This window comes from Phyllopteryx taeniolatus, chromosome 4 (genome assembly GCF_024500385.1).
Source record: "Phyllopteryx taeniolatus isolate TA_2022b chromosome 4, UOR_Ptae_1.2, whole genome shotgun sequence".
In the NCBI taxonomy this organism is placed as follows: Eukaryota; Metazoa; Chordata; class Actinopteri; order Syngnathiformes; family Syngnathidae; genus Phyllopteryx; species Phyllopteryx taeniolatus.
In genome coordinates this window covers 4,400,683-4,920,930 of record NC_084505.1, presented here as the reverse complement: position 1 = coordinate 4,920,930, position 520,248 = coordinate 4,400,683, and the positions used below count along the sequence as shown (strand labels likewise).

General features: G+C 43.0%; 1 protein-coding gene and 1 long non-coding RNA gene across 7 annotated transcripts; both read right to left on the bottom strand.

The window, feature by feature from the left end:
* Nucleotides 1–42,985: 42,985 nt before the first annotated feature.
* Nucleotides 42,986–314,528, bottom strand: LOC133477412 (VPS10 domain-containing receptor SorCS1). 6 transcript variants are annotated; one of them, XM_061772127.1, is made up of 28 exons: nucleotides 313,831–314,528; nucleotides 176,384–176,451; nucleotides 166,151–166,250; nucleotides 158,927–159,085; nucleotides 150,090–150,163; nucleotides 130,260–130,324; nucleotides 127,105–127,223; nucleotides 126,884–126,973; nucleotides 120,920–121,099; nucleotides 119,852–119,998; nucleotides 116,534–116,636; nucleotides 113,736–113,812; nucleotides 112,678–112,769; nucleotides 112,220–112,327; nucleotides 110,473–110,590; nucleotides 107,840–107,973; nucleotides 103,298–103,411; nucleotides 92,569–92,740; nucleotides 82,582–82,768; nucleotides 81,922–82,055; nucleotides 70,570–70,693; nucleotides 70,053–70,165; nucleotides 69,004–69,138; nucleotides 58,747–58,846; nucleotides 56,258–56,363; nucleotides 55,502–55,659; nucleotides 55,330–55,379; nucleotides 42,986–43,980 (listed from the first exon to the last, which is right to left on the bottom strand). In XM_061772127.1, the coding sequence occupies exons 1-27, from the start codon at nucleotides 314,410–314,412 to the stop codon at nucleotides 55,342–55,344; spliced, it is 3,597 nt and encodes a 1,198-aa protein (XP_061628111.1). In that variant the 5' UTR covers nucleotides 314,413–314,528; the 3' UTR covers nucleotides 42,986–43,980; nucleotides 55,330–55,341. The 6 variants fall into 6 exon arrangements, 3 of the variants coding, with proteins under 3 accessions (XP_061628111.1, XP_061628110.1, XP_061628112.1); XR_009788348.1 differs by lacking the exon at nucleotides 55,330–55,379 and having other exon boundaries at nucleotides 55,502–55,655; XR_009788350.1 differs by lacking the exon at nucleotides 55,330–55,379 and having other exon boundaries at nucleotides 55,502–55,628.
* On the bottom strand, nucleotides 99,145–103,291 carry LOC133477413 (uncharacterized). The gene is made up of 2 exons (XR_009788351.1): nucleotides 102,510–103,291; nucleotides 99,145–100,804 (listed from the first exon to the last, which is right to left on the bottom strand). It is a non-coding gene; the product is annotated as an uncharacterized LOC133477413 (long non-coding RNA).
* Nucleotides 314,529–520,248: the final 205,720 nt, after the last annotated feature.

Genomic DNA, 520,248 nt, shown 5'->3' with positions numbered 1-520,248 from the left:
GCTCTAACCAGTCGTCTACCGTGCCCCCTGTTCTTTTTTAAACTATCTTTATTTAACAACATTTCAACGATACAGTTGACGAGTAGCATTGCTGTGCCGTCAGAAAGCGCATCCAATAATAAAAAAACAGCCCAAATAAATTTACTCTTACCAATGAACCCTTTTCGAGGATTGTAGAAATAACAAAGAAAAGGAACACATTTTGTTGTGAATTTAACAACGAAGTCCGTTCCTCTGATATGAGAGTGGCACTTACCAAGGGGAATGACAACAGCAAAATTCATATTCACTTCCAGTAAATTTTCCATCCATCCATCCATTTTCTGAGCCGCTTCTCCTCACTAGGGTCGCGGGCGTGCTGGAGCCTATCACAGCTGTCATCGGGCAGGAGGCGGGGTACACCCTGAACTGGTTGCCAGCCAATCGCAGGGCACATTCAAACAAACAACCATTCGCACTCACAGTCACAGTCACACCTACGGGCAATTTAGAGTCTCCAATTAATGCATGTTTTTGGGATGTGGGAGGAAACCGGAGTGCCCGGAGAAAACCCACGCAGGCACGGGGAGAACATGCAAACTCCACACAGGCGGGGCCGGGGATTGAACCCGGGTCCTCAGAACTGTGAGGCTGACGGTCTAACCTGTCGGCCACCGTGCCGCCCAGTAAATTTTCATTGAATTACATTTTTTGTGTGAAAATCATGTTTTATTGGTGTTCTTTTAACAGTGATTTTGTTTGCAACTGATGCGTGGTTCAGTTTGTGCATGACCTGGATGACTGAGAATCTACACAGACAATAAAATATATACCTGTTTTGAATTTGAAATAAACCATGATTTATTTTTTAAATTAGGAAGGGTCCCGTCCCTCCAAGGTTAAGAACCACTGCTTTAGATTCAGCAACATTTTCCATAGCTTTTGAGAGGATGGGGATAATATGGATAGGTCTGTCTCATCTTTCTACATGGAGTTACAATGGCTGATTTCAGAACACTAGGAAAAGTGCTTTCTTGTATTGATTGACTTATCAGCTTTTTGAGTGGAGCAATTTGATTGTACTTTTTAATAAAAAACAGTGTCTTTGCCATATCCTTGAAGCTGGAATTTGCAGTTGAAAAAAAAAAGTCATATGTTAAAACTGGGCGGCACGTTGGACGACTGGTTAGAGCGGCTGCCTCACACTTCTGAGGACCAGGGTTCAATCCCCGGCCCCGCCTGTGTGGAGTTTGCATGGCTGCGTGGGTTTTCTCCGGGCACTCCGGTTTCCTCCCACATCCCAAAAACATGCCTGGTAGGTTAATTGACAACTCTAACTTGCCCGTAGGTATGAATGGGTGCAAATGGTTGTTTGTTTGTATGTGCCCTGCGATTGGCTGGCAACCAGTTCAGGGCAGCCGTGGCCCAATGGTTAAGATCGTTGCCTACCACCGTGGGGGACCTAGATTCAAGACCCCGACTGGACCATCTGCCAACATCCGGACTCACGGCTGTGGTGTCCTTGAGCAGGACACTGATACTCTGAAATGCGCACCAGGTGCTTCAGCTGCCCCTTGCTCCAGTGTGTTCCACTAACATGTGTATGTGTTCACTGTGATGGGTTAAATGCAGAGAACAGATTTTGTGTGCATGTTCATGACAATTACATTTTTCTTCTTCTTCTTCTTTTTTTTTCTTCTTCTTCAGGGTGTGCCACGCCTCCTGCCCGATGATAGCTGGGATCGGTTCCAGCATGTCCGCGACCCTAGTGAGGAGAAGTGGCTCAGAAAATGGATGGATGGATGGATGGATGTTAAAACTGTCTCTTTGACCTGAAAGCAAAATATTATTAAAATGATCTTTTGAAAAATCATTACTCTCTGGCCACATCTCATGCCTTTAATTCTAATTATTATTTCAAAACTGATGAGGAGAACTAGCCAATCAGCGGGAGTAGAGAGAGGAGGAATGACCGAAGAGATGTCAATCATTTGGTCATGTGCACCTTGTGCTCATGATCCTTGCAGGTGGGACACACACAGCCTTGTGCAAAAGGAGACAATACTGTAGTTTCTGTGCCGGATTATTTTATTATTATTTACTATCCCGGATAATAACAAAAGTTAAAAAGAAATAATTGGACAGCGCTCTACTTCAAATCAAGGGCAAACATCCATAACAGTGAGTGTGTCTAATAGGAATGCATGGCTGAGTTTGGAATACCACCATATATGTCACCGTTCTCATCGAGTCGTCGGTTAAGTTGATCACCTCTCTTATATTAATTTCTTTTACATTCCAAAAAAATACAACATCAAACCGGTAAGATTTTTTGTAACGTTGCATGGAGCGTACATGCAACGTTACAAAAAATCTTAGAGTGAAGCGGCCGCAGGTGAGTGGAACGCAGGTCCTATCCTCATTCCTCCAACGGCTCATCCTGCACCTGGCTGACCGAAGAGCAATCTGAGGCAGCCAGCCAAGCATGATGAACCACTGTCTTCCTGGTTCTTTGTCGTTGAGTGAGCTGGGGGTATTTCTTTGTGCAAACATTCGGGTGTGAAGGCGGGGACATCAAATGAGGCTAGATTCAAATCTTGGTGGCATTTTGAAAACTTGCATACCCTGCCGTTAACTTTAGAACTTGACAGAGTTGAGAGGATATTAAACTTTACCTCATTTGTCGGCTCAAGGTTAAGATCAGTTTCAAGGTTTAGTGTAGTTTGGAACTGGTGTGCTGGTGATCTCACTCAGTTCCTCAACAGATATGATAAAATAGTCAAAACTTCTAGCTAATATTATATATTATGTATATCATTTTTATCATTGCCATTTCCCGCTTTAATTATATCCCTTCCCAAAATTGCTTTTGGTTTCCGAAGGTACAGTACATTGTATATTTATTTCTATTGCTGCATTCACACTGAGGCAAATTTAACAAAGCATGCGACATGATTATATATATGTAAATGCAATGAAGTTCGCGTGAATAGGTACGAATCTGTGCCGGGCGACACTTGTGATGCATTTGAAGTGACGAGAGTGGGGCGAGCACGCGAAAATTCGCTTCTTCGCCCATGTGCTCGGGTTGGGAAATTTGAACTCCAAGCCACAAATCGTGTCAGGACAGCCAATCGGCTTAGAGAATGACGAGCAAAGGGCTGGCTCCCATGGCTGCTCAAGGGGCACCGTTGTGGGGAAGAGAGGATGGAAGCGAAGTAGAACTAGGAAGAAAAAAATATATCAAAGGAACCAGCAGAGGGGGCATATAGTACTTGGCGTGGCCGCTCAGAGGGCAGCACAGTCACCAGTCACGAGAGTCGCGGTGCGGCAGGCTGGAATGGGGAGTAGAACTGGTAGGGAAAAAAGTAAATCAACAGAACCAGCCAGGGGGCACGTTGTGGTGCCTGTGGCCACTGAAAGCCCACTGTCACTGGCCTTGAGAGTCCCAGGGTGGTGGGACTGTAATCCACTTTACATCCCTTGCTGAATGAGCAACATTCCATGCTTGTACACTGGAATCCCATGCTGGTCCACCAGCATCCCATGCTTAGAAGTTGTGACACCAGGAATACAAATAATGATAAAGATTATATATATAGATAGATAGAGAGAGAGAGAGCGAGAGAGAGAGAGAGAGAGAGAGAGAGAGAGAGAGAGAGAGAGAGAGAGAGAGAGAGCGATAGTAGACATTCCAACAGCTTCTTCCCTCTTGCGATCAACTTCTTAAACACCTAACCTATAATTCCATTACAACAAGCTGGCAATTTTTTTTTGACTTGAGTTCGTTGTCACAATTCTGTGGGGCCAATTATGTATTACTCGTGCACTCACTGTAGTTGTCTCGCCATGCTGCACTATTTGCATATACTGGCCACTCATGCCAGAGTGGCATCTGCTCCATTGCACACTGTTTGAGGAGTATCTGTAACATTTGCAGAACCAACATTGTCCCAGATTATTGCACTACTCGTCACTTTAAACCGCATACACTCCTTGAAGTCTCAGCGCCCCTTGCACAATGGTCATTGCACCGGTCTATTGCAATATTAGTCATTCGAACTGCTCTAAGTGCTAGAGGACTCTGCATCTTTTTGCACAATAGTTTTTTGTCAATGTCTCTGTCTCCATAGTGGTCTGTAAATTGACTGTCTGTTGTACTAGAGCGGCTCCAACTACCGGAGACAAATTCCTTGTGTGTTTTGGACATACTTGGCAAATAAAGATGATTCTGAGTTTCGGTGCCCCATAATTCCAAAGCACCCCCCACAGGTTCCCCTGAGGGACACGGTCGAAAGTCTTCTCCAAGTCCACAAAACACATGTAGACTGGTTGGGCAAACTCCCATGCACCCTCGAGGACCCTGCCGAGGGTGAAGAGCTGGTCCTCAGTTCCAAGGCCAGGACGAAAACCACACTGCTCCTCCTGAATCTGAGATTCGACTTCCCGACGGACCCTCCTCTCCAGCACCCCTGAATAGACCTTACCACCTCGGTGACCTCAACCCCAGAGATAGGAGAGGCCGCCTCAGAGAACCCAGACTCTGCTTCCTCATGGGAAGTCATCTCGGTGGAATTGAGGAGGTCTTCGAAGTATTCTCCCCACCGGCTCACAACGTCCCGAGTCGAGGTCAGCAGTGCCCCATCCCCACTATAAACCCACGCATGCACGGTGAGAACATGCAAACTCCACACAAACTCCGGGGATCGAACTCTGGTCCTCAGAACTGTGAGGCTGACGCTCTAACCAGTCGGTCACCGTGCTGCCTTGAAATAGACTTAATTCATTCCAGAACCAAGACACTGTGGATGCCGGCACATGTCTGGTCAGGAGTGGACAGCAGGGTCCATGGCAAACATGCCTGGGCACATGTGCGGGTCAAGACGCAAGAGTTCACTGGCCGCCACCACAACTGCGACATTTCCCAGGACTTCTTAATAGTAAAGTCACTGGCACTTTTTACGTTATTGACAGCAAACAACAAAGATACCTGAAATGCTACTGATACTATCCATCCATTTACTGAGCCACTTATCTTCACAAGGGAGTGCTGGAGCCTATCACAGCTATTTTCGGGCAGGAGGCGGGGTACACCCTGAACCAGTCGCCAGCCAATCGTGGGGCATATATAAACAAAAAACCATTCGCACACACATTCACACCTACGGGCAATTTAGAGTCTTCAATTAACCTACCATGCATGTTTTTGGGATGTGGGAGGAAACCGGAGTGCCTGGAGAAAACCCACACAGGCACGGGGAGAACAAGCAAACTCCACACAGGCAGGGCCGGGATTTGAACCCCGGTCCTCAGAACTGTGAGGCAGAAGCTCTAACCAGTCGCCTACTGATACTAATGATGTTAAATTCAGCTTTTTATGCAGCAATGATAAACTACAAGAAAGTAAGGATAAAATGGTGCTGCTTTATGGAGGCCCTATTTATATCAATGTATGAATTATGTATTGTAAGAATTTGGTTCCGAGTTTTCACTCACCTCGCGCATAAACCAAGGTGAAATTTTTCAAATGAAAATTAGGTTTATGTTAATTATAAGCTATTCACCACAGCTTTAAACCTTGGTTTCTAGAAGATGCAGCTGAAAGTGGTATACTTGCAGATAGAATTATTATAGTTTGTGAATAGTGAATTATCCATCCATTTTCAACACCGCTGGACCCTATCCCAGCTGACTTTGGGCACATATAGACACGGACAACCATTCGCACTCACATTCACACCGTCACTGAGTGGGACCTGAACCCACGCTGCCTGCACCAAAGCCAGGCAAGCGTACTACTACACTATCAGTGACGGCAATAGTGAATTAATTTGAAATAATAAAGTTAAAAATAAATAAACACAGCAGCTAATGGTGTTTTTTTTATTTTTTAAATTGCATCATGTTTTAAAGATGGTGGTTGAATTTTTCTACTACTATATGGCACAAAACCATATTTTTTTTTGCAATCCAAATTGCACATTTGAAATCAACTTACATTTATTCAAGTGGAGACATCAGTTTGCTGAGAGTGCTTCGTGGCCTGCTTCATTCAGTCTCTTTCATAACCTTTACATTCAGCCCAATATGTCTGACTTTATACATATATCTCAATTCTTTGAGATATATCAAAAAGTCATTGATGTTTTTTTTTTTTTTTTATATCTTCGACAGTGCATTATCCAGATGCCCTTTTGCATTGGTTCTTCTTGGATTACTTTGAAATTTAACCATTTGATCACAGTTATGCTCTATATTATTTTCAACTATTACTTTTATGATGTTTTAAAATTGGAATTTGCTCACTGTCTGTTCCAATTTAAACCCAAGATCAAATATTGTATTCTGTCAAAACGCCTCTAATAAGACACACTACCTCAATTTTTTGCGAGGCACATCATCCCCTAATAGACATGCCTTTTATCCATCCATCCATCCCTTTTCTGACCCGCTTCTCCTCAATAGGGTCGCGGGCGTGCTGGAGCCTATCACAGCTGTCATCGGGCAGGAGGCGGGGTACACCCTGAACTGGTTGCCAGCCAATCGCAGGGCACGTAGAAAAAAACAACCATTCGCACTCACAGTCATGCCTACGGGCAATTTAGAGTCTCCAATTAATGTATGTTTTTGGGATCTGTGAGGAAACTGGAGTGGCCGGAGAAAACCCACGCAGGCACGGGGAGAACATGCAAACTCCACACAGGCAGGACCGGGGATTGAACCCCGCTCCTCAGAAATGTGAGGCTGACGCTCTAACCAGTCGGCCACTGTGCCGCCGACATCCCTTTTACTAACTGGAAATAAAAAGAAACAAGTTGTAGCTTTACTGCAAGCTGATTTGGTTAGCATTTGTACTGGGCATGTGTAGCAGATGGCAGACCAGCAAAGCAAATAGTTACAGGGTTTTTAAACTGGCAGTGTGTACTGTACTGTATCTCAAATTCAGCCAAAAAAATTAAAATAAATAAATAAATCCTCTCTCAAAAGTAACTCACACCATTTTTTTTATCTGTTTAAGCCATGGCTGTGGTAGAAAAAAACTAATTAACTGACTTAACTTGGCATAGACATTCGGAATTATTTCCCATCCTTTACAACACCAGGCAGTTAGAATGTTCAGAATGAGCCAAAAAGCATTATGTGGCAACTGCACAGAATACAAATTAAAAACACTCACAGAGGTGAATAGGCATCCAAGTTGGTAGCAGCAGCCATATTGTGTGTGGCAACTATACATGTACGTACATGGATCAGTCAATACTGTACATACATATCATTGTTAAAGAACTAGCAAGGATAACTATCAACAGTGAAATTACAATTAAACATGAATAAATCATCCATATAAAATCTTCAGGTAATATGCAGTTGTGTTTTTAATGCCTAAAAACACACATATACATACCGTCAAGCCTTTACTGAGACCTTCTTATTCCCATGCCCTGTCCTTTTTGTTTTGATCATTTCACTCTAGTCTAGTTTGTCTGCACTTATCTTTTTTGTCTTCTTGCTTGTGTTTTGGCGGCACAGTGGACAGCTGGTTAGCACATCTACCTCACAGTTCTAAGGACCAGAGTTCAAATTCGGCCTCGCTTGTAAGGAGTTTGCATGTTCTCCCTGTGCCTGCGTGGATTTTCTCCGGGTACTCCGGTTTCCTCCCATCTTCCAAAAACATGCATGGTAGGTTAACTGAAGACTCTAAATTGCCCGTAGGTGTGAATATGAGTGTGACTGCTTGTTTGTTCATATGTGTCCAGCGATTGGCTGGCGACCAGTTCAGGGTGCACCCCACCTCTCGCCCAAATATAGCTCGGATAGGCTTCAGCATGCCCGTGATCCTAGTGCGCATAAGCGGTTTGGAAAATGGATGGATGAATGCTTGTGTTTTCAACCTGTTCAACTCTGCTTGTGTATGTGCTGTACAGCACTATGTAAGTGCATGTTTTAAAAAAGTGCAAGATAAAACCTTACTTATTTACCTTCCTTGACTGAAAAAAAAATCATCCACGGGAACGAAAGCAATGAACTGGTGTTGCCGCCTAAGAGTGCACTATGGTCAGCCGCAATTCCAAAAACAGCCCGCTAAATTTCAGTGGAGGTAAAGCAGGGGGAAATTTGGCCAGCGCAGCTAACAGTTATTGCGCTTAGAGGCTGCCTGCCCATCACAGAGTGCCTCTCTGCAGCCCATGAGATGGTGTGCTCACTCAGAGAGAGCCGGGAGAATGCGGACTTTGATCAGGAGGCTATGTTAGAGCAGGGACCTATTTGATTCACAGCGTGAAAAATGTCCTGTAAATTTGACACATCACAGAAAATAATCTTGTGAACAATCTGGGCAATGAATGAATCAATGAAAGAAAGGCAAAGTATGTGAAATCAGGCTTTAAAATGTTCAAGAATTGAGACATTTATTCAGCTTCCAGATGCTGTGGGCATGACGCTGAATGCCCTGAAAACCCCGCCTCCCCGGAACTTTCAACTGTCAATGATGATGAACCACTGTCTTCCTGGTTCTTTGTCGTTGAGTGAGCTGGGGGCATTTCTTTGTGCAAACATGCGGGAGTGAGGGTGGGGACATCAAATGAGGCTAGATTCAAATCTTGGTGGCATTTTGAAAACTTGCATACCCTGCCGTTAACTTTAGAACTTGACAGAGTTGAGAGGATATTAAACGTTACCTCATTTGTCGGCTCAAGGTTAAGATCAGTTTCAAGGTTTAGTGTAGTTTGGAACTGGTGTGCTGGTGATCTCACTCAGTTCCTCAACAGATATGATAAAATAGTCAAAACTTCTAGCTAGTATTATATATTATGTATATAATTTGTATCATTGCCATTTCCCGCTTTAATTATATCCCTTCCCAAAATTGCTTTTGGTTTCCGAAGGTACAGTACATTGTATATTTCTTTCAATTGCTGCATTCACACTGAGGCAAATTTAACAAAGCATGCGACATGATTATATATATGTAAATGCAATGAAGTTCGCGTGAATAGGTACGAATCTGTGCCGGGCGACACTTGTGATGCATTTGAAGTGACGAGAGTGGGGCGAGCACGCGAGAATTCGCTTCTTCGCCCATGTGCTCGGGTTGGGAAATTTTAACTCCAAGCCACAAATCGTGTCAGGAAAGCCAATCGGCTTAGAGAATGATGAGCAAAGGGCTGGCTGCCATGGCTGCTCAAGGGGCACCGTTGTGGGGAAGAGAGGATGAAAGCGAAGTAGAACTAGGAAGAAAAAAATATATCAAAGGATCCAGCAGAGGGGGCATATAGTACTTGGCGTGGCCGCTCAGAGGGCAGCACAGTCACCAGTCACGAGAGTCGCGGTGCGGCAGGCTGAAATGGGGAGTAGAACTGGTAGGAAAAAAAGTAAATCAACAGAACCAGCCAGGGGGCACGTTGTGCTGCCTGTGGCCACTGAAAGCCCACTGTCACTGGCCTTGAGAGTCCCAGGGTGGTGGAACTTTAATCCACTTTACATCCCTTGCTGAATGAGCAACATCCCATGCTTGTACACTGGAATCCCATGCTGGTCCACCAGCATCCCATGCTTAGAAGTTGTGACACCAGGAATAAAAATAATGATAAAGATTATATATATATATATATATATATAGAGAGAGAGAGAGAGAGAGAGAGAGAGAGAGAGAGAGAGAGAGAGAGAGAGGGATAGATAGATAGATAGATAGATAGATAGATAGATAGATAGATAGATAGATAGATAGATAGATAGATAGATAGATAGATAGATAGATAGATAGATAGATAGATAGATAGATAGATAGATAGATAGATAGATAGATAGATAGATAGATAGATCGATCCCAGCCGCTTCACACTCGGTTGCGAACTGCTCCAGTGAGAGTTGGAGATCATGGCTTGATGAAGCTAACAGAACCACATCATGCAAACAGCAGAGATGCAATACTGATGCTACCAAACCGGACCCCCTCTACGCCTCAGCTGCGCCTTGAAATTCTGTCCATAAAAGTTATGAACAGAATCGGTGACAAAGGGCAACCTTGGCTGAGTCCAACCCTCACCGGAAACGAGGCCGGATATGCGGACCAAACTCCGACTCTGGTCGTACAGGGACCGAACAGCCCGGGTTTCGGTGCCCCATAATTCCGAAGCACCCCCCACAGGTTTCCCCGAGGGACACGGTCGAACGTCTTCTCCAAGTCCACAAAACACATGTAGACTGGTTGGGCGAACTCCCATGCACCCTCGAGGACCCTGCCGAGGGTGAAGAGCTGGTCCTCTGTTCCAAGGCAAGGACGAAAACCACACTGCTCCTCCTGAATCTGAGATTCGACTTCCCGACGGACCCTCCTCTCCAGCACCCCTGAATAGACCTTACCACCTCGGTGACCTCAACCCCAGAGATAGGAGAGGCCGCCTCAGAGAACCCAGACTCTGTATATATATATATATATATATATATATATATATATATGTATACAGAGTCAAACAAACAATATTTAAAGAGCCATGGGGGGGTCTCGCCCACAGTACCATTCATGCTAGGACTGCCACCGCAAACACGCACTGCTTTTTTTAAATTAATTAATTTATTTATTTTTTTTGTATCAATAACGGAATATGCTACTGATATAGTCGGTAGCCACCAAAGCGGACACCCTCTATGCCTTGGCTGTCCATAGAAATTCTGTCCATAAAAGTTATGAACAGAATCAGTGACAAAGGGCAGCCTTGGCAGAGTCCAACCATCACCGGAAACATATCCGAATTACTGTCAGCAATGTGGACCAAACTCTGACACTGGTCGTACAGGACCGAATAGCCCGTATCAGGGGTTTCAGTACCCCATACTCCCGAAGCACCCCCCACAGGACTCCCCAAGGGACACGGTCGAATGCCTTCTCCAAGTCCAGAAAACACTGTAGACTGGTTGGCCAAACTCCCATGCACCCTCGAGGACCCTGTCCAAGGTGTAGAGCTGGTCCACTATTCCACTGCCAGGACGAAAACCACACTCCTCCTCCTGAATCTGAGATTCGACTTCCCAACGGACCCTCCTCTCCAGCACCCTTATCAGGGAGGCTGAGGAGTGTGATCCCCCTGTAGTTGGAATATATCGTCCGGTTTCCCTTCTTAAAAAGGGGGACCACCACCCCAGTCTGCCAATCCAGAGGCACTGTCCTCGATGTCCACGCGATCTTGCAGAGGCGTGTCAACCAGGACAGCCCCACAACATCCAGAGCCTTTAGAAACTCCGGGCGAATCTCACCCATCCCTGGGTCCTCGCCACCGGGGAGCTTTTTAATCACCTCAGTGACCTCAACCCTAGAGAGAGGAGCACCTGCCTCAGAGATCCCAGACTCTGCTTCCTCATTTGAAGGCATGTCGGTGGAATTTAGGAGGTCTTCGAAGTATTCTCCCCACTGACGTCTCGAGTCGAGGTTAGCAGTGCCCCATATCCACTATAAACAGTGTTGATGGTGCACTGCTTACCCCTCCCAAGACGCCGGATGATAGACCAGAATTTTCTTTCTCCATGGCCTCACCGAACTCCTCCCACGCCCGAGTTTTTGCCTCAGCGACCACCAAAGCTGCATTCCGCTTGGCCAGCCAGTTATCATCAGCTGCCTCAGTCGTCCCATAAGCCAAAAAATGCCAGATAGGACTGCTTCTTCAGCTTGACAGCTCTGCCCTCACTTCACCTGAGTGCCCACGTGAGCATTGAAGTCACCAAAAGAATGATGGAGTCCCCAGCGGGAGCGCTCTCGAGCACCACCTCCAAGGACTCCATAAAAGGGGGCGGGGGGGGGGGGGTAATCTGAGCTCCTGTTTGGTGCATAGGCACAAACAACACTCAGGACCCGTCCCGCCACCCGAAGGCAGAGGGAGGCTACGCTCTTGTCCACCGGGGTGAACCCCAATCTACAGGCACGAGCCTGGGTGCAATAACTATACCCACACCTGCTCTGCACCTCTCACCATGGGCAACTCCAGATTGGAAGAGAGTCCAACCCCTCTTGAGACGACTGGTACCAGAGCCCAAGCTGTGTGTGGAGGCGAGCCCAACTATACCTAGTCAGAACTTCTCGACCTCAGACACCAGTTCGGGCTCCTTCCATGTCAGAGAGGTGACGTTCCACGTCCCGAGAGCCAGCTTCTGTAGCCTAGGATTGGATTGCCAATGTCCCTGCCGTCGGCCACCGCCCAACTCACACTGCACCCAAATCCTATGGCCACTCCTACAGGTGGTGAGCCCATGGGAAGGGGGACCCACTTTAGCCTTTCAGGCTGTGCCCGGCCGAGCCCCATGGGTGCACGGCCACCAGGCGCTCGCCTTTGAGCCCACCTCCAGGCCTGGCTCCAGAGGGGGGCCCAGGTGACCACTGTCCGGACAAGGGAAAACATTCTCCAATGTTCTTATGCATCATAGGAGTCTTCTGAGCCGTGCTTTGTCTGGTCCCTCACCTTGGACCTGTTTGCCATGGGTGACCCCCCAGGGGTATAAAGCCCCAGACAACTTAGCTCCTAGGATCATTGGGACACAAACCCCTACACCACGATAAGGTGACGTCTCAAGGAACGGATTCTTACTCTTACTGAAGTAATTATTTGGAGGACTACTTTTTACTTCAGTCATATTATTCTAAAGTAACAGACCAATCAGACAGCACAAGGCAGTCACATGACCACACAGAAAGCCTTCGCGAGCCAGTCAAAGTGACTGATTTTGGGGGGAAAAAACAACAGCTTTATGATGCAGTGTAGTCTTGCGTGTGTCCAAACGTGAATATTTCAGCTCACTTCTAACTTAAGTAAACACCATGCGGTAAGTTGCAGATGTTTCTATTGTTGTGTTGACAGTGCATATGGCAACATTAGCCCTATTTTATTGTCACAAGTCACTGTAAAAATTGCTTCTTTGGGCATATGTGCCATGCTGTCATCCCTATCTCTTTGTGGCGTGCCCAATGCATGTCTTGTTGGTTTTTGGGCACTTAAAATTTTTAATTATGGCAGGTTTGTGTGGACTTCCTTATATATGATTAATTTTTATTTGATTTGATTTTCGTTGCTCAAATTTTTACTTTATTTTTTTCAGATCAGAAGTTACTCACGAGTTACTCGAGTCGTTTTTTTTCACTGAGTACTTACTATTAAGTAAATATTTGGAGGACTACTTTTTATTTGCACTTGAGTCATATTATAATTGATTGCAGAGGTCATAGTTGTGCTATTGCAGTGTTTATGAACATCTCAGAGGTTAAAGTGTAGGGTTTATGGTAAAATTGTCACGTGTCCTTGGTGGAGTCTGGTTTCCTTGATCATCTACTGTAGTAGACAGTTGCAGTAACATACTGTATCCTTCAACATCTCGTCAATTGTGTTACTAATTGATTGCTTTAAAAAAAAAAAAATTACCTTTCAATCATTAAATAATATGCAGTATTGAATCAGGACAGGCGGCACGGTGGCCGACTGGTTAGAGCGTCAGCCTCACAGTTCTGAGGACCCGGGTTCAATCCCCTGTGTGGAGTTTGCATGTTCTCCCTGTGCCTGTGTGGGTTTTCTCTGGGCACTCTGGTTTCCTCTCACATCCCAAAAAAATGCATTAATTGGAGACTCTAAATTGCCCATAGGTGTGACTGTGAGTGCGCATGGTTGTCTGTTTGTATGTGCCCTGCAATTGGCTGGCAACCAGTTCAGGGTGTACCTGAACTGGATGGATGGATGAATCAGGACAACACACTCATTCCAATATTAAAGTACAATCTGAAAGCAAAGCGTTACCTCCATAATCCGTTCTGTGACACTGGTCGAACTTGACTGTCAAAACAAAATTTCCCTTTGAGATCAACTAAATGTGTTTTATGTTTTTCATGCACCTTTTCTTCATGAAACGTTGTTTTCCAGACAGTACATCTTAAGTCTGTATTTTTTAGATCCACATTCATGGCATTGCCCTTCATGACAGAATAGTCCGACCAGATGGATCCCACAGAATCCAAAACCTTCCCCCAAGCATTAACTAATCAAGGACAGATGGCCGGTTAACACGAACAGTCGTTACGCGACCTCATGGAAGTGATAACCATGTTAACAAACCATATTGCTATGTTAAGGTGTCGTGTAGCTCAGGCATGCACGTTAGGTCACACACCTGCTGTTCTGACGGTGGAACCTACCTTCGTGATTGTCACCGGCTGTCGCCGTGTCCAACGTTCAGGAACCTAACTTATCACATCCATCCAAGGAGCGAGAGAAAGTTAGCCAGATGTTTGACGCTCGCCTGACATTCGACAGGGACCGTCTACAAGTTACATGACCAAGGCTTTTGGTAAAATCACGAAAAATAATCCAAAACACATTTTCTCATTCTGATTGCTGTAGTTTTTGTCAATGGTAGACTTCTGCTTCCAACATGACAAAATTTGCTGATATCTTGCATTTTTGAGAAACTGGATGCAATTAATCATCAAAAATATACACCAAAAATCAATAAAAACATGTTTTCTCATTCTTATTGCTGTAGTAGTTAGCAATGGGAGGCCAAGGCCACTACTGACTACAGGGCAAACCTTGCTGGCATCTTGCATTATAGAGAAACTAGATGGAATTAATTGTCGAAAATATTCACCTAAAATCAATATTTGTCCAAAGTATTCACAAAAAATCAATTTAAAGAAAAAAAACCTTTCTCATTCTTATTGCTGTATTTAGTTGGCAGCAGGAGGCCACTACTTAATACCGGTCAAACTATGCTGATGTATTGCATTTTGGAGAAATTGTGCAATTAATTGTCAAAAGAAAAATCACCAAAAATCAATTAAAAACACTTTTTTCTCCTTCTGATTGCTGTAGTAGTTGGCAACACAAGGCCACTACTTAATACAGGTCAAACTTTGCTGACATCTTGTGTTTTGGAGAAACTGTGTCCAATTAATTGTCAAAAATATTCATGTAAAATCAATAATTGTCAAAAATATTCACCAAAAATCCATAAAAACAGCTTTTCTCATTCTGATTGCTACAGTAGTTGGCAAGAGGAAGCTACTACTTCAGACAGGTCAAATGTGCTGATATCGTGCATCATAGAGAAACTGGGTGCAATTGTCAAAAATATTAACCTAAAATCAATAATTGTCAGAAATGCTCACCAAATAGCAATAAAAGCACTTTCTAATTCAGATTGCTGTATTAGTTGGCAATGGGAGGCCACTACTTACTGCAGGTCAATCTTTGCTGACATCTTGCGTTTTGGAGAAACTGTGTGGAATTAATTATCAAAAATATTCATGTAAAGTCAATAATTGTCAAAAATATTCAACAAAAACACCTTATGCCATTCTTATTGCTGTAGTAGTTGGCAACAGGAGGCTACTACTTACTACAGGTCAAACTGATATTTTTATTATATATTATATATATATATTATATATTTATTATAAACTGGATGCAATTAATTGTAAAAAATATTCACCTAAAATCAATAATTGTCAAAAATATTCACCAAAAGTCAATAAAAACTTTTCTTATTCCGAATGCTGTAGTAGTTGGCAATGGGAGGCAATCGTTGGTTTGTTGTACCTTTCGCCCGAAGATAGCTGGGATAGGCTCCAGTATGCCGGCGACCCTAGTGAGGATAAGCGGAACGGAAGATGAATGAATAATTTTAGGTGAATATTTTTGACAATTAATTGCATCCATTTCATAATATAATAATAATAATAATAATAATAATAATGCAAGATATCAGCAAAGTTTGACCTGTAGTAAGTAGTGGCCTCCTGTTGCCAACTGCTCCAGTAATCAGACATTGATTGATTGACTGATTGTGTTTTGTGCTGAATTGTTTCAGTTTTTTCCAAGTCCCTTGGTTTGGTGGATGAGCGGAGCCTCCTGCACACAGCTGATTTGCATTATGATTAGTTTGGTTCACAAGTACTTGAATGACAGGAGCTTGTCGCCAGAATATTGTTTACTCCTTGTTGTATGCCCATATGAGATCATGTGCTTTTTCTCTTCCATGTTTGCGTTGTTCTTGTTTTTCTTCCCTCCTGTAAGTCCTTTTGATTAGTTATGTGTAATGTAAGTAATTAGTAAGTAATTCCTATCTTAGTATATATTTTTTATTATTCTTATGTAGTGTAGAACATGGTTCCATTGTTTTTCTTCTGTTTCTTGTTCTGACCTGTGTGGTTTAGATTATGTTTCTTTGGTAGTTTTTCATGTCTTTGTTCCTTTCTTGTCTAGTTAGGACTCTTTCTGTTTGTGTTATTTTGTGTCTTTCTGGAGAGTTGTAGCTATTTGGCTGAGTATTTCCGTTATCCCGTTTTGCTGTACATTTGTTTATATTTTGTTTCCATTCGGCGTCTCGGTCCCTTCGTGCTTTCCCCATCCACTTTAGTTTATTCATTCGATCTCTTAGTCTTTGCGTCACCCTTTTCCTGCTGTAGTTTTGCGTTCTTACTCTTCTTCTTACTCACGTTTTCGTGCTGCCTTGTTAAAAAACATTGTTTGTATCCTCTTAAGGTTGTGTGGGCTCTTCCTTGGGGTTCTATATTCTGGTACACGATCGTAGCAGAATATTCCAGCCATAAGCACGGACCCTGCTGAAGCCGATCAAATCTGCATTGCTTTATCCAATCAAGGGAGACTTGTGGGGCAACATGAGCAAGTGTTATGCGAGATGATGGAGGTGGTAAATACTCTTACCACCACCATAGGATCCTTCGGGTTACAGTTCGGGCATATTTGCGCTCACCTGTCTGCAAATTAAGGCTGGTGCCATCACTCCTGCCTCGTCATCCCACATATCTGCCACAACGGTTGTTAGCGCGACTAGTATTCGGGAACCCCGTATTCTTCACTCTGACCTTGATGGGGATGAACCATATATAGGCAATTTCTTCAGCAGTAACCCCTAGTTCTCAATCAGCAGGCTTGTACTTACTCTAGTGATAGACGGAAAATTGGTCACATTATGAGTTTGCTCACCAACAAGGCCGCCGACTGGGCTATGGCAGAGAGTAACAGTAATCCAGAGTTGCGATCATCTCTTCCTACCTATCTCCCCAAAATGAGGAGAATTTTTGATCACCCGATTCCCAATAATGCCAAATATATATATATATACAAGAACTTATCAGAATCAGAATCATCTTTATTTGCCAAGTATGTCCAAAAAACACACAAGGAATTTGTCTCCGGTAATTGGAGCCGCTCTAGTACGACAACAGACAGTCAATTGACAGAGAACACTTTTGAGACATAAAGACATTGAGAAAAACAGTCACTGAGCAATAAAGGATTGCTCGTTGTCTGGTAATGCCGGTACATTTTTTTTTTTTTTTACATTTGTGCAAAAAGATGCAGAGTCCTCTAGCACATAGAGCAGTTCGAATGACTAATATTACAATAGTCCGGGATCAATGACCATTGTGCAAAGGTTGAAGAGACTTCAAGCGAGTAGTACGATAGTCTGGGACAATGTTGAATGTGCAAATGTTGCAGCTACTCCTCAGTCAGTGTGCAAATGCAGCAGATGCTACTCTGGCATAAGTGGCCAGTATTGGTCAACAACAGATATGCAAATAGTGCAGCGTGGTGAGACTACTACAGTGAGTGCACGAGTAATATATAATTTGCCCGACAGAAATGTGACAACAAACTCAAGACAAAAAGACAAAGAATTGCCAGCACGTTGCAATGGAATTGTAGGTTAGGTGTTTAAGAAGTTGATTTCAAGAGGGAAGAAGCTGTTGGAATGTCTGCTAGTTCTAGTTTGCATTGATCGGTAGCGCCTACCTGAGGGAAGGAGCCAGAAGAGCCGGTGACCCAGATGTGGAGGGTCCGAGAGGATTTTGCAAGCTCTTGTCTTAGTTCTGGCAGCGTGCAAGTCCTCAAGGGTGGGTAGGGGGGTACCGACAATCTTTTCAGCAGTTTTGATTCTCCGTTGCAGTCAGAGTTTGTCCTTTTTTGAAGCAGCACCAAACCAGACTGTGATGGAAGAACACAGGACTGATTCGATGACCGCTGTGTAGAACTGCCTCAGCAGCTACTGTGGCAGGCCATGCTTTCTCAGAAGCCGCAGGAAATACATCCTCTGCTGGGCCTTTTTGAGGACGGAGTTGATGTTGATCGCCCACTTCAGGTCCTGAGAGACTGTAATTCCCAGGAACTTGAAGGTCTCGACAGTTGACACAAGGCAGCTGGACAGCGTGAGGGGCAGCTGTGGCGAAGGATGCCTCCTGAAGTCCACAATCATCTCTACTGTCTTGAGCGTGTTCAGCTCCAGGTTATGTCGGCCGCACCACAGCTCCAGCCGCTCCACTTCCTGTCGATATGCAGACTCGTCACCGTCCTTGATGAGGCCGATGACAGTGGTGTCATCTGCAAACTTCAGGAGTTTAACAGCCAGGTGCGTTGAGGTGCAGTCGTTCGTGTAGACCGAGAAGAGCAGCGTAGAGAGGACACAACCTTGGGGCGCCCCAGTGCTGATGTTGCGTGTGGATGAGGTGGCCTCCCCCAGCCTCACCTGCTGTGTCCTGCCCGTCAGGAAGCTGCAAATCCACTGGCAGATGGCAGGTGAGACGCTGAGCTGGAGAAGCTAGGAGGAAAGGAGTCCAGGGATGATGGTGTTGAACGCTGAGCTGAAGTCCACGAACAGGATCCTCGCGTAGGTCCCTGCACATGGAAAGAGGAAAAGGGACAGGGGCAGGGACAAAAGGAGAAGATCCCCACACCATGCATGTGTCCTCTCACCATGCAAACCGATCTAAAATGTGTGAAAAGAAAAAGAAAAAGGAAAAAGAAATAAATAGAATAATAATAAAACAGCAACAACCTCGACAACAAAGAATTCAGAATTCCATTGTTTACTTTCACACTTATGAAAATAGTCTTGCTCTTGTCAAATGTCAAATGGCACCCTACGCAGGCAAAGGAATCAAGAGTCTAGCTTTAGCATGTTGACGAAAGGTGACCAGCTATCTACGTATATGTGTAATGGATTTTTTTCGTTCTGCTGACATTTTTTCTAACGCAATATATTCTATGATGAGATTTAGCCACTGATTGATGTTAATAGTTTGTTTGTTTTTCCAGTTTAATAGGATTGTTTTCTCAGTGGTAGCTAACGCGACAAGTAATGATTGTGAATATTTATTTGGGAGCTCAATTATGGTTAAGTCGCCAAGTATGCACAATCTTGGGGAAAGTAGAATCCTGCAGTTCGAAATATACCAGAGTTTTTGTATAACCGAAGACCAAAAGCATTGAATTGGTGTACATTCCCATATAGCATGAAAATAGGTGTCTGGGGTATTTTTGATGCATTGCACGCATATATTAGATGGAGAGAAATGCATTTGTCCCCATTTCCCCTATTTTATGCATAGTGTACTGAGTAAAGTGTGTTCTATGGAGCACTTTATATTGTATAAACTGTAGATTTGTGTTTTTTGTCATTCTAAACGTATTGTTACAAATCTGTATCCAGTAGCTACTGTCAGCAGACATGGAAAGGTCTTCTTCCCATTTGGTGATTGGTAAGTGCATTGATTTAGTTCATAAAATTAATTTATAAACTTTTGAGAGATTTCTTTTACTTTGCGGGAGAAGCTTCATTATTTGCTTGATAAACTCCGGCAGTTCGAGGATGCTCTGGAGTGTCGGTATTATTTTTAATAAAAAAAATTTATTGCTGCTTTTAATTTAATGAAAAAGGTTTCCGGCTGTTATTTGGAATTCTTGAAACAGTTCATCACGTGTCCTAAAAACATTATTGTTCAATAGTTGTTGTCAGTGGTTAATTCCATGTTGTTCCCACATACTAAAATGAAGGGGTATATTATTAATTTCGAAATCTGGATTATGCCATATTGGGGAGAGCATACTGGGAGCTAATTGAGATCCTGTAGATTCTAAACTTTGCCACCAAGCCTTTAAGGGGGATGCAATTATTGGATTCTTGAAACATTTATGGCGTTTAAGACTAGTAGAAATACATGGGAGTTTTGGGAGTTTGATGTTGTTGCAGTCTGTTTGTTCCAATTCTATCCAAGAATCACACTCCACATTGTGGTGCAACCATTTGATGAGGTATTGTAATTGGTTAGCTAAATAATAGTGTTTAAAGTTGGGAGCATTTAGCCCTCCCTCCTGTTGACTTTTCTGAAGAGTGGATAGACTGATTCTATTTTTCTTATTTTTTTAATAAAAAAATATTACAGCAAAATCTAAGGTTTGAAATCATTTAAATGGTCTTAAATGGAATCATTCAAAATAAATAATTTATTTGAGATAAGGTTTTCATTTTTATTGTAGCTATTCTTCCCAGTAATAACATAGGCAAGTTATTCCAGCGTCTTAAATCAGTTGAGGTTTATTTCCAGAAGTGGTGTGTAATTTAGATTGATTAGCTCTGTGAGTTTTGACGAAATATTGATCCCTAAATACTTAATGTTACTGACTGGAATAGGGTAATCTGGGATTTGATCTGCAGGACTCCATGAGTTTGCTATTATTGGGAGTATTGTTGATTTTGTCCAGTTAATAGAGTAGTCTGATATTTGTGAAAATGTTTTAATGAGATTGAAGACTGAATGAAGAGAATACTTGGGTTCCTGTAAGTAAAGAAGAATATCATCAGCATATAGATTGATTTTGTGTTCTGTCACTAGTGAGCATATACCTTTTAATATTAGCATTCTTGACGTATAGCGGCAGCAAGAGGTTCGATGAATATTGCAAATAGCATTAGTGAGAGTGGACATGCTTGTCTGGTTCCTCTTTGTAATATAAAACTTTGTGAAGTGATCTTATTTGAAGGGTGACTGTCGCTTTCGGTGAATTGTATAATGTTGCTATCCAATGTATAAATGAATCCCCAAAGCCAAATTTGCGAAGTACTGCAAACAGGAAAGCCCAGTTAACTTTATAGAAAGCTTTCTCTTCATCTTTTTCCCGACTATTCAACAGCCTGGTTCCCGCCTGAAACGACCGAGAAAGAACACCTCAGAGTCGGTGACCACGTGATCCACTAATAGTGAGTAAACATTTCAGCAACTCCCAGAATAAGTACAAATTGGTGCATCATGGCTTGGAGTTGGTTTAATGATTTTATGGGTCCAAAATATATTCTCCCTTAACACTCATCAGTTCATTCACGCTCATCTTACGAGTTAAGCCATTCATTCTATTTTCCGCTGTGTTATGTTATTCTTGTCTTTTACTACATAGTTAATTCCCTTTGCATTTGTCCCCATTTCCCCTATAGTTTTGACAATAAATCTTCCACATTTAAGCATAAGCATTCAAGCATTCCATTGTGTACTGTGTGTGTTTCTGTCAAGAATGTTGTCCTCTGCAATCGAAGACTAATTTTACATAACTGTGGGAACCCTTTCAGAAAAATATTGATATTGTTTTTCATCGTTTTGCCCTGCTGTTAGCTAATCAATGACGTGGTGCCCCATTTTGATGCTAACTAAACATCCTGAGTTACCACATCCTCCTGTTTCAATTGAAACGGACCCCGGGGAATAAAGCAGAACGCAAATGTTATCGTCCGACCCCTTAACAAATTAATTAAGTTTTTAGTTTTTTTTAAAACACCAATATATGCTACAATTGGTAGAAGGATGATGAGGGTGGCGTATAAGACCTAAGAGAAGGTTTATAGATTGAGTGAGGGAAGGCATGAGGGCAATTGGTGTTTAAGAGGTGGATGCAGAAGACTTCCATTGAAAAGGATGACACGCTGTGGCGACCCCTAGCGGGACAACCCAAAAGGAAAAGATTGTGGAGAAGGGCCAACTGAGTGCTAATCCATCCTAAATACAGGGTGTGGTCGAGTGGACTTTAAAAACATTCACACTTAGGGATAACGTCACTTCTGTTGGCAACGTAATCCATTTGTGTGTAGCATAACACCTAAATGCTGCTTCACCATGTTTGCTTTGGACTCTGTGCTCCACTATTTGACCTGAGTCTGTAACTCTCAGAGCCCAACTGGGTTTGTATTCCTTTAGCATTTATTTCATGTATTCAGGACATCGACCATTTCGTGATTAATAGACCAGGAGCAGAACCTTAAAATCTATTCTAAAGCTGACTGGAAGCCAGTGTAAAGACTTTAGAATTTGAATAATATGCTCTGACCTCTTTGTTCTGGTCAGAACAGAGCCGCAGCATTCGGAATGAGCTGCAGCTGTTTAATGCTCTTTTTGGGGAGTCCAGTCAGAAGACCATTACAATAGTCAAGTCTACTTGAGATAAAAGCATGGATGAGCTTCTCCTGGTCTGCTTGACACATGCAAGCCTTCACTCTGGATATGTTCTTCAGATGGTAGAAGGCAGTTTTAGTAATTGATTTGATATGACTGTTAAAGGTCAGGTCGGAATCTATCAGAACACCAAGGTTTCAGACTTGGTCTTTGGTTTTTTAAGAGAGTGACTCCAGATATTTACTAACAGCAATTATTTTTTCTTTACTGCCAAAAACAATTGTTTTTGTTGTGGTTTAATTGAAGAAAGTTTTGGCTCATCTGTTTTAGACAGTGACACGACACCTCAATTTAACTGTAGTCATCTGGAGACACTGATACAGATAGATATAACTGCGTGTTACCTGCATACCTATGATAGTCAACATTAAGGTTCTGAAGAATTTGACCCAAGGGTAGCATATACAGGCTGAACAGGAGGAGTCCAAGAACTTACCCTTGAGGGACCCCAAAGGCCATTGCCATTCGATGATATTGAACACTTCCAATGGTTTCCGAAATGACTCCTTTCCTCCAGGTAGGACCTGAACCATTTAAGAACTGTTCCATTTAGTCCAACCCACATTTCCAACCTGTTGAGCAGTATATTATGATATACTGTATTCAAAGCAGCACTGAGATCCAACAAGACCAGATTTGAGACATTTCCCCAGTCAACCTTATATCATTTAGCACTTTGGTCAGAGCTCTTTCTGTACTGTGATGGGTTCGGAAACCTGATTCAAATTTTCCAGAGTCCATTTAAGTTCAAGAAATTGCTGAATTGATTAAAAATAACTTGATTATGAAAGGGAGATTTGAGATGGGTTTACAGCTTGCTAACATGGAAGCGTCCAGCGTTCTGTTTTTTTTTTTTTTTATTATTGCTTCAAATCAGCTAGCACATACTTTGGAATAGTTTGGAAAAAGTCAGATGGTACTGAATCAAGACAGCTCGTTGATGGTTTCAGCTGCTGAACCATTTTCTCTCCAATTTTTTGGTCAACTGTATCAAATTCTGACGTGGTAATAGCGTTTTTCCTGGGTGGCTTCAGATGTAGCATCATTTTACCGTTTTGCTGATTTTTGCTGATATTTAACATGATGGATTGTATTTTTTCACTAAAATACGAGCAAAGTCAATGAATTTATCTGCTGAGAGGAGTTCTGGAGCTATCTGATTCTGGGGGTTTGTGAGCTTGTCAACCACAGCAAACAGTGCGAGTATTGTTCAGTTTCCTACTGAAGATTTTCAGAAGTGTTGCTGTCTAGCCCTGACTAACTCTTGGTTAAAATTGCAAAGACTTTGTCTGTTGAGGTCATAATAAATTTGGAGTTTAGTTTTTCTCTCCACTTATGTTCTGCTTTCCTACACGTTAATTTAGCGGTATTTACTTCTCCATGGTCTAGGTCACCTCAAGATTGTCTTTTTTTTAATAGGAACAACACCAGAGTATTCATGACACTTAAGATTTTCCAGGTGAATTCATCCAAAATTTTCATTAACTGTCTCAGCATTCACAGTTTGTGACACAGCTATGGTCTCCATAAACTTAGTGGCGGCAAGCTCATTTATGTACATTTTCTTAATAAATAGTTTAATAAAGTTTGTCTGAACTTTTGGGAGAATCTGTAATTCAAAGAATACACAAAAATGGTCAGAAATAGCCATATCCTTAATGTCAACTGAGAGAATTTCAACATCCTTAAGATGACCAGGTCTAAGATGTGACCTTGAGTGTAGTTTGGACTCGATATATGTTGAGAGAGGTCAAATGTGTCCAGTATAGCAGAGAGTTCTTCAGAAATTTTCTTACATGTTATTGTCAATATGAACGTTAAAGTCTCCCGTTATGACAAAATAGTCAGTACAATTAACTGACTGCAGTTCTGAAAAATCCTCAGCACATCTGTCTCACAGTTCTGGAGATCAGGGTTCAAATCCTAGCCCCGCCTGTGTGGAGTTTGCATGTTTTCCCTGTGCCTGGGTGGGTTTTCTCCGGGCACTCCGGTTTTCTCCCACATCCCAAAAACATGCGTGGTAGGTTGATTGAAGACTCTAAATTGCCCATAGGTGCGAATGGTTGTTTGTTTCTATGTGCCGTGCGATTGGCTGGCGACCGGTTCAGGGTGTACCCCGCCTCCCGCCCAAAGATAGCTGAGATAGGCTCCAGCAGCCCTAGTGAGGATAAGCGGTAAAGAAAATGGATGGATGGGTGGATCTTGGAGCTCTATAAATTATTAAAACAATAACCTTTTGATCACCTTCTATTAAAAAAGAGCTGTTCAAAAGAGCTAAAATTCATCCATCCATTTTCCACTTGGTTGTTGAACCAACATTTTCACACCCCTAAAGTCCAGATCATTATCTATTGTTACAAAAACACATTTGCTGAGCCTGTCTTAAATGAATGCCTTTTGATTAAAAGTCCTGGATTTCTTCTTGTGTTAAAATTTGGGTTGGCTTTTGACAGGAGATTTGACTTTTATTGCTTGACTGTGAGCCAACATTCGCTAACAACTCAGTACCTGGCCTTGGCAAATACCCCTTGTTAATTCACTCTCACTGTGGTGTCATCTTCACTGACCTTTGCTGACTCAACTCAACTTCTCTGTTCATTATACTGCCTTGCCTTTGAGATGCAGGATGGGGAAGAAATTCCCCTGCGTCGATTTGTGTAAGTTGTTATGGGCCCGTTTCCATGGTAAAAGAGCTGGTCTGATTAGCTTAAGTCAAAACACAGGGTTCTGTTCTCAATATCTTAATATACAGTATATATAAGTGTACGAATGAATGATGTGTGTTGTGATACCAGCACCATCTAGTAAAAGCAATGAAAAACCTTATACCGAAAGTAATTTATTAAGGTGCTCAACACACTGTATTTGGATTTCATGGGTCCTACTGTGAGATAGGGGCAAGACCACGCAAGGACGACGACGACACGGGGTAAGCTTCCTCATGCTGTATTTAGTAGGAAAGCGACCGAACAGAAAACAGCCTGGTGCCTTTTCCCGCTGGTTTGGACGTAAAGTAGGCTGCAGCTCGTCAATATGTATTTGTCAATGCTTCATTGGAAGGCCCTGGCTTTTCTTATAATAAGGAGGAGGTGGGAGGAGAGCAGCAGCAGATGAAAAAATAGAATGGGCTCATCTGATTCTAATGGCATGACAATTGCGTCTGTGCAAATTGCCAATCTGTTTTAGATATGTGGCATAATTTGCCAAACATACAATTTGAACAATGAACCACGTTTTCAATTAAATCAGAAAGTCCCAGGCATGAGTGCTTAGAGTATATTACACTTAACTATACAGAGACAGAAAAAAATGTGGGGTTCATGTTTACTTGTTTGTGATTTGGTTTGCTAATCTTTGTTTTCCATAAAACCACACCATTCTGAAGTCTGCACGAAAAGATGTTTGGTTATGTTTTGGAGTTTATCATGCTGCATTTCGTAAACTGTCCAGAGACCAGGTTTGGGGATAACAGAATACATGTAAAGGGATTATGTAATCAGAATACTGGAAAAAAAGAAAAAAAACATAGGTACATTTATTAAAAATTGGGATTATTTTGCAGATTACAATTTTAATAGGCGGCACGGTGGTACATTTATTAAAAATTGGGATTATTTTGCAGATTACAATTTTAATAGGCGGCACGGTGGATGACTGGTTAGAGCGTCAGCCTCACAGTTCTGAGGACCGGGTTCAATCCCCGGCCCCGCCTGTGTGGAATTTGCATGTTCTCCCCGTGCCTGCGTGGGCACTCCGGTTTCCTCCCACATCCCAAAAACATGCATTAATTTGAGACTCTAAATTGCCCGTAGGTGTGAATGTGAGTGCGAATGTTTTTTTGTTTGTATGTGCCCTGCGATTGGCTGGCAACCAGTTCAGGGTATACCCCGCCTCCTGCCCGATGATAGCTGGGATAGGCTCCAGCACGCCCACGACCCTAGTGAGGAGAAGCGGCTCAGAAAATGGATGGACAATTTTAATACAGGGAGAGGCTGATTGTTGATTTTGAGACCCAACATTTTCCAGAGTTAGCAGCGGATCATTGTATCATACAATGGGAGGAGTGCGTCCGTGTGTGCGTGTATGTGTCACTGAGGAGAGGGGTTAAGATGCTTTTAACTACAAAGGTTGCCTTGATAAATTTAATTAGTCCTATTTATTTCCCATTTCCACATAACACAGACACACTGAGTCATTTGGATAGGTTTGGATAGGTAAAAACTTTATGAAGCTAGGCAGCACAGTGAACAAGAGGTTATTAAATTTGTCTCACAGTTCTGAGGTTTTGGATTTGCATCCTGGGTGCTCCCTGTTCCACCTGCTCCCGCATTCCAAAAACACACATATTAAACATTTACAGAACAAGACAGAAAATATATATCGATATATATTTTATTGATATTGAATTTCTTTTGTCATATTTGGTGTTGGAGTAATCCAAAAGTAATTGAACGCTATCCAGTTACTTCACTTTAATATAGTGGTACTTGGATTACGTCACTGACTCCTTTTTTAATAGGTAACTAGTAACTGTATTGGCAAACATTTTTAAAGTAACCCTCCCAACCTCCCTGAGACATGCATCTGTGCCTTTACTGCACATGTTGATGTCATCATTATGTTTGTGAGGCTGCTTGCACGGATGCAAAACAGCACACTTTCCACATGGCTCCTGGATTACTAGAAATCCATCCATCCATTTTTGACACCACTTATCCTCACTAGGGTTGCGGGCTGCTGGAGCCTATCCCAGCTAACTGCGAGCAGGAGGCGGGGTACACCTTGAACTGGTTGCCAGCCAATCGCAGGGCACATATAAACAAACAACCATTCACACTCACATTCACACCTACGGACAATTTAGAGTCTTCAATTAACCTACCGTGGATGTTTCTGGGTTGTGGGAGGAAACCAGAGTACCCGGAGAAAACCCACACAGGCACGGGGAGAACATGTAAACTCCACACAGGTGAGGCCGGATTAAAACCCGGGTTCTCAGAACTGTGAGGCAGATGTGCTAACCAGTTGTTCACCGTGCTGGCGATTACTCTTAATGTTTTTTTAAATGTTTTTTTATTTTTTTTTTTATTTTAAAAACTCAATTCAAAATAACACTGTAGGTACGTAAGATGCTATGAACGATTCCTGACAACGGGGTGATAAATACAGTACAAATAAATACAGTCTTTAAAGCCCGTTTGGAAAATAAAGTAGTGAGATAATCATTCCAGGCGGCACTGTGGGAAAAGTGGTTAATATGTCTGCCTCACAGTCACCTCACAGGGTTTGACTCTCTGCTCTGTCCCTCCTGTGTCAGGTCTGCACTTTGCTTACATGGGTATTCTCAAGGCACTGCGGCTTCCACATTCAAAAAATATGCATGGTGTTAATGCATTATGTAAATTGAAGACTAAGTTGTACATGGGTGTGAATGGTTGTTTTATCGATATGTGCCCTGCAATTTACTCGTGACCAATCCCAGGGTGTGGACAGGTAATCATTTCTAGTCGGGGATCTGGAAGTCATAGTAAGAGAGTGGGAGGTGAGGTCCTATATGTGCTTCAAACAGAAAAGGCGCAGCTGTGCGCTTTTTGTGGCTGCGCACATCCTCCTGTTCACTCAAACATACAACTGCATCTGACACATGTCATTTAGGTACACAGTGCAACAAATGTGAAACCACTCTGAACTCCACAGCACTCCAAACTACCTGAATCCATCGCCGACCCCATTCCATTTCATACTCCTGCTCCCTTGTGTATGCATTCAGTCTGAGGAAGTAGTATACTGCAGGGAATAACACATTGCTATGAAAATCCCATTAAACTACATAAAAACAGCAAGTTCAAACCAGATCAGCAGCCTGCGGCACGTGAGGCTGGATGGCAGTACTTGTCACAGCCTGGAAGCAGTGTGCCCTGCCAATGTACATCTTTGACTGACACAAGGGTGAGTCAAATATGACAGAGCCACATCTCCCCCTGTTGAGGGAAAAGAATACTGCTTGTCCAAACTCTGCACGAGATGCCACTCTTTGTTGAGCTCAGTGAAACATTTAAGGCCAAACATAGGGACAGTAATCTAGTAGAAACCTGGACCTCATTCGAATTCATTAGAACACACATTCATTTATCCCAAGCAGTCATAATTATATCTAATTAATTGTAATTTATGTTATCCTCATAGTTAATGTGTAATTGACCCTGTAATGAATAATTTGTCTAATTATTGAAGACTCTAGAAAGAAAATACATCAACAATACTAGCTATATCAACAACATTGGTAACAGTAAAATTAGCCCTCAGAATGAGATGGCATATCTCCCCCATTGAAATATAATTTAAACATTCCAATTATTGAATATTTTTAAAATGTGTGTCTCTTGACTTAGTAAAGAACACAATATTAACATCCTGTTAAAGCCTCTGTAAAGTGATTTAAGTAATTTCTTTCTAAATATGTTAAATATATTTGAAGGTACATATTGACAATATATTTGAAGGTACATATTGACAACGTGCATAGATTGAGAACAATTTAGTCTTGAATATAGCACTAAATTATTTTCCCACAATTCAGTTGTCCTGATTTTTTGGGCGTGGTTAAAGCCCAAGTATGCCCTTGGGCTTTCTGGAATGAGTCAGACCTCCCCCACTATATGTACTGAGCGCCGTAATTCCATCAGTGTCGGGTGGGCCCACTAGAGAGCCTCTAGCTCCCACTAGCTAGGTAGCTGGCTCATGGACTGGTGGGGGCGTCCAACACACCACCACCTCCCTCCATCCACCGCGTGTGGGTCCACCAACAGAGACACTTCAAGGGAACGTTAGCTGTCTATTGTGAATGCTAGCCCGTGCGCTATTGAGCACACTAAGCCAGCTAACCAGCTAGCGAGCGGACTGGCGAGTGGCTCATCCAATCCGTCACCGCTTCGTTTAATGTTGTGTGTAATGTTATGTTGTGAGTCCACATAACAGAGACACATCAGGAAAAGTTAACTGTTTATTAAACACTCAACTGAACTCAACTCACTTCTCAACAAGCAGCAATTTTACAGATAGCGAACAATACTTTTAGCTGTTTAATGCCACTCTTAGATTAAGCTAACCATCAAACGAAAGATAAAACAAAGATAATGAATTACGTTGTGTATTTAAAACAACCACATCGTAACTTGCCTTAAAGTCCACTAGCTTAATGCTAACATGTCATAGGAAATGTAATAGACAGACTAACAAATAGCATTTATGTGATCATGGTGGCCGACTGGTTAGAGTGTCAGCCTCACAGTTCTGAGGACCTGGGTTCAATCCCAGGCCCCGCCTGTGTGGAGTTTGCATGTTCTCCCCGTGCCTGCGTGGGTTTTCTCCGGGCACTCCGGTTTCCTCCCACATCCCAAAAACATGCATTCATTGGAGACTCTAAATTCCCCGTAGGCATGACTGTGAGTCGAATGGTTGTTTGTTTCTATGTGCCCTGCGATTGGCTGGCAACCACTTCAGGGTGTACCCCGCCACCTGCCCGATGGCAGCTGGGATAGGCTCCAGCACGCCCGCGACCCAAGTGAGGAGAAGCGGCTCAGAAAATGGATGGATGGATGGATGATCATGGTATAACACTTCAAGTAATGGTTATTTGAACACAAATGGTGCAGCAACACCGGTTGAGTGTGAGTATTGATATATTTTCTGTCTTCATAATATAACAATACTGACACTCACGGGCATATATATTTTTTTATCCTTTTTCAAAAACGACTAATATTACTACAGCTTACTGAGTCACTAATAGTAGTTGTGAAACTACTTCTCTAGATAACTCCATTGTGTCAGCATAACTGGTGGCCAAGTTGGGCACATTAGAAGGAGCCATAAATAATTAATCATTATGCACAAACTGTTTAATTCTTTATTTTCTCATTAATTATATAACAACACGCTTTTATAAGGTAAAATATTATAGCGTGCTAATTTCCGAATTAAAAAAACATTACAAACATTTTTGGGTTTTTTTTTGGAGGGGAGACTGGAACGGATTAATGGCATTTCCATTCATTTAAATGAGATATGAGTAATTTGAGTTACAAGCTTAGTCATTGAACAAATTAAACTTGTATCTCAAAGCACCACTGCAGTACCCTGAACAGTCAAAATGCAGAATTGTTGTTAACAACTGAGTGATGAAACTCGTAGTTTACTGTAGACAAACATGTATCAGATGACATCCTCAACTTTCAGAGTTAACACAGAAATTCAGATTATTTTTCTTTTTGTTTTGATAGTACCATCCCTGTCAATAAGGTCACAATCTTCCCTGAACAATAAACCCCGGGTGAACAAAGACTTGAAAGTAATACTGGACAGAGACAGTTGGCTGAGGTCATCACCAGCATCATTTAGGGGAAGCCTGTTGAGATTGTGGAGGATTACAAGTTCTTGGGAACTAACTTTGAAAATGAGCTCAGGTTTTCCTCCAACATAGAGGAGATATTAAAAAAGAAGTGCCATCAGAGATAGTACCTGCTCAGGAAGCTTAAATCCTTTTCTCACAACATTCTAGTATGTTTTTTTTATTGAAAATGTGACCTTTTTTTTTTTTACATGCTGGTTTTACTCCATCACAATGCAGCACAGAAACCGCCCGTTCATACACTCACAGTCCTGTGTGATCAACAGACAACAAAAACAACGCACACTATTTTAGAGGACTCGTCTCACATTCTGTCTCTTGAGTTTGAGTGGTTTCCATTACTGTCCAGGCTGCAGGAGAAGACAACATTTGTCCCCAAGGGCTGTCTAGCTCTTCAATTCAGCCTTTTATACAGAAAGCTAAAAGCACTCACGCATAAAATGTTTTATAATTATTGTTGCGTGTTGGGCAGCGCGGTGGACGACTGCCTCACAGTTCAGGGGGTTCAAATGCCGGCCCCGCCTGCGTGGAGTTTGCATGTTCTCCCCGTGCCTGCGTGGGTTTTCTCCAGGTGCTGCGATTTCCTCCCACATCCCAACAACATGCATGGTAGGTTAATTGGAGACCCTAAGTTGCCCCTAGGTATGAATGTTAGCGCAAACGGTTGTTTGTTTCTATGTGCCCTGCGATTGGCTGGCAACCAGTTCAGGGTGTACGCCACCTCTCGCACAAAGATAGCTGGGATAGGCTCCAGCACGCCCGCAACCCTAATAAGGATAAGCGGTATGGAAAATGGATGGATGGACAAATAAAGTGATTTGCATTGAATTGAATTGATAAGATCAGCTGCCCCTCTAATGTGGATTTTAATAAAGTTTGCTTCAGGACGTCTGTGTATTGTTTGCCTCATCAATTCTGCATAGACAAAAAGTCTTGTTAAAGTGTTTCAGATGTGTGCATGCTCCTATCATCTATCTAATCATCTCCCCATTCTACAGTACACCTCTAGCCCAAAGTTGGCTTGGATAAGCTCCAGCTCACCTGTGACCCTGAACGGGAAAAGGGATTTAAAATGGATCGATGGCTGGAAAAAGTCTCCTTGTAGGCTGTCGTTGATTGTCAACATCTCTTACTAACAATTACTTTGCAGTCAGCAGCAGTTTGGAGCTGCTTGATACATTCCGAAAACAAAACATGAAGAAAATGTGAATTATGGATTTAAATGATCAGCAGAATACAAATCCATGGCTGATAGTGTGTTTATGCTGCATTTCCGTATCAAACACAGATAAATTTTAAGGCTTGTCTGGATATGAAACGTGGAAATATACAATAAGTGTGTGTCCAATATTTCATTGCAATGATAATGCACATTAAATTGAATTGATACATGATTTGTCTTTGCTTCTTCGATTTCTGTGTAAGCCTAACTACAAATATAGAGCAACAATTGTATCACCATACAAATAAGGAGCTGTGTGCAATGAGTAAACATACTGCAAATACTGGTAAATACCATGCAATCAGCACTGATTTTCTTTCCACACTTTGAGGAAATGCAGCACAAAAGTTAAAAGAGACGATTTAGTGGTTTTTTCTTTCTTAAATACTGTAATGATAAAATGATTCATTTAGAGCTGCAGGAGGTAAATTCCCCTGCTGGGAATCCCTTTTAATGAAACGAGGAATTTGAAAGAGCACTTCATATTTGGTGCTTGTAAATTGCAAAGAAAATTCAAATGACATACCCTTGATGGACAGTCGGGGCTCTTGCTCATTTTTGTTTTCCGCAATGTACGTCGACATCTTTTTGTGTTTCTGCCGATATGTAGATAAAAGGTTCCATTTGTGCCAGTTCTATATCTTCGAGAAAAGTCAATTACTCACATGAAAAAAGAGGGGAAGCAGTGCACCATCAACACTATGTATCGTGGGGATGGGGCGCTGCTGACCTTGACTCAGGACGTTGTGAGTCAATTTCTCACATGAAAAAATTTTTTTTTTACAAATTATTAAATAAAAAGCTATAAAAATAATTAAATTACCTATAATTTGCACGTTTTTTTCTAGCTTGTCTTTCAGCCCTTTCAGGTATTTTATTTTCAGCTTTTTATGTTCCTTCCTCTTGATGTTGCTGACATGAGGGATCACTACAGTGATCCGAAGTGCCTTGTGATTGACCATCACTGTCGGGATCTGGAACGACGTTGTGAGTCAATGCGGAGAATACTTCAAAGACCTCGAATTCCACCGACACGCCTTCCCATGAGGAAGCAGAGTCTGGGTTCTCTGAGGAGGGCTCTCCTATCTCTGGGGTTGAGGTCACCAAGGTGGTAAAAAAGCTCCTCGGTGGCAAGGCCCCGGGGGTGGATGAGATTTGCCCGGAGTTCCTAAATGCTCTGGATGTTGTGGGGCTGGTGACACGCCTCTGCAACATTGCATGGACATTGAGGACAGTGCCTCTAGATTGGCAGACTGGGGTGGTGGTCCCCCTTTTTAAGAAACAACTATAGTTGTGTTCCAACTATAGTGGGATCACACTCCTCAGCCTCCCTAGTAAGGTCTATTTATGGGGGCTGGAGAGGAGGGTCTGTCGGGAAGTCGAATCTCATATTCAGGAGGAGCAGTGTGGTTTTCGTCCTGGCCGTGGAACAGTGAATCAGCTCTACACCCTCGGCAGGGTCCTCGAGAGTGCATTGGAATTCGCCCAACCAGTCTACATGTGTTTTGTGGACTTGGAGAAGGCGTTCGACTGTGTCCCTTGGGGTGTCCTGTGGGGGGTGCCGAACCTCCTGATATGGGCTGTTCGGTCCTGTAAGACCAGTGTCAGAGTTTGGTCCGCTTTGCCAGCAGTAAGTCGGACTCCACCAAGGCTGCCCTTTGTCACTGATTCTGTTCATTACTTATGGACAGAATTTCTAGGCGCGGCCGAGGTGTAGAGGGGCTCTGGTTTGATGGCCTCACGATTGCATCTTGTTCATCAAGCCGTGATCTCCAACTCTCAATGGACCAGTTCGCAAACGAGTGTGAAGCGGCTGGGATAAAAATCAGCACATCCAAATCTGAGACCATGGTCCTCAGTCGGAAAAGAGTGGGTATCCCTCACAGTTAAACACCTTTTAACTTTAATGGTGTAAGACAACTAATTCTAAAGGATTGCAATTGATTGAAGTGAAATCATTTACCATATATGAAATTATAATTGATGTTTTATTAAATTATGATAGATATGCTGCAGCTCAGAATGGGTTCAGTCCAATTCAGGGGTTCTCAAAGTACACTGGACCTTCTCCATTATTAAATCTGGTCCACCAACTATTGACATTGTCAAGAGTCACAAATATTCATTAAATTAATTTAGCTGATTTTCCTAAAATGGGTTAAATGGCCTCTCCCTGAGCTGTCATCTTTATCTTAGTGGAGGGGTTTGTGTGTCCCAATGATCCTAGGAGCTGTCGAGTGGTCCCAAGAAAAGTTAAGTTGTTCAGAAAAATATTATAATAATTGGTCGTACAAAATATGTGTAAATTACTGGAAAATATTGTTATGATTGATGGTAAAAAATATGTCTAAATTACAGGTCCAGAAAAATATCATTACGATAAACCAGATGTACCGTAAATGTCCAACGGATGATGCCAAAGTAAAGGTCCAACAGGTCAAGACATGTCTTTAACAGACATGCAAATACAGTCTTATACTAATTTGCTTGCTTAATGCATGTTAGCAAACGTATTTAACCTGTAACACCTTATTATAAATATTTTTGGTAACTAAGAGTTAGGAACCCACAATTATCTGTGCCCACACAGTGATATGTGAGATAGATGATTAAGTAATAGGACCTTGGTGGGAATTGACAATGAAATTTTTTACTTTGTGTCATATTGTATGTTTTATGATATATGAGTATATGCTAGAGCAAGAGAGGCGAGAGTGTTGACTAAAAAGTTATTGTAAGTCGTCGCCGTAGTAACGCAGGAGCAACGCTGTGTACTAATAGCAAGAGATGGTGAATTGTTCCCGCTAAAATGGGTAAGTGAAACTGGATTAAACTGGGTCTGACAAACTACAGTGACGCTCAAAAATGGAAGTGAATCCATTCATCCATTTTCTGTACCGCTTAATCCTCACAAGGCTCGCGTGCGTGCTGGAGCCTATCCCAGCTATTTTCGGGCGAGAGGCGGGGTACACCCTGAACTGGTCGCCACCCAATCGCAGGCCACATATAAACAAACACATTCACACCTAAGGCCAATATAGAGTCATCAATCAACCTACCATGCATGTGTTTGGGATGTGGGAGGAAACCGGAGTGCCTGGAGAAAACCCACTCAGGCACGGGGAGAACATGCAAACTCAACACAGGCGGGGGTGGGATTTGAACCCCGGTTCTCAGAACTGTGAGGCAGATGTGCTAACCAGTCACACAACGTGCCACGAGGAAGTGAATCTTTTGGAAAAACAAAGGCCATAGAATAAAGTGAACTGGTTCTGACTGGGAATAACGCCCCTTGGATGAGATTCCTATATAAATCTAAAACTTTGGCATTTAGCGCTCATTGCCTCCCGTTGGCCAGCATCTGAGGTACAGCAGAAGCTCTTATTCTCCCATCTATCTTTGTGTAAGACGCAGAATGATTAGAGACAACATCTTAAAAGATAGCTTGAAAAATATTTGACAAAGATTAGATGAAGACAAAGAGAGGAGTTATGCTACAGCCTTAGGAACAAGAGCCCTCAACCTCTCTCCTCAAAACCCACATCTAATCTTAATACAATTTTGAAGAACAAGCTTGTTGGAGGAATGCTGCGAAATGACGACAAACCTTTTTAATCAGTCTCAGAATCTGGAGGTTGCTACACTCTACGACATTTTGTGTCCTACGTTACAGAGGTTTACTTAAATTCAGAACACACACAAAATAAGACCACGAGTGGAATTTTATGGTATATTTAATGAAACACACAACTACAACTACAAACTACAACAAGAACATAACACTAAGGGTAAACGAAAGAAAGAAAATAAGGCGTACGAAAATGGAAAAGAGGACATCGTGGGTGGTCTCTGGGCTAAGATAATTGAGCCTGTGAGGGTTTAATGCGTTGAGTCAGAGCGAGAGAAGGCAAAGTTGGGATTTCGTATGAAGCTAGCAATTTCGCCACAATTATTACGCACTGATGTTGTACATCATAGTAAGGATTGCAGTGTCGACCCACGAACGCAGATCAGGTGGTCTTTGGGGTGGTCTTCCTCCGGACCTCAGGCGGAAACGAAGAAGTTTCGGTTGAAGAAAAACCAGATGCACAAAAATACAAAGAAATAGGAAAGGAAAGTTGTTGTCACGTTTGGGATGCGCTCATACCTTCCCTGCCGGTTGACCTGGTGGCAAGCCGAGCTATGGCCCTCAGAGGCGTGCGGGATCCGTCCGGGATGCCGGCAGCTGCTTATTGAGGCCCCGCCGACCGATCGTGACTAGGGAAAGCGATTGGAGCCGCATGGTTGACTTCTTCGATCGAAAACGCCGCCAGCTTGGTTGCGGCGGGCGTTCGCGCACGTGGTGGCACCCGGATGTGCCCGAGGACAAAAAGGGAACAAAAGAAGGGGGCGGGGTGGCCGGAGACCACCCAGCTGGCGAGTTGCCAGCACAGGTATGAGGAGAAGGAAAAAGAAGCCTCAACTCAACTTCACTCTACTCAACTGAGAAAGGTGTGAGTTTAGAGTTAAATACCCCAGGGGCGAGGCGTAGGAAGAGGGAGTGCCGACTTGGAGAAGACCACGCCCACCACCCTGAATCTTGTCTGCAAATTTGAGCGTTACATTTTTGAGCGTCACTGTAGTTTGTCAGACCCAGTTTAATCCAGTTTCACTTACCCATTTTAGCGGGAACAATTCACCATCTCTTGCTATTAGTACACAGCGTTGCTCCTGCGTTACTACGGCGACGACTTACAATAACTTTTTAGTCAACACTCTCGCCTCTCTTGCTCTAGCATATACTCATATATCATAAAACATACAATATGACACAAAGTAAAAAATTTCATTGTCAATTCCCACCAAGGTCCTATTACTTAATCATCTATCTCACATATCACTGTGTGGGCACAGATAATTGTGGGTTCCTAACTCTTAGTTACCAAAAATATTTTTAAATAAGGTGTTACAGGTTAAATACGTTTGCTAACATGCATTAAGCAAGCAAATTAGTATAAGACTGTATTTGCATGTCTGTTAAAGACATGTCTTGACCTGTTGGACCTTTACTTTGGCATCATCCGTTGGACATTTACGGTACATCTGGTTTATCGTAATGATATTTTTCTGGACCTGTAATTTAGACATATTTTTTACCATCAATCATAACAATATTTTCCAGTAATTTACACATATTTTGTACGACCAATTATTATAATATTTTTCTGAACAACTTAACTTTTCTTGGGACCACTCGACAGCTCCTAGGATCATTGGGACACACAAACCCCTCCACTAAGATAAAGATGACAGCTCAGGGAGAGGCCATTTAACCCATTTTAGGAAAATCAGCTAAATTAATTTAATGAATATTTGTGACTCTTGACAATGTCAATGGTTGGGGGACCAGATTTAGGATTTTAAAATAATTTTAATCTCAAACACTCCCAACTTTGTACTCTCACGCATAGAATCATTGGTTTAAACTTGGCAGATGGGTTGCTTATTGTTCAATACAACATTTCGTCCTGTTTGATTTCAAAATCTTGCAGAGGACCTGTCAAAGTGAGAATGGGGACACAGACACCAAGGCATACATTTGAAATATTTCTACAGAGTTTGCAAGATATAAAAACGGACATTTTATCTTCCGTTTACAAACATCAAAGGCACGTCCACAAGTTCTGCTTGCAGTTCCTCTCAACGCCAGTGTGTGGCGCCTCACACGCGTGGGTGAATATTAACCACATTGTCTTCCTCAACCATTTGGTCCGGGAAGGGGTCTTTTGAAGACAGGAATCAAGATTTGACGGGAAGCTGCTAATTAGGTTAAGGTCCACTTGACGTACACCACTTGACTGTTAGGCAGTAGTGCCTGGTAGCCCTGCCCCCACCCCCTCTGCTCACTGTCCTCTCCAAATTAGATAGCACCACACCACTCGGGGGGCACTGAAACACGGGGTAGGGCCAATGACTGTCAGTCGAGGACCTGGCAGTCATAGTAACAGGGGGGAGGTGGGTCTCACTTACTTACATGGCAGTGCTCCTGAGGCCGGGCCCGCTGGGCTGGATGACTGCTTGGTGTTATGGCTGACCTCTTATGGCCCGCGGCTGCTCCTTGGTGCCCCCCCTTATCGTTCCCTTGTCGGGTGCCCCTATCCGCCCTCCTTTCCAACAAACAAGGGACACTCTCCTGCCCTCGGGCTGGGCGGAGACTGGTTCCATTGCGGGCCCTGCTGGTTGGGTGGGTGGAGGTGGGGGTGGGGTGGAGGGGGAGGGGGTTGGCGTTGGTGCGTCTTGGTCTCCTGGGGGTGGGGTGGCGAAGCGTCTGGGGCGGTGGGTGGGGTGGGGGGGTTGTCTGGTGGGGTGGCATTGGGTCCCTGCGGCTCCCGCTGGATGGCCGGCTGTGGGGGCGCCTCGGTGGGGCCGGCGGGCCGTCCTGGGTCCCTTGGTATAGGATGTGTTCTGTCAGCCGGGCTGCTCTCGGGTGGACCCCTGGGCCTGATCCCGCCCCTCGATTGATTGGGTGGGGTCCTCAGCCGCTGTGGTGCATCCACAGCAATTACAGGACACTTCTGTCAGTCTTTGTGCATGTAAAACGGTATCAAATCACTTGCATGTATCCGCAGACACACACCCCTAGGACTCTTTCACTGGGTGTGGGGTTACGCACTTACTGCGACAAATAACTCATGAATATGCAAATCGCTTGTGTATCCCCTCACTTATACTCTCGTCCTGTTGACTTTTATAATTCACATAATTAATGCCACCACACTTTAGTTGTACAGTCGGGTTCACGACCCTTGTCCTGCATGCTTCTTCTCCTGTCCTTGTCCTGTTCTATCTTGTCCTGTCCTTCCCTCACAGGGTGTAGGACTACAGCCCCATGCAAGACTCATATTTAATGTTTCATTGTTTAGATAATGTAATGATTTACTTCTCTAATCCTGTTTACAATTAGTGCTTTGTCTTTGTTTCTCTCTCCCTTCTAGAAACTTTGTTCTGTTCGACTGATCAAGTCCGATTCTCAACAAACCTCAATTATAATACTAAGAAACCACAGCGGAAGCTTAAAAACTCCACTGTGACACAGTAAAACTGTTCCGGCATGAAAGGATTTTCCATTCTCCTTGACCAAAGCCGAACAGGGCAAAAAAATAAATAAAAATTGCAATTCGTGATTGCACTTTGAATTAGCATATTTATTCAGCTAGCCCTTGGTAAAGTAGATTTTTTTGGATAAATTCGTATTATTTTACATCATTTGTTCTTATTTAAAGATTCATTTTGCACTCATGTTGTTTGTTGAAAAGTAGTGCAATAAAAATAAAGATTTTTCCCTAACATGAAGAATAATCATGACTAATAATTGTGATTAAAATATTGATCTCATTATCGTTATCCCCGAGCGCATCGTCGCGTCCAACGTGCATGCCAAGCCGAGTGTCCTGGCCGCCGGCCGGAGTACAGGTATAGATTATAGCCTACAGGTTGCAGCAATGTGTTTATGATTTGTTACTTCGTCGGACCCTTGCTGTTGTGGCATGCGCGGTGCGACCAACAGTTGTTGTTAAGCAGCAGACAAGCCCAGATCAGTTCGTCTCCACCTCCCTACCCTCACACCAGACATGAACCAAAATGTGCAAAGCTGACAGATCTTTTCAGTGGAGGAAGGATCCAGCAGCATGACTACAGGTGTGCACAGTGGGAAAATAGCAAAATATTAGACCTGGCAGACCATGCATTTTTAATGTAAATGATTTGGTATACAAAATTGTTAAATACTTTTGTCCTTATGTATTTCAAGCATCATTGATTCTTATTGTTGCTCAACATCACAAATTGATCAAGTCTCTGGAACCTGACTTTGTGATTTACACTATAAGCAATTAAGGGATACTTACATATTATTTAATATGTGAACAAATGAGCGGAATTACTATACTATTACTATAAGAAAGCGTAAACCCTCCAACGTGTGTGTGATTTATGGCATTTTCTTACATGAATTCATGTCTTAAATAAATTACGTTTTATCCAAACGCCAATATACGCTAATCTTATACCATATGAACATTGTACAGCACCAGGCTTGACATGAAGTTGGTGGCAGTTTATATTGACATATTTCACTGGATTTCCTGCCTAGCAATTTGTATTAAAATGAGGAACTGATTGGGGGTTATATTATTTTGTTTGTATGATAAAATCAGATCCCCGGCCCCGCCTGTGTGGAGTTTGCATGTTCTCCCCGTGCCTGCGTGGGTTTTCTCCGGGCACTCCGGTTTCCTCCCACATCCCCAAAACATGCATGAATTGGAGACTCTAAATTGCCCGTAGGTGTGACTGTGAGTGCAAATGGTTGTTTGCTTCTATGTGCCCTGCGATTGGCTGGCAACCAGTTCAGGGTGTACCCCGCCTCCTGCCCGATGACAGCTGGGATAGGCTCCAGCACGCCCGCAACCCTAGTGAGGAGAAGTGGCTCAGAAAATGGATGGATGGATGGATAAAATCAGATTTAAATGTATTAAATAAAACCATAATATATAATTATACATGGTTACATAATAATAATCTTTACGCCCAAATAATAATCGGTATAGGAAACAAGAAAGCACGTCACATAGTTCCTCCCATTTAATAAATATGATTGTAAATGCATCAATTACACAGCACATTTGAGGTCAAAACACCATAACACCATAACAAGTGTTCTTATTCAAAATCTGTACAGTAATAAAAATTTGGTTTTGTTACATTGCTATTATAAGTATTTCTCTTTTAAAAAGTCTAATTCTGCAGGCTGGAGCAGATGGCGGATAAAAGTCGCACAAAGGTAGTCCCACACCCCCGTGTATCATGAAAATGAAACTAAAGCTCTTGTTAACAGCATTTTCTGTATGGATGGACTGCCTTTTACCCAGCTGAACCGAGTAGATTCTTAAATTAACCACCCACCTGATCTTACCTTGCAGAGTATTGTGAAGTCCGTTCTTGTTTTGGCATTTGAGTCTAAAAAACCGTCTTACTATATTGCTTCAAACATTAAACGACTCTTGCTGATTTAAAAATGCTGATTTAAAAAAAAAAAAAAGCTTTAACAGGGAAGCAAATTGATACTTAATATATAAAATGTTAGTTACAAGTTGTAAGTAATTCTTAACATAGTAAATATGGAACATTTTGTTGATTGTTGCCTTCAAAAACAAATAAATGTTATGGGTTGCTACTTAAATTACACATTCACATTTAGGGTGGGGCAAAAAGAACAGACGTTTTTGAAAATAATAAATGATAGCTGCAAACAAATTTGATTGATGTCGATGTGTTCGTATTGAAATAGCATTTGACACAATCAAGTGCGGAAAACAACATTGATCATGGAGTGTCTGTTTTCATTCTTGCATTTCTGAAGGGAGTTTGCTTCCACTTTATCCAACTTTGCTCTGTTGATTTGGGTGATTTCCACGTAAATAGCTTCCTTCAACTCATCCAGTGTGCGGGGTCTATGCACACGCACACGTGCCTTGAGGTGTCCCTACAAAAAAATAATCACACATGGACAAATCAGGGCACCGAGGGGGCCAAGGAGTGTTGGCAAACCTGGAAATTAGGTGGTTACCGAAAAGAGGACAAAAAGAACGGCCATTGATGATCTGATGTCCCATCCTGCTGAAACTACACACGTTGGATAGGCATGTCTTTTCATCGCAATTCAGGCACATAGAAGTTATTTATCATCTCAATGTAACGCTCGAAGGTCACAGAAACACAGATCAAACAAGACCAAAGATTAAATTAACAGAGTAATATTCAAGAGTGGAAGCCAACTTCCATCAACGCCATGCACCAATGAAAATGGACACCAGAGGATGGATGTTTTCCACACTTGATTTCGTCAAATGCTATTTCAATAAGAATACATTGATGTCAATAAAATTTGTTTGCTACCATTTATTATTTTGAGTTTTTCAAAAACATCTGCAGTTTCTGCACCACACTGTAGTTGGCTTCTAAAAATAAATTTACATTTATTTACAATAGATTTTTCAGTATTGCCTTGATGCAATATGACTGCTCTAAGGGCATCAGAAAATGTCATTAATTCTCTGGGATACTTCGTGCAATTAATTTTCATGAATTATGCTAATTACAGGAATACAAACTACCCAAGTTGATTTATTGTCTATAGATACAATGCTCACAATTCTATAGTGGTTCTCAACTGTTGTCACCTCGGGACCCACATTTTACCTTTGTCGCTAAGTTGCGACCCACTTTTATAGAAGTTAATAATTGTTCAACAATAGCCTTTGAAAACACATGTATATCATATATTTAAACTGCACATGATTACGTTTAAAGTGTCTTTTACAACAACTTTTATAAGAAACCAAAGATGAACATGACAACTACATGTACAAAAATGAATGCAGTAAAATTAAATCTCACAATTGCAGAAAATACGGCCACAAAATTTTACATATCTTGGCACTGATTTCTTTTTTTTTAGGATAGTCACTTAGCTTATGGGATCTCGGTTCTCGGAGCGCGGTTCATAACCTTGAACCCTCATGTCATTACTGTCGTAAACTTAGGACCCCCTATACTTTTTTACTACCTATCCGCGACCCACCCATAATGGGTTCGGGACCCACTTTTGGGTCCCGACCCACCAGTTGAGAATCACTGCTATAGATTCATTCCGAAATTTTGAAGGTAAATTAGTTTGGACTGAAGCCATGACAACATGACTTAAAGGATCATATTCATGAGAAAAAAAAGCATATTATACATGGTTGCTCATAAATTTGAAATTAAAATGTCTCATCATTTTTAAATGAACACAAAATCATTGCATATTTATAGGCTACAGTATACAATAAATCATTGGCACCTTTTCATCCAATAAGATTTAGTGCTTCTACAATCAAAACCACCAAGTTAAACACAATCTGCTCTGGTAATATGTTCGAGTTTTATTTCTTCAGATTTTCAAGTAATCCATCCTACTCAGGGTCTCAGATGAGTTGAGCCTATCCCAGATGACTTGGGGGGAGAGGTGGGATACACCATTGTTCCACTTTGTCCTCTGCAATTTAGTCATTACATCAACAAAAAAAAATCTTAAGATTTTATTTTGTAGTAATGAAGATGTTTAAGGGAAATGTGTCAGAGTAAAAGTCTACATTTTATTTTGGAAAAGTAAAAGTGGCACTTGCCAGAAATATAAATAATGAAGTACAGATTTGTGAAGATTCGAACTAAGTATTTGTACTATTACATATTAAAAGATGTTTTTTTTGTCTGTCAGATTCCACACACAAGGTGGAAATAGGAGACGTCTGAAAATACACTTCCATCTTTCTCAAATCCTCTTCTTTCCCCATCTCTCCTTCTCGCGACCAAATAGTCTCAATCAGGAAGAGAAGCATGGGTGTAACAACAAGGTTCAAATGAAAACCACACACTGTCCTATTGTTCATAAAGAAAAACATACAAATAGAAAATGTGTATTGTGCCATGTTTTCCAAAAACAATGCAGCAGTGGAAATAAAGTACTGTATCCGATTCATAATCATTACCAACATTTTTGTTTTATATAACACTTATTGAAATACATACTGTATATTATTAACATAGATTGACATTCATGATATACAAATTAGATGTCATTTACTCCAATAACAGATTTATATTCATATATGAATAAATAATACAGTTTAACTATTAGCTTCACATAGCATATAAACAGTCTTCTCTGGTAGGCAAAACCAAAAACTTACTTTTTATGACATTTGTCACCTTTCTTGATCATGATGCAATTGAATTGTTGGCGTGGCTTGTATAAATTATGATGTAATAAAAAATACTATTGATTGAATGTGTTTAAAGAAAAATCAACACTTACACAGTTTTTCTCTGGTTTGTAATAGAGCACACTATGTGTCAGTAAGGTCCAACATGCACAGGTATAAAGCTAAAAAAAACACAGAGTCCCAAATTATTGAAAACAAATATATGATGCAGCAGGAGTGGTGTTCCAGTCCACAGTTTAGAGGACGCATGTGGGAAGTTCTGTAGAGACTTTCACATGAACATGAGGTTTCCTACATCCTAGGGGAAACAAAACAATACGAAAATGAATGAAATGTTCGTTTGTAATGCAAAATGTTACACATTATGATTTAGATCAGGTGCAAGTTGGCACACACAATTTTATGTCCTCTTGGCAGCAATGAGAGAAGAGAACTAAAAACCCAATCCCTTTAATAAAAAGTAGATTCTTTCATGTGAACAAGTCTTATAGTTAGTTTAAAATGTTTAACATGGTCTCCGAAAATAGATGAATTGAACAATGGGAACATTTTATAATGCAGCTCACCAAGAACGGCAAGCATTTTTATTATTTTTTTAAATTTCCTGGCACTTTTGGTACTGACGACAGTGTAAAGATACCATCAAATGCCAAAACGCTCTGAAATCTGTCTGATATTTCTTCAGTCTAAAAAAAATAATAGGACAATGTAAAATAGATTTGACCTGTGACCTCAGGCACCTGTGTTATTGTGTGTTATTTTTTTTATTTTTTAGAATATATAAGGTTCTGTGATAGTAATCTCTGAATGGATGGAGATCAATCAGCAACTTATATTGCGTTTATAGTGTGTGCTTAATAAAGCTATATTGTCTTTAATTTAGTTAAATAGAGACTAGTTATTGCACTTTCAGTGCTAATATGAATAATAAAAAAGAGAGGACATATGATTAGCTGTCAGCTTCAGTTTTCCAAAGACAGAGTGGCATAAAGGTAAAATTGTATTGCCATATGCATCAAAATCACTAATATTGCATCTTGTAAATACCAACCTACTGTTTTCAATGGAAATTATTTGAGACTGCAGAATTGTTGAATGCAAGAGCAGGGATTTTGGCAGGAAAATGTAATCCTCCATCTAAGTACTACCTATAAATGTAAATTGTTAAAGTCCCTGTGAAGTGACAATAAATGTCTTCTAAATTTGACACACCACAGAGAACAGTGTTCTTAATAACCCTGACAAATGGGAAGAAAAAAAAATGGCCAAGTATTATATAAAAGAAGACTTCAAAATTGTTCGCTTGGCTCTTAAACGCTGTGGGCATGTCAGCTGAATAGGGATGGGAATTGAAAACCAGTTCTTTTTGAGAACCGGTTTAAACAAACAATAACAAGGAAATGTTTGTTTGCTCTTCCCATGGGTTCACTTCCTGTGGGAGGGGTGCTATGTGAGCTGGGCGGTGGCCGATCCCCAGCTACAGAAGCTGGCTCTAGGGACGTGGAATGTCACCTCTCTGGCAGGGAAGGAGTCTGAGCTGGTGTGCGAGGTCGAGAAGTTCCAACTAGATATGGTCGGGCTCGCCTCCACACACAGGTTGGGCTCTGGTACCAGTCCTCTCGAGAGGGGTTGGACTCTCTTCCAACTCTTCAAGTATCTTGGGGTCTTGTTCACGAGTGAGGGAAGAATAGAACGGGAGATCGACAGGTGGATCAGTGCAGCGTCTGCAGTGATGCAGACTTTGTATCGGTCCATTGTGGTGAAGAAGGAGCTAAGCCAAAAGACGAAGCCAAAAGACGAAGCTCTACTCTCACCTATGGTCACGAGCTGTGGGTCGTGACTGAAAGAACAAGATCCCGGATACAAGCAGGCGAAATGAGTTTCCTCTGCAGGGTGTCCAAGCTCTCCTTTAGAGAGAGGGTGAGAAGCTCGGTCATCCGGGAGGGGTTCAGAGTAGAGCCGCTACTCCTCCGCATTGAGAAGAGTCAGATGGGGTGGCTCGGGCATCTGATTAGGATGCCTCCTGGACGCCTCCCTGGTGAGGTGTTCCAGGGACGTCCCACCAGGAGTAGACCCTGGGGACGACCCAGGAAACTAGAGACTATGTCTCCCGGCTGGCTTGGGAACGCCTCAGGATCCCTCTGGAAGAGCTGGTTGTAGTGGTTGGGGAGAAGGAAATCTGGGCTTCCCTATTAAAGTTAATGCCCCACGACCCGACCTCGGTTAAGTGGAAGAAAATGGATGGCTGGATGGATGAATGTTTGTTTGCCTGACGAGTGCACTTACACTTCCTCTTACACTGCAAATGAGTGATGACCTCAATGCTACTGAGGGAACCCTGTTGTTGATTTTCTTTTGCTTAGTAATATGCTTACACCTCGCGGGGAGCGACCACCAAAGCCCAGTCACTGCGGAATGCATACAGAGACGCGCTGGTTCCACTGGCAGTTGAAGCAACGCCCGAGCTACAATGTGTCGTGCAGTTCACGTAGGTTCTTGGAGCTAGCTTCGTTCTTCGTCAACGCGCGAGCCAAGTGATCCACCTCTATGAGTCACAGTTTGCTTGGATCGGGCCAATCTTTGCTAGCTGGGTCACCTGTTCTGGATGGCTGGGTTCACTCAGTGTGGTATGCTCAAGAGGCAGTCTGGGAATTACAGTATCTCAGGACCTGAAGTGGGAGTTCAACATTAACTCCATCCTCAAAAAGGCCCAGCAGAGGATGTACTTCCTGCGGCTTCTGAGGAAGCGCGCCCTGCCACAGGAGCTGTTGAGGCAGTTCTACACAGCGGTCATCGAATCAGTCCTGTGCTCTTCCATCACAATGTGGTTAGGTGCTGCTACAAAAAAGGACAAACTCCGACTACAACGGTCAATCAAAACTGCTGGAAAGATTGTCAGTACCCCCCTACCAATCCTTGAGGACTTGCACGCTGCCAGAACTAAGACAAGAGCATGCAAAATCCTCTTGGACCCGCCACATGCTGGTCACCAGCTCTTCCAGCTGTTTCCCTCAGGTAGGCGCTACCGAACAATGCAAACTAAAAGTAGCACACGTTCCAACAGTTTCTTCCCTCTTGACATTAACTTCTTAAACAGTTAAGTTACAATTTCAAGGCAACATGCTGCCAATTTTTTGTCTTGAGTTTGTTGTCACATTTCTGTCGGGCCAATTATATTTTACTCGTGCACTCACTGTAGTAGTCTCGCCACGCTGCACTATTTGTATATCTGTTGTTGACCAATACTGGTCACTCATGTGCCTGAGTAGCATCTGCACCAATTGCATAATCGACTGAGTAGTATCTACATTTGCACAATCGACATTGTCCCAGATTATCGCACTACTAGTCAGTTTAAACTGCATACATTTCTTGAAGTCTCGGCACCTTTTGCACAATGGTCATTGCACCGGATTATTGCTCTATTCGTCATTCAAACTGCTCGAATTGCTAGAGGACTTTTTGCACAATTATAAAAAAAAAGAAATATAAATAATTAAAATAATTTGTACCATCATTACCAGATTACTAGCAACCTTTTATTGCTCAGTGACTGTTTTTTCAATGTCTTTATGTCTCAAAAGTATTCTCTGTCAATTGACTGTCTGTTGTTGTACTAGAGTGCCTCCAACTACCGGAGACAAATTCCTTGCATGTTTTTGACATCCTTGGCAAATAGAGATGATTCTGATTTTGAAACAGCATCTGTATTATCATATCATACATCCATCCATCCATTTTCTGAGCCGCTTCTCCTCACTAGGGTCGCGGGCGTGCTGGAGCCTATCCCAGCTGTCATCGGGCAGGAGGCGGGGTACACCCTGAACTGGTTGCCAGCCAATCGCAGGGCACATAGAAACTAACAACCATTCGCACTCACAGTCATGCCTACGGGCAATTTAGAGTCTCCAATTAATGCATGTTTTTGGGATGTGGGAGGAAACCGGAGTGCCCGGAGAAAACCCACACAGGCACGGGGAGAACATGCAAACTCCACACAGGCGGGGACGGGGATTGAACCCCGCACCTCAGAACTGTGAGGCTGACGCTCTAACCAGTCGGCCACCGTGCCGCCTCATATCATACAATTATACAGTATATAATGATAATGACAACAATGATAGATATCAGTTGTAGTATTTCATTCCCTCACAATGAGAACATGAGAATCAATGAGAATCTATCATGAATCAGATTGAAAAGACAGCAGAATGCACTGAAACCATGCCCTGCTCAACTGTCAATCAAATACCACACATCTATATTATACCTACACATTCCTACGTTTGAGCCACAAAGCTATATCTGCTTAAAGGCTCCGGTGGCTGGAATATCGTAAGATCTCACCAGGTTGTTCCGGGGCTTTCAATGGTCCACACACACTAAACAAACAAGTCGCTCAAACCTCCTTATGCACGACAAACAACCACCACACACCATATTATCCCCTTGTAACTAATGTTTGCTTTCTATGTTCAGTGTTTGTTTGCTACTCTTCTATGTACCCTGGCTTTGCTGTACTTAAATATAGCATCTTTATCACCCTCCCTCAATAACATTTGTCAACACAATACCAAAAAAATTCACCAAAACTGTCAAAACACCAACAACAAACAATCAATTGGAAGACCAACTCGAGCAATGGATTAATGAGCAAAGAACAGCCGGGAGAAGCGGCTCGAGTCACCATTCGACTGTGTGCAATAACTCGGGGTTTGCCATCATTCCGGGAGGCTTGACGAACCGCTGGACATCCGTGTAAACAGGCCGTTCAAAGTGAAGTGAGAAGCGTGGGAGCCATGAATGACAGATGGCGAACACAGCTTTACGAAGACTAGGAGGCAGCGCCGGGCGAGTTACTTCACAATTGAATGGATTGTGGATGCTGGGGCTAACGTGTCTGCTTGCACTGTTGTTCGAGCTTTTGCACGGCAACGAGACTGACTCGAACCTGGCGTGTTTGATTGAGAACTTGCCCAGCTGTTCATTTCGGATACAGAAGATTTGTGGATTAGGATTGATCAAAAAATAACTGGCTGGTCCACTGGCTTGACCTCCCGGAGAGCACTGATGGTGTGATGGTAGACTCGCCCATGTTTCGTGGGTGATGGGGTGGTGCCAGCTGGCACCCGCTTTGGTCCCCCGCCCTGGCTACTGGTGGGGGGTGGTCGGGCCCCCCTGTCGCTCCTCGGGCCTGCTTCCTTCTCTTCCCACCGTTCCTTGCATCCCACTACGGTCGCTTCTCGTGGGGTGGGGCGGGGGCGGGTGGTCCACCTCCCACACTCGGGAGTGGGTCGTGGGTGCTGGCTGGAATGTGGGGGGAATCCGGGGTCGGTGCTGCGGGGCTGGGTAGGGTGGCCCTCTTTGTCCTGCCTGATGGGCCCAACATGCAGGAGCCATGCCTCTTAATCACTCACGTAGCACACACTCACTGTAAATATTTTTTCATGAGTCACATCTGGGCACACACACACATATCCAGGGTTTTTTGGGGGACTGGTGTGGTGTCGGGAGAGTGCGGGTGTCAAACCGGGTTTCATTATGTCAGTGCTGTTTCCCGGTCCAGCCGCCCTGCCCCTCCGCCCTGGCCAGGATTTTAGTGCATCACACATTTCTTTTATTGCACCACATACACCCATCTCTGGAGGGCGGTGGGTCTTGGGTGGGTAGGATGTTGCTGTTAGCCAGCAGTGCCTGGCAGCCCCCCCCCCCCCGGCTCACTGGCCACCGGGTAGGATGGCTGCAAGGCATTGGGGCTCTGCTCTCATGCGCCGTGGCTGCTCACTGGGTTCCACCCTTTATCGTTCCCTTGTCAGGCGCCCCTATCCGCACTCCTTTCCAACAAACAAGGGACTCCGTTCCACCCTTGGGCTGGGTCGGGACTGGCTGCATCGCGGGCCCTGCGGGTTAGGGAAGGGCGTCTTACTCTCCTGGGGGTGAGACGGGTGTGTTGGCGGGGCGCATGGGGCGGTGTTGTGGGCGTGGTTGGGGGTTGTCTGGGGGGGCACATTGGGTCCCTGCGACCTCCTCGGTGGGGCCGGCAGACCGCCCTGGCTCCCTCAGTGTAGGATGAGTCCCGTCCGCTGGCCTGTTCTCGGGTGGACTCTGGGCCCGATCCCGCCTCTCGATTGATTGGGTGGGGTTCTCAGCCTCTGCGGTGCAGGCGCCGCAATTACAGGACACTTCTGTCAGTCATGGTGCATGCGAAATGGTGTGAATTCCCTTGCAGCTGTCCACAAGCACACACCCCTGGGACTTTTTCACTGCCTGTGGGGGCTTTCACTTCTTGTGACAAATAACTCATGAATATGTGAATTGCTTGGGAAGCCCCCCTCTCTCACACTCTGGTCAAATAGACGTTAATAATTTACATAGCCACTTCCACCACACTTCAGTTGTACAGCCGAGTTCAAGACCCTTGTCCTATCTTGTCCTGTCCTTCCCTCACAGGGTGTAGCACTACTGCCCCATACAACACTCATATCTAATGTGTCATTGTTGTAGATACTGTATATAAGGATTTACTTTTCTCATCTTGTTTACAGTTGGTGCTTTGTCTTTTGTTGTCTTCTTTTCACTGACACGGTGGACGACTGGTCAGCACATCTACCTCACAGTTCTGGGGACCGGGGTTCAAATCCCAGCCCCGCCTGTGTGGAGTTTGCATGTTCTCCCCGTGCCTAGGTGGGTTTTTTCCGGGCCGTCCGGTTTCCTCCCACATCCCAAAAACATGCGTGGTAGGTTGATTGAAGACTCTAAAGTTCCCGTAGGTGTAATTGTACGGTAGATTCTGAGAGTCCCCTCGAGTGACTAGTAGTCACAAATCTAGCAACTTTATCTGGTGTAATAGTACTGTAGATTCGCATATTCCCTCCAGAGCAGATGTACGCGTCTTCACATCCAGTCTACGAGCGAAATCCAATTTGATGACTTCTAGACAAGTGCGGTGTACATTTTAGGACATCAGCTGTCAGTCATGTGTCAGATGAGCTGTGGAATGAATAAGCAACAGGTCTCAGGAACGTCTGGCGAGTTTATGGAATTACCGGTACATGTTTATCGAAATACACCATTGGACCTTCGGAAAAATAGCGTTGGGAAAGCAAGTCAAGTCTTTGGAATTACACATTATACATGTATACCGGCGGCACGGTGGCCGACTGGTTAGAGCGTCAGCCTCACAGTTCTGAGGACCCGGGTTCAATCCCCGGCCCCGCCTGTGTGGAGTTTGCATGTTCTCCCCGTGCCTGCGTGGGTTTTCTCCGGGTACTCCGGTTTCCTCCCACATCCCAAAAACATGCATGAATTGGAGACTCTAAATTGCCCGTAGGCATGAATGTGAGTGCGAATGGTTGTTTGTTCCTATGTGCCCTGCGATTGGCTGGCAACCAGTTCAGGGTGTACCCCGCCTCCTGCCCGATGACAGCTGGGATAGGCTCCAGCACGCCCGCGACCCTAGTGAGGAGAAGCGGCTCAGAAAATGGATGGATGGATGGATACATGTATACCATTTACCATCAGACAACATAGCCTCAGACAAAACGGCATCAGATTAAACTTTTTTAGACGAACCAGCTGTCAGACTCCTAAAGTTTGCAGACGACACCATAGTTATCAGCCTCATCAAAGACGGTGACGAGTCTGCTTATCGAAAGGAAGTGGAAGGGCTGGAGCTTTGGTGCGGCCGACACAACCTGGAGCTGAACACGCACAAGACTGTAGAGATGATCGTGGACTTCAGGACGCGTCCTTCACCACAGCTGCCTCTGACGCTGTCCAACTGTCCTGTGTCAACCATCGAGACCTTCAAGTTCCTGAGAATCCTCTTGGACCCTCCGCATTCTGGTCACTACGTCTTCCAGCTCCTTCCCTCAGGTAGGCGCTATCGATCAATGCAAACTAAAACAAGCAGACATTCCAGAAGCTTATTCCTTTTTGCCATTAAATTGCGAGAGGGCTAAGTGTTTTTATGTCTCAAAAGTCTTTGTATCTTTGTCAAATTGGGTGTCTATTGTAGTAATAGTAGAGCGGCTCCAACTACCGTAGAAAAATTCCTTGTGTGCTTTTGACATACTTGGCAAATAAAGAAGTTTCTGATTCTGATCACCAAAGTCTCCTCTTTCTATAACATCACCACCGTCTGACAGCAACTTAACTGTTTCCTGATCAAATTTAGAATTCAGTTGAAATTCCTCCTTTACCTCTTCAAGGCCATTCACAACCTTTCTCCTCCATCCTTGTCCGACCACCTCCACATCGCCACTCCAGTCTGTACCCTCAAATCCTACTCCTCCATCCGCCTGACTGTCCCACCTCCCCGTCTCAGCTCCATGGGGAGCAGTACCTTCAGCTACTCCACAGCTCTGGAACTCTTTGCCACCAGACCTCCACAACTCAGTCTCTTTAACCACTTTTAAATCCAATCTCAAAAGCCACATGTTCAAGATTGCCTACTCACTCTATTTGCACTGCCCTGTATTTTTGTTTTATTTCCTGTGTATAATTCTTTTTTTTTTTTTTTTTACTGTTTTTTTGATGTACGGTGTCTTCAGGGTCTCAAAAGGCTGTTACAGATGAAACTGTTTTATTCTTATGAAACGGCAAATCGTAATAAATCAGCTTTGTCCCAGGATCCTGTGTTCGAAGTCTTTCATCCGAAATTTCGTCCGACACCATTTTATCTGAGGCAATGTTGTCTAATGTCGACGGTATAATTCTATAGACTTGACAGATGTTTTCCCAAAACTGTTTTGCCTAAACTCTGATGCTGTAATTCCATAAACTTGACCAACATATTTCTGAGACCTGTTGTTCTTTCAACTCATGCATTAGTGAGTAGTGAGTATTTCAAAGCACTGTTTTGAGTGGCAAGCATATTGATTGTCATTTACTTATTGCTGAATATTTTGTGGCGGCACGGTGGGCGACTGGTTAGAGCGTCAGCCTCACAGTTCTGAGGACCCAGGTTCAATCACCGGCCCCGCCTGTGTGGAGTTTGCATGTTCTCCCCGTGCCTGCATGGGTTTTCTACGGGCACTCCGGTTTCCTCCCACATCCCAAAAACATGCATTAATTGGAGACTCTAAATTGCCCGTAGGTGTGAATGTGAGTGCGAATGGTTGTTTGTTTGTTTGTATGTGCCCTGCGATTGGCTGGCAACCAGTTCAGGGTGTACCCCACCTCCTGCCCGATGACAGCTGGGATAGGCTCCAGCATGCCCACGACCCTAGTGAGGAGAAGCGGCTCAGAAAATGGATGGATGGATGAATATATTGTATTTTGATCCATAGCAAGGGTTCTGTAACCAATGTATGGATGTACAGTGGGTACGGAAAGTATTCAGACCCCCTTACATTTTTCACTATTTGTTATATTGCAGCCATTTGCTGAAATCATTTAAGTTTGTTTCCCCCCTCATTAATGTACACACAGCACCCCATATTGACAGAAAAAAAACGGAATTGTTGAAATTTTTGCAGATTTATTAAAAAAGAAAAACTGAAATATCACACAGCCATAAGTATTCAGACCCTTTGCTCAGTATTTACTAGAAGCAACCTTTTGAGCTAATACAGCCATGAGTCTTTTTGGGAATGATGCAACAAGTTTTTCACACCTGGATTTGGGGATCCTCTGCCATTCCTCCATGCAGATCCTCTCCAGTTCTGTCAGGTTGGATGGTGAACGTTGGTGGACAGCCATTCTCTGGAATCTTCAGAGATGCTCAACTGGGTTTAAGTCAGTGATGTGGCTGGGCCATTCAAGAACAGTCACGGACTTGTTCTGAAGCCACTCCTTCGTTATTTTAGCTTTGTGCTTCGGGTCATTGTCTTGTTGGAAGGTGAAACTTCGGCCCAGTCTGAGGTTCTGAGCACTCTGGAGAAGGTTTTCGTCCAGGATATCCCTGTACCCATTCATCCTTTCTTCGATTGCAACCAGTCTCCCTGTCCCTGCAGCTGAAACACACACCCACAGCATGATGCTACCACCACCATGCTTCACTGTTGGGACTGTATTGGACAGGTGATGAGCAGTGCCTGGTTTTCTCCACACATACCACTTAGAATTAAGGCCAAAAAGTTCTATCTTGGTCTCATCAGACCAGAGAATCTTATTTCTCACCATCTTGGAGTCCTTCAGCCACGACTGGTGGAGGGCTGCAGTGATGGTTGACTTTCTAGAACTTTCTCCCATCTCCCGAGTGCATCTCTGGAGTTCAGCCACAGTGATCTTTGGGTTCTTCTTTACCTCTCTCACCAAGGCCCTTCTCCCCCGATTGCTCAGTTTGGCCGGATGGCCCGCTCTTGGCAGGGTTCTGGTCATCCCAAACGTCTTCCATTTTGGAGGCCACTGTGCTCTTAGGACCCTTAGTTGCAGCAGAAATGTTTTTGTAACCTTGGCCAGATCTGTGCCTTGCCACAATTCTGTCTCTGAGCTCCTCAGGCAGTTCCTTTGACCTTATGATTCTCATTTGCTCTGACATGCACTGCGCTGTAAGGTCTGATATAGACAGGTGTGTGGCTTTCCTAATCAAGTCCAATCAGTATAATCAAACACAACTTGACTCCAATGAAGGTGTAGAACCATTTCAAGGATGATCAGAAGAAATGGACAGTATTCAAGTTAAATATAAGTGTCACAGCAAAGGGTCTGAATACTTAAGGCTGTGTGATATTTCAGTTTTTCTTTTTTAATAAATCTACAAAAATTTCACCAATTACATTTTATTCTCTCAATATGGGGTGCTGTGTGTACCTTAATGAGGAAAAAAATTAACTTGGATGCAATATAACATCCATCCATCCATTTTCTAAGCCGCTTCTCCTCTCTAGGGTGCGTGCTGGAGCCTATCCCAGCTATCATCGGGCAGGAGGCGGGGTACACCCTGAACTGGTTGCCAGCCAATCCCAGGGCACATACAAACAAACAACCATTCACACTCACATTCACACCTACGGGCAATTTAGAGTCTCCAATTAATGCATGTTTTTGGGATGTGGGAGGAAACCGGAGTGCCCGGAGAAAACCCACACAGGCACAGGGAGAACATGCAAATTCCACACAGGCGGGGCCGGGGATTGAACCCCGGTCCTCAGAACTGTGAGGCAGTCTACCGTGCTGCCTGCAATATAACAAGAAAAATTTAAGGGGGTCTGAATACTTTCCGTACCCACTGGATTTTGTTAATCACCTCAGACCACCTGTTAATCACTGTGTTGGTTTCCGGGCAAAGGGAATAAACTAAGCTAACTTTTTCTGTCTTCTTGTCTCTACATACAGCCAAGCAAGGTTTATTATCACACCCACCCTGACACTTACCAGGACTAGGGGCAATATATGTAATGGTGAATTGTGAAAGATTCTGGTTTTCATTAAAAATAAAGCTAATGGTAAATACATTTCTGTATTATTTCGAAAGCGCAACACAATTCTTTGTGGAAAATACCATTCTGATGTTTCTTGCCTAATACGTTATATTATTATATTAGTTATTAAATTAAATGAATTTTTACAAAACAGATCGGTTCGTTGGCATATTTACAAAACAGATCAGTTAGTTGGCGAAACACACTATGTCAGTGGAGAACATTAGATCAATCTGATCTGACTGTCCTTTTTTTGTTCACAGATGTATTGCTCATCATACTTATTTAGCTTTTTAGTTTCCATGCACTCCTGGGCTGGACCGTTTAAATTCTAAAAAACAAAACAAAAAAAAGTACAGGATGAGTTTCATGACGTAACAATGTAACAAGTACACAATCACAGAGGTGTGACAAATGAGAACAAAAATGGAACGCCATAAACAGCATGTTTACCGATGAGCCGTGAGTTAAACGCTGTGTCCAAAGTCTCCAAAGAATGAACCACGTCCCGCTGTGGGCTGGGCGTGGACTCTGTTGGATTAGCTGGACTCATCATTTCTTGTTCCTTTTCGTTCTGCATCTGCGCATAGACGTTGAGGCCTGGGATCTTCCTTGAGAAAATATTTACATTGAGGCAAATGGATAAAGGGTGTAGCCTAACTGAAACAAGAGTGCGGCCACGGCAAGTGTATTAATCTCACTTTTACTGGTCTCCTAAAAACATACCAGTGACACACTTATTGTAACGTGTAATCTCTCAATGTGACATGACATGTCAGTAATTACTAGTATAGGTGATAAGGTTTTGCTCTTTTCTTTTGATTGTCTGAATCTTCATGATACCCCCTGCCCTATTACTCTGCAACAACACCTTGGTGAGAAGACGTATTTAACATTTGAGAAAGGTCAAATGCCTACATTCAAAGGACTTACTATTGATAAACGATGACGACTGACTGACATTTCGTTTGAAAAGAATGATCAAACAATAGACTTCCACAGTATTTTAGAATATGTGTGACATGAAAAGATGATTCCTTTCTTGGGAATTTTGCTCAAGCAGGCTTTTGTGAGCAGCTATTAACACTAAATAAAACCTCACAAGATGCTTTTGTTTACAAAGCTGTCGGCTTCCTCACTAACAAGCAACGCCACCTTTCACTTCCCCTGTGGAGTACTCATACACATGACATTTCATGAATGTTTTACCTCTTGAATTTATAGATGATAAATACAGCTAAACCCACAACCACAACTGATAGCAGCATCAGCATAGCAGATGTACTGTGGTTCTCGCTGCTGTCCACTAGGGGTGCTGCAGAGAAAAAGACAAAGGTAAACATCGTAAATGTTATTGCAAAAACAGCAACATTATTTCCACCCAACTAAATCATGCCTTGTGAGATGTAAATTATGGAATTAAAATGATTTTAATATTGCATTTTGTCAAACAGTGGCCATGGGAGTTTATTTACAGTACATAGAGAGTGGAAGGCATCCACTAGTGCAGCTCAGTAAATTACAGAAACTTCATTAAACACGTGAAAAACTTTTCAGAAGGCCAAATCCTATCTAATTTCTATTTTAAAAATAATTCAAATTGTTTCTAATATAATAATCTCTAATTTCTTGAGTAAATGAGTTTGGGATTTTCGTTGGTCGTAGACTATAATCATCAAAACAGTTTACTCTGGGGTGAATCAATGTAATACAGTGGACCCTCTCTAGAAAAGACTAATAGAGGAGGGGGGGGGGGGGTCATACGATATAGCCGACTGTCAATTACATTGAAGCACCCATATTACTGCAAAGTACAAAATTATCCATCCATCCATCCATTTTCTGTACCGCTTATCCTCATTGTTTTATTTAAAAAAAAAAAAAAACATGAAAATGTTTGAAAGTGTCACAAACTTACCACGACTGTGTGCTTGGCCATGGTGGCATTGTTGACATACTGAACAGTACTCAACATTGGCAAGTCGCTTTCGTGTGCCATGAGGAATTAGTGTGCTTCCTAGTTCCAAATCTGTTGCCAAAGGCGAACGGCTTGACAAAAAAGAAATTGTGTACCAAAAATAGCATGTGCCAGACTCCAGAGATTTGTGTTTTGTATTCCTCAGCGTTATCACTACCACCATGCCTCTCTCTATTGCTGTCTCTCTCTCTGCGCTGTGCTCTATGCACAATAGCCAATCGATATAACCATCATGACATAGCCGCCACGTCAATGCCCCACAATTAACATGGCCACCATGTAGGCAAGTCTTTTGGAATTGGATCTAGTCATGTTGTATATCCGTGACCCGGAAATACATCACTCCCATTCTCTGCCTGCATTGCACCACTTCGCCAGTAAACAACAGTGGCTAATTCTGGAACTGACAGACCTGAAATTATTTTTGGGAAACATTGTTAAGTCCCAACGGTCCCTTTTATCCGATATCTGTTATATCGGGTCCGTTTTATCGAGGTTCGAGGTATTTACTTTTTTAAAATTAAAATTACAAAAATTAATTATGTTTTTCGCGATATTCAAATATCCATCCAATTGTACAATTGCTTGTTAAAGACTCATATTTTTAAAACAAATGAGGCAAAGTCGTTATAAGAAGAAAAGATAAGCAGTAGTACACAAGCCAAGATTAGATATACTGTAAGCATTATGTTGATGAGGGTAGCCTTACTGGGATATGTCCATTTAAATGTGTACTTGCTACATGACTGTAAGACCATGCTGATGTTTATTTTGTTTGGGATCTGTTTCTTTTGTCTAAATAATAAGGCCAAGTTTAAAACATGCCTTGGGTTATGATGGCGTAATCAAATCCGCTTGATTACTATTTGTGTTTCTGTTTTTCTTTGTTTCATTCTCTGATGAGTTACACTCCGTCCTGCTGCTGCAATGTCACATCATTTATGTAACTCTTGCAGGTTTTGGTTTTGTCTGAACACTTCAATTAAATAAAACCAATGTGACGGTAGGCTGATTGAAGACTCTAAATTACCCTTGGGTGTGAATGTGAGTACGAATGGTTGTTTGTTTATATGTGCCCTGCGATTGGCTGGCGACCAGTTCAGGGTTTACCCTGCCTCTCGCCCAAAGATAGCTGGGATAGGCTTCAGCACGCCCGCGACCCTAGTGAGGATGAGCCGTAAGGAAAATGGATGGATGGATGAACGTGGCGGCACGCACTGCCAGGGAGAGCTCACTTGATGCTGTCGCACCCACAACACTTTCCAAATATTCCTAATTGCGCAATAACCTAACTTTCATTGGAGCCATACTGAAGGCTAATTTACAGCAAAATATATCCCTGCTTAATGACACACGGAATGAATGACGTTTACGCTGTGTGAGAGAAGGGTCAATCAAGCATTTCGCATGGATGGTAAAACTGATCAGGAAAAGAAGCATAGTCTGTGAACCCAAGCAATATTTGACCAATAATTTTGGTTGGAAACTGATTTGTCCATGAACTGAGATTCCACTAAGAGGTTAAACCTAAATTGCAAATTTTTTCTAACTTCACTGGAGCGGCGGCATATCTGAAGCTTGCTTGGCCTTATCGATATCCATTGTGTAGGTCAGACAACTTCCCTTATAATTTCTGGATGCTCACACTTAAAACTGCTTAAAATTCACATTTACTGATGTAAAAGGCACCCCAAAATAGCTTTATACTGGTGGCTGTTACCTGCTGATAGATGTGCTGCATAAACAGTGACCTGGACCCCAGGCCGCAGGGTGAACTGAACCAGATTTTGATTCAAGGCACTCAGCATCATCTCAGAGAGCTGTTGGAAGAAAGAATGAAACATAATTTGATCATCTGACCCTAAAATGGGTTTATACCATACATTTAATTTATCAATCCATCCATCCATCCATCCATCCATTTTCTACCGCTTATCCGAGGTCGGGTTGCGGGGGCAGTAGCTTTAGCAGGGACTCCCAGACCTCCCTCTCCCAGCCACTTCATCCAGCTCTTCCGGGGGGATCCCGAGGCGTTCCCAGGCCAGCTGAAGGACGTAGTCTCTCCAGCGTGTCCTGGGTCGTCCCCGGGATCTCCTCCCGGTGGGACGTGCCCGGAACACCTCACCAGGAAGGTGTCTGAGAGGTATCCGAATCAGATACACCAGCCACCTCATCTGGCTCCTCTCGATGTGGAGGAGAAGCGGCTCTACTCTGAGATCCTCCCGGATGACCGAGCTTCTCACCCTATCGCTAAGGGAGAGCCCCGACACCCTGTGGAGGACACTCATTTCGATCTTGTTCTTTCGGTCACGACCCACAGCTTGTGACCATAGGTGAGGGTAGCAACGGAGATCAACCGGTAAATTGAGAGCTTTGCCTTCCGGCTTCGCTCCTTCTTCACCACAACGGACCGATACAAAGTCCGCATCACTGTATATGCTGCACCTATCTGTCTGTCCATTCTTCCCTCACTCGTGAACAAGACCCCAAAATACTTGAACTCCTCATCCCCGACCCGGAGAGGGCACTCCACCATTTTTCACCTTGTGACCATAGGTGAGGGTAGCAACGTAGATCGACCGGTAAATCGAGAGCTTCGCCTTTCGGCTTAGCTCCTTCTTTACCACAACGGATCGATACAAAGTCCGCATCACTGCAGACGGTGCTTCGATCCGCCTGTCAATCTCCCGTTCCATTCTTCCCTCACTCGTGAACAAGACCCCACTTAGGGCAGGATCTCCTCCCCGACCTGGAGAGGGCATGCCACCCTTTTCCGATTGAGGACCATGGTCTCAGATTTGGAGGTGCTGATTCTCATCCCAGCCGCTTCACACTCAGCTGCGAACTGCTCCAGTGAGAGTTGGAGATCACGGCTTGATGAAGCCAACAGAACCACATCTTCTGCAAAAAGCAGAGATGCAATACTGAGGCCACCAAACCGGACTCTACGCCTCGGCTGCGCCTTGAAATTCTGTCCATAAAAGTTATGAACAGAATTGGTGACAAAGGGCAGCCTTGGCGGTGTCCAACCCTCACCGGAAACAATTCCGACTTACCGCCACATATGCGGACCAAACTCTGACTCCGGTCGTACAGGGACCGAACAGCTTTTTTCAGGGGGTTCGTTATCCCATACTCCTGAAGCACTCCCCACTGGACCCCCCGAGGGACACGGTCGAATGCCTTCTCCAAGTCCACAAAACACATGTAGACTGGTTGGGCGAATTCCCATGCACCCTCGAGGACCCTGCCGAGGGTGTAGAGCTGGTCCACTGTTCCATGGCCAGGACAAAAACCACACTGCTCCTCCTGAATCTGAGATTCGACTTCCCGATGGACCATCCTCTCCAGAACCCCTGAATAGACCTTACCAGGGAGGCTGAGGAGTGTGATCCCCCTGTAGTTGGAACACACCCTCCGGTCCCGCTTCTTAAAAAGGGGACCGGAGTCTTCCAATCCAGAGGCACTGTCCCCGATGTCCATGTGATGTTACAGAGGCGTGTCAACCAGGACAGCCCCACAACATTCAGAGCCTTTAGGAACGCTGGGCGAATCTCATCCACCCCCGGGGCCTTGCCACCGAGGAGCTTTTTAACCACCTCGGTGACGTCAACCCCAGAGATAGGAGAGCCGCCTCAGAGAACCCAGACTCTGCTTCCTCATGGGAAGGCATGTCGGTGGAATTGAGGAGGTCTTCGAAGTATTCTCCCCAGCGGCTCACATCAGGAAGTCTTTCTCCATGGCCTCACCGAACTGCTCCCATACCCGAGTTTTTGCTTCAGCGACCACCAAAGCTGCATTCCGCCGGTACCAATCAGCTGCCTCAGGAGTCCCACAGGCCAAAACAGTCCGATAGGACTCCTTCTTCAGCTTGACGGCATCCCTCTTCGTTGGTGTCCACCAACGGGTTCGGGGATTGCCGCCACGACCACAGCTCTGGTCGGCCGCCTCAGCAATGGAGGCGCAGAACATGGTCCACTCGGACTCGATGTCCGCCGCCTCCCCCGGAACGTGATAAAAAGTTCTGTCGGAGGTCGGAGTTGAAACTCCTTCTGACAGGGAATTCTGCCAGACGTTCTTAGCAGACCCTCACAATACGTCTGGGCCTGCCACGTCGGACCGGCATCTTCCCCCACCAGCGGAGCCAACTCACACCAGGTGGTGATCAGTTGACAGCTCTGCCCCTCTCTTCCCCTGAGTGTCCAAGATATGCGGCCGCAAGTTCGATGACACGACCACAAGGTGTCCTGGTGCCAAGTACACGTATGGACACCCTTATGCTTGAAAATGGTGTTCGTTATGGACAATCCGTGATGAGCGCAGAAGTCCAATAACAGAACACCGCTCGGGTTCTGATCGGGGGGGGGGGGGGGGGGGGGCATTCCTCCCAATCACGCCCTTCCAGGTCTCACTCTCATTGCCCACGTGAGAATTGAAGTCTCTCAGCGGAACGATTGAGTCCCCAGCAGGACTCCAAGGACTCCAAAAAGGGTGGGTACTCTGAACTGCTGTTTGGTGCATAGGTAAAAACAACAGTCAGGCCCCGTCCCCCCACCCGAAGGCGGACGGAGGCTACCATCTCGTCCACCGGGGTGAACCCCAACGTACAGGCGGCGAGCCGGGGGGCAATAAGTATACCCACACCTGCTCGGCGCCTCTCACCGTGGGCAACTCCAGAGTGGAAGAGAGTCCAACCCCTCTCGAGAGGACTGGTACCAGAGCCCAAGCTGTGTGTGGAGGCGAGTCCGGCTATATCTAGTCGGAACTTCTCGACCTCACACACCAGCTTGGGTCCTTCCCTGCCAGAGAGGTGACATTCTACGTCCCTAGAGCCAGCTTCTGTACCCGGGGATTAGATCACCAAGGTCCCCGCCTTCAGCCACGGCCCAGCTCGCACTGCACCTGACCCCTATGGCCCCTCCCACAGGTGGTGAGCCCATGGGAAGGGGGACCCACGTTACCCTTTCGGGCTGTGCCCATGCGGCCCGGCCACAGGGCACTCGCCTTCGTGCCCCACCTCCAGGCCTTGCTCCAGAGGGGGGCCCCGGTGACCCGTGTCCGGGCAAGGGAAACCTAGATCCATGAATAGTTTTCATCATAGTTTCTTTTTGCCGTGCTTTGTCTGGTCCCCCACCTAGGCCCTATTTGCCATGGGTGACCCGACCAGGGGCGTGTAGCCCCAGACAACTTAGCTCCTAGGATCATTGGGACATCCAAACCCCTCCACCACGATAAGGTGACAGCTTCCAGGAGGGGACATTTAATTTAAATTGATAAACTTTCTTCTACACCAGAACATGCTTTGGGTCCATAAAACTGTTATGTGACACTGTCCACTTTGTGAGTTTGTGAAAAAGACAGAATCAATTAAATACAGAAATGGGCCATTCCACCGAATCGGTGCCATTTGCATCACCAGGAAATAAAATTAATGCACAATAAAGTTAATTTTAAAAAACATTCCTTCATGAGGCGGCACGGTGGTCGACTGGTTAGCACATGTGCTTCACAGTTCTGAGGTCCCAGGTTCAAATTCGGCCTCCCTGTGTGGAGTTTGCATGTTCTGCCCGTGCCTGCGTGGGTTTTCTCGGGGTAATCCGGTTTCCTCCCACATCCCAAAAACATGCATGGTAGGTTAATTGAAGACTAATTTTCCCGTAGGTGCGAATGGTTGTTTGTCTATTTTGTGCCCTACGACTGACTGGTGACCAGTTCAGGGTGTACCTCGCCTCTCGCCCAAAGTGAGCTGAGATAGGCGCCAGCACACCTGCAACCCTAGTGAGGATAAGCGGTCCAGGAAATAGATGGATGGATTTCTTTATTAAGCAGTGTACTGCACAATGATCGAATTGCAAATGTATGTAAGTGGCACAAAACAGCCCCAAAAAATGACAAGTAAATTTGACACACCACAGAGAAGAGTAATGTTAACACGCCTGCCAAATTTGAATGAATTAAAAAAAAAAAAAGTACATAAAGTACATAAAATCAGGCTTCAACACTTAAATAATAAGGGCCAAATCTCAGCTCTCAGACACTGGGCTTGTCGAATGGATGCGCCAAAAGAAATAAAAAATACTCAGGGGTTGATAGCTTATACGATGTAAAATCACGTGAGGAGCCTCAACTTCAAAATTGAATGGTTATTGTGGACTATAATCATAAAAATAAGCACACAAGTCAACTTAACCCTCGTTGAGGGTGACATGTCACAGCGGGACGGTCGGAGGAAGCCTAGTTCGTTAGACAGTTGGCAGTGCCCCATTCACTCGTATCAAGTTACCCACGAAGCCGTGTTGTCGCTGGTGAAAGTTTACAAAACTTGCATCCAGGCATCCAGTGAAGACGCATTTTTGGGGTTTAGCCATCGTTAGCTTGCTAACTGCACGCTGTAGTGGTAAATGGGCCTTGTTATGGAAGCTAAGCACAGCTAACTCACAACTGAGCAGCATACCGTAGCTCAATGAAACAATGTCACTTTGTCCTTATATAATGGGGGAGGGAACTCGCACTAGAAAATACAGAACCCCGAGGCTGTGTTTTAGCCCCGCCCACAAAATCAGGAAAATTCAAACGGTGAACAAGATGTTAAAGCTATATCTCAACAATTCAGCGCTATATTGTTATAAGCCTTTGCATGTGTTTTCAGCACTTATCTTCAAACACATTTAATTTAGAAACAAAACTTGGGTATCTGCTTAAAGCCTCTTTAAAAAAAATTCATAAATGTCGAACACTGGAAAAATAGCTTTATCATGAACTACAATAATTAAAATCCATCAGACACTGCATGTTTTTTTTCTTGTACATATTTGGGTTACTCCCAACTATACTTTATTTCCTAAAATAAATAAATAAATAAATCACACTTCAGTAATGTGCCTCTGTTTTCATGCTGTCCTATTACCCTAACACAATACCCCCTCTGAAAAATGTTAAATATTCCACAAGTCACATGGTCCACATGAAGTTCCATCATGCAGGTCCTCTGCAGACCATAGGATGGGCAAAAGTAAGTTCCCTCAATTATTTTTCTCAATATTTGATGATACTGAAAGACCCTGCAAAGAGAATTCATAGAATTGTTTCTAAATACATCATATAAGTTAGAAGATAATTGGTGAAATGTCCAAAGACTGAGAACTATGTCGTACTCACTTGTGAAGATACGGCATTAAAGTGTTTTTCACCATTTTAGTTTTCCAGGCTTTTATGGGCTGTGGCTAAAAAAAAAGTCCAAATGCATCACTTAGCCCCGGCATGAGTCGCTCCTCTACTAGGTAAACTCTTCAGCGCCTTTGTTTGCACGAGTGGTAAACCAGCGTAATTTGCGAATGAAAAACTGCGACCCTGTATCGGGTTTTGAGGTAAAACTGGTTGAAGCACAACCTTCTGGCTTGGGTGAATGCCAAAGGGGACTGTGAACAAAGCACCCATAGGAACTTTAAATGTAAAAATTTTAAGTCACCACAGTCAACAAAGATGAAATTTTTTTTCAAGATTTAGGCTTTGTTCATGTTTACATCCATCCATCCATCCATCCATGGAATGTCACCGCTCTGGGAAGGAAGGAGCCTGAGCTGGTGTGTGAGGTCGACAAGTTCCGAGTAGATATAGTCGTGCTCGCCTCCATGTACGGCTTGGGCTCTGGTACCAGTCCTCTTGAGAGGGGTTCGACTCTCTTGCACTCTGCAGTTGCCCACGGTGAGATGTGCCGAGCAGGTGTGGGTATACTCATTGCCCCCCGGCTCGGCGCTTGTACATTGGGGTTCACCCCGGTGGACGAGAGGGTACCTCCCTCCGCCTTTGGAGAGCGCTCCATCGTTCTGCTGGGGGACTTCAATGCTCATGTGGGCAATGACAGTGAGACCTGGAAGGGCGTGATTGGGAGGAACGGCCCCCGATCAGAACCCGAGTGGTGTTCTGTTATTGGACTTCAGTGCTCACCACTGATTGTCCATAATGAACACCATGTTCAAGCATAAGGGTGTCCACACGTACACTTGGCAACAGGACACCCAAGGTCGCAGCTCAATGATCAACTTTGTGGTTGTGTCATTGGACTTGCGGCCGCATGTCTTGGACAAGCTGGTGAAGAGAGTGGCGGAGCTCTCAACTGATCACCACCTGGTGGTGAGTTGGCTCCGGTGGTGGAGCAAGATGCCGGTCCGACGTGACAGGCCCAAACGTATTGTGAGGGTTTGCTGATAACGTCTGGCAGAATCCCCTGTCAAGAGTCGTTTCAGCTCCCACGTCTAGCAGAACTTCACCCACGTTTCGGGGAAGGCAGGGGACATTGGATCCAAGTGGACCATGTTCCTCCATTGCTGAGACGGTTGACCGGAGCTGTGGCCTTAAGGTAGTTGGTGCCTTTTGTGGCGGCAATCCCTGAACCCGTTGGTGGACACCAGCGATGAGGGATGCCGTCAAGCTTAAGGAGTCCTACGGGGCCTTTTTGGCCTGTGGGACTCCTGAGGCAGCTGATGGGTAACGGCTGGCCAAGCGGAATGCCGCTTTGGTGGTCGCTGAGGCAAAAACTCAGACATGGGACGAGTTCGGTGAGGTTATGGAGAATGACTTCCGGACGGCTTCGAGGAAATTCTCGTCCACCATCCAGCGTCTCAGGAGGAGGAAGCAGTGCACCATCAACACTGTGTATAGTGGGGATGGGGCGCTGCTGACCTCGACTTGGGACGTTGTAAATCGGTGGGGAGAATACTTCGAAGACCTCCTCAATTCCACCGAGACGCCTTCCCATGAGGAACCATCCTATCTCTGGGTTTCAGGTCACCGAGGTGGTTAAAACTGGTGTCAGAATTTGGTACGCTTTGCCGCCAGTAAATCGGAATCGTTTCCCAGAGAAAAGCCACGCAGGCATGGAGAGAACATGCAAACTCCACACAAGTGAGGCCAGATTTGAACCCGGGCCCTCAGAACTGTGAGGTAGATGTGCTAACCAGTTGTCCACCGTGCCGGCCACCTTGATACATTCACACAAAAATCCCAACATAGAAGCTAAAGTGATTATTATCAGGGGTCCACATAAATGGTGTGCAGGTGCGCCTACACGATGAAAATGTTAACCTATATTTAATTGAATACACTACAAAAACATGTTTCATGTTCAAACTGATAAACTCTTGTTTGTAGCAAATAATCATTAACTTAGAATTTTATGGCTGCAACACGTTCCAAAAAAGCTAGGACAGGGTGATGTTTACCACTGTGTTACATCACCTTTTCTTTTAACAACATGCAATAAACGTTTGGGAACTGAGGACACTAATTGCTGAAGCTTTGTCGGTGGAATTCTTTCCCATTTTTGCTTGATGTACAGCTTCAGCTGTTCAACAGTCCGGGGTCTCCAATGTCGTATTTTACGCTTCATAATGTGCCACACATTTTCAATGGGAGACAGGTCTGGACAGCAGGCAGGCCAGTCTAGTACCCGCACTCTTTTACTACCAAGCCACGCTGTTGTAACACGTGCAGAATGTGGTTTGGCATTGTCTTGCTGTAATAAGCATGACAAAAACGTTGCTTGGATGGCAGCATACGTTTCTCCAAAACCTGTATGTCCCTTTCAGCATTAATGGTGCCTTCACAGATGTGTAAATTACCCATACCATTGGCACTAACACAGCCCCATACCATCACAGATGCTGGCTTTTGAACTTTGCGTCCATAACAGTCCAGATGGTTCTTTTCCTCTTTGCCCCGGAGGAGACGACGTTCACAATTTCCAAAAACAATTTGAAATGTGCAACCAGTTCAGGGTGTACCCCGCCTCCTGCCCGATGACAGCTGGGATAGGCTCCAGCACGCCCGCGACCCTAGTGAGGAGAAGCGGCTCAGAAAATGGATGGATGGATGGAATTTGAAATGTGGACTCGTCGGACCACAGAACACTTTTCCACTTTGCATCTGAGCTCGGGCCCAGAGAAGCCAGAAGCGTTTCTGGGTGTTGTTGATAAATGGCTTTCGCTTTGCATCGTAGAGTTTCAAGTTGCACTTACGGATGTAGCGCCGAACTGTTTTTACTGACATTGGTTTTCTGAAGTGTTCCTGAGCCCATGTGGTGATATCCTTTACACATTGATGTCGGTTTTTGATGGAGTGCCGCCTGAGGGATCGAAGGTCACGGGCATTCAAAGTTAGTTTTCGGCCTTGCTGCTTACATGCACTGATTTCTCCAGATTCTCTGAACATTTTGATGATATTGTGGACCGTAGATGATGAAATCCCTAAATTCCTTGCAATTGTACGTTGAGGAACATTGTCCTTAAACTGTTTGACTATTTTCTCACGCACTTGTTCACAAAGAGGTGAACCTCGCCCCATCTTTGCTTGTGAAGGACTGAGCAATTCAGGGAAGCTCCTTTTATACACAACCATAGCATCCACCTGTTCCCAATTAGCCTGTTCACCTGTGGGATGTTCCAGACAGGTGTTTGGTGAGCATTCCTCAACTTTCTCAGTCTTTTTTGCCACCTGTCCCAGCTTTTTTGGAACGTGTTGCAGCCATAAAATTCTAAGGTAATGATTATTTGCTAAAAACAATAAGGTTTATCAGTTTGAACATTAAATCTTGTCTTTGTAGTGTATTCAATTAAATATACGTTGAACATGATTTGCAAATCATTGTATTCTGTTTTTATTTATGTTTAACACAACGTCCCAACTTCATTGGAATTGGGGTTGTAGTTTTGCTGTATTTTTCAAAGTGTATATATTGAAATATAAATGTTTTATTGAAAGATTTTGATTCCACATTCCCCCGTCCACTCCACACACAAAACTACCAAAAATCGGTACTGTTGAGTGCAGATATCGATTCCCAGGTATCGGCAATCAATACCGTACCAGTTCAATAGTGAAAGGTACCCATCCCTAATTGCTACAGGTATGTACTGTATGTACAGGCTGATTACCAGCTGTGAACTGGCTCAGACTAAGACTAATAAAATATAAAATAATAATAATAAATAAAAAGCAAATGTAAAAAGACTTAATTGGGAAAAAAACTTTTTTTTTACTTGTACAGAAAATAAGTAAGTAACAAATAGGACGTACTGTATGTCTACAAATGGACTGATGTTCATCCATGAAGTGAGGTCGGTGGGTGATGGAAAAAAAAAATTGAGCACCACGCAACAACCACTGGTGCTCATTTGAGAACCAGACCAAAATTGTTATGTGCATTAGATGATTATAATCACAAAAAAATATGTGCCTCATTATTTGAAGCCAAACACAGAGTGGACTACTCCTGCTTAGAGTCACTCATGTAGTCATTTATAGTTCTTTCACATTTAATTGAGTTCCTTTATGATAACAACTTGAATTAAGATTTATTGCTGGCTAGAAGAAAAAAAAGACCTTATCCATGTGACTGACCACATGAAAGTGAGGAGAGAAGAACCAAATCGATTTCCTTTGCAATTTCATATTTCACTCACACTCATGGAATTTTTCCCACAGAAAGCAGATCAAATATTATTACAATCTGTTTTTTGAATGTGAAATTCAAAGCTTCTCTTAATCCATCTTTAGCCATAAATTATTCAGTGATTGATCAATATCCTTTTTGGCTCCCTTTTTTGCCACAAGAGAGATCAAGATCATTCAGCCTGATAATATCCTAATATCTCTTAGGTTCGTTCATCTCTATGAGTAAAATCAAGCGATTCCTCAAGGGTGGAGATGCTCTAATGTAGCCATACTGACATCTACTGGAAGAAGATGGAAGTCATTTTTGGTTATTATTTTCCAGGACGTAATGACTGAAACAGTAAGATTGTCAAAAACTGCAAAAAGAAAACGTTTCACATTTGCAAGAATCTCATGGTGAAGAAATGTGAAAAAGAAGTTGAAATCAATCTGCCTACACAAATACTTTCAACAGACAGGAATAAGAAGGGCTCGTTTGCAAACATGCTGGAAGACAAGGTGTTAGATTCTCTACCAACACTCTTACCTGATTTAAATGAGTAGATTTCTTCTTGTGTTCCCCTTCAATTAGCTGTGCGTCAAGCAGGAGGAAGAACTCTGCTGTTGTAGGCAAACCAGGGAGAACAGTGACCAGAAGATGATCCCCATTCACACCTGTGGCCTGGTAGAGAACACGGAGAAGAGAAATCAAGAGAACTTTCCAACCAGAAAGGCATTTAATAATTTTCTACTGAGTTTATGAAAGTGCATTTGCTTCATATACAGTAGATATCTTATGTATACATGTACTGGAAAAGTAAAACCTTTTTAATTATACCCCCAGTGTCATTCAGATACTACTTATTCTGAAGCTAAGACCCAATGTGTTATATATGTTGCATTAAAAATCACTCAGCACTTTTACTCATTCTTGTTAAATGAAATATTTGTTGTTGTTGTGCAAGTTACAGATGTCTGTCTTCATCTTGTCATATTTGGTTCTGAGATCTCCCTTGGTATTCTGCCTTACAGGCTGTAGGTGTCATGAAAACTGATGCTAATAATAAATAACGAAACAGACATAGCCACTGGTAGAAGGGAATACTGTGTATATTTTTTGGGCTCTAAGTGGAATTTTGTAGGATCAAAATGAGGGGAACATGATGCAAGGTTTTTACAGAATATTAAATGTATTGCAGATATAAGGATGTTGCAACAAGCAGCCAATTAATAAGGGTACTTAAATGCCTTATATGTTTGAACTATATCTCTTGCTTGACAAGCTACACAAGTTTTCAACCGCCCCTTTGGGTAGGGTGACATTTGGCAATTAGTCTTCCATTGCACCACAACTTCCAAAGCCTGTGTGACCCCGACAGCAATCAGGTGTGGGCAAGCCCTGCAATCCAAATGCTCTTGAACTATATTTTCCACTACACTCTCTCTGGCTTGTGATTTCTCATTATGAAAGTCAGACTCAGTTTCAAGGTGTCAGAAAGGTCTTGCTCCTATTTCAGAATGTGAGAGATTCAGTCAAGCTGACAGTATTAACCCACTAAATTCAACATGTTCCATGAAAAGACCTAATAGTTTTACCTGTATAAGCGAATTCTTGATGACTCTGCTCACATCCAGCCTCCATTCTGGAACATCAGGGTTGTGGTCGTCCAGGTTAGAAGAAAACGTCAGCAGATGAGATTGAAAGTATTCTGTAAAAAAAGAAAAACGTAAACTCTTAGAGGTCAGCTTTCAGATTCCGTTAATGTGGACCCAATTCTATTTTGTCTGGTTCTTTTTGACGTTGAATGAAATCTAGGGAGTATTGAGGCAATCTAATGACACAATATTCACAAACTATTCTGTTCTCAACAACTAATTCTCAACATATACTGTTAGTTCAATTATCTACAGGCAGCTGCCATGACTGAGAGGAAGCTACACGAAATAAAATAATAAAGAACACCACTCGGAAGAACAGTAGTAATGATGATGAGAGCACCCATTACAGTTTGTAAATACTGTATACTTTAACAATAATATGATAAACCTTACTTGTTACAGGCTGTCATGACATATTTCCTACAACAACAGAATCACAGAAACAGCTACAAACCATGGACCGAGATGGCCTTTCTTTCCTGCAGAATAGTATTCCCTGCAGACACCTGCACTGTGACTGTACTGATGCCTTCCTGGGAAAATGTACATGTCACACTGGCCTCTAGGGTGATTATGGGCTGTTGGGAAAATAAAGTCAGGGAAAGAAAGGAAGAGAGTTGAGGGGTTGTCAGAGTCAGAACCTCTCCCATGAGAGAACCTTATCAACAGCTGTTTAACATCTCACACTGCTGTTATTTACACAATAGAGGTGTCAGTTGGCTGGCACTAACACACCCAAACACACACACACGCACACACGCACACATTAGGATGCCAGGGGCTGCAGACACCACCAACTACACTATCTACCTTTACACACAATTAACTGTGACTGAAATTGTTTGTTCTCGCCTCTTTTTCACACTTTTCTCTGATATACACACAGTATATATATATATATATATATGTACATATATTTACATATATATATGTACATATATATATATATATATATATATATATATATATATATATATATATATGTACATATATATATATATATGTGTACACAGTATATATATATATATATATATATATACACACACAGTGCACATATATATATATATATACAGTAGCTGAAATAAGTATTTGATACGTCACAATTTTTCTCACCGAATATACTTCCAAAGGTGCTATTGACCTGAAAGTTTCACCAGATGTTTGGGGGAAAAAAAATAATCCATACATACAAAGAAAGTAGAACAAATAAACTCAGAAATTAAGTTGTGTGTAAAATTGTGAAATGACACAGGGAAAAAGTATTGAACACATGAAGAAAGGGAAGTGTAAAATGGCATGGAAAGCCAAGACAACACCTAAAATCTATCAATAATCAAACAGCAATCCAGCCCCTTGTCAGTGCAAATGAATATCAGCTGATTCAGTCCTAATTGATGGCCTACAAAAAGGTTTGATTGCCAAGGTATGAGTCAAGACACATCTCATGATGGATAAGAACAGAGAGCTGTCTCAAGACAATCGCAAAGTAGATGTTCCAAAACGATAGCATTGGTTACAGGCACATATTAAAGCTTCTGAACGTTCCAGTGAGCACGGTTTGGGCCATAATACTGAAGTGGAAAGCCAATCAGGGCACCATAACTTTGCCTCGATCAGGTGCTCCTCGCAAGATTTATGACAGAGGAGCAAACCAAAGCAAGCATTTATTTATATAGCGCATTTCATACACAAGGTAACTCAATGTGCTTTACATGATTAAAAGCATTTAAAAACAAAAACAAAAAACAGCTTATGAACATTAAAACAGAGGAAAAAAATAAAAATACAATTAAAACAGCGTACAGTGCAAGGAATATCATTTAAAAGTGGAAATGCTCTAAAAAGCATGGGAAAAAGAAGAGTTTATAACATCAACGTCACTTCTGTTGGCAACTTATTCTATTTGTGTGCAGCATAATAGCTAAATGCTGCTTCACCATGTTTGCTTTGGACACTGTGCTCCACTATTTGACCTGAGTCTGTCAATCTCAGAGCCCTAATAGGTTTCTATCCCATTAACATTTCTTTCATGTATTCAGGACCTAAACCATTTAGTGATTTATAGACCAAGAGCAGAACTTTAAAATCTATTCTAAAACTGACTGGAAGCCAGTGTAAAGACTTTAGAATTTGAATAATATGCTCTGACCTCTTTGTTCTGGTCAGAACCGAGCTGCAGCATTCTGAATGAGCTGCAGCTGTTTAATGCTCTTTTTGGGGAGTCCAGTCAGAAGACCATTACAATAGTCGACCATTACAATAGTCAAGTCTACTTGAGATAAAAGCATGGATGAGCTTCTCCTGGTCTGCTTGACACATGCAAGCCTTGACTCTGGATATGTTCTTCAGATGGTAGAAGGCAGTTTTAGTAATTGATTTGATATGACTGTTAAAGGTCAGGTCGGAATCTATCAGAACACCAAGGTTTCGGACTCGGTCTTTGGTTTTTAAAGAGAGTGACTCCAGATATTTACTAACAGCAATCCTCTTTTCTTTATTGGCAAACACAATCTCAGTTTTGTTGTTTTGGCTCATCCAGTTATTTATCTGTTTTAGTGAAATAACACCTCAATTGAACTGAAGTCATCTGGAGACACTGCTAGATATAACTGTGTGTCATCTGCATAGCTATGATAGTCAAAATTAAAATTCTGAAGAATTTGACCCAAGTGTAGCATATACAGGCTGAACAGGAGGGGTCCAAGAACTGACCCTTCAGTGACCCCATAGGTCATTGCCATTTGAGGAGATTGAACACTTCCAATGGTTGCAAAACAACTCCTTTCCTCCAGGTAGGACCTGAACCATTTAAGGACTGTTCCATTTAGTCCTACCCACGTTTCCAACCTGTTCAGCAGTATATTATGATCTACCCCATCGAAAGCCGCAATGAGGTCCAACAAGACCAGAATTGACACCTTTCCCGAGTCAGTATTCATCCTTATATCATTTAGCACTTTGATAAGAGCAGATTCTGTACTGTGATGAGTTCGGACACCTGATTGAAATTTGTCAAAAAGTTCATTTAAATTCAAGAAATTGCTGAGTTGATTTAAAATATATTTCTCAACAACCTTGACTATAAAAGGTAGATTTGAGATGGGCCTATAGCTTGCTAACATGGAAGCGTCCAGCGTTCTATTTTTTTAGCAGAGGCTTAATGACAGCTACTTTAAGAGCTTTAGGAAACTTGCCTGACTGAAGTGAGCAATTGATTATTTGCTGCAAATTAGCTAGCACAAACTTCGCAATAGCTTTGAAAAAGTCAGATGGTATTGAGTCAAGACAGCTCGTTGATGGTTTCTGCTGCTGAACAGTTTTTTGGTCAACTGTATCAAATTCTGACATGGTAAGAGAGTTTTTCCTGGGTGGCTTCAGATGTAGTATCATTTTATCATTTTGCTGATTTGTGCTAATATTTAACTTAATGGATTGTATTTTTTTCACTAAAATAACAAGCAAATTCATTGCATTTATCTGCTGAGAGACGTTCTGGAGCTATCTGATTCTGGGGGTTTGTGAGCTTGTCAACCACAGCAAACAGAGTGCGACTATTGTTGAAGTTCTTACTGATGATTTCAGAAAAGTGTTGCTGTCTAGCTCTGACTAACTCTTGGTTAAAATTACAAAGACTTTGTCTGTAGAAGTCATAGTCAATTTGGAGTTTAGTTTTCTCTACTTGCGTTCTGCTTTCCTACACTTTGATTTAGAGGTCTTTCCCATCATTGTGCTCCTCCACGGTGTTCTAGGGTGCCTCAAGATTGTCTTGTTTTAATAGGAGCGACAGCATTCATGACATTTGAGATTTTACAGGTGAAATTATCCAAAAGTTCATCAACTGTCTCAGCATTCACAGTTTGTGGCACAGCAATGGTCTCCATAAACTTAGTGGCGGTACTCTCATTTATGTACCTTTTCATAATAGACATAGAGGTTGTCTGAAATTTTGGAAGAATCTGTAATTCAAAGAATACACAAAAATGGTCAGATATAGCCATATCCTTAATGTCAATTGATAGAACTTCAACATCCTTAGAGATGACCAGGTCTAAGATCTGACCTTGAATGTGGGTTGGACTCATAATATGTTGTGAGAGGTCAAATGTGTCTAGTATAGCAGGGAGTTCTTTAGATTTTTTGCCCCATGATATTGTCAACATGAATGTTAAAGTCTCCCGTTATGACAAAATAGTTGTAGTCAGTACAAATAACTGACAGCAGTTCTGAAAAATCCGCCATAAATGTTCTATTGTATCTTGGAGGCCTATAAATTATTAAAACAATAACCTTTGGGTCACCTTTAACTAAAAAGCAGAGATATTCAAAAGGGCTAAAATCACCCAGCATAATTTCTTTACACTGAAATAATGACTTAAAAATAACAGCAATAACACCACCTTTTTTTCCCTCTTCGACACTTGTTCATAAAAATTTAATTTGCTGGTGTTGCCTCATTTTAAATGGTATTACAGCTACTTTCTGTTAACCACGTTTCATTTAGTCACAAAAAGTCCAGATCATAGGTTGTCATGATGTCATTAATCAACATTGATTTATTACCCAGTGACCTGATATAGAAAAGAGCTAGTCTCGCAGAGATAACTGGAGACAATGGTTTGATAGATTCACATTTTATCCTCAATAAGTTTGTAGTTCTACATTTTTTGTGCCATATTTCTTTGACCAACTTTTTGTCCCTTGTAATTACAGGGATAAAAAATGCCTGCTCTCCATAGAGGTCTGACTTATTCTGGAAAAGACCCCACAGATATCAGTCAGATTTGCAGATAAGATTCTTCAAAGGTGGAGGAGGGCCCCTTCGCATCTTAGTGGACGGTGGTTTCAGGCGAGGGGGGATGGGAGGAAGAGCTTGGCGTGGTGTGCGTTGGATTCCAATATTACAATAGTCTTCATCCTGTCCGCCACACTGAGCAGAGAATTTAGGCTAGTAGAGAGTGAGTTTTGCGTTGGGCTTTGCTCCAATGGGGCAGGGAGGGGTGTGGGTGAATGAAAAATGATGTACGGACGTCACGGAGCTCAGCACACACTGCAACCCGGATTTAGAGTCGCTGTTTTTGAACTGTAAGCCATTCTACTCGCCGCGTGAGTTTGCATCATTCATTCTCGCCGGTGTCTACATTCCGCCTCAAGCTAGCACAAACGGTGCACTGCTAATGCTCGTTGAACAAGTAAACGAAATTGGAAAAAAAACACCCGGACTCACCCTTCATTATTCTCTGGGACTTTAACAAAGCAAAACTCAACCACGAACTCCCTAAATACAAGCAGCACATCGACTGTCCTACCAGGGAAAATAACATTTTAGACCACTGCTATACTACGCTAAATAACGCATACCGTGCCATACCTCGTGCAGCCCTGGGCTCTTCGGATCACTGCTTAATTCACTTAATACCAACATACAGGAAAGAACTTAAACTTAACTTAATAGAACTTCAAAACTGTTTAGACTGCACAGTCTGGAGTGTCTTTGAAAATTCAGCTGGCAGCCTGGATGAATATACGGACACTGTCACGTCCTATATCAGTTTCTGTGAAGAGGTGTGTGTACCAACAAAGTCATTTCGCACATTCAATAACAACAAGCCGTGGTTCACTTCCAAACTTAAGCAACTTCGCCAGGCTAAAGAGGACGCATATCAAAGCGGGGACAGGGCCCTTTATAATCGCACGAGAAACCAGCTGACTAAAGAAATTAACATTGTAAAGAGAAACTACGCAGCAAAGTTGGAAAAACAGTTTAGCGCGAATGACTCTAAATCAGTCTGGCATGCATTACAATCGCTAACCAATTACAAGTGACGATCCCCCCCAAGCTGAGAACAATAGTAGACTAGACGATGACAAACAGCTTCCACTGCAGATTTGAAAAGGACACTTTCACACCCCACACCCACACAGCCGCAGCACCTACCACAATCACATCTCTGACTTATGCGTTGACCATCCATGAACAGGATGTGAGACGCATCTTCGAACAACAAAAGATTAACAAGACCTTGTGTCCCCATCCTGCCTCAAAGTCTGCGCGGACCAACTCGCTCCAGTCTTCACACAGATCTTCAATAAATCTCTGGAACCATCCTGTTTCAAACTCTCAACCCCCTGCAGTTTGCCTACCGAGTAAACAGGTCTGCGGATGATGCAGTCAACATGGGACTGCACTTCATCCTAGAACACCTCGACAATGCGGGGACCTACACGAGGATCCTGTTCGTGGACTTCAGCTCTGCGTTCAACACCATCATCCCCGAACTCCTCTCCTCTAAGCTTCTCCAGCTCAGCGTCTCGCCTACCATCTGCCAGTGGATTTACTGCTTCCTGACGGGTAGGACACAGCAGGTGAGGCTGGGGGAGGCCACCTCATCCACACGCAGCATCAGCACCGGGGCACCCCAAGGTTGTGTCCTCTCTCCGCTGCTCTTCTCTCTCTACACGAATGACTGCACCTCAACGCACCTTAAACTGTCAAACTCCTGAGGTTTGCAGATGACACCACAGTCATCGGCCTCATCAAAGACGGTGACGAGTCAGCATATCGACAGGAAGTAGTGCGGCTGGAGCTGTGGTGCAGCCAACACAACCTCGAGCTGAACACGCTCAAGACTATAGAGATGACTGTGGACTTCAGGAGGCATCCTTCGCCACAGCTGCCCCTCACGTTGTCCAGCTGCCTTGTGTCAACCGTCAAGACCTTCAAGTTCCTGGGAATTACAGTCTCCCAGGACCTGAAGTGGGTGACCAACATCAACTCCGTCCTCAAAAAGGCCCAGCAGAGGATGTACTTCCTGCGGCTTCTGAGGAAGCACGGCCTGCCACAGGAGCTGCTGAGGCAGATTTATTTTGAAAGACTAACTGTCCTCTCGTTTCAGAGCACTTGCCCTTCCTCGTGTCGGCCCTGATTCCTGATAGTCTCCACCTGTGCCCCATTACCCTCGTGTGCTTAAATAGTCTGTGTCTGCCTTTTCTGGTGCCAGAGTGTCTTTGTCTGTTGTTCGATTTACCCAAGCCTATCTTCAGCCCATGATCCTTGTCACAGCCATTACTACAAGTATACCTTTGAACCTCGAAATGAGTGAATTTTTGTTTGTATTTTATTTTTTTATGCAAGGACAGATTCCTCTGGTCCTCCTTCTGGACTTCTAGTGTACTTTCATTGCCGATTGTTTCGTCGGCTTGTTAAGAGGTCGTCTGTGTGTATAATAAAACTTGCACACTCACAGTGATCTCTATGTCTGAGTCCTGTGTGTAGTTCCGGCCTCACAGTACACTCTGGCCAGTCTGGACTTAGCAGAGACTGGCCAGCTGATGGCAGCGCAGCACGAGCAGGAAGCCCGTCCCTCCCATCAGGAGGAGGGTCAAGTGGCGATGGCCACACAACTCGACCAGCTGTCAGTATGGGACCTGGTTGACCTGCTGCGACAGACCTCCAGCCCACCCTTAGCGCCAGAGCCCCCAGCCACCGCGACAGCTCCAGTCTAGGCCATTCCCATTATTGGGTCTGGAGTCAAGTTAGCACCCCCGGAGTGATTCTCAGGGGAGCCTAGGCATCGTAAAGCCTACCTGATTGACTGTTGTATTCACTTTGAACATACCCTCCTTGCATTTACCACAGACTGGTCCAAAGTCGCTTTTATGATTTCACACCTGACCGGGAGAGCGAGAGCATGGGCCACGGCAGAGTGGGACCGTGATTCCCCACTCTGCAGTGCCCTTAAAGACTTTCAAGCAACACTTATGAGGACTTTTGACCCGGTATCCACGGATAGGGAGAAGGCAAGAGAGGGCACTGGCTCGGTCAGTGACTACGCCATCCACTTCCGCACCATAGCGGCGGAGAGTGGGTGGAACTCCACTGCCTTGTATGAAGTGTTCCTGAAGGGACTGTCCATCCCCATACAGGAGCAACTGGTTCCTATATAGCTTCCTCCAGACCTAGACTCCCTCATTACCCTGGCCATCTGGACAGACAACAGAATCAACCAACTCAAGCAGCATCAGGAGGGCAGGTCATCATCGGAGAGGTCGCCACGCTCCTTGGCCCCTGGCTGACAGAAGTCACGACGCTCACTTCTCGAACAACGTCCTCCCCACCCACGGCAGGTGAACCAGAACCCATGCAACTCAGCAGGGCTCGGCTGACGCCGGAGGAGCGACAATGATGACAGAAGGAGGGCCCGTCCTTTTACTGCGGAGAATATATATATATATATATATATATATATATATAAAATATAATATTATATATATATATATATATATAATATAATATTATATAATATAATATATATATAATGTGTATAATATAAACTGCATTTATATATTTAATGTACATTAAAATCCATATATATTCATCAGAAACGAATTTTATGAACAAGTGTCAATACACTTTTATAACCTTCATAAGGAAACAAGGGGGATGATCAGAATTTTTGCACCTTTAAAGCCAATCGTAAAGGGTGGGGCTTTGTTTATTGCCCCTTCAAAACCAGTTGATAGTAGGTTTTCATTTATTCTATGAAAATGCTATGCTATGACTTACTTTTTTCTCACTTTATTTACAACCCCAAGTCCAATGAAGTTGGGACGTTGTGTTAAACATAAATAAAAACAGAATACAATGATTTGCAAATGATGTTCGACCTATATTTAATTCAATACACTACAAAGACAAGACATTTAATGTCCAAACTGATAAACTTTATTGTTTTTTAGCAAATAATCATAAACTTAGAATTTTATGGCTACAACACGTTCCAAAAATAGCTGGGACAGGTGGCAAAAAAGACTGAGAAAGTTGAGGAATGCTCACCAATCACCTGTCTGGAACATCCCACAGGTGAACAGGCTAATTGGGAACAGGTGCTATGGTTGTGTATAAAAGGAGCTTCCCTGAATTGGTCAGTCCTTCACAAGCAAAGATGGGGCGAGGTTCACCTCTTTGTGAACAAGTGTGTGAGAAAATAGTCGAACAGTTTAAGGATAATGTTCCTCAACATACAATTGAAAGGAATTTAAGGATTTCATCATCTATGGTCCATAATATCATCAAAAGGTTCAGAGACTCTGGAGAAATCACTGCATGTAAGCGGCAAGGCCGAAAACCAACATTTAATGCCCGTGACCTTCGATCCCTCAGGTGCCACTGCATCAAAAACCGACATCAATGTGTAAAGGATATCACCACATAGGCCAAGGAACACTTCCGAAAACCAATGTCAGTAAATACAGTTCGGCGCTACATCTGTAAGTGCAACTTGTAAATCTACTATGCAAAGCAAAAGCCACTTATCAACAACACCCAGAAACGCCACCGGCTTCTCTGGGCCCGAGCTCATCTAAGATAGACTGATGCAAAGCGGAAAAGTGTTCTGTGGTCCGACGAGTCCACATTTCAAATTGTTTTGGAAATTGTGGATGTCGTGTCCTCCAGGCCAAAGAGGTAAAGAATCATCCGGACTGTTATGGACGCAAAGTTCAAAAGCCAGCATCTGTGATGGTATGGGGCTGTGTTAGTGCCAATGGCATTGGTAACTTACACATCTGTGAAGGCACAGATGTGTAAGTTTGGAGAAACATATGCTGCCATCCAAGCAACGGCTTTTTCATGGACGCCCCTGCTTATTTCAGCAAGACAATGCCAAACCATTCTGCACGTGTCACAACAGTGTGGCTTCGTAGTAAAAGAGTGCGGGTACTAGACTGGCCTGCCTGCAGTCCAGACCTGTCTCCCATTGAAAATGTGTGGCACATTATGAAGCAACGGAGACCCCGGACAGTTGAACAGCTGAAGCTGTACATCCAGCAAGAATGGGAAAGAATTCCACCTACAAAGCTTCAAGAATTAGTGTCCTCAGTTCCCAAACCTTTATTGATGTAACACAGTGGTAAACATGACTCTCTCCCAGCTTTTTTGGACCATTTTGCAGCCATAAAATTCTAAGTTAATGATTATTTGCTAAAATATCTTGTCTTTGTAGTGTATTCAATTAAATATAGGTTGAACATGATTTGCAAATCATTGTATTCTATTTTTATTTATGTTTAACACAATGTCCCAACTTCATTGGAATTGGGGTTGTATATAGTGACATTAAACAGACCTGTCACAAATAAAAATGTGCATCCAGCGGTGCTGCAATTAGTAATCGAGTATTCTACTGACAATTCTATCGGAATATCCATCCATCCATTTTCTGAGCCGCTTCTCCTCACACGGGTCGCGGGCCTGCTGGAGCCTATCCCAGCTATCATTAGGCAGGAGGCGGGGTACACCCTGAACTGGTTGCCAGCCAATTGCAGGGCACATACAAACAAATAACCATTCGCACTCACATTCACACCTACGGGCAATTTAGAGTCCCCAATTAATGCATGTTTTTGGGATGTGGGAGGAAACCGGAGTGCCCGGAGAAAACCCACGCAGGAACAGGTAGAACATGCAAACTCCACACAGGCGGGACCGGGGATTGAATCCCGCTCCTCAGAACTGTGAGGCTGACGCTCTAACCAGTCGGCCACCGTGCCGCTCTATCGGAATAATCAAGGAAAAATATCATTTTTGCTTGGTTAAAGAGCAATTATGAATACACAAGTGAAAATTAAACATTTATACACATATATACACATTAATAATGAACGACCAATTGGTTTCCTCTTTTAGATATTCAACAGTATTTTTCATAAATTCACATTGTGACTATAGCAGGAAAGTGCATTTTCTTGTCTACAAGCATTTCTAGTGAGGCAATTTCAAACAAATATAAATTGATTTTAGTTGAAACTTGGCAATTCATAACACAAGGCATTAATTTTTAAAAAAGGAACACAATTTGTCAATTGTTATAAAGGTACAATTTTATCCAACTGTGGTCTCTCAGTTGGAAAACTAGGGAGTGCTATGTAAAAATATTTCATCAAAAAGAGGCGAAGAAAAAGACACAAAGAAGATTGTAGTTTTAGGTTGAATAGATACTAGCTGTGTGCTGATCGATTGGTAAATAAAGTGAATTACAAAAGAAATACAGTACGAGTGATTCTTGAGAACACTACACTGACTAAACGAGACTGTCAGTCATGTAAAGGAAGCCCGGTTTGCGCACGGCCAGCCTGCCGTGTAACTATTTGGGTGAAAGCTCACAAAGCTAGCTGCTAATGCTAAAGAAAACAAGAATACGTGATTTCAAGCCGCGCGATTCCCATAATGCAATGTGGATTTTTTTATTTATTTTTGCATTAATGTCCTTATTGCGTTAAATGTCGTTGTTTCTGTACTGTATATGTTAACAGCGGTTCTTGAAATGTATACCTTATTTATCGGTCACATTTATAGGTTGATTTATGTTGTGTTTTTTTATTTTTAGGTAGTATGTGAAAGAATGACCTTTTGGTCAATTCCTCTACCAGAGCGTGCCCAACAAGGCCTTAACTGTTAAAAGATAATAAGACCTAACTACACATTAGCAACAATGGCGTGGGATACTTTGACCTAATAAATATACTGTAGCTTTAGAAAGAGAAAGCTACAAAGTGTTGGTTTCTCAGTGCACTGGTCAAAGTAGTAGTCTTTTCAAGTCAATGGGTTCAAGTCCAAATGAAGTCAAGAGTTCCAAGTCTTTTAACATATTGTCGAGTCTAAAGTCATGAAATTCATGAGTCATATGACTCGAGTCCACACCTCTATTAAATAGATTATCTGAAGCAACTGAACCGTTATGGTGTAAAATATTTTCTATGAGTGAAGGATTCAGCACAAACATTCAAGCCGACTGTATATATACAATACCTTAGTGCGATTTCCAATCCACCAGATATAGGTAACCGTTCCCACTTGGCTCGGCCACAGAATCGCTGTCAGGTTCACCTCTTTATTCTTCACAGTCACAAAGGGAGCTGAGAGATAGATGAATTCCAGCTGACCTACTCAAGAGCACAAATACTGAATGTAAGTACATAAATAGAAGGGAAATACATATATTTCCGAAGAAATGTGATGCTCAGTATTCAGTTCTTGACCTAAACACATTTGTAAAGCTCCATCCATCCATTTTGTTATCCTCACTCGGATTGTGGGCGTGCTGGAGCCTATCCCAGCTGACTTCGGGCGAGAGGCGGGGTTAACCCTGAACTGGTCGCCAGCCAATCGCAGGACACATGTAGATAAACAACCATTCGCAACTCACATTCACACCTACGGGCAATTTAGAGTTTTCAATTAACCTACCATGCATGTTTTTTGAATGTGGAAGGAAACCGTGGTAGCCGGAGAAAAACCATGCAGGCACAGGGAGAACATGCAAACTCAACACAGGCGAGGCCGTATTTGAACCCAGGTCCTCAGAACTGTGAGGTAGATGTGCTAAACAGACATCCACCGTGCCGCCCCTTTGTAAACATAGATATAAAATTATACATATACATATAAATATATATATATATATCTCACATATTATGTGCAGGTAGAGAACCGCAGTCTCTGTGCCAAGGCTATTTTTCCCCACAGCAGTCACCCGGTAGATCCCTGCGTTTTTGTAGATGTGTTTTATCCCATCCTCAATGAAGCTCAGATTAGAATATGTCAGAGCGTGACCATCCCCAAAGTCCAGTGTAATGCTTGTTCGTGCCCCGTCACCCTGTAAAGAAGAGACAAGACATCTGAAGGGCAGGCCTTCTGCAGTGTTCAAACTTGTCATTGTAGCCCTTTATAGGTCAGGTGCATTACTGTCTTCTATGAGAAAACTGATCGTGGTCAAACATACACTCGCCTCCAGAATTATTGGAACATGCGTATTCATTTTTTCTTTTTTTCTTTCTGTAGAGTGAAAACACTTGGGTTTGACATCAAAAGATGGATAAGAGACAAGTGATCAGCTTTCGCCATTTAATTTCCAATTTGTCCTCCATCCATCCATTCTCAATACCGCTTATCCTGTTCAGGGTCGCAGGGTGCTGGAGCCTACCCCAGCCGACTTCGGTCGAAAGGCGGAGTACACCCTGAACTGGTCACCAGTTAGTTGCAGGGCACACATATACAGGGAAAAACATTCACACTAACATACACACCTTTATTGAGTGGGAACTGAACCCACGCTGCCTGCACCGAAGTCAGGCAAATGTACCACGACACCAGCCGTGATTCTTCCAATTTTTCATGTAAGCAAAAATAATAACTGCCAGATGTGTTTTGTAGGAAAGAATAGATAACCTTTATCAGTCCCAAAATGGAGAAATTTGCATCGTTTCAGCAGCAATAGCTGTTACAGGAAATAAAAAAGGAGGTCACAGAAAATTAACTCATTGTCCACACGCAACCACATTATCGTAATATGCATGAACCTGTAAAGACCGTAAGAGAGGTTCATGCAGTGCTGCTTAAATGACCGATTCCGGTGTTAGCACTGTTAGCTGTTAAAAAGTAGCAGGCTTGTGTTCTGGTTCTGTGTTAACCACCGCTTGCTTGTCCATCTTATAAGGGTATAATGGCATGTACTAAAAAGTATCTACCCTTCCCTCCCCAAAAATTGGAACAGTTCCTTTATTTTTTCTGTAAACTGAAAACATTCAGCATATGAATATGAGACGAGAGATCAACAGTTCAGCTTTTGTTTCCAGGTATTTAAATGTAGTCCTCACAGGCACAACCCAAATGTCAATGGAACTGAATGAAATAGGACACACCTGTCATGGTGAACATTAGATCTAGCCTCATAAGATGGACAAGCAAGCGGTGCTTAACCCGGTATGAAAGGGACTTCCAGAACACAAGCCTGCTACTTTATATATATCTTTACAGATGTAGTAATTATCTTTTCAGTAAGCTCTCATTCTTCTTCACGTTCAGGGACAGTAATTCACAACTGGTGGGTTGGGCGACAAAAGTGGTCGGGTTGCACTTTTTGGTGGGTCGAGGACAGGTAGTAAAACATTTATAGCATAATCAGACTGTTCAATCTGTTACACTTGCTTTGGTCTGCATCCTTCATTTCCAAAAAAGAAGACAAACTATTGATGTTGCACTTTCCTAAAAAGAAGAGATCAGTGAAAGATATACATTTTCTAAAATAAAAAAATATATAATTATTGAATTCTAATGTAGGATAAGCGGTACAGAAAATCGATGGATGAATTCTAATGTTTGCATTTATACGGTTTCAAATGTGTCAATTACCAAACTGGGTGTCCAGAAAGTTACTGTGCAATTTTATAATCATATACTGTGTATGTATTATTTTTCTTTTGGCTTGTGCTGTTAGGTGTCGCCACATCGCATCATCATCCTTTCCCATGTAAGCCTATCTTTTGCGTCCTACATCCAATAACATTCTCTGAGGTCTTCCTATAGCTTGGCAGCTCCACCCTCATTACCCTTCTACCAATATACTCACTAGCTCTCCTCCGGATGTGTCTGAACCATTGATGTCTGCTCTCTCTCACTTTGTCTGAAATACATCTAACCTTGGCTGTCCCTCTGATGAGCTCCTTTCTAATCCAATCTGATCTGGTCACTCCAAGAGAGAATGTCAACAACTTCATTTGTGCCACCTTCAGCTCTGCTTCCTGTTGTCTCTTCACTGTCACTGTCTCTAAGCTATACATCATGGTTGGCTTCACCATATAGATATACACACTGTATATATATTTCTGATTTTTATTTGATTTTATTTTTATTTTGACCCCAATAATGGTTGTAACAACTTAAAACTGAGGAAGATTACTTGTCGAACAAATTTTCCGAGAAGGTGGAAGAGGTGTGGTGTGACAGTGATTTGCTGAAAAATTCCCAAATACACCTGTTCCACATCACAATACAGCTCAAAGGCCAGTTGATACATTTCAGTAAGAATCAGCAGATAATGCCAGTGTGGAAGGCCAGCAAAACTATTGGAGAAGAAACTGTTGGATATTTCGGATGGTATGCAGCAGAGTCCATCAAAGTCATTAGGCTACATTTACACTACTACATCGACTTCATGGCAGCTACACCATCCCTGTTTGCCAGAAATATAGTGCTCTATGAGATTTTGGCCATTTTTTTCTCTTTATTACATTTTTATTGTGGTATCCACGATGGGCTGTAATGCAGTCCTATGGGGGGCACAAGCCAGTGCAAACTGTAGGCTGGTCCCAAGCCTGGATAAATACAGAGGGTTGCGTCAGGGAGGGTATCCGGCTTAAAACTTTGCCAAACAAATATGAGCGTTCATCCAAAGAATTCCATACCGGATCGGTTGCTTCCCGGGTTAACAACGTCCGCCACCGGCGCCGTCAACCTGCAGGGCGACGTTGGAAATTCAGCTACTGTGGGTCGAAGAAGAAGAAGAGATGGAAAGCGGGTTCTTCGGCAGAAAGAAAAGTGGAAAGCACATAGCCTAGAACTGAATGTGGGGACTTTGAATGTTGGGACTATGACAGGAAAATCTCGGGAGAAAGGTTGATATATTGTGTGTCAAGGAGACCAGGTGGAAAGGCAGTAAGGCTAGAAGTTTAGGGGCAGGGTTTAAATTATTTCACCATGGTGTAGATGGGAAGAGAAATGGAGTCGGGGTTATTTTAAAAGAAGAGTTGGCTAAGAATGTCTTGGAGGTGAAAAGAGTATCAGATCGAGTGATGAGGCTGAAACTTGAAATTGAGGGTGTTATGTGTAATGTGATTAGTGGCTATGCCCCACAGATAGGATGTGACCTAGAGGTGAAAGAGAAATTCTGGAAGGAGCTAGATGAAGTAGTTCTGAGCATTCCAGACAGAGAGAGAGTCGTAATTGGTGCAGATTGTAATGGACATGTTAGTGAAGGAAATAGGGGTGATGAAGAAGGGATGGGTAAGTACGGCATCCAGGAAAGGAACTTGGAGGGACAGATAGTGGTAGACTTTGCAACAAGGATGCAAATGGCTGTAGTGAACACTTTTTTCCAGAAGAGGCACGAACATAGGGTGACCTACAAGAGCGGAGGTAGAAGCACGCAGGTGGATTACATCTTGTGCAGACGATGTAATCTGAAGGAGGTTACAGACTGTAAGGTAGTGGTAGGGGAGAGTGTGGCTTGACAGTATAGAATGGTGGTGTGTAAGATGACTCTGGTGGTGGGGAAGAAAATTAGGAAGACAAATGCAGAGCAGAGAACCATCTGGTGGAAGCTGAGACAGGACGAGTGTTGTGCAGCTTTTCGGGAAGAGGTGAGACAGGCTCTCGGTGGACGGGAGGAGCTTCCAGAAGACTGGACCACTGCAGTCAAGGTGATCAGAAAGGCAGGCAGGAGAGTACTTGGTGTATCTTCTGGCAGGAAAGGAGAGGAGACTTGGTGGTGGAACCTCACAGAACAGGAAATCATACAAGGAAAAAGGTTAGCTAAGAAGAAGTGGGACACTGAGAGGACCGAGGAGAGGCAAAATGAATACATTGAGATGCGACACAGGGCAAAGGTAGAGGTGGCAAAGGCCAAATAAGAGCATATGATGACATGAATGGCAGGTTGGACACTAAAGAAGGTGAAAATGATCTATACAGGCTGGCCAGACAGAGGGATATCGATGGTAAGGATGTCCAGCAGGTTAGGATGATTAAGGATAGAGATGGAAATATGTTGACTGGTGCCAGCATTGTGCTAGCTAGATGGAAAGAATACTTCGAGGAGTTGATGAATGAGGAAAATGAGAGAGAAGGGAGAGTAGAAGAGGCAAGTGTGGTGGACCAGGATGTGGCAATGATTAGTAAGGGGGAAGTTAGAAAGGCATTAAAGGGTATGAAAAATGGAAAGTCAGTTGGTCCTGATGACATTCCTGTGGCGGTATGGAAGCATCTAGGAGAGGTGGCTGTGGAGTTTTTGACCAGCTTGTTCAATAGAATTCTAGCGCGTGAGAAGATGTCTGAGGAATGGAGGAAAAGTGTGCTGGTGCCCATTTTTAAGAACAAGGGTGATGTGCAGAGCTGTGGGAACTATAGAGGAATAAAGTTGATGAGTCACACAATGAAGTTATGGGAAAGAGTAGTGGAGGCTAGACTCAGGACAGAAGTGAGTATTTGCGAGCAACAGTATGGTTTCATGCCTAGAAAGAGTAGCACAGATGCATTATTTGCCTTGAGGATGTTGATGGAAAAGTACAGAGAAGGTCAGAAGGAGCTACATTGTGTTTTTGTAGATCTAGAGAAAGCCTATGACAGAGTACCCAGAGAGGAACTGTGGTACTGCATGCGGAAGTCTGGAGTGGCAGAGAAGTATGTTAGAATAATACAGGACATGTACGAGGGCAGCAGAACAGCGGTGAGCTGTGTTTCAGACGAATTTAAGGTGGATGTGGGACTGCATCAGGGATCAGCCCTGAGCCTCTTCCTGTTTGCAGTGGTGATGGATAGGCTGACAGATGAGGTTAGACTGGAATCCCCGTGGACCATGATGTTTGCAGATGACATTGTGATCTGCAGTGAAAGCAGGGAGCAGGTGGAGGAACAGTTAGAAAGATGGAGGCATGCACTGGAAAGCAGAGGAATGAAGATTAGCCGAAGTAAGACAGAATATATGTGCATGAATGAGAGGGGTGAAGAGATAGCAAGGGTGGAGGATTTTAAATACTTGGGGTCAACCGTCCAGAGCAATGGTGAGTGTGGTCAGGAAGTGAAGGAACGGGTCCAAGCAGGTTGGAACGGGTGGAGGAAGGTGTCAGGTGTGTTATGTGACAGAAGAGTCTCTGCTAGGATGAAGGGCAAATTTTATAAAACAGTGGTGAGGCCAGCCATGATGTACGCATTAGAGACAGTGGCACTGAAGAGAGAACAGGAAGCAGAGCTGGAGGTGGCGGAAATGAAGATGTTGAGGTTCACTCTCGGACTGACCAGGTTGGACAAAATTAGAAATTAGCTCATCAGAGGGACAGCAGAGGTTCGATGTTTTGGAGACAAAGTTAGAGAGAGCAGACTTCGATGGTTTGGACATGTCCAGAGGAGAAATAATGAGTATATTGGTAGAAGGATGGATGAGGATTGAGCTGCCAGGCAAGAGAGTTAGAGGAAGACCGAAGAGAAGGTTGATGGATGTCGTGAGGGAAGACATGAGGGCAGTTGGTGTTCGAGAGGAGGATGCAGGAGATAGTCTTACATGGAAAAGGATGACGCGCTGTGGCGACCCCTAAAGGGACAAGCCGAAAGGAAAAGAAGAAGATCCTCGATGGGCTGTGGGACGATGGGGCTCCTAAGCCCCGCAGGCTCAAAGTTTCACTGTTGTTCAGCCCGCAGTTTACCACCAATGCCAGTATGTTTTTTTCCCGGCCCACAATGTTCTGACGGGGTCCCTCAAATTTCTCGCGTTCTGTCAAGGCTTTTATATGGATGAAACGTGGACACTGGGCAGCTTTGGAGCTCTCTCTGTCTCTCTCTCTCTCTCTCTCTCTCTGGCTCATACACACATTCAACATTAAGCATTAGAAACAGTTATGCCAGGGCAGGCATTGAAAGCAAATTAAACACATGGCTTAGAATTATACAGGCACTTTTCTATATATGCGATGGACTCTCCCAGACTACATCTGCAGTGTCAAATTGTAGTAGAACGCAATGCGCACTATTGTCTTTAACCGTCACACACCATGATTTAAAGCCATGAAATGGCTACCATACACCCCAGCTTGTCGTGACAACCAGGACAAAACGCACCTCAGATGCGCCAGAACGTTGGACATGAGATGTCGGGAAATATATATGCTTCCCATTCCACTATGGCCTGTCCCATCAAGTTTAGATATACCCTATTACGTACTGTGATATATAGCTGCGTTCACCCCATTTTACTATGGTCGACTAGGTTTCTCATCCTCGCCTTAACAACCGTCGAAAATGTTTTGACCGTTTAAAATTATCCCAAGGTATCTAAGGCTCTCACTGCCTGTCACGTTTGCCCATCCCGTCCCCCAGCATTGTCCCACGACACATCCTGGTTGGTGATACCAGTCCTGGATGGCAGATCAACCCAAGATGGCGCCTACCAGTGTGGTCGCCTCGGTACACAAAAACAAAAACAATACTAGAGAGCGTGTGCTCTCAAGTATTGTTTTTGTGTTTTTCATCCGTCTTTGGAGACCTTACACGACTCACTTACACAAGGGGAGACTTGCTAACCATCAAGGAGGCTACTCCGGACTTTCTGTGACCAACTTTCTTAAATCCGCTCAGTTTTTTCCCAGAGTTACTTACCGGGGCGGCGTCCGCGGTTTTCGGCACATGGAGACGGAAACGGCACCACAGAGGGAAGCGTGTCGGCATTCAGGTGAAACTCCGTAAGAGAGGACACAGATTGGCGTTCCCGTCGATCCACCTCGCGAATGTTCGCTCCCTACCCAACAAAATGGACGAGCTTCATCTTCTGTTAAAGACCAGTAAAGACTTCGGCCGTACCGCCGCCATGTGCTTCACGGAGACCTGGCTTTGCGACGCTGTACCCGATGGTGCCGTCATGCTTCCCGGCTTCCATATTCATCGAGCGGACTGCAACATGGAATAATCGGGGAAAACAAAGGGCGGCGGGATATGCTTCTATATCAACGAAAAATGGTGTACGGACGTCACGGAGCTCAGCACACACTGCAGCCCGCATTTGGAGTCGCTGTTTTTGAACTGTAAGCCATTCTACTCGCCGCGTAAGTTCGCATCATTCATTCTCGCTGGCGCCTATATTCCGCCTCAAGCTAACACGAACACCGCACTGCTAACGCTCACCGAACAAATCAACAAAATTGAAAAAAAACACCCGGACTCACCTCTGGGACTTTAACAAAGCTAAACTCAACCACAAACTCCCTAAATACAAGCAGCACATCGACTGTCCGACCAGGGAAAATAACATTTTAGACCACTTCTACACTACGCTAAAAAAACGCCTCGTGCCGCCCTGGGCTCGTCTGATCACTGCTTAATTCACTTAATACCGACGTACAGGCAAGAACTTAAATGCGCGAAGCCTACAGTGAAAACAGTGGAAAAGTGGACCGATGAAGCAAAGATGGAACTTCAAAGCTGCTTAGACTGCACAGACTGGAGTGTCTTTGAAAATTCAGCTGGCAGCCTGGATGAATATACGGACACTGTTACATCCTATATCAGTTTCTGTGAAGATGTGTGTGAACCAACAAAATCATTTCGCACATTCAACAACAACAAGCCGTGGTTCACTGCTAAACTTAAGCAGCTTCGCCAAGCTAAGGAGGACGCATATCAGAGCGGGGACAGGGCCCTGTATAATCGAGCTAGAAACCAACTGACTAAAGAAATTAACATTGCAAAGCGGAACTATGCAGCAAAGTTGAAAAAACTGTTTCGCGCTAACGACTCTAAATCAGTCTGGCATGCATTCCAATCGCTGACTAATTACAAGCGACGATCCCCCCAAGCTGAGAACAATAGCACACAAGCCAATGACTTGTATACCTTCTACTGCAGATTTGAAAAGGACAGTTTCACACCCCACACCCACCCGGCCGGTAGCCCCGACCACAATCACACCTCTGACTTCTGCGTTAACCATCCATGAACAGGATGTGAGACACATCTTCAAACAACAAAAGATTAACAAAGGGGCAGGCCCAGACCATGTGTCCCCTTCCTGCCTCAAAGTCTGCGCGAACCAGCTCGCTCCAGTCTTCACACAGATCTTCAATAGATCTCTGGAACTGTGCAAAGTACCATCCTGTTTCAAACGCTCCACCATAATTCCAGTCCCCAAGAAACCTGCAATCTCGGGTCTAAATGACTACAGGCCTGTCACTTTGACATATGTGGTCATGAAGTCCTTTGAACGTCTCGTGCTGGACCACCTCAAGAGTGTCACAGGTCCCCTGCTGGACCCCCTGCAGTTTGCCTGCCAAGCGAACAGGTCTGCGGATGATGCAGTCAACATGGGACTGCACTTCATCCTAGAACACCTCGACAGTGCGGGGACCTACGCGAGGATCCTGTTCGTGGACTTCCGCTCAGCGTTCAACACCATCATCCCTGAACTCCTTTCATCCAAGCTTCTCCAGCTCAGCGTCTCACCTGCCATCTGCCAGTGGATTTACAGCTTTCTGACGGGCAGGACACAGCAGGTCAGGCTGGGGGAGGCCACCTCATCCACACGCAGCATTAGCACTGGGGTGCCCCAAGGTTGTGTCTCTCTGCACCTCAGCGACACAACCTGGAGCTGAACACGCTCAAGACTGTAGAGATGATCGTGGACTTCAGGAGGCATCCTTCGCCCCAGCTGCCCCTCACATTGTCCAGTGCCTTGTGTCAACCGTCGAGACCTTCAAGTTCCTGGGAATTACAGTCTCTCAGGAACTGAAGTGGGCGACCAACATCAACTCCGTCCTCAAAAAGGCCCAGCAGAGGATGTACTTCCTGCGGCTTCTGAGAAAGCACGGCCTGCCACCGTAGCTGCTGAAACAGTTCTACACAGCGGTCATCGAATCAGTCCTGTGTTCTTCCATCACAGTCTGGTTTGGTGCTGCTACAAAAAAGGACAAACTCCGACTGCAACGGACAATCAAAACTGCTGAAAGGATTGTCGGTACCCCACTACCCACCATTGAGGGCTTGCACGCTGCCAGAACTAAGACAAGAGCGTGCAAAATCCTCTCGGACCCTCCGCACCCCGGTCACCAGCTCTTCCAGCTCCTTCCCTCAGGTAGGCGCTACCGATCAATGCAAACTAGAACTAGTAGACATTTCAACAGCTTCTTCCCTCTTGCGATCAACTTCTTAAACACCTAACCTACAATTCCATTACAAAATGCTGGCAATTTTTTGACTTGAGTTCGTTGTCACATTTCTGTGGGGCCAATTATACATTACTCACTGTGCACTCACTGTAGTTGTCTCGCCATGCTGCACTATTTGCATATACTGGCCACTCATGCCAGAGTAGCATCTCCTCCATTTGCACACTGATTGAGGAGTATCTGCAACATTTGCATAACTAACATTGTCCCAGATTATCGCACTACTCGTCACTTTAAACCGCATACACTCCTTGAAGTCTCGGCGCCCTTTGCAGAATGGTCATTGCACCGGACTATTGCAATATTAGTCATTCGAACTGCTCCAAGTGCTAGAGGACTCTGCATCTTTTTGCACAATTGTCAAAAAATAAAATAAAAAATGTACCGGTATTACCAGATAACTAGCAACCCTTTACTACTCAGTGACTGTTTTTTTTTGTCAATGTCTTTCTGTCTCCAAAGTGTTCTCTGTCAATTGACTGTCTGTTGTCGTACTAGAGCGGCTCCAACTACCGGAGACAAATTCCTCGTGTGTTTTTGGACATACTTGGAAAATAAAGATGATTCTGATTCTGATTCTGGAACTTGTCTTGGAACATGTTTAATATCTCGCGTGGATTTTGCAGTTGTGAAGAACTGCACTGCATCAATTGCAGTATCCATTAAGTCCATGAAGTTAAGAAAAGGTAGTTACCTGCTCCAGAAAAATGAGAAAGGTGACGTTCGTGCCCAGTTCAGCTGACAGTGTACCCTCACTGGTGACCAGGTGGATACCTTTGGGTGCTTGCATGGGACATTGCTGCCTCTTGGCTGTGTACTCCACAATGACTCCAGCGTTACAGTTGTTCGAAACCACCTTCCTGTAGCTAATGTTGGGAAAAAAATACAAACTAGTGGATATTTTGTATTTATATATATATATATATATATATATATATATATATATATATATATATATATATATATGTATATTACTGCTAGTAAATGCCAAAACACACACATTCATGTCATTCTAACATAAAGCTAAATCTTGAAGATACAGTAGTCAGGGATTATTGAAAGTAGTACATACAGTAGTTGGTTGATGATAGCTCAAAATTAACCAGGCCTAAATATATATTAGTTTACAGCTAAATCCATTTGGAAACCATGAAGGAAAGTTTGCGAGTTTCCAATTTAGACATCAAATGTGCTAAAAAAAACAACAACTAAGTAATATGTATTTATAATGTTTACTTTATAATAACCTCATTGTTCTTGAGTGATGACAGACAACATACATTAGAGCAATATTTTCAAACAAAGATTAAAACAACATCCAACGCGCAAAGACTTTCATACAGAGCTGATTTATTTTGTTCTCAAAGACATTCATAAAGCCAGTGTTACAAGCATGCTACATCAAGAGGAACACTGTGTAATATTTTCTTCATATTAAATGTAGCAAAGCAAAACAACATTTCTGATTTGAATTGAGGATTATCAAATGTTGTTGCCAGCTGCCAGCTGACAGCTGCCAGCTGCCAAACACACAGTCGACTTCCTAAAGTTTGCCTCCGGAATCTCATTGCCTTGCTCACATGCTATTTGGTGAGATTGTCCATGACCAGCTGGCACTCCTGGATGAAGTGAAGGGCATTAAGGTAAAAATGTTAATAATATACTGCAGACATGTATGAAATGACATGAAAATATATACGTACCGCAGATACAGTCTGCAGTGTGAAAGATTCCCACAAATAACATTTCATTGATTCACCATCCAACCATCCGTTTATCCTCATTAGGGTCACAGGTGTGCAGGAGCCTATCCCAGCTGAGGTACACCTTGGACTTGATGCTAGCCTATCGAAGTCATTCACCATTCACTTGAAATTACACAGTTAAAAATGTCAAAACTATTATGGACAATATTTACACAAAAGCACTAAAAGGAGTTCCACAATATCATCCAACTTCAGGGAAACAAGCAAATTAATCGAACCTTTTACCTTCACGATTAATTCCAACTGTCCATACCCTACACTTCACAATGTAACCTTACAAAATTACCCCTTATACATTTATAGTACCTAGCGCATCCCCTTTGGCATTACATGGTACAGTTGATCAAATTTCGTGATATGAGTTAACAAGGGTCATTTTCATCAATTTCCGCTTTTCAATCAACAAGAAAAAAATAAATAAATGTGGCCTCACATTGGCAGCTCACAAAAATGTCATTATAAAGATAACTATAATTTTTGTGGTCATCTGATTTAGGAAATGCTGGAATATGTCCTAATTTCTGGACTTTTTATAGATACGCCCATGTTTAGCCTACAACTTCCTGAACGGACGAGTGAGTATGAATGTATGCGTGTCAAAAGAATGCGTCCAACTGCGACAGAACAACTGAATGCAAACCCTCGGTCTTACGACCGAAATTATTAGGGACAAGAGAATGGCGAGATGTCTCATTCATGGAGTAAACTGGGGAAGAAATGGAGACATCCATCCATCCATTTTCTGAGGCGCTTCTCCTCACTAGGGTCGCGGGCACGCTGGAGCCTATCCCAGCTGTCATCGGGCAGGAGGCGGGGTACACCCTGAACTGGTTGCCAGCCAATCGCAGGGCACATAGGAACAAACAACCATTCGCACTCACAGTCATGCCTACGGGCAATTTAGAGTCTCCAATTCATGCATGTTTTTGGGATGTGGGAGGAAACCGGAGTGCCCGGAGAAAACCCACGCAGGCACGGGGAGAACATGCAAACTCCACACAGGCGGGGCCGGGGATTGAACCCAGGTCCTCAGAACTGTGAGGCTGACGCTCTAACCAGTCGGCCACCGTGCCGCCGAAATGGAGACATGAGTGACTGAAATGTGTGCTAGCCTTACGATAGCATGTATGCGCGTTTGTGCCGTCAGTCAGCGACAGAGCCACTCTGTTACAGAATTGTAAATATGCTTTTCATACGCAGCAGGATTCAAACTTATGCCAAGGCTAAGCTAATGCCTCCCCTCACACAAAACCATTATTATAGACAAAAAATAAATAAAAATCCACTTACCATCTTGGGAGTTGTTCCACAGAAAATTCAGTGATCCTGTCTTGTGGTTTAGTTTGCATAGCCCATATACTTGTGTTTCAATGGAGATGCAGTTGCATCAGTCCCAAAAAGACTTACGGCTGTATTAGCTCAAAAGGGTACTTCTACTAAATACTGAGCAAAGGGTCTGAATACTTATGGCTGTGTGATAATTCAGCTTTTCTTTTTTATTAAATCTGCAAAAATGTCAACAATTCCATTTTTTTCTGTCAATATTGGGTGCTGTGTGTACATTAATGGGGGGGGGGGGGGATTTAAATGATTTTAGCAAATGGCTGCTATATAACAAAGAGTGAAAAATTGAAGGGGGTCTGAATACTTTCCGTCCCCACTGTATCGTAGAAGACGACATATTCCCTGAAATTACACACATTTGCATATTATTGAATACTGCTTTTTCCAAAACAGCATTTCAAGATCATCTGTTCTGTTGCCATTTCGCTGAGTGACTCAACGACATTCAAAGACGTGATGCTTCCACCACCATGCTTTACATGCTTTACTGGTTTCCTCCAGGTGTGAAACTTGCCATACAGGTCAAAAAGTTGGTTTGGGGTCATCAACATTTTCTTTCTCATCGTATGAGAGTCTTTTGGGTGTCTTTTGGCAGGTTCAAAGTGGGCTGTTGTATGCTGTTTTTATGAGGAGAGGCTTCCATTTGGTCATTATAACATAGAAGCCTGATAGGTGGAATGATGCAATGGGCCCAAACTTTATTTCACACCCAAACAGATGTGGAAGCTGATCGACTAAAAGGACCCAGGATTGTGAACTGTAAATTTAGCACCAGCAAATTGAGCAAACCTGAGATGAATTGTGCTAGCTGATTTTGCATGTTTAAATAGCGTTTCTGAAAGGCAGGTGCAAACCAGCGCACAAAATGGTGCCAGCGTAGCGTAGGCAAAATAAGAGACGGCAAGGGGAACCTTTCCTCTCATGTAAACACTTTTGAAATGCCAACAAAAAGTATCGCGATATCTATTCAGCAATGCAGTTTTGGAGCTTCTGAATGATCTAATGCAGGGGTGTCAAACTCAAATTCATAGTGGGCCAAAATAAAAAATTGGGACAAAGTCCCAGGACAAACTTAATGACTGTGATTGTTCATGCTTTCCCTTCTTTCCCGATATGTACTGTTAAACCTTATCATATGGAGAGAAAAAAAAACCAACTGAATCTGAAATAAGCTTAATTCAACATTATAGCCACATGAGAACTCAAATGTGCAATAAAAGACACATCAGTAGTACAGTATTTGTTTCTTATGTAAATAGATAAAACCTGTAGATCTGAAATCTAAAATCTGTCGTGAACAGATAACGTGCCTCCCACCTGTCGGTGAAAGCGACTGCTCAGCGAGCAGGCGGCAGCCTGTTCAGAGATTGGGCGAGCATTGAGTTTCTCCAGCCTACTCTGCCTTGTGCGGCTCAGTGGGAAAATGTAAAAATCTTGCTTTTCAATGTATTTTAATCCTTTTATTCAGAGCCTTGCGTACAGTCGCACACACCCAATAATTGCAGCTCTGTGAATGTAAAAAGTAAGCAAATGATGTGATGCCTACAGACGTCTGTCAACTAATCAGCATTTGTCAGCACAGCCCTGCCTCCTCAAGTGTTCCTGGTAGCCAGGAGTTCCTGCCAGAAGACCCTGCACGCCAGGAAGTACAAAATAATCATGGGGGAACCTTCCGTACCCTGGTAGTTTTTTTCGGCAGAAACACGGGGAACTGAAGCTACCAGGGTAGCTAGGGAAGTTCCTGCAAAGGTTCCTGTGTTGGAAAAGACCATATTGTGTGATATCAGCACAGAGTGAAACTGGCTAGTAACTGGTAATAAATCACACAAAGGAGAGAAATATGACATGCTACAATGCTGTGTGCTGACAACTGTGAATGGGTAAAACTCGCATCTTCAAATCCTCAGTGTTAGAAGTAACAATTTTCTGTTTTTTTTAACAGACAGCAACGTGTGTAGCACCACTCCACCTAACTCTACATATGAACAACGAATGGGTTCATATTTTGGGACCCTGTATAATGGAAACAGCAAAAGATTATCTGTTGAACAGAGCTTTATATAGTCAGGTGTAGGCCTTAACAAATCATGCCCAATATTGAGTCAAATCCATTGGATGAGTCCAATCAAGTTCTCAAAACATCTAAAAAAATCATTACTATAATTTATCCAATATATTGCACAATTTTTCCCTCCAAAAAAAATAAATCAAGTGCATATTAAACAGGTATAAGGAAAATGAAAAAAAAAAATCACATTGTATAAATGAATACCAATACCGAAGGGTGGTAAAAAAAGGTGCACTTTCATTCTATGATATAGAGTATAATGTCTACTGTTACAAATTTATTACAGTAAATTTGTATTGCTCACCTGAGTATCATGACATCCTTTGCGCCATATTGATATAAAATCTAAAATATTAGGGATTTCATCCTAATATTTACAGATGGGGAAGGGTGCATATTTAGATATGGCCACATAAATGTCGGTGATGATTGGTTGTAGTTTTGTGACATTTAGCAATGTTAAGCTTTATTACATTAAATGTGGACTGGCCAGACACAGGAATTAAAAAAAATAAAAAATAAAATCGACTTACGTCAGCGGATGCACACAGAGTATTTCTTTAAAAAAAAAAAATAATAATAATACAGATAATACTTCATGTTTTCTTTGGTTGACATTCAAGCCTATCCTGTTTCAAACAGGAAGCACATTTGAATTATTTTAGGGACATTTTTCATTAATGTCACATGAATTCATTAAAGTTAATCACATTATAAGCTAAAGTATAGTCTATACTTGCCATTATATGACTGCTCTTTAAAGGTCAGAGTGCAAGGATTATGGACGTAAAAGTCATATTTACACTGTTAATATGTTTTGTAATGCATACTGTACACGTCATTTACAGCAAGTTGTAAACCATAAATTGGCTGGAAAAAAAACAAAAAAAAACGTCTTATTGAGCACTCCAGAACGTTCTGGATTTTGAGGCATCCTGGGTGTAGTTACTGAATGGGGAGCTACAATTTGGAATTCGAGCAGATTGAGGATTAAAATACACAAAAGCCGGCTGAAAGTAGACTTGTGGCCCTACATGTTTGAGCCAATCAGTAGGTTGGAGCCTTTCTGTGACAACGGCTATCGGCTACCAAGCAGTTGCTCAGACATTATGAAGTGAAAGTGAAACTAGTGGTTGAAAGCGACAGAGGACGCTGAAAAGGGGTACACAATATAAAATATAAAATTCACGGTTCAGTTTGGTTTGATACTTAGGTGTCACGGTTCGATATTTTTTTCGATACAAAAAGATAACTTTTTGAAGAACTCAAATGTACCTGATGGGGCGGCACAGTGGACGACTGGTTAGCACATCTGTCTCACAGTTCTGAGGACCGGCCCCGCCTGTGTGGAGTTTGCATGTTCTCCCCATGTCTGCGTGGGTTTTCTCTGGGCACTGCGGTTTCCTCCCACATACCAAAAACATGCATGCGAGGTTGATTGGAAACTCTAAATTGCCCATAGGTGTGAATGTGAGCGCGAATGGTTGTTTGTTTATATGTGTCCTGCGATCGGGTGGCGACTAGTTCAGGGTGTACCCCGCCTCTCGCCTGAAGATAGCTGGGATAGGCTCCAGCACGCCCACGACCCTAGTGAGGATAAGCGGTACAGAAAATGGATGGCTGTACCTGATGGAGAAATCACCCATTTTCCATCATGCATTCTTAGCAACAGAGTGTATTTTGCAAATAAATCGATTCTTAGACGATAAAAGTTAAACCATAACTAGCAAAGCAGCCGTGACAGCATTATCTACTGTATATTCCTGGCATTGTCAGTAGTCACAGGTATAGCTACAGGTTGTCGCGTGTATTGGTGTTTAGATAAAACGTAATTTATTTCAGGAATAAATTCGACGAAGGTGAACGCCTGCGTTCACTTCCGGGTTAGTTAGATTTACGTTTTAACGTCACAATCAAACTATTTTTGTCTCGTAAAGGGCACCATAGCTCTTTTTATGTGTAAAATTTAGGAAAAAGTGACGAAAAACCTCATCAGTCTCATAATCGAAAGGTTATTACTTAGGAAATACGAATCCTCGATCCCAGAGGTCTTTTAATTGTCACACCCCAAACACACAAACAATACAGGTAGTGGAATTTTATATAAAATTTAATGAAATCTAAAAGGGAACCAATCTACAGGGAAACAATGCAGAGAAAAGAAAAACAAGGTACAGGTAAACATCCGTAAAGCAGGTCAAACTTGTGATGTAGGTGTGAAGTGAGGATGTACGGTGATCCAATGCATAGAGCTGGGATTCCTGTTGATGTTCATTTAAACCCAAATAACAGCTAACTTACATTGCAACATGCTGCCAATTTTGTCTTGAGATTGTTGTGACATCTCTGTCGGGCCAATTATACATTACTCGTGCACTCACTGTAGTTGTCTCGCAACTCTGCACTATTTGCATATCTGTTGTTGACCAATGCTGGCCACTCATGTGCCTGAGTAGTATCTGCACCATTTGCACAATGGTCATTTCACCAGGCTATTGTTATATTAGTCATTTCAAACAGCTCTAATTGCTAGAAGACTGCATCTTTTTGCACAATTGTCAAATAATAAAAAAAAATCATTACTGGTAACCTTTTATTGCTCAGTGACTGTGCTTTTTATGTCTTTATATTCCCTGTCTTTATATTCCCTGTCAAAAGTATTCCCTGTCAATTGACTGTCTGTTGCGGCTCCAACTACCGGAGACAAATGTTTTTGACATACTTGGCAAATATATATGTACCAATCTGTACGTTGGGAGACCGCATGTTCGATTTACATTGCGTGTGACACAATTTAGGCAGGCTCGTCGATCGCCCGGATGCTTGGCCAGTCCAGTCAAGGAACAGGTGGATTTGATGGAATAAGGAGGTGGGGAAAAAGGAAAAAGCAAAAGAAGAGCCCTTGGGTGGCGCTGTTCGCCAGGCGCTCGGAGCAAACTTGCGTCGCACTTTCTCCCGAACGGGTCTGTCAAAGCTACCTCATACGCACCAAAGCGTGGTTTCGGGGCGCGGCAGAGGGCTTCTGCCCTCCGCGTTCCATTGAGTGCATCTCCCCGCCTCGTGGTGGGGTTCGCTGGTGATACGCCAGTTCTTCGGCAAGGTGAACGAGCGAGCGAGAGTCTCGCACAAGGGGGCTCAGGCCTTTTATGCCCAGCAGAGAGGGGGAGTGGCCACCCCGGGTACCAAAAGGGAGATAGACCGCGCCTCTTAGTACTACTTTTTCATCCTAGGATTATTTGTGGTTTTAAACCAGTGGGAATAAAAGATTAATTATTGGATCTAAGATAAGGAAACCGGTTTCCAGCTTTGCATTGTCACGCACACGCCCTATTCAATCCATGTAATGAGTGTTTCAATTTCATGTGGTTGTTGAGAACACTGTAATATTTGCAATGTGGCATTTGTGTTGTGTGGGGTGAAACATCTCATCCGGTTCAGTTGACAAACAGATTTGACATCAGACATTCAAATTCGAAGAAATACTATCACTAGTGACTTTGGTGTGATATACACTGGGAGCATTCATGCTAAGTTCTTAAAATGTCACCCAACATTCAAATTTGGTGAAGCTTGTCCCTCGTGCTTCCGCCGATGGCAGTAACCCTCCACCCGCCAGTGGGTGTCGCTGGTGTTACATCCATTGTCCCAGAGGGCCTTGTATGCATTTCAAAGGAGCACCTGGTTCCTTGATCTCTTATCTTGGCATACAGGACCAGCGGATTCTCAAACTTTTTTGGTCGGCATCTTGAAACCTGCACAAAAAGGGGTCTTTGATGACTGGAAGCCCAGGTTTCTCAGGTAACTGTTAATTAATTTAAAGTCTGGGTGAGACTGTGCCTCTGCTTTGGTAAGTGGATCAGGCCTCCCTTAGATGTCTTCTGCACACAGACTGGGTGGCAGAGGCAGGTATGCAGAACACTCAGAGATTGGGGTTCCTGGGTGCCATTTGTTCCGTCAGGGCATACTTGCGACACAGGTAAATCTCAACAAATTAGAATAGTGTCAAAAGCTTAATTGAGTAAAAAGTAAAACTCATATCATAGAGCTGTTCTACACACAGAGTGAAATATTTCATATTTTTCATATATATGTATAATTTTGACGATTATAGCTAACAGCAAACGAAAACCCAAAATTCACCATCTCTAGAAACGAGAATTTTACGTAACAATCAAGAAACAATGAAAATGATGTTTAGTGTAGAAATGAGGCAGGAATTTTCCCTCTGAAAAGTATTTTCCTGTGTTTAGTGAATCTAATTTATTGAGATGTACCTGTACATTTGGTCGCACAAACCTCCAGAGCTTCTGTCAGACCATTGGTTAAATCGTCATTAGTAACTGTCGAGGAGGCATGTCTGAAGAATGTTGCTATTCTCCCATTTTGCAGGAATATAGTGCCGGAACAGTCAAGTACTATAGTTCTACGTAGCTCTCAACGTCCAGCTGTCTGAAGTCAGAGCAACAACAGGGTTCGCGAAGGAATAACTCCACTCCGCAGCATGTTATGAAACCCGGCGTTGTCCCCAAGTTAGAAAGGGTGGCATGTCGACAGCAATAAAAGTAGTAATAGCCCGGTCAATGTATTTAGCCCTGTTGGAATCATGCTGTCCAAATATGTATGGTAATGTTTGGTGGACGCATGCACCTTGTTTTTGTCTGGCACTTATTTTCTCATTGAGGTGATGTCGGCATAAATGTCCTGCTTGTTGTATTTCCACCGATGTAGTTAAGCATTGTGTGACACTTGCAACATACCGTTGTGCTTTTGCCTACACACGCTTGCCATCTGGGATATACTTAACACTACAACCAAAGTAGTTCCAAACGCCAGATTTGAAAGATGCTGGAGAATTTTTTGATATCAGGAGGATCTATGGAACAAGCCATGTTGCAACGGTGCCTTAGCTTCTGTCTCAGCAGTTTGGGGTGCGTTCAGAAATATTCTCCGGCGCTGCTCTGCTACACTCGGGACCGTGCATTTTGAGAGTAGAGTTAGGGCTTGAGGGTGAATTTCCGAATGCACCCTTGGTCAGAACGAATGTGAGAGGAGCACCATAGTGGATCTGCGCACAACAATTAGGCGTAAGGCGGAGTAGTTTAGCACAGCTCCTCATCATCAAAGTTTTATACAGGAAATTTTTAAACGACGTATTGTCATTTAGTGCGTACTGAACAATTCGATACAGATACATGTATTGTAGCGCGACACTTATGCGTTACTTTTTTTGTGATTAATCATGAGTTAACACTTCAACTTTGATAGCCCTAATATTTATATATATATATATATATATATATATATATATATATATATATAGTCAGCCATACATGAAAGGTAAACAGCGCGCCGATTTGGTTTAAACTGTAACTGCAAATGTTTTTTTTTTAGAAATTTCCAATGATCAGTGCATATAATCAACACCAATAGCATTAGTACATGCAAAGAAGGTCTTACCTGCATCCTCTATGTGCTGTTTTTCCCGTTACCATGGCAACCAGTGTCCGGGTTGACAATGCGATTGTCGAAGGGAAAATCGTCACCTCATCTGGTTTCAGCCTGGCTCGAACTATGCCCGGGTCTCCAATACATTCTGCTAAATGTTTCCGAAAATATGCCAGTTCGAAAGTTACATGTATTTGCTAGGTAGCCACAAGATATGCAGCTTACCCCCAGCCCGCACCGATTGAGCCTAGAAGATCCACTGGTCTTATATTGCTATTTTATTGCTTGGAAAGCTCAAGCAGCTCTTATCACCACTCATTAAACCAGCTGTCACACTATGAAACATTGTGAAATAGCAAAATACGTAGCAATAACCCGAACAGCGACGTGTGTGTGTGTGTGTGCGTGCGTGCTCGCACGGTAACACCAAATGAACGGAGGGTGTGCCATTTGTTACATCACAGTCGAAAACAGCCGACGATTGCCGAAGATGGGGAGACGCTAGATTCAAAACGCAGATGACACATTCTGAGTTATAGCTAGTGAATAAACTGCTCTATAACTGGACAACTAATCACTCCAAAAAGACAGTTGTGGTTTGCAAATGGGTTCAAGAGGTATCAAGAATTTTTTTAAATCTTTGCACTCTGACCTTGAAAAGTTATATCTTAATATAAGTGTTGATTGATTCAGCCCCCATGTCCCTTAATCTCTCTTTGTTATCCCTAAGAATCTCATTAATGTATTTTGAGCTACAAATTTAAACAAAGCCTGTGAAACAGTTATAATCCTGTGTTTACCCTGTGCTGTTCAGGAAGGTCATCCCTGTTGTGCAATTTCTGGACATTACTGATGGATGAAACCAAAAGGCAGGAGTACACTTCCCATTCGTCCGTCGCTCATAGCCATAATCACTGTAGGGAGCCAAGCACAGATAATACCATTATGCAATAAAGACATTTTTATTTGGAACTGACTTGCTGTCCTATGTTTGCGGCACCTATTTAGGATAAGGGGATGGATAACGTTGACCCGGGAATTTACCTGCTTTATTATTTTTTTTCTCAGACTGAGTACGAGTATAAGTACTTACATTTGTAAGCACAAGTACTTACATTTGAGTATGCACCGATACTTGATAGTGACTTGTAATATTGATAAAAAAAAATTTTTTTTTTAAAAAATCAAACTTTTGACCATTGCACAAGTTTCACTCAAATATACAAACTCCATTTTGTGTAAAACAAGCAGAAACAGACTACAATTATTTGCAAATCCTTTTTAACCTATATTCAATTGAATACACGACAAAAATATTTAATGTTCGATCTGATGAACATTTGTATTTTTATTTTTTGCAAATATCCTCTCATTTTGAATTTGGGACCTGCAATATGTTGAAAAAAAGATGGGACATGGGCAACAAAAGACTGGGAAAGTTGAGGAATGCTTAAAAAAAACAACTGTTTAGAACATTCCACAGGTCAACAGGTTCATTGGAAACAGGTGAGTGTCATGATTGAGTCTAAAATGAGTTTCCCTGAAAGACTCAGTGGTTCACAAGCAAGAGTGAGGCAAGGTTCACCACTGTGAACTGCATGGACAAACAGTCTAACAGTTTATGTCATCATCTACAATCCGTAATATCAAAAGATTCCGTTAATCTGTAGAAATCTCTCATGTGAGCGGCAAGGCCGAAAACCGACATTGAAACCCTGTGACCTTTGATCCCTCAGGCGGCACTGCTTAAAAAAAAACGGCATCATTGTGTAAAGGATATTGCCTGCACGAGGGCTCAGGAACACTTCAGAAAAACATTGTCAGTGAATAGTTTCTTGCTACATCTACAAATGCAAGTTAAAACTCTACCATGCAAAGCGGAAGCCATATATCAACAACACTCAGAAACGCCGCCAGCCTCTCTGGGCTCGAGCTCATCTGACATGGACAGATGCAAAGGGAAAGTGGAAAAGTGTGCTGTGGTCTGACGAGTCCACATTTCAAATTGTTTTTGGAAATCATGGACATCAAGTCCTCTGGTTCAAAGAGGAAAAGGACCTTCCTGACCATTAGCACATAGTTCAAAAGCCATCATCTGTGATGGTATGGGGGTGTTTAGTGCCCATGCACATCCGTGAAGGCACCATTAATGCTGAAAGTTACATAGAGGTTTTAGAGCAACATATGCTGCCATCCAAGCAACATCATTTTTAGGGACATCCCTGCTTATTTCAGCAAGAAAATGCCAACACACATTCTGCACGTGTTACAACAGTGTGCCTTCATAGTAAAAGAGTGCAAATACAAGACTGACCTCCCAGCAGTCCAGACCTGTCTCCAATTGAAAATGTGTGGCGCATTATCCATCCATCCCTTTTCCATCCCACTTATCCTCACTAGGGTCACGGGTGTGCTGGCACCTATCTCAGCTAACTCTGGGCAAGAGGGGGGGGGCACACCCAGTTGGGTTGCCAGCCAGTCGCAAGGCACATATACCTGTAAGCAAACAACGCACTCACATTCACACCTATGGGCAATAAAGTCTTAGTCTTCAGTCAACCTACCATGCATGTTTTATGGATGTGGGAGGAAACCGGAGTACCCAGAGAAAAGCCACGCAGGCATGGGGAGAACACGCAAACTTCACACAGGCAAGGCTGGATTTGAACCCGGGTACTCAGAACTGTGAGGCAGATGTGCTAACCAGTTCGCGCCGTGGCGTCTGTGACACATTCTGAAGCGCAAAATACAAAAACAGAGACCCCGGACTGTTGAGCAACTGAGGTTGTACATCAAGCAAGAATGGGAAAGAATTCCACCTACAAATCTTCAACGATTAATGTCCTCACTTACCAAACGGAAGTTATCAAGACTTATTGAGTGTTTTTAAAAGGAAAAGGTGATGTAACACATTGGTAAACATGCTCCTATCAAAGCTTTTTTGGAAAGTGTTGCAGGGATCACATTCAAAATGAATGAATATTTGCAAAAAAATCCATGTTCATCAGTTTGGACATTATCTTGTCTTTGTAGTTTATGCAATTGAATATGGGTTGAAAATTTGTTTGTAGGTTTGTAAATCATTGTATTCTGTTTTTATTCGTTTTACACAACGTCCCAACTCCATTGGAATTGGGGTTTGTAAAAAACTTACTTTAAATACATGTTCAAAATGCAAAAAAATGTTGAGGCAAGGCTGAAGTAATATAACTAGTTTGTTCCAGAGTAGAAAGAATATATGCCTGAGTATTGTAATAGATATACATATATAGATCCATCCATCCATCCATTTTCTGAGCCGCTTCTCCTCACTAGGGTCGCGGGCGTGCTGGAGCCTATCCCAGCTGTCATCGGGCAGGAGGCGGGGTACACCCTGAACTGGTTGCCAGCCAATCGCAGGGCACATCGAAACAAACAACCATTCGCACTCACAGTCATGCCTACGGGCAATTTAAAGTCTCCAATTAATGCATGTTTTTGGGATGTGGGAGGAAACCGGAGTGCCCGGAGAAAACCCACGCAGACACGGGGAGAACATGCAAACTCCACACAGGCGGGGCCGGGGATAGAATCCGGGTCCTCAGAACTGTGAAGCTGACGCTCTAACCAGTCGGCCACCGTGCCGCCCGTATATAGATGAATTGTTATATATCTTTTTGTGTATGTTGCTGTGTCGTTTGTGTGTCTATGACATTTTGCATTATGTAGTAGCATTCAGCTGGTGAAGACGAAGTTATGTGTGTCAGGTGAAGTATGTGTTTGGTTAAATATACAATTTGTGTATTTCCTTCTACTGTGTGTTTAGTTTTAGTTTAAAAAAAAAAAAACTGCTTGAACAGGTCGGCTGTTTTCCCTATTGCAGGGTTGGCATTTGGTCATGAAACCTTTTAGGCAATGTGGGTAAACAGTATAAAAACCTCCTAGCCACACTTGTGTGTAGTTAGCCACAACATCCATCCATCCATCCATTTTCTGAGCCGCTTCTCCTCACTAGGGTCGCGGGCGTGCTGGAGCCTATCCCAGCTGTCATCGGGCAGGAGGCGGGGTACACCCTGAACTGGTTGCCAGCCAATCGCTGGGCACATAGAAACAAACAACCATTCGCACTCACAGTCATGCCTACGGGCAATTTAGAGTCTCCAATTAATGCATGTTTTTGGGATGTGGGAGGAAACCGGAGTGCCCGGAGAAAACCCACGCAGGCACGGGGAGAACATGCAAACTCCACACAGGTGGGGCCGGGGATTGAACCCGGGTCCTTAGAACTGTGAGGCTGACGCTCTAACCAGTCGGGCCACCGTGCCGCTAGCCACAACATCACGTGTGTTTATGGCGAAACCTTTAGGCACACATAGACCATCCTTGCCACTGGAAACCAATAAGCTTTTAACAATGTGAGCCCAATTAAAACTCCATAGTCATTAGTCAGGACTAGGGCTGAACGATTTGGGAAAATACTCTTAACTGCGATTTATTCATTTATTTTTACAAATATTGTGTTTGAGATTTAGAATGCGATTTGGGGGAAGGTTTATCTTCAGCATTATTCACTAAATGCAAGAAATAAATCATTCTACACTATGTATGACCAACAAGACATTGGAAGCAGACAATAAACAACTTTTTCCTGTAGCCCAGGCCTAAATGTTACACTGAATTCATTTAAATAACAAATCTTTATTTCAATATTTTCCGAAACATTTTGAGTCTTTTTCATTTCATCGAAGGGAAGGGGTGGTGGGGTCGTCCATTTTGTGGGGCCACAGGAGGGGTCAAGCCAGGCCCCCCTCGAACTGCCACTTGGCGGGAAGGGGGTGGGGGGGGAGTTCCCTGGGCCTCCAAATGACTAGCTTTGGCCCTGGGCCCCAAGACAGTGGAGCCGTGGCTGGGCATGACAATCAAGCTGTGATTAGCAGCTCGTGCATTGATAAGAAGGCAGCTACATAGGTGCAAGAACTAATGTGAAGTGCAGGATACATTGACCATCGACTCTTCAAATGTACGTTGCGGTAATTACTTCAATTTGGTGCCAAGCAGCGGCACCTGGTATTCCATTTCCCCTACATTTCAAGAAGGTGGGGAGAAAAAAAAAACTACTAACACCGCTCACAAACGCCAGATTAAGCACTCACTTTAAATTTTATTAGGCAGAGGTTTTGACGCTGGCGAAACGTGGGCAATATTCTCATCGCCACATCTCGTCTTTTACGCCGTGTCGTTGCGAACCTGAGAATGTTTCAAAAGTAACAAGCTCATTTTTAAAATGTAAGGGGTAGGCTGAGGTGTACTACGTGTGAATGCTTGTCAAATCTGTTGGAATATTCCCTTAAGAAAAATCTTACCATTCAAAGTCAGCTTCTGTGCAGTCGCAAGGACCAGACGACACTGAAGCCAAGTACAGCTTTCCCATCACACACCTGGAAGTGGGCTTCAGCTTCCTATAGATTCTTTTCACACCCATCAGACAGGGCTCCCCCTGTGGGTCAATTTCAAGGGTGAGATGATGAAAGATGCAAACTGTCACATCTGCCATAAATGACAACTTCGAGCAAACCATCCATGTATGCATCACACAGTGTGGATAGGAACATTTGCATTGTTTATCTTTAGAATGTCATGCATAGCACCATTCTGCAAGGCCATGCAGCTGAACAGGACAGGTTTAAAAAACAAAAAAAAGAATGTCATGTCCTTTTTGGGGCTTACTGTATGCTGTGTGGTATCCTCAACATCTTAAACTTTGTGATTCTGATTTTGTTTGGTTTTATTTATTTTTCAATTTTTTTCACTGCACTTCTCTTTTTATCACAACATTCTGCCTTTGTGCATTAGGTGTCACTAGTGAGATGTTTAAAGATTCTGGCTACTTCCACTGGAACAAAATTCATTCTTCCATCCATTTTCTTCCGCTTATCCGAGGTCAGGTTGCGGGGGCTGTAGCTTTAGCGGGGAAGCCTAGACTTCCCTCTCCCCAGCCACTTCCTGCAGCTCTTCCGAGGGGATACCAAGGCGTTCCCAGGCAAGCCGAGAGACGTAGTCTCTCCAGCGTGTCCCCGGGGTCTCCTCCCGGTGGGACATGCCCGGAAAACCTCACCAGGGAGGCGTCCTTGAGGCATCCTAAGCATCCACCATCTCCTCTCAAAATTCAAACATCTGAAAATATATATCTTTCTCCAGTGTCACTGACTGTAGCTCAATATGGGTGAAAAGTATTGATTTGGACTGTGCTGTCTTACACATTAGATCATTAGCATCTGAGCATGTGGGTGCCTAGATTCCTTTCAGAAATTATCTACAGTATGAATAAAGGAGAAAAACAAGTCACCGGCTTGGCTTCAGGTCTGATCAGGTTAAGGACTTTCTGTGTATGCAGATGAAAGGATAAGAGATTGGAGAACTGTATACGGCACATGTTTAGCATTTTGAAATCCCAATTTAGTTTATCTCTCTCCAATGTGTGAGTTGAAGGTGTAAGTTTAGTAACACACAACTTTGATGAAGACACCCGGTTTGAATTTTTTCATAATTTAGGAGCCTGAAGATGATTCTTATACCTGACTCTGTATGTATTACCTCAGAATATAAAGCGCTTTCTAAAAGACTTAAAATGATACATCTGTGAACACTGTGTAGTGTATATCCAACAAGATTCTAATGATGACATGTTGCAGAAAAACAGGATGAATTAAATGTTTGCATTTTCATTAGATTGTACAGGACTACATTGTGCAGCGGCCAGTGGGTATTTTGTCTCGTTTACGGTCTAAATCAAAGCTTTGTATCCTATTTCCAAGAATTACTGTATTCTCTTGATTTTCCTGAGTGAATGTAAAATAGAATGAGCAGAAGAACAAAAAAATTACAGTCCTCAAGAAACACTTAGTATGATAGAGGTCTAATTAGTACAGCTGGAATGTTACACCAAAAATCACAATTCTGTATGTACCTTGGTTTTAAGGTCACACCTTTTGGTTTATGTTCGGTACAGTAAGTGAACAAAATGCAAAACATAAAACTGTTTATCTTTTGGGTGAAGCAGGAATACATTCAAACATGTAATATTAAATAGTAAAAAAACTGCAAACTGCTCGCAGTAAATTCTCAAATAAGAAATTATTATCAAATAAACAAAATAATTTACACAATAAAGTAAAAATATCTACTATAAATTACAACTTGAATATTTTCTTTTTTAGGAAATATCCTTTCAGGAAATGAACTATCAAGAAAAGTGCAGTCTGAATTATTAGTATGTAATAAAACACTCATCACATTTGTTATTGCTTTGACTAGGTCTGAAGAGGTCACTGATGGGGTGGTGGTACAATTGCCTGACTTTGGTGCGGGCAGCGTGGGTTCAGTTCCCACTCAGTGACGGTATGAATGTGAGTGCAAATGGTTGTCCGTGTCTATATGTGCCCTGCGACTGACTGCCGACCAGTTCAGGGTGCAGTCCGCCTTTTGCCCGAAGTAATCTGGAATAGGCTCCAGCGCCCCGCGACCCTAACCAGCATAAGCGGTGTTGAAATTGGATGGATGGATATATCTGAAGGCACGGTGGCCGACTGGTTAGAGTGTCAGCCTCACAGTTCTGAGGACCCGGGTTCTATCCCCGGCCCCGCCTGTGTGGAGTTTGCATGTTCTCCCCGTGCCTGCGTGGGTTTTCTCCGGGCACTCCGGTTTCCTCCCACATCCCAAAAACATGCATTAATTGGAGACTCTAAATTGCCCGTAGGCATGACTGTCAGTGCGAATGGTTGTTTGTTTCGATGTGCCCTGCGATTGGCTGGCAACCAGTTCAGGGTGTACCCCGCCTCCTGCCCGATGACAGCTGGGATAGGCTCCAGCACGCCCACGACCCTAGTGAGGAAAAGCGGCTCAGAAAATGGATGGATGGATGGATATATCTGAAGAGTGTGGGCGAGTATGAAAGCATACACCATTCCCAATCAGTAATCTTATGCTGGTATGATACCTGATTATGAAGGTGCCACGGCTGATAATCGGTCTCTGTGCATCTCCTGTTGAAGATGGACCTGAAGTCTATTTTCACTAACTGCCACTCTGAGCGATGACTGATGTGGCCAAATATCCTGGAAAAGAGCCGTACATACCTCTGGTTATACATACATCCAAAAATGCTGAAAGTAAAAAAATAAATAAAAGAATTCCGGCACCATTCTTCATATTGCTATTTGTTAGGCATTTTTATGTAAATGAGAATGAATCATTAATTTTGTTTATAAGATACGTAAGTAGTTTGTCTGTACCAGAGAGTATCTCAGCCAAACGTCAGAGGAGCTTACACATACTTTACATTGCAAGACTCTACAAGCAGTTTTCAGTCACCTTGTCACCTATGTATTTTACACTGTGGGAAAAAGCGTCTTCTTTAATACTTTTATAGGCTCTGACAATAGTCAGCCAACTGGTGCACACTTTTTACCGTTAATTACTAAAGACACAATGAACTGGTTCAAGATGCGATTCATCAGCAATAAATCCCAGTCAAAGGATACATTTCTTCATAGTCAGTTAATTAATATGCCCATCCCTAATGTAGCAGCTTACAAACAACACACACAAAAAAATCCTCAAATCAGGTGTCGCTCCTGGGAAATGCTTGAGTGAAAGGTTCTTTTTTCATATTTGGGTGACTGTAACCTGCCAGTGAACTATCCTTGTTGAAATTTCAGTGGCCTACTCTTGTCGTCATGCTCAGAGACAAAGAAAATAGGGAATTAACAACCCCAAATATTGTGGCACCACTTACGTAATTTCTACAAGTCATCAAATGAAATGTAAATTGACAAGTGCCATAGTGTATCAAAACATTATATGCGTTTGAGCAGATACAATATTACTGACATTAGTAAGTGGCTGAAAAAGCAAACGTAAATATAACTCAACGAATGATAGCCTCAGTGGTCATGAGCAAAAAAAAACCGTACTTATCAAATAAATATTTCGTGTCCAGCTAAATTGTGTGGCGTGTTTCTCTGCCCTAAACCATCCCCATGCATACTAAAACATACACACTATAAGGATATAAGCAAATAGGCTGATGGACTTCCAAAAACAAATGTTTTTTTTTCCTCTCTTGCAGTAGCTGAGACATTCTGCTGGGGACCCCATTGTCAGTTGAAACCCAACAACATTGTCGCCAATTGAGTTTTCTCCATGATGCGAATATTGTGGGGCATTTTCCACTTCCACTCCCTTTTTGCCATGGTGAGTCTTCCGCGATGCTATTAAACATTAATGTCTTAGCCTGAGAAACGCAGTCACATTCAACCCTCCTGCAATAATGGAGTTGTACTGTGCCATAGAATACGCACACATCCTGAACTATTCTATTAATATGGAAGAACACAAGAGGAGGGTTCATAAATGTAGTTCATCTGTACGCAATTAATTATTGCCTCAGAGCTACCCTCTTTTTAATGCAGTTAAAACTTTTTAAAGGAACGTTTCTTGGATCACATTGATAACTTTTTCGTGTGCTTTAAATGAACAGTCATGCAGTTGCGGTCTGCCAAAGCTGAGGACAGTCTGGAAGTTGCCAAGACCTTGAGAGGAAACGTGTCTTTTGAAAAGAGAACAGTGAGGAATAATGGATGGTTTAGACACAGATGCAAACATCTTATCAGGGTTTAACACAGTAGTAGTTTGCGGTGCAGATGAAGATGGATAGATTTCTGTGATGACAAATCTTCACTCACGTCATGATTAGTGTCTCCTCCCCTGGCTCTCCGAGCACACCATCCACAAACAGAGGTGTGTTGGTGAAGCTGTACTTGTTCCACTGCCGTCCTTCGTCAAAGCTCAACCTGTGAACATAACCATCAAATACACTTGGGGCCCACGCTAATCTCCCACACTGTGTGCACAAGCTAATGACCCTCAAAGTTGTCCAATGACTTTATTTCATATTCTGCACAGGGCTCTAATCACAGGTAGTGTGACTCTCTACAAATTTAAACATAGAGTGTTGTAATCAAATGACAATTGTAGATGCAGATTTTTTTTAGATGCTTGTAAGGACTTCGCCCTGCTATAATAATGTCCCCCGGTTGGACAACAAACTCATTTGTTTTTGTTTGACGAACTTCATACTCCGGGTTTCATCTCCAGGAATTAGTCATGCTCTGTATCATGCATCTCTGTTAACATGACTCACCACAAGTGTCTGATGGGAAGTGGAGTATGTCTTATTGCAACTAAGGCTCCTCCTTGGTCAAGATACAGCACTGCATACTCCTCACTGAAGATCTTCAGAGCCAAGACAAAGAGAGAAAGACTCACTACCTAAGGCAATTTTTTAAGTTTAACGATCCCCACAAAGTACTAAACATGCTCATCCCTCACATCAATGGTAACTCTTGTGGGCAGACTACCATCTAACCCTTTCCAAGATTAAATTTAATGGAAACAGGTTCCATGAAATGAAAACACCTTAATCGATTGAGCTAAAAGCTGCCCATTGACACTGAATGCTGTGAACAAAAGCGCTCCTCAGATTTAATTTGTTTGTGAAATTCTGATGAATATCAATGAAAAAGGTTAGTAATCAAAACAAGATAGAGTGTGAATTGAGAATTGAGCCTGAAATATTTAGGTGTAAATGGGTGACTATTTGCAGAAAATTGCTACACGTGATGTGTTGTACACTGGTCATTTGAATGCACACGAGGGCTTATAGTTGAACAGAATTTTGTGTTGCTTGGTTGATCTCCGATTTTAGGATCTCTGACATAACCAAGGTTAGGATTTAAATTATTTTTTGACTAAAGCTAATAATGACTTTTGATGGTCTGCTCAGTAACAATAGAAGCCCTGTCAAATGTAGGCTTTTCTGATCGCCGGCCTGGTTCTAACTATGTCTGCGATCACATAAGCTCCCCTCTCACTCCTTCCAGTGCTAGCTTGTCTCATTTCTCTGTACTAGTATTCCAGCCATTATTTTCATAGCATCAGTATATCTAGATTCTTGTTGACATTTTTTACATGTTTTGACATGTTCTGACATGTTTTAACCAGTTGTCACCAGTGTTAACCTCTTTTGATTAGCCTTTTCCACTGACAGAAAATCAGTCTTGTTACCTGTAACCTTCCTGCGCAAGTAGTGCATTTTGGTTGATGATACGTACTTGTCATGTGTTCGTTTTGGACCGCCACAAAAAATGTAAGCATAAGAAAAGAATAATGATTAAAAGCATAATAGTAATATAGCCCCACCTGTCTCCATGTGTTGCCTGCATCCGACGTTATGTACACACTGACATTGCTGGTGGTCAGCTCAGAACCAAAGGAACCTTTTATGCAAACAAATGACAATATGTGAACGGAGAATTTTTGCCAAACGTGCTGTATAATTAATTCATTCTAATCTGGTGAGGAGACAGCAACATTTCTAAATAAAGCATTGTATACAATAATGTACAGGACATGTTCTCTCCCAAATATATAAATAATCCTGAATATTCCATTTGTCTTTCAAATTGACATTGAACATGCATTCCAAAATATGTAAACTGCTCTAATACATCCATCCATACATTTTCTGAGCCGCTTATCCTCACAAGGGTCGCAGGAGTGCTGGAGCCTATCCCAGCTATCAACAGGCAGGAGGCGGGGTACACCCTGAACTGGTTGCCAGCCAATCGAAGGGCACATATAAACAAACAACCACTCACACTCACATTCACACCTACGGGCAATTTAGAGTCTTCAATTAACCTACCATGCATGTTTTTGGGATGTGGGAGGAAACCAGAGTGCCCGGAGAAAACCCACACAAGCACGGGGAGAACATGCAAACTCCAGTTCAGGGTGTACCCCGCCTCTCGCCCGAAGATAGCTGGGATAGGCTCCAGCATGCCCGCGACCCTAGTGGGGATAAGCGGTACAGAAAATGGATGGATGGCTATATAGTAGAATCAACAAAAAGTTATGCAAAACAAATCATTCTGAGTGAGGGCAGGGTTATTGGTTTAGTTGGCCTCTATATTTTAGACAACACAAGGTAGCCAACATTATTACACATTGTTACTCAATGCTGGCTCTGCTGGACATGTTAGCGCAACATCCAAAACACAGATCCCATTACTGACAAGCAAAGCAAAGTTGAAGTGTGCAAAAGGAGTCTGTGTGAGACAGAAGACACTTCAGTGAAACAATTTAGTACCTATCGCTACAGGCTTAAATAACCCACTTTTCTGTGGAGTGTTAAGACACATTCATTAGATTTATTTGGTGCAGTGGGAATCCCATTAGGAGACACACTATAATCATGATAATGCAAACTTCAGAAGGAAAATAATGACAGAGGCTGCATACTTCTTGGCTATATAAGACTGGAGAGGCCCTGCGATGCTACAGATCGGTGCCGACATTAATCGGTTTCACCAAACGATTACGCTATTAGAAAAAAAATATTTTCTGCTTGTTCAGATGTACAGCTTCAGAAGGACTCAATTCATCAGACAGCCAATATTTTTCTTTATTTTTGATTGTCTCTCTTTTTTGTCTCTTTCCCTTCTGAAACCTGGTTTGTTTATATGAAAATAAAATCTTAAGTTTCCTTTCGTAATTCAGAATTCCGCAAATGTAAGAAATCCAGTTAAAGTCTAGCAAAGATTAATTGCAGATTCAAAATTAAAATTCACATCAGATTTGTTAAATCGTCATAAAAATGCAGAATATTGGTCTTGTGTTCACTGAGAAATGGATGAAAAGCTTACTTTTCCAAAGAGGTGTTGTCATTCATGTTAAACACTACATTTTGGGGGGGCAAGCCAATTTGTTATAGACAATTTGAAATATGTAATTGAGGGATATAGGGTAATTAGAATTTTTTTATTTAACTTTAAATATATTTTTTTCCCCTTCCCACTCTTCCATTTCTAACATGTTTGAGGCAAGGTCCATACATCCACACTTTGGAAGAAAACATCTCCAGACACCTGCGGCATGTGCTGCTGAGTTATTGACACTGAGGATTCATGTGGGAATATCACAGAGGTGTGAATTTGCCTCGGGGGCTTGGTGGTCTCATTTTCTAGCAGTTGTTACTTTTTCTCCATAGTGAAACGCTGCGTATTTCCTTTGTCTCGTTTTCTGGGAGAAACACTGCTGGTTCGAGGCAGAATTTAAAAAAAATGTGTTCAGCCTTTCTGTGAGGTGGTGTTAAACGGGACGTTGTAATCTCTTTTTCACTGTGGTTAATAGCTTTGAGGGGTGTCTCTAAAATGTAAGGTGTAAGATAGATAAATGAATAAACACTAGGTTAACAGGTGCATTTTTTCATTAAAAAAGCAAACCTATTTTTAGGGCATACAGTAAGTACATTACATTTAAAATTAAATATGAACAAAAACTCGTGAACTACAATAGCCGTTTGCACTTCAACGCTACAGTCGAACTCATTTCCGCGTCTGTGTGAAGCGTTTGTACAGCAGACATGAATTCCCACAAATATATACAGTAATTAGATGTGCGTATTTCAATGTCAGTCAGAGAGCCTGTGAATGCTTTTCGGACAGCAACAATTGCTTTTAACACAAAAAGATGGGAGATATGAGTCTTGGTGTTAAAGATTTGTGGGCTGACCAACCCCACCACTCATTAATGGAATATAGAATAGCGACGCTGGAAAAGAGCAAACAGAGGGGTGTGAAAAGGGCTTGTAAAAGCTGAGTGCTTTAAGAACTTCCCACTTTCCCCAAAAAACTTCAGCTGTGTCAAGCAGTCTTAAGGACTTTAAGGGAGCACTTGTTTGCTTTTCAAGAGCTCAAAGTTCTATAGTCTACAGTTGTTGGTACTCGCTGGATGAGCAATGGCCTAAATGTGATTCAAAGTCAAATATCAAATAACACTGACGTGGCTCCATTTACACAGAGTGTATATTTAACTGACTTTATCTTTTGATTTATCTTTTTTGAGTGTTTTTATGTTATGTATTTTTACAGTTTAATTTTCCATTGATTGATGTCATTAGAGAAACTGAGTAGAAAAAAAAGGCTTTATGAACTCACCTGATGCCACAATGATCCCAGGCGCTGAGTCCCTACTTGCTATGTTTCCAGATGTGTAGGGATTTGCAGAGACATGAAGATGAAGATGCAATGAACAATATGGCTGCGTAAACAAACAAGACATAATAATTGAGGCTGTGACTATTTTAATACTATAAAGCCTAACCAAAAGCAGCACAAAAAATAGCAACACATAATACAACAATTTGGATGTGTAACCCTCCCAATGCCATTCAATGTATCACATATGCCATTTCTTTATTGGCTAGGCTCACCATTAGTTTTAATTTGGTTAACCTTTAACGGCACAATTCTCATTACAACCGAGCAAAATGCCAGTGATACAGGCCATTTGGTGACAGGCTGTTTAGGGGTTTATTAAAATGCTGGCATTTTCTGACAAATTGCCATATAATATAGGCAGAAGGCAAAGCATGCTACAAAATGCCAGAGTAAAGAGAGAACAACTTTTTGGGTGTATAAGGCCATGCTTACAAAAGATATTCAAACACAAAAAGTCATCAACAATGATATCAAAGCATTGCTACACTACTTTTTCCCTTAAGTCAGAGTAAGCGTTAAAGAGCACATCAGAGGTAAATTTGTTTCTTTGTAATGTAAAAAGTATTTCCCATTTGGGGAAATCTAGTTCATAGTGTACCAGCCCTCTGAACTTTCAGATGCTTTCAGAAAAATATAGATACAACAAACATTCATTGTATTTTTGTGTAATGCTTAGTGCCCTCTTTAATCAGAGGTCATCTTATTGGACTGGATCAAACTGGCTGACCTTTTAGCTGAGCTGGCTCAGAACACTTTGTTGGGCGATGCTTTTCTGAACTTGGCCTTTAACTGTTGCAGGATCAGTCAGCACCTGTCTCTTCTGTGTGTGCGTGTGTTTGTTTTTTTTCCTCGCCCACTTGGGCGGTATCTCCATATAGGATCTTAGCTGCTCTGTGGACGGAGATGTTGGATGTTGTTCCTGGAATCTGCTGGAGCCATCCTCCCAACTTGGGGGTTACTGCCCAGTGCCCCAGTCACTACGGGCACCAATATTGCCTTTTATAATCCACATTTTCTCGAGTTCTTGCTTCTGTCCTTGGTATGTTTCCAGATGTTGCTATCACTCAGGATTGCTGGTTGGCCACCACTAGTTTGTCACACAGGATCTTGGCCTGGTGTTCTCAACCACCTTGTGCGGTGTCTGCCATCTTGATTCTGGCACCTCCAGTCTATATTTGGTACACATGTTCTGGTACACTATTCATGCTACTAGGTTCTTGCCGCTACATGTATGCCTTACCTGCCAGCATTTTACTCCCTGCTGTGATGTACTGCACTGTCCGTGGGGCTTCTTTGCACAGCCTGCATCTGGGGTGCTGTCTGCTGTGGTAGACCCCGGCCTCTATTGATCTTGTGTAGGGCCTGTTCTTGTGCTGCCATTAGTGTCTCTGTGCTGTCTTTCAGTCAAGCCTTTTCCAGCCAATGGTATGTTTTCTCGATGTCAGCCACTTCTTCAATTTGTTGTTGGTTGTTGGTGGTATATGCCATGCAGGGGGTTGTCTTTCCATGACAGCCCATCTGGCTCCTTCTCCTTACTGGGCTTCTGTTACCCAAGGCATTCATTTAGTAGTTTGTCCCTGGGGGCCATCTTCTTTATGTATCTTTGGAGACCTGTTGTTTCCTCTTGGATAGTGCCTGCGATGCTCGCTAGTCCTCATCCCCTTTTTGCGCTTTGTGTACAGCCTCAGGATGCTGGACTTTGGGTGGAACCCTCCATGCATTGTAAGGAGCTTTTTTGTCTTGGGGTCAGTGGCTTGCATCTCTTCCAGTTGCTAGGGTATTATGCCATCAGGGTATCTAATTAGTGGCAGGGCATAGGTGTTAATGGCCTGGATCTCATTCTTGACATTCAGCTGACTATTGTGTTTTTTTCTGTGGCTGTCCTTTGAGCTGCCTAATCATGGTTGCCATTTGCCTGTGGAATTCCAAGGTATTTGTAGCTGTAATGCACATCTGTTATGCTGTCATCTTGGAGTTCTATCCCTTTAGTTCATCCCCCTTCGTCGAGATATAATTTGTCAGGACTTATCTAATCCGAATAACATTCCAAAGTCATTGCTGTATATCCTTGTGAGGTAGATCAGGTAGTCAATGTCACACTCTGTTCTTGGCATATACATGTCATCCATGTAGAGGAGATGGCTGAACCACTTCTGAACCGAAACCACTTGTGGTGATTATCTGACTGAGGGTGTTCAGACCTATGCAAAACAGCAGCTGAGACAGAGCATATCATTGGAATATGCCACATTTGACCCCGTTATCCTTGTTCTTTTAGATTTAACTGCTGCAATTGACACTGTTGACGATGACCTCCTGATCTCCCGCCTCGAGCAGTGGGTGGGCATCAGGGGCAAAGCATTGGGGTGGTTAAGGCGGTACTTGGCAGACAGGACCTTCTGTGTCAGACTTTTTTCCCTCCTCAGCTCCCCTCACATGTGGGGTCGCACAGGGATCAGTTGTAGGTCCTCTTTTCTTCTCCCTCGAATTGCTTGTACTTGGCTCCTTAATTAGGAAACATGGAAGTTCCTTCCACTTTTATCCAGACGTTCAAACTGAATAAAAAATGTGCCTCTAAAAAAGAATCTTATCCCATTGCTGAACTGTCTTGATGATATAAAAGCCTGGCTGGCTCTGAACATTTTAAGTTGCAATAACAGCAAGACAGAGGTGATGGTCTTTGCTGGCACGCCTAGGAATGTCATGGTGGATCTCGGTTCCTTGGCAACTCTGACCAAGCCAAAGATCTTTAATATAGGTGTCAAGTTGGATGTTGATCTGGAAGTTGACAGCCAGATCAGGGGAGTTGTCAAGTCCACGTCAGGCAGCTGTCCAAAGTCAAGTCAATCCTCCCAAACCAGCATTTTGAAACAGTAGCCCATGTCTTTGTCGCCACCTGGCTGGCCCACTGTAATGGACTCTACTTGGGTGTAGACCTCTCTGTTCATGGTGTTATTTATTTATCGCTTATACAGCACAGTCCTTAACAAATAAAGTACCGTGTGTATATAAACTTAAATGAATATCAGATCACATTTTATGACCAATTTTTGCTGAAATCCAGGTGATTCCAAAGGCTCACATACAAGATAAAACATTGACTTTCAGCTATATACTCCAAGACTCCACCAGTCCATGGTGTACTCCACCTCTCATCTGTAGTCAGCTGGGATATGTTCCAACTGCCCCATGATATTTATGAGAACTAAGTGGTATAGAAAATGGATAGAGTGATATATAAATGCAGACACTTACTGGCATACAGTGTATGCTATTGCCTTGCAGGTCTTTGCTTGGAGCCTGCAATAACCTCCAGTCTCTGCCTCGATTGTAGGTAATATGTGTCTTCACTTGCTTATCTGACTTTTTGTTGGCCAAGAACATGCCTTTTATTCCTGCCACCTGTAAAAGCAGAAAATACACAGTACAGGCTTAACTGAATTATTTCCCTCATAGCCATACTAGTGAAAATGAAAGCAATTACACTGGAAGGACAATCTCCAGTGCAAAAGTAACACATTTACACAGCTTGCCTCTTTTGTATTCTCTTTTGTAACCAAATTTAGCTACAAACACTGAACAGCAAATGATGGATGGACAATCTGTGGATTTATAAAGACCCAATGTGTTTGAAAAAAGATTCTGACTGCTTGCTCGAGGAGGAGTAGCTTTGGGATACCGAAGTGAGTCAGAGGCAGTTGCATCAGGCAATGAAACGTCATTTTCATAACTGGCACGCACTTCAATCTGCCCCAGAGGAGGGATATAGAATATCTTACGTTCCGGGTGGTGACCCCAATCAAGACACTGGATTCGATTCCTTAGCCAGGGCCAAAGCAAGACATGAGCAGCATCCTCAGCTGCACAATTTTTTTTCTTCTTTTTTGAATAATTTGATACTGTATGTGTTGTTGATTTTTCTGTAAATTATACATCGGAGCCCCAACATTAGGACTAACTTTAACATTTTTGGATTAGGTTATATTTCTGTTGGTGTTAATAGTTGTATTTTTACATCAGCATACACATGTATAATCTAAGCATCGAAACCAATCTTTATAGTCACACAATGTGTTTTAAAGACAAGGACAAAAACAACGCACATAGTTGTAATTAATTTTGTTATATAAAATTGTGTAATTTAGAAAAATTAATTCTTCTTCCTCATATCCAGCCATGTGGTACATCCTGGACAATATTGATGAACGGACCTGTACTACAGTAACATACTCAAGTAACTCACCGCCAATGAGAATTACTTACATGATATACTGTAATTAGAAGGCATAATTCAATAGATCATAAAATAAATGGTGTGTTTACCTCATATAGATCAACCATGACGTTTCCTTCAGGGCCCATGCTACTGACAACATTCTCCAAAGCCAGAGTGTAAAAGACACCTGATGTGTCAGACACATACAAATTATAGGTTTCATTCTGGTTCCACTCCTGTATAGCTGCCACTACTCGATTTTCGTCCGTACTGATGACATGCAAGTCCTGCAAGAAAGGTAAAGCCATTCAAAATTATGCCCTTTTTGTTCTATATATGTTTTTATTAAAGGGAAAATTGTGATAATAATACACGACAACTCACTGCATATGTACGTATGAAATGAGTGAGTTTGATCTAAACATTTGAGATGTTTATTGTCGATGGACAGTGTATATTGGCTTATTTTCTGAGACACAATAACCTGAATCCATGTGTGCACAAAAAAGCAGAAAAACACAATGCAACTGTGGTGTTGTACAGGTCAGCAGTGGACCCTCTCAAGGCTGTGTACTTCCCCCCGTGGCTCTTCTCCCTGTACACCAACTTTTTCAGTCAAAAGTGGCTGAGACCATCCTAAATCATTTTGTTGAAAGGGGGGGTGCTGCTGAAGTTATTTTGTTTTTTTGAGGGGGTGGCGGAGGGAAACTCTGCCCCACATAGAGGGCCACTTTGCCTAAAACAGGGGCACTTCTACAAAAAGTGTGTATGTGTGTGTGTGGATGGGGATGGCTGGAGGGGGGGGGGGGGGGGGGGGGTCCACCACCTCTGGCCCCACGGTACCCCCTCAGCCTCACAGACTCCCCCATCTCCAATGTGGACTACTTCTCCATCCCCATTGTGGATTACTTTCTGCCCATAGATTCACCTTGCTTGTATTCCTGCCACCTGCATCTTGAATTCAACAATTAATCGTCTTTTAAATGACATTGACTTCATCAGAATTTATTACATTTCTTGCGATCGCAAGTACTGATAACAGTGAAACGAATTGAACTGACCTTTGTTCAGTAAAACATATGTAGTGGACAACTATGAATCCAAAGAATACCCTACGTTCAGAACAGCAAACTAAATAAATGTAATGAATAACAAAATAATATCTATGATTGTCAAATCGTTTTCTTCCGGAGCATTACATTTATTTTTTACATTTCTAACTGTGGCGAGATCAGCCTTATTTTGGGTGGGCTCAAGACCACCAAAAATTTGCCTTAGCCTATCCTATGACTTTGTCCTCAATTTCATTTTTCCCCACAGCAAACTCATATTGTTTATGATGGAGAGTGTACAACAGGACACCTTATGAAACACTGTTTGAAAATTTCTGCTTTTCCATAGATGGACATGGTCTTTTTTTTTCTTTTTTTTAAATGGAAGTCAGCCATGTGCAGGTGAGATAACAAGGCAACATTCAATAGATTATTACATGATAATGAGTTTGCCTTTGTTTCCTTCTTGTGTAGTTGCTATAATGTATTTTTATTTTTTGGCTGAGAGCACAAAAAGGGGGAGATGAAGATAGAGAGAGAAAGCAAGAGAAACAGGTGAGAACATGATCAGGTGGTCAAAAAATTATATATAATATAGAGAATATATATCAATTATTATTATCATTTAAAAAATTTTTAGATCACATTTATTACATTTTCAACTATTTATCTGCTGAATCTTTAAAAAATCCTGCCCCAAGTGGAGGAGTTCAAGTATCTTGGGGTCTTGTTTACGAGTGAGGGAAGAATGGAACGGGAGATCGACAGGGGGATCGGTGCAGCGTCTGCAGTGATGCGGACTTTGTATCGGTCCGTTGTGGTAAAGAAGGAGCTAAGCTGAAAGGCGAAGCTCTCAATTTACCGGTCGATCTTCGTTCCTACCCTCACCTATGGTCATGAGCTGTGGGTCGTGAGCGAAAGAACAAGATCCCGGATACAAGCGGCCGAAATGAGTTTCCTCCGCAGGGTGTCCGGGCTCTCCCTTAGCGATAAGGTGAGAAGCTCGGTCATCCGGGAGGATCTCAGAGTAGAGCCGCTGCTCCTCCGCATTGAGAGGAGCCAGATGAGGTGGCTGGGGCATCTGATTCAGCTGCCTCCCTGGTGAGGTGTTCTGGGCACGTCCCACCGGGAGGAGACCCCGGGGACGACCCCGTACACGCTGAAGAGACTACGTCCTTCGGCTGGCCTGGGAACGCCTCGGGATCCCCCCGGAAGAGCTGGATGAAGTGGCTGGGGAGAGAGAAGTCTGGGCGTCCCTGCTAAAGCTACTGCCCCCGCGACCCGACCCGGATAAGCGGTAGAAAATGGATGGATGGATGGATCTTTAAAAAATGCTCTGTCCGACTGCACATGAAAGTCCATGTCCATTTTCCATATTTACCATGTGTTGTTTACATTGAAAATCGATGTGTTTCAGCAACTGTGTAAATACGAAAAAGTATAAAATACAACATTCGTCATCATTGTTTGAGTGCAAATCACTGAAAGGAATTTCAGATACCTCTCATTTGTTAATCAAGTTCATTTCCATCATTTCCATCACTTTAGTGCATGGGTGTCAAACTCATTTTTGTCACGGGCCAAATTGTTGGTACAATTACCCTCAGAGGGCCATTATGACTTTGTAACCATATCAAAGTTTCATCGCATCATGAAAAATCAGTGGAGCCCCACATACTCATGGTTTGGCACTGCAGAGTTACATATTCGCTGATTTTTTTTTAATTGTCTTAAAATAATTTTTCAATTCTTTAAAATGTTTCCATTTTTCTTTTTTTCCAAAATGGGCATCAGTTATCTGTGCATTTTTGCTAGTCATGGTCTGGCCCGGTCCACACAACAAATTGATGGATAACTCTATTTGAAAACAGAAGTCAGGAATAATTGTTTGTTCAACTACTGATCAAGTTAATGTAAAACAATGGGTTTGGTAACAAAAAATATGTGGAATATACCTGTAATATCTCAACGTTGTTATTCCATCCAACAATTTGAAATGTTGGTACAGATTTGAGCAAGAATCATAGAATTTGATTCAAACAATTTGGTTTCGCGGGCCACATAAAATGGTGTGGTGGGCCGGATGTGGCCCCCGGGCCTTGAGTTTGACACAATGCTTTAGTTGATCAGAACTGCATTTTTTAGCTCACACTGCCATCTATTGGCTAAGCATGCAACAGCATAGTAACTACGAAACTAAAGGACACAGAATCTTGGACCGGACAAAAGAAAAATCACAAGTATATAGTACATTTACAACATTGTTGTCAATTACTCAAATGAAAATGTTACACTATAAACAATTTATTTCTTCTTTAAAAGTGCGACAGACTCGCCAAAATGTTTTTAATATTCCTTTCCTCTAGGATGAAATACTAATTTTGGTATTATGAGTTTAACTGAGGTTAAACTTTTACAAAAGGTACGTGCTTTTCTGACAATAAACCACGTCACTGGTCAGCGCCAATATATCCCACAATTCCTCATTTTGTTGACTTCCGGTTTAGCGAAAAAACTGTCGTGAGCAGACCCCGGCCATTTCGCACAAAAAATCATATTGAAATGAAATTCACAGAATTTATTAATTATTTATTATTAATATTCATGTTCCAAACACGTACAGCGCTCTGTTTTGTACTTTAAATTGAAAACAGAGAAAGGGCATCACCTACAATTACCAGAGATTTTATAGACGATTCATTGATTTTATGCTTCATATCAAGCAATAATTATTATACCACAGGTTTAATTTTGATAAGGATGGATCTGTTTTATCATTATTATAATGAATGCCAGTTTAGGTTGCATTGTACTTTCTATTGCTTTTTTTTTAAATGTATTTTGAAATATAATAATCAATATAAACAGTAATGACTTTTATATATATTTATATAAAATGCATCAGCATTGCCATGTCTCTTTGAACTAACTTCAAATGGTATTCAATGATCCAGTGAACAGAGAAACTCAACGTCATAACAAAATTTACAGCAGAAAGCAGCATGGATGTAATATGATTCTGTCAATATCTCTTACTGAAAAACTGACTTAATTGTGGGAAATAATCAACTATTCTTAATAAATCCAGGAGGTAATTCTTTTGCCTTGTTATATATATTTGAACCTATATTATTATATCTAATTGAATAAAATTTTAGACTGTTCAAGTTACCGTGGACAAGGACAATGTAGACATATTACGGGTGCTTCATACAGATGCAATCTATTTCCAATATTTGTTTTTCACTTCATTATGTAAGATCATTTAAATGTCCAAATAGATCACAGTCATGTCTTATTTACTGAATAAATCTATGAAATATGTTATTTTTCTAACTTTTAATGTCCCATGTCTTGAGATGATATACACCAAGATTGAAGCGAATCGTTAGCCGCGAACGCCATCTCGAGAGTTAAAAAAAACTGGTAAAATGTTAGTGGGAGCCCTGAGGTGTTTTAACTTTCACGTCAAGTTAACAGCCGGTTAAAGTTAATCGAGTTATGGACAACAAGATAATGGTGCCATTAAAGTTAATGGTCGGGTAAGTCTACTTTTGAACAACCGGGCCCAGATTGTTAAAAGTGTGTAATGTATTGGATAGCTAGCGAAAGAGATTATGTATTATTTATTCCCTATTTAGATCCCATCATAATAATTTTAGGATCTCTTTAGAGCATGATTCAACATAACGCCAGTATGTTCACGCACAACTATTAATGCTAGCACTAGCTTGCTAGGCTACATAACATTTTGTTGCCTGCTTGTGAGCTGTATTGTATTAAAAGTACGTGAACATACCTCAAGCAAGCCTTAAATAAACGGAATCTCCCGAGCACCGGTGACCACCAGCACACGTTTTTCCCCATTTTGTTATTATAATACACATGTCGCGATGTCGTCACCATGGTAACAAGTGTATCCAGTCGCGTTTGAGTTGGCAAGATAAAGCCCAGTGATCGTAAAAGATGGGATGCGGTGGTATCAGAATACAAGATTATATTGCCGTAGTCTGACAGTGCAATTGTGAAAGACCAAATTTGTCTTGTCGTCTGATCCAGGCATTACGTGTCTGTCCCACACCACCGACATGTATTTTTTTTAAATAACTTTATTCGTTGTATTTACAGTGGTACACCAAAAGGCACGCGACAAGGCTAAAAATATACTCACTTTTGGATTCAAATATACTGTACATGATGGTGACGCAGAATAAATGTATTTTGTGGAGCTGATCAATGACGTCATTGATCGGATCGGCAAATTTTTTTTTGCTGAGTGCAGAAGTGGTGGAACCAGGGTTTTTGGTTGAGTTGTTAATGTGGTTTACATGATTAAAACTTTTAATCATGTTAAGCAGATTGTTACCTTGTGTAGAAAATGCGTCATATAAATAAATTTGCTTTGCTTTGCTCTTGCCTCTTTCTAATCATCCTCTTCGAACAACTAATACAATACTTATGACTTAACTACCTACCCCCGCACAAAAGACAAGAGGACTGTAATCATTAACTATATATCAGTCTTATTGTAGTATATGAGTCAGTCTTATATTAATGTTAATCAGGCAGAGATTATGCAACTGAGTCAGTGTTTTTTTCCAACTGTGCCAATAACACCTTGCAGTGAGCTTTGAGTGCCTACAGCCTGGGAGAATAAAATGTCTAATTCTCAATGCAGATGTGACAAACAAATATATACGGACATGAACGCTGCAAATTAACACATCTCAATACACTGTGTGTTTCTTGCGGTTTCTGTTTGTTTAAATGCTTAAACACAACACTCTGCACTCTGCTGCTCTACTATTACGTTTACCCATGTACTGTATTATGCAGTGTGTAAAGCTTATTTTCATGAGACTTTGGAGGAAAAGAATTGGCAGCACTGCCAACTTAATTTGTTGAAGACGCTATTATATTGAAAATGCAGTGCGTGGAATTTTCCTAGGTATAACTGTATTTAATTCTATTAAAACAGATCATAATTTTCTTTTTTAATAATCAGGCAGTGTTGGTTACCTTGGGAAAAGTGTACTTTGGCAGTTTCATTGGAGTAAAGACATCTCTCTTTGCAGACACATAGTAGATTGGCTTCCCTGTAGTTGACACCTACAGGCAAATGAGAAGAAAAATATATGATAAAATACTTTTGAACAACGACCTTAGAAATATCGTCAATTCTTCACATCTTACACCACTAGAATGTTTTCACTGTGATCCTGAACTTGACAATCACTCACCTGGACAAACACATACTCATCTTGAACCACCAGAGAATTGGGGTCAATGTAGCCAGGGAATGGTTTGCCCTTGTTGGCATCTGTGCAGTTCTGCAGCTTGCAGGTGACATACAGTGCCTCTGCTCCCGAACACACACACACACACACACACACACACACACACACGCACACACGCACACACACACACATGCACACACACACACACACACACACACATCAAGGCATCAGTCTTGGTATTAACCAATGAAGATAGACAACCTTCCCATAAAGCTAGACGGCCTTTTCGCCCTTTCCGTAGTACTTTTGTCAATAAAGTGGTCTCACTAATCTTGATGCTAGTTGGAGGGAAAGATAGATGACCAAAGAGGGCAATTGCTTTCTTTGCCTTCTGTCCCTATGTGTTAGCCTCTGCCAAATCTGTGTTGGCTCTCTGCACATGCACATGATCAATAATGATAGTCTATAGCCTCTGATCGTAACATCTGACACAACAAATGTTGCTTTGTGGCCTTGTATGATTGGCCTTTCTCTGTTGTGCTGATGTCAAAGAGAGGCATTGAGTCCTTGTTCTATTATTCTTCCAGCCTTTTTTGGAGGGGCACTGCCTAACTGGAAAACACCAATATTGCAAAAACTTCATACTTTTTGGCAATTTGGCCTTTTTGTGGCATTTCAAACCTGAATTATTTTTATTTATTCTTTCATTGAAAATATATATGTAAATGAGTGCTGAAATGAAAACTTGCATAACTTGAATAAAAGATGTTGGTATGACGATATCATGTTAGGATGATAGGAAACTATTCTTGTTAAATTGCAAGCGAGTAATAGCCACACCCAATAATTACTTTTCTCTCTCGCTCTCTCTCTCTCTCTCTCTCTCTCTCTCTCTCTCGCTCTCTCTCTCTCTCTCTCTCAAACACACACACACTCATCTCTCACTCTGCCTCACACACGTTTGTAGCTTGCACACACAAACATCCACCCTTTCTCCCGGTGTTAGGTGACCACCATATTAGACATTATTAATAGGTTTTTGGTACTAAAAGTTAATACTGCAAATGCACATATCTATATTAAGATGTTAACTCTAAAGTGAGTATAGGGCTGATGAGATAAAATCTCTCTCGCTCTCATTCCTGGATGAGCATACGTCCTGTTTGTTACTTTTTTTTGTACAACTAGAGGAATACTACTTGTTTTTGTTTGATTGTTTAATGACCTTGTAACCGTTTTTTCCCTTTAGGTCTTTTGCATATGTTACGTTTCATTAGTCTTAGTCTGAACCAGTTCACAGCTGGTACACAGCCTGTATATACATCACTGTGGCAATAGACGTTCATTTAGTCACATTGTATATTCTTTCATGCCTTGCATTCTGCATATACCTGTATTTATACGTTTGTAGATTGGTATTTATTTTATAATACAGTGAGGAAATGTTCATGGTATCTATTTCTAATTTATGGTGGAAGGGGGATGGCCTAGGTTGAGTCCACTCACACAACCCACACTGACAGGGGGTGGGGGTCGGGGCGCACACAAATTGCTTACTCCCACCAGGTGTGACTGTGGAGTGAATGAATAATGTGTGCAATTGTAAAAAATCTTTGAGTGTCTAGAAAAGCGCTAAATCAGTGTAATGTATTAATATTAGGCCGGATTTGAACCTGGGTCCTCAGAAGTGTGAGGCAGATGTGCTAACTAGTCATCCAACGCGCCGTCTGCGATTTATATTTTTGATTTAATTTCATTTATTTCGTTTTTAAATTTTTAGTTCGCATGCACACAACTTATTTGCACCCCTGCATGTACTGTAAGTGTGTATATTAGCGCTCGGACTCGGGGTGTATAACCCCACTCGTTATTCGTGAGTACGTCCAGGTGTGATTAACGAATCAGATTCCATAATTGACTCTTGTATTATTACAAAATAAGCAGACTTATGCAATAGTACGATGAATGAAAAATCCAATGTTGTTATTTGAAAACTATCCATGAACCTCATTAATACTCAGTTATATTCTTGCAAAAATTACGAAAAAAAAATTTTTTCGGTGGAGAAATAAAAATTATCTTCCGGGAAACAACGTGTGGGTGTAGTTCTGCTTTTCACCGCGAGATGGCAATGTGGATCCTCCATCGGCTGAATCTAAAAAGTTATGTGTGGCACAATGCGTATTTGCATTTAATTTTGGATGGAACAGGGAAAAAAACAATACGTAACTCACAGTACAGAGGTCCTGGTGTGTGTCTCTGTGTTCAATATATATATAATAAAGCAACTACACATGGTTGCTTAGTAGTACGAAGTAACGAGTTAGTCGCACTTACCAATACAAACCTTGTGTTGATCACATATTTTGCATACGCTTTTCGACGTTTCACACGTGGGATTAGGCTTTCCCCCCAAAATCCACCCAAATTGGTTTTGGAGCGGGAGACGCCATCATACAATTCAGGATTCCCCCCCCCGATCTACAAAACACAGGACAAACCCTGCCCGAGGGGGATGTAGAAGCGTTGCGGACTCAGTCAAAATGGCGGCGCCCGTTAACACGACATGAACATGAGGGTGAACAACTGTGGCATATTTTGATTTTTTTTTGTTTTTTTTTTAATATGCAGCATGGCAACAGTTGCAGCTCTCGTCAGAATAAAGTTTGTAAATAGTATGTTGTGATGATTCTTTTTAATTCAAATGTGAAAATTCTGATTCAGCGTTCGTTATTTTTTGGGGCGTGACAATTGACTCGATTTATTAATGACTCCCTCGTAGCTCTAGTGTGTGTGTGTGTGTGTGTAAGTGTAGATGTGTGTGTGTGTGTGTGTTATTATTTATTTATTTGAAAGGATTTTGACAACGTATACAATATACTGTATATCATCACACCACATCTCAAATGTTCATTGTCATTCAGAAAGTGTCATATTTCTTTTTTCCTTCACGAGCAGGACTGAATTGCTTACCAGGGTTTTATAACATTGTTATGCATACATTAATTTTCAATTCCGCTGTCCTTTTGCGACCCCAGCCTTGTCTATTGGTGCTGTCCCTTTGCATTCTTACCCTTCAACAACGTTGTACAATCAACTTCCAGTTCATCTCTACTTCAGCTAAATTCACAACATAAAACATAAAATAAATTACTCACGTCCTTCAGAGATGGCGGTTTCCAGGTGAATCAAACCCGGCTCCGTGTCCAAACCCATTTTTGACCTGAAAGGTGGACAATCGTGTTTTAGAAAAAGAGGAGCATTCCCCCGTTACCCCTTTGGTCCAACCTTGACATAAGATTACAGTACATGCTTCAGAATTAGACAAAAATATACATTATATGAAATGATAAACATAGGTAAGGTGGTCAACGACAGCAGGAAAACAAAATACAAACAAAAGGGTTATTATTTACCATCTGATATAAATGTCAAGCCCGTTGCAAAGCCTCCAACCCCCACCCTTACAGATGGAGGACTATGTTCCCTGACATCATTAGAGGAGGGAAAGCCATTGATTTTGTCTCTACTGTGAGGATGTCCCCAGGTGGACTAGCATAAAATCATTATGGCATTTCATACTGTATGTATTAAAGAGACTGGAGTATCACAGGACAGCAAGCACATGGAGCATCAGAGAAGTGGGTGGGGGGGGGAGTTAAATGCAGACAGAAAAGGGGAATTGAAAGAAATTGAGAAAGGTCACATAAAAATGCAAGTGTATGGGATGCAAACAACCTGCGTCTGTGTTCAGTTTGAGAGGTAGTGATAATGCAAAGCTCAAATTATCGCAGTAGTGGTTTCCCCACATGACAATCATGTGATAACCTACATATCAAAGCCTTTTCCACTTAAATGAATAGTCCAGGTAGCTGAGAAGAGTTGTTAAGAAAAAAAAATATCTTTGTGAATGAAGAATGATGAATTACAGTGTAATTTGTTTAAATATTTAGGTTTTATGTATGTATTCACACCCCTTGACCCATTCACTTTTTCCACATTTTGCTGTTACAGACTTATTCGAAAGCTGATTTGAGTATAGTTTTCTTTTTAAAAAATCTACATAAAATATCTCATAATGACAAAGTAATAACATATTTTCAGACAGTTGTGCAAATGTAGTGAAAATGTAAACATTTAAACCTAATACGTACATAAGTATTCACACCCTTGGCTTGATATTTTGTTGAAGCACCTTTGGCAGCAATCACAGCCTTAAGTCTTCTTGGGTCTGTCTCTCCAAGCTCGGCATACCTTTTTTGAGGCATTTTCTCCCATTCTTCTCTGCAGATCCTCTCAAGGTCAGTCAGGTTGGATGGGCCGCATCAGTGGACAGCCATTTTTAGATCTTTCCAGAGATGTTCGATTGGATTCAAGTCCGGGGTCTGGCTGGGCCACTCAAGGACATTCACAGGCTGCTCCTGAAGCCACTCCTTTGTTATCTTGGGTGTGTGCTTTGGGTCACAGTCGTGTTCGAAGGTGAATTGACGCCCTAGTCTGAGTTCCAGAGCACTCTGGAGCAAGTTCTCTTGAAGAATTTTTCTATATTTGGCAGCTGTCATCTACCTTCTATGGGGACGAGTCGCCCAGTTCTTGCAGCAGAAAACCAGCCCCACAGCTTGATGATGCCACCACCATAATGAACAGTAGGGATGGTGTTAGCCAGGTGATGAGCAGTGGCTCTTCTCCAGATATGATGCTTCCAATTCAGGCCAAAAAGTTATATTTTGGTTTCATCAGACCAGAATTTTTTTTTCTCCAGGTCTGAGAATCCTTAAGGTGCCTTTTGGCAAACTCCAAGCATGCTGCCATGTGCCATTTAGTGATAAGTGGGTTCCGTCTGACCACTCTAACATAAAGGCTTGATTGGTGGAGTGCGTTAGCAATGGTTGAACTTCTGGATGGTTCTCCTATCTCTGCAAGGGAAGGCTGGAGCTCCACCTTAGTGACCATAGTGTTCTAATTCACCTCTCTAACCAAGGCCCGTCTTCCGTGGTTACTCAGCTTGGTCGGACAGCCAGATCTAGGAAGGTTCCTGGTGGTTCTAAACTTCTTCCATTTCCGAATAATCAAGACCACAGTGCTATTTGGGACCTTCAATGCTGGTGAAATTCTTTTGGTATTCTTCCCCAGATTTGTGCCTTGACATAATCTGGTCTCGGAGGTCTGCAGACAATTCCTTAGACTTCATTGCTTGGTTTCTGCTCTGATATGCACTGCCAACTATGAGACCTTATGTAGACAGGTGTGTGCCATTCCAAATGATGTTCAATCCACAGAATTTACCACAGGTAGATTCCATTCAAGTTGTAGAAGCATCTCAAGGATGATCAGTGCCCTGCAGTACCGTTTTTGGAGCCTGGATGGCGCTTTGCGCCCTCTCGCTCTCTCAGTCTCCCCTCCCCTCTCTCTTGCAGCACCTTCCTCAAGCCGCACACCTGTCTCCAATCAGCCCTCGTCACCACCTACATATTGACCTGCCTGTTCCCGGAAATCCTCGCCAAAGTATTGCAGATACTTCCAGCGATACCACGGCCCATTTACCTCACATAAGCCACTCTATTCCTCATTCCCTTTTTGACTCCTGTCTCTCCTTGTTCTCAGTGTTTTCCCCCATGTTCCTGATCCACGTTATTCCTGCCGCCAAGCTAGCCGCCTGTCCTCACCACTGCCTGCCAACCCACCTAGGACAACTTCCATTAACTTTCCTAAATAAACCGTTCATCATAATCTATCTGCCTCCGCCTGCTCTTGGGTCCAGCTCCTCTCCGTACGTATATATATATATATATATATATATATATATATATATATATATATATATATATATATATATATATATATTTGGCTTTACACGATCAGGATTTCTGGGGTCGATCACCAATTTTAAAATAACGATCACTGATCCTATCACAAGATGGAGCAATGTGTCTATTTAAAGGACTTTTTCATTTACTGGATATACTTGTGTACTGTATATGAGTATCTTCAAAAGTATTAATTCTCGAGTCCAGTGATTCCCAACCAGTGTGTCGTGGCACATTAGTCTACCATGACCAATCTTCAGGTGTGCCATGGGAAATTATTAAATTATTATTATTAAATAATTTTACTTAACTGCTCAAAAAAATATTCATTTACAAGGACTAATGTATCTTTGTTCTATGCCAGTGAGGCATAGTGACAGACAGAACAAATAAATGCTCTTTTATTAGATGGAAGGAAGTACATACAGTAATTACTGTGTATGTACTTTTTGTGACATTTTTGTTTGTTGGTGTGCCGTGTGATTTTCCAATTGTAAAATATCTGCCTTCGCTCCATAAAGGTTGGAAATCACTGCTCTTGCCAGGTCATGTATTCTAATCAGTCAGGTTAAACCAACATTACAAAATGACAGAAATAATGGATATACTGTAGTTGAATTACTTGTAATTAAATTACTTCACACACACCGAAACTTTAGAGCATGATTCAACATAACGCCAGCATGTTCACGCACAACTATTAATGCTAGCACTAGCTTGCTAGGCTACATAACATTTTATTGCCTGCTTGTGAGCTGTATCGTATTAAAAGTACGTGAACATACCTCAAGCAAGCCTTAAATAAACGGAATCTCCCGAGCACTGGTGACCACCAGCACACGTTTTTCCCCATTTTGTTATTATAATACACATGTCGCAATGTCGTCACCATGGTAACGAGTGTATCCAGTCGCGTTTGAGTTGGCAAGATAAAGCCCAGTGATCGTAAAAAATGGGATGCGGTGGTATCAGAATACAAGATTATATTGACGTAGTCTGACAGTGCAATTGTGAAAGACCAAATTTGTCTTGTCGTCTGATCCAGGCATTACGTGTCTGTCCCACACCACCGACATGTATTTTTTTTAAATAACTTTATTCGTTGTATTTACAGTGGTACATCACTTTTGGATTCAAATATACTGTACATGATGGTGACGCAGAGTAAATGTATTTTGTGGAGCTGATCAATGACGTCATTGATCGGATCGGCAAATTATGACATGTAAGCTGATCAGCGTAAAATGTTAATTATCGGCCGATACCGATCAGGCCAATCAGATCGGTATAAAGTCTAATATAGTCATCCCTCCATCCATCTTCCGTTCCGCTTATCCTCACTAGGGTCACGGGCGTGCTGGAGCCTATCCCAGCTATCTTTGGGCGAGAAGCGGGGTACACCCTGAACTGGTCGCCAGTCAATCACAGGGCACATATAGACAAACAACCATTTGCACTCACATTCAGATCAATGGGCAATTTAGAGTCTTCAATCAACCTACCACGCATGTTTTTGGGATGGGGGAGGAAACCGGAATACCCGGAGAAAACCCACACAGGCACGGGGAGAACATGCAAACTCCACAGAGGCAGAGCCGGGATTTGAACCCCGATCCTCAGAACTATGAGGCAGATGTGCTAAACCAGTTGTCCACAGTGCCGCCATTTATATATATATATATATATATATATATATATATACACACAGTGCTGTGAAAAGGTACTGGCCCCATTCTCAAATTCTCATATTTTTCCATAGTTTCCCCACTTTATGTCAACAGATGTAAATATCAGCTAAATATAACCCAAGTAAACTTAAAGCATCTGTCCCAACAAAATCAAGTCAGACAAAAGATCTAAAAAAGCTGAAACAAAATGACACGATCCAAAGAAATTGACATCAGTCTGGAAAAGCCATTTCTAAATTTGTAGGATTCCAGCAAACCAGCGTGTTAATGACACAACAATAAGGAAGAGACCCGGCAAAAATGGCATCCATGGCAGAGTTCCTAGGCGAAAACCACGGCTGAGAGAAAAGAACATAAAGGCTCGTCTTACTTTTGGAAAAAAAAAACATTGAATAATTTCCAAGATTTGAGAGATTATTATATGGACTGACGTGATGAAAGTTGAGTTTATTGGAAGGTTTGTGTCTCGTTACATCTGGCTTAAATGGAGCACAGTATTTCAGAAAAAGAACATCATACCAGTCAAAAATGGCGGCGGTAGTGGGATGGTCTTGGGCTGCTTCAGGACCTGGACAACTTGCTGTGATTGATGGAACCAGGAATTCTGCTCTTTAACAGAAAATCCTGAAGGAGAATGTTCGGCCATCAGTTTGTGACCTCAAGCTGAAGTGCACTTGGGCTCTGGAGCAGGATAACGTTTTCACACCAGCAAGTCAATTTCTGAATGGCTTAAAAAGACAAAATTAAGGTTTTGGAGTGGCCTCGTCAAAGTCCGGACTTGAATCCAATTGCATGACCTTAAATTCAGCCTTTTGCTGAATTCAAACAATTCTGCTAGGAAAAGTAGGCCAAAATTTGTCCACAGAGATGTGAAAGACTCATTGCCAGAAAACTCACATTTTCAGTTGTTGCTGCTAAGGATGGCCCAACCAGTTATTAGGTTTTGGGGGCCATTACCTTTTCATACAGGGCCAGGTAACTGAATAGTTATTTTTTTCCTTAATAATTAAAATCACCGTTTAAAAACTGAATATTAATTCACTAGGGTTATATTTGTCTGATATTTACGTTTGTTTGATGATTTTAAACAAAGTGGGGAAACGAGATCCCTGCGATTAAATACATAATCATATTTTTATACCTAAAATCCAATAAAGTCAAAAGTAGTGTGTACTGCCATATGAACGAAAGTGCCATAACATTTTTTGTGGCAACACTTAACATTCTTTTTGTTTATACAGTAGCAGTTGTAGTGACTCTGACCCAGTCTGCCTTGATGTCTGTGTCAGTGTGTCAACTTTACAAGCGCAATTGCGCGATTTTGAGAATTGTTTGTCTTGATTTGACTCCAAACAGCATGAAATGTGATTTGAACCATTAGCAGTTGATTTGGCAAAACTAAAGTATAAACAGACATTCTATGTGCTTGAGCTGTTAGTAGAGAGTACAAAGTTGAGGTTATTTTATATTAATATATGATTTTAAACCCATTTTATGAAATTCTGGAGACCAGACTCAAGGTGATGGGTGTTGTCTTGTCTGGTCTTCGGTCGTCTTCGTCACGCCCCCGGGGTATTTAACTTACGCTCTTGTGTTTTTTTGTTTTTTTTGCTCTGGCTTCTTAGCTCTTGTCTTGCTGGCAGCTCCCCAGCCACGGGGGCGGCCGTGGGCCACACCTCCCCTTTCTTTTTTTTGGGCACACGGCTCGGTAACCACGAAGGCTGGGATGAGAACAGACTCGGCTTCTCAGCTAGGCGATCAGGGCAGCTGCTATTAAAGTACCAGGTACGCTTCCAGCCAAGCGTGATTGCTCTGAAATTGCTAGTGAGCCCCTGAAAAGGCAGGAAGAGAAATGGTCATATTCTCCCAATGAGGCGTGACGAACAACAATTTTTCTTCTTCCGCCTTTTTTGTTTCATTTTTGTGTATCTTTTTCTTCTGCAACCAACCCTGTCTCCATGCTTCTGAGACGCGCCCACAGAGAGACGACTCCCAGAGGCCAGTTCATTTATGTTCGTGAGTAGTGAGTAGACAACTGCTTGTGTTTGCCAGACTGTACAATATTAGTGCCTAATAATTTCGGGGAAATTACTAGCATCAGACAAAATCTCAACGTTGTTCTCTCTCTCTCCGGTCCGCACTGGACGCACTGGACGCAGCCAATCGCAGGGCACATAGAAACAAACAACCATTCGCACTCACAGTCATGCCTACAGGCAATTTAGAGTCTCCAATTAATCCATGTTTTTGGGATGTGGGAGGAAACCGGAGTGCCGGGAGAAAACCCACGCTGGCACGGGGAGAACATGCAAACTCCACACAGGCGGGGCCGGGGATTGAACCCGGGTCCTCAGAACTGTGAGGCTGACGCTCTAACCAGTTGGCCACCGTGCCGCCAGGTTTCTTTATCCAGGCCAATAAATTAATTGGTTGAATTAGTCGAAAATTTTTATTTAGTTAACAAGCTGATTCGTTTCACTCCACTTCAGTGCCTATGCATGTTTTAAATCGAGCTCATTGCCAACCTCCACACATCAATTTTAAGTTGATCAAATGAACTTTAAATGCAAAATTTTGACGACATAAACAATTTTGTTCTATTCGATTACTGCGTCTTCGTCTGCATTCTCGAACACCTAAAGTTACACGATAAACCTTCACAGCATAGTTTACGATCGGTATTTACAGTGGGGCAAAAAAGTATTTAGTCTGCCACCAATTGTACAAGTTCTCCCACTTAAAAAGACAAGAGAGGCCTGTAATTTTCATCATAGGTATACCTCACCTATGAGAGACAAAATGAGAGATAAAAAAATCATGGCCAAAACCAAAGAGCCGTCAAAGGACACCAGAAAAAAAAATTGTAGACCTGCACCAGGCTGGGAAGACTGAATCTGCAATAGATAAGCAGCTTGGTGTGAAGAAATCAACTGTGGGAGCAATTACTACAAAATGGAAGACATACAAGACTACTGATAATCTGCCTCGATCTGGGGCTCCATGCAAGTTCTCACTCCGTGGGGTCAAAATGATCACAAGAGCAGAGGGCAAAAATCCCAGAACCACACAGGGGACCTAGTGAATGACCTGCAGAGAGCTGGGACCAAAGTAACAAAGACTACCATCAGTAACACAGTACGCCGCCAGGGACTCAAATCCTGCAGAGCCAGATGTGTCCCCCTGCTGAAGCCAGTACATGTCCAGGCCTGTCTGAAGTTTGCTGGAGAGGATTTGGATGATCCAGAAAAGGATTGGGAAATGTCATATGGTCAGATGAAACCAAAATAGAACTTTTTGGTGAAAACTCAATTTGTCATCTTTGGAAGAGAAAGAATGCTGAATTGCATCCAACGAACACCATACCTAATGTGAAGCATGGCGGTGGAAGCATCATGCTTTGGGGCTGTTTTTCTGCAAAGGGACCAGGATGACTGATCTGTGTAAAAGAAAGAATGAATGGGACCATATATCGTGAGATTTTGAGTGAAAACCTCCTACCATCAGCAAGGGCATTGAAGATGAAACGTGGCTGGGTCTTTCAGCATGACAATGATCCCAAACACACTACCCGAGCAGCGAAGGAGTGGCTTCGTAAGAAGCATTTCAAGGTCCTCGAGTGGCCAAGCCAGTCTCCAGATCTCAACCCCATAGAAAATCTTTGGAGGGAGTTGAAAGTCTGTGTTGCCAAGCGACAGCGCCAAAACATCACTGCTCTAGAGGAGATCTGCATGGAGGAATGGGCCAAAATACCAGCAACAGTGTGTGAAAACCTTGTGAAGACTTACAACTTTTGTTATTGACCAAATACTTATTCCATCCATCCATCCATCCATCCATCAATTTTCTGAGCCGCTTCTCCTCACTAGGGTTGCAGGTGTGCTGGAGCCTATCCCAGCTATCATCGGGCAGGAGGCGGGGTACACCCTGAACTGGTTGCCAGCCAATCGCAGGGCACATACAAACAAACAACCATTCAGAATCAGAATCAGAATCATCTTATTTGCCAAGTATGTCCAAAACAAACGAGGAATTTGTCTCCGGTAGTTGGAGCCGCTCTAGTACAACAGACAGTCAATTTACAGAACACTTTGGAGACATAAAGACATTGACAAAAAACAATTGTGCAAAAAGATGCAGAGTCCTCTAGCACTTAGAGCAGTTCGAATGACTAATATTGCAATAGTCTGGTGCAATGACCATTGTGCAAAGGGCGCTGAGACTTCAAGGAGTGTATGCGGTTTAAAGTGACGAGTAGTGCGATAATCTGGGACAATGTTGGTTGTGCAAATGTTACAGATACTCCTCAATCAGTGTGCAAATGGAGCAGATGCTACTCTGGCATGAGTGGCCAGTATATGCAAATAGTGCAGCATGGCGAGACAACTACAGTGAGTGCACGAGTAATACATAATTTGCCCCACAGAAATGTGACAACCAACTCAAGTCAAAAAATTGCCAGCTTGTTGTAATGGAATTATAGGTTAGGTGTTTAAGAAGTTGATCGCAAGAGGGAAGAAGCTGTTGGAATGTCTACTAGTTCTAGTTTGCATTGATCGGTATCGCCTACCTGAGGGAAGGAGCTGGAAGAGCTTCGCACTCACAGTCACACCTACGGGCAATTTAGAGTTGTCAATTAACCTACCAACCATGTTTTTGGGATGTGGGAGGAAACCGGAGTGCCCGGCGAAAACCCACGCAGGCACAGGGAGAACATTCAAACTCCTCACAGACGGGCCCGGGGATTGAACCCCAACCCCAACACTTGTTTAAACCTTGCACAAGCGCACCTAGTTGATGTTGAAAATCAGCTTGAGGATGCGCAAGCACACAGTGTGCACCTTACCCCCAGTGCCGACACTGTTCGAGACACTCTCCGTCCACAGTCCCACTCTGGCCCGTGAAAATGAGAAGCTCAAACAAGCTCTTGCTTCGTGCACACAAACTAACCGCACATAGGAAACACTGTTGCAAACTGCCGCATCCGAAATTTCGCAACTCAAACGCAATCTGTCGGACTTGACTGATCATCCCTCAGAAGTCAAATGACCAAAGCGGCTAACAAGCGCGCAGAGTGGTTTCTGCATAGCGCGACTGAGGACAGACTGTTGAGATGCTCCAAGAGGAACGTTCTAAAAATGTTGCGCAGTCATGTGAACTCATGTCACAAGTGACTGGCCTAGAATCTGACATGTGTTCTCTTCAACAGCTAAAGCTAAAACAGATGCTGAAATAACACTTGTTTGACGGGAATTGCAGGCAGCTCGTGAATAAATTGCCAACCAGCAATAAGTCTGCCTTCAGCAAACACTGTCTGATGAAATCAATGAGTGCCCACCTTTCACTCTGTGAAAGCACCTTTCAAAGCAGTCCCAGCGCTTGGTCCCGACCTCCCTGGAATACGATCACAGGTCCTTGCCACTTCGCAAAGCCCCTCTCCGACTCTGGCACAGCCGACCCGAGAACCTGCCGCGCCAGGTGCAGCCCGCCTCAATGACTCCCCTGCGTCGGTCGCTTATCCTGGCGTCTCTACAGGTATGAGCTTAAAAGACAACATTCCGAGATTGGAACCTAAACCTGATGGCTATCATGACACGGCAGCATACCTTAAAGACATTGACTTTACCTCAAATGGTTTCCATTTGCTACCACTGAGGATAAACTGTACCTTATCAAGGTCACTTCTACTCGAGAAGTTCATCCACCCATCCATTTTTTCCGCTTATCTGAGGTCGGGTCGCGGGGTACCAGCTTTAATACCGAAGCCCAGACTTCCCTCTCAGCAGCCACTTCAACGATCTCTTCCGGGGGGATCCCTAGGCGTTCCCGGGCCAGCCGGGAGACATAGTCTCTCCCGCGTGTCCTGGGTCGTCCATGGGGTCTCTTCCCAGTGGGACGTGCCTGGAACACCTCACCAGGGAGGCGTCCAGGAGGCCTCCTAATCAGATGCCCGAGCCACCTCATCTGGCTCCTCTCAATGCGGAGGAGTAGCGGCTCTACTCTGAGCCCCTCCTGGATGGCCGAGCTTCTCACCCTATATCTAAGGGAGACCCACAGTTCGTGACCATAGGTGAGGGTAGGAACGTAGATCGACCGGTAAATTGAGAGTTTCGCCTTTCGGCTTAGCTCCTTCTTCACCACAACGGACCGATACAAAATCCACATCACTGCAGACGCTGCACTGATCCGCCTGTCGATCTCCCGTTCTATTCTTCCCTCACTCGTGAACAAGACCCCAAGATACTTGAACTCATCCACTTGAGGCAGGATCTAATCCACGACCCGGGGAGGCCATTCCACCCTTTTCCGACTGAGGACCATGGTCTCAGATTTGGAGGTGCTGATTTTCATCTCAACCGCTTCACACTCGGCTGCGAGGCGCTCCAGTGAGAGTTGGAGATCACAGCTTGATGAAGCCAACAGAAGGCCATTGTCTGCAAAAAGGAGAGATGCAATACTTAGGCCACCAAACCAGAGCCCCTCTACACCTCAGTTGCGCCTAAAAGTAAAAGTTATGAACAAAATCGGTGACAATGGGCAGCCTTGGTGGAGTCCAACACTCACTGGAAATGAATCCAATTGACTGCCAGCAATGCAAACCAAACTCTGATACCAGTCGTACAAGGACCGAACAGCCCGTATCAGTGGGTTCGGTACCCCATACTCCCGAAGCACCCACCACAGGACTGCCAGAGGGACACGGTCGAACGCCTTCTCCAAGTCCACAAAACACATGTAGACTGGTTGGGCGAACTCCCATACACCCTTGAGGACCCTGCCGAGGGTGAAGAGCTGGTCCACTGTTCCATGGCCAGGACGAAAACCACACTCTTCCTTCTGAACCCAAGATTCAACTTCCCGACGAACCCTCCTCTCCAGCACCCCTGAATAGACCTTACCAGGGAGGCTGGGGAGTGTGATGCACCTGTAGTTTGAACACACTCTCCAGTCCCCCTTCTTAAAAAGGGGGACCACCACCCCAGTCTGCCAATCCAGAGGCACTGTCCCCGATGTTCACGCGATGTTGCAGAAGCGTGTCAACCAGGACATTACCATCACATCCGGAGCCTTTAGGAACTCTGTGTGGATCTCATCCACCCCCAGGGCCTTTCCACCGAGGAGCTTTTTAACCAGTTCGGTGAGCTCAACCCCAGAGATAGGAGCGCCCGCCAAAGACATCCCAGAGTCTGCTTCCTCATGGGAAGGTGGAATTGAGGTGGTCTTCGACTTCGAAGATCTCCTCAATTCTCAATTCTCCCCACCTACTCAGAATGTCTCGAGACGAGGTCAGCTGCGCCCCATCCCCACGATACAGTGTTGATGGTGCACTGCTTCCCTCCCCTGAGATGCCGGATGGTAGACCAGAATCTCCTTGAAGCTGTCAGGAAGTCTTTCTCCATGGCCTCACCGAACTCCTCCAACGCTCGAGTTTTTGCCTCAGCAACCACCAAAGCTGCATTCCATTTGTCCAGCCGGCCAAAAAGGCCCAATAGGACTCTTTCTTCAGCTTGAGGGCATCCCTCACCGCCGGTGTCTACCATACGCACAAACAACAGTCAGGACCCGTCCCCCTATCCTAAGGCGGAGGGAGGCTACCCTCTTGTCCACTGGGGCGAACCCTAATGTCGGGGGGCAATACGTATAGACACACCTGCTCGCCGCCTCTCACCGTGGGCAACTCCAAAGTGGAAGAGAGTCCAACCCCTCTCGAGACGACTGGTACCTGAGCCCAAGCCGTGTGTGATGGCGAGCCCGACTATATCTAGTCGGAACTTCTCGACCTCGCACACCAGCTCGGGCTCCTTCCCCGCCAGAGAGGTGACATTCCACATCCCTAGAGAGAGCTTCTGTAGCCGGGGATCAGATTGCCAAGGTCTCTGCCTTCGGCCACCGCGCAGCTCACACTGCACCCGACCCCTATGGCCCCTCCCACACATGGTGAGCCCAAGGGAAGGGGGACCCACGTCACCCTTTTGGGCTGTGCCCGGCTGGGGCCCATTGCTGCAAGCCCGGCCACCATTCACTCGCCTTCCAGACTTTAAACTAATTAACAGCTCCCAAATCTGGGTTCCAGTCATCAAAGACCGTTTTGATTTGTGGAATTGATAGCGACAAAAAGTTGCGAGACTCTCTCTCCACTGGGAACATTGCTGGAACCCGGCTGACACCCGCTGGTGTTTGAGAGTTACTGCAAACCTGTGAACTCGCATTTGAGTTTCTTTAACTGAAGATAAATGTCTGTTTTGATATTTTACAAACTCTGCAGAAATATTCCAAATGTATGCCTTGGTGTCTGTGTCTTTACAGGTCCAGCTGCGAGACTTTGAGAATTGTTTGTCTTGATTTGAACCCAAACAGTACGAAATGTTGTATTGACCAATAAGCAGTTGATTTGCCAAGACTAAAGTTTAGACCATCATTCTATATGCTTGATCTATGAGTAAGAGTACAAGTTGGGAGTGTTTTGGATTAATATTTGATTTATAAACCCATTTTACGGGTCAAAATTGTAGACTAGATTCAAGCTGATGGGTGTGGTCTTTCTCCAGTTTCCTCCATCCTCTTGGACACAACTCCTGGGTATTTAACCTTTGACTCCAGCCTCTTCTCTCTGGCGTCTTGCTTCGGTGCTGTTCTGTTTTTCCTTGCTTGATCGGTTGGCGGAGGATCCAGCACACAATGCCCTGCATCCGTAAATGTTATGCCCGCATTTCAGAGCAAGAGCAGAGCCCGCAAAAAGCTCAATAGTCAGGAAATTTTCTTTTCCCCCCTCTTTTTGTTTTTACTTTTTGGTGCATTTTCTTCTTCAAACATGCCTCTTTTCCTCCTGAGACAACTAGGAGAGACCACCTCCAAGAGCCAACTGCTCTACGGTCGTGAGTAGCACAACAATCGTTTCCAGAATGTACAAAATTAGTACCGAATAATTTTAGGGAAAATGCCAGCTTCACACAAATCCAAACTATGCTCTCTCTTGCTATGACTCAGCTCATTCCACGTGTACATTTGTATTCCAACCACACATGATGTCTTCCTCCCTTTTCGTATGCCTAGTTTTTTTTCTTTTACCATTATTAGTTTTTCCTTTTTGTAGTTAGATCCTCCTGTATTGTTTCCCTGTAGTTTTCCCTTAAGATATAAATTAATTTTCTATAAAATTTCACTTCTTGTGTTTTGAGTAACAACGATAAACCTCTGTAATCGAGAACTCGTATTTCATAAATGCAGCAGCCTTCTAGATTATGAGGCTGATCAAGGTTTTTCCATCCCTTTTTCCTAAATTTTACACATCAAAAAAGAGACGTGGTGCCCCTTTATGAGACAGAAATAGTTTGATTATAACGTTAAACGTAAAATTGCTGTTAAAAGTAAAATGACCTTTTATCCAAAACCAATATACGCTCCACAATCCTGAGTCACAACGATAACATTTTAACATGCAATTTCTGAGGTAACAGCATCAAAAAAAATTATTATTTTATCAAGAAGCAGCATAATAAGTTCATCAATTCCTCAAACTGTCGCAAAATAAAATGCACATCGTGATTAAAAAAAAGGGATAAAATAATCATGAGTATATGCATTCCTGTCAAAATTAATTTTATCCCAGTGATAAGGTGCTGGAAACATTTTTAAAATGACCCTTATACAGTAAGTGTTTGAATTTCACCTTAAAAATATGTAGAGAGGAACCCTGTGCATATATATATATATATATACATATATATTCATATAGCACAACACATCAATACTGTACCGTGTTCACTACACGTTTTCTCGCTTGCACTCAGATAGGATAGTGAGAAATAAAATGTAAAACATAGATGTTGGAACATCTTTGCTTGTGAATGACTGAGCAATTCAGGGAAGCTCCTTTTATACCCAATCATGGAACTCACCTGTTCCCAATTAGCCTGTACCTGTGGGATGTTCAAAACAGTTGCTTGATGAGCATTCCGCAACTTTCTCAATATTTTTTGCCACCTATCCCAGATTTTTTGGAACGTGTTACAGCCATAAAATTCTTAGTTAATGATTATTTGCAAAAAACATTCTTCTTCTTTTCCTTTCGGCTTGTCCCGTTAGGGGTCGCCACAGCGCGTCATCCTTTTCCATGAGAGCCTATCTCCTGCATCCTCCTCTCGAACACCAACTGCCATCATGTCTTCCCTCACGACATCCATCAACCTTCTCTTTGGTCTTCCTCTAGCTCTCTTGCCTGGCAGCTCCATCATCATCATCCTTCTACCAATATACTCACTCTCTCTCCTCTGGACGTGTCCAAACCATTGAAGTCTGCTCTCTCTAACTTTGTCTCCAAAACATCGAACCTTGGCTGTCCCTCTGATGAGCTCATTTCTAATTTTATCCAACCTGGTCACTCCGAGAGCGAACCTCAACATCTTCATTTCCGCCACCTCCAGCTCTGCTTCCTGTTTTCTCTTCAGTGCCACTGTCTCTAATCCATACATCATGGCTGGCCTCACCACTGTTTTATAAACTTTGCCCTTCATCCTAGCAGAGACTCTTCTGTCACATAACACACCTGACACCTTCCTCCACCCGTTCCAACCTGCTTGGACCCGTTTCTTCACTTCCTGACCACACTCACCATTGCTCTGGACGGTTGACCCCAAGTATTTAAAGTCCTCTACCTTTGCCATCTCTTCTCCCTGTAGCCTCATTCTTCCCCCACCACCCCTCTCATTCATGCACATATATTCTGTTTTACTTCGGCTAATCTTCATTCCTCTTCTTTCCAGTGCATGCCTCCATCTTTCTAACTGTTCCTCCAGCTGCTCCCTGCTTTCACTGCAGATCACAATGTCATCTGCAAACATCATGGTCCACGGGGATTCCAGTCTAACCTCATCTGTCAGCCTATCCATCACCACTGCAAAAAGGAAGGGGCTCAGGGCTGATCCCTGATGCAGTCCCACGTCCACCTTAAATTCTTCTGTCACACCGACAGCACACCTCACCGCTGTTCTGCTGCCCTCGTACATGTCCTGTATTATTCTAACATACTTCTCTGCCACTCCAGACTTCCGCATGCAGTACCACAGTTCCTCTCTGGGTACTCTGTCATAGGCTTTCTCTAGATCTACAAAGACACAATGTAGCTCCTTCTGACCTTCTCTGTACTTTTCCATCAACATCCTCAAGGCAAATAATGCATCTGTGGTACTCTTTCTAGGCATGAAACCATACTGTTGCTCGCAAATACTCACTTCTGTCCTGAGTCTAGCCTCCACTACTCTTTCCCATAACTTCATTGTGTGGCTCATCAACTTTATTCCTCTATAGTTGCCACAGCTCTGCACATCACCTTTGTTCTTAAAAATGGGCACCAGTACACTTTTCCTCCATTCCTCAGGCATCTTCTCACGCACTAGAATTCTATTGAACAAGCTGGTCAAAAACTCCACAGCCACCTCTCCTAGATGCTTCCATACCTCCACAGGAATGTCATCAGGACCAACTGCCTTTCCATTTTTCATTCTCTTTAATGCCTTTCTAACTTCCCCCTTACTAATCATTGCCACTTCCTGGTCCACCACACTTGCCTCTTCTACTCTCCCTTCTCTATCATTTTCCTCATTCATCAACTCCTCGAAGTATTCTTTCCATCTACCTAGCACACTGCTGGCACCAGTCAACATATTTCCATCTCTATCCTTAATCACCCTAACCTGCTGCACATCCTTCCCATCTCTATCCCTCTGTCTGGCCAGCCTGTATAGATCCTTTTCTCCTTCTTTAGTGTCCAACCTGCCATACATGTCATCATATGCCTCTTGTTTTGCCTTTGCCACCTCTACCTTTGCCCTGTGTCGCATCTCAATGTATTCCTTTCGCCTCTCCTCGGTCCTCTCAGTGTCCCACTTCTTCTTAGCTAACCGTTTTCCTTGTATGATTTCCTGTACTGTGAGGTTCCACCACCAAGTCTCCTTCTCTCCTTTCCTGCCAGAAGATACACCAAGTACTCTCCTGCCTGCTTCTCTGATCACCTTGGCTGCAGTGGTCCAGTCTTCTGGAAGCTCTTTCCGTCCACCGAGAGCCTGTATCACCTCTTCCCGAAAAGCTGCACAACACATTAAAGTTTATCAATTTGATTTGCTGAATTCTTTTCTGGTCTCATCCTAAAACTATTGCATTGAGATACTTCAGTATGGTTGTACTCCAGTAATAAGAAAATTCAACTTTACAGTGGTTACAAATAGCTTTATTTCGGTCGACTGGAAGAACTTGCTTTACAATAGCCTGTCATGAACGGAACAGAGGATAGGACCCAAAAATGCACGACTCCAAAATAAATGGACAGTTTCCAAAAAGAGAGGTTTAATAGACGGGCATAGGTAGCTACACAGGCAGGCAATCCAAGAAAGGCAACAGTATCCAAAAACATCAGGCAAAGAGGCAAGGTCGATAATCGGAACAGGGTCAAATCTTACTGTGAGTCTGTGACGTGGAAACAAGGACTGCTGGAACGCGACGACAAGGTACAACGAAGTGGCAAAGAGAGGGAATGAGACACGAGGTTAAATACAATAGGTAATTAGGGTGAACGAGGCACAGGTGGTGAAGATGCTCACAGGAGCAGGTGTGTGTGAAACAGGGGGGAAGACAAAACCCGGAACACACACACATGACATAGCCATGTAAAAGTTCCGCACCTTTTCCATGTTTGTTTATCCGCTACTACTTTTCTGTTCCACTTTCAGTGAGCGCCGCAGCCGGAAGCAACAGACTTACCATTTAAAAAATAAATAAATAAATAAATATGTTAATGCTCAATAAAATAATTGTTGGCGCAAATGAATTAGCAAGTTACATGCCCAGCCTTTATATATACAGTGGGTATGGAAAGTATTCAGACCTTAAATTTTTCACTCATTGTTATATTGCAGCCATTTGCTAAAATCATTTAAGTTCATTTTTTTCCTCATTAATGTACACACAGTATATATATATATATATATATATATATATATATATATATATATATATATATATATATATATATATATATATGTCATGAGAAGGATTGTATCATGAGATGTGCAAATCATTTAATTAATGCAATGACCCTTCATTTTTGTTTTTTAAGCCTTGATGCAATACAAAATGTTTTCGCTCCTGATTGAAGAGCATGTGACTACCCAGAGAGAGGAGAAAAAGAGTACAATTACACATAAAAGACTGAATCTGAACACAACTGGCTACATAATGTTGGCCACAGAGAGAGAGATCGGAACTGTCAGACACAACAATTCAATTCTTTACTACCTCTTTGCCTCTTCTGACCCTCACTTTGTGCAGACACAGTGATAACATCAGGACATGACTTTTACACTCTCAAAACATCTATTCAATTAAATTAGATTCACAAAGTGTCACAGATGAATGACAATGTTGTTGTGAAAGTATCTAACCTCAGCTGTGTTATTCAGGTCATAAAATTATTAGGTAATGCAGAAGAACTGTGAATGTGAAAACAGGGATTCACAGCAGCCTACACACAAATAATCCTGAAAAAGGATATATCAATTCTATTAAAACATGAGCTACTAGCTTATGATATATTGCATGCATTTATGCATTTTATGATGACTGGAGTGGCAAAGGGTCACCTGTCTGTTATTCACAGTTGTTACCAATGTCAGTACTCTGTGAGGGGGAAGGGTTTCTGGCACCATGAGTTAGGGGGGTTGTGTCATATTTTACCACTTGTGATAAATTGATATGTGGTGTGTTTTAAAGCCATTTAGATTCCCATAAATTAGCAATGTTAGGAAAATATCACATGATAACATCGTTACGTGGCCTGTTGCCTTAGTGAATTACACACTAGCAAAATTATGTTATGCTGGGATCATAAGTGGAATGAGGAGCATGATGTAATTTCGATGTGAAATAGATCAGATCCTGATCCTGACAGAAGCGGTGATAGGGTACAGAAAGCAGAGAAAAGGCACAAGATTAAGGGAGGTCCTATAAAGGGAATTGGTCCACTTGCAGGATGGAGAAAGTGTTCCAGGAATGAAGTTGGTAAATCCAATTGAGGTCCTAAAATGGACCCCTGTCAGACACTCGGAGATTCCTATTTTGGATTTGACAATTCCAAGGAAACATTTATGGAAGATTCATTCATTCTGACTCATTATACGTGTCTTACCTGACTCTTTCCCTGTGCAGAGGAGTGTGGACATTGCTAGGGTGCCAGGAGACAGCTGCTTCCCATAAAAAGTGAGATTGTGTGGTAGCCTTAAACTTTTTTTTTGCACAACTGTTCAAGGCAATCAATGCAAGGAAACAATTTCTGTAACTGTAAGCAATTTCTGCACCTGTTGACAGGTATTTGAACACAGTTGTCCCAGGTTTGAAGCGTGCTTCATCCAAACCACCTTCCTCAGCTCCCACTGATCTTCAATGGGATTTACAATAGATTAGGGCTCATCGAGGGCCACTTCAGAAAAGTGAAATATTTTAGTTTTCATCATTCTTGGGTGTTTTTAGCTGTGTGTTTAGGGTCGTTATCCTATTGAAGAACCCATGACCTGCAGCTGAGACCAAACTATCTGGCACTTGGCCACTCCAGAATTGCATAACAGTCTTGAGAGTTCATGGTTCCCTGCCCAGATTCAACAAGACTCACATAAAATCACTAAATTCCCAAAGTGATGGACAGCTTGTCGCATCTTGTTATTCTGACACATCATGGACACTGAGACAGGGATTTGCATCTACCGGACAGTGGTTCACAGTGCACAAAATACGAACCAGCTCACACCAGTTGTCATGTGAGTCTCACTCGTACCCGATTGAGGGAATCAAAATATTAGACAGAGATGTAATTGTGATGTTATACAGTTTTACACCACTGCATATTGCAACCACAACAGTTAACATATTTATAAATGATTGCAAAGAGACTCTGGTACATGCTGCTACTTTTCATGCAGATGCTGCAGGTTCGACTCTTGGCCAGTGCTCCAATACCCAGCCACAGCTGGGCCCAAGACCGGATAAAAAAATGGGTGGGTTATAATATAATAATAAGCCGAAAGTCAACATACATACATATTGTATTTGTAAAGACCTTTTTGAATCGGCCAACATCCTAGCTGGTATGACACTGCTTTTTAGGATTTCACTCATAGACCAAGACCGGATGTGACCACGCGCTAGTCAAAACAAACCCATCTCCCACACCAAAATCAGCATGTTTATATGTGATGTATGTAAGTTCAGTCGTACTCTTCAAATTCAGCATCTTTTCTTTGCCAAAACCAGCTGCTCAATAGATAATACAAGGGCTTAATATTCATTAAAGTCCTTAAAGTTAATTGCATGCAGTATTTTTAAAGAAAAAAAGATCAAACACACTACTGAGTGAGATTATTTAATTATATGCCATTCAGAGTTTAATTCACAAAAAGTAGCTGCAATTTTAATTGCCTACAACTTGTTTGACACAAATATCAGCACTTACCAGTAAAAACGATTTGGAGTCACTCTCTCATGTACCAGTTGCCACCTCCTCCCAAACTCCACTGAGCTGTAGAGCTGTGAGCAACACAAACATACCCTAATGAGCATGTACTGTATTCTGTTGTGTATTTAACAGTACTGCCAGAACACGTTGACATCACATGTTGGATACCTCTAGAAAATATACAACAGTCGTCTTTTTTTAAACAGCAGCAAAACAAATAAAAATATTATAATTGTACGTTGTACATCCAATCTATACTTCACTTCAAAAAACACCTTAAAGGGTGTTTTGGGCTTGCATTTGTGCAAAAAAAGGTTATTAATTACATTTTGCTTGTACTCTAGTATTTTTTTAAGTCCAGAACTTTGTGTTTTTAGCAACTATTAGCCTTTTATTAAAGGTCGTTTGTAGGTGGGGAACAAATTCCAGAAAAGCAAATCACATTTGGTTGCTATGTTAATTGGCAGTAGTGCACAATCAGTTTTTGCTCACTAAAGCATTTGCCAATGTAAATGAGAGAGGTTTTTGATAGACCTTGCAAACATGCATCAAAACTGGGTAGCAATGCTTTTTATCAGTTAAAATCAAAATCTATGTGCAAGGCCATGGCTTGTTGTGAAAGTCCTCTGACAATAATTTAAATTTAAGAAATCTAAATTGGACCACTTGGATTCAATAACTCACTTGTACTCAAGTTCGGTAAAATATAAAACATATTACGCATAACACATCTGTTATTAGAGAAAACAAGATTTGTATTTGTCATGGTGAATTTTATTACAACCCAAAAAAGTGCTGGGGGGGTGATTGGAGGTGCTTTGATATTTTATTGTTTGTTGCTAGACATTGATAAAAGTATTTTGGATGAACCAACACATTAATTAATACTGTATATAGTCTGTTAAACTAAGCAGCTTTGACGTAGTGAAGCACTTTCAAAAGTTTATTTATTAATTTATTTAACTCAGGCAATGATATTCTGTGAACAAGCATGGACAAATCTGTTTACTTTGCATCTTACAGATGTAGTGTGAGGATTTGTAAAACATTGCTCAATTTGCACGGATCGTTTATCAATTGAAAGCATGAGCATCCATCTGTGACGTGTATCCAACTATTCATTTGGGGGTGAAAGATATATAACTCCCTATTTTATTTTCGAATGGGATGCCATTTATTTACTAAGTTTTTTGTTTTTTTTAAATCGTCATCTATTTGCATGTCTCACACATATGGTGAGTGTTTCATCTTTAGATGCATATATGATTAACGAATGACCAGAGGAGGCCTTTTTTTTTTTTTTTTTTGCCATATCTTAGTTTTAAAAAACTGCCATAACTTAACATTGCATTGTTTCCAATCACTGCGATTGACTGATGTACCCTGCCTCTCGCCCAAAGTCGGCTGGGATAGGCTCCAGCACACCCGGATGAGGATAAGAAGTACAGCGAATGGAGGAATGGATGGATGTTCAAATCAAAATAATAATTATGTCTGTGCCCTTTAGACAACTGTCCAATTTGTCTGGGCTTGAGACCAGTACTGGACTTCTTAACTGACGGCGTGTTGGCTGGGACTGAATCCTTGATGAGAGTTTTATCTGAGCTAAAAATTCCACGAGCAAAAAAGCATTCATCAACATATTATGATGAGTCAAGATTCAAACCCAAGGCAACAGTGCTACCCACTTTGTATCAGTGAAATCACAATAAATAAATAATATTATTACTCAACCAAATAACACTCAAAACTATTATTCTGGGAGTCTCACTTACAAATGTGTAAGTAAGTTGAAAGCACAACTACACACAATCTTCGCTTTACAGGTGAAGTGACTCTGACATAGTTGTCAGAACCAGAACACCCCCCCCCCCCCCCCCACCATAATAAATGATGTGGCCACCATGATAAACTGCATTCTTCCAAGCAGCCCTGCTGTGAGACTGACCTAAGAAGACTGCTCATGGACCCTAAACCAATCAACATCTACCATCAAAGTCTGAACTTCCAAGCATCAAAGGCCCCCAGATGTTTCCACAGGACCACCTGTCTTTGAATAGGAGACAATTGCTGGGAGAAGGCGACACCCGCTGGCGTCGAGAGGAACTGGTCGAACACTCATTTGATGTTTAACCAAGGATAAATGTCTGTTTTGATCATTCACGAACTCTGCAGAAATTTTCCAAATGTATGCCTTGATGTCTGTGTCAGTGTGTCAACTTTACAAGTGCAATTCCGAGATTTTGAGGTCCAGTTCAGGGTGTACCCCGCCTCTCGCCCGAAGATAGCTGGGATAGGCTCCAGCATGCCCGCGACCCTTGTGAGGATAAAGCGGTACAGAAAATGGATGGATGGATGAGAATTGTTTGTCTTGATTTGACTCCAAGCAGAATGAAATGTGATTTGAACCATAAGCATTTGATTTGCCAAAACTAAAGTATAAACAGTCAGTCCGATATGCTCTTAACTCCCGCCTTCTAGAGACTCTCTGTTTTTTTTTCTCTTTTTTTCCCTCTCTTGGTGGTCTTGGTGGCATCTAGCCAGCCATGGACTGGCCTCGGCCACCACTCCCTTTTCTTTTGTTCGGGCACACAGCTCGGTAACCGGGAAGGCCGGGATGAGAACAGACTCGGCTTCCCAGCCTATCCGTGGGCCACCGCTAGGCGATCAGGGCAGCTGCTACTAAAGTACCATGTACGCTTCCAGCCAAGCGTGATCGCTCTGAAATTGCTAGCGAGCCCCTGAAAAGGCAGGAAGCATACTCTCCCAACAAGGCGTGACGAACAACAATTTTTCTTCTTACGCCTCTTTTGTTTTGTTTCATTTTTGTGCATCTTTTTCTTCTGCAACAAACCCTGTCTCCGTGCTTCTGAGACGCGCCCAGAGAGAGACCACTCCCAGAGGCCAGTTCGTTTACGTTCGTGAGGAGACAATTGCTAGTGTTTGCCAGACTGTCCAAAATTAGTGCCCAATAATTTCGTGGAAATTAATAGCTTCAGACAAAATCTCAACTTTGTCCTCTCTCTCTCTCGAAGGGCCGCGTTAAACGCTCGCGTTTTCCACTTTAGTCCAACACACGATGTTCTATTTCCCTTTTTGTACGGCTATTTTTCTTCTTTTTACCATCATTAGTGTTATTTTCTTTCTTTAGTTAGACCCCTTTTGTGTGTTTTCCTCTAGATCCCTTGTAGATGTCAGTAAATATTATTTAAAATTCCACTCTTGGTTGTATTTTATGTGTGTTCTGAGTTTAAGTAAACCTCTGTCATCTAGAACTAAAAATTTCATAAAATGTAGCAACCTTCAGATTACGAGACAAATAGAAAGTTTTCTCGTCACTTTATACATATAAAAAGTGACGTGGTACCCCTTTACTAGTTAAAATAGTTGATTTTAACGATTAAACTTAAAATTACACTCTACCGGAAGTAACGCAGGTGTCATTTCCGGCTTATTCTTTTCTCCGAAATTAATTAAGTTTTTAGTTAACCCTCATATACGCTACATAAGTCACACTCCACCTGGAAATGTGGGGGAAATGACACTTACTACTTTGTACTACAAATTCATTTTTATACACAGCGCATCCATCCATCCATTTTCTACCGCTAATCCGAGGTCGGGTCGCGGGGGCAGTAGCTTTAGCAGGGACGCCCAGACTTCCCTCTACCCAGCCAGTTCATCCAGCTATTCCGGGGGGATCCCGAGGTGTTCCCAGGCCAGCCGAAAGACGTAGTATCTCTAGCGTGTCCTGGGTCTTCCCGGGGTCTCCTCCCGGTGGGTCATGCCCAGAACACCTCACCAGGGAGGCGTCCGGGAGGCATCCGAATCAGATGGCCGAGCCACCTCATTTGGCTCCTCTCGATGTAGAGGAGTAGCGACTCTACTCTGAGATCGTCCCGGATGGCTGAGCTTCTCACCCTATCTCTAATCGAGAGCTTCGCCTTTCGGCTTAGCTGCTTCTTTACCACAACGGACCGATACAAAGTCCGCATAACTGCAGACGCTGCACCAATCCGCCTGTCAATCTTCCCTCACTCGTGAACAAGACCCCAAGATACTTGAACTCCTCCACTTGGGGCAGGAACTCATCCCCGACCAGGAGAGGGCACGCCACCTTTTTCCGACTAAGGACCATGGTCTCAGATTTGGAGGTGATGATTCTCATCCCAGCCGCTTTACACTCGGCTGCAAACCGCTCCAGTGAGAGTTGGAGATTACGGCTTGATGAAGCCAACAGAACCACATCATCTACAAAAAGCAGAGGTGCAATAATGAGGCCAACAAACCGGACCCCATCTACGCCTTGACTGCGCCTTGAGATTCTGTCCATAAAAGTTATGAACAGAATCGGTGACAAAGGGCAGCCTTGGCGGAGTCCAACCCTCACCAAGAACGAGTCCGACTTACTGCCAGATATGCGGACCAAACTCTGACTCCGGTCGTACAGCCCATATCAGGGGGTTCGGTACCCCATACTCCCGAAGCACCCCCCACAGGTCTCCCCGAGGGACATGGTAATACGCCTTCTCCAAGTCCACAAAACACATGTAGACTGGTTAGGGCGAACTCCCATGGACCCTCGAGGACCCTGCCGAGGGTGTAGCGCTGGTCTACTGTTCCACGGACGAAAACCACACTGCTCCTCCTGGATCTTAGATTCGACTTCCCGATGGACCCTCCTCTCCAGCCCCCCTAAATAGACCTTACCAGGGAGGCTGAGGAGTGTGATCCCCCTGTAGTTTGAACACACACTCCGGTCCCCATTCTTAAAAAGGGGGACCACCACCCCAGTCTGCCAATCCAGAGGCACTGTCCCCGATGTCCATGCGATGTTGCAGAGGCGTGTCAACCAGGACAGCCCCAAAACATCCAGAGCCTTTAGGAACTCTGGACGAATCTCATCCACCCCCAGGGTCTTGCGACCGAGGAGCTTTTTAAACCACCTTGATGACCTCAACCCCAGAGATAGGAGAGCCCGCCTCAGAGAACCCAGACTCTGCTTCCTCATGGGAAGGCGTGTCGTTGGAATTGAGGAGATCTTCGAAGTATTCTCCCCACCGACTCACAACGTCCCGAGTCGAGGTCAGAAGCGCCCCATCCCCACTATACAGTGTTGGTGGTGCACTGCTTCCCCCTCCTGAGACGCCGGATGGTGAACCAGAATTTCCTCGAAGCCATCCGGAGGTCTTTCTCCATGGCCTCACCAAACTTTGCTTCAGCAACCACCAAAGCTGCATTCCGCTTGGCCAGCCGGTACCCATCAGCTGCCTCAGGAGTCCCACAGGCCAAAAAGGCAAGATAGGACTCCTTCTTCAGCTTGACGGCATCCGTCACCGTTGGTGTCCACCAACGGATTCGGGGATTGCCGCCACGACAGGCACCGACCACCTTATGGCGACAGCTCTGGTCGGGCGCCTCAACAATGGAGGCGCAGAACATGGTCCACTCGGACTCGATATCCACCGCCTCCCAATCACTTTCTTCAAGGTCTAAATGTGATTGCCCACGTGAGCATTGAAGTCCCCCAGCAGAACGATGGAGTCCCCAGCGGGAGCGCTCTCCAGCACCCCTCCAAGGGCTCCAAAAAGGGTGGGTACTCTGAACTGCTGTTTTCCACCCAAAGGCGGAGGGAGGCTACCCTCTCGTCCACCGGGATAAACCCCAACGATGGACTGTGGATGATAGCCAGAAGACAGACTGACCTGGGGGGAAATAAATATACCCACACCTGCTCGGCACCTCTCAATGTGGGCAACTCCAGAGTGGAAGAGAGTCCAACCCCTCTCAAGAGGACTGGTACCAGAGCCCAAACTGTGTGTCGAGGCGAGTCCGACTATATCTAGTCGGAACTTCTCGACCTCACACACCAGCTAAGGCTCTTTTCCTGCCAGAGAGGTGACATTCCACGTCCCTAGAGCCAGCTTCTGTAGCCGGGGATTAGATCGCCAAGGTCCCCGCCTTCAGCCACCGCCCAGCTCGCACTGCACCCGACCCCTATGGCCCCTCCCACAGGTGGTGAGCCCATGGGAAGGGGGACCCACGTTACCCTTTTGGGCTGTGCCCGGCCAGGCCCCATGGGTGCACGCCTGGCCACCAGGCGCTCGCCTTCGAGCCCCATCTCCTACCTCATCCGGCTCCTCTTAATGGAGAGGAGCAGCGGCTCTACTCTGATCCCGTATTAGATCACCATGATTTTCACCCTATTTGCGGAGAAAACTCATTTCAGCCAGCTATTCTTACTGTCACTACGCACAGCTCGTGACCATAGGTGTGGATGGGAATACAGATGGACTGATAAAGAGATTTGGCTCAGCTCCTTCTTCACCTCGACATCCCGATGCAGCTGCAGACGCTGCTCCAATCCGCCTGTCAATCTCCCGCTCCATCATTCCCTCGTGAACAAGACCCAAGATACTTGAACACCTTTCTCTACTTGGAGCAAGATCTCATCCCCAACTCTACCCATTTCTGACTGAGAACCATGGCCTCAGATTGGCCTCACACACACACACAAATTTAAGTGACATTCCATTCTTAATGCATCGGGTTTAATATGACATCGGTCCACCATCTGCAGTTACTGTATAACAGCTTAAACTCTTCTGGTAAGGTTTTCCACAAGGTTTAGGAGTGTGTTCAGGGGAATTTATGACCATTTTATGACCTGCATTTGTAAGGCTACACACTGATGTTGTACCAAGAGATTTGGGACAGTCAAACAGTTTGCGGATTACCCCTTCCTCTTCCAACATGTCTGTGAACCACTGCAAAAAGCAAGGTCCATAAAGACATGGATGAGAGAATTTGGTATGGATGAACTTGACTGGCCTGCACAGAGTCCTACTCTCAACCCCATAGAAGACCTTTGGGTTGATTTCGAGTGTACAGTGAGCCAGGCCTTCTCGTCCAACATCGGTGTGTGACCTTACAAATATGCTCCTGGAAGAACGGGCAAAAATCTGAATCAGAATCATCTTTATTTGCCAAGTACGTCAAAAACACGAGGAATTTGTCTCTGGTAGTTGGTTAAAAAACAGTCACTGAGCAAGAAAAGGTTGCCAGTAATGTGGTAATGCCGGTACAATTTTATATATATTTTTTTGGACAATTGTGCAAAAAGATGCAGAGTCCTCTAGCAATTAGAGCAGTTTGAAATGACTAATAGAACAATAGCCCAGTGCAATGACCATTGTGCAAAGGGCGCCGAGACTTCAAGAAATGTATGCAGTTTAAAGTGACGAGTAGTGCGATAATCTGGGACAATGTCGATTGTGTAAATGTTGCAGATGCTACTCAGGCACATGAGTGACCAGTATTGGTCAGTCTGTCTTCTGGCTATCATCCACAGTCCATCGGCCAGACGGAGCGGGCAAATCAAAATCTGGAGGCCGCTCTTTGCTGCGTTGCTGCACGTAATCCTGCCTCCTGGAGCACCTTTCTCCCGTGGGTTGAATATGGCCACAACTCCCTCACCAGCTCTGCCACAGGTATGTCTTCCTTCATGGCATGTTATGGTTTCCAAACCCCTCTGTTTAAGGAGAAGGAGCATCCTGTGGTGGCTCCATACTATTTGGAATGACGTCAGGGCAGCTCTCACTCGTTCGGCTGAAAGAATCAAGCGGTTGGCGGATCTTCATTGCTCCCCTATACTGGAATACAAGGTGGGTCAGATGGAGTGGCTCTCCTCCCATGACCTACCTCTCCAAACGAAATCATAAACTCACACCACGCTTCATTGGGCCTTTTCCTATCACCAAAATCATCAACTCCACATCGGTACAGTTAAAAGTCTCTCAAGATTCATCCCACGTTTCATGTATCGCTGCTCAAGCCTGTTTCCACCGGTGCTCTTGGCCCTCCGCCCATGCCCCATCCTCCCCCCGAGTCATCGACAACCATCCTGCCTTCACTGTGTCACACATCCTTGATATACGCCCCCTGGGTGGGGGGCTTCAGTTCTTAGTGTACTGGGAGGGTTGTGATCCAGAGGATTGTGCCTGGATATCCCGTAAAATCATCTTGGATGACACTCTCATCAGGGATTTTTATGCAGCCCACCCTGGGAAGCCTGAGGGTGTGGGGGTGGGTTGGGGGGTACTGCCATAATCTGTGCCCTGCAGTTCCTCTGCGAAGCGTGCGTGGCACCTTGTGCCTCTTTTCTCCTCCTCTCTCTCCAGCACTAATCTACTCCTCGCCTGCGGACCTGGTCCCAATCAGCACTCATCACAGCCTGCACTTAAGCCTGCCTGTTCCTGTGTTCCAGCGCCAGAGTATTCTCGATCCGACGCGGTACACCGTCCGAATCTTTGCTCAGGATCGTAAAAATAGATTCCCTGATATCCATGCCTGAACTTACTCCCTGTTTTTCCTCCTCCTCCGGTTCCCTCCTGTTTCTCCTGCCATGACGCTCGGTCCAATCACACTGCAAGTACACTCACTTGCACACGCTCCAGTCTCCCACGCGGTCCCTGCTCCCATGGACCACCATCACGCCTTGGAATTCTTGACCTCGCGCGTCACACTAATGAACCCCTTCCAACTGCTTCCTCAGTCTCAGTCTGCTTTTGGGTCCAGTCCAATACCGTTTGGTACAAACCGTGACAGAATGCTTTGAAATATTGTCAAATTGGAAAAAGTATCTTATCATAGCCGCAAAAAAAAAAGTACATTTTAATAGTATTTGCTCAACTCTGGTGAAATGCTTCTGTGACAGGATTTGGGAACTGTCCAACTTGATCTGAGTATTTAAAACTGAACACCTTCTGTTTTGAGTGAAAGATTCGGCATTTTGCTGTTGAAGAAGTCAAATGAATATTAACTAATTACCTTACCTTTTGCTCATGACTATAAGCCAGAATCCAGTCCTCTTGCTCGGGATGGAAGAGCAGGCTGAGGATATAGAAGTTCAGCCGGTACTTCTGGTATGTTGCTCCTTCATCAGAACTGATGAGAAGACTGTTCTCCACTTCGGTATCCGTTAAGAGCATAATCTTTGGAGAGAATACCAAAGGTATGCATTGTGAAAAAGGTTTTTTTTTTTTCATGTACAGTGTCCAGCCTGAACAATTAAGCACACATTGATATTAGGAGATGGGGAGGTGTATATTAAAAATAATAATAATAATTTCAAAAAGCAATTTTTTTTTATTTTAGTTAAATTGACTACTGATTCATATTCTAGAAATAACCATTTCATTTGTAAAGACCACTTCATTCTGTTAATTTGCATTTCCTCATATTGAAAACTGACCAGTCACGGCAAAGTAATAGTGTAGATACATCCATCCATCCATCCATTTTCTGAGCCGCTTCTCCTCACTAGGGTCGCGGGCGTGCTGGAGCCTATCCCAGCTGTCATTGGGCAGGAGGCAGAGTACACCTTGAACTGGTTGCCAGCCAATCGCAGGGCACATAGAAACAAACAACCATTCGCACTCACAGTCATGCCTACGGGCAATTTAGAGTCTCCAATTAATGCATGTTTTTGGGATGTGGGAGAAAACCGGAGTGCCCGGAGAAAACCCACACAGGCACGGGGAGAACATGCAAACTCCACACAGGCAGGGCCGGGGATTGATCCCGGGTACTCAGAACTGTGAGGTTGACACTCTAACCAGTCGACCACCGTGCCGCCAGTGTAGATACAGTGGATATAAAATGCCTTACATCCCTGTTCAAGTTATACATTTTTCATCCATCCATCCATTTTCCGCACCACTTATCCTCACTAGGGTCACGGACGCTCGAGCCTATCTGTCTGTTGTCTCTTTGACAACGGCCGCCCCAGGTCTCCAACGCCAGACTGAAATATACCAATTTGGATGGGTTTGAGTTACCACTTTGAGACCAAATAATATTTGTCAATTTGTTTATCCTAAGCATCTGGTCAAAATCTGGTCACAGTATGCATTCCCGCCATAGCTCCCTTTGATAAACAGAAAACTGCAAGTGAATTGGATCTGTTGCTCAGACTTCAATAGACAATGTATGTTAATTGCCTATTGCATGATCAACGCAATCACACCGATGTTCCCGTGGTCCCATGACTGGACCCACTACTTCAAAAGTACTGGCAACTCAACACCCCTCCCCCGATCATGCCGTCCTGAGCTTGGGGCAGGAGTAACTGGGGAAGTTCAGAGTTTCTGTTGATTGATGTAAATTCCACAGCAAGCAGACAAAAGATTTCTCCTTTTTGGTATAATTTTGCATGAAACACATATACAGGAGTGATTCATATACTGTATATCCATATATATATGGTAATTGCACTCACTTCAACACATATCAGAGTGAATGTTTGAGGATCTGTGATTTGCTATTTACTACACTGACTTTTGTGTTATTGTTGCAGACTTAGTGTTTGAAAGAATTGTGCGTGGTGTCTCCTGGCAATGCAGGTCGCAGGGGTAAAATAATGATAATACCATTTTGGAAAGAATAAGCAAATAAAATTAAGGAATTGAATAGCATATCGAGGATTGAAAGAGAGAAAGCAGAGTGAGAAATTACCATAAAACGTGATGGTCCGATTCCGACTGCTGGGGCAGACGAGAGAACAGATTAAAGTTGATGCACTTGCTACTCACTCACTTTGCCACCTTCTGCTCTCCTAAAGACTGCACATCACTCTGACAAAGGTCGTCACACCCTTGGCCAACCTTTTGCTGCCTGAGTAAGTCTGTGTGCAGAAAGCTCAGCTGAAGAATTCTCAACGCTGGCTGTCCTCCAAACATGTACCATTTTATAGATCAGATTTTTAACCAGTTTCTTGTTGTATTCAGTTCAGTTTGTTTCCATCCATCCATCCCTTTTCTACACCGCTTATCCTCACTAGGGTCGCGGTTATGCTGGTTGCCGAACCCAGATAACTGCGGGCAGGAGGCGGGGTACACCCTGAAATGGTTGCCAACCAATTCCAGGGCACATAAAAACAAACAACCATTCACACTCACACGGACAATTTAGAGTCTTCACTAAAACCTACCATGCATGTTTTTGGGATGTGGGAAGAAACCGGAGTACCCGGAGAAAACCCACGCAGGCACGGGGAGAACATGCAAACTCCACACAGGGGAGGCCAGATTTGAACCCGGGTCCTCAGAACTGTGAGGCAGATGTGCTAACCAGTCGGTCACCGTACCACTTCAGTTTGTTTCAAGCATGTTAACTGTTTTAAACTTTACATCAGTAACAAAGTACACGTTTGTTATTATTAGTAGTAGTCCATAGCACCGCTCCATGTCATATTAAACTGCACTTTACTGCTAATCAACATTTCACAGTCATGACAATACATGAGTTCTGTAGTTGTATATAATCTAATATGCATATCAGAGCGCCACGTTGGGTAGGTTGCGTCTGCAGGAACCCAAGCCACTCTCTAACAGTGAAATGCATTACCTAAGCAGATGTTTACACGGGACTGTGTCAAATAGTAATGCTAACGCACATCAAGTTGTCTCCATTAAACCAGAATGACTAGAATTAATCAGGCATTTGCAGACATCAGGCAAATATATATAGATATATATATATACTGCTTTGTATTTACTTTGATTATATTTTATTTTCGTTATACTATGTGCCCTGCGATTGGCTGGCAACCAGTTCAGGGTGTACCCCGCCTCCTGCCCGATGATAGCTGGGTTAGGCTCCAGCACGCCCGCGACCCTAGTGAGGAGAAGCGGCTCAGAAAATGGATGGATGGATGGATTACTTTGATAAACTATACCTTCTGTGTGTGTTTTTTTTTTTCTAACGAATGTATATTATACATGCAAAACCGTTGCACATGATAACAATCACTAAAATTTTGGCATATGTAAGTCTACGATTGTCCTTGTTTATAAAAGCACTGTGTACGTATATACAGTAATCCATGGTTTGTCGCAGGGATTAGGTTCTGGACTACCCCTGCAATAGGTGAAATCTGTGAAATAGCGCCTACATATTTCTTTGTATTATTTATACATATTTTAAAGCTATATGAACCTCTCCAAACTATTATTAATCTTCCCCATGGTCCTATTAACCTCTACTGTGTTTTACCAATGACAATGGTGTCTGATATCTCTAAAAAAAAAAAAACATCCTGGAGATCACTAATCAGCACCCAACTGTGAAATCTGTCATGATACACACAGGAGCCCTGGATGTTGTCAAGCAGCAATCAGAGGTACTGAGGTGAGATTTCATTGCGCTCCTAATAAAAGTGCAATGTTTGGATGCTGAGGTTTTCATAAGTGGACCTCTCCCAAAGGTACGATATAGAGATGAACGTTTCAGCTGGCTTAGGCAATTAAATAAGTGGCTTGAAGAAGTGTGTACGGCTCTGTCCGTGAGCTTCATTGACAGTTTCTGTATTTTTGGGGGAAACAAATACGCATAATACACGAGAAATTACGGTAAACATTAACTTAGAATTTTATGGCTGCAACACGTTCCAAAAAAACTGGGACAGGGTCATGTTTACCACTGTGTTACATCACCTTTTCTTTTAACAACATTCAATAAACGTTTGGGAACTGGGGACACTAATTGTTGAAGCTTTGTAGGTGGAATTCTTTCCCATTCTTGCTTGATGTACAGCTTCAGCTGTTCAACAGTCCGGGGTCTCCGTTGTCATATTTTATGCTTCATATTGCGGCACACAATTTCAATGGGAGACAGGTCTGGACTGCAGGCAGGCCAGTCTAGTACCCCCACTCTTTTACTACGAAGCCACGCTGTTGTAACAATGTTGGCATTGTCTTGCTGAAATAAGCAGGGGCGTCCATGAAAAAGACGTTGCTTGGATGGCAGCATATGTTTCTCCAAAACCTGTATGTACCATTCAGTATTAATGGTGCCTTCACAAAGTTAAGTTACCCATGCCATTGGCACTAACACAGCCCCTTACCATTACAGATGCTGGCTTTTGAACTTTGCCTTGCCACTTACATGCAGTGATTTCTCGAGATTCTCTGAACCTTTTGATAATATTATGGACCGTAGATGATGAAATCCCTAAATTGCTTATAATTGTACGTTGAGGAACATTGTCCTTAAACTGTTAGACTATTTTCTCACGCACTTGTTCACAAAGAGGTGAACCTCGCCCCATCTTTGCTTGTGAATGACTGAGCAATTCAGGGAAGCTCCTTTTATACCCAATCATGGCACCCACCTGTTCCCAATTGTCCCTGTGGGATGTTCCAAACAGGTGTTTGATGAGCATTTCCCAACTTTCTCAGTCTTTTTTGCCACCTGTCCCAGCTTTTTTGGAACGTGTTGCAGCCATAAAATTTTAAGTTCATGATTATTTGCTAAAAACAATAAAGTTCATGAGTTTGAACATTAAATATCTTGTCTTTGTAGTGTATTCAGTTAAATGTAGGTTGAACATGATTTGCAAATCATTGTATTCTGTATTTATTTATGTTTAACACAACGTCCCAACGTCATTGGAATGGGGGTTGTAATTTGGGAGTACCAACGAGGAACGGCCAATATGAGTTAGTGGTGGGTGGATTTTATTAAAACCATTGACAATTTGAATGCAGTTCAAGGGCATGAAATATTTGTGTCTGAGTTTGCACCTACAAGTGGCACAGTTCAAGACAGTGACACTTGAAATTGGGAGATGCTTCATGTAACATGAAATCATACTTCAAACACCCTACTGTTGTTGTGTAAGCCACACGAAGCTTTTCTTTTGTTTGAACAATTCACATCCACACAGTAAAATGAGGGCAAGCCATTTTCTCTAACACCCAAACCTTGGTTAATTTAGTCAAGACATAAGGAAAAGAGTTTTTTCTCCAAAAAAGTCAAATTCATCTGCTGTAAAGATGCTTTCGTTGAACATTATTTGGTTTCAAACGATTTGAGGCCTTTGATTTTGCCCATTTGCAAGATACAGCAATCTGTGTGTTGATGTTTTATATGATTTAATAAACCCAACCATTTGTTCTCATGATGCACCATAAAAAAGTCTTAGTCAGACACCTAAAAATTCCACGTCAGTAATGTATCCTTTTATGGACTACCTAAGCATGAAAATTGATGCAATTGCCCTGTTGTCGCTAGATGTTTATCTCATGGGAGAAGCCTTGGTCATACCACTGTATTGCTTTTACTCATCACTCACTTTCCAAATGCTCTGTTCAATAATTGTCCTTTCACTTCACGTATTTGTTGTTTCCCACACTTTCTTGAATGGCTTACTCCATTTTCTTTTTCTTCTTGTAGTTTTCTGTCACATTTATCTGTCAGTGTCCAACAGCAATTTTCTCTCTCTGTCCCGAGCAGCAACAGAAGTCTAATTTACTTGCTCTATACTGGCTCAGTAGAGAGGTTTTTGTTTTCCAACATCAGCAGTCACACGGGGTCACATTGGGGGGGTCAAAGAATGAGTGTGTTATCTAGTTCCCCTTAAAAGCAGGTTTGCCAGTTGTTTTGAGCTATTTGAATTGTTTTTTTTTTATTTGTTGGTTCATTGGAAAGTACAGTATTTAAAGTTTGCACATTTTATAAATGTGATTTACAGCTGCAACTGTAAGTGCAACAATCATAAGGCTTTAATGTTAGAATTTTTAGAACCATTGCATCTACAATTAAGGACATATCAGAATCAGAATCAGAATCATCTTTATTTGCCAAGTATGTCCAAAACACACAAGGAATTTGTCTCCGGTAGTTGGAGCTGCTCGAGTACGACAACAGACAGTCAATTTACAGAACACTTTGGAGACAGAAAGACATTGACAAAAAAAACAGTCACTGAGCAGTAAAGGGTTGCTAGTTATCTGGTAATGCCGGTACATTTTTTTTTTGTTTGTTTTTTGACAATTGTGCAAAAAGATGCAGAGTCCTCTAGCACTTAGAGCAGTTTGAATGACTAATATTGCAATAGTCCGGTGACCATTGTGCAAAGGGTGCTGAGACTTCAAGGAGTGTATGGGGTTTAAAGTGACGAATAGTGCGATAATCTAGGACAATGTTGGTTGTGCAAATGTTACAGATACTCCTCAATTAGTGTGCAAATGGAGCAGATGCTACTCTGGCATGAGTGGCCAGTATATGCAAATAGTGCAGCATGGCGAGACAACTACAGTGAGTGCACGAGTAATACATAATTGGCCCCACAGAAATGTGACAACGAACTCATCGAATTTATGAACCTAAGAGTACCTAAATTTGAAGCGGCTTAAGTATTTGTACATAGTATTGTCATATATAATCCATTACTTTTTATTTTTATCGAATCCTTATAGTCAATGGCTGTCTTAGCTCTGGAGCCCATGAATGTAATAAAATTTTGAGTTTCCTTCCATCATATGTTTTGCTAGGTTTTTGTTTCTGTATCTAGCAAGATTTTTTTTAAAATAGCAACTATTTTCAAAACTATTATACACTAAAATGAAAAACGTTCAGGGGCGAACATGAGCAAGGACAATATTTTAATGTTATCAAACAAGATAGCAGGAGAATTTAGAGGGCATGAAGTGCCCTATCCATGTGCATGTGGTCCTGTGTAGGTGGTGGACAATGGTCATGTTCAGAGTGACTAATCGTGTAATACAAAATTTAGAGTGGGAAAAGAATCAGTTTAAAAATTCTATTGGTAGGAGCACGACTGATTATTGGTTGGCACTTTGAGGGCCAATGAATTTCTGGGGTTTACAGTGCCGCACCAGCAACCTCTCTGGAAGTGCTTGTGTTGTAGACAAAAAATATTAATAAAACACATTGCTTGTTATTGTAGAATATACAGCGGCTGAAATAAGTATTTAACAAGTCACCATTTTTCTCATGAAGTATATTTCCAAAGTTGCTATTGACCTGAAAATTTCACTAGATGTTGGGAACAACCCAAGTACTCCGTACATAAAAAGAAAGTAGAACAAATAACCTCAGAAATTTGGATCACTTGGGTTGTTCCCAACATCTGGTGAAAGTTTCAGGTAAATAGCACCTTTGGAAGTATATTTAGTGAGAAAAATGGTGACGTGTTAAATACTTATTTCAGCCGCTGCATTTCAGTAAAGTATATAATAAATGAGTAGTATTACCTTTCTTTTGTTGTTTGGGCTCACGTACAAATAACTGAGTATTGTCTTTGCTCCAACTTTGTCATTCAGTTTCTGGTATGTTGCTCCATAGTCAGTTGACCTGAAATTTGATCAGAAAGGTCTGATGAACATTTGAAAAATGACTTGTTGCAATTAAAAGTCCCCTTGATAGTCGGGTAAGATAGGGTTAGAGCACTGATATAATGAAGTCCCTACTGGCCTAAACACATAAACATGAACTCCCACAGGAGTGCAGTGGCAACATTATAATGACCACTGTAGTGACTTTCCCTGGTTCCGTATTATATACACAATACAGTATGACCTTCATTTGAGATTTGAAGGGAATTATGAAAAATAATGATGCTAGTGCAAAAAAGAAATGACACGTGCATGTAGTTTGGGCACAGCTTGAGAAGGGTTATAAATTGATGCATTTCTGATCTTTATCTCATATTCATGGCATCAGTCCCGTTGAGTCAAATAATTTGGAAATTGACCACAAATTTAGACATTAGTATATCTCATGAAGGGTCACTGATGGTGTAGTAGTGCACTCGCCTGACTTTGGTGCGGTCAGTGTGGGTTTAGTTCCCACTCAGTGACGGTGTGAATGTGAGTGCAAATGGTAGTCTGTGTGCCCTACGACTGACTGGCGACCAGTTTACGGTGTAGTCCGCCTTTCGCCTGAAGTACGCTGTGATAGGCTGGGATTATCCTGAACAGGATAAGCGGTGTTTTGGATGGATGGATGGATGGATGGATAGATGCATGGATATTTCATGAGACTTCAGCTCACTGAGCATCAAGTATTAATTCCAGTGGTGTTTTTTTCACAACATGGCAAAAATAAGATGACAATAATAGTAAGACTTGTGCCCTGTGATTGACTGGTAACCAGTTCAGGTGTAGCCCATCTTATGGATGGAATCTCCTTGTGACCGTGAACAGCTATAGAAAATGGATGGATGGCAAAAGACCCAATCGACCAAGTGTCATTCTTCATGTGTGTGTAGTGGCATGTAGCTTTCCTCCTTCTCTATGTTTGACACTGTGTTTGTCTTTTCTCATCCGAAAAGCTATTGGTGAGTACACAGTTTATTGGTTTCATTTTATGATTAACAGCAATTTATTTCTTTTTACACTTTAATATAGTTGTAAAGTTGTCTCCCTTTCTGTTCAGCTTGTAAACCTCTGACTTCCAGTACAAATCTGGATCATCCCACCTGCAGAATTTCTCTGATGACTCTGCGGTGGTAAGATATACTAATAATGCTTGGGAGATGGAGTACAGAGAGCTGGCCAACAATTTTGTGGACTGGTACAGCAGAGATAATCTAGGTCTCAACACTACCACAATTAAGGAGCTATTTGTGGATTTTAGGAGGACCAGGACCACCACTCCCATCATCGGGGAAGGCATTAAAATGAAGTACTTGGGTGTAAACTTGAACAATGAACTGGAATGCAATACCAACATAGATGTAGTGTACAAGAGTGGAAGGATCAGACTGTATTTCCTGAGGAGGCTCAGCTCCTTCAGTGTGTGCAGCAAGATCTTCAAGATCTTCTACCAGTCTGTTGACATCACCTTTCCTGTTGTCTGCTGGGGGACCAGCATCAGTGCCAGGGATGTGATTATTAAACAAATTAAGAATGCTGGTGACACCCTGGGACTGAGGATGGAGACGTTTGAGTCAGTGAGGGACCAGAGATCACTGAGCAAACATCTCTCCATCATGGACAAACCTTCACATCCTCTCCATGACACTCAGGAGCTCATTCTCCGTATTCAGCTTTGCTGCCAGAAATGGGTTTAGATAATCTTTTATACTGTTCATGATTCACTTAGGGCCATATTCTTCCATTTACACAACTTCATGCCTCATGTGCTCTGGGTGGAGCAACCCTAAAATATGGTAAGGTCTATTCAGGGGTGTTGGAGAGGAGGGTCCGTCGGGAAGTCGAATCTCAGATTCAGGAGGAGCAGTGTGGTTTTCCTCTTGGCCGTGGAACAGTGGACCAGCTCTACACCCTCGGCAGGGTCCTCAAGGGTGCATGGGAGTTCGCTCAACCAGTCTACATGAGTTTTTTGGATTTGGAGAAGGCGTTCAAACTTCGGGAGTATGGGGTACTGAACCCCCTGATACAGGCTGTTCGGTCCCTGTGCGACCAGTGTCAGAGTTCGGTCCGCATTGCTGGCAGTCTGACTCGTTTCAGGTGAGGGTTGGATTCCGCCAAGGCTGCCCTTTGTCACCAATTCTTTTCACAACTTTTATGGACAGAATTTCTTGGCACAGCCGAGGCATAGAGTGGGTCCGGTTTCGTGGCCTCAGTATTGCATCTTTGCTTCTTGCAGATGATGTGGTTCTGTTGGCTTCATTAACCTGTGACCTCCAAGTCTCACTGGAGCAGTTCACAGCCGAGTGTGAAGTGGGTGGAATGAGAATCAGCACCTCTAAATCTGAGACTATGGTCCTCAGTTGGAAAAGGATAGAGTGCCCTCTCCAGGTTGGGGATGAGATCCTGCGCCAAGTGGAGGAGTTCAAGTATCTTGGTGTCTTGTTCACGAGTGAGGGAAGAAAGGAATGGAAGATCGACAGGCGGATCGGTGCGGCGTCTGTAGTGATGTGGACTTTGTATTGTATATGTTTATATATTTATATATATGTATATATACATATATACACATATATGTATATATACATATATGTGTATCCTCCTCCTTCTTCACCGCCATTGTGGTGAAGAAGGAGCTAAGCCAAAAGGTGAAGCTCTCAATTTACCGGTCGATCTACATTCGTACCCTCACCTATGGTCACAAGCTGTGGGTTGTGACCGAAAGAACAAGATCCCAGATACAAGCGGCCGAAATGAGTTTCCTCCGCAGGGTGTCCGGGCTCTCCCTTAGAGATAGGGTGAGAAGCTCGGGCATCCGGGAAGCATAGAGTAGTAGCTCAGAGTAGAGCCGCTGCTCCTTCACATTGAGAGGAGCCAAATGAGGTGGCTCGGGCATTAGGATGCCTCTTGGACGCCTCCCTGGTGAGGTATTCTGGGAACGTCCCACCGGGGAGAACCTATCCCAGCTCTGAACTGGTTGCCAGCCAATCGCAGGGCACATAAAAAACAAACGACCATTCCCACTCACATTCACACTTACGGACAATTTAGAGTCTTCAATCAACCTACCATACATGTTTTTGGGATGTGGGAGGAAACCGGAGTGCCCGGAGAAAACCCATGCAGGTATGGGGAGAACATGCAAACTCCACACAGGCGGGGCCGGGATTTGAACCCTGGTCCTCACAACTGTGAGGCAGATGTGCTAGGCAGATGTGCTAACCAGTCGTCCACCGTGCCACAAAGGTGAATCATACTGAACTTAAATTTTGAATGGAGTTACAATATATACCAAACATACAAATATTATTATAAAACAGACTTGCTTGCTATTTTCTTTCTTTTGGGATACACCTACAGTATAAATTGACTTGATGGCTCAGCTCTCTGGTCGAAACAATCATCCACCTGCGTTACTGGTGCTTATTAAAGTATAAAACTAATTGATTTTAATAATCTAGTGCAGGGGTCCCCAACCACCGTGGCTGTGCAGAGAGACTGAACCAAAAATATGTAATTGAGTTGATAAAGAGGCGATGTATGTCAACTATTACAACATTTTAGCCGTGATTTTTATTGGCAGATGATATTTGCTGATCGAGCAGACTTTTGTTTCGCTGTTTTTTTACAGTGCTTACCAACAACAGCAACGGGTGACTCTGCTTCAGACATGGTGATGGCCAGAATTTAAAGACATCTTTGGAGTTTTTTGAAAGAAAAAATATTACCACAAAATGGGACTGGCTCATTGAAGAGAAACAAGCACAGGGCTCCCACTAACTAAAACAACGACATTCATTGTAATGGCTTGATGGTGAGTCGTATATTTAATCTTTTTTTATTTTTTTATTTAAATTATTATTTATTTCTATATCTGTATGAATAATATATCGATATCGTCTCTGACCGAGGACCTAAGTTCTCCTCCCTTGTTTGTAAGGAATTCTGTAAAGCGGTGGGCGCAGCAGCCAGCTTGTTTTTGGGATATAATCCACAGACCAACGGCCAGACGGAGCGGGCGAATCAGTCCCTGGAATCGGCCCTCCGGTGTGTTGCCGCACGCAACCCCTCCTCCTGGAGCTCATTCCTCCCATGGATTGAATATGTCCACAACTCCCTCACCAGCTCCGCTACCGGTATGTCCCTATTCAAGTCCAAAAAAAAGTCCAAGCCGTGGGGAAAGATGTCCGGGTGGCCTTAACCCGGTCATCAGAAAGAAATAAATAGCTCACGGACCTTCATCGCTCTCCTGAGTACAAGGTGGGTCAGTCCGTTTGGCTTTCTTCCCATGACCTCCCACTTCAGACGGAATCCCGCAACCTCACTCCACGCTTCATTGGTCCTTTCCCTAAAGAATGATCAATCCCACGTCTGTCCAACTGAAACTTCCGTAGTCTCTAAAAATTCATCCTACATTCCATGTGTCACTACTCAAGCCTGTCTCCACCTGCGCTCTTATCCCAGAAACTCTAGCCAGAGTATTGAAGCTGCTCCTGCGGTACAACGGCTCCCTAGTTACCAAGTAAACTATGTAATTCCTCATCATCTTTCTGACCTGCGTGTTTCTCCTTGTCCTCAGTGTTCCCTCCGTGTTCCTCGCCAAGTGGATTTCTGCCACTACGCCGCCAAGCCAGCCGCCTGCCCTCGTCACCGCCTGCCACACGTTCTCTGCCTCAACAACCCGCCAGGACATCTCAAGAACATCTCCATTCCCCTTATTCAATAAACTTTTCATCACAACCTCTCAGCCTCCGCCTGCTCTTGGGTCCAGTCTTAATCCACTTGTGACACCCATATTTTGGTCGAAAATGACACGTCAGCTTGTGACGTCGGCAGCAGAAGACAATTATATTTCCTGATGTTTTATATTGAAAGTCTGGATATTTTTGTTGACAATAATGAGTGAAAATAGTAAGGACAGATGCATTCGAGTAGGCTCGTTTTGCTAAAATTGATCGCTGTAATGCATTTTTGCAGAAGGAAGACGTAGTGCATGAGGTACTGTAAGTGTATGCACATTAATTCCCGCCAAAATACAGGGGTTTTATCAGCTCAGTGTTATATTAATTTTATCGTTTGCCTTTGTAAAAGAGTTTGGAAAGATGTGACACCGGCGTGTGCTTTTAAAGCCTTGTTGTATCGTGGTGGGATCATGCGACTGCAGCAGACTGTGATTGGCAGAAGTGCCTGGCTTTGTGTTCGTACCATTTTAATCAATGACACTGTAATAAATTAGCGATTAAAAAAAATTACATATTAAAGCAGGCAATTGAAGTGATTGAACATAATTTTGGGTTGCTGTTGTGTTGATGTGAGTGTGCAACGGTATATGACAGCATTTTAAGGTATAATATTAACTTGATCAAAGTGCTGTTTGGAAACTGAAGCGAGATTGCGTTGTTTTTTGTTTTTTTCATGAAAAGCTGTCATTTTATAGGTGGGGGGATTTCATCCACCTGCTACAACATATACAATATGAGAAATTACTGCCACTTCATAGTATAGTACATTCCTTTGTCCACACCAGCGAATTTTGTCTCGACCTCCATTACATCAAGTGACACCAAGATATGGCAGCCTATCGATTTTGGCAATCCAAAAGGGCCATTCCTTGGGAAATTAGTTATTTACCGATTGCTCCAAAAAGTATTGATATTATTGGAAATGACTTCCAGTTTCATTTTCTTGAGGAAAAAATACAAAAAGAGAACTTGTTCGTGAAATAGAGGCCATTGGGACGCAATACTGTCGGTCCTATAAGAGATTTGACCAGGTTATTGATCTGCTCCTCAGAGGCTTCTGGAAAAGAGCCATTTGATTCAAAGACTAGTGACTTATTTACGGTGTCACTGCAACTTTCTCAGTTATCCAATAAAACGGGCCAAAGTCGTCAGATTCCAAGATGACGAACGGTGCAATAAATGATAAATGATAGGGACAATGATCCTGATTAAAAGTTCTCTGCCTTGCTAGTGACCTTTTATTTGCTGTTCACAGATGTGTGGGGTTGAACTGTGACTCAGATATAATCTTGTGAAATGGAAGTCAATGAAATTCATATCAATTAATGTGATAGGGATCTCAATATCAGACAATATGCATCCATCCATCCATCCATTTTCTTTACCGCTTATCCTCACTAGGGTCGCGGGCTGCTGGCGCCTATCCCAGCTATCTTTGGGCGGGAGGTAAACCCTGAACCGATTGCCAGCCAATCGCAGGACACATAGAAACAGACAACCAGTTGCACTCACATTCACACCTACGGGCTATTTAGAGTCTTCAATCAACCTACTACGTATCTTTTGGGGATGTGGGAGGAATCCGGAGTGCCCGGAGAAAACCCACCCAGGCACGGGGAGAAGATGCAAACTCCATACAGGCGGGGCCGGGATCTGAAACCCGGTCCCCAGAACTGTGAGGCAGATGTGCTAACCAGTCGAACACCGTGCCGGCCTGAAGACAATATAATAATTGAAATTAAATATTTCATGCAACGGGCAATTTAGAGTTTTCAGTTCACCTACCATGTATGTGTTTGGGATGTGGGAGGAAACCGGTGTACCCAGAAAAAAAACAAATAGGCACGGGGAGAACATGCAAAATCCACACAGGCGTGGTGGGATTTGAACCTGGGTCCTCAGAACTGCGAGGTAGACGTGCTAACCAGTCGACCAACATGCGGCCAATTATTATTATTTATTATTTATTATTATTATATGGGACCGTATTAATTTATTTTTATATTTATAGATATATGTAGGCTATATACAGGTTTATGTGGGTTTTTTTTTGTGGTTGCTTTGTTTTGTCTATTGTAGTTAATCCTTTTCTCTTTATTAGAATCCATGCATGGTAACACGTCCAACATGCTTACTGCATGTTAAACAGCATCATTCAGACATGCCAATCATTGGAGCGAGGCAAAAGAAAAAAAGTTCAACAACTTATCCCCGCTGCCAATAGAGATAAAAGCAGACAGTGCTAAAGAAATTACGCATTATTGGCATTTAAATTTCAACAGCGATGCGTTCATATGCAGTCATAGAGGATTCAAGTATTTATTAAAAGTACTCGAGCCCCTCGGTGGTTCCTTCCATTTACAGGCGCACACGGGCAGTTGTTGAACAGGAGTTGTCCACTGCACTCGCTGAGGCACGAACAACAGATGGATGCACTTCCCGTGCTAATGACAGCTATCTCACAGTGACTGCACACTATATAAAGTGGAGTGGGCAATAATAAATCCTGTCCCATTAACACGCCATGTGTATGAACAGCACACTAGCACCCATCTTGCTGAGGGCAGTAGCAGAGTTTAAAATGGAAAAGCCCAGGACCATTGCAGTGACCACAGATAATGCAAGAAACATTGAATATGCTGTCAGGGAAGCCGAAGTTGGTCCACAAATTGGATGCTTTGCCCATATCTTAAATTTAGTATCACAGAAAGCAATGGCACCCAATCATGTAGACTAAATTCGAAGAGCTGTTTCTATTGCTGATTTTATCTGTACCAAATTTGTACCAAACTGTGACCCCAAAACCAAGGAACGTACCGAGCCGTGACTTCTGTGAACCGTTACACCCCAAATAAATAGTGACTTGGGGCAGGGTTTTTTTTAAAAAAATTTTTTATCAACTTTATTTGCCTTTATTTGTATTCATTCATGCATCCATCAATCAATCCATCCATCCATCCATCCATCCATCCATCGGGTTAGGTCATAGGGGCAGCAAACGAAGCAGAGAAGCAAATACTTCCCCCTCCCCAGCGCTCCCAGGTGGGATCACAAGATGTTCCCAGGCTAGCTGAGAGACAGTCTATCCAGTGTGTTGTGGGCCTTCCCCGGGGCCTACTCTCAGTGGGACATGCCCTGAACACCTCACCAGGTAGGTGTCCAGAAGCCATCCTAAACTGATGCCACCTCATATGGCTCCTCTCGATGCAGAGGAGTAGCAGCTCCATTCTGAGCCCCTCCCGGATGTCCGACCTTTTCACCCATTTCTCTAAGGGAGAGGCCAGACACCATGCAGAGGAAAGTCATTTCGGCCGGTTGGGCCCGCGATCTTGTTCTTCGGTTATGACCCACAGCTCAAGACCATAGGTGAGGGTCGGAGGGTAAATCGAGAACTTTGCCTTTAGGGTTAGCTCCTTCTTCACCATGACAGACCGATACAGAGTCTGCATAATTGCAGATGCTGCGACCAACCGCTTGTTCACAAATCAGGTTTAGTTATTGAAAAATGTAGAAGAAAATAAAGCAAAAACAAAAGAGGCGTAAGAAGAAAAATTGTTGTCCCCTCAGGGTGTGCCCGCAACTTTCCTGCCGATATTACTGGTGGCGGGCCAAGCTCCTGCTCTCAGCTGGGTGCATGACCGGTATGGGATACCGGTAGTTTCTTGCTGAGGCTCCGCCAACCGATCGCGGCTAGGGAAAGTGATCGAAGCCGATCGAAAATGCCGCTGGCTTAGTGGAGGCGGGCGTTCGCGCAGGGCCCGGGTCACCCAGAGCCAGGGCGAGGTCACCGAGACCCAGGCCGAGGAAAAACCAAGAAAGACAGACACGAAAGCGAGCAAGAGGTGGCGGGAGTCAGAGGTTAAATACTAAGGGACGGAGGAACCCGGACAAGACCACGACCATTTACTTGAATTGAATCTACAAATTTTCCATAGAAGTGGTGAAAAATATCATATCTTAACATAAAATACTCCTAACTTTGTACTCTTTACTGATAGATAAAGCATATAGAATGATTGTTTAAACTTTAGTCTTGGCAAATCAACTGCTTATGGTTCAATCACATCTCATGCTGCTTGGCTTCAAATCAAGACCAACAGCTCTCAAAATCTAATAGCTTCACCTGCAAAGTTGTCTCACTGACAAAGACATCAAAGCATACATTTGGAATATTTCTGCAGAGTTCGTGAAATATGAAAACGGACATTTTATCTTCAGTTAAAACCCTTAATGGAAGCCCATGGGTTGCAGTACTCTCAAACGCCAGTGGGTGGCGCCTTGCGTGCATGTTCGAATATTAATGAAATAGTTCATTGCTGCATTTGCGTTCCATTGTAATTCTGTCGCAGCTGGGTCGTCTTGGAGAGAGGGTTCCACCTTTTGGTCGCTATCTTCAAAAGAAGGAGTCTTTTTGAAGACGGGAATCCAGATTTGACGGGAAGCTGCTAATTAGGTTAAGGTCCAGTAGGCGTCTTCTAGTGGCTCTCCTAAACAGCAGGGTCGCTTGGAAGAATGCAGTTTATCAGGTTGTGGGGGAGGTTGTGGCAACTGGGTCAGTCACTACACAGTCTATGCAAACATTTTACACCAAGTGCCACAAGGAAAAATACTTGGCTCTCCAACTAACACCATTATGACTAACAATAAAAAACTGAAGTGTACTAGACCAAAGAGTTCATCAAAAACATGACAGGAGTTGTAGTTCTAAAAGCTGTATTTAATACTCTAAAACAGAGTAACATTATGCACGGTGTGAATATTAACACGATGCTTGAACATAGAAAAATAATCTGTATTTAAATGATTCGACTGAAATGTATTGCACAAAAAAGTGTATTTAAAATTCTACTTAGATAAATATTTGAAAACAGTTCTAAAAGATTTATTGCAAATGAATTGAACTTAAGTTACATGCAACTGATTTAATTTGACATATGTGCAGCAAAAAAACCTTTAACCACTGTAACATTACGCATTTTGAACATTTAATTCAGTGATTCTTTGATGTACCACTCAACAGCGCCCCTGTATCACTGGTGGTACCTTTACCACTCTATGAGAACCACTGATCTAGGTGAACATGATGACTTTCAGGAATGCGAGTTAAAGTTTACATATGTATTACCATTTACAAATATCTTATTTTAGTGAACTAAACCTGCTGCAGTTTTTATCATCTACAATCTAATGATATTTTGCCAACTAAAACTAGACTAAAACAAAAACAATTTAGATGAAAAAATTATGACTAAAACAATTTTACATTTTAGTCAAAAGACTGACTAAAACTATATCAAAATTTGCTGTCCAAATAAAAAATGACTGGCTCTTCCTTGAAATATCATTAACAAATGTAGTATCATAAGCTTACCTCCATAGTGAGCTCTCAGTAACACTGTTGAGGTTGAAGTCAAATAATTTGGTCAGCATCAAAATCACCTGCAAAACAGGATACATTGCCATCAATAAACATAAATTATGTAAATTTTACGAAAACTGGGGCATACGAAGACCGGAGTTGCAGTGTATTAAATTGTCTGTTATAGTGTAGTATATACTATAACATTACTCTGTTGGTACAAAAGTAGACACAAAAAAATCTGTACAGATTTCATTTTCACTGTGTGGAAAAAAAAAGTATTACAATTTTAATCATACATCACAGGGAAGACATGCAGTATTAATACACACCGCAGCAAAAGATTGCATTCGAGTCATTGCTCTGTTATAAAATTTAATCTCGGCACTATAAAAAAAACAAAACAAATGATGAGGTTGTGAAGCTGCCGACATGGCCCAAAATATGGTCATCGGCAGAATGGGCTCTGGCTTAGAGAGGGGCTGAAAATGTTGATTGCCAGAGGCAGAAATCAGTCTTAGTAGTGTTCTAAGATTATAAGCTTTATTTTCATTCAACTTCATATGTTCCTACTTCATAATGACCAATAACTCCTAAAAGACACAATCACATGCAATTAAAGATGAAACAGGACTTCTAAATGTTAAAAGTGTAAATGTATACATAACTGATCAGACAAAGCAAGTGTTCGCTTGATGATACAGTAGTTCAGTTGTTGAACTAATAAGTCACTTGGTATATTGATGTTATTTTAATAACCATACACTCATATAGATATTTAAAGATGTAATTAATAATTGAACGTCAGTTTTGTGCGCAATCATTGAGGCGGTAAAGCTCCCCAAAATTGACCATACTGTATTGTCCAAAAGAGCTTTATTCATGTGATCATTAGATTTATTAGATCATATAATCACAGCCTTTCAGCACCAATTTAACATATGTTGCATAGACTGTTAGTCATGTAATGCATATTAATGAATTTCAGTGTTTTCTGCCAGCATCACGCGTTTAAATTATATTATAAATTATTATTACTTATTATTATCTTATCTTTAAGTACCCACGTTCTCTCTTTGAGAGAGATCTATTTTTTTACTAAATACAGTAGCATCATACATTTTATGACAATGTGATTCATCATTTTGTTTTTAGTTTGTTCATGGTCACAACTCCACTGCAATGTAAACAGTCATTATGTTAACACCTCGGAAGAATATTAGATGAGTAAATCGCGATTAGCATGCTACATTAATGCGCCAAGGAAAAAAGACTGTCACGTGGGAATGTAGGTGAAACATTTAGTTTCCATATCCCAAAAAAGTAATCCATTAAATCCAAGATATTAATTAATAACATCAGGGGAAGTACCCATTGTTCATGATTGCCCTTTCCAAGAGCTCCATGTTTTGGAAGCAGCTGAGGCACTGTATGACTTGAGTGACTTTGTGAAACACTTCCACCAGCATGGGATTGCTGCTCGTACAATCATTACAGATGCACCTCGGGTAGAATTACATTGCTTGGTGGGGGCCTGTGTGTTATTGCTTATTAAGCATCAGATAACATCTGCAGTCTCTAAAACACCCAAAAACGTGCAGTGCATTTGGCCAGCTTCGAGCTATTAAAATGTACAGAAAAAGAATAACCACTGGGGTAACAGCATTAGTAAAGGGTGTGTATTAAGAGTGATTTAGGAAGAGCATGTTGTCAGAGTGGGGAGAATTGGCCTGGGGAATGAATAACCTTAAATGTCTAGACTAGACAAGACCTTTGCATGCTAATGACTGACCAAGTGCTCTCAGCTGCCCAGCTGGAGGCTAAATTGAGACTTGCACCACACAGCTTTTCACTTCCTCTGGATTCATTCACTTTCTTGTCCATATTCATCTTTTTGTGTTATACTGATGAAAGCTGACATACAGTGGAACATTTCAGTCAAATGCCCTAGAGAATTTGACCCGGATGGTCTGAAACAAATGTCTAACGCATGCAGTTGAACAGTTGCACAAACCTCCAGAGTTCAAATCGAAGTCATGCATGATGCATGTTGTTATTGTAATCACAAAACCTCAGTTCAGTGAGCTATAAAGGATTAATTCTAGGGATCTGGTGTTGACAACATTTTCATTATACAACGTACAAAGGGATCCATTCAACGGTAATTCAAAATAATTCCCATTCAGATCTTACGTGGCGGCACGGTGACCGACTGGTTAGCACATTTGCCTCACAGTTCTGAGGACCTGGATTCAAATCTGGCCTCGCTTGTGTCGACCTTGCATGTTCTCCCGATGTCTGGGTGGGTTTTCTGCAGGAACTCCGGTTTCCTCCCGGATCACGTCCAGAAACACCTGTGCAACGGGAACCAGATGGTCTCCCATGGAGCGGGCGGGTGTCCGACGAACCCTACGGAAGAGGAGATCCCGCCACTTTCGTGCGGGTGTGGGTCCACAGCGTTGAAAGGAGGGAGCGATTGTTACATCTGTTGAGCCAGATAGGTGGGACTCTGCAATGGTCACCAAAGCCGGTGGAGCAGGCTCAACGACACCGGCGACTTCCACGTCACATACAGGACTGTTATGAATGTTTTACTGTACACACGACTCGAGTAACTACTTCAATCGTGACTGGCTTGCTTTTTTTTTTTTTTTAAGTCACTGTCAGGTTTGTCAGTCCTGTCATTTTTTTTTACAATGGATGGTAACTACATGCCATTTCATTCTCTGGGCATTGAATCGATAATAACTGGACTGTTCTGGTTCTCTTAGAAGACGTCTTGGGTTTCATATGAGCAGACTTCATCAGTTCTTGGATGAGAGGTCAAATATCTAAGACAAACAGAACAGTCCAGTTGCAAGAATTAAATAAGACCCAGGCTTCATGGGGGCTACCATTGGGTCTCGCATAACTCGAACTCTGACTGTACACCCCTTAGAGTATGTGTTATGAATTACTAAAGATATATTAAAAAAAAACATGAAGTGATATATTACATAAAATCTATTTTTCATATAGATCATCAGTTCAGGTTGTATCAGTCATGGCTATCAAGTATAGCACACACAGTGACAGTCACAAGCCACAGTAAACGATAGAGGTTTTTTTGCTCCTGTCTTGTCCCTTGTTGTTGACATATCGTACGTAGTGTAAATGGTTAAGTATGTGTCTGCACACTGTAATGGGAATTGCTTTGAGTCCTGTGTTAGACAAAACCAGCTAATAGGTGGATTTATAAGACTCGGCTTCATTAGTTGAAGAACAGCGTGCATACATGCCCGTCTGTCTCACACATATGGAGACTATGTGGGTAGTCCTCAGTGAGAGGTCCTGTCAGATGGGCTCCTACTGGAAAGTGCATATGCTCCGTCACAGACCATGCCAATTAGGCTGGCAGGCTTTTCCCACTATAAATACTACGATGGCCTATGGTCACACACACTTGTTTTGGACAGTTTGGAGATGGACAGAAGAGCATGACGTTATCAATAGGGATTTAAGTGACTGGTGGTCATGTATTCGAGTTACTTATTATCTTTTATATTTATTTTCTTTAATTACCACAAACAGCCAGGAAAAAATTATATTTTGTGCCAGTTGGAGTCTATGTAGTTACAGATATGGTATTGCTTTAATATTAAAACTAGCCAGTACTTAATACTTCCCCTATTTATGAAATCACAAATGCTGACATTACACATTCTGTACTTGTAAAAATGCCAGTGAGTAATGGTTTATATTGAGCTGATGAAAAGGGTTTAGGGATTGCTAACAGGCCATGGATAAGGTGGCCTAGTTTTTGCCTTGCCTCAGGCCATGGAAACAGTTGTAGTTACTTATTTTAGGAAACATCTGACCCTTGTACAACCCAGGTCTACCATCGTAATGGTAGTAATGAAAATGGTATTTCATTTCTGCGATTAAACATTACAATAATACATAAAATATATAAATATAGTTACACAAATAGTCAACTGAGCTGTGAGTGAGAATCAGTAACTCATGTCTGTGCAAAGCTTTAAGTGCTTTAAAAACATTACTCCAGGATTTCTGTATGATTTAAAGTATGCCTTTACTGCCACCAAACAGGATTATCTCCATACTGTTTGATACACAGTATATAATCAGTATTAGTGGGAAAAACATCATCATTGATCCCAGAGCATGCATAGAAAAACAAATTTGACCTTTTCCTTTCACAATAAGAAAATATTAACATATGGTACTGTGTGTAAATAGTGTAATATCCACAGAACAAGCAAACATTCGCAAGCTCCCTAAATAGGGTAATGCAGGGTACAGGAGAGGACATTATGATATTTTTTGTTTGTTTGTTTGTTTGTTTAAACAAAAATAAACACAAGAGACGACAAGACCAGAAGATAATTTTTTGGTTTGTTTCATTATTGCCAATAGAAAGGAAATAGTCATGCCACAGTGAAACACAGTAAGTGAAATGTATTTACAGGAACAAAATGGTTTCTCACCTCATATATGTACTGCATGTAATGAAAGTCAAACTTAATACCTTAATTATTTAAAGAATGCTAACAATGGAGGAAAATATGCCATAATTATAAATAATTATGCAAACAAATTTTATACCACAACAGACAGTGAAATTGTCAACACTTCTCTCTGTGGATTAGTATATCATGTCTTCCAGTCGAAAACTAACCACGTGACGCTTTTGAAAGTGAGGCAAGCCTTTTTTGAGTTGTCATACTTTATATGTAAAATAGTCTTCATCGGGATTTTTAAAAATCTGTCAAAACTATCTCCGAGACCAGGGGTGTCAAACTAATTTTTAGTTCGCGGACGCCACATTCACCCAAATTTAATCTCAAATTGGTTGGAGTAGAGGCGGCATGGTGAAAGACTGGTTTCCTCACACATCCCAAAAACATGCATTAATTGGAGATGGTTTGAATGCCCGTAGGTTTGAATGTGAGTGCGAATGGTTGTTTGTTTCTATGTGACCTGCAATTGGCTGGCAACCGGGTGAAAGGTGTACCCCACCTTTCACCCGAAGATAGCTGGGATAGGCTCCAGCACGCCTGCGACCCACGTGAGGATAAGTAGAACGGAAGATGAATGAATGAGTTAATGTTTGTCTCTCCTTTGGAGTTCAATATTCAGCTTGCTCGCTCATAACACAAACTAAAAAAAATTTCATGCATGCATAAATTTGAGATATGTCCACACCTGCACTTTGCTTTCACTGGTCTGAATCCTTTGATGGGTATTAATGTCAATATCGCGACCGTTTCAGTTTGTATTCACAGAACAAAAATACAAAGCATACCAAAATTCATTTGATCAGATGACATTACATTGCTCTCTTCTCTTATTGGTCAAAACTGTGTAAACAGCAAAAACTTTTTTTTTTGTCCAAAGTAGCAATTGAGTGCAAAACTGGCATTTGTTGATAATGTTAATATTCATCCATGTTCATGTGGTGAAAAGATGTGTTGCTGACCAAGCAAGGCACCAAATATTAGGCAAATATGAGGATGCTAAATGCTCGCAATCTAACCAAAAGACGTATATGTTGAATCAACGGTCTAATTTGTTTCCATGCCACCTTTAGTTCTGTCACCATAATGATGTTGGAGCATGGTCGGACCATATCAATTAACATTTAACATAAGTGTCACATTTCTTGTCAAAATTCACCAAAGATACAGTGAGAGAAATAATAATTTGATCCCCTGCTGAAATCTGCTCACTTACAAAGAAATGAACAGTCTTGTTTACAGTTATTTCTTGGTTATGACAATAGACAGACTATCGGTGTCAGGGACAAGCCACGAGACCAGCACAAGGCTGAAAAGGGGTTACAAACCATCAGCAAAAGCCTTGATAAGAGGGTGACAACTATTGGCACCATTATTCGAAAATCCCTCATAAGTGGTGTGTAAACCTGATGACAACTATAAGAAATCTGTCATTGCTGTGCTTGCCAACAAGGGTTTCTTCACCAAGTACTGATGATTTGCTTTGGGGATCAAATTATTTCACTTTGTTATTATTCCATCCTTTTAAACTTTTATATACTGCGTTTTTATGCATTTTTGTCTGAGATTCAGTCTACTGCCATAATCAATAAACAACCATAGGAACAAAATGGAAACTGTTCTTATATTTCTAAGTGAGCAGACTTACAAGTCAGCAAGGGATGAAATAATTTTTATGACTGTGCCTATTGATGATAAAAGAAGCACTTCCTCCAAGAGCACCTCATGAGACATGTGCAACAGCTTAATCAGTGGATACAATCATCAGAGAGCCAAGTGTGTCTATGCCTTGTGTCAAGTTAAGTATACTGTATAACTCACGGTTACAGATGCAAATCTTGCAATTGGGCATTTAATTATCTGGCCATTGATGCTTTACTGTCATTGTGATGGCTAAGCTCCTGCCACACAACTCCACCCAACCCTGCAGCGCCACCACAAACCCCTGCATCGGAACACCTGTGTGCTGTTTAACATACAGCATCAACTTTGCTCTTTTTCCTGGTCAAAAAGAAAAAGGAATGAGCAGAAATTAACAAAATGAATAATAATCATTTAAAAAAAAATCTCATATTCTGAGACTTACTGTTATTGACCAATAAAAGAGTGTTTGTATTGGAGGTAGCGGGTATTGGTTTAGGGTGGAGTGGGGTGCCCTACAATAGGAATATGTGTGGGGGACCAGAATTTTGTGCTCCGCCCCTGTCTGTTAATATGAAGGTGGTATAATGTAAACTGTAATACCACTGGCCGTGGCTTTGTCTTGATAATGAGATGATCAAGCACCATCCCCCTGGGAGTCTGGAGTAAGTTAGCCAAATTATTAAGTACATCACTGCCCCGCATAGTGAATCAAATCACTCATTATTTACACTAAGTAAAAAAAAATATAGAGAGATCTCTTGATATATAGGTATGTGGTGGTACCAATTTGACACTTTTTGAGATACAAGTACACAGCAGCAACAGCAATCAATCATGAGGGTCAAAACAAAGCTGCCAGACTCAACACACTTATGTTGCATTAGTGCTGGCATATTTCCATTCCCTCATGGTCTTGATGAGGATACAACCCAACCCACACTGGAAGTCATTCAAGGCAAGGCTATCCAAAAGAGCTTGGCTGAAGTTTGCATAAACAAGGCAAAGCAGATGGCCACAGGCTGCCCGATTGGTACAATGTATTCACATACAAGTGAGCAGACCTGGAAAGGCTGAAAGTAAAAGGAAAGCAGGTGAATCAGATCAGTTGGGAAAGTAGTGGTGAGAGCTGTCAAAAGCAGTGACGAGGGGAAAAAAAACATGTTGCACTGCATCAAAATATTACCAAGAGGTCTTCTTGGATTGATTTGTATACATTTACATACACCTCACCAACAGAATAAGATCATTTTGAATAAAAAGTGTGGCAGCATAGTGTTATTAGGGGTTTGTAAATCTATTTCACAGACAAGAGGTTTTGGGTTTAAATCCCGATGTGGCGTTTTTATCTTCTCTCTGTGCTTGCATGGGTTTTCCTTTGGTACTCAGGCTTCCTTCCCCATTCCAAAATCATGCATTTTAGATAATTGAAGAATCTAAATTGTCATTATTTGTGATTGTGAGTATGAATAGCTGTTTGTCTTTGAACTGTGATTGACAGGCAAACAGTCCAGGGTGTACACCGCCTTTCATCCAAAGACAGCTGGGATAGGCTCCAGCTCACCTGTCACCCTAATGAGGACACGTGTGTCCTGAAAATGGATGGATGAATGAATAAACGTGTAAACAAAATGTGATAACCTTGGTTCAAAGGCCCACTTCTCCATATACCAAGTGAATACATTACATGGTGCACTTTCGGACAATGTTTTAGCGTTGTTGTTTTTTAAATTACCAGCTTTGCTTCATATTGTACATTATCTGCAGTGTTTGAAACTAACCCATCCATCCATCCATTTTCTACCGCTTATCCGAGGTCGGGTCGCAGGGGCAGTAGCTTTAGCAGGGACGCCCAGCCACTTCATCCAGCTCTTCCGGGGGGATCCCGAGGCGTTCCCACGCCAGCCGAAAGACGAAGTCTCTCCAGCGTGTCCTGGGTCTCCTCCCGGTGGGAGGTGCCCGGAACACCTCACCAGGGAGGCGTACGGGAGGAATTAGATGTCCCAGCCACCTCATCTGGCTCCTCTCGATGCGGAGGAGCAACGACTCTACTCTGAGATCCACCCAGATGACTGAGCTTCTCACCCTATCTCTAAGGGAGAGACCGGACATCCTGCGGAGGAAACTCATTTCTGCCCTTGTATCCGGGATCTTGTTCTTACGGTCATGGCCCACAGCTCGTGACTATAGGTGAGGGTAGGAACATAGATCGAACGGTAAATTGAGAGCTTCGCCTTTCGGCTTAGCTCCTTCTTTATCTCAACGGACCGATACAAAGTCCGCATCACTGCAGACGCTGCACCGATACGCCTGTCGATCTCCCGTTCCATTCTTCTCTCACTCGTGAACTAGACCCCAAGATACTTGAACTCCTCCACTTGGGGGAGGATCTCATCCCCAACCTGGCGAGGGCACGCTTGAACTGGTCCACTGTTCCACAGCCATGACGAAAACCACACTGCTCCACCTGAATCTGAGAGTCGACTTCCCGACGGAAACCTGCTTTCCAGCACCCCTGAATAGACCTTACCAGGGAGGCTGAGGACTGTGATCCCCTTGTAGTTGGAAGACACCCTCCGGTCCCCCTTCTTAAAAAGGGGGACCATCACTCCAGTCTGCCAATCCAGATGCACTGTCCCCGATGTCCACGCGATGTTGCAGAGGCGTGTCAACCAGGACAGCCCCAAAACATCCAGAGCCATTAGGAACGCCGGGCGAATCTCATCCATCCCCGGGGCCTTGCCACCGAGGAGCTTTTTAACCACCTCGGTGACCTCAACCCCAGAGATAGGAGAGCCCGCCTCAGAGAACCCAGACTTTGCTTCCTCATGGGAAGGCGTGCCGGTGGAATTGAGGAGGTCTTCGAAGTATTCTCCCCACCGACTCACAATGTCCCGAGTTGAGGTCAGCAGTGCCCCATCCCCACTTTACACAGTGTTGATGGTGCCCTGCTTCCCCCTCCTGAGATGCCGGATGGTGGACCAGAATTTCCTCGAAGCCGTCCGGAAGTCTTTCTCCATGGCCTCATTGAACTCCTCAATACCCGTCTTTTTGCTTCAGCGACCACCAAAGCTGCATTTCGCTTGGCCAGCCGGTACCCATCAGTTGCCTCAGGGGTCCCACAGGCCAAAAAGGCCCAATAGGAATTCTTCAGCTTGACGCATCCCTCACCGTTGGTGTCCACCAACGGGTTCAGGGATTGCCGCCACGACAGGCACCGACCACCTTACGGTGAAACTATTCTAGGTCAGTAAATTGGAATGTTTTGGATTTTCTAATCCTGACTCTGAATGCTTGCTGTCAAAGTGCCGTTGGGCAAGACACTGAACCCTCAATTGCCTCCAGGTCAGCATTGTAAATGAGAAATGGTTCTCAATTGCCTTACCTGGTTAAACAAAGGAAATGATTATAGCCCCTGGAAGATTTACTATATCCCCTACGAAGATTCAACAATTAGTGTCCTCAGTTCCCGAAAGTTTATTGAATGTTGTTAAAAGAAAGCGGCACGGTGGCCGACTGGTTAGAGCGTCAGCCTCACAGTTCTGAGGTGCGGGGTTCAATCCCCGTCCCCGCCTGTGTGGAGTTTGCATGTTCTCCCCGTGCCTGCGTGGGTTTTCTCCGGGTACTCCGGTTTCCTCCCACATCCCAAAAACATGCATGAATTGGAGACTCTAAATTGCCCGTAGGTATGACTGTGAGTGTGAATGGTTGTTTGTTCCTATGTGCCCTGCGATTGGCTGGCAACCAGTTCAGGGTGTACCCCGCCTCCTGCCCGATGACAGCTGGGATAGGCTCCAGCACGCCCGCGACCCTAGTGAGGAGAAGCGGCTCAGAAAATGGATGGATGGATGGATGTTAAAAGAAAAGGTGATGTAACACAGTGGTACACATGACCCTGTCCCAGCTTTTTTGGCATGTGTTGCAGCCATAAAATTACAAGTTAATGATTATTTGCTAAAAACAATCAAGTTTATCAGTTTGAACATTAAATATCTTGTCTTTGTAGTGTATTCAATTAAATATAAGTTGAACATGATTTACAAAGCATTGTATTCTGTTTTTATTTATGTTTAATACAACGTCCCAACTTCATTGTAATTGGGGTTGAGTGTGTGTATATATATATATATATACACAACCCCATTTTTATTTTATTTTTTTAACTACTTGAAACCTGAATGTTAAGACTTGAGACGCACTTATGAATTGCATTTATGTGACTAATTCACACCTCTGCTGCTAAGGCATGCCACAAAATGTTGCTATAAACCAATGTAACAGTCAAATCTAATGTCAACAATAAGTCCTTATCAATATATGGGCAATTCATAATGACAATTAGTCTGTTATCATGTTTCAATTAAAAGACAGTTTCATGGTGTCACGGGTAAAAGTCAGAGCTTCTCTAAAGTAAACTTGTTCCATTGTTAGAGCCAAAACTGTACAGTTATTAAGAGAAACAGCAGAGAAATTAAAAATGTTTAGTTTCAAGAAGCTACTTTCTTATACTTATTGACAGTTGGCTTGGGATAAGAATATAATCTTTCAGAAGTCACAATGTAAAATACTATTACTAAAAGACACAACTCCTGAATGAGTAAAAATACACTGCACAAGGCTCTTTGTTTTTATTACAATTAAGTAAACTGTTGTCTGAGCAAATTAATAATGTCTAAATAAGCACATTGTATCCCCACCAAAGGCAAACAAATCTTGGCAGCATCCCCTAACACTCCATTGTGTTGTCACAAAAACAGCATAAGATGAAGCATAATTACATGTCTCCAAGGTGAAAAATGTCCCAACAGCTTGAAAAACATCTGGCAAATGTGATTATGAAAGTATCAAGGTGAAAAAAGTCTGATTTAGCTTTGAGCTGTTGTTGGAGGCACATCAGATGGTATTTATACTGAACAAAATGGGGAGTGTTTTTATGATACAAATGAATGTCATGATCCAGCATCAACAAGATGCTCAAGCTTGTAAGAGTACAATTTAGTCATCTCAATCTCACACATGGGACGCAATGACAAGCATTTAAAACTCCATTAGCAGGTGATGGCCTTTATTTAGTTATTTATTTACTTACTTATTTATCTATTTTTAAGGTTTGGTTCTACTGTGCGGCTCAGTGAAGACTGGTAAGCATATCTGCCTCACAGTTCTGAGGACTGGGGTTCAAATCCCGGCCCCGCCTGTGTGGAGTTTGCATGTTCTCTCTGTGCCTGCGTGGGTTTTCGCCGGGTACTTTTGTTTATATGTGCCCTGCGATTGGCTGCCAGTTCAGGGTGTACCCCACCTCTCGCCCGAAGATTGCTGGGATAGGCTCCAGTACGTCGTGACCCTAGTGAGGCAAAGCGGTACAGAAAATGGATGGATGGATGATTACACTGTAATAATAATTGTGATAATTGTGAGGCAAACGTCGCAGGGCACATATAAACAACCATTTGCACTCACATTCACACTTATGGGCAATTTAGAGTTTTCAATCAACCTCGCATGCATGTCTTTTTCTTCTGACCACCAACATACTTCAGTGACCATATTATATGCATATATACAGTGAACCCTCGCTACTTCGCGATTCGACAATCGCGGATTTACGACTTTGCGGATTTTTTCAATTTTGCATGCAGTTTTTTTTACAGTCTACGAACCCACATTGCGTCCAAATGGACTTTGCATATTTTTTACAGGACAATTCTGCATGCGCATTGTATTCTGCGTCCTGATTGGCTACGGAACTGGAGACCAATTTGAATTCCTCTCCTCCGTGCCATGTCTCCTGTACAGAAAAGAATGCGTTCGGCTTGCTAAATTTAAGTTAGTGTTCGATTGCTAGCAGTGTGACTCTCAACTGCCACCTGTTTGCAAGTTTTCTCCCAGACATAACCAACAATGTCGACAAAACGTGCAGCACCGACAAGGGCACCTGCGGGTGCATCCAAAAGGCAAAGGAAGGTGCTAACTATCGAGGGTGGCATGTCTGTTTATAAGAATCTTCTAGCCCAGAAGAAAAAAAGAGCGGCAACAACTACCTATAAATATGTTCTTCTCTCATAAACAGACGCTACAGTGGAGCGGCGTCAGGACGAAGAGGGACGGTCACAGGAAGCGTGCAATACGCGCGAGTCACAATTAATAATGTCATATGTTTCCAACCTCATACGGGGTTCATTAAAATTAAATTCGTTATTTCCAAAAATTGTCGTCATTATTTGTCAGAAAATGTTAACATTTTTAAAAACAAATGTTTGGCCCTTAAAACAGGTTTTGGCCTTTGTTTCATTATACAATAATATTAACAATAATAATAATAACTACAACAACAACAATAATAATAATAATAATAATATACTTATTTTTCTTCCAAAGGTTTGAACTTTGAACATGTTTAAACAAGAGTGAAATGTGAGAAAATGGAAACGGTGATGTTTACAGCCTTAAAACACATAGTATAATAATTAATAAATATAAGTTTCCTACTTCGCGGTTTTCGCCTATCGTGGGTTATTTTTGGAAAGTAACCCCGCAATAAACGAGGGAACACTGTACTTCAGCTAACTGGTAATATTTTCCTGACAAAACCTGCATGTAAAAATCTGTCCATATCCTGCCTTTGATACAGCTGAACCTGAGGGGACAGGACTGGTTTGGTTTGAGGCATAAGGCCCTGAGGTATAAGGCTCTAAAGTAGAAGACCCTGAAGTAGCCATGGGGTAGAGCTAACAATAGTTTAGGACCTTCCGGCTCGAGTGGCAGCTGCCTGTCTTGTTAGATAGACTTGCTGTATTTCAGAGGAGACATTTTCTTTTTTACTTTTTTTTATCTGACTGGATTAGGGTTGCACGATAGGAAAAAAAAATTACATTGTGATTTTCTTTAACTCTGCGATACATATTTCTATGTTAAAAAATAAAGAATAACAAAAAAAACACATTTCTCTTCTTCCCTCTCTTAAAAAAAACTATGCTCAGTTGAGCACAAAAGTATACAGTTATTTGTATGAAGTTTACCTGTTTATAAAGGCACTGTAGTATTGAGCAATAGTCCAGCGAAACATGAAGTTAAAATAATTTATTTTCATGCCCACTAATACTGTAGTCATTAGCATGTTCCTAACCTATTCATTTGTTTCTAATCAATCTGTTATTTTACACCTATGTTTAAACATATGTGTTAGTATTTCTATATTTGAGTGCATTAGTTGAAGCAAAACATGCTGTTGTGTACAGCTAAAGTCTGACCCTTTAACAATGCCGTGGCTCTCCCTGCTGCCCCCAAGTGTAATCTGTTGCAACATGCATTCATTTGTTAAATTCTGATAAGAGACACTGTGAATGCAGGCAGGCAATTGTTTCCCTTGTCCTCATGAATAATTATTATACAAAAAATAAGTATATAACACTCTGCACTGCTCCGTGTATGTTGTTTAATGGGTTATAATTTGACGTAACATTGGTGCTAATCTTATTAGCATGTCCAACCGGGTCCCTCTGCTGGTCACTTATTAATATTACAGTTGATTGACCGCATATCAATACATCAACATTGCGCAGAACCCTGCGATGACGATTTCCCACGCATACATTACGATGACAATGATCAAACGATATATATTGTGCAGCCCAAGACTGGATTATATTGTGCTTTGCCACTTTCAACTGTTGTTGAATCTGTGTGGCCTGTGAGCTGTGTTTAAAAAAGTCTTTCCAGCGTGTCCTGGGTCGTCCCTGAGGCCTCCTCCCGGTGGGACGTGCCCGGAACACCTCACCAGGAAGGCGTTCGGGAGACATTCTAACCAGATGCCTAAGCCACCTCATCTGGCTCTTCTCGATGCGGAGGAGCAGTGGCTTGACTCTGAGCCCCTCCCTGATGACAGACCTTCTCAACCTATTTCTAAGGGAGAGCCCAGACACCCTGCGGAGGAAACTAATTTCCGCCACTTGTATCCACCATCTTGTTCTTTCGGTCATGACCCACAGCTCTTGACCATAAGTGAGGGTAGGAACGTAGACTGACCGGTAAATAGAGACAAACCACGACAAACGGAAACAGAGTACGCATCACTGCAGACACTGCACCAATCCGCCTGATGATTTCACACTCCATTTTTCCCTCATTCGTGAACAAGACCCCGAGATACTTTAACTCCTCCACTTGGGGCAGGATCTCTTCCCTGACCCGGAGAGGGCACTCCACCCTTTTCCGACTGAGGACCATGGTCTTGGATTTGGAGGTGCTAATTCTCATCCCAGCCACTTCACACTTGGCTGCGAACCGCTCCAGCGAGAGTTGAAGGTCATGGCTTGATGAAGCCAGCAGACCAACATCACCTGCAAAAAACAGAGACCCAATGCTGAGGCCACCCCCTCAACACCTCAGCTGTGCCGAGAAATTCTGCTCATAAAGGCAATTAACAGAATCAGTGACAAAGGGCAGCCATGGCAGAGTCCAACTCTCACTGGAAATGTATTCGACTTATTGCCGGCAACGCGGACCAAACTCTGACACTGGTCATACGGGGACCAAACAGCTCTTATTAGGGATTTAATACTGGGTAGAAATTCTGTCCATAAAGAACTGGAACTGGTTGCAAGATGGCGCTTACCAGTGTGGTCGCCTCGGTTACGCACTCACTAGTATTGTTTTTGTTTTTGTGTTTTTCGTTCGTCTTTGGAGACGTTACACGACTCACTTACACAAGGGGAGACTTGCTAACCATCAAGGAGGTTACTCCGGACTTTCTTTCACCAACTTTCGCAAATCGGCTCAATTTTTTCCCCCGTGTTACTCACCGGAGCAGCGACCGTGGTCTTTGGCGCATGGAGACGGAGGCGATGCCACAGAGGGAAGCGAGCCGGCATCCAGGTGAAACTCCGCAAGAGAGGATACAGACTGGCGTTTCCGTCCATCCACCTCGCGAAGGTACGCTCTCTACCCAACAAAATGGATGAGCTTCAACTTCTGATAAAGACCAGTAAAGACTTCGGACGTTCCGCCGCCATGTGCTTTACTGAGACTTGACTTTCTGAGGCTGTACCCGATGGCGCCCTCATGCTTCCGGGCTTTCATTATCACCGAGCAGACCACATCACGGAGTTGACGGGGAAAACAAAAGGCGATATCAACGAAAAATGGTGTACGGACGTCACAGAGCTCAGCACACACTGCAGCCCACATTTGGAGTCGCTGTTTTTGAACTGTAAGCCATTCTACTCGCTGTGTGAATTTGCATCATTCATTCTGGCTGGCGTGTACATTCCGCCTAAAGCTAACACGAACACCGCACTGCTAATGCTCACCGAACAAGTAAATGAAATTGAAAAAAACCACCCGGACTCACCCCTCATTATTCTCGGGGACTTAAAGCTAAACTCAACCACGAACTCCCTAAATACAAGCAGCACTTCGACTGTCCTACCAGGGAAAATAACAATTTGGACCACTGCTATAATACGCTAAAAAACTCATACCGTGCCAAACCTTGTGCAGCCCTGGGCTCGTCTGATCACTGCTTAATTCACTTAATACCGACATGCAGGACAGAACTTAAATGCGCGAAGCCTACAGTGAAAACAGTGAAAAAGTGGAGCACTGAAGCAAAGATGGAATTTCAAAGCTGTTTGGACTGCACAGACTGGAGTGTCTTTGAACATTCAGCTGGCAGTCTGGATGAATATACAGACACTGTCACATCCTATATCAGTTTCTGTGAATAGGTGTGTGTAACAACAAAGTCATTTCGCACATTCAACAACAACAAGCCGTGGTTCACTTCCAAACTTAAGCAGCTTCGCCAAGCTAAGGAGGAATCAACTTTGTGAATCAACAGACCGATGTTTTTTTTTTCTATACAGGCTTGGCCAGGAATTTAAGGCAGTAAGAGGTACCACTACACTACCAGTGCCATTAGTCCAATTAGAATGTTGTCAAGAATTGCCTCTGAGGCAGCATCTCTCAGGTACCCATCAAGGCGTGCTGCTTTTTTTCAAGAGGTGATTGATGTCTCCACTTTCCTTATCAACATCTCACATAGGCCTACTATCTTCCGACATATTTTCCTGACAGGCTTCAATGCAAGATCAGGCCTGAACAGATTTATTGGCGTCAGCAAAATACATTTGTCTTGTTACACATCTGTGATTTCAAAGCAAAGTAAAATTAGAATAGAAAGAAGTGTGAAATAAGAGCAGGTGTCTTTGTTTCTTTCTTTCATTGATATATATAAGAGACAGCGAGCGAGAGAGAGAGAGAGTGAGAGAGAGAGAGAAAGAGAGAGAGAGAGAGAGAAAGAGAGAGTATAACCGTACAACAGATATAAACTCAAACATATGTTGGAATACAGCTACAGCATAACAATATGAAATGACAATGAAATAAACATACTGGTGTAACCTCTGTATATTTGCTCATAATGTTTTTTGCAAACATTAGATTGTGAGGCGGCACGGTGAAGAACTGGTTAGCACATCTGCCTCACAGTTCTGAGGACCCGAGTTCAAATCCTGGCCCCCCCTGTGTGGAGTTTTTCATGTTCTCCCCATGCCTGTGTGGCGTTTCTCCAGGTACTCCGGTTTCCTCCTACATCCCAAAAACATGTGTGGTAGGTTGATTTAAGACTCTAAATTGCCCGTAGGTGTGATTGTGAGTGTGAATGGTTGTTTGGTTATATGAGCCCTGCGTTTGGCTGGCGACCAGTTCAGGGTGTACCCCTCCTCTCACCCAAAGATAGCTGGGATAGGCTCCAGCACGCCCGCGACCCCCGTGAGGATAAATGGTACAGAAAATGGATGGATGGATGGATTAGATTGTGATACCTTCAATCCTGCCATCTTGGAAGTTGTTGCTAATATCACTGGTGTTTGTTTTAGGATTTTCTTTCCCAACTCTCAGTGTAATAGCTTGGGGCAACAAAACAGACCTGTTAAATATTTGTGCTCACAAAATTGGGTGGGCTCAAACTACAGTGCGTCAGATGTAATGTATGTAAACAAATAAATAAGGAATTGACCTCTCTGTTCCAATACTTTGTGAGGGTAGTGTTTATTTGTACTTGTATAGTGCTAAGGCCTTAACATCCATCCATTTCAACACCGCTTATCCTGGTTAGGGTCGCGGGACGCTGGAGCCTATCCCAGCTGACTTCGGGCGAAAGGCGGACTACACCCTGAACTGGTCGCCAGTCAGTCACAGGGCACATATAGACACGGACAACCATTCGCACTCACATTCACACCGTCACTGAGTGGGAACTGAACCCACGCTGCCCGCACCAAAGTCAGGTGAGTCTACCACTACACCAAGGCCTTAACAATAATGTCAAATTATTTTGCACACACACCATTCTTTGCTCTGTTTTTAACGGGGTTCAATCCCCGGCCCCGCCTGTGTGGAGTTTGCATGTTCTCCTCGTGCCTGCGTGGGTTTTCTCCGGGCACTCCGGTTTCCTCCCACATCCCAAAAACATGCATTAATTGGAGACTCTAAATTGCCCCTAGGTGTGAATGTGAGTGCGGATGGTTGTTTGCTTGTATGTGCCCTGCGATTGGCTGGCAACCAGTTCAGGGTGTACCCCGCCTCCTGCCCGATGATAGCTGGGATAGGCTCCAGCACGCCCGCGACCCTAGTGAGGATAAGCGGCTCAGAAAATGGATGGATGGATGATTAGGAGTCTAATGCCAAGCAAGCATTGGGTCCATTGTTATAATCCTCGAAGCTACTTTACCCACAAGTTGAAGAAAAAAGCACCCACTTTACATTTTCATTGATTGAGGATTAAGCTTTCTGAAAATAAAAAATATAAATAAATAAACATGAAAGGAAAACACCTTAGTGCAGCCATTAGTTCGTATTAATGTCAGTCGCTTTTTGTCACCCCCAACCCTTTCCCCCACAACACCTGAGGACCTCCATTACTGTCAGCAAATCTCTGAGCTGTGTTCATGTGTTTAACGGCAGGTCTTTGCTTTTTTTTTCTACCATGAGGACAGAAGGTGCCAAAATGTTGTGTGTATTGTATAGATAGATAGATGACTTGATGTGTTTTTACTGCAATTTCTTGAAGATTTTCATCTTATTACCCACTACTCCCAGTTGTTTCATACACCTCCATAAAATCTCAGCCACACAGCACCTGCCAGCTATTTGTCATCTGCTTTGGTTCTGTGCTGTCGCTCAGCCAGCTATACACCAGCAACTCAAGTCTGTTCCACATCTCCAACTTTTCTTGCTGGTATACTGCTCTGCATAAACAGTACAGTGTGAATAGTTATCTGTTTGAACCATACAAATCACACCGATTTTTTTTCAGGATCAGATTTTGGGCATTTATGTGGCCTTAAATCCAATACAGGCTAGGTATCTTGCAAAAGCATCTAAATCTGAACAATGTGTTGAGAAGTCATCAGAGGTGGGTAGAGTAGCCAAAAATTGTACTCAAGTAAGAGAACTGTTTCTTTAGAAAAATATGACTCAAGTAAAAGTTAAAAGCAGAACCTCCAAAATATTACTTGAGTAAGAGAAGTTTTCAGTGAAAAAAACGACTCAACTACTGAATAACTGGTGAGTTACTTTTGATTTATTATATTTTCAATCAGAGCATGCATGATGAATAGACAAAAATATAAAATAAGAAAACCACTTTAACTAAAACAATACATTAAAACCTCATAAAATTAAATTAAATTGGCAAATTGAGACACAAGAAATGGTCATAAATGAACTTTCTTTCTTTGTACTCACAAAACAGCACAAGAGGCTTACCAGGCAGAGGTTTTCTCACTTATAAAGTGCAGTTCTTGTAGGATGAAATGTCAATTTTAGGCAGACACAAATGAAAGCACATGACAGCTGTTCTTTTTTGCAGTCTGTAAGGTACGTGTAGGTTAAATGAGGCCAGGGATGTTCTGCTGAGTGATGGTAATTTTGGCTCTTTTGAGAGACATTTTTTTAGGCTCTGCTATCGAAAAAGACTCTTTCAGCTCCCTAGTGGCTCCTCAATTTGATTTTGTTGCCGCCATTAATTTATTCCCAAATGATTTGTAATATGTATTACGGTACTAATTTAAAAATATATAGTTATCAAAAATGCATCATTTCCATCCATCCATCCATTTTTTGTACCGCTTATCCTCACTAGGGTCACGGGCTAGGCTGTAGCCTCCCAGCTATCTTTGGGCGAAAGGCGGGGTACACCCTGAACTGGTCGCTAGCCAATTGCAGTATGCATAATTTATGATGTCTTATTAATTTACATACTCAAAGTGCAAAAATATACTGTAAAATTAAAAAACAAAGGACCATCAAAAGATGTAATAGTTTAATCTATTGTAGAAGCAGCAATAGCTGTAGTAGAACAACAGGTTCCCATGCTTGTCTTTTCTCCTCTCACTGAAGTAATGGGTGAACAGTATGCATATGCCTTATGTAGGGAGTTTGTGGAGCCTGCCTAAGATGAAATTTTAAATTTGCAATATTGCCTCTGCTCTCGAACTGTTGACTTTAAAATGTGTCCATATTTCTGATGCTGATTTTTTCACCTAAGCTGCATGTATTCTTTCACTATATAGTACTCACGATATCCTCTCTGAAGTCACTGATGGTGTAGCGGTACACTCGCCTGACTTTGGTGCAGGCAGCGTGGGTTCAGTTCTCACTCAGTGACGGTGTGAATGTGAGTGCGTATGGTTGTCCGTGTCTATATGTGCCCTGCGACTGACTGGCGACCAGTTCAGGGTGTAGTCCGCCTTTCGCCCAGTCAACTGGAATAGGCTCCAGCGCCCCGCGACCCTAACCAGGATAAGCGGTGTTGAAAATGGATGGATGGATGGATGGATATCCTCTCTCACATTCTCTTGTCTCTCTCTCACTCCTGTTTGTATGCTCACTTTGCTGCGTGTCTGTAACCTCCCCCTTCTGCTTAGTGTGGACACACAGATGGTGCCGCACATCATGACCAATCACATGAGGCTTTAACAGAAAAATGATGAGAAAAAACAACAAATCCGCTACCGTCGTTCACTTCAAAGGTACAGGTAAGAACTGGCTCATTAGCACCCGACGCTAGTTCTGCGTCTTCTGACTGCAAGTTTCACGCTTTTGTTTCTGCTATGGTTTGCATAAATTAGTCACTTTGAAACTTTGCTTCTAAGTGGGACTGCAGAGACATTGAGTCTGATTTACTAAAGGTTTGCACGTGCAAAAAAGAGATCAAACTTGATTGCGCTCGGAAACATATAGAAGCTGTCTGCCAAACAGGCAATATCGAGAACTAGTATTTCCGTCCATGTCGAAACCATTCTAGATAACAGAGATTGATTGATGTTTTTCATTGCTTTTCCTAAAATGTAAAAATATACTGTAACTAGAGACGTGGTGACCTACACGAGACAAATAGTTTTATTGTAACCGTCCAAAGTTCATTGGATCACTCCGGAAGTAGACGCAGGCATATAATTCACGACTTTTCCTTTTCCCAAAGTACTTCAGCTTTTATCCAACCAATATACGCTACACTGTCTTTAAATAACGAGTCTGAAAGGCAGATGCAAGAGCAGTTTTACAGGTGTTGCCTAATAATAATAATGAATGTAATTGAGACACGGGCTTCTAAATGTTTCAAGTAAAGGTATAATGGACATCCAACTGCTCGCTGTACCTGGAGCGCAACGACGATCACGAAAAGACAAAAGACGAAAAGATCAGCAACGACGGCAACAAGAAAGCATACACACAGTCCATGCTGATGCGCAATACAACACACATTGACAAACGGACTCAATTTTTGTGTTTTCCCTCCCCTACCGTCAAAGTCATCAAATGGATGTCTCTTAATATGTTTGTTTGCCTCTTTCACTAATACTTCCAACTGCATCACTTCACACTTCGTTTTGCACTTGCAGTGCACTCCCAAATTTTTCATGGTCCAAACAGATTACACAAGCAATAATAGATACATATATAAGTAGCAAGTGGAATGTCACTCAATGTAAAAGTAACATCCATCCATTGTCTGTACCACTTATCCTCAAGGGGGTTGCGGGTATGCTGGAGCCTATCCCAGCTATCTTCGGGCGAGAGGTGGAGTACATCCTGTACTGGTCGCCAGCCAATCGCAGGGCACATAGAAACAAACAACCACTCGCACTCACATTAGCACCTACGGGCAATTTAGAGTAAAGGTACCATTTTAAGTAAATTTAAAAAGTACTGTATGTTGCATAAAACTGCTCTGACAACTACCAGTATATTCTTTCACAAAAGTTACTTAAGCAAAGTCAATTTAACAGTTCACACATTGCAACCCATCTCAGGAATTCATGCAATCTTCATCTTAGGTCGACCTTCACCACAATTGCTTTTCTCACGAAATGGAATGCAGCAATGGTGGTGGTGTTCTCCCTCTTCGAAAATTGTCTAACCTGTAATACATAACTAATTTTTGATAAAAGCGTGACTGGGAATAATTTTTGTTGTTGCTGTTAGAGAGCTGCCAGTTTGGGTCCAGGACACTGCCAAGGTGCCTTAGAGCAAAGCGCTGAGGGTGTCCTGCGTTACGTGTGTATCTGTGTGAGTTTAGCATGAATAAATTAACTTTTTCAGCTCTCTCACGGTCCCACTATCCCTACCCCCGCCCCCTGGAGACCCAGCCCCTAAAAAGGAGAAATAAGAAGAAATAAGCCAGAGCACTTTCAGTAATCCTTCCAGATAAATGGGAAATAACATAAAACACAACATTTTTATCCTCCTTAAGGAGGGCATTACAGCAATTAGAAAAGATTAAGGTGTTGGAATCTAAAAAGCAGAAGTGCTAAGCATTTTACCACCATATGTAATCCCTGATTTACTGAATCAATTTATTGAAAAGCATCTCATTAGGGCCTAGCAACGGCTAGGAAGTGGACTATGAAGGAGGCAGCAAGACTGATGTGTCTCACATTAACTTTCAAGCCACGGATAATGTGGATCTTGTTCAGAAAAATCTTTTGCCGTGAAAGCTACCAAGGTCATATCTGATGGAAACATGATGAAGCACCAGTTTATCATTCCACTTCTCCTTTCCATCTCCAACCAAATGCGTGCACAATTAACTGTAGAGCAGAGTGCAACTTGTCCTGTCTTTAATAAGCGTACGATATACATTTAATTTTGGTTAGCCTATCCTATTTATTTATTTAGTAAAAATTATCACTTTTTATATTCTTACTTTGGCCTAAGCTGTTTTAGTTAGTTTTTTTCTTCAGAACTCACCAAAAACTAAAACGAAACACAGCACTGAATATATTATATTAATAATTTCATGGGTGGCGTTGCATAATCTGTTCAACTCAGGATGTACTGTACGAATTTTTTGCAGATGTAGCCAGCATCACGAGAAGATGCTTTAAGAAAAAAAAAAAAGTCAAATAAATGATTTTTTTAGGACGGTGACAATATTACCATTAGAGTATAGTTCTAAGAGCCCTTTATTAAATCAAGATATTATTTAAATGAATATTTTACTGTCATGGCACAGTCGCCAAATGGTTAGCACATCCACCTCAAAGTACCGAGGTCGTGGGTTCTTCTCTGGGATCCGGCTTTCCAGTGTAGCGTTATGTTCTCCCTGTGTGTGTGTGGGTTTTTTCCAAGTATTCCGAACTCCTTGCAGGGCCTTCAGAATAAGCTGACGAACTACCGATAAGCGGACCTGTGGCTATGACAACGAGACAGGTCATTCGCACGTGACGCACGTCGGCGGCGGACAGCCGTCATTGAGATCTCTCCTGATGTGAAATCCCGGAGGTCTCATTCCATATTTGAGTTAGGCTTGGGGCCTGCCTCTGATCTTTTTTTATCAGCAGAAAAACGGACAAACAACGGGTCGGACAGAACACCGGACGCCCGGCATGCCTGTGGCAGCAGATCCATCATGGGTGGCCGAGTTGAAGGCGCCACCAGGCACATGTCGACCATGGTCCCACGCTGAATCAGCAGCCGTTCAAGATCATATCAGTGCTTACATTTCTTTGGGGCTGGTCCCGGGAAAGGCCGCTTGTCAAGAGTGTATTGAGACCTCGGTTGGAGAGATCCATTCACAAGACTGGAAAAATTGTAAATACTTTGTGCACGATTTAATCCTTTCAAAATAAAAATAAAAACAAATGAATGAACCTCGATCCAAGCTTTTGTCGGCCGTGCTACCGGGGAGAAGTCCAAGCTCCAGGCTGGAGGTGCCAGCTACGAATGAATGAATTCTGAACTAATAAATAAGAAAAGTTGAACGAAGAAATAAGTCCAAGCTCCACCCTGGAGGTGCTGGCTCCAAACTGGATGTCCCAGCTCCAGGTTGGATGTCCCAGCTCCAGGCTGGAAGTCCTGGCTCCAGGCTGGATGTCCGGCTCCAACCTGGATGTCCCGGCTGCAGGCTGAATCTCCCAGCTCCAGGCTGGAAGTCCCAGCTCCATGGTGTATGTCCCAGCTCCAGGCAGGATGTACTGGCTCCACACTGGAGAGTCCCGGCTCCAGGCTGGAAGTGTCTGCTCCATGCTGGAAGTCACAGCTCCATATTGGAAGTCCCAGCTCCATGCTGGAAGTGCCAACTGCATACTGGATGTCCCAGACCCAGGCTGGACATTCCAGCTCCAGGCTTGAAGTCCCAGCTACAGCCTGGAAGTACAACCCTCGCTGAGGCAAAATCTCAGCTGTGGGAGGAGTTCGGTGAGGCCAATAAGAATGACTTCCGGATGGTTTCGAGGAAATTCTGGTCCACTATCCGGCGTCTCGGGAGGGGAAAGCAGTGCAACAACATTGTGCATAGTGGGGATGGGGCGCTGCTGACCTCGACTCAGGACATTGTTAGTCGGTGGGGAGAATACTTCGAAGACCTCCTCAATTCTACTGACACGCCTTCCCTTGAGGAAGCAGAGTCTGGGATCTCTGAGGTGGGCTCTCCTATTTCTGGGGTTGAGGTCATCGAGGTGGTTTAAAAAGCTCCTTGGTGGCGACCGTGTCCCTTAGGGAGTCCTGTGGGGGATACTTCGGGAGTATGGTGTACTGAACTAACCCTGTTCTGTCCCTGTACGACCAGTCAGACTTGGGTCCGCATTGCTGGCAATAAGTCGGATTCGTTTCTGGTGAGGGTTCATAACTTTTATGGACAGAATTCCTAGGCGCAGCCGAGGCATAGAAGGGGTTGGGTTTGGTGTCCTCAGTATTGCATCCCTGCTTTTTGCAGATGATGTGGTTCTGTTTGCTTCATCAAGCCGTGATCTCCAACTCTCACTGGAGCAGTTCGCAGCCGAGTGTGAAGCGGCTGGGATGAGAAACACAGTCCAAATCTGAGACCATGGTCCTCAGTTGGAAAAGAGTGGCGTGCCCTCTGCAGGTTGTCGATGAAATCCTGCTCCAAGTGGAGGAGTTCAAGTATCTTGAGGTCTTGTTCACGAGTGAGGGAAGAATGGAATGGAATATCGACAGGCGGATTGGTGCAAGCGTCTGAGTGCAGGCTTTGTATCGGTCTGTTGTGGTGAAGAAGGAGCTAAACCAAAAGGCGAAGCTATTAATTTGTCACGAACTGTGGTTTCGAATTGAGTTTCCTCCGCAGGGTGTCCAGGCTCTCCCTGAAAGATAGGGTGAGAAGCTCGGTCATCCGGGAGAGGCTCAGAGTGGAGCCGTTGGTCCTCCACATTGAGAGGAGCCAGATGAGGTGGCTCGGGCATCTAATTATCCTCTTTTCTTTATTGCCAAAAACAAACTGAAGAATCTGAGCCAAGCGTAGCATATACAGGCTGAACAGGAGGTGTCCAAGAACTGACCCTTGAGCGACCCCATAGGTCATTGCCATTCGATGAGATTGAACAATTCCAATGGTTACAAAATAACTCCTTTCCTCCAGGTAGGACCTGAACCATTTAAGGGCTGTCCCATATAGTCCTACCCACGTTTCCAACCTTCATCCATCCATCCATTTTCTGAGCCGCTTCTCCTCACGAGGGTTGCAGGCGTGCTGGAGCCTATCCCAGCTGTCATCGGGCAGGAGGCGGGGTACACCCTGAACTGGTTGCCAGCCAATCGCAGGGCACATACAAACAAACAACCATTCGCACTCACATTCACACCTCCGGGCAATATATTATCTAACATAGTACAGCTTGCTAAAATGGAAGCGTCCAGCATTCTATTTTTATTAGAAGAGGCTTAATGGCAGCTACTTTAAGAGCTTTAGGAAACTCGCCTGACTGAAGTGAGCAATTGATTATTTGCTGCAAATCAGCTAGCACAGACTTCGCAATAGCTTTGAAAAAGTCAGATGGTATTGAGTCAAGACAGCTCGTTGATGATTTCAGCTGCTGTACCGTTTTCTCAACAGTTTTTTGGTCACCTGTATCAAATTCTGACATGGTTTTCCTGGGTGGCTTCAGATGTAGTATTATTGTATCATTTTGCTGATTTGTGCTGATATTTAACCAGATGGATTGTATTTTTTTTCACTAAAATAACAAGCAAATTCATTGTATTTATCAGCTGTTAGGAGTTCTGGAGCTATCTGATTCGGGGGGGTTGTGAGCTTGTCAACCACAGCAAACAGAGTATTGATAAAGTTCTTACTGATGATTTTCCGAAAAGTGTTGCAGTCTAGCCCTGACTAACTCTTGGTTAAAATAACAAAGGCTTTGTCTGTAGAGGTCATCGTCAATTTGGAGTTCAGTTGTTCAATTTGTGTAATTCTTAGTTCCAAACCTGTTGCCAAAGGCAAACAGCTTGACCAAAAAACAGTACCAGTTACAGTACCAGAAATAATATCTTCAAGACTCCAAAACTTGTTTTGTTTTGAGCTCTCTCTCTATCTCTGCTGCGCTCTGCGCCACAATAGACAATACATAGAACTATCATGACATGGCCGCCACGCCAATGCCCCACATACAACATGGCTGCCACGTAGGCACGGGAGGCACGTCTTTTGGAATTGGATCTCGTCATATTGTATATCTGTGACCCGGAAATAGTCAGTCCAATTTTCTGCCTGGATTGCGCCACAGCGCCAGTAAACAACAGCGGCAAATTCTGGAACTAACAAAATTTGTCAACAGCAATTTAAGTGACAAATGGAGACAAATTGTTCATTCCCAACGGTCCGTTTTCTCTGATATCTGTTATTTTTTATTTTTCATTTAATTTATTTGTATCTGACATTGCCCTCGTTTTACTTCTAGTTGTCTTTCTTTATGGCACTTTTTTTTCCCGTTTATGGCACTCCTTTTCCCCTCACATACTGAATGCACGCTCCTCCTCCCTGCCCACATGTGCATACTTGCTTGTTACTTGTGTTTGTATGTGTTACTTATGTGATATGTTCCCTTTGTCTCCGTTTACATGTACATCACATACAATAAATTAAGTATCTTATTACATAATACCTCTTAGCACAACTTCACATTTCCAGCGACAAAATAAGAAAAAAAACATTAGACTGAATATTTCTAAGTTATCTATGTTTCCCACACACATATAGATTATAGCACAGGTTGTTCCACATTCACATATAAAAATTGTACACTTATCCTTATGTCACAGAACCTTTGTTTCACGGAATGTAAATGGCATTCGTTCACTGGCAAAAATAATTAAGATTATGGTGTATCACAAAATTAAAAACAGATTTCTTTTTCATACAAGGAACCCATTTCTCTAAAACAGAAGAAAATTGCCTCACCGATTTAAATGTCAATCAGACTTTTTCAGCTAGCTATAACAGCAGACAGAGGAATCTCAATACAAATTCACAATAAACTACTTTTTACATTAAATAGTACAATAATGAATCCAGAAGTCCGTCATAATTATTCAGGCAATTATATTTAACAAATCATACACTTTAGTCAATGTATAAGACCCTAATAATGATGATCCAGCTTTTAGTCACACACTTTTTTCCCATCTGATCAATCTTTCAGCTAATTTAACAATTATTGTAGGTGCCAACTTTAATATAACGCTTAATCCAACCATAGATCACTGAAATAAAAAAAATACCAAACAATCACAGTCTTCCTGCATATTAGATGAATATATGCAAAATGTTTGTTTCACTGACATCTGGAGGATAAAGTATCGCACAAAAAGGAAATATACTTTCTTTTCTGCAGTACACCGCTACTTCTCTAAAGTTGACTATTTTCTTGCAAATAACTCAGCTGCTCAAAGGATTATTTCTAAAATATATCCAATAATGATCAGCGATCACACTCCAATTTCTCTCTGCCTCAAAACTGAATCAAACATGATACCTTCTCCAACCTGGACCTTTAATACTTCTCTACTGAAAGATCCAGAGTTTGACACATTTGTAAGGAAAGAATGGAACCAACTTCACAATGCCAAACAAAAACTTGATAGCATTTTATCAAAAAGAACAGAGTTCCTACTAGAGCAGCTAAGATGCACAAAAATAAATCTGACAAATTTCGAGCAAAGAAAATAAAAAGCACTAATTACAACCAAACAAGGTTCAACTGGCAAATTTATTCAGTCACCACAGGAAATAAATTATATATTCTACAATGACTAGAGTAGTTTATGTTCTCCCAATAAGCCCAATAAAAATATTGAAACTTTTATTGATAATATCCCTCAGTTACCTTCATAAAGTAAAAAGTCTTTAGATGCCCCTTTAACCCGTTCAGAATTGCAAGCCTCACTAGGGTCGTGCCTATCCGAGCTGACCATGGGGCCGTCATGCTTTCCGGGGGGTGACGGTGGACCCAAATGGTGGGGCACGCTGGGTGGGGCTGAATTGGGCGTGGAGGGGGCTTGGTCCCCTTGCCCCACCCTTTGGGACTGGTCGGGACACTTCAGTTGGGCTGGTGGACTGCCCTGGGTCCTGAGGAGTGGGTGGCGTCCCCCTGACTAGATCCCTCATGGGATGGGGCGCGTTGGCTCTGCCGCCCTTCCGCGGTGTCCCGGTACAGCAAGTCCGTACACCATTTGACTAAAATGCATGTGATGTTTATTCACTAATAAGTTCCACTGACACACTATAGGCTTTAATTGTTTGTGCTGGGACCACTAACAATAACACAGGCTGTATTAGGATATGAACTCACAGGTTCTTCCAGGTGTTTAGACACTATAAAAGCATTGCACCACACCACTCATCAGTACCACTGTCTCATTTTGCCCATCCTGTCCTACCCTGTCCTTTTCTGTTCACTCTCATCTTGTCCTATAGTTTTTGCACGTCTCACCGGGTATCACCCCCATCCACAAATAAGAACGCAACTTGCGTTTGTAGTCCAACTTCCAGACTGTTTAACAATTGTTTTGCTGAGGTAAGCACCCTTACTCCTCCAGGTGAGTTATCTCCTGCATCTTCATCTCTAACAACAAATCCCATTATGTCTTCCATCTTCTGTTAAAGACCAGTAAAGACTTCGGACGTTCCACGGCCATGTGCTTCACGGAGACCTGGCTTTGCGACGCTGTACCCGATGGCGCCGTCATGCTTCCCGGCTTCCACATTCATCGAGCGGACCGCGACATGGAATCATCGGGGAAAACAAAGGGCGGCGGGATATGCATCTATATCAACGAAAAATGGTGTACGGACGTCACGGAGCTCAGCACACGCTGCAGCCCGCATTTGGAGTCGCTGTTTTTGAACTGTAAACCATTCTACTCGCCACGTGAGTTCGCATCATTCATACTGGCTGCAGTCTACATTCCGCCTCAAGCTAACACGAACACCGCATTGCTAATGCTCGCCGAACAAGTCAACGAAATTGAAAAAAAACACCCGGACTCACCCCTCAGTATTCTCGGGGACTTTAACAAAGCTAAACTCAACCACGAACTCCCTAAATACAAGCAGCACATCGACTGTCCTACCAGGGAAAATAATACTTTAGACCACTGCTACACTACGGTAAAAAACGCATACCGTGCTATACCTCGTGCAGCCCTGGGCTCGTCTGATCACTGCTTAATTCACTTAATACCGACGTACAGGCAAGAACTTAAATGCGCGAAGCCTACAGTGAAAACAGTGAAAAAGTGGACCAATGAAGCCAAGATGGAACTTCAAAGCTGTTTCGACTGCACAGACTGGAGTGTCTTTGAAAATTCAGCTGGCAGCCTGGATGAATACGGACACTGTTACATCCTATATCAGTTTCTGGGAAGATGTGTGTGTACCAACAAAATCATTTCGCACATTCAACAACAAACCGTGGTTCACTGGTAAACTTAAGCAGCTTCGCCAAGCTAAGGAGGATGCATATCAGAGCGGGGACAGGGCCCTGTATAATTGAGCTAGAAACCAGCTGACTAAAGAAATTAACATTGCAAAGAGGAACTATGCAGCAAAGTTGGAAAAACAGTTTAGCGCAAACGACTCTAAATCAGTCTGGCATGCATTCTAATCGCTGACTAATTACAAGCGACAATCCCCCCAAGCTGAGAACAATAGCACACTAGCCAATGACTTGAACACCTTCTACTGCAGATTTGAAAAGGACAGTTTCGTGCTGGACCACCTCAAGAGTGTCACAGGTCCCCTGCTGGACCCCCTGCAGTTTGCCTACCAAGCGAACAGGTCAGCGGATGATGCAGTCAACATGGGACTGCACTTCATCCTAGAACACCTCGACAGTGCAGGGACCTACTCGAGGATCCTGTTCGTGGACTTCAGCTCAGCGTTCAACACCATCATCCCTGAACTCCTTTATCCAAGCTTCTCCAGCTCAGCGTCTCACCTGCCATCTGCCAGTGGACTTACAGCTTTCTGACGGGCAGGACACAGCAGGTCAGGCTGGGGGAGGCCACCTCATCCACACGCAGCATCAGCACTGGGGCGCCCCAAGGTTGTGTCCTCTCTCCACTGCTCTTCTCTCTCTACACGAACGACTGCACCTCAGCGAACCCGACTGTCAAACTCCCGAAGTTTGCAAATGACACCACTGCCATCGGCCTCATCAAGGACGGTGACGAGTCTGCATATCGACAGGAAGCGGAGCGGCTGGAGCTGTGGTGCGGCTGACACAACCTGGAGCTGAACACGCTCAAGACTGTAGAGATGATCGTGGACTTCAGGAGGCATCCTTCGCCACAGCTGCCCCTCACGTTGTCCAGCTGCCTTGTGTCAACCGTCGAGACCTTCAATTTCCTGGGAATTACAGTCTCTCAGGACCTGAAGTGGGCGACCAACATCAACTCCGTCCTCAAAAAGGCCCAGCAGAGGATGTACTTCCTGCGGCTTCTGAGAAAGCACGGCCTGCCACCGGAGCTGCTGAGAGAGTTCAACACAGCGGTCATCGAATCAGTCCTGTGTTCTTCCATCACAGTCTGGTTTGGTGCTGCTACAAAAAAGGACAAACTCCGACTGCAACGGACAATCAAAACTGCTGAAAGGATTGTCGGTACCCCCCCTACCCACCATTGAGGACTTGCACCTGCCAGAACTAAGACAAGGGCGTGCAAAATCCCCCCGACCCTCCGCACCCCGGTCACCAGCTCTTCCAGCTCCTTCCCTCAGGTAGGCGCTACCGATCAATGCAAACTAGAACTAGTAGACATTCCAACAGCTTCTTCCCTCTTGAGATCAACTTCTTAAACACCTGACCTACAATTCCATTACAACATGCTGGCAATTTTTTGACTTGCGTTCGTTGTCACATTTCTGTGGGGCAAATTATGTATTATTCGTGCACTCACTGTAGTTGTCTCGCCATGCTGCACTATTTGCATATACCGGCCACTCATGCCAGAGTAGCATCTGCTCCATTTGCACACTGATTGAGGAGTATCTGTAACATTTGCACAACCAACATTGTCTCAGATTATCGCACTACTCGTCACTTTAAACCGCATACACTCCTCAGCGCCCTTTGCACAATGGTCATTGCACCGGACTATTGCAATATTAGTCATTCGAACTGCTTTAAGTGCTAGAGGACTCTGCATCTTTTTGTACAATTGTCAAAAAAAGAAATAAAAAATGTACCGGCATTACCAGATAACTAGCAAACCTTTACTGCTCAGTGACTGTTTTTTTTTGTCAATGTCTTTCTGTCTCCAAAGTGTTCTGTAAATTGACTGTCTGTTGTCGTACTCGAGCGGCTCCAACTACCGGAGACAAATTCCTTGTGTGTTTTTTGGACATTGAAGGGAATATAGAATACTTTATATTCTAATATGTAATTCTATATGTAATAGAATATAATATAGAGTTTCATGGTGTAACTAGTTTGGAAGGTAAGCAAGGATGTGTATTCCAGTATAATCAGATAAGGGGGTAGGAGTTTATTGCAGGAAAAAAAAACCATCAGGGTGTATTTGGAGACAATAAGAAACAGATGTCAAAGAAGAAAAAGACTGCGGGGAGCCACTATAAACATTGAATGCAGGCATGTGGGCCGGAGTCTGGAGCCAGATCAAATGGTCATCATTCTGCAGAACAACGATGACGTCAGATTACGGACCAATCAGATGACAGCGATTCCATACTGGCCCGTTTAAAACATTGTATAAGTCTGGGGTAGATCAGATAGTTTTTGTTCGACTACTTTATCTGCTAAGGATAAGATAGGGGTAGTTACGAACCCAGAGCTCTGCAAAATGTATAGACTCCTCTGTCAGGAATAAATTGGTGTGAACGTAGTTCTTTCACGAAAACGAGGACGCTTGAAACCACGGGAGTAATAGGAGATTTTAAACACAGGTTCCTTCAAATGGTGACCCTGACGTGATCCTGGAAGAACATTAGATAAAAAGACAGAGGAGCGGACAGGAATTCAGTTGGACTGCAAATCTCCCCGGTGCACCGAAATAAAAAAGGTGAGCAGAAGCCTGTTTGATTATATCACGAATTCTGCACATTGGAAATGGCGAAATTTGGGAGACTTGTGGTACAGTTGTTTTGTTGTCAATAGTTAATAAGACGTTGTGTTGTTAAAATTGCATAATGAGAAGTCAGGGTAACGGAGGACCTGACGTCAGGGTAACAAGGTACCTGACAAACCAGGATCAGAGAAAATCCTGGGAGTAGGGTAACAAGGTAACTACTTGTCCCGTCGTAGAGTGACTTGAAATTGGACGCGGTTTCAAATTGTAACGTTTCAGTAGACGTTGGGGATTTTGAGACCCCCAAAAACCAATTTAGAATAAGATGAGTGTGCCACCAAGACTCGGGGTTGTGAATTGAACAGTCGAGTGTAGAGGTAATGAATGTGATATGTGTCGGAGTGATTACCAGAAGTCATTGGAGGATTTGTGGATTGAAATAGAAAGTCAGAAAAAGAAACAAGCAGGATTAAGAAGTGTGTGGGCAAAGTGGAAAAGAAAAAGGAATGTAAGTTGTTTCACATAACAGAGAGGTTATTCTGAAAGGAAAAAGATGAAGGAAAAGTTGGATGCTGCAGGCTGGAGAGAGAAAAGAGATTTGAATAAGAAAATAGAAGAGAATGAAAAATTGAGGAGAAGAAATTTATGAGATTTGTCTGGTGTGCCGTGCCATGGCAGCTGTTCAGCAAAAAAAAAGAGCGACAAATTCCCCCGCTGAATACAATTTACGGACCTTCCCGAAAACGGCCCCAGTGACGTCCCTATATGCCGGTCAAGGGAGCTGCTGAAATGACAGACCAATTGTAGAGGGGAAATAAAACTCCTATCAATTCCGCACGAGCCCGCATTCAAAAAGGTGGGTAAATATACAAAAATTGGCTTTAAAAGATTTTGTGTTTTTACAGAAACGGCTGCCCGGACTGGCTGCTGTTGGTGTAATTTGGATCCAGGGGCTGAAAAAGTTGACGGACAACATGAGCCTGGCGTGTGGTGACATAGTGAGATTGATACGCGCCTGTTGCATTTCGGTTCACCAATCGGATGATATTTTGACACGGTCGGGTCTGAATAATGTCGAACCTGAAATTTTATTTGCCCCTTTTGCTCCTATAGTGTTTGCAGTCATCCGTGACATGTTCCCGTCCTCTTCCCCAACAGTGCCGAAGCTTCCGGACTTCAAACCTCTCATGGATCCCAGTTCTCACTTCGAAAATTCCATAAGTATTTGGACAGATAAGACAGGGTCACATCCCTCCCGTTTAAGGGAGGCAAATGTTATTTATAGAATAGCTTTACTTGACACCTTGCCGGTTGAAGTTTGGACTGAACTTTTAAAGACCCTGACCTCATGAAAGGGGGAGATAGCTTCTTTAATTGTCATGTGTCACACCATTTGAAATTTTTTGTCGACAGACAACACAAATCATCAGATGAGCTAAAGAACATGCAGGAACAACTTTTGAAGCTACAATTGGCCCAGGCCCGTAAAGTGGCCATTAAAAAACTTAATAAATAAAAAATAAAAATGGAAGCAGAAAAGCAGATGTGGATGGCGCAGGGGTCAACGAGGAGAAGAGGCGGGAGTCGTGACAGAGTACAGCAACGGAGGCAGGGGAAGCGCTCGCCGACCTCCAACGGACCAAGCGTGCGTCAATGGTGGTCAGTATGGACACTGGTATCGCCAATGTACTGTTTACCCAATGATTCAACAGCGACCTCCAGTGGAACCCGGAGGGGCCACACCTCAAAGAGGAGGCTACAAAGCTCCACGAGGGAGAGGTGGACACGGCCCGGCACCCTGACAACAGCATCCGCAGCAGGCTCCACAGCAACAAGAGCCATCTCGCCAGTACTACTGCGATGAGGACTGGTCCGAATGCCCAATGAGCCCGGAGCCAGGGGACGGAGGAAAGACAGAGCCTCTTAACCCCGCTAAGGGAAGACAACCACCTGAATGAGCTGTGCAGGAGTGCCCATGAGTCTGCCGATTACGACACCATTAAAGACTGAAATTGCTGGACAGACACAGGAATATCAGTTTGTCCTAATGAAAGGAGGGAGGCGGCGTCTACTCGGCCTTCCTTCGGTGGAAGCCCTGGATCGACTCTCTTTCCCCCTATCGCCCTCCAATTGATCCCCTCCATCTCACACTGTTTTATGATAAAAATGACGATTTGGTTTATAGGGAAGCTTTTGAGTCGATACAGGAAGAAAATTGGAGGCTCAATAGTACCGGTATTTACATAGGAAAACAAGGTGTGGCGGCTGCCTCCACCTTGGCGACAGAGCAGAGTGAGTGGTTTATGATGAGCTTGACATCTTTTCCACATATTTCACTTGCACTAGCATTAGGTCATGAAGCCCGAGAACTGGGACCCATGGTGAGAAAATGCCATTTGGCAAATGATTTGCAACAAGATCAAAAACCCAATGTGTTGTACTCTCCTAGTACTGAATGTTTTTGTATTCAAGGTACCATGGTGGACGGAGGGGTGTTGGAGCATGTGACTTTTGCGCGATTCCATGGCAGAGAACTCTCGGACCATGAGGACGCCACACAGCTGTTGAACTCGCTGCCGGACTCACTGTGGCATCCGTGACTCCGGTAACATTCGAGGTAGACCCGACTGCTTTTGTTAACGTGCCGTACTATCCTTGTAAACAAGAGGGCGTAGAAGATATCGCGGAAACCCAAATTCTGAAATCCAAACGCTTTGGTCCATAAATGATGTTATGAAACCCTCCGCTCAAGCTGCAGAACTGCTGGCCATTTGCAGGGCACTGGAGGTATCTGAAAGTCAGAGTGTTACTATTTATTAATGGTGCTGAAAAAAGTAGCAGTCTAATAAATGGATGCTGAAGGAAAATATGTTGTTAAACAGGATCAGTTAATTGACTTTCTCCCTGCAGTAACAGTTGATGTGGTGCGCGACCTCCAGGATGTGGCGCCAGAGGAAGACAAGCATAAGAGGCAAAAGACAGGTACTGAATATGATGAAAAGGAGAAGCTGTGGTTTGGCCCGATGAGAGGCCCTAGGAGAATGGTCTTAACTACAGGAAAGTTTGTGTGGTTAGTGGAAGCACACACCCAAACACATAAGAGTTATGTGTCAATGCTGTACAGCTGCGCTTTTGGTGGCACCCTGATCTTCTGCGTAAGGTAAAAGATTTTTGTGTTTTTTGTGATATATGTCAACATTTTAGTGTTTGCCCTACAACGAAGAGGGAATTGCAACACACTGAGATGGGCCGAGGCCCGAATGATGTGGTAATGGACCGAACCGACAAGTTAAGTCTTATTGAGGAAATAGCAAACAGAATAATCTGGGATGTCCTTCTGAGACCCAGAGCTCTAAAATGGGAATGGGCACCAAATGGTTTATGACAGGACACAGGCATCCTCAGCTGAAAGGGGGGGGGGGGGGGGGCAGCTTTAGGACGGGCATGTGTGAGTTTTACGAGTTTATGGTATTGCAAAGGCCAGGGAGATTTACAATAGGATCGTTTAATTAATGCAATGGATAGAACCCTGGTCTGTCGTGGTTTAGGTTGACTTGATTTGAGAATTTGTCAGATGTAATATTGGGAATTAGGGGACTTAGGTTCACAGTTGGTTACGGTAATTATTATTGACCTGAGCTATTTTAAATCGTCACTCGCTTTTACTATAATATCGCTTACTGAGGAGGAAGACCTAGTGTAGTGATGGTAATATTTATTTCAAACCTAACAACCTTTAAATGCAAGCTGAGTGGTTGCAGGAGTTGGGTGTTTAGGTGTTATAGTTCAACCAATAAGTGTGCTGTGTTCAGTTTTGTCTGTGTGGTGTATGTGAGAGGACATTCACTCCTGGGTCCAGGTTAATGTTATTGTCTGTGAAGTCTCGCTTGTCATGTCATGTTAATTGTTTATGTTTTGTGTTTAATGTTTGTGTCGTCTTAATTAAAAGCAGAAATGGAGCACTACTGAGCTGGCTGACAGGAGTAATGAAAGATGTGATCATGTGAAAGAGAATATAGACCTTTAGTTACCAAGGACAGTGTGACTGACGAGAGAATATGGTCTGCAGACTGTTGAATGACTGATTTGTTGAAATAACATTATTTTACAGGACGCCCAGGAGGATGGAGCTTGATAGTGTTATTGTTGTATTTCAGGATGTTGGTGTGCTGACTTAACGCTGATTTTATGTGATTCTTGGTTTATTGACATTAACACTTTTGTGAGACAAATTAACAATTGGTTGGGGAATAATATCAATGTTGGGTGACAATTGCCGACTTGTCCCTTCTCTGGAGTATGTATACAGGAATTATGTAGTCCATCCCTTTGGCACGGGTATCTTTTGCAGAGTTGTGATTAATTTATATAAGGGTTTGTTTGTAGGTCTGGTCAGGCTCCTCTCCGACGAAGGAGACGACCTGCTTGTTTGTGTATGGTGTTGTGTGTGGATACTGTGTTTTGGTGTTAATTTAGTCATTTAACAAAGGGGGAAATATGTACATCCTGTATGTCTGCTCAAAGAAGGTTATAATCATGACTCTGGTGATCTCCCTGATTATAGTTACAGGAATCTATTTTGGAATGCCTTCAATACAAGGAGAAAGAGTCACCAAGAGGGCCGTGAAGCCAACAGGGGCCCTAGAATTAAACTACACATTGGGGGAAAGGACGGTATACCAATTTGATTTGTGTAAGGTGGTAAATTGTGCACGCTGGGGAGACCCGGCGGGACATGATATTTACTTGTACGCTTTGAGTACAGGACATGGGGGAGCTGGCCGGTATCCGGTGAACCATAGGTTCAAAGCGAACCAGCAGGTGGATTTGTGTTACAGCTGGAAGCAGGTGATTATCCACTCGAAACCGGGATACTGGGAGCCGACGAAGAATAGAAATTGGCGGTGGAAGGACAGGATCAAATTGGGAAGAGGTAACCCCGGGGGACAGACATCCCGTGCTGTTGACCTTGGGTATAGATGTCTCAGGGGCCGATCCCCTAGGACAGATTATTATTAATTGGCTACGTCCGACAAAAAGTCAACCTTCTCTTTGGTCTTCCTGGAGCTCTCTTGCCTGACAGATCCATCCTTATCATCCTTCTACCAAGACACTCTCGCTCCTCTAGATGTATCCAAACCATAGAAGACTGCTTTCTCTAACTTGGTCTCCAAAACATCTAACCTTGGGCATCCCTCTGATGAATTTATTTCTAATCCTGTCCAACCTGGTCACTCCTACAGAGAACCTCAACATCCTAATTTCTGTCACGTCCAGCTCTGTTTCCTGTTGTCTCTTCAGTGCCACTGTCTCTAATCCGTACATCATGGCTGGCCTCACCACAATCTTATAAACCTTGCCCTTCATCCTAGCACAGACTCTTCGGTCACATAACACACCTGACACCTTCCTCCACCCGTTCCAGCCTGCTTGGACCCGTTTCTTAACTTCCTTACAACACTCCCCATTGCGCTGGATTGTTGACCCCAAGTATTTAAAATCCTCCACCCTTGCTATCTCTTCTCCCTGTAGCCTCACTCTTCCCCCTACGCCCCGCTCATTCATGCACATATATTCTCTCTTATTTTGGCTGATCTTCATTCCTCTCCTTTCCAGTGCATGCCTCTTCCTTTCTAACTGTTCCTCCACCTGGTCCCTGCTTACACTGCAGATCACAATGTCATCTGCAAACATCATGGTCCATGGGGATTCCAGTCTAATCTCATCTGTGAGCCTATAACATCACCACTGCAAACAGGAAGGGGTTCAGGTCTGATGTCTGCTGCAGTCCCACCTAAACCTTAAACTCCTCTGTCACACCTAAAGCACACCTCACCGCTGTTCTGCTGCCCTCATACATGTCCTTTACTATTCCAACATACTTCTCCACCACTCCAGACTTCCACATTCAGTACCACAGTTCTTCGCTAGGTACTCTGTCATAGGGTTTCTCTAGATCTACAAAGACACAATGTAGCTCCTTCTGAATTTCTCTGTACTTCTCCATCAACACACTCAAGGCAAATAATCCATCTGTGCTACTCTTTCTAGGCATGAAACCATACTGTTGCTCGCACATACTCAGTTCTGTCCTGAGTCTAGTCTCCACTACTCTTTCCCATAACTTCATTGTGTGGCTCATCAACTTGATTCCGCTAGGACTAACTGTCTTTCCATTTTTCATCCTCTTTAATCCCATTTTAACTTCCCCCTTACTAATCATTAGACTTAACACCAATCTGATCGGCTTGATTGGTATGGTATTTAATGAACCTAGCATGCATGTATTTGGGATGTGGGAGGAAACCGGAGTACCCGGAAAAAAAACACACAGGCACAGGGAGAACATGCAAACTCCACACAGGCAGGGCCGGGAATCAAACCCCGGTCCTCAGAACTGTGAGGCAGATGCTCTAACCAGTCGCACACCATGCCGCCCATCTCCACCATGGTAAAATAATTTGAACCCTTCCCATAAACTTCTAGCATTACTGCCTTGCCACCTGCTCTCCTGGACACACAGTATATCAATCTTTCTCCTAATCTTGTCAACCAACTCCCGAGCTTTTCCTGTCATAGTCCCAATAGTCAAAGTCCCCACACTCAGCTCTAAGCTCTGTGCTTTCCTCTTCTCTTTCTGCTGAAGAACCCGCTTTCCACCTCTCCTTCCTCTTCTACAAATTGCAGCACTCCTGGATGCAAAGTCTTATTTGTAACACGTCTGTTTAATGTCACTTCAGAAATAAACTGAGAAAAAGTAAGTCATAGCATAGCATTTTCATAGAATAACTGATAATGTACAATATATATGATTTCTATTATGGGGGCTAACAAGCTAATCGTAGATTTATTCTTGCTTGTTCCCAAACATCTGGATTACGTAAAACAAACGTAACATTAAACGAAACGTAATCCCGTGGCCTATTTTTCACATTTGTATATTTGAGCTTGGCAAATCGAATTGAATTATGAAAAATCACTTTTTTATGTTGGATTAATAGTCAAAATAATAACTTTCACATTTTATTTATTTATGATTGCCAAGTGAAAAAGGAAACAGTGAATGTTACACAGATTGTTTTTATGAAACTAATCCAAACACTGCTGATACTGTATATGATTTGAGAGACCAGAGTGTATGCACTGAAGAAGCATATGCAGAAAAACAATCTTTATTGGATTCCATACGACATCTCCATCTCGTTTGAGAGCCATCCAGCCCACATCAGATTTTTATATTATTGGTGCATTGGAGACTGGCACTCAGGCTATGTTCACACCGCAGGTCAATTACGATTCTTTTGACCAACAAGAGATGTATCTGATTTTTTTTCATGTCAATGTGAACAGTGCAGTTCCGATTTTTTCATATCCGACCAAGGCCTCTTTCATATATGGATATAAATTGGATGTGTAATCAACGCGAGTGCAATATGGACACTCATGGGGCGTGCATCCGACCTATCGTCATCAAAAGGCGACCAACGTCACAATTGTTCGAAAAATACAGACACGCCACAAAACGGCAACAGCGGACGAAGCAGCAGAAAACATTTAGTGGCGAAAAGAAGATGCTTTAGACCTGATCCATATAAGAAAATTCCGTCTTCAGTTGCACAAAATAATTGCTCTGCGAGGGGCCGGATTTCCTTCTGTAAACACATCTGGTTTGGTGCCCTTGCGTGTAACATCACGGGCGTGTACCGTCCACAATAGAACGTAAACGTGAATGACTGCATAAAAAGATCGGATTTAACAAACAAAAAAACAAAAAAAACGACTTGGGCATCATGCCCTGCAGTGTGAAAGTAGCCTTTGAAAAAGGCAATAGAGACATCGTAACATTTGATGCTTCACATTTACACCAATGGAAATTTTGGAGTCTTGATTCAACCTTAACATACTGTACTAGTTATAGGGCAGTTTAGCAGAGTGGGGCCACTGATTGCTGTTTCAATCCCCATTTATCCCCACAGGTCTGTCAAAGTACCATACAATCAAGTTGCTCTTGATTTTGTGTCCTCAGTGTAGGATTGCAATTATCTGTCCTTTTGTGGCAAGACCAGAGTCCTTTGCAGGCACATGCACAGACGTTTCCAAATTTATTCAGAAAATTGATATTTAAAAAAACACAATTAGAATATATTTAACTTGGATATTAGTTTTAATTAACACAATCACCACAGTTTAATCAAATAGGGTGATTCAAATGATCAAACTGAATAAATAAATGAATAACCAGCAAAATCCTTTAAATATTGTAGATTAAAATGTTTTCAAACTCTGCTCTGATTAAATTATATAATATAATAAAGTATCAAATATATTTTATAAAATACTGAACAACTACTTATAGGATTTGTCATCTCAAGGAAGAGTTTTATGACCTCCTTGTGGTTTATTTGTATGTCTTGCTCAGTTGCAAGCAGGAAAAGATAAGAGATTCCTTCAGGAATCCACTTCAGGAAGTTCTTTTAACAATGGGCCTATTATTGTGTTAATAAATTCACATAGACTGCTGAATAACATTTTCCTATTTATTGATCATTTTTATATGCTGCTCTATGTCATAGATCAGTGATTCTCAGCTACTGGGTCTGGGCAATTAAAAAAATAAAATAAAACAGGGGTCCTCCGTTTACGATGGTACCGACATGCGACATTTCAAAGTTACAAACAGTGTAAGAGTAAATTTTCACATAGTAAAAGAAGGCATGCTCAGTTAATGCTGTATTTCATGGTTTTCATTGATTGATTTTTATGGTCTATAAGCATTTTCATACAAATATTTACTGTAAATATGACTTTTATACCGTAGGGTGTAGGTTACTGATAGCCTATGGTGCATTTGGAATTATGTACAAATTCAGATTATGTATCTTTCGTAGGAACAGTCAAATATTTTATGTACATCCCGGGTCGGCGTTGCCTTTTATCTGGAAAAATAACATCATTTTGACAGCATGCACCAGAAACTTGGGGTGTAAACACAGCTGTATTTAAACAGCTTCTCACCTAAAAATGCCACTGGTGTTTTTATAGCATTATCCAGGCGGCTAAAGTTGTTACGGTTGCTGTGTTCTGAATACTTTGTTTCCTAAAAAGAAGGCAATCTGACGTTGCACGTTCCTAAAAAGAAGAGATCAGTATCAAGATATTTATTTCTGTACATGTAGTTGTCATGTTCATCATCACATTTTGAACATGTAAGCATGTTTAGTAATGTCTGTTAAAGTGGGTAGCGACTTAGTGACAATAGGAAAATGCAGTTCCCAGTGCGACAACGGTTGAGAATAAATGTCATTGAGAATTATATTTTGCCTTCTACATACATTAGTTTGTAATGTTAATGTTATAATGATTTCTCATTTGAAAAACTCAAATGTTGAAGTATAAATGATTGCTTACATGAAAATATTTCCTTGACTACACACAGAACAGAGTTTTATCCTTCCATCCATTTTCTGTACCGCTTATCCTCACTAGGGTCGCGGGCGTGCTGGAGCCTATCCTATCCTATCTTCGGGCGAGAGGCGGGGTACATCCTGAACTGCTCGCCAGCCAGTCGCAGGGCACATATAAACAAACAACCATTCACACTCACATTCACACCTACGGGCAATTTAGAGTCTTCAATTAACCTACTGTGCATGTTTTGGGGATCTGGGAGGAAACCAGATTACCCGGAGAAAACCTACGCAGGCAAGTGGAGAACATGGAAACTTCCACACAAGGCGAGGCTGGATTTGAACTCGGGTCCTCGGGACTGTGAGGCAGATGTGCTAACCAGTTGTACACCGTGCCGCCAAGTTTTGGTCACGATGCTGTAATAATAAAATACAGTATGTTTGTTTCTGTTGTCAAAACTTTATTGTGAAAGCTACTTTAAATTCTACTGACAAATGTTTGTGGTCATGCTTTTTTTTTCCAGGCCTTTGCTTCCATCCATCCATCCATTTTCTGAGCCGCTTCTCCTCACTAGGGTCGCGGGCGTGCTGGAGCCTATCCCACCCACCATCGGGCAGGAGGCGGGGCACACCCCGAACTGGTTGCCAGCCAATCGCAGGCCTTTGCATCAAAATAGTAATTTTGTAATTTTTAATTGTATAAAACTACTGAACCTTTCTTATTTGTAAAATGAAACTGTCTTTAAATTCACTATCTGTCTGCTGTTGTTGCAGCTGTCTATATCTCTTGGGAGAAATGTGAAAAGTAAACTCAAGGATGAAGGGATTGCTTAAATGTCATACTGTTTTTAGAAAAAGAGCAAGTTGGAAGCCATAGGACAAGAACAGACCAGGACCCGCCAGCGATTGTGTGACACCACAATCTTTGACTGAACCCGCAAGGTCATTATGAAGTCAATGTGGGGACTAGTTGTTAGTTAATGTACTGTTCATATACTGGACGGTGTTATTTTTTATTGAACCACAAACAACAGGGCACAAGGAAGCAGCAAATTGACTTGGCTGATGTAGCTGTACACTATTATAATAATACAAAGAGAGGAAGCACGCACGAGGGCGTGGGGGGTTGGTCCGGTACCTTTTGGGTCTGATTGGGACGTCAGTAACATCATCAGTAACACTGCCTTGCTCATTTCCCTCATCTTGTCCTGTCCTGCTCCATTCTCTCCTCTCTCATCTTGTCCTACTGGTTAGTTGTTGCATGTCCTCACCAGGTGTCCCCCCCCCGTCCACAAATAAGAACACGATTTGACTGTTGTAACCTTACTTGAGGTCAAATATCTTGACTGTCTAACTATTGTTCTGCTGTGGTTAGCACCCCTATTCCCCTTAACTGTTCTGTCCCTCTGTCTGTCCCCTAAAATACTTTTTCTGTCCGGCTGCATTTTCAAAAAACATCAGAATAATAAAAAAATAATAATAATAAGCAGAGGGAGTATTTCAAACTCCCCTGCTATGCTGCACAGCAAAACTGTTCCAGCAGAAAAAAAGCATGCAGCTCGAGCCTGTATATGGGTCAAATTCTTCAGAACTTTAATTTTGACTATCATAGCGATGCAGATGACACACAGTTATATCTAGCAGTGTTTACAGATGACTACAGTTTAATTGAGGTGTTGTGTCACTGTCTAAAACAGATAAATATCTGGATGAGCCAAAGTTTTCTTCAATTAAACTACAACAAAACTGAGATAATACTTTTTGGCAATAAAGAAAAGAGGATTGCTGTAAGTATATTCTGGAGTTACTCTCTTTAAAAACCAAAGACCAAGTCCGAAAGTTTGGTGTTCTGATAAATTCCAATCTGACTTTCAACAGTCATATCATACTAAAACTGCCTTCCACCATCTGAAGAACATATCCAGAGTGAAGGCTTCCATGTGTCAAGCAGACCAGGAGAAGCTTATCCATTCTTTTATCTCAAGTAGACTTGACTATTGTAATGGTTTTCTGACTGGACTCCCCAAAAAGCTCATTAAACAGCTGCAGCTCATTCAGAATGCTGCAGCTCGGGTTCTGATGAGAACAAAGAGGTCAGCGCATATTACTCCAATTCTAAAGTCTTTACACTGGCTTCCAGTCAGCTTTCGAGTATATTTTAAAGTTCTGCTACTGGTCTATAAATTACTAAACGGTTTAGGTCCTGAATACATGAATGCAATTATAATGGAATATAAACCCAGTAGGGCTCTGAGATAGACAGACTCAGGTCAAATATTGGAGCACAGAGTCCAAAGCAAACATGGTGAAGCAGCATTTGGCTATTATGCTGCACACAAATGGAATACTGTAAATTGCCAACAGAAGTGACGTCAGCCTCAAGTGTGCATGTTTTTAAGTCCAGGTTAAAGTCCAGGTTTTTAGAGCGTTTCCACTTTTAAATGATATTTCTTGCACTGTACGCTGTTTTAATTGTATTTTTATTTTTTTATTTTCTCTTTGTTTTAAATGTTTATAAGCTGTTTTTTTCCTTTGTTTTCAAATGCTTTTAATCATGTAAAGCACATTGAGTTACCATATTTTTGCATAATGCATTAATATACTGTTGTATGTGTTTTTTATTTCTTTATTTTTTTAGCAAAATCAATTGCAGCATGTTTGCCTTATTCAGATTTCTAGACTTGCAGTACATACAGTAGAATGCAGGTGATACATAATGTCTTATTTTATGAGGCCAGTAATGGGAAACTAATTGGCACATAGACACTCAATCCATGCTAATGATTGTTTCATAATGATTGATAATGTTTTATAATGCTAAATTGTCTCTCACAGGGATTTTAAACATTGTTGAAAATTAGTGATTCTAATGTCTGACATCAATCTTTTATAACAACTAAATATAATTTATTTGTGATGGATTTTTCTCAATTAGTTTCTTCAGAACAGAATCTGCAGTGGCATGAAAAATATGACAAAGTCAGACTTTGCAAATTGTATCATTATTGAAACTAATATATATATATTTTAAATTATGCATTTGATGAATCGGTTATCTGTTTTTTTCCCCTGCCAAATATCAGAATCGGCATCGGCCTAAAAAATATCATATCATTCGTGCCCCAATTTACAGTTACACATCAATTAAACATGAAACGCAGATATTTTGACAGGGGAAAGGGGGTGGGTCAAGCAATTGCAAAGCTGTGAGAATATGGTAAAAAAAAAACTAAAAAACATCAACCAACAAACAGATCCATTGCAAAAGCATTGGCCAGAGCCATAATAACCATTTGGTTTGTCCTTAAGTTAGAAATCTCTGGTGTATTAAATAAAGACCAAGACTAAGGAGAACAGCAGACATTGACAACTGATTTTAATAGCTGTAAATAAAGTAAGACCCTAAAAGATAGTTTCTAGATTGGCCAATTCAATATAGAGACTTACGATATACCTTATTGAGCTTCCATTTTACCTAAAAAGAGACTAAAGTGAATAAACCCCTGAATGAAGCATCACAAAAGAAGAATGCAAAACTTTGGTGCTCTCAATGGGTGAGAGAAATAACAACTAATTCCATCCATCCATCCATTTTCTGAGCCGCTTCTCCTCACTAGGGTCGCGGGCGTGCTGGAGCCTATCCCAGCTGTCATCGGGCAGGAGGCAGGGTACACCCTGAACTGGTTGCCAGCCAATCGCAGGGCACATAGGAACAAACAACCATTCGCACTCACAGTCATGCCTACGGGCAATTTAGAGTCTCCAATTCATGCATGTTTTTGGGATGTGGGAGGAAACCGGAGTACCCGGAGAAAACCCACGCAGGCACGGGGAGAACATGCAAACTCCACACAGGCGGGGCCGGGGATTGAACCCGGGTCCTCAGAACTGTGAGGCTGACGCTCTAACCAGTCGGCCACCGTGCCGCCATAACAACTAATTATCAAATCTTATTCTTCATTCTCTGTTAAGTATGTACACTATGTTCTAATGCTTTCACTGTCACAAATAATGATTTCTTCTACTGTAAGTTGTGTATTAGCTCCAGACGTACGTACCTGGAAATAAAAGCTAAACAAAAGTTACTTCAAGTGCATTCTGCTCATAGTCATCATCCTGCTGCACAACTTCATCATACAAGGGCACTGCCAGCAGGTCAGCCAGCAACCATGCTCCCTGCCTCAATCACTTCATCACTTCACTGTATCAACCACTGTAGAGAACAATGACCTGTGTGACATAACCTATCTCCCAGAACTGGCAGCGGGAGAGCATTTCCATTTTTTCTCCCTCCTATTCCAGTAGACTCTGCGGGGAAACTTGTCAAGGTCAGGCAGGCATCCATCACCAGTAACTCCCATCAATTTAAAAAAAAAAAAAAAAGACATTTTTAATTAAACACAAATTCATGCTCATGAATATTATCACAGCACATTAGTCATTCAATCCTTCCCTTTTTGGTGTGTAAAAGGAAATGGTAAAAGAGTTCCTTTCAAAGGCATCAGCATCACTTGATTTGCTTGCAGGAGATATACTTTTGGCAAGCATAACAATTTCAACATCTGAGCATAGAGGTATAGGTATTTCTTTTTGTCTGATGCCAAATACGTCAGAATGGCACTGAATTCTATCAGCCGTCTTACCATTTTTACTTTCTTCTGGGCCTCATCTGCCTCACGATAAACTCCTCAATTAAACAGCTGCACAGCAACTCTGCTAAGAACATATGCGAACTCAGTAGAAAGATCATAGCAATGGCTCTCTGAAACCATGGCCTTGCATTCATTTATTTTAATAAACAGAACATTAAATAGAAAATGTAAAGAAATAAAACTATAAGCATTCAAATATTTACCAACAGTGCTCTGAAAAATCAACATTAGCATCATGGCTACAATTCATTCATTGAACTAATTTTGGCTTGCTGCTACTTTCTTAACTAAAAGCACTGACGACAACAAGTTTTAATTTATACCAAAATATGAATCAAATCAGAGCCACATCAGAAGATAGTTGTTATCACCATATGATTTAATTGACTACTTGGCTATGGAAGACACAATACACACAGTACACAATACCTTTTTTTTTGTTTTGTCCTGTTCGGCTGTTAGGTCAAGCAGAATGGAGGATCTGTATCCCTTTTATGCCGGAACAGTTTAACTGTGTCACAGTGGAGTTTTTATGCTGCCGCTGTGGTTTCTTAGTATTATAATGGATATTTATTATGAATCAGAGTCAACCAGTCGAACAGAACAAAGTTTCTAGAGGGGAATGAGAAAAGAAGATGAACAAGATGAGAAAAATAAATCATTATAGATCTACAACAATAAAACATTAGATATGAGTGTTGTATAGTATTGCTACACCCTGTGAGGGAAGAACAGGACAAGATAGGACACGACAAGGATAGGAGAAGAAGCATGCAGGTCAAGGGTCGTGAACCCGGCTGTACAACTGAAGTGTGGTGGCAGTGACTATGTAAATTATAAAATACTTTAGGACAAGAGTGTGAGTGAGGGGATACCCAAGCAAGTCGCGTATTCATGAGTTATTTGTCGCAATAAGTGACTGGCCCCACACCCAGCGAAAAAGTCCCAGGGGTGTGTGCCTGTGGACACATGTAATGACTGACCCCACCAAATCAATCAAGAGGCGGGATCGGGACCAGGAGTCCACCCGAGAGAGGCTGCAGGGACCCGTTTGTCGTGCGCCAGCCCCACGACAAACGGCCACCCAGAGGAGGCTGCAGGGACCCAATGCCACCCACCGCCCCCCCCCCCCGCCCCCCCGCACCACCAAGGCCACCCCTAGGAGATGTGTGTGATGCATTAAAATTCAATATATTCTACACTGAACAAAAATATAGACGCAACACTTTTGTTTTTGCTGCCATTTTTTGTGAGCTGGACTCAAAGATCTAAAACATTTTCTACATAAGCAAAAGGCCATTTCCCTCAAATATTGTTCACAAATCTGTCTAAATCTGTGTTAGTGAGCATTTCTTCTTCGTCAGGATAATCCATCCCACCTCACAGGTGTGGCATAACAAGATGCTGATTAGACAGCATGATTATTGCACAGGTGTGCCTTAGGCTGGCCAAAATAAAAGACAACCCTGCAACGTGACAAATGTGACAAATGTTGATCCGTTATCTCATATTCATTGTTTGCTGTCAAACCCAAATGTTTTCAGAGCAAAAATAAAGGAATTAGCACTGTTCAAATACTTTTGGAGGGTAGTGTAACTGGAAATATTGATCAGAAAGACAGGCATGAGAGGACTTGTTGTGTTTTCTGGTAGGAAAGTGGAGAAGGACACTTGGTGGGGGAACTAGTGAGGCGAAGGTAGAGGTGGCAAAGGCGAAACAAGAAGCATATGATTACTTGTATGCCAGGTTGGACAAGAAAATGGGAGAGAATAAACAACACAGGCTGGCCAGACAGACTGATAGAGATTAGAAGGATGTACAGCAGGTCGGGGTGACGAAGGATAGAGATGGAAATGTGTTCACTCGTGCAAATAGTGTCTTGTATGGATGGCAACAATACTTGCAGGAGAAGTAATCGTAGAAGAGGTGATTGTTGTGGACCAGGGAGTAGCAATGATTAGTATGAGGGGTGGTACAAAGCCACTGAAGAGGATGAAAAATAGAAAGGCAGTTGGTCCTGATGATATACCGGTGGAGGTATGGAAGCACTTCCCATGGGCTCACCACCTGTGGGAGGAGCCATAAGGGTCAGGTGCAGTTTGAGCTGGGTGGTGGCTGAAGGCGGGGACCTTGGCGACACGATCCCCGGCCACAGAAGCTGGCTCTAGGGATGTGGAATCTCACCTCTCTGGCAGGGAAGGAGCCCGAGTTGGTGTATGAGATTGAGAAGTTCCGACGGGGTTGGACTCTCTTCCACTCTGGAGTTGCCCACGGTGAGAGGCGCCGACCAGGTGTAGTTATACTTATTGCCCCCCGGCTCGGCGCCTGTACATTGTGGTTCAACCCGGTGGACGAGAGGGTGAGGGGGTGGGACCTGACTGTTGTTTGTGCCTATGCACCAAACAGCAGTTCAGAGTACCCACCCTTTTTGGAGTCCTTGGAGGAGGCGCTGGAGAGCGCTCCCACTGGGAACTCCATCATTCTGCTCACGTGGGCAATTACAGTGAGACCGCGAAGGGCGTGATTGGGAGGAACGCTCCCCCCCCATCCGATCACAACCCGAGTGGTGTTCTGTTATTGGACTTCTGTGCTCCCCACGGATTGTCCATAACGAACACTATGTTTTTCAAGCATAAAGATTTCCACACGTACATTTGGCACCAGGACACCCTAGGTCGCAGTTCGATGATCGACTTTGTCATCGGAGTTGCGGCCGCATGTCTTGGACACTCGGGTGAAGAGACGGGGGGGGGGGGGCGCTGTCAACTGATCACCACCTGGTGGTGAGTTGGCTCCGATGGTGGGGGAAGATGCCGTCCGACCTGGCAGGCCTAAACGTATTGTGAGGGTCTGCAGAATAACCTGTCAAAAGTAGTTTCAACTCCCACCTCCGGCAGAACTTCACCCACGTCCCAGGGGAGGCGGGGAACATTGAGTTCGAATGGACTATGTTCCGCGCCTCCTTCGCCAAGGCGGCCGACCGGAGCTGTGGCCGTAAGGTGGTCGGTGCCTGTTGTGGCGGTAATCCCCGAACCCATTGGTGGACACCAGCGGTGAGGGATGCCGTCAAACTGAAAGAGGAGTCTTCTCTGGTCTTTTTGGCCTGTGGCACTCCTGACGCAGCTGATGGGTACCGGCTCGCCAAGCAGAATGCAGCTTTGGTGGTCGCTGAGGAAAAAACTCGGACATGGGAGGAGTTCGGTGAGGCCATGGAGAACTATTTCTGGACGGCTTTGAGGAAATTCTGGTCCACCATCCGGCATATCAGGAGGGGGAAGCAGTGCATCATCAACACTGTGTATAGTAGGGATGGGGCACTGCTGACCTCGACTCGGGACGTCGTGAGCCTTTGGGGAGAATACTTCAAACAACTCCTCAATTCCACCAACATGCCTTCCTATGAGGAATGGGAGAGAGTCTGTCTGAGAGAGACAAGATTCTTGTCCGCATTGCTGGCAGTAAGTCGGACTCGTTTCCGGTGAGAGTTGGACTCCGCTAAGGCTGCCCTTTGTCACCGATTCTGTTCATAATTTTTGTGGACAGAATTTCTCGGCGCAGCCGAGGCGTAGAGGTAGTCCGGTTTGGTTGCCTCAGTATTGCATGTGGTTTTGTTGGCTTCATCAAGCCGTGATCTCCAACTCTCACTGGAGCGGTTCGCAGCCCAGTGTGAAGTGGCTGGGATGAAAATCAGCACCTCCAAATCTGAGACCATGGTCCTCTGTCACAAAAGGGTGGAGTGCCCTCTCCAGGTTGGGGATGAGATCCTGCCCCAAGTGGAGGAGTTCAAGTATCCTCGGGTCTTGTTCACGGGTGAGGTAAAAATAGAACGGGAGATCGACAGGCGGATCGGTGCAGCGTCGACAGTGATGTGGAATTTGTATCGGTCCGTTGTGGTGAAGACGGAGCTAAGCCCAAAGGCGAAGCTCTCAATTTGGTCGAGCTGTGGTTCGTGACCGAAAGAACAAGATCCCGGTTACAAACGGCCGAAATGAGTTTGGGGGGAAAATGGGATTTTATGCTAGCTGTTTATTAGATGTTTATATCCCTGTTTATATTTTGTATTCAACTTAGATTCTCAATATTCTCATCCTGTATTTTCTTTCCTTGCCGTTTCACAATTCGTTATTTGTTGATGGTATTTGAAGAAGTCATTAAATCCCCAGATTCAGAGTTTGGCATGTACTTCATTTTTGTTCCACACTTTTGGAAAGTCATCACATAGAGGGATCAGTACATATAGGCTGATAGATTAGGTTAGACTGGAATCCCCATGGACCATGATGTTCGCAGATGACATTTTGATCTGCAGTGAGAGCAGATAGCAGGAGGAGGATCATTAAGAACGGTGGAGGCATGCAAAGAATGGGGAGAGGAATGAAGATTAGCCAAAGTACGAAATACTGTATGTGCTTGAATGAGAAGGGAGAAGAGGCAAGAGTGAAGTTACAGAGACAAGAGATAGCAAGGAGGACTTTAAATATGTAGGATCAACGGTCCAGAAGAATAATGATCATGGAAAGGCGGTAATAAACAGTTTCAAGCAGGTTGGAATGCGTCGAGGAAAGTGTTAGGTGTGTTACGTGTCAAAAGAGTCTCTGCTCGGTTGAAGGTGAAGGTTTATAAGACAATGGTGAGGCCAGCCATAATGTACGGCTTTGACTAAGATGGTGTGGACACATCCAGAGGAGAGTGTATTGTTAGAAGGATGATGAGGATGGAGCTGCAAGGCAGGAGAGCTTGAAGAAGACCTAGAAGGAGGTTGATAGATGGAGTGAAGGAAGACATGAGGGCTGCTGGTGTAGGACAGGGAGATGCAGGAGATAGGCTTACATGGAAAAGCATGACGTGCTGTTGCAACCCCTTACGGAACAAACCGAAAGAAAAAGAAGTAACTAGAAATATTTCTGTGTTTGTGTGAGTGAGTATACGTGCGTGTGCGCGTGTGCATGCGTTTGTGTTTTGTCGCAGGCACAATGTAAGAAAATGGAGAAGGAAAATGAAAGAGATGACATATAAAATCATGCTTGTCATTTAACTGTCTGCACTGTTTTATGAAATTAAAAAGATATATTTATTGGTTACCAGAAAGATTGATAAGAGCTACTGTGAAGTGGGTAGGTCAAGTACACAGTGTTGCCAAAGAGTCAAGGCTAAATCTTGTGTCACAATTTTTAACAAACACAATGAAAAACTCCAGAGATAACCAAATGCTTACTATCAATACACACCATGTGGTAATTGCAGCACTAAAACAACTAATGATGATCTGAATGATGTGCAGTGAAACATCAATCCAGATTGATCATTGTTAGAAGGGGGTGTTGAATGTCCAGCGCTTCAAAAACTTCATGTGAGCATTTTAAGCAGCCTTCAGGGAGTTGTGACATTTTAGCAGCTCTCCTCTGGCTGTGTAAAATCAATATGGACAAATGAATGGGCAACTTAACAAGGCCCTCTAAACAGGGAGATGAAAATCGAGTAAACCTTGTGATCCTTGTAAATTATTATAAAGCATCTTATCCTACCGAACCAAATTGAAACGACACTCAATTGGTTTAACTGCAAATCTAAACACACACGTCAAGCTCTATTTTTGAGATCTACCCTTTGCATTCAGTAGAAGGATATGAATCAAATAAATAAAGGATGATCAACACTTAACTGGTGATATTCACAGAATGGAGCATCAATTCATCATTAAGAAGTAACTGGTGATATTCACAGAATGGAGCATCAATTCATCATTAAGAAGGACTACAATTTTCTGTTCATTCTGTCATGGAATGGTCTGCCTTCCTGTTATTTACAAAGTTGGCAAAAAATATAAACAAATCCTTAATTCTTCTACTTTTCAGTTAAGATGGTTGGTTCCGCTCCATGTACAGATGTGAGTTACGAGCTGCACGAGAAAGCTTCAGGCACTCCACCACTAGATAGAGGCAGCTAATTTATTAATGAAGTAATAAAGTACAGATACAATGGATATAAGAAGTCTACTCACCTTTGTTCAAATGCAAGGTTTTTGTGATGTAAACAAAATTAGACTAAGGTCATTTAAAAACATTTTCCACCATTAATGTAGTCTTTAACCTGGGCTAGGCTTTTTTGGATTTTTTTTCTTTCTAGAGGGGAAGAAAAATAAACAATAGAAATGTGGTTGCACAAGTGTGCACACCCTTTAACAACTAGGATGTGTTTGTGTTCAGAATTAAAAACTCATTTTAAATAGTAGTCAACCCACACCTGCAACGATTTAAAGTGCCTCTAATTAACCTCAAATAAAGTTTTTTGACCACAAGAAATTTTTTTATACGTGTTAAAGAAGTGTTGTTATGGTCCGATGAAACCAAAGTTGAACGGGGTTGAAAGGGGTGTAGAATTTTTATATCTACTGTAAGTGTTGTGTTTTATGCTCTTTTATATGTGGCTATTTTGCCAAATTTCTTTTTTCCAACCGTCCTCATCGACTGAGAACTGAGTGCACTAGCTTCTCGGCTAAAAGACCAGGGTGGCAGCCTGCCGCCGAGCGCACACTTAACTCATTCCCTGCCAATGCCGTCCCAAGACGTCATTCAGAATCGAGCTATTCCCTGCCAATGCCGTCTAAAGACGTCAAAAGCATTTTTTTTTAACGTTGATGGGTGGGTGAGGGTCTTGTGCAGTTTATGTGTGATCGTCCAGCATCTGGATAACTGAAATGAGGAATGGCCCCCTGTATAGGGGAACAATGCCTTGAGGTAAACGTCCCTCCCTCAGAGGAAGAAGAGGAAGACGAAGGAGGAGGCAGGGTGCAGGAGAAAAGGCAAGCATAACGGTGATAAAGAGAGAAGACAAAATGAAAAAAATTCTTTAAGAAAAGCTTTCGGTACTAGAAATGTATTGCGCCAAGGCAGGAAAAATATTCCTGCGACCGACAGGAATGACGCCTTAGATCATGCGGGGGAATAAAGGATCACGCTCCGAGCCGATCGCTTTGCTGCAAAGCTATTGCCCGAAATGCCGGGCCATATGGCGAGATGCTCTCGGCCGTTTGCCAGCTGATTGTCTGCTGACCAGGATTTGAGTGAATGGGATCCGGAATCATCAGATGAGTGAAATTCCTCTGGATCGCCAGCCGAGCTTCATCCCGAGATCCTCCGGAGGATATGGAGACAAAGGTAACTTGTTTACTGCTTGCGTGAATTACATTTAGCGAGAAAACACACTCCTTCAATACTTGTTACATAAAAACATAATTTATTCCCACGAGTTCACATTACAATTATATTGTCCATTTCGTCCATCTTGCAGGAATTCAACACCAGCGAGTCGAACGTCTTTTAGAATTGCGACTGTTATGACAAAATATAGTCTATATAGTCTTTTCTTATATTATCCCACAGTTTCTTATATTATCCCATAGTTTCTTATATTATCCCATATATTATATTCCATAGTTTTGTGTGTGATGATTTTATTACTTCAATAGTCTTGTTCTTGTGTGGCCTAGTAGCTAAATTGTCTAGTAGCCAAATTGTTTCTTCGTTTTAGTCCTTTCCGTCATACTGTCTCGGTGACTGTACCAACCTCCCTTTTCTCTCAAGGACAAGATGAGACAACTTTGTGAATAAGTCTGTCTTTCTTTTCCTCATCTCCCTCCCGTTTTTTCTTTTGTTTAATAAGGTGTTGTTCTTCCGTGTTCTTCAGAGATAGGCAGAGACGCGAAGCAATTGTAACCTCTATTGGCTTTCTCTCTTTTTGGTAAAAATACAAAAGACAAGATTGTTTTCTGATTTACTTTCCAAAACACGACGAAGAAAAGTAACGTTGTTTTTTTACCCTTGCAAAAGAGGTCATCAATAAAAAGTATTCTCTAGTAATGGTATGTATTTTTTAAAACTTACAGGTTATGCAGTCAGCATACGTTCGACTCTCATTCCAGTACGCAGTGCAGACAAAAAAAGGTCATTGAATGCTCTTTTTTCTCCACGTTCCACGACAGCAATTTCAACAATGTATTTTTATCGTAATAGTTATGTTTCTAAACTGCATAGGTTGTGCTTCGAGCAGAAGTAGGGTCTGGTTTTAAGGATAATGACAACCATACAAGATCCAATTCACCGCAACCAAATAATAAAATCCAGATGTGGATTAAACTTTGTTAAACTTTATGCACAAGGTAATAAAAACCTGGACTATTGAGCAAAAAGTACAGGAGGGAATTTGTAGGAAAAAAGTGTGGGAGCCCCATTTGTTCATGCATTTTTGTCTAATGTAAATTCTGTACATAATTATAATTGCAAATAAATTATTTTTCCGTCAAAAGTACTTTCTCAGTGTTTTTCTATGTTCAGATGTTTTAGATTTTCACCAAAAAAAAAAAAATATTGTGTCAAAGTCATTGCTCTGCTTGATCTGTCTGCTTTCACAAAAAGGCTGTTTTCTCAGTCTTTTTCCTCCAGAAACAGATTTGGCTGAAAGTAGCCTATATTTGACTGCTGATTACTAAGGAACGGTATAACCTAGTGTAGCGTATATAAGTTAAATAAAAATGTAATTAATTTAGGAGAAAAGAATAAACTGGAAGCGACGCCTGCGTTACTTCCGGTTTAGCGTAATTTTTAATTACAGCGTTATAAATATAGCTATTTTATCTCGTAAACGGGCACCACGTCACTTTTAGATGTATAAAACCTCATTACAAAGTGACGACAAACCTTTTTATCCACAATCTCATAATTTGAAGTTTGCTACATGAATTGGAGAAGAGTTCTAGACGGCCAGAGGTTTTTTCCCTCGAACCGAAACACAGACAACAATGCAGGTAGTGAATTTTAGTACAAATTTAATGAGATCTAACATGGGCAATCTTCAGGTAAAAAATACAGAGAGAAACAAAACAAACAAAGGACAGATGAACATTGGCAAAGGAAACTGACTTGTGAGGTGAGGTTGGGAGTGAGCATGGGGTGACAATGCGTATAGCTGGGATTCTTGTTCTCGTTAGTTTAGAACCCAAATATGCACTAATCTGTACTTTTAGTAGACTGCAAGTTTGACTTACATGTGTTGACCAATTCAGGCAGGTGGGTCGACCTTCCGTGGGTTGGAAAGAGCGCTCACAAGGGATGGTTTGAAGAAAAAGGAAGGAAAGAGAAAAAGACGCGCTTCAAGTGTAGGATGGCCGGAGCGCTGGCAGTGGCAATGCTTACCACACGGTCAGGGAAAAACTCGCACCGCAATTACTTCCCAACGGAGCCTCTTCCATAAACTGCCCCACACCCAAAAGGGTAGCTTCGGGGAGTTGGCAGGTGCTTCCTGCGGTCCACGCTTGGCAGCACGGCAGGGAAGTTTGGTGTCTCCCAGCCTCCGCCACCTCGTGGTGAGAGGTGGGGGTTACCGGGGTGGGCCCACCGGGTGGGCCCACCCCGGTAACAACGAGAGAGTGAGACCCAGACCCACCCCGGTTGAACAACGAGAGAGTGAGAGAGGGAGTGAGCGAGAGAGCGCAAGACAAATGAGCTTCGGCCTTTTATCTGCTTCAGAGAATGAGACCGGCCCCTTTTGACCAAATGGAAAGCAGACAGCGCCTCTAGAATCACATTTTATCTTTGGATAATTTGTGCTTTAAAACCAGTGGAATAAAATATTAATTATTGGATTAAAGATAACAAGACCTTTATCCAACTTGGTACTGTCACGCGCCCATCCTCTTTAATCCCTGTAACGAATGTTTCAAGTGTATGTGATTGTTGAGAACACTAATATTTGCAATGTGGCATTCGTGTTGTGTGGGGTGAAACATTTCATCTGGTTCAGTTGACAACAGATTTGACATCAGGCATTCAAATTTGCAGAAATACAGTCACTAGTGGCGTTCAGGTAAAGTTCTTAAAATATTAGATCATATTCAAGTACAGTGAAGCTTGTGATTAGTTAATTCCGCCACCTGTGGGTGTCGCTACTGCCCCGTCCATTGTCCCAGCCCAGATGGGTTGGTGTCACGGAACACAGCAGTTAAGGAGAAGTCTTTGTTAGTGAGCCTCTTCAGGTTGGCTAGTGGTGGAAGATAATTAATTTAGCATTCTGGTGTGAAATCAGCTCTCTGCGTCTCAGCTTTGATACTCCTTGGTTTGTAATTCGTGGACATTTTATGAAATATTACCCTCTGCTGGCGACCGAAATTAACGTCACAACTACCCCGCGATGGTTATGGACGCCACGTGACCAAACCTGCATAACAGGTTTGAAGATTCTGTGTATGCTACTGGTTGCTGACATGATTGTTTCAACCTAAACTTGCTAAAATATTGTTCAAACGATCATGTCACCAACCGCAACATACACAGAAAGTCTGCTAATAACAGTTTTGCAGACTACCTGCCGTATGCTTCCGGGTTTGGTCACGTGACGTATGTAACCATCGTAGGGAAATTAACGTCACCACTACCATCTCACGTGACCAAACCCGGAAGCACACACAGGGAGTCTGCAAACTTGTATTTAGTCTTCCTTTAGCTCTCTTGCCAGGCAGCTCCATCCTCATCATACTTCTGACAATATACTCACTATCTCGCCTCTGGATGTGTTCAAACCATCAAAGTCTGCTCTCTCTTACTTTGTCTCAAAAATATCTAACATTGGCTGTCCATCTGATTAGCTCAACTCTAATCCTATCCAACTTGATCACTCCTAGAGAGAACCTCAACCTCTTCATTTCCGCCACCATCAGCTCTCCTACCTGTGTTCTCTTTTGTGCCACTGGCTGTAATCCGTAAATCATGGCTGTCCCGACCACTGTCTTATAAACTTTGCTCTTCATCTGAGCACAGAGTCTTCTGTCACATAACACACCTGACACGTTCTTCCACCCCTTCTGACCTCCTTGGACCCATTTCTCCAACTCCTTACTATACTCACCATTGCTCTGGACAGTTGACCCAAAGTATTTAAAGTCCTCCATCCTTCTTCTCTTAATGCAGCCCTATGTGGGTCCAAGCCAGTGCAAACTTTAGGCCGGTCCCAAGTCCGGATAAATGCATAGGGTTGCGTCAGGAAGGGCATCCGGCTTTAAACTCTCTATATATATACATATGCAGAAGGAGCTATATTGTGTCTTTGTGGATCGAGAGAAAGCCTATGACAGAGTACCCAGAGAGGAACTGTAGTATTACATGCGGAAGTTTGGAGTGGCAGAGAAGTATGTTAGAATAGTACAGGACATGTATGAGGGCAGCAGAACAGTGGTGAGGTGTGCTGTAGGTGTGAGAGAGGAATTTAAGGTGGAGGTGGGACTGCATCAGGGATCAGTCCTGAGCCCTTTCATGTTTGAAGTGGTGATGGATAGGCTGACAGATGAGGTTAGACTGGAATCCCCGTGGACCATGATGTTTGCAGATTACATTGTGATCTGCAGTGAAAGCAGGGAGCAGGTGGAGGAATAGTTAGAATGATGGAGGCATGCACTGGAAAGCAGAGGAATCAAGATTAGCCGAAGTAAGACAGAATACATGTGCATGAATGAGAGGGGTGGTGGGGAAGAGTGAGGCTACAGGGAGAAGAGATAGCAAGGGTGGAGGACTTTAAATACTCTGGTCCACCGTCCAGAGCAATGGTGAGTGTGGTAAAGAAGTGAAGAAATGGAATGGGTGGAGGAAGGTGTCAGGTGTGTTATGTGACAGAAGAGTCTCTGCTAGGATGAAGGGCAAAGTTTATAAGATAGTGGTGAGGCCAGCCGTGATGTACAGATTAGAGGCAGTGGCACTGAAGAGTCAACAGGAAGCAGGGCTGGAGGTGGCGGAAATGAAGATGTTGAGGTTCTCTCTCGGAGTGACCGGGTTGGATAAAATTAGAAATGAGCTCATCAGAGGGATGGCCAAGGTTAGATGTTTTGGAGACAAAGTTAGAGAGAGCAGACTTCAATGTTTTGGACAGATCCACAGGAGAGAAAGTGAGTATGTTGGTAGAAGGATGATGAGGATGGAGCTGCCAGGCAAGAGAGTGAGAGGAAGACCAAAGAGAAGGTTGAAGGATGTCGTCAGGGAAGACGAGGGCAGTTGGTGTGAGAGAGGAGGATGCAGGAGATAGGCTTACATGGAAAAGGATGACACCCTGTGACGACCCCTAACGGAACTAGCCGAAAGGAAAAGAAGACCCTTGCTATCTTTTCTCCCTGTAGCCTCACTCTTACTTCTCCCCCTCGGTCATTTATGTACGTATATTTTGTCTTGCTTTGGCTAATCTTAATTCCTCTCCTTTCCAGCAGATGTTTCCACCTTTCTAAATATTCCTCCACCTGCTCCCTGCTTTCACTGCAGATCACAGTGTCATCTGCGAATATCATGGTCCACGGGGATTCCAGTTTAAGATCATCTGTCAGCCTATCCTTCACCACTGCAAACAGGAAGGGGCTCAGGTGTGATCCCTGATGCAGTCCCACCTCCATCTTAAACTCATCTATCACACTGTAGCGGACATGCTCCACGCAACCAGAGGTCTCACAGTGACTCCTCCACGACTTGATAAACTGCTTCCTTCCAACCTATCCTGCTGTTCGAGACAACCACCAGAAGACGCCTACTGGACACTTAATTAGCAGGTCCCATTGAAATCTTGGTTTACAGTCATCAAAGAGCCGTTTTCTTTGTTTGAACTGACAGCAGCCAAATGGGACAGATCAACAAATGTGCACGCAAGGCGCCACCCACTGGCGTTTGAGAGTACTGCAACCCGTGAACTTCCATTTAGTTGTTTGTTAACTAAAGATAAATGTCTGTTTTTATATTTCACGAACTCTGCAGATATATTCCAAATGTATGCCTTGATGTCTGTGTCAGTGTGTCAACTTTACCGGTGCAGCTGCAAGACTTTGAGAACTATTTGTCCTGATTTGAAAACCCAAGCAGTATGAAATGTGATTGAACCATAAGCAGTTGTTTTGCCAAGACTAAAGTTTAAACAGTCATTCTGTATGCTTGATCTGCAACCCAATTCCAATGAAGTTGGGACGTTGTGTTAAACATAAATAAAAAAAGAATGCAATGATTTGCAAATCATGTTTGACCTATATTTAATTGAATACACTACAAAGACAAGATATTTAATGTTCAAACTGATATACTTTATTGTTTTTAGCAAATTATCATCCATCCATCCATTTTCTGAGCCATTTTCACTAGGGTCGCGGGGGTGCTGGAGCCTATTCCAGCTATCATTGGGCAGGAGGCGGGCTACACCCTAAACTGGTTGCCAGCCAATCGCAGGGCACATACAAACAAACAACCATTCAGGAAGATTAGGAAGACAAAGGCAGAGCAGAGAACCATGTGGTGGAAGCTGAGACAGGATGAGTGTTGTGCAGCTTTTCGGGAAGAGGTGAGACAGGCTCTCGGTGGACAGGGGGAGCTTCCAGAGGACTGGACCACTACAGCCAAGGTGATCAGAGAGGCAGGCAGGAGAGTACTTGGTGTATCTTCTGGCAGGGAAGGAGAGAAGGAGACTTGGTGGTGGAACTTCACAGTACAGGAAATCATACATGGAAAAAGGTGAGCTCAGAAGTGGGACACTGAGAGGACCGAGGAAAGGCGAAAGGAATACATTGAGATGCGACATAGGTCAAAGGTAGAGGTGGCAAAGGCCAAACAAGAGGCATATGATGACATGTATGCCAGGTTGGACACTAAAGAAGGAGAAAAGGATCTATACAGGTTGGCCAGACAGAGGGATAGAGATGGGAAGGATGTGCAGCAGGTTAGGGTGATTAAGGATAGAGATGGAAATATGTTGACTGGTGTCAACAGTGTGCTTGCTAGATGGAAAGAATACTTCAAGGAGACATTGCTTGGATGGCATATGTCCCTCACCTTGTCGTGGTGGAGGGGTTTGTGTGTCCCAGTGATCCTAGGAGCTAAGTTGTCTGGGGCTTTATGTCCCTGGCAGGGTCACCCATGACTCGGGACGTTGTGAGTCGGTGGGGAGAATACTTTGAAGACCTCCTCAATTCCACCGACACGCCTTCCCATGAGGAAGCAGAGTGTGGGTTCTCTGAGGCGGGCTCTCCTATCTCTGGGTTTGAGGTCACCGAGGTAGTTAAAAAGCTCCTCGGTGGCAGGGCCCCGGGGGTGGATGAGATTCGCCCGGAGTTCCTAAAGGCTCTGGATGTTGTGGGGCTGTCCTGGTTGACACGCCTCTGCAACATCGCGTGGACATCGGGGACAGTGCCTCTGGATTGGCAGACTGGGGTGGTGGTCCCCCTTTTTAAGAAGGGGGACCGGAGGGTGTGTTCCAACTACAGGGGGATCACACTGCTCAGCCTCCCTGGTAAGGTCTATTCAGGGGTGCTGGAGAGGAGGGTCCGTCGGGAAGTCGAATCTCAGATTCAGGAGGAGCAGTGTGGTTTTCGTCCTGGCCGTGGAACAGTGGACCAGCTCTACACCCTCGGCAGGGTTCTCGAGGGTGCATGGGAGTTCGCCCAACCAGTCTACATGTGTTTTGTGGACTTGGAGAAGGCGTTCGACCGTGTCCCTCGGGAAGTCCTGTGGAGAGTGCTTCGGGAGTATGGGGTACCGAACCCCCTGATACGGGTTGTTCGATCCCTGTACGACCGGAGTCAGAGTTTGGTCCGCATATCCGGCAGTAAGTCGGACTCGTTCCCGGTGAGGGTTGCACTCCGCCAAGGCTGCCCTTTGTCGCTGATTCTGTTCATAACTTTTATGGACAGAATTTCTAGGCGCAGCCGAGGCGTAGAGGGGGTCCGGTTTGGTGGCCTCAGTATTGCATCTCTGCTTTTTCCTGATGATGTGGTTCTGTTGGCTTCATCAAGCCGTGAGCTCCAACTCTCACTGGAGCAGTTCGCAGCCGAGTGTGAAGCGGCTGGGATGAGAATCAGCACCTCCAAATCTGAGACCATGGTCCTCAGTCGGAAAAGGGTGGCATGCCCTCTCCAGGTCGGGGATGAGATCCTGCCCCAAGTGGAGGAGTTCAAGTATCTTGGGGTCTTGTTCACGAGTGAGGGAAGAATGGAACGGGAGATCGACAGGCGGATCGGTGCAGCGTCTGCAGTTATGCGGACTTTGTATCGGTCCGTTGTGGTAAAGAAGTAGCTAAGCCGAAAGGCGAAGCTCTCGATTAGAGATAGGGTGAGAAGCTCAGCCATCCGGGACGATCTCAGAGTAGAGCCGCTGCTCCTCCGCATTGACAGGAGCCAGATGAGATGGCTGGGGCATCTGATTCGGATTTCCTCCCGGACGCCTCCCTGGTGAGGTGTTCCGGGCACGTCCCACCGGGAGGAGACCCCGGGCACGACCTAGGACACGCTGGAGAGACTACGTCCTTCGGGTGGCCTGGGAACGCCTCTGGATCCCCCAGGAAGAACTGGATGAAGTGGCTGGGGAGAGGGAAGTCTGGGCATCCCTGCTAAAGCTACTGCCCCCGCGACCCGACCCGGATAAGCGGTAGAAAATGGATGGATGGATGGATGGCAGCATATGTTCCTCCAAAACCTGTATGTACCTTTCAGCATTAATGGTGCCTTCACAGATGTTCCAGTTCCATAATGATGCCAGTTTTTAATGCAGTGCCGCCTGAGGGATTTAATTTCAAGGGCATTCAATGTTAGTTTTCGGCCTTGTCACTTCCATGCTAATTTATCCAAATTCTCAGAATCTTTTATTGTGATAATATGACACATGTGTGTGTATGTGTGTGCTGGTGTGTGTTTGTGTGTGTGAGTGTGTGTGTAAACACACAAACACAAAGTAAACAGTGTGGACCAGACTAATGAATTCAATGCAAACTTTTTCACTCATTGAAGCTGCTTTGCCTCCGGGTCACAAATCAATCCATAAAACAACACCAGAGTTTGAGGGAGGGAACTGTGGTCATTAGTGCTGACAAATGAAAGGCCTGGGGATCCGAGGTAATTTATCTCCAGCTGAATTATCTGCTTCAAACACACAATAAAAAGACACAAGCAAGTTTCGGATTCATGTTTCATGGCCATATCCTTACACAAACCTAGACACGAATCAATCACAGGGTAAGAAAAAATATAATTAACCTCATATTTTTAAATATTTGTTACATTTTTTACTGCATTCATTCTCGGGAACTAACAGTAGTATTGCTTTCTCAGGAACACACACAAAATAGTCTTTTAACTGCTGATCATAATTTTGATAGTTTTGTATTGTCAACACTGAATACTGTGTAGTCACTCTGACCCAGTTGGCAGAACAGGCCCCCATCCCTTCCACCTTCATAAACTGCATTCTTCCAAGCGGCCCTGCTGTGAGACTGTCCCAAGGAGATGCCTCATGTAGCCTAAACTAATTAACATCTACCCTCGAAGTCTGAACTCCCAAGCATCAAAGGCTCCCAGCTGTTGCCACCGGACCACGAACTCTGCAGAAATTTTCCAAATGTATCCCTGGATGTCTGTGTCAGTGTGTCAACTTTACAAGTGCAATTGCAAAATTTTGAGAATTGTTTGTCTTGATTAGACTCCGAGCAGCATGAAATGTGATTTGAACCATAAGCAGTTGATTTGCCAAAATGAAAGTATAAACAGTCAGTCCGATATGTGAGTAATTGCCAGACTGTGATTGCCAGACTGTACAATATTAGTGCCTAATAATTTCAGGGAAATTACTATCTTCAGACAAAATCGCAACTTTGTCTTCTCTCGCTCTCTATCGTCCGGAATGGACGCATTAAACGCTCGCGTTTTCGACTAGTCCAACACACGATTTCCATTTTCGTACGCCTATTTTCCTTCTTTTTACCATTATTATTTAATTATTATTATTATTTTATTTCTTTAGTTCGACCCCTTTGGTGTGTTTCCTGCTAGATCCCTTGTAGATGTCATTAAAAATTATATAAAATTCCACTCTTGGTTGTATCTTGTGTGTGTTCTGAGTTTAAGTAAGCCTCTGTCATCTAGAACTAAAAATTAAAAAAAGTGTAGCCACTGTCAGATTACGAGACTGATAAAAAGGTTTCTCGTCACTTTCCCTAAATTTTATCCACATAAAAAGTGACGTGGTGCCCCTTACGATACAGATTAGTTTGATTTTAACGATTAAACTTAAAATTACGCTAAACCGGAAGTAGCGAAGGTGTCGCTTCCGGCTTATTCTTTTCTCCTACATTAATTACATTTTTATTCAACCAATATACGCTCCATAAAGTCCTAAATTGCGTTCACAAATTGAATTGACGTGCAGCAATAGCATCACACACAGTCAAGTCAATTTGTTTAACTAAATCATAACTACATTTTATTTATCAAAGTTAAATAAATTAATTAGTTAACTTCGTTTCAAATATGGCGGCACGGTAGACTACTGCCACACAATTCTGTGGACAGGGGTTCAAATCCCGGCCCCGCCTAAGTGGAGTTTGCATGTTCTCCCCGTGCCTGCGTGGGTTTTCTCCGGGTACTCCGGTTTCCTCCCACATCCCAAAAACGTGCATGGTAGGTTCATTGAGGACACTAAATTGCCCTTAAGTGTGAATGTGTGCGTGGATGGTTGTTTGTTGATATATGCCCTGCAATTGGCTGGCGACCAGTTCAGGGTGTACCCTGCCTCTCGCCTGAAGATAGCTGGGGTAGGCTCCAGCATGCCCGCGACCCTTGTTAGGATAAAGCTGTAAACAATGGATGGATGGATGGATGGATAGTTTAAAATTTAGTTGACAAGGTGATTCATTTCACTCCACCTAGATGCCTTCACAATTGTTTAAATCAAAGATTAAATTGCTAAACCCTCACGCAGCAATTTTAAATTGATCGAATTAATTTGTACACAAAATTTGACAACAATTTTGTTGTATTCGAGTACTGCTTCTACGCATGTTCGCAAATACATAAGTTACGTGATTCACCTTGACACCATAGATTGCGTACGCTATTTAATTGTTTAACAATTAATTACACCGCTTATATTGTGCATCGATTCCAAACTTGACGCAGCGCTCAAACGAGCTTACATTACAAACCATTCAGTTGCGTACCACGTACAGCTACTGCACATGCAACGCAATAATGGCAGAACTTGTAAAAAGTTCCAGCCATTATAACAGTCTCAACACGTTAACATAGCTTGTAAGTAACCTTACTAAAGACCTCGTCCCGGGTTATGCAGAATCTGTCAAAGATACGAGCCTTGAAGCCCTCAAGAGCAACATGGCAGAATTTATGACTGACACTGAGAACAAAACCTTAACAGATAAGAATCTCGTTCGAACGCTCAGTTGCATGGTTATAAACTTAGTGTCACAGCTAAAATGGAGCGATGTGGAAGAAAACAGAATGAAACTCAAACTAGAAGCTGAACAGCAACAACAAATCAACTTAACGGCATAGCTAGCAGAGTCCAACACTCGTTTAAACCTTGCACACGCCAGCCTCGTTGATGTTGAAACTCAGCTTGAGATGGTCAAAGAAGAACGGTCTAAAAGTGTTGAGTACTCATGTGAACTCATGTCACAATTGACAGTACTAGAATCTGACATGCGCTGTCTGCAAAAGCTAAAGCTAGAACAGGAAGCCGAAATAACATTTGTTCGACGGGAATTACAGGCAGCCCGCGAATTAATTGTCAACCGACAACAAGTCTTCCTCCAGCAAACACTGTCTGATGAAATCAATGAGCGCACACCTGTCAGTCTGCCTCATAGGATCGACAAAGTGGAGGTTGGTTCCGACCTTACTGGGAAACGGTCAACGGCCCCTGCCACTTTGCAACGCCCCTCTCCAACCCAGGCACCGCCGAGTCGGGAGCCCGCCGCGCGAACTGCAGTCCACCTCAATGCCTCCCCTGCATTGTATATTATCCTGGCGTCTCTACAGGTATGAGCTTAAAAGACTAAGAATTGCGCGCAACATTCAGAGATTCAAACCTAATCTGACGGTTCACACGACACAGCCGCGTACCTTAAAGACATTGACTTTTACCTTAAACAATTTCCTTGCGCTACTACGGGCGATAGATTGTATCTTACCAGAGTTACGTCTAGCCAAGAAGTAAGTAGCTTAATTGAACGACAACCAGCACATGTATTGTCTAACTATCAAGCCCTCTGTCAGGCTTTGTCCCATGAATTTGACAATCCGGAGGCCGCAACCGGGTTTTCTGCAGCTCTTACTGTTAAACAGGAGCGCCTCGAAACGCCACAAGCTTACTACTGTCAGTTGCGTAAAGCGTACTTCAGGAATTTAAACGACCCGAACATGGGAGAAGACATATTTTAAAACGCTTTTTGTTGAAAACATGCACGCACATGTTAACACCATTTGGGAGTGGCAGTATGCCCTCGCACGCTGTCCAGCTCACAACTGTGCGACCTAGCCACTAAAGGCTTCGCTAAGCATAAAAAGACCAACACAAAGCTGTCAGATCACAGTATTTCTGTCTTGAGCTACCAAAATAATGACGCACGCCAAAACTTAGAACATTTCCTGCAAAAAACTGACTCCCGGTCCGGTTGGCTCGAACGCGAAAAGCCCAAAAGTCATGCATCCCCCTTCGCTAAAAAAGAATTGGGTACTGCTGCACATGCTATTCTTGAGATCATTCGCATCTTGGTGAATAATATGAAGAACGAGCGACGACAGCCTGAGCCCCTGTTTGGAGGCCACGCCCCCGAGCCTGGCCAGTCCGCTGTGATGGTCTGTTCTGACTCCGACATCTCTGTGCATTCGGCTGATTCTCCAATTAGCGATGACAAGACTGCCGTCCAACAGACCGTGGGCACGCACATAACCAACCACTGCAATGACCAGGCACCACCCGTTACTAAAATCTAAATTCGTGGACCAAAACCCAATTCGACAATTAGATTAAGTGACGTGGGTCCCCTTTACAATACAGATTAGTTTGATTTTAACGATTAAATTTAAAATTACGCTAAAACGGAAGTAACGCAGGAATCGCTTCCGGCTTATTCTCTTCTCCTAAATTAATTACGTTTTTATTCAACCAATATACGCTACAACAGTATTTCATTGTTTGCAAAATGGAGACTAAAGTGAGACTTGAAAAAGATCCTCAACATCCCCACCTTAACACAGACATACTGTACTGTTAGGATTGTGATGACTTTGAATGCCCTTGTTCATGTTTTTATGTTGTTGAGTCTTCTATCCATCCATCCATTTTCCGTACTGCTTATCTTCCATGTGGCACGAATGCTCCTTTCTACATGTGAAGCTATATCATACATTAGATCATCATACACGTTTCTTCGAGAGATTCCTTCAGGACTGAAACTGAAGTTCAACAAATGAGTCGTCACTGACTCAAAATACCAAGTTGTCATTTCATTGTAATCATCAAGCAAAACAAATGGAATCAGTGAATGTCAATAAGCGCTTTTAATTATCTGTATCACAGGTGGGGCGGTGTTGGTGGACAAATCCTTGTGATATTTCAGATGAAAAATGAAGCAGCTAGTTGATGTAAAATAAGTTTGTATGTGTTTTAAGATAATAAAATAAAACCAGTACTTTCATGTGTTGGTACTTATGCAGATTAAAAATCAATTCAAATATCTACCTACGTTTTTTTGATGGATGAAACCCCCATTTGTCTATTGTCCTTAATGGGCACAAAGTTCTATGATTTAATGGAACTAGGATTTTTCACAATCCTCAACAATCCAATGTTAAGGGATTTTTATTTCTGATCTCAACTGCCCCAAGTCCTACTGAGAGCAGATTTAACTCAGGCCAATAACAGTGTGTCAATAACAGATTTTAAAAAATGACAGATCAAGCTACTGAAACTCAGGGCTTTATTTTACTTGATCTTTGCTCTTTGGGAAGAGAAACAGCCAAATACTAATATCCAATGGCCTTCCGACTGTCTCGTCCTGTCAATCGAATGAAATCGTGTTTTGGTTTCATTCGTTTTCTTTATTTTATTGGAATAAACTGGAGAGAGTACAATGAATAATATTAGTATGTATAAAATAGGAGTAGTAGCAGAACATTTTAAAAGCATCAGCCCCTGCATTTTAAGAACTTTTTACATGTAGGCTATTATACATTATAGTTTATTTACATCATTGAAACATTTTTTGTGTGCCATCCAGTCTTTCACCCAAATCATGACTAAATAGAATTGGCTCATTCACCAGATTTTCAGCCATATCTCACTAAGAGGTTGTAACATCTCCATGTTGCAGTTCTTTATGAGCAAACTATTAGTCTCCACCCTGACCTGATGCAACTCCTACTAAGGGTCATAAAATATGAATTATTCCTTCAAATATGATAGCCTCATGAATATGGATACAATTTAGGGTGAGTGTTAGAGAAATCCCTGCAATTTCATACACGCCGCACTCACAATCATTCTTAATTAATGAGTTACGCATAAAAAAAGCCTCCTTTTGAAGAATCAGATTTCAGAATTATAATGGGCCATTTTTCATCACTTCTTGAGAAAATACTTACCCAGAGATTACAAAATTATGGACTTTGACCAGCACAGAGCATTTCTGTCCTTTAGGAACGTATTAGTTTTATTAAATTAGTCTGGTAAAGAATTAAGATCTAGTTATGCCCATAGTTCCAGTCAGTCTGACTACAAAATCATTCTTATTGTGGCTTAATATTGAAGCACATCTTGGTCTCTTATGACCAGGATGCCTAGTGTGCCGTGATGGTCAGTGGTTCTACGGGAAATTATTCCAAATGCAACTACGATCCTGAACTCAACAAAGCTACCGATCCACACTTTTGACCTGAACTGCTTTACACCAATGTGTTACTTTATTTAATTTTTTTACATTTTTACTAGCTCTTATTGTACCTTTACATTTATTCCTGTTCTCAAAATGCCAAACTTCCATTCTTTTGTCTATTATAGTTGATGATTTTTGAAATCAGAAGGAAATAATAGTGTGCATTTTGCACAGAGATCTGGAGTGTGTCAATTCAGTTTGATTTAGTTCAAAATACAGTACTTCATTGTGCCCTAGAGTTCCAAAGTTGTAGAATAGTTCAAAATGTGTTTGTGTGTGTGTGTGTGTGTGTGTGTGGCTGAAATAAGTATTTAACACTTCACCATTTTTCTCACTAAATATACTTTCAAAGGTGCTATTGACCTGAAATTTTCACCAGATGTTGGGAACAGCCCGAGTAATCCATACAGATAAAGAAAGTAGAACAAATAAGATCAGAAATTAAGTTGTGTGTAATAGTGTTAAATGACACAGGGTAAAAGTATTGAACACGCCGTATTTATTTAATACATTGTACAAAAGCCTTTGTTTGCCTGTATGGAGAAACTAGTCGCATGCATTGCTCTGATGTGATTTTGGCCCATTCTTCCACACAAGCAGTCTTCAAATCTTGAAGGTTCCATGGGCTCCTTTTATGGACTTTGAGTTTCAGTTCTTTCCATAGATATTCGATTGGATTCAAGTCAGGTGATTGGCTGGGCCATTCCAGCAGCTTTATTTTTTTTTCCAATTTAGAGTTTCCTTGGCAGTATGCTTTGGATCATTATCCTGCTGAAATGTCCACATTCGTTTCATTTTCATCATCCTCATAGATGACAGCAGATTTTTGTCAAGAATGTCTCGGTACGTTTGTCCATTCATCCTTCCTTCAATAATGTGAAGTTTACCAGTACCATTTGCTGAGAAGCAGCCCCCAAAAAATCATGTTCCCACTTCTGAACTTCACTGTTGGTATAGTGTTTTTAGGGCGATGTGCAGTGTCATTTCTCCTCCAAACATTGTTTGCATTATGACATACAAACAGTTAAATTTTTCTCGCAAACGACCAGACTATATTCTCCCAGTATTTAACTGGCTTGTCCAAATGTTGTTCAGCAAAATGTAATCGAGCTATGACATGCTTTTTTTTCAACAATGGGCTCTTGCATGGTGAGCATGCATACAGGCCATGGCGGCGGAGTGCATTAGTCACTGTTTTCCTTGTGACAACAGTACCTGCTAATTCCAGGTCTTTTTGAAGCTATCCACAGGGGGTCCTTGGCTCCTGGACAACTCTCTGATTATTCTTTGCAGTCTTCTGTCAGTAATCTTGTGAGGAGCACCTGATCGAGACAAATTTATGGTGGTATCATTGGCTTCCACTTACGTATTATGGCCCCAACCATGCTTCCTGGAACATTCCGAAGCTTAGATATGCTCTTGTAACCAATGCCATTGTTATGTTTTGCAACAATTAGTTTTTGATGGTCTTGAGACAACTCTCTGCTCTTACCCATGTCTTGACTCACACCTTGGCAGTGAGACCTTTTTGTAGGCCATTAATTAGGACTGAACCAGCTGATATTCATTTGCACTGACAAGGGACTGGATTGCTGTTTAGTGATTTTAGGTGTTGTCTTGGCTTTCCATGCCTTTTTGCACCTCCCTTTCTTCATGTGTTCAATACTTTTTCCCTGTGTTAGTTCACAGTTTTACACACAACTTAATTTCTGATCTTATTTGTTCTACTTTCTTTCTATGTTAGGATTACTTGGGTTGTTCCCAACATCTAGTGAATTTTTCAGGTCAATAGCACCTTTGGAAGTATATTTAGTGAGAAAAATGGTGAGGTGTATATATATATATATATATGTCTGCCTTTTCTTTACCGCTTATCCTCATCTATTCTATTCTATTCTATTCTATTCTATTCTATTCTCCATCCAACTATTCATCACAGAGTAGCTGAGGGGATCCCAAGGCATTCCTATGCCACCTGGGAGACATAGTCTCTTTCCTGGGTCATGCCTGGGGTCTCATCCTGGTGGGACATGCCCACGCCATGAAGGCGTCCAGAGTCTCCGAGCCACATGATGTGGCTCCTCTCGATGCCAAGGAGCAGCAGCTCCACTCTAAGCCTATCGCAGATGACAGAGCTTCTTACCCTATTTCTGAGGGAGAGTACAGATATCCCGCTGAAGAAACTAATTTCAGCCGCTTGTACCTGTGATCTTGTTCTTTCAATCGCAAATGACAGCTCGTGACCACAGGTGAGAGTGGGAAAGTTGATCGAATGGTAAATTGAGCCGTTTGTATAAATCATTGCAGATCTCTTTCAGTGGAGACCCTTTCAGACCCTTTCAAACTCTGAAACTGGTCATACAGGGACCAAACAGCCAGGGGGTCTGGCACATCATAGTCTCAAGCAACCCACCCGGGACTCCCTGAGCGACACAGTCAAACAACTTCTCCAAATCTGCAAAGCACATGTAAATTGGTTGGGTGAACTCTCATATACCCTCCAGGACCCTGCTGAGGATGTAGAGCTGCTAGACTGTTCCACGGCCAGGATAAAAACCACACTGCTCCTCCTGTATCTGAGATTTGACCCTCCTCTGCAGAACTCCTAAACAGACCTTAACAGGGAGGATGAGGACTGTAATCCCCCTGTAATTGGACCACAAACTGGTTTCCCAATCCAGAGGCACTGTCCCCAATATCCTGCGATTTTTGCAGAGGTGTGTTAACCAAAGCAGCCCCACAACATCCAGAGCCTTTAAGGAACTCTGGCATTCCCAGGGGCCCTGTCACTAAAAAGCTTTTTAACCACCTTGGCGACTTCAACCCACCTCGGGATCCCCATACTCGGTTTCCTCATAAGAAGTGTTGGTGAAATTGAGGAGGTCGTCGAAATATTCTTCTGACTGAGTTGAGGTCAGCAGTTCCCCATCCCCACTATACTATACCCCACTATATAATTTCCTTAAAATTTGTCATTTTGGAGGTGGGGGGATTCTGCCGACAGCGACGATATATAAAATATGACTAAATACTGCCATTTCATAGTACATTCCTTTGCCCGCACTTGCTATGCAGTGACTTTGGTCTCCACTTCTGCCACTGACGTCACACCAAGACATAGGGGGCGTGCAATTTTGGTGATGAACAAGGTCCGTTCCAAGTGCAATTAGTTGTTTCCCAATTGTTCCAAAACCGATTGATATTATTGGAAATGACGACCAGTTTTATTTTCTTGTGTAAAATATACATAAAATCAACTTTTTAGTGAAATGTGGACCATGTTTTAACATGTTTTTTCAGATTCACAAATATATCTGCAATTTACAATTTTTTTTAATGTGTGTGCATTTATCATTTTCCGTACCGCTTATCCTCACTAGGGCTAGCTATCCCAGCTATCTTCCGGTGAGAGGCGGGGTACACCCTGAAATGGTCGCCAGCCTATCGCAGGGCACATAGAAAAAAAACAACCATTCACACTCATATTCACATCTACGGGCAATTTAGAGTCTACAATTGACCTACCATGCATGTTTTTTGGGGATGTGGGAGGAAACCAGAGTTCCCGGAGAAAACCCACACATGCACAGGGAGAACATGCAAACTCTACACAGGCGAGGCCGGATTTAAACCCGGGTCCTCAGAACTGTGACAAATGTGCTAACCAGTCGTCCACCGTGCCGCTTATCATGACATATCATTTGTAAATATTCAATTCTGCTTGTGAATTGTTCAAGGTGCATTTGTGAATCAGCGGGGACGTGCATTTATTTTTTAGACAAACGTAACATAGTTTTAAAGATATTCAAACACACATATTGAATATTCACGTGTGGGAAGGCCCGTCCCTCCATCCGCTAGGCGGCAGTATTGCTGTCTCTGTTGATGACTTGACTAAAGTTTTTTTTTTCTTACGGGAATCCAACATTTAAGCGTGATTTTAAAAAATATACTTTAAAATAGTTTTGATTTTGAAATGCCACATCAGATTTTTATGAACGTGGTTTAGTTGGAGTCCTGGGGCGGTCTAGTGTACAGCAGAGCTGGTTTGGTTCTAGGATAGCTAAGGGATTTTTTTTTTCAAATAATCTTTTGAAATCAGGGTCAATGGGAGATATATATGGAGGTTTAAAATTAGCTTTATTATATAATGCAACTTCCTGGATGCAATACTGGCACAGAGTTCGTTCTCTGTGGACTCGTTGCCATATAACAGAGATAGTATTTTGTTTCATTATTTTAAATCTGCGGCACGGTGGGCGAATGGTTAGAGCGTCTGCCTCACAGGTCTGAGGACCGGAGTTCAATCAGGCGAGTTTCCTAAAGCTCTTAAAGTAGCTGCCATTAAGCCTCTTCTAATAAAAATAGAATGCTGGACGCTTCCATTTTAGCAAGCTGTAGTATGTTAGATAATATATTTCCCGTAGGTATGAATGTGAGTGCGAATGGTTGTTTGTTTATGTGTGCCCTGTGATTGGCTGGCAACCAGTTCAGGGTGTACCGCGCCTCCTGCCCGATGATAGCTGGGATGGGCTCCAGCATGCCCGTGACCCTTGTGAGGATAAGCGGCTCAGAAAATGGATGGATGGATGGATGGATTATTTTAAATACAAAGCATTGATGTCTACGTATTATTTCTCAGGCTTTTATTTTGAAGTCAGCCCAAGAAGCCCGTTGGCAGCATGTTACCGTAATGCCTAGTATAAACAATCATTGGGGCGGCTGCCTTGACTTCATCTTTCTGACTGGGGGCTGGCCTGACCGCAGTGGTTTACTGGAGATTTCAGCAGGGTTGGACCATCGACTGTTGGATTCCCATGAAATTACTTGCAGTGAAGTCATCAACAGAGACAGCAACACTGCCACCTAGCGGAAGGAGGGACGTGCCTTCCCCACACGTGTGAATATTCTCAACTGGTGTGTGTGAATATCTTGAAAACTGAGCTAAGTTTGTCTCAAAAATAAATGCGCTTGCCCGCTGATCCACAAACGCATCTTCAACAATTTACAAGCAGTATTGCATATTTAGAAATAAGTCATAATAAATTCACACACAACATAAACAACATTCACACTTTACTTGATGTACTTGGTGTGTGTGTTTGTCTGTGCATGCGTGCGTGTGTGAGCGATGGAGAGAGAGAGAGAGAGAGAGACAGAGAGTGAGAGAGAGAGAGAGAGAGAGAGAGAGAGAGAGGCAGAGAGCAAGAGAGAGAGCAATAGAGAGAGAGAGAGAGAGAGAGCACATGACCCAAAAGAAGCATGCTTTTCAGTTACTTATTACCATAAAATATAGCTAATGTTGACATATGCACAGCCAGAACAACAACAAAAACATCTGCAATTTACTGCAAGGTGTTACAAGTGGGCTGAAATTTCCCAATTTTGAGCGGACACAGACTACAATGTATGATAAAACTGTTTTTAGTAAACTGAAATGTAAACACAAGTCTGATCACGTCTACTGATTTTTTCCCCCCGATATGAGTCACTTTGGCAGGCCCACAAAAGCCCAATAGAAGACTTTACTGTCATGTGACTGCCGTGCGCCATTTGATATCTGAACTGGTGTCAAACATCACGAGTGGTTACCTTAGATTGGTGCAACAGAACCCGATGAGGAAGTTGACGTCTAAACAAATACGTAGATCGTGCAAGCAATACTTAATAAATAAGCAATAATCGATAAATAAAAGCAGTGAGCTGCATCTGGATCATTGTAACGGAGTAAAAGTGCTGTTTCTCCTTGACATACACTGGGTACGGAATGTTTTCAGACCCCCTTAAATGTTTCACTCTTTGTTATATTGCAGCCATTTGTTAAAATCATTTAAGTTAATGTTTTTCCTCATTAATGTACACACAGCACCCCATATTGCAGATTTATTAAAAAAGAAAAACTGAAATATCACACAGCCATAAGTATTCAGACTCTTTGCTGTGACACTCATATTTAACTCGGGTGTTGTCAGTTTCTTCTGATCATCCTGAAAAATAGTTCTACACCTTCATTGGATTCCAGCTGCGTTTGATTATACTGGTTGGACTTGATTAGGAAAGCCACATACCTGTCTATATAAGACATTACAGCTCACAGTGCATGTCAGAGCAAATAAGAATCATGAGGTCAAAGGAACTGCCTGAAGAGCTCAGAGACAGAATTGTGGCAAGGCCGAGATCTAGCCAAGGTTACAAAAAATTCTGCCGCACTTAAGGTTCCTAAGAGCACAGTGGCCTCCATAACCCTGAAATGGAAGACGTTTGGGACGATCAGAACCTGTCCGGCCAAACTGAGCAATTGGGCGAGAAGACCCTTTGTGAGAGAGGTAAAGAAGAACCCAAAGATCACTGTGACTGAGCTCCAGAGATACAGTCGGGAGATGGGAGAAAGTTCTAGAAAGTCAACCATCACTGCAGCCCTCCACCATTTGGGGCTTTATGGTAGAGTGGCCCGATGGAAGCCTCTCCTCAGTGCAAGACACATGAAAGCACGCATGGAATTAGCTAAAAAAAACACCTGAAGGACTTCAAGATGGTGAGAAATACAATTCTCTGGTCTGATGAGACCAAATTTTTAATTCTATGTGGCATGTGTGGAGAAAACCAGGCACTGCTCATCACTTATCCAATACAGTACCAACAGTGAAGCATGGTGGTGGCAGCATCATGCTGTGGGGTGTTTTTCAGCTGCAGGGAGAGGGTGACTGGTTGCAATCGAAGAAAAGATGAATGTGGTCAAGTACAGGGATATCCTGGACTAAAATCTTCTCCAGAGTGCTCAGAACCTCAAACTGGGCCGAAGATTTACCTGCAAAAAAGACAATGACCCTAAGCACACAGCTAAAATACAGGAGTGGCTTCAGAACAACTCTGTGACTGTTTTTGAATGGTCCAGGCAGAGCCCTGACTTAAACCCATTGAGTATCTCTGGACAGACTTGAAAATGGCTGCCCACCAATGTTCACCATCCAACCTGACAGAGCTACAGAACATCTGCAAGGAATGGCAGATGATCCCCAAATCCAGGTGTGAAAAACTCATTGCATCATTCCCAAAAAGACTCATGACCGCATTAGCTCAAAACGGTGCTTCTACTAAATACTGAGCAAAGGGTCTGAATACTTATGGCTGTGTGATATTTCAGTTTTTCTTTTTTCATAAATCTGCTAAAATTTGAACAATTCATTTTTTTTTCCTGTCAATAATCGAGTGCTGTGTGTACATTAATGTGGAAAAAAATGAATTTAAATGATTTTCGCAAATGGCTGCAATATAAAAAAGAGTGAAAAATTTAAGGGGGTCTGAATACTTTCTGTACCCACTGTAAATACTCAAATAAAAGTAAAAAGTATGTTGCATTGAAACTAATCTGACAAGTACAATTTATCCAAAATGTTACTTGAGTAACTATAACAGAGTAAATGTGGGGCATTATTTCTACCCACCTCTGATTATATCATGCGGTAAACAATTTTATATCGGACTACGATTAAAAAAATAAAATAAAAGTGTATCGCACACCTCTACATCAGGCTGTGTCATGCAGTGTTACTAGCAATTTTTTGTGAAGCACTGTAATTAAAATCAACTTGGGATGTAGGGTTCAGGTAGAGTGCTTTATACATTATTCACCAATGGGTCTCTCCCAGCCTACATCCACTTCACACACATCAAAGGCAGTCACTTGGAGATTCCAAGGTCATGCTCTGGTTCATTTTAACAACTTCAGGATCCTGGGTGCTCAAAACCATCAACTATTCTTAAAAGGACCAAATATAAATCTTCAGAAAGTGTTCAGAATGGTAAATGTTCTTAATTTGTATTGCATGTTTTTAAGTACAAGGTACTCAAAGTGCTTTAACAATGTTGCGTCATTCACTCTTTCACATGATAATGATTGAGTATGCTGCCACTGAAGAAGAGTGCCAAACTTGACAAGATCAGCAACAACAGAGAGTATCAGACACATGGCTGACAGACTCTGACACAGTAGTATTGCGATACTTCGAAGTCTCTTTGAAGCACCTATGCCAATCTTTCTCATCAGTCATAAGTTTGATTCAAACGAACCCGTCTAGTGTCCATGTCATGAAAATGTTAGAACGTCTCCAGGTTGGGTACAAGGCTGAAACAATGAACTTGTCAAAAAGTCTGTAGATTAAGAAGCAACGGAGGGATCAGAACTCACGAGCCCTTTACACAAACCTGTTTCAACTTAAAATAACCATTTTTTACATGACACATTTAGATTGTATTTCTATGAATATTTATTTCATCAAAGTATTTATATACAGTCCCTAACAAATTTATTAGACAGCCACCTATTGTAATGTTTATGCCACAGATGCCCTAAATAATACCCAAATAATTTTTTAGACTTCTTTAAAGCAAAAAAATACTTTTTAAAATGTAGTTTTATCTGAAAAAACTAAATTGAAAATATAGTAAAAGTATGCATTTGATAAGATACAACATTAATAGACAATAAATATACACATGGATGCCTGAATAAAAAAAAAAAAAAAAGCTTGTTTTTGAAAATTTCTCTGAGAAGTAGTTGTTATAGAAGTACATTTGTACAACTTCAGCTGAAAAAAGTCAATATTTACAAAAGTACACATACACACACACACACACAAACACACACACACACACATACTATATATATATATATATATATTGTATATATATATATATATATGGATAAAAACATGTCTGCTTAAAAAGTGGCAGAAATGGAAGTGTCACGATTTCTACAGTGACACTGTTACAGTAAAACTGCATTTTTCTACTAACTATTGAATGAAAAATAGGACAAAACAACATGTCATGTAATAATACTGTGTTGTTACCTTAATCAAAATCACACTGAAAATAGTCAATATATTTAGTGAGTACCCAGATGAGCGTAAGGTGTTAGAGACTGGTAGCATTAGGTAAGGAGACTGAAGGCAACATTAATCACTGAAATTAACAATTCCTTTATCGATTGTTATGAAAACTGCCGCGATACTTATCCCCTGTGAATTTCATTAATCAAGTTCAACACCCTCATGGATTCTGGAAATAGGTTTCATCAGTGTAGTTATCTTAACAAATCTTGCAGAAACTCAAGCGATCGTCCGCATCGGTTACAGTATATTGCTTGTCTGGTTACGTAAACAGCAGACTGTCAGAGAAACAGAGAAAATATGCTGGACCAACTGTCTATGTGCTTCACTAAAGTGCCACAAAGCCAAAATAAAAATGCAAGAGTACAACAAAACTTGAAGTTTTATTACAGGACAACTTTAAGAAGGCCATCTTTAAATGCACAAGACTTAGTGTATTTTGATTATCTACAATAAATAATTATTCTACCATTTATACTTATAAAGAAGCTCTGATTATCCTTACTAAAGATGATAATTTCACAGTGCAGTGGTTAGCACGACAGCCGCACAGCTCTGAGTTTCAGGGTTCAAATCAAAGTTCTGGCCTTCCCGTGTGGAGTTTGCTTGTTCTCCCTGGCTTCCTCTCCAAAAATATGCATGTTATGTTTATTGAAGACTATGAAGTGTGAATGTGATTATACAGTAAATGGTTGTTTGTCTATACACTCTATGTGCTCTGTGATTGGCAGGGATAGGCTTCATCTCACCCATGACCCTAAAAAGGATAAGCAGTATAGAAAATGAATGGATGGAACATTATAATTGCTCTGTCAGAAAATAATTAATGCTTTCAGTAATACTATGACACATTCATGCATCATTCTAACCTGATCCTGAGTTTGGAAGCAATTAAAAACTGGGAAATGCTGGCAGACACAGTATGTCTCCATCCCTCATCATTTAAGTATAACTTTTTCCCCCTCAGATCAACTCATCAGTGCAGTTCTGAGGGATCAGAAAGGGTAAGGTTTGCCAAAGGTGTGAATTTGAAGGAGTCCTCCACTTTGAAATACAGTAATAAGACCTCCACTTGGATGAACCCAGTCTCTTGGAAAGTGAGAAGCTTAAAGGCATCCCATTTGACACAATATTTTTCTGTCCTGCTGCCCCACCACAATGCTAAGGTAAAGTATCCACCCAGTGAAGTTTAGGGAAAAGAAAAGGGGAAAAAAAGCAGAACCCTGACAAAACAGGGAATCTTGCTCAGCTCATTGCATTAAAAATAGAAAAACCTGAATATTTCCTGCTATGACATGACAAAAGAGCTCAGGCCTCAAATATTCTAGATTTCAAGGTGGGGAAATGGAAAACTAATTTGAACAGGCACACAAACACAACATACAGTATGAAGAGGGAAAAAAACAGTGACACAAAAAGTAACAAAATATAAACTTAAAACATTTGCAGATATTCTTCCAGTCATGCCTCCCAACCGCTGTGCCGAATAGTTATTTTTAATTTAATGTGATTTTTAAAGGTGGCACGGTGGCCGACTGGTTACCACATCTGCCTCACAGTTCTGACGACTGAGGTTCAAGCGGTACAGCAAATGGATAGATGGATGGATGGATGGATGATTTTTAAAAACAGAAGGAAATAATAGCGTGCATTTTGCATAGAGATCTGGAGTGTGTCAATTCTGTTTGATTTAGTTCAAAATACAGTACTTCATTGGGCCCTATAGTTCCAAAGTTGTAGAATAGTTCAAAATGTGTGTGAGTGTGTGTGTGTGTTTGTGTGCAGGTGTGTCTGTGTGTGTGTGTGTGTGTGTGTGTGTGTGTGTGTGTGTGTCCGTGTGTGTGTGTCTGTACGTGTTTGTGTGCGCATTCGCGCATGCGTGCTAGCTAATACAACCCCCTACGAGTTTGCATAAATGTTAACATTAAGCGTATAATGCTGCTTAGAAAGAGCAACGTTTGTAGATAAGGGAAAATCTAAGTCTTTTGTATGTTATTTATGCTAAAATGCACCAATGTATTTAAAAACAAACAAAACAGTGTCCGCTCCCTGAGCCGTCACTTTACCTCATCTTGGTGGAGGGGTTTGTGCCACAATGATCCTAGAAGCTAAGTTGTCTGGGGCTTTATGTCTCTGGCAGTGTCACCAAGGGCAAACAGGTCCTAGGTGACCTCAGTGACCTCCTATGAAGATGACAATATACTATATACACTATACTGTACCTCCGTTTCGCTCACCCAGACGTAGGTCACTGGGGCCCCCCTCTGGAGCCAGGCCTGAAGGTGGGGCTCGATGGCGAGCCCCTCGAGGTCAGGTCTGCACCCATGTGGTCCAGCCGGGTACAGGCCGGAGAGGTAACATGAGAGGGACTAAAGGGCAATGTGAGCTGGGTGCTCTAGGGATGTGGAATGTCACTTCTCTGGCAGGGCAGGAGCCTGAGCTGGTGTACAAGGTCAATATGTTCTCGATGTAGACGGGCTCGCCTCCACACACAGCTTGCGCTCTGGTACCCACCCTCATGAGAGGGGTTGGACTATCTTCCACTCTGGAGTTTCTCCTGGTGAGAGGCGGCTGCCAGGTGTGGCCATAGTTATTGCCCTCGAGCTTGGTGCGTGTACGTTGGGGTTCATCCCCGGTGGATGAACGGGTAGCCTCCCATCGCCTTCGGGTGAGGGACAGATCCTCCAGAGGGTGCTGGAGAGCGCTCCTGCTGGAGACTACCTCCTTCTGCCTGGGACTTCAATACTCATGTGGGCAATGACAGTGAGACCTTATAAGGGTGTGATTGGGGGGAACATCCACCCGACCAGATTCCGAGAAGTGTTCTATTATTGGACTTCGGTGCTCGTCGTGGATTGTCCATAACAAACACCATGTTCACACAAGAGGGTGTACATACGTGCACTTGGCACCAGGACACCCTTGGCTGCAGTTCGATGATCGACTTTATGGTCATGTCGTCGGAATTGACTGAAGAGAGGCACAGAGCTTTCAATCGATCACCACCTGGTGGCATGTTGGCTCTGAAGGTGGGGAAAGGATGCCGGTCTGACCTGGCAGACCTAAACTTATTGTGAGAGCCTGCTGGGAACATCTGTCAGAGTCTCCTGTCAGAAGAAATAGCAACCCCACCTTGGGCAGAACTTCAACCACGTCTCGGGGTAGGCGGGGTACATTGAGTCCGAGTGGGTCATTTGTTGCATGCCTCCATTATTGAGGCGGCTGATGGGAGCTTTGGCTCTAAGGTCGTCAGTGCCTGTCGTGGAACCGGCGGTGAGCAATGTTGTCATGTTGAAGGAGTCCAAACAGCCTTTTTGGCTTGTGGAAAGCTGATGGATACTAGCAGACCAATTGGAATGCAGGTTTGGTGGTTGCTGAGGATAAAAATGCAGGTTTGGGAGGAGTTTGGTGAGGCTCTGGAGAACTACTTCAAGTTATTCAAGTTCAAATTCTAGTTGACCATCTGGCATCACAGGAGGGAGAAGAACTTGGGATGTGATTAGTCGGTGGGGAGAATACTCTGGCCTTTTGTACCAAGGAGAAAGGGGGCTGCCCCCAAAGGCAAAAGCGGGAAGAAAGACCACGCCTCTGATGTTGAATTTCAGCCTACAATTGTTTGCGGTTTAAGACCCGTGGAATAAGAAATTAATTCCCATCTTTTGCATTAACACAGACACACCAAGGTTAATCTATGCAATGAGTGTTTCCACCTTATTTGGTGGCTAAGAACAATTAATATTTATTATGTAGCAGTTCCGTGTTATCGGGGGTAAACACAGACACCATAAAGGATGGCTGGGGGGAGGACTGTCAATTAGTTTATGGTCCAGGTAACATAAACCAGATTTCCTGTGTCGTTGACAACGTGTTCCATAGGGCGTATTCGCTACACTGGACCAGTTTACAGCGGAGTGTGAAGCGGTTGGGATGAAAATCAGCACCTTCAAATCTGAGGCCATGGTCCACAGTCGAAAAAGGGTGGAGATTAGGGAATGAGATCCTGCTCCAAGTGGAGTAGTTCCAAGTACCTTGGGTGTTCGCAAGTGAGGGAAGAATGGAGGGGGAGATCGGCAGGCGGTTTTGGTGCAACATCTGCAGTGATGTTGTTGTATCCCATGCATTCTGGCATTAATCAGTAAATTAATCACCACAGCCATAACCCCCATGGAGAAAGCGTATGGAGCTGATGTATACTGTATGATGATAATGATGATTATGATGATAATGATGATTTTGCTTTACCTGATTTGTTACCTGATACAGATGATTACAATGTTTAAACTACAACATTCATATATGACAAGTTTACTCTGAGTGTAAATGTATTTGTTTCATAAAAATGATTCTACAGTTAAAAATCGAAATGAAGTGACTGTAAGATGATATGAGAATTTGTGCAAATACATGATAAACAGGAGGGAAATGTTAGATAAATTGTAGAAGTTATCATTTATTTGCTTAGCTTGCATTAGTATAATGGACAATTTTAGATGTCTCGCCTTCAAAAAGAAAACTCAGCATCATCCGATGGAAGGGCGCCTGGACCAAGGACGTGATCAGATGTGGTCGGGTCGTGACAGGTGTTGGTTCAATATTATGTGTTGTGTCTTATTACTTAGAATACTATGTCTGGGAAAAACCCTCTTATTATCAAATATTTTGTGTTGTGTCTTATTGCTTAGAACATTATGATTTGTAAATCCCTCCTATTTCAAATAAAAGCAGGAGCGAGGGGGGGGATTGTTTAGAGCGTGTTGAGAGGCTGTGATCTGAACAATCTCCCATACGCCCTCCTCATGAGAAAAAGAAACCAGCGTCTTCATTCCTTTTGTGTCTATTTTTTATAATGTTGGGTAAGATAAATCCAACAATCTGTCTGTCAAGGTGAAAAAGGACCTGAGGTTTTAAATCTACCCATTGATCATTGGGGCAACGTGGCGCAGAGGGCAAGCTTACGCTCTGTAACCGGAGGGGCACTGGATATTATCCCTGCCCACGTGCATGTCGTCCTTGTTTCCCTGGGCAAGACACTTACTTATCCCATATTGCCAACAAATGACTGTGGTTGGATGTTTGGTGGTGGGGGGGCCGTAGGTGCAAACTGGCAGCCATGCTTCCGTCAGACTGCCCCAAGGCAGCTGTGGTTACACAAGTAGCTTTTCACCATTAGGGTGTGACTGAGTAAATGAATAATGCATGCAATTGTAAAGTGTTTTTGAGTTCCTTGAAAAATGTTATCGAAATTGAATGTATTATTATTATTATTATTATTATTATTATTATTATTATTATTATTATTATTATTATTATTGATCTCCATTCCCACCCTCACCTATGGTCACAAGCTGTGGGTTGTGGCCACGAGAACAGGACTACAGATACAAGTGGCCGAAATGAGGTTCCTGCGAAGGGTGTCCGGGCTCTCCCTTAGAGAAAGGTTGAGAGGCCTGTACTTTGGAGTGGCTCAGAGTAGATTGAAAGAATCCAGATGAGTTGGCTCCAGCATTTGTTTAGATGCATCCAGGACGCCTCCCTGATGGGGTGTTCTGGGTGCAACCCACCAGGAGGAGGACCCGGGAAAGACCCAGGACATGCTGGAGAGACTAATATTTCTTGGTTGGCCAGGGAATGTCTCAGGATCCTCCTGGAAGAGCTGGATGAAGTGGCTGGGAAGAGGGAAGTTAAGGCTTCTCTGCTTTGGTTGTTGCCCAGGCGACCCCTCATAAATAGAAGAAAATGAAGGGATGGATGGAAACTACAGTGTTCATTGAGGTAGAGTAAATGTTGCATGTGTTGCATTGTTTCTTACTTGAATAATTACATAATAATTTTGTTTATAGTCCAAAATTAAACTGTTCTTTAGTTACCGTTGTTCACCCACACCAAGCTGTGTACAAGTTACATTAACTAATTTTTTTTTTAGGGTAGGGAAGAAGGTTTGAGCATAGAGAAAATCAACAAAGAGAGGAAACATTGTCATTTCAACCAGCAGTGCTTGTGTTTCTGCACCTCCCATCTCTAACCTGATTCAGTCAACATCTGACAGCAGAGAGTGAGATGGAGAAAAAAAGCAGTCGAAGGGAAGACGTAAGTAAGTACCCCCACATAAATATTGTTCCATGCTTTCCACTGCCACTGGAGAAATGTACTTTAGTGTACATTCCATCACAAAACAATGCTGATAGTCTTAAATTGACAAAATGGTCTCACCGTTTATTATTCTTACTGCACACTTGGAAGGTCTGTGAGTCCCGACAGATGAGATGCAAAAAATTGCTTGTTTTGGACATTTACTGTACATTGAACAGATTTAACTTCAGAAGAGGCAGCTACTTGGTTCATGTCTTAATTTTGTACATGTACTCACTTTTGTGAGTCACTTTAGTGAGATAATGGAAAATTCTAAATAAAAAGGAGAGTCAGGCTTCATTCTTTGGAAAAATTAAATGCAAGTTATATATATATATATATATATATATATATATATATATATATATATATGTGTGTGTGTGTGTGTGTGTGTGTGGCACGGTAGCCGACTGGTTAGCACAGCTGCCTCACAGTTCTGAGGACTCGATTTCAAATCCGGCCTCCTCACCTGTGTGGAGTTTGCATGTTCTTCCCGTACCTGCGTGGGTTTTCTCCAGGTACTCCGGTTTCCTCCCACATCCCAAAAACATGCATGGTAGGTTAATTGAAGACTCTGAATTGCCCGTAGGTGTAAATGTGACTGTGAATGGTTGTTTGTTTATATGTGCCCTGCGATTGGCTGGCAACTAGTTCAGGGTGTACCCCGCCTCTCGCCCAGAGTCAACTGGGATAGGCTCCAGCACGCCCTTGGAAGGTCTGTGACTTCCTACAGATGAGATATACACGCACATACACACATACTGTATAGCCCTAGAGATTTTTCTGAGACACTTTTCTGAAAAATTATGTGCGAACATGCTTGTACAGTTTTTTCTGCAAGTAACTGATCTTGTATGTCCCTGCAGGGGGGACTGCTCATTGTGAAGAGAAAGTGTCCAGCCACAGTTTTTCTCAGCATGCCTTTCTGCATTGCAGTTCGTACTTTAGACATTGATTGCTCCGTTCTGGATTTACAGCAATCAAGGCAGCATGGCCCACAGCTCAGCACAGAAAGACATTTAAGGGCCTTTTGCATCTGTCACCATGGGCTATACAGTTTGGAGGATTTATGTAATTTTACTTCCAACATGACAGTTCAAATTAAATGTTCCATGTTCATGTTTTATATATTCGTTTGACTAACATGCATGCTGACTGAATGTTTAACCTTTGAACTGTAATAGGGCAGAAAACAGGTGGAAAGGAGAAACAATTAGAAAGACCTCTATAAAGGCTCTACATTTTTTTTTTCCATGGCTGGATTTGAAGCAATGTAGCCCCTTTGCGATGGCACATCCATACACACTGGCCCGAATGTTTTGCAGTGTCTCCCAGTTTCAGAAGCAAGGAGGATTTATCCAGTGACTGCCATTTACATCAGGAGAAGCGCAACAGTCCAAAACAGGGGGAAGGAGACATGTTGTGTCCTCCTTGAGGTGTTTAAACCTCTGCTAGGCGCCCAACTAAACTCAATTTGAACGACGAAAATGAAGGAGCTGTTCCTCAAATTCCCATTTTCAAGTCAGTGCTTGTAGCATATCACGCAAACGGAAAAACAACATCATTATTATTATCTTTAACACCCTCAATATTTAATGCACAAATTACATATTTATTAATCAACATAATAATTATTGGTTAAAAAATTATCTGCAATACTGCATTATCTGCAATGTTAGCCTAGCTCGCGACCGGATTTGTGCCTCCGCTTTGCTCAGAAAGAGAGCGCAAAAAGATCAACTAAAGGGTGGGTGCTCGTTATATGGTTAATAAGGTATAATATTTTTCTTTTGCTTCTTTTAGGTATGTTACTAAATCCAGAAAAATGGCCTCCATTTCCTTTCTTTTTTGCTATGCCGGATTTTGGGTACGTGGATTTAGCGCAAGATAATCCTTGTCCTTTTCAGATTACATTGTTGGGAAATCTCTTTACCTCCTTCTTTTTGAAATTTTCCAATTAATAATAAATAATCATAATGCATTACACATAGAGCGCTTTTCTAGACACTCAAAGATGCTTTACAATTTATATGCATTATTCATTCACTTCTCAGTCACACCCTGGTTGTGGTAAACTACTTGTGTAGCCACAGCTGCCGTGGGGGAGTCTGACAAAAGTGTGGCTGTCATTCTGTGCCTATGGCCACTCCGACCAACACCACACATCCAACCACATTAATTCGGCAATGTGGGTTAAGTGACACACAGGGACACAACGACAACATGGCAGGGATACAAACCGGCCACAATCCGGCAGGGCGTACTCTTACTCTTATGAGATTTTCTGTGGTTCTGACAAAGATTAATATGTTCCTCGATTTCAGCATTGAAAATCACACGTTCATAGGATTCAGACACGATCGGAAAATATATGGACGCTATTCACTATTGTTTTCTGTGAAGTTTGACAGTGAAAATGAGTTGGCTCGAGCAGACGCCATTGAAAAATCTGAAAATGGCCTGTTTTCAACTAATAAGACTAACATAAGAGTCAAGATTTCGGTCACAGATTTTCTAATGATTTACAGTGATTTCTAGCCAAGAACATTTGGGCAAATTTACGAGTGGCATAAAATCCTTAATCCTTATCGGATTCTTACAAACGAAGGCTTATTTTCATTTTAACATACAAGTGTTTTGGTAAATTTTAGTAACATACCAACTTGCTTGATAGTTAAGGACACTACTTTCTTAACATGGTAGTATTTTGTCAAAATTATGAAATTAATGTTGCTTTTGGCGGCACGGTGGTTAGAGCGTCTGCATCACAGTTCTGAGGACCGGGGTTCAAATCCCGGCCCCGCATGTGTGGAGTTTGCATGTTCTCCCCGTGCCTGCGTGGGTTTTCTCCGGGCACTCCGGTTTCCTATCCACATCCCAAAAACATGCATGCTGGGTTAATTGAGGACTTTAAATTGCCCGTAGGTGTGACTGTGAGTGCAAATGGTTGTTTGTTTCTGTGCCCTGCGATTGGCTTGCGACCAGTTCAGAGTGTACCCTGCCTCTCACCCGAAGATAGCTGGAATAGGCTCCAGCACACCCGCGACCCTAGTGGGGATAAGTGGTATAGAAGATGGATGGATAAAACTGGACGCAACTATCATATATTGAAATGACTAAAATGTGATTAAGATTAAAAAGCATTTTTGTGGAAAAGACTAAACCTGAGACTCAATTTAAAATGACTGCAAGCATCGCCTGAAAATCGTGTATTTCCCAGCTTCATTAAATGACTCAAGAAAGTTGTTTTTTGCATCAGCTTATCTGACCTATCCAGGGTTGTGTGGGCGGGAACTTATCGGTTTTTCAAGAGTAGCGACTGCAGAAATCGTTTGCAGCTGCATTAATTACAGCACTGCAGCACGCAGTTCGCCACCCAAATTTTTCAGGTAAGTTATCATTTCAATAAAATTGGCAGAGGAGAATGAACTCACGGTTAATGACGTTGTGTGTTATTGTAGGAACACGTATTACGTGTTACCTTTAATACGTGTACCCACGTATTAAAGGTAACTCGACCAGCTGGCTGTGATTTCCACAGACTAGTTCTAATTCTTTAATTATACAGTTTTATACAGACTGTTTTTTCACTCTATTCTGTTTTAAGACGACCAATTATACAAACACTTTAATACAGACTGTTTTTTCACACTCTATCCTGTTTTAACACGACCGAGTTTTTTAATAGCTTGGCGTGTGCGGTACATTGAACTAGGTCTAACAGGTGATGTCACTCAAATAAAATCTGTGTGTTAACACTACACAATAGCACCAGCCATGAGTTTGACACGTTTTAAATAATGAAACTTACACGATGATATTGGAGCTCACTAGTTTTTCTTTTTCACCTTCTGCAGGCTGTCAGAGGAGGAAATGTGTGCTGATTTTGCTGTTGTTAATTGATGTTAATTGTTATGAATTGTATTTGTAATTGTGTTTTTACTGGACATCTTTAAATAAAGTTTCTTAGTCTGAATTCTGTTTTAATTTCAAACATGAAATTAGGTTGTTATTTTTAAAAGTCCTTATGTGTGTATCAGGTCTTAGTCCAAAATGGTCAGAGTGGTAACCACTGTACAGTATTTGGAGCAGAGGTTCTCAGTGGATTTGTCTTCATTTAAAGGAATATCCTTACCGACTAATGCTGAGTGGTATTTTGTAAAATAGTGTGGGGAATTGTGTATTGTTAATTATTCTTTTATTATAATAATAATTATTATTATTGTTGGCCGCATGGTAGCCGTTTGGTTAGAGCGTCTGCCTCACAGTTTTGAGGACCTGGGTTCAATCCCCGGGCCTGCCTGTGTGGAGTTTGCATGTTCTCCCTGTGCCTGCGTGGGTTTTCTCCAGGCACTCCGGTTTCCATCCCAAAAACATGCATGGTAGGTTGATTGAAGTCTCTAAATTGCCCGTAGTTGTGAATGTGAGTACGAATGGTTGTTTGTTTGTATGTGCAACCAGTTCAGGGTGTACCCCGCCTCCTTCCCGAAGATAGCTGGGATAGGCTCCAGCACTCCGCGACCCTTGTGAGGATAAGCGGCTCAGAAAATGGATGAATGGATGGATTATTATTGTTTGTTTCCCTTAGTAGTACCGGTAGTTGTGTGTGTATTTTCCACAGTTATTTATCATGCTGTCTTTTTTTTTGCACCGTGAGTAAGGTTAGTGTTCTGTTTCGTGGCCACCTTGTCAGTTGTTTTTTTTTCTATGAAGCAAGAATGAAAATTCTTCTTCTTCTCCTTTTCTGTTCGTTTGTTCTGCTTCATGTTTTCATCAAAATAGTTGTTCATCTCAGTTCACGACTGACTCTATGAGCCCATGTGGTGATATCCTTTACACATTGATGTAGGTTTTTGATGCAGTGCCGCCTGAGGGATTGAAGGTCACGGGCATTCAATGTTGGTTTTCGGCCTCGCCACTTACATGCAGTGATTTCTCCAGATTCTCTGAACTTTTTGATGACATTATGGACTGTAGATGACGAAATCCCTAAATTCCTTGCAATTGTATGTTGAGGAACATTATCCTTAAACTGTTTGACTATTTTCTCACGCACTTGTTCACAAAGAGGGGAACCTCACCCCATATTTGCTTGTGAATGACTGAGCAATTCAGGGAAGCTCCTTTTATACCCAATCATGGCACCCACCTGTTCCCAATTAGCCTGTTCACCTGTGGGATGTTCCAAACAGGTGTTTGATGAGCATTCCTCAACTTTCTCAGTCTTTTTTGCCACCTGTCCCAGCATTTTTGGAACGTGTTGCAGCCATAAAATTCTCAGTTAATGATTATTTGCTAAAAACAATACAGTTTATCAGTTTGAACATTAAATATCTTCTCTTTGTAGTGTATTCAATTAAATATAGGTTGAACATGATTTGCAAATCATTGTATTCTGTTTTTATTTATATTTAACACAATGTCCCAACTTCATTGGAATTGGGGTTGTAAAATCCAGCATGTCATAGGGGTGCAGTATAATTTTATGAAAAAATTTATTGATGTACGATAATCTGCAGTGTTTATGATCTGATTGCCCTTTTCTATAAAATAAAAATTAAATTGGTATTGATTTGCATGTGTGTCCCCAGACCTCCATATAGTAATTAATGTATGGGACTTGGAAACAATTATACCATAGACCCTCATTTATCACTGGTGTTATGTTCCAAAAAAGAACCTAGCAGTAAATACAATTTGCAAAGCAGTGACCAATTATTTATTATATTACTATATCAAATTATAGCTTTCATATAAGCATTTCAATATCAATTAATGAAACTGCACCTTAGAGGCGCAGATATTTTATTTGTCCACTTGATATCGGCATCCACACACACACAAATACGTGCCTATGTAGCATGCCCTGCTTGTGTGATGTGAACAAAGCTCCTATCAACATGGTCTAAACAAGCGATTTCCTGTGTTAAGTATTGGCACTGTTCCTCACACTCACGCTCCTGTAGTTTAGTCGGTGAGAAGCATTATGGGTACACATAATTCATTGGAGTGATGAATTACAGTGCTGTAGTTGTAGAAAATACTGTGGCTTGTGTTTTAAACTGTCACTTTCTGGACATATCCTCTATATTCTCAAGCAATTTGGTGTTTACCAAATGTATGAGTTGGATATACTGTATCATTAAGGTTTCTTTTTCTGTTAAGAACAAGAGCCCAGTTGATTTTCTGTGAGTCATTGCTGCTGCATTTAACTCATTTAGCCTATAAAGCTGACTATATCATAGATCATAGATTTGCAGGTAAGTAACTGCATTACTCTGACCTGAAACATCACTGAAGCGCTGAATCTGGAATATCTGATTTGCTATATTATTATATTATAATATTGATCTGTGATATATACCGCATAGTTTCTGATCAATAATAACACCCACATATTTATTTCATATACTCTTTCGAAAGTAATATAATTGATCTTGCCACAAACTGATGGATAACTAGTTTTGAAATCAGAGGTCAAGGACATAGTTTGTTCAACTATTGTTCAAGTTACTGTAAAAAGGTGTTTGGCAACAAAATAATGTATTTATTAAATATGACAATTAAAAATTCTGGTAAAGACTTTAGCAAAACTCATGGAAGTTGACGCACATGATTTGCAAGCCACATAAAATGATGTGGCGGGCCAGATCTGGCCCCCGGGCCTTGAGTTTGGCACCTGTGCCTGAAGATGTCATTTATGCAAAGTGAATAATATTGATCCGTGGGGAACTGGATGTTACTTGCACCAGATCTGATTTTACTTCATTTAATTACACATACTGCATTGTTTTCAATGCAGCCCTATGGGGGGCACAAGCCAGTGCGAACTTTAGGCCGATCCCAAGCCCGGATAAATGCAGAGGGTTGTGTCAGAAAGGGTGTCCGGCTTAAAACTTTGCCAAACAGATATGACCGTTCGTCTAATGAATTCATACAGGATCAGTCGTGGCCCGGGTTAATAACGTCTGCCAACGGCGCTGTTCACCTACAGGGCGCTGGTGGAAATTCGGCTACTGTGAGCCGAAGACGAATGAGAGGTGGAAAGCGGGTTCATAGACAGAAAGAGAAGAGGAAAGCACAGAGCCTAGAACTGAATATGGGGACTTTGAATGTTGAGACTATGACAGAAAAAGCTCAGGAGTTGGTTGACATGATGATTAGGAGAAAGATTGATTTATTGTGTGTCCAGGAGAGCAGGTCGAAAGCCAGTAAGGCTCGAAGTTTAGGGGCAGGGTTCAAATTATTTTACCATGGTGTAGTTGGGAAGAGAAATTGAGTAGGGGTTATTTTAAAGGAAGAGTAAGCGGCAAGTAAAAGGTGAAAAAGAGTATCAGATTGAGTGATGAGGCTGAAACTCAAAATTGAGGTTTTTATGGAATGTGATTAGTGGCCCACAGGTAGGATGTGACCTAGAGGTGAAAAAGAAATTCTGGAAGGAGCTAGACGAAGTAGTTCTGAGCATACCAGACAGAGAGAGTCGTGATTGGTGCCGATTAAAATGGACATGTTGCAGAAGGAAACAGGTGATGAAGAAGTGATGGGGAGAAGGAGACTTGGTGGTGGAACCTCAAATGACAGGAAAGCATACAAGGAAAGAGGTTTGCTAAGAAGAAGTGGGACACTGAGAGGACTGAGAAGAAGAGAAAGGAATACAATGTAGGGTGAAGGTAGAGGTGACAAAGGCCAAACAAGAGTCATATGATGACATGCATGTAAGGTTGGACAATAAAGAAGGAGAAAAAGATCTATATGGGTTGGCCAGACAGAGGGCAAGAGATGGGAAGGATGTGCAGCTGGTAGGATGATTAAGGATAGAGCTGGAGATGTGTTGACTAGTGAGAATAGTGGGGTGGAGAATAGAAAGAGAAAATAATACTTTTAGGAGTTGATGAATGAGGAAAATGAGAGAGGATGAAGAATAGAAGAGGCAATTGTGGTAGATCAAGAAGTAGCAATGATTAGTAAGGGGGAAGTTAGAAAGGCACGAAAGAGGATGAAAAATGAAAGTCTTTTGATGACATGTGTAGAGGTATGGAAGCATCTATGAGAGGTGGCTGTGGAGTTGTTGACCAGCTTCTTCAACAGTATAGCAGGTAAAAAGATGCCTGAGGAATGGAGGAAAAGGGTGCTGGTGCCTATTTTTAAGAACAAGGGTGATGTACAGCGCTGTGGGAACTATAGAGGAATAAAGTTGATGAGCCACACAATGAAGTTATGGAAAAAAGTAGTGGACGCTAGACTCAGAACAGAAGTGAGTATTTGCGAGTAACAGTATGGTTTCAGGCGGCACGTTGGATGACTGGCTAGCGCATCTGCCTCACAGTTTTGAGGACCGGCGTTTGCATGTTCTCCCCGTGTCTGCGTGGGTTTTCTCCGGGTACTCCGGTTTCCTCCCACATCCCACAAACATACATGGTAGGTTGATTGAAGACTCTAAATTGCCTGTAGGTGTGAGTGTTTGTTTGTTTATGTGTGCCCTGCGATTAGTTGGCGACCAGTTCAGGGTGTATCCCGTCTCTTGCCTGAAGATCGCGGTGGTAGGCTCCAGCACACCCGCGACCCTAGTGAGGATAAGCGGTACAGAAAATGGATGGCTGTAGTATGGTTTCATGCCTAGAAAGAGTAGCACAGTTGCATTATTTGCCTTTAGGGTGTTGATAGAGAAGTACAGAGAAGGTCAGAAAGAGCCACATTGTGTCTTTGTAGATCTAGAGAAAGCCTATGAGATACCCAGAGAGAAACTGTGGTACTGCATGTGGAAGTCTGGAGTGGCACACAAATAGTGTTATAGTGATGTATGAGGGCAGCAAAACAGTGGTGAAGTGTGCTGTATGTGTGACAGAGGACTTTCTGGTGGAGGTGAGACTGCATCAGGGATGAGACCTGAGCCCTTTCCTGTTTGCAGTGGGGATGGATAGGCTGACAGACGAGGTTAGAATTGTTAGACATGATCTGCAGTGAAAGCAGGGAGCATATGGAGGAACAGTTAAAAACGTGGAGGCATGCATTGGAAAGAAGAGGAATGAAGATTAGCCAAAGTAAAACAGAATATATGTGCATGAATGAGAGGGATGGCGGTGGAAGAGTGAGGCTACAAGGAGAAGAGGTGTGATGATTTTAAATAGTTAGGGTCAACAGTCCAGAGCAATGATGAGTGTGGTAAAGAAGTGAAGAAACGCGTGCAAGCAGGTTGGAACGGATGGAGGAAGGTGTCAGGTGTGTTATGTGACAGATGAGTCTCTGCTTGGATGAAGGGCAAGGTTTATAAGACAGTGGTGAGGCCAGCCGTGGTGTACAGATTAGAGACAGTGGCACTGAAGAGACAACAGGAAGCAGAGCTGGAGGTGGGGGAAATGAAGATGTTGAGGTTGACCAGGTTGGATAGATTAGATGTCAGCCCATCAGAGGGATGGCCAAGGATAGTTGTTTTGGAGACAAAGTTAGAGAGAGCAGACTTCAATGGTTTGGACATTTCCAGAGGAGAGATAGAGAGTATATTGGTAGAAGGGTGTTGAGGATGGAGCTGCCAGGCAAGAGAGCTTGAGAAACACCAAAGAGAAGGAGGGAAGACATGAGGGCAATTAGTGTTAGAGAGGAGGATGCAGGAGATCGGCTTACATGGAAAATGATGAAAGGGCTGTTGCGACCCCTAACAGGGACAAGCCAAAAGGAAAAGAGGAAGAATACTGTTTTGTTTTCCATATACAAGATACCGGTAGCTGGTAAGCCATGATTGTGCATTTTCTCTGATTCAAGATCTTTCCAATGTTCTCATCAGTATGGTATGTTCAATTGCGTCAAAGGCCTGGTTAAGGTCTGTGAAGACCCCAAATGTATATTCATTGTTACCTATGGCTTTTTATATTTGTTCTGTCAAATATATCACTGCCATCACAGTTGATATATTTGACCTATAGTAAATCCATATTGTTGTTCACTCAAAAGGTTATGGCTTTCAATTGAAGTGATCTAATCTTGTTGCAAAGGTTTTAAAATTATTTTTGAGAGGTGTGGAAGATTTTGTCTGTAGTTTGAAAAAGTGTGCTTATCTCCGTTTTTATACAGTATATTGGAATAATCATTTTCAATGAGTTGGGAAAGATACCAGTTTGAAATAATTGATTACAAATTTACATACAGTATATGAGTGGTTTGGTTATATACTCTATCAGATAGTTTGCTAATGCCATGACAATATCAATACAATAGGTGGATTTTTTTTATTACTAAACTTAAACGGTCACCACATCTTCCACCTCCTTCCCTCCGGTAGGCACTATTGAACAATGGAAACTAAAACTAGCAGACATTCCAACAGCTTCTTCCCTCTTGCCATTAACTTCTTAAACTGGTAACTTACAATTCGATTGTAACATGCGCCTAATTTTGTCTAGAAATCGTTGTCACATCTCTGTTGGGCCATTTATACATTATTCACGCTGCACTATTTGCATATCTTGACCAATACTGGCCACTCATGTGCTTGAGAGGTATCTGCACCATTTGCACAATTGTCACGTGTTCCAGATTATCGCACAAATAGTCACTTTAAACTGCTTAAAAATCTTGAAGCCTCTGCACCATTTGCACAATTGTCACTGTACCAGATTAGCATTCTATTAGTCATTGCAAACTGCTCTAAATTGCTGGAGGACTTTGCATAATTTGCAAACAATTGTCACAAAATTGTCTTAAAAGTATTTTCTGTCAAATGGCTGTCTGTTGTCGTACTAAAGCAGCTCCAACTACTGAAGACAAATTCCTTATGTGTTTTTGACCTACTTGGCAAATAAAGATGATTCTGATTCTCATTAAGAACCAGATCTACCAAATTCATTCTCACCTACCTTTTTCAGTTTAGGTTTCTGGTGATAACATCAACCTCTACCCCATCCCTTTGTAAAGGATCAGAAATATTCTTTGCTAAATTAAGGCTTACATTTCCAAAGCAGTCATTAAATTCAGTTGTTTCTTTAGATGTGGTTAAAATATATTTTTTTTTTAATAAAATGTAGGGTAATGTGATTTTAATAATAGTGTTGAGCACTTTCCATGAGCCTTTGTATCATTTTTGTGCTCTTTCTGCTGAGTCTCTTTATATTTGTCAATTAGTTCTTATACTTCTTATATTTCCTTTGTGCTTCCTTAGTTCTCATTTTTAGGAACTTTTTGTATGGGAGATTTTCTTTTAACTGGTGTTTCCCGAGCCCCAGGGCTCAAGAGACTGCGACAAAATTGGTCGCATATGTAACCTTTTTTCAGCTTGTGTGATTAAAAATTCCATCTTGTCGCACTTGCACGAGTGCATGTTTTATTGGTTAAAGGTCACCTTTTTTTCCCATTGCAATCTCCTCCTCCTGCACGCTCCCCGAGAGAGAGAGAGAGAGAGAGAGAGAGAGAGAGAGAGAGAGAGAGAGAAAGAGACATCTCGATTGAATGCTTCTTACAAATTGGACAGACTATTATCCACAGAATCGTCAGGTACACGCGCCCCACATATGTACGTCACAGTCAGGCCACTATGCAGTTGTGCCTGTGTGTGTCTTGTGTGTACTGGTACCGCTAACTGCAAAGATTGGCTGCTTAATTTGGCTCTCATTTTCATTTCACTCTTGTAACAAACATAGAATCATGTACAAAGGTTAGCTAGCAAATCTATCTATCTATCTATCTATCTATCTATCTATCTATCTATCTATCTATCTATCTATCTATCTATCTATCTATCTATCTATCTATCTATCTATCTATCTATCTATCTTCAAAGAGAATTGTAGAGGAAAACAAACTATCATTAAAATAAAGTGCAATAATTGCAGTAGTAATGATTTATCCCGGTTCTGTTTGGGACTATGATTTTAAATAGGCAAATTGGTTTGTTTTGCTCGTAAATACATGCAAAATAGTGTGAATAATCCTAAATAGTACTTTTATATGGTGGTGGGAAACTTATGCAATTATTTTAAAACATATGTCAATCATATGGTTGTGGGAATGCTAAAATATAAGAGGGTTATGAGCCCTCACTGTAAGAGCTGGCTACTGGCCCCTCTGAGTAGAACAAATGATCAAATAATAGTAAAGTTTTGTTTTTTTAATTAAATGGCCTGTTGCCTGCCAATGCTTGTTGCAGGCAAACGTAAACTATCAGTTTACTTCATACGAAACTATGGTATGCCATGGTCATGCTGTGCCGCCTAAAAAAGGGGTGCGACCTAATCATGTGGTGGTGCGTCCAACTGAAAAAGTTGGTCACACCAGTGCTACTTGTGCAAAAGTTAGTGTAGAGCCCTGAGCTCCATCGTCATCCGTGCCTTGTTTTCATAGTTTTTCCTCTGATCTTATAGATCAGTGAAAATCACAGTGTTAAAGACTCTCAAAAAAATCCTGTTATGATTCATTGGGATCATATTTGGAGTATGCGTCCAGCATTGCTTCTTTAAGTCAACCTTAAGACCCTCTATGGAAGCTGATATTTTAAGAACGTGTTTCATATCATATTGTACAGTTTGTTGTATTTGTATTTGCTTTTATTTGCCTTTGTTTTCCTCTACTGTCTGTAGCCTTGTCGGCATCACAAATGAGAAGCTTACAAAAAGCAAATCCCTTACCTGGATAAATAAAGGTTAAGTGAAATAAAATTGAAAAAATAAGCCTTATTCATTTATTATCTGCATCATTGTCTGGTTTATTTTTTTGAAGGTTCTGAAATGTGGCAAATACTGGTTTATGTCATATAGCATCAGTCCCCTAATAATTTTAATCCCTAGTTCATTAGTAAAGGATTTAATCGATTAATGTTGCACTGTTACTGGTTATCCTTGTTGGCTTAAAGATAGGAGTAAGTAGACCTAAACTGTACAGTATCAGTAAAATTCAGCTTTTCTTTTTGTTCATTTTTGTTTAACAGGTCTACAATATAGTCTCCACAAAGAAAGACTCTTTTTAAATAATGAATTTGTTCATACATATTAAAACATTACTTCCTTAAATATGTCTAGGCAGGAACCTGTTTTTTACAATGCAGCTTGCAACTATGTTTCTCGAATTTTTAAAGAGATTTTCTACAGTTACACATTCCATCACATTCTGTATTGTAGACATTTCCGTTAATATCTTACAATTTATTTCACTGTTGACAAAAACTGCGACTCGTCCCCCATTTTTGTTCTCTATTAGTTCTGAACAAAACATATCCATCCAGGTTAACATCTTTCTTTTCATTTAGCCATGTCTCAGAAACAGCAATTACTGTATGTTAAACTTAGAGCGTTTGCTCAGGTAATCCTTAATAGCTGTAAAACTACTATAAAGAGTTCTGCTATTTAAATGTATAATTGACAGTGAGTGGTCTTATGTAATATCTTTTTTAATTACTCCATCCATCCATCAATTTACTGCCGCTTATCCGAGGTCAGGTCGTAGGCGCAGCAGCTGAAGCAGGGAAGCCCAGACTTCCCTCTTCCCAGCCACTTTGTCCAGCTCTTCTGGGTGGATCCCAAGGCATTCCCAGGCCAGGCGGGAGACATAGTCTCTCCAGCGTGTCCTAGGTCGTACCCAGGGGCCTCCTCCCAGTGGGACGTGCCCTGATGCCCTATATTTGGAACGATTTCTTAAAAAGGGGTACCACCACTCCGGTCTGCCAATCCAGAGGCATTGTCCCCGATGTCCACGCGATGTTGCAGAGGATTGTCATCTAAGACAGCCCTACAATATCCATAGTCTTCAGGAACTCCGAGCGGATCTCATCCACCCCTGGGGTCTTGCCAAGGAGGAGCTTTTTAACCATCTCGTGGCGTCAACCCCAGAGATAAGCGAACCCGCCTCAGAGTCCCCAGACTCTGCTTCCTCCTGGGAAGGAGTGTCAGTAGAATTGAGGAGGACTTCAAAGTATTCGACCCACCGACTCACAACATCCCGAGTTGACGTCAGCAGTGCCCAATCCCGACTATACACAGCATTGATGGTGCATTGCTTCCTCCTCCTGAGACGTCGGATGGTGGACCAGAATTTCCTTGAAGCCGTCCGGAAGTCGTTTTCCATGGCCTCACCGAACTCCTCCCACGCCTGGGTTTTTGCCTCAGCAATTACTAAAGCTGCATTCCGCTTGGCTACCCGTTACCCATCAGGTGCCTCCGGAGTTTCACAGGCCAAAGAGGCCCGATAGGACTCCTTCTTCAGCTTGACGGCATCCTTTACCACTGGTGTCCACCAACGGGTCTGGGGATTGCCACCACTTCAGGCACCGACCACCTTACGGCCACAGCTTAGGTTGGCTGCCTCGACAATGGAGGCACGGAACATGTTACACTCAGGCTCAATGTCCCCAGCCCCCCCTGGTATGTAAGTTCTGCCGGAGGTGGGAGTTGGAACTCTTAGTGACAGGGGAATGCAGACATTCCCAGCAAACCCTCACAATAATCTTCCCCCACCATCGGAGCCAACTCACCACCAGGTGGTGATCGGCTACAAGTCCGATGACCCAACCACAAAGTCAATCATTGAACTGTGACCTATGGTGTCCTGGTGCCAAGTGCACATGTGGACACCCTTATGTCTGAACATATTGTTCGTTATGGACAATCCATGACGAGCACAGAAGTCATATAACAGAACGGGGGGGGGGGGGGGGGGTTGTTCCTCCCAATCATGCCCCTCCAGGTCTCACTGTCATTGCCCACGTGAGCGTTGAAGTCCCCCAGCAGAACGAGGGAGTCCCCAGCGGGAGCGCTCTCCAGCACCCCCTCAGAGAGTGGATACTCTGAGCTGCTGTTTGATGCATAGACACATCCAAAATGCAGGACCCGTCCTCCCACCTGAAGCAGAGGGAGGCTACCCTTTCGTCTACTGGGGTGAACCCCAATGGACTGGCGCCGAGCCGGAGGACAATAAATATGCCCACACCTCCCTGGTGCCTCTCACCGTGGGCAACTCCAGAGTGGAAGAGAGTCCAACCCCTCTCATTAGGACAGGTCCCAGAGTGCAAGCTGTGTGTGGAGGCGAGCCTGACAGGCCTGTATGCCCACATCTGCTCGGCGCCTCCCACCAAGGGCAATTCCAGAGTGGAAGAGAGTCCACCGCTCTCGAAAAGACTGGTACCGAAGCCCATGCTGTGTGTTGAGGTCAGCCCAACTATGTACAGTCATAATTTCTCAACCTCGCACAACAGCTGAGGCTCTTTCCCTGCCAGAGAGGTGACATTCCACATCCCTAAAGCCAGCTTCTGTCGCCGGGGATCGGATCGACCACCAAGGTCCCTGCGTTTGGCTGCTGCCCAGCTCACACGGCACCTGACCACCTTCAGTACAAACGCATATATATGTAAATATATATTTGAAAGGTCTCAATGACCATTGACACAACAGGAGAAAAGGATCACTTTCGAGCCCCGAGTCACAAAAAATAAACAATAGCTCTTGCACTCTGCATCTTCTTGAATTCCAACCAGAGATGTAGACTTAATGTTCATGTTCTCAGACCATCTCAGAGGTACAACTAATAGTCCATACCATTTCAGGCCAAAAACAAGATCCACACAGGAATAACCCAAATGTGCCGCAATAATGAGTGAGAAAAAAATGTGAGCAAAAACTATGCTGCCCATAGCAGGAAAATGTGGTAGCCAACGATATATTTTGCAGTTAAAAAAATGGTGTCACTCAGCTATTCGCATAGTCAGATAAAATAATAAAATAACTGGTCAATAAAAATAATAGTGTGCTATTATTTTTTTGACCAGTCTCAAATATATTTTACCAATATGGCACTGGCTTGCCCTGGAGTTTCTCAGTTTAGCCGTATCATCACTTTACGGTTTCTGGTCCAAGTTACTTTACTTTAGTTCTGCTTTCTCAAATTTCAAGCCTGCCAAGCAATAGCTGGATTTATTTGTATTACATTTTTGTACATCTGAGCCCTTCAGGTTCTTTCCCTAAATTAACAGCCGGGTTTTGTATTTTCAATTCACAAAGCTACTGATGATGGCAGGCTTAACTTTGCCATCCATCCAGGGAAGGGTATTGCATGCAGTGATACTTTTTATCCTCAATTGCTATGTATTTCTACGGAGGAATTCAATGACTTGTCACTCCAGTGTGAGTTTTTCTTCAACTGGAGTTTTTCTTCTTTGTGATTCTGGCCACCGGCAACTGCTTTGGCATAGGTCCGTTGTTTTGTTTCCAGCTCGGTGATAATAACGTCCTCCATCCCTGAGTACTGTTCCAAATCTAATCCTGTGCTCCAAGATGTCTATTTTTTGTCACTCTCCTTCACCAGGGCTTTCAATTGTTTGACTATGTTCATGAGCTCCAAAAGAGCAGTTTGCTGCTTTGTCACCTTACCAGCTCATCTCACATGAAGTTGAGGGATAGACATATTTCCTCGAAATTAGATTAGATTTATTCATCTATTTTCTTTTTTCTTTTTTTGCTTTCATTTGACCTTCAGTTTAAGTTTGGCTTCCAAGCAGCTCATGATCTGATTTTCTACTTCCTGTCTACCTGACTTCCTGCTTTCACCACAAGTTAAGAAATTAAAATATCCAACTTCAGAAGATCTCAATTGCATTCATACATTTTCAATTGTCAAAATGAAATTACCTGGTCGCCAACACAATAATCACTGCCAGAAACAGACAAATTATATTTGTGCAGACCACACATAACGCATGTTTCTGGCCTGATGTCCACAAATGGGGCCTGTGTTCACAGCCTGGTAGCCTGCAGCCTAATTGCCATTTGCCAGAAAACACTAGAATTGATATTCACCATTGTAACCCTGTTATTTTCCCATATTAGGTCAGGTTGCATTGAGCATGAGCCAGATACAAGATGGAATGAAGACGCTGAGGAGAATGTTCTTCTGCTGCAACATCCTCCACTACATGAACTTTTGCGTGAGGGCTAGTGTTAAACAGAGGTATACTGACCATATGCCAGCGCACTGGGCTCTGGGTTCCTTCTGGTACTGACAATGCCATGACGTCATGTGGCTAGAGTAAGGATAGGCATATTAAACAATTAATTGATCATTGACAATTAGTTGAGAGTTTATTAATTAGGCCTTTAAAAAAGTAAAGCAGAAGTGCTTGCTAGCTGTGGAGCTTTCTATTCCATCTCGACTTATGTGTTTGTGGCCTGAAGAAAGAGAACATGACGTCAGCCAATGCCTGCCACACACAAAGTGACACGACTGATTTGGACAATCATAAATTACTGTCAGCAACATTTGACCACTAACTCTCTGCTTTGGAAAAACTGTGACACTAGGTGTTTTTATCAGGAAATGTTTTGAGACACTACATATTGACATTTTATTGAACAACATTTTGCGATGGACTAGGAAGAAGTCAGTCACTCTGGCCGTGGAGCATGGCCACTCAGCCGGCGCCGGCGAAAGGGAGGAAGTGACGTCACAATTCATGTAAATAGTAGCTCGTTGCCATACATTTAAGCAAGCCTGGTTTGTTAAAAATGGATCGGTAGGAACTGCCACTTTGTCAGGCTGTCAGCATCAAAGGTAAGTGTGCAGATTCATTTTTGCTTATTAAATTGCCTTTGAAAAGTAGTCCACCAGCTATTGCAAGCTTATTGGGCACTTGCCTAGTATCGAGCTACTAGCCTCTAACAGGTTAGCTAGCGCTGTTTTCTGCCATTTAATCAATGAGAGTAATAAATTGGAAAAAATATTATTATTTTTTTTATTTTTAGCATATTAAATTAGTGATTGAACATGATTTCAAGATGGTGTTGTGCTGATGTTGGTGGCAACAGTATATGATGATAATATAAACTGCGGTCAGGACAGCCTCCAGTCAAGAAGTCAAGTCAGCTGCCAAAACAATTGTTCACACCACTTTAAGAGTGGAAAGAGAACACACAGGATGTTAAATAAAGAAAGTGGACTGACATTCAAAGCAGTGAGACTCTCGCGCCTATCGTCACTTGTTGTATGTATACAAATTGGTAAACTTATATAGGTGTTTCCATAGCAACAGGTTGACCCTGGCTCATATTATTCCCATTTACATTATTCTTATGGGGAAAATTTTGGGAAATTATATAATGTCACACTTAGTCGAACTAAAAGGTCTCTGCGGGAAGGCTGAGTGATGTAGGACCAAAGAAGGGCCATCTGTTCTGAGGATTCGTGCCTGACTTTGGGTCACTCGCACCTAGCAAAGAATCTACCGGTACTGGCATTGTGCCACATGCAGAAAGATACCACTTTGATTTGGAGGGATCTGTTCAGCATAGAGGTCCTCTGGCTAAAAGGTTACCAAATGGAGCCATAGAAGTTTAGAGGGCAACTCTGCTGGATGTTGTACAAATTTGTTTTAAAAAAAACTAATACTCCTGAAATCTACCTTGTTTTATATGCTGTAACACTATCAAGTGGCGTGGCACAGAGCGAAAGTGTACACCCTACAACCGAAGGGTTGCCAGTTTGCATACCTGTTGGAGTGCATTTCGTCGTTGTGTCCCTGGGCAAGACACTTAACCCATATTGCCTATGAATTAATGTGGTTGGATGTTTTCGTGGTGGTCAGAGGCGCAGAATGGCAGCCACGCTTCCATCAGACTTCCCCAGGGCCACTGGGGCCATACAAGGCTTTCCACCACCACGGTGTGAGTAAGGAGTGAATCAATAATGTATGCGATTGTAAAGCATCTTTGAGAGCCTAGAAAAGCACTACATACAGTAAGTGTAATGCAATATTATTATTATTGTTATATGGCTAAAATACTAAATTTTAGCGATGGTTACAAAATGCTACATATTACAGCTTCTTATTAAGTGTTAGTGGCTATAGATTTTTACGTTGGGATATTTACCACTGTGATTATTCTGAGTAAAAAATTATGTTTATTTTTCCAGACCTGCAAACTTTATAAAATTGTATCCTGTTAAAACAATTAATTGGCTCGGTCCAAACATGTTAAAATCTATTAAAAGAGTCTGTATACATTGAAAGCCATGGCAAAAAAAATATTTTTAAATTTGACTTTTATCTGATTTTGAAAAGAGCGATTCAAATGTACAGTAATTCAAGTAAACTGATCTAAAGTGTATGCAATTGCTTCAAGGGAACAGATTCATATTAACTGATTGAGGTAAGTTTTGGTTACACAGTCAATGTACATTACTTTTTTGTTAGTTTTAATGAGTTTGTTATTCAAAATCACCATCCTTATGTTTGTGTTATTCACTTGTTTGTTTTTTATTTGCAAGTTTCTAGATTTGAGTCTTTGTCAGCCTCTGTTGAAATTAAATAAAGTATAAACTCCTCTGAATTTTCAGAACATTACATGTTGTGTGCTGAATCCCTTATCAGTCCTCTCATTCGCCTCCTCCCATTACACACCTCCACATTGAACCACTCGGGCATGTGGTGGGTTAATATATGAAGTGGCTATCACCCCTCTCACAGTGATCAGCACTTAGCTCACATACTGAATTGGAACTGTTTTTTGCCTGCATGACGTAGCTATAATCAGGGGTGCACATAACAGGTTTGGTTTGGTTCTCAAAGGAGCACCAGAGGTTGTTACTTAGTGCTCATTTTTTCCCCCGACCCACCAACCTCAATGGATGAACTAAACCCTTATAGTATGGGACTGCGTGATCAGCTGATTTGCCGCAGTTCTGTAGGGAAGCAATCCCCAATCTTTTTTGCGACATGAACCGGTTTCATGTAAAGACATATTTTAAAGGACCATCGTAGCCACTGTGCGGCGAGACTGAGATGCCCACGAAGTCCGCTGCTCAGCCACCACCGTTGCCGAACATGCTCGTGGCTGAGCTCAACTGAAATGAGAAAGGGACGAATCGGTTCATGAACTGATTCCATTCAGTATGTTCAATCAAAATTTTCATTCGGGTGAGCGAGTCATTGGCAGATGACACAGTACTACTTGAGCCCCGTCGAGCACACGGCTCTCCTCCACCAAAAAACGAAAATGCAATATGTTTGGTACGCTAATGTGGAGTGACACTCTTGAATATAAAAACTGCTTTGCTATTGAGTGAAATCCAGATGATCTTTGGTGGATTAATTCATCTTTTTCAAGTGGGGAAGGTGCATGTTTACAATAACATGAAAACTAAAATGGAAGCGCTAACATTCAACGTTCAAATGTAAAGCAATTCCGAATTAATATCACTAAAAATCGAATCACCAAACAAGTTCAGTCTGGCCTGCCCCTTCCTTCTCTGGCTGATGGTGATCGTACTGATCTCGCCCTCTGTGGGGTGAAGAGGCGAATATGTTGATGTGAACCCAGAGAACTTTGTAAACATGTCAAAATTACCTAAACTGTCTGGAACACAGGAAAAAAGGAGGGAAAACATGAGAAAGACAGGTCAAGTTGTTGTGCCTTTTTTGGTTGTCCCATCAAGGTGTTGCTGCAGCAAGCCACTCTTATTAGTACAGATATAGGAAATAAATTTTATATTTTTTAATATATGTTATAAACTGAAGACAATAGTAAAAAAAAAAAAAAAAAAGTAAGCACATGTAAACTATCATTGGGGAGGAGCACCTTATGAAATCTCGCCTAGGGCGCCACATTGAGTAGGACCCTGCACACACACACACACACACACACACACACACACACACGGAAGCACCGCCACCTCTGCACATACCAGATTTTGCACATTTGTGTAAGTATATATTTTCCTCTTACTAAAAGTTGTTTTTATTTCTTGTATTTGGTATGCTCTTTTTACTTTGCCTTATCATGTCAATAAACGCTTTGACTCTTTCAATCATTTGTTACTGAACCCATGGGCTACGTCACTGATTAGGTGCCCCCGCCTCTGCTCCTTTACCGTTTGCCCCCCAACACACACACATGCGTGCACACACACACACACACACACACACACACACACACACAATAGCGCTCCGGTGCTCAAGGGAGCACACATATTTTATTTGAATTGTATTGTAGTCTGATGATAGCTACTGTAGCTAAAGATGAAGACGCAGAAAAGAAAGCTAGACTCTAAATTGCCCATAGGTGTGAATGTGAGTTTGAATGGTTTGTCAAGATGTGCCCTTAGATTGACTAGGGACCACTCCAGTGGGTGTACTTCACCTCTCCCCCAAAGAAAGCTGGCTCGGCTGCAACTCCCCAATGACCTTGAACAACATAAGTGGTGCATGCTTTGTCACTAAGACAAGGGCGTGCAAAAGGAAACTGGTCTAGATATCTTAAATCCCAGAATTAATATTTCATCCCACTGGTTGTAAACCACAAAATAATCCTGGGATGGAAAAGTAACATTAAGAGGCAGTTTATCTTCCCTTTTGGCCCCCGGAGGGGGAGGGGAAACCACCCCCTTTTTTAAAGGCCGGAGCCCCCCCTTTGTTGGCGCGCTCGTTCAACCAACATGCCGAAGACTGGCTCAGCCAGGAAGCCCCACCTCTCACAACGAAGTGGCGAGGACACATCAGACCCTTTCTCGCCGCAGGGCATCCTGCCAGTGCCCCGAGCTACCCTTGCAGGTGCCTGGGCAGCTTACAGGCAAGCTCCATTGGGAAGGAAGCGGGTGGCGCACATCTTCTCCGAGCGTCTTGCAAACAGTGACACCCGGGCCTCGGCCGCCCTGCCTTGGAACTCTTTGTTTTGTTTTTCTTTTTTTCCTTCCTCCTTTTTCTGCCAAATCCACCTATTGCTCTCTGGCTGTCTGTCAGTCAGTCAGTCCATCCGTTCATTGTCACAACAACCAACTATTGAAGCTTGCAATACTATTTGTAGTACAAGAACACTTTCTATTATTAAATTATTATTATATTGGCTTGGTTTGTGATGTGTACATAAATATATTTAAAATAAATCTATAATAATACATCCATCCATTTTCCATTCCGCTTATCCTCACTAGGGTCGTGGGCATGCTGGAGCCCATCCCAGCTGACTCTGGGCAAAAGGTGGGATACACCTGAACTGAATATGGTAAAACATGACTCATTTGTGTAACAGCTCAGAAGAGTTTGTCCAAAACTTTAGATTGGTGAGTAATTGACAAAACAATGGACGACTGTCAAAAAGGTTCAACTGTATTGTCCTTAATTTATCTCTCCACACAGTTGGGTCAAGAAGCTTTTACTCTTTCAAACTAAACTTTAATTTGAATTTTTAGGGACTTCTAAATGTTGAAACATTGTTTTTATTTTATACTGAAAGATAAAATTCTAAAATGTGACATTTCTTCAAATTTCTGAGCTGTGGTATCAGATGAAGTGTTTCTAGATAGGATCCAAAGTGATAATGTGTCAACAGCCCAATTTTACTTCTGATACACTCTGATAACTTCCCGGCTGTGACACGTGGGGCTGGGACGATCAAAGCTTCACCTGAGGGATGCATGGTAATTTAACTTGGTAATGACAAGGTTGAAGTAAATGTGTTCTGACATTAGCAGATGTGGCAAGTTCTGATTCTCCAGATGCTTTCACCTGTCCTATTTCAAAGAGTACTCAAATTACAGATGGGGCCTACCCAGAAAGTAGGAAGTGTTTTTCCTTTCTAGGTAAATCATCCATGGTTCATCTCTTGCAGGTTATGTCCCCACATACACAGATATTTATTTTTTTTTATATTTACAGCAATCCGCCTTTATTCGGAGGAAATGGACACGGAGCCCTGCTACAAATGGTGAAAAACAGCTCCGCCCTTAAAATGTTGAGAATTGTTTCTCAGTCGAGATGTGTTTGTACAAGGCAGCTTTTGGCACCATTTTGTACCATCGTAAGGCATTTAAGAGAGCACAAACACAGTGAACGGGAAAGTTTAGAGAATAACAGAGGATAAATTCCCAAAAAATATATCCATCCTGCCATCCATTTTCCGTACCGCTTATCCTCACGAGGGTCGCAGGTGTGCTGGCGCCTATCTCAGCTAACTCTGGGCGAGAGGCGGGGTACACCCTGAACTGGTCGCCAGCCAATTGCAGGCCACATATAAACAAACAATCATTCACACTCAAATTCACATCTATGGGCAATTTAGAGTCTTCAATTAACCTACCATGAATGTTTTTGGAATGTGGGAAGAAAGCGGAGTACCCGGAGAAAACCCACACGAGCACAGGTAGAAACATGCAAACTCCACACAGGTGACGCTGGATTTGAACCCTGGTCCGCAGAACTATGAGGCAGATGTGCCAACCAGTCGTCCACCGTGCCGCCCCTCAAAAATATGTAAATAAGTTTATTTCTGAGTGACGAATCACAAATGGGTAACGTTTGACTGTATACCAATGTTGTTACATCAGTATAGAGCAGTACTGATTTAGACATACTGAACATCAAAGAATGGAGGCGTCTCGGCGAACTCGGAACTCAGAGTTGACATACAAGACAGTGGAACTCCCGAGAGAAAAAAGCAAAGTGGGCTTGGACATGGGTAATGGGGCTGGCAAGAGGTTTAGAAAGGATACTTTCGACTAAGTTCAGGGGTACCAAGTACGGAGGAATTCTACCCATTGCTAAGTTGTCTATGGATGAAGACATTTCACATCGCATGCCATTCATCAATGCGGTAACATTGGACCATTTGGACCACTGACAGCAGTTTATTTATGCTCTGTCTAGTTTGGTTCAGGATGACATTGTGAGTGTTGAGGAGCAGGATAGTGCCCTTGAGTGTCTCACCCAAGGACTGGAGGTTAGCGGTTTGTCTATCCATGCTGCGTCGGATGTTAGGAATTTCGGTTTGGAGCGCCCCAATTTGTTTCTTAACCGTGCTTAAGCTGATGGCGTTACTCGTGGAGGTTACTATCCTAAACAATGTGCTGATGGATGCGGCAACCATGAGTAGGCCCCCTACAAAACGCTTCGATTGGCTGGGGATTCCGCTGAGGTTGGCCTGAGTGAGATTTTTCTAATTGCTGGAGCATGGGTGTGGTGTCGAAGGTGGCATGGTGGCTCTTGCGTAGCTGGTTTTGTTGGACGTCCAAACGAGTTTCAAGTACACTTCTCGTGGTTCGAGGTGGACGAACACTTTTTGGGTGTGAGTACGACAGTTGGTGATAAGCAGCCCCAGTTGGTCTTGCAAAAGGTGATCCCTGAGATGGGTCCTGGCCAAATCATTTCAGGCTGTACAATAACAGGGAGCAAGTACAGCGCAAGGCTCAGCAGCAGCATAATTTTTCCCTGGCAATGACAAGTAGGTGACTTTACTGGCTTGGGTTGGTCTGGTGCTGAGACTCACAGGTTCCAAACCTTGAGGTTGAATCTCCGAGGACCACCGGTTTTAAGACCGATCCCGGGTCAAGGTCTTGATCACGTTTGGTGTTATAAGCATAAGTTGTGTCGATTTACCATCACTGTGGGGCCAAAGCTACTGGTCCCTTGTCGTTGGGACCGACATCCGGTCGGGGTTCCGGTGAGGGACTCGGTGGTTCCTCACTGAGGACCATGAGACGGTGGTGTCTCGTTATTTGATTGCAATGAACCCTCTTTAACAGCGTGCCCCCACGGCCTTGGGTCATTTCAATTAGGTAAACGACGGGCGAATGTTTGTTCATGATCTCGTAGGGTCCCGCCCAATGGGGTTTTCTGGTTGGTGTTTCCTGGTTGTGCAAACAGGTAATACCACACCTTGTCCCCTATTCGAAAGTTGTCCTGTGAGGTTTTCTGGTCATAATACGCCTTCTGGTGTTCTGTACTTTTCCCTAGATTTTGCTGGGCAAAGGCGACAGTAGCCTTTAAATGGGCGTGTAGGTCGGTCATGTATTGGTGAGTCGTATAGGCGGTGGCTATGTTGGCCTCACCAGTTTGGTACAGCAAGAGGTAGTGTCATGCGCCTTCCGGTTATCATTTCGAAAGGAGGCACTCCTGTGGACTCGTGTGGGGTGGCTCCTCTTCTTTTCCTTTCGGCTTGTCCCGTTAGGGGTCGCCACAGCGCGTCATCCTTTTCTATGTAAGCCTATCTCCTGCATCCTCCTCTCGAACACCAACTGCCATCATGTCTTCCCTCACGACATTCATTAACCTTCTCTTTGGTCTTCCTCCAGCTCTCTTGCCTGGCAACTCCATCCTCATCATCCTTCTACCAATATACTCATTATTTCTCCTCTGGACGTGTCCAAACCATTGAAGTTTGCTCTCTCTAACTTTGTCTCCAAAACATCGAACCTTGGCTGTCCCTCTGATGAACTCATTTCTAATTTTATCCAACCTGGCCACTGTTGATGTTGAGCGAACCTCAACATCTTCATTTCCGCCACCTCCAACTCTGCTTCCTGTTGTCTCTTCAGTGCCACTGTCTCCAATCCGTACATCATGACTGACCTCACCACTGTTTTATAAACTATGCCCTTCATCCTAGCAGAAACTCTTCTGTCACATAACACACCTGACACCTTCCTCCACCTGTTCCAACCTGCTTGGACCCGTTTCTTAACTTCCTGACCACACTCACCATTGCTCTGGATGGTTGACCCCAAGTATTTAAAGTCCTCCACCCTTGCTATCTCTTCTCCCTGTAGCCTCACTCTTCCCCCACCACCCCTCTTATTCATGCACATATATTCTGTTTTACTTCGGCTAATTTTCATTCCTCTTCTTTCCAGTGCATGCCTCCATCTTTCTAACTGTTCCTCCAGCTGCTCCCTGCTTTCACTGCAGATCACAATGTCATCTGCAAACATCATGGTCCACGGGGATTCCAGTCTAACCTCGTCTGTTAGCCTATCCATCACCACTGCAAAAAGGAAGGGGCACAAGGCTGATCCCTGTTGCAGTCTCACGTCCAGCTTAAATTTGTCTGTCACATCTACAGCACACCTCACCGCTGCTCTGCTGCCCTCGTACATGTCCTGTATTATTCTAACATACTTCTCTGCAACTCCAGACTTCTGCATGCAGTACCACAGTTCCTCTCTGGGTACTCTGTCATAGGCTTTCTCTAGATCTACAAAGACACAATGTAGCTCCTTCTGACCTTCTCTGTACTTTTCCACCAACATCCTCAAGGCAAATAATGCATCTGTGGTACTCTTTCTAGGCATGAAACCATACTGTTGCTCGCAAATACTCACTTCTGTCCTGAGTCTAGCCTCCACTACTCTTTCCCATAAATTCCTTGTGTGGCTCATCAACTTTATTCCTCTATAGTTGCCACAGCTCTGCACATCACCTTTGGTCTTAAAAATGGGCACCAGTACACTTTTCCTCCATTCCTCAGGCATCTTCTCACGCACTAGAATTCTATTGAACAAGCTGGTCAAAACTCCACAGCCACCTCTCCAAGATGCTTCCATACCTCCACAGGAATGTCATCAGGACCAACTGCATTTCCAATTTTCATCCTTTTTAATGCCTTTCTAACTTCCCCCTTACTAATCATTGCCACTTCCTGGTCCACCACACTTGCCTCTTCTACTCTCCCTTCTCTCTCATTTTCCTCATTCATCAACTCCTCGAAGTATTCTTTCCATCTAGCTAGCACACTGCTGGCACCAGTCAACATATTTCCATCTCTATCCTTAATCACCCTAACCTGCTGCACATCCTTCCCATCTCTATCCCTCTGTCTGGCCAGTCTGTATAGATCCGTTTCTCCTTCTTTAGTGTCCAACCTGACATACATGTCATCATATGCCTCTTGTTTGGCCTTTGCCACCTCTACCTTTGCCCTGTGTCGCATCTCAATGTATTCCTTTCGCCTCTCCTTGGTCCTCTCAGTGTCCCACTTCTTCTTAGCTAACCTTTTTCCTTGTATGATTTCCTGTACTGTGAGGTTCCACCACTAAGTCTCCTTCTCTCCTTTCCTGCCAGAAGATACACCAAGTACTCTCCTGCCTGCCTCTCTGATCACCTTGGCTGTAGTGGTCCAGTCTTCTGGAAGCTCCTCCCGTCCACCGAGTGCCTGTCTCACCTCTTCCCGAAAAGCTGCACAACACTCGTCCTGTCTCAGCTTCCACCACATGGTTCTCTTCTCTGCCTTTGTCTTCCTAATCTTCCTCCCCACCACCAGAGTCATCTTACACACCACCATCCTATGCTGTCAAGCCACACTCTCCCCTACCACTACCTTACAGTTGGTAACCTCCTTCAGATTACATGGTCTGCACAATATGTAATCCACCTGTGTGCTTCTACCTCCGCTCTTGTAGGTCACCCTATGTCGTGCCTCTTCTGGAAAAAAGTGTTCACTACAGCCATTTGCATCCTGGTTGCAAAGTCTACCACCATCTGTCCCTCCAAATTCCTTTCCTGGATGCCGTACTTACCCATCACTTCTTCATCACCCCTATTACCTTCACCAACATGTTCATTACAATCTGCACCAATTACGAATCTCTCTCTGTCTGGGATGCTCAGAACTACTTCGTCTAGCTTCTTCCAGAATTTCTCTTTCACCTATAGGTCACATCCTACCTGTGGGGCATAGCCACTAATCACATTACACCTAACACCCTCAATTTCAAATTTCAGCCTCATCACTCGATCTGATACTCTTTTCACGTCCAAGACATTCTTAGCCAACTCTTCTTTTAAAATAACCCCGACTCCATTTCTCTTCCCATCTACACCATGGTAAAATAATTTAAACCCTGCCCCTAAACTTCTAGCCTTACTTCCTTTCCACCTGGTCTCCTGGACACACAATATATCAACCTTTCTCCTTATCATCATGTCAACCAACTCCCGAGATTTTCCTGTCATAGTCCCAACATTCAAAGTCCCCACATTCAGTTCTAGGCTGTGTGCTTTCCTCTTCTCTTTCTGCCGAAGAACCCGCTTTCCACCTCTTCTTCTTCTTTGACTTCGACCCACAGTAGCTGAATTTCCAACGGTGCCTCACAGGTTGACGGCGGCGGTGGCGGACGTTGTTAACCCGGGCCACGACCGATCTGGTATGGAATTCTTTGGATGAACGCTCATATTTGTTTGGCAAGGTTTTATGTGTATTTGACCATTGGTCCCACCCAGTCAATCTGGAGGTCAGACCATGGGAATGGCACTCCTCTTTGTTGGACTGGTGCTCTGTGGTTGGTTGGCTGAAATTGGCAGAAGACCAGGCAGCCTTTGATGTAGGCTGCTACATCTTTGTACAAGTTGCACATGTGTGGCCAGTATACTACTTGGCACAGGGCTGTGGTTGTTGCTTTAACGCCACGGTGTCCTGGTGCGTCGTGGGCGTAAGTCAGCATCACCCCCCTTTGGCCCTGAGGGACCACAAACCTGAGTAGAGAGTGGTCCTCGGGGACATAAACTAGTAGGCCTTTGAGTAGACAGCTTGTCCCTTTTTAGCCACAAGTCGGTGGTCATGTCTCCGGGAGAGATTGGGTTTGCGTCAGAGTCGGAGAGACACTTGGAGAGCTTGGCAAGTGCTGGGTCACCGGATTGTTGGGCGGTCAAGTCAAAGTCCCGAGGCGCAAAGTATTGGGTTGGCAGAGTTATCCGAAATATCACTATGCAGCTGAGTGACGGCAGGTGCGACGGAGGTGGCCCGACGGCGCGTGATTACAGTAGGGTTGGGTGGGATGCGAAGCCATGAGGCGTCAAACTGCCATGGGGTACCATGAAGGGCGCCCTGCTTTGCCAAAGAGTTAAGTAGTTAAACATTTGATCAGGTCCCGGAATGCGAAAGTGACCTCTGACTTTCTTCCAGTAGACGTGCATGTTGTTCGAATTAACTAGATGTTCGCATGTAACGATTAGCTTGCGGTGTTTGACCGGTTTTCGTCCCGACGTGAGGAACCCATCACGTTACCACGTCGATAAGTGTCATTTGAAGGCGAGACGTGTGTAGTTTGAGTCTGTGCAAAAAAACAAGGTGGTAGTTTTGTGTTTCACCACTAAGGTTAAAGTTATTAGGATGCCTGCAATTTCAGCGTATTGGGAGGAGTGAAGGACCCAATTGGAATTGTTGTGGTTCGCACGGCACGTCGCTGACCCATGCAATGACGACGCCAGCTTGCAGCTGCACCTGGTGGAGGAAGGAACGACCGTCCACATAAGCCGTTATAATGTCACAGCACGCATTGTCATCGAAATAAAGGTGGCGCGTGAAAACAGGCTGTTGCAATGCCGGGGTATGCTGCTTCGAAGAATAATTATTTTTCGCTGTCAGGCTTAGGCAAGACATGGGGCGAAGCATAACCATTCTTTTAGGGACTTCATCGCGGCTTTTTGCTCGTCACTCCAAACGAAAGGAGTGCCCTTTTTCAGGAGTTTGGTAAGGGGGCACGCAGGCCCTGTTGAGGAAAATGATGAATTCATGATGATGAGATGGCGTAGCCAAATGGACACCTGGTGAAAGTGTACTGTTTGTTTATAAAAGTGAAACTCAATTTGTGTTGGTCAGCAGGATCCACTGGAATGGTCGATAGTGGTGAAAAATTTAGCATTGCGCACTTTCAGAAGTTCTTGTTCGAGCTGGGCCATAGGCCAGTGTGACAAGGGAATTTGAGTATGTAATTTTCAATAGTCGATGTTGGGCCGCCATTTACTGGTGCCGAGTAGAGGTGCCGACTAGGTGCTATTGCATAGCCAAATGATGCCTTTTTCTAGCATTGCGTCAATTGTTTGTACTGGCTTGTAGGAGGCGAGAGGAATTTTATATTGTCGCACAAAAGTGGGCGCGCATTTGGAGGGGTCGGAATGTGGAACATGTGCAAGTCGGTTAGGCCGCAGTCAAGTGAGTCTTTAGCGAACGAAGCGGCGTGTTTGATTAGCACTTACCTCAAACGCTGTCGTTCGTCATCGGAACTCAGGGCATCAGCATCCGCTAGGACCTGCTGAAAGTGAGTTTCGAAGTTGGGATAAGGGAGCGGGCGACTATCACACGGGTGTCGGCGAGTTGGTTCCCGAGGAGTATGAGGGAGTGGGAGGAGTCGCGGGAGACGCGCTTTAGGGTGCAGTTGGGATTGTACTAACCGTATGGATCACCAGGTGTTGGTCTGCAGCCAGGTCCACTCTGATGATTGTAACGGACACGCCATTAACCAGATGGCACCCAGCAACCCCCAATCTCAAGATGTTCCACATACCTGCCTCGGCTGCCCCGCTGAGCCCGTCTGCGTACACAAGACATCTAAGGAAAGCCTGGTCTACTTATCAAAGAAGAAGCTTCTCACACGTACGCTAAATTGATTACAAGCCAGTCTGAAGAATCTAATCATCAAAGCGGAGATACGGACATCTGGTTTCTCACTCCGCGGCTAAGTTAATTAACTTTCACCCTCAGCCAGCCTGAAGAGTCTCACCAACAAAGACTTCTTTTTTTGGGACACTGCCTTGATGACCAAGAAGGTGAGAAACCCGCTGATCGGTGGTTCCCCATGAGGCCACAGCATCATTTGTTCCTTTTTGTCTGGGACAATTGTCTGGGAAACCACCCCCTTTTTTAAAGGCTGGAGCCCCCCCTTTGTTGGCGCGCTCTTTCAACCAACATGCCGAAGACTGGCTCAGCCAGGAAGCCCCACCTCTCACAACGAAGTGGCGAGGATACATCAGACCCTTCCTCGCCGCAGGGCATCCTGCCAGTGCCCCGAGCTACCCTTGCAGGTGCCTGGGCAGCTTACAGGCAAGATCCATTGGGAAGGAAGCGGGTGGCGCACATCTTCTCCGAGCGTCTTGCAAACAGTGACACCCGGGCCTCGGCCGCCCTGCCTTGGAACTCTTTGTTTTGTTTTGTTTTTCTTTTTTCCTTCCTCCTTTTTCCGCCAAATCCACCTGTTCACTCACCGTGCAGACCGGACCAGCCAAACATTTGGGAGATCGATCAGGCTGCCTAAATTGTGTTCCACGCATGTGAGTCCAACTTGCGGTTTACTAAAAGTACAGATCGGTGCATATTTGTGTTTAAATTACCGAGAATAGGAACCCCCATTTATATGCATTGTCACCGCACGCTCAATCCACCCTCACATCTCAAGTTCTCCTACCAATGTTTGTCTGTCCTTTGTTTAGCTTTTCTATAAAAGTTCGCTACCTGCATCATTCGTGTGGTTTGGGTTCGACAAATGACTTCTGGTTATCGAAAACGCTTATCTAATTCCTGTAGCTACCTTCAGATTACGAGACATAGAGGTTTTCGTCACTTTGTCCTGACGTTTTACACATCTAAAAAGAGATATGGTGCCCCTTTTCGAGATAAAATAATTCGATTTTAACCCTGAAACTTAAAATCACGCTAAACCGGAAGTAACGCAGGCGTCGCTTCCGTATTATTCTTTTCTCTGAAAGTAATTACGTTTTAATCCAAACCAATATACGCTACATCATAGGTGTCAAACTCAAGGCACGGGGGCGAGATCCGGCCCGCCACATCATTTTATGTGGCTCGCGGAAGCGAATCACAATTGCCAACTCCATTTTTGTTTTTTTTTATCTGTACCAAAATTTTAAATTGTCATATGTAACAAATACTTGCGTTGAGATATTTTAAGCATTTCTTGTTTTCAAAACCCTTTTTGCAGTAACTACAGCAATAGTCGAACAAACTATTATCCTTGACTTCTCATGTTAAACCCATCAATTTGTTGTGTATTGTAAATATAATGATTTGATGAGGTGATTAAACAATTATATGGTTTTACATTCTTAATGACCCACTGAGGGAAACCGTAACTATAATGTGGCCCGTGACAAAAATGAGTTTAACACCCCTGCGCTATATGATGTCATCACACTCAGTAGGTCCCACTGGAACGATAGCAATGTGTCACGAACGAACAGTGTGTTGTTCTCCACCAGAGCTAGGTACTGGGGAGAAGTCTAGTGGGAGATGGCCAATCACGGGGACCGTGAGCTTGAAGTTGTGGAAGTTGGAGCAGATCAAGAGGCCAAGCCTAGTAGATCTGAGGATGTGGATGTCGCTTCATGTGTGGTTGTGAATTAGCAGCATGTTGGTCTGGGAAGCGTCTAGGAGGGGTGTGGCATGCAGCGACAAACCCATGTCGTTAAACTCCGGCGAAGGCTGACAGAATGCATGGGGACCGGTTACTGATTGGTTAGCGCGCACGACCAGTGGAATAGGGAAATTAACAGTCGACGCTTTTACTATGACTTCATCGACGTTCAAAACTACGCAAGGGTCAGGGACGGTTTGTCCCGAATTAAGGTATGGTTGAAAAACATGGTTCGTGGAATCGGTATTAGCGCGCGACCACAAAACATTGTTAATGGTGTCAACTTGAACGGCCACTGCAGTGACGGCAGACGGCAGCACGGTATTAACAGGAAAGCGAAAAGTTTTCTGCGTTAATTGAAGGTCAGGACACTTAAGTCGTAGGATGTCAAACAATGCCTGAGAAATTGCCGATTTGTCCCTCCACAAGGCCAGGATGACGTCGTCTGTCGGGCAGTCATGCAAATTAATACCACCAGCAACATTGGGGCAGTAGCGCTCTTTGTGCAGTGGTTGGACAAGATGGCAGAGAAACGTGTCGAGTTCTCTAAGTCGGTTCAGTCGTGGTGAGGTGGCTACAGGGGACTCGGCGGTGTCGTCATTTGAAGGAGTGCAACTTGACAGGCCGCTGTCCTCCGAGTGGTCCAACACCAGGCACCGGTATGAGGACAGTTCCCGAGTCGGTGGTGGTAAAGCCTGTCCCACCTGCGCCCACAGCTGAAGAATTTTGTAATCAATTAGTGGCTTGAAGCGGCAGAGCAGGTCTTGGCCGATGAGCATGTGGACGGAATCAATTGGAGACATGGAGACCGGATGGACTAATCTCATGGGGCCAATTGTCCACTGGAGCATAGTTAAAGTGCTTAGCTCAGTGTTAGTCACTGAAAATACGCGGACAGTTAGTGTGCAGCGTTGCAGTTGAAGGTCACGGCCACTGGCTTGTCTCAATGTCAGAAGTTGATTGAACACAGAGTGGGACATAACAGTGATGTCAGCCGCAGGGTCAATCAGAGCTTCGCGGACAAGTTCATGCTCGAGTGTAATGGTTAAATAGAACTTCCGATAAGTACCTTTCGTAGTTAGTTCACCCCAAAGCTGTCGGAATGGCAGAACGTTATTCAGTAACGTAATGTCACACGAGTCAGGGGCCTCGGCTGGGTCTAGTCGAACGATTAGGACGGCACAAGAGGGGTCTAGGGATTGGTCATCACAAAGTGGTCCACTAAGGTTATGGCGAGGTAAGGTCGTCGTAGAGTTAACCGGGATAACAGAAGCACTTGGGAGGTCATTAGGCGAACAACGGATGTTACCTGGTTGACCTATCGTGTCCTCTGTGGTTCTGTTCAACTCAGTCAGGCCTGGTCCTACAGGTGGGTCCCGCTTTTTGTCTTTGTACAGGCTGCAGAGCACCTCAAGTAATTCTTCTGCCACGGCACTAAGTTCCCTTTGGAGCTGTTAGTTCGGGAGCCCTTTTCCCAGTTGTCACTTGTCGTTTTAGGGTCTCGGTTAGACGAGTCAGATTTAGGCTGGTTGTTGCATGCACCCTGTTTCGACATGTTAAATTTGGCCCGAATTAGAGTTGCGGTCATTCCATGATTTTGATTTATCATTGGATTGGCGTTGTTGGTTACGAGGACCATTGTTGTACGCGGGCCAAGATTACTTGTTTGGATTAAATGACTTCTTTTGATTGTCGGGTTTACCACCGCCAGAACGTTGTGTGTCAGTCAGACGTGTGTTGCACGTAGCACCTTCTAATTCCATCTGCGGTGGTTCGTTTGTGAAGAAGCCCGAGTCTTGTGCTTTAGAGGGGATGTTTTTGTTTAGCGAAATCTTTGGCACCCAGTTCACGCAGTTGGGCACTGGACCGTGTGCGCGGGCACGCTGCCACGCCCAGCTGGTGGCTGGTGTTTGGATATAGGTTTTCGACAGTGTTTTGAAATTTTTGTCCTCTTCCATATTTTGTTCATTTAAATTTCCGAAGTACGCTTTACGCAACCGGCAGTAATAAGCTTGTGGTGTCTCAAGTCTCCCCTGTTTAACTGTGAGGGCTGCAGATTAGCCGGTTGCGGCCTCTGGATCATCAAATTCTTGAAACAATGCTTGGCAGAGCGGCGGATAGTCGGCCGGGACCTGAGCCGGTTGTCATTCAATTAAGCTACTTACTTCTCGGCGAGGCGTAACTTTAATAAGGTACATTCTTTCGTCAGTAGTAGCGGAAGGGAATTGTTTAAGGTGAAATTTGAGGTCTCTAAGGTGTTCGGTTGTGTAATTTGAACCATTTGGTTTAGGTTCAAACCACAGAATGTTGCGCACCACTTTGTCTCAGTCTTTTAGTCATAGCTGGAGTGGCGTTGGTTGGAGGGAGAGTCGGGGGTGAGTAAAAAATTAAGCTGCCACTGGTGGGGCCGCCACCTGTGAGGAGGTCGCACGGCGCCCCCTGAAGGTGGAGGTGTTTTGTAGGGCTCTGTGACACTTCTGGCAAGGGAGGGCCACCGGCTGTCTGTAGCAGGGGCTGGAGCGATAGGATGAGTCAGAGAGTCGGCGGACAGCTGTCGAGCTAATTGTAGCTCATGCCTTACATAGGCTAACTCATCCTCTTGGTCCCGGAGCTGTTGCCGGAAGTGGGACAGCTCTGTCTCCAGGACTGCCATCTGTGTCTTGACCTCGTAGGACTGTTCCATCTCTTTGGAGCGTTCTGCTTTGAGAGTTTCGGTGCGTTCGGTGAACTGCTGGATGTCACCGGAAGCTTGACACAGCAGAAGAGTTGCTCGCTGATGTTCGGCCTGTAATTCAAGCACTTGGTCATTAGCCGGTGAGTCGGCTAATTCTACCAATTTAGCTTTTAAGTGGCAATCTCGGCATAAGCGTCTTGTAGCTGTTTTTGTTGAACTCCAGAAGTCAGTTCACAAGAGATAGGGGCCTGGGTTGATTTATCATCATCACAGTTTAATTAGCCGCCGTCTTTAGAGGTAAACTCTGCAGCCTTAGCTGCAACGGGTAGGTCGGCTATCCGAGCCTCCGCATCATCGCGTTGCATTTCAACATAAAGGGCCTCCTTTCAGCCAAGTTTCAGCGCGTGGTGGTTTCTGTGAACTGTGCAGTTAACTGGACTTGTTTATGCTGTTCAGCTTCCAGGCTGCGCTTCACCAGAGCGTCCTCTCGGTCGCTCCATTTGAGTTGGGACACCAAGTTCAGCAGCATGCAAGCAAGCGTTCGAGCGAGATTTATATCTTTTAAGGTTTTGTGCTCGGCGTCACTCATAAATTGTGGGAAGTTGTCATTGCGGGCTTCAAGGCCAGCATTTTTGACAGACTGCATAGCCCGGGACAAGGTCCCTAGTTAATTTACTGACGAGCTCTTCCAGTGTGTCAAGACTGTCGTATTGACTGGGACTTTCTGAAAGTTCCGCCATGATTGCGTTGCGTGTGCAGTAGCTGTACGCAGTATGTAACTGAATCGTTTGTAATCTAAGCTCGTTTAAGCGGTGCGTCTAATTTGGAATAGAGGCAGAATATAAGCATCCATACATCCATTTTCTTTACCGCTTATCCTCACTAGGGTCGAGGGCTGCTGGAGCCTATCCCAGCTATCTTCGGGATGGATGGATACAACCTGAACCGGTCGCCAGCCAATCGCAGGGCACATAAAAACTAACAACCACTCGCACTCACATTCACACCTACGGGCAATTTACAGTCCTCAATCAACCTACCACGCATGTTTTTGGGATGTGGGAGGAAACCGGAGTGCCCGGAGAAAACCCACCCAGGCACGGGGAGAACATGCAAGGATTTGAACCCCGGTCCCCAGAACTGTGAGGCAGATGTGCTAACCAGAAAACCCAAAATGATTAAAAATTAAACAAGCAATTAATTAATAGGCCCCCTTTGGAAACAAAACAGTTAAGTAATTGTTTACTATTAATGTGAGGCAGTTTTTAAATCAAGTCACGTTGTGTAGGGAACGTCCGCAAACGGAAGGTGGCGCTATTGTGTTAGCAATGCAGCACTTTTCGTTGATACAGCTTGTTGTAATCGTTGCGTTGTAAATCGCAAAACTGCTTAAAAATAACTGGCATAAAGTTTTAAAACTCAATCGCGGCATCAGCGTTTCGAAAACTGAGCTTGTTAGCCGTGCTCTTGAGGGGTGGTCGGTTCCTGGGCGACATGTGACACAAGGTTGCATGTCACTCACAGTGGCGCACTTGCTGCTTTGAGCGTTTCAACACAAAGCAAAGATTACGACCGTTACGGGCGTCATGTGTTTTTCTTCCAAACACAAAGAGCTAACACTTTAGCTCAGAGTTTGACTGACACACAATAGGGATTCTCGGTGTAACACGCCTTTAAGGGCGGCCAGTGACTTCCCAACTCTCCTATTTACGCAGCGAAGCTCAGAATAAAATTCCCCAAAACCACAACGGGCATATAGCTAGTCTGGTTAGCTACTCCAGACGCTATAAGAAGGGGGAAAAAGGGTATCGCACAAACACCCAGAATTTGTGACCCACTTTGCGACCCTCGAAGGCCTTTTTAACAAGAATTTACATAGGAAATCTTCCCACAGTTCAAAGCATCCAGTGCACAAAACACAGATATCCAAATAACATTTATAATGCCATAAAGTCGCTCCAGTTTCCCGAGAGGGCTACTCTTAAGTTTCCTCACGCTCGCAAGTGTTCGGGACTCTGCGTTGCCATGGTAACAAAGTGACACACACACACACACAAACAGGCTGCGGCTGCTAACGGCCTAGTTTTATTGCAAAATATTGTGAATCTTGTGTGTTTGGGTTGGATGAAACTTGGTATCGCGTCATACGGGTTTGCACCACTATGTAGTGTATAATGGTTTGGATAAAAAAAAGAAAAAAGAATAAACTGGGAGCGACGCCCGCGTTACTTCCGGTTTAACGTGATTTTAAGTTTAAGCGTTAAAATCTAATTATTTTATCTCGAAAAGGGACACCACGTCTCTTTAGATGTGTAAAACTTCAGGACAAAGTGACGAAAACCTCTATGTCTGTATGTAATCTGAAGGTTGCTCCAGGAATTAGATAAGAGTTCTCGATAACCAGAGGTCTTGTGTCGAACCCAATCACACACAACTGATACAGGTAGCCCAACTCCTGCCACAGTTGTTTGTAAGTAAATCTGTATTTCACTATCTGCTTTATTTATTTGAACCCTGTACTGTATTACCAATATCAGTTGCTAAACTTGTCGCCGGGAATAAAAAAAAAAAGATTCAGTGGTCATGACATCACATACTGTATCATCGTTTCAAAATTACGTGGGCGAGTGCCCGCGAGTGTAATGCTTGATCTTTTTTCGATTTCAGTCTTCATAAGAAACACCTAGTCATGTGGAAAGGTTTTAAACCTTTCTTATGAAGCTAGTAAATCTAATTTCTCTCACAGGATGAATAAAGTATCTATCTAGCCATCCATCCTTGACTTCCTCTAAAGAAAAGATTAACAAATCTGCAAAACACACTCAGAAAACCCTCACTGAGTCATTTAGCAAACACATACTACATGACAAAAACAAGTTAACGGCAAGATACAGAACACCATCAACTGCATTTCTTTCTGCAGTGTTCTAGCCAAATTTGTATGCCAGTGTGTGCTGTAGTGATAAACTTGTCTATTTGGTTGAACATATTTATTGAGGGTTACCCATTTTGATGTCATCTTATTTTTTGGACATTTGTTTACATTTTTTTTTTAAACAAAAGCTTTACTAAAATACAATTGTGCAAACATGATTTGGCATATTTTTTTTTATAGGATATCGTCAAATTATCGTTATCGTGAAATAAAAAAAAAATATGGAGATCTTTTTATTTGCCTATATCGCCCACCCTATTACACACTGACAAGAAGGCCTGGCTCTCAGTCCCTGCTCTAATTCATCCAAAAGTGTTCTATAGGGTTGAGGTCAGGATTGTACAGGCCAGTCAAGTTAATCTAGATCAAACTCTCTCATTCATGTCTTTATGAACCTTGATTTGTGCACTGATGCGGAGTCATATTGGAACAGGAAGGGACCATCTCAAAACTGTTCCCACAAAGTTAGAAATGTCCAAAATATTAGACTCTGAGCAACAATCAAAATCCTTACTTTTAGAAATATAGTGACAAGACAAGATTTCGCATATATGTACTTTGAATCATTACACCATTAACAGATAGATAAATAGATTTCATCCCGTGAGAGAAATTAGATTTGCTCGCTTCATATCAAAGTTTTTAAAACCTTTCCATCTGACCAGGGTTTGTTATCCATCCATCCATCCATTTTCAAAACTGCTTCTCCTCACTAGGGTCCTGGGCGTGCTGGAGCCTATCCCAGCTATCATTGCGCAGGAGGCGGGGTACACCCTGAACTGGTTGCCAGCCAATCGCAGGGCACATACAAAAAAACAACCATTCACATTCACGTTTACACCTACGGACAATTTAGAGTCTTCAATCAACCTACCATGCATGCTTTTGGAATGTGGGAGGAAACTGGAGTACCCGGAGAAAACCCACACAGGCACAGGGAGAACATGCAAACTCCACACAGGCGAGGCCGGATTTGAACTCCGGTTCTCAGAACTGTGAGGCAGATGTGCTCACCAATCGGTCACCGTGCCGCCGTTTGGGTTTGTTATAACAAGTGAAATTGAAAAAAAAGAGGACAAATTAACCTTATGAAGGCAACCATTGCAGTTAGGTTAAATTTGTTTTATTCCCGGTGACAAGTTTAGCATCTTAGATTGGTAATATGGTGTTTCAAATAGTAAAGCTGTGGGTGATTTGTGATAAGAGGAGAAACATTTACTTTAAATACAATGTGGGGGCGTGCAGGCTCGCCTGCCGCTAGCTCCCCCATAAGTCGCCAGTTGTCCGCATAACTTTGACAGCTCACACTTTTCTTTGTTTATGTAATTTAAAATGAATAAGTCCTGCAGTGAATATGGACCACCAGTCACCAGTTATTCTTATCCATTCCCTCTGAGTCAGTGTTAAACTCTCCACTTTTGGGAAGCCCAACACATTCAGTGGCCTGTCATTTGCTTGAACGGCCAACCAGAACTTTCCCACCAAGAAGCAAGTTCTTAACTCATTGATCCAACTTTAAAGCTAATGTGAGCTCCCGACTTACCTAGTTTGCTCGTGAGTGGAAGCACGGTGGCCCATTGAGCTACTGTATATTGCTGATGCATTGCCAACTCCGGAAAAGGTTGCTTGGCCCGCTAGTTTGAAAGGAGCTGAGCGCTCAAATTAAAAAACGGGCTCTCGCAATCAGCATTGAAATTGAAATCCTGTAAAATAATCCTTGATTGTGTTTGTTTGTGTTTGTGCAGACTTGGCTGTGTCTCCGTCATCACCAATTGCCATGTTTTAATTTGCCTGATCCCACTGCTGTCTCGTTGACATTTAAAGTATTGATCGCAGAGGCACAGAAGCCAGATTCTGATATGTGGACATCCAATTTTTTATTTTTATTTTTTTTAACATGATGCCATCGGTAGGGCTGGGCAATAATTTAATATCAATATACATTGCAATATACGTGATCAATATCAATAGAAAATATGTTCGATAAAATGTTCGATAGGGGTTCAAATCCTGGCCCCGCCTGTGTGGAGGACACCGCAAAACACTGTGGGAGCCTTCAACGTCTCATCTCATTTCTGTTTTTGCCGGGTCGCTATCAATGTACTCTATATGGAGGTGGTAGAAGCTAGGAAGAGACTTGAGATCTACCCTTAGCCTCTCGACCTGTCAAATACATCCATGCTTTGATGGACAATACATAATGCAAGTTGCTCGACGTGGGAACAAATCGTGTGACGTGAGTAGAACAATGCCAAGTTAGGTTGACGCACACAGCACATTACCAGTGATATATATATATATATATATATATATAAAATATAGATATGTATGACCATAATTTTACAAAGTAGCACTAAGCATTTAGACAGCTGCGTATGAGATGTTAAGCTCCTTAATATCTTATATACAGTTTGTCCTTGTCAATTTGGTTTGATAAGATTAATTATGTGACTACAATTTACAAACCCTAATTCCAATGAAGTTGGCAGCAAATTAATATGACATTCTTGCCCATGTGAAGTGTAGCGTAAACTTAAGATTGCCACCGTATGTATTTATATATATATGGAACCTCGGTTCATGAATTTAGTTCCCAAACCAAAACGCCTGGCTCACCTGTGCCGGGCGAGCCGGGAGCCTACTGCCATCTCGCTGCTCCCTCGAGCTCACCAGAAACTAGATTTTACACCGATCTGATCGGCTTGATCGGTTTCGGATGATCATGAGCATTTTATGCTGATTGGAGGAATGTCATAATTCGCCGATCCGATCAATGACGTCATTCATCGGCTCAGCAAAAGACATTTACGCCGCGTCGCCATTGTGTACAGTATATTTGAATCCAAAAGCTATCTTATTTTTAGCCTTGTCGCATGTCTTTTGACGTAGTACTATAAATATGTGACACACGTCTGAGACAGACAACATGGAATCAGACTACAAGACAAATTTGGTCTTTCACGAATGTCGGACTACTGCAATATAAGCTTGTATTCCGATACCACCGCATCCCGTCTTTTACGATCACTGGGCTTTAGCTTGTCAACTCAAACGTGACCGGATACACTCGTTACCATGGCGACGACAAAAACAATGGATTGCGTCGTGTGTATTCTAAGAACAAAATGGGGGAAAAACGTCTACTGGTGGTCACCGGTGATAGGAGAGCCCGCCTCAGAGAACACAGACTCTGCTTCCTCATGGGAAGGCGTGTCGGTGGAATTGAGGAGGTCTTCGAAGTATTCTCCCCACGGACTCACAACGTCCCAAGTCGAGGTCAGCAGCGCCCCATCCCCACTCGACACAGTATTGATGGTGCACTGCTTCCCCCTCCTGAGACGCCGGATGGTGGACCAGAATTTCCACGAAGCCATCCGGAAGTGATTCTCCATGGCCTCACCGAACTCCTCCCACGTTTTTGCCTCAGCGACCACCAAAGCCGCATTCCACTTGGTCAGCCGGTACCCATCAGCTGTCTCAGGAGTCCCACAGGCTAAAAAAGCCCAATAGGACTCCTTCTTCAGTTTGACGGCATCCCTCACCGTTGGTGTCCACCAACGGGTTCGGGGATTACCGCCACGACAGGCACCGACCACCTTAAGGCCACAGCTCCAGTCGGCCCCCTCAGCAATGAAGGCGCGGAACATGGTCCACTCGGACTCGATGTCCCCCCCCCGCAACGTGAGCAAAGTTCTGTCGGAGGTGGCAGTTGAAACGCCTTCTGACAGGGGATTCTGCCAAACGTTCCCAGCAGACCCTCACAATACGTTTGGGCCTGCCAGGTCGGACCGGTATCTTCCCCCACCATCGGAGCCAACTCATCACCAGGTGGTGATCAGTTGACAGCTCCACCCCTTTCTTCACCCGAGTGCCCAAGACATGTGGCCGCAAGTCCGATGACACGACTACAAAGTCGATCATCGAACTGCGATCTAGGGTGTCCTGGTGCCAAGTGCACGTGTGGACACCGTTATGCTTGAACATGGTGTTCATTATGGACAATCCGTGATGAGCACAGAAGTCCAATAACAGAACACCGCTCAGGTTCTGATCGGGGGGGCCGTTCCTCCCAATCACACCCTTCTAAGTCTCACTGTCATTGCCCACGTGAGCATTGAAGCTCCCCAGCAGAACGATGGAATCTCCAGCGGGTGTGCTCTCCAGCACCCTCTCTAAGGACTTCAAAAAGGCTGGGTACTCTGAACTGCTGTCAGAACCCGTCCCCCACCCGAAGGCGGGGGGAGGCTACCCTCTCGTCCACAGGGGTAAACCCCAATGCACAGGCGCCAAGCCGGGGGGCAATAAGTATACCCACACCTGCTCGGCGCCTCTCACCGTGGGCAACTCTAGAGCGGAAGAGAGTCCAACCCCTCACAAGAGGACTGGTACCAGAGCCCAAGCTGTGTGTGGAGGCGAGCCCGACTATATCTAGTCAGAACTTCTCGACCTCCCACGCCAGCTCGGGCTCCTTCCCTGCCAGAGAGGTGACATTCCACGTCGCAAGAGCCAGCTTCTGTAGCCGGGGATCGGATCGCCCAGGTGCCTGCTTTCGGCCACCGCCCAGCTCACATTGCACCCGACCCCTATGGCCCCTCCCACAGGTGGTGAGCTCATGGGAAGTACCATAATAGTAATATAGTATATGTTCCCAGCGTATTCATGGCTCCACAGTTTTGAAACATTTATGTGTAAATAACAAAACGCAGATATAACAAGAGACACATGCAAGAAAATATGGTAACACAAGAAAGAGAATGATCATAAAAATCATCTATTGTGTAGAAATACTGAACACTAACAATGTGACCCCATTGAAGAAAAGCATTGTTGTGTATGCTTCTATTATATGCACATGCGTTTGATAGTGGCAGTATGTTTCCATTAGAGGAAGCTCATTGTAGAGGTCGAGAAACAAGAGCCACTTTCTGCTTTCGCAGACTGTCACCTGATTCAGGTAAGGCCTGGTACACACATTAAGACAATTGGCCCATTTTTGTCCCGATTCTGCCCCTTCCCGACAAAGCACGTCAAATACCAGAAAATCTTATGTCTTATAATATTATTCTAAAACAGGGGTGGCCAGACTTTTTTGCCTGACTATTTCCTTTAAAGTACCAATTTTTGAGTGAAGAAACATTTTGATGCACACAGATTTTTTGACGTTTGTAAAGCAAAGCAGAGCAAATTTATTTCAATGTGCTTTACATGATTAAAAGCATTTAAAAACAAAGAAAAATGCTTATAAACATTTAAAACAAAGAGAAAAAAAATAAAAGTACAATTAAAACAGCGTAGAGTGCAAGAAATATCATTTACAAGTGGAAATGTTCTAAAAAGCATGAGAAAAAAGAAGAGTTTTTAACCTGGACTTAAAAACATTCACACTTGGGGCTGACGTCACTTGGCAACTTATTCCATTTGTGTGCAGCATAATAGCTAAATGTTGTTCAAGTCTTTTGTTATGACAAAATAGTTGTTGTCAGTACAAATAACTGACAGCAGTTCTGAAAAATCCTCCATAAATTTTCTATTGTATCTTGGAGGTCTATAAATTATTAAAACAATAACCTTTGGGTCACCTTTAACTAAAAAAACAGAGATATTCAAAAGTGCTAAAATCATTTAGTATAATTTCTTTACACTGAAATAATGACTTAAAAATAACAGCATCGTATTGTGTAGGTGTGTGTGTGTGTGTGTGTGTGTGTGCTCATGCCAAAAAGTCTCAATAGAAATTAATGGAGTGGAGGGGTGCAACCTTTGCGGAACTCCAGGTTCAAGATAGCGGGCACTCTTGTGCTATCTATTCAATACATTTTTTGTAAATCTCTATTTGCAACACTGTACTGCACATAAGTTCCTTGCACTCTTTGTGTCGCTAACTTATTCCCGGTCGCCATTGCTCCACCTACGCCACAACACACACACGCATGCACCTCGCGTGATCTCTTCCTCAGTAGCGCACCTGCCCGATGTATACGGAGGTGTGCACACGCTCACAAAGCAGCCACACACCCACTAAGCTCCCTGTAACATTGACGTCATACAATGCCTGTAACAATGGTGTGCCCCGTCTCCCGCTCTGCCCCCAAAAATAATAATAATTACAATACCAGCGTGCGATCTCCCAAGGCTACCTTTGCGATCGATCGACGTATTGGGCAGCCCTGTCCTAGAAGATTGTCCTTAGGTCTCAGGTGTATTATGAGTGGATTTGTCCCGATTTATGGGTCTGAAGCAGGTCAGGGCCGACAATCTTAAATAATGAATGTGTTCAATGTGTTTACGACCAAAATTTTTCAATTGTGTGGGGAACGCCGACTTCTCCATAGTCATGACGCCGAGAATGGCGATGTGGAACAGAATGTAGCCAAACAAAGAAGCAGAAGACTCATGAACACGGAAGCGACCGTAAATTAAAACAAAAATGTCTTACCTGTTTTATATATACAAGTGGGTTCCCCAGATGGCAAGAAATATTTTCTAAAGCAATTCGTTTTTCGAGAGCATCGCCATTTTACAAGGCCCTCAGCTCTGGCAACCTTCGGAAATACTCGGGAAACATCGGTGTGCATCCGGAAGTGTTTTGGCTTGATATGAGCGTTAAGTATCATGTAGGCAGCTTTTTCTAAGGATGTTGACTGATGTTGTGAATTTGAGTCAATATGCTCTAAATTGCCCGTAGGTGTGAATGTGAGTGCAAATGGTTGTTTGTTTATATGTGCCCTGCGATTGGCTGGCAACCAGTTCAGGGTGTACCCTGCCTCGTGCCCGATGATAGCTGGGATAGGCTCCAGCACGCCCGCGACCCTAGTGAGGAGAAGCGGCTCAGAAAAGGGATGGATGGCTGGATGTGTGTGATTTTTGACAAAAACGTAGCTTCTCGCACTAGCTTGTGTAGCAATCTGTATGATAGTGAATGAGAGGTGTGAGGTGCATCAGTGACACCATGTTTGCTACCCTTCCGAATTTGACATTCATCTTCAACTTTTTTCCTTTGTGGAACTAATATGCTGTTAAAACTTAAGACATAATATTTTACATTTCTGTCAAACTTTGATATATTATTTAATCATAAATATGGTCAATATTGGTGATAATATCACAAATGAATCTTTCTAAAATTATGATTTTGATTCTACTAATATATAAAAATATAACGAGAGGAAGCACATGCTACATACATATCCTACATTCATTCATTCATTCATCTTCCATTCCACTTATCCTCAATAGGGTCAGGGGCGCGCTGGAGCTTATCCCAGCTATCTTCGGGCAAGAGGCGGGGTACAACCTGAACTGGTCACCTGCCAATCGCAGGGCACATATAAACAAACAACCATTCGCACTCACATTCACACCTACGGGCAATTTAGATTCCTCAATTAACCTACCATGGAAGTTTTTGGGATGTGGGAGGAAACCGGAGTACCCGGAGAAAACCCACACAGGCACGGGGAGAACATGCAAACTCCACACAGGCAGGCCCGATTTGAGGCGGCTGTGCTAACCAGTCGTCTACTGTGCCCATATCATACACACTGTTAAAAAAAAAAGAAAAAATCACACACAAACCTGGTTTATGATATCAAAACAGGAAGAAGACAGCAAAGTACACTCAAGCTTAAGCTAAACTCCATCAGTTACAATTGTTGCAACTGAGCAGAGAGAATGTACTGCATACCTGTGACAATTGTTGGATGTCTATTTGTATGTGTATGTTTTTCTCGTCATTTTGAGAACTGATAGCGATCTGCAGAATTAAACACGTCACATTAAGGGAGTGCAGAACACGTACAGTACAAATACAAGACGAAACAAGGAAACAAACACTTACAACCTTATATACTGGTAGTGCCATAACAAAAATAATACAGCAACATTGTGTTTTCGGCATGATGAGGGTGTGCACAGCAGATCTGAATACCGATACGGATGTGTCAATATTTGCAGACTGTATTTAAAAATGTGAACAGTTAACACTTCAACATGTAGCCATTTTTATAAAATGAGATCAAAATGGTAAAGACATGTCAGAAAAAAAAAAATAATAAATTCATTCATTCAAATGGTGGTGGCCCATTGTAAAACACTTCTTGCATAACGGTAAAAAAAAAAGTACATTGTGGTAAAGAAATAAACAGTTTCATAAAAATTGTGTGAGTTGCACAATTTACGTGTTGCCCTTCAAACTGCGGATACGAGTGCATAAAATAATCCTAACTGCTCATTAAACCCATTACACTCGTGTCTTTATATAACCGTAATAACGGTAAAGACATGCAAGAGTTCCAACGCTTTCACAAATTTGTGACTATTCATTCCTATCTCAGAAATAACACCATTTGTTTTTCTGTCTGCTTTTATGTGAATGCAAAGTGGCTGCCTCATCCGGGCACTTCAGCTCACAGATCCCTCTGTTGTATTGCAACAACATAATGAGGCTTTCTTCAGTTGCATTAACGGTAAAGACAGTTTAAGTGACAAACAAGGAGTGTTTATAAAATAACTCTGATCTCATTCTGTTCTGTTTTCTTGAAAGAAAAATGCATATTATTAAGCAATAGGTGAAAATATCCAAAAATGTAATGAGCATCTTCAGAAAATGTTGCAAATCATGAAACTTCATTTCGGACACCTAACGGTAAAGACATTTTGGCATTGAGAGTTTGAAAAATATTACTTTAGAATAAGGTCGGGTGATCTGGCAAAAAAAAAAAATTTAAAAATCGCGATTGATTTTTTTCATATCATCCGATCTCGATTATTATCATTTTTATATTGTTTCAAAACTTTTTAAATAGCCAGTTTTAAAGCATCTGTACTGAAAACTAAAGAAGCTAGAGAGTAGTTCAACATTTTATTGATGCCTTTCGTTAACAACACGCCTTATAGTCAATATTGAAAACAGTAACCCCAACATAGCATACTAAGCATATAAGGCAAATTAAATGAAATAATCAAAATAAATACAGAAAAATATAAAAACAGCAGCACGGTGGACGACTGGTTAGCACAAATGCCTCACAGTTTTGAGGACTGGGGTTCAAATCCGGCCTCGCCTATGTGGAGTTTGCATGTTCTGGCTGTGCCTGTTTTGTCCGGGTACTCCGGTTTCCTTCCACATCCCAAAAACATGAACGGTAGGTTAATTGAATACTCTAAATTGCCCATAGGTGTGAATGTGAGTGTGAATGATTGTTTATATGTGCCCTGCGATTGGCTGGCGACCAGTTCAGGATGTACCCCGCCTCTCGCCCAGAGTCAGCTGGGATAGGCTCCAGCACGCCCGCGACTCTAGTGAGGATAAGCGGTACGGAAAATGATTGCAACAAATATATATATTTAAAAAAAGTCCTCAGTATTTTTGGAGGCATACAAGACACAAAAATAAGCAAACTGCCCCACGACACACGATCACGGTACAGGGATAATGGTTGCCAGTCGGGGGACCTGGTAACCAGAGTAATAGGATGGGTATTCACATTTCTCTCGGCTTGGCTCCTGCATCGTGGGAAGGGTAGGCTACGCAGATGTATCAAGATGTCCATCCCAAATAGCGATTGTATATATGGACGCCCTGAACAGCGAGCCTGTATAGCGTTTGATGCTGTCTATACAATATATTGTACTTGATCACATTTCTTCAACCATAAAAAGATAGATTAAGAAGCAGGTTGTTAAAGAGAGAGGATGTTGGCGAGAATTAAAGGGAAAAGTGTGGATGTTTGAAAGGAAGCTGCCGGCTCCATTCATTGGAACGTACATTCTGGTCACAAACTTCGCCTTTTCATGCACAGGCATATTATACATTATGAATATAGGTTAGTATTGATTTAAAACAACATTTGATGCTTTACATACTATTTATATGGCTTGAGCCGAGACAACGCGGCGGCACGGCTCGCAAACCCGGAAATGTATTTTCACCGTAGGGGAAAACTTCTGTACCTTTTGATTGAATGTAAACTCGGACGTTAAAATGCCGTGCAACGGAGATTATAATTTTGAATCGCATCAAAACGAGTGGCTGACTGATCGGCCACTCAAGGAAACAGTTGCCAAACCACGCGCACTGCACCATAGTTCAGTCGGGTTCGGTGGCAGTGCTCGGTGTACGCCATCCTTTACCCCCCATAATCCTAACCTAATCATCCAAAACCGCCTTAACCTCAGCCCTAGTCCTAAACCTAACCATGATAAACTTCTTTTTTTTGTTTTTTTATTATATTTGGGATGGACATCTCGTTACATCTGCGTAGTCTACCCTTCCCGCGATGCAGGAGCCAATCATGAAGAAGCGGGGCGGGTCTTGCCAAGAAAGGGCGTGGGATTTCTAAGAATGTCTGTGAAATGGGACGTTCCATTTCCGGGTTGTCTCAATTGTAATTTTGTTTTCGTCTTTTGTAAAAGTGTTTCTGCTTTTGTTAAAGTGTTTTCCAAAATGTAAAAGTGTTTCGGTTTTTTGTTCATTTGTTTTCTCCATCCATCCATCCATTATCTGAGCCGCTTCTCCTCACTAGGGTCGCGGGCGTGCTGGAGCCTATCCCAGCTGTCATCGGGCAGGAGGCGGGGTACACCCTGAACTGGTTGCCAGCCAATCGCAGGGCACATAGAAACAAACAACCATTCGCACTCACAGTCATGCCTACGGGCAATTTAGAGTCTCCAATTAATGCATGTTTTTGGGATGTGGGAGGAAACCGGAGTGCCCGGAGAAAACCCACGCAGGCACGGGGAGAACATGCAAACTCCACACAGGCGGGGACGGGGATTGAACCCCGCACCTCAGAACTGTGAGGCTGACGCTCTAACCAGTCGGCCACCGTGCCGCCCATTTGTTTTCTGAAATATTAAAATGTTTCGGCTTTTCTTATTTTGTTTTGTTAATTTATTTTCTGAAATGTAAAAGTGTCTCACAATTAGTTATATTGTTTTGCAGTTCCAGGCCACCGTTGACTAATGATCACATGATTGATTGTTGCTTCGGTCCGGTGGCCTCACTGCTTGCAGTGGCTAACTATTAACGATACCTGTGCTATGCTGTGAGTGACAGGCTGTACTGAAGATTATGATTTCCACATCATCACCTGGGTGACAGCACGGTGGTTGACTGGTTAGCACATGAATGTGAGTGCGAATGGCTGTTTGTTTATATGTGCCCTGTGATTGGCTGGCAACCAGTTCAGGGTGTACCCCGCCTCCTGTCTAGTTAGCTGGGATAGGCTCCAGCATACCCGCGACCCTAGTGAGGATAGAAGATGGATGGATGGATGGTACTTCTTCAAATGAATAAACAAGATTGTTGTGTTGGCCGTTTTGAGTGCACCAACATACCTTGCACTTCGACTGGTTAATAGTATTACTCCACGTCACTTTGGAGACATCGCCACACAACCGATGTTGGGAACTCGCAGAGCAACCAGCCGGCTGCATCCATCGCCGAGGCAAGGATGGGCCGACATAGCGGGATACGTGGGAGGACGGCTGAGTCGGATTCTCGATATCACTACGGGGCGGGCCAGCTGAGCAAGTGCGGTTTCTTTTCACTTCCACAACATGCAAACTGATTTCCGGGATCAACGGAAATTTTATCGTGATCTCTGATCTCAATCATATAATCGCGGTGCCCTATTTTCAATTTTGTTTCCCCTTAGAAACAATTATGAACTTTTGATGGATAACAGCAGCCCGTTATTAAAATACTCATATCAGTAAACTTCAGTGGGCCATGTCTGTACCATTATTAATTAAACTATATGAAAATGATCCAGCCTCAATTTTAGTGAGTTAATGTGAAGCTAAGAATAGAAGTGAGCGTGATGCTCATAAGATTGAAAAAATTAGCAAAAGGCCACATCGTTATTTAAGCGCGTGGAAGTCAACACTAATGTAATGAAAGTCGAGTTAATCGCTGGCGACGTCATTGATATTTTTTTTTTCAATATTGTAATTCAAAAAAATCTCAGGAAGAGGAAAAGCTTTGCAATAATCTATATTCACTGACAATGGACAGCTCATGCAATATATTATTATACTATTCATTCATTCATCTTCCGTTCCGCTTCTCCTCACTAGGGTGGCGGGTGTGCTGGAGTCCATCCCAGCAATCTCCGGGCGAGAGGCGGGATACACCCTGAACTGGTCACCAGCCAATCGCAGGGCACATATAAACAAACAACCATTCACGCTTACATTCACACCTACGGGCAATTTAGATTCTGTGAGAGGCCGCATATTATAATATATAACATCATATACAGTAATTTATGCAGAACAGCAATTACATACCCATCAGCTGTTACGTTTTACAGACCATAGACGTTAGAACACGCGAGCATGGACGCCTGCATTCGCATGATGGTATGTCCAACCAGAGAAAAAAAATCCTCTCACTCCATGTGCAAAGGTGCCATACCATCAGATTTCTTTCATTATTTTTAACTTTTGATGTCTTTTTATCGGGTTTGCATGTAGTTTTGGTTGAAAATGCTCAGAAAGTCCATTTTCAAGCTATTCTCGTTGGCCTTTTTAACTGGCACTCGAGATGGCTGGAGTTCTTATTGATGTTCGACATGTACTATAAATAAGCTTTGCTTTGATTGGGATAGGTCATTTTTCTTAATTTAAAAATGGGGGAAAAAAGCTTCGCTCTGAATGACTGTTGGCAAATGGCGATATCTTGGCCAAGCTTTCATAGCAACCTCGTGGGGGTGGGAGAGGGGTGTTCTACTATCCTCGTGAAGCAGAATTCACCAAGCGGTGGATTGTTCGCCCACTACTCACAAGTCACGTGTCATGTGGGTTAAGTAAAAAAAGAGAGGAGGATATCTTTATAAGCGGGTCCCATTCAATCACAGTGTAACCAACCGCCCGTTAATCTCTCGCAACATTTTACGGTGACTGCAGTTACATTCACATTATACTGTATTTGCATGGCTCGGAAATGCACTTCCAGCAGTGTGGGAAAGCTTATTTTATGAAGCCATCCTCCATGAAATGGGGCCGAACACAGCACAATTTTGGTTCCCAAATGCTTAGGAATTTCTCCCAAAATTAATTGAAGCCATTTTTTTTCCTTAAGTCCTCTGAGTTTGGCAGGTGACGCAAAGTTTAACATTTGGACAAGATGCATTCGCGTTGTGACTCAGCAATTTTTCTCAAGATGAGTGGACGTGCAGCAACCATGAAGTGGCCAGGTACTTGAGAATGAATTGGTGAAACTACATCACAGCGTCTGCGATTTCAAATCCTGTCATTTCTAAGTAGTTTTGGTGTTCAAAGGCTTATGCATTCAATCGACAAATCTGCATAGACGATTAAACCAGGTCACATACTCATTTTGACCTATGTTATTCATGAAACCGAAGAAAAAAATGGATTCTGATGGCAAGGGACCTTTAACGTGTGTTGCGGAGAAAAGGACCTTCCATAAATGTCTGTCTTAGACATCGACCGAACCACCCAGCCCACGACATAGTAATCAGGCAGAGGAGCCCGTTCAGCGGAAGGCTGCTGTCTCTGTCATGCTCATCTGATAGACAAAGGAAATTGTTCCTTCCGCAAGCCATGAGGTGCTAGCCAGCGGAGAACCGAAACTAAATGACTACCTTTGCACCTCTTATTTCAAATACATGCACTGAATGTTGTGATTTGTACAATTAACATTTCAATGATACTTACTTTTAATTTATTTTTTATTTCGTCCCTTGCTTTTTTTTTTTTTTTAATGACTGCTGCATACAGTACTTGTCTTTTAACCACTGCTTCTACTGGCTAAGGGAATTTCCTAAAGGATCAATACAGTATCTACCAACTGTACATATCTAATTCCTGCACAAAACAAACAACACAAGAAACTTGTACTGAGAAAACTGGTATTAAGTAAATCACAGGTACTTTCTTTGTACCTTTTTTTTTTTTTAAAGAATGGGGAGATGGTATTGCTTCGGGACATAATTTAATTTCGATCACTATCGGCTGCTTGTCCAATTGGTTCACATGGAATTTCAGGTCAGAACTCCAAAAGCTGAATACACAATTGCACACAACGCTCTGAGCACATCCTGAGATATACAATGTTTCATCTGTGCATCCGTCATATTCTGCCATTATCTAATAAATTACACATAGTGTGTTCGGTGTTCTTCTGTATTCACTGTCTATTTGAGCCTTATGGTCAGGGCCGTTGGACTTTGATCACTGTCATTAGTGTCTCAATTCCATCTGGAATATAGACAACGTCAAATATCATATAATATGGTTTGTTTCAGATTTGTGTGGAACACCGTAACAAAAAATTATATCGACTTGAGGAAGCGAAGTTAGAGTACGGATGTTCAAACTTTTACAGGAAAGCTAATTCGGAAGTGATTCATTATATACTGTATGTCCTTTACCTTCAACGTTGAGTTCGCTCTAATTGTATTTCGATTGTGGAAAAAAACTGCTGTGTCTTGCCATTGGCCCCACAGCAAAATAATACATTTAAAACATGCTCTGTGCTATTCTTTCCCAAATGTGCCCAAGGACATCTTTTTTCCCTGTTAATTAAAGTTTATTAAAGCAGTAATATCAAATTCCATTGTAACTAGGAGAAGAACAAAATGCACTTGTAATAACACCAACTGGTGCTCATATTCAGCTTTGCTGAATTTGTATATATATATATATATTGCATTCCAGTTCGTGTATCGATAGACGAATACTTTAATGTGTCAAAGCCTTTTCTATCATGTGGATTACAATTTACGAATGGCACATCCAAAAACACAGTAAGCTACAGTTTAGAGGTAAACTCACACTTTCATGAATCCAACATGCATCACAATGTCAAGGAGAGCCAAACAAAGTAATGACTTTGCAAAAACGTACATTTCTTACATCAAAGCGTGTCACACAGCTTTTATCTCTGATGGCACCAGTGAACTTTAGAATGGTATGTAAAAAATTGACTTGTTAAATAACCTCTCTTTTTTTAAGTGACTATTAACTATACAGTATTGTGTTTATGTTTGAATGGAAGTGTTTTTTGAGAATGTGAACAGATATTTGATGTTACAAGTGCTATATGTTGCAGTCTGGCCGACAGTTATTTTATTAATTTCGTTGTCTTTTATTTTAAATTTGCTCATTATGTGTAGGACACAAATTCACTCTGGAAGCATATGTGCTTTTACATTCATTTGGATAATATATATCTACTCTATATTACGGCTGGGCAATTATGGAAAAAAAATAATAATCATGATTATTTTGATTGTTATTGAAATGACAATTAATAAACACAATTATTCATTGATTTCGACACTTAGTGTTTATTTAACTACCAAAACACAGCTTTAAATATAACTTGAAAGAATAACCAGAAAATAAATGAGCAATAAGTAAAATAATAATAGAAAACAATAAATAAAAATAAATACAGCTAGAGCTAAAAACATTGGCACACCTGGAGTTACTGTATTGTCTATTATATATAGTTGTATAAGAAAAAATTAGGCGGCACGGTGGACGACTGGTTAGAGCGTCAGCCTCACAGTTCTGAGGACCTGGTTTCAATCCCTGGCCCTGCCTGTGTGGAGTTTGCATGTTCTCCCCGTGCCTGCGTGGGTTTTCTCCGGGCACTCCGGTTTCCTCCCACATCCCAAAAACATGCATGAATTGGAGACTCTAAATTGCCCGTAGGCATGATTGTGAGTGCGAATGGTTGTTTGTTCCTATGTGCCCTGCGATTGGCTGGCAACCAGTTCAGGGTGTACCCCGCTTCCTGCCCGATGACAGCTGGGATAGGCTCCAGCACGCCCGCGACCTGCGTGAGGAGAAGCGGCTCAGAAAATGGATGGATGGAAGAAAAAAATACTCTCAATGTGCCCTGCGATTGGCTGGCAACCAGTTCAGGGTGTACCCCGCCTCCTGCCCGATGACAGCTGGGATAGGCTCCAGCACGCCCGCGACCCTAGTGAGGAGAAGCGGCTCAGAAAATGGATGGATGGAAGAAAAAAATACTCTCAATATTCTGGCATTTAGCAAATAGAAATAATGTTGGTGATCCTAATTGACCTCAAACAGGACAATTTCAGTATGATTTCACGTAAGACAGTCAGGGGGAAAAAAAGTGTTTTGTGTCTTTTTATACAAAGCCATGACTGTATCTGCTGTTCCTGCAATACATGCCTTGGCCTCTACAGGAAAGTGTGGTGCAATGCATGCATGAAGCTGCATATTTACAGTAAGATTTAAAAAAAAAGAGTAGAAGAAAGTAAAAGCAACTAAATTGTATTAAACTCTTTTTTTCCCCGATTTGGATGAATATATGCCCGTGAGAGTTGTTATATCACCTGTCTGCATGTGTTACTATGGCATTTGTGTCTGAATATTCGTTATTTGAAGGTAAATCCCTCCCGTGATGTAATCCAAGCTAGCCTGTCAATAGGGTTTTCCATTGACTATTAGCATAAACTGGCAATGTCTAAAACAACGTGTGTCTTGTATTTAAATATACAATTTGTGAATATTCTTTTTGTTGCGTGTTTAATTTGACCGTAAACTAATTTTACAGTCAACTCCAACTAGGGTGTCAATAAACAGCTTCAAGCACGTGTTTCAGGCTGCGTTTACAATTGCGGGAACTTGCATGCACGCTTGTATAATGCGCCACGGCACAGTAATGGTTTTTCTTCCATTATCACGTTTTTATGATTGTGAGAAGCCAAAATTGAAATCATGATTACGTTTCGATTAATCGTCCAGCCCTACTATATATATATATATATATATATATATATATATATATATATATATATATATATATATATATATATATACATACATGTATGCTTGTTCCATGAAGGTATATTATACAAAGCGGTACCAGTGCTTCATGCATGACTCAAAAAAAGCTGAGTGTTCATGGATGCCTCTCCCAGCCTTGGCTCCCCATTAATACAGGTCAGAGGGCACACCCTTTCCCAAATTAATCACAACCAATTCTTTCTCAATTTCCCCTTTATAATACATGTGATTTTCTGACTGTGGGCATGTTTTTTTTCTCTCTTTTTGGTCTTTTGCTAAAACATTCCCACACTTTCAAAGAGCATCATTACTGTGAAGTAGTGTGCCATCCACCTGATGGCCGGCATGAGCCACCTAGAGGTGCTTCGAGCGGACAGAAGAAATGACTTACGCTGCTGTTGTGGCCAGACCAGTGCACCATCGCTTGGTTGTGAGATGAATCCCCGCTCAAGGCAAACGTGGAGCTATTAAGTTGGAGCTCGTCTTGTCTGGCGCCGCCGGTTCTCCTTTGCTCGCCGCTCCAGCGCAGTTCGGAGCGCGTCACTCTGCTTCCAGAATCCGGGCGTCCGACTGTGCTCCGATCACTGCTCCTTCTGCCGCGCGTTCCGTACGCACCGCCGTTGCCGTTGTGCCGCGAAACTTTGATCAAATCACCGACTCGATCGTTTGAGCGCAGCGTTTCTGTTTTCCCGTCTGCCTGATCCGGTTCGTGATGGAGCCTTGGAGTTGCGTCTCTTGCAGCCCGGGATCTCCCCGCAGCCCCGTCGCTGCGTCCGTCAACTTCTTTCAATCCAGTCACACTTTCGCTCGTGGCAAATTCCATCCACAATTCCCGCGCAAGCCCCGCATTTCCAACCTGACACGACCTGCAGGTTATCTCAGGGCTGGTGTCATGCAATATCGACAATATCATCAAAATCTCTAACCAAAGCGCGCCGTGCCACTTTGGATAAAAAAGCATCTCCCGTTCCATTGTTGGCCGCAGAAAATAATGCTGCTGTACAACTGCAGCCGTATTCTGCCTTTTCGATGTGTTGTTGAAGGTGCAGTTGCAAAGCGCTGCGTTAAGTTGTGGCGTTGCCCAATTGCAGTGTGGTAAAAAAAAAAAAAAAAAAAAAAAAGTGCTATGAGCCAAACTGGTCCAAGTTGAAGAATCGGATCATTTGAAGCCTCGCATGCAAGGGGGAGGAGCTGTGGATGCAGTGAGGAAGGATAATGTCCCCACTGTCTTTCTCCATGTTATTGTCCACCATTATGCTCCACTCAGAGGATCCGTGTATGTTGCGCCTTTCTTACCTGACAATCTAATTGAATTTCATTGAATTTCATTCTTTTTACGAGTACATTTCAATGTAGCTTTTTATTCCATCTCTACAGGTAACGATAATTTAAATATATTTGGTTTATTTGACAGAAACTAATGGATATTATATGTATTATTTATTATATTCTATTTATTTTTATTAATATAGACTATTATTGAAATACAATTTATATTATATATAATATAATTTATATTATTATATTGAAATACAAAAAAAACACCATTGGAACATGAACATTTAAATGCATAATATATAATACAATATAATATGATATACATTCAAGATCGTTTCCCCTTATGTATGTCTATATACTACAGTTAAGCCATCATCAGCCGTACTTTGGCCACATATTTATTTGGTGAAGTTGTGCATACTTAGTTTGAAATTACATAAGAAGATGATGCAAAATTGTTGAATGGTGTTGTTTCCTCAAAAGTATTATGAATCATTTTTTTAAAATGTTGTAAAAAGAAAACTTTTACATTAAGGCAAATTCTTACAGTGTTTTGCCACATTTTTGTATAATTTCCAGATTCTAATTCAACAACTGAAAATGTATCCATGCATCCATTTTCTGTACCGGTTATCCTCACTACGGTCACGGGTGAGCTGGGGCCTGCAGTTGACTTTGGGCGAGAGGCTGGGTACACCCTGGAATGGTTGCCAGCCAATCAAATGAAAATTCACTTTCACTCAAAATGTATGAATAATTTTGCCCTTTATTCATATTTTTATCATGATTATGTACAGTATATACATCAATGACAAGTGCATTATTTCATTATTAAATAGTATACAGTATTTCTTTATATATTTAATAAAACATTTTATATAGTTTCTTCAAATGTTCCTAGACATTTCATAATTGTATCTGTGAATTGTACTTTGCAACTGCACCTCTGTTCTGTAATAAAGTGAGTGTACGTCTAAATAAGGGCATGAAAACAATTGTTTTTGGATTGCACCAAAACATGGTATTCCTAAAGATGATCAAGTTGTCCATGCTTATTATGTATGCACCAAACAAACACCGCTGTAAGTTGGAACAGTCTGATGAATATTTCAATGTTTCTGCACACGCATAAGATGTAGGTGTACGTGCTGACAAGCATCCAAAGTGTCTCAGACTACAAGAGTCAGTGTAACGCGTGCAAACAACATGGGTGGAATTTCATCCCTTTGACGCCGGTCTCGCAGCTCTCTGCCTAATGACTGGTGGCGCTGACTGGTGATTGCTGCTGGAAATAAAAAAATTAAAAAAATGTACACAAAGGGATATATATCAAAATGTTTTTACAGATTTCCATAGCAGCTGACTGCTCTCTGGTTCACAGCAGAACATGCTGTCAAAGAGGAATAACACTGGAGGACTGTGCCTCTACATACAGTATGTCAAATAGAACACCAGGAAAATATTTTTTAGGATACATCAAATTGTGACTCTAGACCATGAATCTTGATATGTATAGCACTACTCAGTCTCAAATAGCTTGAAGCAGGAAGAAGAACAGCTTGACCTCAGCTATATACCACAACTTTGCAGATCATTATTATGGGACAACTCTTCCAGGTTCTATTATTCTACTCAATACCACACTGGAAATGCAACACTAACAGAACATTCAGAAGCAAGATTGCAATGTTTTACACTAATGGAAAGTGAAATGAGTGACTTTACTCAAGCTACCCAAGCAAGCATGCAGCAGAGAATAACATGCCACATTTGCTCAGTTACATTTATTTAAATTACTTTTGGGATACACTGGAATTGTATTCAGTTTTTTAATGCAACATATTTTTCACTTTTACTTGAGTGTGTTTGTTAAGAAGAAAGACGACTATTACTCCATTATATGGAGCTACATCCCAAACACATTTTTTTGTTTCTATTATTGTTTGCATGATCTATTTGTTTAGGTTTGACAGAGACCTCTGCCTTAGGCGCTGTAATGTGACTATTTCACAAATCCAAAGTAACCCTTTTAGTGACGTTAGATTCCATCCATTCATCCATTTTTCATTCCGCTGATCCTCTGCGTGCTGAAGCCTGCCTCAGCTGACTCTGGGCGAGAGGTGGAGTCCACCCTGAACTGGTCGAGAGCCAATCACAGAGCACATATAAACGAAAAAAGAAAAAAACATTCACACCTACGGGCAATTTCATCTTCAATCAACCTACCATGAAACCAGGAAACCGGAGTGCCCGGAGAAAACCCACACAGGCACAGGGAGAACATGCACACTCCACATAGGTGAGGCCGGGTTTGAACTCGGGTCCTCAGAACTGTGAGGTAGATGCGCTAACCAGCCGTTCACCGCGCTACAATGTGAGCCACAATTTCACCATTTTATAAATATTTAATTTATTATTATTTTAGTTAAAGTTAGTGTAATTTTTACTCAAGTAATTATTTAGAAGACTACTTTTTACTTTCATTTTTTTTTTCATAGTAAAAGTACTCTGAAGAGTGCAATGTTTGGCTACTCTACCCACCTTTGGCGTGCAGGCTAGCAAAGGTACCCTATCCGTATCACTGCATTGGTTCAACTGTCTTTACATTTGCTGGACTGACTGTCTTTTCACTGCATTCTTGACAGAGCCATAAAAACTGCAGGAAGTAGATTTTGTTTTATGTGGCATGTAAATTGAATGTGAATAGGTTTAGTTGAGCCCTGTAATTGTCTGGCCACCTCATCAAGTCAGCTGGGATAGGTTCCACCTCAACAGCGACCCTAATAAGGACAAACTGGAAAAAAGTTTGATCGAAGTTTAGTCGGCCTCAAGCTCGTCTGTCTTTAAGTGTCCATTAAGAGTGGAGCAACAGTCAACATGTGATTGCACAGGTGAATGGTGTTTACTGAAAGACACAACTGCCTGTTTCGCCTCCTTCAGCGCCATTGGTACTACTGCAAGTTCATCAGCCCGGGATGACCAGTAATCCTTATTTCACTCCCTTTACCCCAAGAACAACGACTCTCGGTGGCGGAGCAGTGGCAAAGACGTCCCCCTGCCACTGCCTACAGCTGCCCCTCTCATTCGAAGCCAGGTCGGCATTCCAAATGAGAATCTGTTCTCTCATGCCTTACCTGGATAAATAAAGGTTAAATAAAAATAAATCAAGAAATACATACATACATAAATGAAAGAAAAAAAAAACATTGCCAGAGTCCCACACCATCTCTCTCCTTCTCAACCATAAACAGAAGTTTCCGCTCTGTGCATCCTCAGCCAGATCTTTAGTACTTCACTGGATTTTTGCCCCAGATACTCCTATGCGGCTTAAAAGAGTTATTGAGAAGCTGACAAACCCCGGCAGAATACCTCCACTGGGTAGATGGTAGTAGCCCTGCATCTCGGCACTCAGCAACCAGGTCTGAGTACATGTCTCGTTTGCGCTTATAGACAGACTGCATCTGCCCCTCCCACCAGATGGGGAGCTTTATGAGCGCAGAAGATTTTTTAGCTGTAAACCACAGCACAATGTCCAGCCAGAGTGATGTCACAGGTAAGGAATTGCACCTGCTTGCTGATTTCAGCTTTCATACACCAATCGGTTGCACTGGAAAGAAGGCCTAGGCAACCTCGCTGTCTGCACTCTTTCCTTGCCTTTGGAACTTGATGCGCCACTTTCTGATCGTGAGCTAATATTTGCAGCTTGCACTTCCAGAGTCTCTAACATCTTCCTCCGGACATCGTCATGCCGATATCAGCAGCACCCTTGTGTCAGAGTTGTCTTGCAGCCTGACAACAGGTGCTACAGACTGGTGTTCAGTGCGCCACAGAGGGGGCAGCATTCCTCCTTGCTAAACCACTGGTGGAGCTTTCTGGATATTGCAAGGTGTCATAGGTGGAGCTTGTGGCATCGTCCACAGGTTAACTCATGTGGCCTATCTGGTGGTGGTGCCCTCCAATGTGCTTAACCTTTGTTTCTGACCCTGTAACACTGCCTTGACCTTGTACATCTCCTGCTCTGGACAGCTCTTCCAACACCATGGCTTTCTGCTCCCCCATGTTGGCCTTGGACATGGTGGTTCTCTCCAGCCCAGCCCTGCTCTTCCAAGCTGCTCTTGGTGTTGTCGTCTGCTGGTGGCATTTGTGTACTCTGGACCTGCTTCTCATTTCCTCTGCAGACTCCTTCAACTGCAGGACCAACCCGGCCTTCTCCTGCTTGCAAGGTGATAATTGAATTATAGCAGCTGCAGAGCATCGGTCCCAAATAGCCCGGTCTCTGAAAAACAGCGTGGCTGAACCAGTCATTTTCGCATGTGCGAGTTGGCTGCTCTTTCCATGCTGATCACCAAAGATAAATGTCACATATCTCAATTGATTGTAAAATTGAACTGCCCTTCTGGGACTAATAAATTAGTCTGAAACATCTTCAGGGGCCAAATCATACTTTGAAAGAGTGAAGATGTAGCACCACAGATTATACTTGACAGGGAGTTGGCAGCTGTCAATTCTTGCTGAACCAACAGTTTATACACCAAATATACACAGAACATACACGTTAGAACACAAGAGCATTGACATGGCTCACCTGCTGTTGCATGATAGTATTTTAGCCAAAGGGGAAAAAAACTCTCACCTGGTGTGCTTGCCACTGGCACAGCCAGGTAATTTTTGCACAACTTTGCCAAACGGGGAAACCTATCCTTGTTCTGGGTTCTCCAAAGAAGCAGTTTCTCCATGGTAGGAATTTGCAGTTTGCAAATAATCTCGGACCTTTCCATGTGCAGTGGAGTAATTCCCCGCTCTCCTTCCCTTTGATAGTGTGTATCATATTGTGTATCGAGGGGTCAAACAGACGTCAAGGCATAGGCCACAATGCAAGCTTTTATTCCCAACCACAGGCAACAATGACCCTCCCGGTCCACTTCCGCAACACCCCGGCATCATTGGCATTAACATCATGTAGGCCATCCATCAAAATAAAAACACACCAGTTGTTGCTGTCTGCAGCTCTGCCTCCTCTAAAGCCAGAAACACAACTGGTCACGTCTTTGTCTAAATGACACTGCGGGGTAGTAAAGTCGACTCCTCGATTAATCAGTACTACCCCGAAAGTTTAGAGTGAAATTTGACGACATTCTTGTATACATGGTACAGAACCATGTAAGAGTTGTCTATTTGTATTTTCTGTGGGCAAACTGTTCAAATTGTTGCTGAATTTTTACACAGATCTGCACACTAATTGAGAATTTGGCATCTTGGTCATAAAATGCTGCTTCCACGAATGAAAATACAATCTGCGCTGTCCCAGTTCACACTTTTGTTTTTAGACTTTGGGCTCAACGATAACTTTAGCTACCCTCCAAGCTCCACTTAGTTATTACACGGGGTGAATAAAGAGTTCAGCAATTCTTGATCCTTGATCCTGTGTGCCACAGACATGTTATTAAGATATCTGTGAACTGATTTAAATTCTGAAAAAAATGCATTGTCTAATTTTACAACTACTGCCATCCTTTATTTTAAGCTTGTTAAAAAGGGTTTAAAATGTGATCATAGAATGATCAGTGAATAAGAACCATCAAGTGGTCCCAGCTCAATAGTATTTTTATTCTCTGGTAACAATGGTGAAAGAAAGTTGATTGAATTGTTGGCTTAGTATACATAAAGCATTCAATTTTGTTTAGATCACTATTCAGCACATTCTTTTGCATCTTATCACATTAAAATGTGATGATTTTTAAGTTTGTAAGCGCTATAATGTGGCACAACAAAGAATTAATCCAAATTAACAATCAATTATTCACACACTTTTAAATGTTGATGAAAATATAAACACTGAATTTGACAAATATGAATACTTTATGGATACAACTAACTAAACTATTAAATAAAACATTTAAAGTTTTAACTCTTTTTTGGCTTTTGTTAATATGTTCTATACAGGAGTTTCCCAAGCATGTCTTTTAAGTAGCCTCACCTTAAGCAGACATTGGATTGAACTAATGATACTGCAATGAACAATGCTCAATTGGCTGAGGAGCACAGCTCTATTGTATCTGTATGTGTGTGTGTGTGTTAATGTGTGTTTTAGGGGTTGAACAAACAAGTCGACAAGTCGACTTTACCACTCCGCATCGACTAATCACTAATTATGCGTTTTTGGCATTGACACATTGGCCGATTTACCGAGGACTGCCATCGCTGGCAAAGGATAACTGGCTTACTATAATGCTCTGTGGTGTAACGAAATGTATGGCCAGCAAGGCGACATACTCTTCAAATCTCTGCCTAGGTCTGAGAGTATAAAAAATAAACTGGTTATGGATGAGCATAGCGGTTAGCTGGAGGCAAGGAACAAGGGTAGCGGCGTTAAGTGAAGCTTTATCTTTATCGCCGAAATATTATGTCCAATAATGAGCAGACAACAACTGTGTGCTAACGAGAACTTTGTTCATCATGAAAGTTGTACCAAAAATGCACCAACATCCTGGCACTTGTGTCGCTTCAAACTCACTTTACGACACTGATGCTACAGCTGCTACAAGCATGTAGCAAAAAGCAGACTGGTACCACGGTCACTTGCAAAATCTGCAAGTCTATCATCAAATAAAATAAAAGGACAAGTGAAATTGAAACAGTGAAACAGAAAAATGCTTCTTTTTTTTTGCTTTGCTATGATGTCCCCCTATGCTATGGAAAACAAGATTGAGACCAGCTTGTTGAAGAGAAACATGTGCAGGGTTCCCACTTATTACAACAACTATAAACGTACATTTGTCGTAATTCTAAATTGCATTTTTAATCATTCGTTTTTTTTTTATATGCTCATCTATCAAAACATATATCTTTACATGGAACTGGTCAGAGGCAAAAACAAGTTTTGGGGCCGCTGTACTAGAGTAGAGGGATGTAATGATATATTGTAGTGTGTGGTACATCTACCATACAATATAACTAAATTTTTTATCTAGTTATTTTAGATTTCAGATTTCCCTCGCCGCAACTGAGGGAATCCTATAGTTTCTATTCCTCTGCTTAGTAATATTCTTACACCACAGCAGGGAGTGTCACACTTAATGCAGTTTGGAGTCATAACTTGGAGGCAAGGATGTGGAGGACCCAAGTGCAGGGAAGTAGGGAGGCAAGGCAGGAGTGCAGGAGTCTCAAAAATGATATTTAATTCCAAAATCAAAGGCCAACAAGGATCATGGAAAAATCTAACTATTAAATTAACAAAGTAACAAAGAAACACTAGGGGACAACAAAGAGAGAAACATGACGAGACTAAGGAGACGAGAGCTATGACAACTGCTGACACTTGACCTACGGCATCTGCCAATGAAAGAAAGCACTGAAAGAAACCAGGGAACTAAATACAAACAAATTGAAGAGACAATGAACACCTGGACAAGACACGAGTGGCTGGAGGGAGCTGATTGGTCGACACAAGGTAGAGGGCTGACGAGAACAGGTGGAATAACTAAAAGAGCACACAAGACATGAACAACACGGGATACAGGAAAACATGAAACAACACCAAACACAATCCAAACCAAAACACATACATGGTTTTCATCGGACAGCGAAAATTGTATTGAATATAGCAGAACAACACAGATTAGCTTGAGGAGCAAACACCTTGTCATTAAGAGAGGCTTAAACACTGTAATTTGCTGCTCATTTACCTTTGGGTTTAAAACCCATCAACACAAAACAATATGGTTAAAAAGTATTTCTATTCCACCAACAAAAACAAACCAGTAGTAACTTGGAATTCAATTAAAAACTGAACTCTGGGCAGTTTCCCAAATTGGCCGACTCAGACAGCAGCTTCCCTCTGTGTTGTCTTTGTATTTGAGAGACAGACAATCCTGTTTGGATTTAAATGCAACTCCAAATATATGACTTGGAGATTTGAATTAAATTATAGCGTCATTTTGAACAAGAGGCACAACATACTGGAGACTAAACCCTACCAGCGCTGTGCCAGATTTTCTCCAACAGAGCTTCTTCGACTTGCTTCTGCTATCCACGCTTAAGCACAGAGTCCAATTGAAGGGACGATTCCATTCCTCTTAGCGTTTCTATCAGAAAAATACATTATTAGAGTGATTATGAATCTGGCAGTGCATTGCTCAAGTTGTTTGCACATCTGCCACACATCCATAAGGTTCTGGATTCGAATCTCATCTCAGGCCTTTCTTTCTGTGCGGAGTTGCATTGTTCTCCTCTTGCATGGATGGATTTTTTTCTAGTACTCCAGCTTCCTCCCACATTCCAAAAACATCCATGTTAGGTTAATTGAACACTAAATTGTCCACACGTGTGAATGTAAGTCTGATTGATTGTCTATATGTGCCCTGTGACTGACTGGCGACCAATCCAGTGTATCCAATCGATTGTCGAGTCATCTGAGATTGGTTCCAGCTCACCTGGGACACTAAATAGGACATGTGTTACAGAAAATGTATGCATATATAGACTATAAATTGCTAACATGTTTTTTTCAGTATTGTGACTGAAATAACAGAAACGAGAAAAAGGGGAGGAATTCCATTGGGAGTTATAAAAGGCATTTTCCCACACAGTGATGTCATTCATATGGATTACGAAATGCACAATAGCCTTCGTTCAACTCGATAAGAATGGGCCCACTCTTGCTAAATTCCATCATCCTACCGTGGCAAAACAACTTCATGACAAAGTACTGAAGATCAGTTGTGCTTCTGATATTTTGAGCAGAAATTTAACCATCAACTGATTATTCATGAGGGTTGTATTCAGGCATAGATAAGGCACGTTATTGTTAAATTCAAAGTAAAGGCATGTTTTGTGGTTGTCAACATGGTTTCATATTTACATCCTGCATGAACACCTGCCAATAAGGGGTTAAACACTATATCACAAATCCACAGTCGAATTAGTCACATCACAGATGCATTTCTTTCTTTTCTTTTTTACGTTCTGACAAGCATAAAACAAAATCAACCATGTACAATAAAATCTTTTCATGCCAAGTGATAAGCATATTTCAGCCAGCGTGTCATCAGCTCGCTATTTAGCCGCTCCTTCTGGTGGAAAGGGACAAACAGAATCAAAAGCACAACACACACACACAAAAAAGTAGCCACGGAGCTACGTGGCGACCAGTCCAGGGTGTAACTTGCCTCCCGCCCAATCAGCTGGGATAGATAGACTTCAGCTTCAATAGGAATTGGATGGACGGACGGATATATGACATAGACATGACATGCCCTGTGATTGATTGGTGACCTATCCACCATGTCTTCTGGGATAAACTCCAGCTCACCTGTGACCCTGAACAAAATCAATCGATTCGAATGAGAGAGAGTTATTGTGATGAATTTAATCATCAAACCTTATGCCGGTGTGCATAAAACGCAAACCCAAATGAACCCTCTTAACAGCACAAGGAAATTCACAATGCATACATCAACTTAAACTCCAGTCAATATGTGTTTATTGAAAATGGCTCAATGGGCTATGTATAATGTTAGAAACATTGATCCTAGCTCATACATTTTGAGATTACTGTAGAATCAGAACTCAGAAATTGACTGAGACGCCAACTTCATCAAACAAAATTCAGTCAGTGTATTTTTTTTAATTTTTTCAGGGGTTAATGAAGACGGTGAGTGACTCTCAAGGTGTTCTAAAAATAAATGCCTCTATTACCTGAGTCTGATTGATGTGGATGTTAGACATTTGCTCTAAAACAATCAAAGAAGGTACAGTATGTTTAAACAATAAAGTTGACATTTCCTGTCCTGTAAAAGAAATTATGTTGTAATAACAATACTTTCTTTAATCAAAGCCATAACCTCTTCAATTATTATTTAGACACTTCCCCTTTCTGAAATGACATTGTGGTCAAAATGGATTTACTCTGATTTAAAACCTTGGGCGAGAGTGCTCTTTATGTGATTAAATTTAGTTTTTATTTTTGTCTTATTTGTATTTATATTTTTACACAATGTAAACAGAAATAAACATCAAACATAGGCAGCAGCAGGCATCCATCCATCCATTTTCTGAGCCGCTTCTCCTCACTAGGGTTGCGGGCGTGCTGGAGTCTATCCCAGCTGTCATCGGGCAGGAGGCGGGGTACACCCTGAACTGGTTGCCAGCCAATCGCAGGGCTCATAGAAACAAACAACCATTCGCACTCACAGTCATGCCTACGGGAAATTTAGAGTCTCCAATTAATGCAAGTTTTTGGGATGTGGGAGGAAACCGGAGTGCCCAGAGAAAACCCACGCAGGCACGGGGAGAACATGCAAACTCTACACAGGCGGGGCCGGGGATTGAACCAGGGTCCTCCGAACTGTGAGGCTGACGCTCTAACCAGTCGTCCACCGACTGGCTTGATAACATTACTCTTCTCTGTGGTGTGTCAAATTTACATGCCATTTTTTGGGCCTGCTTACTGCCACTAAGCAATCACATTCAAACTCAAGTTAATTGGGGGTCAGCACACACCTGCCACCATTTATGCCTGAGATTAACCCCAAATAAATTAAGGTGGGAGCATATCTACAATTCTTCCAATGACTCAAATATCTAAACACTTTGGGTGGAATTCATGACAAAGAGGGTCATTTTTATTTTTTTTAAATGATGAATGAAGAAAAAATTTGCTGCAGCAAAAAGGGGCAAAAAGGAAAAGCTGCTGGGTCGGATGGAATACCAGCAGCAGCAATCAAAGCCGATTTAGGAACCACAACGGACATCCACCACATCCTTTTCACCAAAGTCTGAGAGGAAGAAAAAGTACCAGAGAATTGAAGGGAGGAAGTCATCATCAAAAAACAAAAAAGGTGACCTCACCTGCTATAACAACTACAGCGAAGTTATGCTCCTTTCGGTACCCGTTAAAGTACTGAACAGAATTATTATGGACAGAATAAAAGCAGCAGTTAATCCCCTGCTCTGAGATGAGCGGGCAGGCTTCCGGAGTAATAGAACCTGTACTGACCAGACTGCCACCATACCCATCATAGTCGAGCAATCAATAGAATAGAACTCCTCCCTATATATCAATTTCATCGACTATGAAAAGGCATTTGACTGTGGACAAAGAGATCTTGTGGAACCTAATGAGGCACTATGGTGTCCCTGAGAAAATCATCTCCCTGGTCCGAGACTAGGGGAGGTCCTGCAGAGTCTTACATGCAGGCCAGATGGCCAACAGTTATGAGGTCAGGACTGGAGTTCGGCAGGGATGTCAACTGTCAACCTTCCTGTTTCTCCTTGTTATCAACTGGATAATGAAGACCACCACAACAGGAAGGAAAAAACGGCATACAATACCCTCTGGTGACAACTCGATGACCTTTATTTTGCCGATGATGTGGCCCTCCTGTCATACAACCATAATCACGTGTAGGAGAAGGACAACCAGCTATCAACAACATCCCTAGGAGTAGGCCTCAGGATAAACAACGAGAAGAAAATCTGATGAGGATTAACAGCCCATCCACAATCCCTGTCACCATAGATGACCGACCCATCAAAGAAGTCAACTACTTCACCAACCATGGAAGCATTGTCAACAAGCAGGGTGGCACAGATAGCATTGTCACTGCCAGGCTAGGGAAAGCTAGAGCAGCCTTCATTAGCCTAAATAACATCTGGGCCTCAGGACAAATAATACAAATAGCTACACCAACGCTGTGCATCTTTAACGCAAACATTAAAAGCATCCTTCTTTATGCTTCAGAGACATTGAGAATGACGAAAAAGACGTTGCAAAAGATCCAGAAATGGCCAGACAAAATCAGCAACAAGGAATTGGGGCAGAGAGGGAGCCAGGAGCGAGGTGGGGCGTTGGGCCCCTGCAGCCTCCTCTGGATGGCCGATTTTGGGGGAGCTCGGTGGGGCCGGTGGTCTCCTGTCCAACGGGCCGCTCTCTGGTGGGCTCCTGAGCCCGACCCCGCCTCTTGGGTGGGTGGGGTGGGGTCCTTAGCCTCCACGGTGCAGGCACAACAATTACAGGACGGTGTCATTTCACTTGCATGTATCTGCAGACACACACCCCTGGGACTTATTTGCTCGGTGTGGGGCCACTCACTCAATGCGATAAATAACTCATACTGTTCTGGCATAAAAGGGATACCTTTCTGCTTAACAGTTAAGTAGGAAAAAAGGACCCCAAGGCAGATCTAAAGAGACACAGTACCAACTGGAGAGAGGCATAGTGGATAGCCCAAATCCATGTTGGAGGGAGAAGAGTCGTCAATGGCCTATGCTCTTCTGGGAGTTGATGGGCAAGAGAGAAAAAGGGGACTTCTTTCATCCAGGGCAAAATGACAGTTGCTTGAGCACCACTTCAGTGCACTTATGTGTGCACATGCCTGTCGTGCCAAGACGGTTCTTTTCTGTGATCGCTAAAATTGACAGCAGCTGTTAAATTCGCACACTGTCCCCCATCTTTTTTTTCCCTATTGTGGGTGACACCTGGATTAATTGTTCCAAAAAGTATTTTTTGGTTTGTTTCTGTGACCCATAAAGTTAAATTACAGCTGGGTTATATTTCCACTTCTCTGACATTTTTCTCAATCAGTGTCATTCTTGCATAGATATTCATTTTCTCCACCCTATTTTTTGGAGAGAGAATTAAATCCAGTTATCCTTAAAGGGATTGCTCCTACCATATATGGTCAATTGGAGGTGTTTCTCAATACAAATAAGTCTAGAGGTGCGTGAGCTTGGCAATTTAGAACAGGTGAGATTTATCAACACTTTGCTTTCTGGTGTGCATGCGACATATGTCTGGATAAATACAGGGTTTTTTTTGTGCATGCACACATTCTAAATTTCAGTCGTACAAACGAATTCAGAACCTGTTCTGCACACCCTTTGATAAATGAGGGCCTTTGATCACCTGACCATGAGGCAGATGTGCTACTACCACCGCTAAGACCATGCCAAATATTTCATGTTTCATTTTTGTAAAGATTTGAAAAAAGTATGAGAATGAATTAAGGAATCATGGATTCCTCTAGTCCAAGTGATGTGGATTGCAGATTATTTGTGCGTTGATTAAATAAAGTCCTTTCCTGTTCACAGAGCTGAAATTGTTGTGTGATGATGCTTGGTGCAATCAATGGGTTTAGTGACAACTGCAAAATGCCACGTCTCCAATCTCTTATAAATAAAATAATAATAATATATAATAATAATAATAAAATATCCCGGTGGGCACAAATCCTATGGATGATAGGAGCTCGATGTGCACTCGGATGGCTTTGGCGACGCTCTCAGTGTGTTCTATGTGTAGTTTCACTGTTGCACCACAAGGTTTTGTGTGTACATATGGTCAGAGCTGTGTGTAAATTTACACACATCCCCGCACATAAATCCAAGTTGATAAATCCCATACTTACATAGTATGCTAAATTTCCCATTAGTGTGAATGTGAGTAGTTGTTTGTCTATGTCCCTTGACAGGCAACCAGTCTCGGGTGCAACACACCTCTCGCCGGAAGTTAGCTCAGATTGGCTCCAGTCACCTGTAACACTAATATGAACAGGCGGTATAGAAAATGAATGGAAGAGAAACAATATTTTAGATATTAGTTGCTATCTCACCCAATAAAAATGTCTTTCAAATATTTAACAATTCTATCCGCAAGAAAGTATTGCCTGGAGAATATGATTTATTGCAAAGGCAAGCTTCACTTATTGATGAGGTTGAACTCTGTGAAAAATTGCATCCAAACAAATACAGTCAGTATATTAGTACTTGACCTTGAACCTAAGCAGAGCCACCTGCATTTAAGGATAATTATGGGCAGTACCATTCTAATGCATTTTTTTTTATCAGTGCCCACCACTGAGGAATGATTTTGAAACAGTTGAGATTATAAAATGTTGAATGAAGCTATAATTTGAGACAGTGGGTGTTTTTCCATGTGAAATATGCAGTTTCTTTTGCTTCCCACGATCAAATTTTAGGTGTTTCATGATATTATTAAACAGAAAATGTCAATATAATGTACATGTCATGAACGGAACAGAGGATAGGACCCAAAAATGCACGACTCCAAAACAAATGGACAGTTTCAAAAAAGAGAGGTTTAATATACGGGCATAGGTCAGTACACAGGCAGGCAATCCAAAAAAGGTAACAGTATCCAAAAACATGAGGCAAAAGGCGAGGTCGATAATCGGAACAGGGTGAAGTCTTACTGAGTCTGTGACGTGGAAACCAGGAATGCTGGAACGCGACGACAAGGTACAACGAACTGGCGACACGAGGTTAAATGCAAGGAGTAATTAGGGTGAACGAGGCACAGGTGGTGAAGATGCTCTCAGGAGCAGGTGTGTGTGAAACAGGGGGAAGACAAAAACCGGAACACACACCCATGACAGTACAGCTCCGTCAATAGGACTTGGGTCTTAGAGTCACGTGTCCAATAATCGAAATATAGAGATTTGGACTGGGCCATGGAAAGATGCTAGTGTGCTTCCTGAAACCCACCTCTCGCACAAAGTCAGCAGGAATAAGCTCCAGCTAACCTCCGACCCTAATGGGACTACCAATGGAAATTAGCCCTTTGGCTATTATTAGGTGCTTTTACATTTTTATTTTTGAAATATTTTTTAATGTACATTGTCCCTTTTTAACAAAGAAAAAAAAGAGCATAAGCAGTATATGATGAATGGAAATACACATTTAAAATGACCTCGGATAAATGGAAGAAAATGTATGTACCTGTATATAACTCCCCTACTGTGGCAATTTCTTGCATATTATTCTTCTTGCCTTTCTTTTGTGACAGACACGGATGGCACATAATATGACCAAGTGTTTTTGCCACAAGTCCAGCGAGTTGTTCCTCCATATCTGTGGTCCATAACATTTGGAGCTTTTGGCTGTTGCCACTGCTTGTTTTTCATTTAATGGGACTTTCTTTAGGGCGGCACTGTGGCCAACTGGTTAGCACATCTGCCTCTCAGTTCTGAAGAAATCCGGGCTCGCATGTGTGGAGTTTGCATGTTCTCAGCGTTCTTGCGTGGGTTTTCTCCGGGTACTCCGCTTTCCTCCCACATTCCAAAAACATGCATGCAATTGAAGACTCTAAATTGTCCGTAGGTATGAATATAAGTGTGAATAGTTGTCTATGTGTGCCCTGCGATTGGCTGGCGACCAGTTCAGGGTGTACCCCGCCTCTCAGCTGAGATAGGCACCAGCACGCCCGCAACCCTAGTGAGGATAAGCGATATGGAAATTGGATAGATGGATGGGATTTTCTCTAACAATATTTTAATCATTGATTAATGTGTTCTTGTATAGTGGCTGGCTGTGACCGTTTTCCGAGCAGGGATCCATCAGGTAATCAGACTGTTGCTAACTGTGATCGCAAGGGGAAGTTGGAAATGTATACCCCACTTTTGTCACAGGCTTGGTCATAGACATTCCTTAACTCCACAGCCATGTCTTTTATCTGAGTTTAATATTACGTACACCACAAATGTGCAAGGCGTCCAAGTTTTTATGTCAACACAACACATTTATGGTTTGGGTAACTGATTATTTATTTAAGCCCCATTAAGAAGTTGGGAGAAACCATCATAATAATAAAAGTTTATGTAGTGTTTTCAATAATTCCTTACTTCACTTCATCTGCCTGGCTACAGTTCGAAGGAGACATCTGTTATATAAAAGCCATAATTTTATCAAGTATGCTGGAGGTGAATATTAGAAATCATGTCCTATCGCCGATAGGAATACTTGCTGTTGAGGTCTAATTTACCAATACTTTCCTTCATAAACTCAGTGGGGGCAAACATAACAAATTAATATGCTAATACTGTAACGTGTATAGTTTTGTAGTAGTAGTAGTAGTAGTAGTAGTAGTAGTAATTTGTGAAAAAAAGGCATCAATCATTCTCGCACCTCAGTTTTTTGGGATATACTTAAATTGTGCTTTTCTGGAAAAGGGTTCACAGTTTAATATGGGTAGGACAGCTGTGCATATAACACCCTGAGTAAATGATTCACGCATGAATATTTATGATTGGAGACATCATGCCGGCTGCTGGATTTATATGTGAGAGTTATGGTTTTGGCACTAGCTCTTACTGTGCAAACTGTTGGCTTAAAAAACGGATTTACGAAGCAAAACAAACACCCTGTTACCTCCATTGGTAACAATGGTATTATCATTCTGAATGTTAATGTAAAACGGTGCATGTTTTTTGTCTCCTGCATTTGGCTGGCGACTTGTCCACTTTGTCACCTTCCTCAAAGTTAGCTGGGATAGGCTCCAGTTTACCCCGCAACTCTAGTGAGGATAAGTAGTATAAAAAAAAGGATGGGTAGACGGATGGATGGATGGATGGATGAATAGATGAATGGATGTTTTCCATTTCTTCTGATTAAATGGGAGTTTACAGTTGTCATTATCACTGCTGTTTACATTCCTATTGATGCTAACACCAAAACAGCTTTGCGCTACTTGCTAATTGCCATTAGCAAACAACAGCAGGTCTACCCTCATGGAGTTTTTGTAATAGCACGTGATTTCAACAAAGGCAATTTAAAGACTGATCTCACGAAATTTTACCTTAATTTCCAGTGTGCCACAAGAGGAAAAACACACTTGACCATTTGTACAGAAGAAATGAGAAAACACACTTTTTGTAACCAATAGGATACTTTTTTTTTTTTCTATCTTTTTTATTTCATTAATACCGGTACCAATATCAATCATTTGGTATTACCAAATTTTTTTCAGTCAAAATATTTTCCACTTACAGGCAAATCACATGAAAAATATTAAAATACATAAAATAAAATGTAAATGGTAATGAAATTTGCAATGCAAAGATGAAAAATGTATGCTTCATGTTTATCTTTTTTAATGCTCTGACCCAAAACTTTTCAACATAGGTAAGTTCATCTTTATGGCATGGAAAACCAGAGGACTTAAATCCTCTCTGTAAAGATTTTGCTTCTTACTTATCCACATAAACCTAATAAAATAAGGATTTTATACCTGTCTTTATAAAGAGAATCAGACGACTGATATACACATATAGGTTTTGCTACTTTTACTAATTACTATTACTTAAATATTCAGTTTGCATTACTAAAACCAGTGTCTGATTAAATAATCAACAGCTGTATATACCCATCCTCTTTGCATGAAGGGTGTCATGTTAAAATTAGATTATGATGATCATCTTTAGGGATTAAGGAATTGACACAACACAAGCATTGTCTTTATCACGACACTGGCAAAAGTAGTAGTGCTGTCTGTACCTGGATACATTCTGCATTTTTGAAAATTTTCGAGCAGGGTCTTTTGCGAGACAGCCAGTAGTGCCGGAGACTGGGCTTTCAGCGCGGCTTGTCTATTTAGACAAATTGCTTGTTTTGCTGTTGTGTATGCTTGTTTTGTCACACACTTTGCACCTGACCATAAATTTATCGATTGCTGTAAAATAGCAGCACACCACTTTTCGCGTTCGACCATTTCCCTGGCTCCCACATTCATGATCATAGACACATATTTGAGGTCTTAAGTTTCCTTGTCATGTAACACTGAGTCGTGCGATACACCTCCATGGACAGGGGTGTATCGGCACATTTCCAGTCAGGTTTGACTGTGAGTGCAAATGGATGTTTGTTTATATGTGCCCTGCGAATGGCTTGCAACCAGTTCAGGCTCCTGCCCGTAGTTAGCTGGGATAGGCTACAGTATACCCGCAACTCTAGTGAGGATAAAGCAGAGTAGAAAATGGATGTTTTTATATATATATATATATATATATGTATATGTGTGTATATATGTGTATATATATATATATATATATATATATATATATATATAAATATATGTGTGTGTGTGTGTGTGTGTGTGTGTGTGTATATATATATATATATATATATACACACATATATATATATATGTGTGTATGTATATCTATATATCCATCCATCCATTTTCTGAGCCGCTTCTCCTCACTAGGGTCGCGGGCGTGCTGGAGCCTATCCCAGCTGTCATCGGGCAGGAGGCGGGGTACACCCTGAACTGGTTGCCAGCCAATCGCAGGGCACATCGAAACAAACAACCATTCGCACTCACAGTCATGCCTACGGGCAATTTAGAGTCTCCAATTAATGCATGTTTTTGGGATGTGGGAGGAAACCGGAGTGCCCGGAGAAAACCCACGCAGGCACGGGGAGAACATGCAAACTCCACACAGGCGGGGACGGGGATTGAACCCCGCACCTCAGAACTGTGAGGCTGACGCTCTAACCAGTCGGCCACCGTGCCGCCTGTATATCTATATATATGAATACAATTATATACACACACACATATATATATATATATATGTGTGTGTGTGTGTGTGTGTGTGTGTATATAATTGTATTCATATATATATATATATATATATATATATATATATATGTCCCCTCCTTGAGTAGTCACCTTATCGTGGTGGAGGGGTTTGTGTGTCCCAATGATCCTAGGAGCTAAGTTGTCTGGGGCTATATGCCCCTGGCAGGGTCACCCATGGCAAACAGGTCCGAGGTGAGGGACCAGACAAAGCACGGCTCAAAGACCCCGTATGAAGAAAACAAATTATGGACTCAGGTTTCCCTTGCCCGGACGCGGGTCACCGGGGCCCCCCTCTAGAGCCAGGTCTGGAGTTGGGGCTCGAAGGAGAGCGCCTGGTGGCCGGGCCTGCACCCATGGGGCCCGGCCGGGCACAGCCCGAAAGGGTAACGTGGGTCCCCCTTCCCATGGGCTCACCACCTGTGGGAGGGGCCATAGGGGTCGGGTGCAATGCGTGCTGGGCGGTGGCCGAAGGTGGGGACCTTGGCGATCTGATCCCCGGCTACAGAAGCTGACTCAAGGGACGTGGAATGTCATCTCTCTGGCACGGAAGGAGCCCGAGCTGGTGTGTGAGGTCGAGAAGTTCCGACTAGATATAGTCGGACTCGCCTCCACGCACAGCTTGGGCTCCGGTATCAGTCCTCTCGAGAGGGGTTGGACTCTCTTCCACTCTGGAGTTGCCCACGGTGAGAGGCGCCGAGCAGGTGTGGGTATACTTATTGCACCCCGGCTCGGCGCCTGTACGTTGGGGTTCACCCCGGTGGACGAGAGGGTAGCCTCCCTCCGCCTTCGGGTGGGGGGACGGGTCCTGACTGTTATTTGTGCCTATGCACCAAACACCAGTTCAGAGTACCCACCCTTTTTGGAGTCCTTGGAGGGGGTGCTGGAGAGCGCTCCCGCTGGGGACTCCATCGTTCTGCTAGGGGACTTCAATGCTCACGTGGGCAATGACAGTGAGACCTGGACGGGCGGGATTGGGAGGAATGGCCCCCCCGATCAGAACCCGAGCGGTGTTCAGTTATTGGACTTCTGTGCTCGTCACGGATTGTACATAACGAACACCATGTTCAAGCATAAGGGTGTCCACACGTGCACTTGGCACCAGGACACCCTAGGTCGCAGTTTGATGATCGACTTTGTGGTCGTGTCATCGGACTTGCGGCCGCATGTCTTGGACACTCGGATAAAGAGAGGGGTGGAGCTGTCAAGTGATCACCACCTGGTGGTGAGTTGGCTCCGATGGTGGGGGAAGATGCCGGTCCAACGTGGCAGGCCCAAACGTATTGTGAGGGTCTGCTGGGAACGTCTGGCAGAATCCCCTGTCAGGAGTTTCAACACCCACCTCCGACAGAACTTTGCTCATGTTCCGGGGAAGGCGGGGGACATCGAGTCCGAGTGGACCATGTTCCGCCCCTCCATTGCTGAGGCGGCCGACCAGAGCTGCGACCGTAAGGTGGTCGGTGCCTGTCGTGGCGGCAATCCCCGAACCCGTTGGTGGACACCAATGGTGAGGGATGCCGTCAAGCTGAAGAAGGAGTCCTATTGGGCCTTTTTGGCCTGTGGGACTCCTGAGGCAGCTGATGGGAACCGGCTAGCAAAGCGGAATGCAGCTTTGGTGGTCGCTGAAGCAAAAACTCAGGCATGGGAGGAGTTCGGTGAGGCCATGGAGAAAGACATCCGGACGGCTTCGAGGAAATTCTGGTCCACCATCCGACGTCTCAGGAGTGGAAAGCAGTGCACCATCAACACTGTGTATAGTGGGGATGGGGCGCTGCTGACCTCGACTCGGGACGCCGTGAGCCGGTGGGGAGAATACGTCGAAGACCTCCTCAATTCCACCGACACGCCTTCCTATGAGGGAGCAGAGTCTGGGTTCTCTGAGGCGGGTTCTCCTATCTCTGGGGTTGAGGTCGCCGAGGTAGTTAAAAAGCTCCTCGGTGGCAAGGCCCCAGGGGTGGATGAGATTCGCCCGGAGTTCCTCAAGGCTCTGGATGTTGTAGGGCTGTCCTGGTTGACACGCCTCTCCAACATCGCGTGGACATCGGGGACAGTGCCTCTGGATTGGCAGACTGGGGTGGTGGTCCCCCTTTTTAAGAAGGGGGACCGAAGGGTGTTTTCCAACTACAGGGGAATCACACTCCTCAGCCTCCCTGGTAAGGTCTATTCATGGGTGCTGGAGAGGAGGGTCCATCGGGAAGTTGAATCCCAGATTCAGGAGGAGCAGTGTGGTTTTCGTCCTGGCCGTGGAACAGTAGACCAGCTCTACACCCTTGGCAGGGTCCTCGAGGGTGCATGGGAGTTCGCCCAACCAGTCTACATGTGTTTTGTGGACTTGGAGAAGGCGTTCGATCATGTCCCTCGGGTGGTCCTGTGGGGGGTGCTTCGGGAGTATGGGGTACTGAACCCCCTGATATGGGCTGTCCGGTCCCTGTACGACCGGAGTCAGAGTTTGGTCCGCATATCCGGCAGTAAGTCGGACTCGTTTCCGGTGAGAGTTGGACTCCGCCAAAACTGCCCTTTGTCACCGAAATTTTGTCATAAATTTTATGGACAGAATTTCTCGGCGCAGCCGAGGCGTAGAGGGGGTCCGGTTTGGTGGCCTCAGTATTGCATCTCTGCTTTTTGCAGATGATGTGGTTCTGTTGGCTTCATCAAGCCGTGACCTCCAACTCTCATTGGAGCAGTTCGCAGCCGAGTTTCCTCCGCAGGGTGTCCGGGCTCTCCCTTAGAGATAGGGTGAGAAGCTCGGTCATCCGGGAGAATCTCAGAGTAGAGCCGTTACTCCTTCACATCGAGAGGAGCCAGATGAGGTGGCTGGGGCATCTGATTCGGATGCCTCCCGGACGCCTCCCTGGTGAGGTGTTCCGGCCATGTCCCACCGGGAGGAGACCCCGGGGACGACCCAGGACACGCTGGAGAGACTACATCCTTCGGCTGTCCTGGGAACGCCTCAGGATCCCCCCAGAAGAGATGGATGAAGTGGCTGGGGAAAGGGAAGTCTGGGCGTCCCTGCTGAAGCTACTGCCCCCGCGACCCGACCTCGAATAAGCGGTAGAAGATGGATGGATGGATGGATATATATATGTGTGTGTGTGTATATATATATCCATCCATCCATTTTCTGAGCCGTTTCTCCTCACTAGGGTCGCGGGAGCCTATCCCAGCTATCATCGGGCAGGAGGCGGGGTACACCTTGTACTGGTTGCAAGCCAATCGCAGGGCACATACAAACAAACAACCCTTCGCACTCACACCTACGGGCAATTTAGAGTCTCCAATTCATGCATGTTTTAGGGAGGAAACCGGAGTGCCCGGAGAAAACCCACGCAGGCACGGGGAGAACATGCAAACTCCACACAGGCGGGGCCAGGGATTGAACCCGGGTCCTCAGAACTGTGAGGCTGACGCTCTAACCAGTCGTCCACCGTGCCGCCTTTTCTGAAATGTGTTTCACAATTTTTTATATTGTTTTGCACTTCCAGGCCACCGTAGTATGAACCATAGTTTAATAACAACAACACATTTACATAAATACAAATAATTATGTAAACTGGACATGAAATTCACATTTTAAATAACAGAAGTGTTATTATTAAAATTTCCCAATAGGGCATACAACAAAAAAAAAACGTTTTTATTTTACATTTAGCCCACTTCAGGTAAGAGCAAATCGTTAGCCTAATAGCATAATTGCCTCAGTCATTTTTTTGGGTGAAATTGTGATAGCCGTGTAACTTTCCTCTCCTACCACTGCGCCATCACCCTGCCTTGTTTCCTCTGTCCTCAGCCTATCAGAACGCTTATTAGTCCAAAATCACAATCTGCCTTCGTCATCTCTTTGACTATTTTGTCTGCTACATACAGTAAAAAGATGGCCTATGGCGTGAGAAATAGGGCTTTGCTGACAATAAAGGAAAAATTAGCTATTCTCTTTAATTCCTATGGTAAGCTATCAAGCGAGCTTCAACTTTCTAGACAGTAAATGTACTTGCAGTCATTGAATGGAAATAAGACCTGTGTTGAAAATTTTAAACATTTCCATGACAAGGTATAAGGTATCTGTAGTGTAAGGAATCTAAACAAATCTGACCAGGAATATTTGTTTCATTTCTAGTAAAAAATAAAAATAAAAATCTCTTTACGCTTAAAATAAGACACGTCACCTAACTTGTTTTTAGACACTTTTCACTTGTTTCAAGCTAATTTTCAAGTGAATATTTGCTTTTTACTGCTTTTAAGTTTAAAGAGATTTGTTGTGATGAGGAATAACACATTTTGACTAGAAATAAGAGAGTGTATTCTTGGTAAGATTTTTGAGTTTTTACAGTGAACCTGTTTATTTAAATGGTTTGCTGTTAACACTTAGCAGCAGTTTATTTTATTCTGCTTCAGGGTCAGGAAATGAACATGATACCAATTTAGAGAAGGATTTAGATGACAATATACCTGAGAAAGAAAGAAATGACAGACACCTGACAACAGCTTGATGAAGAAACGGTTGTCAAACCTCCAGAGGTGATTCTGATCCTCATTCATTGTCGAAGTCAACACGATAAGTCCTCTTCGAGGACAATATACCTGAGAAAGACAATCGCCCAGATAATAATAGGGATGCAAATACAGTCGTGCTGCAGCTATTCCATATTGATAGAATCAACATATTCTACCGATTATCCCATTGATTAGTTGGATAAAAAATTATTTAGCATTATTAAATACAATAATATGTGCGTGTGAGGTGAAGGTATTAATTTTGTCCAACTGGGGTCGCCATCCTCACCTTCTACTGTAGTATCTGTGACTTTGAGTGTGTATAACTTGAAAAGGCAAGATCTGGCCTGTGAGTGAAGTGGGCATCAGAGAATGAAAGTGTAGAGTTGTCGGACTGTTAACAGGGTAACTCGTTAGCCAGTCTGCACGTTGAGTGCCTGTGCATGAGTTGTGGCCAAAAAATAATAATCTAGAGTAATGATCAAGATCAGTGTTCTACCATCACAAACGCGTACTGTATGTACTGGAGATCTGACCATGAAGCATGGTGTTACCATAGAACAAAAGTTTATGGTTTCAGGCAACACACAAATTGAGTTTGACTCCATGCACAGCCTCCTTGAAGTGTACCATCAGATGATCATTGATAGTCACACTCCATGTGATTATATTGTCATTTGTGAGACTGCACATTTGCAACCATCCCTACACAAGGTCACTAGAGCTGCAACTAACAACTATTTTAATAATTAATTAGCCTGCGCTTTGGTATAATTCCTCCTCTGTACTCACCTCACTAGACTCCTTTATGTCCGAACTCAAGAAAGTTTTCTATCACCCCGTTAAGGGTAGGAAAGCCACTCGGCACCTCCTAGCTCTCACCCCAGGTTCAAGTTCCGTGGCTTCCTACTCTATCGATTTCCGGATACCCGCGAGTGAATGCGGGTGGGACGACGCAGCGCTAAGGGGAATTTTCTTGTAGGGGTTATCCGAACAACTTAAAGACGAGCTCGCGACCAGGGACAAACCCACCTCCCTCGAGAATTTAATTTTATTAGCCATGAAACTGGACAACGCCTCCGTGAGAGAGCTCGTGAGCAAGTAACTACGACACGTAGTTTCACTCCACCCTTAAGGGGGGCGCCTTACACGATTCCGCCGCAGACTAAACCCCCTGTCACCTACTCTTCACTCCCCACTGGACCAGAGGAGCCTATGCAACAAGGCAGGACCCGGTTAGACCCCCAGGAATGACAGTTGGACACTTCGAGTATCTCGTCATGCTGTTTGGATTAACCAACGCCCCTGCCGTTTTTCAAACCTTCATCAATGACGTCCTCCGTGACATGCTGTACCAGTTCATTTTAATCTATCTTGACAACATACTCATCTTCTCCCGCTCCCGTGAAGAGCATCGCCAGCATGTCCGTTAAGTCCTCCAATGCCTTCTTGAGAACCGCCTTTCGTGAAACCTGAAAAATGTGAATTCCACCTCTCCTCCGTTCACTTCCGGGAAACATCATCGCCAAAGGACAGTTACAACCAGACCCAGCAAAGATCCTAGGAGTAGTCAAATGGCCCATTCCCTCCACCCGCAAGGAGCTTCAACATTTCCTAGGTTTCGCCAATTTCTATCGACGTTTCATCCGTGATGACAGCAAGGTTGCCGTACCTCTCACCAGTCGCACCTCCATCAGCTCACCTTTCCATTGGACCCCTGTCACATCGCAAGCATTCAAGAGCCTCAAAGAACTGTTCACCAGTGCTCCCATCCTGCAAAACCCTGACCCCTCACTCCAGTTCATGGTGGAGGTTGACCCCTCTGACACGGGAGCGGGAGCCATCCTCTTCCAGCGGGACCCAGTTTCCCAAAAATTTCATCCCTGTGCCTTTTTCTCCCGTCGCCTTTCTACAGCCGAGCAGAATTATGACTTCGGGAACCATGAGCTGCTAGCCATCGTTTGGGCCCTGGAGGAGTGGAGGCACTGGTTGGAGGGAACTGTTATACCCTTTATTATATGGACTGACCACAAAAACCTGGCTTATCTCCGTTCCGCCAAGCAGCTTAATCTCCGGTCAAGCTCGCTGGGCTTTATTTCTCAGTCAGTTTAATTTCTGCCTCTCCTTCCACCCTGGCGCAATGCCCTCTCCCATATGTTTGCACCCCCATCCAGTCCAACAGAACCAGAATACATCCTCTCTCCCTCGTGCTTCATGGGAGCAGCTACTTGGAAGATCGAACAGGTGGTTAAAGAGGGTCAGAAGACTCACCCGGATCTCAAGAACGGACCTCCTAACTGACTGTCGTACCCAATTCCGCACGCTCTGACGTCCTTCAGTGGGCCCACAACTCCAAGCTCACCTGTCATTCCGCCATCACTCGAACCATCCATTTCATCCAGCAACACTTCTGGTGAACCAGCCTAGTCAAAGACACCCGAAAGTTTGTCCTAGCCTGCTCCGTCTGTGCCCGAGGCAAGGCTTCACATCAACCCCCAGCTGGTCTGCTGCGGCCCTTACCCATTCCAAGCTGCCCTTGGTTCCACATCTCCCTGGACTTCGTCACCGGCCTACCCCCATCTGAAGGTAACACTGTCATTCTCACCATTACTGACCGGTCCACCATCGCGCCTTGGATATCACCACCCTGTGTCAACCCGCAATAAACCACTCTAAATCTACTCCCTCTGACTCAGTCTGCTCTTGGGTCCAATCCAACTCACATCTGACTTCGCATCATGACAAGATGTTTACAAATGTCTTATGCTGATGAAACAAAAAGATTCTGCTTATTATTATAATAAATATAATTATGTACTTTTTTATTATTATAGTAATATTAATTCTTAATAGTTACTGTTGAGAGGCTGAAACTACGAGGATTTGGACAAGTTTAAATGAATCAAGGTCTCTAAACTATTAATCCATTATCAAAAATCGTTATCGATTAATTTGATAATCGATTAGTTGCTGGGCAGCACGGTGGATGACTGGTGAGAGCGTCTGCCTCACAGTTCTGAGGTCCAGGGTTCAATCCCCGGCCCGCCTGTGTGGAGTTTGCATGTTCTGTGTGGGTTTTCTCCGGGCACTCCGGTTTCCTCCCACATCACAAAAACATGCATGGTAGGTGGATTGAGGACTATAAATTGCGAATGGTTGTTTGTTTCTATGTGCCCTGCGACTGGCTAGCGACCAGTTCAGGGTGTACCCCGCCTCATGCCCAAAGATAGCTGGGATAGGCTCCAGCAAGCCCGTGACCCTAGTGAGGATAAGCGGTGCAGAAAATGGATGGATGGATGGATAGATGTTTTAAGTTGAGCAAACACCTCATGCTTTCGAGTGTGGGAAGTGAGACTCACGCCAGGCGTGACGTGGTGACGGTGTGTCCAAAGCCACGGAGAGTCAGAAGGCCAGAGTTGAGTGCTGCCAGCGATTACAAACGTACAACAAAACATGTAACTAACTATACAGGTAGTGTTTTCCATGAGAAGCAGATACCATGAACTCCATGTCGGGCTTGTAAGATTTGTCTGGCTTGCTGAGTCAGAACATCCGACTTCAGGAAGAGGGGGGGGATTAAAAAGTGAAGGGGATGGATCGGTGTCATTATGAATCTGAGTGGGACGTGTGTCCCCCGTCTTCAGTACCATCTGCAACCTTGATTGTTTACCCTGTTTATCTCAATTGTTATAAATTTGAGCACATTGTCTACCACTGTTGACATATTTGCTATCAAATTGTAATTCAAATTCAAATATATGACTACCCCACCACCATTATGATTTCTCCTATTCATGCATAGTATACAGGCTTTTAATGTTGAAATTTATATTTGATATGTTTCCAATCTTGAAAGTGATGTTTAACTGATCATCTTAATAATTTTGGCAGTTGTTGGTGATGTTAAAAAAAAGGTTTTCTGGATCAGTATTATTTTCAATGTCATGTAATTCATGTGGAGTATGTTTAAACATACTTTATTTAGTACCGAATTATCCTGTTCATGTAGAGACACATTTCTACATATCAGCTATTTCGATGTTTTTATAGATGTTTTGGTGTGCTGGTGCATGGATGCACAACCAACTTGTCTTGGCGTATATCATATTCCTTCAGTTCATTACAGTAAAGTAATTAGAAAGATGCAGAGGCTATCACACACTTACCACCTTGGATTTGTCATCATAACAGGCGGACTCACATGACATGAGTAATGTGACCACTATTCAGCAATGCTGCATCGTGATGCAGGGCACTGTCTCGACCCTGGAGACATTATTAATGTGATGGCATTTACAACTCCTAGCTCAGAGACTTGATCAGAGCAGTGCAGTGTCTGCTATTTTTTTTCTTCTCAGGACCACTCTGACACAACATAGTGACAAAGTGGAAAAAGTTCACTGTCTAATTTGGGAGCTGCATTGCTATTAAGTGTATTTATAATACAGTTAAATTGTAAATGGATTGCACTTTATCTACACCATCACAGTGCCCAACGCGCTTTACAAAGCCTCACATGTGCCCATTCACACACAACATTCATACACCAATGGGTGGCTGCTCCCATGCTGCCAGGCCCACTGGGAGAAAATTAGGGTTCAGTGTCTTGCCCAAGGACACTTCAACATCCAGACAGTCAGAGCCGGAATTCGAACCAGCTACCCTTCGGTTACTGGACGACCCGCTCTACATACTGAGCCACAGACGCCTTAAATGGAAATAAAATCTAGAAAAGAAATCCATCTATTATTCAAAGAATTTGGGAAGGATTGAAAATAGTTCAGATTTGTTTTCCTGATTTTAAATGTCCAAGTGTCTTTGTTGACTAAGAACCTGTTTTTGTATGCAGCCCAATACTCCACACTAACATAGTCATTTTCTTCTTAGTGCCAATCATCTTATGCTATTACCCACTTCATTTTAGTTTGGAGGTAAGACACACTAATTGCAGCTTTGGGCTACACTACGTACCATCCATTTCCATCCATTTTCAACACCGCTTATCCTGGTTAGGGTCATGGGACGCTGGAGCCTATCCCAGCTGACTTCGGGCGAAAGGCGGACGACACCCTGAACTGGTCACCAGTCAGTCACAGGGCATATTCGCACTCACATTCACACCGTCACTGAGTGGGAACTGAACCCACGCTGCCAGCACCAAAGTCAGGCGAGTGTACCACTACACCATCAGTGACTTACGACGTACCTATCCATCTTATTTTCAACCTTTTCCACCATTGTGTGAATAGGTCCTCAAAAATCTTCAGGGCTGTGGCAAGAGCATAATTTAAAGTTTGGAAAAAAATTGTAATCCCTATCAATTTTGTTTTTGTATCCAGTAGGTGAATGGAGCTAGTCAGATACCCCTCTAAAATTTAAACCTGTTACAGATATTTTCACCTAGGGAAGCAAGATGGTCCAATGTTTAACACATCTGCATGACTGACACACTACCATTCACATTCACTTTCACACCTATGGGCAATTTAGATCAGACATGTCAAGTTTATGGCCATGGGAAGCGGGCCGTGCAGCAATTTCGTCCGGCCTGCAGGATCAATTTTAAGTCGGTATGACATTGGGCGGCACAACAGCATCATTTAAACGTGCACATAATTCCATTTCATGAGCAGCGTCTTATTTGTATGAACTATACAGTACTCACCCCTAGTGAGATTCAAGTAAACTATCCTTTTCTGCAGGCCTTCATATTATACGTGACCTGCTACGACAAAACCTGCAGCGTTGGCCTGAGCTAAGTCGTGTGAAAAAGAGTGTTTTAAAATTATTATTTTTTTAAATTAGTGATTTTCGTTTTTTTTGCAGAATACAGCATGAAGGTTTAAGTCATGAAGAAGCCACTCCAAGTTTCAGAATCAGAATCAGAATAAGAATCATCTTTATTTGCCAAGTATGTCCAAAACACACAAGGAATTTGTCTCCGGTAGTTGGAGCCGCTCTCGTACAACAGACAGTCAATTTACAGAACACTTTGGAGACAGAGACATTGACAAAAAACAATTGTGCAAAAAGATGCAGAGTCCTCTAGCACTTAGAGGAGTTCGAATGACTAATATTGCAATAGACCGGTGCAATGACCATTGTGCAAGGGGCCCTGAGACTTCAAGGAGTGTATGGGGTTTAAAGTGACGAGTAGTGCGATAATCTGGGACAATGTTGGTTGTGCAAATGTTACAGATACTCTTCAATCAGTGTGCAAATGGAGCAGATGCTACTCTGGCATGAGTGGCCAGTATATGCAAATAGTGCAGCATGGCGAGACAACTACAGTGAGTGGACGAGTAATACATAATTGGCCCCACAGAAATGTGACAACGAACTCAAGTCAAAAAAATTGCCATCTTGTTGTAATGGAATTATAGGTTAGGTGTTTAAGAAGTTGATCGCAAAAGGGAAGAAGCTGTTGGAATGTCTGCTATTTCTAGTTTGCATTGATCGGTAGCGCCTACCTGAGGGAAGGAGCTGGAAGGTGTAGGTAAACTCTGCTTTCTTAAATCCAGTCTACAAAAATGTTTTAGAGGACTTCTTCTGCTGAGGATCATCTTCATCTTCCAGCACCAAAATCTGGTTTGATGCCCATACCATCACGGTGCTTGACTGGCCAGCTAATTCGCTAAACCCCATTGAGAATCTATGGGGTATTATCAAGAGGGAAATGTGGGGCACCAGACCCAAAAACAAAGAACTGACAGTATCAAGGAAATCTGGGCTTCCATAACTCCCAGGCAATGCCACAGGCTGACTGCCTCAGTGCCACGGCGCATCGAGGCAGTGATTAAAGTGAAGGGATTCCCAACCAAGTATTGAATATTTTGAGAGATCAAATGTGCCCCAAATTTCTTTATTTTTTTCCTACAAAAACTGATAAGTAAATGGTGATTTCTTCATAGTATTCAAATTTTTTGAATTCCTGATTTTATGGGTTTTATGAGCTGGAAGCCCAAATTATGTAAAAATAAACAAATACTTGAAATTGTTTAAATTGTGGGCCCTGAATCTATAATCTACGAAAGTTAAACTTTTCGAATTGAATTATGGAACTAAATGAACTTTTCCATGGTATTCAAATTTTTTGGAAAGGGTCTGTATATGTTGACGTTGACGCTGTTTTCAATGGGGGTTATGCCTCGCACTTCCAGTTTTAAGGACTGATCTCGCCCCGCCTCTCCCCCGCCCATTGAGCTCTATGCCAAATGAGCTCTATGCCATTGAGCTCTATGCCAAATGATTGGATTACAATTCACTCAAGGCACACCGAAAATTTTGCCAAACAAGTTGAGTTGTGCGGCACGGTGGGTGACTGGTTAGAGCGTCAGCCTCACAGTTCTGAGGACCCGGGTTCAATCCCCGGCCCCGCCTGTGTGGAGTTTGCATGTTCTCCCCGTGCCTGTGTGGGTTTTCTCCGGGCACTCCGGTTTCCTCCCACATCCCAAAAACATGCATTAATTGGAGACTCTAAATTGCCCGTAGGCATGACTGTGAGTGCGAATGGTTGTTTGTTTCTATGTGCCCTGCGATTGGCTAGCAACCAGTTCAGGGTGTACCCCGCCTCCTGCCCGATGACAGCTGGGATAGGCTCCAGCACGCCCGCGACCCTAGTGAGGAGAAGCGGCTCAGAAAATGGATGGATGGAAGTTGAGTTGTATCATTAAAGCATATTCATCCACGTCAATACCTGAGTTCAAGATGGACCGATCATCCAATGCGTAGCTAGCATAGCTATTAATGTTAGGTCACTCGTGCCCAATCATTCTTTGGTGAAAACTACAAGAGACAACGTGATCAATGACATTTTACTAACATCTTTAAGAAAAGCCAACTACATCAACACAACATTATCTTTTTTTTTTTTTTTCCTTTTGATAATGATTTCAAGTAGCAAAACATTTTTTTATCTGTGATAAGGGATAGTGAGCATGACGGCAGCCGGCCAGGCTTGTCGTCGCTGTGCTTTTGCACACGAAACATTATGAACTCATATCCCATATTTCAAAGAGGGTTTTGCACTTTGTTTGTGGAAGGCTACACAAATAAAAAACTGAGGAACGTAAAATAAAACAAAAACTGATCATTTGGGGGAATCCAGAGATTAAGTTATTTATTAATTTATTTATTTATTTAACCCACCCTGAGAGCGTAGCAATTGTATGTGCCAATCCTGTGTAAAATTGCGTTGAAATTTACGACAGTACGTACACCCGGAAAAGCACGGAGATGCAGAGTTGAAAGGAGTTGTTATACGTGACTTCATAGCGTGGCCCAACTCTTTGTGACTGACTGGCTCCAAGTCAATCTTTGATCATCCACAAGCTCCAAAATCCTGCGATTGGCTGGCAAACAGTTCAGGGTGTCTGCCGCCTCCTGCCCGATGATAGCTGGGATAGACTCCAGCACGCCCGCGACCCTAGTGAGGAGAAGTGGCTCAGAAAATGGATGGATGGACGCTCCAAAATAGAATAGGCAACGTGTCGCAATATTTTTCATTGGCATCATCAGAATCAGAATCATCTTTATATTCCAAGTATGTCCAAAAAAACGCACAAGGAATTTGATTCCGGTAGTTCGAGCCACTCTAGTACGACAACAGACAGTCAATTGACAGAGAACACTTTTGAGACATAAAGACATTGAAAAAAAACAGTCACTGAGCAATAAAGGGTTGCAAGTTGTCTGGTAATGCCGGTACATTTTTATTTATTTATTGACAATTGTGCAAAAGATGCAGAGTCCTCTAGCACTTAGAGCAGTTTGAATGACTAATATTGCAATAGTCTGGTGCAATGACCATTGTGCAAAGGGCGCCGAGACTTCAAGGAGTGTATGCAGTTTAAAGTGACGAGTAGTGCGATAATCTGGGACAATGTTGATTGTGCAAATGTTGCAGATACTCCTCAATCAGTGTCAAATCAAATGGAGCAGATGCTACTCTGGCAGGAGTGGCCAGTATTGGTCAACAACAGATATGCAAATAGTGCAGCATGTTGAGACTACTACAGTGAGTGCACAAGTAATATATAATTGGCCCCACAGAAATGTGACAACAAACTCTAGTCAAAAAATTGACAGCATATTGTAATGGAATTGTAGGTTAGGTGTTTAAGAAGCTGATTGCAAGAGGGAAGAAGCTGTTGGAATGTCTGCTATTTCTAGTTTGCATTGATCGGTAGCGCCTACCTGAGGGAAGGAGCTGGAAGAGCTGTTGACCGGGATGTGGAGGGTCCAAGAGGATTTTGCACGCTCTTGTCTTAGTTCTGGCAGCGTGCAAGTCCTCAAGGGTGGGTAGGGGGGTACCGACAATCCTTTCAGCAGTTTTGATTGTCCGTTGCAGTCGGAGTTTGTCCTTTTTTGTAGCAGCACCAAACCAGACTGTGATGGAAGAACACAGGACTGATTCGATGACCGCTGTGTAGAACTGCCTCAGCAGCTCCTGTGGCAGGCAATGCTTTCTCAGAAGCCGCAGGAAGTACATCCTCTGCTGGGCCTTTTTGAGGACGGAGTTGATGTGGGTCGCCCACTTCAGGTCCTGAGAGACTGTAATTCCCAGGAACGTGAAGGTCTCGACGGTTGACACAAGGCAGCTGGACAACGTGAGAGGCAGCTGTGGTGAAGGATGCCTCCTGAATTCCACGATCATCTCTACAATCTTGAACGTGTTCAGCTCCAGGTTGGGTCGGCCGCACCACAGCTCCAGCCGCTCCGCTTCCTGTCGATATGCAGACTCGTCATCGTCCTTGATGAGGCCGATGACAGTGGTGTCATTTGCAAACTTCAGGAGTTTAACAGCCGGGTGTGCTGAGGTGCAGTCGTTCTTGTAGAGAAAGAAGAGCAGCGGAGAGAGGACACAACCTTGGGGCGCCCCAGTGCTGATGCTGCGTGTGGATGAGGTGGCCTCCCCCAGCCTCACCTGCTGTGTCCTGCCCGTCAGAAAGCTGTAAATCCACTGGCAGATGGCAGGTGCGATGCTGAGCTGGAGAAGCTTGGATGAAAGGAGTTCAGGGATGATGGTGTTGAACGCTGAGCTCAAGTCCATGAACAGGATCCTCGCGTAGGTCCCTGCACTGTCTAGGTGTTCTAGGATGAAGTGCAGTCCCGTGTTGACTGCATCATCCGCAGACCTGTTCGCTCGGTAGGCAAACTGCAGGGGGTCCAGCAGGGGACCTGTGACGCTCTTGAGGTGGTCCAGCATGAGACATTCAAAGGACTTCATAACCACAGATGTCAAGGCGACAGGCCTGTAGTCATTTAGACCCGAGATTGAAGGTTTCTTGGGGACTGGAATGATGGTGGAACGTTTGAAACAGGATGGTACTTCGCACAGTTGCAGAGATCTATTGAAGATCTGAATGAAGACTGGCACGAGCTGGTCCGCGCAGACTTTGAGGCAGGATGGGGACAGATGGTCTGGGCCTGCCGATTTGGTAATCTTTTGTTGTTTGAAGATGCGCCTCACATCCCATTCGAGGATGGTTAACGCAGAAGTCGGTGGTGTGATAGGGGTCAGTGGTGCGGCTGGGTGAGTGTGGGGTGTGAAAGTGTCCTTTTCAAATCTGCAGTAGAAGGTATTCAAGTCGTTGACTAGTGTGCTATTGTTCTCAGCTTGGGGGGATCGTCACTTGTAATTAGTCAGCGATTGGAATGCATGCCAGACTGATTTAGAGTCGTTAGCGCTAAACTGTTTTTCCAACTTTGCTGCATAGTTCCTCTTTGCAATGTTAATTTCTTTAGTCAGCTGGTTTCTAGCTCGATTATACAGGGCCCTGTCCCCGCTCTGATATGTGTCCTCCTTAGCTTGGCGAAGCTGCTTAAGTTTGGTAGTGAACCACGGTTTGTTGTTGTTGAAAGTGCGAAATGACTTTGTTGGTCATGTTTGTCATGTTTACACGATCGGAAAATTTCTCCTCGTCGCTCTTCATTTTACTTCGCTCCGTGGTACCGTGTGCTGTGTGGCTACCATTTACACGGGCTAATTCTATAAAAGTCGCACACAAAGCACAGAAAAATAAATAAATAAATCAAAGACAAATGCACACATCAATGATCGACAGTAGTGCTTTTTGTTCGCTGAAACTTGAACTGTTTTATTTTACTTCGCTGCGCGTCATCCACATGAATGGGTGCTTCCTGCTTCGGCTGTCCAGCGCTGAAGATCAGCGACCGATGGCAGATGCCAGACGAAAAACAAAACTTGCTGGAGGCAGAAGCGGCAGCTTGGTGCACTCGACTGTCAGCCATCCAGAATAACGCTGGTACGACCACTCCTCTTCACAAAAGTGACACGAGACAGTCAAAGTACTTGTCAAATTGAGTTTCTCCAAAAGTGTTTGTTATTTCAGGTAGTGATAATCTTTTTGTCCAAGAGGCCATTTACCTGTACTGTATAAGATGTTTTTATATATATATATATATACGTTTTGTGACACTGCAAACACAGATTTTATTTTGATACTTCTGTTTCTTGGCAGTGTGGATTTGCATATTAGCTCAATACTGTATTTATTTCAACCTGAAACATTTAGATTTAACATTTCAATGTAGTATTTATATTTAGACATATATTTAACATTTCAATTTTAAATTTACATTTGGATTACATGTAAGTTTTAATTTTAAGATCGATATTTAGATATAAACATATTTAAGTTTTATATTTAAGATTTATATTTCGATTCAGATTTAAGATATATATATATATATATATATATATATATATATATTTTTTTTTTTTATTATTTTTATTTTTTTTATTTTTATATATGTTTTAAATGTCAGATTTATATTTAGATATATATTTAACATTTAGATTTAAGATGTATATTTAGATATATATTAAACATTTAAATGTAATATTTATATTTCAGCCGGTACGGTGGTCGACTGGTTAGAGCGTCAGCCTCACAGTTCTGAGGACCGGGGTTCAATCCCCGGCCCCGCCTGTGTGGAGTTTGCATGTTCTCCCTGTGCCTGCGTGGCTTTTCTCCGGGCACTCCGGTTTCCTCCCACATCCCAAAAATATGCATTCATTGGAGAATCTAAATTGCCCGTAGGTGTGACTGCGAGTGTGAATGGTTGGTTGTTTGCATGTGCCCTGCGATTGGCTGGCAACCAGTTCAGGGTGTACCCCGCCTCCTGCCCGATGTTAGCTGGGATAGGCTCCAGCACGCCCGCGACACTCGTGAGGAGAAGCGGCTCAGAAAATGGATGGATGGATTTATATTTCAATTTACATTTAACATTGAGATTGAAGATTTAGGTGTAACATTTAATATTAGGTGTTAACCAAGTTGACAAGTATTCTAAATGTGCAGAAACATGACTCGAAAATTCCCACCAGTTTTTTAAACACTGTTTGAAGCTAAATGTGACAAAACATTGCTGTTATTTTCAGCGTGAGCCGCTTTACAAAGGGCACCCCTTAACACTGTACTTGTTCTTGCAACTGGATATCAATCTTGATGATTAATTCTATTTTTATGTGGCATTTAGCTTGGTTTTCAATGTTGTTTCAGCTTAAACTGTCCTTTCTCTATTTTCCTTTCACATCTTTCTGTCTATCTTTCTCCCTTGTCGGTTATCTTCCCTCAGCATCTTCTCTGACCTCTGTTGTATCTTGCAGCCCAATTACATCTATTTCCCTTTCCTTTTTCTTCCCTCTCCTTCCATCACTCTTAATTCCTCTGTGTAAAATGCCCTGTCAGACTGGTGTAAAAAGGTGTCTCTTTAATTGCTCAGATGTGGACATATCTTGTTAGAAGGGGTAGACAAACTATGTTTGGCCCAGTTGTCATTCTCTCCTGTAAGACATTGGAAACCGTTCCCCTAGTTAGCATCACTTGATTTCATCAGACAAGAAGCTCTAGGTTATAATTGCCCCAAATTTCTTTCCATAAATTAGGCCACGCAAGTATGACCGCTTACAACACCTGATCTAATGAGATCCAATAGAGAGCTGTAGCCAACATTCCGCCTTTGCAAAGATAACAAGGCACAGGTTTGATTGACACTTTCTGAGAAGAGTTTGCAGTGGAGTAGAACTGAAAGTGATCTAAAATACTTTGCAGTGAAATCCTCACAATTATGTAATGCTGTTCAACACCAGTGCAAAGTAAACCATCAGTGATTAACATTGTTCAATTACTGTCTCTCTGATATTGTTAAAAAAATAGAGCATTGTAATAGTTATTATTATAATTGATTCAGCTCTTGTATTGAATCTCAATAGATTGTTGAAGCGGTCATAATGTTGTCAATGAAGAAAGTGGTCTCGTGCATACTGTAGCCTTTCAATATTACCGTATTCTAAACCAGGGATTACCAACACACTGCATGTCTGGAAAGGTTGAAGCAAAGCACAAAGACAAATGTTATTATATTTTTCTATTGCCAATGCACAACATAACTCAAGGAACGTTCCATATGTTACAGAATCACGCACCACTCTCCACATACAGTACATTAAAGAAGCATCAAGTTGTCGAGTTGAATTTGCCACACCTGTTAAAGATGAATTGTCCAAAATGGCAGGTTATTTCCCATTGTTTTCGGCTCAGACCAAGCAACAAAAGGGCCATGATTTGCATCATCATCACACACAGCTTGATGACTCAATAAAATGCTTGACTGCTTGATGCTGAATGTGTTTTCAGTAATACTTCACACCCACAAAATCATCTCAATCATAGATTCTCTCTCATTTTTTGTTTAAATTGTCTTTCAACGTGACATGCATTTGGCAGAATGTATTTTCATTGTGATTAAAGTAAATAGTTATATAGTTTGTTGGCAAATACAAAATTGTTAGTCTGGCTACAGGATTAGATAAAATGAGAATAATACACCCCAACAATGCATTTGTTATTCAAGTCAACAAATGCATTTTCAGCTTTATGCAGGTTATTCTGAGTCTCATTTATGAAAGCTGCAAGTGAAAAGTATCTGTCCAAGTTTAAAACCCCTGTTAGGTCCTCTATGGGCATTACTGATGGATCCACAGAGATATATCATTTATGGCACTACCTCTGAAGTCAGCTGGATCAAAATTTGTGGTAGTGATGTGTTGCATCTTACATTCCTCCAGCACCTTTTTGTCTCTGTCACTCACAACCCATAGCTGCAGTAGTCATCACCTCTATGACAAGAATATGCACCAGGCATTTGCATTTTACATAATAATAAAAGAATCTCCAAGCCAACAGCAAGCAAGTAGCCTTACAACATGGATGTGGAGTTGCATAAACTATCCACCCCTCGTAAAATATAATAAATACTGCTTATTACAAATTAGCTGTTTAATTTTAGTTACTCCGGTTGTGCTTTAATGATGGTCTCTTATTTATAAGTATAGTGACATCAGTAAATAGACAGTATGCACTACCTGGGCAGTCAACCACAAGCGCCAGCTATCTTTGAGGAATAAAAGAGTGTGGTCTGATTAAAAAAAACACAAAGAAAGAAAAAAATATGACAAAGATTGGATTTATTTGAATTCATGAGCATTATGAGCTCAGAGTTACCCATTTTCAGTATGACAAGCATAAAGATACGAAGACCAACAACCACATGCCGTTATGTACTGTACAGTAAATAAATGAGACCTGAGCTCTCCTCTATTTTTTCCAACTTTTGAAGTGGAAAACTGAGGCTACTACAGCCGAGGAGAGCTAAGCCAAGGCTGAGACAGTCAGCCTTTTTATCAGTAAAAACACAGAGGTAACACAGATCTTTGTGCATTTACCATGCCCATCAAGTTCTGATTTAGGATTTGTCGTGTTCTATGCAAAGGTAATATCAACACACATACTGCAACCATTACTCAATTAACATTGCATCACAATTTCCTCGTGTCAGCATATTCTAAATGAGGATGATGAAGAAGACGAAAAAACCTGCAAGCACAGCCAAGGGCAGTTCCACAGGAGGGGTAGAGCTTTGGCGAGTAATCCTTTGTTGCTATCATGGCACCGCATCGAAATATTACAAGTTGATTACATGCACTGTTCTGTCTTTAGATGTGGAAGTTATTTCGTAAACAATATTATAAATACACAGTCCGCAGATACTTTATTAGGTACAACTTAACAAACCGGGGGAAAACAATCCAACAAAAAAAGCGTTTGAAAAGAAAATCATTCTGCTACTTTTTTTTTTTTTTTTGTAAATCAAATATTAGAAATGCTTTACACAGTTCCCTATCGCTGCAAACTACAACAACAACAAAACCTTTTCTTTATTAATACCCTACTGACAGTGTCAGTCAGACTCAAAAATTATTTCTATTTGCTAAATGCCAGAATAATGAGAGAAGGATATTTTTAGGCATTTTTTAAAATGTCTTTCTTCAAAGTCAGACGCTTATATACAGTAAGATTACTATGCCTTTAAACAATTTGTGAAAACCCAGACAATGATGTAACTTTATTGCTAGCTTCTGATTTATTGACAACAATTGAGTTAATTAAATGGATGTGCATCATGTATGTATGTATTTGAACTAGGCACACCTGAAACACACAACCTCTTTGTGTAACAACATCATGGGAAAGCCTAAATAAATCAGCTAATATATCAGGAAGAGAATTGTGGACTTCCACAGGTCTGGTTCATCCTTGGGTGCAATTTCCAGATGCTTGAAAGCGCTGCGTTCATTTGCTCAGACAATTATTCGCATGTATAAACACTGTGAGAATGTCCAGCAATCATACGGGTCAGGAAGGAGACGGGTTCTGTGTCCCAGATAGAATGTGCTTTGGTACAAAATGTGCATATTAACCCATGAACAAAAGCAAAAGACCTTGTAAAGATGCTGGCTGAAGGTGATAAGACTGTGCCGTTGTCCACAATGAAATGAGTACTGTACTAATATGGGCTCAAAGTCCACCTGCCAGGAAGAAGCCATTACGCCAAAAGAAATATCAAAAAGCCATATTACAGTTTGCAAATGCACACTGGGACAAAGAAAAACTGATAGTTCCTTTGCAGAAGTCTTTTAGCTCCTTGGCTGTGATGTATAAAAATGGGCTTATGACAGCTGGACTGTAAGCGTAGCAAGACTTCACAAATAAAATTGTTCATCCTTCATTTTTAAAATTTCTTGATTATTTTATTTTAACATGCATATTTTGTTGAGTCTGATTGATTTGGGCAGTGTGAAATTCTGAAATTAATTGTAATTGCACTCGTTCATAGTTACTACACTATGAAAGTCTGTAATTAGAAGGATGGAATGTTCTCAACTGCATTTAGCAACATCAAGAAAATAAAAATCTCCCTTTCAACCTTTGATAGTACGGAAATTTTACATTGCACATAATACTATTTTGAAACAGAAACAGTTGTTTAATTTGTTTGTGTTAGTCTTAATAATGATACAATTGCAGTATAAAGCTTTCATTTTCAATTTGTCAGTGTTTGAAATAAAATTTCTATTTATTCATTGCATTATAGACAGCATCACATCAACACTTTATACATATTCACAAGTCACAACAAGGATGCGTAACAAGTGAGGAGCCTGGGAGGTGTGAGGGGATTGAGGCTAGGAAAGCCCAGTCATGATCAACTCTGCTTGTAACAGTAACATGCATACAGTATAGTTGTGTAGGGTAACAGTGTTGATCATTTTTTAGTTTAATTTAATTCCATTTGAAACAAAAAGTAGCAAGTGGACATGTGACGGGAATAATTCAGATACAGAGAAGTCCATGACATGACGTCATCTTTAATTGACGTCTCCATGAAATGATGACATTGTTGAGCAAATGTCTCATTTTTCCAAACGTGTCCTTCCTTGCTCCTCAGTTGACCCCCTGGACTCCTTTCGCTAAAATGTAAGCAGAGGAGCGAAGATTGAGGACAGAGAAGGTTGCAAATGAAGGAATGAGATTTAGTCCAGATTGTTCCTACGATACTGCTGATTGCTGTACTGCATCCTGTCTAGCTTCTGTGTTTTTGCCATTCTCTTTGTTGGATATTTTGCCATTATGTTACTAGCTTCTATTACCCTAAGTTTCAGGGCTATATTTTTGTAGATGACGCAACGTGTGCCGGAATGCAAATGGTGGCGTATCTTGATTTTTGACTCGCTGCGTGTTGACAGACCCATCTGCGCCAAGCTGAGCGTGTTGGCGCAGATGTCACCATGCAGTGAGTCTTACGCTTGCACGAAAATCAAAACGGCAGCAGGGTTTTCCCTTGTAGTGCTTAGCAGAGTGACATTTTGGTGTCAGAAAGTTTGTCTAGACCAGGCGTGTCAAACTAATTTTTTTTGCGGGCAACGTTGTTGGTACGGTTTCCCTCAGAAGGCAGTTATGACCGTGAAACCATATAAATGTTTCATCGCCTGATCATAGGATTACATATACATAGAAAAATGATGGATGATAAGTTTTCAAATCAGAAGTCAAGGATAATAGTTTATTCAACTATTGTTCAAGTTACTGTAAAAGGGGGTTTGGTAACAAAAAAAAATGCTTGCGATTGCTCAACATTATTTATTACATAATGTATTACGTGTGAAATTTTGGTACAGATTTGAGCAAGAATCACGGAAGTTGATGCAAATGATTTTCTTTCACTAGCCACTTAAAATGATGTGGCGGGCTGAATATGGCCCCCGGGCTGCTCTCTTTACTCTTATTCTAATCTACTCTTTTCATCTGAGAGGTGTTGCTTGAGGATTCATTTTTTTTGTTTGTTTTAATAGTATTAAATTTCATATGTGATACAATTTTTAATTGGTGTCGTTTTGTGTTAATGTTATTGTAAAACAGTAATTTGACACTGTGTTAATAAGGTGTCATACTGCCTCCTACTAACCTTTCTTTGTACCTGTTCAATCATCAATAAAAACACGTTAACCACAATAGGTTATGGGCCCAGTTGAGTTGCCGAAAAGTTGTTTTCATGAGAAATAGACTGTTTTGAACTGGGCAACATGGCAGTTTCAGATGGAGCACTTGCTGAAAGCGAAATGACTGTGGGGCATGGTTGTGGAAACGGATGTGCTAGTAGCGGATGCTAATGCTAACACGCAAACAGAATTCCACAGACAGAGAGAAAAGGCATTTTCAGTCTTGGTGCTGAATGTAAGTATACCCCAGCTGTACCTGATAACAAGCTGTCAGACTCCCAAAGAAGTGTGGAATACGCTGAGAGGACATTATGAGAGAGACACTCTTGCAAATAAATTTTTCCCTAAGAAAAAATACTTTAGATGTGAAATGAAGGAAAGAGAAAGTTTGACTGAACACCTAAAACGAATGAAGGAATTGACTGACCAGCTTAGAGAAATAGTTGCTGTAATTGAAGAGGAAGATCAGATTTTAACTCTCCTGCATAGTTTGCCATCAAGCTATGCTACAATTGTCACAGCATTAGAAACAAAGCTGGACAACTTGACACTGCAGTTTGTTCAGCAAGCATTAATAAATGAAGAACAAAAGAAAGTGCAAGCTGATGATAATTATGGTGGTGCTGCATCCAGTGGTGCATCAGCCATGTCAGCACAAGTTTGGGGAGAGATGCAACCGAATGCTAAGGCAGTGGGGGCTGAGAAGATCCAACTCATGGAGATGTTACAAGTGTGGGAAAGAAGGTCATATAATGTGAGACTGTCCGAAAAACAAAAGGAAAAATAAAACACACAAGGCCAAAAGTATGATTTGCGAAGATGCAGAAGACTCATCTGAGAGTGCCTTTGTAGCTAAAGGGACTAATCAGGATGAGATGCCACCACAGGTTCAGTGGTTGGTTGACTCTGGAGCATCAAAGCACATGGGTTGTCATAAAGAAAGTGTTCAAGACTACCAACATTTTTCAGAGCCACAGTCTGTAAAAGTCAGTGATGGCAGAGTTGTGGATGCACAAGGATTTGGCACCATCACACTGAAAATGACATTGAGAGTCAGTGATGTAAAAAATGTCACAATGTATGATGTGCTGTATGTTCCCAAGCAATCTGGCAATCTTTTCTCAGTGGGAGGGGAGCTGTTGCCAGAAAAGGAAATACAGTGTAGTTCAAGAAATTGTGTTGCTACATTGAAGGAAAAAAATTAACTGTTCTGGGAATGAGAACACAAAGATCTGAAGGATTATTTCAGCTGGATGTCGAGGAAAGTTTGCCGATGTGTCATGATGCACCAAGTGCATCAGCAGTAGCCAGCCTGTGGCATCAGCGCCTGGGCCAAACCAGTAAGTTGAAGGAACTCAAACATTTGGTAAATGGAGTGGATTTTACTTTTAAAAAAGAAGCTCCCTTCTGTGAAGCGTGTGTGGAGGGAAAGCTTTCAAAGAAGCCACACAAGCCAGTGGGAGAGATTTGCTCCAAACCTAAGTTACAGTTGATCCATAGTGATGTCTGTGGTTCCATGCAGACCGAGTCCATAGGTTTAGCAAAGTACTTTGTGACTTTTATTGATGACTATACCAGATGTTGCAAGGTCTACTTCATGAAACAGAAGAATGACGTTCTTAGCAAATTCAAGGAATTTTAAAAAACTTTTTCCAATGAGTGTGGGCAGAAGGTCACAAGGCTGAGAACAGACAATGGTGGCGAATACACATCCAGTGAGTTTCAAGTATACCTAAAGGCTCAAGATATCCACCATGAGATGGCTGTACCTCACACACCTCAGCAAAATGGTGTTGCAAAAAGGAAAAACAGGACACTAATTGAAGCAGCTAAAAGTATGCTGTCTCATGCTAAGTTGCCGAAGATGTACTGGGCAGAGGCTGTAGCGACTGTAGCTTATATACAGAATATGTTGCCTACATCTGCTCTGAAGAAAGAGACACCCTACCAGAGATGGAGTGGCAAAATATCCAACATGAGTGACATGAAAGTGTTTGGCTGTATTGCCTATGCACGTCCCAGACACAGAAACATGAAAACTGGACAGGAAGGGTATGAAACTTCGTTTCATGGGATATGCAACCAATGCAAAAGGCTACAGTCTGTTGAATGAAGAAACAAGGAGAATTTTCATTCGTCGAGATGTCATCTTCAATGAATCAGAGTTCGGCTGGAAACAGGAAGTGGAAATAGTCTGTTCACAGAATGAAACATCCACCAATACAGATGAAAATGGAACACCAGCTGAGAAGGCAACTGTCAGCGAACCTGCAAGACAAAGCAACAAAATCAGATAGCCTCCAAAGAGATATGGCTATGATGAGTTTGCTGACAGGCGGCACGGTGGCCGACTGGTTAGAGCGTCAGCCTCACAGTTCTGAGGTGCGGGGTTCAATCCCCGTCCCCGCCTGTGTGGAGTCTGCATGTTCTCCCCGTGCCTGCGTGGGTTTTCTCCGGGCACTCCGGTTTCCTCCCACATCCCAAAAACATGCATTAATTGGAGACTCTAAATTGCCCGTAGGCATGACTGTGAGTGCGAATGGTTGTTTGTTTCTATGTGCCCTCCGATTGGCTGGCAACCAGTTCAGGGTGTACCCTGCCTCCTGGCCGATGATAGCTGGGATAGGCTCCAGCACGCCCGCGACCCTAGTGAGGAGAAGCGGCTCAGATAATGGATGGATGGAGTTTGCTGACATTGTAATTGTTGACCATTATCCTAATATGTGTTGTGAGCCAAGCACACTGAAAGAAGCACTGATGAGTTCCAATGCAAAGGAATGGCAGAAAGCGGCTGCCTTGGAGTATTTGTCACTGATAGAAAACGAAACATGGGACTTGGTGATTCTCCCAAAGGATTGCAAGGCCACTAGATCAAGATGGGTGTTCAAAGTCAAGCATCACAGTGACAGACGAGTGGAAACACACAAAGGTAGACAAAGGCTACTCACTATGATGAAAGATTTTCACCTGTGGTACGATTCAGCTCGAGCCGTACTGTCCTTTGCCGTCCAGAATAATCTACATGTACACCAGATGGATGTAGTAACTGCATTTCTAAATGGACACCTGGAAGAAGAAATCTACATGGAGCAACCAGAAGGTTGGGCGAGAGATTGGGCTCTACCCTGTTTAAGTCAGACTAATATGCTTACTGTACTGTTTATTATTCAGTATATTAAAAGTAAGCAAGAGTAAGTAAGGTTAAAAAGTAAGTAATAAACTCTTACAGGTTTGAATGATCTAGTTCTATTATTGACATTATTTGCGATGTGGAGAACTCTTACTATTTTTTGGGAAATTACAAAAGTTCTTAAATGTCAGTGTAAAATGAAGTGGGAGTGTTGTAATTCGACACTGTTAATAAGGTGTTATACTGCCTCGTACTGACCTTTCTTTGTACCTGTTTAATCAGCTGAATAAATACACACAATAAATGTTTACTTGTTTGACTCTGTAGAATGTATTTTGAGTAACTATTGTATCAATGAATCATGTGTAACTGTCATGATCTGTGCCCTGCATTTCCTTTATGAGGCGTGGGTGGTGCCTTGTGCCTCTTTGTTCCCTCTTTCCCTCTCCAGCACTAACCACTGCCTCGCCTACGCACCTGATTCCAATCACAAAGGCACTCTCAGATGAGTCTTCTGCATCTTCGCAAATCAGCCTGCCTGTTCCTGTGTTCCAGCGCCAGAGTATTCTCGCTCCTACGTGGTGCACCGGCCAACGCATTGCTCTTCATCGTAAGAATTGATTCTCTGAGACTCATGCTTGAACTTACTCCCTGTTGTTCCCCTTCCTCAAGGGCCAAGTTCACTCACCTGCTCACGCTCCAGTCTCCCGAACACTCCCTGCTCCTACGGACCACCATCATGCCTTAGAATGCCTGACCTTGCGCTTCACCCTAATAAACCCCTTCCAACTGCTTCCTCTGTCTCAGTCTGCTTTTGGGTCCAGTCCAATACCATTTGTTACAAACCGTGACAGAAAGTACTGTATTGAGGTATTATGTTGCTTACTAATCTATTCTAACTGATATATCTATTATTTGTATGTAGACCCAAGGAAGATAAGCAAACTGTTACGGCACAAGCTAGTAGGGATGTCGGCAGCGGCTGCGGCTTGAGACATCATCGATATTTTCACCAAAATATTGATCTTACAACGCCCAAAACAGTCAATATCCTAAGTAATTCAGCATATGATCCCAAGCACTTGCTGAAATTGTGATCATCCACTGATTTTGAGTTCGGAACTACAACAGTTGCCACAAAGCTAAGTAAGCTACGTAGCTACCTTTAAACAACAATGTCGGCCTGTGCTCAAGCCATTTCATTTTCCGTGTCACAGTAAGAGCAAAAGCGCATTGTCTGATTTACTTCAAAGTTCACAGAAAACAATAACAATAATAGCAAATCACGTCCATATAGTTTTCTATTGTGTCCGAATCCTATCAGCATGTGATTTTCGATGAAATTTGCGCTGTAACAACCTTGAATCCAAAAAGTATCCCTATAGACATCATTGCCTCCAATCTAATAAGAAGTTCATCGGAGTTCTTTTTGTCGTGGCTCGCCAGTCACTTTAAATTTTTGGATTCAGATTTGCGTTGACACAACCACAAGTTCTTTGGCAATGCATTTTCATTCAATCAACAACAAACAGAGCTTCCAAACTTAGCAGTAACAGTTATTAGTATTTCAAATTAGGGCTGCACGATGTATTGTTTGAGCATCGTCATTGTGATGTATTTATGCACAATAGTCACATCGCGTGGTCTGCTGCGATGTTGGTGTACTGTAATATACACTGAATCAACCGTAATATTAAAAATGATCAGCAGAGGGACCTGTTTGGACATGCTAATAAGATTAGCACCCATGTTACGGTAAATTACAATGCTTCAAACAAAACCCAGATTGTTGTAGACATATCTTTTGTATGATAACTATGAAAGAGGACGCAGGAAACAATGTTCAACAATTTCCTATTTCGCCTTTCAGAATGAAACTACCATATTTTCACGACCATAGGGCGCACCTTATTGAAATGTGCAGTCTCAGTTACGGGGTCTATTTCTGTATTTAACACATACATAAGGCGCACCGTATTATTGGGCGCAGGCATGGTAAAACATACGCTGGCTTAAAACATACGGTAGCATGCATGCACGCTAAAACAATGTTTTTAAAAATGCAGAGGGAGCAAAACTGAGTTCGGTTGTACTTTATTGAAGTATTTAACAATGTACTCACGTTATTTTTTTATCAATCCTCATCCACAAATCCATCAAAGTCCTCATCTGCTGTATCCGAAATGAACAGCTGGGCAAGTTCTCAATCAAACACGCCAGGTTCGAGTCAGTCTCATTGCCGTGCGAAAACTAGAACAACAGTGCAAGCAGACACATTAGCCAAAGCATCCACAATCCATTCACAAATTGTGGCGTAACTCGCCCGGCGCTGCCTCCCTGTCTTAGTAAAGCTGTGTTCACCATCTGTCATCCATGGCTCCCACGCCGCTCACTTCACTTTGAACGCCCTGTTTACACGGATGTCCAGCGGTTCGTCACGCCTCCCGGATTGATGGCAAGCCCCGAGTTATTGCACTCAGTCGAATGGTGACTGTAGAGACGCTTCTCCCGGCTGTTCTTTGCTCATTAATCCATTGCTCTAGTTGGTCTTCCAACTCCGGCCACCTCGCCTGGTTTCCGCATTTTGTTTCTTTTTTTTCCGCGGAAACTCAGCTTCGTTTTCTTGACTTGGCGAAGCACGTTTTCCTGCTTCCTCCACTTGCGAACCATGCATTTGTTGATCTTGAATTCTCTGGCGGCTGCTCAATTCCCATGTTCCTCCGCATAACTGATAGCTTGCAGTTTAAACTGTACTTTGTAAACATGTCTCTTCATAGGGGCCATTTTTGGGGGTCCTTAGCTATCCGATGTTGTTTTGCACAATGCACACCCCGGAAATGCTTCCAGTCAGTCAAGCGGTAAAAAAAAAAACAATAGAAAAAAAAAAAACTCACCCAGGTGCGGGGCGTGGCTTTAGCGTACTCTTTCACGCATGTCGGCAGTAAATGCTAAAAGAAAATAAATAATAAAAAATAAAAATAAATAAATAAATTTAAGTCAAGCGGAGCGCTCATCACACAACATTTATACATGTTGGAACTCGGTGCGGCGGCATGGTGAATAACTGGTTAGAGCGTCTGCCTCACAGTTCTGAGGACCGGGGTTCAATCCCCGGCGCCGCCTGTGAGTGCGAATGGTTGTTTGTTTGTATGTGCCCTGCGAATGGCTGGCAACCAGTTCATGGTGTACCCCGCCTCCTGCCCAATGATAGCTGCGATAGGCTCCAGCACGCTCGCAACCCTAGTGAGGAGAAGCGGCTCAGAAAATGGATGGATGGATGGATGGAACTCGGTGCACACATAAGGCGGGCGCATTATAAGGCGCCTCGTCCATTTTGGAGAAAATTTAAGACTTTTAAGTGCGCCTTATGGTTGTGAAAATATGGTACTCTCGGCAGACACGCTGCAGCTGCCTGAGTGCGCAGGTGCATTCAGGGACAATGCGTAAATGGGAGGGAATATGTTCCTTGATTATTTTGTAATCCCGCTATGATAATATGGAATTAATTTTGTTTTGCAATATAAGAGTAGATAAGATAAAATATATATTTTTAATATAGTCAACCAGAGCTGCTGGGAATGCAAAGTGATCAATGTGACTTTGCCATCGTTCCTGTCATACTGTATTACGTGCTTTTGTTTGCACATTAAGGACGACAGTCCTGTTACAGTTTTAATTACTCATTTAAAAAACACCATTCAAGCAACACATTTTTACTCGGTTTTGACATTGTAGGTTTAAAGCTGTGGCTGGCTGCTAGTGTGGACTGAATGGTTGGGAACAATGGGGAAATTAAATGCCAGTATTTTGAGGGTAATAGCCCATCAACAACATACAGTATTGGGGGAAAAAAAAGAACTATGAACTGGTTCATTTTTGGACCGGTGAACTAAGTTCAAAATTTCGTATTATGAAGTGAACTACAGTCCTTCCAAAAGTACTGGAAAGGCAAGTTCAATTCCTTTGTTTTTGTTGTATACTGAAGACATTTGGGCTTTCATATCAAAAGATGAATATAAGACAAAAGTTCAGAATTCCAGCTTTTATTTCGTGGTATTTACATCTGAATGTGTTAAACAACTCAGGACAGAGGACCTTTTGTTTGAACCCACCCACTTTTCAAGTGAGCAAAAGTATTGGAACATGTGACTGATGGGTGTTTCTAGTTGCTCAGGTGTTGGCTTTTAGATTGATTGCATAAACATTAGATAGTGCTTGTTTTTGGCTTTGTATTTCACCTGTGAAAACTGCATTTGCTGTTGAGCAAACATGAAGACCAGAGAGCTGTCTATGGGAGAAAAGCAAACCATTTTGAAGCTGAGAGAAGAGGGGAAAGCGATCAGAGCTATTGCACAAACATTGAGCAGCGCCAATACAACAATTTGGAATGTCCTGTAAAACAAAGAAACTACTGGTGTACTGAGCAACAGACATCGAACAGGTCGGCCAAGGGTATCAAAAGCAGTTGATGACAGAAACATTGTGAGAGTTGTGAAGAAACACCCAAAGACAACAGTCAGTGACATCATAGCCAACCTCCACAGGGCAGGGGTGAAGGTATCACAATCAACTGACGACTTCGAGAGAAGAAATACACAGGCCATACCACAAGATGCAAACCACTCATCAGCAAAAAGAAAAAGAAGGCCAGATTTGATTGAGGTTTTATGAACTGAGGAGACCAAAATTAACCTGTGCCAAAGTGATGGAAAGGCCAAAGTATGGAGAAAGAAAGGCTGTGCTTATGATCCAAAACTCACACACTCATCTGTGAAGCATGGTGAAAGTAATGTCATGTCTTGGGCTTGCATGGCTGCTTCTGGAACGCATTCACTCATCTTTATTGATGATGTAACTCATGATGGTAGCAGCAGAATGAATTCTGAAGTCTACAAAACCATTTTTTTCTGGCAATGTACAAAAAATGCATCCAAATTAATTGGGAGAAGCTTCCTCATGCAACAAGATGATGACCCAAAACACACTACCAACACAACAGAGGTAAAAATGGAAGGTCTTAGACGGGCCAAGTCAACCACCGGATCTTAAACCAATAGAGCATGCATTTTACCTCCCGAAGAGAAGCAAGCAAATATTAAATGTTATTCAGTTTGAGTTAATTGAATAATTCCTATTCCAATACTTTTGCTCAATTGAAAAGTGGGTGGCTTCAAACAAAAGATGCTCTGTCCTGAGTTGTTTAAAACATCTAGATGTAAATGCCATGAAATAAAAGCTGGAATTCGGAACTTGTGTATCATATTCATCTTTTAAGCTGAAACCCAAATGTCTTCAGTATATGCGTGGGTTTTCTCCAGGTATTCCGGTTTCCTCCCACATCCCAAAAACATGCGTGGTAGGTTGATTGAAGACTCTAAATTTCCCGTAGGTATGAATGTGAGTGCAAATGGTTGTTTGTTTATATGTGCCCTGCGATTGGTTGGCAACCTGTTCAGGGTGTACCCTGCCTCTCACCCGAAGATAGCTTGGATAAGATCCAGCACGCCCACGACCCTAGTGAGGATAAGCGGTACAGAATATGGATGGATGGATCATTATTATTGTATATTTTAAATCATCCCAGATAATGGCTGGCACGCCGCTATGGGGGGTGGGGGTGGGGAGACCAACGATCGTTGGAGGGGATATTGATACATGAGGTCTGTTAAGTTGTTGCAGCTAAATGTTGCATTTGGATGAATGGACGATGGAGAAAAAGAGTATATCTAGCCAAGCATAGCATGAGGCTGCTGCTAAGAGCTCTTAGAAACTGCAGCGCTAGCCATGATGTTTGTTAGTGGTGGGGTACCCACCTGCCTGTTGTGCTTGGAAATCTGTGTATAAATTTATGTGAAGGACTGACGTGTCGGTAAATGACATTATCACCTCTATAGCCAGCCCTAAAAACAGCTCTGTCAGATTTGCATCTAGGCTGTGGAGCCACTGGCGCTCGTGTTTACTTTAGGTTGACCTTTTTTTCCTTTATTGTTTATTTTAGCCGGCACGGTAGACGACTGGTGAGGACATTTGCCTCACAGTTCTGGGGACCGGGGTTCAAATCCCTGCCCTGCCTGTGTGGAGTTTGCATGTTCTCCCCGTGCCTGGGTGGGTTTTCTCCGGGCACTCTGGTTTCCTCCCACATCCCAAAAATACTCGTGGTAGGTTGATTGAAGATTGACTCTAAATTGCCCGTAGGTGTGTGTGTGAGTGTGAATGGTTGTTTCTATGTGGCCTGCGATTGGCTGGCGACCAGTTCAGGGTGTACTCTGCCTCCCGCCCAAAGATAGCTGGGATAGGCTCCAGCATCCCGTGACCCTAGTGAGGATAAGCGGTAAAGAAAATGGATGACTGGATGGATGTTTATTTTAGATGTATGATATGGACTTCTCTCTGTGTCTGAAATAAAGCTCTAATTTATTCATTCATGGCATATTTAATAAGGAGCTGTGGTCTGAGCTAACAGCTATCACAGAACTCTGGATCACAGAACACTGCTGACACACAGGAAGAAAACAAACATAAAGGGCGTGATGACGCAGGCATGCGTCCTATAGCATAGTATATGTCCTAGCGTCTCACTGTGGCACGAGCATAATAAAGCACATCACCAGTAAACAGTAAAAACTGTATAAAACAGTACAGTATATTGCACATTAACTGAGGACATATTTACAGTGTCTCTTAACAAGGTCTGAGGACATATTTAAGTCATCAACATTTTTCACCAGCTCAGTCTGTATTTAATAAGGGTACTCGCTAACAGTCACAGCTCCAGTCACGCACGAATAGCTGAGTCCTCTTCAGCATATACAGACGTCCCCATGCGAGACAACTTGTGCCTCTTTAAAAGGGAATGAAAGGGACTGCTTCAGTTGGACACGATTAAAGTTGGCTGTGAACACAAACAGATCAGCACAGATGTCCATCCACCCATTTTCCGTACCACTTGTCCTCAGTAGGCCCATTTTTAATTGCACTGGTATACGCCGATTCACAAAATTACCAAAACCGAGTCTGCTCTGCTTCTTCGCAGAGTAACGCAGGCGCAGCATTGGATTGACACTTGTGATAAAAATAAAGCCCTGGGTGTCTTCCTGGCAACCTTCCTTGGTCCACTCCTTCCTCATTCTAAGCCACTTTTTTGTCATGGCGCTTTTGCTTGCCCCATAGCTATCTGTTTGATTTTTTTCTCTATTTTTACAGACATTTACTACTCTTTCACTTTTTGCTCTGATCTTTCCTTTAGTTTTTTTCCTACTCATCAGTAGTGCTTTGTGTGTGTGTGTGTGTGTGTGTGTCCTTTTATGTTACTCTGTTAGAAATAAGGACTTAATTGAATCATTCCTACAACGCTTTGTGTCTTCATTGGGGTCCGCCCTGTCGCAAATCTTTACACGAAAGGCCAAAAGAATTCAGGGGCTCCATCCCTGTCCTTTCTTCTTTAATAAGACAAGAAGGATGCCAATTATGAACCCTTTGTTGTGGACCCAACTGCCAGGCCTGCCTTTTAATTGGATGTCTGAGCTGTCAGTGAGTACAGAATGCAGACCTAGTCGTGCACATCAGCGTGTTTCATAGAAATGGGCGGAAGGAAGAAGCTCTTGCAGGCAGATAGCAAGCTGCTTTCATTTAGGAGCTGAGAGCAAAATGTTGATTCATCATCAGTTTCCGCTGTCAGGGGCTTCGAGAGGAATGTGGATTGTTACAAGAGGAGAGACCAGGTAATAAATACTTGTGCTAATGGCATAGGGTACACACAAATAAAGCAGAGAGAAAAGGCAAGAGTTCTCATTTATCAAAGTAGGCTACAAGTGATTTACTGGTGATTACTATGAATATGTTTGGATTTGTTTGATAACCTGTTTGTCTTAAATCTACGAACATATGCAACAGGCAGACAGTAATTGAGAATTTACAATACTCTGTGTATGTAACGATGTGGATGAATTATCGCTCCTTGTGTACCACACCCTGCTATTCTCACTATTTATCGGACCACTGGCAATAGCGATATGTCAGAACACGAGTATTGAAGGTATCTGCTCTCCTGTGTCAGAACACAAAATCAATCTTTATGCAGCCTATATCCTTTATTTACAAGAACCCAAGCCATCACTTCGAACCGTTTTAACCTCATTAAGACATTTTTGCAATTATCAGAATATGCCATCAATTGGTCAAAATCAACAATACTCCCTAAAACGAATTACTCATAGAATCCTGCGGACCAAAATCCAAACTTTCCTATTATGACAGGAAATATCAAATATATATCTATTAATATCTCAGCAAAACTTACAGAGTAAAATAATCTAAATCACATACCTCTACTGTAAAAAAAAATTGTGCTGATTTAAAACGTTAGAAGAGCTTACCTAGCTCACTTCTCGGGCGTATAGGTACGGTAAAAATGAAAACCTTATCTCAAATTAACTATTTATTTTCAATGATCCCATTCAAACCCATATTAAAGTGGTTCCAAATGCTAGAATCTGCCATTTAAATTTTTTACTTGAAAAATAAGACAAATAGAATTAGCCTATCTACCACTGAGAAAGCTAAAACAGAATGGGGACTTGACGCACCCAACTTCCAACACTATTACTTAGCTGGCCAAATACAATACCTCATTTAATGGTTACATACAAATGTTGATGGAATTGAATCTTCGCTGGAACTAGAACAGACAGACTGCAATAGCATCAAACTTTCAAACCTCCCATTGATCAGCACAAGTCTCAAACGCCACAATTGTTTTAAGAATCCGATTATTGCAGCCACTTTATCAGCCTCGTGGAAAAGTCGAGAAACCACACATTCTCAGTCAGCAACATATCATTTCTCCCCAATCTGGCACAATCCCGATTTTGAGATTAACAAAATACCCCTTTACTGCAGCACATGGTAACAAAGTGGAATTAGCCGCCTACATCACTTGTTCAAAAATAATCCATTCATGTCATGTGAAAACTTATTCCAAGAATTAGAAGTGGTAACTTCCTTCAATACTATAAAGTAAGAACAGAAATCCTAAAAAGATTCCCAACGCACGTGAATACTTTAGAACTACCCGTTTTTGTTCAGAAAATAGTGGCACTACCACAAAACAAAAAACTATTTTCAAAAGTATACAAATTATTCTCAAGTACCAATTCAATCCACTTACTACTGGCAAATTAGGGAAAAGACATCTCAGTGTCCACTGACAATGAATACTGGGCGTAAATCTGCCGAAATACATTCTCATTGAAAACAAAACAAAACAGTAATTTACAGCTAATCCAGTTGAAACTACTCCATAGATCACACATTACGCAATATCTTCTTTTCTTCTTTTCCTTTCGGCTTGTCCCGTTAGGGGTCGCCACAGCGCGTCATCCTTTTCCATGAGAGCCTATCTCCTGCATCCTCCTCTCGAACACCAACTGCCATCATGTCTTCCCTCACGACATCCATCAACCTTCTCTTTGGTCTTCCTCTAGCTCTCTTGCCTGGCAGCTCCATCCTCATCATCCTTCTACCAATATACTCACTCTCTCTCCTCTGGACGTGTCCAAACCATTGAAGTCTGCTCTCTCTAACTTTGTCTCCAAAACATCGAACCTTGGCTGTCCCTCTGATGAGCTCATTTCTAATTTTATCCAACCTGGTCACTCCGAGAGCGCACCTCAACATCTTCATTTCCGCCACCTCCAGCTCTGCTTCCTGTTTTCTCTTCAGTGCCACTGTCTCTAATCCATACATCATGGCTGGCCTCACCACTGTTTTATAAACTTTGCCCTTCATCCTAGCAGAGACTCTTCTGTCACATAACACACCTGACACCTTCCTCCACCCGCTCCAACCTGCTTGGACCCGTTTCTTCACTTCCTGACCACACTCACCATTGCTCTGGACGGTTGACCCCAAGTATTTAAAGTCCTCTACCCTTGCCATCTCTTCTCCCTGTAGCCTCATTCTTCCCCCACCACCCCTCTCATTCATGCACATATATTCTGTCTTACTTCGGCTAATCTTCATTCCTCTTCTTTCCAGTGCATGCCTCCATCTTTCTAACTGTTCCTCCAGCTGCTCCCTGCTTTCACTGCAGATCACAATGTCATCTGCAAACATCATGGTCCACGGGGATTCCAGTCTAACCTCATCTGTCAGCCTATCCATCACCACTGCAAAAAGGAAGGGGCTCAGGGCTGATCCCTGATGCAGTCCCACGTCCACCTTAAATTCTTCTGTCACACCGACAGCACACCTCACCGCTGTTCTGCTGCCCTCGTACATGTCCTGTATTATTCTAACATACTTCTCTGCCACTCCAGACTTCCGCATGCAGTACCACAGTTCCTCTCTGGGTACTCTGTCATAGGCTTTCTCTAGATCTACAAAGACACAATGTAGCTCCTTCTGACCTTCTCTGTACTTTTCCATCAACATCCTCAAGGCAAATAATGCATCTGTGGTACTCTTTCTAGGCATGAAACCATACTGTTGCTCGCAAATACTCACTTCTGTCCTGAGTCTAGCCTCCACTACTCTTTCCCATAACTTCATTGTGTGGCTCATCAACTTTATTCCTCTATAGTTGCCACAGCTCTGCACATCACCTTTGTTCTTAAAAATGGGCACCAGTACACTTTTCCTCCATTCCTCAGGCATCTTCTCACGCACTAGAATTCTATTGAACAAGCTGGTCAAAAACTCCACAGCCACCTCTCCTAGATGCTTCCATACCTCCACAGGAATGTCATCAGGACCAACTGCCTTTCCATTTTTCATTCTCTTTAATGCCTTTCTAACTTCCCCCTTACTAATCATTGCCACTTCCTGGTCCACCACACTTGCCTCTTCTACTCTCCCTTCTCTATCATTTTCCTCATTCATCAACTCCTCAAAGTATTCTTTCCATCTACCTAGCACACTGCTGGCACCAGTCAACATATTTCCATCTCTATCCTTAATCACCCTAACCTGCTGCACATCCTTCCCATCTCTATCCCTCTGTCTGGCCAGCCTGTATAGATCCTTTTCTCCTTGTTTAGTGTCCAACCTGCCATACATGTCATCATATGCCTCTTGTTTTGCCTTTGCCACCTCTACCTTTGCCCTGTGTCGCATCTCAATGTATTCCTTTTGCCTCTCCTCGGTCCTCTCAGTGTCCCACTTCTTCTTAGCTAACCGTTTTCCTTGTATGATTTCCTGTACTGTGAGGTTCCACCACCAAGTCTCCTTCTCTCCTTTCCTGCCAGAAGATACACCAAGTACTCTCCTGCCTGCTTCTCTGATCTGATCTGATCACCTGATCTCTGATCAGAGACCAAGACATCCCGAGACCATGAAAAGACCAAGACCATGAAAATTAATTTTAAAAACCGTGACAAGGTTGAACAGTTAAAGTTAAACTCATTTTCGTGTTTTGTTTTTATGAAACATGAACATATATATATAACATGAAATGTTTGAAAATACGTGCTGAATATGTGCAAAGACTGAGAACCATATAGTCCTGAATTGTTGAGATTTTTTGTGGGCGGGGCTAAGAAGTAGTCCTGTGACATCACGGGGATGAGGCGTATACCCCACTATATAAACACCAAGCGCCTTTATTCTAGGCAGTGGTCATTCGGCGGGATTGCACTCTCTTGTTCATAAATAACTTCATCCAGATCTAGCAATATAGCATGCAATTGGCAATGAAACTCAACACAACAGAACTCGAAAAATAAGTTTTCCCTAAAGCGTAATGTGTTTTGTGTTATTTGGGCTACATGTCTTGCCGTCTGGCCCTGCGAGTCAGCGGGCGAACTGAATCTATTGCCAACCCGACAGCAGTATAAGAAGCTGTCGGAGCACAACAGCGTTACGGGCAGCTGTCCGCCTTTTGCCTGCCGCATGTTGCAGGACGAGAAGGAGGAGGGGAAAAATTCATCCACTGGGACCGGTGTGTTAGTAACATGAATTCAAGGCATTTGTTGTTTTACCAAGTGCTTTCGTGATTCAACATTAATGAAGTTAAAGAATGGCGGCTAAGTGCTGGTCTCAACTGGTCTCGATGGAAAATCCCAAGTCCAGCCAGTCAGAAACTGAGACAAGACCAAGACCATCAAAATGTGGTCTCGAGACCAAGAATGGTAATAAGTTAGGGGAACATAAACCATACCTTCTGTATCTCCCTAAAACCATTAAAAAGATGTATTTGTCATGATCTGTGCCCTGCAGTTCCTTTTTGGAGCTTGGGTGGCATTTTGTGCCTCATTTTTCACTCTTTCTCTCTCCAGCAATCATCACCTCCTTGCCCGCGCACCTTTTCCCAATCAGCACTCATCACTGCCTGTATTTAAGCCTGCCTGATCCAGGGATCCAGCGCCAGAGTATTCTCACTCGTTTGTGGTACACAGGCCGACTGTCGAGATTTCTACTCTTGTTGATTACCTGGTGACCCGCACTTGTACTCATCACCACGCCGTCGAGCTCTTCCACCTGCTCACGCTCCCGCTTCCTGCACGTTCCTTGTTCCTACGGACCACCATCACGCCTTGGAAATACAAACTCTGAGCTACCCCCAAATAAACCATTCTTATCTACTCCCTCCGCCTCAGTCTGCTTTTTGGTCCGGTCCAAGACCATAAGATTACATATCATGATAGCATTTTCTCCGACAACTCCATCGTTTAAATGTTCGATTCGATATTCACTAGTTGTTTTGGCTTTTTCCACATAGATCTCTGCACTCAAAACTCAATTTTACTAAAGTAGGCCTATGAGATAGTGCTTACACCTAGATGTAGTCATGTCTGAGCTGTTACATTGTTGTTGCGTTCTTTCTGGCCTATGTAAAGAGAAGATTGATGCAACCAAACACCATAAATCTCCTCCTACCACACACTTGCAAATATCCTCCCACTGTAACTCTGCAGTTGTGGTGTATTAAAAGCAATCAGGTGTAAACATAATTTGATAGACTTGAAGGAGTTTGCATTAGGATCTTCTATAGTTCACTACGTAAAGTCTAAAATATACTTGCGCTTGTGGCATGATTGCTACACTAATCCTGTTTACACTCTGTCATTTCAGCATTGCCGAACACAGAGGTGGGTAGTAAAACATTACATTTACTTTGTTATATTTACGTAATATTTTTGGGGGGATAGATTGTACTTATAAGAGTAGTTTTAATGCAACATACTTTTTAATTGAGTATTTTTGTGAAGAAGAAGCAGCAGTTTACTTTTACTCTCTACTTTTCTTTTTATTCATCTATCATTGTTTACGCTGTAATGATCCAAGGAGCTAAGTTGTCTGGGGATTTATGCCCCTGACAGGATCACCCATGGCAAACAGGTCCGAGGTGAGGGACCAGACAAAGCACGGCTCCAATAACCCCTATGACGAGTACAATTAATGGATTCAGGTTTGCCTTGCCCAGACGCGGGTCACCGGGGCCCCGCTCTGGAGCCAGGCCTGGAGGTGGGGCTCGAAGGCGAGCGCCTGGTGGCCGGGCCTGCACCCATGGGGCCCGGCCGGGCACAGCCCGAAAGGGTAACGTGGGTGCCCCTTCCCATGGGCTCACCACCTGTGGGAGGGGCCATAGGGGTCGGGTGCAGTGCGAGCTGGTCGGTGGCCGAAGTGGGGACCTTGGCAATCCGATCCCCAGCTACAGAAGCTAGCTCTAGGGACATGGAATGTCACCTCTCTGGCAGGGAAGGAGCCAGAGCTGGTGTGTGAGGTCGAGAAATTCCGACTAGATATAGTCGGTCTCGCCTCAACGCACAGCTTGGGCTCTTGTACCAGTCCTCTCGAGAGGGGTTGGACTCTCTTCCACTGGAGTTGCCCACGGTGAGAGGCGCAGGTGTGGGTTTACTTATTGCTCCCCGGCTCGGCGCCTGTACGTTGGGGTTCACCCCGGTGGACGAGAGGGTAGCCTCCCTCCGCCTTCGGGTCGGGGGACAGGTCCTGACTGTTGTTTGTGCCTATGCACCAAACAGCAGTCCTTGGTGGGGGTGCTGGAGAGCGCTCCCGCTGGAGACACCATCGTTCTGCTGGGGGACTTCAATGCTCACATGGGCAATGATAGTGAAACCTGAAAGGGCGTGATTGGGAGGAACGGCTCCCCCGATCAGAACCCGAGCGATGTTCTGTTATTGGACTTCTGTGCTCATCACGGATTGTCCATAACGAACACCTTGTTCAAGCATAAGGGTGTCCACACGTGCACTTGGCACCAGGACACCCTAGGTCACAGTTCGATGATCGACTTTGTGGTCGTGTCATCGGACTTGCGGCAGCATGTCTTGGACACTCGGGTAAAGAGAGGGGCGGAGCTGTCAACTGATCACCACCTGGTGGTGAGTTGGCTCCGATGGTGGGGGAAGATGCCAGTCCAACGTGGCAGGCCCAAACGTATTGCGAGGGTCTGCTGGGAACGTCTGGCGGAATCCCCTGTCAGAAGGAGTTTCAACTCCCACCTCCGACTTTGCTCATGTTCCGGGGGGAGGCGGGGGACATCGAGTACGAGTGGACCATGTTCCGTATCAAGTTCAAGTATCTTGGGGTCTTGTTCACGAGTTTAGGAAGAATGGAACGGGAGATCGACAGGTGGATTGGTGCAGCGTCTGCATTGATGCGGACTTTGTATCGGTCCGTTGTGGTAAAGAAGGAGCTAAGCCGAAAGGCGAAGCTCTCGATTTACCGGTCGATCTACATTCCTACCCTCCCTTATGGTGACGAGCTGTGGGTCGTGACCGAAAGAACAAGAGCCAGGATACAAGCGGCCAAAATGAGTTTCCTCCGCAGGGTGTCCGGGCTCTCCCTTAGAGATACGATGAGAAGCTCGGTCATCCGGGAGGATCTCAGTGTAGAGCCGCTGCTCCTTCACATCGAGAGAAGCCAGATGAGGTGGCTGGGGCATCTGATTTGGACGCCTCCCTGGTGAGGTGTTCCGGGAGGAGACCCCGGGGACGACCCAGGACACGCTGGAGAGACCACATCCTTTGGCTGGCCTGGGAACGCCTCGGGATCCCCCCGGAAGAGATGGATGAAGTGGCTGGGGAGAGGGAAGTCTGGGCGTCCCTGCTAAAGCTACTGCCCCGCGACCCGACCACGGATAAGCGGTAGAAAATGAATGGATGGATGGATGGATGAATGGATGGATGTTTGCACTGTCTATGTTTTGGTTTATCAGAGACTTTCACCTTGAGTGCTGTCACATGACTGTTTCTCCAATATAACGGAACTACTCGTGACGTTTGACTCCCTTTTACTGATCAAATGAATCCAGTCATAAAACCTCGCACTAAGTCCCAGCAGAAACCTGGTAAAAACAATTGAGAAAAGAACGGCTATGTAATCTCTGCCTGGTGAGCCTATTGTACTATTTCATGAGTGAAAAGAAACAAAGTTAATTTAAGAAAATTTATTATGGCAGAATTTATGCGATTTTTTTATTTTATAAAGATTAAATGTATTATTGTTTGTCTGTGCAATATCTGAATTTGCACATTCCCATTTTATGTTTTTTCTTTGATTCAAAGGTCCCATGCCAAAATATATGTATTCTTGAAGACTCTAAATCAGTCTGGTATGCATTCCCATCTGTCCCATAGCTTTTGTTTTTGGATACTGTTGCCTTTCTTGGATTGCCTGCCTGTGTACCGACCTATGCCCGTATATTAAACCTCTCTTTTTGGAAACTATCCATTTGTTTTGGAGTCATGCATTTTTGGGTCCTATCCTCTGTTCCGTTCATGACAGAACGAACTGGCCATAACATGGACCCAGCAGACTCAGACCCGGTGCGCAAAGCCCTTCAAGTGCAGGGTCAACACCTCTCGAAGCAGGATGAGCAGATTGCTGCCCTCCACCTTCATCTAGAGGGACTGTCAAGGCATCAGGACAATATGATGAGACAGGTGGCCTCGCAGTTTGAACTTCTTATGAAAATTATTCAAGAGAAGGAACCAGTTGGCACCACACCCAATACCGCCACGGTATTTTCATGTGAAGTTGTCACCATGCAGCCACCTCCACTGCTGTCTGCCCACAGCTCTCTCGACCGGAGAGGTTCTCTGGAAATTCTGGGAACATTAAGCCGTTCATCACGCAGTGCGAACTCCACTTTGAGCTGCAGGCAGCTGCCTTCCCCACCGAGCGGGCAAAAATCGCTTTCGTCATTTCCCACCTGACTGGCCGTGCGGAGGCGTGGGCTACTGCTGAATGGAGCCGCAATTCCGCCGCGTGTCATTCATGGGCTTTTTTCGTAAAGACTATGGAGCAAATTTTTCAATTTTCCACTCCAGATCGTGAGGCAGCTCGCTCCCTTGTCACCTTACAACAAGGCAAGCGCAGGGTGTCAGATTACGCGATTGAGTTTCGCATTCTAGCAGCTGAGAGTCATTGGAATAATCGGGCGCTAGTTGATGCCTTTTTTCAAGGACTATCCCCCGCCGTCAAGGATCATTTAGTCCTGCTAGACCTGCCGACCGACTTGGACACTCTCATCGCTCTCGCTGTAAAAATCGACAAGAGGCTTTTGGATCGCGAGCTAGATGGAGATCGGTGGAGGGCTGCGTCACCGCGCACTTGGAGGACGAGCCTCGGTGACCTGCCAAACCAAGGCAGATCCCCTGGTTCCGGTCTCAACCCACTGACTAGCGTCCCCACGGATGAACCCATGCAACTGGGCAGGTTCTGTCTCTCCCCTGAGGAACGTAAACGCCAGCTGAAGGTAGGGCGGTGCTTCTACTGCGGTCAGTTGGGTCATTCCGTGAGCAACTGTCACGTCAAAGTTGCCGGTGCCAGTAGCAAGGGCACGGGAGAGGTGAGTCTGAATTTCATTAAGGAAGACCCTACACGGGTTCTTCATAAAGTGACACTATGCTCTCCTGATCAAGAAATTAAAACACCTGTATTAATTGACTCTGGTTCTGACGCGAACTTACTCAACTCCATCCTCGTTAGACGTATGCACCTTAGAACCTTTGAAATAAAATGCCACCGCAACACCTATGCTGCAGATGGCAGTTTTATGGGCAAGATCACCCACTGCACCCAAACACTCACATTGACATTTTCTGATTCTCACTCCGAACGCATTAGTTTTCATGTTTTTGACGCCATGAATCATGACCTTATTTTAGGGAACCCATGGTTGAAATTACATAATCCCCACATTGACTGGTACTCTGGGCAGGTTATGTCATGGGGCAGCAATTGCGCCCGGAACTGTTTCAAGCCGCCATGTGATGTTCAGGGCTATGTTTCTAAGGACAATCCACAGACCCCATCTGGGGATCCTGATTTATCTCAAGTGCCCACCTGTTATCAGGATATTAAAGATGTTTTTTCCAAGTCCAAGGCCAAAGCCCTTCCACCCCACAGACCTTATGACTGTGCTATTGACTTGCTGCCTGGAACCACACCCCCACGAGGGAGGTTGTTCTCTCTTTCAGGGCCGGAACACAAGGCCATGAAGGAGTACGTGGAAGAATCACTGGCAGCCGGGATCATTCGTCCATCTTCATCCCCTGCGGGAGCAGGATTTTTCTTTGTGGACAAGAAAGACAAGACCCTGCGACCCTATATCGATTCTCGCACTAAGAGGTCTCAACGAGATCACGGTAAAAAACAGGTACCCTCTTCCTCTCATCTCCACCGCCTTTGAGTTCCTGGAGGGAGCCAAGATTTTCACCAAATTGGACTTCATCCATCCATTTTCAACACCGCTTATCCTGGTTAGGGTCGCGGGACGCTGGAGCCTATCCCAGCTGACTTCGGGCGAAAGGCGGACTACACCCTGAACTGGTCGCCAGTCAGTCGCAGGGCACATATAGACACGGACAACCATTAACACTCACATTCACACCGTCACTGAGTGGGAACTGAACCCACGCTGCCTGCACCAAAGTCAGGCGAGTGTACCACTACACCATCAGTGACTCCAAACTGGACTTAAGAAATGCATATCATCTAGTGAGGATAAGGGAGGGGGATGAATGGAAAACAGCATTCAACACACCAACGGGACATTATGAATATCTGGTAATGCCTTTTGGGCTTACTAACGCTCCAGCTGTTTTCCAGAACCTTGTCAATGATGTCCTGCGTGACATGTTGAATGTTTATGTTTTTGTTTATTTGGATGACATTTTGATATTCTCCCCAGATGAGGAGACTCACATTATTCATGTCCGCTCTGTTTTGCAGCAGTTACTGCAGAATCAACTATATGTCAAGGCTGAGAAATGTGAGTTCCACAAGGCGTCCGTTTCTTTTCTGGGTTTCGTCCTGGCTCAAGGTGAAGTCAAAATGGACCCTTGCAAAGTCGATGCAGTTATTAATTGGCCTACTCCCACGTCACGCAAAGATGTACAAAGGTTCTTAGGGTTTGCAAACTTCTACAGAAAATTCATCAGAAATTTCAGTTCTATAACCTCTCCTTTGCATGATCTTACCTCGCCACACAAACCTTTTGTATGGAACCCGCTTTGTCAGGCAGCTTTTCAAAAACTCAAGTCGAGCTTTACCTCCGCTCCCATCCTTACTTTGCCAGATCTCAAACAGCAGTTTGTTGTAGAAGTCGATGCGTCTGATGCCGGAATAGGAGCAGTGCTCTCCCAGAAATCTCTCAAGGATGATAAATTACATCCTTGTGCTTTTCTCTCCAAAAAACTGACCCCAGCTGAGAAAAATTATGACATTGGTGACCGTGAACTGCTGGCAGTCAAGGTGGCTTTGATGGAGTGGAGGCACTGGCTAGAGGGGGCACAGACTCTGTTTTTAGTATGGACAGATCACAAGAACCTTGAGTATATTAAAACTGCTAAAAGATTAAATGCGAGGCAGGCTAGATGGGCTCTGTTCTTCACTAGATTTAATTTCACGTTATCCTACCGACCTGGTTCTAAAAATGGTAAGCCAGATGCTTTGTCACGTATTTTTGCCGAAGAGAATTCTTTGTCCGACCCTAAGACTATTTTGCCCAAGTCATGTTTAATTTCCGCTTTTGTTTGGGACATTGAAACTGTGGTTAAAGGGGCTCTGAAAAACACTCCTAGCCCTGAAGATTGCCCTGAAAACAGGCTTTATGTGGTTCCGACCTTAAGGGGAAGAGTCATCCACTGGGCTCACACGAACCGAACTGTATGTCACCCAGGCATTGCCAAGACACAATCAGTGGTCGAACAGCGCTTTTGGTGGCCTAATGTTAGGAGGGATGTTATCGATTACGTCAATGCTTGCCAGGTATGTGCTGCTAACAAGCCCTCTCATCAACGTCCTTCTGGGGAGTTGCGACCCCTGCCAATACCACAACGTCCTTGGTCAGACATTTCCGTAGACTTTGTGACAGGATTACCGGCCTCTAAAGGCAATACCACCATTCTTACAGTTGTTGACAGGTTCTCTAAGATGGCACACTTCATTGCACTTCCAAAACTCCCCTCAGCTAAAGACACTGCCGAGCTAATGATTAATCAGGTTTTCAAGTTCCATGGTTTCCCCAAGAATGTGGTGTCTGATAGGGGTCCCCAATTCATTTCGCAATTTTGGAAGGAGTTTTGCAATCTCATAGGTGCTACCGTCAGTCTGTCATCTGGGTTTCATCCTGAAACCATCGGCCAAATCGAGAGGCTGAACCAGGACCTGGAGACTGGGCTCAGATGTCTCGCTTCACAGGAGCCGCGATCCTGGTCTCAGAAACTGGTTTGGGTCGAATTCTCCCACAATTCCCTCCCCTCTGCATCCACTGGTCTATCGCCTTTTCACGTTGTGCATGGTTACCAACCATCTCTGTTTCCTGCCATAGCCCCAGAGTCCACAGTTCCAGCGGCATTAACCTTGGTGAGACGCTGCAGGAGGACCTGGGAGCGAGCCCGCCAGATGCTGCTGCGCCAGGGACGGTCCTACAAAGGCGCTGCTGACCGTTGGAGGACACAAAGTGGGTCAGCGATTTTGGCTCTCGACCAAACATATTCCACTCCGGGTGGAGTCCAAGAAGCTCGCACCCAGGTTCGTTGGGCCCTTCCCCATCACAAAGGTCATCAACCCTGTCACCGTGAAGCTGAGGCTCCCAAGGTCGATGCGGGTCCACCCTGCTTTTCACGTCAGCCTACTCAAGCCAGCCCGGGAGTCCCCTCTGGTCCCGCCTTCCAGGCCCCCTCCTCCCCCCCGGTTTGTGGATGGGGGCCCTGTCTTCTCTGTGAAGCGGCTGTTGTCGTCTCGTCGGAGGGGGAAGGGGTTTCAATATCTGGTGGACTGGGAGGACTATGGGCCTGAGGAACATTCATGGGTACCGTCTGCGTTTATCATGGATGATTCGCTCATTCGGGACTTCCACGTTGGGCATTCAGGGGCCCCAGGGCCGTCTGGGGCCGGCCGTTAAGGGGGGGGTACTGTCATGTGTGTGTGTTCCGGGTTTTGTCTTCCCCCTGTTTCACACACACCTGCTCCTGTGAGCATCTTCACCACCTGTGCCTCGTTCACCCTAATTACCCCTCGTATTTAACCTCGTGTCTCATTCCCTCTCGTTGCCAGTTCGTTGTACCTTGTTGTCGCGTTTCCACGTCACAGACTAACAGTAAGACTTGACCCTGTTCCGATAATCGACCTTGCCTCTTTGCCTCATGTTTTTGGATACTGTTGCCTTTCTTGGATTGCCTGCCTGTGTACCGACCTATTCTCGTCTATTAAACCTCTCTTTTTGGAAACTGTCCATTTGTTTTGGAGTCGTGCATTTTTGGGTCTTATCCTCTGTTCCGTTCATGACACCATCCCTGACTAATTACAAGCGACGATCCCCCAAAGCTGAGAACAATAGCACACTAGCCAACGACTTGAATACCTTCTACTGCAGATTTGAAAAGGACACTTTCACACCCCACACCCAAGAGCGTCACAGGTCCCCTGCTGGACCCCCTGCAGTTTGCCTACTCGTGCACTCACTGTAGTAGTCTCGCCACGCTGCACTATTTGCATATCTGTTGTTGACCAGTACTGGCCACTGATGCCAGAGTAGCATCTGCTCCATTTGCACACTGATTGAGGAGTATCTGCAACATTTGCACAATCAACATTGTCCCAGATTATCGCACTACTCGTCACTTTAAACTGCATACACTCCTTGAAGTCTCGGCGCCCTTTGCACAATGGTCATTGCACCGGACTATTGCAATATTAGTCATTCGAACTGCTCAAAGTGCTAGAGGACTCTGCATCTTTTGCACAATTGTCAAAAAAAATAAATAAATAAAATGTACCGGCATTACTAGACAACTAGCAACCCTTTATTGCTCAGTGACTGGTTTTTTTTTTTTTTTTTTTGTCAATGTCTTTATGTCTCAAAAGTGTTCTCTGTCAATTGACTGTCTGTTGTCATACTGGAGCGGCTCCAACTACCGGAGACAAATTCCTTGTGTTTTTTGGACATACTTGGCAAATAAAGATGATTCTGATGAAGTTAATGCTTTTTTTGTACTTTGGATAAGTGATATTCCTGCCACTTGGCAGCTGCTGAATGTCATTAAAAAGTTACTTTTTTCTAACTTAGTTACTTTTGAAATCAAGTAATAAGTAAAGTAACTAAGTTACTTTTAAGCTCAAGTAATCAGTAAAGTAACTAAGTTATTTTTTCAATGTAACTGTGGGAACACTTGCATGAGACCTTTAAAAAATAAATGAGAAATTGATCAGTACTTGAGTAGTTTTTTTTACTTACTCTTACACAAGTAATTATTTGGAGGACTACTTTTTACTTAGCCTTGAGTCATATTAAAAACTTACAGGATGCCTGGATCAGACTACAAGACAAATAAGGTCTTTCACAATGGCACTATGTCAGACTCCTGCCATAAAATCTTGGTCAGACAGAGGCAACACTCGACGACATTTATTACGATATGACTGTATCCCGTCTTTTACGATCACAGGGCTTTATCTTGTCAAATCAAACATCGTTGGGGAGGCGAGACCAGAAAACGTGTCACTGGTCACCGCGACTGGATATACCATTATGACAATAACAACAATGGATTGTGGAAATGTGTGTTGGAAGAAAAAACAAAAAGGGGGAAATCATGTGGTGTAGTCCCTGGGTGCTCGAAAGGTGAAGTTTTTGGCTTTCCATTGAGCGCTTGAGGTTCGTATGTATGTTCACATACTTTTATCACTTGCAAGCAGCCAGCATAACTTTATGTAGCCAGCTAATGCTAGCACTTTTCATTTTGGCGTCGTAGACTATCGTAGGACCAAATCGTTGGTCGTGGATTATGTCAAACTACAAGAAGTTACATGTGAAATATGTCGGTCCCGATCCATGGAATCGGCCGCGGTAGCAAATTGGGGTAATAACGGGGCTAAAATCCTGTAGTCTGATCCAGACATTACTTGAAAACAATTTGTGGCTATTCCACCCACTTTTGGTCTAACATTTAAGTGTGTTTGTTTGTGTGTGCGTGTGTGTATGTGCGTGTGTGTGTGCATGTGTGTGTGTGTGTGTGTGTGTGTGTTTAACACATTAAAGTAAAGGGTGAGGGTTGAAGCTCTCTGATAAAACCATAGTCACGCCTGTATGAACTTTTGGCCATGTATAGGGAGATCCCATTCATGGTCTGTCAGATAACAATTTTAATAGGATGAGGATTTCATAGGTAGATTATAGGAAACAAATTGAATAACAAGCATGCCCTTGTTGATCCCGGTGCATAAAAATATGGTCTCGATGTTGCCTATTCAGTCAGCAGCAGTAATTGCATTTTCAATCTCATTAGCTAATTCAGACTATTTTCACATTTACTTTGTGTGGAAGTGTAAAAGCATATTCAAATTGGAACTACTGATTCAGAGAGCGAGAAGCCTTTTATACTGTGGCACGGCAATCCCACTTCTCAAGGGGAAGATGATAAAACATATAATATATCCCAGAGAATAATAACCATTTCCCCCTACTAGAGGTGAAGAGGTGAACTATTTTGCCCAGAAGGAATCTTTTCAGAGGGATTTCATATCCATGACAACATTGAAGCGCTAGGACAAACAAGGCTGAGGATGTACTTTAAAATCACATGTACTTTTTTGTTGGTTTTGCTTAACTTAAGGCAATGAGAATTTCTTCATTTAGTGGGATCATCTGTGTTATAATCCGTGGGTTAATTAAGGCCTTGTATTTGGTGATTGGTTTTTAATAATGGGAATGTAGATAAGTGGAACCCCCTCAGAGTTTGATAACTTTGAGGAAGAAAGAGATGCGGTGTGACAATTTTCTGCATTAGTGCATTGTAATATGAAAAAATCCTGCTTTCAATGACAAGGATTTTGTAGCATTTGAATTGTCCACAAAATGGCTATCATTTGTACAAGAAAGACAGAAGGCAATACCAGCAAATCTATAGTTCCCAGTAGGGTGCAGGTGGAGGTCACAGGAAACATCTGTCGGAGATAACCGTTAATAATTTGGTTGGCTTTTAACACGTCGTTATATTTGTAGTTCTTTCACGAAAACCAACACGCTTGGAACCTCGAGAGTTAATAGGTGATTTTAAAACACAGGTTCCTTTAGTATATATATGTATGTGTGTATATATATATATATATGTATTTATGTATATATATATATATATATATGTATATATATGTATATATATGTATATGCGCATATATATATTTATCTGTATGTATATGTATATATATGTATTTTCATATATCCATCCATTTTCTGAGCCGCTTCTCCTCACTCGGGTCGCGGGTGTGCTGGAGCCTATACCAGCTGTCATCGGCCAGGAGGCAGGGTACACCCTGAACTGGTTGCCAGCCAATCGCAGGGCACATAGAAACAAACAACCATCCGCACTCACATTCACACCTACGGGGAATTTAGAGTCTCCAATTAATGTATGTTTTTGGGATGTGCGAGGAAACCGGAGTGCCCGGCGAAAACGCACGCAGGCACCGGGAAAACATGCAAACTCCACAAAGGCGGGGCCGGGGATTGAACCCAGGTCCTCAGAACTGTGAGGCTTCCGGGTTCCGGCCCCGCCTGTGTGGAGTTTGCATGTTCTCCCCGTGCCTGCGTGGGTTTTCTCCGGGCACTGCGGTTTCCTCCCAAAAACATGCATTAATTGGAGACTCTAAATTGCCCGTAGGCGCGAGTGCGAATGGTTGTTTGTTTCTATGTGCCCTGCGATTGGCTGGCAACCAAAATGGATGGATGGATGGATATATATATGTGTGTGTATATGTATATATATATATACACACACATACATAAACTCTAAATTGCCCGTAGGTGTGAATGTGAGAGCGAATGGTTGTTTGTTTCTATGTGCCCTGCCTCCTGCCCGAAAATAGTTGGGATAGGCTCCAGCACGCCCGCGACCCTAATGAGGAGAAGCGGCTCAGAAAATGGATGGATGTATATATATGTATATGTATATGTATGGTATTGTGACACAATTAGCTACTATTGTGCCATTAAAAAATAATAAAATGGACATTCTAACTATGTGCACCAAAATCTGCCCTGGATGTGGTGTAATAGCTGTAGAGAGAGCTAGAGGACTGCTAATAAGGTTCCGGAATTGACAGTTGCCCAGTGACAGTCAAATATAAGTGAACAAGCTTTTTGGATCAATACAAGTCAGTGATCGCAGACAGGCAAAGGTTGTTTAATTGCAGGCTGCACTAATTGAAATCAATGGCTAATCTGACGACACTTAACCTTTACACCCCAGAGGATTCATAAACAAGTCAGAAAGCTGGCTGAGCAGCAGCCATACCGCAGATACAGACTTTCAAAGATACCTAAAAGGAGGAGTCAGTAAGAATTTTGCAAGATCAATAAAACTGAAGTACTAACATTCTAGTTTTAATGAGGATTCTGCCTTATGTGTTGTATAATCAATAAAATCAATCAATACATTTTTTTAAAATGTATACAAAAATGCATGCAAGTCAATAGCATACGTAAAAGGTCACTGTGCTTGTAGCTGAATTATCCACAAAGGAAATGGTTTTGTCAAAGAACACTGTAGAATAGGGATTCCATTTATATGGATGTGCAGGTCGAATGATGTGCCCATAAAATGTAATCAAATTCACATGGAATGCCATTAAAAAAAAAAGTTGGTTAATTGATCAAGAGATTGTAGGCCATTAATCGTGTCAATTCACATAACAAACATTAAAATGGACGTTTTTAATCACCCAGTGCTGATAACAGTTTAAGTGGCAGAACATACAAATAGATAAGCAGAAAAAAACAAGAAGTGTAGAAGAAGCATACATTTTGGACATTGATTTTACACTGAACACTTTAGTAGAGCAGTCAAGTGAATGGTTATTAGATTTTGCTGGACCGCACCAATCTAGAGTGCCATTATAGTTTTATGATTGCAGTGCCCGTTGGCTGCCCACAGCTGCACTTTCATTATTCAGTTAAACATTAACATTTGGGCTCACCTAATTTTTAAAAGAAAATGAGTTGAGGAACAGATTTGTGTATTACCACAAGGGATTTTAATTCCTATATGCAGAAAAATGACCAACCTTTCATATTAAACTGTAGACTTGACTGATTCAATGATTTATAATTAAATATATAAATTACATATAACAACATGATGGAAAATTTAGTGATGTACTTATTTTATAGTGTTGTAGGAGATATTGTTGACATGTGAGAAAAACAACGAATACACATACAGTAATGTGCAAAATCCAATTATACTGACCCCTTTTACTTGAAAATTAAGCAGGTAACACATTCCTGTGCCCTTTTCCTTTATTATCTCAAGCTTAGTGTCATTATTGCCTTTAGTGTCTATTTATCATCTGAGAAGTTATATTGTATTAAGACCAGCTGTTGATTAGTGATATGTAGCATTCCTTAAAATCCATAAAATGTGGATTTTAATCATGTTAAAAGAAATTGGTGCTCTTTTGTCTCATTTAAAATCAGAGCAGTAAATCTGTATTTGAACACGGCTTTGATTCATGCATGGACACACACTCCGATCCCCCTGGCTAATCCCTTCATTGGCCAGGACAAGGATACGTTGACAATTTAAGACCTCTTTCCTAAAACTCTCGAAACAGTCTTGCTGACCGATCACCGGGATTTCAGTCAAGGTTTTTAATCAAGGCAAACGCAATAGGGTATTTTCTAAACACATTTAAATTTCTCCCAAATAGTATACTGTGTATTAGGAATGGCTGGGTATCGGGCTGATTTCAAGGTATCGGGTACCAGTCACCGATACTTAAAGCAAAAAAAAAAAAAATCATTGACTAAGTCCTCCTTGACAGTAGTTGGCACTATACTGTGATGATTTGACACATTGGCGGATCATCGAATGCGTCAGAAAGAAAGAAAGAAAGAAAGAAAGAAAGAAAGAAAGAAAGAAAGAAAGAAAGGTCTGTGTTCTCAATTATCTGTCTTTGTGATAAATGAAAGGGTATGTATCAAAAGTAGTAGTGGTGTCATATACTGCCCTGCAGTTCCATTATTGGAGCCGGGAGGGCGCTGTGTTTCCTCTGTTTCCCCCGTCCCCTCTCTGTTTTCAGCCCCTGTCTTCAATCAGCCTCATCACCACCGGTGTATATAAGCCTCCCTGTTCCCGGAAATCCTCGCCTAATTATTGCAGCCTCTCGTAGCGGTACCACGGTATGTCAAGTAAGCTATACTGTTCCTCGCTTCCGTTGTTCTTCCCATGGGCTCACCACCTGTGGGAGGGGCCATAGGGGTCAGGTGCAATGCGAGCTGGGCGTCTGTAGCAACCCCTGCTACAGACGCTGGCTCTAGGTACGTGGAATGTCACCTCTCTGGCAGGGAAGGAGCCTGAGCTGGTGTGTGAGGTCGAGAACTTCCGACTAGATATAGTCGGACTCGCCTCCACGCACAGCTTGGGCTCTGGTACCAGTCCTCTCGAGAGGGGTTGACTCACTTCGCCGAGCAGGTGTGGGTATACTTATTGCTCCCCCGCTCGGCGCCTGTACGTTGGGGTTCACCCCGGTGGACGAGAGGGTAGCCTCCCTCCGCCTTCGGGTGGGGGGACGGGTCCTGACTGTTGTTTGTGCCTATGCACCAAACACCAGTTCAGAGTACCCACCCTTTTTGGAGTCCTTGGAGGGGGTGCTGGAGAGCGCTCCCGCTGGGGACTCCACGTTCTGCTGGGGGACTTCAATGCTCATGTGGGCAATGACAGTGAGACCTGGAAGGGCGTGATTGGGAGGAACGGCCCCCCCAATCAGAACCCGAGTGGTGTTCTGTTATTGGACTTCTGCGCACGTCACGGATTGTCCATAACGAACACCATGTTCAAGCATAAGGGTGTCCACACGTGCACTTGGCACCAGGACACCCTAGGTCGCAGTTCGATGATCGACTTTGTGGTCGTGTCATCGGACTGGCGGCCGCATGTCTTGGACACTCGGGTAAATAGAGGGGCGGAGCTGTCAACTAATCACCACCTGGTGGTGAGTTGGCTCCGATGGTGGGGGAAGATGCAGGTGCGACGTGGCAGGCCCAAACGTATTGTGAGGGTCTGCTGGGAACATCTGGTGGAATCCCCTGTCAGAAGGAGTTTCAACTCCCACCTCCGACAGAACTTTGCTCATGTTCCGGGGGAGGCGGGGGACATCGAGTCCGAGTGGACCATGTTCCGCGCCTCCATTTCTTAGGCGGCCAACCGGTGCTGTGGCCGTAAGGTGGTCGGTGCCTGTCGTGGCGGCAATCCCCGAACCCGTTGGTGGACACCAATGGTGAGGAATGCCGTCAAGCTGAAGTAGGAGTCTTATCGGGCCTTTTTGGCCTGTGGGACTCCTGAGGCAACTGAAGGGTACCGGCTGGCCAAGCGGAATGCAGCTTTGGTGGTCGCTGAAGCAAAAACTCAGGCATGGGAAAAGTTCGGTGAGGCCATGGAGAAAGACTTCCGGACGGCTTCGAGGAAATTCTGGTCCACCATCCGACGTCTCAGGAGGGGAAAGCAGTGCACCATCAACACTGTGTATCGTGGGGAGTGGGGTGCTGCTGACCTCGACTCGGGACGTTGTGAGCCGGTGGGTAGAATACTTCGAAGACCTCCTCAATTCCACCGACACGCCTTCCCATGATGGAGCAGAGTCTGGGTTCTCTGAGGCGGGCTCTCCTATCTCTGGGGTTGAGGTCACAGAGGTGGTTAAAAAGCTCCTCGGTGGCAAGGCCCCAGGGGTGGATGAGATTCGCCCGGAGTTCCTCAAGGCTCTGGATGTTGTAGGGCTGTCCTGGTTGACACGCCTCTGCAACATCACGTGGACATCGGGGACAGTGCCTCTGGATTGGCAGACTGGGGTTGTGGTCCCCCTTTTTAAGAAGGGGGACCGGAGGGTGTGTTCCAACTACACTCCTCAGCCTCCCTGGTAAGATCTATTCAGGGGTGCTGGAGAGGAGGGTCCGTCGGGAAGTTGAATCCCAGATTCAGGAGAAGCATTGTGGCTTTCGTCCTGGCCGTGGAACAGTGGATCAGCTGTACACCCTTGGCAGGGTCCTCGAGGGTGCATGGGAGTTCGCCCAACCAGTCTACATGTGTTTTGTGGACTTGGAGAAGGCGTGTCCCTCGGGTAATCCTGTGGGGGGTGCTTCAGGAGTATGGGGTACCGAACCCCCTGATACGGGCTGTTCGGTCCCTGTACGATCGGAGTCAGAGTTTGGTCCACATATCCGGCAGTAAGTCGGACTCGTTTCCGGTGAGGGTTGGACTCCGCCAAGGCTGTCCTTTGTCACCGATTCTGTTCATAACCTTTATGGACATAATTTCTAGGCACAGCCCAGGCGTAGAGGGGGTCCGGTTTGGTGGCCTCAGTATTGCATCTCTGATTTTTGCAGATAATGTGGTTCTGTTGGTTTCATCAAGCCGTGACCTTCAACTCTCATTGGAGCAGTTCGCAGCCGAGTGTGAAGTGGCTGGGATGAGAATCAGCACCTCCAAATCTGAGACCATGGTCCTCAGTCGGAAAAGGGTGGCGTGCCCTCTCCAGGTCGGGGATGAGAACCTGCCCCAAGTGGAGGAGTGAGGGAAGAATGGAACGGGTGATCGACAGGCGGATCGGTGCAGCGTCTGCAATGATGTGGACTTTGTATCGATCCGTTGTGGTAAAGAAGGAGCTAAGCCGAAAGGCGAACCTCTCGATTTACCGGTCGATTTACGTTCCTACCCTCACCTATGGTCACGAGCTGTAGCTCGTGACCGAAAGAATGAGATCCCGGATACAAGTGGCCGAAATGAGTTTCCTCCGCATGGTGACTGGGCTCTCCCTTAGAGATAGGGTGAGAAGCTCGGTCATTCGGGAGGATCTCAGAGTAGAGCCGTTGCTCCTTCACATCGAGAGGAGCCAGATGAGGAGGCTGGGGCATCTGATTCAGATGCTTCCCGGACGCCTCCCTGGTGAGGTGTTCCGGGCACGTCCCACCGGGAGGAGACCCCGGGGATGACCCAGGACACGCTGGAGAGACTACATCCTTCGGCTGGCCTGGGAACGCCTCGGGATCCCCCTGGAAGAGATGGATGAAGTGGCTGTGGAAAGGGAAGTCTGGGCGTCCCTGCTAAAGCTACTGCCCCCGCGACCCGAACTCGGATAAGCGGTAGAAGATGGATGGATGGATGGATCTCTTCCCTTGTTAACTCTTGTCTGTCTCCTATTTCCCAGTGCTCCCCTGTGTTCCTGACACACGTCATTCCTACCACCAAGTCAGCCGCCTGTTCTGTCCACTGCCTGCCACCTATTCACGCCGCCGCCTGCCAACACATCCAGGACCACCTCCATAACCTTTCCTCAATAAACTGTTCATCATTTTACATCTGCCTCCGCCTGCTCTTGGGTCCAGCTACTCCCCACAAGTGACAGAATACTTAGGCCACTATGGACCCAGCAACTCCGGAGGCTCTGAAGAACGCACTAACCCTCCAAGGAGCCCACATTGGACGACAGGACAAAAACCTGCAAGAAATCACCGAAATGCTCCTCTCCCTTTCGCAACATGTTTCCCTCCTTTCCCAACAGATTCAATCCATTCAACCCCCTGTAAGTACTCCTCCCGAGCCCGTAGCCACCGAGCCACCCCGCTTCCCGTACAAAGAACCTCATGTTCCTCCGCCCGAGCCCTACTCCGGGGACCTAGGTGCATGTAGCCAGTTTATTCTTAATTGTTCACTCGTATTCGATCTCCAACCGTAGAGTTATCCCACCGAACGTTCCTAAGTAGCATATGTCACTAACCTCCTCCGCGGCAAAGCAGCAAAACGGTCCACTTCATTATGGCAAAACTCCTCTCCGGTACTTCATTCATTCGATTCTTTTTCCGCCGAACTCTGCAAAGTATTTGATCACCCAGTTCAGGGCAAAGAAGCCACCCGTCGCCTCCTCACGGAGGGAGATAAATCAGTTGCTGAATATTCCATTGAGTTCCGGATATTGGCAGGTGAACGCGGGTGGGACGACGCGACGCTTGGGGGGATTTTTTCAAATGGCCTCTCCAACCAACTCAAGGATGAGCTAGCGGTCCGGGACGAGCGCTCCTCTCTCAAGGATCTCGTTGCCCCTTCTATTCGGCTTGATAACCGACTGTGGGAGAGAGCACGAGAGAAGAGGGTCCGCTTATGTAAGAATCCTCCCACATTATAGTTACTGCTCAGAACACTCCCATTACTGCCCTTATAGATTCCGGTGCCGATGACAATTTCATTCATGAAGCAATAATTCAACAGCTCCAAATCCCTCTCCAACCACTTCCGTCCCCAAAGAAAGTCACAGCCCTGGATGGCCGAATCATCTCCCTCGGACACGGGGGCAGGGGCTGTCCTCTCGCAGCGGGACCCCACGACCCATAAATTTCACCCCTGTGCCTTTTTTTCCCGTCGTCTGTCCCCTGCCGAGAGGAACTACGACATCGGCAACCGAGCGCTACTGGCCATTGTATGGGCCTTGGAAGAGTGGAGGCACTGGCTGGAGGGGACTGAACTACCATTCATCATTTGGACAGACCACAAGAATCTCTCTTACCTCCGTTCCGCCAAACGCCTTAACCCTGAACAAGCTCGCTGGGCTCTCTTCTTGAGCAGGTTTAATTTCAGTCTCTCCTTCCGTCCTGGCTCCAAAAACAGAAAACCAGATGCCCTGTATCGACTTTACTCACCCCCCTCCAGCCCTGACGAACCAGAACCCATCCTTCCTCCCTCGTGCTTCATTGGAGCAGCCACTTGGCAGATCGAACAGGTGGTTCAGGAGACCCAAAAGACTCAACCGGATCCCAAGACCGGGACTCCAAACCGCCTGTTCGTACCTGATTCCGCACGCTCTGACGTTCTTCAGTTGGCTCACAACTCCAAACTCACCTGTCATCCTGGCATCACCCACACCATTTAGGTCATCCGGCAGCATTTCTGGTGGCCCAGCCTTGTTCAAGACACCAAAGAGTTCGTCCAAGCCTGCTCCGTCTGTGCCTGAGGGAAGTCTTCACACCTGCCCCCAGCTGGGCTGCTGCGTCCATTGCCTATCCATAGCCGCCCTTGGTCCCATATCACTCTGGACTTTGTTACTGGTCTACCTCCTTCTGAAGGTAACTCTATCATTCTCACTATTGGCGATCGCTTTTCCAAATGCGTCCATTACGTACCCCTCCCCAAACTACCATCCGCCTTCGATACTGCTAACCTCCTTGTCCGGCATGTCTTTAGACTCTATGGTATTCCCATCGATATTGTGTCTGACAGAGGTCCTCAGTTCTCATCTCTGGTATGGAAGGAATTTTGTAAAGCAGAGGGCGCAGCAGCCAGCTTGTCTTCAGGATATCATCCGCAGACCAACGGCCAGACGGAGCGGGCAAACCAATCCCTTGAATCTGCCCTCCGTTGTGTTGCCGCAGGCAACCCCTCCTCCTGGAGCTCATTCCTCCCATGGATTGAGTACGCCTACAACTCCCTCACCAGTTTTGTTACCGGTATGTCCCCATTCATGGCTTGCTATGGTTACCAACCCCCATTATTCAAAGAACAGGAGCAGGCAGTGGCAGTCCCCGCCGTCAAGGATCATCTCCGCAGAATCCAGGCAGTGTTGAAAGACGTCCGAGCGGTGTTGACCCGATCCAACGCATGCAATAAACAGCTCGCGGACCGTCATCGCTCCCCGACGCCCGAATACAAGGTGGGCCAATCTGTCTGGCTTTCTTCTCATGACCTCCAGCTTCAGACAGAGTCCCGGAAACTCACTCCGCGTTTCATGGGTCCCTTCCCCATTACCAAGCTCATCAATCCCACTTCCATCCAATTGAAGCTTCCACAGTCTCTGAAAATTCATCCCACATTCCACGTCTCTTTGCTGAAGCCTGTCTCCACCTGCACCCTAAGCCCTCCGGCCGAACCCCCTCAACCCCTCCGGGTTTTTGATGACCATCCGGCCTTCACGGTGTAGCGCATCCTCAACGTGAGGCCTCGGGGGAGGGGGTTCCAGTACCTTGTCGACTGGGAAGGGTACGGGCTGGAGGAACGTTCTTGGATTTCCCGGAAGCTCATCCTCGATCATACTCTTTTGGACAACTTCAACGCGGCTCACCCGGGGAAGCCTGGCAGGACACCGGGAGGCATCCGTTGAGGGGGGGGGGGGGTACTGTCGTATACTGCCCTGCAGTTCTATTATTGGAGCCGGGGGGCACTTCGTGTCCTCTCTCTCCCCTTTCCCCTCTCTGTTTTAAGCTGTTTTAGCAGTCTTCAATCAGCCTCATCACCACCGGTGTATATAAATCCTCGCCTAAGTATTGCAGGCTCTCCTAGCGGTACCATGGCCCACTTTATGTCAAGTAACCTATACTGTTCCTCACTTCCCTTGTTAGCTCTTGTGTCTCCGATTTCCCAGTGCTCCCCTGTAGTTTCTTAACTCCACGTACTGGATGGCACGCCACTATAGGGGTGGGGGAGCACAAACAATCATGCATGGGTGGGGATATTTAAATCACCCGTGGTTATCATCAGCTCATCCGGTATTGTCTTTTCCCACACATGCCAATTTAACAATGCCATCATTCACGGCTCGCTCTCTCAATGCATGCGAGACCGTCATTGCCCCTCACTTAAAGTGGAACAAAACAGACCAAAAAAGTGTCTTGTAAATTTGACACGTCACAGAAAAGAGTCTTGTTAACAAGCTGTACAATGAATGACCAAATAAAAAAAATAAAAATAAAAATTGCAAAGAATGTAAAAGCATGCTTCAAAATGGTCAAGAATTGAATTCTTTCAGCTTCAAGTCGCTTTGGGCGTGTCACTAAAATGCTCTCAAAATCCCACCTCCCCTGAACTTTCAGCTGTCAATCAATGTGGTGCCTGGTCTCTTTAGGCACATGGAGGAGAATTTCCAGCGACGGAGATTGCACTGGCTCTCACGAGCTGCTGAGAAGCAGCCTCTGAGCCGGCTTAATGACCATAAGCTGTGCCGCCAGGACAAATTTTCCCTCCTTTGAAATTCAGCGGGACAACATGCTTCTGTGGCCATAAGCGGCCAAAGCCGCGCAGCACGCACTTTTCCCCCTAGATAAATTTTTTCACTCCTCCACCTCCTCCCCCCATGACGTGCTGCCGGTAACTGTGAGGCTGACACCCATAACGCTGGTTTGCCGGATCTCCAGCGGGTACTTTAACCACTGTCGGGCTGGAAGTGGGCCGCGGGGCAGCGAGATGGGTGGCAGAGCCCATTTGGTTCGCCGCTGCCTCACAACGCAACAAGCGTGGGGCCAGATGGGAAGACATGTAGCCCAAAACAGATTACACTTCAAGGAAGTTGTATTTTATGGAGTTTGATGGCCAATGGCACGCTTTACTGGTAGTAATGATTTCAGGTCAAAGCGAATGAGGAGGCAATTCCACCGAATGGCTGCTGCATGGAATAAGGGTGCTTGGTGTTTATATAGTGGGGGAGGGCAATCATGCTCGAAAGTATACACCCCAGCTTGTTGTCGTCACGAGGCTAGTTTTTATCCCCGCCCAAAAAATCCGGCCAAGAGATATGAAGAAAAAGTCCTTCAAACATATTTAATGTGCTGTATTTAGAAACAAAGCATGGCAATGAGTTAAGTTCAACTTTAATGGAAATTAATGAATTGAGCCACTTTGATTGGCCGGCCAGCCGGCCGGCACGAAGAACGTTGGGCGGCCAGCACGGTGGCCGACTGGTTAGCAAATCTGCCTCACAGTTCTGGGGACCGAGGTTCAAATTCCGGCCAAGCATTTTTGGAGTTTGCATGTTCTCCCCGTGCCCGGGTGGGTTTTTTCTGGGCACTCCGGTTTCCTCCCACATCCCAAAACATGCATGATAGGTTCATTGAAGACTCTAAATTGCCCGTGGGTGTGAATGTGAGTGCGATGGTTTTTTATTTCTATGTGCCCTGCGATTGGCTGGCGACCGGTTCAGGGTGTACCCTGCCTCCTGCCCGAAGATAGTTGGGATAGGCTCCAGCAGCCCGTGACCCTTGTGTGGATAAGCGGTAAAGAAAATGGATGGATGGATGGATGGCAGACATTCATTTTGTTAAATACACCGGGTGTGTGCATCTGCAAGATTATGACAACCCATTATAACCTGCCAACTCGCACAGTTACGCGACACATAGTGTTGCTTACCCGCGTATGTGTGTGTTGCTGAAGTGCTTCAGCGAATCATTTTGTGTGTGTGTGTGTGTGTGTGTATGTATGTATGTATATATATATATATATATATATCCATCCATCCATCCCTTTTCTACCACTTATCCGAGGTCGGGTCGCGGGGGCAGTAGCTTTAGCAGGGATGCCTAGACTTCCCTCTCCCCAGCCACTTCATCCATCTCTTCCGGGGGGATCCTGAGGCGTTCCCAGGCCAGTCGAAGGATGTAGTCTCTCCAGCGTGTCCTGGGTCGCCCCCGGGGTCTCCTACCGGTGGGACGTGCCCGGAACACCTCACCAGGGAGGTGTCCAGGAGGCATCTGGATCAGATGCCCCAGCCACCTCATCTGGTTCCTCTCGATGTGAAGGAGCAGCGGCTCTACTCTGAGATCCTCCCGGATGAACGAGCTTCTCACCCCATCTCTAATGCAGAGCCCGGACACCCTGCGTAGGAAACTCATTCCGGCCGCTTGTATCCGAGATCTTGTTCTTTCGGTCACGACCCACATAGGTGAGGGTAGGAACGTAGATCGACCGGTAAATCGAGAGGTTCGCCTTTGGGCTTAGCTCCTTCTTTACCACAACGGATCGATATATTATATATATATATATATATATATATATATATATATATATATATATATATATATATATATACATAGTCGCCTAAATATACATATATTATTGCCTGAAGTTGTGAATGTAAGAGCGAATTGTTGCATGAATGGATTTCCTTCTCGTTCCTGACTTTCAAATTGTGAAATGCATTTTAAATGGGTCAGTATTTGTGTGACTTGTCTGCTTAGCATCTGACTGGGTTAGGGTTGGATGCATCATGCCCATGCAGTGCCTTTTGTGTCTCTGTCAAAAGGAGGAGGAACACATGATGAGGAGTAATACCATTCCAGTATCAGCACGGGAGTAGCAAGGTCCTGTTGTGCGCTTCTCAGTCAGTTGAAAATGCTGCTTATGTGTTGAATTGCCAGAGTTACAGAGAAGCATTTTTGCTATTTTGCATCCAGCAGTGGGAGCGAGGCTCGGTTACTGTCACTGAGACATAATGTAGCTGCATGTTTTTAGGAAACAAGGCCATTTAAAGCATGAGTACCACTTCTTTTTTCCTAGAAAAGTTGTGATAATAATGACTTTACCCATCGAGGAACGATAAAGGCTACGCGGAGAGACGTCTCTGGTCGACTGAAAAACAATACAGTGAAACGCCAGAAGTCATCAGTCGCAATTACACTTAAGCGTGTATTTCTCACTAATTTAAGGCCTTGCCAGGGGGCAAAATACACAAAACTGAGCTACACTTTTGAGATCTTGAGCTGATCAACTACGTAGAGTTAGATGCTCCAAAGTGCGTGGCTTAATTCTGAGCTCAAAACAATAAACAGTTGAATTTGGGTCACTGGGCCCAAAAGGTATGTTTTTTGCAAACTGTCTCTTCTGTTTCTGTCTCTTTGCTAGAAGGGAGACTGTGAAATGACACAAAAGAAGACAGAAACAGTTACTGGAGGAGATATACTGTTTGCCTTATGAGACAATTAGCAAACCATAATGGGAGCTGTTTGATTAATATTTTATTTTATTTATATATTTATGGATTGAGATATTTATACTACCTCAAAGATATTTAATGGGGGAGTTATGAGTGAACTTTTTTTTGTGGCATATTTGGGGTTAGCAAGTGCCTGCGTTTTGGGTGTGCACATGAACAATGCTCCCGGGCATGAGGTTTCGTGTGGGTGGTTGTTTGTTGCAATTGTTTGAAAACGGGTCTGTCTGTCAGTGTCTCAGTGTAAAATGTAGACATCCATCCACTTTATTGTGAGATGAAACAATCTTTTTCAGCACATGGCATTGGCAAGTTTAAGAGAAGGTTGTGATAGTGACGGCTCCTGCTATGAAAAAACACACAAACCTAAAATGAACTACGTCTCAGAGGCTTTGCTTGAAATTTAAACATTTGAAATATATGACCGTACAATAAATATCTAATGGGTTACATTTAGTAGTGCTACATATTATATTCTTCGTAACAAATAATATATTTTCGCATGATGTTTTTTTTCTCTTTGTAGTACTGTTTCCCGCACAATTCTAAACATTTATGCTACATAATTTGCAACCATTTTTCTTGACTGATGATCTTGATTTGGACCCAAAGGACTGGATAGCGGTAGATGTGTTTCACACACATTACTACACATTTTACTGTACATTTTATTTTTCAATACAAATATATGCTTGCTGTAATCTATAGTCTTAAAATCAATATTCTTCCCACATCACTGAATACGATTGTTTTCCCCTACTCTTCTACATAGACAGATTTTCCTCAATATTCACATTCAGGACAGTGATACTCAGTCATCTGGTGCTTATCTAATCTTAAGAAAGGATCGTAATTTATAATTAATGTCCAAGTGTGGGTCTCTGGACTTTCAGTGTCTCGTTCCAGCTCAGAAAAAGAAGCTTTTGTAGACAGCAGTGGAAGCTGACAGTGAGTGCTTCTACTTAAAAATGTCATCTCTGAAAGAAGAGAGGCGAACTACCCCGGGGTGCCAGTTCTCTCATGTGAGGTTAGCAATCTGTCGAGTCTCCTATTTTAAAAATAAAGTCCAAAGGAAGGTGCAATATCTTATTCATCTGTGTGCGATGGCATAATGCAGTTTACAGTATGTGTAACATATTGGGTGAGGGACATTGCTAAAAAGAAGAGACCAGTACCAACAAGATACTGTACATGTAAAAATGTGTGTACCTGTAATTGTGATACTTAATTTTACTCTATTTATTTATGCACTTGCAGTTGTCATGTTAATCCTTATTTTCTTAACCGGACAGGGTGCTCTGAAAGGTGCGCTGAACATGTGCGTAGAGTGTATCCATCCATCCATTTTCTGAGCCGCTTCTCCTCACTAGGGTCGCGGGCGTGCTGGAGCCTATCCCAGCTATCAGTGGGCAGGAGGCGGGGTACACCCTGAACTGGTTGCCAGAAAATCGCAGGGCACATACAAACAAACAACCATTCGCACTCACATTCACACCTACGGGCAATTTAGAGTCGTCAATTAACCTACCATGCATGAGTTTGGGATGTGGGAGGAAACCGGAGTGCCCGGAGAAAACCCACGCAGGCACGGGGAGAACATGCAAAATCCACACAGGCGGGGCCGGGGATTGGACCCCGGTCCTCAGAACATGTTCTCCCCGTGCCTGCGTGGGTTTTCTCCGGGCACTCCGGTTTCCTCCCACATCCCAAACACATGCATGGTAGGTTAATTGACGACTCTAAATTGCCCGTAGGTGGGAATGTGCCGCCGCGTAGAGTGTAGTTATGTTAAAAAATATTTTATGTTTTCAAAGGGGCGGCACGGTGGGTGACTGGTTAGAGCGTCAACCTCACAGTTCTGAGGACCGGGGTTCAATCTCCGGCTCCGCCTGTGTGGAGTTTGCATGTTCTCCCCGTGCCTGCGTGGGTTTTCTCCGGGCACTCCGGTTTCCTCCCACATCCCAAAAACATGCATTAATTGGAGACTCTAAAATTGCCCGTAGGTGTGACTGTGAGTGTGAATGGTTGTTTGTTTGTTTGTGCCCTGCGATTGGCTGGCAACCAGTTCAAGGTGGACCCCGCCTCCTGCCCGATGATAGCCGGGATAGGCTCCAGCACGCCCGCGACCCTAGTGAGGAGAAGCGGCTCAGAAAATGGATGGATGGATGGATGGATGTTTTCAAAGGCTATTTTTGAGCAATATATTTTCTCTAAAAATGTGGGTCACAACTTAGCCACAAAAGAAAAATGTGGGTCTTTGGGTGACAACGGTTGACAACCACTGCTATATAGAACATGTAAGCTGGCCTGTATGGGAGAGACAACCATCTTTGTGAAAAATGCTACTAGTACTACTTTACCTTCTGATGGGGGTGAAACATAGAAAGAGGTCTAATGTCTCTGGCTTTGGCCTGGTCAAGTAATTCTGCTGACATGTTTGGTCTCAATTATAATAGAGTTGGAGGTTATAGTGAAATACAGGTGTGGTTAATTGTTTGTATTGATTATATGACAAGAGCCAATGAATGGACTGAACATATCATGTCACTAATGTGGATGTGTATAAATAAAAATGTCTCCAGTCATCCCAGCTACCTCCAAAGAGGAGCAGGAGTTCAAACAAAGCTTTGTATTTCTGAATCGGTTTCCCTTTTGGTTGTTCAACACTAGGAACACTCATGTAAGTCTACTCTGTAACGGGTTATGGGCCCAGAGTTCTGACACAGAGACAGTTGGGGAGAAGAAGGACTAATTACCACACGGAGTGAAATGTTTGTTGGACGTGTGAGTGTGCCGAACTAAGCTTGCACTATGACTCAAAGGGTTGCTGAGCCGAGCCGCTAGTCCCGTCTAGTTTTTGACGGAGATGACAAGAATTAGGCGGCATTTCCAACAGCAAACACACTGTGTTGAGTTGGCTGATGGCACGAGAAGCACAGGTGTGGCGAAGCGCTGAGGAGACGCAGAAGTTTGCCCGATTGACAGCAGAGGGCAAAGACACATAGCGACACTGAAAAATGCATCGAACGTGCCCTCATACCCGCAAGAGATCTCTGTTAAAGTAGCAACGACAAATGGAGCAATAGTGATCTTCAAGAAAGGAAAAACTGTCTAATAAATAAGGATGGTACAAAGTTGACCATTTATGTGTACAACAGACTGTATTACGTACATACGGCAAACAATGAAGGCAAAAAAGTGAAGAAAAAAAATTCGTAGATGGCATGAAAATCAAAGCAGGCAACACTACTGCACATTGTGAAGTGTGTATGCGGGGGAAATTTATCCAAACAAGAAATCGAGAATCTGATGTAAGAGCCAAACAAGCTCTACACTTAGTCCATATAAACCTAGCAGGACCAATAGATCCGGTGTCGAGAGATGGAAATAAATAATTCCAAGGACTCGAAAAAGGGTGGGTACCCTGAACTGCTGCTGGTGCACAGACACAAACAACAGTCAGGACCCGTCCCCCAACCCAAAGGCGGAGGGAGGCTACGCTCTCGTTCACTGGAGTGAACCCCAAAGTACAGGCGGCGAGCCAGGGGGCAATAAGTATACCCACACCTGCTCGGCGCCTCTAGCCGTGGGCAACTCCAGAGAGGAAGAGAGTCTAACCCCTCTCAAGAGGCCTGGTACCAGAGCCCAAGCCGTGTGAGGAGGCGAGCCCGACAATATCTACAACCCCATTTCCAATGAAGTTGGGACGTTGTGCTAAACATAAATAATACAATCATTTGCAAATCATGTTCAACCTATATTTAATTGAATACACTACAAAGACAAGATATTTAATGTTCAAATTGATAAACTTTATTGTTTTTAGCAAATAATCATGAACTTTTAATTTAATTTAATTTTAATTTTATGGCTGCAACACATTCCAAAAAAGCTGGGACAGGTGGCAAAAAAGACTGAGAAAGTTGAGGAATGCTCATCAAACACCTGTTTGGAACATCCCACAGGTGAACAGGCTAATTGGGAACAGGTGGGCACCATGATTGCGTATAAAAGGAGCTTCCTTGAATTGCTCAGTCATTAACAAGCAAAGATGGTTCACCTCTTTGTGAAAAAGTGCGTGAGAAAATAGTCCGACAGTTTAAGGACAATGTTCCTCAACGTACAATTGCAAGAAATTTAGGGATTTCATCATCTATAGTCGATAGTATCACCAAAAGGTTCAGAGAATCTGGAGAAATCACTGCATGTAAGCGGCAAGGCCGAAAGCCAACATTGAAAGTACGTGACCTTCGATCCCTCAGGCGGCACTGCATCAACAACCGACATCAATGTGTAAAGGATATCACCACATGGGCTCAGCAATACTTCAGAAAACGCTACATCCGTAAGTGCAACTTGAAATTATACTATGCAAAGCAAAAGCCATTTATCAACAACACCCAGAAACGCCGCCGGCTTCTCTGGGCCCGAGCTCATCTAAGATGGACTGATGAAAAGTGTGAAAGTGTTCTGTGGTCCGACGAGTCCACATTTCAAATTGTTTTTGGTAATTGTGGACGTCGTGTCCTCCAGGCCAAAGAGGAGAAGAACCATCAGGACTGTTATGGACGCAAAGTGCAAAAGCCAGCATCTGTGATGGTAGGGGGCTGTGCTAGTGCCAATGGCATGGGTAACTTACACATCTGCGAAGGCACCATTAATGCTAAAAGATACATACAGGTTTTGGAGAAACACATGCTGCCATCCAACCGTCTTTTTCATGGACGCCCCTGCTTATTTCAGCAAGACAATGCCAAACCACATTCTGCACGTGTTACAACAGCGTGGCTTCTTAGTAAAAGAGTGCGGGTACTAGACCGGCCTGCCTGCAGTCCTGACCTGTCTCCCAATGAAAATGTGTGGCACATTATGAAGCGTAAAATACGACAACGGAGACCACGGACTATTGAACAGCTGAGGCTGTACATCAAGAAAGAATGGGAAAGAATTCCACCTACAAAGATTCAACAATTAGTGTCCTCAGTTCCCAAACGTTTATTAAATGCTGTTAAAAGAAAAGGTGATGTAACACAGTGTTAAACATGACCCTGTCCCAGCTTTTTTGGAACGTGTTGCAGCCGTAAAATTCTAAGTTAATGATTATTTGCTAAAAACAATGTTTTTAAATAAATATACAATATCTTGTCTTTGTAGTGTATTCAATTAAATATAGGTTGAACATGATTTGCAATTCATTGTATTCTGTTTTTATTTATGTTTAACACAACGTCCCAACTTCATTGGAATTGGGGTTGTAGTCGGAACTTCTCGACTTCACACACCAGCACGGCCTCCTTCCCTGCCAGAGAGGTGACATTCCACGTTCACGATCCAGAGCATCCCAAACATGCTCAATGGGAGTATGCTGGGCATGGAAGAACTGGGATGTTTTCAGCTTCCAGGAATTGTGTTTAGATCCTTGCAAATTGGGGCTGTGCATTATCATGCTGCAACATGAGGTGATGGTCGTGGATGAATGGCACAACAATGGGACTCAGGATGTCGTCACGGTATCGCTGTGCATTCAAAATGCCATCAATAAAATGCACCTGTGTTCGTTGCCCATAACATACGCCTGCCCATACCATAACCCCACCGCCACCATGGGCCACTCGATCCACAACGTTGACATTAGCAAACCGCTCACCCACACGACGCCACACACGCTGTCTGCCATCTGCCCTGAACAGAACCGTATTACCGATTGTGAAGGGTCTAATACGATGAAGACAACACCTCTCCAACATGCCAGGCGCAATCAAATGTGAGCGTTCGCCCACTCAAGTCGGTTACGACGACGAACTGCAGTCAGGTCGAGACCCCGATGAGGACGACGAGGATGGAGATGAGCTTCCCTGAGACGGTTTCTGACAGTTTGTGCATAAATTATTTGGTTATGCAAACCGATTGTTGCAGCAGCGGTCCGGGTGGCTGGTGTCAGACGATCTTGGAGGTGAACATGCTGGATGTGGAGGTCCTGGGCTGGTGTGGTTACACGTGGTCTGCGGTTGTGAGGCCGGTTGGATGTACTGCCAAATTGTCTGAAACTCGTTTGAAGATGGCTTATGGCAGAAAAAATGAACATTCAATTCACAGGCAACTGCTCTGGTGGACATTCCTGCAGACAGCATGCCAATTGCAAACTCCTTCAGAACTTGCGACATGGTGGCATTGTGCTGTGTGGAAAAAACTGTACATTTCAGAGTGGCCTTTTATTGTGGCCAGCCTATGGCACACCTGTGCAATAATCATGCTGTCTAATCAGCATCTTGATATGCCACATCTGTGAGATGGGATGGATTATCTCGACAAAGGAGAATTGCTCACTAACACAGATTTAGGGTAATGGCCTTTTGTGTGGCCCCTTGGACCTTTCCACCCCCTTTTGAATTTAGACTAGGATTGCATTCTGTCATCAAGACTAGAACCTCTACTTAGCACCTTCCCTCTCCTTGATTGATGATTTACGTTCTACACCTTACTGTCCTTCCCCTTTTGTGCTAAGTCGAAGCTAGTTTCTCTTCTCCCTTGCTTCTTTAGAACCTTGTTGAGGTTCCCATTTTTGAATAATTTGAATATCATGGAAAGGTTTATTTATTTCCACAATTCCATTCAAAAAGTTAAAATATCATAGATTATAGATTCAGGGCCCACAATTTAAACAATTTCAAGTATTTGTTTATTTTTACAGAATTTGGGCTTCCAGCTCATAAAACCCACAAAATCAGGAATTTAAAACAATAGAACTGTCAAGAAATCACAATTTACTTATCGGTTTTTGTAGAAATAAATAAATAAATTAGGGTGACATTAAATCAATTAAGGCGGCGCCGCGTAGAGTGTAGTTATGTTAAAAAATATTTTATATGTTTTCAAAGGGGCGGCACGGTGGGCGACTGGTGAGAGCGTCTGCCTCACAGTTCTGAGGACCGAGGTTCAATCCCCGGCCCCACCTGTGTGGAGTTTGCATGTTCTCCCCGTGCCTGCGTGGGTTTTCTCCAGGCACTCCCACATCCCAAAAACATGCATGCTCGGTTGATTGACAACTCTAAATTGCCAGTAGGTGTGAATGTGAGTGCGAATGGTTGTTTGTTTATGTGTGCCCTGCGATTGGCTGGCAACCAGTTCAGGGTGTACCTCCTCCTGCCCGATGATAGCTGGGATAGGTTCCAGCACGCCCGTGACCCTAGTGAGGAGAAGTGGCTCAGAAAATGGATCGATGGGATGGATGGATAAATCAATCAAAATATGGTACTTTCAAAATGATATGTTAATCACTATTTGGCTGGGAATCCGTTTGCTTTAATCACTGCCTCAATGCGCTGTGGAATTGAGGCAATAAGCCTGAGGCAGTGCCTGGGAGTTATGGAAACCCAGATTTCCTTGTTGCTTCCTGTCTTATTTGTTTTTGGGTCTGGTGACCCTCATTTTCCGCTTGATAGTACCCCATAGATTCTCAATGGCGTTTAGATCCGGCGAGTTGGCTGGCCAGTAAAGCACTGTGATGGCATGAGCATCAAACCAGGTTTTGGTGCTTCTGGGGGTATGGGCAGGGGTCAGGTCCTCCTGGAAGATGGAATCTGCATCTCCATACAGATTCTCAGCTGAAGTCCTCTCCAACATTCTGATAGACTGTTGCAGTGACCTTGGATTTAAGAAAGCAGTGTTTACACCTGCACTGGACATTGCACACCAAATCATGTCTGACTGTGGATATTTCACACTGGGCCTCAAGCAGCTTGGGTTCTGTACCTCACCAGAGTGGAAGAGAATCCAACCCCTCTCGAGAGGACTGGTACCAGAGCCCAAGCTGTGTGTGGAGGCGAGTCCGACTATATCTAGTCGGAACTTCTCGACCTCACACACCAGTTCGGGCTCCTTCCCTGCCGGAGAGGTGACATTCCACCTCCCTAGAGCCAGCTTCTGTAGCCGGGGATCGGATCGCCAAGGTCCCCGCCTTCGGCCACCGCCCAGCTCACACTGCACCCGACCCCTATGGTCCCTCCCACAAATGATGAGCCCATGGGAAGGGGGACCAACGTTACCCTTTCGGGCCGTGCCCGGCCGAGCCCCATGGGTGCAGGTCCGGCCACCAGGTGCTTGCATTCGAGCACCACCACCAGGCCTGGCTCCAGTGTGGGACCCCGGTGACCCGCGTCCGGGCAAGGGAAAAGGAAAGTTCATTGTTTGTCGTCATCATTAGGGGTCTTTGAGCCATGCTTTGTTTGGTCCCTCACCTAGGACCTGTTTATGGGTGACCCTGCCAGGGGCATAAAGCCCCAGACAACTTAGCTCCTAGGATCACTGGGACACACAAACCCCTTCACCATGACAAAGTGACGGCTCAAGGAGGGGAGGGTGGAACGTATGAAACAAAATCTGAAATCCAAAATTGCCAAAATCATGGTAGGAACAAAATTCACGTGGGTGAATACTTTATACTTCAGTTTATTTTTGAAAGGGGACAATGCAATTTCATAAAACACATGAAGTACACATGGTTAAAAAAGCCAGAATTAGCCAGAAGGCTAGTTTTCATCTGTAGTCCCCTGGCCATGATGTAAAAAAGCAGTAAAATACATCTACAAGACAATATAATACAGGATACATAATCAAACTATACTATTAAGAGAGAATAAAACCATAATTTTTTTGATCATAACAAAAAGACAACATAACATACTTGTCTTTTAGTGTTGGCAGCTATAGGTGTTAACTAGCCACATTTTCAGTTTTTTTGTGAAGGCCTTGTATGTTGTAAGCAGTTTAACCTCCTTAGGTACTGAGTTCCACTCACCAGCGCTCCTCACTGACCAGGCTGACTTACTGAAAGTGCTCCTGCGCAGAGGAATGAGACAGTCACCTCTGACAGAGCCTCGAGTGACACGCTCAGAGCTGTTTCTTTGGCTGATGAACTCAGCCAGAGGAGCTGGGGCCAAATCATGCAGTACTTTATAAATCAAATTTAAATCTGCAAATATGTGAAGACGGTCCCAGTTTAAAAGACTGTATTTTGATACATGATAGTGCCTTGGTTTTTTATCCATCACTTTAATTACTTGTTTGTACAAAACTTCCAATGGTTTTTTTGCATTCTGACCAGCCTGGGACCAACTGGTTATGCAATAGTTAAAGTGACTAAGAATCATCGAATGCAGGTAAATTTTTGCAGCTTCAGTTGACATTTCATTCCGAATTGCACGAAAATTTGCGAGGTTTAATTTTATATTTTTACACAATTTGTCAATATGGGCTTTAAAGGAAAGCTGTGAATCTATTATTAACCCAAGATATTTGTATTGGCTGACAATTTGCATTTTTTCTCCATTAACAAGTATGTCGGGGTCAGGTGATACTCTATTTGTTTTAGTGAGATACATGCCTACAGTTTTAGAAACGTTTAGCTGTAGACAGCACTCCTGCAACCAAGTTGTGACACAGGACATTGTATTAGTGAGTTTAGCAGCAACAGTATCTTTGGAGCGACCATGAACAAAGAAAACTGTGTCGTCTGCATACATTACGCACTCTGCTTCAGAGCAAACAGTGGGCAAATCGTTGATATAAAGACTAAATAAAAGGGGGCCCAATATTGATCCCTGAGGGACTCCAGAGGTTAGCCTAAGAGACTCTGATCTGCAGTTGTTAACTGATACAGATTGTGTTCGGTCATGCAGATATGATTCAATCCAGCTCACAGCTTTGCGAGAGAAGTTAAATTTTGAGAGCTTGGTAAGAAGAACAGAGTGATTTACTGTATCAAAAGCTTTCCTGAGGTCCAAGAACACCGCCCCTACAACTCCACCCTTGTCGAGAGAAGATTTTATTTTCTCAATGAAGAGGCATGTAGCCATTTCAGTGGAATGCTTGGATCTGAAACCAAACTGCATGGCGTGGAGAGAGGGGGAGCTGCTGATTAAATAATGGACAATCTGCTCTGACACCCATTTTTCTGCAACTTTGGAAATGGCCGGAAGAATGCTTATAGGTCGGTAGTTATTCAGAGAAGTTGAGTCACCGGATTTAAAGACAGGGGTAACAATAGCAGATTTCCAGGCCTTTGGAAAGTGACCAGATGAAATTGAAAGATTAATGATTGAGGCAATAGGAGGAGCAAGAGTTGAACCTAGATCTTTGAGCATGCTCGTGTCCATTCCAAAAACATCCTTTGCCTTAGATGGTTTGAGTGAATGAATTAAATCGATAACTTTGGTCTCAGTAATATTTGTAATAGTAAAGAACTGCGTTGTAGACAATGCAGGGTATTCCTTCATTTTTTTTACTGCAAACTTAGAAGAGATTTCTGACACAGATTCAATGAAGTAGTTGTTAAAAGCATCAGCCATCACTTGAGGTTCCGTCAGGATGTTTCCATTTAATTGAATTTGCATTAGTTTTGTTTTGTTATTTTGTGTAACACCCAATAGTTTTTTAATATAATTCCAGGTTATTTTTGAATTTCCCTTCGCACTATTCAGAGCAGTAATGAAAAAGTCAGCTTTAGATTTTCTTATTTCTTTCACTACCCTATTTCTCAGTGAGATAAAGTGCTGTCTATTGTATCCTGATTTGACCGACAACTTCAAGGAATGATCGCGTTCTTTCATCAGTTTCAGAATAAATGTGTTTAACCAAGGCAGGCCATTCTTTCTAGCTTTTAGTTTAATTATCCGTGTAAATTGTATAATAATTTCTTGTATTTTGTTGGCAAATTTAGAACAATCCTCATCTAAATTTTTACCAGCGAGTAATACATCCCAGTTTACTTCTTGGATGGAATCTTGGAAATTTTGTTGTTCATGTTTTGGTATCCTATTGGATTCAGTGGTGGCCAAGGGTTTGAAGCGCTTTTTATTTAATTTTCTTGAAACCATTATAAGATTGTGATCAGACAATCCTGTGAGCATATTGTATGGCTTCAAGATCCTTTCTGGCCTATTAGTAAAGGCTAGATCAATCTGAGTTCGGGTGGAGTTTGTAATTCTCGTAGGGCCATTAATAACCTGAGTCATATCCATATCATCCATAACCCTTTTCAATTTTTTCCTAACTTTGTTAACTTCCCAATTAACATTTAGGTCACCCATTATTATCACCTCTTTTGCAAGATTGAGTTGTTTCAGTAACATTTCCAGCTTTTCATAGAAAGCGGCATTTGATGAGGGAGGCCTATAAATAACTACAAGAATAAAAGACATTTGCTGTGACAAAGAAACAGTTAGTCCAAGAAATTCTAATCCATTCTCATCTGTAACATGTATTTCATTACAATTAAAAGTGACCTTGGCATAAATCATAACACCTCCTCCCTTAGAACCCTGTCTGTCGTTTCTAAACATTTTATAACCAGGTACAGATAGTATTGCTGAGGGCGAAGATTCATGGAGCCATGTCTCAGATAGGCAGAGGAAGTCAATATTTGAGTCAGTGAGAAGGTGATTGACCTGATCACTTTTCGTTAAAATGCTTCGTATATTTAAGTGTGCACAAAGAATGCCTTTTGGTTTACGTGTTGAGTCCCATATTAATTTAGAGTTATTAACGGTTTGGAACGCCCTCCATTTCCGGTGCTTTAGTATTGCGGGGTTTGGCAGCCCCCTGTTTCTTTTATTGGCAATGTTTGCATATAGCTTTACGCTGCCAGCTTCCGCATCAGCCGTCGGTGGTGGTGGTGGTGGAGGCCCAGCCGTCGGTGGTGGTGGTGGTGGAGGCCCAGCCGTCGGTGGTGGTGGTGGTGGAGGCCCAGCCGTCGGTGGTGGTGGTGGTGGAGGCCCAGCCGTCGGTGGTGGTGGTGGAGGCCCAGCCGTCGGTGGTGGTGGTGGAGGCCCAGCCGTCGGTGGTGGTGGAGGAGGCCCAGCCGTCGGTGGTGGTGGTGGAGGCTCAGCCGTCGGTGGTGGTGGTGGAGGCCCAGCCGTCGTTGGTGGTGGTGGAGGCCCAGCCGTCGTTGGTGGTGGTGGAGGCCCAGCCGTCAGTGGTGGTGGAGGAGACCCAGCCGTCGGTGGTGGAGTAGGCCCAGCCGTCAGCGGTGGAGGCCCATTGGCACACATGATAACACTTGCCTGTGCGCGGCTGGGCTTAGTCTTCGACGGAGCCGGCAGATTCAGTCACTTCGTCCTTCGTGCGCCGCCGACGAGGAGCTCCCTCCGCCGCGTTGTGACCAGCTAGCTGGCGGCACGTTAGCTCGGCGGCTAGCGAGGTTAGCCGAGTAGAAAGAGGAGGACGCGTTTCACACCGGCGGACTTCGCTGCCTCGCCAAAAGGTCCGCCGCGCCGGCCGGTTCCCTCACACCTGGGCGATGGGTTGTGCTCTTCGAAGAGGAAACCGACACTTCGAGTTCATCCAGACAGAAGCGCTGCAAGTTCCCGCGCGCAGGCTCAAACTCAAACCGCCTACGTCACTTCTGTCAATGCGCTCCCCCTAGTACTCATGTCAATCTGCAGTTCAGTGAGCTCGCAGACCCAGTTCACCCCATTTGAACTAACAAGGGGACAGCAATTTTCAGGTCTCGCGGCGGTGACCGGAGCTGAAGAAGAGATGGAGCCTCTCAGGTACAAGCCATACTTCGAAGCCTTCAATCGCCTTTTCCAAATGTTTTCCAAACAGGTTGGGAGCAGGGCTCAAGGGAGTGACCATTCTGACAACACCTTTGCAGCACCATGGGGCTACCTGAAAGTTTTGAAGAGAAAATGGACCGAGTCGTGTTGGACGGTACTATACAAGGTCATCGACAGGACATCACATGCCCTCCGTTTGGGAGGAAAAGGAACAACCTGGTTCCATGTAGGCAAGTGTGAGCCCGGGGAGGAAGAGTGATTGGTTGGGAGTTGCTTTACGCTTTTGCTATGCTTGCTATTATTATTATCGCTTTCCCGCTCTTCTTTGGCTGAGATCATGGGGAGGTGACCGAAGGGTGGCTTAGCCGACCAAAGACTCGAACAGTTTTGAGGAGAAGGAGGCAAGTGTTGGAAAGGGCTCCGGGCTTACCAGACCTTGCATGCTCTTTTTTGGTAGTCACGTTACTCTTTATTACACTAAGGGAGCCATTCAAACATTCCAATTTGATTCATGTAATGTACTGGATTGTTCTGCTTATTCTTATCGTTTGCCCCATTTGTATCTGTGTAAATATTAACGCCAACCTTGTGATAGATGGGGCGCAGTGGTGGCCTATACGGGGCAATAGTCTTCCCCTCATCCGTGGAAATATTTTGGAATCGTAAGGGGGAGTCTGGGGGCCCCGGTTAAATGATCGAATCCCGTATTATTGACCATTCTAAGGTTTTGGTTAAGCCCCAACATGAGGCATTTACGGAATGTGTTGAGATCTGAGTGGGATAGTCAGGGGTATTATATCCCTTTCGGGGCTGAAGGTCGGAAGGGATCCAATTGGCCTGTTTAGGGTTCTCTTGCAGGAACCAGTAACTCATCAGAAGTCGACCTTGTTGCCCCAGTAGAAGATAGTGCAGGTATTTGATACTGCCACACTCACCCTGCCCAAATATCTTTTTGTGTCTACAGGTGTGGAGGAGCCTTCCAAATCCTGGTTGCAGGCAGCCGAGCATGTGGCTAATCGTACTGGGTTGATCAATTGCATTATTTGTTCACCCCCGAAACCACTCCTCAAGATAGTGCCCGCCATTTTGGGCTCAACCACGACCTCTTCTACTTCCATTATTTCGGCCTCACCATCTGATTGGTTCTGCTTGATTGAGTTAATGACTAAAGATAATGTGAGCCCAACTTGTCAGTTGTATGATTCGGTGTTTCCATTAATAGCCCAAAATGTAACAGCTCCAGCTTTCAGGGTGTTGACAGTAGGTAATCATACTTGCATGACAAGGAGACCGGTTGTTTCCATTTCAGTAGAATTGGGAAATATTAAATCTTCTTCATGCTTGCATGAGTTAGATTTGACGGGCAACACCAGTGCGAAAAGACTGACCCAAGCCAGAGCAGACTTTTGGTGGTGGTGTGGCGGCACCCACCTGTTGGGGTGACTGCCTCCCAATTGGTTGGGCTCGTGTGCTTTAATTTCTCTGATTTCACCTTTAACTTTGTTTTCTTCAGACCGAGCAGAATCAGACGAATGGCATTTACGCCGTGAGTGGATGGCGGGGCCAGAGTCCGCCAAGATTACTTGTCGACCGCTACCGGAGCTCCCTCCCCAGTATACATAGATGCTATTGGAGTTCCGCACGGTGTACCCGATAAGTATAGATAGGTTGATCAAGTGGCAGCGGGGTTTGAGTCTATTTTCGTCTGGGTGACCCCAAATAAAAAAGTTGATGGCATTAATTATTGGCATTATAATCAGCAGAGGCTTACAAATTTTACAGCAGATGTGGTGTTTGCAATTCATGGGCAGCTGTCGGCGACATCCCTGACGGCCTACCAGAACCGCCTGGGACTGCACGTGCTTCGAGCAGAAAAAAGTGGATTATGTTCAATGTTCAGGGACGAATTCATCCCTATCAATACGGCCCCAGATGGCAGTCTTACAAGGGCACTAGATGGGTTGAGGTCTGCGGAACTGAAGGTTCATTCTGGGGTAGATGGCTCTATGTGGGACCAGTGTATGACCTCCTGGTTTGGTAAATATAAAGGTTTGGTTACTTCAGTATTAGTTTCAATTGCGGTGATGGTCAGCATGTTTGTTGTTTGCGGATGGTGTTGCATTCCGTGCTTGCGTTCCTTGTGTAATCAGGTAATCGTAATGGCCGTAGTAGGTAAATTTGGTCAGCGCCCACTATATCAGATGTCTTTGACCTCTGCGGAGCCTGTAGGTCTCTTAGGATCAGTGGAAGAGGCGGAATCATATTCTGATGTGGATACTGTAGTCAAGAGTTTGCAGGTTGAGAAGGAGGTCCCTATATTTCTACTCATAACATGGGTTGACCTCAGGCAAGCTGAGGTCAAAAGGGGGAGTTGTCATACTATCCATACATTTTATACTTACTGGTATGTTATCCATTTTCATAATATCCATAGAATTGTTATATTATCCTCATAGCTTGCATTTAGTGTAAAGTTAGAGGCTCTCACTAAACTGTGGCCGCTGTGTGGCCGCTGTGTGACCATGTGAGCTGAGTACTTGCTGCTGTGTTTTTATAAACATGTTTACAGGGAGTGGCGCTGGGAGAAGCTACGGAATGTTCTCGTTGATAGTGGGAGAGTCACAAGTCATTACTCTCTCAGACGGCTGCAATCAACACAAGTGAAAAATGAGAGAATGCCAGAGCAGGATGACTAGGAATCAAGTGAAGCTTCCCATCGGTTGGAGGACGCCGCCCCTCCAATTACTTGTTTTGTAATCTACAAATTGTGGGGCGACCAGGAAAAGATGTGGCATTTTCTATCCGCCTGCAACGCAGATGCTTGGCTCGAGGGAAGAGCAAAAACACCCAGAATTCTGTTAACATTTTGCTGAGCTCTTGAGAATTATAAAAATAATTGGTGAGTGTGGTGGTAGTTTACTAACTTGTAATTTGAGGGCCCTGCATATGATATAGGATATATAGGATATAACCCCATGCCGTCCAACAACGTCCAGGAGCCATCCTAATCAGATGCCAGAGCCACCTCAACTGGCTCCTTTCCATGCGGAGGAGCTGTGGCTCTACTCTGAGCCCTTCCCAGATGACCGAGCTTCTCACCCTATCTCTAAGGGTGACCCCGGACACCCTGCGGAGGAAACTCATTTTGGCCGTTGTATCAGGGATCTTGTTCTTTCGGTCAAGACGCACAGCTCGTGACCATAGGTGAGGGTAAGAATGTAGATCGACCTGTAAATTGAGAGCTTCGCCTTTCGGCTTAGCTCCTTCTTCACCACAATGGACCGATACAAAGTCTGCATCACTGCTTCACATTCGGCTGAAAACTGCTCCAGTGAGAGTTGGAGAGAATGGCTTGATGAAGCCAACAGAACCACATCATCTGCAAAAATCAGAGATACAATACTGAGGCCACCAAACCGGACCCCCTCTACGCCTCGCCTGTGCCTAGAAATCCTGTCCATAAAAGCTATGAACAAAATTGGTGACAAAAGGGCAGCCTTGGTGGAGTCCAACCCTCACAGGGAACGAATCCGACTTACTGCCAGCAATGCGGATCAAACTCTGACACTGCCCAAATCATGGGATTCTGCACCGCATACTCCCGAAACACCCCCCACATGTCACCCCGAGGGACACAGTCGAACGCCTTTTCCAAGTCCACGAAACACATGTAACTGGTTGGGCAAACTCCCAAGCCCCCTCGAGGATCCTGCCGAGGGTGTAGAGATGGTCCACTGTTCCCTGGCCAGGACGAAAACCACACTGCTCCTCGTGAATCTGAGATTCTACTTCTCGACGGACCCTCCTCTCCAGCACCCCTGAATACACCTTACCAGGGAGGCTGAGGAGTGTTGGAACACACCCTCCGGTCCCCCTTTTTAAGAAGGGGGATGACCGCAGTCTGCCAATCCAGAGGCACTGTCCCCAATGTCCACGCGATGTTGCAGAGGCCTGTCACCGAGGAGCTTTTTAACCACCTCGGTGACCTCAACCCCAGAGATAGGAGAGCCCGCCTCAGAGACTCCAGACTCTGCTTCCTCATGGGAAGGCGTGTTGGTGGAATTGAGGAGGTCTTCGAAGCATTCTCCTCACCGACTTACAACGTCCCGAGTCGAGGTAAACTGTGCCCCATCCCCACTATACACAGCCTTGATGGTCCACTGCTTCCCCCTCCTGAGATGCCAGATGGTTGATCAGAATTTCCTCAAAGCCGTCCAGAAGCCGTTCTCCATGGCCTCACCATGCTCCTCCCATGCCCGAATTTTTGCCTCAGCGACCGCCAAAGCTGCATTCCGTTTGGCCAGCCGGTACCCATCAGCTGCCTCAGGAGTCCCACAGGCCAAAAAGACCCTATAGGACTCCTTCTTCAGCTTGATGTCATCCCTTACCGCCACGACAGGCACTGACCACCTTACGGCTACAGCTCCGGTCGCCGCCTCAGCAATGGAGGCGCGGAACATGGTTGACTCGGATTCAATGTCCACTGCCTCCCCCGGGACGTGGGTGAAGTTCTGTCGGAGATGGGAGTTGAAACTCCTTCTGACAGAGGATTCTGCCAGAAGTTCCTAGCAGACCCTCACAATACGTTTGGGCCTGCCAGGTTGGACAGACATCTTCCCCCACCATAGGAGCCAACACACCACAAGGTGCTGATCAGCTCCGCCCCTCTCTTCACCCGAGTGTCCAAGACATGCGGCCGCAAGTCCCATGACAAATTCTATCATCGAACTGCGGCATAGGGTGTTCTGGTGCCAAGTGCACGTATAGACACCCTTATGCTTGAACATGGTGTTCGTTGTGGACAATCCGTGATGAGCATAGAAGTCCAATAACAGAACACCATTTGGGTTCTGATCGTGGGGGGGTTGGTTGTGGGCGTTCCTCCCAATCACGCCATTACAGGTCTCACTATCATTGGCCACGTGAGCTTTGAAGTCTCCCATCAGAACGATGGAGTCCCCAGCGGGAGCGCTCTCTAGCACCCCCTCCAAGGATATCAAAAAAGGAGGGTACGCTGAACTGCTGTTTGGTGCATAGGCACAAACAACAGTCAGGACCTGTCCCCCACCCAAAGGGGGAGGGAGCCTACCCTCTCGTCCACCGCAGTGAACCCCAATGTACAGGCGCCGAGCCAGGGGACAATAAGTATACCCACACCTGTTCGCCGCCTCACACCGTGGGCAACTCCAGAGTGGAAAAGAGTCCAACCCCTCTTGAGAGGACTGGCACCAGAGCCCAAGCTGTGTGTGGAGGCGAGCCCAACGACATCTAGTCAGAACTTCTTGACCTCACACACCAGCTCTGGCTCCTTCCCTGTCAGAGGAGTGAAATTCCACGTCCCTAGAGGCAGCTTATGTCGCCGGAGATCCGATCGCCAAGGTCCCTGCTTTCGGCCGCCGCCCAGCTCACACTGCACCTGACCCCTATGACCCCTCCCACAGGTGGTGAGGCCATGGGAAGGGCGACCCATGTTACCCTTTTGGGCTCTGCCTTGCCGGGCCCCATGGGTGCAGGCCACCAGGCACTCACCTTCGAGCCCCACCTCCCGGCCTGGCTCCAGAGGGGGGCCCCGGTAACCCGCGTCTGGGCAAGGGAAAACGCGATCCAATCATTTTACTCATCATAAGGGTCTTTGGAGCTGTGCTTTGTCTGGTCCCTCACCTAGGACCTGTTTGCCATGGGTAACCCTGCCAGGGGCATAAAGCCCCAGACAACTTAGCTCCTTGGATCTTTGGGACACACAAACCCCTCCACCACGATAAAGTGACGGTTCAAAAGGAAAGTTAACTCAGAAAAGAGATGTTTTAAAAATGAATGGATGGACCAGTACTTTTCAATTTTTTCAGAAGCCTGCTCAAAACTGTTGTGTCCGTGACAGCAGCTTTATATTAAGATTAAGCAGCTTTTCCAAATGAAAATGTATCCCATAAGTTCAAACAAATATATCCAATGAACCCGGTGGCAAGAACTCTGAACAGCAAATGAATCTTCCTTCCGGAAAGTGTGGATTTTGGGGCAACGACGAGCATTTAGGGACGTTTCGGTTGTAAAGGAATGTGTCAATGCACCTGCAGAGCCTACTCAAACTAAGGTATACACTATTATTTTTTTCTTGAAATGTGCACCAATGATCAACCTGTTCTGATTTACTCGAGAGTCAGGCTTAATTTGCATGTTCAGTGTGACTTGAAATTTAGACTTATGCCTGTGTTTCTTCACCCCACATGATTAATTAATTTCTCTTTTTGAGCTGCTGGCATAAAAAAAAAAATACAATTTGTAGTCCTGAAATGTAGTCTGACGTATTTGTGCCTGTTTAGTGGATATTTACTTGTAAATTATTGGTGTTGTTTCTTTGTATTTAAATGTTAATTGTTAAGGGTTTGTATGTGTGTTTAAAAATCACTTTATATTTCAGTGTCTTTTGAGAATACATTTATTTGTGTTCCTGTATTTTTCTCAGTTTGTAGGATCAAAATAGTTTTTCATTTATGGTACAGACATATATCAGTTTCTTGATGGAAATGGAGATAACCTTTCAAATTCATAGGTAAGAATAATTTTGGGCTCCAAATGTTCTGTATTACTAGAACATGCTTATGCTTTATTTTCAATATACGTACATTATTATTAATCAGTTTATTTGAAAGGGGACAATGCAATTTCATAAAACACATGAAGTACACATGGTTAAAAAAGCCAGAATTAGCCAGAAGGCTAGTTTTCATCTGTAGTCCCCTGGCCATGATGTAAAAAAGCAGTAAAATACATCTACAAGACAATATAATACAGGATACATAATCAAAGACTTACTATACTATTAAGAGAGAATAAAACCACAAATCATTTGATCATAACAAAAAAAAACATCATAACATACTTGTCTTTTAGTGTTGCCAGCTATAGGTGTTAACTTGCCACATTTTCAGTTTTTTTGTGAAGGCCTTGTATGCTGTAAGCAGTTTAACCTCCTCAGGTACTGAGTTCCACTCACCAGCGCTCCTCACTGACCAGGCTGACTTACTGAAAGTGCTCCTGCGCAGATGAATGAGACAGTCACCTCTGACAGAGCCTCGAGTGACACGCTCAGAGCGAAGTCAAATCTCAGATCCAGGAGGAGCAGTGTGGTTTTCGTCCTGGCCGTGGAACAGTGGACCAGCTCTACACCCTCGGCAGGGTCCTTGAGGGTGCATGGGAGTTCGCCCAACCAGTCTACATGTGTTTTGTGGACTTGGAGAAGGCGTTCGACCGTGTCCCTCGGGGAGTACTGTGGGGGGTGCTTCGGGAGTATGGGGTACCGAACCCCCTGATACAGGCTGTTCGGTCCCTGTACGCTCGGAGTCAGAGTTTGGTCCGCATATCTGGCAGTAAGTCGGACTCGTTCTCGGTGAGGCCAAGGCTGCCCTTTGTCACCGATTCTGTTCATAAGTTTTATGGACAGAATTTCAAGGCGCAGCCGAGGCGTAGAGGGGGTCCGGTTTGGTGGCCGCAGTATTGCATCTCTGCTTTTTGCAGATGATGTGGTTCTGTTGGCTTCATCAAGCCGTGACCTCCAACTCTCACTGGAGCAGTTCGCAGCCGAGTGTGAAGCGGCTGGGATGAGAATCAGCACCTCCAAATCTGAGACCTTGGTCCTCAGTGGGAAAAGGGTGGCGTGCCCTTTCCAGGTCGGGGATGAGATCCTGCCCTAAGTGAAGGAGTTCAAGTATCATGGGGTCTTGTTCACGAGTGAGGGAAGAATGGAACGGGGGATCGACAGGCGGATCGGTGCAGCGTCTGCAGTGATGCGGACTTGGTATCGGTCAGTTGTGGTAAAGAAGGAGCTAAGCCGAAAGGCGAAGTTCTCAATTTACCGGTCGATCTACGTTCCTTCCCTCACCTATTCTATCTTGACCGAAAGAACAAGATCCCGGATACAAGCAGCAGAAATGAGTTTCCTCCGCAGGGTGTCCGGTCTCTCCCTAAAAGATAGGGTGAGAAGCTCGGTCATCCGGGAGAATCTCAGAGTAGAGTCGCTGCTCCTCCACATCGAGAGGAGCCAGATGAGGTGGCTGGGGCATCTGATTCGGATGCCTCCCGGACTCGTCCCTGGTGAGGTGTTCCGTGCATGTCCCACTGGGAGGAGACCCCGGGGACGACCCAGGACACGCTGGAGCGACTACGTCCTTCGGCTGGCCTAGGAACGCCTCGGGATCCCCCCGGAAGAGCTGGATAAAGTGGCTGCGGAGATGGAAGTCTGGGCGTCCCTGCTAAAGCGGTAGAAAATGGATGGATGGATGAATTGAATCAGTTTATGAAATGATTTTTTCTTTTAGCTTGGCCACCGCCCGCCACCGTGAGGTGAGCAAGTCGGGTGGGGGTGGAAACGGATCTGCTGAAGAGTTCTGTCACTCACTTCTGAATCTTCGGCGAATGACCAATGAGCAGCCAGCGTGCAGGCGGGACGGGACTTCTTTCAACGTACTGCCATGTGATTTACAATTTGCCAGCGTTGTCACTCACTTCGGCGAATGACCAATAAGCAGGCAGCGTCAGTCAGCGCCGTGCAGGCGTGGGAGGGACTTAAGTGAACTGAATGTACTGGAGAACTGAAGAACTGAAGAGTGATTCGTTCAGGGGAGGGACTTAAGTGAACTGCATGATTTGTTCAGTGAACTGGTGTACTGAAGAACTGATGAGTGATTCGTTCAGTGTAGGGACTTAAGTGAATTAAATGTACTGGTGTATTGACGAACTGAAGAGTGATTCGTTCGTTGAATTTAGCGTTCATGAATCGTTAGACACAAGTGATTCATTCGTTGAACTTCTTCGTTTGTGATCCGCTAAGGAGCGATGTACTTGTATGATGACGACGTACTACGCAGTGAACGTACTCATGAGTGATTTTAAGTCCAGACATCCTCATGGGGATAGCTTTTCACTTCAAGCTAACGGCTAATGTTGAGTCAGTCAAGCATATGAACACAAGCACACATATTTAAAATAAATGTAAATTGATAATAAATGTATATACATACACATGCATATTTCCCTCTTTCTCGATTGCGATTATTAAAGCTTTTTATTTCATAAAAAGAATAATCATCATCATAATAACAATACATTAAAATTACAATCCCAATTCCATTGAAGGTGGGACATTGTGTTAAACAAATAAAAAGAGAATACAATAATTTGCAAATCATGTTCAACCTATATTTAATTGAATACACTACATACATTAACTGAATGAGGAAGCACTTGAATGATTTTGTGAAAAAGAACTGAAGGATTCGGTGGATGAATCTTTTAACGAATCTTTTTAAAGAACTGCCCATCACTAAACTGCTGCAGCGTGCTGTCACTCATCAATGAGCAGCCAGCTTGCAAGCCTGGGAGGGACTTCACTACAGGTACTGTCATGTGATTTGTGATTCGCCAGTGTTTTCACTCACGTCGGATAATGAATGTACTGTCAGTCACGAGTGATTCCTTCGTTGAACTCCGCGTTCGCGATTTGCCAAGGAGAGACGTAGTAGTATGTATATGAGTGACTCATGCGGAAGTTCACTGCGATCTACTAGGCTGAGTGATTCATTCACGCAAGGAATGACGTACTACGCAGTGAACGTACTCATTATTTTAACTGTTCTTTTCACAGGGATAGCTTTCACTAGCACCCGTTTCTCCAAGCTAATGGCTGATGTTCAGTCAGTCAAGTACAAGTACAACCCCAAGTTGGGACATTGTGTTAAACATAAATAAAAACAGAATACAATGATTTGCAAATCATGTTCAACCTATATTTAATTGAATACACTACAAAGACAAGATATTTAATGTTCAAACTGATAAACTTTATTGTTTTTAGCAAATAATCATTAACTTAGAATTTTATGGCTGCAACACGTTCCAAAAAGGCTGGGACAGGTGGCAAAAAAGACTGAGAAAGTTGAGGAATGCTCATCAAACACCTGTTTGGAACATCCCACAGGTGAACAGACTTATTGGGAACAGGTGAGTGCCATGATTGGATATAAAAGGAGCTTCCCTGAATTGCTCAGTCATTCACAAGCAAAGATGGGGCGAGATTCACCTCTTTGTGAACAAGTGCCTGAGAAAATAGGCGAACAGTTTCAAGACAATGTTCCTCAACGTACAATTGCAAGAAATTTAGGGATTTCGTCATCTACGATTCATAATCTCATCAAAAGGTTCAGATAATCTGGAGAAATCACTGCATGTAAGCGGCAAGGCCGAAAACCAACATTGAATGCCCGTGACCTTCGATCCCTCAGGCAGTACAGCATCAAAAACCGACATCAATGTGTAAAGGATATCACCACATGGACTCAGGAACACTTCAGAAAACCAATGTCAGTAAATACAGTTTGGTGCTACATCTGTAAGTGGAACTTGAAATTCTACTATGTAAAGCAAAAGCCATTTATCAACAACACCCAGAAACGCTGCCGGCTTCTCTGGGCCTGAGCTCATCTAAGATGGACTGAGGCAAAGTGAAAAAGTGTTCTGTGGTCCGACGAGTCCACATTTCAAATTGTTTTTGGAAATTGTGGACGTTGTGTCCTCTGGGCCAAAGAGGAAAAGAACCATCAGGACTGTTATGGACACAAAGTTCAAAAGCCAGCATCTGTGATGGTATGGCGCTGTGTTAGTGCCAATGGCATGGGTAACTTACACATCTGTGAAGCCACCATTAATGCTGAAAGGTACATACAGGTTTTGGAGAAACACATGCTGCCATCCAAGCAACGTCTTTTTCATGGACGCCCCTGCTTATTTAAGCAAGACAATGCCAAACCACATTCTGCACGTGTTACAACAGCGTGGCTTCGTAGTAAAAGAGTGCGGCTACTAGACTGGCCTGCCTGCAGTCCAGACCTGTCTCCCATTGAAAATGTGTGCCGCATTATGAAGCGTAAAATATGACAATGGAGACCCCGGACTGTTGAACAGCTGAAGCTGTACATCATGCAAGAATGGGAAAGAATTCCACCTACAAAGCTTCAACAATTCGTGTCCTCAGTTCCCAAACGTTTACTGAATGTTGTTAAAAGAAAAGGTGATGTAACACAATGGTAAACATGAACCTGTCCCAGCTTTTTTGGGACGTGTTGCAGCCATAGAATTTTAAATTAATGATTATTTGCTAAAAACAATAAAGTTTATCAGTTTGAACATTAAATAGCTTGTTTTTGAATGAATAAAAAAACAAATGCTGAGTAAATAAAATCAGGCTTAATAACATCTATAAATAATAAGGGCTACCTCTCAGCTCTCAGATGCTGTGGGGGAGAGTTACAAGCAAATGGCACCGATTCTGTGGAATGGCCCATATACAGTATTTTATTTTATCATGACTGAAAATAAATTTAAAAAAAATCAAAAATATATACAGTATATGTACACATACACATTATCCCCTCTGTCTCTAATGTGATTTTTAAAGCTTTGTATTAAATAATAATGATAATGATACATTATACTTCGTATATAGTGCTTCTCAAGACACTCAGAGATGCTTTACACCTCTTTGGCCCAGATCTGGCCTGCCACATAATTTTATCTGTCCCGCGAAAGCAAATAAAAATTGCTAATTGTGTTATGGTGTAATAATATTGAGATATTTGCAAGCATTTTTTGTTACCAATCCCGCTTTGAAAGTAAATGTAACAGTTGAAAAACGTTTTTATAGGCTTCTGAATTCATCCACCCATCCATTTTCTGAGCCGCTTATCCTCACAAGGGTCGCTTCTGAATTCAACACTGGTTATTCATTGTGCTGTGTATACTGTATTTAATTATGAGGTAATCTTTCATTGATATGGGTTCACAGTCGTAGAGGCCTACCGAGGAAAGTCATAACTACGATGTGGCCCGTGGCAAAAATGAGTTTGACACCCCTGAGGTAGAGGGTTGACGAGAACAGGTGGACACAATAACCAAACAAGCACACACGACAAAACTAAAACTAAACATAATCTAAACTAAAACACAGACCATGACACAAATTTAACGGCCCTCTAAGAGAAACCATAACTACAGTGTGGCCCGCGACAAAAATTAGTTTGACACCCCTGCTTTACACTAATCAGATGACAATAACAGTAAGTTGGGTGAGCAGGAAGCACGGGTGCTGGTTTCGACGCTGTCCACCATGGTGGAATGCAGACAAGTATCACTGGAAGGCGGGAGCCTGGGTGGATGTAGAGGGGACAGAATGATATGTGCAGTAACTGAGCTCACCGCTCGGATGTTCACAAGTCAGGATTGAAGCCATTCGGAGCTTGCTGAGAGATAGATAGGTAGGTGATAATTTAGCTAATTATTATTTTTTAATTATTATTATTTTATTTTTTTTAAACCTCCGCACCTTTCGTAGTTTATAATACGTGACAACAACAACGCATCATCCTTCGGTGAACATGTTGAGTGAATGTGAACCTCAGGGCTGAATCATGAACTGAATGAGGAAGCACTTGAATGAATCTGTGAAAAAGAACTGAACGAATCTTTGGAAAAAATCTTTTTAACGAACTGGTTATATTGATTTAGTACACTCAAAAGAACTGCTGTGCCCATCACGAAAGTATTACAACACCATGTCCATGTGTTTCAGTACAGCATACAGCTTCAAGCATGTGGAAATATTTGACAAAAAATGTGAACGGTAGCACAATCACTTATGAGGGTGTGTAGTGTTGTTGCCAGCCAGTCGCAGGACACATACAAACAAACAACCATTCGCACTCACATTCACACCTACGGGCAATTTAAAGTTTTCAATCAACCTACCACACATGTTTTTGGGATGTGGGAGGAAACCGGAGTGCCCGGAGAAAACCCACGCAGGCACGTCTACAATCCAACTTCATTTTGGCGGCACGGAGATTGAGTAGTTAGCACATCCACGTCACAGTTTTGAGATTGGGGATTCAAAGCTGGGCTCCAGCCTTTTTGTGTGGCATTTGCATGTTCTCCCCATGCTTGCATGGATTTTTTTCCTCTCTACTCCGGTTTCTACCCTCATTCCAAAAGCATGTTTCTTAGGTTAGTTGAAGACGGATGTAGTCCGTAGTTGTGAATGTGTGATGTGAATGGTTGTTTGTCTATACAGTATGTGTCCTGTGAGTGGCTGCCAGCCAGTTCAGGTTGTAACGCTGCCTATATATATATATATATATATATATATATATATATAGTGGGTACGTTAAGTATTCAGACCCCCTTAAATTTTTCAGTCTTTGTTATATTGCAACCCATCCATCCAATTTCTTTACCGCTTATCCATTTGCTAAAATCATTGAAGTTCTTTTTTCCCCTCATTAATGTGCACACAGCACCCCATATTGACAGGAAAAAACAGAATTGTTGACATTTTTGCAGATTTATTAAAAAAGAAAATCTTGAATATCTCACAGCCATAAGTATTGAGACCCTTTGCTCAGTATTTAGTAGAAGCAACCTTTTGAGCTAATACAGCCATGAGTCTTTTTGGGAATGATGCAACAAGTTTTTCACACTTGGATTTGGGGATCATCTGCTATTCCTCCTTGCAGATCCTCTACAGTTCTGTCAGGTTGGATGGTGAACGTTGGTGGACAGCCATTTTCAGGTCTCTCCAGAGATGCTCAATTGGGTTTAAGTCAGGGCTCTGGCTGGGCCATTTAAGAACAGTCATGGAGTTGTTCTGAAGCCACTCCTTCGTTATTTTAGCTGTGTGCATAGGAAGACCCACTGTATATCCACCCTTTCTACATGCAGCTTTCGTAGCTAGCAACTACCCGGTGGAAAAGTAATACTTCCCTCCAAACTAAAGTTCAACGTTCTTCTTTTTCTTTCGGCTTGTCCTGTTAGGGGTCGCAACAGCTTGTCATCGTTTTCCATGGAAGAGTATCTCCTGCATCCTCCTCTGTAACAACAACAGCCCTCATGTCTTTCCACACTACATATATCAACCTTCTCTTTGGTCCATCAAACTTTTACCAATATACTCACTATCTCTCCTCTGGACATCTAACTTTGGCCATCCCTCTGATGAGCTCATTTCTAATCCTGTCCAACCTGTTCACTCCTCGAGAGAACCTTAACATATTAATTTCCACCACCTCCAGCTCTGCTTCCTGTTGTCTCTTCAGTGCCACTGTCTCTAAACCGTACATCATGGCTGGCCTCATCACTGTTTTATAAACTTTGCCCTTCATCCTAGCAGAGACTCTTCTGTCACGTAACACACCTGACACCTTCCACCACCCGTTCCAACCTGCTTGGACCCGTTTCTTCACTTCCTTACTGCACTTACCATTAGTCTGGACTGTTGACCCCAAGTATTTAATGTCCTGCACCCTCGCAATCTCTTCTCCCTGTAGCCTCACTCTTCCCCCTTCACACCTCTCATTCATGCACATGTATTCTTTCTTGCTTCGGTGAATCTTCTTTCCTTTCCTTTCCTGTGCATGCCTCCACCTTTCTAACTGTTCCTCCACCTGCTCCCTGCTTTCATTGCAGACCACAATGTCATCTGCGAACATTATGGTCCACGGGGATTCCAGCCCTGTAGACAAAAATGTGGAGCAGCGATAGCTCGATGAATTGGATAGATTTTTTTTTTATTGTCGTTCTTTTATTTATAGACAGTAGTGCACAAAAAATAGAATTTTCAGACAATGTGATGTGTGTAAAAAACATTTATCTTTCCGCGTCGCACTGTAGCATAACATAAATATTTTGTGGTCATTGTACATATTTTTGTATTTTTGTATTTCATTGTACAGTCCTCTCAGTGTCCCATTTCTTCTTAGCCAACCTCTTTCATTGTATGATTTCCTGCACTTTGAGGTTCCACCACCAAGTCTCCTTCTCCCCTTTCCTACCAGAAAATACACCAAGTACTCTTCTGAATGTCTGTTTGATCATGTTGGCTGTAATGGTCCAGTCTTTTGGAAGCTCCTCCTCACCCCATCTCGAAAAATACTTCATAGATTTAAGTAAACAGCAGCTGATAAATAGGATATGCACATTTAGAACATAAAGTTTTGACATCTTGGGTTTGGTTCCCCTTTACAAACAAAATGTTGTGCCATTTACTTGTAACTGTCATGGCCCCGTTTTTCAATTGGTTTTCTTTTGTTGCAGTGTCTGGGTGAGCGATGGTGGGCGTTGACATCGGTGATGCACCTCAGACTCTCGGAGGCTGAAATAGCTTTTGGTCATATGAAACAATTGTTTGTGAAGGCTCCTGTGTTAAATCATCCTAATCCTGACCTTCCTTTTGTTGTCGAGGTGGACGCATCTGATTCAGGAGTGGGGGCGGTCCTGTCCCAGAGGTCCCCAGTCGACCAGAGGCTGCACCCCTGCGCCTTCTTCTCTCGGCGCCTCAGCCCAGCAGAGGCCAATTATGATGTGGGCAACAGAGAGCAGCTAGCCATTGTCCTGGCGCTGCAGGAGTGGAGGCACTGGCTGGAGGGCGCTAGGGAACCTTTTCAAGTTTTCACCGACCACAAGAACCTGTCTTAGCTCCGGACTGCTAAGAGACTCAACCCCCGTCAAGCACGTTGGGCCCTGTTCCTTACCCGTTTCCATTTTGTCATCACTTACCGCCCTGGGTGGAAGAACGGCTAACCCAATGCCTGGTTTAGGCTGCATGGCCCGTCTGCTGTTCAGCCTGTTGTGGAGACCATTCTACCTGGGACCCGGGTGGTGGGAGCGCTTCAGTGGGAGGTTGAAAAGGAGGTGGTGGATGCGGGGAGGGACATCCAGGTTCCGGGAGGGGTTCCTAATGGCAAGTTGTTTGTTCCAGTCATTTTGCATCCAGAGGTGTTGGGGTGGGGACACACTTCTAGAGTAGCTTGCCATCCTGGGGTCAGTCGGACATTTCACGGTTCTGGTGGCAAAGGACGCAAGGACGTTAAGGAATTCTGGTTGTCCACACGAGATTTGCATCTGGCCGGGGGTTCTAAGAAACTTGGTCCTCGGTATATTGGTCCTTTTGAAATTGACTCTGTTGTGAACCCAGTGGCATTTAAATTTAGGCTCCCTCCCTCCATCAAAGTTCACCCTGTATTCCATGTCTCCTTGCTCAAGCCAGTTTCCTCCAGCCCTCTGTGTCCTTCAGCGGAGCCTCCTCCTTCTCCGCAGGTGGTCAACGGTGAGCCAGTGTACACGGTGGGTGAACTCTTGGATTCCAGGAGAAGGGGCAGGGGTCTGCAGTATTTGGTCGACTGGGAGGGTTACGGCCCTGAGGAGCATTCCTGGATTCCCCGCTCTTGGATATTAGATCCGTCCCTACTCCGGGCCTTCCACTCTCTCCACCTGCAGAAACCGGGTGGTCCGCCAGGGGGTGTCCTTTGAGAGGGGGATACTGTCATGGCCCCGTTTTTAATTATTTTTCTTTGTGTTGCAGTGTCTGGGTGAGCGATGGTGGGCGTTGACATCGGTGACCCACGTGTCGTGAATTGTAATTATCAGCCTTTTTAGGGGCCACCGTGACAGTGTGCGGGCGTCGGAATATTCACCCGTTTTAGCCCCGTGTTCGTCGCCGACATTTGTCCTCTGTCTCAACTTAGTTACTCTACAAGAATATTGTTTATCACACGGACCTTTTGTCGTGTCCCCCTGTGTTATCCGTTTTTTTATTCTCTCCGGTTGTGAGTCCCTTTGGCTTAGTACGTCTCGCCATCACATGCTCTTTTGTTGAATTAAACTTTTTTTGGACCTTTTATCTAGTCTATTTTTGGGATCTGCTCTTACAGCACTGCCGTCCGTGACAGAAACTCTCTCAAAAGTAAACTTCAACTTTATTTGTGCAAAAATAAAAACATTGCTGCCATAAAACATCACAACAGACATCAGTCATATGGCCTGCTACTTTTGATACGCTTTGTTTCTGCAAAGTGTAGAGATGAATAAAAGAGAACCTGAGGCAAGTAATAAGGTGATGTCTCTCTAAGGCAAGGAGGAAGCCTCGATCCCAAAGCCTAGGGACAGACAGACAGACACACACACACGCACACACACACACACCACACCGACACACAGAAACACACAAAATATGATATGACACGTAGTCATTTTCTGTACAGCAGAATTAATCAAACATGTCACATTCAGCTTGTAAATGCTAGTTTTTAAACTAAAACAAACGGGCCACGCCATTTCACTTCCACTTGTGTATTGTCAGCATGAATGTGCTCTCGGATTCCTTTGAGATCCCACAGATCTAACGGTTGGAATGATGATAATTTAACAGGGCATGCTACTGGTATTCTTGGCAGAGACAGTGTGTAACCTACAGGACTAAAATTTTATTTGGTGCTTTGAACAACTTTTAACTGTGATGTGATTCACACAAGAATGAAACTGTCATAACATTAACAATGTTATAGTTAAATGTTATTTTTATTTTCATTAGCCAAATAACTTCATTATGTAAAAATATGTCACATATATGTACTGTGTGGAGCTTTAGCACAGTCTAAAGCCAGGTGGGCAATTAATTTTACACTGGGGAAACTGCAAAAATTGTCCAGGGTCTTGTCAACATGCTGACCTCAGTTGTGTTATACTGTACATAGATTATGTTACACTTGAGCCTACGTGAGTCCCAGGATGCACATGTCATGGAAACAATCAGTACAAGTCCCTGCAATTTATCATCGCGGTATACAGATTCAGTAATCCTCTGTTACATTGCGGTTCTTGCGTCAATAATAACAAGATACAATATATTTTCCCCAAAACTTTCAAGATAAACGATAGCATCATTGATGTTTTTTATGCCACTGCTTTAATGATATTAGAGCATAATAAAGAATTGTTCACATCTTACAAATTCTGCCCTGGTAATCAAACATATGACCACAAATGTGTAATGTGCTCTCATTCACTAAAAGTAGGGCCACATTTCACAATACGAGCAAGTAAATAAAAATAAATGTTATAAGTGTTCAAATAAAGGGCTGACCTAAAGGAAAATAAAGTTTGAGTTTCCCCTTTTCTGTTTGGGATCTTGAAACAACAGTGACGTCTCAAACAATTTTACATATTTTAATTTAATTAATTTTAACTGAACCGTTTTAGAGGTTATATTTGTTGAAAACCTTTGTTTTGGTTCATAATGGCGTTTCACATATTATATAGACTTTTAATAAGAGCTCCCAGTGGGGACTTCCCACTGAGAAGTACAAACAAAAATGACCCTGTCTGTTCGATTTTAAGCGCCATTTGTTTCAAAATCTCCTTTGTTGGTCATTTTCTGATCTTTCTCCATCTTTAACTCTATTTAAACACACTCGCTCTCTCTCTCTCCTTTGTCTGTTCTGTGCAGTCAGTGATTTCCGTAATTAGTGCCTGTGATGCATGCAGATTTGATTGGCTGAAAAGGTGGCAAAACTCGCATGTGATCGGTTGGTACAGTTCATCACTACCGTAAAGCCTGAATTATGTTGCGTGGCTTAAAATAGAAGAATCATAACCTTTTTGGCTATGGTCTGGGTCCGTTTGGGACTGCTTCTGGGTCCGGACCGCAAGTTAGTGACCTCTGTTTTAAACGATGTCGCAACAATCGAGCGAGCCAGAGTGAGCTGTTTAGCTTCGTAGCACACGAGCTTGTTAGCTCTCGGGCTAGCGAAAGTAATAGTTAACTTTTCCTAAAAGTTGTTTGCATCTACGGAGCCAAAGCTGTTCCGCCAGTGGCTCTCTGCGTCGTGAGCGGCACGTCGGGTGTTACCACAACAATGAAAATTTATTGAGTCCGGAAAAAAAGTCTGGTGTCCAGTGTATTTATGAAACGATAACACGCCGTACTGTTCTTCTGATTGGGTAGCACCAAGACAGGAGTCATACTTTTCAGCAACACACACACACACACATGCATGCACGCGTGCACACACGCACACACGCGCGCACACACACACACACACAAGGCTCAAAATATTTTTTTTTTCCTTTGAGGAGCAGTTTTGCGAATCATTTCTTCATTTGAGGAGCAACTTTCTAATTTTGAGGAGCAATTTTTTTGCAGTTTAATTGCACAGGGACTCGAACCAAGGATTTAATGAAACAATAAAAATATGACAATATAATGAATGAATATAATGTTGAATGTCGGGCTGCAGCTAATGAATATTTTAGTTCTCCATTATCCTACTGAACATTCTATCAAACAATCCATTATTTGTTTGGAAAAACTATATTTTTGCTTGGTTAAAAAGTAATTTTGAATACAAAAGAGAAAATAAGACCTTTCACTTAACGTAGGACTAATTGGTTTCCTTTTTTATATAACCAACAGTTTTCATTTCTTGAATTCACATTATACATAAAAGTTTTTTCAAAAAAAAAAAAAAAAAAACATTAACAGCCTTTGTGTATCTTTACTTAAACAGTTCACGTTTTAGCATTTTGTGACATATTAGGTTGAAGGCTGTGCATTTATGAGCTTAGACCAGCTGACTAGGAATAAGCCCAATATTCTTTGTACTACTAAAAGTTTTAGAAGTGTTCAATTTCTTCAAACTAAAATGACGAAACATCAAGAGAGAAAAATATTTCATTCATCTTTCACCAAAACCCTCCTCTGTTTGGGTACATGATGATGATCCATTTTCCTCTTATTCCTCTCTGGTCACATCTGCGATGTTTTTCACCAATTTGACTCAATGTTTTGCCACTAACAGATCATCAGATTCACCATACTGTATGTCAAACAGTGACTACACTGAGCAAAAAGCACACTCTAAGGAGTGTTCAGGTTGCGCTATACTGTTCTTGTGACGGTAACAAAACCAAACAAAACAAAAAAACAGCCATACGTTTGAGGATACTCATAATTAAAAGAGGCACTCCGCAGCCTGGAGCCCTTAACGTTATATTATTATTAAGTAGACTAACTTTAAGCTCACTGATTTGCGCTGTGTTAACTTCACGTCTGTCCCTCAGGTCCCGCGACACAACGTCAAACTCAGTAGAGCGAAAGGTCAGTGTTACAACGAACTGGCGCTCGCCTTGGATTTCAGTATGAAATGGTACCACACTTTTGCCATTTGTTCTTTTTCTCTCTCCTGAATTCACCGTCACATTTTGCAACCGCTGTCTTCCCGCTCTTTTTTTTTGTCCTGTTCGACTGTTCAATCAGGAAGGAGGCTCTGTATCCCTTTATCCCGGAACCGTTTTACTGTGTCACAGTGGAGTTTTTAATCTGCCGCTGTGGTTACTTAGTATTATAATGGATATTTATTTAGAATCAGAGTCGATCAGTCGAACAGAACAAGGTTTCAAGAGGGGAGTGAGAAAGGAAGACAACAAAAGACAAAGCACTAACTGTAAACGAGATGAAGAAAGTAAATCATATAGCTAGAAAAATGATACATTAGGTATGTGTGTTGTATGGGGCAGTAGTGCTACACCCTGTAAGGCAAGGACAGGACAAGATCAGAATCAGAATCAGAATCAGAATCATCTTTATTTGCCAAGTATGTCCAAAAAACACACAAGGAATTTGTCTCTGGTAGTTGGAGCCGCTCTAGTACGACACTTTGGAGACATAAATACATTGACAAAATAAAAACAGTCACTGAGCAAAAAAAGGTTACCAGTAATGTGGTAACGCCGGTACAATTTATTTATTTATTGACAATTGTGCAAAAAGATGCAGAGTTCTCTAGGAAGTAGAGCAGTTTGAAATGACTACTAGAACAATAGTCCGGTGCAATGACCATTGTGCAAAGGGCGCCGAGACTTCAAGAAATGTAAGCAGTTTAAAGTGAGTAGTGCAATAATATGGGACAATGTCAATTGTGCAAACGCTGCAGATGCTACTCAGGCACATGAGTGGCCAGTATTGGTCAACAACAAATATGCAAATAGTGCAGGGTGGCGAGACTACTGCAGTGAGTGCTCGAGTAATGTATAATTGGCTCGACAGAGATGTGACAATAATCTCAAAACAAAATTGGCAGCATGTTGCAATGGAATTGTAATTTATACTACTCAATCAGTGTGCAAATGGAGCAGATGGAGTAATATATAATTGGCCCCACAGAAATGTGCAACATTGCTGCCAAAAAGCATCACAAGGAAAATTATAAGCAGTCATGATAAAATAACATACTGTAAATGGGCACAGATTACACAGAATCTGTGCCATTTGCTTGTAACTCTCGCCCACAGCATCTGAGAGCTGAGAGGTAGCCCTTATTATTTATAGATGTTATTAAGCCTGATTTTATTTACTCAGCCTTTCTTTTTTTATGAATTCAAATTTGCCAGGATTGTTAATGTGGCTCCCCTGGTCTGGTGGGTACTGGGAGAGGTGTAGTCTGACCCTGCAGCTCTGTATGTTGGAACAAAGAGGCAGAAAACCAAGCTTGTGTTTGGCTCAACTTCAGGATTTATTTTCTCCTTAACAAAAAGACATATTAGACAATTAACTTCCTGAGGTATTAACCCAAATACAACCCCAATTCCAATGAAGTTGGGACGTTGTGTTAAACATAAATAAAAACAGAATACGATGATTTGCAAATCATGTTCAACCTATATTTAATTGAATCCACTACAAAGACAATATATTTAATGTTCAAACTGATAAACTATTGTTTTTTTGCAAATAATCATTAACTTAGAATTTTATGGCTGCAACGCGTTCCAAAAAAGCTGGGACAGGTGGCAAAAAAGACAGAAAGTTGAGGAATGCTCATCAAACACCTGTTTGGAACATCCCACAGGTGAACAGGCTAATTGGGAACAGGTGGGTGCCATGATTGGGTATAAAAGGAGCTTCCCTGAATTTCTCAGTCATTCACAAGCAAAGATGGGGTGAGGTTCACCTCCTTGGGAACAAGTGCGTGAGAAAATAGTCAAACAGTTTAAGGACAATGTTCCTCACAGTACAATTGCAAGGAATTTAGGGATTTCATCATCTATGGTTCATAATCTCATCAAAAGGTTCAGAGAATCTGGAGAAATCACTGCATGTAAGCGGCAAGGCCGAAAACCAACATTGAATGCCCGTGATCTTCGATCCCTCAGGCGGCACTGCATCAAAAACCGAGATCAATGTGTAAAGGATATCACCACATGGGCTCATGAACACTTCAGAAAACCAATGTCAGTAAATACAGTTTGGCGCTACATCTGTAAGTGCAACTTGAAACTACTTTGCAAAGCAAAAGCCATTTATCACCAACACCCAGAAATGCCGCCGGCTTCTCTGGGACCGAGCTCATCTAAGATGGACTGATGCAAAGTGGAAAAGGGTTCTGTGGTCCGACGAGTCCACATTTCAAATTGGTTTTGGAAATTGTGGACGTCGTGTCCTCTGGGCCAAAGAGGAAAAGAACCACCCGGACTGTTATGGATCAGAATCAGAATCATCTTTATTTGCCAAGTATGTCCAAAACACACAAGGAATTTGTCTCCGGTAGTTGGAGCCGCTCTAGTACAACAGACAGTCAATTTACAGAACACTTTGGAGACAGAGACATTGACAAAAACAATTGTGCAAAAAGATGCAGAGTCCTCTAGCACTTAGAGCAGTTCGAATAACTAATATTGCAATAGACCAGTGCAATGACCATTGTGCAAGGGGCGCTGAGACTTCAAGGAGTGTATGCGGTTTAAAGTGATGAGTAGTCTGGGATAATCTGGGAATCTGGGATGCAAAATTCAAAAGCCAGCCTCTGTGATGGTATGGCGCTGTGTTAGTGCCAATGGCATGGGTAATTTACACATCTGTGAAGGCATAATAAATGGTGAAAGGTACATACAGGTTTTGGAGAAACATATGCTGCCATCCAAGCAACATCTTTTTCATGGACGTCCCTGCTTATTTCAGCAAGACAATGCCAAACCACATTCTGCACGTGTTATAACAGCGTGGCTTCATAGTAAAAGAGTGCGGGTACTAGACTGGCCTGCCTGCAGTCCAGACCTGTCTCCCATTGAAAATGTGTGGTGCATTATGAAGCGTATAATACGACAACAGAGACCCCGGACTGTTGAACAGCTGAAGCTGTACATCAAGCAAGAATGGGAAAGAGTTCCACCTACAAAGCTTCAACAATTAGTGTCCTCAGTTCCCAAACGTTTATTGAATGTTGTTAAAAGAAAAGGTGATGTAACACAATGGTAAACATAACCCTGTCCCAGCTTTTTTGGAACGTGTTGCAGCCATAAAATTCTAAGTTAATGATTATTTGCTAAAAACAATAGTTCATCAGTTTGACCATTAAATATCTTGTCTTTGTAGTTTATTCAATTAAATATAGGTTGAACATGATTTGCAAATCATTGCATTCTGTTTTTTTGTATGTTTAACACAACGTCCCAACTTAATTGGAATTGCGGTTGTACTTGTGATTGCATCCATTGAATTGTAGTACTTTCAAGTATAGCAGATATTGTAATATCTTAAAAAACATACATTTATCCATAGTGTAGCGTATATTGGTTCGAATAAAGCGTAATTAATTTAGGAGAAGAGAATAAGCCGGAAGCGACGCCTGCGATACTTCCGATTTCGCGTAATTTTAAGTTTAAAATCTAATTATTTTATCTCGAGAAGGGGCACCACGTCGCTTTTTAGATGTGTAAAATTTAGGAGTAAGTGACGACAAACCTTTTATCAGTCTCGTAATCTGAAGTTTGCTGCAGGAATTAGATAAGAGTTCTCGATAACCAGAGGTCTTTTGTCGAACCCGAACACAGTAAAAGAGTGCGGGCATAGAACATATAGGGCATATAGGAAATAGAACTTCCGAGAAGTACCTTTAGCAGTTAGTTCACCCAAAACCTGTTGGAATAGCAGAACATTATTCAGTAGCGTAATGTCACGCGAGTCAGGGGTCTCACCTGGGTCTAGTTGGACGATTAGGATGGCATGAGATGGGTCTAGGGATTGGTTGTCACAAAGTGGTCGCTAAGGTTATGGTGAGGTGAGGTTGTCGTGGAGTCGACCGGGGTCACAGAGGCACTTGGCAGGTCATTAGGGGAACAACCGAGGTTACCTGGTTGACCTATCATGTCCTCTGTGGTTCTGTTCAGCTCAGTCAGGCCTGGTCCTACAGGTGGGTCCCGCTTTTTGTCTTTGGACAGTCTGCAGAGCACCTCAAGTAATTCTTCTGCCACGGCACTAAGTTTCCTTTGGGAGTTGTTAGTTGGGCAGCCCTTTTCCCGGTTGTCACTAGTCGTTTTAGGGTCTCGGTTAGATGAGTCAGGTTTAGGCTGGTCGTTGCGTGTACCCTGTTTCGACATGTAAGTTTGGCGCGAATTAGCGTTGCAGTCATTCGATTAAACCTTACCTTGAATTCTATGTGGTATGTCTTTACTGCCCTCCTTCAAGAGTAAAATAGCCTTTGCTCATGAGAGTGACATGCTCTTTTTATCCTTACATACAGAATAGTGTGTGCAATCTGTAAGTTTTGCTAATTTACAGATTATTATTCATTAAGCGGCACGGTGATGACTGGTTAGAGCGTCTGCCTCACAATTCTGAGGACCGGGGTTCAATCCCCGGCCCCGTCTGTGTGGAGTTTGCATGTTCTCCCCCTGCCTGCATGGGTTTTCTCCGGGCACTCCAGTTTCCTCCCACATCCCAAAAACATGCATGGTAGGTTAATTGACGACTCTAAATTGCCCGTAGGTGTGAATGTGAGTGTGAATGGTTGTTTGTTTGTATTTGCCCTGCGATTGGCAGGTGTTAAATATATTGTAGAAGTTATCATTTATTTGCTTAGCTTGCATTAGTATTATGGACGATTTTAGATGTCTTGCCTTCAAAAAGATGACTCAGCATCATCCGATGGAAGGACGCCTGGACCAAGGACGTGATCGGATGTGGTTGGGGACGTGACAGGTGTTGGTCCAATGTTTTGTGTTGTGTCTTATTGCTTAGAACATTATGTCTGGGAAAAACCCTCCTATTTTCAAATATCCTTAGTGTGTTGTGTCTTGTAGCTTAGTACGTTATGTCTTGTAAACTTAGAAACCTCCCTATTTTAAAATAAATGCAGGAGCGACGGGAGAGATTGTTTAGAGCGTGTTGAGAGGCTGTGATCTGAACAATCTTCCATACGCCCTCCTCATGAGAAAAAGAAACCAGCGTCTTCATTCCTTTTGTGTCTATTTTTTATAATGTTGGGTAAGATAAATCCAACATTAAATTGGTCCTTTGAGCCGGATGTCAACACACCCGAGGATTCCAGTTGTGGAGCCGACTTCCAGTTAAGAGACCATGGCCACGGCAAGTAAGACCCTTTACGGGACTGGTCTTCGTTCTCCTCAACTGGGATCTGAAGGTTGACGACAATCCACAGGATTGAAGACGAATGGTGAGTTAAATTTTAAAAAAATTTTAGGAAAAAGGATTAAAGAGTGAGTGAATTGCGCAACGAAGAATAAACCTTGTGTAATACTAGTCACTGGCAAGTAATAGAGGGACGGCGGAGTCCGACAAATTCCGTGAGAACGGCGGAGTCCTGTACGTACTTAAATTCCGTGTTTCTGTGTTTCCGTGTTTCCGTGTTTTCGTGTGTTTATAAAACGTTACTAATATCGTGTGAATGTGTAAAAGTATGAATGTATAAGACTGGATTGTAAGTGACAACTGGGTTTGGAAGCAGAGGCAAGAATTCTCTGCCCCGACTGGGGTAGAAGCTTGAGAATTACCAAAACTCAGATATTTATTGTCACCCTGTCATTTTTGAATAAATTCAGTATTTAGGTCACTCTAGGTGCAAATAAAGTGACTTCCAAATTCACAAAAATGGGAATCAATAACAGTAAACTGGATCCAAAAATAGGCCTAAAGATTGGAAATATGTTCAACTCCAAAACCCTTCCAAAACAGAACATTTAAACACGTGGATAACCAAATACGGTTTTGCTGGCCAGCTAAATTCGCAAAAAATAGTTCAACTTCGAAACGAAATAAAGTGTCGACACAAAAATGATATATCACAAATACAAAAAGATGGATTTGACGACTTACTATTCTGGTTAAACATGGCGTCAAAAAGAGAAAAAGGAAGTGACAAAAAGAAACACTTAACAAATGAACAAAAAGAACAGGAAGGTAGGCATAAAAATATGTTGTTTCAAAGACAGGAAGATGACGAGACAGGACCAATAATAAGAATTAGCGAGAAAAAGATGATTGAAGAAAGGTGTAAAAAAAAATGAGGGAACAAAAGCATCAGCACCCTTGTGCCCGGTTTTGCCACCTCATGAACTTCCTCCAACTCAAGAGTCAGAAACTCAACAAATTTTACAATCAGGAGGGGTACAAATGAATTGGTCTAAAACTATGGGAGAAACATTTTCTCCCATTCCCAAAATAACAAATATAACCTCAGACGAGGGAGACATGGATTTATGTCCAATGATTGAGGTGGCAAATCCAAATGTACAAGAGGACCACAAAGAAACTATTTTGGTCTATAGGACCTGGACTAATGAGGATGTGAAAAAGGCCGTAGCCGGCATCACACCTTATCAACAACAGTTAAAAAATGCTTTACATGCGAATTCGAAAGAACACATTAACAGATGGGTAGATAAACATTGGATAAACCTAGCAACTGGCCCTCTGGAGGAATATGTTAATCATGCCCTCCACGCAGAAAGAGTGTTAGACAAAAAAAAAAAAAAAAAAAGAAGATAGATGTCTTCCTCGACAAAGAAGCAGAAATATACTATCAAGGCAGAGAGAGAGATAATTTTAGAGGACGCGGCAGAGACCGTGGGAGAGTAAGATATGGTAGAAATCGAAATTATTATGATAATACCATCTGTTGGTGCTGTGGAAACAAAGGCCACATTGCACGTGACTGCCCTAAAAAAATAAATGAACGAGAATACGGACAAGCTACCGCATGACTAAGCCAGCCTGCTTCCCAACTCAACAAATCCTCTTGTGTAAACATTACAGAGAATGAGGAGGTGGATTTCAATTTACAGGACAAACTATGCAGAAATTGTTGCACCATTGTCAAAATTAATGTATGAAGACAACCTTAAAATGACATCACCTGTTTAATGGAGTACAGAGGCAGAAAAGGCAACCTGTGACATTAAACAACATTTGGTGTCCAGTGCTGCGCTAGGCCTTCCAAATTTAATGATAAAACATTCATTCAAATGGTAGATTGTAAAAACTATTACATGACCTCCGTACTTACACAACAATACGGTGATAAGCTAAGACCATGGGCTTATTTTTCGACTAAATTGGACAGCGTGACGTGTGCATTACCGCATTGTGTCAGAGCAGTTGTGGCAGCCTTGACGGCAGTAGAGAGCAGTTCCACAATTGTGTTATTTCATCCATTAACTCTTAAGGTCCCACATACAGTGTCTGCTCTCCTATTGCAAACGAATATGGCGTTTTTATCACCTGCAAGACATTTATCTTGCATGGCCATCTTGCTGTCACAACCACATTTGACTGTTGAGCGATGCACAACCTTAAATCCAGCCACACTAATACCCTTACTTGATGAAGGCACGCAGCATGATTGTCAGGAATTGGCGGAACAAGCTGCTGAATTAGTAGCATTAACCGAGGCATGCAAACTAATGATAAATAAAGATGGTACAATCTATACTGATAGCCAATATGAGTATTCCACAACAAGAACGCAATTATTGGGAAAAACAAAGTGCAAAACTATAAAAGGAAATTTACATTAGCACAGAAAAGAAAAGAAAAAAAAAAAAAAAAAAAAAAACCTATTCAAATGGGCTGCTATATTGAGCCATGCTGTGTCACATGTCTCAACCGGAGGGATGGTGATACAGATAGATTGACACTTTACAGCCCTAAAAAAAATAGCAGAAAGAAACACGTGGGTTCATTTAACACACTGTAAAAGAGTCATTTCAGCTGAGTACTCAAATAGGGAAGGTGAGCAAAAGTCTGATAACGGAGCGGGAGCAGATGTGTAGATTCTGAAAACGCTTGCTGGTCAGTGAAGAAAAAAGACAACAACCCTTTTAGTGAGAACTCAGCAGAAAGGCACACCCACGTTGGTTATGAGATTTGATAGGTTGTTACGTAGCAACTTTGGCTACTATGGTGTTGGTTTTGTTTATGTGGTACATGGGACGTCCCACCCTAAATGATACAACCAATTTTTTAGATAGAAAATCACCTACCAACTGGACCAATATGACAAACCCAATAATAAAAAATTTTAATCATTAACTCGTATCAAAAGGAGTACAGCTGATGATCAGAACTGTGGGCATGGCCTCCAAACGTGGCAAAACGGTTTAATATTTTGTGCCCCCCAAAATCAAGCTGCTTTAATCATAATTCCATATGCGGCTCTCACCAATGATGCTCAAGAGAATGGGCAGAATTGGGGATTTGGATATGACTGGTATGCAACTATAGGCTTTGGATGGGAATACCTCATTGGTGAAACAGGTTATGATTGGTCCAGTTGGTCACAAAAAATAGCAAAAGAACATAGACAAAAAAGAGATTTATCCTGGCAGAGGCAAAATTATCCAACATAAAACATACATCGACGCCATAGGTGTTCCTCGTGGGGTTCCTAATCAATACAAATTAGCTGACCAAGTTGCAGGAGGATTTGAATACTTCAGATGCTGGTGGTCTACGATTAATAAAATGTTGATGGGATAAACTATATCCACTTCAATGTACAGAGATTAGGAAATTGGACTCAGAGTGGGTTGGAAGCTGTGCACGAGCAGCTCAAGGACGTTCCAAGACCGCATAGCTGTCGACATGCTCCTCGCAAGAGAGAGAGGTGTTTGCGGTATGTTTGGAGAACAAACAATACTGCTTCAGATGGCAGCTTGACCAGAGCCATCGATGGTCTACGGACCCTCAATCAACACTCCTTGTGGGACAGCTGGATGGACGTTTTTGGTAAATACAAAACCCTAATTTCACCAATATTGATATCAATTGCTGTTTTTGCAGCCATTCTGACATGGTGTGGATGTTGTTGTATCCCATGCATTCGGGCTTTAATCAGTAGATTAATCACCACAGCAATTACCCACATGGAACCGTATGGAGCATATGTATCCTTTATTGGAGGTTGATAATAATGACGATGATGATGATGATGATATTGTTTTACCTGATTTGTTTCCTGATCGGCGGCACGGTGGCCGACTGGTTAGAGCGTCAGCCTCACAGTTCTGAGGTGCGGGGTTCAATCTCCGTCCCCGCCTGTGTGGAGTTTGCATGTTCTCCCCGTGCCTGCGTGGGTTTTCTCCGGGCACTCCGGTTTCCTCCCACATCCCAAAAACATGCATGTTAATTGACAACTCTAAATTGCCCGTAGGTGTGAATGTGACTGCGAATGGTTGTTTGTTTGTGTGTGCCCTGCGATTGGCTGGCAACCAGTTCAGGGTGTACCCCGCCTCCTGCCCGATGACAGCTGGGATAGGCTCCAGCACGCCCCGCGACCCGAGTGAGGAGAAGCAGCTCAGAAAATGGAAATATGGATGGATGGATGTTTCCTGATTCAGGTGATTATGATGTTTAAACTACAACATTCATGTATGGCAAGTGTACTCTGAGTGTAAATGTATTTGTTTCATAAAAATTATTCTACAGTTAAAAAAAAATAAAAATAAAAATCGAAATGAAGTGACTGTAAAATGATATGAGAATTTGTGCAAATACATGATAAACAGGAGGGAAATGTTAAATATATTGTAGAACTTATCATTTATTTGCTTAGCTTGCATTAGTATTATGGACGATTTTAGATGTCTCGCCTTCAAAAAGATGACTCAGCATCATCCGATGGAAGGGCGCCTGGACCAAGGACGTGATCGGATGTGGTCGGGGACGTGACAGGTGTTGGTCCAATGTTTTGTGTTGTGTCTTATTGCTTAGAACATTATGTCTGGGAAAAACCCTCCTATTTTCAAATATCCTTAGTGTGTTGTGTCTTGTAGCTTAGTACGTTATGTCTTGTAAACTTAGAAACCTCCCTATTTTCAAATAAATGCAGGAGCGACGGGAGAGATTGTTTAGAGCGTGTTGAGAGGCTGTGATCTGAACAATCTCCCATACGCCCTCCTCATGAGAAAAAGAAACCAGCGTCTTCATTCCTTTTGTGTCTATTTTTTATAATGTTGGGTAAGATAAATCCAACAGCTGGCAACCAGTTCAGGGTGTACCCCGCCTCCTGCCCGATGATAGCTGGGATAGGCTGCAGCACACCCGCAACCCTAGTGAGGAGAAGCGGCTCAGAAAATGGATGGATGGATGGATTATTCATTAAGTAACAAAGCAGTAAATAGACCCTGTTTTAGCATATTGTCCCTCTCAGCGTCATTCATCCCACCAACATTTTCACCTTTATTAAAAATTATAGAAGAACTACTGTATATCTGTTCTCCGGGCACTCCGGTTTCCTCCCACATCCCAAAAACATGCATGAATTGGAGACTCTAAATTGCCCGTAGGCATGACTGTGAGTGCGAATGGTTGTTTGTTCCTATGTGCCCTGCGATTGGCTGGCAACCAGTTCAGGGTGTACCCCGCCTCCTGCCCGATGACAGCTGGGATAGGCTCCAGCACGCCTGCGACCCTAGTGAGGAGAAGCGGCTCAGAAAATGGATGGATGGATACTGTATATCTGCTCACGTAGACATCCCTCTGGTCTATAGAGTAATGCCAACTTCAGCAATTGTGCCTTGTGTAAACAAGTAGGTTCAAAGGTACTGAATTATACATGATTTAATTAAATGGATTCTAGAATTCATTCAGAGAGCAGAAAGGAAATTAGATTCCTAACACATATGGCCCGCTGTGATTTTCACTTTTTTAGTTGTCATTGCATCACCATGTACTTCACTGCCAGTTAATTGAATGGGACAATAATAGGTACAATTCTACTTTCATTAAATGAGCGGTAAGTACCAAGTAATTTTACTTTTTTTTTTTTGTCCTGTTCGGCAGTTAGGTCAAGCAGAATGGAAGAAGAATGTATCCCTTTTATGCCGGAACAGTTTTACTGTGTCGCAGTGGAGTTTTTAAGCTTCCGCTGTGGTTTCTTAGTATTATAATTTATGTTTATTGAGAATCAGAATCGATCAGTCGAACAGAACAAAGTTTCTAGAGGGGAGAGAGAAACGAAGGCAAAAGACAAAGCACAAATTGTAAACAGGATGAGAAAAGTAAATCATTACATATCTACAACAATGAAACATTTGATATGAGTGTTGCATGGGGCTAGAGTGGTACACCCTGTGAGGGAAGGACAGTACAAGATACAACAGGACAAGGACAGGAGGAAAAAGCATGCAGGACTAGGGTCGTGAACCCGGGATGCTTCTTCTCCTGTCCTTGTCCTGTTCTAGCTTATCCTGTCCTTCTCTCACAGGGTGTAGCACTACAGCCCCATGCAACACTCATATTTAATGTTTCATTGTAGATAATGTAATAACTTACTTTTCGCTAGGCTTTACACGATCAGGATTTTTTGGGCCGATCACCAATCAGCAAGTTTAAAAAACCGATAACCGATCACCAATCTGATCATAAGATGGTGGAATGTGTCTATTTAAATGACCTGTTCATTTACTGTATATACTTGTATACTTAATTGCTCAAACAAATTTATTTACAATAAATAATGTATCTTTGTTCCTCTATTTATGCCAGTGAGGCATAGTGACAGACAGAACAAATTAATGGTCTTCTATTAGATGGCAGGAAGTAAATACAGAAATTAATGTATCGACTTTTTGTGACAATTTTGTTTGTTGGTGTGCCGCGAGATTTTTCAATTGTAAAATATGTTCCTTGGCTCCATAAAGGTTGGAAATCACTGCTCTAGTCAGATCGTGTATTCTAATCAGTCATGTCAAACCAACAATACATGACAGAAGCAATGGGTGCTAACTTACTGTAATTAAATTACTTTATTTTTAATTAAATTACTTCACCCACACCGAAACTTTAGAGCATGGTTCGACAGAACGCCGGCTTGTTTACGTCCAACCGTTCATGCTACCGCTAGCTTGCTAGGCTACATAACATTTTATTACCTGCTTGTGAGCCTTAACGTATTAAAAGTACGTGAACATACCTGAAGCAAGCATTAAACGAACGTACTTTCCTGTCCTTAGCATCAGTGACCACCAACACGTTTTTCCCCATTTTGTCCTTATTATACCGTCAGCTCGCTCTACTCGTGTTGTCGTCGCTACGCTAACGAGTGTATCCGGTCGCATTTGAATTTACAAGATAAAGCCCAATGATCATAAAAAACGGGATGCGGAATACAAGATTTTATTGCAGTAGTCTGACAGTGCAATCGTGAAAGAGCAAATCTGTCTTGGAGTCTGATCCAGGCATTAAGTGTTGCCTGTCTCCGACGTTGTTTGTCCCACACCGCCAAGGTTTTTTTTTTGTTTTTGTTTTTTAAATAACTTCTTTGGCCATCAGATATTAACAGTACTACGTCAAAAGACACGCGACAAGGCTAGAAATAAACTAGCTTTTGGATTCAAATATACTCTGCACGCGACTACTTTTCTCAACCTGTTTACAATTAGTGCTTTGTCTTTTGTCATCGTTTCTCTCTCCCCACTAGAAACGTTGTTCTGTTCGACTCTGATTCCCAATAAACTTCAATTATATACAAGAAACCACAGCGGAAGATTAAAAACTCCACTGTGACACAGTAAAACTGTTCTGGCATAAAAGGGATACAGATCTTCCATTCTGCTTGACTTAACAGCCGCACAGGACAAAAAAAAAAAAAAAAAAAAAAAAAAAGATTATGCTTAAGTCGTTAAGTATGCACAGTCTTCGGGAAAGTGGAATCCTGAAATTCAAAATATAAGAGAGCGGATTTGCGAAAGTTGGTGAAAGAAAGTCCGGAGTAGCCTCCTTGATGGTTAGCAAGTCTCCCCTTGTGTAAGTGAGTCGTGTAATGTCTCCAAAGATGAACGAAAAACACAAAAACAAAAACAATACTAGAGAGCGCGTAACCGAGGCGACCACACTGGTAGGCGCCATCTTGCGAACTATTAGATGGAGAGAAGCCCATTTTATGCATAGTGTACTGAGTAAAGTGTGTTCTATGGAGCACTTTATATTGTATAAACTGTAAATTTATGTTTTTTGTCATTCAAAACGCATTGTTACATATCTGTATCCAGTAGATACAGTCAGCGGACATGGAGAGGTCTTCGTCCCATTTGGTGATTGGTAAGTGCATTGATTTAGTGCATAAAATTAATTTATATCCATGTCTATATGTGCCCTGCGACTGACTGGCGACCGGTTCAGGGTGTAGTCCACCTTGAACGAAGTCAGCTGGGATAGGATCCAGCGCCCCTAACCAGGATAAGCGGTGTTGAAAATGGATGGAATGGATTAAATTAATTTATAAACTTGCGATGGATTCATATCAGGCGACACGGTGGTCGACTGGTTAGAGTGTCTGCCTCACAGTTCTGAGGACCGGGGTTCAATCCTTGGCCCTGCCTGTGTGGAGTTTGCATGTTCTCCCTGTGCCTGCGTGGGTTTTCTCCGGGCACTCCGGTTTCCTCCCACATCCCAAAAACATGCATGTTAATTGACAACTCTAAATTGCCCGTAGGTGTGAATGTGACTGCGAATGGTTGTTTGTTTGTGTGTGCCCTGCGATTGGCTGGCAACCAGTTCAGGGTGTACCCCGCCTCCTGCCCGATGACAGCTGGGATAGGCTCCAGCACGCCCGCGACCCGAGTGAGGAGAAGCGGCTCAGAAAATGGATGGATGGATGGATGCTTCCTGATCCAGGCGATTATGATGTTTAAACTACAACATTCATGTATGACAAGTGTACTCTGAGTGTAAATGTATTTGTTTCATAAAAATGATTCTACAGTTAAAAAAAAATAATAAATAAATCGAAATGAAGTGACTGTAAATGATATGAGAATTTGTGCAAATACATGATAAACAGGAGGGAAATGTTAAATATATTGTAGAAGTTATCATTTATTTGCTTAGCTTGCATTAGTATTATGGACGATTTTAGATGTCTCGCCTTCAAAAAGATGACTCAGCATCATCCGATGGAAGGGCGCCTGGACCAAGGACGTGATCGGATGTGGTCGGGGACGTGACAGGTGTTGGTCCAATGTTTTGTGTTGTGTCTTATTGCTTAGAACATTATGTCTGGTAAAAACCCTCCTATTTTCAAATATCCTTAGTGTGTTGTGTCTTGTAGCTTAGTACGTTATGTCTTGTAAACTTAGAAACCTATGCCCGATGATAGCTGGGATAGGCTCCAGCATGCCCGCGACCCTAGTGAGGAGAAGCGGCTCAGAATATGGATGGATGGATGGATTCATATAATTAAAGTGAGGTTATAAAAACTTGCAATTCAAAGCATTCTCACTTGCAAAATTAATGGGTTAAAAATATAATTGAGGATGTTAAAGGCTAAGAGCAGGTAGTGTTGGTCAAATCCATCAATTCTTCACAGATTCTAAGATAAACATAATAAATTCCATTCTGTTCTGATAAGATCTGAATCCAATATAGGTGTAAAAGATTAACTTGATTTTTTTTATGTCAAATGTACAATCTTGATTTTATAGGTATAAATTAAGTTGGCCCCGCATACACACGTTTCTTTTTCTAAAGATGTAAAAGAGACGTTTTAAAAGTTTCTGCCCTTTTAAAACAATGTTTATGATTTCATTGTAACCACTTATAACCGTAATTTAATGAGAAAATACCTATGTAGGCAGTACGGTGGACGTCTGGTTAGCACATCCGCCTCACAGTTCTGGGACTAGGTTCAAATCCGGCCTCGCCTATGTGGAGTTTGCATGTTCTCCTCGTTCCTGCATAGGTTTTCTCTAGGTACTCCGTTTTCCTCCCACATTCCAAAAACATGCATGATAGGTTAATTGAAAAGTAAATTGTCGGGAGGTGTGAATGTGAGTGCGCATGGTTGTTTGTTTATATGTGCCCTGCGATTGGTTGGCAACCAGTTCAGGGTGTACCCTACCTCCTGCCCGCAGTTAACTGGGATAGGCTCCAGCATACCCGTGACCCTAGTGAGGATAAGCGGTGTAGAAAATGGATGGATAGAAGGAATACTTATGTAGTATGATACCATAGTTGAACCTATCCCAGCTCACATTGGGGGCGGGGTACACCCTAGAAAACTGTTTGACAGTGACATGCAATGCACTATGCAAGTCACTATGAAATACAATGTAAGGCAATTGACTATTTCCAAAATGTACAAACATTTTTTTATATTTTTTTTTACCAAGGCCTTCAGAAAGTGGCTGGGTGTGCATTTGCAAACACCCTTGTTTTCAGAAAATACTCATACAAAATGAATTCATTATTCATCTGTTTGAATCAAGTCACCTCGTTCATTGCCAATTTCTTCGCCTCTTCCCATGTCACCCGTTTTCCCTAGTTCACCTTGTCTAGTTTCTGCACACTCTGCCCCTCTTCTTTCTTGTGGTCCCCAACTCAAAGTCCCCGTTCCTGTACCACAGCAACTCAAGGTCTCCGTTCCTGCACTGTGGCAATTCAAAGTCCCCATTCCTGTACCGTGACAACTCAAGGCTCCCGTTCCTGCGGCATCGGACCCTGTCTATGTCACGACTGGGCAGCAACAATTACGGCCATGCCAGTCACCTGTCCACATCACGACTGACCTGAATGGACTGCCATGCTAGTCACCTCTCTCTTGGGTTGCGCACGTTCTGTAGCAGCCACCTGACCCTGCTCTTGCAGCGCACGTTTTGCGGCCGCCATAGTTAATTCACATGTGACCCCTGCAATGCCATATGGACTGGACGTGACATTTCCACCAAGCTGGCCAGAGACTGCAACAGTGGCTCATTGGCCAACCATGTTTCAGCCTCTCCTCCTCCTTTTCTTCAGATTAAACCCAGCTTCATCCATAAATACTGTATATTCATGTGGTACTTCCAAGGAATCCAGCTGAAACACGACACATAGTATTCTAAATGATATAGAAAAGACAGCCTTATACTGTAGAGTAGGTTGCAGCATTGAACACCAACCTGTACATACTGGAATCTTTGTTCCTTGACCCTCTCTGAGTTACGTTCAAAGGGCACTCTGTACAGTTGCTTCATCTGCATTCTGTTGCATTTGAGGGATACGATCATCGTAGAAAAGATGACACGGCCGATGCCTTTCAAATTCACATTGTCTTTAATGATTTTCTGTTGAACTTGAAGGTCTCTTGGTGTGTGGAGAACATAGATATCCTCCCCCATGATTTTGCAGTCTTGCAATTCTACAAAAAGGAAGAGGCAGTTATAAAAATATACATGCAGTAAATCAATCCATCCATTTTCTTCACCCCTTGTCCTCACGAGGGTCACGGGCTGCTGGAGCCTATCCCAGCTATCTTTGGGGGGGAGGCGGGGTACACCCGGAACCAGTCGCCAGCCAATCACAGGGCACATAGAAACAAACAACCATTCGCACTCACATTCACACCTACGGGCAATTTAGAGTCTTCAATCAACCTACCACGCATGTTTTGGGATGTGGGAGGAAACCAGAGTGCCCGGAGTAAACCCACCCAGGCACGGGGAGAACATGGAAACTCCACACTGGCGGGGCTGGGATTTGAACTCCGGTCCCCAGAACTGTGAGGCAGATGTGCTAACCAGACGTCCACCGTGCCGGCTAACATGCAGTACAATGCCTATAAATATATTGGAAAATTCTTGTTTCGAAACAACTTTTTAAAGCGTAGTATCGAGTCATAATGTTAACTACCTGTTCTACTCTCATACTTCAGACTACGGTAGACACAAGTGTACCTATTTTGGTTGGGCTGCAATTGAACTCCCGCTTCCCTCATTGTGAAACATTGAACAAGAAAATTGTTTATGACAGTTACCTGTATTTCATCTAAAATAATTTTTACTTGACTTGTCTCGTCTTTCGTCTTTCTCCTCTTCCTCCTCACACACATCTTACTCTGCCTCTTTAATTGTTTCTATCCAAAGTGAAACATCAACAACCAGTGCTCCCTGAACTGGCTTCTATTGGTTTCTTCACATCATTAGCCACAAGTGTGATCAATTTTGAGTTGGCGCCTAACACCTGTGGTTTAATTGAGATTCACTTTTGATACCTGTGCTTACTATTATGCAGCACAAGTGCATCATGGAGCAAAATGTGTTGGACTGGATGAGAATATGTTTGCAGGTTGTATCTACCTAGATGAAAAATGCTTGAGGATTTACCAAAAGGGTGACCAATTCAATAATTGTCTTCTGGGCACTGTGAATTTGGTTCAGACAAAAGGGGTTCATGTTTTAGCAAGAGAGAAGTACTGTAATTAACAGTTGTGAAACTCCTACGACTATTGTTCCCACTGCTATATCCATATCTGCAGCAGATTTTGTCTTCCTCCATCCAAAATAATGAAAAGCTCCTGCATTAAGTGCCTTTTTAAGTCTAATTCCTCCATCTCTTTATGGATTTATGCTAAGTTGCACCCAAAATCTTGCAGTGATTACTCTGGCCCATTTGCAGCAAGTACACTGTGTTACACGATTACAAATACAAGCAAAGCAACTAGTTCCCTCTCATTGCATAGTTGGTTGCACCATTAAACATAACAGAAGCAGAAAAACAACACAGTTATAGAAACCATCTATATAAACAATGTAAACAGAATAGATATGATTAATTCTAGAAGATAGAAATGCATTACATTGGAATTTGACATATGCATAATAAAAGGAAACGTCCGGTTATCAGCGGTAGTAGTATGAAATGTTTGGGAAAGAATCTTTTACAAACTATTACAGGGTGACATGGTTGATGGAGTTCTGATACAAGCCTGCCTTGAGTAAGCAGCTTACTGAAAAGAAGACAAAACGCATTCACACAAACTGTATATAAAGCAGTTCAAGTATTTTGAATGAGGTTTCAGCCTGGTAGATTACCATGCTTCACTGCTTTAAACCCTGTGGTCCTTACAGCATGTGTCACCGGACTACACTTGGAGAAATTAGTCTGTGAGGTTCTAGGGGTATAGGTGTGGTAAATATTATAATTGCTTGTTTCAACAGGTACTCAGAACACCTTTGCTGCCACACTCAGCCCTCTGCTACCTTCATCACATCTTTGACCGGAATTACTGTGTCTGTGTGTGTGTGTATATATTGAAGGGAATATAGAATACTTTATATTCTAATGTGTAATTCTAACTAGTTTGGAAGAGAATGTGTATTGGAGTATAGGGGCATTTGGCCCCATCGGGGGTATTTGGAGACAGATCTCAAGGAAGAAAGGAACTGCAGGGAGCCACTATAAACATTGAATGCAAGAATGCGAGCCGACATCTGCAGGCGACACCTGGAGCAGAAGTCTGGAGCCAGATCAGATGGTCCGCAGAACAACGATGACGTCAGATTACGGACCAATCATACGACAGCGATTCCATACTGGCCTGTTTGAAACATTGTATAAAGTCTGGGGTAGAGTCAGATAGTTTTTGTTCGACTACTTTATCTGCTAAGGATAAGATAGGGTAGTTACGAACCCAGAGCTCTGCAAATGTATAGACTCCTCTGTCAGGAATAAATTGGTTGGTTTTGATACATTGTTGTGAACGAAGTTCTTTCATGAAAACGAACACGCTTGGAACCACGGGAGTTAGGAGATTTTAAAACACAGGTTCCTTAAATATATATATATATACATATACATACATATACACAGCGGCTCAAGCAGTAATCCAGCCACTTGTCAGTGCAAATGACGATAAACTGGTTCAGTCCTAATTGATGGGCTACAAAAAGGTCGCATTGCCAGGGTGTGAGTCAAGACACATCTCATGATGGGTAAAGTGTCATGAACGGAACAGAGGATAGGACCCAAAAATGCACGACTCCAAAACAAATGGACAGTTTCCAAAAAGAGAGGTTTAATAGACGGGCATAGGTCAGTACACAGGCAGGCAATCCAAGAAAGGCAATAGTATCCAAAAACATGAGGCAAAGAGGCAAGGTCGATAATCGGAACAGGGTCAAGTCTTACTGTGAGTCTGTGACGTGGAAACAAGGAATGCTGGAACGCGACGACAAGGTACAACGAACTGGCAATGAGAGGGAATGAGACACGAGGTTAAATACAATAGGTAATTAGGGTGAACGACGCACAGGTGGTGAAGATGCTCACAGGAGCAGGTGTGTGTGAAACAGGGGGAAGACAAAACCCGGAACACACACACATGACATAAAGAGTTGTTTCAAGACCATCCCAAAGTAAAATATTCCAATGGCATTGGTTACAGGCGCATATCTACGCTTCTGAATGTTTCAGTGAGAACAGTTACGTAAGTGGAAAGCCAATCATACCACTATAAATTTGCCTCGATCAGGTGCTCCTCGCAAGATTTCTGAGAGACGAGTGCAAAGAATAATCAGAAGAGTTGTCCAAAAGCCAATGACCACCTGCGGGGAGCTTTAAAAAGACCTGGAATTAGCAGGTACTGTTCTCACAAGGAAAACAGTGAGTAATGGACTCCGCCTCCATGGCCCGTGTTCACGCTCACCACGCAAGACCCCATTAATGAAAAAGAAGCAAAGCTCATTTAAAGTTTGCTGAACAATATTTGGAAAAGGCAGTTAAATACTGGGAGAAAGTAGTCTGGTCTGATGAGAGCAAAATTTAACTGTTTGGATGCCATTATGCACACCAAGTTTGTAGGAGAAATGACACTGCAGATCACCCTAAAAACACCATACCAACAGTGAAGTTCAGAGGTGGAAAATGATGGTGTGCAGTTGCTTTTCAGCAAATGGTACTGGTAAACTTCACATTATTGAAGGAAGGATGAATAGGAAAATGTACCGAGACATTCATGACAAAAGTCAAAAGCAATTACCATTAGTTTTCACCACTATTTTTTTTATTGGATGATTAACGTACACCCTTCGTAAACAGTTACAGCCGGCGCAGCCACCGTTTTGTAGACATCCGCATTGAACGCCGACATTTCGGTCACTTGGGCAGTCACATGGGCAAGTCAGTCCATCAGTGTAGTTCTTCTGACGTCGTCATGTCACATGGTTTACGTGGCCAATCAGGTGCTTAAATACTCGAACAAAGAAGTGAAGTGAGCGCTATAGCAGCCTTTTTTTCCCCGCCATTGCGTTGTAGCAGCCCGGCTCATTATCATGCCATGACAAATGTCAGCTGGTGGGCCAGATATACTGTAATTGACAGAGGGCCAATTACCACCACCCTCTGATCTCCACTGTTCTATATTTTCGTTGAATACTAATACTTTTCCGTTGAATACTAATACTTTTTAAATAGCAACATTATATAACGTTATCTAAGGGTTATTTCACCTTTTAATTCTGACTAACTTTGTATTCTTTTGTTCTTCAAAGCCAATTAACTACTTTTCAGCTTCATGCTTCTGCAGTATCTGTCAAAGAGGTGTGGGTTATAAATGACTGCCAGTTAAACACACACCACCCACAATTAATGGGATTTAATTTCATACAGGTGGCACGGTGACCGACTGGTTAGCACGTCTGCCTCACAGTTCTGAGAACCCTGCGATTGGGTGTTCAAGGTGTACCCCGCCTCTCGCCCAAAGATAGCTGGGATAGGCTCCAGCACACCCGCCACCCTAGTGAGGAAAGGCGCTACAGAAAATGGATTGATGGATCAAATGTATTTAAAAGAAAAAGAGAGATTGCGCTTTAACTGTTTAACCATGGTTTTAAAATAGATTTTTATGGTGTCGGTCTTGGCTTGTCTCGGCCATGGTCTTGATTCAGTCTCGACTCCCGAAAGTCTTGGTCTTGTTTTGGTCTCACTGGGTTTTGGTGTTGAGCACATCTAAAAGTGTGATCTTGAGCACAACACTACAGGGCAAGTACCAGAATGTGTGACTGACAGGTGGGATTTGTTGTCCAGGTGTGTCATACCATATTGATGACACTGGGTTAAATTTTTTTTATTTTTGTACGTGGTCTGTTGTATGTCTGACCTATATTTTTTAAACTTATTTAGGACAGTTTTGCATCACTGAAACTGAAAATGACATCCGTTTCTCTTGTTCAGGTCAAGCTTTTATGCTTTTTAAGTTGTTAAAAGTTTATTAATCAAATGTTACACACTTTGCTTCCGGTAAATTAAATAGTAGACATTGATAAACATAAGTACCTGTAAATTGAAGGGTAAGTTTTGTCATCATTGTTCAAACTTCAGTGCATGAACCTCCGTTTATTTGAACCTCTAAAGCGAAATATACCTGTACAATACAATACATGTAAACAAAAACGTAAAAGAAACATGTGGCCATAGTTTAAAAAGATGACCTAATCGAGCCAAACCAATGTGATATTCGGATTCAGCACATCAAAATCATCCATCCATCCATTTTCTGAGCCACTTCTCCTCACTAGGGTCACGGGCGTGCTGGAGTCTATCCCAGCTATCATCTAGCAGGAGGCGGGGTACACCCTGAACTGGTTGCCAGCCAATCGCAGGGCACATACAATCAAACAACCATTCGCACGCACATGCACACCTACGGGCAATTTAGAGTCTCCAATGAATGCATGTTTTTGGGATGTGGGAGGAAACCGGAGTGCCCGGAGAAAACCCACACAGGCACGGGGAGAACATGCAAACTCCACACAGGCGGGGCCGGGGATTGAACCCTGCTCCTCAGAACTGTGAGGCTGACGCTCTAACCAGTCGCCCACCGTGCCGCCACATCAAAATCAAAAAGTCTTAAATAAGCTAAAATATCTTAGACAATAAATCTTTAGTTGACCAGTGTTATTCTGTAGGATATTTTAATAGTAACAATCAGACTTCCTTTGGAAAGGTCAAATGGTTGGAGGCCTGTATTCACACCAACTATCTTTTCTTTGTAATTCTACATCAAAGAACGTCCTTTAACCAGTTATATGTTTATTGGGGTGTCCTGCTTCCCCCCTGACAGAAACCTGTCTGGGGGTTACAACAGGGGCCAGGTCTTCAAAGAGGACTGTTTTGCATTATCGCAGTAAAGGGCCCAGGGGAGGAGGATTGACCAGACAAAGTGGCACCAGCAGGCGAGTGCAATTCCAAATATGGTCATGAGGAGCACCATCCTTCCGGGTGCACCCAGAGAATTAAACCTTGATAAACTGAGATCCAGGGGTTTTCGGGGGCTTTTACGTCCTTCTGGCAATGTAAGCAGCTGTTATGACACTAATGCTTGTTCAATAAATCGAATTAGCCCAAACGCCAAGTGTCTCGAAGTCTTCATTCATCCCATGCTCGACGGACGTAGGAGTTCTCCCGGGTGACCTCCGACTCGGAACCACAGGCAAAAAAAATCCACCACAATTCAAACAATAAATACAGCTGAATGGCTAAGCACAGGCAGTTTTGCCTGTGAAGACTGCATTTATACTAGTTAGGGGTGTCACGACACAAGAACCAGACCGCTGTCGATGGGTAATTGTAATTGTGAAGCCGCGAGAAAATTAAAACTCAATCAGAGCCATTGCACATATTCCAATACTGCCATTTAATATATCCTGAAGAAAAAAGCAAACACCGGTGTACTAAGAAACAGATGTTGAACGAATAGGAAGGAAAACAGTGGCTGTTGATGACAGAAAAAGTGTGATAGCTGTACAGAAAGTCTCAAAATTATGACTGGCAACAATCTCCAGAGTGCAAGACTGACAGTATCACAATCTACTGTTCATTCAACCAAAGTATTTGGCCAATCCTTTACATTGTGGCAAGATAATGACCAAAAGAAGCTGCCAAAACAACAAAGGTGTTTATCAGGGGGAAGAAGTGGGAGGTTTTAAGCCAGCTAAGTCAATCTCAAGACGTGAACCCTATAAGCGGTGCATTTTACCTGTGAAAGAGGAGACTGAAAGCAACAAAAACTCCAAAACAAACAACTGAAAGAAGCAGAGGTGAAAGCTGGAAAAGCATCACAAAAAGAAGATTGCAAAGGTTTGGTGATGTCAATGGGCTCACGGCTCAGTGCAGTTACTCCAAGCAAATAACTGTAATTGAAATTTTTAAAGTTGAACCAAACTCAGTGTCTTAATACATTAAATATGTTTCAAGGTGAGTGCTAAAAATGTGCAAAGAATGAGAACAGTTCAGTACTGAACTGTTGAGCTATAGCTTAAAATCCTTTTTCATCTGAGTTTGCCAGATTTTTGTTGGGCTAAAAACTAGCCCCGTGATGACCGTAGGCTGGGGCATATACTTTCTAGCATGAGGCCCTCCCCCACTATATAAACACCAAGCGCCCTTATTCTACACAGTGGCCATTCGGCGGGATTGCCACTTCCTTATTATTTTTAGCGTGAACCCATTACTACCAGTATAGCATGCAATTGGCCATCAAACTGTGCCCACAATTCGAAAAAATACAATGTCCCTGAAATGTAATGTGTAATGTGTTTGACATGTCTCTGCCCTCTGGCCCCATGCGCGTTGCATTGAGCGGCAGCGGCAAACCGGACGGGATCAGCCGTCCTGCGGCCCTTTGCCAGCCCGACAATGGTTAGAGTAGCCGTCGGAAGTTGCCAGCCACACATCGCGGGGCAAGGAGGAGGAGGGGAAAAAATCAGGACCGGTGCGAATCACGTTACTGTGGCCGCTTATGGCGAACCCTTCAGCAGCCACAGAAGTGTGTTGTCCCGCTTAATTTGAAAGGAGGGAAAATTGTCCTGGTGGCACAGCTGATGGTCATAATGTCTACTCAGAGGCTGCTTCTCTGCAGCCCGTGAGAGAGTTTGCAATGTCTGTCACTAGGAATTATCCTCTCCCCGCTTAGGATTCGTGAAAGAAGGCACGTATTTCATTGACAGCTGAAAGTTCCAGGAAGGCGGAGTTTTCAGAGCATTCAGCGACATGCCCACAGCGTCTGCAAGCTGAAAGAATGTCTCAATTCTTGACCATTTTGAAGCCTGAGTTTACATACTTTGCGTTTTTTTCATTCATTCATGCATTGTCTGGTTAACAAGACTTTTTTGTGATGTGTCAAATTTATGTTTTTTTGGTCTGGTTGGTTTTACTTTGTCTTATTCACATCAGCACATGAACTGCTGATCTCTTGTCTCTCATTCATCTTTTGATGTGCATCCACATGTTTTAAGTCTATAGCAAAGAAAGAGTTGGCCTCACTGTTTCAATATTCTTTCTTGGGATTGTACGTTTCACACATTAACCTTGTCACCCCCCCCCCCCCCCCCCCCCCCCCCCCGCCTCGTGTCAAATGAATAAGCAATTTGGAGAAGACTGCAGCACATGGTTAGTATGATATAACTGATGCACTCATTTGGTAGATGAGCTTGACATTTATACGTGACAGACAAATGTGCTGAATTATCAAGTTAGTTCAGTTCACTGTGACTGATAACTGAGTATTGTTCCAGAATTGATGCATGCATATTGTAAAAAAAAATGCATCAAACTTTAAAGAGTGGGTCTTCGTGGTCTCAGACATTTAATTGGATAGTCTCAATATTTGTAAAAAGAGTCAATGGGTGATGTCAATCATCTGAGTTCCTTCAAACTGAATCTGTTTAAGCGTCTCAGGATCAACCTTCAATTTGTACTGTCCGAAAAAGTTAGAAATCTTGATTTCGCTCTCATAATTGTCGGTTGGCAGGTGGTAGAGGGCGGCATCCACAATATGCAAAATGGCATCCTTGGGGACGTCAAGCCACATACATGGTTTGATTTGGCAGGGCGAGTCTCGTGGTGGTGGTCGTAACTCAGCGTTGCGCTTAAGGCTGGCGTGTTGACTAGCCATTTGGACCCAACAATTACCGAGTGAGTAGTAGTAACCTGGTAGCGAGGTGTAGCTTCTGCTCTACACCGCGACCCATCCTTCATGGGCTTCATGCCACAAATCCCATCCGCTACATCTCGGATGAACGGCTTACTGAGACACAGGTAATGGATGTCTTTTGTAAGGATGCACAAATTTAGCGGCAGATACAGATCAGGATTACTAACATGAGAGGCGACTACCGCGGGAGTACTGATTCGGACGTAAGTGTCGTGCTGCCAGATCCCAACATTAATTACATCTTTTCGGTGATTTAGGTTGCGGGAGTCGATAACTGGGAGAGTAACAAGGAAGGCTATTTCTCTGAACTTAGTGTTGACATACAAAAGACAGTGGCAGTCCCGAGAGAAAAAGCCAAGTGTGCTTGGACAGGGCTAATGGAACTTGCCAGAGCGGGGTTGTCAAACTCATCTTTGTCACGGGGAACATTGTAGTTATGACTTACCCCGGAGGGCCGCTACGACTGTGAACCCATATAAACGAAAGATTACCTCATATAATTACATACAGTATACACAAAATATTGATGAATAACCAGTGTTGAAATCAGAAGCCTATAAGAACATGTTTTTCAACTATTCAATATATTTTCAAAGGGGGATTGGTAACAAAAAAATGCTTGCAAATATCTCAATGTTATTACACCAGAACACAATTTGCAAGTTTGATTTGCTTTCGCGGGCCACATAAAATGATGTGGTGGGCCGGATCTGGCCCCCGGGCCACCGGTTTGACACCTGTGTGCTAGAGCTTTAGAAAGGATGCTTTCGACTAAGCTCAGGGGTACCAAATATGGAGGAATTCTACCCATTGCTAAGTTGTCTACGGATGAAGAGAGTTCACGTAGGATGTCATTCATCAATGTGGTAACAATCTGTGTGTGAGCATAATCCGTTAGGAGTAGCGACAACAGCGAGGTTATGATCTGCCTATTCTGGTTAAGGGTTTTACTGCGAGTGTCAAGAACTAAGATGGTTACTCTTAGCTTACTCTTGCTTAGCAACCAGGAATAGGTTACTTCGTTAGCCATGCATTGTCGTGTGGTGGGGATCTCGGACTGGAGGCCCCGAGGTTGTGTCTCGATGGTACTAAGGCTACAAGCATCACCAGTGGGGGCGCTGCGGATACCTGTTATTTCGGTTGTTATGTTTTTGGTTTGCGGCAGAGCAGCGGGATCGGTTTCACCGGTGTCTCGGTCGGGCAGCTGCATTAGCGGACTTGGTGTAATCCTTGACGTAGCAAGGATGCTGTCACGGAGGATGGAACTGCTTGACCGATTCGGTCTCACTGTGTTGACCATCCTTCGTTTCGTGCATGGTGCATTGTGGGCGGAGTCTCGTGTGACCCCCCTTTCGCACCGTGAGGCCACGAATGGCTGTGACGTGTGCTTCACGGAGGCGCAATAACAAAAGCTCACAATAATGCAAATGAGCAGGTGCAAAGTTAAGGAGATACTGAAGTCAAGCTTGCGCAGCGCGCAGGAAGGAAGGATTGAAGGAGCGTCGGTCAAGGCAAGCCACAGAAATATCAAATGAAAAGCAGGCAACTTCGACATCATGAACAACATGGAACAGAAGAGGAAGGCAGAAGGGGACGTTCATCACCAGAGGTTGCTGCAGGTGCAATAGAAGAGCCGGGTCCCAGGCGTTGCCTGAGGGAGTAAAGGGTGGGTTGGGAGGGTAAAATGTCACAGAGGTCCACTTTGCAAGGTCCAGAGAAGCGGTCCACGGGAGGTCTGAGGTCTCTAAGGAGAGACAAAACCCACGTCCTGTGCTGTTGAAGCCATGCATGTGTGAAAGTCACAAAAGAAGCAAGAAGACTTAGCGGCCATTGAAGGAGCGGGCCAGCTACGTAGAGCAGTCACCATGAAGCTCAGCGTGATGGCTGATAATGCAGTCCATTGATTAGGGACAAAGTCCACAAAATGCGTTTCGAAGGCCACATCTTTACTATTTATTACGGGGTCGAGTGGGCTCAAAAGATTCAGGGAAGGCCCCGTGTCACAAGAGCGACCCCTGGTAGACCTGTTTGGCATTACCGGTGTGGTCCCCCCTTTTGTAAGATTGTCAACTGGTTGCGGTTGTTTGGAGGGGTCGGAGTGCGGACCATGCGTAAGTCAGTTCGGCTGCAGTCAAGTGAGTCTTTAACGAATGACGCGGCATGTTTGATTAGCACTTCCCTCAAACGCTGTCGTTTGTCATCGGAACTTAGGGCGTCAGCATCCGGTAGGACCTGCTGCACGTAAGTTTCAAAGTCGGGATAAGGGAGCGGGCGCCTATCACACGATGTTAGCGGCATTGGTGAGTTGGTTCGCGAGGAGTTTGAGGGAATGGGTGAAGTCGCGGGAGACACGCTTTCGGGTGCAGCTGGGATTGTAGTGAGCGTATGAATCGCCCTGCTGTGCGAGATGGCCACTCAAGGACGCCTGCTGGACCTTAACCTAATTAGCAGCTTCCCGTCAAATCTGGATTCCCGCCATCAAAGAATCCTTTGACGCACAGAACTGAAGACAGCGGCCAAAATGTTGGAAGATCCTCTCTCCAATAAAACCAAGCTGGGACAGTTTGACAACGACAGATTTTAGTTGGATAGGCCACAGATTGAACTATTACTCCTGGACGTTGAGTTATGTTTACTCACCGCCTTTTTCAGGAACACAAATACAGCAATGAACTATTTTCTTAATACTAAAACATGCACGCAAACCGCCGCCAAACACCCACTGGAAACAATTGCTGGGACACAGGCGGATATTTCACGAACTCTGCAGAAATAGTCTAAATCTATGCGTTGGTTATTTTCTTTCTCTAGTTAGACCCCTCTCTGCGTTTCCCTATAGATCGCTCGTAGATATTAAATATTCTATAAAATACCACTCCACGTTGTGTTTTGTGTGTGTTTTAACAATGAGCCTCTGTAATCTAGAACTCGTATTTCCTAAGTGTAGCAACCTTCAGATTATGAGACTGATAAAAGGTTTTTCGTCACTTTTTCCTAAATTTTATAGATATAAAAAAGAGACGTGGACAAAATTACTTTGATTCTGATGGTAAACGTCTATCGGACAAATTGGAAGTGAACGCAGGCATTCACTTTCGATGAAATTTCTTCTTAAATAAATTACGTTTTAATCAATCAATATTTGGACGTATGGGGTCTGTTACTGTCATGTCCACCCCCTTCATGTTCATGCGCTTGTATTCAGGAAACAGGTGTGTTGGAGCAGGGCCTGAGCTGCAGGCAATCATCATCGACTGCAGTCTTTAGCCGAACTCCATCATGGTTCTACTCACTCCTTGTTGTGTTAAATAAACATTATACTGTCCTTTGTGACTTGGAGATGCAAAGAGGAAAGGAAATAAAAAGAGTATTCATTACAACACGTGATTCACATAACCAAGTTTGATCTGTTAAATTCGGTTACCGGTTTTGGGTCATTTTTTTCTACGCCCAGACAGGACCAATCTGCAGAGCCCCCACTGATTCTACAGAGTTTCCAGTAGTTCTATACAGGTAGTTATATTCTTGCTTTCTCATAACTAAAGTGCATTTCACAATTTTTTCATGAAGTGATAAAAATTGCTTCACTATCATGATTTTCTGTAACATGGCAAAAGTCAGAATATAGTAAGTGTCTTCTCATATGATAAGAAATGGACAAGCGGTGGTCGATCAACAACCTCTTTAATTGAGACGGTTACCTTTGACTGGATCCACACCAACAAAAACAGCAAAATAGATGTCCGCTCAATCTTCTGCCTTCCACTTATATTCTGTCTTTCCTGATTAGGGCAGTGACCATGTCTGCTGCAGCTGCTTTGGCTCTCAAAAGTTTTACCATACTAGGACTTAACATGGCATCAAAATCAGTGGAATCCGTCACACCAGCACAGTGGAACATTGCTAAACCTATCTACGACCAGTTTCGGGTCACTGAAGCAACAATCAGACTGCTAAGGCAGTTGGACCCAGCAGTTTACAATACAGCGGTGTTTCGTACAAGCACATGCACAGGGACTGTGGGCTCCAGTGATCTAACTCCTCTGCTTTGCTGAGCAGTCAAATGTTCATTGTTGTACACCTGCTACAGTAACTCATCATCCATCCATCCATCCATCGGTTTTCTGTACCGCATATCTTCACTAGGGTCGGAGGCGTGCTGGTGCCTATCCCAGTCGGGCGAGAGGCGGGGTACACCCTGAACTGGTCGCCAGCTAATCACAGGGCACATATAAACAAACAACCATTCGCACTCACATTCACACCTATGGGCAATTTAGAGTCTTCAATCAACCTACCGCGCAGGTTTTGACGTGGGAGGAAACCGGAGTACCTGGAGAAAACCCACGCAGGCACGGGGAGAACATGCAAACTCCACACAGGCGAGGCCAGATTTGAACCCGGGTCATCAGAACTGTGAGGCAGATGTGCTAACCAGTCGTCCACCGTGCCGTCAACACTGAGAATCAAAGTACAAATTTGGCAGTGACAAATATTTACATGTAGTAATAAAACTGGGGAAAACGTGGTGTGGTTCTGGTGATCCAGCTAAACAGAATAAATAGGTCATTGCGTTCTATTTGTCACGGATGGTGATCGTATGATGTATGACTGGACCCAAAAGCAGACGGAGGCAGAGGTAGTAGATGAGAATGGTTTATTTGATAATAGCTCAGAGTAAGTATCTCCACGGCGTGGTGGTGGACCGTCGGGACAAGGAATGTGCAGGAAGCGGTGACGTGAGCAGGTGGAAGAGCTTGGCAGTGTGGCTGAAGCGGACAGCGAGGCGGGGAGCACGGAAGGAGCACTGGGGACGAAGAAGAACAAGGAAGTAAGTACGATCGCAGGGAGGAGTAGCTCATATGGAAGAGTGCGAGAGACTGCCTGCGTACCACGGATGAACGTTAATACTCTGGCGCCGACTTCCTGGATCTGGCAGGCTTAAATGATGTGCTGTGGTGAGTGCTGATTGCAGGGGAGAGAGAGAGGGAGGGAAAGGCGAGGCACAAAGCACCACCCAAGTTCCATAAAAGGAACTGCAGGGGCAGACCATGACACTATTATGCTTGGAAAGTTCAGTGCAAGAATTTGCTTCACACACGGGAGCTTACTTGAGTCTACAATGGCAGAGCCAGTGGGAGACAAAGTCAAAGGAAAAGAGCAGAGAAAAGGAGCAGAGCGGGAATGTTTCTTCCAAGGTTTTATACGTTTGTATTGACACGGCACCATGGATGGTTGCGTTAATATCCAAGCCATCCTCTTAATGAGGGAGCAGACGCACCAGTGAGGATCAAGGGAAATGACTTTATAATGTGGAAAATGGAAGATTAATATTTTCACGAGTAAAAAAACATACCTGACCAAAACTTCACTCTTGTATGACTACTTTAGTCGCGTGACCTTAGCTTTATTTTTGTACAGCCCATATTTTAGCTATAAACTAAACATAAGTGCCTGGAAGAATGTCAGACTTCACAATTAAATGGTGGCACATCAGTCGAATCAATATCTTTCCCACTGCATGTGAGCACTGTAAAGTGGAAATCTGACAGAAGTCAGATAATGCAGAGTCAACCACCTTGTGTATGTAAATGTGAATGCAGTTTTAAATTCCTATTCAAAAAGGTCAAAATGTTGGGAGCTCACTATAAATGAAGGAGTCAGTATTCGGGCACCTAATGATGCTGGATAGTCTCGGAGACAAACTTGTTGGTGGTGTAATCAATTAGTTTCGCACTGGAGCTTGCATGGTGCTTACTAGTGATCACGACACCTTTATTTGACTGCCTTTTCTTCACAAACTGGTTATTTTGCTGAACTTTAATATGAGCCCTCTAGTGCTATTTTAAAGAGTTGTGAGAAAGCCACATTAATAGACACAGCCATAGACACAATAAACAAGTTTTGCAGTGGACCAGTGGGGACCACGGGACATGAAACGAAGAAGGGGTATGAGATTTTAACCACATTCAACTTGCCTTCTTCACAGACTTCTTGTTTGGCATGATAAGCATATTCAGATTTTTTTTATGGAGAACTTTTTTTTTTTTTAATTATAAGACCACAGTATGGATTTCAGAGAGGCAAATTAATCGCTTTCATACTATTTGAATGTGCCAATCTTGAATAAGTAACAAAATACTGGAGACTGATATCACAAGTGGGCTTTCTCTCACATGCAATCCTTGTTTTTTTATAATGCCACCTGTTTTTGTTTTTTATTATCCTTGATGCATCTATTTTCAGAATCTGCCAGGTAAGAAGCTGAAATAATGTCTGTAAGGCTTAATTTTTAACCCTTTACTGCACCCAACCTGAATAAAATAAAAAATCTAAATATGATATAGAAAGTGATATAGGTTTTGGTGTAAACAACTAAAAGAGACAAATGAACACGTTATCCCATACAATTATGAAACAGGGAATTCAATGAAGTACAAACACCAATTCCAATGAAGTTGGGACATTGTATGAAATTAAAAAAAAATAAAACAAAATTTAAAAAAAACAATACAATGATTTGCAAAATCCTTTTCAACATATATTCAATTGAAAATGTATTGTTTGTTTGTTTGTTTGTTTCGTGCCAATATTCTCTCATTTTGGATTTGATACCTGCAACACATTCCCAGAAAAGCTGGAACAGGGGGCAACAAATGATGGAAAGTTGAGGAATACTCAAAAAACACCTGTTTGGAATATTCCACAGGTGAACAGGTTAATTGGAAACAGGTGAGGGTTCAGTTGTTTACAAGCAAGAATTGGGCGAGGTTCACCACTTTGTGAACTGCAATCGTCCAACCATTTATGAATAACTTTTCGAAACATACAGTTACAAGGAATTTAAAGATTTCATCATCTATGGTCCATAATATCATCAAAAGATTTTGAGAATCAGGACAAACCTCTGCACAAAAGTGGCAAGGCCAACAACCAACATTGAATACCTTTGATCCCTCAGGCAGTACTGCACAAAAACTGGCATCATTGTGTAAAGGATAATGTCATGTGGGCTCACAAACCATTGTCAATTAACAGTTTGTCGCTACATCTACAAATCCACGTCATGTGACGTGACTTGCCAAGTGACAAACATAGTTACTGTAGTATATTTTGTAATTTTATTTGTTATTTTCAAGATAGAAACGCCAGTGGGCGTCACGAATTATTTCATGATTTTATTTAAATATTTTTCCTGAGAAGGAGGGTGCTGGTAGTGCGCCCCTCCAGCAGATGGCGCCCTAGACGACCGCCGATGTCGCCTATACCCAGGGCATTGATACTAAGCTAGTAAAATGACGTCTTTCATGTGAATGTGAATTGTTTATATTGTGCTTACTAAACACAGGTTCATGAAGTATCGTAACACTTCAGCTATTGGTTCGAGTAATGGTTTATTTCTTGATGCTTCATGTGCACACGAAACCACCCACTGGCCATGTGCATAATCACAGGCAGCTGTATCTTAACCATATAAGGGATGCGTTGCATTTTTGCATCTTTTTGGCTCTTGTGAATGACCATGTATTACAAAACAATGTTTGACCAAGTAATTTCCCGATATAAAGTGTAAAATATATTATTTTTTAACATACTCTGTTTGCGTAAAATGTTCATCACTGGTATGGCAGGTTGGTTAATGTTTTTCAGTCATTTTCAGAAAATGGCATGGCCTTAAGCAAGCGGAGGACTTTGAAAGTGCTTATTTAGAAATAATAATATATAAATATATACAATAATATATATATATATATATATATATTGAATTATAGAAATTGGAGTACAGTAATTTTTCCTCTCCCACTGAGGTTTTATTGTACCTTACTTTCTAAATGTTTTCAACTTCCAGTGGTCTACAGTGCAAAGTTTTATTTAAAAAATCCAAGACGTTCTGCACGATGTAAAATCTCAGACAATGTGGTCGGAAGCCAAATGTGACACGTGTGCTGGCCAGGACGATAATGAGAGGAGATGAAAATAATTCAAGGATCACCACCAAGGTCATTCCTGTGAATCTGGGCTATGGTGGTGGCAACGTTTCAAGGCAGACAGTAGGACACTGCACACACCTGGGTTCGATGGATGCAGACCAAGGAGGATGTCACTTCTCCAGATATAGCATTTAAAAGCCCGATTGGCCTTTGCAAAGAAGAAGAAGTCTCCTGTTTTATGGTCAGATGAAACAAAATTTTTATTATTTGGCCACAGTGATATTTATTTGACGTTAAAAAGGGGACGCCTTTAACCCTAAGAACACTAACCCCACATGGTGGGGCTGCATTCGTGTTGTGCTGGGAGGCAGCAGCGAACTGCACAGCATCCGCCACCCCGCGGCCTCACGTTAGCCTGACAGCGGTTACAGTACATGGTGAACAGCGATGCCGGTAACGTGTTACAAAGTAAGTTACAAAGTAACATGTTACTCCAAAATACCGCAATTTTGAATAACAAGCAAAGTAACATGTTACTTTTCCCGGGAAAGTAATTAGACTACAGTTACTTTTTCAAACCAACAGTAGTTACTTTTGCATCATCAATGTCTCTCATCAAGTACTAATTTGTAGTTGGTGATTCAAACAAAGAGTAGTCCAGCTGTGCAGAAGAATTTAACCGAAACCGCTCTTTTTTCAACAAATAGAAGAAAGCGATTGGGAAGTGATTGTTGATTACACAATGAACAGTGACGGTGCAGTACCACAAAAGTGCAACAAAATGCACGAGTTCACTGTCGCCATACTATTTTTGTTATTTCCCTGAGTAAAAAGTGTATTTGATTGTTGTTACTTTTTAATTTACACATTAAGAACACCGTCAATCGCCCACAGCTTTGCTAGTGAAAGAGCTGGTTAAACTTGCCACTGGGAACGAAAAGGTTTTCTCGCTCTTTGCATCAAAATTACTGTGGTGGGAGCAATGGACCACAATCGGCATCTATGTGCTTGTGTATATTTTGGTACTTACTGTACTGTGTTGGCATGTCAAGTCTACACTAAATTGCTGATTTAATGTGGCTTCAACTACACTAACATTAAAGTTTTGGTTCATGTTGATGACATAATTCTGTAACTTGTGTGGCTTACATTAGCAAGTAATGGGTACGGTTAAGCAAATGTTTTTTTGTACTGTGGATAAGTGATATCAGAATCAGAATCAAAATCATCTTTATTTGCCAAGTATGTCCAAAAAAAACACACAAGGAATTTGTCTCCGGTAGTTGGAGCCGCTCTCGTACGACAACAGACAGTCAATTGACAGAGAACACTTTTGAGACATAAAGACATTGACAAAAAAAACAGTCACTGAGCAATAAAGGGTTACTAGTTGTCTTGTAATGTCGGTACATTTGTCAGTGCAAATGGATATCAGCTGGTTAAGTCCTAACTGATGGCCTACAAAATGATCTCATTGCCAAGGTGTGAGTCAAGACACATCTCATGATGGGTAAGAACAAAGAGCTGTCAGTTAAATACTGGGAGAATATAGTCTGGTCTGATGAGAGCAAAATTGAACTGTTTGGATGTCATAACGCACACCAAGTTTGGAAGAAAATATGGCACTGCTCATCACCCCAAAAAACACCTTATCAACAGTGAAATTCGGAGGTGGGAACATGATGCTGTGGGGCTGTTTTTCAACAAATGGTACTGGTAAACTTCACATGATTGACGGAAGGATGAATGGGCAAATCTAACGAGACATTCTTGATGAAAATCTGCTGCCATCTACGAGGATGATGAAAATGAAACAAGGGTGGGCATTTCATCAGGATAATGATGCAAAACATACTGCCAAGGAAACCTTTAATTGGTTTCAAAGAAAAAAGATAAAACTGCTCAAATGGCCCAGCCCATCACCTGATTTCAATCCAATTGAAAATCGATGGAAAGAACTGAAACTCAAGGTCCATAAAAGAAGCCCACAGAACCTTCAAGATTTGAAGACCGCTTGTGTGGAGGAATGGGCCAAAATCACACCAGAGCAATGCATGCGACTAGTTTCTCCATACAGGAGGCAGTTGGTGTGGTCAATACTTTCCCTGTTTCTTTTCATATTATTTCACGCATCTTAATTTCTGATCTTATTTGTTCTACTTTCTTTATATGTATGGATTACTTGGGTTGTTCCCAATATCTGGTGAAAATTTCATGCCAATAGCACCTTTAGAAGTATATTTTGAAAGAAAAATTGTAACGTGTTAAATACTTATTGGCGGCACGGTGGACGACTGGTTAGAGCGTCTGCCTCATAGTTCTGAGGACTGGGGTTCAATCCCTGGCCCCACCTCTGTGGAGTTTGCATGTTCTCCCCGTGCTTGCGTGGGTTTTCTCCGGGCACTCCAGTTTCCTCCCACATCCCAAAAACATGCATGGTAGGTTGATTGAAGTCTCTAAATTGCCCGTAGGTGTGAATGTGAGTGCGAATGATTGTTTGTTTGTATGTGCCCTGCGATTGGCTGGCAACCAGTTCAGGGTGTACCCCGCCTCCTGCCCGATGATAGCTGGGATAGGCTCCAGCACGCCCGCGACCCTAGTGAGGAGAAGTAGCTCAGAAAATGGATGGATGGATGGATAAATACTTACTTCAGCCACTGTTTTTCTCACTAAATACAGTGGGTACGGAGAGTATTCAGACCCCCTTAAATCTTTCATTCTTTGTTATATTGCAGCCATTTGCTAAAATCCTTTAAGTTAATTTTTTTCCACATTAATGTACACACAGCACCCCATATTGACAGAAAAAAACGGAATTGTTGAAATGTTTGCAGATTTATTAAAAAAGAAAAACTGAACTATCACACAGCCATAAGTATTCAGACTCCGTATTTAGTAGAAGCACCCTTTTGAGCTTATACAGCCATGAGTCTTTTTGGGAATTTTATTTTAGCTGTGTGCTTAGGGTCATTGTCTTTTTTGAAGGTGACCCTTCGGCTCAGTCTGAGGTCCTGAGCACTCTGGAGAAGGTTTTCGTCCAGGATATCCCTGTACTTGGCCGCATTCATCTTTTCTTAGATTGCAACCCCGTCTCCCTGTCCCTGCAGCTGAAAAACACCCCCACAGCATGATGCTGCCACCACCATGCTTCACTGTTGGGACTGTATTGGACAGGTGATGAGCAGTGCCTGGTTTTCTCCACACATACCGCTTAGAATTAAGGCCAACAATTTCTATCTTGGTCTAATCCAACCAGAGAATCTTATTTCTCACCATCTTGGAGTCCTTCAGGTGTTTTTTAACAAACTCCATGCTGGCTTTCATATGCCTTGCACTGAGGAGAGGCTTCCATCGGGCCACTCTGCCATAAAGCCCCGACTGGTGGAGGGCTGCAGTGATGGTTGACTTTCTAGAACTTTCTCCCTCTCCTGACTGCATCTCCGGAGCTGAGCCACAATGATCTTTGGGTTCTTACCTCTCATCAAGGCTCTTCTCCCTCAATTGCTCAGTTTGGCCGGACGGCCAGCTCGAGGAAGGGTTCTTATCGTCCCAAACGTCTTCCATTTCAGGATTATGGAGGCCACAGTGCTCTCAGGAACCTTAAGTTTAGCAGAATTTTTTTTGTAACCTTGGTCAGATCTGTGCTTTGCAACAATTCTTTCTCTGAGCTCTTCAGGCAGTTCCTTTGACATCATGATTCTCATTTGCTCTGACATGCACTGTGAGCTGTAAGGTCTTATATAGACAGGTGTGTGGCTTTCCTCATCAAGTCCAATCAGTATAATCAAACACAGCTGGACTCTAATGAAGGTTTAGAACCATCTCAAGGATGATCAGAAGAAATGGACAGCACCCGAGTTAAATATATGAGTGTCACAGCAAAGGGTCTGAATACTTATGGCTACGTGATATTTCAGTTTTACTTTTTTAATAAATAAGCAAAAATTTAAACAATTACGTTTTTTTCTGTCAATATGGGCTGCTGTGTGTACATTAATGATGAAAAAAATGAACTTAAATTATTTTAACAAATGGCTGCATTATAACAAAGAGTGAAACATTTAAGGGGTCTGAAAACTTTACATACCCACTGTATACTTCCAAAGGTGCGATTTACCTGAAAATTTCACCAGATGTTGGGAACAACCCAAGTAATCCATACATACAAATAAAGTAGAACAAATAAGATCAGAAATTAAGTTGTGTAAAAATGTGAAATATATTAAAATAAATAAATTAAAATAAAATAAAAAATAAATATCAATATAGTTGATAGGGCAGGCATCAATCAAATTATTATTTTCTTTTTTAGAAAATAACTTAAAATACTTTTTCAAGATTATCCTAATATTTTGAATGAATAAAAATTGTATTTCTAGTTGTTTTGTCAGTTTTTTCATTCCATGTGGCGTACATTACTCATTACACATTTTTGCTGTGGTACCGTTTCAGCACCGGTATCGAGATATTTTATGCTGGCATAGTATCCAAGTCAGAATTTTGTTATCGTGACACCACTACCCCTGGCCATATTTTAACAACACCCAGAAGCACTGCGGCTTCTCCGGGCCCAAGCTCATCTGAGATGGACTGACGCATAGTGTAAAAGTGTGCTGTGGTCTGATGAGTCCACATTTCAAATTGTTTTTGGAAATCTCGGACATCGCGTCATCCAGGACAAAGAGGAAAAGGAACGCCCAGGTTGTTATTACTGCAAAGTTAAAAATCCAGCATCTGTGATGGTATGGTGTTATGCTTGTGCCCATGGCAAGGGTAACTTGGACATTGTTGGAGAGTGAACGTTGTTCCTATTCACCCAGGGCCAAAGGCCCAAATTACATATTAATTAACATAATTTACATATTAATAAACTACTGCTCCAATCACCATGCATGTTCGTTTTCTTTTAGGAAAGGTAATTACTCAAATAACTCACACAGTTTGCAATTTGATCCGTTTATATATCAGGTGCTCAGCAAGGTGCAAAGGTCAGAATTCTGGGACGTTTTCTCTCTACCTGCCACTGAACTTGCCTTCGCTATGCAGATTTGAGAGGGGGAAAAAGCGTCTTCCCCTTCGGCCCTTACAATATATAGTTTACAACACATGCACGGGAAGGGCGGTGTTCTTCTAGCAGCCTGTTAGCCTCACTTGGCGGCCCCCCGCTCATTGTGAACCACTGCCTCCCTGATTCTCATTGGTTGGGCCGAGAGAATGATCAGTTGTTTTTCCTCCGATTGTCAGCTTGGAACATTCTGTAGCTCTTCTCCTTTGGCTGCTTCCTGTACGCAAATTTATGCAAGCCCGCAGCTGGAATAGCATGAGCGGTCATCCAACGGCCACGATTAATTCAGGCCTCTGGTTTTCAACAAGCCATACGAAATAAAAGATATAAGGATAATATGACAATTCTATAGGTAATATGAAAATGGATAATATGACACTGAATACAAAATCAGTGAATCATATGACAACATCTGTGGAGGCGCCATCAAAGCTGAACGGTACATACAGGATATGGAGCAACATATGCTGCCATCCAAGCAACGTCTTTTTCAGGGACATCCCTGCTTATTTCAGCAAGACAATGCCAATCCATATTCTGCATGTGTTACAACAGTGTGGCTTCGTAGGAAAAGAGTGCGAGTACTCGACTGGTCTGCCAGCAGTTCAGACCTGTCTCCCACTGAAAATATGTGATGCATTATGGTGCACAAAATACGACAATGGAGACCAGCCGTTTGCCTTGTTGGGTGTCTCGGTGTTGGCATGGACGTATTTTGTGGTTTCGCTCACTAGGTTGACTGGGAGTTGGCTTCGCTGGGGCTCTGTGCGGTGTGGGCTCGGGGCATGTCGGGCGCTGCACGTCGTGGGGGCCTCTTTGCATGGTATGGTCTTGTTTCGGGTGTTGCGCTGGGGCAGCTGGTCATTGATTTTGATTTTGTTCGCCGTCGGTTCTCGATTATCGATGCCCAACCCTAGTCACGACGGGCGCTTAACTTGGGCTTGCAGGCTATGACGTTTTTTTTTTTTTTTTTTTTTTTTTTTTGGTTTGTTTTTTTGGGGTGGCGGCTGGCTCCTACGATGGACCCTGTTGGTGGCTGGCTAACATGCATCTGATATGGTGTTCATTCACTCATAAGTCTGATAGAAACACTGTAGACTTTAATTACTTATAACAACACAGGTTATACTAACATATCAACTCACAGGTTCTCACAGGTGTTTAGACACTAAAAAAGAATACCACCGCACCACTCAACAGTAGCACTGCCTTTCTCATTTTCACACATCCTGTCCTGCCATTTCTGTCCTCTCTTATCTGTCCTCATTGTGCCCCTCCCCCCCCCCCCAATCTACAAATAACTGTTGTAATGTTACTTGTGTTCAAATATCTAGACTGTCTCGCTACTGTTTTCACCCCTAGTCCCCTTGTCCACTTTGCCCTTCTGTCTGTCCTCTAAAACTCTTTTCTGTCCAGCTGCATTTTCAATAAACATCATAATAATTAAAAATAATAATAATAAGCAGAGGAAGTATTTTAAACTCCCCTGTTGCACAGCAAAACTGTTCCAGTACAAAGGCATACAGATCCATTATTCTGCAAGGCCATGCAGCTGAATAGGACAGGTTTAAAAAAATATAAATAATAATAATAATAATAAATAAATGAAAACGATTTGGCAATCATTGTATTCTGTTTTTATTTATTTATTATACAACATTTCAACTTCATTGGAATTGGGGTTTGTAAATGTGACAGAACTGTCTGAATCACTGAGCGCTGACTAATGTAACACCCTGCTGGGGATGTAAAGCTTCACAGGCAACATATATGGCCAGGCATGGAAAGCATCAGTTGACGCAGTACAAGCCAAGATGCTAAAAACAAATGTTCGGTGCTGACAAAAATCCTGGACTCAAAGTCAAAAGTCGACCTGGAACATCCGCCTACCCCCTGAAGTCTATCTCATCGAACATGTACAGCGAGCCAACTACAGAGTTGTCTGCTATAAGAGAGCAGACAAGGCAATAATTTAGAGCCCCACACCATATGATCCAGGCATGGGCTGGGAGAGGACAGGAGAGGAGGAGGTGTTGGAACCCATCTGGATGATTGGACCCATCCTCCCTCCTTCTCTTGTTGAAGCACTGGCTCAGTGAGCAGAGTCAGAAGAGCATGCAGGTTTTGAAAAGGAGCTGATTCTGCCAACAATAACATGCCAGTGGGAGAAGAGGATGGGAGAGTACGAACATATTGATGAGGATGAAGAGCCGGCTGTGGAAGCAATATACTTAGAAGGTAGTGATGTTGAGGATGATGAGTAGTTTAGGTCAACCAGTTAGTATTGATATGAAAAAATAGTAGCCAAAAAGCATTTTGGCCATTTTTAGGGCAATCAATTGAAAAAGTCAATAAGTTGTCAAATGGAATAACTATTTCATTGAATTCCCTGTGCCATAATTGTATTGGAAAATATGTTCATTTGTCTTTTTAAGTTGATTCCATCAAAAGCTATGCCACTTTGTGCATAATTTTTCCGGATTTGTGTTGGGTGCTGTAAAGGGTTAAAAATTAAGTCTTTCAGACATTATTTTAGCTTGTTACGTGACAGATTCTGAAAATAGCCACTTGAAGGATTAAAAAATAAAATACAATTTAAAAAAAGCCGGGGGTGCGCGTAGACCCCTATTTCCATCTAGACTAGTATGGGTACGGTTAATTAAAAACACTAATGTACCTTAAATGTATCCGTGATAGACAAAAGTAAATATGTTCCTTAAAATTAATTGAGAGCTCTGAGTTAACTCAAATTGCTTATTATCATCATTTATTTAGTGATTGCGAATGCTGATGTAGGTCATCCTCTTATAGCAAAGAATGTTTTCGATTTGATTCAGGAGTTTCAGCACATATACACCTTTAGATTAAGATGTTAACATCCAGTTGCTTTAAAGCTCTTTGCCGTTATCTCGTAAGTCATAGGACTTGTGTCAAGTGATACTTTGTCTTTGACTCTGGCATAGTCTGTTTAAAAAAAGCTTTAAAAAATGAGGACATTGTCAATCCCTTCCAAAAGGCCAAAATATATTTTGTTACTTTAAATAGAAACCTCAGCAGCTAAAAGGTGCTATTACATTGATCTGTGCTGTGCTATACCATATAATCTCTGCAGGGGTTTGCAAGAAGTGCATATCAATACAAATGACCTAGTGATTACCTCACCAGGTGCTGACATTTCAGGGTATTTTATTGTACAAAAAGAGGGGAGTGCAATGAATGAGGTTAATGGACAGGTTGGCTTCTGAGACTGTTACATTAAGATACAATCCTAGAGGACAAATGCAACGCACAGCAATAATAAATCTGGTGCACCAGCAGACGCTGCAAGAGGGTGTGCGTGTTGACCTGTATATCTACATTGTGCGTGTGTGTGTGTATGTAAGTAAATAAATATATACTCATTATATATATATATATATATATATATATATATATATATATATATATATATATATATATATATATATATATATATATACACACACACACACACTCCCGTGAAAAAGTGTTGGCCCCCTTCTCAAATTCTTAGATTTTTGGATAGTTTCCCCACTTAGATGCTGAAGATCATCAAACAAATGTAAATATCAGACAACTATAACCCAAATGAACTTAAAATTGTGTTTTTTTAAAATTATTATTTAATTTCTTTACAAAAAAAAAAGTTACCTGTCCCTGTGTGAAAATGTAATGGTCCCCTAAGCCTAATAACTGGTTAGACCAACCTAAGCAGCAACAACTGAAATTAAGTGTTTTCTGTTACTGGCAATGAGTCTTTCACATCTCTGAGGAGATATTTTGGTCCACTCTTCATCATAGAATTGTTTGAATTCAGCAAAAATAGAGAGTTTTCGAGCATGAATGGCCCTTTTAAGGTCATGCCACTGCATTTCAATCAAATTCAAGTCTGGACATTGACTAGGTCTCCAAAACTTAAATGTTTTTTGTTTTGTTTAAGCCATTCAGAAGTTGACTTGTTGGTGTGTTTTGGATTGTTATCCTGCTACAGAACCCAATTGTGCTTCAGCTTGAGGTCACAAACTGATGGCTGAACATTCTCCTTCAGGATTTTCTGTTAAAGAGCAGAATTCATGGTTCTATCACTCACAGCAAGTTGTCTAGGTCCTGAAGGAGAGAAGCAGCCCAATACCATCACACTACCACCACCATGTTTGACTGATGGTATGATGTTCTTTTTCTGAAATGCTGTGCTACATTTACGCCAGATGTAACAAGATACACACCTTCCAAAAAGCTCAACTTTCATCTCATCAATCCATATAATATTCTCCCAAAAGTCTTGGGAATCATTTAGATGTTTTTTTTTTGCAAAAGTAACATGAGCCTTTATGTTATGTTTGGTCAGCAGTGGTTTTCACCTTCGAACTGCCATTTTTGCCCCGTCTCTTCCTAATTGTTGTGTCATGAACACTGACCTTAACTGAGGTAAGGGAGGCCTGCAGTTCTTTAGAAGTTGTCCTGAGTTCCTTTGTGGGCTCCTGGATGAGTCATCGCTGTTCTCTTGGGGTAATCTTTGTAGGCTCGCCACTCCTGAGAAGGTTCACCACTGTTCCATAATTTGTCCATGTGAGGTTAATGGCTCTTCCAATGGTTCACTGGAATTCTAAAGCTTTAGAAATGGCTTTGTAACCCTTTCCAGACTGATAGATGTCAATTACTTTATTTCTCAACTGTTCCTCAATTTATTTGTATTGTGTTATTTTGTTGCAGCTTTTTTAGATCTTTTGTCTGACTTGATTTTTGTCAGACAAGTTCTGTTTAAGAGATTTCTTGATTGAACAGGCCTGGAGGTAATGAGGTTTGGGTGTGATCAGTGAAAATTAACCAAAAGTTGTTATTAGCCACAATTAATTCATGATTTAATAAAGGGGGGCATCACTTTTTCACACAGGGCCAGGTAACTTTAAATAGTTTTGTATTCCCTTAGTAAATGAAATCACCTTTTAAAAACATAATTTTAATTTCACTTGGGTTATGTTTACATTTGTTTGATGATCTTCAACATTAAAGTGGGGGAACTACAAAAATATAAGAATTTGAAAGGGGGCCAATACTTTTTCACTGCACTGTAGCTAACTGTAACTATGAAGATATGAGCTGACTCATCTTAAATAGATCAGTCAGTTCAATATTTCATCAGTGCTCTCAAGGCACCGCATTTTGCACAAAATTAATGATGAACTCATCATTATCATTGGTCATGGAAATTAGTCTTAAACATTATGGCAGGGACTACCCAATGCGGTGCCCTAGGCAAGATTTTATCCCAAGCACCCTTATTCCATTTAACGTCGATCGAAGGCCTGCTGAATTTCAACGGACACAAAGGGGCAGAATGACTTTCTGCAGCCCGTTAATGTGAAAGCAATGTGTTTCCTTTTTTAATTATTATTATTTTTTAATCCATTCATTGTTTCGCTTGTTAACGTTACCCTTTTCTGTGGTGTGTCAAATTTACAAGACATTTTTTTTTGTAGCACTTTCACTGACAGAAATACAGGGTTGGGAGGGTTGCTTTAAATAAGTATTCTGATACAGTTACAAGTAGGGTTGCCACCCGTCCCTTACAATACGGAATCATTCTGTCATGGGTGTGTGTTCCGGTTTTTGTCTTCCCCCTGTTTCATACACACCTGCTCCTGAGAGCATCTTCACCACCTGTGCCTCGTTCACCCTAATTACCCCTTGAATTTAACCTCGTGTCTCATTATTTCTCGTCGCCAGTTCGTTGTACCTTGTCGTCGCGTTCCAGCATTCCTTGTTTCCACGTCAAAGACTCACAGTAAGACTAGACCCTGTTCCGATTATCGACCTTGCCTTGTTGCCTCATGTTTTTGGATACGGTTGCCTTTTTTGGATTGCCTGCCTGTGTACCGACCTCTGCCCGTATATTAAACCTCTCTTTTTTTAAACTGTCCATTTGTTTTGGAGTCAGGCATTTTTGGGTCCTATCCTCCGTTCCGTTCATGACACGTTCCTTATTTGGCCATTAAATGTCACGTCCCGTATTACGGGATGCAATTTATTTCGCATTTTCATTGATGTCCAATACAAATCTGCCAATAATGAGCCTAATAAAACAGGAAATACTGAGGGCAGCAAAACTGTAATGCCGAGAATTGCAGGACCCCTGCTTCGGTCTTCTGTCCCTTACAGGCAGCGATGCGGCCGATACTGGTTGCCAGGAGTGGAGACACGTCACGCAGCGGCTGAAGTGGACTGAACAACGGAATCGTACTAAGTGTACAAAGTTAATGCCTCTCATTTAGCCTTTCACACACACTAATATATTTGGGGAAACAGATGGACACCAAAAACAATACAGTAAACTGTATGTAATTTATAAATTTGATGATTACCTATTTTTACTCTTATATACTGCATTGGTAGCTCATGCAAATGTTGGGAAAAAATAATCAATGTATAACATATCTAAATTTCATTTCATACTCTCAGTTATTGTTCATTTAGCTTTTATAGGTGTAAATACACTTTTTTTGTGTTATGATTAGTGATTTTTTATTATTATCACTCTAGTCTATGTTGAAACTGAGCAATTTTGTGATTGACTTGACATGCTTTAAATTTAGTTGGGATCGATTTGCTTAATTTTTGCCGCAGTAACTTGGGACTTGTAACTTAAGACTGACTTGCAACTCATTGTGACTTGCTCCTACCTCTGCAAATCTCCCCCGCCTCCAATTATTTAGCACTGTGTAACTGCTTAATAACTTGCTTCTGAGCGATTAGCCTCAACACGGTATGCTAATCAGTAAATAACCAGTTTTATATTTCTGTAGTGTTGCGGCATGGTGATTTCTTAACCATTATACAGTGGGTACAGAAAGTATTAAATTTTAAATTTTTCACCCTTCGTTATATTGCAGCCATTTTCTAAAATCATTTCAGTTCATTTTTTCCTCATTAATTTACACACAGCACCTCATATTGACAGAAAAAAAACACAATTGTTGAAATTGTTGAAAAACTGAAATATCACACAGTATTCAGACTCAGTATTTACTAGACGCAACTTTTTGAGCTAATACAGCCATGAGTCTTTTTGGGAATGATGCAACAAGTTTCTTTCCACCTCGATCGGGGCATGCTCTGCCATTCCTCCTTGCAGATCCTCTCCAGTTCTGTCAGGTTGGATGGTGAGAGTTGGTGGACAGCCATTTTCAGGTCTCTCCAGAGATGCTCAATTGTGTTTAAGTCAGGGCTCTGGCTGGATCATTCAAGAACAGTCCCGGAGTTGTTCTGAAGCCACTCCTTTATTTTAGCTGTGTGCTTAGGGTTGTTGCCTTGTTGGAAGGTGAACCTTTGGCCCAGTTTGAGGTCCTGAGCACTCTGGAGAAGGTTTTCGTCCAGGATATCCCTGTACTTGGCGGCATTCATCTTTTCTTTGATTACAGTATATGCAAATAGTGCAGCATGGCGAGACAACTACAGTGAGTGCACGAGTAATACATAATTGGCCCCACAGAAATGCGACAACTCAAGTAAAAAAATTGCCAGCATGTTGTAATGGAATTGTAGGTCAGGTGTTTAAGAAGTTGATCGCAAGAGGGAAGAAGCTGTTGGAATGTCTACTACTTCTAGTTTGCATTGATCGGTAGCGCCTACCTGAGGGAAGGAGCTGGAAGAGCTGGTGACAGGGGTGCGGAGGGTCCGAGAGGATTTTGCACGCCCTTGTCTTAGTTCTGGCAGCGTGCAAGTCCTCAAGGGTGGGTAGGGGGGTACCGACAATCCTTTCAGCAGTTTTGATTGCTGAAAGGATTGTCGGTATTTGTCACCATCTTGGAGTCCTTCAGGTGTTTTTTAGAAAACTCCACGCGGGCTTTCCGGCCCGACTGGTGGAGGGCTGCAGTGATGGTTGACTTTCTAGAACTTTCTCCCATCTCCCGACTGCATCTCTGCAGCTCAGCCACAGTGATCTTTGGATTCTTCCTTACCTCTCTCACTAAGGCTCTTCTCCCCCGATTGCTCAGTTTGGCCGGATGGCCAGCTCAAGGAAGGGTTCTGGTTGTTCTAAATGCCTTCCATTTAAGGATTATGGAGGTGTGCTCGTACGACCCTTGAGTGCAGCAGAATCTTTTTTATTACCCTTGGCCAGATCTGTGCCTTGCCACAATTCTGTCTCTGAGCTCTTCAGGTAGTTTCTTTGACCTCATGATTCTCATTTTCTCTGACATGCACTGTGAGCTATAAGGTCTTATATAGCCAGGTGTGTGGGTTTCCTAATCAAGTCCAATCAGTATAATCAAACACAGCTGGACTCCAATGAAGGTGTAGAACCATTTTAAGGATGATCAAAAGAAATGGACAGCACCTGAGTTAAATATGAGTGTCACAGCAAAGGGTCTGAATGCTTATGGCTGTGTGATATTTCAGTTTTTCTTTTTTAATAAATTTGCTAAAATTTCAACAATTCTGTTTTTTTCTGTCAATATGGGGTGCTGTGTGTACATCAATGAGGAAAAAAAATAACTTCAATGATTTTAGAAATGGCTGCAATACAACAAAGAGTGAAAAATTGAAGGAGGTCTGAATGCTTTCCGTACCCACTGTAGATCATTTGTGGGGATTAAACCTACTCAATCAGTCTCATCTCCTTTGGCCTAATCTATGCTACTAAAATGCATATCAGAAAAAAATACATTGTATAATATACACACAAAGCAGGCAACGTGTCGATTGAGTTTTTCATTTTTATATTTTAAATTAGAAAAATAAATTTTACTCGTTCGTAGCTCGAGTAATTACTATAACATCAAGCACCAGCCTTAGATTAATTTATGTTTCACATTTGTCCAAAATAACAAACAATAATAAAGCCATCACAGTTGTTTTAACATTAAATTATTAAAGTATAGCCATGTTCTTATTGCCCTTTAAAGCAATAGTATCTAACTTTTTTAAATATCGGCTCCAGTATCGCTGATACCCATACCGTTCAATAATAAAGGTAGATGTATTATCAAATTGGTAAATCTCAATTAATTTTCACAACCTTAAAGTATTTTTGTGAGTTTTTTAAATTAAATAGTTGAAACCCAGGCCGGAATTCAGACAAAGTTTATCGGTAAAGATAAAATAAATTCTGAAACAATAAAACAGTAACAAAAAATTTTTCCCATTCATTGTCATGTCTAGATTTTTTTTGTTAAACAGACAATTCCAGTAAATGTGTTCATTGAAATAAAATTTCAATGGGATTAAGGTATTATATCTTTTTCAAGTTGTTGAGTTGGCTAAAGTAACAAATGGACAGTTTCACTCACTTCATTAATTCCTATTGGGCTGGCAAACCAGAGCCAACTGCTTGCTTGCTTGTTTGCTTTGCGCTGCTAAGTCATGTGACGGCACAACATCGAAACACAAGGGGGAGGGGAGGAACAAAGTGTGCCTGCTCTGAGGCAGAAACTGCAAGTCTGGCATCGCCTGTTTGATGAAACCAAAGCAATTCATACATGAGCGAAACTCTCTCGATATTTTCACGCTAGTATCGATCCGATACCGATACTGACTTGGCATCGATCTGATACCGATACTGACTTGGTATCGATATTTGGATCGATCCGCCCACCACTAATTTCTGATGCTTTTCTCTTCATTTTGACACTTAGAACATTCACTGCAGACAGAAAGACACTCAACTTTTTTTTTTCTCGTTATTGTTGTGGCCACCAAGCAATGTCAACTTTGTAAATGCCTGAACTTTGTCACTAAATATTTGTTCCTTGGTCTTTTTTTCCCCTGGCTGCCAGATGTTACGGTAAAATGATTATTGATCAACAGGCTCACTGACAAGCCTTTTCAACAGAATCAGAATCCTCTTAATTTGTCAAAAACACACAGGGAATGTGTCTCCGGTAGTAGGAGCCGCTCTCATATGACAATAGACAGCAATTTGAACAAAAAATACTTTTGAGACATAAAAACATAAAACACACTACAGAGAGCCATTTGAGGTGCTTTTCTGCCATCTTATATGGTTGAATGTGGCCATGTAGAGGGTGAAGGCATTAAACGTAATACTTTCGTCCACATTTACAGGTGGGGTTTGATTTAGAAAAGGAAGCTGGTGTGCTAATGTTTGTGTGCACTTTTATACATCAGTAAGTATTTGTCTGTGTATGGCAGTTAAATATCCAACGCACACTTTTTAAATCCAACACACAACTTTTAAATGATTAAATCTACAAGAATGAACTCAAAAAGACTATCTTCAACTCAACACTAAGTGGCAATGCGTGGGAGGAGAGACAGTCAACTGTGAGAGTGGGTATGCCAGTTTAGTTTCATCATTGTCACACTAATACAAGCTGAACTCATTCTTGTGCTGACCACAAAAAATCTGATTGTCGCACTGTGCATTTGTCTATTCATGTCTTTTTTTCTCTTGTAGAGATAAAATACAATAATCCATACAAATACTAACTCAACTCAGAAACTCAGGGACCTGGTTCCTGTCTTTGGTTGAATGCACACCAGTTTTTAGCTCCCTTACATGTGCTAGTGTACTTTTAGTTCAACCTCAACAGTAGACCAGCCACTGAACATTCACTTGTGTGCTCTCCTAGAGATGAATTATAATATGCCAACAAAGATGACATTTTTAATATTCAACTGTGATATTTAATGTCTAACTGGAAATCTGTTACGCCTTTGAAGGACCATTTGATTAATTTGCTATATAGTATACCAGACAACTGAAATCCCTGCGTTCTCTCTGAATTATTTGCAGCCTGAAGCGCTTATGAAGGCTGTTAGTGGCTTTAATGCGAATAATTTCCTCAGTCAGACCTCATTAGCCAGATCTATCATCCCTAAACGTGTTTTGTCAAAGGCCATTGGCTCAATGAGAGCCACATGCAGTCAACTTCTTTTGCTAGGTTTCACCTTGCATGCAAAGACCATTTTGATCTGTTTTTATTCTGTCTTGCTGGAAATTTTGTTTAACCAACCTTGAATTTCCTGCTTCTGAGGTGGTATCAAAGGTGGGACGGCTGCTGTGTGAAAGGGAGTAGCAGAAGGACTGGATCGTAAAGTTTAACACCTGAGACTCACTTTTCCCACCTCTTTGTGTGTAAAGCAATTGTCGCTGTATTGTCTACATGACAACAGACGCTGGAACGGACCTTCTCATGCATCTAATGATCTGTTTGGAGAAGCCACTTTGCTATCTAAATGTGTGCACAGAAATGGCAGTTTCACGCTTTATTGGTGTAGGCGTGAAAGGCGCCAGGTTTATAATCCTGACTCTACTGTTACATCTCTCACACATTAATTATGAAGAATTTCACCTGAAGGTCCTATAACAAAATCAAGCATGTCATCCACTAGTCCAAAGCTGTAAAGGTTTTTAAAAAATGTGTTACGGTATATAAAGAAAACAGAAGTTTATTTAGTCATAACTGTAAAATTATATAGATAAGCTTTCCCAGCATGTTTTTATCTGTCTAGGAACTGTAGGTATGCTCCCACTTGTCTAACACCTAAGAGGAAAAGCAGGGATCAACTCCTCTTCTGGGACCACATGCTCTGATGTATATTCAGAAATATAGTGTAAAGGCGACAAATTTATTGTAAAGACGTCAAGCAGCATTCAATCATGGGCAGTGCAGCAAACTGCCAAGGGAGAATATACTATAGGTCTAAAATCAGCTCATGGGCCTTCTCCCAAGTAAACCTCTGCAGGAGAGCCTTTTTAAAATGATGTCTCAGCAAGTTCACGCAAGAGGACAGTGTGCTATGTAAGACACTGTCTGTCTTCTTATTGTTTTATGTGGCTTAACTACATCAAATGCATTCGCATCACTGGAGATATCTGCAACCATATACCGTAAATTGTGTTTACGCCTATTTCCTAGAAGCTTTTTGCATTAAAAAATAAATAAATATATAACAAATTCAGGCGGCACGGTGGCCGACTGGTTAGAGCGTCAGCCTCACAGTTCTGAGGACCCGGGTTCAATCCCTGGCCCCACCTGTGTGGAGTTTGCATGTTCTCCCCGTGCCTGCGTGGGTTTTCTCCGGGCACTCCGGTTTCCTCCCACATCCCAAAAACATGCATGAATTGGAGACTCTAAATTGCCCGTAGGCATGACTGTGAGTGCGAATGGTTGTTTGTTCCTATGTGCCCTGCGATTGGCTGGCAACCAGTTCAGGGTGTACCCCGCCTCCTGCCCGATGACAGCTGGGATGGGCTCCAGCACGCCCGCGACCCTAGTGAGGAGAAGCGGCTCAGAAAATGGATGGATGGATGGATAACAAATTCAAGCAAGCGAAAAAGTAATTAGTTTGTTGGTATATTTATTCAAAAATACATGCAAGATTCAAATATGGTCAAACTAAATGTGGCAAAACAACAACTTAGACTGATGTGGTATGCTTTGGATCAGGATTTGTCTTTAGTAAACTTACAAAGCAAATTTTGTACTCACCATTAACTTTGATGACACTTGGCAGACAATTGTAGTGGCAGGATTTCTCTTTTTGTCTGGGAAGTCACTCTCTTCAGAAACACAACTTACTTTGCCGCATCATTCTTCATTATTGAGATCAACGGAACCATATTATACTGAGCAGGCAGGACAGGTAGTACCAGCTTCTTCTGCTTTCATTAAGTTCTAGTCCTGCTTCCATTGCTATAATCACACTTTTCCACTTTGTCATCAGGGGCATCCCTTCTGTTTTGGGATCATAAAACAGGAAAAAGACAAAATTTAATTTAAAGTTATTCCTCTTGCATGATTTGTTGATGTCGCCACATGGTGATGATGGTTCGACCTTATTGTTTGTATTATTTATATAACTTATTGTATAACTCTAAACTGTACCACTTGAAGCGCAATCGACCCCAACCATTGCATTCATAGTACTGGAATTGAAATTGAAATCCAATTTTGACTGTATAATGAGCTTTATTTCATCACGCTCAGATGTTTTCTCTAGCTAAGAAAACAATTCCGATGGTCAGATAGTACCACTGTCCTCTGTTTGAATTGAAATGAAAGAAGTCGGTCGTTGTGCCATAAAGGCAAGGTTACGTATATTCTGACTTACTAACATACTATTCTTCAAGGTTTTTACTTTTTGACTTTTTTCCCCCCCACCTCAACTTTTAAAACCAGTATTTTATAATGGAAAATTGGTAATTGCAAAAACATGACTTCCGTGTTTCTCACAAATTTTAAACTAAGTTTTAATGATATTATGATATTGACATTTTCTAAATTTTCTACTCTTAACATGTCAAAATCCGTTTATTTATTATTAATAATATTACGCATAATAATATTACGCATACTTACTAACATCTATTACTCAACAATGTTTTTTTTTTCACCTCAACTTTAAAAAAAAACGTATTTTCTCTCTGCTTATAAAGAAGGGATCGATCCACCTCATCACAGAAAAGCTAACTAGCCATTAAACATAATGTTTCTATTCAAAGGCACCTGGCCCTGTGTGAAAATGTAATGCCCCCACCCCCTCCTGTTAAATCACAAATTATTAATATTACACAAATTATTCCCTAAATTAGTGTTATTTTCTCATTAGCATTCAAACATAAATAATTTTGTTGGCTGCTGTTTGCTCAGTCAATGAGCTCTATCTTCAAGCACCACTTCTTGTGACTCAACATAACCTTCGGATCATAAATGTACAATAGATGATGCATGCAGGTTAATGGAAAAAAATCTAAACATCTAGTTTAACATCCTTTGGTTTTATGTATTTCAAATACTTACACTTTATGCACATCATTTAAATAGTATAACATGCGTGAACTTCTTTCTAAGTATTTTAGTTATGTTGGAGTAATTCAACAATGAATACATACACTTGTTCATATGTGTTTTAAACACATTGGATTTATTAATGATGTTGTTGTTTGTTTATTGTTTTTGTTTATTCAAAACACATTGTGTTTATTATTTACATCACATAACTTTGTGGAGTTTGCATGTACTTCCCGTGTCTGCGTGGGTTTTCACCGGGCACTCCGGTTTCCTCCTACATCCCAAAAACATACGTGGTAGGTTAATTGAAGACTCTTAAATTGCCCTTGGGTGTGAATGTGAGAATGGTTGCTTGTTTATATGTATCCTGCGATTGGCTGGCGACCAGTTCAGGGTGTGCCCCGCATCTCGCCCAAAGATGGCTGGGATAGGCTCCAGCCCGCCCGCGACCCTAGTGAAAATGTACAGAAAATGGAGGAGGTGGAGGAAACTTTCATTCTTAATTGTTTAATTTACATTAGTATAGCAAAGAGGTTGCACATAAAGTTTATTGGCCTGTATTGGCCTTTAATTCAAATGGATGGAAATGTTATCTGCCACCTCAGTACATAATATAATACAATACATTTTAAGAATCAGGACTAAATATTTCTGTGAGTGTAGCTACGCAAGAATAATCCACATTAATCTGATAATGAAGAGAAAATTACAGAGGCGATGTAGTCTTTTCTTCTTTTTTATCATGAGAAGAAAACCTTGTTTATGTAAACAGTGCACCAAACTCAGTTTGTTATTCACTGCAGACTCCCAACTTCGCACTATGAGGTGCACAGGCAAACACTCTTCCACCTGACATTAGGAACTGGGACTCTCTTATCACATTCAAATCATGACTCAAAACGCATCTTTGTTTTTAAACGGACATATTCTTTGTACTAGTTTGTTTTTATCGACTTTTAGCTTGTTTGATTCTTGTGTTTTAGACTACTTTGCTTTAGTTTATTGCTCATCCTGTATTACTTTTAACCATGTAAGGTAACCTTGAGTGACATAAAAGGCGTACATCATAAAATGCTATATTATTAGTAGTAGTAGTAGTAGTAGTCTGACCAAATGAAGTCGGTCAAAAGCTTCAACAAAATGACAAGATCCAAAGAAATAAAGTAATTTTCATCTAAGTCAGGAAAGGGTTAGATCATTTTAGTATAATTTTTTTACATTTGAAGTTTTCTGCCTTTGAAGTTATGATAGTTATTATTATTTTTTAACACTTCTTCCTCCCTGCCCTGTGAATGTCTATATATCACCCTCAACAAAACCACAAATATTTGTGTGGCACCAGTCCGAAGCACACTCTGTCTCCTCCCACGATCCAGACCACATTCCTCTAAAGCACACGAGAGATGCCATTTCAGCACACATTATCTTGCAAGCCCCTCATGAAAGGATGAAATTTACATGAGATGAAAAATCCTTCACATAAGACGGTTTAGATGGAGGGCTAAGTAGCAGGTGCTTGAAGATAGAGCTTGACTGAGCAAACAGCAGCCAACAAAATTATTTATATTTGAATGCTAATGAGAAAATAATACTAATTCAGGGAATAATTTGTGTAATATTAATAATTTGTGATTTAACAGGAGGGGGGGGGGCATTACTTTTCACACAGGGCTAGGTGCCTTTGAATAGTTTTTCTTTTTTATTATTAAATAAAATCAGCACTTAAAAAAATAGCATTTTATGTTTACTTGGGTTATGTTTAAATTTGTTTGATGATCTTAAACATTAAAAGTAGGGAAACTATGCATGCAAAAATATAAGAATTGAGAAAAAATATTATTTAATAATACCTGACAATACCTTTTCACAGCGCCATGTCTTATTGGGTAACATCTTATGGTTTTGTGAATAGCTGCTTTTTATTGTGATTGGAAAAAAATTGTTTACTGTAGTTTTGAAAATAAAATGATCTGGTTAGAATTTCCACGTAATTTAAACCTTCTCCTAGGTCACACAGAGTTCAGAATCAGAATCAACTTTGTTTGCCAAGTATGTCAAAAACACACAAGGAATGTGTCTCTGGTTGGTTGATGTTGGAGCCACTCGAGTATGACAACAGACAAAAAATGCTTTTGAGACATAAAAAGCTAAAACACACTATGGAGAGTCACTGACCAATGAAAGGTTACTGGAACTGTGTTAATGCTGATACAATTTTTTTTTTGACAATTGTACAAATGATGCAGAGTCATCTAGAAATTAAAGCAGTTTAAAGTGACAAGTAGTGCGATAATCTGGAACAGTGACAATTGTGCAAATGGTGCAGATACTTCTCAAGCACATGATTGGCTAGTGTTGGTCAACAACACATACTGTATGCAAATAATGCAGAGTGGCGAGACTACTACAGTAAGTGCACAAATAATGTAGAAGTGTCCCCTGACAGAGATGTGACAGTAATCTCAAGACAAAATTGGCAGCATGTTACAAGGGGAATTGTAAGTTAACTTTTTAAGAAGTTCATGGCAAGAGGGAAGAAGCTGTTGGAATGTCTACTGGTTTTTGTTTGCATTGATTGATAGCGCCTACCTGAGGGAAGGAGCTGGAAGAGGTGGTGACCAGGATGTGGAGGGTCCAAGAGGATTTTTGCATGCTCTTGTCTTAGTTCTGGCAGTGTGCAAGTCCTCAAGGGTGGGTCGGGTGTACCACCAATTTTTTTCGGCAGTCTTGATTGTCCATTGCAGTCGGAGTTTGTCCTTTTGTTGTGGCAGCACCAAACCAGACTGTGATGGATGAACACAGGACTGATTCAATGACTGCTGTGTAGAACTGCCAGTGGCAGACCGTGCTTCCTCAGAAGTCGCAGGAACTACGTCCTCTGCTGGGCAGGGCAAACTACTTTTGATACTACATGTGAGTTCAGAGAAGTATCCATTTAGGAGAATTCATTTGCTCTTTACATGGCATTTGAAATTCTGATGGCTGTGTTGATCATTCCTGAATTACCATATTTAAATGGGGCTCTTAAAATGGTTGGCCAGAGTACCATCCTTTCATAGCGACCTCATCACTTGTGGTAACAGGATTTGAGCACTCTGAAGACAATCGCTTCTGACAAGACATGGAAACACTTCTAAGGCGAAAGCATCAAAACACTCTGACTCCACATCCCCTGTTCCCATCTTTGATTCTCTATTTCTGTCTCTCACTGTCAGTGAATAACCAAGCAGTTGTTTCTCCTCAATCACCCATCAGCTTGTGTTCTCAAACAGCACAAGCAGAAACATATACTACCGTCACAATTATAATGGTAATATATATATATATATATATATATATATATATATACACACACACGCACACACTCACATCAATCAATCAAAATGGTCTAAAATGATGGCTGGCAATATAGGGTTCCATTTAAGGCTTTTTTTTTTTTTTTTAATGACGTCGGTAACTTGCGTCTGCTATCTTATCCAACGGTGTCTTTTCTTGTCGCCAATGCTTATTTTCAACATTTGCCGTTCATTGTTCCTTTATACGGAGCTGTTGTATAACCTTGGCATTTGTAGTCCAAGTTTCACTACCGTAAGTGAGGACTGGTAAAATACATTGATCGAAAACTTTTCTTTTTAAGCAAATGGGAAGATTGTTTTTGAATATAACACGAAGCCTTCCATAAGCCTGCCAGGCAAGTTTTATGTGCCGTTCAACTTCAGTGCTTGTATTTCCATCCATTGTTACAAGTTAGCCTCAGTAGATGTAGTTGTCGACGGCGTCTAGGACATAATTGTCTATTTTGACATCTTTTTGTGGACAGTAATGATTGAACATGACCTTCCTTTTGCGTTTGTTCATTTTGAGACCTGAGCGACGGCTTTCAAAGTCTAATTCCTGAATACGATACTGTTGTTGTTCAGCATCGTAAGAGAATAAAATTATGTTGTATGCTAAACGAAGATGGCTCAAATAAGCACCGTTACTTTTTAGTCCTTCTTTTTCCCAATTGAGCTTTTTAAATATTTATTCAAGACAAGCATTTAAATAGCTTCAGAGACAGTATGTCGGCTTGGCTGATGCCTTTTCCTACACTTATTTGCACTCTTTCATCAATAATTCGTATTGAACCAGAAGAATCGTTGTATATTTATTGTACAACCCCAATTCCAATGAAGTTGGGACGTGTTAAAAATACATAAAACAAAGCTCGGACAGGGTCATGTTTACCATTTTGTTACATCACCTTTTCATTTAACAACATTCAATAAACGTTTGGGAACTGAGGACACTAATTGTTGAAGCTTTGTAGGTGGAATTCTTTCCCATTCTTGCTTGATGTACAGCTTCAGCTGTTCAACAGTCCGGGGTCTCCGTTGTTGTATTTTACGCTTCATAATGCGCCACACATTTTCAATGGGAGACAGGTCTGGAGTGCAGGCAGGCCAGTCGAGTGCCCGCACTCTTTTACTACGAAGCCACATTGTTGTAACACGCGCAGAATGTGGTTTGGCATTGTCTTGCTGAAAAAGACGTTGCTTGGATAGCAGCATATGTTTCTCCAAAACCTGTATGCACCTTTCAGCTTTGATGGCGCCTTCACAGATGTGTAAGTTACCCATGCCATTGGCACTAACACAGCCCCATACCATCACAGATGCTGGCTTTTGAATGTGGACTCGTGGGACCACAGAACACTTTTCTACTTTGCATCAGTCCATGTTAGATGAGCTCAGGCCCAGAGAAGCCGGCGGTTCTGTTATTGGACTTCTGTGCTCATCACGGATTGTCCATAACAAACACTATGTTCAAGCATAAGGGTGTGCACACGTGCACTTGTCACCAGGACACCCTAGGTTGCAGTTCGATGATCGACTTTGTGGTCGTGTCATCAGACTTGCGGCCGCATGTCTTGGACACTCGGGTGAAGAGAGGGGCGGAGCTGTCAACTGATCACCACCTGGTGGGGAGTTGGCTTCGATGGTGGGAGAAGATGCCGGTCCAACGTGGCAACCTGCTGGGAAGGTCTGGCGGAATCCCCTGTGAGAAGGAGTTTCAACTCCCACCTCCAACAGAACTTTGCTCATGTTCCAGGGGAGGCGGGGGACATCAAGTCCGAGTGGACCATGTTCCGCACCTCCATTGCTGAGGCGGCCGACCGGAGCTGTGGTCGTAAGGTGGTCGGTGCCTGTCGTGGCGGCAATCCCCGAACCCGTTGGTGGACACTAACGGTGAGGGATGCCGTCAAACTGAAGAAGGAGTCCTATCGGGCCTTTTTGGCCTATGGGACTCCTGAGGCAGCTGATGGGTACCGGCTGGCCAAGCGGAATGCAGCTTTGGTGGTCGCTGAAGCAAAAACTCGGGCATGGGAGGAGTTTGGTGAGGCCATGGAGAGAGACTTCCGGATGGCATCGAGGAAATTCTGGTCAACCAGCTGGCGTCTCAGGAGAGGGAAGCAGTGCACCATCAACACTGTGTATAGTGGGGATGGGGCGCTGCTGACCTCGACTCGGGACGCTGTGAGCCGGTGGGGAGAATACTTCGAAGACCTCCTCAATTCCACCGACACGCCTTCCCATGAGGGAGCAGAGTCTGGGTTCTCTGAGGCGGGCTCTCCTATCTCTTGGGTTGAGGTCACCAAGGTGGTTAAAAAGCTCCTCGGTGGCAAGGCCCTGGGGGTGGATGAGATTTGCCCGGAGTTCCTCAAGGCTCTGGATGTTGTAGGGCTGTCCTGGTTTACACGCCTCTGCAACATCACGTGGACATCGGGGACAGTGCCTCTGGATTGGCAGACTGGGGTGGTGGTCTCCCGTTTTAAGAAAGGGGACCGGAGGGTGTGTTCCAACTACAGGGGGATCACACTCCTCAGCCTCCCTGGTAAGGTCTATTCAGGGGTGCTGGAGAGGAGGGTCCGTCAGATTCAGGATGAACAGTGTGGTTTTCGTCCTGGCCGTGGAACAGTGGACCAGCTCTACACCCTTGGCAGGGTCCTCGAGGGTGCATGGGAGTTCGCCCAACCAGTCTACATGTGTTTTGTGGACTTGGAGAAGGCGTTCGACCGTGTCCCTCCGGGGCCCTGTGGGGGATGCTTTGGGAGTATGGGGTACCGAACCCCCTGATACGGGCTGTTCGGTCCCAGTACGACCAGTGTCAGAGTTTGGTCCGCATTGCCGGCAGTAAGTAGGACTCGTTTCCTGTGAGTGTTGGACTCCGCCAAGGCTGCCCTTTGTCATCGATTCTGTTCATAACTTTTATGGACAGAATTTCAGAACGCGTAGAGGGGGTCCGGTTTGATTGCATCTCTGCTTTTTGCAGATGATGTGGTTCTGTTGGCTACATCAAGCCGTGATCTCCAACTCTCAGCAGAGTGTGAAGTGGTTGGGATGAAAATCAGCACCTGCAAATCTGAGACCATGGTCCTCTGTCGGAAAAGGGTGGAGTGGCCTCTCCAAGTCAGGGATGAGATCATTCCCTGAGTGGAGGATCTCTGGGTCTTGTTCACGAGTGAGGGAAGAATGGAACGGGTGATCGACAGGCGGATCGGTGCAGCGTCTGCAGTGATGCGGACTTTGTATCGATCCGTTGTGGTAAAGAAGGAGCTAAGCCGAAAGGCGAAGCTCTCGATTTACCGGTCGATCTAAGTTCCTACCCTCACCTATGGTCACGAGCTGTGGGTCGTGACCGAAAGAAAACAAGATCCCGGATACAAGCGGCCGAAATGAGTTTCCTCCGCAGGGTGTCCGGGCTCTCCCTTAGAGATAGGGTGAGAAGCTCGGTCATCCGAGAGGATCTCAGAGTAGAGCCGCTGCTCCTTCACATCGAGAGGAGCCAGATGAGGTGGCTGGGGCATCTGATTCGGATGCCTCCCGGACGCTTCCCTGGTGAGGTGTTCCGGACACGTCCCACCAGGAGGAGACCCCGGGGACGACCCAGGACACGCTGGAGAGACTACATCCTTCGGCTGGCCTGGGAACGCCTCGGGATCCCCCCGGAAGAGATGGATGAAGTGGCTGGGGAGAGGGAAGTCTGGGCATCCCTGCTAAAGCTACTGCCCCCGCAACCCGACCTTGGATAAGCGATAGAAAATGGATGGATGGATGGATGGAATGATTATTTGCTAAAAACAATAAAGTTTATCAGTTTGAACATTAAATATCTTGTCTTTGTAGTGTACTCAATTAAATATAGGTTGAACATGATTTGCAAATCATTATATTCTGTTTTCATGTATGCTTAACACAACGTCCCAACTTCATTGGAATTGGTGTTGTCGAATGTTGATATAGGTCGGCTCAATCCCTTGATTTACCAGCTCCTGTCGTATCGAAGTGAGTCAAACGCTCATAGTCGCTCATAGTCGCTCATAGTCGATGAAGACGACAGAGGTATTTCACACTCGTTGTGTCGTTCGATTATTTGTTGAACTGTCTGTATGTGGTCCATAGTATAAAAACCGCTACGAAAACCCGCTTGTTCTATCGACTGTGCTTTACTGAGTTTGATTCCAATTCGTTTGTCCAATATCTTTGCTAATACTTTATAAATCGTTGAGAGCAGGCTTATTGGGCAATAATTTCTTTGGTCCATTTTATTTCCTGATTTATGAAGCAAAATGATTCCTGCGTCTTTCCATGTCGCCGGTACTTCTTGCAAGTCCAAGCAGTGTTGATCCTTGTAAAAGTATTTACTTTTACAAGTTTGTTGCCTCCTGCTTTAAGGATTGCAACAAAAATATTATCCAGACTACAAGCTTTTCTGGCCTTAAGTGAACTAAGCCAAGATGGCGCCTACCAGTGTGGTCGCCTCGGTTACGCGCTCTTGATTATTGTTTTTGTTTTTGTGTTTTTCGTTCATCTTTGGAGACATTACACGACTCACTTACACAAGGGGAGACTTGCTAACCATCAAGGAGGCTACTCCGAACTTTCTTTCACCAACTTCGGCAAATCCGCAAAGTTTTTTCCCCGGGTTACTCACCAGAGCGGCGTCCGCGGTCTTCAGTGCATGGATGCGGAGGCGGCGCCACAGAAGGAAGTGAGCCGGCATCCAGTTGAACCTCCGCAAGAGAGGATCCACCTCGCGAAGGTACGCTCCCTACCCAACAAAATGGACGAGCTTCATCTTCTGATAAAGACCAGTAAAGACTTCGGACATTCCGCCGCCATGTGCTTTACGGAGACCTGGCTTTGTGACGCTGTACCCGATGGCGCCGTCATGCTTCCCGGCTTCCATCTTCACCGACCAGACCGCGACATGGAATCATCGGGGAAAACAAAAGGCGGTGGGATAGGCTTCTATATCAATGAAAAATGGTGTACGGACGTCACGGAGCTCAGCACACACTGCAGCCCGCATTTGGAGTCGCTGTTTTTGAACTGTAAGCCATTTTACTCACCGCATGAGTTCGCATCATTCATCCTGGCTGGCGTGTACATCCCGCCTCAAGCTAACACGAACACCGCAATGCTTACGGTCGCCAAACAAGTCAACGAAATTGAAAAAAAAACCACCCAGACTCACCCCTCATTATTCTCGGGGACTTTAACAAAGCTAAACTCAACCACGAACTCCCTAAATACAAGCAGCACATCGACTGTCCTACCAGGGAAAATAACATTTTCGACCACTGCTATACTACGCTAAAAAACGCATCCCGTGCTATACCTCGTGCAGCCCTGTGCTCGTCTGATCACTGCTTAATTCACTTAATACCGACGTACAGGCAAGAACTTAAATGCCCAAAGCCTCCAGTGAACACAGTGAAAAAGTGGACCAATGAAGCAAAGATGGAACTTCAAAGCTGTTTCGACTGCACAGACTGGAGTGTCTTTGAAAATTCAGCTGGCAGCCTGGATGAATATACGGGCACTGTTACATCCTATATCAGTTTCTGTGAAGATGTGTGTGTACCAACAAAGTCATTTCGCACATTCAACAAGAACAGGCCCTGGTTCACTGCCAAACTTAAGCAGCTTCGCCAAGCCAAGGAGGACGCATATCAGAGCGGGGAAAGGGCCCTGTATAAACGTGCTAGAAACCTGCTGACTAAAGAAATTAACATTACAAAGAGGAACTATGCAGCAAAGTTGGAAAAACAGTTTAGCGCTAACGACTCTAAATCAGTCTGGCATGCATTCCAATCGCTGACAAATTACAAGCGACGATCCCCCCAAGCTGAGAACAATAGCACACTTGCCAACAACTTGAATACCTTCTGCTGCAGATTTGAAAAGGACACTTTCACACCCCACACCCACCCAGCCACACCACCGACCCCCATCACACCACCGACTTCTGCGTTAACCATCCGCGAACAGGATGTGAGGCGGATCTTCAAACAACAAAAGAGTAACAAAGCTGCAGGCCCAGACCATCTGTCCCCATCCTGCCTCAAAGTCTGTGTGGACCAGCTCGCTCCGGTCTTCACACAGATATTCAATAGATCTCTGGAACTGTGCGAAGTACCATCCTGCTTCAAACGCTCCACCATTATTCCAGTTCCCAAGAAACGTACAATCTCGGGTCTAAATGATTACATGCCTGTCGCCTTGACATCTGTGGTCATGAAGTCCTTCGAACATCTCGTGCTGGACCACCTCAAGAGCGTCACAGGTCACCTGCTGGACCCCCTGGCAGTTTGCCTACCGAGCGAACAGGTCTGTGGATGATGCAGTCAGCATGGGACTGCACTTCATCCTAGAACACCTCGACAGTGTAGGGACCTACGCGAGGATCCTGTTCGTGGACTTTAGCTCAGCGTTCAACACCATCATCCCTGAACTCCTTTCATCCAAGCTTCTCCAGCTCAACGTCTCACCTGCCATCTGCCAGTGGATTAACAGCTTCCTGACGGGCAGGACACAGCAGGTGAGGCTGGGGGAGGCCACCTCATCTGTGTTCTTCCATCACAGTCTGGTTTGGTGCTGCTACAAAATAGGACAAACTCCGACTGCAACGGACAATCAAAACTGCTGAAAGGATTGTCAGTACCCCCCTACCCACCCTTGAGGACTTGCACGCTGCCAGAACTAAGACAAGAGCGTGCAAAATCCTCTCGGACCCTCCACATCCCAGTCACCAGCTCTTCCAGCTCCTTCCCTCAGGTAGGCGCTACCGATCAATGCAAACTAGAACTAGCAGACATTCCAAAAGCTTCTTCCCTCTTGCAATCAACTTCTTAAACACCTAACCTACAATTCCATTACAACATGCTGGCAATTTTTTGACTTGCGTTTGTTGTCACATTTCTGTGGGGCCAATTATACGTTACCCGTGTACTCACTGTAGTAGTCTCGCCACGCTGCACTATTTGCATATCTGTTGTTGACCAATACTGGCCACTCATGCCTGAGTAGCATCTGCTCCATTTGCACACTGATTGAGGAGTATCTGCAACATTTGCACAATCAACATTGTCACAGAATACCGCACTACTCGCTTGAAGTCTCGGCGCCCTTTGCAACATGGTCATTGCACCAGACTATTGCACTATCAGTCTTTCGAACTGCTCTCAGTGCTAGAGGACTCTGCATCTTTCTGCACGATTGTCAAAAAATAAATAATAAATGTACCGGCATTACCAGATAACTAGCAACCCTTTATTGCTCAGTGACTGTTTTTTGTCAATGTCTTTATGTCTCAAAAGTGTTCTCTGTCAATTGACTTGTCTGTTGTCGTACTAGAGCGGCTCCAACTACTGGAGATAAATTCCTTGTGTGTTTTTTGGACATACTTGGCAAATAAAGATGATCCTGATTCTGATTCTGATTCTGACTAATAGTGTTTTCAACCTCTTCATTCAGGATACATGAATCTGGGTCTGCTTCTAGCTTTCCAGTAATCATTCGTTGAGTGTCACTGTATAGGTTTGTACAAAATTCTTTAACTCATTGTACAATTTCATGGCTGCTGTGACATCTCGTTCCATCTGCCATTTTCGATGTGCTGCTTGTATTTAGGGAGTTCGTGGTTGAGTTTAGCTTTGTTAAAGTCCCTGAGAATAATGAGGGGTGAGTCCGGGTGTTTTTTTTCAATTTCGTTGACTTGCTCAGCGAACGTTAACAATGCGGTGTTCGTGTTAGCTTGAGGCGGTATGTAGACTCCAGCCAGTATGAATGATGCAAACTCACGTGGCGAGTAGAATGGTTTACAGTTTAAGAATAGCGACTCCAAATGCGGGCTGCAGTGTGTGCTGAGCACCGTGACGTCCATACACCATTTTTCGTTGATATAGAGGCATATCCCGCCGCCCTTTGTTTTCCCCGATGATTCCATGTCGCGGTCCGCTCGATGAATGTGGAAGCCGGGAAGCATGACGGCGCCATCGGGTACAGCGTCGCAAAGCCAGATCTCCGTGAAGCACATGGCCGCGGAACGTCCGAAGTCTTTACTGGTCTTTAACAGAAGATGAAGCTCGTCCATTTTGTTGGGTAGGAAGCGTACATTCGCGAGGTGGATCGACGGGAACGCCAATCTGTGTCCTCTCATGCGGAGTTTCACCTGAATGCCGGCCCGTTTCCCTCTGTGGCGCCACTTCCGTCTCCATGCGCCGAAAACCGCGGACACCGCTCCGGTGAGTAACTCGGGGAAAAAACTGAGCGGATATTCGAAAGTTGGTGTCAGAAAGTCCGGAGTAGCCTCCTTGATGGTTAGCAGGTCTCCCCTTGTGTAAGGTCTCCAAAGACGGACGAAAAACACAAAAACAAAGACAATACTTGTACCGAGGCGACCACACTGGTAGGCGCCATACCCTTAGTAAAAATCATTTTGTACTTAAGGCCACAATATTTGGAACATTTTAGTGCAAAAATAACAAACCCATTAGCCCACAATACCTCCATGACTACTTCCTCGCCCTCTCTTTCACCCAGTTGCTAAGATAAACTAGCCTGTTCACATTACCAGAGTTCAAGGTTGCTCTCTTTGTTGTAACTATGTGACCTGCAAGTGAGAACAGCCTCTCACATGGAACAGAAGTGTCAGGGCTAATCAGATATTTGCGGGGCAGGACGGACAGATGTGGGTGAGTCCCTGCTCGACTGGACCACCACTGGAGTGGGCAGTCTGTTTCGCTGATGGTGGATTCTGCTCTGTACAAATTCAGGGCCCTGCTAAACAGGGCTTCCTTATCTGAATCCGAGTCTGATGAAACTCAAGAGTGAAAGAAGCTGATTTTCTTTGCTGCATCCTTTGTGGTGGTATCCTTACACTTTTCCTGCAGTAGGGCCTCAAGGGTGGTCCAAACCTCTCCTCGCTCTCCTATTGCAACACATTTTAAGTCCTTAAGCGTGGTTCAAGCAGAGTGGCCATCTTGAGGCATTGATCGTTGGGTGTAGCTACATTTTGGGATGTCATTTGTGAAGTCTTAAATTTCACAATGCAGGTTGAGTCATCTTCGGAGACCTCCATGGTGTAATACAGGTGGCGGAGAGCAGGTAAAACCACTGAACATGAGACATATTATCTCACCTCCAAGTCGTTCAGTCACAAATCTACAGGAGACAATTCAGGAAAGTAATTATTAATCTACAAAATAACTGTCAAATATAGAGCTTGTAAAAGAAATAATCAATGCCATTAAAAATAGTTTCCTTTAACTGCTCTAGTATGACTGTCTGTTGTCGTACTAGAGCGGCTCCAACTACCGGAAACAAATTCCTTGTGTGTTTTTTGGACATACTTGGCAAATAAACATGATTCTGATTCTGATGAGTCAAGGAGAGTCACCAGCTTTTGGAGTTTTAGCAGCTCTGATGGAATTAATATAACGAGATTGTGCTTTTCTTTGTCTAAAGTAGCAAAAACAGCCTCCTGAGTCTTCAGTAGACGATATATCGTTTCCATCGTTGAATTACACCTTGTGGCTACATCGTGCATGAGTGGCTCATTTTCTCGCCCCAGTCTTGATTGCTTCTGGTGTAGTTCCTCTGTATTAGCAGGGCTGTGTTTCAAGTGACCCACTATACTGCGACATTTTACTAATGCATCACTATAACCACTATCAGCAAGGCTAATAGTCATGGGTCTTTGCAAGATGAAGATTGCAAGACTAATGAAAATGAAATTTTGAAATGAATGAATTTTGAAATGAATGAAATTTTAGCTAGGGCAGCTCAGTGGAGCATGTGGTGTGCCTCACAACAAGGAGGTTCTGGGTTTGAATTTTGACCTCTGTGTGTGAAGTTCACGTTTTCCTTGTCCTGATATGGATTTTCTCCTAATACCTTGGTGTCCTCCAACAGTCCAAAAACACGATAGCTTCGCCGATCAAAGGTTACCATGGTGGTTCATAGCTCAATTTCATCACCACTGAGCAGAAAAAGCAATTGTACAATAGAAAAGTATTGTTTCCAAACGTTTTGTGGTGAATTTGGGTTGCAAATGCAGTGTAGTTTTAGATGAAGTGTTCTGTTTTGTTAGTCACAAATCTGTGAAAAAGTAATGAATGTGGCTTGTGGGATAGCAACAGAGAGGACAGACGTGTATGAAGACACGCAAGCATTGCTGCTGGTGTGTAAAGTTGCAGCCGTCTGGAAGCCCCCACTTAATTATTTATGTGTTTAGGGTTGAAGTGAGGGTACCATTGTGTAGATGTTGCTCCTACTTTCTATTAGTGCAGGGTATCCTCGACTTACAGAGTTCTGTTCCTACGACTCGTCGTAACTCGATTTTGTATGCAAGTCAGACACACCCTAGTCTATATCATTAACATATGGTACCACAATAGTGAAGTCATAAAAACAGGAAACCTTTCTTTGAATAACACATCTATGTCTTGAAGGGGGTTCATCATGGTAGAGTGAAGGCGGAAAGGCAGGTGGGCCAAAGAGCACGGAAGCAGTCAAGGAGTGTAGGCATGATCTCATAACAGTAATTTTTTTGTGTTGTCGGAGGAGTATGCAAATACATGAATTTAGCATGTGTAATGTGTTCGAGCAAACCTGAGACGCATTGTGTGGGCTAATTTTGCATCTTTAAATAGCGTGTCTCAAAAGCAAGTCCAAACCAGCACACAAAGTGGTGCCAGCATAGCCCAGGCAAAATGAAAACCGGCGGGGAGAACGTTTGAGCTTGTGTAAACATTTTTGAAATGCCAATAAAAATTATGATGACATGTCGTCTAGTCAGCAATGCAATTTCGGAGCTTCTGAATGATCCAAAGTAAGGGATGACTTGGGCCCAGTCACAAGAAGGAGTCATGTCATATTGACTATGTTAAACCTCCTTTTATTTTCGTGCTTTTTCTGATGTACTATCCCAAGTTTTAAATGTAATGTTATGCAGGATGGGAAAATACCTGTAAATTCAATTGTCACGCACTTGTGGGGAATTAAATAAAACAAAACGTGGCTTTGATGTGAATGCAGGCTTCACCTAAAATGTTAAGGATTTCTCTGAATAATTATCAACGATAATTTTAAAAAGGTAGGAAACAGATAACCCTAACACTAACCCTTTCAGTAAGTCTCTGCAAGTGTTTACATTTTCAAAGGAAAATCACAATGTCCCTCTTTTTAAAACAGTCTGTGGGATACTCACGTGGTCCTTGGGGGCTACCTGGTGCCCGCAGGCACCTTGTTGATGACCCCTGCGCAAACAGATTGCACCCTGTTGGTGTCAGAGTTACACATGATTTACTATGACTATTATTTTTTCATGCTGTCGTGGTGAGTTCAAATATGACTTCAGACAAGCGGCAAGTTCTCCTGGGTTGTCTGAGCCCTTTGTATCCATAAGGCAAGTCCACTTTATTAGGGAATTGTACGCGAAGTGGACTGCAGCCCGGCTTGTTGTCTCCGTAGTCGCAGTTTTGCACAAGAAACATCCTGACAATTGGTGTCCTGTATTTAAAAACAGGGTTTTACATTTCAGGTAGCTGGAAGTGTTAGTGGAAGAGGCAAACAAACATATTGCTTCCATAATTTTGGGAAAGCCAGCAACTGCATCACAGCTAGGATTGGGCATCGAGAACCGATTGGAACCGGGACTAATCCTCCTTCCTGTCCTCCCGGAATCGCTCAAATTAAAAAATTTGGGTTTCAATGCCTAGTCTGCCGACCCAGAAGAAGAAGTGATGAAAACCAACGAAGAAGCGGCGAAAACCAACGAAGAAGAACATGCATGAAGACGTGCTTGTGCCAACGGCGGCGGCGGTGAACAAAAGTGTGTCTTAACTTTGTTAAAATTAATGACCACTCACCTCAGTGCAACACTTGGAATAAGATTATTTTGTGTGAAGGAGGCTTTCACACATCTGACGCATTCCCTCCCACTCCGAGCTTCAGTGAAGTCAACTCTGTCATTTGGGGAGTGAAACAATAAAATATGTGTATGCCAACATTGAGACAGCTAAGTAGGTAAATGGTTGGTTACACTTTTGCACTGATGGTTTTTAGCATTTATTTTAATCTTCAAACCAACGTAAGAGCCGATGACAGAAAAAAAAAGCTTAATTTAAAGCTAAAACCTCACTGTAGCAACTTTACATCACAATGCATTGGCACAATAAATAAAATAAAATAATTAAATAAATAAAATAAAATAAAATAAATGTTGTCTCGCAGTATCACAAACACTTACCTTGTAAAGTAAAATCATGCATTATAAAAATACATTATACATAGGTAGAAGGGTTTTCCAGAATTTTTAGATCAACTTTGGGGGTGTGTATTATACATGAGTGCGCATTATACATGAGAAATTACGGTAATGAATATGAAGTCAATTGGTTTAGTTCCACACTCATTGCCTTTTAGTTCATAGCTTTTATATTGATTCTGGTTATAAGAATCCCGAGTCAAATGTTCATTTTAGTCTATGCTGCGGGCTGCTAAGAAAATGGACGTTCATAATTTTGACACCCTTTATTTAAGCCATTGAAACTGTTTTGACCCAGCCCCCTAAAAGAATCGGAAGGGACCGGAATCGCTCAAATTCATATTATGCCTCACCCTCGTAACAAATGCCAATGTGTTACGAATGAATGTCAATGAATGTCAAACAGGGAAATGCAGCCCTATGGGGGACACAAGCCAGCGCAAACTGTAGGCCGGTCTCAAGCCCGGATAAATGCATAGGGTTGGGTCAGGAAGGGCACCGGCTTAAAACTTTGCCAAACAAATATGAGCGTTCATCCAAAGAATTTCATATCGGATCGGTCGCGGCCCGGGTTAACAACGTCTGCCACTGGTGCAGTCAACCTGCAGGGCGCCGGTGGAAATTCAGCTACTGTGGGTCGAAGTCGAAAAAGAAGAGGTGGACAGCGGGTTCTTTGCCAGAAAGAGAAGATGAAAAAAGCACAGAGTCTAGAACTGAATGTGGGGACTTTGAATGTTGGGACTATGACAGGAAAATCTCGGGAGTTGGTTGTCATGATGATTAGGACAAAGGTTGATATGTTGTGTGTCCAGGAGACCAGGTGGAAAGGCAGTAAGGCTAGAAGTTTAGGGGCAGGGTTTAAATTATTTTACCATGGTGTAGATGGGAAGAGAAAAGAAGTCGGGTTATTTTAAAAGAAGAGTTGGCTAAGAATGTCTTGGAGGTAAAAAGAGTATCAGATCGAGTGATGAGGCTGAAACTTGAAATTGAGGGTGTTATGTATAATGTGATTTGTGGCTATGCCCCACAGGTAGGATGTAACTGAGAGGTGAAAGAGAAATTCTGGAAGGAGCTTAACGAAGTTGTTCTGAGCATACCAGACAGAGAGAGAGTCGTGATTGGTGCAGATTGTAATGGACAGGTTGTTGAAGGAAATAGGGGCGATGAAGAAGTGATGGGTAACTACGGGATCCAGGAAAGGAACTTGGAGGGACAGATGCTGGTAGACTTTGCAAAAAGGATGCAAATGGATGTAGTGAACACTTTCTTCCAGAAGAGGTAGGAACATAGGGTGACCTACAAGAGCGGAGGAAGACGCACGCAGGTGGATTACATCTTGTGCAGACGATGTAATCTGAAGGAGGTTACCGACTGTAAGGTAGTGGTAGGGAGAGTGTGGCTAGACAGCATAGGATGGTGATGTGTAAAATGACTCTAGTGGTGGGCAGGAAGATTAGGAAGACAGAGGCAGAGCAGAGAACCATGTAGTGGAAGCTGAGACAGGACGAGTGTTGTGCAGCTTTTCGGGAAGAGGTGAGACAGGCTCTCGGTGGACAGGAGGAGCTTCCAGAAGACTGGACCACTGCAGCCAAGGTGTATTTGGTGTATCCTCCGGCAGGAAAGGAGAGAAGGAGACTTGGTGGTGGAACCTCACAGTACAGGAAATCCTATAAGGAAAAAGGTTAGCTAAGAAGAAGTGGGACACTGAGAGGACCGAGGAGAGGCCAAAGGAATACATTGAGATGTGACATAGGGCAAAGGTAGAGGTGGAAAAGGCCAAACAAGAGGCATATGATGACATGTATGGCAGGTTGACACTAAAGAAGGAAAAAAGGATCTATACAGGTTGGCCAGACAGAGGGATAGAGATGGGAAGGATGTGCAGCAGGTTAGGGTGATTAAGGCTAGAGATGGAAATATGTTGACTGGTGCCAGTAGTGTGCTAGATAGCTGGAAAGAATACTTCGAGGAGTTGATGAATGAGGAAAATGATAGAGAAGGGAGAGTAGAAGAGGCAAGTGTGGTGGACCAGGAAGTGGCAATGATTAGTAAGGGGGAAGTTAGAAAGGCATTAAAGAGAATGAAAAATGGAAAGGCAGTTGGTCCTGATGACATTCCTGTGGCGGTATGGAAGCATCTAGGAGAGGTGGCTGTGGAGTTTTTGACCAGCTTGTTCAATAGAATTCTAGTGCTTTTAGAAGAAGCCTGAGGAATGGAGGAAAAGTGTGCTGGTGCCCATTTTTAAGAACAAGGGTGATGTGCAGAGCTGTGGGAACTATAGAGGAATAAAGTTGATGAGCCCCACAATGAAGTTATGGGAAAGAGTAGTAGAGACTAGACTCAGGACAGAAATGAGTATTTGCGAGTGACAGTATGGTTTCATGCCTAGAAAGAGTACCACAGATGCATTAGTTGCCTTGAGGATGTTGATGGAAAAGTACAGAGAAGGTCAGAAGGAGTTACATTGTGTCTGTAGATCTAGAGAAAGCCTATGACAGAGTACCCAGAGAGGAACTATGGTACTGCATGCGGAAGTCTGGAGTGCAGAGAAGTATGTCAGAATAATACAGGACATGTACGAGGGCAACAGTGGTGAGGTGTGCTCTAGGTGTGACAGACAAATTTAAGGTGGAGGTGGGACTGCAACAGGGATCAGCCCTGAGCCCCTTCCTGTTTGCAGTGGTGATGGATAGGCTGACAGATGAGGTTAGATTGGAATCCCCCTGGACCATAATATTTGCAGATGACATTGTGATCTGCAGTGAAAGCAGGGAGCAGGTGGACGAAGATTTACAAAGGTGGAAGCATGCACTGGAAAGCAGAGGAATGAAGACTAGCCAAAGTAAGACAGAATATATGTGCATGAATGAGAGGGGTGATGGGGGAAGAGTGAGGCTACAGGGAGAAGAGATAGCAAGGGTGGAGGACTTTAAATACTTAGGCTCAGCTGTCCAGAGCAATGGTGAGTGTGGTCAGGAAGTGAAGAAACAGGTCCAAGCAAGTAGTGATCAAACGAACCTAGAGCAGCACGGGGGACAGCACGGTATGCATTATTTAGCGCAATATAGCTGTAGTCTAAAATGTTATGTCGCTGGTTGGACAGTTGATGTGCTGCTTGTATTTAGGGAGTTCGTGGTTGAGTTTAGCTTTGTTAAAGTCCCCAAGAATAATGAGGGGTGAATCTTGGCAGTGTGGCATTCGTGTTAGCTTGAGGGGGAATGTAAACACCTGCGAGTATGAAAGATGTGTACTCATGTGGCGAGTAGAATGACTTATCGTTAAAAAACAGCGACTCCAACTGCAGTGTGTGCTGAGCTCCGTGACGTCGGTACACCATTTTTTCTTGATATAAGAGCATATGCCGCAGCCTTTTGATTTCCCCGATAAGGTTTGAAGTGGTATGCCCTACTGATAGTGTGTGTGTGTGTGTGTGTGTGTGTGTGTGTGCATGCATGCGTGCATGCATGTGCATGTGCGAGAGAGATTACAGAACGTAACCCAAAGATGCATGTTTTACAGTTACCATCCATCGATCCATTCTTAATAGCGCTTATCCTGTTCAGGGGCGCTGGAGACTCTCAGCTGCCTTCGGTCAAAAGGCGGACAACACCCTGAACTGAACAGGGCACATATAGACACAGACAACCACTCGCACTTGCATTCACACCTTCACTGAGTGGGAACTGAATCCACACTGCTCACATCGAAGTGAGGCGAATGTACCACTACATCATCAGTGACCGTTTTACAGTTACTTATGACCATAAAATCGAGCTAATGTTGCACAGTCAAAACAACAACAAAAACATCTGGAACTTAACGGAAGGTCTCTTCTCAAGTGTGGAGTGAAATATCCAAGTTTGTCCGGTCACAACATAAGACTACGCTGCATGACAAAGCTGGTGTAATTCGGAGTCTGTCATGTAAACACAAGTCACACAGTGGATTTTTTCCCAATATGAGTCACTTTGATTGGCCCACGAAGGCTTTGGGTGCGGTCACGTGGCTGCCTTGTGCCATTTGATTTGGTGAACTGGATTCAAATGACACTAGTGATCACATTGGATTGGCACAGCAGCGCCCCTATGGAGAAGTCTCAAGCAAAGTCTCAAAATAGATCGTGCACGCAAAAACTGATTAAAAAGAAAAAGTAGCTAGTGGCATGTAGAACACCGTAACGGAGTAAAAGTATCGTTTCTTCTTAACATAAATACTCAAGTAACAGTAAAATGTATGATGTATTAAAACTACTCTGACATGTACAAGTTGTTCAAAACGCTACTTGAGCAAATGTAACAAGAGTACATGTAGCATGTTCCTACCCACCTCATGTTCTATCTAGCAGCGTCCCTGGAGGACTACAGTTCAATGTTAACCTCACCTTACCAGCAAATAATAATAATAATTATAATAAAGTCTGCCTTTTTGAGTCTGTATCTTGGAGTCCTGCTTTACCCCGTAAGCACAGCTGGCCGAACATGTAAGTATGCTGCTCAGAGGGAAGAAGCAATGCTGAATGCCATTTTCTTTGTTTTAAAGTGCATAAGGGGTGGCACGGTGGATGACTGGTTAGCACAGCTATCTCACAGTTCTAAGGACTGAGTTTGCATGTTCTCCCTGTGCCTGTGTGGGGTTTCTCCAGGTATTCCGGTTTCCTTCCACATCCCAAAAACATGCATGCTAGGTTAATTGAAGACTCTAAAGTGCCCATAGGTGTGAATGTGAGTGTGAATGGTTGTTTGTTTGTATGTACCCTGCGATTGGCTGGCAACCAGTTCAGGGTGTACCCCGCTTCCTGCCCGATGATAGCTGGGATAGGCTCAAGCACACCCGCGACCCTAGTGAGGAGAGGCGGCTCAGAAAATGGATGGATGGATGGATGGATGGATGGATGCCAAAATCATGGTAGGTTAATTGAAAACTCTAAATTGCCCGCCGATGTGAATGTGCCCTGCTATTGGCTGGCAACCAGTTCAGGATATACCCTGCCTCGCCAAGAGCCAGCTGACATCGGCGCCAGCATGCTCGTGATCGTAGTGAGGATAAGCGGTACGGAAAATAGATGGATGGATGAAAAGTGCATTAGGGGCCTTTTTTTCTAATACTTGGAAAATGAGACGCAATCTTCCTGAGCGTTTGCTCGAAAGTTGGTGAATGCCACTCTTTTAAAAATGTTGTCATGTTTCTAACAACTGTTAGTAAAAGACGGTTTATCTTCCCTTTTACTACTGCATCTCATTACTGTGAACCATGGCATTTCATGCTCAATTAGAGGATTTCAAAGCTCTGTATTCACTTACACTATCAGGTAAAAACTGAAAATTGATTGCTTTACCGAACAGCCTAAGCTTAGTGCGGTGAACTGCACTCTGAGAAACATGTCAGTTTCTCAGCAGTTGTCAAATTTAATTGGGCTATTTTCAGGAATAATTAAAAAAAAGCAACACAAACTTGTCTTCTGTCATGTACCAGTGCATGCTGTCTCAATCTCTCAGAGGAGCAGAGCTTCACTGCTGAATTGAGTCCCACAGCAACAAAGCTTTATTTTAGCTGGCACAAGATTTTGATTATGTACAGTTGTTTGTGTTGTAACGGACTAACGCCAGTAAAGATGACACCCAGCACCCCCAGCCTCGGCCCCACGAGTCAGTCTGCGTACAGAAGACAACTAAGGGAAACCTTGTCTGTTGAACTTCGCGCATGGATACTAAATGAATTACCAGCCCGTCCCAAGTAGCTCATCAAAGCTGAGACACAGACATCTGGTTTCTCCCCCGGATGCTAAATTAATTAACTTTCTCCTAAATTTTATACATATAAAAAATGACGCGATGTCCCTTCACGAGACAAATTAGTTTGATTTTCGTTTGAAATCGTAAATCGGACTAACCCGGAAGTGAATGCAGGCGTTACCTTCCTTTGTATCTTTTTCCAAATTAATAAAAAAATTATTTAACCCCCACAGTGTATTTCATTTATTAAAACACATACATCCATTAACACATGTAATCAGTCCTCAACAAAGGGGCAGTAAGTCCCCAACAAACCAACTCATTGACCCGGATTAATCTATAGTACATGTGAGAAGGTTCATGGTGGGACGCAGGTTCAGATATCCACTTTTTCCCATCTTGCTTGAATTTGACGATTATTGTCGTACTGCTAGAATTCTAATGACATGGGGAGCGTTATTGTCAGTTCTGCAAAATATTGCAGTGATGATTCTTTAAATAATTTAAACACCAGCATTGGATTGTTAATAAAGTATCATTTTCGCCATTATCCACATTGTGTAGCATTAGTATTATTTCATGTAAGTATAGCCTACGAGAGACAACACAGTAGGTGGTTAAACCCATTTGTAGTCAAAATTTGGAACATAACAGATTATATCAACAGGCTTTGCCACTGCATGACCCCTCAGTGTCAGTGAAGTAAAGGTGAAATGTTTGGGGGGGAAATATATGAGCAATAGTGGAGACATACATTTATTTTGTTGGCGACATACATAAAACAGTTGGTCTTAGGCTATCTTGTATGATATTACCACCCAATCCTGCCGAGTATCGTGGCCCCTGCTGCTCTATGCAGTCCCAGTCGCAATAGTTGAATCCCTCAAAGGACAGATAAGTGGCTTTCTTTGGAAATGGCTGGGCCTACCACAGAGCCTCACCAACACAGAAGTGTACGGGTCAAGTAATACAGTTACCATTCAGTGGTCTCTTTGCAGAGTTCATGGAAGAATGCACACAAGAAGAAATCAGTACAGGGACAATAAGGTGTCATCAGTTGGTATCAAAGTGAGGACAGGTCAGAAATGGAGTGCAAATATTATGGAATCAGATTTGTGCCAAAAAGATTCACACAAAACATTTTAAATCGCAAACGCGATGACGACTTTTGCGTTTGTGTTTCTGTTTTTTCACTTACGTTTTGTTTTTTTTTGGCTTACGTTTCTTTTTTTTTTTATCGCTTACGGGTTTTTTTTTCGCTTACGTTTCAGTTTTTTTCATTTAAAGTTTCAGTTTTATATTTCTGTTTTTTTTTCACTAACTTTCGGTGCAAACCTCTCGGGTGGGTGGGCTTTATGAGGATTGCGTCCTCATTGGCTAATTTGTTTTGAGTGACAGCTACTGCAGATTTTTTTTTCACGTCACACCGAGCAGCAGAGCCAACGTTAAAATTGCAAGATTCAATTTTCGATCACCTTAAGGAAGTATAACTATCTGTCGTATATGTTGTCAATGCTGTACTAGGAAGAAGTGATGTTGTAACATTATGCTAGTAACATGTTAGAAGTGCACAGCAAGAGTTTATTAACAATTTAGCAGCTAAATATCATTAGCTATATTGCTAACGTTAGCTACAATGCTAACTCGGCTGGACTGTACCTGATATGGCCACTGGCCACATTTCTTTACCATCTTATGATGGTTACATTACTAAATAAAATTCGGCACTTACAACCAGTACAGCTTAAAGATGGAATTAGCATAAAAGGGAAGCACAAATCCTAAATAAATAATAAGGATTTCTTGTAAGAGCTTGACTATATACAATATCTACTTCTAAAGTTAGCCAGTTTTTCTGATGATAAAAAGAAAATAATTACAGATAAAGACAGTTTTCCTTCCTATAATCTGAGGGTTTATTTCAATATTAAGTTTGTGTTTATATCAAATGTTTTTTTTCCCCTCTGAAATAATTTCGTTTTGAGCACAAGCATTAGGATATAAACCAGTTCAGGGTGTACCCCGCCGCCTGATAGCTGGGATAGGCTCCCAAATGGATGGATGGCATTAGGATATATGGATGTATAATATATATGTGTGTGTGTGTGTGTGTGAGAATGTGTATTTATTCTTGTAAATGATTACTATTACAAACATTAAGAGTAGTATGCCATGGTAAAATGGCAAACAGATAAGAAGATATTTAAAATGGATAATTCCAAAGCCTACACTGTAGTCTCCTTAAACTTCCGTCTTGGGCTAACTGCCAGTGTAATCTTCCCCAGTCGGCTTCTTCTGCAGTGAGAATTAGCAAACAGTCCACTATGTGTCCAAAAAATTCATAGTGAATGGTCCCGGCTTCAAGCCTCGGTTTTCATTTGGTCAACTAAGACCTCCATCAACCTACCGTCAAGTAATATAACGTCTTTGTTTTTGTGTCCCACGGGCTTAATTTAGAATTTCTCCAGATGGAACAGCTGAGTATAAAGATGCATTCTATGTCCCTGGAGTGATAAAGTGGTTGACTGGACAGGAACACCAGCATGCATCTTCTAAATGCAGACAGACAAACTTGTAGGATAAGTGTCTACTTTGACCGTGAATATAACAATAAAGCAACAGTCCATTGTGTTTGTTTATAGATTTAATTGTAAAATAAAATAAGTAATGCAACACATAAAAGGTCCTTCTTAAAGTCTATTTTCAGAAGAGTACACTGCAAGTTCATGTCAAGCTGGACACAATATGACAACCCAGACAGGAAGTCAGAAAAGGAAATACATGGAGCATTGAGTCAATTTAACGTAAAATGTACAACCCCAATTCAATGAAGTTGGGACATTGTGTTAAACATAAATAGAAACAGAATAAAATGATTTGGAAATCATGTTCAACCTATATTTAATTGAATACACTACAAAGACAAGATATTTAATGTTCAAACTGATAAACTATTGTTTTTAGCAAATAATTATCAACTTAGAATTTTATGGCTGCAACACGTTCCAAAAAAGTTGGGACAGGTGCCAAAAAAGGCTTGCATTTATTTTGGAAGAAATTCCTAAGCATTTCGAAGCCCAAATTGTGCTGTGTTGGGGCCCATTTTGTGAAAAAAAAAAACTTTCACACACTGCTGGAAGTGCATTTCCAGGTTTGGAGCGACCGACCAGGTGACCACCACCAAGCCAAGCAATTACAATATATAAAAGCATACATGTTTTACCACAATACTTCAGTATATATAATTTATAATGTAACTGTGGATGAAATAGCCAAGCTTGTCGCCAAAATGTGGTAAAACACTTGATGAATTCTGCTTCACAATGACAGTAAAATCAACATGCTGCCAATTTCTTTTGTCTTGAGTTTGTTGTCACATTTCTGTCGGGCCAATTATACATTACTCGTGCACTCACTGTAGTAGTCTCACCACGCTGCACTATTTGCATATCTGTTGTTGACCAATACTGGCCACTCATGCCAGAGTAGCATCTGCCCCATTTGCACACTGACTGAGGAGTATCTGCAACATTTGCACAATCAACATTGTCCCAGATTATCGCACTACCCGTCACTTTAAACTGCATACATTCCTTGAAGTCTCGGCACCCTTTGCACAATGGTCATTGCATCGGACTATTGCTATATTAGTCATTCAAACTGCTCTAAGTGCTGGAGGACTCTGCATCTTTTTGGACAATTGTCAAAAAAATAAATAAATAAATAAATAAAATACAATTTGAACCGGCATGACCATATAATGAGCAACCCTTTATTGCTCAGTGACTGTTATTGTCAATGTCTTTATGTCTCAAATGTGTTCTCTGTCAATTGACTGTCTATTGTCATACTAGAGTGGCTCCAACTACCGGAGACAAATTCCTTGTGTGTTTTTTGGACATACTTGGCAAATAAAGATGATTCTGATTCTGAAACACCAGCATTGGATTGTTAATAAAGTATCATTTTCGCCATTATCCACATTGTGTAGCATTAGTATTATTTCATGTAAGTATAGCCTACGAGAGACAACACAGTAGGTGGTTAAACCCATTTGTAGTCAAAATTTAGAACATAACAGATTATATCAACAGGCTTTGCCACTGCATAATTTAATAGACTAGGTGGAAAAAGTAAGACCCCTCAGTGTCATTGAAGTAAAGGTGAAATGTTTGGGGGGGGAAATGTATGAGCAATAGTGGAGACATACATTTATTTTGTTGGCGACACACATAAAACAGTTGGTCTTAGGCTATTTTGTATGATATTACCACCCAATCCTGCCGAGTATCGTGGCATCGCATAAAAATAAGAGTTGGCAACCTACCCCCACACATTGAGCGATTGTATATATGGACGCCCTGAACAACAAGCCTGTATAGGCGTTTAATGCTGTACATACAATATATTGTACAACCCCAATTCCAATGAAGTTGGGACGTTGTGTTACAGAATACAATGATTTGCAAATCATGTTCAACCTATATTTAATTCAATACACTACAAAGACAAGATATTTAATGTTCAAACTGATAAACTTGATTGTTTTTAGCAAATAATCATTAACTTAGAATTTTATGGCTGCAAAAACCTTCCAAAAAAGCTGGGACCGGTGGCAAAATGACTGAGAAAGTTGAGGAATGCTCATCAAACACCTGTTTGGAACATCCCACAGGTGAACAGACTAATTGGGAACAGGTGGGCGCCATGATTGGGTATAAAAGGAGCTTCCCTGAATTGCTCAGTCAGTCACAAGCAAAGATGGGGCGAGGTTCACCTCTTTATGAACAAGTGCGTGAGAAAATAGGCGAACAGTTTAAGTACAATGTTTCTCAACGTACAATTGCAAGGAATTTAGGGATTTCATCATCTACGGTCTATAATATCATCAAAAGGTTCAGAGAATCTGGAGAAATCATTGCATGTAAGCGGCAAGGCCCGTGACCTTCAATCCCTCAGGCGGTACTATCACCACATGGACTCAGGAACACTTAAGAAAACCAATGTCAGTAAATACAGTTCGCCGCTACATCCGTAAGTGCAACTTGAAACTACTATGCAAAGCAAAAGCCATTTCTCAACAACATCCAGAAACGCCGCCGGCTTCTCTGGGCCCGAGCTCATCTAAGATGGACTGATGCAAAGTGGAAAAGGGTTCTGTGGTCCGACGAGTCCACATTTCAAATTGGTTTTGGAAATTGTGGACGTCGTGTCCTCCCGGCCAAAGAGGAAAAGAACCATCCAGACTGTTATGGACGCAAAGTTCAAAAGCCAGCATCTGTGATGATATGGGGCTGTGTTAGTGCCAATGGCATGGGTAACTTGCACATCCATGAAGGCACCATTAATGCTGAAAGGTACATACAGGTTTTGGAGAAACATATGCTGCCATCCAAGCGACGTCTTTTTCATGGACGCCCCTGCTTATTTCAGCAAGAAAATGCCAAACCACATTCTGCACCTGTTACAACAGCGTGGCTTCGTAGTAAAAGAGTGCGGTAGTAGACTGGCCTGCCTGCAGTCTAGACCATTGAAAATGTGTGGCGCATTATGAAGCGTAAAATATGACAACGGAGACCCCGGACTGTTGAACAGCTGAAGCTGTACATCAAGCAAGAATGGGAAAGAATTCCACCTACAAAGCTTCAACAATTAGTGTCCTCAGTTCCCAAACTTTTTTTGAATGTTGTTTAAAGAAAAGGTGATGTAACACAGTGGTAAACATGACCCTGTCCCAGCTTTTTTGGAACGTGTTGCAGCCATAAAATTCCAAGTTAATGATTATTTGCTAAAAACAATAAAGTTTATCAGTTTGAACATTAAATATCTTGTCTTTGTAGTGTATTCAATTAAATAAACGTGATTTGCAAATTATTGTCTTCTGTTTTTATTTATGTTTAACACAACGTCCCAACTTCATTGGAATTGGGGTTGTATAAATTGCTATTGTATTAGCATCACTTACCATATCAAAACAGGTACCGAATGAACAAAAAATTAGCATTGTACAAATTACTTTGAAAGAAAATATTGAACGTTTATACAACTTGAAACATAATACTGGATCATGTACACAAATGCCTCCAAAAAATAAAAATAAAAACATAAAAATCACATTTTCCAATTCTAGAATGTTAACATTTCATTTTCACTTCACTCAGTTTTCGCATAAGATTGAGAGTCTGAATGTAGAGTTCCTGTTCAAACAAGGTGGATGTGATGGGATTTATGAATCCATGAAGGACATGAAAGTTATGGTTCGACATGACACCACCAGCCCATCATCTCGGTCAGCATCAGCGCTGTGATCCTGGAGAAGTTGCTCCATTGGCTGAAAGACAGTAAGATTAATTAAATTACAGCAATGCAAATGCTAATGCTTGTTGTCCTTAAAACTAAATTATTTCAGAGAAAACATTTGAAATAAACACAAACTTAATATTGAAATAAACAGATTATAAAAAGAAAAACGGTCTTTCTCTGTAATTATTTTCTTTTTGTCAAGAGAAAACCTGGCTAACTATAAAAGTAGGTATTGTATATAATCAAGCTCTTTCAGGAAATCCTACAAGTTATTTACGATTTGAGCCCCCCTTTTATTCTAATTCCCTCTTTAAGCCATACTAGTTGTAAGTGTTGAATTTTCTTTAGTAATGTAATCATCAAAAGATGATAAAGAAATATGGCCAGTGGCCATATAGTGTAAAGTAGGGACGAGTCAGTATGGTAGCTAACTTTAGCAATCTTGCTAAATGTATTTAGCTGCTAAATTGTTGATAAACTGTGGCTGTGCACTTCTAACGTTACTAGCATAATGTTACAACATCACTTCTTCCTAGTACAGCATTGACAAAATATACGATAGATACTTACACTATCTTAATGTGATTGAAAATGTAATCTTTAATTTAATTCTTAATCAACATTGATGATGCAAGAGTGTGACGTGAAAAAAATCACATCCAGGGCCATTAGCTGTCACTCAAAACAAATTAGCCAATGAGGACGCATTCCTCATAAAGCCCACCCACCCGAGAGGTTTGTTCCAAAAGTCAGCGAAAAAAACAGAAACGTAAAACTGAAACCGTAAACGAAAAAAACTGAAATGTAAGCGAAAAAACATAAGCGAAAAAACAAAACAAAAAAACTGAAACGTAAGCGAAAAAAACAGAAACGCAAACGCAGAAGTCGTCATCGCGTTTGCGATTTAGTAAGTTTTGTGTGAATCTTTTTGGCACAAATCTGATTCCATAAGAGATGGCATTAGTGGTGGTGAGTCATGCTTAAGACAAAAGGCACAGGTAGGTAACTTGGCGATAAGCAGAATTGGATTGGGCTCCTTCCCCCCGCCCCAAAAAACAGATCAGCAATGTCATTTAAAAGTGTCATTTAAATTTCATGAAGACGATTTTTTTTCATTCAGCTCCAAAATTTGTCATAAAATAGTATAATTTGGAGGCAGGGAGAAAAACTATCACAGTATGCCACTCATTACATTTTGTATTACTGATATTTGATGAAGCATACTGAAAGTGGAATGGGCTTCTGAAATGATGTCCCGTCCGTTTGTCAACCATACTATTTCAATTGAAATCTCATATACATTTGCAAACACACAATTTACAAGTATTTCATGTATGTATTAATGAGCATGCCGTTAAGGCCATTCATTCGGCTGACAGTACATTGAAGAGCTCTTGTGCCCTATACATGCGTAATAGCCACAGTTAATATTTGCAAAAATTTGGCCTGCTATTGTTTGTCAATGTTTTTCTTATTATAATAATAATAATAATAATAATAATAAAGTCACTGATGGTGTAGTGGTACACTCGCCTGACTTTGGTGCGGGCAGCGTGGGTTCAGTTCCCACTCAGTGACGGTGTGACTGGGAGTGCGAATGGTTGTCCGTGCCTATATGTGCCCTGCGACTGACTGACGACCAGTTCAGGATGTAGTCCCCCTTTCACCCGAAGTCAGCTGGGATAGGCTCCAGTGTGCCGCGACCCTAACCAGGATAAGCGGTGTTGAAAATGGATGGATGGATAATAATAATAATACATTCATAGTGCTTTTAAAGGGTACTTAAAGAGGCTTTACAAATAAAATAAAATGCTAGGATAAAAACAGAATTCGAATAAAAATAAACATATAATAAAGACAGGAATAAATCATGGCAGATGTACACATTCAAAGCAGTTTGGAAGAGGTGGGTTTGGGTTAGGGTGGAAGGATCTGTACAGTCGCGTAGGGTTTTGGGAGAAGATTCCAAAGGGTGGGAGCAGAAATGGCGAAAGCTCTCCTCAGGTTCGATGCTTGGTCTTGTGAGATGGAAAAAGAAGGTTATTGTCGGAGGAGCCGAGGCACCGGAAGGTGTGTAGGGGTGGAGGAGGTCGGAAACGTAGGAGGGGGCTTTTTTATGGAGGGCTTTGTGAGTGAGTAGAAGGACTTTGTAATGGATGCGCTGCAGAATGGGGGGCCACTGGAGTTTCTGAAGGGACAGGGTTGATGAGGTCATGGCAGCGGGTGTGAGTGAGTAAGCAGGCAGCTGAGTTCTGGATATACTGGTTTATTGCAAAGTTTCGTAGATGAGCTGAAGTGGATGCTGTTGCCTTAGTCAAGTCTTGATGTGATGAAAGCATGGATCAAAGTTTCAGCCACGGTGAAGGAAAGTGAAGGGTGGATATGGGCAATATTCTTGAGGTGGAAGAAAGCTGTTTTTGTGATGTTGTTGATATAGGTCTCAAAGGTAAGGTTGGTGTCGAAGACTACTCCGAGGTTGCGGATGTGAGGGGAGGGAACTATTGTGGTATTGTCACCAGAGAGGCAGAAGTTGTCGGTGTGTTTGGTGATGGATTTGGGACCAGTGATTAACCTATCGGATTTATTGCACTTGAGTTGAAGAAAGTTGGCTTGCATCCAGGATCTGATTTCAGTGAGGCAGTTGGTTAGAGTGGAATAGGTCGAGGAGGTGATGGATTTGGTGGAGATTTAGAGCTGGACGTCATCATTATAGCAGTGGAAATGGAGGCAATTCCGAGGAGGAGTATGTAAAGGATGAACAGAAGAAGACCAAGTATCAAGCCCTGGGGGACACCTTGGGACAGAAGGGCAGGAGATGAGGTGCAGTTGTTAATATTGATAAATTGTTGACCATTGGAGTGCTATGATTTTGAACCAGGAGAGGTTTTGAGATGGGACAGGAGGACTGTGGTTTATGGTTTCAAAGACTGCAGTGAGGTCAAGAAGGATGAGGATGCCAAAGGTTGTTGAATAACTAGACAATTTTAATTTGATTTTATTTTCTAAATTAAATTATTTGATTGGATGTACTGTATCATTGCAATGTGGCTGACTGATGGCAAACTCTAAAATAGCCATGAAAATCTATGCTTCTGCAGGATTACTTTGAGCCTTCATAATTTGCATGTAAAGTGTACATTTTTTACTATTGTGAGTAGGTGGTAGTAAGACTTTTCTGCAATCAAAAAGAGCTGACATCCCAACAGAAATTGTACTGTAGACAATATCTTTTCACAGGAGTAAAATGAATTAGTAATGAAATCCCGTGACAACCAGGGACATCATTAACCCAGGCATGCTGTACAATTATTCATTGTGCACCATGTCATGTTGATATCTTAATATCTCTGCTGATTTGACTTTCCTTCCAATACAACAATGGTACAAAACATTCCCTTGACAGGAACGAACAAATGTTCCCCTCTGTGTGTGCGCGCATTTGTGTATGCGTGTGTGCATGTGTGCGCATGCTTGTGTGTGTGTGTGTCTGCTTTTGCAAGGAGACCAGGGTCGCTCAACGTCTCCCAAATTTGAGGGTTGGCCCATGGCGAAATGAGGTCTCTCAAACAGGCGTCCCCAGTAATTGTTGTGCAGTGCCATTGTTGTTTCACCATCATTCCCCTCCCATCAGTGGAATCTTCTGTCTTGTCACAGCTGCCAGCTTATCTCCCATTCTGTCAGCCACATCTTCCCAAATGCAAAAATCCTTCCATCTTTTGGCTACTTTGAAAAAGGAGCACTTTGGCATTCTCAGAGCAAGAAAGACTGATTTAATACCATAACTTGCTTCCTATCGCACAGCACACTCCCCCTTCCTTTCTCTTTCCTTTTCTAATTGACTTTGTGTTCTTAAGATTCAAAGGACACAAGTCCTGATAAAGGCTTGTGTGTTTTAAGAGACACACATCTGGTGGTACATAAAATGAATGCCCCTCAATACAATACAGTGTGTAAATCTCTGAAGAGTTGTGTTTTTGAAAAAGGTGGATTGAAAAGGATTTAAACTGGGTGGCAGTTTTGGAAACATCACATCAAAGTTACCCATCTCTATTCTAACAAACAGGGTTCAGTGACTGCGCTAAGCGATTAAAAGCACCCACCTTCCCCGCTGAGTACCAAAGACATATTCAGCATATTTGTACATTAAGGCAGTTGAAAGAACAACAAGGAGCAGTGTTTTTATTCCTCTACTTCCACCATCACACTGACATTCAATATCCATTAAACAGTCAACATGAACCATGCACCTCAACCTGCAGTCGCATGAGCGAGAAACATGGTAGGTCTACTAGTCTCCACCACAAGGCACCAAACTTAACTTTAGTCACTTAATATAACATCAATAATGAAAAAATACAGATTCTCTAAATGTACAGAAAAGCAAGGTGTTTATATGGCTAAGTACAGTATATACATAGACACGTCTGGGCTTATAGAATTGGCGAGCAATAATTGAAATTTCAACACACTTTTAGTATTTGTGTCCAGTGATGCCGGTAACGTGTTACTCCAAAATGCCGTCCGTCATTTTGAGTAACGAGCAAAGTAACACGTTACTTGTCCCGGGAAAGTAATTAGACTACAGTTACTTCTTCAAACCACCAATAGTTACATCTGAGTCATCAATGTCCCTCACCAAGTATTTAGTTGTGGCTGGTGATCCAAACAAAATGCAGTCAAGCTATTCAATAGCGTTAACTGCTATTGTCTCATCAATCAAAAGAAAACGATCGGTAGGTGATTTTTTATTCTGCAATGCACAGTGACGGTACAGTACCATAAAAGTGCAAAGAAATGCACGATTTCACTATCGCAGTGGTTCTTAACCTGGGTTCGATCAAACCCCATGGGTGTGTAATGGTGTGTGTGTGTGCGTGTGTGTGTGTGTGTGTGTGTGTGGGTGTGTGTGTGTGCGCGCATAACCCAATGTCCAACCGCCACTCACTTTCATTGTTTACGTACACACACGCACAAGCACTCCATCTATCAGTTAAGAGTCTAGAGAAGTGTACTGAGAATGTTGCGCTTGTTTATGTTTAGGTACTTACTGTACTGTGTTGGCATGTCACCTCTGCACTAAGTTGCTCATTTACTGTGGCTTCAACTACACTAACATTTAAGTTATTGGTTCATGTTGAGGCGGCATGGTGGAAGAATTCTGGAAAACCCGTCCATATGATAAAAAATTATTAACGTAACATGAATGATGTTCATGTATAATGCGCAAAATTGCCTAAAATTGTCAAAAGTCAATAATGCGCATTATACATAGGTATAGGGACAAATGGAAAAAAACTTACACATTTTATAAATGTATGCCGCCATCTAGTGGATTTGAAAAAGATGTACACTTTCATTCCAAAATGCCACCGCCACCTATTGGTTATAAAATAGGTATAGCCTACACTTTAATTCCAATATGACGGCTACGTATGACTGCATATATGTACAGTTGTGCTCATACGTTTGCATGGCAGAATTTGTGAAAAATGTTTTTTGTTTTAAATATGACTGATGACTGAACAACCATCATTAATTTCTTTATGGTTATGTTTTGTTTAATTATAATGCTTTTCTGACATGCTTGACCGTTTAATTTGAATCCCATTAAAATAAAATTAAATGTGTTTTGCCTGGTCCTTCATGTTTTCTTTCAAGAATTGTACACATCTTACACATTCTGCCTGGGTAATCAAACATATGAACACAAGTGTGTGTTTTCTAATTTAATAAATGAAAGTAGGGCTGTGAATTTCAAAATAAGAGCAAGTAAATTTGAAAAAAGTATTACGTGTTCAAATCAAGTACTTAACTTCAGAATGATTCCTTAAAGAAACAAACAAAATAAAGCTATTCATTCATGTTTCGTTAGTCCTGATCGTTTATGAACATTAAGGATTAACATCTTTATTACAGCAACATCTTTATTACAGCCTTTCCATTTTTCATGCTCTTTAATGCCTTTCTAACTTCCCCCTTAGAAATCATTGCCACTTCCTGGTCCACCACACTTGCCCCTTCTACTCTCCCTTCTCTCTCATTTTCCTCATTCATCAACTGCTCAAAGTATTCATTCCATCTATCTAGCACACTACTAGCACCAGTCCACCACCAAGTCTCCTCTCTCCTTTCCTGCCAGAAGATACACTAAGTAGTCTCCTGACTGCCTCTCTGATCACCTTGGCTCCAGTGGTCCAGTCTTCTGGAAGCTCCTCCTGTCCACCGAGAGCCTGTCTCACCTCTTCCCGAAAAGCTGCACAACCGGTCTCAGCTTCCCCCGCTTCGTTCTCTGCTCTGCCTTTGTCTTCCTAATCTTCCTCCCCACCACCAGAGTAATCTTACACACCATCATCCTATGCTGTTTTGTCACACTCTCCCCTACCACTACCTTACAGTCGATAACCTCCTTCAGATTACATCGTCTGCACAAGATGTAATCCACCTGCGTGCGTCTTCCTCCGCTCTTGTAGGTCACCCTATGTTCCTGCCTCTTCTGGAAAAAAGTGTTCACTACAGCCATTTGCATCCTTTTTGCAAAGTCTACCACCATCTGTCCCTCCAAGTTCCTTTCCTGGATGCCGTACTTACCCATCACTACTTACTACTTCATCACCCCTGTTTCCTTCAACAACATGTCCATTACAATCTGCACCAATTACGAATCTCTCTCTGTCTGGGATGCTCAGAACTACTTAGTCTAGCTCCTTCCAGAATTTCTCTTTCACCTCTAGGTCACATCCTACCTGTGGGGCATCGCCACTAATCACATTATACATAACATCCTCAATTTCAAGTTTCAGCCTCATCACTCGATCTGATACTCTTTTCACCTCCAAGACATTCTTAGCCAACTCTTCTTTTAAAATAACCCCAACTCCATTTCTCTTCCCATCTATCCATCCATCCAGTTTCTTTCACCGCGTATCCTCACTAGGGTTGTGGGCGTGCTGGAGCCTATCCCAGCTATCTTCGGGCGAGAGGCGGAGTACACCCTGAACCGGTCGCCAGCCAATCGCAGGGCACATATAAGCAAACGACCATTCACACTCACATTCACACCTACGGGCAATTTAGAGTCTTCAATCAACGTACCATGCATGTTTTTGGGATGTGGGAGGAAACCGGAGTGCCCGGAGAAAACCCACGAAGGCATGGGAAGAACATGCAAATTCCACACAGGCAGGCCGAGATTTGAACCCCGGTCCTCAGAACTGTGAGGCTGACGTGCTAACCAGTCGTTCACCGTGCCGTCTTCCCATCTAAACCATGGTAAAATAATTTAAACCCTGCCCCTAAACTTCTAGCCTTACTGCCTTTGTGTGTCCGGTCTCCTGGACACACAATATAGCAACCTTTCTCCTCATCATCATGTCAACCAACTCCCGAGATTTTCCTGTTATAGTCCCAACATTCAAAGTCCCCACATTCAGTTCTAGGCTCTGTGCTTTCCTCTTCTCTTTCTGCCGAAGAACCCGCTTTCCACCTCATCTTCTTCTTCTTCAACTTTGACCCACAGTAGCTGAATTTCCAACGGCGGCCTGCAGGTTGACGGCGCCGGTGGCGGACTTTGTTAACACGGGCCAAGACCGATCCGGTATGGAATTCTTTGGATGAACGCTCATATTTGTTTGGCAAAGTTTTATCTGGGCTTGGGACCGGCCTACAGTTTGCATTGGCTTGTGCCCCCCATAGGGCTGCATTAATGGTCTTCTGACTGGACTCCCTAAAAAAGAGCATTAAACAGCTGCAGCTCATTCAGAATGCTGCAGCTCAGGTTCTGACCAGAACAGAGAGGTCAGAGCATATTATTCCAATTCCAAAGTCTTTACACTGGCTTCCAGTCAGCTTTAGAATAGATTTTAAAGTTGTGCTACTGGTCTGTAAATTACTCAACGGTTTAGGTCCTGAATACATGAATGAAATGCTAAGGAATATAAACCCAGTAGGGCTCTGAGATCGATAGACTCAGGTCAAATAGTGGAGCACAGTCCAAAGCAAACATGGTGAAGCAGCATTTAGCTATTATGCTGCACACAAATGGAATAAATTGCCAACAGAAGTGACGTCAGCCCCAGCATGTTTTTAAGTCCATGTTAAAAACTCTTCTTTTTTCCCATGCTTTTTAGAGCATTTCCACTTTTAAATGATATTTCTTGCACTGTACGCTGTTTTAATTGTATATTTGTTTTATTTTTTCTCTCTTTGTTTTAAATGTTTATAATCATGTAAAGCACATTGAGTTACCTTGTGTATGAAATTTGCGATACAAATAAATTTGCTTTGCTTTGCTTTCTCCCACCAGGTGATATGGTCCTAGCTAAGTTTGCATTTTCCTTGTTTTGTTTTGCTGCACTGGCACAGATACAACTGGCACTCAGGAGTCTGATTTGACCAATACTGTTCCATGATCTACAGTATCCAGGGCATGGAGGGTGACAGTTGACATGAACAACACAGAAATAGTGGTCTCAATATGTCTCTTTTGGGACTTAATCGATGGTTGGCCATGACATTATCAAATAAATAAAACCAGATGTAATTGTTTGTCAAATGTAATCAGCCAGTTTGATGAATGCCATAGCCTACATGGTGAAGATAGCAGCACAGAATCCCTTCCCAGTGTTTTTGGGTTGCTCATCAAGAAGCACAATCTGTATATTTATCTGTTTATACATAAGTAATAATCTAGTGTTATAATGACTGCTTAGTTTTCACTCAATCATTTGAGACTCCTGTGTAATATCTATGTAGCCTACCTTTGTTTATGAACATGCAACAGGGTATATTTTTTTATTTTTTTATAATTTTACAAGTGCCAAAAGTCAACTGTCTTTGTTGCTTTGTGGGAGAGTGTATAGTTCACTGCATAGCTGTGTATTAGATTTCATAGTGAAGGAATCAGACTCAGTTATACAATAAAAGAACAAAATGTACACCAGAAAGTGAGATGCATTGCATGAATCTTCACATGAAGCGACTCCCCTCAGAAGTACAAGCAAAAATATCCCTCTTCACAGCTGCACTCACGAGTGCACAATTCATTATTTAAAAGTTTCAAAAACAACTGCTTAATTTCTTTCTTTGTATAGTGGGGTACTAATTCAGTATATGAAACCTGAAAAGTGTTGCCTGAAGGAAGGTATGGCGATTTGTTTGTTTTTGTGTTATTTTAATTTGTTATAGTGATTTTAATAACAAAGATAATTCACACTCTTGAGTGCTCTATATTTTTTTTATGCACACAATTTCATTGGTAAGCCTGACTCAAACTGTGGCCCTCTAGTTCCAAAGTCCTTGCAGATGAGCAACTGTAGCCTGCAGCAATGGTTTGCATCAGTAAATAACATGGCTTGTTATTTGTTAGCCTTTAAAATAGTCTGTTTAAGATCACATCCATTCATTTTCCGTACCACTTATCCTCACTAGGGTCGCAGACGTATTGGAGCCTATCCCAGCCAATTCTGGGCAAGAGGTGGGGTAGGGTTAGGATGTGTGAATGTATGCGGTGGATTAAAAAGGCATGGCAGGCCAGAAAGCAGGCCGCAGTGCCGGTACACCTGGCCGAGTGACTTCCCCAGCCCGACACTGCCCTCCGCCCACTAACTTGTGTATGATGCATTACAAACTGGAGGACCAACAGGGCAGAGAAGAGTGGCGACCAGACCGGAGACCAGCACAGATGTGCCAGGACCCGGCCCAGTGTCCGCCTCATCATGTCTCGTGCCAGCCCCCCAGGGTACCCTGAATGAGATGTCAATGTGCCCAATGTGAGAAATATGTGTGTGACTAATAAAAATGTGCAGAGTGTGTGAAGTAAGAGGCTAGACCACCTGTGGGCCAAACTGATTGAAAGACCACAGAGAAAAGGCCCTTCCTCTCATGAACGGAAAAGAGACAAATTTCAAAACAAAATGGACAGTTTCAAAAAGAGAGGTTTAATATGCGGGCAGAGGTCGTACACAGGCAGGCAATCCAAAGAAGGCAACAGTATTCAAAAAGGTGAGGCAAAAAGGCAAGGTCGATAATCGGAACAGGGTCGAGTCTTACTGTGAGTCGTTGACGTGGAAACAAGGAATGCTGGAATGCGACGACAAGGTACAACGAACTGGCGACGAGAAAGAATGAGACACGAGGTTAAATGCAATGTGAATGTGAGTGCGAATGGTTGCTTGTTTATATGTGCCCTGCGATTGAGTGGCGAACAGTTCAGGGTGTTTCCCGCCTCTCGCCCAGTCAGTTGGGATGGTCTCCAGCACCCCCGTGACCCTAGTGAGGATAAGCAGCATGGAAAATGAATGAATGAATGAATAATTTATCATCAGTTTAATAACAAACTAAAGCAGCGTGTTGCTATTTAGTTTTACTTTTGGAGTTGTTCCGGTCCACAGATGCATTGCATTGTCCAACCATAAAATAATATTGTTCTTCATCCCTTAGTTGCACTTTGTTCTGTTTTCCTGGTTTATTTGTTTTTAGGTGTTTGTGTGTTATTCATTGATTCTCTGTGTCAGTGTGCAGCTTGTTGTCAATCAACAATTGCATGTGGTCAATCCGTCTTGCTATCTTATTTCCAGCCTATCACTCTTGTGTCCACTGTCCACTATAATGAGTCTCACCTGTGTCAGTCATTTGTTGCAATTTCAGCCATCCCCTTCTGTGTCTTCTCCAATCACTTCATCCCTCTTTCTTCATGACCTGTTGCTCTGTTTAGCATCTTGTTCTCTGCCTCTCTGTTTAGCATCTCGGCATACAAAGAAGGAGTAGGAGAAGAAGAAATAGAAGAAGTTAAGCTAACTGTTAGCTCATCGAGAGAGTAAATTGCATTTGCAAACTCTTCTTGTCATTTTTATTGTGGTGAATGACTTGGATGACAAATTATACAAACACTCAACAACTAGTTCGACAGCAGCACATGTTTTAGATTGTTCTGGATTAATTTTCTTAATTGGCTGTCATTCCGTTTCATGTCACAATCGCAGAGTCTATGGCTCATCTGAACTTTGTGTGGACCACATACATAAGGATTTGCAAGCGGAACAATTGAACAGCTGCAACGATTGTCGGCCCTTACCGTTTTCCGAATAGTATGGGAGGAAAAATCACTGAGCACCCTGACCACTAAAGAATAATCAGTCAGAATAGTCTTTGAGTGCCGTACAGCAACCGGGCCTTTGCCGACTGTGATCAGAAGGGGAACAAATGCTTTGGCCAAATTATCAGTCTGAGTGTATGCCCTGATTTTGATCATTACCTTCCTCTGTGATGTCTCTTGGCACATTGCATTGGCTGTGGTTCCTCTGCTCCTTTTCAATTAATTAGATTTTTTTAACTAAAGACAAGATTTTTTGGACAGCCTAATTTTCCTTGTATTTGGGTCCACCGACCTCCTCCAGTTTATACGACTGACAAGTCGTCAGGTTCACAGTTGGTGAGGCACTAATATTAGTCAGATTTAAGAGTGGAGTTTTGCCGTTACATTAGCAGCCAGACATTAAAATGTGGTCTGAAAAAATTTGATCAGCATTCTTTTTACGCACATATTTGGCCATAAAGCACGTTAATTCCGACGGTTTAGCGGGAGCATATTACCATTGCAATTTCTTATTTATAAGGTGACTCACTAACTTACTAAGTGTTGAGGAAAAAAAACATTTTAATTTAGGGCTATACTAAAACTTTGGTTTCATATTTGGATCTATTTTATTATATTGCTCAAATATTTTAAAGGCAGACCATTACACAAAAGAAAAAAAAACAAGCAAATATTCAATTTGAAATATTTGTTTCGTTGTCGGCGGCACGGTGTGCGACTGGTTAGAGCGTCAGCCTCACAGTTCTGAGGACCCGGGTTCAATCCCGGCCCCGCCTGTGTGGAGTTTGCATGTTCTCCCCGTGCCTGCGTGGGTTTTCTCCGGGCACTCCGGTTTCCTCCCCCATCCCAAAAACATGCATTAATTGGAGACTCTAAATTGCCCGTAGGCATGACTGTGAGTGCGAATGGGTGTTTGTTTCTATGTGCCCTGCGATTGGCTGGCAACCAGTTCAGGGTGTACCCCGTCTCCTACCCGATGACAGCTGGGATAGGCTCCAGCACGCCCGCGACCCTAGTGAGGAGAAGCGGCTAAGAAAATGGATGGATGTTTCGTTGTCTGATCTCATTTTAGGTCAAATTTAAAATTTTGTCTTGCCTTGTTGACCAAGTCCATGCACGTCTCCCTCAGGACAAAAAAATGCATGTTACGCTACTGCAAATTTCTTCCTTTTCTTCTTTGAGCTTCAAGTCTTGATAGAGATCATTCCCAGTAAAGAAAGTCTTCCTTGATCAGTCCTAATCCAAATGAATGTGTTGAGTCTTTTTAAGAATGATCTTTCGACAGTTTTATACCTGCCAAAATGAGAGTAAGCTGGAGTAAATTTGTCACATCTTTTACAGTTGAGATCAAAACTAAAAACCAAAAGTTGTGAAACTGTCCAGGAGTTTTGTATTCATTCCCCACTGTTTGTGAGCTATAATGTCCAATGAGATCAGCCTTTAGTCTTACAAAGTCAAAGAACCTAGGCTCGTTAGCTTGGTGTCTGCGTAGAAGAAGAGCGGCACCAACTTGAACCTGTGTGCTCCCGTACGCCCCCCTTCAGTGTGGCTGCCACAAACAAGTCTGCCTACCACAGTATGGAGGCAGAAACCTGTCTGCCTCATCTAGCGCTTTATCTGTATTTTAATACGATCAGCAAAACTAAATATTGTCACTCTCAGCCGGAAACCTTCCATGTCCACATTTGGTCAAATTCATATTTTTTCACAAATGATACTATACTGTTGGTCAGTCCCCACGCGGGTCTGTTATTTTTTTTTAAAAATAAATTATTGATAATCATGTTGAAAATGGCTTGCTCTGTGTGACGATGCAATGTACATGGCTCAACAATCATGACATTTTTCTCCTGAAAAGTGATGGTTTTGGAGATGTGAGGATTTCTTTCCAATGCCGGCAATATGTAAAAAACACATTAGCCTGGAAAATCAGAATGCATATAAGTGTACGAAAACATTAAATTGGGGACGTGAAAAAGAGATAGCCTCCTCTGTTGTAGTACAGTAAGTCTACCAATAAATGGTGATGTTGGACTGTGCTATTTCTGCTTTTAGTGAGGGATTGTGCAAACCGAGGTGAGGTTGACTCCTTGCTGCTGCACTTGCCATGTCCCCAATATTTTTTAACAGGGCATACGCAAATTCAGCAATTTTAACAATGAAATCATGGACATTGTTGATTCAAAAGGAAAATCAATCGAAAGTGAACTAAAGAATTTGATGTAATCGTTATTTGTGTTTTTTTCTGTCTTCACATGCAGGCGAGGTTCTGCCTCCCCTGCCCGTATGTCCCTGCTTGAAACCATATTGCTGTGTCTACCACATAGTTAAAAGTTTAACTCATAACCCTCCATTTTTTTTATTTGTTGAAATGGTAAGAGTGGTTATCTCATGGAACTTAGACAAAAGCTGAAAAACTGTGGGTGCACTCGAGGTGATGGTCATCCTGACAGATTTTTGTTCGAGCTTTATGCTTGTGTACACCAACTAATTTTTTAATTATGTAAGTTAAATATTGCCTTACGATTGACTGTTGCCCAAAGGCAACCAGAACAGGCTCGAGCTT

Bases quoted from the DNA above. Each gene is read 5' to 3' on its own strand.
- LOC133477412 (XM_061772126.1), bottom strand. From the start codon at position 314,412: ATGGAACGGGAGATGCTTTTTTATCCAAAGTGGCACGGCGCGCTTTGG. The intron at 127,224-130,259 runs GTGAGTAATTTA...GTTCGGGAGCAG, and splicing joins AACCGCCATCTCTGAAGGAC to AGGCACTGTATGTCACCTGC. The intron at 58,847-69,003 runs GTAAGAGTGTTG...TTCTTCCAACAG, and splicing joins AATCTACTCATTTAAATCAG to CTCTCTGAGATGATGCTGAG.